A 576,716-nucleotide genomic window follows, 5' to 3' on the forward strand; every position below is an offset into this window, starting at 1 on the left:
ATTTTTTTATATTGTGTAATAGAAAATACTGATATGTGATCATTTTTTAATGAATTTATTTTTTATCAGAAATCTATCAAAGGTAGAGAAGTAATCTTGCATCATATTGTAGATATGGTACACACAAAAAATTTCATCACAGAATGTTGGATAGTTTTTGAGTTATGTGAGAAACGCATAATCACTGCATAGTGAACTGAATTTTGAATAAAAAAATGTAAATTATTTTTTAAACCGTAATTTTTTTTTTTAATATAGCAGAAGGATTGTGTTTTACACATACTAATTTTCATTATTGTACAAGATACAGTAATGGAGGGAAAAATGTTGAATATTTCCAAAATTTTACTGCTGTAAGCTATACCTAATCCCTGAAAGGCAGCTTATATGTAATAGAAGATGATTTGTAAGTACATTCGAATTTCTTCCTACAATCTCTTTTGTCAACATTATACTGTATATTAGTCGTAGTGACATAAAACAAATCGAAGTATTAAACAATTTTGAACCAGAAAAAATATTCAGGCGCCACATAAAAAATATTTATTCGTTGTGGCTAGCCGGCGTCAGGAATAAATTTGTCAACTGTTAATTTTTAAAATAAATAAAACGCATCGAGACGTTTTAGATCATATTAAAGTTGAAATTAACAAATGAAAAAATTTAAATCTTAGTACAATTTTGAAATGAAACAATTTACAGTATTAATGCGTGGTTTACGAATCTCTAAGCAGTACAATCAATGACTGTAAACATTTCAAGTGTTTTAAGTGACAAATTATTTTTTAATTCTTTATTTAACGACGCTGTATGAACGACTAGGTCATTTAACGTCGATGAAATTGGTGATATCGAAGTGATAATTGGCGAAATGAGGCCGAGGATTCACCATAGATTACCTGATATTCGCCGTAAGGGGGAAAAATTCTTTAAAAACCCAACCAGGTAATCATCCCAAGCGGGAATCGAAACCGCAACCAAGCGCAACTCCCGATCAGCAGGCAAGCGCCTTAACCGACTGAGCTATGGCGGTGGCTCAAATGAAATATTTCTTCTGTTTTCGATAATATACATTTTCTTCCTTCGTAATGACTTACTCACTACCAAATTCTTCTATTAGAGCACTAATTTCCATCCACCTAACTTGGTTTGGATTCTTCTGTTCACTGAACAGCAGACCTGAACTAACTAGCGTTGGATGCCGCCGAGCTATACTGCATACATATTTACACTGTTTCGGGTTGCTTGGAGACTTTAGGTAACCAAATGCAGGAATCTACTTATCATTCTCTGTGTGACGCACAATGGACTACTCTGAGCCTAAGTGTGCTTAAATGTTCCGAATTAGGCCCTTGAAAAACCAAGCGATGTCGCTAGAAATAATCATTACGAAATGAATTTTATTCCAATATTTCGAAATAGTTTGTTAACCATTATGAAACTACTGTAACATTATACCGGATCATCATTTTGTTTTTACTAACGTTTCTAATATTAACCTGGCTATACCTTTGGATTAACGGTTGAGAAACGCAAACATTTTGTTACCCCCTTCCCCGACCGTAGTTTGATGATACTAGTGTAAAATACAAATAAATCACTTTACTGGGTATAGGAGGGAATAAAAGTAGTGCATTCATTCACGTAAACTAGGAACTATTACGATTTTCAATTTGATAATTTTCGTTAGGTTTTTATTTACTCAAAATACAGTACAGTATTAACAATAAGTGTTCTTACTAACCGAACTATCCAGGCGGACTTTCAAACTATTCACGACTCTACACAGCTCCACAGAATGTTACTATGCTTTGTTTCCTTGAACATACTGTGTATTATCAGTTGCGAGCTGTAGCAAGGCGAGGCGCGGGTGACATCTATACTCCTCGCTATAAGCAATTGAAATCTACTGTTTTAGTACGAACTTCCTATCTATAGTGATAACTTGCCAGCATTAATCAGCAAGCATGTTGGTTGCTGATTTGCCTTTGCAACGCCATACTATTTCTAATATGTCCATGAAACCTTTCCACTCGCTTGTCGCTGACATCACCCAAGCAGGGCTTCGGCGTTCAATATTCATCTTCATCTCCAAATCTACTATAGTTCCCAAAATATAAAATGTAAGCCTTCAATAGTAGGGGTGTGATAGTCCTGTGCTGAGATTTTGTATTATACCCTCCATATACGTAACAGAATAAATTAGGGGAATTCTTAAAGCTGCGAGATATTAAAACAATTATATAAATCTCTATTTATTAATTCATTCATTAGTGTTCTGCCCAAAGACAGGTCTTTCACTGCAAACCCAGCATTCTCGAATCTTTCATATTTTCTGCCTCCCTTTTTGTTTCTTCATGTGATCCACATATCTTAATGTCGTCTATCGTCTGATATCTTCTTCTACCCCGAACTCTTCTTCCGTTCACCATTCCTTCCAGTGCATCTTTCAGTAGGCAGTTTCTTCTCAGGCAGTGAACCAAACAATTCCTTTTCCTCTTCCTGATCAGTTTCAACATCAATCTTTCTCCACCCACTCTTTCCAACACAGCTTCACTTCTTACTCTGTCTCTCCACTTCACACGTTCCATTCTTCTCCATATTCACATTTCAAATGCTTCTATTCGCTTCTTTTCACTTCGTCGTAATGTCCATGTTTCTGCCCCATACAATGCCACACTTAAACCTCTATATGATATCTTGTATCACATGGCAGACTTTTTAGCGTAATATCTTAAATTCTGCTATAAAGCGTTGTAAGAAACGTCACATCACAATAATTTACTGACAATACGAATATACCACAGTCACAATGATTTACTCATAATGTAAGCACGATCTGCACAGAATGAGGTACTACAAGTTACTACTTCATGTTATTCACAATAGAAAGCGCATATCCCGTGTATCTGAACATTTGTAGAGGTTTAACAGCCCCTAAGAGTAATAAACCGCAAGAAAGGAGAAAGTTATCCAGATTCAGAGACAATAACGTCTGCCGCCCCCCCCCCACAGGAACAAACACTTTCGCTATAGGGTGCGATAGCAATATCTCAACACTGTTAGGTGATATGGAAAATTCAATATAATTTTCGTATTCTGTGAGTCCGAAAACATGGTAATTGTTGTATTTTACGTATGTGAGGAAATCAGTGTTGTACAGTGTTATCTAACTATGCGTTATTTTACTCTGATTCTGTATATTCTACATTACGAGTAGGTAATTTTTCAAATTGTGCTATATTGCATTATTATTAGCATCTGTAGCACGTATCGTAGCTATTCTCACTGAACGTAATAATCAAATTATACCAATGGTTTTGTACGTCAGTTTATTTGTGGTGAAGTGAAAGAGAAGGCCTGATGGTCTTAACTTCACCCTAATAGATAATACTTAGGCCTATTTACTTACAAATGACTTTTAACGAACCCGCAGGTTCATTGCTGCCCTCACATAAGCCCGCCATTGGTCCCTATCCTTTGCAAGATTAATCCAGTCTCTACCATCATATCCCACCTCCCTTAAATCCATATTAATATTATCCCCCATCTACGTCTCGGCCTCCCTAAAGGTCTTTTTCCCTCCAGTCTCCCAACTAACACTATATATAAATTTCTATATTCGCCCATACGTGCTACATGTCCTGTCCATCTCAAACGTCTGGATTTAATGTTCCTAATTATGTCAGGTGAAGAATACAATACGTGCAGTGCTGCGTTGTGTAACTTTCTCCATTCTCCTGTAACTTCATTCCTCTTAGCCCCAAATATTTTCCTAAGAATCTTATTCTCAAATACTCTTAATCTCTGTTCTTCTATCAAAGTGAGAGTCCAAGTTTCAAAACCATATAGTACAACTGGTAATATAACTGTTTTATAAATTCTAACTTTCACATTTATTGACAGCAGACTAAATTACAAAAGCTTCCCAACCGAATAACAACAGGCATTTCCCATGTTTATTCTGCGTTTAAGTTCCTCCCGAATGACATTTATATTTGTTATTGTTGCTCCAAGATATTTGTATTAATCTCAAATTTTTATGTTTACATTTCGTACAATATTCTTTTCACGAAACATAATCATATACTTTGTCTTTTGGGAATTTACTTCCAAACCTATCGCTTTACTTTTTTTTTTTATTGGGTTATTTTACGACGCTGTATCAACATCTCAGGTTAATTAGCGTCTGAGTGAAATGAAGGTGATAATGCCGGTGAAATGAATCCGGGGTCCAGCACCGAAAGTTACCCAGTATTTGCTCGTATTGGGTTGAGGGAAAACCCCGGAAAAAACCTCAACCAGGTAACTTGCACCGACCGGGATTCGAACCCGGGCCACATGGTTTCGCAGCCAGACGCGCTGACCGTTACTCCACAGGTGTGGACTTTTGCTTTACTTGCTTCAAGTAAATTCCCGGGTTTTCCCAGTCGTTTGTAGATTTTCTCCTAACATATTCACGTCATCTGCATAGACAAGAAGCTGATATAACCCGTTCAATTCCAAGCGTCTGTTATCCTGAACTTTCCTAATGGCATATTCTAGAGCGAAGTTAAAAGGTAAAGGTGATAGTGCATCTCCTTGCTTTAACCCGCAGTGAATTGGAAAAGCATCAGATAGAATTCGGCGTATACGAACTCTGCTGTGAGTTTCACTGAGACACATTTTAATTAATCGGACTAGTTTCTTGGAAATACCAAATTGAATAAGAATATTATATAAAACTTCTCTCTTAACCGAGTCATATGCCTTTTTGAAATCCATGAATAACTGATTTACTATACCCTTATACTCCCATTTTTTCTCCAATATCTGTCGAATACAAAAAAATCTGATCAATAGTCGGTCTATTACGCGTAAAACCGCACTGATGATCCCCAATAATTTCATCTACGTACGGAGTTAAACTTCTCTAAAGAATATTGGACAAAATTTTGTACGACGTCATCAAAAATGATATTCCTCGAAACTAACAGATAATTAGAATTCTAATTCTTATTGTATTTTAGTCATTAGAGAATTCTTTCATTACATTTATAAGTGTAAAATGATTGAAGTGGCAATAAGAATACAAAACGAAACAAAAGTTATAAAATTGTATAATAAATGTATGTATAGATAGAAGATAACAGAAAGTACGTTAACATCTAGGGCGTTTAATAATGATAACAATACATATGTTCAAGATATAATCTGCAGAGTACTTTTGCTGGAGCTGAATTTAAATAAGTACACAGTCTAGCAAAAATAGAATAATGCATAAATGCGTTGAAAAAATTTGGTTGAAGCTTAAGCTTTCGTAAATTCTATATATATATATATTTTTTTTTTTCTATTTTAGAGTGTGATGTTAACAAATATATCCCTCTGCCACTAAAATTTTAGATGCTTTAACTTGCCCTGGATGCACTTAACTCATGTTCTTAGACATGTCACTTGTACCTCTTTGGTTCTGTCCTTCTCATATAAGGTAAGCCTCCCTAAGTTCGCTACCTTAAAAAGCATCTGAAGTAAAAATTTCGTAAAGAATAAGATACTACTTCTCGTAAAAACAAAAGAGACAGGCGATGCAACTGGCGAAGTTAGGACGCATGTGTTCCCTAAGTTCGCCACGTGTGTGCCTGTTGTAAATTCAAATAATATTTTAGTATCATCAGAGTAGAGATTTAATATATTTTAATATAAAAATGGTCATAGTAGGAATTAAACAAAGATTTATCATTCATAAAATATACAGGATTAATAACTTTAATATTCCTTTACCTATAAAATGTCTAAAATACCATCAGTTATTTAAACTAGCAACTGTTTAAAACGATCTCATTACTTATTCTGTTGGAAGAAATGGATACTTACAGAGCAAATGTTATAATAGCAACCACCTTATTGCAAGATATACTGGTAATGCACCTTGCTTATTCAACGAAGTTGTAATGCATCATGCATCACGTTACTGCTGATAACTTTTGGCCAAATATCGTGGCAACAGCTACGAGAAAATTTAAATCAAATTAAACAATTTAAAATTTCTGATGCAACGATTGATGCCATAGGCTCTCATCTGTTAAAATCATCTTAGCTTTAATTAGTAATCATTTGTGCCCAACAAACTTTTATTGTAAATGATTTCCTATATTTTCGTAACACTTATCTTAATGTTTTCTTTTTTCCTTTCAAATTGTCACACAATTGGTTTTAATGATTATTCTTCATGAATTGGTTAGTAGGCCGATCTATTCGAACCTTTACTTAGAGCGGCTTTTATACATATATATATATATATATATATATATATATATATATATATATATATTTTAACGAAAAAGACGAGACCTGGCGAACTCAGATATACCTACCTTACTATCATAACATCTTGAAATATCACTTTATTAAAAACACATTATTTTAACGAACAAAATTAAAAATAAACTGGAAATGAATATAAGGAGTGCATTATGTCATTTTTGTACCACTTGCATTTATTTTTGTAACATTATCTCCACACACCACTATCCACAATAACTTAAAACTTATGAAATATTGAAATGTGGCAAGTTGTGTATTTGTATTACACATGCAATGAAAACATAAAGAAATTACCTAAATGTTTAAAATAGGTTTAGTGGCCTTAACATACCTAATGAAAGTGCACACAAAATAAATATTATATATAGGGTGATTCACGAGGATTTACCGTTCTTTAAGGAGCTTATTTCTGAAGACATTTTGAGCAAAAACATGTCGTATTAACATAGTTACTATTCTCAATATTTTCAGAGTTCCATTATTTTAAAGTTGTTTGTAAAATACGGTTTTTTCTTTAGTTTGAAGGTAAAATAATAATACAAGTAGGGAATGAACTATTCACAAGTATAATTTCTTTAATTGGCAAGTATTGTGAAGCTAAAAATGTGCTGTGAACTCCTTAGTTGCTTCGTACAGACGTCTTTTTTTACTTTTAACTAGAAAATTACATTATTGTTACGCACAACAATTATTACAAATCACACCACTTCCACCGATTTAATTATTTGCAGTTCAATTTTGCATCCTAATTTACAGTCTTTGAGATTTTGCAACACATTTTTAAAAATGTCGCCGTCCGCTTGAATACACTTGGCCGCACGCTTGTGAACGGCACTCGTCGCTCTACGTAACTGCATACGGCTATCTTTGATTTTCGTAGCGCTCGCGCTGGCTGTTGACTGCACGCTGACCAAGATCACGCGTTCACATCAGTGCGTTCCAATAACGAAACGTAACTCTATAAATATTGAGAATAGGACCCATGTTTATATGACATTTTTTTGCTCAGAATGTCTTCGGAAATAAGCTCCGTAAACGACAGTAAATCCTCGTGAATCACCCTGTGTATTGAAACTTGGCAAAAAATATATATACGACTTATAAACTATAAGTAAGGCCTACACGTAAAATACCAAAGCAATAGGTAATCATGAAATATCCTAGCAGAATTTTAAAATTATCAATTTTGAATAACTGAAAATAGCGAATGAAACTAATCTCGAATACGACGATATTACTCTTGTTTCCTTTCTATAAAAGGTTCAGTCTGAGTTCTGGAGTATATAACCGGAATTTCAGATAATCTCAAATTCAAGTCAGCAGTGACACAGAAGCAAGTTGGTCGATTTATTGTCTTGTAGGTTTGGAAGTGAGAGAAAAGAAATTGGCAAAAAAAGCAACAGAGCGAAAAAAATCACTGCCCAGGACTCGAGAAGCTCTGATATTAGACTATAAAATCGAAGAAGAGACCAAAGAAGAAACGTGAGAAAACAAGAAACATAGTCCCTGAGAGATATCCCTCCCTGAACCAGTGATGGGGACAGATGGGCTTGCAGCATGGCGCGTCGGCATAGCATTCGAGATTCTTGACAGTTTTATTTAGCCGACGACGTGGGAATATGTCGCAATCTCGTCTGTCGCTTCAACAGTAACAAAATACAGTGAGGTTTATAATGAAGTTTTCTGTATGCTAGACAATGTTGTGGACTTCAACAGGGGAGACTATTGACTATTGAAATACCGGTAGGCAAACTAAAACCTCAGTTTTTTACTTGACGGTGGTTTTACTGTAGTATAATTTGTTCTAATATATTAAATACACTGGTGTAAGCTTCTTAACTTTTAAAATGCACAAAATCTTTTGATATAAGTTTCCTCGCGATACTCTCTTCTCGCTAGAATTTACCACTTAGTCTATATTTAATAATAAATTCTTTGTTCGGCAGGAAAAGGTATATAAGTCAAAAAAGTCTTTAACCAACATACATGAATTTCATTATTATACTTATATTAGTTAAGAGTAAATTAAAAAGAAAGTCTATCCTGAAAAAATAATTTTTATGACATGTGCCTTTTCCCGCCGGCCAAAGAATTATAATTTACAAAATAATGGCAGTTCCAGTGCTGATGTATGATTCTGAAAGTGTAGGGTAAAGGTACCTAATTCCGTGATACCCCTAATCCCGTGATAAAATCTCAATTGACTACCATGGATTTGTGATCTCTGACTATCAGTGTCAACAGTTTCACAAGTTTGCTATATAATACATGATTCTTCATTGTTATACAGTGTTTAAGACCCTTTTCAAATTAAAATACAAGAAACTTAATTATTTAAAAAATTATAAAAAAAATACTACACTTGTGTGATTAGGTAAAACAGAAAAATCGACTGGAAATACCTAACAGATGCCAGGAGATGTCTTCTTTTTAATTCTATTGGCTACCCACCTTGTGAATAGAAGCAGTCGACTGGAAAAAAATTCATATAAACATGGGTCCTATTCTCAATATTTATAGAGTTACGTTTCGTTATTGGAACGCACTGATGTGAATGCGTGATCTTGGTCAGCGTGCAGTCAACAGCCAGTGCGAGCGCTACGGAAGTCAAAGATAGCCGTGTGCAGTTACGTAGAGCGTCGAGTGGCGTTCACAAGCGTGCGGCCAAGTGTACTCAAGCGGACGGCGACATTTTTAAAAATGTGTTGCAAAATCTCAAAGACTGTAAATTAGGATGCAAAATTGAACTGCAAATAATTAAATCGGTGGAAGTGGTGTGATTTGTAATAATTGTTGTGATAAGTTCATAACAATAATCCGTGACAGGGATCCAAATTCCGTGATAGTGGGATCTAATTCCGCGAGTGATATCCTAATTCCGTGATACTAAAATAATCCCCATTAACTGCTCAGGAAACAAACGTGTATTTGGAAAAAACACATTAAAGTCACGGCATATTGTTTTAATATGGATTAAGCAAGAAATTACAACATAGAAAACGAGCCTAAGTGACAAATTTAATAGAAAATATTTGTGTAACTACGGGAATACATACTAAATATTAACATATTGTAAACAAAGTAAACTGAAAGTTAAATTCAATATAAAATTAAACTCAGATATACCTACCTTACTATCATAACATCTTGAAATATCACTTTATTAAAACACCCTTTATTTTAACAAACAAAATTAAAAATAAACTGGAAATGAATATAAGGAGTGCATTATGTCATTTTTGTACCACTTGCATTTATTGTTGTAAAATTATCTCCACACACCACTAACCACATCAACTTAAAACTTATGAAATATTGAAATGTGGCAAGTTGTGCATTTGTATTACACATGCAATAAAACATAAAAAAATTACCTAAATGTTTAAAATAGGTTTAGTGGCCTTAACATACCTAATGAAAGTGCACACAAAATAAATTTTATATACAGGGTAATTCACGAGGATTTACCGTTCTTTAAGGAGCTTATTTCTGAAGATATTTTGAGCAAAAAAATATCGTATAAACATAGTTACTATAGTTACTATCCTCAATATTTTCGGAGTTACATTAATTTAAAGTTGTTTGTTAAATACGGGTTTTCTTTAGTTTGAAGTTAAAATAATAATACAAGTAGGGAATGAACTATTCACAAGTATAATTTCTTTAATTGGCAAGTATTATGAAGCTAAAAATATGCTGTGAACTCCTTAGTTGCTTCGTACAGACGTCTTTTTTTTTATTTTTATATTATTTTATTTTTAACTAGAAAATTACATACGGATTTAGGAGCCACTGTATAACAATGAAGAATCATATATTATATAGCAAACTTGTGAAACTGTTGATACTGAATGTTGTAAAAACTGTAGCTGAAGGTTCAAATAACGTCATTTAGTTGTTATTTGAATATTTGTATTACAATTTTGGCATAAATATAGACTTTATTAAATATGTCACTGTATTAAGCAACCTTACCCTACTTTAAATAGCTCTGTTAGAAGAAAGATTAAACAAGTGAAATGGAATGTCTTTAAGTTGCTAGATTTATGCTCTTCGATGAAGTGAATACACACAGATTAAAAAATATTTAACATAAATGAAAAAAAAAATAGTAGAAATAAAAATAACTGGCACCATCACATATTACAAATGTATCCTAAGGAAATAACGAAACAGATATTTAATTTACCCACCATAGGAGAATAGAGATGTTAGTCGTCCTAAAACCAGATGGAGGGATTCTGTTTTATCTGAAACAGGCCTCTAAGGCCTAGTATAGTGAAATTGATGGTGATCATGATATTAAATTCCATTTCAGAAATAGAAAGGAAAGATAAACGATTTCATCGTATCCACGAGGTAGTCACAAAGAATTTACTATAACAGACGTTCAGCGAGAAAAATAAGCAGAATAGGTAACCTTTACGGTTAACACAAACTCTGGAGTCCTCTACCAGATGTTGTATGGAGATTTTTCTATAGAAAAATTTAAAATAATAATAATAATAATAATAATAATAATAATAATAATAATAATAATAATAATAACTCGTGACATCACAGCCCTTGAAGGGCCTAGATCGACCAGGCGGCTACTGGCCTCATATTCACATGCCTCAGCAGAGGTGAACGATCAACCAACCATATTGAAGGTATCGTTTGGTAGCACGATGATCCCTACAGCCGTTATATATAGCAGGTTTTCGCTATCTATCGTAGCTCCCCAAGTGCATCATGATGCTGGGTGGACACCTGTCCCATACACTAGCCGAATATCTATGAGAAAATTTCTTCCCTCACGAGGAATCGAACCAGGGCGCATTCCGTAAGCGAGTCCTAGGCAGGATGCCTTAGACCACGACGCCATGGCGCAGAACTTAAAATAATAAAAGGTATATAAATAATAATAATAGTAAAGACAATAACAATAATAACAGTAATTACTTACAAATGGCTTTTAAAAAACACGGAGGTTCATTGCCTCCCTCACATAAGCCCGCCATCGCTCCCTATCCTGAGCAAGATTAATCCAGTCTCTATCATCATATCCCACTTCCCTCAAATCCATTTTAATATATCCTCCCATCTACGTCTCGGCCTCCCGAAAGGTCTTTTTCCCTCAGGTCTTCCAATTAACACTCTATTTGAATTTCTGGATTCACTCATACGTGCTACATGCCCTGCACATCACAAATGCCTGGATTTAATGTTCCTAATTATGTTAGATGAAGAATACAATGCGTGCAGTTCTGCGTTGTGTAACTTTCTCCATTCTCCTGTAACTTAATCCCTATTAGCCCCAACTCTTTTCCTAAGCACCTTATCCTGGCTGTGCGGAAGAGGAGGCCTACTGGCCTTAGCTCTGCCAAATTAAATATATAAATATATTATTATTATTATTATTATTATTATTATTATTATTATTATTATTATTCTTGAACATACTTAACCTCTGTTCCTCTCTCAAAGTGAGAGTCTCAAATTTCAAAATCACACAGAACAAAGTAATAATAATAATAATAATAATAATAATAATAATAATAATAATAATTACTTACTGGCTTTTAAGGAACCCGGAGGTTCATTGCCGCCCTCACATAAGCCCGCCATTGGTCCCTATCCTGAGCAAGACCAATCCAGTCTCTATCATCTTATCCCACCTCCCTTAAATCCTTTTTAATATTATACTCCCATCTACGTCTCGGCCTCCCCAAAGGTCGTTTTTCCTCCGGCCTCCCAACTAACACACTATATGCATTTCTGGATTCGCCCATACGTGCTACATGCCCTGCCCATCTCAAACGTCTGTATTTAATGTTCCTAATTATGTCTGATGAATACAATGCGTGCAGTTCTGTATTGTGTAACTTTCTCCATTCCCCTGTAACATCATCTCTCTTAGCCCCAAATATTTTCCTAAGCACCCTATTCTCAAAGACCCTTAACCTATGTTCCTCTCTCAAAGTGAGAGTCCAAGTTTCACAATCATAAAGAACAACCGGCAATATAACTAATTTTGAACAGCTGGTGCTTAGTGGCAATCTCATGCAACAAGGATCGCGATATCTGCGGAAAATGGTTGCTCAGCTCCGTAATCGTGAAGCGACGGTTCTCCATGACGCACTGCCGCACCAGGTCAACATGATCATCATTGATGAGGGACGGTCGCCCACTGCGCTCTTCATCATGGACACTTTGACGATCTTCGGAAAACTGCCTACACCAGCGACGCACCATCTGCTTACTCATAATGTTCGGCCCATAGACCTGACAGAGCTGCCGATGAATTTCAATTGGCGCAATGCTTTGTGCATTAAAGAACTTTATCACCGACCGAACCTCGCATGCAGCGGGAGAAGGAATAAGAGCTTCCATTTCGGACCACTGCTGCCACGCTACTGGCACCAGGCGGGACCTGTCCGGCTGGCATATGATTGAAACGTCATAGATCTGTTACGCATGCGCAATTGACACGGCTAATTACGTTTACTTTCAAGGGAAAAAATGGGGTAACTTACTTTCTGGATGCGCCTCGTATTTATTTGTTATAATATTCATAAGTTTTGTTTTTGAATTTTGCTGAAGGCCTAACTTGATATTTTTAAACTTATGGCAGACCAATTTTTTTATATATTTCATAAATGGCTGGAGATTTTGTTTTATTCTGTTGACGGAAAAAAAATATATATATAAGTACGTAATAAGGAATAATAGCTTTCGTATCCATGTGTTTAGTTTAGACGTATGAATATGAATAAGTTAGCCTATCTAAATTTAATTAAGTCCATCATAATTGGATTGAGCTGAAATGGTACCGCTAATTAAAAAATAAATAGTTGATGTAATGAGAACAATTTTATTTTCTACCCGTTTTAAAACATTAATGGAATAGATATTCTACATTAGCAATTCATTATTTTAAATACAAACATGGCACTGACAACTTAAATACATCGAAAAGAAAAATGTTGTTTTATTTAACGACGCTCGCAACTACCGAGGTTATATCAGCGTCGCCGGTGTGCCGGAATTTGTCCCGCAGAAGTTCTTTTACATGCCAGTAAATCTACTGACATGAGCCTGTCGCATTTAAGCACACTTAAATGCCATCGACCTGGCCCAGGATCTAACTCGCAACCTCGGGCATAAAAAGAAAGAGCTATGCCAACTGCGCCAACCAGGCCGACAAATATATTGATCTGTGCGATTAATAACAGCTGATTGAACAAGGTTCCTCTACCAGCCACCAGATGTCGCAAATATCGCAGCGTATGAAACGTGCACGTCTGCTACTGAGCGGACTTATAAGCGATAAGGAACTTGGATTCAGAATATTTAACGCGGAAAACGATTCATAATGAGTGAGACCCGAGAATATGTTCGATTCAACTTCCAATTCAGGAAGAAATCGATTTATTTAGTTTATTGAATCATGATTCGTTTGTTCGCTTCAATGATTCGTTCATTATGAACGACTCGTTCATAATCTCCCCACCAATAGTTCACATTTTTCAGTTTCTCTGGTATGACGTAAGCATTTCCATGGCAGTGTCAGTATATACTGTATTGATTTCCTCAAGATTATTTCGTGTCCTCAATTAGTTTAGGTCGAATATAGACGTTACACGTCAAAAAATACTAATTTTTTCAACCTAGACATCTACTTCGTGACAAATAAACAGAAATTCAACTACATGTCAATATTATTTTCCATGTTCTTTCATTTTATTCGAAACAATCAATCTTGAAAATTGATATGTATTTTAGTGCTGGTAGATTTGAATACGCCACCTTTAAAAACACAAGATATGATGCGCACAGGGTCTCGTTGGCGTAGATTCTACAGTTACGTAATTATATGCCAGGATATGGTAATGCAATGCAGAACAATTACATAACGAGCGTCGCACGCAGACATAAACAACAGAACTTTAATGCGAAGGTCCGTGTACAAGGGCGATGTATTCAAAATGCAAATGTAAGTTTTGTCCTATAAAAATGATATGCTGCACTGAACATCTGTGAACATTTATACATCCCCGAGTTTTATGCAAACAAAAACAAATGTTGTAATAAATAATTGTTGTTTCATATTCGATTAACTCGATATTGCTCTTAATTTAAAATAATGTCTAATTAAATGTGGCAAGGTTAAAAGTAGAAAATAATGCCTTGTAGTAGGCCTACTATAGATAAATCAGGTTGCATCTAAGTAAAGATGTTTATTGAGCATATTATTTAGATTATGGAGTAGTGGTTCGACTTATATCGATGTGAGGTTTTGGATAATAAATTCGGATCGAATTAAGAATTGTAAATAAAAAAATCAGCAAATGTTTTGCCCATTGCTAGTTGATTATCTTTCGGTTTTGCTCAGTAACTTAATTAATGAAATTTCCACTTCTTAAGTTCATTTGCTTTTGGGGGACTGTGTTGATAGTAATAATATTAGTATTAATAATAATAATAATAATAATAATAATAATAATAATGAACAAATTCAAGATGAACACTTACATTATATTTCTACTGCTAACTTAAAGTATAAAACGTACTTCAAAGTCACGAACGATAAAAAAATCCCGCAATTTTATTAAAAAGTAACTCTATAGAAAAGTAAAATGCACTTTTATTTATAAATGAAAAGTTTTTATTAGCACAGAAACTTATGCTTCAATTATTGTTTTAGTATTGTTATTATTGCACATGGGTTATTAGACAGCAATTCAAACTGTTCTTTAGTTAGTTAATTGTGCGTGATTATTTCCTTCCTTCCTTCCTTCCTTCCTTCCTTCCTTCCTTCCTTCCTTCCTTCCTTCCTTCCTTCCTTCCTTCCTTCCTTCCTTCCTTCCTTCCTTCCTTCCTTCCTTCTTTCTTTCTTTCTTTCTTTATTTATTTATTTATTTATTTATTTATTTATTTATTTATTTATTTATTTGTTTGTTTATGAACATAACAGACAAAGCCCAATTATAAATTCGTACTAGAAAAAAAAAGAATGTTCTCACCTTTAGAAATGGCAATTCGCCTTAAACAGTGCTACTGTTGAATGTGAGATAGTTTTGGAGCATTGAGAAGATTCAAAACTCTAAATGGATTAAAGTATAGATCCTGCAAATTGTCGTCGTTATTGGAACCATATTAAAAATTTGAAGAGAGCGAGTCCGTGTGAGATAAACAACGTTGTCCTATTAGACCACAGTGCGTACAAAAACTATGTGAATGCTGTGACACTCATAGTTTTACATGAAGTTCAGGAAATTATACAAAATTCAGGACATTGAACATGCAGTGTGAATCAACTTGCGAGGAATCAACAGAGATTTCGATTCCAGGTCGTTAATATCTCAATTCCGGTGAAGAATACGTTGGAAAAGTAGTTCAACAATTGCTGTTTCTCTTCCAATAAATCTTTTCATGAAATTGTGCTTTCTTTCTTCCTACGGCCCCTGGGAAACTTACTTTCAGGACTGCCCTCGCAATTGCGCTCTCGAAAGGTCAAAATTTATATAAGCACTTATTTTGACATTATAACATGAAGAAAAAAATGTACTTTTTTATCTCCCTCCATGAAAATGTTTGCTTGCTAGTTCTTAACAAAGTCAGAGGACTTTCAAACCTTTCGTGACTTTTGAATAAAATTACAGGCAGATGACAGTTTCATGACCAATATCAAGCATCAAAAAGTGAAACTGAGAATATTTGGAAGTAGAAATATTGTGATTTAGGTCATATTATTTGCTACAAAGTAATATAAAAATCACTTAAACACGCGTTAGCATTCCATTTTAAAATTATCTGTATACCTAAATGGCCTACATAGAAAACCTCTTAACGAAAATGGTAAGAGCCATGCATAAAATCAGTAATCATGTTGACAGCTATGGTTGATTTTAAATGGCTCTTAAGCGACGTTTCATCAACTGCAAAATTTCCTAGCATTAATGTACTATAATTACCGAGATAGTACTGCACTTGGTAGGATGATTCCGATCACTTGTCATGATATTACGTGACTTTCGCTTCACACTTAGAGAAAAAGTCTAGAAAAATCAATGAAATTAAACAAACAAAGAATGGAATTCGTACACTATCCAGTTTTGGAGCACGAGTATCATTCAATAAACCTAGAGCACTCCAGTGGTCCATAATCTTGATGATGATGACAAAATAGTAATAATAATAATAATAATAATAATAATAATAATAATAATAATCATAATAATAATCGACAGCTGCATAAATTTATGTACAACTACGTGTGGAAGCAGCCACCTGTCGACAGGTACATAGCATACCTTTACAGTGCAGCATATATACGTAGAATTACTTTCGGATATGATCATCTTCACTAAGTTTCAAATCTTTACGTAGAAATACGTATAAACAAAGCCACCGTTTTTGGCGTGTGAAATAAGTAGTGGGAAAGTTGAGAGCGAGTACGGTATATATTATCTTTGTCGCAGTGTGTGGGAAAGAAAGCTGACAACTGATTGGCAGACTGCTGACGTGACTTCTGTTTAGAAGGTGGCACCTTTCTCAGCAGAAGTGGCAACAGATGTCACTGACTGGTCAAAGTACTCAAGGACACACCCCAGAAGCGCGAAGTGCGCAGTCAGCGAACAATGAGACTGAGAAGAAACACATGATTGGCAGATTGCTGACGTGACGTGTATTTAGGTGGTACCGTTCTCAGCTACACTGACAACAAATGCTCACCGACTGGCTTTTTACTTAAGGACACACGCCAGAAACGTTGGCGCTGGCTGTACGTATGTGTGATCACTTTTCGACAGGTGCACAGCTTTACTATGCTGCATATATTTACGTAGACCTAGTGCCAGTGGGTTTGTATTTCCCGTGTTCTCCTTGTGTTCTTCTTGTTTTCCTTGTCCCGTTATTCTTGTATTCTCCCTGTTTAATTTCTCGCACGACCGCGGTGATGAATACAGAGAGAATACATGGATAACGGGACAACAAGGAAAACAAGAAGAATACACGGAGAACAAGGGAAAAACAAACAGTACAAAGGTTATACAAAGGGAGGAAGAGAAATATAAGAAGAACAAGATAAGGAGAGCAAGGCAGAGACAAAAAGAATAAGGAGATCACAAAAAATAAAACAATGGGAATACGTGAGAACCAAGTGAGTATATGAGAACGAAGTGAGAATATGAGAACAAAGGGAATACGTAAGAGGGAGAGGAATACATGAAAAAGAAGGGGAACACTTCGAAGAACACAAGGAGAAAAAATGAAGAGAAGAAAAACGAAGAGAGGAGAAAAAAAAACCACTAAAATTAATACTGAGAGAGTAAGGAAAAGATAAATAGAGAAATGGGAACACAAAAGAAAACAAAGGGGATTAAAGAAGAAGAAGGGAAACATGACGAGAAAAATGGGAACACAATAAGTAAAAGAGTACAAGGAGAACGCGGGGGGAATGGAGAAAGAGAAAACAAGGAGAACAAGGAGAAGAAAAGGAGAATTCTGGGAAACCATAGAATGACAAGGAGAACGAGGGAGGAAATACAAGGAGAATATTTATAAATTATTCCCGCTTATCGGTCAACCATCAATATCATTACGAAATTTATGAAAAAGAGAAGGAGGATAAGACAAGGTGATAGAGAGGGATTTGTACTTTTCGTAACTGTCAATTCCCAGATTATCCTGGCATACATTATGATGGAAGAACGTAGTTCTAGGTCAGTGATGTCAACTGATGCCCATAGGAGCAAGCGCGCGCTTTAGAGCCAGGAGAGCCTGAGCGCTTTACAGCGGAAAGGAAAGAGATAGACGAAAGAGGTAGTATATTTCACTTGATCGAGCTATATACAAGGATGGCCAGCACTGATTCAATGGATAAAGGGAAGATAACTTATTAAAACTGTATCCATGTTAATTTTTAGATTTCTCTGAGAAGTATAAGTGCACTATAAGAATGTAAGTTTTAATTTTAATGCTCATTTTTCACAAGTTTTTTTTTATTATTCAAAAGGAATATTTTCTCAACTTTTTTACAGAAAAGTGAAATTTTCAGATATGTTTGTTTAGTAACCTTACAGGTACTAAAACAATGTTTTCGTAAATCTAATATATCCTAAATACGTATTATGAAGATAGTGTATTAAAATGTATGAAAATTTTCGCATAGGATGTGTGTAAGGAAATTAATTAACAATGCAAATACTGTTACATCACAAACAAAAGATATGTGCCTTGTGTTGGTAAAACGTCAGCTCTATAGCTTCAGCAGATTTCGAGATAATTTAATATTCAGATAACAGAAAGTTGCGCACCAATATCACGTAAAAGCATAATGCGATAAGAGTTTTATTATGTAATATTAGTTACAGTTAAAACATATACCTAGGCAACTTTGCTTTTTACTATAATATTGTTTTGATTACTTTTATAAGGCTGAAGATAGTATCAATATCAATTTCAACACATCATGTCATATTCAGTGTCTTTCTTTGGGATAACACTTTCTTTATGAATGATGTGTTTATTTAACTTAGTACAGTATATTTGTAGTTATTATGGAATTTGTGTGAATATTCCTTCTTTACTCTTTATTATGTTATTAACGTTTAAAACACAACTGCAATATTAGGCTAAGAAATAGGTGTTTGTACTTTTGTTTTACAGACAGTATAGAAAATAACAAACAGAAAGAAGCCATATAAAAATGACAAACTTTCACGTTCCGTTTGAAGTTTGTGCACCACTGTTTTCTTAATCCAACAGGCTGCTTATTCCTCCTAGCATACCTAACGCTTAAAGCCCGCGCACGACGTCAAGGTCAGAAAAATGCGCTTGCTTTGACATCACTGTTCTATGTGAATACTGATATTTAATCAGAAATTTTATTGTGGGTGTTGTGAGCCTATAAACAAATCTTATTGGAAATTTTGTCGTAACAACGCATTTCAACGGCCGATTTACTCAAGTCTAAATTTAGGAAACGTGCTGAAACCTATAGAACGGATCAAGAAACTTAGGAAAAGTCCTTTATGAGTGGGGTTGGGGCAGAAAGTGCAGGGAACACCAGAAAGTCGAGCGCACGGATACCGCTCAGCCGGGTGCGTGCGCTGTCGGCCTTTCTACTGCTCACACGTCCAACGATTATGTGTCTAAATGGGATGATCAACAGAGATCTCATGACGAGACGCGAACGCTGCCGCTATAATGTAATAAACCTGTATTTTGAAAACTTAACTATTGTTCGACGTTATCACACCTAAAAGCTCGCGGCCATGTTAGCGATACAGCTTGCACGTTTACTAATAATAATAATAATAATAATAATAATAATAATAAAAGTATCAAATATGTGTACGTTTATTACAGTCAAATTAGTTATCAATAGTACACATGTTGAACCATTATATTACATGAAATATTATAAGAGATTTTGACAAACGTTTTCGCCATAACCATGGCATCTTCAGGTCATATTAAAGGAGAACACAATAATGCATGATGAACACTTAAAATATTGAGGTGAAACAATCGTTAAAAAGTTTAAAAACTGGTGTAGTAGGCAATATGAACATATCCCTTTAAAAATATACATGCAGCATGAAATTAACACCATGAAGAACATAGAATAGGCAATTAACACTGTACTAATTGATAAGTGTACAAAAAAATGGAATAAAAGCATAAAAATCTTCAAATACAGGCAGATTCAGTTCCCAAAATAACGAAACATGCTACAGTATGAACATAGGTCGCTCGTGCTGCTGTTTAATGGGCGTATGAAATCAAAGCCCAGTAAAAGTATAATGAGGTAATGTAAGATAATTTATTACATTGAGAACTAAGAAATGAATATTAATTTGAAGGCGTGGTTAAAAGTACTTACAAAATAGATGAGGAGAGGCTGACCTGATTCCGATGATGCAGCAACACGACTGAGCTTTACAGAGAGATGTAGCAAATAAAGAAAACTATGTACCTGACAAAACTAGTGGATGAACCGGAATTATTTCTGTACAATTTTGAAGAGCGGGTTATTTAAATTAGGATATTGTTCATTACGTAAATGGGTATTATTATTATTATTATTATTATTATTATTATTATTATTATTATTATTATTATTATTATTATTATTAGAACGAGTAGCTACGTAATATTCCAAAATGAAAATTTCGGCGATATATTCTGAACAGCCTGTTCTCTTTATGACTCTCCATTATAATCGGCTTGGGTTCTACCGATATTTTTTTTTAATTTGAACAAAGTGGTTTTCTCGATTGAAAGGGAAATCCGTGTGCCGTGAGGATGCATATCCAGCGTTGTACAACTACTGGCACTTCCCCAGAATCACGATCGAGCTGCAACCCCAACTCCCGGTTCGATATCTCGTTCCACAGTGTGAATCACTGATACCGGACTCATGGAGTGGGCTTCAATCACAGCGCTGCATTGTGTGCGTCATTTTTTTACAGTCGCAATTAGGAGTTCGCGTCATGTAAGATAACTGCCATACATGGCCGGACGGTGTTAGCTCAGCGAGGATTCATATCTGAACAAGGTACACTGGGAGATAACGCAAATGGAATCAAAACTGCTTAAATAAAATTATTGTAATCGTGCAGGTAAAAGCAAATGCAATGCTTTTAAAAACTGGCCCGCTCTTTCAAATAAGTGACATCTCTGGTAGATCCTGTACAATTCCTGATATATATGGCGCCTAGGCTATCTAGCCTATCTAAAAATAAAATCTACGTCTTCACCATTAGGTGATCTATACGCAAACACATTACATTTACATTAAAATAATGCAGTTCTGTAACAGCAAATTCTGCATGCATTTCAAGTAAATAAATGAACAAGTAAAAAGCAAATAAAAAGTAAATAAATAAATAAATAGGTAGGTAATTAGACGAGTACGTAGGGGATAGGTAAGTAGGTAGATAGGTGAGTAAATAGGTAGTTGGGTGGGTAAATACGTAGTGAGTAGATAGGTAGACAGGTAAGTATATAGATAGGTAGGCAAGCAGATAGATATGTCGTTAGGTAAGTAAGTACATAGGTATGTAGATAGGTATTTGGGTAGGTAAATAAACAGGTGAGTAGAGAAGTAAATAGGTGGGTAGTTAAATAAGTAGATGAGTAGGCAAACAAGTAGGTGGGGAGGCAAATAAGTAGGTGGATAGGTAAATAAGTAGGTGGATGGGTATATAAATAGGTGAGTAGGCAAGTAAATAGGTGGGAAGGTAAGTAAATATGTGGATAGGTAAATACTAGGTGGGTAGGCAAGTAAGTAGGTGGGTAGGTAAGTAAGTAGGTGGGTAGGTAAGTAAGTAGGTGGGTAGGACAATAAGTAGGTGGGTAGGCAAATAAGTAGGTGGGTACACATATAAGGAGATGGGTAGACATATAAGTAGGTGAGTAGGCAAGTAAATAGGTTGATAAGTAAAAATGTGGGTAGGTAAATAGGTGCATAGGCAAGTAAGTAGAGTGGGTAGGCAAGTAAGTAGTTGGATAGAAAGTAAGTAAGTGGGTTGATTAGTGAGTTGGTGGGTAGGCAAATAAGAGGGTAGGGAAATAAGTAGGTGTGTAGGTGAGTAAGTAGATGGGTAGGTGAGTAAGTAGATGGGTAGGCAAAAAGGTGTATAGTTAAGTAAATATTTGAGTAGTAAATAACTAGGTGTGTAGGCAAGTAATTAAGTGGATAGGTAAGTGAGTAGGTGGCAAATAAGTAGGTGGGAAGGTGATTTAGTAGGTGGGTAGGCAAATAAATAAGTGGGTGGACAAGTAGGTGGGTAAGGAAGTAAGCTGGTAGGAAAATAAATAGTTGCTTAGGCAAGTAAGTAGGTGGGTAGGGAAATATGCAGGTGAGGAAACAAGTAGATGGGTAGAGAAGCAAGTGGGTGGGTAGGTAAGTAAGTAGGTGGGTAGGCAAATAAGTAGGAGGGTAGGCAAGTAAGTAGGTGGGTAGACAAGTAAGTAGATGGGCAAGTAGGTCTAAGTAGGTGGGTAGGGAAATAAGTAGGTGGGTGGGTACAGTAAGTATCTAGGTGGTAGGAAAGAATGTAGTTGGATAGGCAAGTAAGTAGGTGGGTAGGCAAATATATGACTAAATTGTGGCAATCCCGAAATATTCCACATATTTCCTCCTCATAGAAAGGCATACTACGCCAGGTTTGTTGTAAATGAAATGCTAATCAAGGTCTGCACTTTTGGTATGTATTATAAATGGTTGTTCTTTCGAGTGCGGACGTGATTGTGATGCCGCTCCGTCAGTCTTGTCCCGCTGCAAGCAATATGGCGTCTTCCAACCAATTCTGCGGATGATGCAAGTATATGTGTCGTCAGGTTTGAAATGTAGTAACTGTGAAAGTTTATTTCACAATAGTTGTGCAAAGGTATTTCCTAATATGAAAATTATTGACGAAAACTTAGTGTAGTGCTGCGAGAAGAAACAAGGTGATCCTGCGTCACATATCGACATTGACCAAGATTTTAATGAAGCTTTGTATTCTATCAGTGACAGTGATAATAAAATTGACATTCGTATTTTCAATTACGTGTTAAAACAGAAGGATGAAATCATACTAGAACTACAGGAAAGAATAAAATTGATAGATCAACATGTGGATCTTCTTACGAAACATACTGGATCGGAAACCTACGTATGCCAAAACAAGATGGCGGGAACGATGAACGAAGATGAAAACAGTGAAATAGTGAAGTGCAGTGACAACAGCATAATTGTCGGAAATAAATCTCTAAATGCAGTCGATTGTTCTGTTACTAACAAAAAAAAAAGAGGGTTACAATTCAAGAAAATGCTGTTAGTGCTCCCCAACCTTCTACACTTAAAGAAAAATGGACGACATTTGTAAATAGAATTCGTAAACGATTGACAGTTATTGAGAAAACTCTGACTCAGATTCAAGTAATACCAAATTACAAGGTGTTCCCAAAATGGTTTCACTGCATGTCTATAGATTGCCACCCTCAACAAAATGTGAAGATGTGTTAAATTTTCTAAAGCCTAACTTTCAAGAAGTAAAATGTTAATCATTATGTTCTAGAAATCCCGATATATAATAACAATAATAATAATAATAATAATAATAATAATAATAATAATAATAACAATAATAATAATAATTCTTTATTTATACTGGCTGAGTTAAGGCCATAGGGCCTTATCTTACACTCTACCAGGTCACAAAGTATACAAGCAGTTAACATTTAACAAAAAGTTAAAGAACAGAATACTAACATATTACAAAAATAATAATAATAATAATAATAATAATAATAATAATAATAATAATAATAATAATAATAATACAATATAATCGACACTAAACAATATGAAAATAATACCATAATTAGAAAAAAAGAAAGTAAAATACATTGGAATATAGTGAAAGCAACTCATTTAGTACAAATGGTTAATATGGAAAAACTTAAGGAAGAATATATCAAAATGGAATGTAAGAAAACAATAATAAAAAAGAAAAGAAATACGAAAATTAAATAAAATTTACGATAAAATGGCTATGATAATAAATTCATCGGCTGATAAAGAGAACAAAGGAAGAAAAAAGAAATATATAGCCTATATTTATACAAAACTATGGCAGAGAAAAGGGCTTATAACGGAAAGGAATCTAATTCAAAAAGTGCAATTTTATATTCCTCATTCAAAGTAGGTATCTACAATGACAATTTGGAAACAGCCATGGATTCAAACATATGACCTAGTAATGTTTGTGTACGTCGGTTTTTTCACCTGCGACAAAAAAATTATAGTGAACAAGTAACAGGGATCAACCCTGACAGCACAAGTACAAATTCCACGAATGGTATTAGGCTAATACATTGTAATGTTCAGAGTATGCTGAACAAACTGGACTATATTATATCACTAGTCAATGAATTAGATGTAGATATATTGTGTCTTGTCGAACATTGGCTTAGCAAGGAAGAATTATCCTTAATTAAAATGCCAGGTTATATTGATAATTATCAGACAGTGTATGCGGGATGACTTAAGGAAAAGTGAAGTTGTTTCGTATCAGAGTATATGGCATCTGACGCGTCCTCCATCTTTATGTACCTGGCGAGTACAGCAGCATACATAACGAAGGAACTCCGGTCCGTTCATAGTAACATTGCAACGCAATTTATGCAGTTGTGTTATCTTGCTCAAGTATTTACTACGCGTTGAATAGTGTTGTGCTGATCCATTCATAATGTCGAAGACAAAACGTTCAATTCGCTGCAATTAAGAAATATGGGAATGACTTTTATGTATTAATGAATGTAATGTAGCCTATGTAAAATTGAAATAAAAACCTGAACAACTGAGGCTATAGAAAAACATTGCAACAGTACATCTCACAGGAAATGCGTAGAAATTAAAAGTGAGGAATCATTATCATCATCATCATCATCATCAGCCACCGGCGTGGCTCAGTCGGTTAAGGCGCTTGCCTACCGGTCGGAAGTTGCGTTCGGGAGCTTCGATCCCCGCTTGGGCTGATTAACTTGTTGGGTTTTTTCCGAAGTTTTCCCCAACTGTATTGTGAATGCAAGGTAATCTATGGCGAATCCTCGGCCGAATATCATCTCGCTATCACCAATCTCATCGACGCTAAATAACCTAGTAGTTGATACAGCGTCGTTAAATAACCAACTGAAATAAAAAACATCATCATAATCATCGTCATTTAGTTGTGCGGGTCTAAACGAAGCGCTTTGCAAAGACACGTGCAACATGATGCTCAGTGCAAATATTCCTCTAAAGAAACTGAGTGATCTCCATTTTAGAGGTTTCTTCAGAAATTCTCTCGATACAAAAACTGTTTAAGCGATAGGCAAAGACGATTCAGCTTCGACAACTTACGAGAATATATCGTCGTTTACTAGCAACGCTAATAATTCCATCAATGATGACGAGGTATGTGCTACAGTACTTCATTTTTCTTTTCCTTCTGTCTGTACGGAGATACAGTAGCATGTTAACGTCGTCTGTTTACGTTTAAAACCTGTTCAGTCAATGGTCTAAATGAAAAAATGTAACATACAGTATAGTAAATTTGCACCTATATTCAACATTAAGTCATTCCGCATCCACCGTCTACTAATTATTATTGTAGGAGTCACGATCAGCATGGAGGTGCGGTAATTTATGTTAAAAATGAAATCTCATCAAATAATGTTAATAACGTTATAAATTTAGCAACTATTTATGATTTTGAGACTTGTTGCACTTATATTCAAACTTACAATCTTGTTTGTGTTGCTTTATATCGTGGGCCTGATAGAAACAAAGCTAAATTCACTCTTTTTCTAGGCAAGTTAAGTGATATGTTTAATTTGATATACAATTTTAAACCGGACGCTAATATAGTTTTAGCAGCCGACTTTAACGTTGATTTCTGTGCCAACACCAATGAGGTGGATGACCCTAACAAGGGAACCTTCTATCATGGGGAATTGAAAAGGCGGTAATGCCGTATATTTTTGGAAAGAGGAGGCGAAAGTAAGTCGGCAGATGAAATTTTTCCGCCTGAGCTCCATAGGAATAAAAGTTATGGGACTGTAAATTTAACATAGCAGTATGTGGGAAGTGACTCAATGTGCGCATTGAAAGGTTAAAATGGAGTTTTTTTTAAGTCACTGCATTGCAAACCAGATATTGCAGTTGTGCGTTTTAAATAATACTGTGTATTATCGCTAGGATACGATCATCTACTTTTATTACGGGAAGGTAAGCCTTTCTTGAGCTAATTCTGGTGTTACAGATACTCTTACATTTCATTTGTGCCATATACAGAATGGATTGTTGTTCAGATGCTGGTGCGCGAGTTTGGCACCAGTGACGCTAAACCGTCAGTCGCATTCATCCGGATGTTTCATCAGTTGAAGAATGAGTTAAAGGACGAACAGGAGGCCGTGGAAACGTACACGCCGCTCTTATTGATGATACATCAGATTTGTATGTGGAAGATGGGCAGCAAGATTATGGTGACATAGGAGACGAACTAATGACGAGACGCCAAAAAGACGACCAGACAGCGGAGGACGCTGAAGAGACGGAGACATCGCGTCGCCGCAAATCAGCACATCTTCTTACGTCCCTCTCCTAAAAGAATCAAAACGTAGTCGACGACGATTACAAGCAGAAATCGCTCGACTATACGAACGGTAGTCAGCGGAAAGAGACGATCCTTCACCTCTGCAAAAAAATCTATTCTTTCTCATTACACGGATGATGTTTTACAATTACGATGCAAAAGTGATGAAGAAGAAGAAGAAGAAACCTGGAATGGGAGATAATAATGCCATGGTTCTGCAACATTTCAAAGAAATAGCATGTACGAACGCTGTCATACATAACAGAACTATCAGGCTTTGGGGCATACAAGTGAAGACTCAAATTGATCCTGAAGACCTTTTGACTCGTGGGTATGGAGATTCAAGCAGCGGAATCGTACCGTTTCTCGTTCTGTGGCGCATAAAGTGAGTAGAAACTTCGCAGTAAAGAGACAGATGTGAAGCAGGAATCAGTTTCGTGTCGAAGATGAAGCAGCTGTTCATCGATCGTGGCTTCACTCTTCGCTAGATCCTCAACACTGATCAAGGTCGATTTGAAAAAAGAGATTCACTCCGGACGAACCCTGCGTTTCAAAGAAGGCAAGAAATTTTATCCCACAGTAGTATCAGAGGCTTCGACGGCGTACTCCTACATGATTATGCCAGTCATTTCCATGGACGGACAAATCTCCTCCCCAATGTATCTTCTGTCAGCCGATTCACAGAAAATGTTGCCTAAAAATAAACTTGTTGGCTCATAACATCAAGTCATATGCTTCTGATTCAGCGAATATGCTGAAGGCAGATATGAAGGATATGCTTTCGCAAGTATTTTTGCCCACAAATTCTTCATTGCATGAAGATCGATATCCGTAATGTTTGCAATTCACATGCACAACAGCTGAATATCTCGTTTGCAATGCAGTGACTTCAAAAACAACTTCATTTTAACCTTTTAAGTATGCACATTGAGTCACTTCCCACAGACTGTCATGTTAAATTTGAAGTCCCATAACTTTTATCCCTATGGAGCTCAGGCGGAAAAATTTCACCTGCTGACTTACTTTTGCTTCCTCTTTCCAAAAATATACGACATTACCGCCTTTTCAATTCCCCATGATAGAAGGTTCCCTTGTAAGATCCTATTTGACAGTTACGGTGTTAGACTAGTACTATGTCAGCCAATTAGACTCGGCTTAAACAACTCCCGAAGTACAGGTATTGGCAATATTGTTCCACTATTCATAATGATAGATCTAAAGCGGAAGTCATTCCGACTATTTTCTCTGACCACGACGCAATTTTATTTAAAGTCAATTTAACTAGAAATACGTTAATATCTGATGACAATAATAATTCCACAACATACTCTCGTGTAATTAGCAACTTCATTATCCATTATTTTATTTCTTTACTTATTAATATAAATTGGTTTTTACTTTACAATATTGATAATATTAATGATAAAGCCAACTATTTTACAAATGTTTTAATGAATGTAATTGATACTGCATTTCCTTTGATTCCTGTAAAACAAAGACGCAGTAGTCTTGGTAAATGTTCCAAGTGGTTTACAAGTGAGCTTCGAGAACTTAAAGAAACTTGTTTACTCTATTATAACCTAGTAACTTATCACGGAATGTCTGAACTTGGAGATAAATACAAGCAACTTAAACGTAAATGTAGGAAGGCCATTAAAAAGGCGAAAATGCTCTTTTACTCTAATTTAATTAATTACTCTACTAATAAATCTAAGACGACGTGGTCTATCGTTTCTGAGTTATTGAATGACAACTCTAAACCCAAGAACAAACGTCCCGTCATAAATGCTGAAGAAATAAATAGCTATTTTATCTGTCAAGTAGATGAAATTGTTAATATGGTTAAAGGAAACAACGATTATCCATCCTTCATAAACAAATCACATGAACCAGGTACAATTTCAAACTTAATTATGTAACTGTTCAGCAGATCTACACTGCTATTCTGAAACGCTGAAATAGTTATTGTCCAGATGTTTATGGTATAAGTCCAAAAATTACCGAAAACCGCTGCAAATTTTATCTGTGAGTAATTAACTCATATTTTCAACACTTGTATTGACAAATGCACCTCTCCAGACATATTTAAATATTCCAAAGTTATTCAGATTCATAAAAAAGGTAAATCAGCTGGATTTTTTCAAATTATAGGCCAATTAGTATAATACCTATACTTTCAAATTATTTGAAATCCTATTAAATAACCAAATTACAGATTACTTTGAATATAATCGTCTATTTGTTAATCAGTATGGTTTTACATCTTCCGACGATACAATTGAACCCATAGTTAAATTTGTGGAGAAGTGCTTTAGTGTTTTAGAAAAGTTTAGGTTAATGGTTGGCCGCTTTTACGATTTTACCAAAGCATTTGACACCATTTCTCATGATATACTCATACAAAAAACAGAAATTTTATGCTTTTAATAATTCTAGTACTAAGTTATGTGTTTAAGTTCCTATTTAACAGGCAGATACCGATTTGTTTACTGTAATGGTGTAATGTCTCAATTCAAACGTGTCATTTTGGTGTCCCACAGGGTTCCGTTCTTGGTCCCGTGCTCTTCATTAGTCTATATATATTAACGAGCTTCCAGCCAGCATTGAGGATGAGTGCCTTGGCACTTTTATATTTGCTGATGATTTGGCACTTGGAATTTCTCAGGATAATGATGTTTTAATGAAAATACAACTTGACAACTCATCGTGCACGATAAAAAACTGGTGTGAGGCCAATAAACTTAGCATAAACTCTAATAAGACTGTAGATATTAAATTTTCTTTTAACAGAAATATTACTGACTTGTCTTCCTTAGTTAAATTTTTAGGCATTCACCTCGAAGCAGGTCTGGGCTGGAGTACATACATTGAGTTTCTTTTTAATAAAATTAATAAGGGAATTTTCATGTTACGAATCCTCAGACAAACATTAAGTTATAAATCTTTAGTTACGGTTTATTATGCCCATATTTATAGTCACTTAAGTTACGGGATGCTTTTGTGGGGTAACCATACTACGGTTTCTAAGTTGTTTATTCTTCAAAAGAGAGCAGTGTGAATTATTTGTGGTGTCTCTTCTAGAACTCATTGTAAAACACTTTTCGTTAAACTAGGAATACTTTCGTTACCGTCAATGTTTATTCTCGATTGCCTTCTGTATGTTAAGCGTAATGTGTATAATCTTCCTATTTTTTCACCTATTCATAATTATTCACCAGACTTGATATATATTTAACTAAGTACAAATATAGTACTACAAGCAATAGTTTTATTTCCATATCATATAAACTTTATAACTCTTTACCAATGAATATAAGAAATATGTCATACTTTACTTCCAGAAAGTTATTGAGAAAGGCATTGTTGGCAAATCCACTCTACAGTGTCAATGAGTTAAGCAATATTACGTTTTAGATTCTATTGTTTTAACCTTATGTAAATGACATATTTGTACATTTGAACCTGATCTCATACCATTTCTTTTAACACTTTTAATCTGTCTTTGTAATTGTCTGGTAATTGTATATTTATTTTAATTTTATTTCAATATCTATCCATATTATTGTAGGCCATGTATTATAGATTTGTATTTTGACGTCTATGGGCTGTATATTAGCTGAATAACATTAAATCTATCCATCCATCCGTCCGTCCGTCCGTCCGTCCGTCCGTCCGTCCGTCCATCCATCCATCCATCCATCCATCCATCCATCCATCCATCCATCCATCCATCCATCCATCCATCCATCCATCCATCCATCCATCCATCCATCCATCCATCCATCCATCCATCCATCTATCCATCTATCTATCTATCTATCTATCTATCTATCTATCTATCTATCTATCTATCTATCTATCTATCTATCTATCTATCTATCTATCACTAATACCTTAAATATCTGTAAATAATAAACGTAGTGCGCTACTAATGTACCAGTATAACCTAGCGTATCATATGTGCTCACTTCATTCAGATTTTATAACAAAAAAGGAAGTGTTTAACATCAACTGTTGCTAACGTTCCTTGGTAACCAAATAAAATGCAGAGTTACCTATTTTGAATTAAGAAATTACCCACTCTGAGGTACACAAATATCATAGGTAAACTTGCGTTCAAATCTCCTAGAAACAAGCACCTCATTTTCGTGAGTATGCTATAAAAGGCAGGGTTGCATAAAACTAATAATATAAATAAAGTGAATCAGATTCTGTATGACATTGGGGCGCGCAGTAGCTTCGGAATTAAGGCTTAATGCTACAAAGCCGGAGGGTCGCGGATTCGATTCTCGATATATTCATGGATCTTCTCCATTGATTTAATCTTTTCGGCGGCACTTGACCCTGTTGTTTAGTAGCTCTAACAGAAATAAGTACTAGGGGTATTTCCTTAACAGAGTAAAGGCGGCCAGCACGTAGGATTAACATCCCTACTGCTATTAATGCTGATTTTCTGTACAGATACGAATCTTAATCTCCTTCTACACTGGGGCCTTCGTAGGCTGCAAATGATGCAACTTTATATATATATATATATATATATATATATATATATATATGAAAGTGAAACAACGAGTCAAACTCAGGATTAGTAAAGACATATCAGAAGAAGCGAAATAGAGGCAGGAGATACGTCAAGGATGCACCTTATCACCTACCCTGTTCAACACCTATTTGGAGGATTTAGTGAAGAATTGTTTTCAGAACATGGGAGGAGTGATAGTAGGAGAAAGAGGAATAAAATGCATAAGATCTGATGATATGGCGTTGTTGGTAGAAAAGGAGATGATACTGAGGAATATGCTATCGGAACTGAATGACAGCTGTGAGCAGTATGGGATAAAGATAAATGCAAACAAGACGAAGACTCCGGAGAAAGAAAAGTGAACAAGATGAACGTGTGAATTATAAATAAGGCAGTAGAGAAATCAGACAGGTTCAAATACTTGGGTCATACTATAAAAAGTAACATGAGCTGCTTCCTGAAATTCATAAGGTGGATAGGAATGGCAAAGAAACCTTTTAATAGAAAACGGAGTATCTTCTGCGGACCTCTTGAAAACGAACTGAGGAAGATACTAGTGAAGTGCTTTGTGTGGAGTATAGCATTGTAAGGGGCAGAAATATGGACATTACGACGAAGTTAAGAGAAGCGACTAGAAGCACTTGAAATGTGGGTATGGAAAAGAATGACATCTGGGTTATATCGCGACTAGGTAACACTAAAATATTAATTAGTTATAAAATTACAAAGTGAAAGTATATTAAAGTCCAATGACCAATATCAGGCATTATGTCAAACCATTTTTAAATGTCGTGCTAATTTGGATAGACGTGGTTTCTTTAGTGATCAGTAGATATATTGATGTAGATATAGCAGAACTACCTACTTTAAGTATTTCATTGATTTAAACATTAATTTAACTAAAAAAGAACGGAGCGTGTGGAATGGACAGACAGAAAAATGCCTGATAAGTATGACCGCTGAACGAAGAAGAAATTGAGAAACTACAAGTACAAGTTGAAATTTACTATCGTCGTGGCACTGTGAAGGTGTCTAGACTGGATTGAATCAGGATTGAGACGAGAAGAACAGTGAAGGCAGAGGAAACTATATTAGAAGGGATATAACTTATGATTTGGTCTTATTTTAAGAGCGAACAACGTTAGATAGGCCAATAAACTCTACCATTGCATACCACCGAGTGACGGAAACGCGGTTGTCCAAAAAGAGGGGAGAGTACGTACCATACGATATCGAATCTTAACCAAGGACGGCGCAGAGGACTTTGAGAATGGCTACGTAGCTGCTGGACGCTAAGTCAAATTTATCTAAGGGACAAATGGAGCAGAAGTGTGGTTTATTTTATTTTATTGGGTTATTTTACGACGCTGTATCAACATCTAGGTTATTTAGCGTCTGAATGAAATGAAGGTGATAATGCCGGTGAAATGAGTCCGGGATCCAGCACCGAAAGTTACCCAGCATTTTCTCGTAATGGGTTGAGGGAAAATCCCGGAAAAAACCTCAACCAGGTAACTTGCCCCGACCGGGATTCGAATCCGGTCCACCTGGTTTCGCGACCAGACGCGCTGAACGTTACTCCACAGGTGTGGACAGTTTGGTATATGAAATCAATGAAATTTTTGTTAAAAATATATGGGTATAAAAAATTAATGTGTGAAAAAGTAGACTGCATTATATGGATTACATATAATTAGAAATGAGGTCATCACATTTAAAATGACATTAAATTCAGTAATCAAAACATTGAACATAAAAATTGAAAACTTGACTAATATGGCAATGTTAAATTAATGTTAAAAGAGAAAATGGTAAGAATATTGGATGCCACCTGAAAAAGTAAAGAAGGAAATCTGTTTGGATGGGAGTAATACGATGCAGAATATATGAGAGGAATGTAAAAAGACATACTGAATAAAGGGTATAAATAAAGAGGAACTTAAAATATATAAACAGGGTGCGGAAAAACAATATATGCATCATTTATATTTTGACATTAGGAATAAGGGTCGCAAACTCTTCGTTATGGGACTATAAGCATCGGTATATAAAACTTTAATGTGAAACGGTTTTTGTCTTGTGAGATAAAAAGGATTAATTTAATACAAAATATGGCACCAATTGTTAGGAATTAGTTCCATTGAAATTATGGTAAGCAACAACAGTGGAGAAACTAAGATTGATACGTAGAATTGAAAGATTCCAAAGTAATGTGGATCATTTATGCAACAGTAAATAATACAAAGTGCTAACATTTGTTCATCCATAATGTATCGCAAATTACGTCCTTCATCTCAGCCTGTCTGTTAGGTCTATATGGCACAAACATGTTTTACAAATGAAGCTTTAAAAGCTACACAGCCACCCGCGTGGCTCAGTCGGTTAAGGCTCTTGCCTGCCGGTCAGAAGTTGCGCTCGTACGCGGGTTCGATCCCCGCTTGGGCTGATTACCTGGTTGGGTTTTTTTCCAAGGCTTTCCCAAACCGTAAGGTGAATGCTAGGTAATCTATGGCGAATTCTCGGCCTCATCTCGCTATCTCCAATCTGATCGACACTAAATAACCTAGTAGTTGATACAGCGTCGTTAAATAACAAAAAAAGCTACACATGTTCAACATCATAACGACAGCATCTTTTATCCCTCGTTATTTTCTCCGAAACACTTTATTATCTTCGTTTTGTTATCTAATTTTGTGTAATTTTTCCGCTTTATTTATGAATTTATAATATAATATGTAACTCAATATCAACAGATTAAGTCTTTATGCTCTTTCACATGCATTCTAGTTGGTTAGTGTCCAGAGATTCTGTGTTATGAAACTCACATTTGATTTTTGGTATATGTCACTGCTGTGGTTTTTTAAACGACTAGGTAGAAGAACAGCTTATGAGACTTTTCTTCCAAACTAGAGCAGTTTTCAAACTAGAAGTTTCTACGAAGTCGTTGAAGACGCTTCTTCCTGGTAACCATCGAAGTATGATCTGAATCTGCAAGAAGTGCGGAGTCCGTAAAAAGTGTTGAAACTTGAAACACGACCGCAATATGTGCTGAATTGCGAACAAAGCAACTTATGGTGTCATGTCAGGTTCACAAAAACAAATAAAAAAATTATTTTAAAAATTCTTTACATTCTACAATCAAAGTGTAAAAAGAAAATTTAAGATAAAATAACACTGATGACTGTCAAAATCTCGGATAAAATCAATGACTTTGCAGTAACAGTATTTATTACGTATTTCAAATTTATATTCATTTAGAATTCGTATCCTTTTGCTTTCCATAGCATAAAATCAATTCAAACAGTTATCTCTAACTATATTCTTTTATAAATACTCTCTTCCCGTTGACCATTATAATCGTCAACATACAATTTGGGACTCAAGAATCAAACGTAGGAAAACAGAAAACCAGATGAGAAAACGACCTAAAGAAGGCATTAGAATGTTCATGGATAACAAAGCTAAATAGGGGCCAGGCTGCGAAAAACATATTAAAAACAAGAGAGATAGGTCAGATTGAACTCCCCCGGAGTATCTGATAGGAAATGCTTAATTTAGCTACCTTCCGATTTTGAAAGAGGCTTTTGCCCTTGCGGGATGCGATGGACTATTTCCATTAAGAAAATTAACATGGACAGTACACGAGCGTTGCAATAACCCTTTCTCTTCTTGTAATTATAAACCAATGTTGTATATAAATGGCGAGGCAATTAAATACATTACTTTTTAGTATAAAATAATATAATGTGTTATGTAATTAGGAAATCTGATTTACCTTCTGAATTCTGAAATATTTATTGTTTCATTTTTAAAGTTTAATATAATTTTACACTTCAAAAAAGTCACTAAAATGAGGAAAATTGCAGAAAAAAATTCTACAATTCCCAAGAGATGTCAGGAGCATGACAATCACAGAAAAGAAGAGATCGATAACGATTGTACCTAGTGGCAAATTTAAAACTAAATTCTTGCATGAAGTATAGTATACTATACTCCAGGACCCAGGAGGGTATGTAGGTGCAATAAAGAAATAAAAGAGTGACCACACAATTTAATTTCTTGATTTTGGGTAAATGATTTCATTTGCCATACATATATCAATTAATACGGTTTCAGGTTATTATGTCTAAGGGTACAAGTCTAATCGTGAATGATCTAGTAGAAGAAATGTCTAACATTTATCCACGTTTCAATGAAAATGGACTAATATCAAAATGTCTACAGTCAAATGAATCCTGAACACAACTGTTAATTGATATATTGTCTAATGTGTTTCTCAAACTTTTCCCACCGGGGAATATTAATTGTATTAGTGACGCACAACAAAAATTAGTTATAATCAAGTTTTAAAAGAGGTTCCACGTAGTAATAAATACTAAATAATTAAATATAATTACTTCAGAGTGGAATTATTGAAATAAATTTTACTAGTCATATGAATGTTTTTCATTACCTTCAGTGTTCACTGATGTATTGTACGATACCAATATAATCTAATATAAACTATAAAGTAGTAAGCATTATTATTATTGTTGTTAAGCATGAATCTACATTTACACCTTTTTAAATTCTCCTACTTGTGAAGATAAACATATCTGTTACCTATTATTTACATTAGAAGTACAAATGTATCATTCATTTAAAATACTTTGAAAGTTATTTCACTGATATTTTGAACGCGATGAAATTTCAAAACATCCAACCGAACCAGCAAACATTTAAATTAAAAATTAGCATATAAATATGTAACACATTTGTTTATAGTATAAAAATGTAATTGTACTAATGCCAGTGTAGGCCTACGTGAAGATAAATATTATTCAAAAAGTTTTCCCCTGTCGACAACATCATAAATGGCTACAGTCAGTGATATTTGTTTTCCAGATATTAAGTGAAATGTGATTTCAGACGGAAGCAAAATTTGGCAGTATGATATCAGTACCCATTTCAAATTAATTTGAATTAAATGATGTGTACATCTATATGCAAAGTTTACTGATTTCAAACTGTTATTTTGTGGACATATACAGAACTTTAATCACCAGGTGAGCACGGAATTAACTGTACTGGCACCTATGTTTCATTATGATATTTTTATGTGAAAGGGAACAAATGTTAAACAAACCAAAAGGCAACATTTCATTCATTGCATTCTCTACATCTTGCATCAGCATTGTAGCTTTGAGATATGGAACAAATAAAATATTAATTAAAAATGTATCATGGATAGTAAACAGGCTAATTCAATTTACAACCATAAACAAGTCATAAGTTGCGTAGTAGATTGAATATGGAAATATCTTGTTAATTCAGACTTAAATGTTCTCTATAGGCTCTTCAAAGCTCGAATAGACAATATATTGCACAGTTTACACATCAGTAATAAACTCTTTTTCATAGCATGAGGATCTTGTTTATTTGCAGAAAACCAATTATTTATTCATTTTTCATCACTTTATTACAAGAATTTACAAGGTAATCAATCATATTGTTTACCTGAGATAATCACATCTATCACCTACAAATAAGATTATCTAGTATAAATTATTTATTTATGGCTGAGGTTAAACCACTAACATAAAGTAGAAATTAATCTGGATCTATTAGTACCTGGGGAAATCCAATGCTAAATTCTGAGTGAGTAACTTTGTAGCTATTTTTTATATATTTAATCTTTCATATTATTTTCTATTTAGGAGCTAAGATGTAAACCAATTTAAGGTATAATTTTTGATACCTAAAAATTTTGTGTTTCTCATCATATTATGATCTACACAGTTAAATCATAAAATATTTATCGAGCATGTAATTTCGAATTTAAAGAATTCGGTACTATCTGCAGATTAAAAGCTTAATTCTCTATTGACTTTTATTTTCTAAATGCAAATTGAGATAAACCAAATAATATATTCTTGAATTTGAAATAGGAATATAATCTACTATACGTACCTTCTCGAACGCTTTTAAAAATATTTTTCACAATAATATGGATAATATGGATAATATGGATGTATAATTAGCTTTTTTAGATTTAGCACCATTTTTGTACATTGGTCCTTTTTGGAGCAGTACATATTTTATTGGGAAATTGCATAAGTACCTCAAAGAAAAATAAATTATTTCTGAACAGGCTTCCAGAACTTTACTTGTTATTTTATCATATCCCAAGGATATTTTTGCTTTTACATAATTTTTTACACATTTTCTGCTGGTGTAGTGACAATCTTAATCTTGAGAACAGTAAATTTAGTATTAAATATGTTTGTTAATTAATCAATTATAGTGAAATTGGAAATAAATGAATTGGCTCTTATCCAAAATATGAAGTTCCTATGAGGAAATAGGCAAACAAATATCTCTATAATCATGAGCTATGTACCAATAGGAAGCGCATGTTCGAGATGACATTCCGGCCATTTCATCTTAAGAAGTGAATTCATCATTTATCATGTCATTGGTATTTTCCAGAATCAGATTGAAATTTTTGACGAAATGAGTTATGTGTTACCGCAGAACTTTCTCAGTCTTGTGAGCTTTTTCATTAATAACTATGCAATTAAGAATTCTGAAAAATGTAATTAATTTCACTCTTCAGGAATATAATACTATTGAGATGAGTGGAAATAATGAAGCTAGAAGTTAACACATATTGTAGATCATTTGAAGTAGCGTGAAGTGCTATGAACTGTACTGTTTTCGTCATAGGCCTATATGTTTAGTAATTTTAAAATGTAGGCCTACAAGAAAATAATAAAATAATATTCATTATACAATAATACAAATTGAAAGTAAAATAAATTTAATATTTCCAAAAATATGCAATAAGTGATAAGTAAATAAATATATTATATGTAATCAATTTCTTAATAATTGTCTAGGATTTATATACTAGTGAAGCATGAAATTGAATAATTTCAGTATTTAAATCACAACTTTTGATGTTACGAGTTTACAAATAGTTGATGTGGATCAGTGGTCGTCGTCCTCAAGGTTTGTAAGTAATGAAGTCAAATCAGGCTAAGGGTAATAGATTTTGAAGAATATCCCCGTTCCAAATTTGTAAATGAATTTAAGAAAAAATTATGTCTGACTCCTACAGAAGTTTTCCTGTTTTCGTTATTAACGTTTCTTCGAATTAATGTTTCTTGATCCCTCAGAGACTTCTACAGACGAAGAAGAATATGGAACGCAATGGACTTTTAAGGTAAACTAAAAGACATAATACCACTGCATATAAATTAAGATTTTTTTCTTGTTAGGAGAGAGGGAGGGAGGGAGGGAGGGAACATCTCACGCACTACGACCTTGAAGTCTATTGTACACCCCCCCCCCATATGAAATGAGTTGCGTGCCCACCGATCCTCTACGCAGCACCGACCAAACCATTTAACCCCCTTAACGACCGGTCCCTACAGCCAACAGATTCCATATACCACTCCTGCTTCAACAACCCGCCCCCAAGGCTCCCTTAACGGTCCGAGGCGGAAGTCCTCCCCCGAGAAGGTTTGCCCCGGATTCCGTTGAGAAGCTGTCCATCATCACTTGAATACAATCCACGGAGGCCGATCAAGAAAGCCAGCAGCATCGGAGGGCTGCCTGTAGAGCGATCTGAAAACCAGAAGAAGTAACGGGATGATGAATGAAAGGATGATAGGGAAGAAAAGGAAGTGGTGATAAATTACCTGATATTCATCCATAAGAGTGAGGGAAAAACGAGAAAACCTCATTCAGGCAACTCGTCCCGACCGGGAATCGAACCCGGTCTCGCTGGGTTCGGAGTTAGATTCGCTAAACCCCTCAGTCACAACTGTGTACTAAATTAAGATTTAATCATTTTGTTTGTTCCGAAGACTCTCCAAATGCATTTTATGATTTTCCTGTAAATAAATCACAAATATTTTCTTAGACAAATTTCAAATTTTTTAGGACATTGTGGCTTTAATTATATCATGGATATTTATCTCCTATCATAATAATTTTCTTGTATTTTGCGAAATGACTGTATGGAAATTATGGAGAAAGTGATTGTAATAAAGTATGTCATTTGCAATAACTACAACACTATTTTGTATTTGTTAATTTTAGGGCAAAAAGTAATAAGTAGGTTAAGAATATTGTCACTTTAATAATAATGTGGATTATTTCTTGGAATGTGAATAAAATGCAGACAATGTTACTGTCGTTTAATAGAATACGCTGTTGTCGCAGGATTTCTTGTATAGCAATTTGAAACAACCATTCCTTTGATCAGATTATTTTACTTCGTCACAAAATGTACAGTAAATTGCTCACAGGGGAACACTCACGGAAGTAGTAGGCTACAGATAAGCCTAGGGGCTTTATCGTTATTGACCCTGTTTGCATTTGTGGTAGACATATCGAATGCCGTGTATATACCCGTATAAAATCTCGTGTATACCAGAGAATGATTATATGAGAAGTCAGCTAAATTTCTGGGTGGACGGATAAAAAATTCGTAAATTTCACTCTGCATAAAGCTAACAATAATAGATTCCACTCACTGTTTATACAGTTTGAATTAGTAAATATTGTCATATGGTAATTCAGAATTTGTTACTTACCCACTCAAATAATCCACTATTTTTGTCACATTCTCCTTATGACACTTCCAATTTGCATAAAATATCCATCCATCCATCCATCCATCCATCCATCCGTCCATCTATCCATCCATCCTTCCATCATCCATCCTTCCATTCATCCATCTATTTATTTATTTACGAAAGTACGAACATTTTTAGTTTGCCTATATTATTTATTTATCTTATAAAATCTATTCTACGCTTTATCAACAGCGATGGTAGCTAGCGTCTGAGTGAAATGAAGGTAATAATTCAAGCAAAATGAAGCTAAACCCAAAATTCACTGTGTTATAAATATTTGCAAAACAAAACTCTTAAAAAATCAATTACCGAAAACTTTGAACTGTAGTTATTCATTAAATCGGAAAGTAAAGGAACAGTTTGGTAGATTTTATAAAAACTATATATGGACGGTTTATAATAAACATTTGCATTACTGTTACTTGAAATGAAGAAGTTTAACTGATTCATCTAAAGAACAATTCAATACTCACATGTCTTCATTAGCTAAATTTGGAGCTCAACAACATGGAGTAGGGCAAGCAAGGGTGAATAGGGTAAAAATTAATATTTATTCTAATAACTCACATAACTTAACATCACACCTAAAGTGTGATACTTCGTCAGAAAGATTGAAGTTTTAGCTACACGTTTAAATGTCTATATTAGAATTAACTCTGCAACAATTTAGCATAATTTAGAAATTAAACAAAGTAATGCATGACCCTTTTCACCCTAAGCAGCCAGGGTGAATAGGGTCATCAAGAAGGGCGAATGGAAACATTCATTCTTTTCATTTTATTCGTATACTTGTACAATAAAATACTTATGAAGATTCAGATCGAGACAAATTATACAGAGTGAGTCATAAGTATGTTTGGAAAACGCGTGAGCGTGCTCCTGGATCAAAAATAAGAACAACTCCTTACATGAAAATTTGACGGAAAATGCATATTTATTGGAGAAATGATCATACTTTCTTTTTTGTTCTTTTTTCGTTGTGTCACAAGTAAATTTTGAGAAATTTGTCATTCAACGTTTACAAAAGCGCTCAGTGTGTCCCCCTCCATTGTTTCACATGCCTGAGCACGACGTACACACAACTGGCGAGTTAGCTCAAACACCATGTTGTCATCAATGATCAATTGGCATGCATTTTCAACATGTTGCAATAGCTCCTCTGCATTATTCACTGGTGTTTAATAGACGACACCCTTCAAGTGACCTCAAAGGTAAAAATCTAATGGAGTGAAGTCGGGTGATCTGGGTGGCCAAGGCACTGGACCACCGCGTCCAATCAAAACAAAAAACAATGTACTACTGTCTTGTTACTGTGTTGTTTGTAAAGAAACACTGGTACAAAATCAAAACAAAAACAACACAATAATATGATCAGATGCTTATGAAAACGAAAATCACTATTTCCGTTAAATTTTCATATAAGGAATTGTTCTTATTTTTTTATCCAGGAGCACGCTCACAAGTTTTCAAAACATACTTGTGGCTCACCTTATATATTTAATACTAATTCTTCATCACAAGCAACAAATGTCCTGTTTTAATTACTCAATGAACATCTTCCACAAATAAATCTCTTCTTACTCTCAGCTCCAACACAATTTTCATGGTATCACTCATTCCCCTTTCCCATCCATTGTACACAGTTTCCGAGCTTTAATGAAACAGGATCACTCTATTTAACATTGCAAAAACCACATGCAGTGTCATTTTCATCTCATGATTCATCTCCTGACGATGATGATGATGATTATGGGCACCTTTTGGAACATCAAACATTCAGTTCAAACCCACAAGCTGAAAGTTTAGGCCTAAGTATTCTCTTTGCAAATTGCTTTTATTGGTCAACTGAGAACACGGTTTATCCTCCCCTGTTCTTTAACTGTTAGTTGACCTCATTTTCCAGACGTCTTTTTAGGCAGTAATGTGGCACATTGAAGAGCGCCGCAGCTTGGCGCTGGCTTCTTACTTCACGATAAGCTTTTATTGCCCTCTACATATACTCTCCAATCATGAAGACTGCGTCTTCCTTCTGTATTTCCTCATTTAGGACAAATATAAACCCTAGTTCAATGAAATCAGTTAAAAATATTCTGACCCTTTACACCCTTAAAATAGTGACCCGAATCACCCAAAGAGCAGTAATATTTTGCATCGTAAGGTTTGCCATACTGATTGGTCTTAGAAGTCCAACATATGGGTAACCTATCCTTTAAGACTCCACTTTCAACTTAATTACTAAATCATATAAATATCACTAAAATAACTGGTAAAACGCAGATTAAATGAAGATCACAATTTAAGAAATTAAATAAAATATTGCTACTTATCGTTACAATAACAATTTTATACTTCAAACACCGCACCAAAAACAACGCAGTTATATTGCTTTCCCGCCTTTTTGCATTGAAGAAGTTCCCAACTTCAACGTTAGCTAGCGCACAGTCCAATATTCTTTGTTCCTTGGCTTACAGAGCGGTGTTTTCAAAACTGACTCGATTCATCTGGTGACCCGTTTCACCCTTGTTTACCGTAGTAATGGCCAATGATTTTCAAGTAGGCTTACTTTGCAGAATAAAATAAAACGTGCAAAGTAGTCTCTAATTTATTGAAGAACAGAAAAACTCAAGATGAGAAAATAATTTTAGTAAGCAATTCTAGGAATATTAAACAATTACTTCTACAAATATTATATTTTAAATTATTTCATGATATGTGTATCCAACTAAAATCCTGTAATAACCAATTGTCAGCCGTTTTAATAAATAACAAAGCAAAGTCGCAAATTTAATTAAATTCGACAGTAAGATAAACTCGTTTTCTACAAAAATGACCTTTATTTATCTATCGTAGAAAATTTTCGATTGTTCGCCTCAGAGGTCAAGGCTTCAAATCTGTAAGAAGGCGATATATTTTGAGAGTGATACATATTTTTTAAATAGCATACGGCATTCTCTGGAAGATAAGTGAAAATAAAGTGCTAAGCTGTGTTGTACATTTACGTTAGGCCTGTATAAAATATGGTTATTTTAAATCATATAATTCTGGTACAAATTACTATCTTCCGTCCACGTTAACATTAAATTCTGTTAGTAGTTTTCTCTATTGTACTCACATAGGGAGTGTCCTCAACTTACATGTGGAATTCTCCGAGCTGAAAGAAAATAATTGTCAGAATATTTGTTATTAAAATTATTAGTGAATCTTGCTTCCAGGTTTAACGTCGAAGAAAGCTAAATGTTAGGTCTTATATTAACAATATTCACTTATTCGTTAAAAACGGAGTAGGGCAATTATTTACGTAAATAATTTTAGTGTTCGTGCTTGAGTTTTGTGTTGTATATATTCACGGACGTATTCGGTATTAATCGTTCTTCGTTTGGGTATATTACATCTTAGAGTTCATTCATAATGAAAACAATATTAACGCGAGGACATAAACGTATGAAATGAACATAAGATACGTCTCACCGTTCACAACGCCAACAGAACGCTAACGTCAAAAACAATCAATTCAAGACTGTGGCAAATAAAGTAAATGTTTCGACGAAAAATAACGATGTAACAGCGTAATTTATTAATGTTCCCATATTAATGCTATTATAATTAAAATCTGCCTTCAAATGTCATTTCTTTAACTACAGTATTTGTTTCTATACAGGGTAAACCGTAAGTAATGTCGTTAATTTCCAGGGTTAATCTTTGAGATTTTTCAAACAAAAATGTTTAATACAATTTTGCTCGTTTTCACTTCCTTTTCGAGATAAAAATTATTTTATATTCACTTACTTCTCAATATGCTCAGTCAATTTAAGAGAACATTGTATTATGATAATTTATTAATTAAAGAATTTGAATTTAGTCCTTCAAATGTTCAGAAATTTGATCCGAACAAATGTAAGATTTTAAAATTACTTTTCAGAACGAAAAGTTACATTGTTCGGATCAAATTTCTGAACATTTGAAGGACTAAATTCAAATTCTCTAATTAATAAATTATCATAATACAATGTTCTCTTAAATTGACTGAGCATCAATAGTTTTCCCAGAATACGTTGTGAAATGTTTCATATAAAACAATTTTTATCTCGGAAATGAAGCAAAAACGGGTAAAATTGTATTAAACTATTTTTGTTTGACGCATTTCAAAGAATAACCCCTTAAATTAATTGTATTATTTACGATTCACCTTGTATATTTTATTTTCAGAATTTATTTTTATATGATTTGTGTCTTTTTTTTGCCATAAAGACAATAATTTTCATTCAAAATGTTCAATTTCTCAACAAATAATTTCATTTTAGTGCATCTTTATTTTGTTCCTTGCAATGAGATAGTGTTCTTTTTATTCACGTCAAATAGAACTCAAAAACTTGGAGTCTCCTAACTTTTGGTTTAATGTTAACTATTGAATAATTATATTATTTTTCAGTCAATGACTTGTAATATTTAAGGAGTGATTTCTTTATGTTACATATGTATGAACGTTTTCATCGCACATGAGACTTCATCAGATATATTTTTTTTATAATTAATTTTGCTCAGGATAGGGATCTATGGCGAGCTTATGTGAGGGCGGCAATGAACCTCCGGGTTCCTTAAAAGCCAGTAAGTAAGAAAGAAAGTACGTAAGTAAGTAAGTAATTATAAAAAATGTATCTGAAGATGTCTCATGTGCGAAAACGTTCATACATATGTAACATAAAGGAATAACTCTTTAAATATTATATGAAAAATAATAAAACTTATTCAATTGAACTCATTAGGACTTATCTGAGAAATCCTCGAAATTAATTGTAAAATTATAATGTTAACGTTTTCATTGTGAACAGGCCCTTGAATGTCTGTAGAACTAAGAAAAGTATTAGGCCTATATAATGTATAAAATTTATTTTGGGAATAAAATAAACATTTTTGTGTAGATTTCTCGTTATTTCTTCATTTACAGATCATGTATACCTACAAATACGTCATAGGTATTAAGTTATTAGTATCCAAAGAAGAACAGGCGTCAGTGTTACGCAAAAATCTAATCCTTTTTAGATATAGATTCAACTTTTATCAGCTAATATTTCTAACGTACCACAAAAGTTTATAATACAACTATTTTAAATTTAGTTATTTGGTCCATTCCATTGACGATATAATATGTCTACAAAGAAATTGATTGAATCTCAGATTTCACAAAATTCATTGTCCTAATAGAATTATTTAGTAGAGGAAGAGATAATTTCAAAACCATAATCAAACAAATATTTTATGTTTCACATGTGTAGTTATAAGAGACGAAAATGTCACTAACGAAGGAAATGTTGAAATCTATGGTATCTGTTTAATAACTTCAAATTTTTACATTTGCTAGCATCTCCATGTTACATATACGTATGGTTTCATATTCTGTGCTAAAACGATTATTTCGTTGAATTTGTTCACTCTATAGCGGCCGTGTTATGAAAAATGCAGCAAACGATTTTTTAATCTTTACACAACGGGAGAGAATAGGACTGATAGTTTGCGTCGCCTCTCTTCCATAGAGATAACAGCGCTTTCAAACCTGTGAAAGTCTGAAGCGTAAAACTACTGCAATATAAGTTACATATTCTTTTATGACGACGGAGTCCCATAAAAATTAATACCTATGCACCATTACACCACCGTTGAAACCTTCTAATTTTGTCCCTTTAAAATAACACCAAGTTATTTCTAAAAGAAAAGCCTATAGTAAGCTAGAATACATTAAGCTCTATATCGTACTCACACATTCTGAATGCGGTCACACATATGACATGCGATCTCATTATCACTGATTATAAAAGATTGTCTCTCATTTTACAGGTGAAAGCGAGAGTGGTAATTATGTTATGGTATAATAGTAGTTTCATAACGATAAAACCATATAATTATAACAATTAAAGCTGTGACCGTCCATTACCATATGTGTGCCAGTTATTTCCAAGTGTAACGTTTATGGGCCATATGATTACGCCACAGAGAAGAATTTTCTGCTCATAAAAATAACACATCTGTGAACTTTATATCTTAATACAAACACACAAGCAATATTATGGGTGACTATGTGGTAATAAAAGAGGATATTGCATTTTTTATCTGATGGAAATAAAGTTAACGCTGACAATTTAGACATTATTACTAGATCAGGAAAAATAATACGAAATTGTATTTTGAAGCAAAATAAATAGGGCCTAGAGTAAATAAAAGGATGCCATACGTAATAGTAATATACGTTACAAGAGCTGTATGTTGACGTTTTCATGGTCGAGGAAATGATTGAAAAAGCGAAAAGTAATTGAGCTTTTTTAATTTCCGAGAACATGAAAACAAACATACCGCTCGTGTATCGTACATTATTTTGTGCGAAGATCGTTTATTACATACCTGAAAGACGAATTTCTAATTAGTTGCAATGAAATCTCCATGTTGGTTTCTGTTTAATGACGGCAACTTCGGAAAACCAAAATATCTTTCTTCAACATTGTTGCTATAAAATTTTTTCTGTGTTTATTATACTCCAGCAAACCGTGATATACGTCTGTCTTTCCCCCCCCCCCAGTCTATAAATGCGAACTTAAAAAAACGGTAAGCTTATGTAATGATTTATTTTTCATTTTAATATTTTAACAATATTATTTATATAACATATTGCAGTAATAACATCCGCATCTGGAATCTTGTTGATTTTTTCACGGCTTCCTTAATGTTACTTGTATCAGGAATGCAATAAGTTTCGTGGAGTAGTAGACTTTACTCAATTTTTGCAAATATTTAAAAACAATAATTAACATTGCAATTTATGTGAAATTGCAGTGGTAAGTTTCCAATTTATAATTATTACTATGTTAAACGTCTCTAAAAATAATATGTTAAAAGCCTAAAGCAGTAAAATGAATGTCGCGCTTAAGCGGTAAGAAGAGGGAAATTGTTATGTGTGTTATGTTGGCAATACTGAATGTGGTATTTCACACTTACCGCATATTGGTTCTGTGCGGAAAACAACCAAATACGCACTATCTCACACAAAATAAAGATGTATCAATATATCTGTCATAAGAGGAATACGCCTATGTTGGGGGACACAAATTTGAAAATGCGAAAGTATTTAAATATTTGGGCGGAATATAAGTGAAGATATGAATAATGGATTACACTCGGTAACAAATTTTGGGCAACTTCTTTTTTCTCCCTTTTCATTATCAATAATTCATTCATACTGAATGCATATTTGCCAGTTTTTTTTCATGTAGCATCAATAGTTCTCTGGAAAATCAACCTTACGTTTAAGTGAAATGCCTATTTATTACCACAAAGAACAGTGGCTAGAACAGTGGTCTAATAAGATATTTCAATGAATGTTCCATAAATTTATACACATTTACTATGAACAATCCATATATGCTGGAATTTTACTGACATAACATAACATGGAATTTGTCACCACATAAGTTAAGTAATTTGATAAAGCAGGGTAGGCTGGTGCAAAGGTGCGCAACTAATACTTTTTTGTCTATTCCTGCTGCTTTTCTGGTTACATGACGAAGAAAATTGTACAAAACATAACTAGAATCATATTGTTACATGATACCATATACTCAAGACTGATTGTAAGATCTGCTAATATTATATTGAAAATAATGTCACAAATGGATCTTTGCAACTGGCTTCCTGCAAACATCCTATTGCTATGGAACATATTTCCACACATGCAGAAACTTCAATTATTACAAGAGATCAAAATTGAATTTTATTACAGTATTTGTTTTTCAGGCTGTGGCATTCATAACCTGTATAATTTTTATATCGTTATCGTCATCATCATCATCATAATCATCATCAACAACATTTTCTCCATCACATGACAAAAAAGTGACACTAGCATAACACTAATTTACATGCAAAAAACTTATAACCCTAATTAAAAAACCGTGTTGAAGCCGATAAGCAGTTACATTAAATTGGGTTAAACAAGGTCCGCCTACTGTACTCTAACCAGGAGAAAGTCTCGACGCAGCGAGGTAATGCTATGAATGAATGTTGATGTCATATGGTCACACACGTGGGTACACGCATTTCCATTGGTTAACTCTCAAAGCACGAACGATAACACTGATACACATATTTATACTACTCTAGTTACAAAATTACATCACAGTTAATTTCCTGGTCTTTTAATCCCTCCGTACAGTAAATAACATATCCAGGAGAGCGCATGTTTTTTGAACTGACATTATAACGGTAATATTATCTATATACTTCTCTCCAATAGATGACGCAATAGTAAGCACATTCCTTTCACGGTTAATCTCCTGGTTGGAGAACAGTATGGTTATCTTTGAACGAAAATAATTAAAAATTATTTGTACATATTATTTAATAAGTTTAAAAATTTTCCACTCAACATCAGAAATTATGCCGTAGAATGTTTGAATGTGCATTTATGTGATCTACTGTAGTATATAACACTCTAGTGTGTGTATTATACGGCATAACGTCTGACGGTGACTCTGTAGAGTCGAAAACGTTTAAACCTATTAAATAATATGTACAAATATATAGGTTGGATAAAAAGTTATGGCAACATTGCTGTCACGTGACGATAGTGCGTTCGAGAGCTGCCAGCTGTGTGGACATGAACAAGGACTGTTAGATGAGTTAGTGCGGTACTCTGTCAATCTACCGCAGTGTGTAGAACGTTGACTTTCATAAGGATAGTGCGAGCGCCCTAAGACTACGTTTCCAAAACTAGAGCAACATTCCTGGATCAAAATTGAAGTGACACGAGGTCGTAGTGCACAAGAATGTTTTCAGGGACTGCGTGAAGCATGTGCCGATGCAGCGTTGCCATATCGCACAGTGGCACGATGGGTTTAAGCGTTCCGCGAAGACAGGGATGCCGTTCAGGACAACATCCGTACAGGGCGACCCCACATGGAGGACAACACAGTTCAACTCCTTGCTTCTCTGTTGGATGCTGGACTGCGAGTGAGTTAGCAGCGGAAGTCGGAGTATGTCACAAAACTGTGCTCTACATTCTGCAAGACATTCTGGGTTACCGCAAAATTACAGGGCGTTGGATACCCCATGAAATTTCCTAGGTTTAACAATGGCACCGCTATGCAGTCGCACAGGCCTTGTTGGACCGGTACCAAAGGAAAGATGACGACTTTCTTGGACGAATCGTCGCTATGGACGAAACATGGGCTCGCTCATACGAACCAACCAAACTTCTTCTCATCCGAAGAAAGTGCTCCATACACAAAGTGCTGTGAAGGTGATGTTCGTTGTGGCGTATGACATTGATGGGGTAATATACTGCACCACGCTGTACCTCCAAGGCAGACGGCAAACGCGGACTACTACTGCAGGTTCCTGCAGCACCACCTTCGTCCAGCCCTCAGGAGAAAACGACGACACTTGGTGGTACAGAATCCCATCATTCTTCATGATAATGCAAGGAATCACACCGCTGCTGCTGTCCAGGATCTCTTGCGCCGCTGGGAATGGAAGATTCTGGAACATCCACCCTACTCAGCCGATATGAGTCTGTGCGATTACGATGTTTTCACCAAATTGAAAGAACCACTGCGAGGGACCCGGTACAGAGACCAGAGATGAACTTATCCGTGCTATAGGGCGGTTAATACGGAACATCAACAAAGATGGACGAGCTGATGGTGTACGACGCCTTCCAAGCATTTGGCAAAAGGTGATAGAAGGTGTAAATGTTGTACACCTATGAATAAAGCCATGTCAGAAATATCGAACTGTTGCCATTACTTTTTATCCAACCCTAGTAACTTTTAGTTATTTTGTTTCAAAGATGAGCATAGACGGGCTTTGTTTAACCCAACACTTTAACACTAGGAAACACATGAGAAATTAAGTAAATAACTGTGATGAATAATGGAAGAAACAAATGAAAGATCAAAGTCAAGTTTCAGAAAGTATTTTGCTAAAGCTTTCCAATGATGCCAATCCATAGCTTTTCTTTAAGTGCTTCACGTAATGTGAAAATCCTTTTCCTATTAGCTGCTTAATTTCCTCTAACGTTTGAAAAGACTACGACTTTGTACACGATTCTCTCATAGTTTCTGGAACATGAAATTAAAGTTAGTCATATTAAGAATGAATCGCTGTAAAATAGTCAACTCTAATGAAAACCAATTACATATGCTCAATAAACCGACGCCTTCAGTATGAAAAACGAGAGGGAGAAAAGAGAAACGTTCTGGGGCAAAGGTGCATATGCTTTCGTAGGACTTTTGCCCTATGGATCTGAGTTCTAAACTGCTAATATCAGTAGCCATATATAGCATGTTGTTCCACTAACAACTAAGCTTAAAGTGTGCGTTAGGTTATTTAGGCCTATTTACATATGAGTTATTGATAATTCTTTGGGATTTTGTTATAGCAGACAGATAAATATTTAGATCGAAAGTTTCAAAAAACGTAACTCACCTCAGATTTCCAAAGCATGAAAACACAGATCACTGATATAACACGTCTGATTTTTCCATCACAAGATCTCTCAACTGGATATGCAAGACTGCCACATCACACTCAGAGTAGAATAAAAAATATTACATTCTGATCGTTACTCCGTGCGCAATTTTACCCCTACTTACCCTCTTTATAAAAATGCAGACGTGATCGTGCTTTCATTTTGTGTTGCTTGGGATTATCCTTGACCTAAACGCAAACATAGCCTCCCATTATGACTGTATGCCGTTTGCCCTGATACCGCAGTTCCATGTTCTGCATATCCAGATAGAATCGTCCAAATGTCTGAAGAAGGCCAAATGTGATCGCAGATAATGCAACTCTGCTGGAATATAGTAATCTAAGTTACAGTAAGTTCTGAACCAACTCTAAGTAATTTGAACACTTGTTGCCCAAGAAGCCATGAATAACATCACAAAATGCTTAACACATACTTTCTTTCGACAGATGTTACTTTTTGATACAGCTCTGGAAACTCCAGATTCTGTCTAATCTGATGTCCAGCGAATACTCAGAAAATACCTTTGCATCAAATAAACGTGTAAATTTGCAGTAAATATGTTGCAAAGCATCTGATTAATTGTTCAAAGCTTTAACGAACTTTTAATTTTTTTAATTCATTTATTTAATACATCCGGTTTCAACTAAATTAGGCATTGCAGCCAGAAAGAGCAGAAGCTCGTGCTAGGGCGCAGTTCAGTTTAGTTATAAATTGTTTCGGTATTTCCAATTTAATGCGGAGAAGGAGATAGTAAGATATTTTTCTCTCAACAAGAGATTCATATAAGACATTCTGTTGTCCTGGAACAAGTTCGTTTCGTACGGACCACTCTCGTTTAATACAGTGTTGGTCAGTTCCTCGATTGTCCACAAACAGAGAAAGCATGGATACTTAGTGAATCCACCTTGGAGTCCCAGTAACAAAATTAAAAAAGGAAACGTTATATCTACGGAACTGCTTACATTTGAGAAAAAAGTAATTACAGATATTAATTCAGCGCAAAAGAAAACTCCTAAAACAATTAAAATAGTGAATGAAACATTCTCTTGTTACCAGTGACGGTGCGTCAATAAGAGCACAAGAGCACGTGAACACCTTGTCTCTATTAATGCACGACTAGTTTTATCATTTAATACCGTATTGACGTAGTGGGAATGTATAATATCAGAATCGAGTATTTTAAACTTCCCGCATCTTGCATAAACTTCTTATGTAAACTTGGCAACATCCGTTCACGTACAAGCAGTGCTCTTTCCAAGAAGGTTACAGGAATTTCACGCATGCGTGGGAGAAAATTGTCTTTCGCTGGCCGCTTATGATTCGTCAAGATCACAAAGCGTTATGTGAACAGTGAATCTATCCTACAAATGTCAGGTGCATCGATGCTATCGTTCACGTGCTATATCTCGAGGAAGAAATTTAATAGTTTGTATTCTAGCCCGTAGGTGTCAGCATGTCACTGTTGGAACGTTTACTTTTTGTTGATGTGTGTACAGTGCTGCTACGAGAGCGTAGATCAGTGTTAGCATAATAGCATAGTTTGGCTTTCAAACACGTGCTGGTTGAATGTAGTGGTGGTATGAATTTAAGTATCTGTATGGTAGTGTATAATATTTAAGAATAATATTTACAGGCATGTACTTATAGTAATCAATCTTTGCGGATGGGATTACAGGCTATAGTATAGGCTATAGTGTATCAGTGTGTTGTGAACCAAAATATATTACTGAACACACGCTTTTGTAAATAACGGCATTGTGATATGTAGGTCTATTCATTTTTAACAAACGTAAACAATGAACTCTGTTCAAGTAATTTGGAACAGTAAAGAACTGGGTAAACTGGCTTACCAGGAAAAATTGGAAATAAAAAGACTGAATTTCATTATTATTATTATTATTATTATTATTATTATTATTACATGTTCTTTTGATTTTATATACGGTTTTTTCGTTAGTGAAACATTGGAATCATGACATTTTATATTAGGTTAAACGTACGATTTCAAATTCTCTTCGATTTTGGAACACAAAATTGTGAACACACATAATATTTTATCACGCGCCGCCACTGCTTGTTAGACAGTGTTATTAACGGCGAGCAGAACACCAAACGCAACCAAAATCAGGATATATTAATCACAACACGAAACGTAAAATCTATAAAACATTAATATATTCGCTATTCATATACGGCTCTGAAACATAGACAGCTGGAAAGAATCACAAGAATAAATTAGGTGTACTGGAGATAAGTATTGTGAGGAATATGAAGACCAGTTACGGATGAAGTTTGATTGAGAATAGGGTACAACCATGAATTATATCAAATGTTTACCGAATCTCATATTGATAAGGAAATCAAAGCTAGCGAAGAGAGATGGCTGGGCCATATATGCAGACAGCATGACAGTGTCCATGTAAAAGATTAACCCTTACTGGACCATTTGACACTAGAAGAGTGGGACAGTCTCCATTAAAATTTTTGGACGAGGTGAACAAGTATATCAGAGAGACAGAAGTTAGAGAATAGAAAAGTAAGGACTTTAAAGGCATTGTCCGGGCGGTCAAGTCTGGAATAAGGTTGTACAACCAAAAGAAGAGGAAGAAGGCAATAAAATTAAATGCTACAATGTGTAATTCAATAGGCGCAATAATATTGGTACTACTAAATGATATAGGAATACATTGTTGAAATTCATAAAAATTTTCCACAGTTTTGGTGCTGAACTGAATCTCAGAAATGTTGAATTTTAACCAACAAACAGATGCAATAAATACATGAGAGTGAATACAAATATTTAATATAATGTAACTTTCGGCTATTGATATATCATATTTTAATTACGTAAAACAGACAGTAATGAAAATAGTCAAGCAGTGCAAATATTGTACTCAACAATGCATGGCTTTCCTAATACAGCCAAGATACAAAGTCGAACATCTCGACTTCGACTCCCTATGGTGTCATGGATTGTTTTTCTTTTAATTGTCCTAATCCTTCCGTCTGCATTATGGTTCTGGAATCAACTCTAATAAAAATGAGTATGAGGGAAGTAAAAGTAGAAAGCACCTTAGGACTGACGCCTCTGCTGCTACTAATGCCGACTGTCTGCAAAAATGAGAGACTTAACTTCCTGTTATTATGCGAGCCTCCACGGCCTATAAGAGTCATAACTTTACCTGAGAATAAATTATACCTTGACTTAACTTCAATTTGACTACAAGGTGGTTATAATTAAACTGACGGTGTTCAGCGTGGCACAGCACGGACTGTAATGATCGTATAAGTATGAAACCTTGTAGATATGCTAATTAAGCAAGAAGCTCGCAAATTATGCACAAAATAGGTCCAAGTCTTGCCACCAGGTAAAAATATGGCGCTGTAAGCAGCCACAACGTGGTATGGGCGCACGAAAAAAGACAGGAAAGATCAAACACAAGATAATGGTGATTCGGGCACGTTTATTAGGAACTATGGTTACAAACACTGTTCAACATTGTCTCTCACCTCAGCAACATTTTGCATCTGTAACACGGTATGGTCGACAGTTGCAGCATATCTGGTGAAAACAGAGCGACATGTCGTTGTTTGCTAGCCTTGAGATCAGGCAGAGTCCGGATATGTCCCTGATAGACACGATCTTTCAAATATCCCCACAACCAGAAGTCACATGGATTTAGGTTGGGGGATCTTGAAGGCCACGCATCTAGAAATTGCCTAGAGATGATGCGGTCGTTACTGAAAGTTTGTCGCAGAAAATCTTTCATTCCGAATGTACTGTGCAGTAACAAATTGTAAAGTGTATCATACACTTCGAAATAAGAAAAAAACTGCATAAATATTCACGTGATTTAAAACTTTTCTTTTAGTATTGCAATGTTTAATTTACTACTATAGCAATATTACAATTTTGAATGGTTTTTCTAATTTAATTCTATGTAGATATTTAATTTGCATTAGCATTAACTTTTGCTCGATTCCGGACTGTTCCCGATATTCTGCAGGCAGTAGGGCGGTCCATCAGAAACATCAACAGAACTGGAACTGCTACAGGGATACTACGACTTCCACATCGCTGGCAACGAGTTGTAGACAATGCTGGTTACTACATTGAAAGACTGGAGAAGTTTCACAGATGTTTCACTTGTATATTCGTAATAAATAAATGGTCGCCATTATTAAAGTTACAACCTGTGAATTATGAAATTTTAATGTAATGGATTTTGTTGTCACAATTACTATTCTATTCCAGCGTCATAATAAGAATTTCTTATTTTAAAGTGGAAGTAAATAAATGTCCTCTTCAGATTGATACAGTATGCGGTGTTTTCGAAACCAGTGCTTTGTTTTTATTTGTTTGTTTTAAACTAGACAAAATATAGTTATGTCCGGTAACGTTCTCTTTTTAAGTCTATTCCAGGAGAGCGCTCTTAATTAAAGCTACATCATTATGTTCTTATAATCTTTGTTTTCTTATGCATAACACTTACTCCATTTAATTCTCGAAGTAATTTGTTGGGGATGTAGCACAAGATACGCAAATCATTTTCTGCAGTTTTCGTGAGATTAAAGTGGCCTCCTCCACAAAAAAACCTGACTTAACTACTTTGTATACTCTAGCGTGTGATAATACTACTAACTTATATCATTCTCCCGTTATCAGTTATTTATTACATACTACATGTAACGCTTTATAGTTTAAAAAGTGTATATTTAAAGGGAGAATATAAACTTGCCTTTACTGGTAGGATTTACATTTATAATTAATGTCAAGTCTCAATTTATGTAGCACACAGTAGACCAGCCATCGGCAAATTTGTACTCACGATGACACCAATGGATGCAACCCGCAATACATATGACTTATTATCAACCGAGGAGTATAGAGCACTCCAATTCGGATCCCAGTGACGGACTCTCAACACGAGCATCTTATGTAGACTACACATTAATGATTTATAGATGGATAAATTAAACTTTATTTCACCTTAATTTTTACTGCGCCACAACAACTTAGAAAAATACAGTACGTCACAATTTGCCACTGTTAATACAATTCGTAAATTTTCAACTATTAATCACGATCTCTGTTTGGATTCTAAAAGTTTTCGTTCAGAAAGCAATTGAAGGGTTCAGAGCCATAGTGGGCCAAGCGCCATTTATTAAAAACGAAGAAAGCAAGGGTTAAAGTTAAGTGAATACCACAGTTTAATGAAGATTGACATATCATTTAGTTTTGGAGTGTATACTTTACATTACTTGCTATATGTTTTCATTGATTTATGGTAATAACTTCATTTTAATCCTTGTTTCTTATGGTTTTAGTAAATAGCGCTTGGCCCACTATGGTTCTGAACCCTTCAATTGTTCGGAAATATACTAGATGTAGAGCCAAACATAACAGCTATGTAGAGTAGCTGCAGACACCTAAGATAGGACTGTAGATATTTTTCTATAGAGTATATTTTAAATAAATCTAAGCCAGTCTCTTATGTTAAGTGATATTTCTAGCCCCATCTGTTGAGACACATACAAGTTGATTTAGATTTAGATTTATACAAACTCAGATAGATTGAACAAATATTTCTGTGAATCTCTTCTTAAAATTGCAAAAAAAAGCACATTCCACGAGGCAAACCAAAAAAAAATACACCCCATTCTGGACAGAAAACCTGAATTTATTGAAACAAGATAGAGATAAAGCAAGAACCAAAACAGAACATAGCAAAACACCAGAAGATACTCAAGATTGGAGGAAGAAGACTGCCATTCTTAAAAAAGCAATCATAACAGCAAAAAAGAACAGTTTTAATAAATTTATTGAAAATATTAATTACAGAACCGATAGCGCTAAAACATATAAATTTCTGAAGAATATTTCCAATACACAGGATAATACTAGCTAACCTATTATTCATAATAACAAAACACTAACAGATAGTAGAGATATAGCAAACGCATTTAATGAACACTACTCAAACTCTCACAGATTACATCCCAATATCAAAACAACTGACAAATTTATCAAAAGAGAATTACATAAAAATAATAAAAACAATATTACTAGTACAAAACCTGAAATATTTCATCAAAATTTTACTCCCAAAAAATTAACTCTAGCTATACAAAATTTAAAAACTAAGAAATCTCCTGGCCCCGACAACATTCATTCCGAATTTTTTAAACATCTGGGGGGAAAAGCCAAGTCTGTAATTTTATCCATTTTCAAATTATCATGGAACACCTCAATTCCTGCAGCTTGGAAAAAGCAATCATTGTACCAATTCACAAAAAAGGGAAACCTGCTCATGATGTTAATAGTTATCGACCAATAGCACTATTAAGCATGATAGCAAAAGCTATGGAGTCCATGATCTTCAACATATTAACTTGGTATTTAGAATCCCAAAATCTTTTATCAACAAGACAAGCCGGCTTTCGACAACTACACTCTACCAATGAACAAGTCGTACGCCTCGGCCAAGAAATAAAAGATAGTTTTAACAAGAAAGAAGATACCTTGGCAATATTTATTGACTTTCAGTTAGCATATAACTCTGTTTGGAGAAATAAATTATTACTAAAACTCCAGAAATTAGGTTTCTCCAGCAATATGTTCAGATGGATATCAGAATTCCTTAGTCAAAGATTCATTGCCACTAAATTCAATAACTCACTTTCCAGTTACGGACAAACATATCGAGGTCTACCTCAGGGCGCTGTCCTCAGCACAACTTTATTCAATATTTATATAAATGACTTACCCTCCCTATTAGAGGAATCAAACATGAAAACAGCACTATTTGCAGATGATATAGTTTTGTGGACTTCCGGATCTTACAGACAAAGAGACAAAATTCAAAATTCTGCTCTTAAAGCTCTAAATCAACTACATGAATGGAATACGTCAAATTTGATGACACTCAATTTAAGCAAAAGTAACTACCAAATATTTTCACTTGATAAAAATGGAAGAGAATTCAATATCCAATACAATGGCCAACACCTTCCTAGGACTTATGAATCCAAATATCTTGGAGTTATTTTCGATAGTAAGTTAACATGATGCAACCATTCGAAATACATTTCTGAAAAAGCTCGTAAAAGATTCTCCCTTCTAAAAAGACTAGCAGGAAAGAAATGGGGATGCTCTAGGAATACTTTGAACACTACATACAAAATGTTTATACAGCCAGTGCTGACAAACTGCGGAGAAATTTTAATTACTTCACCTTTCATAAACGAAATAGAATATGTTCAAAACCAAGCTCTCAGGTTCATTAGTGGTGGAATCAAAACAACTCCAATAGATTCTATGAGATTCCTCACTAATATTAACAGCATCAAAATGACAATAGAAGAAAAAGCACTGATTCAATATGAAAAACTTATTAGATTACCAGGAAACAATTGGCATTCATACAGTCCTCTCTGTAGATTGAAAACTCAAAAAAGTTTCATATCCATTGTTCAAGAATTAAAACAGAAAATCAATATCCCGAATTTAAAAGAAAACCTACAAATTAAACCAAATCCTTTAACTCTATTAAATATAGAATATAATCTAAATTTAACACAAGAAATACTAAAATCAGAAGTAAACATTGAAATACTAAAACAATTGTCTTTAGAGACAATTAATATTAGGTACCCTCCACAAAACTGGCTTCATTTGTACACTGACGGATCCTTGATCTCCAGAGAACAAGGTGCCAGTGCAGATGTTACGTGCTGTCTCTTCTCACTTTATAGATCTCTTGGGTATGGAACAACAAGTTTTGATGGAGAAATCATTGCAATAAGTGAAAGTCTCAGGAATCTTCTATGCCACATCAATAAATTTAGAAATGCAGTTATATTGTCAGACTCCAAAGCAGCTATTCTAACAATAGTCTCTAAACACACACCTTCATCTCAAACAGCAGAAATAACTAAAATGCTCTCTCAATTAATATCACTCAATAAAAGAATTGTATTCCAATGGATACCATCCCATTGTGGAATCCTGGGAAACGAGAATGCGGATGCTTTAGCAAAGAAGGGCAGCACTGCTACTTACAGACCTGTTACTAAATCTACGTATTACTCTGTGAAAAGATTTATTAAATCTACATACTTAGACTTCAACAAACAAAATTTGATAACACAATCCCAAGGGAAAAAATGGAACTATCTGCATCAAAATCCACAGTTAATTCCCGATTTACCACGAAAATCGTCTGTAGCTGCATTTAGATTGGCAACAGGCCATGATTGTTTGGCCGAACACCTGCATAGAATTGGAATATATCAGTCCCCTAACTGCCCATTGTGCAACTCAAACCAAGAAATGGATTCCGAACACCTCAAAATCTGTGCATCAGTGGCTGAAAAATATTGGAGTGCAAGAGGTCAAATGACTTTATTGTCAAGCGCCTGGCATTAGAAAACAACAACAACAGATTTAGATTTATTTCCTATATTCACTTCTTCATGCTTGAAATAACTCTTCTGTTGTTTTTCCTTTAAGTGGAATTAATCGAGCTACTATTCTTACATGGAGAGATCCTTCTTAACTCCGAGAATGAAAATTGCCAATTCTACTTTATCAATATCTGTGTTTTCATCTATAACAAGAGAATAGACCACCGATTGATACGTATTTGATTTTATTTCTCCTTCAGCTGGTGTTTCAATGTCCACTATCCTTCTTTGTATTATCAGTGTTGATTTCCGACTATTAAAAACATCAGATTATTCTAGGCAAATGATGTTAGAAGCTTAATTGAAACAGGTTTTCTAATTAACTCTACTTCATTATTGTACTTCAATGATTTTGCGATTTCGAAAGCAATAACATACGTAACTGGCATGGAATTTTCTTTCACTCATATCTTTTTTAATAATATTTTAATGTCAGAATTGTTATTTGAATTTAGTTTTTTAAGTGTTTTAATTGCTTCGCTCCTTCCAGCCCTACGAAAGGAAAGTTACTTTTATTTTCATTTTCTCTATACACAATTCTAAATGAGGCAGTAGAGTAAGTCGACAGATTCATATACTTGGATTGTACTATAAGAAGTACCATGAGCTGCTGCCAGGATGTCAAAAGTCGGATAGCAATGGCCAAGGAAATTTTAATAGAAAAAGGAGCACTTTCTGCGAACCTCTAGAGAAAGAATTAAGGAAGAGACGAGTGAAGTGCTTTGTATGGGACAAAAACATGGATATTGCAACGAAGTGAACAGAAGCGACTAGAAGTATTTGAAATGTGGATGTGGAGAAGAATGGAACGTGACAAATGGACAGACAGAATAAGAAATGAAGCTGTTTTGGGAAAAATGGCTGAAGAAATAATAATGCTGAAATTGATCAGGAAAAGGAAAAGAAATTGGTTGGGTCACTGGCTGAGAAGAAATTGCCTGCCGAAGGATGCATGGAAGGAATAATGAACGGGAGAAGAGTACGGAGAAGAAGAAGATATCAGGCGATAGACGACATCATATGAGGAGACAAAGAGGAGGACAGAAAATAGGAAAATTGGAGTGAAAGACCTGCCTTTGGGCAGAAAACTCAAGGAAGGAATGAATGAATAATAATAATACTGAATCGTTTCGAGATGCATGAGCAACAGCCACAAGAGGTGTGTCGTGAAAAAGAAGTCATATATGAGCCTTGTTGTCAGCATCTTGGAGCACAATATCACATCACACATTTGAAAGTTCGGTGCCCGTGGCACGATCCCACGAGAAACTTTAAATCAACTTAAACAATTTAAAATTTCTGATGCAACAATCGATGCCATAGGATCTCATGTGTTAAAATCATCCTTAGCTATAATTAGTAATCATTTGTACCTAACAAACTTTTATTGTAAATGATTTCCTATGTTTTCGTATCATTTATCTTAATGTTTTCTTCTTACTTTCAAATTGTTACACAATTGGTTTTAATAATTATTCTTTATGAATTGATTAGTAGCCCGATCTATTCGAACCCTTATTTAGGGCGGCTTTTTTTTTTGTTAAAAAATCATTTTATTTTACCTAGCAGAGTTAAGACCTTAAGGCCTTCTCTTCCATTCAACCAGATCTACAAATAATACAAATTCAAATACAAATACAAATACAAATACAAATACAAATACAAATACAAATACAAATACAAATACAAATACAAATACAAATACAAATACATACATACATACATACATACATACATACATACATACATACATACATACATACATACATACATACATACATACATAAGTGTTCTGCCCATGGGCAGGTCTTTTACTGCAAGTCCAGCATTCTCCAATCTTTCTATTTTCTGTCTTCCTCTTAGTCTCCGCATATGATCCATATATCTTAATATCGTCTATCATCTGATGTCTTCTTTCGCCCCGAACTCTTCTCCTGTTCACCATTCCTTCTAGTGGATCCTACAGTAGGCAGTTTTTCTCTCAGCCAGTGATCAACAAATACCTTTTTCCCTTTGTGATCAGTTTCAGCATCATTCTTTCTTGATCTACTCTTTCCAACACAATTTATTATTCTGTTTGTCCACTTCACACGTTCCATTCTTCTGTATAACCACATTTCAAGTGCTTCTATTCGTTTCCCTTCACTTCGTCGTAATGTCCATGTTTCAACTACCCCATACAATGCCATACACCACACAAAGAACTTCACTAGTGTCTTCCTTAGGTCTTTTTCCAGAGGTCCATAGAAGATTCTCCCTTTTCTATTAAAAGCTTCCTTTGCCATTGCTACACTCCTTTTGACTTCCTGGCAACAACTTATGTTACTGCTTATAGTACATCTCAAATATTTGAAGCTGTTCATTTGCTCTACTGCCTCATTTAGAATTCGTAAGTTTACCTTTTTACTTTTCTTCCTACGACCATGGTCTTCGTATTGTTTGCATTTATCTTCACTCCATACTGCTCACAGCTGACATTTAGCTACAGTAGTAAATCCGTTAGTATCGTCACCTCTTCTGCTAACAACGCCATATCGTCAATAAATCTTATGCAGTTTATTTTTCTTCCTCCTAATTTTACCCCTCCAACAATAATAATAATATTAATAATAACGTAAAATATTATTAATAAAACTAATCTAATTTAACAGTTAAGCTGAATACATTGCAAATTTGAAGGTAATTGGTTACGACTATCATTTACAAAGTAAAAATGCAATTATTTAGACTTTAAATATAATCACTGTTCATCATATGAAGAGAAAATCAACTTAGTAAACTATTCTGAAAAAAACTCAAATTATTAAATATTCCTTATGAGAACTAAATTTAACTACGCCTGTTGAATTACGCAATTGTGCACTTTAATTTTGAAAGACGATCCTGTCCGATAGGTTTTAATATCGGAAGGAAGAAGATTTCAAATTGGAAAGGTGTAGATTGTGAATGATTGTGAAAAACGGCATGTTCTGTGTTAGGTGTAAAAAAATAGTTTCTGTTGAGATCGGGTGCCAAAGCTGTGAAGAGATGAGAGATTCTGAAACCGACAAGGCAGGTAAGATGGCCAAGAAGTGTGCATGATTAGATACAGCAGCGAGAGCGATTATATTACTACAATGTACCGAAGTAAATATGATATTTCCGTGCAGGAATTCTGCAATAGGGCCTACCATATAGTAGAGAATGGATAGAACGGAGAGTGAATATAGTTTTCTACGTTGTTCAAGTAGGAGTCACGACAGCTGTTCGAAGTATGGTGAAATATCTCACCACTGCAGGAAGACTGTGACAAGTCAAAACAAAGTTTGAGTTACATATGCAGTCCAATGGTATATTTTGTATTCTACAAGTCATAATAATGCCACAAGTTTAATTTAATGTCCAGTCCATAGATGGCACTTCAAGGAATTTGGTCATCAGGCCTAATGTTACCATGCGAAACACTTGCCCGGTTTCTCCAAGTATTGTTAGAACATTTAACGAATCTTAAACTCTAAATAGTCTGTTAAATATAGTTTTTTCATGTCTTCAACACTAGTTTGGCTTAACAGATTGTTAAGTGTTTATTAACTTTAAATGCAGGATTTTAGGCAGTTAACTCATTTAACAGACAGTTAAATATGGCAGATGACACCATAGCTGTTCAAACAGAAGTTGTGAAAATAATATTTTATGTCTCTCTTCAAGGAATATTTCGTGAATGACTGATAATATAACATTCAAAAGACACTTTGGGAAGCTAATATAGGGACGATAATCTTCATAAGTGAACTGATTATCATATTGGCTGCTTATTTTGATATTGAACTATCAGGCTATATATTGAATATTAGAAAATGTGGGATCTCAACGTGGCAAGGTAACTAGGAATGATGATTTATATACTATGCATGATACTCAGTTCGTGACAATATAGATTTTCAAAACAAGTAGGCCTCAAAATTGTACAAGAAATTTAAATCAGATCTGAATATTCTACAAATATAAATAGATCACTTACTCCAATTCAGCATCTACTATTTACTCTTGATTCTATGATACTGTCTCTTTTCAACTAACTATAGCCAATGCTAATAGTGTTTCAAAATACACAGTGAGTAGTGTATTAAAAAGGCTTAAGCAAAAATTGCTTCTTTGAGAAGTCATATGTTAGCATTAGTACTATAACTGTACTTTGTAATAATATTATTATTAATAGTAGTAACCTACAACTTTCGTCGTCTTCTTTATCGATCATGGCATACTGTACCAGGTTATGATTTTATACATGTTTTATGACTGACTCTATAATACAGAACTTAAAGAATAACAACAGCCAATAAAAAATTGCCTTATATGTGCAAAATCATTACCAATTGCTATTGAGTGGTTAAAATAGTGTCAACGACTGTTATAGTTAGTGTTGGTTATTTAAGCTATAATAATGGGCCTCCAACGAGCATTAAACAAAACAGATCTAGCCACTGTATCAAATACAAAAATAAATAATACTACAATTACATATAGTAAGACAGTAAAAAATTTAGGGCTATATTTAGATTCAAATTTAAATTTTCAAAGTCAAGTGACCTACATATGTAAGAAAACTTTTTCCAGAAATCATTCCCTCAGACACTTAACTAATGTTTTACCTCTCAACCTTAAAAAGAACCTGATCCAAACTTTAGTGATGCCCCACTTCGATTATTGCGATTCTCTATTCACGAATCTAAATACTGATCTTGCCCATAGACTACAGCGTGTTCACAATATCTGCGTTCGTTTCGTTCGTAACATTAGAAAATTCGATCATGTAACACCGTCACTAAAATTGTTGTCTTGGAGTCCACTTAAAGAAAAAAAAAAACTGTTCAACTCTCTCTTATTACTATTTAAAATCATCCACACTCCACACCCTCTTACCTAGTATCTAGTTTTATTTACCTTTCACTACCTCGAACCCGGAACATGTACCTTCTCTCTATTCCTCTGCACAGAACATCCTTCTACTCATCATCTTTCAGCTTATCTATTCCACGCCTCTGGAACTCTCTCCCTGACCGTGTCAGAGACTGTCGGACAATATCAAAATTCAAATTTAAATTAAAAAATCATATTGTAGTTCATGGAATTGCTTGTTGAACACCTGTCAGGTTGTGCAACTTCCCCTTAACCCATGACATATAGTAAATATTGTAACTATGCTGTTGTAAAATTGATAATTAATATATAATATATTTATTATTATTATTATTATTATTATTATTATTATGATCATTATTACTATTATTGTTACCAGTTATCACTATCATCATTGCCATCTCTGTTTTCTTTCTTTTTTCTTGTATTAGCTCGATGAGAGCCCTATAGTGTTCTTTTGACTCTGTTGACCCTCTATAGGGCCTTAATTTAATATGTATTATTTTCTTCAGTGTTTGTATTTCTTTTTTTGTATTTATATGTGCTATCTTGTAGGATGAAAGAGAAGGCCTTATGGCCTAATCCTGTCAGATTAAATAAATTAATTAATTAAAAAAATGATGTTGAAGAAATGGAAAATACATTAACAAAAAGTTAAAAATAATCAGACTGTTAATGTAACACTAGTTAAGTCAAATTAAACATTTCTTTGAGAAACTGGCCAACTGACTTCTAAACTCATTTCCCGAGAACAGTGTTTCTTGACTTGTGACAGTCTTCTTACAGGGATGCGATATGATCATATTTCCGAATGTTGCATATTATACGAGTAAATGTAATGGGCATATTATGGACACGCTGTAGCTGTTGCTGTAAGGTACAGTCATAGGAAACTGTTACTTGGTGTTGTAAATTTGAAGTAGTTAAATATTTATATTTCCCTCGTGTCATTTTCCTCTTCATAACACAGAGTAATATTGCGGTTCGAACATCGCTCTATCTTTTTCGATAGTTTTATTTGAGCCGCTTCGCTCTTTTTTCTAAGTGCCTCGCTGTGAATACATTATATCCGTTGCAGCATCCGCACGAGCTGCAGTGCGATTAAGTACACTCGCGCCTTTAAAATTTATTTCCATAATCTGTTTCCAGGTGGCTTCTTTCTTCACACTGAATATCCCTGCTCACGAAGCCTCAAAGGTAAATATTATTTTTGCGAAGACATTTCCTTCACGATGATAATGTGTGTGAGAGAATATTTAAGCTGAAAGCAATATTGTGTATATATCAAGTATGTACAGTTAATTCGAAAACAAAATTTAATTTGTGGACACTGAATTAAAGATAGTACTGTCAATCCAATGGCTAGTTTTTAATTCCTTTTCTTTTTTTTTGAAATAACAGTTCAAAGATCAAAGGCAGTACCGAGACAATTTTTCGCTATTTACTATAAAATGAACATCAATCAATCTTTCGTCACTGAATATTACAAATACCGGTTTTAACAACCTACTCGAACTCTAGAACAGATTTTATATCAACAATAGAAACCCCTTTAAGATTTCTAATGGTGTATTGTTTAAAGGTACCTCTAGATATAATTACAGAGACCTTGCTGACTGTGATGCTCTGAAATGGGGGCATCTGTGCGGATGATGACTTGCAGATTTCTACTTTGACATAGGCTAGGAATTGCCGATAAATTTTAATTGAATCCCTCTCATTCACGAAAATAGTGCATTCAATTTGTGATACAGGAGTTACCTCTTAATTTCATTTTCTTCAATTTATGATATGAAAGTTTTTGTTCATTTCCTTTCCGAAAAATGCGATGCTATTATTTTTTCATCACCCTACAATATTGTCGCCATAAGACGGCTTTCAACACAGAAACCGTGGATGTAATAGCAAAAATAAGACAGAAACTAGATATTGAAATAACAATAAGAATAAGCACAGCCTATGAAGTCATATAAGGGTAAGGGCCTCCTGTAACCTAAGTTACCGGGATAGCTCGATTACTGTCAATTGGCGAGCTAATTCAATTGAGATTTTTGCCTGCCTCTGGTAAATTTCTTTCTCTTCGTTTGAACACTCGGCTTTCAAACTACATTCAGTCTTCAACCTTTGTATTAACTACACATAGATCTACTGCTATAGGCCTATGCTTTACCATATGATGCACATAGCAAATGCAATTAATAATAAAGAGTGTGATCTCAAAATTCGGTCAGTCCATTATATATAAATACTAGTGGCTTGTGCGGCAAATGCTGCAGACTACGTTCATTAGACGTTGAAATAAAAATTTTTCAGATTCATTTTCAATTAAGAATATCAGACACTTTGAAAGTTATTTCCTTCTATAATAATGAAACATACTGCCTGTGAATGGTTTTTATGCCAAATACTCCTTTTTTGAACCTATCCACCTTCAATGTTTGAGTTTCAACGCGAAAACGCAAGTAACAATGTCAGGACGGTCAGTGGGTTTTTCATGTGGGAGTAAAGCAATAGCTATTTCAGGTCATTGTGGATTGTAGGTGAAAGTTAAAAGAGTCAGGTTTGCTATGCTTTCGAATAGTAGACATAGCATCTTGGTATAGCTGCTTCATGTACAGATTGAAATGTGGAGGGTAAAATCATTTTATCCTGCTAAGACATCTTGCTGAATTGATCGGGAGACTACAAAATTTTGTAGGTCTCTTATTTTATCAATAAGTAATACCGTCTTTCCTTAGGAACTGTAATTTTTGCGCTCTCTGAATACTGAAGAGAATGACGCATACAAGTATCTGCACCACATCGCCATTAAGTTTATGAAAAAGACCCAACCCTACTTGATTAATAACTATAAAATATTTGATTTTTAATAACAATATTATTATCTTACGCAAGTTTTGTAGTTGTGTGTATGTATATATATATATATATATATATATATATATATATATATATATATATATTAACATCCTGGGCCTAACTATAATAATATTTCTTTTGTAATGGTAATAATGTCATCAAACCACCTCACGTTTTGTAGATTTTAATATCCAGTATACAGCTGTACTCAGAAAATTACACACCGCAGAATCAGACCTGTAAATTATTTTTAGCAAGTCTTTAAGTTTATAATAATCAATTGAACTTGAACTCTAAATATGTGAGCTATCCTGTAGGTCATGGCCTTCGTGTAATAGCCTATTGTTTATTGTAGTGTGTTTTTTGTTTTATTCTGAAATGCAATTAGTTGTCAAAACTGACGAAAGATGGGTTTTGGAATACAGGAAAATTATGTGGGAAAACCAACCCTACAATGAAAGTTATTATTTTTCTGAAAGTCCTTGGATGCCAAGCTTCAAAATGACGGGTCATTCATTAAAATCCTTTCAGCCGTTTTCCCGTTTTACACGTCTATTATTATATTTCAAACTTCTCTTAAAAACTCCAATCTTTGTCTGAAACGTTTTGTACATGTTACTTGAAAACTCGCTGAGTCCTAGACCGGCGGATTAAAAAACTAGAACATTCCTTTCATAAAAATAGGCTAAACGCGTTTTGGGATCACACTATTCAATCGCCTTCACGTATTAGTCTGTAGTGAATCTGTTCGATCTTGTGAGAGCATTTCTGGGTCTCGCTAAATTTCTTCTCCTTCTTCGAAGACGTGAGAGAATTTGCCTAAGCCATCTATTGCAATCCATCTTCTAAACATATTTCTTCCATTGATATCTACTGTATACTGAATTATACAGTGGATAGTATACATAATATTCTTAAAGGAAATTCATTTTCTATTTCACTCAATATTGCATTTAAATGTACGAACTTAGACAAAAATGATCGGCTGCCATCCGCTGAGTCGCCTTATGTGAAGACCTCGGCTGATTTCGTGAGTCATCATGTTTACACGTGAACGAATTTCTTATGCAAGGCTCCGCTCTATTCTTCCTTGTTTTGTTTGTTCTTTGTTGCCTTCTTCCCCTCTTCACAGATCAACTGTTAGGAATAATCTAGACTACAACAAAGGTAGGCTATATTAAAGGGGAAAATTTATACTTGTTTTTTTTTTTTAAGTTGGGACATGACAGTTAAGCAGCCGAGCTTGGAACTACAGTGTCATGTTGTCAATATTGTCTACCACGCTGCCAGCTGATGGTAGCTAGCAATTATCGTTAAGATGGCTGAAGTTAAAACATTCATTGACAATTGACTGGAAGGTAAGAAAACGATAGAAAAATCGATAGAGAATCAAAGACGAAACGTGCCAATGCTAACATTGTGTGCATAATAAATGTCGCCAAGAGAGCTATTAAGCACTCGCCACGTGGGAACTGTAAGTTTGGCAACTCAACCGTTGTTACCATAGCAACAGGCCTACCACGCTATGTGACACTCAGTTGTTTTTCCGATCGCAACGCACCTGTCATGTCCCATCTTTCAAAAAAACAAACATAGTGTAAAATATACATCTATTCCCTAGTCGTGTTAACCAGGCGCTGCCAGAAAGAGGATCAAGACAAATTTTCGCTACAGGAGATTGGTAATTTTTTGTGTCTAAGGTGTGTATAATATTAAATTAATGTTCTTATCAATGTTGTTACACAAAACTGGACATTAAATATATTGTGAATCCCACAATTATTCTATCAATTTCAATTCTACAATTCACGAATTATGAACATTGTTATTTATTTGCACTTCTTTACCGTGGACCATAATTCGTGGACAGTCAAGTAGCCTACATAAAATAGTAGATATAATATAATTTATGGGCATTACCAAGCGGGAATTGTGTATTTCTTATTTGTTCATATGAAGGCGAAGTTATGGTGAATCTTCGCAGCATTGTGAGATATCTGTATTCATTACCAGGAATGAAACAAATGTAAGCTACACTTCTTCTGAACAAGTCAACATTCCCTTCTTCGTTAATGAACGAGTAAAATGACAAGCGACTATCCATGACGTAGATTTTATAATTAACTGTAACGACACCAACGTGCAGAGAACTCTTCTTGCCCTCCACAGAAACGTGTTGATATTTTCACATTCATCACCATGAATGGAAATACCCCAGTATTGCCACAGTCTAGTATATACAGTCACGAAGCTTGAATTTATGAGGGTACTAGAAACAATAGACTGTGCAGGTACTATTTTGCATTGTCTGTAATGAAGCGATAGTAGCGATCCTATTGGTTAGCAACTATCTATGGATGCTTATTTACTACGTATTGAGCTTCCTACAAGACTGTGGTATTGCTCTCTACCTCATTCAGATCCAGTCCAAATAAACCAGTATGAAAATAAAAAAAGAAAGATTAACATAAAATTAACAAAAGAATTAAGTTACAATATGCAAATAATAATAAATGAATGTTAAAATACATTATATCATGTATAACGTTGCATGTCATTTATGTAAATAAACAAATTCCGATTAAGAATATACAGTGTGGAGGTGAAATAAACAGGCATTTTAAAGGGAACAATACAGCACATTGGAACGAATAAAGAAAACGTAAAATACATTTTGTAATTAAATGGAAGTTTAATTAAAACATTAAATTGCATGTTTTAGACGTCTAAACTCTGCAGCCCTCAATTACAACAGCCCGGTATTAAGTTACATTGCCGCTATCACGGACATGTTCACAGACCTCGATAAATGTGTCTGAATTTAGCACATTCCTCTCCGCACATCGTGCAGCATAAAGTCTTTGAGCTGCAAGGGAACTACACCTTGTTTCGAAGTGAATTAATAGTAGGTATATCCAAATATTCCATATTCTCAAATTTTGGCATTGCGATATCCGATACATAATCACACTGAATATCAGCAATCGGTATGAAGGCTGCCGAGATATTAACACACTAGTGATGGGTAGTTCGCGAACGATTAGTTCGAAATGAACTAATCGTTCAAGTGAACTAGATGAGACGTATTTGTAGAAGTCGTTCGCGAACTAGATACAGAAGAAGCAATGCATTGTGGGAAGCTGTTCCCATAACGAGAGGAGTGTTGGGCCGTGTTTCACAACACGCTAATAATGTTACTTCTTTAGACCCATAAAGCTACTAAATTCGGTGTTTAATAAACATTCTGCACAACTTACAAAATACGGCCATTAATACTGTATTATAATTCATTACTCAGCCGATTCTATTTGAGGTTAAGTGCAGATGAACATGAGTGGTTGAGTCTGGTTACATTGTGTTTTTATCGTTCGTAACCAATATTAAGAAAGGGGTTGAAATTAAGTCTGACAAGCATTAAGCGGTACTAGTCCTTTATAAAATTTTATTACAATGTCGTATCCCTTATCTTTTGTTGGATATGCATTACAAAATCACAATTTCACGTTAACCATAATGCTCTCCATATTACATCCGCAAATAGTCTACAATATCTACTAATCTTTAATTTATTGAAGTAAATAGTAGGATACAGGATCTAACCATTCCAACACACATTCTTAAATCACACTCAGAATCGCTAAGTTAGTGACCAGTCACGTACATTTTCCGTTAAATGTTACCTGAAATCCTCTTTAAAAGTTAGATAACAGTACTAGTTTCCGGTTTTTTAGATCAATACTGTGTATGAATAATTAGCATGTTCGAACTCTACCACTACACTGGGGTCCCGAACTTTATGTTGAACACAACAGTCAATGAATGGATTTTCATGTCCTAAATTTCATTCGATCCCATTTTCGAATGTAATAAGGTCATATGGAGTATTCTCGCTCCATCGGCGCAGTTAGCTATATTATGTTTTTGGGGGGAGGGAGGATATTAGAAACTAAAGAAAACTGAAATCTTTAAGACTACATTAAGTTTAAAGGCGCTATTTATTTAAATCTGTACTGCTTATTGCATAATACAACATGTTATTAAGCACATGTAAACAGATTAATAATAAAAATTATTAATAATAGTAAAAATAAACAATTAGACCAAATATTGGGGGACACGCCCTCTTTGTGGCCATTTTCCTAACGGCGTCCCTGCTCCCTCCGCATGATAGATGTGATAAAGGAGCATATTTTTAAGATGCTTTTAATGAGACACTCCATCTATTCCTCTACTGACAATACAATTTTGATCAATTTTAAGTTATTTTTTGTGCGGTCTCCCAAATGTGTATGTCTAAAGTGAGATTATTTTATTTTCTGCTTTTATATCAAATTATTATTATTATTATTATTATTATTATTATTATTATTATTATTATTATTATTATTATTATTATTATTATTAAGAAATTTGTGAGTTGGGTTTAGATTATACAGTTTACAGTTCAATAATATTTATTTTCTTTTAAGCTTCCACTTTACCGTAGTTTTAATCTTATAATCAACGTTTGCAACGCTGAAATATTTTGATACTGCATTGCTGTCACTCTCTCTCAAAAAGAAATTTTGTGATAAATAAACACTGGCCTACAGTATGTAATGTAACATCATATTTCACTGAAGTCAGTTATTCTTTAAGAGGGAACAATTATCGCATAAGTAGGCCTATATATTCCTCAAAGTTCAAATAATACGTACTGATTTTCTGGTTATATCTTTGCGTCAGCTTTCCTCTCCATCTGAAGGGAACTAAATGAACTAATCGAACTAAATGATTAATTGCATCAGCTTTTCTCAAACGAACTAAGAGAACTAAATGAACTAAGTGAACTAAATAATTACATGCGTCAATTTTTCTCACACGAATTAAATGAACTAAACGAACTAGATTATTGAACTAGTCTCACTATCGAACTAGTTCGCCGCGAACGAATCTGTAAATTGAACTAAATTTCCCATCACTATAATACACACAGTACTGGTTCTGCTCGTAATATTTGTGAAAAGGGGAAAGGAATTTTGGCCTGTCAGGCCATGCAGTAAACTTCACCCCCATTCCTCCTCTGACTGCAACGTTGCAACCTCTTCGCATTGCACGCTAATTTCAAATACATAGTTTTAATACTCAAATTTACACGAAAACCATCCATTCTATTGGAATACTAAAACGGATCAACAATTCTTCATTAGATTTTCTGTCAACATGGACAAAGCTTATAATCATACTCGCTGTAGTTATCGAAATAGAGGGTGTCAAATATTTGGCAAAAAATATATATAGGCCCTATATATCTTTTAGAAAACTATGGACTTTCCACCAATATGTTCGAAGCACTTTCTGTCGCTTACATTAAAAAGAATCTTATACAGACACTCGTGATGCCCCATCTCGATTACTGTGATTCCTTGTTAACAAACTTAAGACCTAACTTAAATGAGAGATTGCAACGTGTTCATAATGTATGTATGATATTCGTCGGTAATATTCGGAAATTTGACCATGTAACACCGTCTCTTGAGCTGGTCTCGTGGGCTCGTCTAAAGGAACGAAGAATCATAGACGCTCTTTCACTTCTATACAAAACTTTACATAACTCTTCTCCAAATTACTTGTCTTCACGCTTTCAGTTCCTAACTACTTCACGAAATCAGCATCAATCTCTACTTTCTATTCCTCGTCACAGAACTTCCTTATACTCCTCCTCCTATACTGTATCATTGCCTCGCCTCTGGAATTCGTTACCTAGTGACGCCAGGGATTGCCGGACACTGTCACAGTTTAAAAAGTAAACTAGAAAAGTATGTTTTATCTCACGAAATCTGTTTCTTAGAAGTTGCTAGATTTATGCTGAAGTTTTTATCTTTAGTATTTTGGCAATAATTTCCTTATGTTAGCTTAATACTTTCTCTTGTCTTTATGCCAGGATACTAGAACAGCTTATTGTTCCTTAGTTAATAACAATGATGCTGAGTGACACTTATTTTGTGTCTGTATTTGTTGTATATATTTTCACTTTTTGTTTGTACTTTTTTGCATCATTTAATATGTTAGACTAATTTTATTATTTTCACTTTCTATTTGTATGTTCAGTTATTTTTTATGTTATATTCATTCTTTCACTCGTTATTACTGTAGATTAATAGCATTGATATATAATTTTTCTTGTAATTGTATTGTATTTCTGGTGGTGTGGAAGAGAAAACCTGATGTCCTTTACTTCACCTGAGTAAATAAATAAATAACTAAATAAATTAATAACTAAATAACTAAATAAATAAATAACTAAAAAAATAATTAACAAATAACTAAATTACTAACTAAATAAATACCTAGATAAATAACTAAATAAAAAACTAAATAACTAAATAAATAACTAAATACATAAATAAATAAATAAATAACTAAATATATAAATAAATAACTAAATAAATAAATAAATAACTAAATAAATAAATAATTAAATAAATAAATAACTAAATATCTAACTAACTAAATAAATAAATAACTAAATAAATAATTAATAAATAACTGAATTAATAACTAAATAAATACCTAAATAAATAACTAAATAAATAACGAAATAAATAACTAAATACATAAATAACTAAATAAATAACTAAAAAAATAATTAATAAATAACTAAATAAATACCTAAATAAATAACTAAATAAATAACTAAATAACTAACTAAATAACTAAATAAATAACTAAAAATAATTAATAAATAACTAAATTAATAACTGAATAAATACCTAAATACATAACTAAATAAATAACTAAATAAGTAAATAACTAAATACATAATAACTAAATAAATAAATAACTAAATAAATAACTAAGTAACGAACTAAATAAAGAACTAAATAAATAACTAAATAAATAAATAACTGAATAGATAAGTAAATAAATAAGTAAGTAAATACATAAGTAAATAAATAAATAAATAAATAAATCATACCATTTTGTTACATATACAACATGAGGAATTCGCTCTGAAAATGTGTGTGGTTATTTCATTTCCATTCTATATTAAACTACTGCAATATAACGAAAACTATTCGCGTTGTTTGGAGATGGAAAGTGTTTTCCCTGCAGAGAGTGGGTTATATATCAAACGAGATGAGTCGGCAGGAAACGCTATGGTGCAGGTTTTGTTGCCTTGTATCCATTCCGCGTCATTCTCTCTGTCCTAGTAGTGATGCGGAATTTTCACTAATGACCTATTAAAGTCAGCTGACTTCTGCTCCCTTAATGGGCTAACGTTAAGAACACGTTCCATTTAATTATGGTTGGAACGAATTGAACACCGTATAATTTCCTTAGAAAATACTCAACAGAAGGCAGTTTCATTCTGCATACAGGGTAAGAACTTACAGGCACACGTGTTGGAAGAATTTCGAATGGAATTTTATATGAAAATACCATGACGAAAGGAGTTAGGAACAAACAGAATCGAAAGATACACAACCCAAATTGTAAGCCTTCATTTGAATGGATGAGTTCGAAAACGAGTCATCCCCACTGAAAAAAATTTTACAGCATAGACAAAAAGAAATAGATGTTTCAATATTAAATAGAAATATTTATGTTTAAATTTCTGCAAAACCAAATTAATTTGGTAATTCATAATCCCATCTACATCTTATAATAATAACAATAACAATAACAATAATAATAATAATAATAATAATAATAATAATAATAATAGTAATAATAATAATAATAATAATAGTAATAATAATAATAATAATAATAATAATAATAATAATTTTTCGTTAAAAATAATTTTTGAATACGTATTTCGGAGATAATTTGCTTTCGTTCAAAAGAACACGTGTGAATACGTAGTTTTTCAATGGCATTAATTTGAAATAAGAGCAAAGCTTTCAATTCAATCTTTCCAATTTCTCTCAGACAATTAGAGAACTGCATCTCGGATTACAAGGCAAAATCGTTATCAAAAATAAGAAACATGAATTTAGAAACAAGCTTACGTTAGTGAACATATTGTGACGGCAGGCCGAATATTCTCGACGCTTCGGGATTCGATCACGCGACCGGCAGGAGGAGGGCGAGGTCGGCTGTGGCTGGGCGCGGCAAATGAAGTTGCGCACGCATCTATTTCCTAGGGCATGTGCTGAGTGGTGCGACGAAAAGGGGGGGGGGAGCTGGAAGCCAGGCGAACTGATTGTTGTAACGAGAATGATAGCGAAATCGTAGTTTCTGGAAAGTATGGCTTAACTTATAAAAGGCGAGCAGCCTTCGAAGAAAGTTAGTTGCAGTTGTTGCTAGTTTTTGGACAGCAAGCCAGCCAGTCTTGTGTAGCAGTGAAGCCAGCTTCGAGGCCGGAGTTCGACTTGAGTGTGTCCGCAGCTGTGTGAGCGTCCAGCGGACTGTCACCGGAAGTCCTGAGTTCGAGTGCAGTGGACCGCAATTGGGGGACCTGAGTTCGAAGTTCAGTGGGCTGTCTCTGAAGGTCTTGGGTTCGAGATACTGTGAACTTGAGTAACTGAGCTAGAAGAACTAGCCAAGGCAAACGAACTGTGAACTGAGAAATGAGAGTTTTGTGTTGTAAATAGTGCTTTGTGAACATTAGTTGAGATTAGGAGTACATTGTTGTTCGCAATAATCCAAGTGAATTGGCATTGTCGTCTGTGGAGTCCAATAACGAATACTGTGTTGCTGTGTGGAGTGGAAATCCCATTGTTGACGGGAGTGTTTAAATTAAATTGTAGAAAGTGATTATTGTTGAAACAATAATGTTACATTCTTGTTTGAATTAAAAAGTTACAATATATTTCCAGCTTCATAAATCATCCTCTGAAGTTTTTAAAAACATACATATCTTCAGAAATAATCTAGTTAATATCATTTGTAGGCCACTTACAAACTTCGTCGTAAAATGTCAGGTTTCTCTTCAGGGTTAAACTAAAAAAAAAAAAATGTTTCACCCTGCATCTGAATAAGACCAGCACCTAAGTTTTCAGCTTGCACAACAGGATGTGTAACAGATCAATTTTATTTGTTTATATTTGTAGTAGGTTATTTTACGACGCTTTATCAACATCTTAGGTTATTTAGCGTCTGAATGAGATGAAGGTGATAATGTCGGTGAAATGAGTCCGGGGTCCAGAACCGGAAGTTACCCAGCATTTGCTCATATTGGGTTGAGGGAAAACCCCGAAAAAAACCTCAACCAGGTAACTTGCCCTGACCGGGAATCGAATAAATAAGCACCTTCCACTAAATTTTCATTTAAGAAATTGTTCTTTTTTTTTATCAAGGAGCACGCTCATGCATTTTCCAAACATACTTATGACTCACCCTGTATTGTGCTCACTTTTTATGCGCCCTCTTTTATTGTGTTATTTGGCTTTGAGTTTTGAATTATTAATTCAATTTTACTACCTGACGCAATACTAAAACATTTTAGAGTCCTCTCCAATTTAACTTATGATTGCTGGTTGTTAGTCATCGTTACATTAATGGATTCATGCTCATCGATTTGCTGAGCAACAGTTGGCGAAACTGACTAAATAAAAAAAACAACCATGCGATAAATTGATTGCGATAAATCGAGTTCAAAAAATTATCGCGATGTATGACTGTGATTAGTTGGAATTTTATTCAAATTTTCATTATATTTAATTAATCGAAAGTGGAATGACATCATATAAAAGAAATAGTAAAAATAAAATCATAAAACATTCCGGAGAGTAGATAAATTGATGGGTGGATGAAAATATGAATTGAATCGTTCAATAATTACATTAATATTTTTTTATAAAGTTTCTGCTATACAGGGTACTATATGAGGATGCAAATTTAAGATGATTTCCTAAATAGCAACAATGTTAAAGAACGCTTTGAAGCAGACTATTTTCCACATTCTCAGTTATTAATTTGTAAGTTGGCTGCCGTTCCTATTAGAGTGAAAGCTGTAGGGGTCTCGTTCATGTAGCTCACTACTGACGTTTCCAAGTCCGTGCTGTAAACTGTGTAAAAACCCTTTGTAACGGCCTCTTCAAAAACAAAGCTTCTACCCTGAGACGTAATGTGCGCCGCCTACTCGAGAGTTCGTGCCCGGTCTTTAACAACGAAGATAATTGTCTTCAACTTGACACGTGTCGGCTTCAGTCCACTGGAACATTTTATACCAATGCTGTGTTTATCGCCTGTGCTAGGGGTGAATAAATTGCCCAGAAATTTGTAAAAGCGTATACTATTAATATGATATATTGGTTATTTTTATTGTTTTCATCCCCAGAGCATTGATTTTCTGCCAGGGAGAATACTTTCCACACGATGAAGGATTTTTGAAAATAGTTTGTGGGCCCTATATATTTCTTATTAATAATCAGTTTTACTCTGCTAACTAAATATTGGAGACAATTTATAATCAGAGGTTTATTTTAATGTTTCAATCTTATTTAATACATATTCTTTTATATTAATGTATATGGTAAAGTTGGCTGACAAATATATCATATCATATCATATCATATCATATCATATCATATCATATCATATCATATCATATATCATATCATATCATATCATATCATATCATATCATATCATATCATAACATATATCATATCATATCAAGATGTTGACTGCTTTTTCTTATCCCAAAAATTAATTAAATATAGTTTAGTTATGCAACATATTTCCTAAATCCTCCATTTTAGGATTAGATAAATACGAGTTATACTATCTTTATGAATAATCTGCCGACAAAATGATATATGCATGATCGATTCATGTTTTCCTCTTGTAATTTCCGTTGCCTCATTTTCATGCAATGAAATCACACAATTTTCTGCAATGAAAATTTAATTCAAATGTTGTTGTTTGATCCCACGTATCAACATCGGCTTACATCTGCTCCTCTTCTTGCTCTCATTGGTCTGCTACTTAATAATTTGTTTAGATAACAGTTCTTTTCTGTATATCTTTTTAAGAAATCCCAACAAGCAAAGTTAATTTCTTTGTTTCACTTAGAGTGCTTCTCTCTTGTCCGCTGAAGATTTCCATAACTCTAATTTCGGATTCTTGTTTCTACCAAGAGAACCAGTTCGAAATTCCCTATGAAAACTTGTGTCAGCGGGAATGTGGACAACACGGCGAGTGCTTAAAACGCTAGTTTCACGCGTGTGTCATACAAGATTTTTTAGACAGTCGCTCGGGTATCCCTAATGTCTTTACTGTATATTTTAAAGAGAATAAAATTGTTGATTCGTTCTACAGTAATGGTGAACTTCTGATGTTAAATAGGAAAGATTATCACATTCGTATGAAAAAAGATAGATTTCAGGACCTTCGGATAAAGTAGTAGACTATGGCGATAGTTTTGCTGGTTAAGTGGAGTTCTGCTTGTCGTTTAATTTTGGAATATAGAATTATTACAACGAAAGTAATTAACATAATTAGGAAAATGAGTGATTCGGAAGTGAATAATGTATGTATCAAATCTTCAAATGCTGTAATTTCCAAGTTAAATAATTGTGTTGTGAATATTTATAATAAATAAATAGTTCGAATTTATGATTTCAGTATTCCTCATTAATGTGCTTCAAAATATTTTTAGGCACGGAAATCTATTTTTAAGCACACTAATTTATGAATGCGGGAATCAATAACTTTTCTGTACCAAAATGAGAATTGGAAAGTGCTTGCTTGCTTGCTCGTTTGTTTGTTTGTTTGCTTGTTCATTCGTTCTTTATTACCCATTTATTTATTTATTTATTTATTTATTTATTTATTTATTTATTTATTTATTTATTTATTTATTTATTTATTTATTTTTTATTCATTCATTCATTTATTTATTTATTTAACTTGCTAGAGACAAGGCCATCAGGCCTTCTCTTCCCATCTCCCAGGGAATTACAACTACAATATTAAGAAAACATTTACAATTATAATGACAATTAATATTAAATTTACAAATACAATAAAAATCAAAGTACTAAAAGATTAACTACTGATTAGTAAAGGGTGAAATGACTGTCGAAAAATTATTTCTCATTATTGCGTACAACATACCATTTTGCTATTACTTGAATAAACTTTCAACTTGTCGTCACAAAGGCAAAACAAAAGCGTCACACCTTACACCCGGCTTAGCTTGGATTTTCGAGGCCAGGACCCGGTTCGGACTTAGACATATATTGGCTCATTGCTGGTCTCATCCTCAGACAAATGCCTGATAAGTCCAGGACTCAAACTTCTTCCTATATTAGCATCGGAAACCCGTATTGCCCCTCTGCAACGTCTGTTTTCTCTACCACAAATTCCATCACGACTTGGCTTGGGATAGAACCGGGATGGCCTAGACAGAAGATCAACAGACTAGTGCCTGAGTTACAGACGCAGCTCACACTTCACACTACAGCAGAAGCGAATCTGTGTAACAATTTAATTAAATGTTTACTATGAACTGCACTCTTGTTGAACACTTCTCAAGTTCCTAAAGTTTCTGCTAATACACCATAATTATAGCCTAATTATCAGAATAACTTCCATTTTCCTTCTTAAAAAATTGTCACACTCTTGTTTCCATTCTTCAGGTAATGGCTCCTTCAATATGTATTAAAAATATCTAGAAATCTTTTTAATAATATAGGACTCTCATACTTGAAAAGTTATAAATTTATAACATGTGACCAAGTAATTATTTCCCAAAAATATATGGCACTGATTATATGGCACGTAAATTAAAGGAACAATACTGTAAATGGGCCGTATAAATCAAATAGAGATAAAGCTGAGTATCTATGTATAGGAAGTAGATCAAGAGATCTTAAAATATATGATAAAACTTACATAAAGCCGGTTTCTTGATAGGCCCTATAAGTGCTTAGAATTTAAATTTCACAGCGACTGTAGACCTACACTTAACAGTGAAATAAAAATGAATCAATCAATCTCATGAAGCAATAAATGCATGACGTTCTACAATATTGAGTAAATAATAACTAAAACTGGACCACTTCAAACATTTAGGAACAAAATAGCCTAGCCTAAATGATATTATATTGACTTACACTTCAGAAGTTTGCCAAATCTCAAATACACTTAAAAAACAAAATTGAAACAATGAAAATGAATCTTCTAAAAACATCGTTAAGAAAATCTAGGCGTGATAAAATTATAAATGATAAAACAAGAGACAAATTGGGCGTGCTAAATAAAAAGGACAAATTTGTAAACCTTCGCCATTACTTGCCTACTCATGTATTGCGTTTGGTTTATTTGGCTCTAGTTGAATCTGTTATCCAATATGGTATAATTGGATGGGGAGGCATTACAAAAACTGCTCTTTTTCCTCTAATTATGTTGCAAAAACGTATAATCAAAATTTGTTTGAAAAGGCGACTGGATTATCCAACAAATTTGATCCATTCTGAATTGAATGTTTTTAGAATTGACCAAATTTATAAATACTCTTTAATGAAATTCTATCATAAAAATAGAATGAAATTTGTAGCTCAGCCACATGCTCATAATACGAGACGAAATGAAATTCTTAAATTAGTTGAACCTAAATATTTCACATCTGCTGCTTTACTACACAGTACAAATTATGGTCCACGGCTATATAATTCGATAATAAAATTTCATCCAGAATTTACTACTTTAAGCAATGAAATTTTCAGATCCAGAATTAAAAAATTTATATGACAGACTTCCCTGTATATATATTATGTACCATGTATTGTAAAACAAGTTTATTTCTATCCTAAGTGTATTTTCTATTTTATCTTGGTTACTATATCAACATGACCTGCACTAATTATACTACTAGTAATAATTTAATATTAATCCATCAATCTAAACATCGTCTCTTTTTCGCTCAGTTATTATTAGTATTATTATTTACTAATTTTATTACAATCTTTATGTGAGCTTTTTTCTTAAGTATTTTGTGTACAAAGTATGTATATCTATGTAACGGAACTGTCCCCGAACACGAGCTTTGCTCTTTCGGGGTATTTTAATGTAACGTTTTTATGTATATGTTATTATTAAATAAATAAATAAATAGAAGAAACAGAAACCAAACAGCTTAAATGGTACGGACATATTCAGCGCACGAGTAATGATAGATGGGCTAAATATGCATTGATCTAGGTACCACCGAAGGGAAGGAAAAAGAAAAGACCGAAAATAAGGTAGCTTGAGGTAATCGTGGACGCTATGGAAAGTAGATACCTCTAAGGACAGTGGAATATCAGAGAAAAATGAGATTCGGGCACCACAAAACTACGTTTATCATTATGTTAGATTAGTCTGAATGCTAATATTGTCTTCCTCCTCTTCTCTTTGTGTTCTCCTTGTCTTCCTCCAGTTCTCTTGATCTTTTTGTGTTCCCCCTTGTCATCCTTTTCTTCCTCTTGCTCTTCCTTCATTTTCTTACTGCTTTTCTTTACCCCTTGTTGTTCCTGCCGTCCCTCTGTCCTCCTTGTCTTCCCTTTGTACTTCTTGTAACCCCCTTGTTCTCACATCTTACCCCATTTACTTAGAACGTAATTCCAAATAATGATACGCAATACTGCATAGTAAAGCCATGGCCCTGTCGATTTTTTATGTTCCTAAGAGGTTAGATTTTACCATAGTTTATACTTACAGTACACGTAATACATTGTAGTTTTAAATATGGATTTAATGTATGTGGCCCCTCTGAGTAGCATATTATTGCTGTTTCGAAAACAACTGGGTTGAAGAAACAGTTCGCTTTCCTTACTAAGCATTTTCTTATTCCTTTGTCAGGATTTTCACTTACACTAATTCTGGTCACAACGTAATGCAATCCTTATTCACTTTTATATGTCATGTAGACTCAATTCTAAGTGTTCTTTTGATTCTGAAAAATATATACTATGTTTCGTGTAAATTTAAAACTTCAAAGTTTTCGAATAAACTTACAACTTAACTATAATACCATAAAAATGCCTCATAGCTCCTAAGTTAATACAGAACCCAAAAATAAAGCAGACAAAAACGAGAAGAGAAGCAAGATAGAAGGCACATGTTGCATCGTCGTTTTGTGCCAAATGTTTTCTGACATTATATCATGTTCAGCGTTGGTTTATTTACTTTGGTTTGTTTGCTTTCTCACAGTGTGGTCCATTACTGATAGATCTGGCAACAGAAGCCAGTGTAAACTCTGAACCCAATACGTTTACTGTAACATGTTCAAAGCATTTTTCTGGTATCCCTAGTGTCTGCAAAATCACAGTTTTCATCTCTTCTGGTTTAGGCTATATTACTGCAAAATCAGAAACATAGGAATTTGATCCAACATCTCGCTTATGATGACCTATATTCTCCTCGACTTTATTAGATCTGATAAAGAAGTCAGATATTTGATAATATAATCTATGAGCATAGATAGGATTCTTCAAATTACCTTCCAATTGACTCGACACATTTTTATTTCATCATCATGGAACAACGAACTGGAATTCATTATCGAAATTATCTTTGCAGTAATCATTAATCCTAAGCATACTCTTTTATACTCATTCCAATATGTCGAAATGTCTCAGCCATTGAATATATCTTTAAATAAATAATAAACACATACATCTCTATTACACAACTTTTAATACTATATAACTTCGGAAAACGTATTATGTGTCTTTCTAGTGTTAAATTTTATATTATCTCGTTAACATGTTTCAGACTGTTATCGGCCATCTTCAGAACAGGTTGTTGCTGATCTTGGCGCCTTTTGTTTGTGTTTCCTGTGGGGTGTGTTTGTGTAGTGTAATGTGGAGTCAAAGAGTGTGTGTGTTCTGAAATTGAGTTGTGTGTTGAGAATTTCATTTGGATGTGTTTTTGTGTGTCTAGGCTATATATTTCGTATTGTTCTAGTGTGTTTAGTTTCTGTGTGATTGGTTGAATGCGTAGAATTTCCTTGTCTCTGTAGGTGTGGTTAGCATTTGTAATGTGTTCTGCATATGTGGAAGTGTTTTATACTTTCGTTATGGCTGTGATGTGTTCTTTGTAACGTATTTGAAACGATCTGCCTGTCTGTCCTGTGTAGAAGTTGTTGGAGGTGTTGCATTTGAGTTTGTATACGCCTGTGTGGTTGTATTTGTTTGTGTTGTTTGTGTGTTGAGATATTTTTTTGAGTATTATTTGTTCTGTATACGATGTTATAATTTAATTACTTGAATGAGGTTGCAATCTTGCAAGAACACAAAAAAATACATCACAATAGCATACGAAAACTAAAACACAAACAAGATTGCAAACTCATTCAAGAAATTAAATTACAACATCGCATACAGAACAAATAATAACCTACAAAAACATCTCAACACACAAACAACACAAACAAATACAACCACACAGGCGTATACAAATTCAAAATGCAACACCTGCAACAAACTTTACATAGGACAGACAGGCAGATCATTTCAAACACGTTACAAAGAACACATGACAGCCATAACAAAAGTACAAAACACTTCCACATATGCAGAACACATTACAAATGCTAACCAAACCTAAAGAGACATCAACACAGACATGGAAATTCTAAAAATTCAACCAAAAACCCAGAAACTAAACACACTAGAACAATTCGAAGTATATAGACACACAAAAACACATCCAAATGAAATTCTCAACACACAACTCAATTTCAGAACACACACAGTCTTTGACTACACATTACACTACACGAACACATCCCCACTGGAAACACAAATAAAAGTCGCCAAGGCCAGCAACAACCAGTTCTGAAGATGGCCGATATCAGGTTGAAACATGTTAACGAGGTAATGTAAAATTTAACACGAGAAAGAAACATAATACGTTTTCCGAAATAATAAACAATAGAAAAGATTCTTTAAAGTAATTCCGTACGTTGGCCATGAAATAATCAATCCATGCTCGATTCAGTGAGTGGTACTGGAGTCTTTTAGACATGCTCAAGAATGAGGGCCGGGAAACTGAACGCTCCGTGGAGCAGCGAAGAGCAGCTATTGCTCGCGAAATACTACTGACAGGTCACCAGTGCAAAACAGCTGTGCAGAGGGAGATTACAAATTATAGATATTTACCGCGCATGGGAATAATAAGAAATAAAATTATTTCTAACAATTTGAGCATTCGTGTTTGAGAAAATAAACATACATAATTGGTAAATATAGCATTTAATAAGAGTACATAGTAATATTAATATTATAATAATGTTCATGTATGTGCATGCATTATATATATAATTTGCTTTTCATATAACTACAATCAGACTTTTTCTGGTGACAGTATAATTCATCATTGTGCAACAAGATACAAAAACAATAAGACTAGACAATAAGCTATAAATATTCATGGTAATCGATGTTGCCTTATTATTGACGCTTTTCGACAGCTGGATTATGTAGCGTCAAAATTAAACTTTTGGCTACAAATTACCATTAATTTTCTGACAGTCTCCTATCCTGCCTAGGGCATAAAGTTTCTACCAAAGGTTTAAGGACACCCCTTCAAAGTGATGTTTCACTACTGTCCTTATACTTATGTGAAATGACCTAATTTTTATAAAGGGATGAAATGCTGCCTTGAAAAATGAAGTTTTATATTGCAAACCCAAACTGTAGAATAGGAAACAATTTTTCTGTTACGAAAATATATTTAAAAAATGAATGTACTTATATCATTGGATTTTGTGATAGACTTAGACATATTTAAAAGGCTTCCTGTGCAATTATTACTTTTTATTTTAAAAAATACGACACTTCGTTCACGCATTGGACTCCAGATTTTTTCTCTTTCTTTTTTGTTAAGAAAAAATTGTCATTTTCTAAAATTTTCTTGAGTTTGAAATTCGTGGCAAATTGACCCTGAACCGCCACTACTACTTACATCATAACACTGGGAGTTGGTAACTTTAGTATATCAGCTTTTCCCTCCATTTTTAGTAAGCAGCTGTGGAGTTTGCTACAAGCATGCAAAGGTTTGATTTCTTCCTTTAAAAAATCTGAAAATGAGTCGAAACTCAGTAAGTGTAGACACAAAGTAGCAGATTATTGGGATGTGCAAAAATGACTTGTGATAATATCTCTAAATTATTTGATCTAAGTAACCCATTCTGATCCAATTAATTTTTTCCTACAAAAAGCACAATTTGTTCAATAAGTTTTCATAACAGAAAAGTTGTTATATAATCCACTGTTTTAAAGAGAGAGAGAATGGTTTTGCAGTAATAACTTCATTTTTCACAGGAATCTGGTCTGTGTATAAACATCAGGGGTTTTGCACATAAGTATAAGGACAAAAGTGAAACATCTCTATTGAAGTGGTTCCTAAAGCGTTTGATAGAATCCGTATTTCTGACATAAGCTGCCCATGTGACTTTTTCTTTCTTCTCCTTGAAGATAAATTGGCAACACTAATATTAATAGCATTCATCTTCATTTCTCTTTAGGAAAAAGTTCTTAGTCTCTGTCGTATCTCCGAAGAAATTGTGACAAAAATATATGTATATATTTAAATAAGAAATTAAAATTATTTGTAAAAAATATATCATTTTATAGTCAGGCAGGATATTAAAAATTATTATCCCATCAATTATAAAATAACAATTTTAAAATTGGAACTAACTAATAATCATATAAGTTCGAGAGACAATTAAGTGTACACAAAACTTACAGTTTTATTTTTCACTTGAACGCTTCTGACCTACTCAAAGCATATAAGATAGGCTAAATATATATCTAAATAACTGCTACATTCTAAATATTTGCAGTAATCTATGTAATTGTAAATATCTAATTATTTTTTAAAAGTATTAAAGAATTTTCCAATTTGTAGAGGAAGAAATATTTTATTTTTCCATCAATTATTTTAAATGAACTATTTTCAAAGTACTTAAGGAAATCTATGGAACTTCCAGTTTATTTATTTACGAAATTTTTATAATGATTTTTATTTGTACAAGTTCTTTCAATATTTGAAACAGTGGATCTCGTCATGTTCAATTTCAAAGTGGATTGTAATGCAGAGAAATATATAAAACCATTTTAATAAAGCATTTTAATTATATATTTAAATAGTATAATAAAAAAGGAATTCATAAAAATGAAAAGTAAACAAATTCAAATTGATAATTATTATAAAAGGCACACAAATAAATGAAAAATAAAATAAAAATCGTGGAAATGGAATTTAGCTGAATCCTATTGGAATAATAAACAACACTAAGAGATTTCTTATTTATTATAGGCCTATTTATTCATAGATCAAACATCCCACAAACGTACTTGAACTTCAGCGCTTACAACATCTGCACTGTGAGTGGCAATCCTTTGTTCTCTTGTTTTCGTGGAGTCATAATATACAGAGGAATTTGCATGTTTGTACACCAAAAAATATTACCTCTCTGCCATTCCGACGAGGGCAGTACCGTCGGCTATATAAAAATGAAAAAGGAAAAGTCGCAAAAGCAGTCATATGAACCGTAACTAATATAAATAATTTTAGGAGGTTAATTTTTAGATATAAAAACAACAAAGTTTAACATAATTTGGTCGTATTTGCTTCTTTTTCAAAATAAAATTGTTTTATGTGAAACATTCATAGCGTGTTTTCGGAGAGTCATTGATTTAATTCCTAATGTGCTCAGAAAATTTAATACAGAAGTGTGTGATGAAGTTAGTATGAAGTTTTATCTTTTGGAGTGCGTTGTAGGTGGTAAGTGAAAGACCAGCGGCTTCCTATACTAAGTTTATTGTTAATCGGAAAATATTAGTTGATAGTAGGCCTACAGAATGATAATTAAACGAAACAAACTGAACTTAAGAGACCGACACATCTCGTAATCTTGTCTGAATGCCTGTGTCTCACCTAGCTCGTGTTGTTGATGTTGTTGTTGTTGCTGCTGTTGTTATTGCTGCTGCTGCTGCTGCTGTTTGTTGTTTGTTGTTTTTTAGACAACCGTCCGAAGACAGGTCTGAGCCTCACAAGTGATACCAAAAAAAAAAAACATTTATAAGACAACTAGGCCGGATGATAATGGAGTACAGTATGTTGACCAGTTCCTTTCCTCCTCCATTGCATACATAGACGATTAGCTACATGTTACACTAATCAGACTTCAGATGGATACAAACAACAGATCACATTATGGAGTTTTATATGCCCATTCGTGACTGACGTCATTGTTACCCTTGTTATAAAAAAACCGGACCGACCCTTGTAGCTACCTGATACAAAAGAATCCTGTGCTGTGTATTGTGTCAAACTGTGGTAATTTCAATATGGACAGTGAAGCCAGAGGTATATATTGCTATTTAATGTAAAAATACGCAGTTATCTTTGCCGAATAGAGGTACAAATGTAATATTGATGCCAGATGAAAATAAAACTCTCAAAGTTTCTTCGTCTGTAAATTTGAGCCACTGAAGGAAACAAAAACGCTAAGAATCGAACAAATGCAATAAATTACATTGTTACAATTAATTATACAAGATAGATGTGTTTTGTGACTAGCAAATTCGAATCTGTGACTCTGAAATCAGCTACAAAGTTCGGTCCGGGATTTTTCTTGCCACTACTGTACATGTATGAAAAGTCACAGAATATTCTGACATAATCTAAGTCATAATGTGACTTGATTTGGACTTTGATTATGACTAAGCGCACATATTAATAATACTAGTACCGTACATAGATTCATAAGCAAATATACTGGCGCCCGTCCCTCTGCGTTACATTCGTCGCTATAGAATAATTAAGTTCAATTATACTTACTTAATTACTTACTTACTTACTTACTTACTGGCTTTTAAGGAACCCGGAGGTTCATTGCCGCCCTCACATAAGCCCACTATTGGTCCTTATCCTGAGCAAGATTAGTCCAGTCTCTATCTTCATATCCCACCTCCCACCAATCAATTTTAATATTATCTTCCCAACTACGTCTCGGCCTCCCAAAGGTTTTTTTTCCCCTCCGGCCTCCCAACTAACGCTCCATATGCTTTTTCTGGATTCGCCCATACGTGCTACATGCCCTACCAATCTCAAACATCTGGATTTATTGTTCCTAGTTATGTCAGGTGAGGACTACAATGCGTGCAGTTCTGTGTTGCGTTAACTTTCTCCATTCTCTTGTAACTTCATCCCTCTTAGCCCCAAATATTTTCCTAAGCACCTTATTCTCAAACACCCTTTACCAATGTTCGTCTCTCAAAGTGAGAGTCCAAGCTTCACAACCATAAAGAAAAACCGGTAATATAACTGTTTTATAAATTCTAACTTTTAGATTTTTTGACAGCAGACTGCATGATAAAAGCTTCTCAATCGAATAATAACAGGCATTTCCCACATTTATTCTGTGCTTAATTTCCTCCTGAGTATTATTTATATTTGTTACTGTTGCTCCCAGGTATTTGAATTTTTCCACCTCTTCAAAAGATAAATTTCAAATTGTTATATACCATTTCGTACAATATTCTCGTCACGAGACATAATAATATACTTTGTCTTTTCGGGATTTACTTCCAAACCTATCTCTTTACTTGCTTCAAGTAAAATTCCTGTGTTTTCTCTAATCCTTTGTGGATTTTCTCCTAATATATTCACGTCATCCGCATAGACAAGCAGCTGATGTAACCCGTTCAATTCCAAACCCTCTCTGTTATCCTTGACTTTCCTAATGGCATACTCTGGAGCAAAGTTAAAAAGTAAAGGTGATAGTGCATCTCCTTGCTCTAGCCCACAGTGAATTGGAAACGCATCTGACAGAAACTGACCTATACGGACTCTGCTGTACGTTTCTCTGAAACACATTTTAATTAATCGAACTAGTTTCTTGGGAATACCAAATTCAATAAGAATATCATACAAAACTTCTCTCTTAACCGAGGCATATGCCTTTTGAAATCTATGAATAACTGATGCACTGTACACTTATACTCATTTTTTTCTCTATTATCTGTCGAATACAAAATATCTTATCAATAGTTGATCTATTAAGCCTAAAACCACACTGATGATCCCCAATAATTTCATCTCCATATGGAGTTAAACTTCTCAAAAGAATATTGGACAAAATTTTGTACGACGTCAACAAAAGTGATATTCCTCGAAAGTTACTTCAGTTAGTCTTGTCCCCCTTCTTAAAGATAGGTACAATTTCCTTTTCCCAAATAGGAAGTACAAGCTTATAAATGTCGTTAGATAATTCGCTTCCACCCTCTTGTATTAATTCTGCTGGCATTTGATCGATACCTGGAGACTTATTATTTTTAAAATTTTCTATCGCAATTTCGACTTCAGAAAGTGTGGATTTGGGTATAAATGGCTCAGCAGTTTGTATTTCAATATCGTCCTGATCATTTCTATTAGGCCTATGTATATTTAGTAGTTGCCCAAACTATTTTTTCCATCTGTTCAGGATTGAATGATAGTCTGCAAGCAAATCACCATTCTCATCCTTGATCACGTTTACCCTTACCTGATATCCATTCTTGAATGCCTTTATGCCCTTATATAAATATTTAATGTTTTTATTTTTGTTTCTACCTCATTCAATTTTTTCCTTCAAGTAATCTCTCTTTTTATTCCAAGTGTACGATTTGCTTTCCGTCTTTTATTGAAATAATTATCTCTATTCGCCTCAAATGGATCCTGTAAGAATTTCAATTTTGCCTGTTTCCTTCTTTCTACTACCATGCAACAATCTTCATCAAAGCACGGTTTCTATTTCTTAGTTTTATAATAACCTATGCTCTGTTCAGCTACAATTTTGATATTATCTCGGGTATTTTCCCACACGTCAGGGACTGCCGGACTTTATCACAATTCAAAATTAAATTGGAAAATTTTGTCTTGTTTAATGGTTTTTAGATATTGCTAGAAGTGTTGATTTGTGTTTTTTTTACTCCTGATTAAAATCGCAAGTTTCTTGTTTATGTTAGTTAATTAGGATACAATTAATTATACTTAATCACTAATTTAAAGTATGTGTGACTGCAACCTGTGTATATTTTTGTATGACTGGACTTCGTTTATAGTGTTTTTTTTTTTTCCTCTTTATTTCTGTTATTGTATTTGTATTCCTGGTGTTGTGGAAGAGAAGGCCTGATGGCCTTAACTACACCAGAATAAATAAATAAATAAATAAATAAATAAATAAATAAAATAACATACAACTCTTCCTCAAGTTCGTCGGAACTTACTAATACGACAAACCTATTTGAAATTTCGACCTGATAATATAGCTTAGTTTCCTCGTTCTTTAGTTTGGGAATATTGAATCTTCTAATATTTACTTGTTGCTCTACTCGCTTGGCTACTGATATTCTTTCTATTAGTTCTGCAATTACCAAAATAATGGTCAGAATTACAGTCTGCCCGTTACTGTAGGTTCGAATGATTACTATACTATTATGTCTTCTTTTATCTATCAAGATGTGTTCTATCTGGTTATGTGTCAATCCATGTGGAGAAGTCCAAATATATATATATATATATATATATATATATATATATATATATATATATATATATATATATCCTAATGGGGAAATGTTGTACTTTTGACAATTAAATTTTTTGATATGGCAAAGTTGACTAACCTAACTCCACTGTCATTACTACTTGCGTGTAGGCTCTCTTTTCCAATAGTTGGTTTAAAAATATCCTCCCGTCCTACTTTAGCATTGAAATCCCCCAATAAAATTTTCATGTAATACCTAGGTAACTGATCAAAGGCATGTTCCAATTCCTCATAGTGGCTATCATTTATATGGTTGTCTTTCACTTCTGTAGGGGCGTGAGCATTTGTGACTACGATATCGCACCATCTACCTTTAAGTACTAAATACGATAACCTATCACTGATAAATTCGACCTTTTTTACAGCTGATTTTATTCTTTTATGAATAAAGAATCCTGTTCCTAATTAGTGATTATCGTTTCCTTCCCCATAATGCAACAAATAATAATATCCTATTCGTGATATGCCATTCCCATCTAACCTAACCTCCTGTACTCCCACAAAGTCTATTCTATATCTAGCTAGTGCTTTTGCTACTAATGTTACCCCTCCTGTTCTATATAGACTTGTAACATTCCAAGTACCAAACCTCAAAACCTTATTCCCCATTCCGATGCTTATTTGAAGGTTTCGTAACAAGCTATTTTTTACGGTGATGGGTTGTTAGTCCTTCGCCCAACCCCCAAACTGGAGGACCACCCCTCATCTGCTGTCCGCGACTGCTTATTCAATATATTCACAGCTACCATCCATATCTCGAGGCCGTCTCCTCGATCCGCAACCTGAGGACGCGCCATAATATCACCCTTAATATTAATAATAATTTCATTAGACTAAGTGGATACTTATCACAGGTATATTATAATAGGCTAATCATTTATATAAAAGAATTTTAAACTTATCATCTAAATGTGCAGAAAGTTAATCCGAAAAAATGTAACTTTTCGGGAACAACTGGATAATACCCACGGCAGAGCAATGTCGATAGTCGACGCTACTCGCTGGCCACTAGTCATCGGGCCGTATCGAGACGTGTCAAATAAAAGACAATCGAAATGGTGGTAGTAAAATTCGCGACTATATTCTTAAATAATTCACTCCATTAGTCAAGTGCAAGGTTTTATGTACTACAACGGCGGTTTTTTGAATGCATTAAAAGAAAATGCAGATGTAATAAGATCTTAAAGTAGGTTATCACAAGAAAATGAACAGGAAAAAAGGTGTGTTTCACGAAATATCATTAAAATGAGGGAAAGTAAATTTCCGGTTAATGTTGGTCAAAGCGTAAAGTACGTAATACGACCGCGTTGCTGTTTTATTTCTGGCCTAGTGCAAAATACCTAGCCTTTTACGAAAAAAAAGAAAATAGGGGACATGAAATTATTCACCGCTTTCATTATAGACCCATTACTGATTATCAATATCACGAATCAAAAACTGTCATATTATATAATTTTAACTACTACAGGGACATCATTTTATTTTTACTAACATTTTTAATATTAACCTGGCTGTACCTTTAGAGAACCGGAAACACAGTTTGCTACCCCTTTCCACGACTGTAGTTCGACGATACTAGCGTAAAATATAAACAAATCACTTTACTAGGTATAGGAGGGAAGAAAAATAGTTCATCCATTTACGTAAACTAGGAAATATCGCGATTTTGAGTCCGATAATTTTCATTAGGTTTTTGATTAATCAAAATACAGTACTGTATTAATAATAAGTGTTTTTACTCCCGAACTGAGTTATCCATGCGAACATATTCATTATGCCTTGTATATTACAGTGTCTACAGCACATTAGCGTACAATAGAGAGGAAGAAGTTAAATTGAAAAATAATCATATTATGAATATTTAAACACATTTTTGAAAATGGTGGCCGTTCATTCCGAAACAAGCTTCAGTTCATTTGTGCATATTATCGCATTATAGACTATTGCATCTAATTTCAATTGCCAGTTTCGTCCTTCGTACTAGTAACTCATGTTGAAATAATTCTTTATCTACTCTATAAAAGAGTACCTTACGTACTATAAATTCAATCTTCAATTCTGCCCCATCCGAAAAGATAAAATTAATCAGACATGCTATCTACTATCCGTAGAAGTGGTTACGCAACAGCGTCATAGAAAGGGAGGAAATCACGTGACAGTTAAATACTTAACGAGGCCCTTTTATTTAAGTTATTTTAAACAATTGAATGGGTATAATATTACGTAGATGTCCAATTCCTAACAAATATTAATGTTCCCAGAAAAGAGCCAAGACAGCCCAGCCACTAGCATTTACAGAGAGGCGAATAGAAGCTGGTGGGAGAAACCGAGATGCGACGTAGACAAATAGAAAATGATGCAATATTGAAAGCTCTTTCGTCACTGGAAAACGCGAACATATTTTTGGAACGTACTGTTTACTATGACCGTGAGGTACTATGACTGTATATGCGGTCTTGGATCTGTGTGGAAGACGGTTGAACTTCATTAGTAAAAGGGGTGGGAGTGAAGTACATTCAAAAACTCAGGTACAATAAAAATTGAAGTAAAAATAAAATGATGTCCCTGTACAAGGACGAACGAAATCAAATTTTATGTTAAAATTAAAACGTTTCGTCAAATACATGAAAATGATAACATTTATATTACATAATTCGTAAATGAACTTCATGTTAAAATCTCCTGTCACTTAACTATCCCTAAACTAACCTAACCTAATCTAACCAAAGCTAACCTAACCTAACCAAAGAGAACCTAACCTAACCAAAGCTATCCTAACCTAACCAAAGCTAACCTAACCTAACCTAACCTAACCTCACCTAACCTAACCTAACCAAAGCTAACCTAACCTAACCTTCTCCAATTCCTCGACCTCATATCATTTGTCATGTGCGGCTCGCGACAGGATATTACTTGTCTGCGCATGCGCGGACTCTACTAATAAAAACCTGAACTAATCAAACCTAACCTTCGTATATGCAAGGTCTGTAGCTGTAACCGGAGCAAGAAGGGACCTCAGTCATTTAATTGCAATGTACACGCGAAAATAAATTCAAGTAACGATCACGCTCCCACTGCATGAGAGGTCCGCGCATGCGCTACAGCAAAACTGTTTCTGTCGCGAGCCTCTCATCTAAGCCAGTCGTCATAATTTACTCGCAATATTTACCCAAGTACACATTGTCGCTAACAGTGGTGCTATCTCTCAATAATGTTCAGAACGAAGGAAGTAGAAAGAGAGAAAAAAAAAGAAATACTGTATAGCAAAACTGTTTTGTATCGAGACTCTCATCTAAGCCACGTAATAAGTCACGTAATCTACTTGTAATATATTTGCGCAAATACACCTTGTAGCTAATAGTGGCGCTATCTCTCAGTAATGTTCAGAACGAAGGAGGCAGAGAGAGAGAGAGAGAGAGAGAGAGAGAGAGAAAAGAAATTTCTCCCTCCAACTACGCCACACACCAACGTCATGTTCTTATGATGGCGACATTGTGTATTTAGTTAAATTTGGTGGTAAATGTAACGGCACGGTTCAAAGCGACCGTGGTAATTCTCCAGTTTAGCGACTTTTCGTTCTCGAAACAAATTTTACTATGTTACATTCTTCGGATCAAATTTCTTCATATTTAAAGGACAAAACTAAAATTTTATTCCTTCAATCATTTATCATCATAATGCAGTGATCTCTTAAATAGACTGAGCATATTGGGAAATAAATCAGTGATTTTCCCAAAAGACGCTATAAAAATATATGTTTAATATAAAATAATTTTATCTAAAAAAGGAAAAAAAATGAGCAAAATTCTATTAAACTTTTTTGTTTGAATTATCTGAAAGAACCTAACCTTCTGAAATTACTGACATTACTTACGGTTCACAGTGTACGGTTAAGAATGACAATTTGTGGAGTATGTAGGTGGACATTATAATTGAATTCCTCCTGGTTTTATTGTGAGTGTTTTGTATTACAGCGAAATTCCGTTGCTAGGAATGACGTGTTCAATACTACACTGCGTTTTGACTATTATCTAGTACAATTCCATTCATTGTGCGGGGACATGTAAAAATTTCGTGTGGTCCTGTATTTGAATCACAATGGCTGAGGATGAGGGAACAAGTGCAGGAAGGACAGAATGACTGTGCAAAGTGATTTATTGAGAACGGGGTGAGTCTCTGCACACAGTAAATCTTGAGAATTCAGGTTACGGTTGTATAGACTCCTCTATGGAACCGAACACTGGGCGCCCGGCTCCAAAGTAAAGTCAAAGAGGGATTGCAGAGTGCTTTGGAAGGAGCTTCGAGACACCTTGCGACTTGGCGCTTATTCATACCCACATCAATAAACATGAGCTTCCCAAATGCAACCTCTAGTTTTCTTTGACGTTTTTCTTTCATATATCCTTATCTGAAGAAGAATGAGAAATGGCCGGATATTTACATCGTACTAAGGAAAAGACACCGAATATTATGTTTCGTACGAAAGTATAATGCCGCTCAGTTGAGGTTTCTTATTTTCATTACGGTAAATATTCGCTATTTAAATTTAATATTTTGTTTAACATATTCCTCCTGATTTATATATAATGTAAACTTCTGAAGTATTTTATTTTTTTACAGTTTATGATAGCAAGTCTATTGAACAATCTGCAAACTGGAAGATAGGTTTTTGTATTTTATGTAGTTCCCTACCTTGGTAGGATATGTGTTGGAAAGAGTGGGTGAAGGAAGAATGATGCTCAAACTATCCAAAAAGAGAAAAAGGAATTGGTTGGATTACTGGCTGAGAAGAAACTGCCTACTGAGGGATACTTTGGAAGGAATGATGAACAGGAGAAGAGTTCGGGGGAGAAGAAGATATCAGATGATAGACGACATTAAGATATATGGATCATATGCGGAGACTAAGAGAAAGCCAGAAAATAGGATAGATTGGAGAATGCTGCGTTTCCAGTGAAAGACCTCCCCTTGGGAAGAACACTTATGTATTTAGGTATGTATGCATAAATGCAGTAATAAAGGTAAGAGTTTCTCACGTATAACATTTATTTGGTCAGAATATCCGGCATATGGGAAGCAGGACCTATACTTTCAAACCGTTTACAAGTAGGATTCGCGCTCCAAGGGTGGCATCAAATTTCGCTTAGGATGATTTTGTGGTTATGTTTTCTCTCAGGTATTCCCAAACTGTACGGTGAGTGTCGAATAATCTCATAGGAAATTCTGGGATTCATTTAAGGTGTTACATACACCTTCGACAATGAAAAATTCATTTTTATAAAATGTCATTGCTCCATTCCCTCAGACTTTATTCTAATGAAATTTTGTATAATTAATGTCCGGAAATTTCTCAATTTTTCCCCTCAAAGTTAAGGTGAATGGTTACAATATTTGTACTGCAAGAGGAGGGACAAATTTTATTTCCGCACATTGAAATTATTGACAAATTTGTCACTGATTTTTTTTTTGTTTCTAAATTTCTGTGAAAAATATGACAAAGATTCAGGTATTTTTTTATCTTGCTACAAAAAGGGACATGTTAAATTTCATGCAGTTATCTACAATTTTGTGTAAGATATCATTTTAAAGGTTTTGAAAAATGCAGTTTTGAGAAAATGAACACTTGATGCGTGTAATTGCAAAATCAGATACATCACTTTCTCTTTTCGAAAATGAGTTAATGTTATAGTTCATATCTTCATATGATTCCGCAACTGTTATAGCACTGTTATGCTCCAAAGATACATACATCTCATGGATTTTTATGATGAAGGAATAGACTACGTTGGAAATCCTTGGTTCCTTCATACTGAAAAATTAAGTTTTAGTGATGTATGTGATTTTGCAACTAAATGCCTCAATTGACTTAAATACTCGTAGATTGTTGGCTGGTATTGTGTTTGCAACTGCAGGACATTTTAATGCATAACTTTGACAATTTTATAGGTATCTTTAAATTTTCTTTCAGGGATATAAAGCTAAAATTTAGTATTAAATTACTGTAAGAAAAATGAAAAAATGAATTGTATTGTCCCTTGAAGGCTTATATAACCCCTTAACTGAAATCTCACTATCAGGTAAACAACGACGGTAGATAATATTTCATTTGATAATGCCTCATTGTAACCGTTTGAGATATCTGTTTTGTATCGAGATATTTCAGAATGCGTGCAAAATGATTTTGGGAAATATTTAACCCTTTATACCTATATCCGAAGTTAAGCGTTTTAGAAGTAAATCCGAGAAACAAGTTGGAATATCTGTCTTACCATATTCCGTATGGTTTTTGAGGAGGATAAAGGTGGAAGTATTATTTTTACGTAATACAGAGTTAATTACAGAAAATAGATTTTGCAGAAGATATAAAACATTGATCCTTCAACTAATCAGTCTACGGGCAAAAGCAAGAATAAGTATACAACAGATTAAGAATCACTATGTTAAGAACTTCGTGTGAATTACAAGACAATTATTCATTTTCCTTAATTTGGTTCCATAATTCTATATCAAGTTCAGTAATTAAAATATTTAATGGGAACAATTTACTTGTGATACAGAACTGTACTTTCTGACCATTCTACATTATGTTGAGCTGAATCCATGTGAAGACACGCAACACTGAAACATTAAATAATTATTAGTACTATTCTTGTTTAGTTTGCAATTAATGTAGTACACGACCATTGTGAATTGACCGGTGTTGATTCCACGAACTAGCAAAGTGCGTCATTCCATCCAAGAACGCTCTGATCGCCTCAATGACCCGCGCCCCGTAATCGTCTACGATGTCTTGTATACAACAATGAATACTTCAGCACTCAGCGTTCAAGTAACATTGAACGCGTATTATGTACACTAAATATCTGAGTACAGCATAAATTATATTGTTTAATAAAAATTTGTCTATAAATGTAAACTTATGTGTATATAACCTGTGTAGATAATAAGAATTTCTTGTGTTACTAGTAGGCCTAACTCACTTGTTAGAGAATCTGGATACAGAGTAAAAGGTTTCAGATTCAATTCCAGGTGGTAGCGGAGTTTCTTTCTTTGCCGAAACTTTCAAAAGGACCACGAGGTAAATAAAGCATAAACCGACTAATTGTAATTCATTATAGTCTAATAACTTTGTAGTTTGCTACGGTTCCGTCGTGATGCGGAACTATTCACCCACAATTGATATTTCTCGTTGGAAGGAAAGGTGGTTAGAATCAAGGTGATAGGGTGCCATAGTCCTCGGCTACATATACATTCAAACTACAGGTACTAATTTGTGCAATTAAACCATCAAATTAGAAATCTCGAAGATGATAAAATGTTCGAAAACAATCTAAGATGTACATAATCTGGCAATAAACAAGAATGAACAATGTACTGTACGTCATAAATAAGTACGTTTCAAAGAAATAAGTAATTTAATATCACATAAATAAGCACAATTAAATTATACGTGATGTTGACATATGTGAGTGATAAAATGAGAAAATAAATCTAAGATAACCTTAAAATACCATTAGTCACCTATAAACATCATGCATGTGAAGAGAAACAAGAGATATGATCCTAGAAGAATTGAGGACAAATTTAACGAGCAAAGAAGTGGACGAATTTTGAAGTCGTGTCCATTAGATTAAAATGATGTGGGTAAGAATGAAACGTGTGAAATTGACAGACAGAATAAGAAATAAATCTGTGTTGGAAAGAGTGGGTGAAAAAGGAAGTATGCTGAAACTGATCAGGAAGAGAAAAGAGAATTGGTTGGGTAACTAGCCGAGAAAGAACTGTCTGTTGAAGGATGCACTGGAAGGAATGGTGAAAGGGGGAAGAGTTCAGGGTAGGAGAAGCTATCAGGTGATAGACGACATTAGGATATATGATGTGGAGACAAAAAGGTAGGAAGAAAGTAGGAAAGATTGAAGAATGCTCAGTTTGCAGTGAAAGACCTGACTTGGGTAGAACACTACGAAAAATGATTAAAATGACCCTGAGGGAAGCAAAGAAATAGTAAAAATTTATGTGAGGGAAGAAGAAAACAGCGCGTTTTGGGAAAAAGAAGAAACTACGAGGTAAAATTATAAGTTTTGAAGGCCCTGAGATTTTAATTGTATAAAGTTTCAGAATTCTACAAAGAAATTAGTTCAGTTTTCGTTTAACTTATTTCCAAATTGGAAATCATTGCTACATATATGTAGTTTATTCTGATACCATTCTATGAGGCATGCAGGTTCCAAGAATTTTTTTATCATTAAACGTTTTAAGTATTAAACGATGAAATACAGAAACATGTAACATTTAAAGTAAAATTTAAACACTAATAAACGTTTAATTTTACCTCATGATTTATTAATTTTTGCTCTCGTATCTTAATGGAAGAACAATAATGTGAAACTGATTGTTAAATTGATCGGATAGATATAAATGAATTGAAAGTACTTAATTTTGTCACGAATAGTGCAAAAAGCTGATTCTGAATCATTTTGTTCTCCGTTAGTGCCTGATGTTCACAAACAATTATGTTAATGATTTTAGCTCAATAAAATGTGAAGAAATCTTGACATATAATTCGTTTCAGATGCGACTGACACAAATTTGAGATGTATCAGGACTTATATATACATTTTTGTAAACCGATTAGTTTTGAGACGTATTCTGAAGAAATTGTTTTAACGTAATAAACTTGCAAAGGAAAGTACACCTGCATCTGCAAATGGGTAATTGCAAAAGTCTTTCCTATTTGCTACCCTGTTCGAAACTGAATCATTCAGTCCCTACTCGTATACAAATAAATATCATTGTATAATAGCTACTCCATTTATTTCTCTTTTTATAATAATAATAATAATAATAATAATAATAATAATAATTTATTCTTCCTCGACTTGGTGAGGTTGAATGTTAAACAGTAACATTTAAGATGACATTAAAAATGTCTTACAAGGAATTTGTTTGAAAGAAATTAAAATTTGCAGTAGATAATATTTCTGTATATAAAAAATACAGATAAAAAATAGAATAAGAAAACTCAACTGAAATTTGAATCGAAATACAAGTGTCGCCGTAAAATCTGAAGAGAACCCTTCAAAGCTATAATCGAAATTTCCTAATTTGTTGTTGTTGGGACTCCAAATTTATGACAGAAGGACACGAATTGTTTTGTTATGGTCCCTCTAGTGCCAATCATTAGTCCGATGACTTCTATATCCTTGAGTTTATATGATGTTTTGTAATAAGGGATAGTGGGTTTATAAATTGTCCTTTCCTCTACATTACCTCCTCAGGTTGATTCTGATGCGTCTCGAATCTGATGGTTGTATCCAGAATGTAACCTTTTGTCTCTCCAGGTTTAAATATTATAATTTCAATACGCCGATGACTTCCGGTATCCGCTATTCCATGGACTTCTTCATAGGTAGTGTAGCCATTGGACTTAAGGCATGTTGCGATTACAGACCTGATTTTGTGATGTCTGCTGTTACGAAGGGTTTCGCCAAATGGGCATGAACCCAAGACATGAGCCAAAGTTTCAACCTCACTGTGATATCTCCAACAGTGGTTATTGTCTTGAGTTCTGCCTGGAATAGCGCGTACAGGAGCAACATTACCCGTCATCTCTAGCGCATTTCTCCACTCGGAGCTAGAAAGGCCTGTATGATCAAATACCTTACTATAATAATACCGGACAGCTAGCAGTTTTGCGCGCGAACGACACTGGTGCTGTTACCTAGACGGTCGGTGTGAAGATACTCGCGAAACAAACTGTATTCGACTGCAATGTATATTGTTGCTGAGCTACTTAATAGTTTTATTAATTAGTGCTGTGTTAAAATGTCAGGGTGTATATGTGCTTTTATAATAAAATTGTTACAATTACGTACAGCATTACAAATTACTCCAAATCGTACTTTCGATTTCCGAGAGTTCATAAAACGTGAGTCAACAAAATTCTTTATTAGACCTAATACCCTTGTCTCTGTGTTGATAGAACAATAAATATTAGATTTTTTATTTAGACCTAATAAATGAATAGAAGTTAAAATATATTGGGAATTTTAGGTTTTAGCAATTTAAGTTTTATTGTTGTCCACATGGCTTTACTAATTATTACAAGCATCAGATTACTACCATTTTTATCTTTGCAGTTGTCAGCAATGGATATATAAAGTGTTACTGTAAATTCACTCTTAATGTCAGAATTAATTTTGTCTCACTAAAGCAAAGAAAAAGTACGCAACAATTAATTACGGCAAATAATGTGAAGCATGCAATATGTCTCATAATATGCTGCTTTGATATAAAGTAATGTTGCAATAAATACGGTACTATTCAAAATTTCTTAAGTGTTTCGTATATTATTCCACATAAATACCTTACGTTTTAAAAAACAGTCCGATTTCCGCTATGTTAATATTTGTATTTGTGGACGTAAGTCCACACCGCTCCGTTAGATGTCAAGTCCGCGATATTTCGCACTCAAGTCAATGCTGCTAGTATACAGCTGTCCGGTATTATTATAGTAAGGTATTTGATGTAATGTCTGACCCAGCTGTTTGCGGGAGTGAAGTCTTGATATAAACTGACTCCGTTATCTTTCTGTGGCAGTTATTAACTCTTAAATTGGCAAAACTTTATTTCTCACACTAGTTTATTAAACTGTGTCGGACTGTAAGATCAAACTGCATCATACAGTAAGATCTATAATAGCAACTGCCTTAAGAAAGAAAGGTTATTCAGTATATGAAGAAGTACACGCCAGTAATCGAAGAATCGACATAATTGCATTTAAACCTCCCTCTCTTGAAGGTTACATCATAGACCCTACTGTGAGATTCGAATCGCACGAACACCAGCCAGAAGAAGTATACGAGGAAAAAAGGAATATATATATATATATATATATATATATATATATATATATATATATATGAACCTTCCATCAGTTTTTATAAGGACAAATACCATCTGGAATCCATCGTCATTACGGGACTAATGATAGGAGCACGTGGGACCATACCCCGGTTCCTAGTCGATTTCTGTAAATCTTTTGGCCTGCTTAAAAATATTTTAAGAGATCTAAATGCAGCACTCAAAGGCTCAATAGCCATTATGAGACATCATACATATGGACCATGACTAATTCGCATCTCCTTGACGTTACTTCGTTTAATATCATGTGTTTCAATATAATTCAAATTGTTATTTTTCACTCTAACAACAATATATCACTAAGCCTCAAGGCATTGACTCTATTGTATCATGGTACTCTTTGTCGATGGCAACCTGTAGTGGTTACAGGAAGAAATTAAATTAATTAATTAAACAACTATCACAATGTCCATATTTTATATACGGTATTTTACAATATTTAAAGTATTGTGAAATTTTAATTATTTTCCTACCATTTTTTTCTATTGTTCTATTAAAATTACAGCGTATAGTCTATTAACCTGTTGTATCCTATAAGATACTTTGCGAATTTAAGGGTTAAATGATTGTTATATAAGTTACGAGACGTGGGAACAATGTTCCTATCAGTTCATGAATTTATAGTTCCTTTCGTTTACTAAAAATACTCAATGTACGGTAGAGACTTCTCGAAGAAAAATGATGTCCTAACTTACTTTCATCATATAAACGTGTTGGTAAGGCAGAACAAATCTGTCTCCGGATGAATTATAACAATGGCTTTCGTAAGTTATTGTTAGAAGAAGAAAGCTATTACTTATCAGACCCGACACATGAATGTACTGGCACAAACTCGAAGCGGGTTCCCTCAGACAGAAGGAAGTTTTATTTCCCCTCTTGAATGATTCACATACCCCTGGAGGCGTTTTGTAAGGTGAAGCTATGTTTTCAACTGTTACAAGACGTTATATTAAAGAGGATTCAATACAAAGCGAAAGAACTGTTGTGACCCATGGTATAACGACCCTGTAGCACTTTCATTTATTGGTCTATGATCTATGATTTTAGAAATATTGTAACGCGTTATAAAAGCTTCGAGAAGGAAGTAAATAAGTTGTGAAGAATGTATTGCAGGAAGAGAATTAGCTGAAATAGCTATGAGCTCTGGTCAGACGTCAGAAGTCGTTGATACGCATGTGGATACGAATCACACAATAAGCGTATTCATTCACACCACATTAAAGTACGGTGGACACGTATGGTCGTGTTTAATAATTCTAATTAGCTATCGATGACAGATTGTTAACATAGGAACTGTTTTCCTGAGCGAAATTCCATTGTATTCACTCATAACGTTGTTGTTGTTAAAGATATTCCGACGTGCTAATTTGTATTCTGTGTTAATTATGATGATAATATGATTTTTCTTAAGATATAAATGTCTTAAGCGTATTTTTCCGACTGAGAGTGAAATGCGGTTCTTGAGAATACAAAAGCCGTTGCTTCAAGTCGCGTGGAGGATTAGATTATTATTATTATTATTATTATTATTATTATTATTATTATTATTATTGATCATTGTTATTGGACTATTGTTAAGTTTTTGACAGACATGGATTGCAGAAGACATTTCAAGAAAGTTCGAAACAAATTATGGCATCGGTGTCGTACACAAGAACGAAGATAACAGCTACTTTTTGTAAGTAATTTATCATGTTAGTAAATCCAAACATAAAATATCGATTCGGCTGTAATTAATTTAATCTTGAATATGAATTAAGAAACCAAGTAGATTTCCTACATGTCCTGATTAAAACTAGCATAATAAGTAAAACAAGTGATATTATCCAAATTAAGTACAGTGCAATGGAAAAGTTCCTCCGCAGTTTTAGTAATCCTGCAGAACGATGGCACGTAATTCTGTAGAAAGTTGACACTCTACCATTAATTCTGGTTTGATAACCTCACATCCCCAGTCCATTATATGCATAGCAGCCAGTGCTGCCACTTGAATTCTCTGCCAGTGGATTCTCGGCTACACCGTGGCTACACAAGCACTGCGGAGAGACTTCTCGATCGCACTGTATAATGAGTGAAATTAGCTGAACAAGTACAGTGTTAAGATAAGTGGAAACAAAGTACAGTCAGTCTTTTTGTATCCATTAATTCATAAGTTATTATTATGGTGGTATCAGAAATCCTGATAAGTTTGAGTATGGTATTTAGTGGAAGTCGAATGCAGTAGCCGTCCTTTCTGCAAGCCATCCGACTTCAGTTGTGTAACAAAATTGGTGTTCAGGAGTACGACTTCACAACAATTTGGTGTCAATGAAACAACGCGACACAACAGAACATTCTACTGCAAATTTCTTTGACTTGATTACTTTCACTGGACACCAGTATAGTATAGTTAGAACTGGAATTGATAGTCTGGAGTCGACCTGGTTGGCGAGTTGGTATAGCGCTGGCCTTCTATGCCGAAGGTTGCGGGTTCGATCCCGGGCCAGGTCGATGGTATTTAAGTGTGCTTAAATACGACAGGCTCGTGTCAGTAATTTACTGGCATGTAAAAGAACTCCTGCAGGACAAAATTCCGGCACATCCGGCGACGCTGATATAACCTCTGCAGTTGCGAGCGTCGTTAAATAAAACATAACATTTAACATTTGATAGCCTGGAGTTTTGGTACTGGAACTCTAAAGAAAATTCTTAATGTTTGTTTTTAAAATTCTATGTGGTAAGACACATTCCTTGAATAAATGACATTTTAATGTTAGGAGGTATTTTGTAAATACTGCATAGCAGTTCCTGTCAGGAATGCTACTTGCCAGTGACAGTATCTAAACAATACTCACCAATACGTTTTACTTAATAGTGTGTATACAGAGTTTCCCATTTATCTTGTGCACCTATTATAACTTTTTTGTTTGGATAGGTACTGGAATTTTTGTTTTTGAGCGTTATGTTAGAACGAGGGGCTAGGAGACTGGTGCATGTAACTACACTATGGTACAATATACACGTGACGACATCAATTTTTCAAATAGCACTACATACTTTAATCAAGTTGCATTGATTATACAATTAAGACGAGTTCAAAATCTATCATAATGTCACCTTTCTAATCAATAACGACAACAAAACGAAACAAAAACGTACTTCCAATGTGATAATGTTATGCTCTGAGAGTCACAGCATGGTCCAAATGGTGAATATTCACATTAATGCACATTCGAAGACGTTCCCCGAAAGACCGTATGACTGCCTGGCATGTTGCTGGCTGAATGTACACACAAGCCTGTGAGTTGCTGCATGTCGTCTGGTGTTGTGAGAATTTTCTGGTACACACTGACCTTTATAATTCCCCACAGGAAGAAGTCGAGTGGCGACAGGTTCGAAGAACGTGCAGGCCACTGTGCGTGGATTGTGGCATCTACAGTTGTTGTGGTTTATTTACATGTTAAGACAGCAAACACACAACACACGACCTGTGCGGATGTCAGTCGTCTCTCGTTTTGTGTAAGTTAATGCACAAGATGAATGGGGCACCGCAACAAACGGCACATTCTGATGTCATTCATTCAGCATTTTGTTGTTATTGATTGCGAAAGTGACACTGTGATACATTTTTGAACTCGTCTTAATGTGTGTAATCAATGTAACATGATTAAAGTACGCAGTGCTATGTGAAAAATTGATGACGTCATGTGTATCTTGCACAATAATGTAGTTACATGCACCACATCTCTACACTCATGTTAGACCCTCGTTCTAACATAACTCTGAAAAATATATTCGAATACCTGTCCAAACAAAAAAGTTACAATAGGTGCACAAGATAAATGGGACACTCTGTATATCAACTCACTTTAGTTATGAAGTGATTACTTTTTTTTTTTACAAATTTAAATTGTATTTTGAAAATCACTTACTCGTCCTACAAATTTTCAACGTCTGACTGACTTTTGCTTCACATACCTTTTCCTGTAACATAATTTGGTATTTATATATTTTCAGGTCATTCTTCAAGAGTTAAGGCGATATAAATGGTGAAATGTAATTACAGATAAAAATTTGGATGTATAGCAGAAAAAAATTTCCTCCAGTAATCGTGAAGTTTAAGGAAATTGCTGAGAGTAAGTTTCGTTTGACACACCTTGAAGAAGATCTACAAAATATAATGCTCATGGCACAAAATTTCGACAAAGAGTAGCATTTTTAATAAATGCAATATAAGAATAATGGAAATGGAGAACACTGAGTTGAAAAGTTTAAGGAGTACCCAGAGCGTACAAACTTTTAAATAAATGTCGGCCAAATCAAGTGACTGAAGGGGCCCAGTAGAGTACGCAGAATTTTATCAATTAAAATTGTTCACAATTTACATTATCCCTATTTTTACTTTTCCTTATTATATTATTATTATTATTATTATTATTATTATTATTATTATTATTATTATTATTATTATTATTATTATTAAACATATGAACTGTCATATTCACAAAATAAACGAGGTACGTTGAAATTTAACACAGGAAAATCTTACCATACATATTCCGAAATAATTTATTATTACATTTAACATGTATGCTTGTCGTTTTAGTATGGCTTGGAAAGTATAAATTTTAGACATTTTACTGTGATTCATAATGCCTCCAACACCAGAAAAAGAAAAGTGGTAAAAATGGAGGAGGAAGACTGAATAATATCAAGATTTGAAAGTAGTGTTCTTAAACAAGGTGAAAATTTGAATGGAAAAGAAAGAATAAAGAAAACTGCAACTCGGAAGGCTCAGGACAAGAAATTTGTAAGAAAAGGATCTTCAGAAAGGGATAGAATGCAAAAGTAAATGTTTTATTCGCTTTAGTGTTACAAGGAAAACACACTGTAACAGATGCCATTACATTTGCTGAATTTTCTTAAAATTATCAAAATTCTATTTTGGTGCCAGAATCAGTGGTAACAGAAACGACTGCTCACTTGGATATGACAGATGGAAAAATGTTTGGAGCGTCACAGAGAGACGTTTAGTCCACCATGTGAAGCTGATGGAATGTATTGCAGTTTTATTCGCCATATTCTGAAGAACATGCTTCATTTACCAAGATTAACCTTTCTCATAGTGAGACAGATTAAATTGTATTGAGGAAAAATGACATTTTTACCATAATACAGTGATTGGTTATTTTAAATAGTTTCAAAGTTACGTTTTTTATCCTTGCTAATTAAGTTAAATTATATTTGATTCACTACAAAAACTTATATTTTGTTATGGGACGAGAGGACCTCATAAAAACTTTTACATTAATTTATTTATATGTGGTTGATATATGCCAAAATTTTTAATGGAAGATTAAAACAAGAATGTGAATTGTTTCTTTCAGAAAGTCAGAATGGGTTCAGAAAGGGCAGATCTTGCATGGATGCTGCCTTCTCGATAAAATTGTTAATTGAAAAAAGACGAGAGTTTAATTTAGAAACGCATTTAGCCTTTATTGATTATATCATAGCTTTTGATATGATCAAAAGACCTAAATTGATGGAAATTTTGTAAAAAAGAAATATAACAAATATCCTGCTTCAAAACATTTGCAATATTTACACTAACAATAAAATAAATTTAGAATTTAATAATTTTACTTCTAACTATAGATCCATAAATCAAGGAGTACGACAAGGTTTCCCATTGTCACCAAGTCTGTTCAATATATACATAGATGAAATAATACGCCTTTGGTGTGAGGAGTACAAATTAGGAATTCAAATTTCAAGTTCCATAAGACTAAACACAGTTCTTTTCGCGGACGACCAAGTATTAGTTGCAAACTCCGAAGACAATTTACAGATGGGTATATTTAAACTAAATAAAATCATAGAAGAACATGGCATGAAGATTTCAAAAGAAAAAAAACCAAAATAATGACATTTGAAGGTACAAACCCAATCCGAAGCAAAATTGTAGTTGAAAATGTGATTTTAGAACAGACAAATTCCTTTTCATACTTAGGATGTAATACTCGTATATCATACGAAGGAGAGAATGATGTAAGCAGAAAAATTAACAAATTTTTACAAATATTAGGACTGCTAAACCACACCCTAAAACCAAGTTTAGTACAGAAACATTCCAGAATAAACTATATAAAACCCTAGCACTACCAACTCTCCTGTATGGAAGTGAAATTTGGGTTCTGAAACAAAGAGATATCAGCAGATTAAGAGCAGCTGAAATGAAATATCTGCGACGAACCGCAGGATACACACTTCTGGATCACAAGAGGAACGAGGATATACTGCAGGAACTGAACATACAACCATTACCCATAGAAGAAAAAATTACAGAATACAGAAACAGATGGCTTGAACACATTTCTCGTATGGAAGCTGGCCGGACACCCCAAGAAATGTTAAAATACCACCCTCAAGGACGACGACGACCTGGACGTCCACAGAAACGTCTATTGGATCCTGTATAGCTAGAACCGAAACGGGCCAACAGTGGCCTAATTTCGTGCCTGGAATATGATGATGATGATGATGATTTTTTTCATAGATTAATACTAATATGGTTAAATGTAAGAAATTCAAACTTATACTTGTAAACCTGTATCTTTGGCATTCACGCATAGTTAGATAAATATTGTTTCTTTATATACAGTACATATCCCAGTAATGTTGTACGGATGTCAAGTTTGGTCTCTGACAGAGCAACAGAAAAACCTGCTTCGTGTGTGCCAGAGGAAAATGGAAAGAAAAGTCTTACAGCTGAGACTGCAAGACAGGATAAGAAACACCGACATCCGAATAAGAAGCGGTATGCAGGATGCAGTGATACTGGCACAACGTCTCAAATGGAAATGGGGCGGACACGTCAGTAGGATGGACTGCAGCAGGTGGACGTACGCCTCGACCATGTGGGACCCACGCATTGGGAAAAGAAGCAGAAGACGTCCAAGGAGTAGTTGGTCGGACGCTTTCCGGAGAAAGGCTGGAGCGCAGTGGACGAGAACAGCGAGGGACAGGCAGGCATGGAAAAGGCTGGAAGAAATTACGAACACTATGTAAACTGTGTATAGTTGAGTATTGTTTACACATAGTTCTTTTTGTGTGTTAGTTTGGATAGTTTGAGTCCGTGTTTAGTTGGTATAGTTCATATATTTAGTTACTATAATTTTTTTGTATAACTATATGCTTTTTGTGTGTTTAGGTAGTCTGTTTGTTTAGACTGTATAATTTATGTGTACAGTTTGTATAGCTCTTCTGTGTTAAAACTATAATTTATGTGTTCAATTTGTACAGGTTTTTTGTGTGTTTAGTTTGTGTGTAAGTTAAGACTGTATAATTGTAAAATTTGTTGTGTGTTTAGTGTGGATAGTTGTGTGTTCAGACTATAATGTATATGTTCAATTTTATTGTGGGTGTTTTTTTTTGTATAATTTATGTGTTTAGTCTGCATAGTTTTTCGTGTTTAGCTTATATAGTTTGTTCATGTGTTTAGTTTGTAAGAATAGCATAATCTCTCTTGGACTGGCTCCCCAAGTGTAGTGGACTTTCAGCCCACCCTACACTCCTGTAGGAGGCCGTTGCCCTTATGGGATTTCAGGCTTTTCATATTTCATATATATATATATATATATATATATATATATATATATATATATGCATATACAGTACATATATAACACACACCATAATTGATTGTGAAAAAATGTAAAACAACTATGACGGACAAAGAGGCACATCTCTAACTAGCACGTCCATAACAGCAACATTTTAAAGATTTGTCTGAATTTACAATGCTAGTTTCCAGCACAGTCACGGTATGCAGTGCATAATTATATAGAAGTTGGTATTAATATTTCACTATCCTCCTGAGTCCTAAAAGCATTTTATTTATTTTTAAAATTCAATATAATTCTACACGTAAAAAAAGTCGCTGGCATGAGGGAAAATGCTGAATAAATTCTGCAGGTTACAGTTAGGGTACAAATCCAGGTATATTATACTATACTTCGGGTCTCTGCACATACATTTTATATCATAATTATGTACGAAGCATGGCATAGTATACTACACTATCAGGACTCAGGAGACTATATATAATAATTTATAAGTTTTTTCCCTTCAATATATTCAGAGAAATTCAAATTACTGTATAGTATAATATTCAAAGCAGTTCTTCTGAGTAACATCCTTAAAGGATTAGGTACAGCTTACATCAGTAAAACGTTTGGAAATATTCAACATTTTTTTCTCCATTGCTGTATCTTGTACATTATGGAAATTTGTATGTATAAAATACTGTCCTTCTGCTATATGAAAAAAGACATTTTTAAGATTTAAAAAAATATATATTTATATTTTTCTTTTCAAAATTCAAAATTCACTGTGCAGTGATGTAGCGTTTCCTGCATAACTCAAAAACTTATTAACTTTTTCATGTTCTATCTTTTTTTTATTGCTGAAACTCATGTTTCAACTAGATTCCTTAATAAATATTTTTTTTTATTTTTTGCTAGGAAAAAATACTGATATTTGACGATTTTCAAAATGAATATATTTTTTATCAGACAATCTATCAAAAATAGAGAAGTGATCTTGCATCACATTGTAGATGTCATGCATAAATATACACAAAAAATTTCATCACAGAATGTTGGATAGTTTTTGAGTTAGGTGGGAAAAGCTTCATCACTGCACAGTGCATTTAATTAAAAAAAATTAAATATTTTTTTAAATCGTAAAAATATTTTTTCTTTCATATAGCAAAATGACAGTCTTCTATACATGCTAATTTTCATTATTATACAAGATTGAGGAAAAAATGTTAAATATTTACAAATTTTACTCGTGTAAGCTGTACACGTAACACGTAGAATTTTTAGTTTTATACACAGTGGAATTAAGTGCAACCAAAACCAATGATGACATTAAAAACTATATATCACTTATACAGGGCACGTGGGCACATTGATTTTATGTATGTTCAGCGTTTCTAAAATTAATGCTGAATATTGCAAAATTTACCTCCCTAACATATTGAATACCATGGAATTCTCCAAACATTTGTGAAGAGGTTCTCTAAACTATACAGTTGTTTAATGTTAAAAACAAAAAATCGATTTTTAAATCAATTTGACAAAATTTCACCTCCGCGTATCTTTAAGTAAAATTAATTTAATGCCAACTTGCATGCAAGAAAAGCCGCTTTATTGTTTATTTGGTCATCCCTGAATGTAGTTAAAGAATGGTTAAATATTTATAGAGCGTACACTATTTCAATCGGACTATGTTGAAAAATACATGGAATTACTGGTATTTCTAAAAACTCGTCTTTGAGAGTGATTACGGCTTGCATAAGAAGTTCCTCTAATCGACAAGCGGATCTGAATAGAAGGACTGTTCTCCTCTTCAGTTTGTTGTTTCAAATCTAGGGTTCGTATCAGACGCTCCTACTTTGAATGCCACATGAACTTCAAAGGAATATCTATCATTTCAGTCTGTAACAACTTGCAGTATAGAAACACAAGAACTACTGAAAGTTTTTACTGATTTTGTTTACGCATTCAAACTCCCGTTTACTTAACAGTTCTGACCCACTTTCGCAGTTAAAGCTTCAAGATACAATGTTTTTGTTTTCCCACGCTGTTAAATTCGCATTTTAGTATTTCGACTAACTTCACACGGTCACCCGCAACCAAGGCTGATTTGCCAGCTGGCATCATAGTAAAATCTTCCTATTAGAAATGTTCAGAATTCAGCCCGAAAGCAGTAGTTTAAGGTCATTACTTGTACATAACTTTATGCCACATATTCAAAAAATAAAATATCAGTTATCGTCCAAATTAGGTCGCTACAATACTTTTTATTTAAAAGACATGAAGAAGTCACGGATATAGCCATACTGTTATAATAGCAACAATGCTGTAAATCAGTGCTCCTAGCGGTGACCATTGAAATCTTGTAATACGTAATAGAGCAGCGATTGCTTCATAAATTTGCAATACTGAAAGTCTCAAAGTAGTCACATTTTGTAAATATGAGTACAGTGGCTGGTTCAGATTTGTAGTAAACAATACCGTCCTAAAGGTCGAACAAAGGTGATTCATAAGAGTCCAACTTGCAACATAAAAACATGCAACTCAATGCTTTAAACTCTATAAGTAGCCTGTGGGAGAGAAGTCCTATCATACTGAACTATTGCAAGTTGGGTGGAAGCGAGACATTCGCTATCAATCAAGAGTTGACATTCGACGAGCTTTAGATTCATCAGTGCGAGAGATATCCAGAAATGCTGCTGCAGATGGAGTCCGCCGTCTTCCAAGAATTTGGCAACATATTGTTGACATGGCATGAGACTATATTTGAAATACGTAATGTCAAAAGTAACTATGATGTTGTTATTTTTAGAAACTTTAGTATTACATTTCCCTTAACAGGAGAAAAATTCTCTAAAAACCATTGTTACCATAACAGATATATTCTGTAGGACCAAAAAACTAATATTTACGTAGATTGTTCGCCCAACAGTGTATATTACTGTGTAATACCGGCCACCAAGTCACTCAATTGAGCGCGCTCCTTGTATAATGGCAGTTAACTTAAAATATGTCAACATATATGTCGAACTTTAAGTTAGGCCACAAAGGGAAAAGCACTAGAGGAGGGGAATTCGATCATGTGCTGCAGACTGAACTTCGGCGTAACTCAGTGGTTAGAGCACTTGATACGTGGAACCAAGGACCCAGTTTCGATCCCCGCCGCCGGAGCGAATTTTTCTTCTTTAATAACCATGTTGACTTTGTCGTGGACAAAAATCACACCTTTGCTTAAAAGACCAGGACTTTTTCTGCTTGATGACTGATTGAACATACATTATCGTTCATATTTAGTCTTTACTTTAATAAAATCCACCGCTAACATATGCAAGCAGCCGCAAAATTAGAGCCATCACTCTTCCGGCTCAGAGATTATTTTGGACCGTTTCCTTGGTGAACCCGCTTTTTTTCATTCCATTGTTGCTCTCTTACCGGTAAGAGTGAAGAAATGAGGCCATATCTCACCGTCAGTAAAATCTCGGTTCACCAAGCTTCACTGCTTTGTGCCCTGATTACACTTCTTTCTACGCGTAAAACTTATATATAGCTTTTCATACTTCACTAACACATAAGTTTTTTCAAGGGATCTCATGTGAAACTGCCTCATCGCATCTCTTGATACGCATACGATTCAAACCACAAGAAACAGAGCACTAATACTTGCTGCCGAAAATGTCAGAAAACACTGAACACCAAAGTTAATCGTTATTTTCATACATAGGCAAAGTCGGATTAGAAGGGAGAAACAGGTGGGGGCAATTGTCTTGAGCCCTCCTGCCAGAGGGAACCCTTTCATACAAAAATTAAATTAAACTGATTTACTTTTAACTCTATTTTTTTTGAGCTCTTAATTCTTGCAAGATTCTACTATTTAAGAAGAATTTTTCAAGTAGTGTAGTTGAATTGAAGGAAGTGATTCTCTAGACAAGTTTATGGAATCATATAGGATTGTATGAAGAGTTGGAATTATATGGACAGGAACGTTTCCTGGAAGCACAGATTACAAAGCAAAAACAAGTAGTTCAAAACAGAAAAATCGACATAATGACGTGAATCCAACATCATCCTCAGAGGATGTCAGTCTCTTATTCATAAATAAAATGTTGAGATGTGGAACTATTAATGTCATTTCTAGATCAGTTGTACGTTACCTTAAATCAGTAGTTCCCAAACTGGGGGGGGGGGGTCGGTGTGAGAAGCTGAGAGGGTTCAAGAGATGATTTACAAAATAAGACAAAAAAAAAAAAAGATACCCGGCCCCGGAACAATTTTTCCCTCAAAATTATTCAAATCAACTTTACAGGGAATTATACCTGAAAGCTTGATTTGCATAATACACGTCACTGTTTGTTAACAGAAAACCACAATTTAAGTCACACAGAGTTAGTGTACACTCAAAGTTGGTTGCTTGACGGTTGTGAGCCCACTTTGAGGTCTGTGGATATAGAGGGATAAGTTGAATCGGTGTGGGGTAGAGTTCCCGGTTAGCTCAGTTGGTAGAGAGTTGGTATGTTTAACCAAAGGCCCGGGGTTCGATACCCGGTCCCGGAACAATTTTTCCCTCAAAATTATAAAAAAAAAACTTATTATTGTAGGACAGGGGTTCCCAACCGTGTGTCGCACAGTCCCATGGAGTGTGTCGCGAAATTTTGGAATTGAAAAATAAATTTTATGTCATCCAGAAAGTCTCTTTACAACGCATTTTTTATTTAAAACGAAATCTTTGATGTGGTACATTTTATTTTGAGACAAACTTTGCCAATGAAATGTGAAGACCTGCAACAATGTTCAGTTCAATTTTTCTGCCTGGCGATAATTTGAATGAAAGTAAACACCTGCAACAGTGCTTAGTAATACGTTTACTCTTCCCATTTAGTAATAAACAGTGTTTAGAATCATCCGAACATATTGGTCAGTTTCAGTATATAGCACGTGTGATCGGGTAATAAAGGACTTTTGATGTAACAGTGGCACTATTTACATTTTATCACGGACAAATTTTTAATTCGAAAAAGACAATGTCAATCGAATTCTGGGTAGATGACAGCAGTGCTAATTCAAATAATGTCAACCGAAATTCACTCCGGATTCACAAAAACGTACTGCGTTTCGTAAATATAGTAATGAATAATTGCAATATGGTTGGTTATATGTGGCATGGAGATGAATATAAACAAAATCCCGAGTGTCTTATATACGGAAATGGTTTGTCAAATCAGTCGATGGTGTCTAAAATTAAATCTAAACTAAAAAAACATTTAGAACTGCCGCGTTCAAAGTCACTGTGAATCAGCATTTTCTACCAAGAAAATAGTGAAATCTAAACAAAGGAGCAGACTGAAGATGAGTTACGTGTTGGCCTGTCAACTATAAGGCCACGTATAGAGAAACTCTGTGCAAACCACCAAGCACAGACTTCACATTAATTTTAATAGATGAGTGTTCAAAAACGATAACAAAATCTTTTATCGTACATCCAGCATAAATAGGTTGGGATTTTTGACACATAACATTTGTTTGTTTTTTTTTTATGGCACTCAAGTTGCTACTATTTTTTTTTGTAGGATTTTCGATTCCGTGTTAACATCGACCTATCTACAACACTAAATGTCCGACACCACACAGAAGTTGTTATTAGTGCTTTTTGCTAGCGGAACGCGCTGGAACGGCGTTTCGGCATCATTTTTATGCATTTTTCATCATGGAACAAAATACGTGTAAATAAATATATTTTGAAAATAATTTTTCTTTGAATTCCGCTTAGGCCTAAAAGTCTTAGTTGGACGAAAAGGAGGTTAAAAAATACAAAATTCCCGTGCAGATAATAGTAATCATCTCCCTGTCCGCTATAAAATATTCTACACAGAGTTCCGCCACCTTTTTTCCGGAAGAAAAGCACTGGTTGTTGTTATTATTATATTAGTATTATTACTAATAAAAAACAAATAAGTGTGTCGCGATATCGTGGACGTTCGGTAAAGTGTGTAGTCAGTCAAAAAAGGTTGGGAACCACTGCTGTAGCATGACACTAAAAGATGCTGAAAACTTTATTGTATGTCCACAAAAATAAAGTTAGTATTTGACTGTTACATGTCGTTAAATTTTCCTTCAGTTATTTAATACGATTAAAGTATTACAGTTACTGTAATAGTAGGCTAAAATCTTCTGTAACATCAGACAGGATCAAATATTCAAATTTGATTAAATAGCAACATTGACAAAATGCAAATTCAAATTTATTTACTTGAAACTTATTTTATACATAGGCCTAAGTTTTCGCGTGAATTTAGTTATTTTATATAACTGTTTTTTTATGTTTATTCACGGTAATGAATAACACGTATTTCTGTCAAGTAATGTTAAACAGCATTCAAGTTTCATTATAAACCCGTTGATTTTATCACAGGATATTATCATTATTATTATTATTATTATTATTATTATTATTATTATTATTATTATTATTATTATTATTATTATATTAACATCTTGCCCTTGCAAACTACTATTCAAAATGTTCAAGTTTCAATAATTTCAAGGAAAAATTGTTCCGGGGCCGGGTATCTATCCCGGGACCCTTCGCTTAGCGCGCGAACGCTCTACCGACTGAGCTACCCCAGGAACTATACACGACACCGTCACAATTTCTCCTTCGTATCCACACAACTCGAATGAGCTGACAAGACACCAGAACACAGCTATGAGTACACACAAATAATGTGTGACTTAGTCGGTAGAGTGTTTGCGCGCTAAGCGAAGGATCCCGGGATCGATACCCGGCACCGGAACAATTTTTCCTTGAAATTATTCAAATCTGCTTTACAGGAAGCTACCACCTGATAGCCAGATTTGCATAATACATTCGTTATTGGAGATACGTTAACAGAAAGCCACAATTTAAATCACACAGTATTTGTGTGCACTCATAGTTGGGTTCTGGCGTCTTGTCAGCTCATTTGAGTTGTGTGGATACAAAGGAAAAATTGTGACTGTGTCGTGTATAGTTCCTGGGGTAGCTCAGTCGGTAGAGCGTTCGTGCCCTAAGCGAAAGGTCCCGGGATCGACACCGAGCCCCGGAACAATTTTTCCTTGAAATTATTCAAACCTGCTTTACAGGAAGCTACTACCTGAAAGCCAGATTTGCAAAGGGTTCAAGTGTTGATTAAGAATTACTTAGGAACCACGATGGCCCATGCAAGAATAATTTCTCTATACATAGGCCTACTGCTGTTAGAAACCAGTGTTGTAAAGATACATGGTGCCAAGAAGATTTTCTCCAGTTATTGTTATGTTCCTCACGTCCATATCACTATATGTTAATGTACCTTTCTATGTATGTATAACCGAGTTACATATAATAAATTAACTTTCATATGGGAATTTGATGACCTGGCATTTTTACTGTGTATTTTAATTCCTGAGGAACAGGTGTTCAATGAACCTTCGCTCTGGAAACCCAAAAGGGCACATACCCATAATGTATAGTTTTCATTCTCATTATGTAATGTTTATTCAAATGTACAGTCTCTCAGATTTTCATTACGGCGGTATGTTCCAGGAGATCTACTCGAGTACTATCTCATCTAATGTCTCAATGTTAATATAGCCATATTTTATATTATGTGTTATCTAATATAGAATACTGTAGTCGAAAAAGCGTACAGCCGTTACTGCGTGCTTGTAACGCTAATAGTATGTACAGATACGGAAACAAAATTTGGAGCTTCCTTATTGTGTTTTGATTACAACACATTGCGCATGTGAAGTAAAATGAGCCCCTGTATACAGAGTGTTTCAAAAACAGGGGGCATAATTTCAGGTATGTATTTCCCACATGTAGACAATCAAAATAGTTCATTACAACATGTGTCCGGAAATGCTTTACTTCCGAGTTACAGCCTTCACAACATTGAAATTCACCGGAACGTTTTTCTTTCCGCAGGTCGTTGCCGTCAAAGGAGACATTAAGAGGGCACTCTGACAGTTCATTCCGAGGCGAAGGTTACATTCAGTGTTGTGTAGGCGTTAGACTGTGCGACATGTATTCAAATCAAGAGCTGGCAGAGATACACTTCATGTACGGTAAGGCGGACGGCAATGCTGCGCTGGCTAGTCGTTTGTACCAGGAGAGGTACCCACAGCGACAATGTCCAGATCGGAAGACATTTGTACGTCTCCATTACCGTCTGTGCGAGTATGGAAAATTTAACTCTCCTGGTTTGGGAAGGGGACGACCAAGATCTACAACTCCAGAAGTACAGGAGGAGATTCTGGAGGCTGTGAACATGACTCCTTCTATCAGCATACGAAGGGTAGCGTTGCAAGTCAATGTTCCTCATACGACTGTCTGGAGACTGTTGAAACAGTATCAATTGTATCCTTATCATTTGCAACGTGTACAGGCCCTGTCACCAGCAGATTACCCTGCGCGAGTTAGGTTCTGTCAGTGGTTCTTGCAGCAGTGTGGTGTAAATCCGAACTTTCCTGCCTTAGTATTATTTACAGATGAAGAACAGTTCACACGAGATGGCATAACAAATTTCCACAATCAGCATGTATGGGCGTATGAAAAACTGTTCCATCTCATCACCAGGTGCGGTTCTCCCTCAACATATGGGCCGGTATCATTGGTGATCGATTAGTTGGACCCCATGTACTTGTAAACAGACTTACGGGGCAGGCGTACACAAACTTCCTGGAAAACACCATACCTCATGTTTTAGAAGACACTCCACTGATCAATTCACTTCTTGCATGATGGCGCTCCTGCACACTTCAGTCTTACGGCTCGCCGGTACTTGGATCGAAAGTTTCCTGATCGATGGATAGGTAGAGGTGGCCCAATTGCTTGGCCTCCACGCTCACCTGATCTGAACGCTCTCGATTTCTACTTGTGGGGTCATTTAAAATCATTGGTTTATTCGTCTCCGGTGCCTGATTTGGAAACCCTTCGGAATCGAATTGTGGCATGTTCTAAGAACATACGCAATACTCCTGGAGTTTGGGATCGTGTTCGCAGGTCAATGAAACATCGATGTGGGGTCTGTATTCAAGCAGGAGGTGGACATTTTGAACATCTTCTGTAATGACAACGACCTGCGGAAAGAAAAACGTTCCGGTGAATTTCAATGTTGTGAAGGTCATAACTCGGAAATGAAGCATTTCCGGACACATGTTGTAATGAGCTATTTTGATTGTCTACATGTGGGAAATACATACCTGAAATTATGCCCCGTATTTTTAAACACCCTGTATATGCTGCCTGTGTACAGTCATGTGAAATTGTAGCCTACATTCAGGTGGACTTCCATCGAAACTCGCTCCAAATTTTAATTTGCTATCTGTACATTGCATTGTAGACGCAGAAGTGATTCATAACAAGAAGTTTAAATAGAGCTTATCCAGAATAAATAGGCATTACTCCACACTCCACACAGATACTGTGCGATATCTAATCACTGGAGCGTATCTTTAGGTTTTAACATAAATTAATAAGGAAATAAGAGATTGATGAGTTCAATGTTTATGTTTGAATATAGTAACTAAATAATTAAATAGAAGTTACAAAGTAATATTCTAATAAGAAAGCTGTCGTGACGGAAGCACATATAAGACACACAGCTATAGAGTAGTGCGGAAATCACAGTCGTGGGTTCAAATGTGATCCTGGGTACAAGAATTTTTTGGATGTGAAATGATGCCATACATACGTTATATTAGGTGAAGACTGGAAGTTGTGATGATTGTAAATGAGAGGGGTTGCGCTATTTGAAGTTAAAAGCTCGAGAATTGGCAGTATTGAAATCCTTCTACACATGCAGCAAAGAGAGAGAGCAGAATGAATAAGAAAATGCAATAGGAACACTGAATGAATGAATGAATGAATGAATGAATGAATGAATGAATGAATGAATGAATGAATGAATGAATGAATAGGTACCGGTAATTAATGAATAACGAAACAACTTCATGAACCAATCAATGAATAATAATAAAGCGATGAAGAATAAAAATATAATAAGGAAATAAATAAAGAAAATGTATGTATGTATGTATGTATGTATGTATGTATGTATGTATGTATGTATGTATGTATGTATGTATGTATGTATGTATGTATGTATGTATGAATGTGTGCATGTGTGTATAGGTCTCGCAAGCAGGGATTACCGACGACAGGAATGCGAACGAAACAATTCAATAAGGAAGAGCGGGCGACAGAAAAGGTCATGAGATATAACTTGAATGATATTCAAGAGTACAGTCGGAAGAGAAACGATATCGATAGAATTAGTCTTCCATTGTGATAGTTACATTGCGGTTTTAATTTCAGTTCCACTGCATGTGAATACGTGTCTTGTCCCAAGTGCGTTAATTTTGTTATGTAGTAATGGAGCGTTTCACTCGCAGAGTATCACTATTTTATTTGTAAACATAATGTTGCGCGTTTAATCCGCTTCTAATTTTTTTCTTGCTACGCTCTTCATTTCCACAGGCGATGTCCCCATCTGTTCATCTTCTTGGAAGAGGCAGTACTTCCATCGGCCCGCATCTCTCGCTCCCTCAGCGTGCCTATATACACACGTCAAAACAGACAGTAACGCTACCACTGTTTTTCGGTAATCGTTCCTTGCACAAGCTATGTGTTTGTGTGCATCTGTGCGTGCATGCGCGTGTGTGTACGTATGTAGCCTACGTTGAATATCTCGTTATCTGAATGAATATTGAGCGAATGGATTAAAAGCTAACAAGAAATGAACAGAAACGAATGAACTTGTTGCCTATGAAGCAAATGAATTAACAGTGAAAAAATCAATAAACAAGGAAATGAACGGGCGACAAAGCGAATTAACTTTTTACGATATATTTTAAAGCCACACATTAAAATTCAGACTACCGGAATTCGTGTAGAAATAATTTGTGAATTCTTTAAAACAAATTGGTATGTATGTATGAAAAATTGACTTCACAACATAAATTTTTTTTTTTCACAATATTTATACTATTTTCGTCTAAAAATTACATACAACGTTCATTATCCTACGTTGTCATAAGCAAATAATTTCGCTCCATGCCGGAGATTGAGATTTTTATGATATAGTTTTAAAAATTTCAAAACATAAATTTCATAATAGAAGAAACCTTCAAACTTGTGTTGTATAAGTTTATCAGCATGTGACTTATCTTTATGTTTCTCCAAATCCCTCTATTTATTTGACATAAATGAGCGATTGAAAACGTTAATGAACATATGAATTAAGAAACGAGTCCATAAAGTTGAGACTCCCCTCCCTCCCGGATGCCAAGTATGCTCAATTATGTCTGCACTTTCAAATGGAATAAAGTTTACGGGTTATTTTTGTCACTATTATGTTCGTGTTCTTAAAAGAGACGTTTTTATTCAAATTAATATAATTACTATTAAATGTATCCAACGATTGTTCTCATCAATGATATTTTATAAGTTGTTACAAGTTCATTTTGAACCTTTAAAATAAGGAAGAAATCAGATGCACACCGTTATATTTAGGGTATTCATCTATAACAGTGGTGGGCAAAATAAACGTAACCCACAAGACAGGATTTAAATGGCAACTACATACTGTGGGAGGGGTCGTACTCTACAGTGCAGTGACGGATTTACAGACAGTTGCGCCACTACACTCCTATCTACAATATGTAATTAGAATAGTCCATTCACGTGATATTTAATTAATCATTTTTCAAAGCAATCTCTTGGAAATTGGGATTTATATCTGTGGATGCTATTTTCTGTTGCGCAAGGAGATACGGGATCTGTGGCTGGACTTTATAAATTTCATTTTAGAAAACAGCTGTTCGCACTGGTAGGTTGATGAATACATACCGTCATTTCCCATAATTATGGTCCTGGAACACAACTGTGGTCCACGATACAACCATTCAAAGAACATTGTAGAAGTAACACAGACCGCTCGTAGATAGCTGCAGTGACTTGAATTCAAACTACAGTACAGCAAAAATATAGATAAACGACGTACTACGTTATGGAGTACAAAATTTGAATAGTTGTATCGTTGACAATAGTTATGTTCCAGGACCATAGTTATGGGAAATGAGGGTACTCATTATTTTTGAAGCAAACTATCTAAGCAGTGGATATGTAGTACTGGACATCCTTTAAAAAATTTTAGCCCCCAGTAGACCTTCACATTCTCCTTTCAAGAAGCCATCATTCTGCAAATCCAGTACCTCTAACAGCAATTCTGCGATAACATTTTCAATTTAAACATGAAAAGAAGTGGCAAAAATATTGAATTCTTTCTCCATCCTTTGAAAATCACTGAATCTGTGTTCTTTGAACTCGTATAATAGGTGATCTATTTTAAGAATGCACATATTTAAGCTCGCGTCCTGAATATTTGTTATTGATGAGAAATGAAAAAACAGCCTTTCTTGTAAGTGTGATATCCTCTCGATTCGTATGATTCTGCGAAAGACATTGTATCAGTAATGAAGCTCCGAAGTACAGCAATCCAATATAATCCGTCACGTACACGCGCAGTATTTTCATGGAGTGGGGGAAGGGGAAGGTAGGGGGTAAGTTTGATGCTTCGCTGAGGTATGACATCACTGTGGCAATGCCGCAGGAATGCCCGCCATTGGTCTGAAAGACTAATACTTTGTTTTCAGATTTTGCCCAAGAGACTCTTAACAGAGTATAGCAGTGCAGGAGATTGAATAAAGATGACTTAGGGAACTATATTGTGAGGGGTAGGAATGTTATGATAGAAAATCCCCTCCAGCTACGTTTGCCAAAGAAGTGTTTAAGAAGAGATTTAAAGATTCCTATCCCATAATGTTATGCTATGCCACGCTTTCTTTTGTCGCTGAATCAGACAAGACTACGTCGACTGAAGTAGCTTTGACGCCGACAGAAACTCCCTCAAGAGATTGTCCGTTCCGGAATTATCCAAGAGGGAATTTTTTAAGCTTCATCAGAACCATTAAAGGGTAATAATAATCCTTATACAGTATGAGTTATACGCGCTAACATGGAAATGCAGGCGAAAATCAATTCCAGTTTATTTCTTTTTATATCCAATAGCACAAGAACTGGAATACTAAATTAGGGGAGAGTTGACAAAAACAAGATGGCACGGCAAAACAGGATACCACATCATTTCGTAAGAAAATACTGCCATCTCTCAAATGAGACATGTATGCCCTTCCTATACGCAAGCTCTTCACTGGGCGGCCATTACTTGATAAGAATTTCCTTGTGTGCGTTTTGTGTGAATCAGAATTTAGAAAACGCGTGTTTCCTAAAATATTTCCTTCATTTTAAGGTTTTTATAACAAGGCATTTAACTTGAACAACCAATAGTTAAGTGTCTGAAATAATTCTATAGTTATTATTCTTCAATTGTGGTTCAGTTAAATTCTATATCTTTCTTCGTAACTATCGGTGCTTCATATTTTAATTTTCAATGCGTGGTCTGACAAAACGAGATACCACGCGGTTGGCCAAAAAGGGATAGTGTCTTGTTATTATGAAAATTTTAAGCTCGGTATAAGGTAGGACCAACAAATAATGATAGAATACGAGGTAAGGCAACAATATTGACTTCTTTACCTTATAAGAATGAGCTTGCAGTAGCTGTGGAAGCAAGGACAAGAAAAATTGTAAATAAATTAAACTCTAAGATATCGGCAGAAGGCCTAAGTGTGGCAATAAGTTTTCTGCGGAAAATGAAAAGTCGAAAAGCAATTCAAGAAAAGTTAGGTCCATTGATCCCTTAAATAGCTTGAGGAGGAGGAAAACAAGGACAAAGATGAGGCATGCATTTATTGCAGCGATCTCTATTCAAATTCAAAATCGGAAGAGGAGTGAATTCGGTGCCAAGAGTGGACTCACGAGGAGTGCAGTGCATAGAATCAGAATATTGTGATGAATTCATATGCGATTTTTGTAAATGAACATTTCTCAATTTTAATAATTATAATATTTATAATAATTAATAGCAATATAATGTACAAAATGACATATAAATGATTTGTTTTGTTCATACTCATGTTTTGTGTGCAATTTTTGTGTTTTATTAATTAATATTACAACAATTTCAATTGATTTATATAACTATTCCGTTTTATCCAACTAGCTAGACAAAACGGGACACTTGCACAACTTTCAATAAATATTATTTTCCTCTTAAGCATTGCGGTACAGAGCAAATTTCCAAATCACTTATTAAAATACATTCCTTAAGAGACTCATAAACAACAATTGTTTATTGATTAAAGTTCTCGTTAACACTTTGTTAAAAACATAAAATTTACTTTGTCATGCGTTAAAAGTGTTAAAATTGTTAAAAAGTGGTTCAAAAGACACGGAAGACGACGACACATAGCGTCGAAACGGGCCGTCTGTCGAAGGTAAATACCTTTTTTAACAATTTTAACACTTTTAACGTATGACAAAGTAAATTTTATGTTTTTAACAATTGTTTCTTATTCCTCTCAGTGATCTCGAAGATATTAGCTATTTCGCGACAACTATCTTATTTTGGTGAACTCTCTCCTACCTAAATTGACTAGAATAAGACTAAGAGGAATAGAAATAGTAGAAAACTATTTTATAATATCTATAAATTAAGCTTCGATAATAAAGAACCCATTAAAACACTTAATTAGGATTATTTGTCAAAGTCTAAATAAAGACATTAGAAGTGCCACAGAAAAAACCACAACTACAAACAAAATGTTGTGTAATGTGCACTGTTCACAAGAAAATATGTAGAAGTAATTTTAATTGAAGCGCGTGAGAAAGTGAGACTACACTTAAGCTGTGGATGTTCTAAAAATATATCAGAAGGCCCAAAAGTAAATATAGAGATAAATGCTGTCCGCCTGTATTTTTCATACAGTATGTAGACTCTAGCTATACAAAAGAACAGATATTAATTCCAGTTTTTCTTCACGTACGGTATCACAAACTCGCAGATGGTCGAAATTTTCTCCCTCAACGTTGACGCACTTCTGGAACCTGTCGGTAACGAACAATGAAACAGAATGTGAGGGTCCCATCAATCTCTTGAAATTTATATGGAATTAAGTCAACTGTTTCACTGTACGAAGCCTTTCCACATAAAACTTGTCCTTAACTACAACTCAAAAGAAGAAATTATGAGAATCATGGTAGCCACTCAACGCTACCACGGCTTCCGATCTACCGCTGTGCAAATATGTTGTCAAGACAATTCCGCACATTCACAGAAAACAGAGGGGCTCCATTCTGCTGACAGAACACTTCTGCGATACGAGACCTGGTTCCCAGTTCTAGACACCGTTAGCAGTTCCTTAGAAGAACACAAGTCCCAAGATATCTTACGTTGATAGTCTGCTCCCAAACATCGACACCAGGTTAGATGAGTTGCGTTGTCGTAAACACATTCGGATTCTCATCATCCTGTAAACAAAGTTGTGCCTTTTGATGTCTTCGTATTAATAACTCATAATAGATAAACAATAAGGTTAGCGACTACTGTAGATCATACAAACTTTCAGGCCACTCTGTGCTTGTTCTATACAGGTCCGTAACATCCACTCATGAAGACATTATTTTTATGATAAAATTGAAATGAATATAAGTTAATCTAATGAGGAGTAAATTTTATGAATGTAAATCTTGTTCAACTGGAATTAAGACTTATAATAAAGATTACTTCGGCGAGACAAGATTTCTTATATATTAGTAGATTGAGCAGTCCAAGACGTGAAAAAGAAGAATAAGTTACAGTAGAATAATTTCAAAGAAAAAATTGTTCCGTGGCCAGGTATCGAACCCGGGACCTTTGACTGAGCGCGCCAATACTCTACCGACTGAGCTACCCAGAATCTCTACCAAAGTCCGCCTCAATTCTTTTTGTCAACTGTTCGAAGACAGGTCTGAACCTCATAATCATACCAATAAGACTTCACCCATGAGGCAACTAGCCCAGGACTAATGGGGTAAGATGCCCAGTTCCCTTCTCCCTCCATTGAAAACATCGCCGATTAGTAATATGTTACACTAATCAATTCCCTTATATATCCACATACCTCAAGTGGGTTGACAAGACGTCAAAAACCCAGAATTGAATGCACACTTTGTCTGTGTGACTTAAATTATTTACGTTACACAGAAAGTGTCACACAGACAATTATTGTGGTTTTCTGTTAAGGAAAAATGACGTGTATTCCGGTCCCGGAAAAATTTTTCCCTTGAAATTATTCAGGTCAGCTTTACAGTTAGCTATTCCTGAAAAGTCACATTTGTACACGTCAATGTTCGTTAACAGAAAACCACAATTTAAGTCACACAGAAAAAGTGTGCACTCAATGCTGGGTCTGTGACGTCCTGTTAACCCACTTGAGGTATGTGGATATAAAAGAGAATAATTGAGCCGGTGTCTGGTAGAGTTCCTGGATAGATCAGTCAGTAGAGCGTTGGAGAACTCAGCCAAAGGTCCCGGGTTAGATATCAGGCCCCGGAATAATTTTTCTGTTGAAATTATTCAAGTCGCTTTACAGACGGCTATTCCTGGAAAATCACACTTGTATGTTTTTTCCGTTTCAATTTTGAACATCCTTTCACACATTGTTATCTGGTGGTTGTTTCTTTCGTCTATTTTTATTGTAGCAATTGGTACATACTGAATTTTTCTCATATTCGTTTCTCGCATTGAAGAATAATATACGTCATTTATTGTAGCTTTCCTTTCTATCGCACATTCCAATGACACTGGTTATAATTTTTTGTGTCTTGTTTTGAATATTCTTCTCACATTTCCACGGACTACAATTTTAAATAAAATTTTTATAACTTAGTTTGTGTACAAGTTTACTATCTTCTAGCACCCAATTCTAAATATTATATTTTTCAACAATAACATCAAAATATGTTAACATATACAATCCTTCTCAGTCGAACCATAGCAAACAAGATTCTATGGATCAAATGGAGCTTGACAATTGAAATATTCTTCCTGAAACCTGACAAAGCTTTCTTCTCACCTACATTTGTTATACAAAATGAGGCAAAAGTCTCCATACAAACGGTGATATAGTGACCCTGCAGCAAATACATTACAATTATAATATGTTATATATCCCCTGTAAGTCACAACAAAGTTACGGTCCACATCTGTGGAGTAACGGTCAGCGCGTCTGGCCGCGAAACCAGGTGGCCCGGTTTCGAATCCCGGTCGGGCCAAGTTACCTGCTTCAGGTTTTTTCCGGGGTTTTCCCTCAATCCAATACGAGCAAATGCTGGGTAACTTTCGGTGCTGGACCCCGGACTCATTTCACCGGCATTATCACCTTCATATCATTCAGACGCTAAATCACCTAGATGTTCATACAGCGTTGTAAAATAACCCAAAAAAATAATAACAAAGTTACATGCTCCCATCACTCAAGTTAAGACTTGACAATACGTTTTCTGATATCCGTTTGCAACTTTGTGCAATTCTTTTATTTAGATGGTCAACATCTGATACATAAGGACTTTAAGGTGCCCCCAACATAGGAAAACTGTGGGAGTAAGGTCTGGTGATCAGTTTGGCCAAGGTGTCATGAGTAATTTGAGTTTCGTGCGTCTCATTAATGTTCTGCGCTACATGGCAGTTGGCACCACTGCCAAAAAAATGACATCAATCTGCTCGTTCTTTGCTGAGTGCACTTCTCTAGTTTGGCTTAGCTATCCGAAATGGAAACAGAAAACCTACATCATTGTAACACCGTTTGAATGGATACCTTTGCCTCACTCTATATGCCTCAAACATAAAGTTATTATTTTTCTAAAATGACACTGGGCATATCCATTGCCAAAATGTATAGCGTCGACTTTCTATGCAAAAGGTCTATGTTAAAATTGTAGCAAGTCCAAGTTATGTCCTTATTGGAAGACGGTGATGCTTGGACATATTTCCTCGTAGTAAACCATTTTTTGCTGCCGTAATTCCACAATTAGTCTTTAATTCAAAATCAGTACTTTTAATATCGCTATAAACAAAAGACCTACTAATCATGTCATATTTACGTAACATCAAATCCGTGGAATTCCAGAGAATATTCTACACTGCATATAACCTGTAGATTGCGCTATCTTAGTCTTCAGATTTAACAGTTACGAAGTGAAAAAGGTGACGAAAAATGATTGGTTTCTCCCGAAGAGAACTAGTACTTAAACAGCCAAGTGTAAACATAATAAGATGTAATGAGTTATGTTAATAAGATTGAAAAACTTACATAATTAGAAGTACGTAGGCGGAAGGCACAAAGTAACAATGCGATGTTATGATGTCCTAATGTTGTCACCTTCAGTACAAGATATGCTTATCTGAAACAGAGAACAATTGCAAATTATTATACATTAAGGGATAAACTGTATGTAGTCATAAATAAACTAGTCAGGCTTGTTCGATAAGATTAATTGGAGAAAAGTTAACAAATCGATAGCACATAAATTTTTACACGAACTACAATAAAACGAGGTTGAAATTTAGATTAAGAAAATTATTTGCCATAACTACTCTCCCGTGTAATTTTCCAATTTACTTTTTTTATTACGAGAGTCAGTAAACAAATTAAATAGGTATTTATACAACGACCTACACTTTTGAAAGAGGTGCCTAAAGCTATAGCTGCTATATGGCAGTATTATAGATATGCGCAAAAACGAAACAAAGAAGCAGCAGTTGTAAGATGGCTAAACCTCCATTCCTAGACTGATCACCTGCGATTATCTGTACTAGCATATCGTCCCCTTCATCCTGTCTCCTCGCATCAAGTCGCTAATCTCTTGCACATTTGACTTTGTGACAGATAATCTCCATTTTGTGACAGATAATCTCTATTGCCCGACCGATTCTGTGTTCGATATTTGTCTACTCTTTACATCCGATAGTAGACAGTTTAACTTGACAGGCAATGATCATCATACACGGATAGCATTTCTTTATAAATATCATCTGCTGTCAGAACTTTTGCACAGAAAAATCGCACGACGGAGCGCTGCTCGACAATGGCAGAGGTCCCGACATCTTACAACTGTTGCTTCTTTGTGAATAATACATTGATAATACTGTCATCTAGCGATAATTGCATCAGGTGCCTCATTAAAAAATGTACTTCACTCCTTCGATTTTTAACTGACTCGCCTGTGTATTTTTTAATCAATATAGAGTATAATGTTCAATCTATCAAAGTACAGCTAACAGCTAAGGCGAGTTTTAACGTTGACAGTAAACTACAAATCCTGTTTTCGAATTTCACTTCGGTCGTAAATGTATGTTCGCTGTCATCGCGATGTTCTGTTTCGTCTTAAGTGCAGTGCCATGTCACAGGAATATAATCCGTGTTTCTGGCTTGAATTAGGTTAACAGAGATAACACTAACATTTAGCATTATGCAACAGTTATAATAATTTTGATATGGCTGGAACTGTTTACAAACAACATTTGAATTATACAAAATCATAACGTCTGTTCATTTTAACCTGACGTTACTTGGTTTGAATGATTATTTTCGTTTATTTTTGGCAATGTTTGACTGTGTAATAGGTAACACTATGCAGATCAAATAACCATTTAATTTCGAACCCGATAATTTTATTTTTACCTTTTATGTGCTAGTTATAATATATTAATTAGTATTATTTATTTAAAATAGATTACTTATTTTTCTCTTTTCTAAAAACCTATATAACTAGAGTCCTAAATTTAGTTACTTTGAATGCAAGTTAGATGTACATCGATCATATAGATTCGTATGGAGAGGTAGTTGCAAGGCAACTGGTCACGCTTCAGTGAACCAAGGAGTCGTCCCTCATGCACCGGTACAGTGTTTCTACAATCTGTTTATTCGTGAACCTGTGTCTGTACCACTTGGATTTAATAACAACAATAACGAAGTATGTATTTGAAAGCAGTTTCTATGCAATAAAGATAATTTTTACTAGGGATGGAAAAAAAAAAGTTGAAAAATTGTGAATTTAAATTTATATACTATAATTTCAAATTGTATTGTATAAACATTAATTATAATTATTGTATTGTATAATTATTAATTTAAATTCAGGAATCCGCCCCTGAGCACGAGTTCTACTCTTTCAGGGGCGAGCTAAAGTTTCTCTGTATATTTTATATTTCATGTTACGATTATTAGCAAAATAATAAAATAAAATAAAATAAAATAAAATAAAATAAAATAAAATAAAATAAAATAAAATAAAATAAAAAATAAAATTGCAAACACACGCTCTCAGAGACGCTTTGAAGCTAGGTAGAACAATATTTTGAGATGGGTAACAAAAGTAACGATAATTAATATTTGAGGAGAAAAATTTGCTCCGGCGCCGGGGATCGAACCCAGGTCTGACCATTGAGCTACGTCGAATTCAATCCAGAGTACCGGACGAACCCTCCTCCTTCAATATTTCCCTTTGTGGCCCGACTCCAAGTTAGGCATATATATTGACGTATATGTCCAATGTCAACTGCCACTGCACTATAATATTCTCAACGCTGCAGTACATATATTTGTGCAGATTACTGTGCACGTGAGGAGTAACGGTCAGAGCGTCTGGCTGCGAAACCAGGTGGCCCGGGTTCGATTCCCGGTCGGGGCAAGTTACCTGGTTGAGGTTTTTTCCGGGGTTTTCCCTCAACCCAATATAAGCAAATGCTGGGTAACTTTCGGTGTTGGACCCCGGACTCATTTCACCGGCATTATCACCTTCATCTCATTCAGACGCTAAATAACCTAAGATGTTGATACAGCGTCGTAAAATAAAAAAATAACCTAATACTGTGCACGTAACTGCGGAATCCCGGCCAAATAGGTCACTTTTATGTATGTATGTATATATATATACATATATATATATACATATTCAACAGTTATTTGTATATGATAAACAATTGTGGATTAAAAATATAAAAGTACTCAAGTTTAAGTTAAAGGGGTGGGTTCAAACCCGGTAACCCTCACCATGCATACGTCTCTGCCAATGTTCATCGAAAATAGTAATTAAAACAATATTAAGGAGCATTTTAATCATTTCAACTATTTGGAATGCGATATATCGTTTTACTATGAACATGACTTACAAAATAAACTACAAAAATTTCAATGTGTCTATGCGGAACCATGAAACAAGATCCAGGAAACAAAACAACAAAGAAACTGAAATGAAATTATATAAAGTTATAATGGACACTTCAAAACTTTTATATGGGTGTGAAACATGGGTATTCAAAAGGCAACAAAATGGAAAGTTGATAGCGGAGATAGAATTTTTAAGATAACGAGTATGTAGTTGGATTTACTCCCAGAGATGAAATCAGTAATCTCACCATTTGCAATAAATCACAGATCTTAAAAATAAACGATCAAATAGAAGAAAAGAAAGCTAAATGGAAAGAACACGTTTCACGGATGAACAACTATAGACAAACTCAACAAGCAATGACATATAAACCCACAGGAAAGATAGAAGTTAGAAGTTATCAAAGATGGAAAGATTATATTTGCTCGACCGACCGAAGCGGACCTAGTTCAATCCTCGTAGCCAATGATGATTATAATAGTGATAAACCATCAGTTGGCTGGTTGTTTTATTGATTCACTAGTTAACTTAGCAATTTTATGCAATATCTTCATTACAGACTACACAAACGCTTATATTACCAACATAAGAAAGATGACAGAGTAGGATACGAGGTATCGGATAACCTCATTTCCCTTAAAGCAGTGTTGTAACTGCATTCGTTGTCCCTAAAACTGCAGCAGTCTTGTGAAATGTTAATACAGAGATATTCTATTTTCTCATACTTCATAAGATATCTCCTTCCAGGTTACGACGTAATCAAGCGTATCTGCTCTAGGCTTCTGTGTATTCAGCCTTAGCGTATCCTTCCCTTTCATCGAAGGTTTTACGTTCAGTCATATTTTTTTATGTTGCACGCTTGGAATACGTAGTACGGATGCGTAATGACTTGAAGATAAAAAATATAAAACAGTAAAATAAGCTGAAATGCCGAAGTTGTAAGAAACAGCTCAGAAGTTTGTGGAAAATACTCTTGAGTTTCGCTAAACATATTTAAGAGGAACATTTGAAGATAAATGTGTATTTTCCTCTTGCCGGAACTTCACGAGAGATAATGGCTTTGTTGACATGACAATGATCATTTTTAAAGAGTAGTAGATTAGCCGTGTATATTTGTGAAACAATTTTATTTCATCAACAAAACACTTCTTTTTATTAGTTAGTGGACAATAAGAGAAGAAGAGACTTTGGTACAGACTGCAAAGCTTGGATTGTTCAATGCAAAAGTGATATTTGTGAATAATTTCAGTTTTTTTTTCCAATATTTTATAGCCTCTTACACAGTTTTTTTCATCTATGACTTTTAACAAGGTGTTCAGTGTTTTATTTTTCTTGTAGATAAGAAAGATAGTCGTTTCTTTTAGTACTGTTAGTTTGTACATAAGTTCTTATAAAACATTTCGGACTTGTTTTATTGTCGGGACCAGAGGTCTGCATCGGACGTTTTCGCTCGAGCGCCAAGTAGTTCATAGCATAATCCGATAGGTAGCGCACATGTATGATGAGTAAATCATGCGATAAATCCTCGAACAGTATAAGCCGAGCGTTAGACATTCGTTCTTGTTACAGTGATGAACTGTGTAGTAACATCATAGATGTTTATCATTTCAAAACTTTGCAGTGTTTAACTAACAACTATAAAACTTGCTTTAACATGGAATATAAATGTTGTAGGTAAATGTTTTTTTTTTCCCCTCCACACAGGAGTGATTTTGTTTTTGCCACATCTGATAGATGTTATTGGATGTAAATGTAATTATTATAAACGGAGAACACAATCACGATAATGCAAGAATTATATCAAGTTTTCTAATAATAATAATAATAATAATAATAATAATAATAATAATAATAATAATAATAATCTCTAATAATTAGTTTATCAATCTTTGCGTCTGTAACAGTTGTGCAGCATGATTATTCGTTTTATTATATTTTCTGTGACGTTATCTCTGTACTAATATTGTTATTAATCTACTGCTATATCAATAATATTTTGTAAAACGTTTCTACATTGTCGCACTATATAGACGGAACACTGTGTAGGGATCTATCCTATTATATATGTGGTAAATCATAATTAAATAATTATTAATTAGCAATAATAACTGTATATCGAAGTTTTTCATACTATTTTATTTATAACTTCATGTTCCTGTTTTGGTACGTTCCATTAACTGTTCCATTAAACGTTTGTCAAAAACGCAGAAAATAAAGCCTTATTTTTACCGTGTGAGCAAAACATATGTGTATCTTATCTGTCGCCTTCCATACAAGATAAGACATGTCGGTGAGATGACCTTGTACTGTGCTTCTATTTATTACGAGCGTATCACGACCGATCGTATCTCACTCGAGGGTGCGACACTCGACCGAGTTCAAGCGAGCGATTTAACTCCAATGCAGCACTCTGGTCGGGACCATCACACGATGGCTACATTAATACATGTCCCATATGCTTTAATTTTATTTGACTAAACACAACTAGCCCATAATGTAAGAGTATATTTCTATGCAACAAATTCTTGGATAAAAAGATAGACTTTTTAAATGTTTAGTCTGGAAAGTTGTTCTTGAGTCACAAGATTGATTTAGATTACATCTGAAGTAGAAGTTTAATTTCTATGCATATCACCGTGCTGGACTAACAGCAAAGTGAGAGAAGATTCATCGTTAAAAACTACAAAATGTAGACTCCATTATTATATTAATTGTTTGTAATCTGTAAAGCAATTTTTTATTTAATTGTAGAAACGTGAAGTATAGCATAATGCATTGCTTAAAATTACTGTATTAGAGGACACCATAATATGGTATTATAATAATGTATTCAGCGATCATTTGCGTCCTTTATCAAATACATTCCTTAAGGCAAGGATCGGATAAATGCAGCCATACAGCAGTATCGTTTCTAAATCTTTTTTCGTGCACCTTAGATGATTTTTTATTCCTTTTTTTCAGTGTTCTAGAACATACCTGCTCAAACAGCGCTCAACGAGCGCGCGCGCTCCTTCGGTGTTGGAGAGCTGTGTTCACCGCTCGCCGAAAAGGAGAGGAAGGTACGTCAGAATGACATAGACTTGCTATAGGTAGAGGAGAGGGAAACGACCACTCAGTTATCTAGTGGAGTGCAGTGTGTAGGCCTATTCTCAGTAACTGTTTCACGTTGCTTACGTACTGCTACAGTACAGTATGGAGGAATCTAAAAGACGGAATATAACATTTAACATTTAACGATTTGCAACTCGAACTTATTGATCTTCAATGTGACCTAAGAACTAAAGATCGTTTGAATAATACTACTAACCTGGTTGAGTTTTACAAGACTAAACATTAGCAATAATATCCACGACTACACAGGCTGGCTGTGAAAATGATTGCTATGTTTGGCTCAACATATACTGTATTTGTGAGCAACTGTTTTCTATAATCAACTGTAATAAAGGCAGACATCGAACATCTGTAACTGATGTTTCATTACGATCAGTAGGCTACTGATTCTTTCAGCTGCCAACAGCATAAAACCCCGTTTTTATGTACTGATAAATCAAAATATAACAAAATGAAAGTGCACATTTAAGTAACTATAGAATTTCTATTATTTCCATAAAATAAATATTTCTTTATTAATTAATAATAGTCCAAAATAGTATTGCAAACACTGAACGGGAATTCATTTCATAAACATTCTTACTAGTACTGTATTTCCTTTTGTGTATATTTTGTACGAGATCACTCCTTCTTCCAGTCCACCCTCATACAGAGCGCAGCTAATATCTGCATTCTGCTCATGAGCTGTGAGCCGGCTCGGAGAGCGCAAACCTTGTGCAGGCCTATTTTAGAAAATGGATTTCACCAGTAATGAACCAATGCATTCGCCAATTAATTTGTATACACATGTCAACTGGCAATTTAGAAATGCTGCAATGCTCCTACAAATGTATATGTACGTATTTTCGTATTATGATTTCTTACAACCAGAAGACATTGAATATTCTACACAGAATATGTTTAACAGAGCGGATCTCTTTGATCGCAATTGTCATAATTTTCCTGTATTTTTCAGATGTTTATTTTGCAATTGGTCTTTCTAGGCCAACAGAGTTACAATATTAGACTAAATTAAACATTTATTAAAACTAATAATTATGTATAATTGAGTAGAAACATTTCGGATAACACTGACTTCACAAATTGTCCTAATATCCTTTTCGGTAGATATATATTTCCGATGACTATTACACTCTTACTACGTCATACTAGTTTTGACCAATAAAACGGTACGAAAGGACGTATTTCAACCAATCATGGCTGCTTATCGCACAATTTTATCGCATCCCTAGCATTTGTTTAATTTTATCGCGTCCCTAGCATTTGTTTAATTTTATCGCGTCCCTAGCATTTGTTTCTTTGTTTGCCAACATTTGAAACTGCGCTGGTCTGAACGTCAAAAATATATATAAAATTACAAACCACTCCAGTCGATGCACAGCAGTTTCAAATATGACTCGCATTGGCATTCAAGAACAAGAATAAATAAAAATCACTGATCATACCTATGCATCTTCTGAAATCCGATTTACAAATAAATGAAGAGCACCATTCGGAAATCCTGAATAAGTTGAATACACCATGTAGGCCTAAATCAACGAGTTCCACTTCTATTATGCACACGTCCAATATAACATCAATTGAACAACCAACCACATTCAAATTTGAAAATTGTACATTCAATAATTATTCCTTTTAAAATTATTCATTCGGAAATTCTGAATAAGTTGAATACACCATGTAGGCCTAAATCAACGAGTTCCACTTCTATTACGCACACGTCCAATATAACATCAATTGAACCACCAACCACATTCAAATTTGAAAATTGTACATTCAATAATTATTCCTTTTGAAATTATTCAGGTTTATTTTTTATGTCATCGTCGTTAATTAAAACTTTTCTAACACTTGTGTATATTAGTTAGGTTATGTTATAGCTTCTGCTCTGAGAGGATAAAAAGAACTTCTGCTATATGATATTATGGATAGTCACGTATCAGAGATTGTTTAATATTAAGATTTATTGAATAGTAATAATTACAGTGTCTGTATAAAGACACTACTGCCATCTAGCATGCATCTAGCGTAATATTTGTAATGTTGAGATGGTACAATAATACATTTGAAGACAGTTGTATTTTCGTAAGTCAATTAATATTTTATTGTATTGGAGTACTTCGTTACTTCTAATCTTTATATACTTTCTTCTAATCGTGTAATAGTCAATTAAATCCCACTCGAGTTTTGATTTTCTCTAGATAAATCAAAACGTCTAGTGAGATTACTGTTGATAAAATTATACAATAAATGTTCTTAAATATCGTCATAATTTACTGAAGTTCAGCGATTCAACTTTTTCAATGCAGTTAGACAATAATTATCATTATTATTAATCATAATGCTCATTGTTTATGCGGATGACGTCTCTATGTTACGAGAAAATTAACAAACTAATAGGAAAAACACTGGAATTTTACTTGCAGCAAGTAAAGAGATAGGTTTGAAAGTAAATTCCGAAAAGAAAGAATATATGATTATGTCTCGAGAACAGAATATTGTACGAAATGGAAGTACAAAAATTGAAGATTTATACTTTGAAGAGGTGGAAACATTCAAATATCTAGGAGCATGAGTAGCAAATATTAATGAGGGAGGGAATTAAACGCAAAATAAATATGGAATATGTGTTATTATTCGGTTGAGAAGCTTCTATCATCCAGTCTGTTCTCAAAAATTCAGTCAGAATTTCTAAAACAATTATATTACCGAGTCTTCTGTGTGGTTGTGAAACTTGGACTCTCACTTTGAGAGAGGAACAGCTGTTAAGGAGTTTTGAGAATAAGGTGCTTAAGAAAATATTTGGAGTAAGAGGGATGAAATTACAGGAAAATGGAGAAAGTTACATAACGCATGCATTTTATTCTTCACCTGACAAAATTAGGAATATTAAATCCAGATGTTTCAGATGGGCAGGGTATGTAGCACGTATGGACAAATCCAGAAATGCATAGGCCTATAGAGTGTTAAGGTCCATTCACAATGAAAATTAAACATAACCGTACCATAAACACAGAAGTTTGCGCCCAGGCTACCAAATGGTATCATTCACAATGATTCACATAAGCATTGACATAAACATTACCGTAAGACGTTAACATGAAAGTTTGCAAACTTCAAACTTACATGATTATGCTTACGTGATATGCAAACAGAACACAATCGTGGAGCGCTGACGTATACGACAGAATATGAGGAAATGGCGTCGTTGTTATGTTTCCATGGTTACCAAGTATGTTTGCAGTTATGTTTATTTTCCCATCGTGAATGATGGTATGACTTCTTGATTTTACTGTAACATTTATATTCCTAAGTTAACCCTTACGTTACGTTTAATTTTCATTGTGAATGAGCCTTAACTTTTAACTTTAGAACTGATTACCAAATAAGTTCTCAAAAGCGTGTGCATTCCGTTGAATCGGTTTAAAATATAACTTTCAAATTTAGAAGTGATTATTGCCGAAGGAGTCCTCAAAAGCGCTAGAGCAAAACCAACCTACTCCATTGAAGTAGATTGAACTCCTAGTTAGAAACGATGCGGTCTGTACGAATTATAAACTCAGAATAAACGTGTCTTTAGAGTAGGCTTTCACAACGATATGCAGTAAACAGTGATGTGTCATTCGCGGACAAACGAACGCTTTTGAACGACTCTCTCCTTTGAGCTGATGACGAACTAGCTCTCTTACTGAGAGCTGGTCGTTCGAGAGGTACTTCCAGTTTCTTCCGCTCGCGACTCGCAAACAGCACACAGGTCTATCACAACTCCCGCTCTCGAGTGACCAATGGCATCTGTAGTTCATTACAAGCTTATAGAAGGACAGAGCAGGAATGACATTCTAAAGACCATGCAATATGCCGATAGCGGACGAATGTGAAACCGGTATAATGCGACTTTCGATCAGTAGATATTGGGCAAAACATGCGTATTCTACGTGTATATGTATGTATGTACAGGGACATCACTTTATTTTTACTTCAATTTTTATTGTACCTGAGTTTTTAATGTACTTCACTCCCACCCCCTCTACTAATGAAGTTCAACCGTCCTCCACACAGATCGAAGACCGCATATACAGTTGTAGTAGCCTTACGGTCATGGTAAACAGTACGTTCCAAAAATATGTTCGCGTTTTCCAGTGACGAAAGAACTTTCAATATTGCATCATTTTCCATTTGCCTGCGTCGCATCCCGGTTTCCCCCACCTGCTTCTATTCGCCTCTCTGCAAATGCTAGTGGCTGGGCTGTCTTAGCTCTTTTCTGAGAACATTAATTTCTGTTAGGAATTGGACGTCTATGTAATATTATATAACTGTTTAAAATAACTTAAATAGAAGGGCCTCGTTAAGTAATTAACTGTCATGTGATTTCCTCCCTTTCTACGACGCTGCGACGTAACCACTTGGACGGACAGTAGATAGCATGTCTGAGTAATTTTCTCTCTTCGGATCGGGCAGAAGTGAAGATTGAATTTACAGTACGTAAGGTCTCTTTTATAGAGTAGGTACAGAATTATTTCAACATGAGTTACTAATACGAAGTACGAACCTGATAATTGGAATTACGTACAATAGTCTATAGTGCGATAATATGCAAAAAGAACTGAAGTCTGTATCGAAATGAACGGCCACCATTTTCAAAAATGTGTTGAAATATCCATATTATGATTATTTTTCAATTTAACTTCATTCTCTATATTGTACGGTAATGTGTTGTATACTATACACTGCATAATGCATACGTCCGCATGGAAAGCTCAGTTCGTGAGTAAAAACACTTATTGTTAATACTGTACTGTATTCTGATTAAACAGAAACCTAATTAAAATTATCAAGCTCAAAATCGCGATATTTCCTACTTTACGTAAATGGATGAACTACAGAGTGTAACAAAAGATTCTGGTAGAGTGAAAATTTTAGTTTTTTTTTTTTTTTTTGATGGTAAGTATCACATTTTCAGCCAAATTATTAATAAAGGATTGCATCACACCACAATCAAGTATTACCAACTCCTACACCATAAAATTTGGTCATGGTTCCTGAAAAAATGGAAACTAAACAAGAGAATAATTTTACCATACCGTTACAGAAACTTTCGTTACACTCTGTACTTTTCTTCCCTCCTATACATAGTAAAGTGATTTGTTTGTATATAACGCCAGTATCATCGAACTCCAGTCGTGGAAGGGGGTAGCAAACGGTGTTTCCGGTTCTTAATCGTTGATCCAAATGTATAGCCAGGGTAATTTTAGAAATATTAGTAAAAATAAAATGATGTCCCTGTATATATTTACACTGCAAGTGGGGAAGCACCCAGTGCCAGTGGTATACACAATATAAACAATACACAATAAAATTACAATACACAATACAATAAGCATACATAATACAATTTAACACAATAATTACAATTACTAATAAAACATAAAATACCTAATTTTACAATACAACCTATATATGTATAGGCCCTACATAAGTTTCAATAGTCTTTCACTTTACTCTCATCTCACTCACTGTAGTGGCACTATGACGCATTTCACTGACACTATAGAACACATTTCATTGACGCTATAAATTATCACTGATTGGAACTATTCACTGCACTGTAAAACCATAACTTCACTGACTCACCTTGCTTCACTGATACAACAGTTCAAATAAGATAAATAATTACACCCTTATGCATACTTATAAACAGAACTACATTTAAGCTAAACATTTCTAGTCTAAGGCCCTCTTACAAGCTATTTTTAAATAATTTACAATTCAAACTAAGGGAGTAACTCATCAGGCTAAATAAATACATGTCACCTTAAAAAATTAAATGTTAATTTTCGCCTTAATTTTAATTTGCACTTTATACACAACTTTTTAAGTTATTCTTGAATCTCCTTAAGGAAGGACAGCCCTGAAAGACCGCTGCAGGCAGGTCATTCCAATTATTTATAGTTCTATATAACGTTTATGTTGCAGGATTTTTAATTTCAGCACTTTCTTTTTAACTTCATACGATTTTACCTGTCATCCTTCTGATTCTTAATACCATTAGACTATTATTGAAACGTCGACCTGGTTGGCAAGTTGGTATAGCGCTGGTCTTCTATGCCCAAGGTTGCGGGTTCGATCTCGGGCCAGGTCGATGGCATTTAAGTGTGCTTAAATGCGATAGGCTCATGTCAGTAGATTTACTGGCATGTAAAAGAACTCCTGCGGGACAAAATTCCGGCACATCCGGCGACGCTGATATAACCTCTGCAGTTGCGAGCGTCGTTAAACAAAACATAACATTTTAAACATAACATTATTGAAACAGTATCGACATATTGTTCAGCTCGCTCAACCAGTTCTTGAACGAATTTTGAATATGTAATATTTCCGCTGTCCCAACTTCATACTGAATTGTTGTTTGACTTCAAGGAAAGATCTTGTGACGCAGTGAGAAAGCACAATAAACTCACATTTTTCAATTGAATCGCAATTACACCGTGTAAATCGCAGTATGATGTGTCGTATCTGGTTTAAGGATTACTGGGTTACGGTTAACACTAATAGATACAAGAAGATATTCACAGAATTTATAGAGCACCTTGATGATATACTACAACAAAAGCAAAAATATTTTGAGCAAGATATGGCGACCTGACATATATTCAAAGAATCAATGGAAACAATTCCCGGTTATTTTGATAACTGAATCACCTCAGCTGGTCAGTGGCTTCCACGTTCGTCCGGTCATACAAGGTTTGATTTTATCTTTCTTTTATTGGTTATTTAATGACGCTGTATCAACTAATCGGTTATTTAGCGTCAAAAGGATTGGCAATAGCGAGATGGTATTTGGCGAGATGAGGCCAAGGATTAATCATAGATTACCTGACATTCATCTTACAGTTAGCAAAATCTAAAAAAAACCTAACCAGGTAATCGAATCCACGCCTGAGCGCAACCAAGGATCGGAAGGCAAGCGCCTCAGTCGACTGGCCTACGCCTGTGGCTGGCTTAATCTTGTGGAGTCGTCTTAAAGGCACTTACTTACTTACTGCTTTTAAGGAACCCGGAGATTCACATAAGCCGGCCATTGGTCCCTATCCTGAGCAAGATTAATCCATTCTTTATCATCATATCCCACCTCCCTCAAATACGTTTTAATATTATCTTCCCATCTACGTCTCGGCCTCCCTAAAGGTCTTTTTCCCTCCGGCCTCCCAACTAACACTCTATATGCATTTCTGGATTCGCCCATACGTGCTACATGTCCTACCCATCTCAAACGTATGGATTTAATGTTCCTAATTATGTCAGGTGAAGAATACAATGCGTGTAGTTCTCTGTTGTGTAACTTTCTCCATTCTCCTGTAACTTCATCCCTCTTAGCCCCAAATATTTTCCTTAGCACCTTATTCTCAAACACCCTTAACCTATGTTCGTCTGTCAAAGTGAGAGTACAAGTTTCACAACAATAAAGAACAACCGGTAATATAACTGTTGTCAAATTAAAAATAAAGTGGTACTCAAAATAAAGGTTTTGATTAGAGAAATATAATAACAAGTTTCTACGACGCTCCGTTCTCTCAAAACTGCGTGTATAACGATACAACAGCTGTAGTCGTGACGTCACAACTCCAGGTAGTTCACAGCGATTTTTCCTTAGAGCTCACTTTATAGCGTTTCGTACAGTGAAGCAACTAGTGCAGAGTTGTCAGACAGAGACTAAACGGAGCGGATCCCTCCACTAGACTCGTTGCATGCTCCGGTGTTTCCACAGACATGAGCAAGTTCACGCTCCGATGTAACTCCACAACCGGTTTTGGAGCTTACAACTCTGACACTACTGAACTAGTGTCTTATTATTTTATAATATAAGTTTGTGTACTATTCTATCGGAAATGCCTCATTGGGGTTTTGCGTGTTCAAATAGAATAAACACAGATATTCATATATTTCCTAATCTTCAAAGATCACCGATTAGATTCCAAGCGTGGGGGAATCGAATAAATCGGCATAATTTCGAATCCACTCGATATTCCGTCGTTTGTTCTGAATACTTCACTCCAGAAGATTTTGAAATTACGTCCCGGCTTAGAAATGAACTTTTGAGTACCAAAACAAGTAGACCGGTTTAAAAAAAAGTGCAATCCCTCCTTTAAAACTGAAACCGAATGAAATTAATGGACATAATCAAAGTCAGAGAAAAACGGTGCATATGTAAGGAAGAAAATTATAAACCAAGCGATAGACTAGTCATTTACAAGTTCATGCAGCGAACTTTGTGAGACAGTATACGAAGAAGTGGGGACCAGTGTTATCCAAGAACAAACAAGTGATGATGTCAATTTAAACACACATACAAATTGCAATGAATTAGGTGTGCAATGTGGGCTGGGGTTTTGAAACTTTCAGGGGTATTTCAAACTGTGAAAGTGAGGAAGTAAAAATGATATGGATGTGACCTTTTGTGAAACAACCAGTAGCAGTAGGAGAAGCGGTTTTACCAAATATAATAATTTAAAAATAGACAAGAGTGCTATATTTTTTATTGTGGGGAATGTTTACTCTCTCTGTTTGCCTTTTATCCAATAAATATTTCAATGTGTATATTGATACAAATTTATCAGTTAAAACCTTGGATTTGTTTTAAAAACTGCATGTTGTAATAGTTTTTTGAAATTGATTACTTTTTTCTGATCGAGTTATCACTAATATTGAAACAATTATAAATGGCCAACAATATGTTTAATGGAGGTAAAGTTATTAAAACCTTATAAAGGGAAGGAATTGGTAAAAAATAAAAAAAATGATAAATAAGATAAATTTTTTTAATGTTCTGAGTGTTGGTTGCAAAATATAACAAATTGTGGTGAGTTTTTTTAAATTAAAAACAATTTCTAATTAATCAAAATACTAAATTTCCCTTCTATTAGCAGTTTGAAAGTTTCTGTACTCATTATCAGGGTCGGGGTATTCGCGACGAATTTCTTTTATTACGCACGAAGCTATGACTTTTCTGTTTCCTCTTCCGAGGTGATTCCAAGAATTAATCCAGTAAACAAACTGTAAGTTAAATAGCGTTATGTTTGTTATTTACCTCTTGTAACTCTTCCCTTTCATTATTAGACTCCGTCCTCATCATCATAACATGCCTAGCAGTATTCAACGTGTCTCTGTTTAGTACAACAGTGTAAAATGTATTATGAAATGTACTCATAATACAAATACAGGGACATCATTTTATTTTTACTTCAATTTTTATTGTACCTGAGTTTTCCAATGTACTTCACTCCCATCCCCTCTACTAGTAAACTTCAACCATTCTCCGCACAGAACCAAGGCCGCGTATGCAGTACTGAGTTAGTGAGTATAGTACGTCCCAGAAATATGTTCGTGTTTTCCAGTGACGAAAGAGCTTTCAATATTGAATCATTTTTGTCACAGGTAATGTCGTCCGTTTGCCTACGTCGCATCCCGGTTTTCTCCATCCGCTTCTGCTCGTCCCTCAAGGGCTAGTAGCTGGACTGTCTTAGGTCTTTTCTGAAAACATTAATTTCTGTAAGGAATTAGACGTCTACGTAATATTATACAACTATTCAAAATAACTTAAATAAGAGGGCCTCGTTAAGTAATTAATTGTCACATGATTTCTCTCCTTTGTACGACCCTGAGACAAAACCACTTGGACGGACAGTAGATACCATGTCTGAGTAATTTTATCTTTTCGATTCGGGTAGAAGTGAAGATTGAATTTACAATACGTACGGGACATACTCTGTTATAGAGTAGGTACAGAATTATTTCAACATGAGTAACTCGTACGAAGAACGAAACTGGTAATTGGAATTAGGTACAATAGTCTATAGTGCGATAATATGCATTAAGAACTGAAGCCTGTATCTAAATAAAAGTCTACCATTTAAGAATAGTACATTAAGCAACGAGCCTATAAAGGTAGTAAATAAGACGCAAGTATGATTGTTTATGAAACGAGTGCAAGGGAGTTTCATAATTTTCATACGAGCGTCTTAATTACCATTATAGGCAAGTTTCATACGACTTTTTATGCTCGACCATATTTCTAACTTGAAAGTATTGAAAATTAGGTCTTTTTATGGTTATGTGCGAACTGACCTGAATTATGAGATTGCGCAGACGCGAAAGTATTGTTTTTTTCCGAGGCCGAATGTCATTGACCTTGGCACAGAATAAGAATGAACATTAGTCTGATATAACCTGGAAATTGATTTAGAATTGAAAAACGAGATGACAAATTGAATTTATTTGAATATTATTTATAATTAACGCTAATTATTATAGTAACAGAACATAACCTTCAGCGACAGTATTGGATTTCAAGCCTCCGTGACTTTTCGCTAATTGTCTGTCAATTGCATATCCGAGAATAATCGATATAACGGTACAAAGCTGACCTTGATTGGCTGAAGACCAGTACTTTAATGTGTAGTTGTACTTTAATGACATGCATTAAAGGACTGCTACCAGGTGTATAATTACTACATTTCGGCATGGTCGAGCATAAAAGTTTAAATATCCATATGATTATTTTTCAAATTCACTTCCTTCCCTATATTGTACGCTAATGTACTGTAACCACAGTCTAGTATATACAGTCGCGAAGCTCAATACGTAGAAAATATGCAAACATTAGGTAGTTGCTCACCACTAGGGTCGCTAATATCGCCTCATTACAGGCAATGCAAAATAGTACCGTCACAGTCTATTGTTTCTAGCACCCTCAAAACTCAAGCTTCGTGACTGTATATAGTAGACTGTGCTGTAACAATATAATATACATGTATAATGAATACGTCGGAATGGATAGCTCAATTCGTGAGTAAAAACATTTATTTTTAATACAGTACTGTATTTTGATTAAACAAAACCTAATGAAAACTATCAAACCCAAAATCGCTAAATTTCCTAGTTTACGTAAATAGATGAACTACTTTTCTTCTCTCTTATACCTAGTAAAGTGATTTATTTGTATTTTAAGCCAGTATCATCGAACTCCTGTCGTGGAAGGGGTAGCAAACGGTGTTTGCGGTTCTTATCCGTTAATCCAAAGGTATAGCCAGGTTAATATTAGAAATGTTAGTAAAAATAAAATGATGTCCCTGTACATCAGCACTTTCCGTTACATATCTTACCATTGCACTTTCACAGCAACAGAAACACTCTTGATGAGTTTCTGAAGAAACACATTCACCGCAGAAACGCTAGTCCATGGTTCCTAGCCGGTTTGTAATCTCAATGCTTTCTTCCCCAATTCTTACAATTTCACTTTCCTGGGCTCAAATTGATACGGCCTGATTTCAGCCATGATTCGTGGAAATAACTATTTCATATAAGACAAGACACCAGTTACCAGAAACTTAACACTAATAATAGGAAGAGACTGAAGGGAAAGAAGCTTCTATTACGTTATAAAGCCCAGTTGCTGCTACTCACGGCTGGCATACTTGCAAGTGCAGTTGTGACGTCACCACTAACTCCGGGAATTTTTAAATGCCGTTCTATTAATCGTACGACGCACCGGTTTTCACAGAAACTAATCGCTATACTACTCTGTCAGAATAATTATATACCTAAAAGTGCATTTTTTAAGTTGACAGGGCCTTTAAATATAGACTTTTTCATGACAAGTCCAAAGCCTGCAACAGATGGCGGAAAACACTTCTAGGGACATCAAGAATAATGATTGTGATGTTGGCACGTGTAAAAGAAATATGAAGTGCAGCGTTGAATGTGTGTTGCAGAAAATGGCGATCGTGTTCAGTACCTGATGTGTGTGTGTTTTTTTTTTTTTTTAATTTAATAAACCCTATTTCACCCTGAGGTATATTAGGGTTATAGTTGGCATCAAAATACATATTTTATAACCATTAAACAATAGTAAAGTGATAACATAAAATAGTGGTACAGTTACAATTCACATGAATTATGTAGAAGCATGCATATTAGTGAAAGAATGGCTCCTGTTAAAGATTAATGAGATGTTTGAGGAATAATCAATATAAAAGGTATACAAGAATGTCTAACCTATTCAGAGTAAATCACGATCTTAAAAAGATAATCAATAGTAGATTAATAAAACAAAGTTTCACTTTCACTTTCAAATTAATACTTAATTTATGAACAATGAAATAGTTAAGAGTAATAAAGAGATACTACAAGCAATGATTTACGATTACAAGTTACATACATGATTCAGGAACAATTACAATAATTAAAATATAACACACGTAATGACTTACAACTAACGAATATCGAAATATTTAAGGGCAATATATAATGGTAGGGGCAATACAAAAGATTTAAAAACAAATGTAAACAGTACAGTAAAGGAATAGTAGAAAAAATGACTTAAGATTATAAATTAAACACATTATTTTTAAAGCAATAGGTAACAACAAAGGGATACTAATAACAATACACTGACTGTAGTTACAGATTAAACACATTATTTTAAAAAACAAACACGCAAAGGATTAATAGCTATTTTCAGGCATCAATCAAAGGGACCATGACTGTAATTCACATCTTCTTGACGTCATTTCGTATATTATTTTGTGTTTCAATCTATTTCAATTTATTGTTTTTCACTGTAACAACAAAATATGTTTCATAAAGCCTCAAGGTATTTCTCTATACTTATTGTATCACGGTACTCTTTGTCAATGGCAACCTGTAATGGTTATAGGAAGAAAAATATATATATAAATAAAAATAAAATAGTTATTAAACACATTATTTTAAAAGCAATAAATACCTATATTAAGAGATGACTTGAAATTTACGAATTAAATGCCAGTACCTGATGTTATGAGCACTTGTTTCACATGAAGACAATTTTACTACTTGACTTCCATTTGTTTGTGAATTGCAGGCTAGACATTGGTTCGGTTCTATTCGAATCACTCTGTGGAATGTTTTGTCAAGTATAACAGTACAGCAGCCGTGGCGAAAAGGCCATGGTGCGCCGAGCCACTGTGTAAGCTGCAACGTGCATAGCACCTATGGAGGGAGGCAGACAACCGAAGGGGAAGTTAATGTTTAGGACGTGTAACGAAGAAAGAAATTAACAAGAAAACATAGGACACATTATCACAACCTAAAATTAACTGTCTTCAGAATGTCTCTGCGACAAAGTTTCAAAATCAGGAATTATGTCACTTACTGCCAATCGTAGTTGATCACGAAGGTATTTGTCTGTCAGTCGTGATCTAAATTTGATTTTTACTATTTTCATTGTTGAAAATAATTTTTCAGAAACGTAAGTTACAGCGAGCATGGCTTCAACAGAGCAAACGAAAGAACGAAGCTTCAAATATTTCTTTTTTTCCAAAGATTTGAAAAGTTCAATATCTGTCAAGTCCTTACATCTAGCTTCCATTTAACGTCACATTGTAAATCTGCGAGTTTAAATTGAAAATCTAACCGCATTATTCGTACATCTGCTGTAAAAGAATTGACGTACAGAGATGATAATGATGATAATGATAATGATAATGATAATGATAATAATAATAATAATAATAATAATAATACTTAACTTTATAATGTTTCATCAGTAACATGTAGGCCTAGTAACTTATAATGCCGTTTTATGTTATACAACCGTTTTCGTAGTAATATTTGTGAACAAATCATACATTTAATATTTTCATCATATTGTAAGCAAAGGAATGCGTCCTCCCATCCTACTTGAAACTTTCGTTTTTTATAGAGGTACATGGTTTCGAGAGAGATATTGCGACGATACGCCACTCGCAGGTCCGAGACAAATATAAATAGAACGGAGTTTGACTCCAGTGAGTGAGAGGGTGGGGGTTGTAGGTAGGAAGCGAGAGAAAAGCACTGCGAGCCACAATGTGCTCGTGAGTCGCATTTTCGCCGCGGCTGCAGTACAGAAAGGATGCAAACACATTTCTTCAAACTATATTGTATTCCAGCGACATAGTGGTATATTTATAGACGATAGACTTTCGGTAAATATTGGCACTTGTTAATACTAATAATATCATTATTAATTATTTTAACTGATAATTACCTGAACAACGTTCTGGAATATTTAATTAAAAGAAAAACAAAAACAAAGTGTTTCAAACTTCAAAGTCTTAAGTTCTTAAGATATTAAATAGAAATGATTTGTGATTAGTAAAGTTCGGATAAAATAACTGTATTAGAATATGCATCCTTGATCCGTGCGTTTTGTTTCAAAACATTAACTAGTTATCGCGTATCCCCCAGCCGAGAGTACTGACGTATATTCAGTTCATATCGGCTGTACTGTCCATTCACTGATGTTTTAGCTACGGCAGCGATGTCAAGGTCAAGAGCACGTGGACAGTTCTGCGTGCGATCAAGCGCTCACTAGTTGCAATGCAGGCAGCAACAGAGAATAAGAAGGGGTGAGCAAAGTGAAGTCTATTGGCCTGTCACTGCAAGATGAATTAAACTGTCTTAAATAATAGATAACAAGAAATCAGAACGTGTTTTGTAGAGTGTACCTCTCTAATAAATGCAAATAATTCTAAACTAGTAGGCTACAATAAATAATAAGCATAGCTTCTCCTTAACTTATATATTTTCAGATAATAGCTAGAATATGATTAATTTTTATATGATTATCTAATAATCCAACTAGTATAAAAAACATTGTTTGCCTGTTTTAAACCTACCAATACAAAAGTGAAAGAAATTACAGGACATTGTGCATACGGAAAATGAAATAATAGGATTGCAACAAATAATAAACATAGTATATTTTTGATCTTAGATGTTTTAGATAATGACGCCTTTCTAATTAAATGCTATGTAGCTGTTACACACTTAATAATGTATTATTATATGAACAGCACTTTTATAGAAACAAATTTAAATTCCTGACTTCTCGTCTAATACTGAAATGTTTCTTCTTATTTTACCCGACACCAACCTTCTTATGCCCGGCGAAATTATGTTTCCTGCAGCATGACGAAGCATAGCACGCATATTATCTTAGATAATCTTGGTATTAGTCTTGGTTTTGTGAGGTTCACAAGTGAGGAAAATTGTTCACATACGTGCTTACTGCCGAATATAGAAATAATTTGCGCCGCAAATATTTGTACCCTGGATATATTACCAGGCAAAGCGAACTTCCAACTTGACTATGTTCATGCAATTCAAAGAACATGGAGAGAACTTTTCCTCGGCTTAACCAAAGGACATCACAATGGTAAGGACCATTGTCAAACTGAAAATATACGGACGACATATCTTCACAATTTTTTAGACAGAATTCATAACGAGTCTACGCTATTAGCATCCATACTTTTGTATTTTATTCTGTAACCTTAAATACCATGCAGAGAGGAAGAACCTCTACAGTATGTCTTAAACATATATTTATTACTATTTAATGTCAATAAAACAACAAAATTTCAATACATCATTATGTACATGAATTAATAATTTCAGGCGTTTCACATTGCTGCTCTTCGTAACTAAATGTTTTCCATACATCAGACAAAGAACATTTTCGTCTCGTTCACTCATAAAAAGTTAGGAGTCTAGTCAGCCTAAAACTTACTGAACGACTTCTTCCTCAATGTGTAATGTACAACCCTTGAGTTCATCAGTGACTTGTACCTGCGTGCTCTGAACAGCTCATATGGGCGATGAGGCACGCTTGCGCTCTCGTTGACATCACTGAGCTATGGGGTGGTGAGCGCTCTTCCCAGTATAATAATAATACTAATAATAATAGTTTTATTTTCCCTGGCAGAGTTAAGGCCATCGGGCCTTCACTTCCACTCAACTAGGATCAAGTCACATAGAGAAAAATAGCCTACATACCGGTATACAAATATTAACTTAAAAGTAATAATAAACATAATAAAGTAAAAAAAGAGAGATTGAATACACAATCAGAATTACTTTAAAATAATAATAATAATAATAATACAAAAATATATATAATAAAAAAAGAGACTGAATACATAACCACAAACAGAAAAATACATTCTAGTATACAAGTATTAACTTAAAAAAAAAGAATTAATACATATGAATATAATCTCACAACTAAAGGAATAGTACTATTAGTATGATCAGCACAGCACGTGTTACATTGAGACAATGACAATTACCTAGATATTAGTGTTAATGGAAAAATAAAGTAATGACTGTGTAAAATAATAATAATAATAATAATAATAATAATAATAATAATAATAATAATAATAATAATAATAACAGTAATGATAATAATGCATAAAAATTATACCTAAAAAAACTAATTCTGTGCATTTAAAATATTTCTAAACAACCTAATTTTAAACAACTGAGGACTAAGATTACCCCTGATTTCCAGCGGCAGCGAATTCCATGAGCGGGCCATGGCTATTGAAAAAGAACTTGAGTACAGAGATGTCTGATAACGTGGTATTGATAGCAACAGATTGTGCTGTGACCGTGTGTTACGATTATGATGTGAAGCTAGGAGAGTAAACCGAGAGGCAAGGTAGTTGGGTGTGGAATCATGTATAATTCGATATAGCAGGCAAAGAGAATGTACTAAACGTCGATCTTGCAAGCGGAGCCAGGAGAGTCGTAGAAAATATTACGATATATGATCATGTCGACGGATATTGAAAATAAATTGGACGCAGACATTATATACACGGTGAAGTTTTTGAGAAAGTTCAGCACTTAAGTCGCTATATAAAACATCACAATAGTCAAAGTGAGGCATTACAAGGGTCTGTACTAGAATTTGAGTTTAGTAGGAAGGAAATTTTTCAGGCGTTTCAAATAATGCATGATAGAGAAAACTTTTCTACAGATATATCTGATTTGCGTATTCCAGTTCATATTAGAGTGGAAATAGATGCCGAGGTTTTTTTACAGTAGCACTGAAAGGAATTATTTTGTTGTCGAGAGAGACAGGCTGAAGGGTGTTCATATTAATAGAGGATAAAAGCCTTTGCTGCCCCAAGAGAATGGCTTGGGTTTTATCTGGATTGATGTTTAGCCCAAATTTTCTTTCCCAATTATTAATTGACAAAATATCGTCAGTGAGGCTCGACAAAAGTTCATTAACAGTATCAGGCCGAGAGTGTATATATACTTGAAGGTCGTCCGCATACAAATTACATTAGCAGTGCTCCAGAACTGAAGAAATGTCATTAATATATAGAGTGAAAAGCAGAGGACCTAGTACAGTCCATCCATGTGACTGCACTCTCAGAAAGATGCATTTGTCTTAGCTTTGAAATCAATATGTAAATGTTGACAGTGTCAAAAGCTCGGCTGAAGTCAATTAGTGTCAATACAGTAATTTCACGTCTTCTCTATAGCTTCACGAATGTCTTCAGAGATCTTGAGTAGAGCAGTAGTAGTACTATGGTGATTTATAAAACCTGATTGACAGGTGTCCAATAGATTGTGTGTACCAAGGTAAGCAGTCAGCTGTTTGTAAACAATGCGTTCTAGGGCCTTTGACAGTGTGGGAAGAATGCTGATTGGTCTATAGTCATTTGCAGTCATTGGTTTGGCGGTTTTAGGGAGTGGATGAACGAGGGGGTATTTCCATTGTTGTGGGTAGGTAGAGGTGATGAGGGAAGCGTTGAAAATGTGAGACAAGGTAGAGAGAATTATTTTTTTTATTTTATTTTGGTAGGTTATTTTACGACGCTTTATCAACATCTTAGGTTATTTAGCGTCTGAATGAGATGAAGGTGATAATGCTGGTGAAATGAGTCTGGGGTCCAGCACCGAAAGTTACCCAGCATTTGCTCATATTGGGTTGAGGGAAAACCCCGGAAAAAACCTCAACCAGGTAACTTGCCCCGACCGGGAATCGAACCCGGGCCAAATGCGCTGACCGTTACTCCACAGGTGTGGACAGGGAGAATTATATCTAAAATCAAATTTAACATCAAAATATTATTGCGATCTGTGCCTTGAGCTTTAGTTTTAATCCTTTGTAGTGCTATTTTTACGTCTAGATCAGTGACATTAGTGAAATAAAATTTGTCGCGGTCTGGGATAGGAGCAGTTGAAAGTTTGCTGTTTCAGGTCAATATTGGGATGTGAAGTGGAAGCGGATGTAAAATGGTCATTTAGTACATCTAGAGGAATGTTGATGGGATTGTCGACCTAGTTGGCGAGTTGGTATAGCGCTGGCCTTCTATGCCCAAGTTGCGGGTTCGATCCCGGGCCAGGTCGATGGCATTTACAGTAAGTGTGCTTAAATGCGACAGGCTCATATCAGTAGATTTACTGGCATGTAAAAGATCTCCTGCGGGACAAAATTCCGGCACATCCGGCGACGCTGATATAAACTCTGGAGTTGCGAGCGTCATTAAATAAACCATAACATTTAACATTTGATGGGATCCGTTGGCGTCTTATTCTGTCCTATTCCCATTTGTCGTAAGTTGTTCCATAGTCCACGTGCATTTGTGGACGGCTCGATTAGGCTATGGGTATGTCGGAGTTTGGAGTTGGCGTCTTATTCTGTCCTATTCCCATTTGTCGTAAGTTGTTCCATAGTCCACGTGCATTTGTGGACGGCTCGATTAGGCTATGGGTATGTCGGAGTTTGGAGTTACGTATCATTTATGTGGTTTGATTTCTAAATTGCTTTTATATTTGCCAGTTTTCATCAGTTTCATCAGTAGGTAGAGTTTTAGTTAGTGGAAGGGAGTAGTGTTTACTTAGTCCGGAGAAAGTCAAGGTCGGAACAAACGACAACTAGTTAATGTTTGTAAACAAAATGCACGGTCTATCTAGATACAGCGACTTTATCAGAACCTTAGTGATTGTAGGGCTGCAAAAAGTATTGGCTATAGGTTACGCTGCATTGTACGTACAGCTCTGTGTTTACAAAATGCTTATGTGCACGCACGACTAGTTACTGCAGCGGCTGCGTGTACATTTCGCTCCGTATGAATGAACTTATAATACAATTTACATTTACAGGATTACCTAGGCCTACTAATGTTCGGAATAAATATTACATTTATAAAAAACATCATTATCATCAATAAAGTCAAACACAATTTCTCCGTGTTCTGAATTCAATTATCTATTCTTTATTGGATTTTGTTTCGACATTCTGATACATCCTCACGTCACTTAAACGGCTGTTAAGGCAGTTATTACACTGCATACAATAATATCTGTAGCACTATTATGATATTCACCCCAATTGGAACTACACTTACTGATTAAAACACAAGTATTTTCCCACACAATTATGATAATGAAATAACGATTATTTTGACGTTAAATATGTGAAACTGCTAAATGTGAAAGCTCATAAATCTTTGTCCAGAATACACAGGGATAGTGCAAAAGGTTATGACTCGCTGTTTCGAAATAAATATAACATTCAATATAAAAGCCGCCAGTTCTTTAATGACACCATTTATTTTATCCCACACATGTACGGCACTTTTTATTGATTAATTTATATCGCGTAATTTGGAATGCGGCACTGGGAGTGCATCGGATTCGAATAAAATTTTAGTATCGCTTGCATTGACCCGACAACTCTAATATTGGAAGTGAGCCAAATTAATTTAGAAACCAAAACGAATTCACCGATGGAAATGGATGTTTCCAAATTTGCTTTATTTGAATGCTGCATTTATCGCTTTCTTAATCTACAACAGTTATTTGAAGATGCTGAGAAGAAAACGAGGTGTCGAAGAAGTGCAAACACTCGTAGGGAAATGCAAATATAAGAAGAAAGTTTACCATACACCTTCTTCTTCCACCAAAATCTCACACAATCTAATTGAACCTTAATTCTGACATAGGCCTGTACAAAAGATTCCATGAAAATAGAGGAACCCGCTTTATCAGTTTAAGAGGAATCAGAAAAATGTGATTTCTCTGAAAGTATATCTGAAGTTATTATTTTAACAATAAATAGGCATCTTTTAATTAATTAGTAATACAAATTAAATAGTAAACATAAAATACATTCATATTCCCTATAATAAATACATATTGTTATTGATAATATGTATTATAGCGGTATAAAAAGAAGAACCATTTGACGTAACTTGGAAAAGGAAATGTTTTGTGAAAGTATTTCTATATAAAATTACAATATTACCGGTACTTCAGAATGAAATTGTGGAATGAATTCAGGTTATCCATGAAGAATGACTGGCAAGTCATCAGGGCATATGTACTGTACAGTGGGGACATAATTGTCGAGTGGGTGAAAATGTTTCAAGATCTGTAGTGCGGTTGATAAGAGGCTATAGTTTCATTTCCTTCTGAGCATAGATACGAGTAGGCCTATGTATTATTTAATCAGAAGCTGTATTTTAAATACTTTTCTCAAGCTATAATTCTGTGAATTTCTTGAAGCTCAGTCCCAACAGTGAAATTTCAACAATGACAAAAAGGTATAAAGAAAGGAAAAAAATATGTGTTTTTTTGGTAGGAAATACATTCCAGAAGGTTTAGTTGTTTTTTCTCAAATTATTTACACTTTTTTAGTAAATAAAGTTATTATGCATACTCAACCTAGAATGATTTGGAAGAGTATGGAGAGCTATTACCGCAATTCACGCCAAGATAGAAGTTGAACAGTTCGATGCAAGGTAGTAAACAAATGTCGAATATGTATGATGTACACTGATACATTGCCTAATCACTAGGGCTGAAGAAAATTATTGATATCAGGGTAGTGAATCATTTATATATACATCGTTGCCCGGTGTCTCTACTGCCTGAAGGAGCAGAGGGAGTGAACGTCCAACTCTCCTCAATAGTAGACCTGCTTAACATCTAATCATAGGGCCTGTACACACATTTTCAAATGACGATACTGAACAAAGTGCGTTGAGAAGTCATATCGTCGCTGCTCCTCTAACATCAGCTATTTGTTTTTTGTTTTCCACTTATAATTGCCTTGATTTTCAAAAGCCACTTTAGGAATAAATTCAATCATTACGTGATAAATGATGAAATTTTACCGAAAGCAGCTTTGAAAATCCACGTAATTGAAACTGATAATGTATTTTCTACTGCAAAATCTTCTTAATAACAAATAGTTGATTTTGGAGGCGCGGCGACGATATATGCGTTAAAGATTTAATTGATGCAAATTATGTAAAGTAAATTAATTTTACTAGAAGAAGTCAGTATATAACAATAAAAATAAAAATAACGGACAGTCAAAAGTTATGAAAAATACAAAAGAATCAATTTATTTTAATATAACATTTGAAGTTAAAGACCACATATACACTTAGCTGAGGCTTTCGGAAGGCACGAAGATGCAGCTCATGCTTACCATAAGAGTAAAAAAGCCACAAACCGGCCCTCCTATTGGGAAATATCTGGCATCGCTACTTATTATAGTAAATTTATATGCGTTGTCGACTACAGATTTGTTGCTAAAGTTACGGAGAGTGCATACATTACAATATGCTGTCGTACATGACACTAAATTGTTAGAAAGTGCATCTAAACTTCGAAAAGATAGTACCTACTGCATCTCAGGTTATATTTAGGACTGTTAGCATTGATACCATAATCGACGCCAGTACCGGAAGAGTGGTTTCCATCTCTCTATGGAAATAAATAAGTTGATATTAGTACACTGCTCCGTCGATTTAGCAGAAAGTCAATGTCCACCTACTTAGATACCGTATAACCAGAGGAGCAAGTCCCCTGCAATCGGTAAACATAATCTTTTTTTAGAGCAGTGGTGTTCAATCTATGGTATGCGTACAGCAGAAGCAGCAGCAGTAGTAGTAGTAGTAGTAGTAGCAGTAGCAGTAGATTTATTTCTACTGGCAGAGTTGAAGCCATAAAACTTTCTCTTCCACCTCACCAGTATTAGAACAATTTCAATACAATAGCAGAAATACAGAAACAAAATACAATTAATAATAATAATAATAATAATAATAATAATAATAATAATAATAATAATAAAACGAAAACAGTTTAGTTACATGTAGGCCTAATTCTAAAAATCAAACAAATTATAGTAATGTGAATCGAATTGTTAAAATAATAAAGAAAATTTATATGTTGAAAATAAAAATCATATACTAAAAAAAATTATATTTTAGGAGAGCTCACAGTCTAAGCAGTCTATTTGACAACCAGGTTTTGAAATTAGTAAATGTCTGACAGCCCCTTAAGATATGAGGTAGGGAGTTCCAATGACGAGAAATTGGAATGGTGAATGATGAAGAAAATCGGGAAGTGTTATGATGAGATATACTCTATGTACTGCTGATGTGAGATAGAGTATTTAGGTTATGGTTGGAGCATAAATACACAATATGGACAGTAAACAATCGATCATACAGGAGTGAGTGAGTGAGTGAGTGAGTGAGTGAGTGAGTGAGTGAGTGAGTGAGTGAGTGAGCGAGCAAAGACAAAATAAATATTACCTTACTCTCTCCAGCAATATCCTTAACTTTTGTGCAGTTTTAAAGGTGCTGAATAATGCTTACTTTGTCAGAAATACTCAGACTTGAAAGTGTTTCTGACACGATGCCTTACCGGTTTGAGGGGGCTTGGATTCTCGTCACAACAGACCATGATGTACTAGTTCTGCTTTCTTTAGGCTCAGACGCATTCTACGACGGAGAAGTGTATCTATAATTATTTAAATTTTGAAACTTCATGAACATTGAAAATTTCATTGCTTTAGATGTTACTGTCATTCTCTCATAATTTTAGCTATTGGAATAATATATACAACAGGAAGCCACATTTGAATAGAATTTATAAATAATAAAATTTTACACTTTACTTGAGGAGTAAACAGTATTAAAATCACACACCACTTACACAATGCTTTTTTTCCGTTTGTTTAGTCAAATGTTCGAAGACAGGTCTGAACCTCACAGGTGATACTAACATGGCATCACTTTTGAGGCAACTAGGGCAGAAGATATAAGATGAATCTTTTAATTAGAAATCACTATCACGAGATCTAATGTCCACGCTTATAGTGTAAAGAATTAAAATTTCAGACTTGACTTTCTTATAATAATTTAACTTACAGTACTAAAGTCCGTATTACTCAAAGAGAAACAATAATCCTATTCGATGAGATATATTATAAACTGCGTTCCATTCTTAATCACTTTAAAATAACACTGATATGGTGAAGTATCGTACGTACAACATCGACATCAAAATGTCTTACATCGAAAAATATCGATAAGTGTGCTGTAGCAGTAACATCGCAACGTCCTTACTTGTGTTGAAAGATAATCTGTAATTCAGAAAAGCATAAAAAAACCGAATTCTCAATCACATTGAAGAACAATGTATAGTGGGACCATCGGATCTGTGCCCCCGAAAGATATGCGAACTGAACCCTAATTCCTTCTCAGCTTCGGTAATAAATTTCTCTCCCTGCATTCCTATCTATCTCTCTTTCTCTCTCCCATTACTCACAATTTTGAGCCTTCTTGCGGGACAGTTTATTAGCACTTGCAGTCCAGTGTTGTCAATTCAACATGATCACTGTACCAAGAAGTGGCGAAAGAAATATTATTAAGCAAGTACTTAATAGCATTTTGCGATGAAGAGAAACAAACACGTTAATATATCTTTCCTATAAATGAGGCAACGAAAAGAGCTGTATACTTTGTAAAGATGTGTGCTTTTCATCGGCATGTCTTATCCGCTGTAATAATAAAATTGTAAATGTGAAATCTCATTCACTGGAAGTGGTAGACTCAATTTCAACAGAATACCAACAACAACCTAGTGTTGGTGCTTCAACAAAAATTATTCGCGATAATTCTATGGAGCCTGTTGTTCTGACAGAAAAATTGACAACAAAAATATGAAACAGCTTTTAATATCACATTTGAAGGTTGAAAATGATTCACTGTAAAGTACCAATTAATATAATTCGTCGTAAATTGTTTATGAACGACGATGCTTCTTTGTTTTTATCGAGTTACAAAAAAATTTTTGCGTATGCGATTTACAAATAAATGGACTGGATGTGGAGGACTCATTCTATGGTTTGTACACAACCGGAAATTGAACCTATCTGATTTTTACTTATAACGTTATCTTAAAACCTTCCATTATCATTATCCTAACAAACTGTTGAATGATTCTGTCAATGACTTTGTTCCTACACATGGAAATGTTTATTTCTTGAAGCTATCTATACCGAGATGTTTACAGGGCTTGCAAAAAGGCGAAGGGAGTTTCTTTTAAACACTTCTTACAAAAGTAAACTTCTTGTAGTTAGAATACTAAAGCAATGTTAATTTGGTACAAAGGCGATTACTGACATAAATTTATATAATCATTTAAATTATTATACATCGGTCAATGAAGAGGATCGCTAATGTTATGAAGTAAATCTTTATACAGATATAGAGTGAACTGAAAGTAGTATCATAAATTTCAGGGGTTTATTCTTTGAGAAATTTCAAACAAAGTTCTATACAATTTAATTGTATCTTTTTTGCTTCGTTTTCGAGATAAAAATGGATTTATATGAAATATTTCAAAGCGTGCTCTGGGAAAGCCTTTGGTTTAAATCCCATAATGCTCAGTTAATTTAAGAGAGCAGTGTAGCATGATAATAAATTATTGAAATAGTTTAGTTTTGTCCTTTGAATGTGCAAAAATTTAGTCCGAAGGAATGTAACATTGTAAAATCACATTGCACAACGAAAAGTTACATTCGTTAGGATCAAATTTCTGCACATTTAAATGACAAAAATTAAATTTCTTTTAAGAATTCATTATCATATTTCACTCCTCTCTTAAATTTACTGAGTATATTGGAATTTAAACCAATGGCTTTCCCAAAACACGCTATGAAATGTTTCATATTATAAAACAATTTTTTATCTCGAAAAAGAAGCAAAAACGAAGAAAACTGCATTAAACCTTTTTCTTTGAAATATCACGAAGAATAATCCCACAAAAGTAATGACATTACCTACGATTCAGTCTGTATAGGTTATACGGCCCTATAGAGAGTGGAAGGGGACCGATGCACCAGCGAATAGGGATTACAAAGCGTGGATACTGAGCGAATTTGCCTGTTTTGTTTCTCTGTGTGCCGGCGTTTATTTCCACGTTCAAGCGCTAGAGGTTAGTGTAATCGAGCACACGCTAAGGTAATAATTAGACTTCGTTGAATTGCCATACGCAGCGTGCAATCAGGTTGCCGATGTACGGTAGTATAGAGGAGGTGAGCGACCGCCCGGTCTCGTAGTATAAGCAGTTCATGTGAAGAGTTGTGACCGGTCCAAATAATAGAGCAGCTACAGCTAATGTATACCTATGTAAGCACTTGTTTTTGCATTACTGTGATTGGAATAGTCAAAGCTTAACATTTGTTCTGTGCAAACAAGAATTGAATCAAACATACTACAATGAGAGTGTTGCTGTTCCAAATAATTGCCCCTGGAATACCCTTACCCCCGCAGCCAGTCTTGACCCGTTGAAAAACGTGATTGGATGGTGTTAATTAGTATTCAGAATATTACGGCAAAATAATGGAGGTAATTGATGCATTAGATAGCACAGACAGTTCCGCTGTTGCAGCTGTAAAATCATTGCCTTCTGAACAGCTATTGGAAGATATTCTGTTTATTGATTCTAATTTTAAAATCGTGTCAAAGCATCACCCTGTTAGAATCGTCTAAACTACAACTCTCAAAAGCCCTTAATATAGTGGATAAAGTATCACAAATCGTTATCCAAGACATCACTAATTTCAGAAAAAGTGAAATGTAAGTTGAGAAACATTATTGCTAAAAATTCTGCCTATTCACAACTTCGTACTATAAATGATGTATTATCATGTCACGACAAGACGTGTGAAGTTGGTGTGCTAAAAAGTAGTGACTTCCCGTTCTTTAAATATGCACCTATTACATCGTGTGATGTTGAACGTACATTTTCGCAAAATAAAAACTGTTTAAGTGACCATCGGAAGAGGTTACTTTGCAGTCTCTCAAAATATACGTAACTCTTCACTGCAATGCACACATTCAAGGATGATGTGAGTATATTACATTAAATTGTAAGGTTTAATATATCTCACTACAAAATAATTGTGTATTTACATGTTTAGACATTTGCTACTTCAATGATCATTCATTATATTTCTTGAATACAGGATACAGGTTTTATTGTAACCGCAGTATACTGCTCAGTGTTTACATCAGAGGCATACTCGATCCGTTGCACGTCCCCTTCTCATACAGTCTATACCGCGAGCGTAGTAAACCTAACGATTCTCGTGGCAATTCCACGAAGTCTAGTAATAATTGAATATAAGAGTTGAGAGACAGGATCCAAACATTGCCTACCTTAATGCATAATCCTGTAACGCTTTGCTTAAAATAAATTCACGTTAACAGCTTTTCCTTATTTCTCAGTGACAAACTAGTTGTATTAATAATAATTTTTTTATGTTTTATATATACTAAATTATAATATAAACTAATATAATGCATTGTGAAATTATGTATCAAATTCGTTTAATATTTCTATGGAATATAATATAGGTATATTGTTTTACTTCTTATAGGAGTTTTGTTTTTCAATTTTCAGCGCTATAAAATCATTACATGTTTTAATTGTTGTTGGGGTCAATATCTCAACTCTTATTATAAAGGAAAAGGAACTCTAAATAGAGTCTACACATTACAGTTAATGACGGATTTATCATCTCATCGGTTCAATTTATTTTATTTCAGTGCATAATTTACCTAGATGTATTAATTACATGTGTTATATTTCCTCTGTGTCGACTGCTATCTGGTGTTATGTCAGTGCCAACTCCAGGGAGAAAGCAGAATCTCACGCTCAATCTGGTTTGAAGGTCATTGAAATCAGCCCTGCTACATCAAAGGTACCGACGCGAAGTGTCCATACTATATAATTATCAATTCGCTGGATGCACCAACATTTAACATTTTTACATGTTAAATATAACAAAAATTTTATTACACTTTTCCTTCGAAGAAACACCGTTAAGCAAGGAAGAAATAGTCTTTACCCAATGTTTGCAGCACTCTATTTCGATAATAGCCCGAAAGAAATAGCTGATTGCTATACAAGCAGATACGTAAAAATTACCTGAATATTTAATATCTTGAATATTTTTCAAATGAAACCGTTTAGACATCAACTTAAATTGAATAACTGCGAAAATCGTTAGGAAAAATCTTGCAACCCAGGACACTGTCGCGCATCACAGAATGAGTGCAGCAGAGGGAGAGGGGAAGGTAAAGAGTACACGCCGCGCTTGCTAGAGTAGCCGTGCTGTTGCCAAGTGCTTCATAGAAACATAACGATTTCCTCTATAATGGTGAATGCTAGAGAAGAAACTTATTGAGAACTTTGAAGTCTCTTCTCATGATCTGTTATCAGTTTCATTTTGGTGTAGAGGTTACCATCACTCTGTATATATTTCGACACACACAAACAAATTTGTCATTCTTTAAACAATGAAACCAATTTATTGTATCCCTGTTATATGTAATCGTTAAATTGTAGCTTTTACAATAATTGGAAATGAGAAAGAAGGAGAAACACAGACTGGAGGAAGAAATGGTAAGGGTGAGGAGGATGGAGAAGAGGAGCTTATGAGCTTATGTGTACAATATATGATGATTACACGCTATATTTATAATTTGTGTGCACAATTTCCCTTACAGTGTGTTTCTCGAATTGCTTTATTTTTTTTAATCATATCCGAAAATGTTGTACCATATTATGTTTTCCATTACTTCATAACAACCATTACTTTTAAGTTTAGCACAATTAATATTGAGTTCAACCAGTAACAATACACTCATTGTAACACAGAATTTGCTATTGAATTGAACTCAATTATCAGAATCTCTATTGTACCCGTCCTTTTTACTAGCACAATCGGATATAAAATCTTTCTAGTGTTTCTATTACTGTTTTAATTCATTACATACAGTTTATGATTATGTCTAAATTAACAGAATTATTTCCCATAGTAATTAAATTTGTTGCGGTTCTTATTAGAAACTAATCCCATGTGGTTGTGGCTTCGAACAACAAACCCAAATAGTGAAATGTAGTAATTTACTGTACGATCAATGTGTCTTCTTGTGTGTTGTGATCGTGTTCTAACAAAGCCGATATTATTGAGTTCAAATGTGGCCGAAGACGATAGATTTTAAGGGAAATTAAGACAACGAACATGAATTCCTTAGAAACGGAAGTAAAGCGCGTGTCGTACATTAGCGTAAAGCTGGGTCCACACTATATAACAAAACACGTTATATAACAAAGTTATATAACTTATTGTAGAAACGGGAAGAAAATGTTATATAACATGAAATTTGTTTTTGTTATATAGCAAGTTATATGTTATCCATCGGGTGTCGGTAAAGATCAAAGGATGTTATAAAACATCGTTATATAACATGTTAGCGCACCATGTAACTTGTTATAAAACACACCCGCTGCATAAAACGGTACGAGCCAAGTCTTGCTGGAATCATCACGTCATGTGTTTTGCATTATTGCGTAATATCTTGTACGCATTCTCTGTGTGCTTGGCGTGATTGTTCAACAGTGTTTTGAAGTCAACTTGGCATAATGAAGTGGAACAAGACTTCAACTTGTGAGTTAATAGGGATATCCTGAACTAGCACCAACAGATAGCGCACGTGTACTTTAAGGGATGCGATTTGCTTGTGCATTTGTTATCCAATATATAAACATTGAGGATTTACGTAATGTATTAGTATATTAAATACTTTTAAAAACAACTCAAAATGCCAAATTTTTGTTGTGTTCCTATATGTTAAAACCAGGGAAAGCTTTCTGCCTTCAATTAGGTCCCGAAAGATTCTGAATATATGCTTTCAACCTAAAAAAAATAACTAATTAAATTACGCCTATTAAACGAAAAGAACTACTTCAAATAAGGAATTGATAGCTACAGTTTCATTTTGGAAGAGGGCAAAAAAAAAAAAATAAATAATAATAATAATAATAATAATAATAATAATAATAATAATAATAATAATAACAATAACAACATATGCAGCCTCGACAGCAAGATATGTTAGCTTAGACTGTATGCAGTACAAGTTGACTTCATTTTACAATGGAATTATACTAGGCCCATAGTGAACTCTCGATGAACTGGGAACTAGGACGATCCGCAGTGAAAAAAATATATAGACCCATAAATAATATAGTCTGTGTAGACTAACTTATTGAAACCATGTTTTAACTTCAAATTTTCAAAGTCATTATACATAGTATTTAAACTTGCATGTGTTTAACCTACAAATCACACGAATAATCGTGATACTACTGCGATCATATTATATCATCCTATTCAAAATTGCATTTGTTCTTTCTACAACCAGAGAATAAAGTACGAGGAATTCAAGCCCCATAGTCCCTTTCCTATATAAAAAAACATTGGTGGCTGCATATCCTGTTTATCACGTATGGTAGGCCTAACTACTTACAATACTTATGGATAAAGAGGCAATATTCACCTTCGACAAAGATCCTTCTTTTTTTTTATTCGTGCACCTTGTTCTCAAAGTTCTCATTTAAGTTCACGAGCATTCAATTTACTCCTATCTATATTCTACATACTGTAGACTTCCCCATCCATCTCTTCAGGGGAATAGCCCAGTATTATACAAGTTTACGCCATAATTTATTGTAAATTAAATTAGATTATGAGGTAAGATAATACTGAATTACATTAAATTATAATAGATTGTACAAAATAATTATAAATATAATTTTTACAAGCACAGAAATCCAACAAACGGGAGAACGCAATGTAGTGTAGCATTTGACACAATATAGCCCGGTGCCGCATGGAACTCTCCTGCCATCTAACGGTAAAACTTCGCATATGATATCCCTATTTGGCTGTTCAGAGAAAAACGGGCATTAGGGGATCCGACTAATATGAACTACAGGGTTGTTTCCGATCTCTGATAACGAATTTGAATGACGTCATGTGCGTCAATAATCACACCGACAGCAGGATTGCGGCGAGAGGTGACAGACCAGTAGTGAGTGATTTCATAATCAGAGTGCACGGTGTATCACAGTAGCAATGCCCAAGAAAATCGAGCAATTCTGGGAGGGGTACATAACAACATTTCCGATGGCAAGTACAGTTACGTGAAAATCATAGGAGCCTGCAAAAAACGTGGTTTCGTTATTTCAAAGAAAGGCATCTTGTGTGTACATAATAAGACTGGCAAAGCTCGGATGGGATTAATTCCAGAGTGGAAAAAGCAAGCAAATCAACCCCAGTCACAAGTCGCCGCACTCTACGAAATGATACAAATTAATTCGATTTGAGCTTAACCAATCTTATTAAGTACATAGGAGATGCCTTTCTTAGAAATAACGAAACCTCGTTTATTGCAGGCGTCTTTTATTTTCACTTAACTGTACTTGGCATTGGAAAGGGTCGTAATGTATCCTCACCCAAAAAGACTCGATTTTCTTGAGAATTTCTGATGTGAGTCGCCGTGCACTCTGACTATGAGATCACTCACTACTGGTCTGTCACCTCGCGCCACAGTTCAGCTGTCGTGTGACTCCTGACGCACATAATGTCATTCAAATTCGTTATCAGAGGTCGGAAACAACCCGTACAAAGACAAATAAAAAACAAAGTTTTTTATTCTTCCATCAGATCGAAGTTCCCCCTGCCAAGGAATGTCCATCATCTTTCTTAAGATCTGCTTAAAGGTTATTCTACTGTATCGTTTTGTAGCTTGTAATGATGGTCGCACTCAAAATTTCCATTTACAAGGCCTACTACTTCCTGGCAGAATCACACAAGCAACAAGAACTACATCCTCTACACTCGACGCCATTTTCAAATGTGAAATTTAATTTATCGAGTTATATAATTTGTTACAAAAATGTAATTTTGATACCAACACAAATATAACATATAGCAAGTTAAAGAAACATGTTGCGTATTAAGTTTGTCCTATAACGTGTTTTGTTATATAGTGTGGGCCCAGCTTTACTTAAGAACATCATGTCCCTGAGTGAGAGGACTTCATTCCAAACTTTATTTCTTACAAACGTGAAACTGTAATTCATCCTCGTGTATTGTCCTATAATTGAAGTAACTAATTCCTGAGTAACTTTCGGCGTTGGACTTCGGACTCATTTCGCCATTATTAATTCACATAATCATCATTCATACCATAGCCATGGTTAGGTTCACGGTGCGTGCTGTACTTTTACAAGAGCGCGGTCGTTCGGCTACCAATCATAAGTTTCATTTCTATATACCAAACACAGAAATATTATATATATATATACATATATATATATATATATATATATATATATACATATATACAGGGTGTTTCAAAAATACGGGGCATAATTTCAGGTATGTATTTCCCACATGTAGACAATCAAAATAGTTGATTACAACGTGTGTCCGGAAATGCTTTATTTCCGAGTTATGGCCTTCACAACATTGAAATTCACCGGAACGTTTTTCTTTCCGCAGGTCGTTGCCGTCAAAGGAGACATTAAGAGGGCACTCTGACATTTCATTCTGAGGCGAAGGTTACATTCAGTGTTGTGTAGGCGTTAGACTGTGCGACATGTATTCAAATCAAGAGCTGGCAGAGATACACTTCATGTACGGTAAGGCGGACGGCAATGCTGCGCTGGCTCGTCGTTTGTACCAGGAGAGGTACCCACAGCGACAATGTCCAGATCGGAACACATTTGTACGTCTCCATTACAGTCTGTGCGAGTATGGAAAATTTAACTCTCCTGGTTTGGGAAGGAGACGATCAAGATCTACAACTCCAGAAGTACAGGAGGAGATTCTGGAGGCTGTGAACATGACTCCTTCTATCAGCACACGAAGGGTAGCGTTGCAAGTCAATGTTCCTCATACGACTGTCTGGAGACTGTTGAAACAGTATCAACTGTATCCTTATCATTTGCAACGTGTACAGGCCCTGTCACCAGCAGATTACCCTGCACGAGTTAGGTTATGTCAGTGTTTCTTGCAGCAGTGTGGTGTAAATCCGAATTTTCCTGCCTTAGTATTATTTACAGATGAAGAACAGTTCACACGAGATGGCATAACAAATTTCCACAATAAGCATGTATGGGCGTATGAAAACCCACATGCAACTGTTCCATCTCATCACCAGGTGCGGTTCTCCCTCAACATGTGGGCCGGTATCATTGGTGATCGATTAGTTGGACACCATGTACTTGTAAACAGACTTACGGGGCAGGCGTACACAAACTTCCTGGAAAACACCATATCTCATGTTTTAGAAGACACTCCACTGATCAATCGTCAACACATTCACTTCTTGCATGATGGCACTCCTGCACACTTCAGTCGTACGGCTCGCCGGTACTTGGATCGATGGATAGGTAGAGGTGGCCCAATTGCTTGGCCTCCACGCTCACCTGATCTGAACGCTCTCGATTTCTACTTGTGGGGCCATTTAAAATCATTGGTTTATTCGTCTCCGGTGCCTGATTTGGAATGCCTTCGGAATCGAATTGTGGCATGTTCTGAGGACATACGCAATACTCCTGGAGTTTGGGTCGTGTTCGCAGGTCAATGAGACATCGATGTGAGGTCTGTATTCAAGCAGGAGATGGACATTTTGAACATCTTCTGTAATGACAACGACCTGCGGAAAGAAAAACGTTCCGGTGAATTTCAATGTTGTGAAGGCCATAACTCGGAAATGAAGCATTTCAGGACACATGTTGTAATGAACTATTTTGATTGTCTATATGTGGGAAATACATACCTGAAATTATGCCCCGTATTTTTGAAACACTCTGTATATACATACATACAATTTTGCCGACCATGTAACACAAGCTGTAGAGAACCTAGTTAGGAACTGAAAGTTAATATTTCAGGAGAAAAATTCGCTCCGGCGCCGGGGATCGAACCCGGGTACTTGGTTCTACGTACCAAGCTCTCTGGTCACTGAGCTACGCCGAATTCAATCCACAGTACCGGACCGAACCCCTCTCCTCCAATGTTTCCCTTTGTGGCCTGACTCCAAGTTAGGTATATATGTTGACGTATGTGTCCATTGTCAACTGCCATTATACTAGGAGCGCACTCAGCTGAGTGAATTGTTTTGGCCGGGATTCCGCAGTTCCGTGCACAGTAATCTGTACAAATATATGCAATGCAGCCATGTGAATATTATAGATTTATTAATTTGTCCTACAGAATAATATCTGTAGGCTAAATTAATAAATCTATAATAGGAACTGATAGGACCGGAATTCGATCCCGTGTCTTGATGGGAATTTCTCTCTACGAAAATTCCAGAACGCCCCGAGGTTCTATCAAATTGAGTACCCTGTCTCTCGTGGGGGTGAAAGGCGGTCGGAACATGGTGCCGACCACGCCACCCCATTCTAGTACAGAGGACAAGAAAGTATGGGGCTCTACCTCCGTGGGTCCCCCAAGTGTCTTCGTGACATGTGAAAGAGCAACGATTACCTCTACATTTTTTTTTACTCTTGCTCAGAGGAGGGACACAAAGGCTTGCCCTCTAGCCTAAGGCTTATTGTGCTTACCACTCCTATTCTGTGACCCCTCAGGACTGATGAGTAATTCGAGGAACTACTATAACATTATTTTCTTGAAGATATCTTAATGTAACGTGCATTAGTTTATTTTATACTACTACTGCTACTACCACCACCACCACCACCACCACTATTAATATTATTTTATTTTTATATTTTTATTACTATTATCATTATTACTTTTTATATTTTTATTATAATTATTATTATAAACTTAAATTAAAATTAAAACTCTAAGGATTAGAGAAATTATGGAAGTTGAGAAGAATGTTACTGAAATAATTGAAGAAAGGAGATAAAAAGGGTATGGCCGCGTGAAGAGGATGAAAAATTGAAGAATACCGAAGATGGTACTAGAGTAAACTTTGGAGGGCAAAAGAAAAAGAGGAAAATCAAGAGAACAATGGATTGATTACATTAGAAATGAGTATGACTGGAAGATATCTTATTGAAGATGATGTTGAAGATAGGCATTTGTGAAGGGGGTCAAGGATAACTATTGTATTGCACAAAAATTATTATTAATCTTCTTCCAAAGATTATACTATAATTAAACTTTGTTCCCACTTCAAAACCATTTCTCTTAGATTTCCATTGATCACATCCTTTTCCCTTTTCTGTTATCAGCCTATTATTATTATTATTATTATTATTATTATTATTATTATTATTATTATTATTATTTGTGTGCTACACAAAAAAAGAGATTACTGATTAGGTTCTCAAATGGAATTAACATCAGATCAAACCGACTCAGGAACAACACTGGGCATGGCATACATACTCATTCTATATAGAAGGATTCAGGAAGGAACACTGATTGTGACGTATAAAATTTTAATATCACAATGTTTCGAATAATGCTGTGGTGTTCGGGTAAAGGGGAATATGTTTTTTTTTTTTTTTTTTTTTTTTTGCAAATGGAGTCTTGTTTCTCACGATAATACACAAGCTAAATTCTACAAGTGGACATGCAAAAACCAAAAGAATATTAGTATTTTATGTGCTTCATCTGTGTTGAAAATTATTTGCAATAAGGGTTCGATGTTTAATTTTCATTTAATTGAAATCTCATTTTTATTACTTATCTCCCTTTACCCAAACACCACAGAATGGATCTTCGGGTGAAAAATGTGGAGGGGATTATTTTACGCTTAGATAAATTTAATGTTCAAAGCGTTGTCATATACATAGGAGGAATAAAAATACAAACCAAACTCCTCCATGCTACATTATTGTTTTCTTCTCATAGATCATCCCTGGGAAGGAAACAGATCTCCACTTCACTACTATAAATCGAACCAGGATCCATTGCTTTGTAGTCGGGGTGACTCCAATCACATAGGAGGACTACAAACAACCCGAAATCATAACAAATTGTGTGTTCATGATATTGAATGTTGGCAGCACTGCTTATCGATCCAATAGGTGCGCTGTGATATAATGTTACTATGGCGATGATTCAGTGGAACATTCGCTGATCCGCTGAAGCTGAGTCACGATAATGAGATACACGTGGAGTAAAATAGCAGGAGGAAAGCAATTCCCGAACGACACGAAGTCCCGTTCATATCGGTAATGACGACTCATTGTAAAAGCGACCCCTGTATTTTAACTGAGCGTTATATACGAGCAACTTTGCTGGATTTGTCTCTGCATGTGGTACATATTGGTTCTTGAAAAGCGGTACAAAATATAGGATATATTCCAGGAAAATTTTATCCAGATCCAAACTCTATCGCTGTTACAACGGTTTGAAGCTTGGAATTTATTAATAATGTTTTAACTTGTAGCAGTACATGATTTGTTTTAACATGATATACTAAAACTCTGTTGTTGATTATGTATAATTATTGTTTCCTTGAATTTCTTATTTGAAAGGAACGAGTTCCTTCATAGTAAAGCATTCTATTTCTGAATTTATATTTAAGGGAGAGATTTTTTTCAAAGTTCGGAATATTAAACGTTAGGGTGCTATGCACAGACATTTCGCTAGCCCGCGCTACGAGCGTGCTAAACTAGCCTCGGCTATCGACTGATTACTTGTACAGGATTCATATCATATCACATCGCTAACACTGGTTTATGAATACGAATAACGTTAGTTCGCTGATCATCCACCGGAAGCCCGCGCTAAGAATGTCTATGAATATGGCCTGTATGATTTGGATTACTATTTTTGGAATTTAATAAAATCCTTTTCACAAGGATGATCTTCCGGTAGTGGCTAATTTTAACGGAACTTATTACAGCAAATATAGCCAAGTCATAACATGACCACATACTCGTAATGTTTATATGCTTACTCACTCACTTACTTACTGGCTTTTAAGGAACCCGGAGGTTCATTGCCGCCCTCACATAAGCCCGCCATTGGTCCCTATCCTGAACAAGATTAATCCAGTCTCTACCATCATATCCCACCTCCCTCAAATCCATTTTAATATTATCTTCCCATCTACGTCTCGGCCTCCCTAAAGGTCTTTTTCCCTCCGGTCCCCCAACTAACACTCTATATGCATTTCTGTATTCGCCCATATGTGTCCCATGCCCTGCCCATCTCAAACGTCTGGATTTAATGTTCCTAATTATGTCAGGTGAAGAATATAATACGTCCAGCTCTGCTTTGTGTAACTTTCTCCATTCTCCTGTAACTTCACCCCTTTTAGCCCCAAATATCTTCCTAAGCACCTTATTCTCAAACACCCTTTACCTATATTCCTCTCTCAAAATGAGAGTCCAAGTTTCACAACCATACAGAACAACCGGTAATATAACTGTTTTGATAAATTTTAACTTTCAGATTTTTTGACAACAGACTGGATGATAAAATCTTCTCAACCGAATAATAACAGGCATTTCCCATATTTATTCTGTGTTTAATTTCCTCCCGAGTATCACTCATATTTGTTGCTGTTGCTCCAAGATATTTGAACGTAATGGTTATATAGATTCCGAAATGATTTTTAAAATAATTTATGGTTTTAAAAGCAAACTTTATGCAACATATATTAAAATAATGCATAGAAATATACCAAGGTTCTTTGAAAAGTTATGGACTCACTATATTCTTGAGAGTAAGAAGTTAGAGGAGATATATATAGTAGAACTCCTTTTTTCCTCTTAACAGGGGATTTATGTAAAATGAGAAGGAAAGGCTAAAATAACTATTATTAACATGTGTGTTCCACAGCATTTAATCATATTTATAATAAATTTTATATTATATTTCATTATAATACTTTCGTGCTATTCAAGTGATGAGGCACGAATGTTTTTCTATTTGTTTGGAGCTGAAGCACACAAACTTTGGATTGAAAATTTCTTATTTCTTTCCCACATAATGAGCTCGCCTCCCAACTCCAGTATCTCCGAGCCTAGTTGCCTCATGTGTGATTCTTTGTTGTTGTCACTCCTGTGGTCCAGACCTGTTTTCTGACTGCTGACTAATCAACAACAACGAAGTATTTGAAAAACCATCTTTTTTGTCATATGCGATAGTGATATTAGAGGATTAGCCTCGACATTTCTATTATTTTCACTTTCTGTCCTATAGTTACCTTTTTTACGTTTAGTCGCTATTATTACGATGCATAAACAGCACAAACTAACAAAAAAAAAAAAACTTGGAAACGGGATCGACACAATTCGCGAGAACAAAGCAAACAAAGCAACCACTCTGTGAAACAACGCAAATAAAGGCCTTAAAGAATGATAAATAAATAGGGCCCGTTCACACGGAAATTTCTCAAACGGACATTTATTTAAATCGATTTTATAGACGCGTCGAAACTCGCATGAAAATATGTCGGTCGTCTTTCTGGAATGGCACCCTATTAATAGACCGCACTTACAGTGGTACAACGCGGAGTAAACGGAGAAAGAGGAAGGATAAATGTATCCAAAGTGACCTTGAGTTGAGGAGGGTGACGTCATCTACAGATATGGTGATTGGACGAAATTGAGGGTCCAATTGGAGGATCGCTTCACAGGCGAGGTAGTGTAACTCGATAATTCGAAAAGGTACAACTACCGCAGTGGTGTCGAACGATTCGCAACAACCACGTTAAAATATCAATTGAGCAATAATCAGCAGTCGGTGAGTAAAATATTGGAAATATTCTTAAATGAAATTCAATGAAGAGAGAAAATTTTAAATTTCCAGGCATGAGCAGTGCAAATCGGAGCGGGCGTATAAGCAGCGGACTACTATAACAACCGACATGTTTATTCTTAATGCATACGACTACTCCCAGGAGTCCCAGCACAGCGCAGATATACAGATTTTTCGACTTTTCAGACTATCTGGAAAGACGAGATGTTGATGTCACTGCTAACGTTTATCTTAACAGCATTCGAAGACCTCGGTGAAAAAACCGATCAAGTCCATAGGCTAAATGTAAATTTTACGAGAGATTAAAAACATTTTCCACAAAAATTCGATGTGCATTAATTTAAAACTGATTTTTTACGCGATAATGCAGGAAATTAATAGGTTCTTCATGTGGTTACCAATATTCTTGTTAGTTTTCTTTCGTCCATAATTTTTTTTAATGGTGGACTTTAATGTTTCTTGTCCCGAAAATAAAACAGATTTTTTGTCATGTTTGAACTAAATTTATTTACTGTTTGAAAACAAATCTACGAAACTTACTATAGTCAGGTGAGATCCCGTTGAGGGGGTAATGCATATTATATATATGACTTATTATATATTTTCCAACAATTATTACTGTACTATATTTTAAAGCTTAAGGTGCAGTCAATAAGAGTAAGTTTCTAATAGTTTTTTAACTTTGTTATTTAACAATGCCATATCAACTACTGGGTTACTTAGCGTCGATGAAATGGGTGATAGCGAGATGGTACTTTGCGAGATGAGGCAGAGGATTCGCCACAGATTATCTGTCATTTGCCTTACGGTTGGGAAAAACCTCCGAAAAACCCAAACAGGTAATCAGCCCGAGAATGAATGGAACACGCGCCTGGTGAAACTCTAGATCACCAAGAAAACGCGCTACTACTATCTGATTTTGGGGTACCAATGTTGTAGTTAAAATTGGTACTGAAATATAGGACTGTAGAGAAAGAATATTGACCTACCTTCCATCTAGCGTGAAGATCTGTCTGTTTTTGACGTAAAACAGTGAAGTCCTTTTCAACTGTAGAGACTTTATTAAAAGTTAGACTTGACGGATTCTTGTACAGAAGTGTGCAGCATATATTTATCTATGCAGTGCATACTAAATGTCAATTTTGAAAAACATGGAATTGACTGGTTTTTCCAATCTTCAATTAATCTATCAGGGACGTATTCAGCCATAAAACATGCAGCTATGTCTCTTATACAGCCTACCCCGTTTTTTTTTTTCCTTCCTCGACGTTTTTCTTTTTTCCTGTTCTGCTCCGCATGCAGAACATAACATAATATTTTTATTTGGTTATTTAACTACGATGCATCAACTATTGGGTTATTTAACGTTGATATAATTGGTGATATCAAGATGGTAGACTATTTGGAAAGTTTAGGCCGAGGATTCGCCATAGATTATCTGACATTCGCCTTATAGTTTGGGAAACCTCGGAAAAAACCCAACCAGGTAATAAGCCCAAGAGGGGGTCGAACCTATTCCCAAGCAAAATTCCGGATGAGCAGACAAATGCGTTACCGAAAGAGCTACGCCGGTAGCTTGCATTAACATAATAACATCTCATTTCTTCTGTACAACATATAGTCATAGGAACTTCAATGGTTGCATTATCTGAACACGATTTTGTGCACAAGCTTCACACAGGGCACAGAAGTTATAATATATTGCGATGAAGTAGTTTGTCTTTTCTTTCCACACTAGTGATTTAAGTCACGATATATCGAGAACAAATTATTGATGTAGTGAAAACTCTAACAGGTTTTTGTCATAAAATCCTAGTAAGTATTTTCGACGGAAAGAAACGGTCTGCAAAATACCTTGCAAAGAACGAAAGCCGTATTTTGCGTAGAATGTTGTACAGCTGTAACCCTTTCTGGAGCAGGCATGGGTAGGTCACGAGAGTATGGACACAAACAGTAATTATAGTTTAGCACTCTCTCCACAGGGCAGGACCATTAACTTTCGCTTTAATAAAGCTACTGGGAGAGAAAAACCTAAAAACATGTTATAAAGTCCGTAATACGGAAATATGAATCCTGTTGTAGCACTTCTACATGGACGTTGGTAGGACGGCCTTTCCATAGTACTTACGTCACCTTTGATACTGCATGTTTCAAAATCAGATGCATTATTTCTTCTTTACTTTTATTTTATTATTATACAATGTGTGAAGAGTAACCTTTGTGATGTTGCAACAATGTTAATAAGGTTATTGATGTTTAATAGAGCATCGTCTCGATGCGAAATAACCTAAAAGGCGATACAGTGTCGTTAAATAATAATGAAATAAAAATAAGACACGTAAGCGTTTATGGCAATTTGTCTTTGCAAAATGGTCGAAAATGGTGATTACCTGAGAGCACTTGGACTTATTTCGCTTTGTAAAGAGAAAGTGTAATTAATTATATCATAATTATATTAAATACATTTGTGTGGTAATATACACTACTGTATTACAGGGAAAATGCAAGTCAGAGAAATCGGGAATGTGGTTTCGGGAATTTTGTATTCTTGATAATGGAAATAAAAGAAATCGCAAAAATGTATGTTGGGAATCTGAATAATGCATTTTGGGGAATGCGGATTCGGAAAAATGTCCGAGAATCCGAATAAAGATATCTGAAGTTTTATCTCGATTTCTAACTGTAGTGCTCACGGCAACTCACTTTGTTTATTAAATTAGGAATTATTTCTTTAATTTGTATAATTCTTTATCCCTTATCATAGCAGTATTATTCACCCACATGACATATAATTAGATTTATTATAACTAGGGCCATGATTTATATGCGCAAACAAAATCCGAAATATGCATAATGAAACAAAAAATATGTGAAAACATGCCAAATCCAATTCTTATAGGGTTTACTATCTTTTAAAAAATGTGAATGGTATGTCTGGTAGGTAAATTAGTTTTCCTTGACTTTTATATTCATTATACACTTCATTTCTTTGTCTAGTCGACCTGGGTAGCGTAGTAGGTATAGCGCTGGCATTCTGAGCTCGAGGTTGCGGCTTCGATCCCGGCCCAGGCCGATGGCATTTCAGTGTAGGTACTTAAATGCGACTGGCTCATTCCAGTAGGTTTACTGGCATGTAAAAGAACTCCTGCGGGACAAAATTCCGGCACACCGGCGATGCTGATATAACTTCGGCAATTGCGAGCGTCGTTAAGTAAACCGTAATTTAATTTGTTTGTATAAATTTCTTTTTATGTTGAAAAACACAACCAAGAACGTTTCAAGTTCTCTGTTGTCATAGTTTGCAATCAACAAGAATATCTTTGACTGCTGAAAATGATCGTTCAACATCACATGAGGGTGCTGGACAAAAGTTTAGTGTGCAGATAGTGAGATTGTAAGATCTAGGTTCAAGCAATCCGCCCTTTCTTGGCATAAGACCTTTACTAGAGCACAGTACTGTGCGTGGGAAACGTGTTCTGTTAAGGATTGTACTACTTTAAACAATTTTATAGCAGGCGTCACGAATGAACACACTTGCACAAACTGCACACAATATACAACATAACCTCGCACTTGACATTCGGACTGCTGGCGTGCCAAATGAAAAAAGGCTAAATAAAAAACATAAATGATGGTTAGGAGACGTTAGAATCACGTAGGCAGGGATGTTTTGGAATGCTTCTTGCTGTGCAGTAGTTCAATGGAACAAAAGCAGAGCGTGGTTGTTTTGGTTATTCCACACTTACCCTTCATAAGCAATTGAGTGCAATCAATCAAAAAAATATTGTGCACTGCCAACAAAACTATCCAGATACTTGTTTATTAACATTTTTGCAAAATACGCTACTTTGGTGATTTATGCAACAAAATTCTAAGAATATGCTACAATATATTATATGGAATAGTTCATTATAATGTAGGCAGAAATGCCTGAAACATAAAATAAATATGCAGGATTAATTTTCCATATTCGCTATTACAGATGTTCAAAACATGTATAAAAATGCGTTTGCATGACTTTCAAATGGCCAGTAAAAATGTGCATTAGGCCTATCATACGAATCCTGGCCATAATTATAACATTAACATTTTTAATAAACTATTACTACTACCACTACCACTACCACTACTACTATTATTATTATTACTAGTTATGATTTGGCAAACCTGGAAAATATTCAAAGGAAATTTATTTCGTTATGTTCGTACAGATTCCTGCTTAATAACTCCGGGTATAACTATGATAAAAAATGCGAACACTTTAAATGTCGAAGCCTGTATGCCAGACGTCATGATCTCGATTACTTATTCTTATGTAAGGTCCTTAAAGGTGACATTAATTGTCAATCTTTCTTAAACAGTGTCAGCCTTCGTATTCCTATGGCGGACATGAAACATCACAAACTCTTCTATATTAGGAATTCTAAATCTTCCTCGCCTGTCTCCAGATGTATTAAACATACTAACTTATATGTAGGCGATTTCGGTCCATTCAATGTATAGAAGTATTAGAACATTGCAATGTCTTTGCTAATATTATTTGCATAATCCTTATACACAAATTGGTAGTAAGAATCAACTCCTTTCCCTAATATTTTATAGTATTAATTCTTGTAAATTAATTATTGTAATCTATGTTCTTTATTTTGTTATTAACTCAAGTATTTAATTTGTACCATAATTGTTCATTTTAATGTATTAATTGTGTCACTGTGCTGGGCTTTTATTACCCAATGGCTGTTGTCCAACACATAAATATCAATAAATAAATAAATAACTATTATTATTATTATTATTATTATTATTATTATTAATTTTATTCTGCCCTGTTATTTTCACTTTTCATTAGCACGTTAATAATTTTATTATTTTATTTATTTATTGTTATTTATGTGCTGGACAACAGCCATTGGCGAATAAAAGTCCAGCACAGTGATACAATTAATACATTAAAATGAACACATATGGTACAAATTAACTAAATAATTAAGATAACAACAAAATAAAGAACAAAGGTTACAGTGATTAATTTATAACACTCAATACTATTACATTTTATGGAAAGGAGTCAATTCTTACAGAGATAAGAGAGAAATATTTAGAACTTCTAATATAGAAGAATTTGTGATGTCTCATGTCTTCATAGGAATACGAAAGCTGACATTGTATAAGAAAGATTGACAATTAATGTCCCTTTTAAGAACTCACATTAGAATAAGTAATCGAGATCATGACGTCTAGCATACAAACCGACATTTAAAGTACTGGCCTTTTTGCTCATAATTATATCCGGAGTTATTAGGCAGAAATCTATACAAACATATTGATATAAATTTCCTTTTAATATTTTCAATTTTTGCCCAATCAGTAGTTGTAATCGAGTTCCAAACTATAGATGCATATTAGAGTTTTGATCTCACTAAAGCATAGTATAGTATTAAAAAAGAGTCCGATGTTAAGAAAGTATATGTAATTGACCCTATTATTCCTAACATTCTTATTGCATAGTTATGAAAATGTAATCAATGTGGTTGTTAAAATATAATTTATCGTCAATTAATACACCAAGGAACAATAATAATAATAATAATAATAATAATAATAATAATAATAATACTAATAATAACAACAATAATAATAACAATAATAATAATCATAATAATAATAGGATCATTCCATATCAAATCAACAAGGCGCTCAACCCGACCGACTCAGATTTCTTTCAAATTTTGAGGGTTTGTTTTACCTGCCGCGCTAACTAAAACTGCCGAGTTTCACATGTCCTGTGCTTTTCGTTTTCTGTCAGTGGCGTTTCAAACATGAAGAAAAATCATATTTTTGTAAGCACGCCGCTTCAATTAAAATTATATATCTCAACAACGTCTCCAGATAAATTTACAAAAATTGGGTGATACATTCTTAAAATGTGATAGTTTTTATTGCTTATATTGTTTTCTGCATGTATTCAATTACACTAAAAAAAACATGGTGAAACAATTTTCATATATTCATATTTAAAAATGCGGGGTTCTATTTTAAGGAAAAAAATATATAATACGGCTCAATTAGTGATATAATGAACTGATAAGTTTCAACTTGGAATCATCATAGGTTGCAAAGATAAAAATTATTATGTCACTGCAAGCGTAAGCTAACCGTATAAGTCGCGATAATTATGTCCCACACATTCGTTGTATTTAATTATATTTGATCATATTCTTGAATGTCGCTATGTAATTTAACATGCATTACATAATTCGAATTTTTTTAATTATTACCTGAAATAAATTATTGTCACATGGATTTTGTTAAACCTGAAGTTCTGTAAGAAATGCTACCTTTCATTGCTGAGATGAAATAGCCTGATCATCTTCCCAGACAGAGTGCTGCGTTGATTCAGCTGCATTTTAAAACTGCTTAGCAAGTATAATACCCATCCTAAACAGCAAGACTGTATGGAATTTGTGTTCCAGGCACTGCGGTGGATTTTGCAAATCGAAGAGCAAGCATTTTTTTCCTCTTCAGTATAGCTTTTTCAGTCACATAAACGGTATTAATGTTTGGGAGATGATCCGTTGTCCAGTCGTACAATTCCCTAGGTGTAGTTATTTGTTTATCGGATGGTCTCTGCAAACTAGCACAAACCGCAAACCTTTTAAGTGTCCCACCTACAACGTCGCATGCTCTTTTGCCATGCGATATGCAAAAATAATGCAATTCTGTTGGAAATCCAAAATCTTCTTCATGTAATGTGAGGTTCAGGAAATTGTTTCGTATTTTTATACTGAGCAGAGAATCCTTCGGAGAAATACATAATTTTTGTGGTGAATTACAGATGTTTGTTTTAATGACTCCATTAGATATTTTTGAAACAGATGTACAGCTGTAGTGTCATATTTCGGGCAGTGTGAAATTATTACCAGATTTTTAATAGAGACTGTATCGGATGACGATTCGTTATAATATATTACGAAAGTATGAATGGTTGTCTGCACATTAGTCCTATGATATGACTGAATTTCATCTTGGATTACGAAATAATAGTTTTCAGCGAACTCGCATAACATAACAAGCTGGCATGGCTGTAGAAATGATTTCATATCACGTAGAAACTTACTTTGTTCATATGATATAAATGAATGAGTCAGTAAATCACCAAGTTTCTCCAAGAGATAGTCGAAAAATTTGTCTGTGGGTTTCATTATGGTCTCAAGCGTTGATCGGTCAGTCGTTGTCCACTGCTTGTAGGTCACTGATTCACTGAAGTTTTATACGAAACATTTCTCTAAACCCTCTCTTATTGTGAATGGTTCAGGACATTCTGTACATTTCCTGAACAAGCAATTTATATGAGGAGGATTGCACACCATAGTGGCCAAGAAATGTTAAGTTGGAAGGCATAAAGAAAAATTTTCTTGAAATCCACGTAGACCTGAAACTTTAATAAATTGCTTCCGGCATAAGTTTTACAGTCTGATAAGGACACAAGCACAGACAGTATAGTTCCACTAACTCCAGCTAGAATACAATTTCTTGGTCAGGGTTAGAATTTTTAAACACTGCATGTAATTAATTGCTGCTCATGTGATTTACTCCCTGATTCTTTAATCACAACAAATATTTCTTACCAGGCATCATTCTGCTTATCTCGTCAGAACAACAGAATTCTTTAACTTTACCGGCAACAGCCGCGAGCAAGGGTTTTCCAAATTTCGGATTTGGTGAACACAAAATTCCCTTTCCCTTTGCCAGGACTTTTGCTTTCCGAATTATGTATTGGAAAGCTGAAAGAAACTCATTTTATAATATTTAGGTAGTAGTGTTAAAATGTAGATTTTCTCACTTTTACCTGAATTTTGAAACTTTTCCTGCAACTGAGACAAAATTTCATAATCAGAACGGTCCTGGTTCCTCGGCGTCTTTAATATCGAAGACTTTATCTTTTACAATATTTTCAAATTTCTGTCTCTTATATTTCTCTTGTTGTAGACTTTCTTGTTTAATAAGGAACATACCTTGGCCAAAAAGACTTGTATTTAATGAACTTACATTTGCTGTAGAGTCGACGTATTCTTCATTACTAGAGTCATTCTGAGGATTCTGCGTAATAGCATCATATTATATTTTTATTTCTTTGCGACACATAGCGCACGCCTTTTGTTCCTGTTTAAATCAGGAAATACATTAAGCATCCACGATATAACACTTCTTAAATTTATCCTCTAATTACAATGCCCTGATTTCTCGAAGGGATTGCAGCAAACATAGGCCTATAACTTAAAACGCGACTCCATTACATCGCACAAAACTGCCACATACTACAAAAACTAACGACACTGCACTTGAAACAGTTCGCACGTTTTGTATAAATTGAAGACTGTATAAACTGCCACTCATGACGGCCTGATAGATCTATGACGCAGCTTATCAGACAAGTAGGAACTCGTGCGCATGCAGTGTTGGTGTAAGACGGGTTTAAGTGCTACAAACCAATACATTAATATATTTTTTTACTGATATTCCTGAAACGTTTCCAAAATGAAACTTACACCAAGAGGAGAATACTCTTACCTCTGTAACATACATTTTTCGCGAAATAATTTATGTCCCGCATTTATAGATATTCAATGTTAAATTGCGTTTCACGTGACTATTCAATAAATAATTCATTACTTTGATGCAAACCTATTTTTATTGAAACGTATGATCCATTAGCTTTAAAATAAGGCCAAGTTTAAAAGTCTACCTCAATTAGAAGAGAAGTTATGAATTATTTTTGTTGACATAGTACGCGACATTTTTACATTTTTTCTCGTATTGACAGAATTGCTCTATGGATATCGTGCATTATTGACGGCTAAAATTTTACATAATTAATTAACTTAAGATTCTTTACCATCCCACCAAATTTAATGAAAATCTGAGGTGGTCGGGTTGAAAAGTCCACTTTTTTGTGTTGATTTGACATGGAATGGCCCAATAATAATAATAATAATAATAATAATAATAATAATAATAATCATCATCATCATCATAATAATAATATCATCATCATCATCATCATCATCATCATCATCAGTATGAAGTTGTAGCCTTGGTCTGTTCCGCAGAGTTATAGCCCAATTGTCATCTGGGTTTTCCTACGTTCGTTCTTCCTTTCGGTTTGTATAATATTACGAAATAAGGTAACTTAATCTTTCAGCATCAACTCTTATGTCGTCCTAGTATGTTATTAATATTGAATATGTGTAGCTGATTCGTATATAGTTATTTCAAAGCTTACTATATCCTGAGCAGCCTTACAAGTTTCTTAAGAACATCATTTTTCCGCACTTTGTAATTGGCTTGCCCCCCTTTTTTTTTTACAACCGAACAGACGCATCGGCACGGCATTACTTTGTAGAACATACAAGTAATAGGGACCAGATTAGTTTACTTCCTGGCTTTTATTTAATTTCTTTTAATTGTATTGTACATGATTTAATATTTTGTAAGTTTATTGTCAATGCCATCATTAATATTTTATTATTGAACTTTTCACCAAAGGTGTAAGAAGTTAGAAATCTGTTGGAGTTTGGTGTTGCTGTAACAATAATTTATCATACTGAGTTTTTCGCACAAAATTCCATTGCTGGTGATTTCACTGAAGAAATATTACAGATAATAAAAATAACATATAAGTGAATATTTGAATGAATTAGGGGAGGTAATAGGTAGTTAAGTAGATCGATAGAGATAATGGAAATAGGTGAGGAGTATGGCTGGGGAGGCTAGCTAGGGTAATAAAGTATAATATGTAGAAATTTACTGAGATCTGAAAATGAAATGTACACAAGACACAGACACAGTACCGAACATATTGGTAAATGGTGTAATATGTTTTAGTAACAAGTATTATTAGAAACAGTCTGTGTCCGATATAAGTGTACTGAAAATCAAGAAGAGTCGTAAAAGTGTCAATTTTGATTGATTTAATTGGTCGAAAGTTAAATCGTAATAGCGTCTACAAAAGGTATAACTGTAATGCATGTAATTGTGGCACCGGATACAAATTGTGAGGTCCACATTATATTGATGTAAACGTTGAAATCAAATATATATCCTATATCATTATTATTATACTTCGTGGAATTGCCACGAGAATCGTAAGGTTTACTGCGCACGCGGTATAGACTGTATGAGAAGGGGGCGTGCAACGGATGGAGTATGCCTATGATGTAAACACTGAGCAATATACTGCGGTTACAATAAAACCTGTATCCTACATTCAAGAAATATATTGAATGATCACTGAAGTAAGAAATGTCTAAACATGTAAATACACAATTATTTTGTGGTGAGATATATTAACTCTTACAATTTAATGTAATATACTCACATCATCCTTGAATATGTGCATTGCAGTAAAGAGCTACGTACAGTTACCCTTAAAAAGAATGAGACGATTCTTGGTTGTCGGAAGTTAAAGTTCTACAGCGCGGTTCACTCGATATCGACGTATAACGATAAGTACCATGACAAATAGAACAAGAATTGTTACAAGGACCACAACAAGGACAAGGATCAGTTTAAGGATCACGAAGAAGACAGCCATCTAAGGCCACGATTTCACAACATAGCTCGGGTAACAAAATATCATTGCTTCTCTGTACCGAATGGCAAATGCCTGCTATCGGATCTAGGCCCTACATTCTGGACTGCTGCTGTCACTGTCTTGTCTCGGTAGCTCATATAGTAGCATGTCGGTTCCACCATATAGCCGAAATGTTTCGTGTTCGATCCCAGGTAAAACTCTTTTTTTATTGAGGTGTAATTAATTTGTTCAGAGTTCCTCGACTGTATAATTTGTCGAAAAATATGGAGAAATGAGGGATGACGATAATACTTTAGTGTAGACAATGACTATTTAGCGTGATATAGAATTATTGAAATAAGGGGCATCTTGCACAGTAAGAGTTAATAAATCAACCCTAAATTAAATATTTAAATAACAGGATATAACAGAAAGTCCAATTATTGTTGCGAAACTAATCAAATTAAATCAAATTATGTTAATTAAACAAATCCCAAGTTATGACACCAGATTGCTACAGATAAATTCTATGTTATTAACATAAGCATTGAATAGGTCCGTGCTTATGCGTTGGACGACAAAACCAAACATCGAAAGTTTGAATGTTGCCGCGGAATGTAACTTCATGCTTTTTATAATGTAAATCAGACTTCTAACTACAATCATTCATATTCCTTACATTATTTATTAATATTTATAGCCAACATTGAATTTGTAAGGAAAAGACTTTAGAAATCTCATATGGAATTTGTGATCTGTAGTGACATAAACATAGATTATCTCTCCTTGAAACTGGAGCCATTTTCCCACCTGCATACAAGCTGAAGTAACACAGCCATTGATAAATGTTTTGTACACAGAATTAGACTGAATTCCTATTCGACAGAACCTATAATCAATGGCTTGTCTGAACATGATAAATAAATCCTAAGTGTTTCCAGTGTCTCTGAACAATTTCAAAATATTAATTTAAAAACTAAAAAAGGGTCGTAAATGCTGTATCTAGTGACTATTTACATTTATGTCTACAAAATGAATCTTGGAAAAAAGTATATGATACTGGTACTACTGATATTAAGAGTAAATGTATTGCATTTTTCACTTTAATTTCAGAATCACTTTAGTGGATGTTCTCCACTCAATATTGTGAAAAAATTCAAAAATAAAAACATGTAGATAACGCAGGGACTTAAAAATCTCATGTATTAAAAAGAAGAATCTATATGTAATGAGATGCAATGTAATGATCCTCATGTTCTCAAATACTACAAGAAGTAAGGTGTAATTTATAAAAAATTATTAAAGAGGGAAATAGAATACATTCGAATAGAAAAGTAGAACATTCAGATAATGTAATTAAAGCTATTCGAAATAATATTGAAGTTAAACTTGTAGATATTCTAAGAAAGAAAATATTTTTTCATTAAAACCAGTGATTATAAACTAGAGGACCCCAAATCTATTGCAAATTCTTTTAATGTCTTATAGTATATAGTACAGAAATATTATTGACAGCTTAAACATTCAAGATTTTGCAAAAGATACTGCAATTGGTTATTTAAGAGGTGCATTTAATAATTAGTATTAATATATGTAATTAGTCAATAACTGCAACAGTGCTTTTTCATTCAATCATAACATAAATAAAATTGAATTAACATTAAATTAAACACTATTGGAAACACGTAGGTAAAATAGTTAAAATCAACTGAAGGGGTGAGAATGAAATAATCCAAAGCCACGCTTTTAACAAAAATTGTTCTGTGCGAGTGCATTCTTACACATATGGGAAAGCTACTAATAAAATATTGTAATAACTACTCAACAAATGACATAGCCTAAGGACTCTAAACCTTTTTAAAAGTTTGTCTGTGTGGCTTAGGAATATTTTTTAATTTCATTTTAATTGTTAGTTTTTAATATATATGCATTTACATTGTATGTGTGTGTATGTATAAATGCATTCATTAGATTAACGTTTACAATATTATAAGTTGTAATTTTGTATTGTCTGTGATCATTAACACTTAAAACTCTATTTCAACGTTATTTAAACAAAAAAAAATCGTTGTGTGGACTAGGAATCGAACTCGCACTCTTCTACACGAGACGCAGAAGTCTTACAGTCTGAGCTATGGAAACGACACGAAAGCTTGCCTTTCTGTGCGGAGTGTCGATCTAGTCATGAAGGTCCATTGTCGATTTAACGACACGATTTATGTATATATTTATCTTTTATTTACGTAATATTATCATATTTTTGCAGTTTTTGAAGTGAATTTCGGAACGATGCTAGTAACAAACCAAATAGCCTGAATTAAAGTAACTCAATATTCGTTATCTTGTGTATCAGTGCTCTGGTCTCCGATCATGCGCAGTGTCTTACATCTGAAACTTAGGAATATTCAATCGTCTCATCCTTTTCTAGGGAAACTGTACATTTAGAGCGACTGCAAAGTGAACCTCCTCCGATGGTCACTTAAAAAGTTTTTATATTGGGAAAATGTATATTCGACATCACACGATGTAATAGGTGCATATTTAAAGAACGGAAATTCACTACTTTTTAGTACAACAACTTCAGACGTCTTGTCGTGACTTGATAGTACATCATTTGTAATACGAAATTGTGAATAGGCAGAATTTTTAGCAATAATGTTTCTCAATTTAAATTTCAATTTTTCTGAAATTAGTGAATTGTTATTTTGGATAATGGTTTGTGATACGTTATCCATTATATTAAGGGCTTTGAGAGTGTAGTTTAGACGATCCTAACAGGGTGATGCTTTTGGACACGATTTTAAAATCAGAATCAATGAACAGAATATCTTCCAATAGCTGTTCAGAAGGCAATGATTTTACAGCTGCAACAGCGGAACTGTCTGTGCTATCCAATGCATCAATTGCCTCCATTATTTTGCCGTAATGTTCTGCATAATAATTAACAGCATCCAACCACGTTTACCAAACGGATCAATGGCGGGTTGCTTCAATCTCGGTTACGACTTTACCGCCGTAAAATTAGTAACTTACCATGGTTAAGTAGAATTTCTGTTACACCAAGCTCGTTAAAGGGTTTTTGGACATTTAACCGGGTTTAAAAGTTTACCGGTCGTTGGCGAGCGTTTAAGAAGCTAACAGCAGCATTGCAAAAGGCTTTTAAATACGGTTATCAGCCGACCTCTTAATTTTTGTGTATGCAGACTGCGATATATATCACGTCCTCCTAGATACCTACATTGCTGATTGCATGCATTTGCATCCAGAAGCTGTGATTAGACTAATCGTCGATATGAATTTAGCACTTCATCTTGTGTATTTGCAATATCTGGAAAACGAAGATAGAAGAGTGATAGATAGGGTCGATCCATTTCAAGATTTAGATGAATCTCGATTTTTAAAAGAAATTCGATTACGAAAAGATACAGGTGCCATTAGAAAAAAACAGCTCAAAGAATTTCAAGAAATGCGTAACTGATCATTATTGACCGAAACAACAGATGGTAGCACAAAAAGAAAGAAAAAAAACGCCGTTTCCACTATTTCGTTGTCTTAGTAAGTCTACATTAGTAATTTCAGTATACGGATACCTCACTGACAACAATTGAAGCAACGATTATCTGTGTTTGTCTATTGAACATCATCATACTTACAAAAAGGCACTTTTCAGTGGCAATAATTTATTTTTTGTGCACAACATTGGAATTTTGAAGTAAAGGGAAAGGAAGGTATCCGTGTTATGAAATTTATCCAAACCCAGCACCTAAATACATAACTAAAAAGTAGGTAGGCCTATAGCTGTGATTTCGACTATTTGTAGGCCTACAATATGCACTATACTAATCGTACCTGTGTATTGTAACTGGAAAGTTATAACATCAATTCTACAATCCTACAGGAAAATAAATACATAGTTACATACAAATAAATATAAGTTAATAGGAACATAACCGAATTCATCTGCAATTTTTCGCCAAGTTGCGTTCTTTTCTTTTAGTGAAACGCCGTCCGTCTTATTTTCTATTAAATCTGTATATTTCTCTACAGGCTCGATGAGCATTTCCACTTCATATTTACTGAAGTTCGGTGCTCTTACTCGATTTCATTCCATAATAGGGACTAAATTTAACGAAATTGTAACAAAACGAAAGAGCTGAGGCTTAAGATCCATTCACAATGAAAATTAAACATAACCGTAACATAAACACAGAAGTTTGCGGCCAGGTTATCAAATGGGATCATTCACAATGATTCACATAAACACGCATTAACATTGCGAACTCGAAACTTTCATGCTTATGCAAACAGTACACAATCGTGGAGCGCTGAAGTATACGACAGAAGATGAGGAAATGGCGTCGTTGTTATGTTTCCATGGTTACAAAGTATCTTTGAGGTTATGTTTATGTCCCCATCATGAATGATGTGATTTTATGACAGATATCTGTGGATTTTACCGTAAAATTTACATTCTTATGTTAACGTTTAGGTTATGTTTAATTTTCATTGTGAATGGGCCTTTACTGTTTACACAAATTCGGCAGACAAAAGAATAAAGCCTTCAATCACTGCCACCAGAATACTACGTTTCAATTGCTGCGAATACGAATAACAGCAAGATAACCACCCGCCAAGTAACTATGGTAAAGAAATCTAGATAAGTAATGGTACAACAGATTTTCTCCTTAAACGTGATAACGATATTACCACGGTTAGCTATTAAAGCATTTTAAACAAGATTGAAGCAACCGGGCACAAGACTGGCTGCGGGGGTAAGGGTATTCCTGGGGCAATTGTTTGGAACAGCAACACTCTCAATGTAGCATGTTTGATTGAATTCTTGTCTGCACTGAACAAATGTTAAGCTTTGACTATTCCAACCACAGTAATGTAAAAACAAGTGCTTACATAGGTATACATTAGCTGTAGCTGCTCTATCTATTTGGACCGGTCACAACTCTTAACATAAACTGCTGCTACTACGAGACCAGGAGGTCGCCCACCTACTCTATACAACCGTACATCGGCAACCTGATTGCATGGTGCATGTGGCAATTCAACGTAGTCTAATTATTATATAAGTGAATAATTATTTAAAATTCTTAAACAAACAAATAATATGAAAGAGCATGCCTTGAAAAAAAAAAGGAATATTTTAATATATGCACAGCTGTTAGTACAAGTATTACAGTCTTTTCTGGAATGTCTACTTCAATTTTCTTTCGATGAAAACACGAGAATATATGATCTCGAGCACGATATGACCATGACATTGAACTGTTACGCGACGTACTATACAATGAGCGTATTGATCTATCGTGACTTCTCGTTTGGAATATTTTATAAAGGCTAAGACTGTAAATTTATGATGTCGCTTATATAACAAAAACTTGTTTTCCTGCCACCACACACAGTGAAGTAACAAATTGTATTGCCTGCACATTATGATCACTCACTGTTACTACTTCACCCTAAAGAAATGCACGTTGCACCTCAATAAGTTCTATGAGATCTGAAATTAACAAACTTCTGTTATTTTAATTCCAGTACTGCCAGTTATAGCCGCATCAGTAATCCACCCAGTCTTAAATTATCATAAACCTGAACTGTCATTTGGAAAAAGAAAACTATGAGAAACTAAGCTCTGTTGCACTTAGACAATTTCCATTCGACGATTATGCGTAATTTGTAGTGAACGAGCAAATGAAAATTTGAAACTGTACCCTCTGACTTTGTAATCTAGCTTTCATTGATAAAAATAAAACTTACCAAGGATGCATGACTCACGTGTTTAAAATAATATGCAATATAGGCTATTATAGAGAATGATAAAATATAGGTACTAAGGAACAGATTAATTTTTCATCTCATGCATTTAATGATTATTTTATACAATCTGTGAAGTTGTTTTTGAGTAATAATATATCTACTGTTACACCTGAAAGTTTTCTTGCAACTGCTGGTAAAATAGATACTATATTTGAGTGGTATCGTGTTGATCATATACAAATGCTTTAGATAGGCCCGGTTTCTTCAACCTCTGTTAAAATACACCTAACATAGCCTTAATTAACTGAAAGTTAAAACTATAAATTGCTGTTAAAATATTGCGTTTCTTCAACTTTACATTTCACATTTTAACATTATTTTAGTTAACTCTCTGTTAGGACTAGAGATTCTAGAGTTTAACCATAACCAATTATAGGCTCAGTTCTGTTTTCAGAACTCTGACAACTGCGATTCTCGCCTGTTTCCGTTGTTTGATTCAGAGAGGATAGAAGTCTTTATATTCGCTCAGGTTTGATTTATGTTTCTTTACGTCGTCTGTACCACAGTAGCGTGGAGCGGCGTACTGGTATTACTGTTGTGAAATGAAAAACGCTGGAACAAAAAGAAATCGTGGGACTAATTTCTATTTGTTCGAGAGAAGCCTTCTGCTGGAAATAATTTCGCAGTATAAACCAATTATTGAGAATAAACAAATGAAAAGTGAGGCTTGGCAGAATATAGCCTATATCTTTGTGTGAATTTCTATTCTGTGAAATCACTGAAATTATCCGCTTTGTTTACATATTCATGGATATCATTTTCTAAGTAATCAAGATATACAAGTTCAGCATCTAACGCACAAGTCATATTGAATACTTCTATGCTAACAGAGAGTTAAATGAATTAGCTGATTTAAATTGGGCAGTTAAATTAACATGGGTTTTAACTGCCATTTAGTACTAACAGAAGTTGAAGAAAGGCTTTAATTGTTAAGTTTACAGTTAAAATGGAATAACACATTGTTATAATTTAACAAAGGTTGAAGAAACCGGGCCTTAGTTATGAAATTATGTAATTCGAAAAGTCAAGTTTTTTGGTTTTAGTAAAAACTAGTGAAATACATTATTGTATATTTTATAGGCCTACTTGATCCTATAGTAGCCCTATATGTATTGAATCAATGTTTGCAGCAGGGTTGTTTTCCGGATTGGTTAAAAGTTATAAAGACTATACCTGTTTATACAAGGATAGTAACAAGACACAGAAAATTACAGACCAATCTCATTGGTACCCTTATTTTACAAAAAAAAATTTAATTAGTAATTTTAAATCAATTGGCCACGTACTTTGAAAGTAATAATTTATTACACAAATCAATTTGGTTTTCGATCCGGTCGATCTACAACTCAAGTTGTAGCTACAATGGTTAAATGAATATTACAAGTTTTGAAGATAAAAAAAATGGTACTATCCCAGTTTTATGTGATCTCACTAAAGACTGTTTGTCTCATGACATTATCTTAAAGAAACTAGCTTTCTATGGCATTAGTGGTAAGAAGTTTAAATTGATTGAAATGTATTTAAAAATAGGAAGCAGATAGTTCAGTGTATTTGAAGTAATACTTCTTTTAAATATGTAACAAGTGTGTACCTCAAGGTTCCATTCTCGGAGCTTTTCTTTTTATTATACCTGTAAATGATTTACCCATTTGTATGCCTAATTGTGTGATTATGCATGCTGATGATGCTAAGGGTTTTCAAACCATTAATAACGTAAATTTGGATAATACTACTATTATGAATAATCTAACGAATTGGTTCAGTGCAAATAGATTACGTTTAAATTTAAGTAAGACCCAGCCTATATGTTTTAGTTTCAAAAGAGATGTTGAACCTTCTACTGTAGTGAAATTACTGGGTTTCCATATTGACAGTAAGTTCTTCTTTCGTTATCCTTTTAATTTATGTACTTGTATTGTATTTCAGTTCATTGATGGTGTTAGTTATTTCTATAGACCCTATTTGTTTAGGGTTTCCCTCAAATAATAATCGCAAACGCGTTAAGACCTGGGGATCGTGCCGGCCATAACCCTGTACAAATAATTCTGTAATCAAAAACCTCCCTTATAGCCTCGAAAGAAGCACCTTCAGTATGGGCTATGGCTGAATCTTGTTGAAAATATATGCATGTTGTCTCTCGTTAGCAGATAATTGTTGAAAAACTGTGCGAGTATTTGCGTACAACATCTCTCTGAATTTACATTATCTTCGAAAAATATCGGTCCTATTACTCGATTTGCTGACACGACATACCACACACCAATTTTTTCATCGCGCAGAGGAACTTCATGAATTAATCGTGGCTTTCCTGTGCACCAGAATCTATTGTTCTGTGAACATACATAACCACGTAAATGAAACCATGCCTCATCAGAGAAAATGATTAAATGTGGATCAACAATGCCGTCAACAATGTTTTGTAAAACCGAATTGACTTTCGTTGTCATGCGGCCGTAATTCTTGGACTACAGTAACTGTGTAAGATTTCAATTTCAAAAGTTTAGTAGCCGTATAGGCTGAATTTTTTGATACGCCTACGTCTTGTGCAACACACGTAAAGATTTAACAGGAGAACGTTAAAGTGATGCACCAATATCATCAAGTTTTATTTGTGTTAGAACTCATTCGTTTTGCCCTACGAATGTTAGAGTTCAGCGATTCCGTTTCTCTTAATCTAATGACAAGATTTCGAACTGTAAGCTATCTCTATTTGAAGGTAGATTATCGGGAAATTTCTACAAATTGCCTACACAGCTGCCTGCATGTATCTGTTTCGACTTAAGTTTCGTACATAAATATTCGCTTTTGTAGAGTAAACTTTTCAGCCTGCATTTCAATTAACTATACAACAAATTTAATGCACAACACACACGCACACACACACACGCGCACACACACACACACACACACACACACACACACACTTCAAACGTATTTAAAAGAACTACACAAACACACACGTCTTCTAACACTAACATCTCACATTGTACTAAGCTGTGACAACAACCGGTGACATACAGGCACGCTCAGCCTTGAAGCATGAAGCAATCAACGCAAATCTAGCTGGACAAAATTCATAACTTCTCTGCATTCCAACGGATTGTTATAAAACTTTGCACAGACCTTATAGATAGCACTTATTCTTTGTGTACAAACTCTGACTAAGATCGTGTAAGAGGAACTATCTCTTTATACGAGGTGCTTTTAGACAAAAATAGTAACTTCTCTCCTATGTAACAGATTTTTATGAACAATTGTACGGAAGTTACAGGTAGAATTTTTTTTTTGTGTACAAACTTTATTTATAGTTTCAAAAGAGGAAATACCCCTTTACAGGGGATGAATTTACACAAGATTAATTTCTCTCCTACATAACAGATTTTATGAAACTTTGTACAGGAGTTACAGGTAGCATATATTTTTATGTATAAATTCTGATTACATCTATATGCTACCTGTAGGCCTAGTAGTTGTACAAAGTTGCATAAAAATATATTATATAGGAGAGAACTTATTAATTTTTTCTAAATGCACCACTATAAAGAGGCAATTCCTCTTATAAAACATAATCTGACTTTGTAGACAAAATTATATTCCACCTGAAGCTGCTATATAGAGTTTCATAAAAATCTGTTAGATAGGAGAGAATTTATTAATTATAGTTAAATGCATCCCTAAAAGGAATAGTTACGTTTATGGAACCGTAAATATATTTTGTGCATAAAAAATATATGCTACCTGTAACGTCCGTACAATGTATTATAAAAATCTTTTAGATAGGAGAGAAGTTATTAATTCTGTCTAAATGCACCCGCTATAAAGGGGTAGTTTTTCTTGTGCAAACGTAATCTAAATTTGTACACAAATCATATGTGCCACCTGTAAGTCATGCACAAAGTTTCATAACAATGCGTTAGACTGGAGAGAATTATTAATTTTGTCCAGTTAATGATTTGCGTTCTGATTCACTTTCCGTTTGTTAAGGTTAGATAAAAATGTGTCCAATGTATTTTTAAATTCATATTCCATATCATGTGAACAATATTGTAGGCCTAAAACACTCTGACAGTGATTAAAAACTTCCTTAGTCAATTATTATTTTCTGCTGTTAAGCCAAACATGGAATAGTTACCGTACGCCCCACCACTGAAAAAAAATTAATTGCTGATAAATGCGCAAGAACGCGCAAACTTTAAAACGAGGATTCAACACTCTAAATGATGCTGTATTAAATGGTGAAAGAATTGTTGTAACCGGACGTGACCGGTTGTACTAAAACTCACATTATATTTGGAGAACTTTAAAAATATAAGTTTTTCGATTGTAATATTTAAACTCTACTGTAAGAAGGAAAATACTTTGTAAACTTGTAAATGAAGTTACATTAGTAAGAACATTCCTATTATGAACAAATTCCATGTTTCACAACACAATAAATCACTAACAATTGGCTCTTTTTCAACCACATAGTAAGCCTCTCTCTCTACGAGTGAACCGGAGCTAGAAGTGTTAGGAAGAACTCAAAGTTTATACCCTTCTAAATATAGTTTTCCGCTGATAAATCGGTAAAAGCTATTACTCACAACATTCTTCAAATGTTAAAGAACACGAATTCATATTCACCTATGCTTAACTAAGCAAGTCGAAATTTGATTTTTGTCCACCTAGATCGGGAAAATTGCACACTGTGCAGCGGTTGGGATCTTTCCGCGTTCTTCGGATGAAGCGTGACTCGACCGCACTGTACTTCTTCATTTTCAGTTAAGGTTATTATGCCCATTATTATTTTCATCTATATACAAATCTCTCTAAGATCTTTCTGTCTATTCATCACTATAAACATAATAACTGTCATTTCTTGAAGAAATTCACACCGGCATACCTCAGACAGTAAGAACGTTTCCATACTAATCCGGACCTGTGTATGTTATAGCTGTTTAGGTTCCATGCCTGCTTGGGCTGACTACCTGGTAGGGTTTTTCCGATACGTTATCCCTACTCTGAGGCAATTGTCAAGTAATCACATAGCGAATCCTCGACTTCATCTCACCAAATAACATCTCAGTATTCTCAATTCCATCGACACTAAATAACCTAGTAGACATTCATAATATACATTAGCATCGTTTTAATAATCTACTATAAAGCTGCAGTCCGTCTCAACTCAAATTAACAAGCCATATATTTTGCGGTCTTCCTGCATTTCTTTTTCGATTTGGGCTATGACGAAGTAACTGTTTTTGAATGGACATATAACTCATTATTTTTAGTTTCTACGGTTGCATTCTGAAAATCAGTGGTTGGCATTTCTTGACTCGCGGATCAACGTCGTAATACACAAGCAGGGCGGAGGGAAAAGGCATGATCTTCCTCTCCTCACTTGATTGTTAAAGGTTAATTAGTTTGTGTATTCACCCCTCTTATCTTCCCCTTAGCTGTGTATTGCGGGCTGCATTTTATATGACGTAATCTGGGAAAAAGGACTAAGAGTAGATGGATTACAGTCCAGAAAAAAATGCTAATAAGTAATTAATGAAAGAAATATACCTGCGGATTCCTTAAAAGCCATTTGTAAGTAAGTAAATATTTAATATTTAAATATGAAAGAGGGAAAAGGGGGACAGTCTGGTTAGGAGAGTGAACATAAGAGGATTGATAGGGAAGGATAGATAGCATAGATATAAAGTCCACCGTAACTGTGCACTGTAAAGTTTGATTTGACGAATAAATATCATGTCCTATATCACATAATCTTTGCCGACCACTGATATAAATGTACGCATACCATTTATACACTCTGCCACCTGAAGTCAAGGGCTGCCGAATCTTGAAATCTTTCAAATCCAAGTTAGAAAATTATCTTATGACGAGTTGCCAAATTAACTCAGGCCCTACTGTTATGATAAGGGTCAAGTGTATTGCATGTTACCACGTATTCAGTACAATTTTATATATATTCTAGTGATATTTAAGTTATTTTATCTTTTTGTTTTCATATTTCCCGATAATGGTATATCTATAATGTGATAACTTGAGCTATATGAAATGATATCTAAAAATATTGTGTTCATTGTATGCTTTGCTCTTCATTATTATTATTATTATTATTATTATATTACTATTATTATCATCATCATTATTATTATTATTATTATTATTATTATTATTATTATTATTATTATTATTACTATTGGCTTATATTATTTATACTTCGCATATCTCAATTATTTTAACCTATTGTTCACATTTTATTGTGGATTTTCCTTTCTTTTTATGTTATATATTACACCGGGGACAGAACAACTAGAGGCTTCAGTGACGTCACTACAGAAGAACCCACACACAGCAGAATTGTTCGTTGCACTACAAACTGAAAACGTTGACCATCTACTTTCACTGATCCAGCTGCGCTCTCACAATACAATAACGTCTATTCAGAAAATGTTTTTCAGCTGAATGGTACCGTACCTGCTAGTGCGGGAGGAGGGGGTGGTCGCACAGTAAAAGTAACCGTCTCCAAGCTTCTAGATGTTCTGTCCCCAGTATACGTCTGATTTCCACTGACTTGTTTATAATATATTCAGTTTTGTGTGTAAAATTGTAGTGTGCTTTACTTTGTAAATTTGTAGTGCTTGTTGTCTAGCAGTATTACTCCTGGTTGAGTATTAGAGAAGGCCGTATGGTCTTAATTAATAATAATAATAATAATAATAATAATAATAATAATAATAATTTATTTTAGCTGGCAGAGTTAAGGCCGTAAGGCCTTCTCTTCCACACAACCAGCAAAAAGTGTATATACATATGCATGAACTTAAAAAGAATTCAACAATTTGATTTAGATGAGAGTTACATGTATACAAGAGTTATTTACGAATTAAACAACAAAATACTATGAACTATTAATTAAACATTGAAATAAACTGGGTAGCAGAATTAAACTAAAATACATAGAATGTTAATATATTTCAAATTATATTAGATAATAGAAAGAGATTATTATGAGACAATTTTGAAAATGCAGCACAATCAGGATGATGTCTAAAAAAAAAAAGCAACAGTGTAGTCAGTAATATTTTAAATCAGTATGATTGGAGTGAAATGCTAATAAGGTTATCTTTTAAGCTGTTCTTAAAGGTGTTTGTTGTCTTGCAGCCCCTAATACTTTGTGACAAGGAATTCCATTGACGCGAGGTGGATATTGTAAAAGATGAGGAATAACAAGATGTTCTATGAAGAGGTATATTTAGCGTGCCATAGATAAGTGATCTGGTATTTACGTCGTGGTTAGAGTATAGATAAGAGAAACGAGACGAAAGGTAATTTGGTGTTGAGGTGTGCAGAATTCGAAAGAGTAAAGACAAAGAGTGTAAAGTTCTGCGTTCTTTAAGTCGGAGCCACGAGAGACTTGCGAAGGACGGTGATATGTGATCATATCGTCGGATGTTGCACACGTATCTGATGCACATATTCTGAGCTCGCTGTAACTTGACTGACAGTTCAGAACTTAGATCACTTAACAATTAATTCTGCCAGGTTAAATATACCATCATTATTATTATTATTATTATTATTATTATTATTATTATTATTATTATTATTATATGTTTACAATTGAATGTTCCACTCTAATTTATTATTATGTTTCTTCTGTGTTCCCTAATATACATCTAGAATAATCATGTAAGCTGTTTTCATTAATTTACCTGAGAAGCATTTAAAATTATCACAATACTATTTTAAAGAACGCATCCGGAAGATGAACTTTTTAGTACTGATATTGATGCATTGCATATCTACCCTTATGTCATTTTATTGCTTTATAGCGCGTACTTGGAGAGCATTTACTCGTTACAGTGACATCGCGTGGGTAAAATCTAGAATGTTCACACCGAAGTTCGACAACAAGTGGTAAAACAACTGGAAAATTAAAGTATGTTAACATAATGATAAGATAAAGGTACAAGTATTTGCACAGTCAACGTCACTCTCGTGTTATCTGTATTACTAAAATGATATTGCAGAGCCATCAGTTATATTTTATTTATGTCTACAATATAGGGAAATATAATAGTTTTCACTCTATTTCTGTGTCCAGTAAGAGGACAGGTTACTTGGAAGAAATGATTTATATCGTACTTTCTAGTCCTTCTTCAAATACATTAAATATTTGTAGGTCACTGAAAGATATTTGAGAAATTAGCAGATACCGAGTATGAAATATTATGGAAAGAAGATCATACATTTTTCCATTGGAAATGTATATAACGCTTATATAAAAACTCATGATAATCCTACTATTCTCTTGCCAGCTAGAGTTTGAAGTAGACATAAACAAAACTGAAATGCATTACTCCGTGTTCGCACATGCTACCCAGCTGATTGTAGGCCTACAACAGACAACATTTCAACACGAGAGAGAAACATCTTCATTACACTAAGAACCCAACTCGTAATATGCTCACAGAGGATTAATAAGAAAAACAAATGATTTTAATAAAATAAGTACGTAATTAATATTACTATTCTTTAAATTCTACTTATGTCACTGTGTTATCAGCTGTGCTATATGAAGCAGGAGGTCACTTGACCTTGGGAGTTCCGCGCTCAAACGCGTTCCTGTAATCCTAGATCATATATACCCCAGATAGGTCGGCCTTATAGGTTTTGACGTTAACAACTTTTGTCAAGTTTACTACGATGCCATCTAGTTGTTACATAAGGAGTCACGTCATAATTCCCTTTTGAATTGCATTAGCGACTGTACTGCCATCTCGTGTTCGTTTACGGCGGACGGGTGGCGATCCTGGCGGTTGTTCTCTTCAAAGTGCAAACGATTTTAACATACCGATGACCTATCTGTTACATAATAGCCTATATGACCTAGGCTATAATGTAATGTACGTTACAATAATGTTGTCATGAAATATCTAAGATCAATAATATAAAGATATTACATTATGTCATAAGAAAGTGTTCTTGTAAACATTTTTAATATAGTCGTATTCCAAATTACGAGTATACCACTATTATTATTATTATTATTATTATTATTATTATTATTATTATAGCTTGGAGGTGTTATGCGTATAGCAGCCAATCAGGAACTATTATGCCATGTGCATTTATATGCATCTACTTCAACTATTAGCTGAAAAGAGAGTAGGAAAGATAACATTTACGCAATTGAAATAGATATGAATGCAGGACAAAAGTTTACTGCGATTTTAAATATCTTAAAGAGTTTATTTTTAAAAAGTAGTCCAATATGAAAACTTTTTAACTACCAAGTTAGTATAGTAAATTTATATTAGAACTCTTAGTGGTACGAAAATGGATCTCTAGCAAGGAAATATACCGTCGATGAGCAAGGACTTCTTTCTTAAATTGTGACAAAGGTGTATATGTTATTTCTCGAGGGTAATATGTTATTGCTTTTAATACCCTGAGGAATATATAATAGGAAAACAGAAAGAAGTCGTAAAATATAAGTCCAAATCATATGTCTCTCCAAGGGATTTCCTTCGTGTCAGTGAGTGCGCCATTGTCTTGGGTTAAAGCCTGTTTGTGAAATAAAACATATAAACACTACCATAACCGCAGTTTACGAATAAGACAGGTGAAGATAAAGGAAGAAGAGAAGCTTCCTGGTAAAACACAATGAGATATTTTAATGTCATAAGCTTATATTATTGTAATGAAAAAAATGTGACTATGAATAATCTTAAATATAATTTTCTGGAATATGAAGCTCCGTATCGACTAGAATATTAGCTTCGTAAAACATTAAATTATCACTTATTTATAAAACATTGTAGCTTTGAAAGGAGCTTGAACTGTAATTTCAGAGTTGAGACCAAAAAAAAATTAACTTCGTGAAAAATCTAATAATTAATACAATTTATTTATTTCATTAAACGAATATCAGTTTAATTAACGAAAGTAATTTTAGAACTCTGCAGTGCTTGGGAAAAGTGATATAAGTCAGTTTCCACAAACCTTTTTTGATAATTTATTGACAACTTACACTGGTGTATGTCGATTTGATTTTTTTCTGTATGAATTATTGTAATGGGAGGAATACCTATGTATTTTTTTTTTCCAAGCGAGCAGATGTTCCGTAAGTTGTCAATAAATTATCAAAAAAGGTTTGTGGAAACTGACTTGTGTCACTTTTCCCGAGTACTACAGAACTAATTTATGATTTTATGTTAAGAATTTAGACTTCGTAATTGAGGAAGCCTTTGTACTAAGTTTCATAACATTACACAATTTTATTATATATAATACAATTAAAACCATTATACAGGGACATCACTTTATTTTTACTTGCATTTTTATTGTATCTGCGTTTCTCAAAGTACTTGACTCCCACACCTTTCACCAATGTCCTTGCTCCCGTCAGCCACACAAACTTACGGCCGCTGTTGCATTCGAAGTCTGCTAGCAGTGACGTAAACAGTACCGAGTATAGTGTGTTTCAGAAATATGGTTGCGTTTTCCATACAAGGAAGAGCCTATATTATTGAAGCTTATTTCCAGGGGCAGGTATTTATGGAGATTAATTTTATCTTTTGTGTTTTTAATATTGGTGTCGGCAGAGATTGTTGGAGATTGATTTGTACTCTTGTTGGATATTAATGGAAATTTTGGAAAATACAATTATTTCGAAATTAGAGTATTAACTCAGTATGAATATTACTTTCCAAATAATTAATATTAAATGTTCGTTGGATTCTGGTAAAGGTGCGGTATAGCCGATAGACAATATTTGTTGGATTGAGACTGTATTGAACACATTAATTAAAAACGAAAAAAAAAACTTGCAGCTCTCAAATTAATAATTTCAAATTATTAGTGAAATGTTGAATTCCCGTCTTTTGAGTTAACTAATGCAACCGGAACACCTGGAATACCATGCAATGTAGCCTACTTGAATGTGCAATAAATTCAAATGAAAACAAATGGCCGAAAATAGAACTCAGAATATGAAATTCGCCATAAAACGACACAATAATAATAATTCGCGAATGTGTTCACATTTCGCTATTAGAACTCTATTTCGCGATTTGTCGTGATTGTTTTATCCACATATTATTAATCAGAATCACTTAATTCGTAAAGATTAGTAAAAATCTATTGTATATCTATTATGTCATGATTTCTCGATCTCCGTAAATACCCGCCCCTGCTTATTTCGCACAGGTACGGTGTGTAGCATGACTGAATAACTTTATCTATGTGGACTGAGCAGAAGTGAAGATTAGAGTTACCGAAAGTACGGTAATATGCTGAATAAAGTAGCCATTATATAATGAATAAAATCGCCTGAAGAGTTGAGTTTGTGAAAAAAAATGTTACTACTCTACTGTATTTTGATAAAATACCGTAAAAGTAATGATCAAACTGAAAATCCTAATATCGTATTTCCCTGTAAAATAAATGGATACACTACTTTTCTCTCCTCCTATAGCTAGGCCTAGTAAAATGATTTGTTTACATATTGCACTAGTAACACCAAACTGCTGTAATGGAAAAGAGTAACAGTGTTTCCGAGTATAGCCAGGTTAATGTTAAAAATGTGGGTAAAAATAAAATGATGTCCCTGTAGTATGAAAGAGGGCAAATTAATTCCAGATTTTTGCGTCATGTACTTTTGTGAAACAGCGAGTTGTCATAAAAATTATTTGCGCAAGACAGAAATTGACTAATGAGTTATATAACAGACAAAATATGACGGTTGTAATGTTTGTGCTAGTACTTATATATTAAAGACCTAATGCCGTTAAAATGTATGTCTTGTAACGAACAAGCTCAAGAAACTATGCATGACGTGTGGGCAGTTTCATGGTGCAGCATTGCAAGACTCGTTGCAATTTATGGCCCTCATTTCAGGAGACAAACTCTCATTGCAAGCACGCCATCTGTCACCACAGCCGAGGAATATTTGTACCTCGTGACAAGAAAATACTTACGGGTGAGGCAATCTGTTTCAGTTCCTACCAGTATTCCATAACCTCAAGGAGTGTCATTTGAAAATCCTTATATATATTGTTCGATTACATACTTTAAGTGTTTCCTGAAAACTGGTTAACTTTCCTTGTTTACGATAAATGCTTAAAGTGTAAAAACTTTTCCATTAATTTAATACTCCTTAAATATATTACTGTAAATATTAACTTGATATTACTGTTATACTATTAATATTATTATTATTATTATTATTATTATTATTATTAATATTATTATTATGGTTACTACTACTACTAACTTATGGCTCTTAAGGAACCCGCAGGTTCATTGCCGCCCTCACATAAGCCCGTTATCGGTCTTATCCTGTGCAAGATTAATTCAGTCTCTATCATCATATCCCACCTCCTTCAAATCAATTTTTATATTATCCTCCCATCTACGTCTCGGCATCCCCAAAGGTATATTCCCTCCGAACTTTGAACTAAGACTCTATATGAATTTTGAATTCGCCCACATCAAAATCTGGATTTAATGTTCCTAATTATGTCAGGTAAAGAATAAAATGCGTGCAATTCTGTGTTGTGTGACTTTCTCCATTCTTTTGTAACTTCATCCCTCTTACCCTCAAATATTTTTCTAAGAACCTTATTCTCAAACACCTTTAACCTCTGTTCCTCAAAGTGAGAGTCCAAGTTTCACAACCATAAAGAACAAGCGGTAATATAACTGTTTTATAAATTCTAACTTTCAGATTTTTACAGCAGACTAAACGACGAAAGCTTCTCAAACGAATAATAACAGGCATTTACCATATTTATTCTGCGTTTAATTTCCTCCCGAGAGTCATTTATATGTGTTACTGTTGCTCCAAGATATTTTGCATTTTTCCACCTCCTCGAAGGATAAATTTCCAATTTTTATATTTTCATTTCGTACAATATTCATATGTTTTGTCTATTCGGGATTTACTTCCAACCTATTGCTTTATTTGCTTCAAGTAAAAGTTCCGTGTTTTATCTAATCATTTGTGGATTTTCTAACACATTCACGTCAACAGCATAGACAAGGAGCTGATTGCCCCGTTCAATTCCTAAGCCTCTCTTTTGTCCTGAACTTTCGTAATGGCATATTCTTTAGCGAAGTTAAAAATTGAAAGTCATTATTATTATTATTATTATTATTATTATTATTATTATTATTATTATTTAGATCAGTGCCCCAAGTGCCAAACTTGAAAATAATGACCCTTAAAATCTTCGAAATTATTTCGCAGAAATACTCAGGTGAACAGAAGTGTTTTCAAAATTACTAAGTATCATCATTGTCCATGGTCGTAGCGTCGTAGTCTAAGGTAAAGTGTCTGGACTCGTGTTGCGGAATGAGCGATAGTTGGAGGTTGGAGTTCTCGCGGGGAAGAAATTTTCTTATGAAATTTCGGCCGATGTATGGAACCAGTGCACACCCAGCATAGTGATGAATTTGGGGAGCTACTATAGGTAGCGAAGTCCGGTTTCGTGAATCAGTTATAACGGCTATGAGGTCATAAAGCGGATCACACTTCACCCCATTCTGGTTGGATGATCGTTCACCTCTGCTGAGACATTTAGTTTTATAGTCCGCAACCAGCTGGTTGACCTTGGCTCTTCATGGAATGTCGCGCCACGGACGGGGGTTATCATCACCGCCCCACTATTGTGATATAAACCGTAACTCACGAAGTGTTTAAAAATTTGGTAACTGTTTGGAGTAAGAGAATGAAAAAAGAATGATGCTGAAACTGATCAGAAAGAGAAAAAGGAATTGGTTTGGTCACTGGCTGAAAAGAAACTGCCTACTGAAGGATGCACTGGAAGGGTTGGTGAACGGAAGAAGAGTTCGGGAGTTCGGAGCAGAAGAAGATATCAGATATTGGACGACATTAAGATATATGGATCATATGCGGAGATTAAGAGGAAAGCAGAAAATAGGAAAGATTGGAGAACGCTGGATTTGCAGCGAAAGACCTGACATTTAGCAGAACACTATGCATGTAGGTTTGGAGTATTAACAATTTGCAGACAATTCAAATTTAATTATGCAAAGCAATTAAAAATAATTGACACATAACCACCTTTCAGATTTAAAAAAAGAATACAATTGTGAGCTGACATGATATCTAACAAATAAATTAATTTGTGAGTTTTGCAAAATTATTCGCTCATAAAAAAATTACCATAATAATTCTTTTGTGGTTCACGTCATGTGGACTTTGTCCCTCTTCTACGGAAACGTCTCTGACCTGCCGAAGTTTGGCCTACTGGGTGCCTTATTGCACCTTTTTACGCCAAAATGAAACCTGAACAACATTTTGCTCCCTCAACTAATTCTTTTTCTACCGATTCTATGGAAAATACCTCTTAAATTTGCCCTATTTTACTCTCAATGTGTAATTCTAGCAATCATCTTGAAATATTTTACAAAAATATACATGGACTTAATACTAAGTTGATTAAATTTTTCAAAATGTAGTAAGTAATAATGTCATCATTATCTGTCTCACTGAAACATGATTATCAGATTCAATTGCTAATTAAAAATTATTTCCTAATAATTATACTGTGTTTCGTGCTAATAGGAAGTTTGAGGACACCAATAAAAATAGAGGTGGTGATGTCTTAACAATAATTAGCAACCAGATACCTTTTACATATCGACGACATGACTTAGAAATTATTAGTTAATGTGTTTGGACTGAAATTAAAATGGCTGATGGTTGTAATTTATTAATTGTAAACCAATACTTCTTCCCTGACCCTCATCATAAACGATTAAAATCTTATCTAAATTTTATAGAAAAAATCTTAATACCCATATTTTTCGAATAATATATTAATTCTTGGAGATTTCAATGCACCTGGTATGGATTGGTCATCTGGTTGTAATGTCAATGATGTTAATTATTACTCTAAAATTAAGTCTCAAGATTTATATTCCTCTTCTTACCTTCTGGGACTAAATCAAATAAATTCTACTACAAATAGTAAAAATCATCTTGATCTAGTTTTTACTAATGTCGATAATAGTAAAGATAAACTGGCCAATCACTCTCTAGTTATGGAAGATACTTATCACCCATCTATCTCTATTGACCTGCAAGTAAATTTATCGTTACCTGTACATTGTCAAATGAGTTCGTATTTTATTATTCTCAAGGTGATTACCTGAATCTCTATTGACTTTTCTATAATTTCGAATGGAGACTACTGATGTAAATGCTGGCACTAATTCCTTGACTCTATTATTAACAATGGTATATCTTTTGCTGTCCCTGTCACAGTTATTAAAAAACTCGAACTAGCCTAAATGGTTTTCAAACACCCTACGTCAATTTATTAAGAAAAATAATAAAGCACACAGAGATTTAAAAATGTCATAAAACTGATCATAATTATCAATTTTTTCTAAATTTAAAGAACGAACCAAATAAATTCTGGAAATATGTGGAATTGTTTCGAAAATGCAATACCATTCCCACTGAATTAATGATAAATGAGGATCACATTACTGATCAGAATGAAATTGTTAATGCTTTTGCCTGTCAATTTAAATCTATTCAAAATAATCCTAAGTCTATAATTTCTTTACAAATGACTATAATACACTCAGGGACAAAAAAACCGGACACTTCTATATTTGCTTGTATTTTGTTGCCAATTATTTCAAAATGAAACAAAAACCCATTTAAACAAAATAATGTTTCATTTAGCACCTTATACGACAACATTTGAAAAAAAAATCTCTAATGAGAAAATTTACAAAAAATTACAAAGGGCGTATAACTATGGCATCGTTTGGTCTGTTTTTTCATTTTATGGTGCTTAAAAACTTTAAAAACTCTTTTTAGTAACGGGTATTACCCCCTCTGGCTTGAATAACTGCATCCATACGTCTTGGCATGCTCTCAATTTGGTTAGCAATGTCTTCTTGAGGAATAAGTTCCCATTCTTCGCCAAGTGCTCGCCTCAACTATTGTAACGATTCTGGTCTGGGTCGTCTATTCTGAACACGCCGTCCCAGCATGTCCCACACGTGTTCAATTGGGTTCATGTCTGGACTCCTTGCTGGCTATGGAAGAACATGGATTCCCACTTCTTGGAGATAATCTCCGACCGCATGGGCAATATGCGGCCGTGCATTATCATGCATTAAAACAAAATTATCGCCTACAAATTGGCCAAATGGCACAATATGATCAGCCAAACATTCATTTATATACCTATCAGCTGTTAGTCTTCCATTTTGAACATAAACCAACTCTGTACGAGCATCCGTACACACTCCTGCCCAAACCATCACTCCACCACCTCCATACGGCACATTTTCGGAAATGCAACACTGTGAAAATCGTTCTCCCCTCCTTCTCCAAACTCTTTCACGTCCATCAGGTGAGTATAGATTGAAACGGGACTCATCGGTGAACAGAACACAGCTTCACTGTTCATTTCTCCAATCCCTGTGATCATTTGCAAAACGCAGCCGTTCAACTCGATGCATCCTGAGAAGTCTGGGACCAGTTGCAGGTCTACTTGATATCAGTCCACTTGCTTTCAACCTCCTTCTAACTGTTTTGGCCGAAATTGGGCGTCCATGCATGTTAACAAATTGCTAGGCTACACTAGTAGCTGGCAGGTCGCGCTCCCTAAGAACTCTCAACACCATATGCCTGTCTTATTTTGGATTTGTAGCTCTTAGACGACCCGAACTTGGTCTTCTGGTATATTCTAGGGTCTCTCTATACCGTTTTATGGCATCATGGGTTGTGCTTCTAGCCATATTCATAACATTTGCAATGTAACGTACACTGCGTCCATCATCGTAAAGGGCTACAGCTCGAACCACATCTTCAGGTCGCATCTTGTTTTAAGACAAATGTTACAACCCCACTTAAACTCAGAAAATGTAAAAATAAAGAAATAACGAATGATAACGATAATGAAGCACAAAATGGTTGAGACAAAATTGTTATAGCTGAGACTCCGAAAGCAAAACTGGAATATTTGGTTGTAATGGCTTGTTTATAAAACAAAAAACAATCAACAATGTATACACGTCTCCATAACAACAGATGGCTACCATAATATTGTATGACAAGATAATGTTTTGCAAAATACCAGAAAATATTAAAGTGTCCGGTTATTTTTGTCCCTGAGTGTAGTACTGACTTCTTATCTATAACAAAATTTACAATTGAAGACGTTACTAATGCCATTAAAAAGCTTAAGCCAAATAAATCCAAAGGCTCTGACGGCATTCCTAATTTTATAATTAAGGTTTGCTCTAATATTATAATACCTGTTTTAACTTTTATATACAGGGACATCACTTTATTTTTAGCAATATTTTTAACATTAACCTGGCTATACTCGGAAACACTGTTACCCCCTTCCATTACAGGAGTTTGGTGTTACTAGTGCAATATGTAAACAAATCATTTTACTAGCTATAGGAGGAGAGTAAAGTAGTGTATCCACTTATGTTACAGGGAAATGCGATATTACGATTTTCAGTTTGTTTATTACTTTTAAGGTATTTTATCAAAATACAGTAGAGTAGTAACAGTTTTTTTTCACAAACTCAACTCTTCAGGCGGTTCTATTCAATATATAATGGCTACTTTATTCAGCATATTACCGTACTTTGGGTAACTCTAATTTTACGTCTGCTCAGTCCACACAGATAAAGTTATTCAGTCATGTTACACACCGTATCTGTACGAAATAAGCAGGGCCAGGTGTTTATGGAGATTACGAAAATCACGACATAATAGATATACAATAGATTTTTACTAATCTTTACGAATTAAGTGATAAAATAATCACGACCAATCGCGAAATAGAGTTCTAATAGCGAAATATGAACACATTCGCGAATTATTATTGTGTCGTTTTATAGCGAATTTCATATTCTGAGTTCTTTTTTCGGACTATTTTTTCTTTTGAATTTGTTATAATATCGAAGTAGGCTACATTGCATGGTATTCCAGGTGTTCTGATTACATTAGTGAACAAAAAAGACGGAGAATTCAACATTTCACTAATAATTTGAAAGTGTTAATTTGAGGGCTGCAAGATTGTTTTCGTGTTTAATGCATGTGTGTTAAATACAGTCTCAATTCAACAAATATTGTCTATTGGCCATATTGCACCTTTACCAGAATCCAACGAACCTTTAATATTAATTATTTGGAAAGTAATATTCATACTGAGTTAATACTCCAATTTCAAAATAATTGTATTTTTCAAAATTTCCATTAATACCCGCCAAGAGTACAAATTAATCTCCAGCAATCTCCGCCGACACCAATATTAAAAAACACAAATGATAAAGTTAATCTCCATAAATACCTGCCCCTGGAAATAAGCTTCAATAATATAGGCTCCTTCTTCTATAGAAAACGCAACCATATTTCTGAAACACACTATACCCTGTACTCTTTACTTCACTGCTAGCAGACTTCGAATGCAACAGCGGCCGTAAGTTTGTGTGGCTGACGGGAGCAGGAACATTAGTGAAAGGGATTGGAGTCAAGTACATTCAGAAACGCAGGTACAATAAAAATGCAAGTAAAAATAAAGTGGTGTCCCTGTATAACTTGAGTTTAGAAACAGGAATATATCCTTCACTTTGAAAAGAAGCATCCTTATTCCTGTTTTTAAGAGTGGGAATAAAAATGTTGCTAGTAGTAATAGACCCATTTCTATTTTAAAAAATTTCCCACAAATTTTCGAAACAATTATCCCTAAACACATTTCTTTTTATGTTAAAATTAAAATAAATTCAGCCAAACATAGAATGAACAGTCCGCAATGTGGATATACAAAGATTAACCACGGTAGAAATGAAATTTATCAGACGTATAGCAGGCTACTCCAGAACAGAGAAACTCTGAGATTATCAAAGAATTACAAATTGAGCTAATCATAGAATACACACAAAACTATAGAACAAATTGTAAATCTCATGTAATAAAAATGAATCCTACCAGAATACCTCGTCAGATTCTAAATTATCAACCACCGGGCAAGGGATCCTTAGATCGATCCTACAAATGTTGAATAGAGACCTTAACGGATCCCTAGGTCTAAAACATTCAAGGATGAAGATGATGATGATGATTATTATTATTATTATTATTATTATTATTATTGTTATTATTATTATTACAATGGGTTGAAAATTCATGATACTCGTTAGATTATATCAAATCAGATTTGAGTGAAGTGGAGAACATTTCAAAGAGCTTTTTGTTTGTTTGTTTTTTTTTTTACAAAACAAAAATACAATATTAGTTCTTCCCTGAAGGAGTAAAAACTCGTGCTCAGGAGATATCTAAACACAAAGATAAACACAAACAAAGATAGGCCTAATTATTTGACACAAACTGGGTCAAGAAAGAAAAAAATTACAGGAATAAATTAACTTTAAAAATACAATTTTATTTTAACAATTGAAATCATACAAATACATATACATATTAAATCAATATATATTCTTTAAAAATTAAATTCCGAACGCTATTTTTGAAATTTCTGATACTAAAATTTTCCAAATTTGTGTATTTATCAATTATTTTATTGTATAACCTTGGACCAAACCAGGTACCATGGCTCAGAGCTGTGCTTGTGAAACACTTTGGTTCCTCTAGTCGAATAGAATCGGATCTTTTTTGTTCTATATTTACGATGATATAATTTGAATTTATTACGATTTTTATGTATGAAGATTAATAAGCCAATGTAATAAATCTGTTTAATTTTCAAAACATTAAAATCAGTGAACAAAAGCTCGGATGAGTAATCAATTGGTTTATTAAGGCATATTTTAATAATTCTTTTCTGAATAAGTATTAGTGGAGTGAGATACATTTCGAAACCTCCTACATCCCTTATCAAAAATATTATATTACTATATATTTCTCCTTTCATGTCGGCCATCCCCTGTTCTGAATGACGTGAACAAGTTTCCTAATTGGATCTTTAGATAGTCACTTAATTTCGTGGAACGAAACTTGAAGCGTCAATATCTAGCAAAAGGGAGTGAGTTCCAGACACATGAATTTATTGTATCCTTGTTTCTTTAAACTCACTCATCGTATTGCAATTTCCACTCTCCGATAGCGAAACCCAAAATACCATGCATTTAAAAATTATTTATTAATTATTTAGTGACTTATTGAAAGAAATAATTCACATTTTAGTAATGTGAGTAATTGTGACGAAAAATGTTGGAAGAGTGTTAGTTAAAATTTAAATATTCGTAGCAAAGACGTACTTCACAGGACTTAAGAGAGTTCAAAGCAAAAGTATATTCATAAGAATAAGTCCGTGCTAACTAAAAATTTGCTAAAAATTCGTATTCCTTCCACAACAGTTGAATTTTTGTTACACTAAAGACATAAAAGAAAACTTTAACTTTGATTTGTATGCAAAGTCTGGCGTTGGTGTAACCTACACTAATTAACACCGTTCACATTGATATTCCCAACCTGTTCAATCCTGCACGTAATTAAAGCAGTCACTGGAAACGCCGCGAAATTAGAGGTCTAGCAGCAATATGTACAGTACACGGGCTTTGGGAGGATAATTTAAATTGAGTTGTATTCGCCTGTAATATAATTAGTCTGCGCCGTGTTGGGGTATTCTCCCCTGTCGCTATCAAAAGGCCATTGGTGGTTAACTCTGTGCAGTTGAAAATAAAGTAGATAAAAATGGCAATATTGCACTCACGTTCAGGTACAGAAATAATGGACATTGCAAGGGAATATCGCAACTACGGAGTTTTTTTTTTCGTGATCAGAAATTAAAACTCAAATCAAAATTCTTTATATTTGGTTTTAGTACAAACTGAAGTGTCACTAATTTCTTAATTAAATTGCATGACATTATTAGACCTAAGATAAATTATTACAGGGTCATTAACTATGAGTATACCGATCCTGGAGCATGCGGGTCACGGACCCACGAGAAAAGGCAAGTTAGTAATTGCAGATATGGGAATGGTAGGCTATATCTTAGTCTGGGCATGAGTATGTCAAATAGGAGTTCTTTGCAGTTCACAGAAATTCTACATTCGAGACTAGAATAGGGGAAGACCGTGTATATTGGACCACCTAAGTTTGAATGGCCGTAACTCACTTATCATATTGAGAAAAATGTCCCTGAATTTTTTATGATGGTAGATTGCCATAATAAATCCCTAAATAAAATATGACTTCACTAATTTTAATTCTAATACTTCAAAAATAAAATTTAATCAAAATTTCGAAGTCGTGTAACTTGAGCCAGGGTCGTGTAATATGAACCAGAGGATCGTGTAACTTGGACCAGGCATATTAAACACATTTAACTCCTATAATGTTGTTTATTCAAACAAAAATTTGTGTCAAGCAATTATTTCACATACAACAGTAATAAAATAGTTAATCTGTAATTGTTGCACATTCTTCGTGGGCCCATTTTCCACACCGATTGCACTGAATCCAGTCTTTGTTCTCACTTTCACCACAAATAACACAGCTTGTTTTGGATGTCACCTTAACTTTCAAATCAAATAATTTTCTCTTCTTTGCGGCCTTCCCATCTGATTGTTGCTGCAGAGCATTCTTGTGTGGCGTAGCCGTCAGCACCACGCCAGATGCATTGTATCTCGTTCCGGATTTTCTCTGTCCAGATTTGGAAGACGAAGGCAAAGGGCTTATTTCCTTCAGTGATACATATTCTGTGAGACCAGAAAGTAGCTCCACATTGTCTCCCATCTTTTTCTCTGCTGATGCTGCTGTTGTTGCTCCTTCCACTTCTTCTGCTGCCCGAGATGCTGATGCTGATGGCTCACCATTCAAAGGCCGATCGGTCACCAAAAAAGGCGCGAAATCAGCCTCTGAAAACACATTTCGGTCGACAGGCCAAAGACCAGTGTGCCTAAAGCCATTCATTGCAATCTGCATATTTGCTGCTCTGGGGAATGTCACTCCTACCAGTGAGGGAATGTGCTGGATATTCAGCCGCTGTCCTGGAAGTTCCCTCATCTTCGTTGATATGGCAGCTGACATGAATGTATTCAGAGGTTTGAAGAACGACACATCCAGTGGTTGGAGATGGTGCGTGCAGTGTGACGGTAGAGATAACATTATCACACCGTACTGACGGCAGATCTCAATCGCTTTCAGCGATTGCGTATGGCTACTGTGACCATCTAAAATCAACAGTACTTTCTCCTGAGGGCTGGGTTTGACAGTTCTAATGAAGTGTCTAATCCATTCACAGAATGTGTCAGAATCCATCCATCCCTTATCCTGACAGCGGAAGTTGGTGTTAGGAGGCGCTCCAAATGTGAGAGACTCCATCATTTTTTTCTTAGCGTAAATCAGCATAGGAGGTACAAAGAAGCCACTCGCACTCATGGCATACACTCCTGTCACATTCTGACCTCGCTCACAAGAAGAAATGGCTCCAACCTGAGGTTTTCCCCTCTGTGCCAAAATCTTCTCTTGGCGTTGAACGACATTGTGGGATGTCTCGTCCATGTTGAATATTCTGGCAGCAGTTAATTTGTGTTGGTCGACAAGGTGTTCCAATGTGTCAAAGAACTTGCCGACGACAACCCTGTTGAATCCTGAAGCCCTGGCAAGTGATGTGGCTTCTGGCTGCCTAAGGCTAAGTTCGGGATGGCGCTTCATAAAGCCGGAAAACCATTCTTTGCCGGCAGACTTCGTTTCCCTGTTGAACCAAGTGGCCAGTTTATTCTTCTCTGCAATCTCGTATGCTAATTTCATAACACTTCTTCGTGTCAATCTGAAATTAAAGAATAAGCAGATTAAGTATTAGGCCTATATTAAGTTTGATTGAATTAAGTTGTAGGTCTATAGTAGGCCCTAATATACATTTTGCTGTAATGTATTTACCCATAGAACATTTTTTCTAGCTGCAGAAGATGTGTCACAAGATCATTTTCCACCTCTTGTGGCAAGTCAAGTGGGTGACCGGGCTGGCTAATTTTAGCGTCCTTCCTTTTGTTGTATGTTTTAAGTGTGGCACTAGGTATATTATATCTTCGTGCAGCCTCATTGACGCCAACCCCTTCCGATATTGCAACTAAAGCGAGTTGCAGATTTTCTTCTTTCCACTTCCCATACACTCCCTTCGCTTTTCTTGCCTGTCTTGTAGTCATCTGTAAAGTAATGGCGAAAGCAGAATTTGTTAAAAAGTTGTAATTGTCGACCCACCAAATGAAACGAAGTCTTATTACAGAATTTAAGAAATAAAATATTGAAATAAACTAAAGTAATGTTTTATAATATTATTATTTATATAATATTATATAAATAATATTTTAATTATATGTCCTTACAAAATTTTCATCCACTGACCTCTGATTTTTGGAAATTCACACTAGTGAAGACATAATGGACAATTTTATCTTCTAAATTTGTTATATTATAAGGGTAGGTACATTTTAGCATTGGCTCAAGTTATACGCTTTGTGATGGTTCAATTTACACGCATTGTAAAAGAAACACTTAAAAATTATTTACGTAAAAACTATTTTACAAACATTGATATAAATTTCACTCAACTTACCTCCAACACTGGTATTTCTTCGTATGTATAAGTCAGTCTTGTATTTCTAAACGTCTTCGCACAACACGCTGTCAAACTAATGTGAAAAGATTTGAAGAATTTGGGGACAGAATGTTCGACACCATTATGACCGCGTCAAGCCAACCCTGCATAATGAGATTTATGGACAGTTGCCTACCATGTAGAAGGTTCAAAGCGCTGTATAAAGTACCTTGCAAACTATCCTGGAAATAGTGATTGCATCATTGGATCAAGTTACACACTGGTCCAAGTTACACGGACTTCCCCTACATTAGTTGGTTATTTAACTACGCGTTATTTCGCGTTGATAACGAGATGGTATTTGACGAGATCAGACCCAGAATTCGTAATCTCATTACCTCATATTCGCCATACAGTTTGAAAAACCTCAGAAAATCTGTCAAGCAATCAGCACAAATGGCAACCGAATCTACGCCGAAACCCAATCTCTGATTAGTAGGTAAACGCGCTACCACCTCAAGCTGCGCAGTTGGCTCTTGAAGCCAGGGAAGAGCTGTGGAACAGAAGGTGTTTCAAAGCTATTACAATTAGGCTAATATTTCTGAAAAAAAATATATCTGGAAATAATAAGAGCTGTATGTTTCCTCACTATTTTCGGCAGTAGTTACGTGAACAATGATATGAGCCGATTATTATTTTTTTAAATTATTAATAAGTTAATACTTGCTTCCTGGTATGTATTCTTCTGTATCTGCTTTGATCCTGGTTGAGTGGAAGAGAAGGCCTGATGGCCTTAACTCTGCCAGGGAAATAACCGTTATTATTAGTATTATTATGAGTAGTCTGAAGGGATGTATAATTAATAGCTTTGAAACTAATAGGCCTAAAGAATTGTACAAGAGAAAAAGGAACAATTATATTTCAGAAATATTTTTAGTTATTTATTCATTCATTTAGTTATTTATTAAGTACTTATTTACATATTTACTTATTTATTATTTACTCACTGAGTTATTTACCTATTACTTATTCATTCATTTATTTTCTTTTTAAACATTTATTTATTTACTTTTTATTCATTTATTAATTTATTTACTACATATTTATTTATTTATTTATTTGCTTAGTATTTTCATTCATTTATTTACTTAATCCCTCAGTCATTTACTCATTCATTTACTCATTTATTTACTCATTTTTAGTCACTTATATAATCTTTTGTTCATCTATTTACTCATTTATTCATTTACTTACTTATTCACTCATTCATTTACTCATTTATTCATCCATTTAATTATTTACTTGCTCAGTTACTCAATTATTTAGTATTTTATATAACCTCTTATTAATCTATTTACTCATTTATTTTCTTATTATTTCTTTACTTATTTATTCATTTACTCATATATTTATTTACTTATTCATTTACCTATTTACTTATTCATTTACCTATTTACTTATTCATTCATACATTTACTTATTATGTATGTATCTATTTGTTTGTTTATTTATTTATTTATTTATTTCTACGTACTTACTTACCTTTTTATTTACCTATATATTTACTTTTATTTACCTATGTATTAATTTTTCATTTAATTTTTACTTATTTACTTTTCATTTACTTGTTTACTTACTTTCTTTTTTCTTTATTTATTTAGTTGCTTATTTCCTTGTATACTTGTATATTTATTTATGTATCTATTTATTTACCCAATGAAATCGCTCACAGCAACTTTTAACAAAATCCTTCAACCGAGGAACTGCTAGAACAATGGAAAATAAGCATACTACTACTACTACTACTACTACTACTACTACTACTACTACTACTACTACTACTACTACTACTACTACTACTACTACTACTACTACTACTACTACTACTACTACTACTACTACTACTACTACTACTACTACTACTACTACTACTACTACTACTACTACTACTACTACTACTACTACTACTACTACTACTACTACTACTACTACTACTACTACTACTACTACTACTACTACTACTACTACTACTACTACTACTACTACTACTACTACTACTACTACTACTACTACTACTACTACTACTACTACTACTACTACTACTACTACTACTACTACTACTACTACTACTACTACTACTACTACTACTACTACTACTACTACTACTACTACTACTACTACTACTACTACTACTACTACTACTACTACTACTACTACTACTACTACTACTACTACTACTACTACTACTACTACTACTACTACTACTACTACTACTACTACTACTACTACTACTACTACTACTACTACTACTACTACTACTACTACTACTACTACTACTACTACTACTACTACTACTACTACTACTACTACTACTACTACTACTACTACTACTACTACTACTACTACTACTACTACTACTACTACTACTACTACTACTACTACTACTACTACTACTACTACTACTACTACTACTACTACTACTACTACTACTACTACTACTACTACTACTACTACTACTACTACTACTACTACTACTACTACTACTACTACTACTACTACTACTACTACTACTACTACTACTACTACTACTACTACTACTACTACTACTACTACTACTACTACTACTACTACTACTACTACTACTACTACTACTACTACTACTACTACTACTACTACTACTACTACTACTACTACTACTACTACTACTACTACTACTACTACTACTACTACTACTACTACTACTACTACTACTACTACTACTACTACTACTACTACTACTACTACTACTACTACTACTACTACTACTACTACTACTACTACTACTACTACTACTACTACTACTACTACTACTACTACTACTACTACTACTACTACTACTACTACTACTACTACTACTACTACTACTACTACTACTACTACTACTACTACTACTACTACTACTACTACTACTACTACTACTACTACTACTACTACTACTACTACTACTACTACTACTACTACTACTACTACTACTACTACTACTACTACTACTACTACTACTACTACTACTACTACTACTACTACTACTACTACTACTACTACTACTACTACTACTACTACTACTACTACTACTACTACTACTACTACTACTACTACTACTACTACTACTACTACTACTACTACTACTACTACTACTACTACTACTACTACTACTACTACTACTACTACTACTACTACTACTACTACTACTACTACTACTACTACTACTACTACTACTACTACTACTACTACTACTACTACTACTACTACTACTACTACTACTACTACTACTACTACTACTACTACTACTACTACTACTACTACTACTACTACTACTACTACTACTACTACTACTACTACTACTACTACTACTACTACTACTACTACTACTACTACTACTACTACTACTACTACTACTACTACTACTACTACTACTACTACTACTACTACTACTACTACTACTACTACTACTACTACTACTACTACTACTACTACTACTACTACTACTACTACTACTACTACTACTACTACTACTACTACTACTACTACTACTACTACTACTACTACTACTACTACTACTACTACTACTACTACTACTACTACTACTACTACTACTACTACTACTACTACTACTACTACTACTACTACTACTACTACTACTACTACTACTACTACTACTACTACTACTACTACTACTACTACTACTACTACTACTACTACTACTACTACTACTACTACTACTACTACTACTACTACTACTACTACTACTACTACTACTACTACTACTACTACTACTACTACTACTACTACTACTACTACTACTACTACTACTACTACTACTACTACTACTACTACTACTACTACTACTACTACTACTACTACTACTACTACTACTACTACTACTACTACTACTACTACTACTACTACTACTACTACTACTACTACTACTACTACTACTACTACTACTACTACTACTACTACTACTACTACTACTACTACTACTACTACTACTACTACTACTACTACTACTACTACTACTACTACTACTACTACTACTACTACTACTACTACTACTACTACTACTACTACTACTACTACTACTACTACTACTACTACTACTACTACTACTACTACTACTACTACTACTACTACTACTACTACTACTACTACTACTACTACTACTACTACTACTACTACTACTACTACTACTACTACTACTACTACTACTACTACTACTACTACTACTACTACTACTACTACTACTACTACTACTACTACTACTACTACTACTACTACTACTACTACTACTACTACTACTACTACTACTACTACTACTACTACTACTACTACTACTACTACTACTACTACTACTACTACTACTACTACTACTACTACTACTACTACTACTACTACTACTACTACTACTACTACTACTACTACTACTACTACTACTACTACTACTACTACTACTACTACTACTACTACTACTACTACTACTACTACTACTACTACTACTACTACTACTACTACTACTACTACTACTACTACTACTACTACTACTACTACTACTACTACTACTACTACTACTACTACTACTACTACTACTACTACTACTACTACTACTACTACTACTACTACTACTACTACTACTACTACTACTACTACTACTACTACTACTACTACTACTACTACTACTACTACTACTACTACTACTACTACTACTACTACTACTACTACTACTACTACTACTACTACTACTACTACTACTACTACTACTACTACTACTACTACTACTACTACTACTACTACTACTACTACTACTACTACTACTACTACTACTACTACTACTACTACTACTACTACTACTACTACTACTACTACTACTACTACTACTACTACTACTACTACTACTACTACTACTACTACTACTACTACTACTACTACTACTACTACTACTACTACTACTACTACTACTACTACTACTACTACTACTACTACTACTACTACTACTACTACTACTACTACTACTACTACTACTACTACTACTACTACTACTACTACTACTACTACTACTACTACTACTACTACTACTACTACTACTACTACTACTACTACTACTACTACTACTACTACTACTACTACACAAAAACGGCGCCAAGTATATCTGAAAAATTATAGACCCATCAGTCTAATGTCAAATCCATACAAACTTTTCTAGAAAATAATGAGAAGAATAACAAGGACTTCAGACGAGTGTCAACCTCCCGATATAACAGTCTTCCGCGCAGACTCAGTAGGGTAGACCATCCATAGAAGTGAATCAAATCATTGAAAAATCAGAGGAATTTAACATATCCCTTTACCTAGCATTCATAGATTACACGAAGGTATATGACGCGGTAGAACACACAAGTGTAATTCAGGCAATAGAAAGACAAGGAGACGAATCATAATATACCCGGATACTCGCTCAACTCTACAGCGATTCGCACGCCAAAGCAGTCATAGAACGAGAGGGACAAACATTTAAAATCGAGAGTGGAATGCGTCAAGGAGACCCAATCTCCCCGAAGTTATTTACAAGCTTGCTGGAAGAGATATTCCGAGAACTGTACTGCGGAAAGAAATACGGACTCACAATTATTGGATATAGGATAACAAACATAAGGTTCGATTATTTTGAGAATAATGATGGATTGATATTATTGTTAGTGAGTGTTATTGGTAGCAAAAGTAACAAAAATAAGATGAGAGAAATAAAATATATTAAGGGAAGAAATATACTTGTTTTGCAATCCATGATACATACCTAATTATAAACTAGAGAAAACTGTCATATAAAGTGTCTAATCTGGATTTGAAATTTCATTATTAAAAGTAGTGAATTCTGGAGCAAATAACATTATAAAATTACACAGTAGTGGGCCATAATTGAAGGGTTCAAAACCATAGTGGGCCAAGCGCCATTTATTAAAAACGGAGAAAGCAAGGGTTAAAGTTAAGTGAATACCATAGTGTAATGAATATTGACATAGGCCTATTATTTAGTTCTATTATGCTTATTTCATATTACTTGGTATATGTTTCCATTGAATTATGATAATAACTTAGTTTTAACTCTTTGTTTTCTACGTTTTTAATATATGGCGCTTGGCCCACTATGGTCATGAACCCTTCAATTTGTACTATGTAGTGAACTAACCTCTGGAAAAAGAACTAAGGAAGAGACTAGTGAAGTAGTTTGTGTGTAGTGTGGCATTGTATGGAGCAGAAACATAGAAATTACAACGAAGTGAAGAGAAGCGACTAAAAGTATTTGAAATGTGGACATGGAGAAGGAGTCTGTGAAATGGATGAACAGAATAAGAAATGAAGCTGTGTCGAAAAGAATAGATGAAGAATGAATGAACCTGAAACTGATCAGGAAGAGAAAAAGGAACTGATTGGGTCGCTGCCTCACAAGAAACTGTCTACTGAAGAATATACTGAAAAGAATGGTGAACGGGAGAAGAATTCGAGGGAGAAGATGATATCAAATGATAGAATACATTGAAATATATGCATCATATGCGGATACTAAGAGAAAGACAGAAAATAGGAAAGATTGGAGAATGCTGGGTTTGCAGTGAAAGACCTGCCCTTGGGCAGAAGGCTATGAATGAATGAATGAATGAATGAATGTAGTGAACTAGCAGATGTGAACCGAAATATAGGTTTAACTTCTGTATTTTAATCGCGTTGGTCAACTAAAAATTTCATTCGAATTTTATGATAGAATTTCAATAAAGAGTAAGGCCTATTTATAAATTTGTTGAATGCTAAAAATATTTGATATCCGAAGGAAGCGGCCCCAGGTTCGAATCCCGGTGTGGGAAATGGAAGAAATTTATCTTCCGTTAACGGGACTGGGTGTTTGTCCGTTGTCTTGTGATTGTGTTGTGATGTTTTTGCGGTGGTCCTGTATCATGCGGATCCCATAACCAGTGAGACCTACATTTTTTAAATGTCTGGTGTAGGATCTGATGATTCTCCCTCCCCTACCTACGTCTTTTCAAACAAATTCTGATGTTAAGTTATGCCTAGGCCTATATTGTGTTACGTTTTCATTCATAAAATGCGATCTTTACTTGTACAATGACAAATAAAAGTCCTAAGAAGTAATTTGAGAACAGGAAGATGTTTAAGCATTATTAATCTGTTTATATACAGGGTAATTCACGAGGATTTACTGCCACTTATAGAGCTCATTTCCGAAGACATTTTAGGCAAAAAATAACTTGCAAACATGTGTCCTAATCTCAATATTTTCAGAGTTACAGTAATTTGAAGTTGTTAGTAAAACACCTTTTTCCCTTAGTTTTAAAGGTAAAATAATATTACAAATAGAGAATGAACTATTCAGAAGTATCATTTCTTTAATTGGCTAGAATTCTGAAGCTAAAAATGTGTTGTTAATTGCTTTGTACATTACCACCATTTAATTCCAGAAAAATTTGTTCCGGCACCGCGAATCGAACCCGGGACCTCTCAGCTCTACGCGCTGAGTGCTACGCACCGTGGATTGTGTCCCGGCATAGCTCAGTTGGAAAGAGTACTCAGCGCGTAGAGCTGAGAGGTCCCGGGTTCGATTCCCGGTGCTGGAACGAATTTTTCTCGAATTAAATGGTGATAATACACATTGGCTACTTCATAGTAGTCGTGTAATATTCAATGAGGATGGCGAGACCTCATATATAAAGAATATGTGATGCTTTGTACAGATTTTGTTTTTTCAATTTTATAACTAAAAATTATACAATTTCTTGCACTTATCACAAAAATTGATAAAAATCATACGACTTCAGGAACTCGATTCTTTACAGTTTAATTAAGCATCCTAACGTGCAGTCTTGAAGAATTTACAAGAGTGGCGTGATTTGTAACAATTGTGATAAATGCTCAAGAAAAATGTAATTTTGTAGTTATAAATGTGAAAAAAATCTGTACGAAGCAACTACGGAATTCACAACACATTTTTAGCATCAGAATACTAGCCAATTAAAGAAATTATGCTTCTGAATAGTTCATTCTTTATCTGTGATATTATTTTACCCTTAAAACTAAAGAATAATGGCATTTTACAAACAATTTCAAATTAGTATAACTCTGAAAATATTGAGAATAGGACACATGTTTACATGAGATGTTTTGCTCAGAATGTCTTCGGAAATGAGCTCCTTAAGTGACGGTAAATTCTCGTGAATCACCCTGTATAAAATTCCAGAAACCTGACAACTAAGAGTTATTTTAAAACTGTTTAAAATCCCAAGGAACACTCTCAAAACTCATCTTATTTTTACTCTATAGAAACGGAGTGTATTTGTTTCAGATAAAGTATCCAATATAATTTTCTTCTTGAGACATCGGTATTGTTTCAATCTAAAAGTTGAGATCTTTGTCTTGTTTAGTGTTTAACATTGAGAAGAAGGAAATGTGAGCTATTTATAGCCCGTGTGTGAGAATGATGAGGTGTGCATTAACTGACACGTCAGCGTCTCCGAGGCGATGTGACGGAAGGAATCCAAACGCAGACGGCGCGGTTAAGAAAATAGCAGGGCTTCGTGGGATAGTTTATGAGACGGAAAGATCTCGCAGACTGTCCCCCCTGCTTGAATAGAGCCCAAGTTCTGGGGGCCAATCACATACTCTTCTTCTCGCAATGGAACCTACTTCGACGTCTCATCGCTATGAATTCACACCAAGTATAATGTAAGACTGGCATATGAAACATTGACATATGGTATTATATTATATATAAATATTTAAATAGAAACAAGCTATTTTCCGTAATGATAGAGACTACTCTGAAAAATAAGTCAACGCTATAAAATCCATAACTTACATCACAAGTCTAAAGACGCAATGATAAAACAAATAGAATTAGAATGGAAGAAGTTTCAACAAAAGCGTTACAGAAGACTCCAGTATTTTATCTACATTCTAAAATATGCCTTTACTCAAAAGTACAGATAAGTTTCTGTAATAAATCAGTAAACCTGTTGTTAATAATTCTCACCGAAAATAAAATCGGATATTTAATTTAAAATTGAATGAAATTAAGTCACAAAAAGTATTTTTGTATTGTTTCATTACGATTTACTTACTGACAAATGGCTTTTAAGGAACCCGAGGTTCATTGCCGCCCTCACATAAAACCGCTGTCGGTCCCTATCCTCTACCATCATATCTCACCTCCTTCAAATCCATTTTTGTATAATCCTCCCATCTACGTCTCGGTCTCTCTCAAGGTATCTTTTCCTCCGGCCTCCCAACTAACACTCTATAAGCATTTCTGAATTCAACCATTCCTGCTACATGTCCTGCCCATCTCAAACGTCTGGATTTAATGTTCCTAATAATTATTATGTCACGTGAAGAAAACAATGCGTGCAGTTCTGCGTTGTGTAACTTTCTCCATTCTCCTGTAACTTCATCCCTCTTAGCCCCAAATATTTTCCTAAACACCTTATTCTCAAACACCCTTAACCTATGTTCCTCTCTCAAAGTGAGAGTTCAAATTTCACAACCATACAGAACAACCGGTAATATAACTGTTTTATAAATTCTAACTTTCAGCTTTTTTTTTGAGAACAGACTGGATGACAAAGGCTTTTCAACCGAATAACAACAGGCATTTCCCATATTTATTCTGCGTTTAATTTCATCCAGAGTATTATTTATGTTTGTTATTGTTGCTCCAAGACATTTGAACTTTTCAAAGAATACGTTTCCAATTCTTATATTTCCATTTCTTATTATGTTCTGGTAACAAGTCATAATCATATACTTTGTCATTACAATTTACTTCGCAGCATTAATTTCGAAATGTTTTAAAAAGGAAGTAAAGTATTTAGAGAACTAGTAATTCGTCTTGCTTCCGGATGTCATTTATGGTTAAAAGGTCAAATTAAAATTTTAAGTCAATCACTTATAACCAGAATAAGGAAGTTGATATCAAAACTGTTAAGTTGTGTGAGCTTGGACTGTATCTCTACCGAATGAAAAGTAATAGCGCATCTCTCAATATCAGTGAACCAGAACGACAAATATGTACAACCGGATGGTAACGAAACATGTGCTCCAATCGTCCACTGCCTTAGAACAAAATAATAATAAACGAATAATATAAAAGAAATAATAATTTTTAATTATAAATTTCGTAATTCCCAAATTAAAGTAATTTAACCACATATATAAAAATAATATACAAAATATACAATTATGATTATAGCCTCATTATAACAAATAACAATGGAAATTTCACTTTATCAAAAGAAGTGCTCCTTTTATGTTCAGAAAAAGAAAAAGAATGTTTGTACTCTGAAAATATTCATTCTACGTCACAAAACGTTACTGGAGAAAATCTGAAATATGATATAGTATATCTCATTATCATCAGGTGAACAACAATTTTGCGAAGCTAATAGTGTATCTCTATGCGGCACATAATATTAAACTCATAATTGTTTTCAAGAAAATATTTCGTTTCTATTGTAATTACAGCTAGAAAGTTCGTATCGTAATTTCGATGTTGAACTTGGACTGTAACGCAACCGAATTCATAGCAGCATGGGAAGTCAACATTTAACGAAGAATAATCCGGGAAAAAATAAACGTGTTACACACTCATGTTTGGATAATTATTTAATAATAGAGGAGTATATTTTTGGAAATCATGCATAATATTAATATTACGTACATAATAGAATAATAACAGAATAGCTCACTTAGTTCAGAAGCTAAAATATTAATATAAATTAACAATATTCTTGAAACTATTCACGACTGTACACAGCTCCACAGAATGCCACTATGCGTTGTTTATGTGAACATACTGTGCATCGTCTGTAGCGTGCGGGAGCAGGGCGAAGCGCGGGTGACATCTATATCTAGGCTGTTTAGGTACGAACTTCCTATAGAGTATTCCATCTTAAGAAAAAAGCATTGGCCCTACTGGTCTTGGCTAGTACACTGTTGCCGCAAGATGCCTCCGTTAGAAGAAAGAGTGAGGTATAGTATCTCTATCTCACTCTGTTACTAATATGCACAGCGTTCTAGCAAGTTTAACGCACAAAATAGGTAAGTTACGTCCGTTGAAATGATAGAAACAATCTATTAATGCCACAATGATGCCTTCAAAAACACATATTACATTAATTTATATACATTATAACTAGACGTCGGATATTTAGGACATTAACTTTTAGACACCTCAACTAGGCTCCATAATGATCTAAAGTAGGCATTAAGATACAGTTTTAGGGACCTAAAACGTCATTACAATTCAAATAATTCATTGTTAAAACACTATGACTCATATCCGCAAATTACAGGTTCAAGTTTCGGGTCAACGTGCCTAATCGTGGTAGTTAGTGTATTCGTGGATCTTAAATAACGAGGGCTCTAGCTATTTAAAAATAAAATATCGCTTTTATTAGTCTATCACTTCCACTTCAAACTAAGATAGAAATACTGATTTGCAAAACCTGAGTCCATAGTTATAAACGGTGCACATGTTTGCAGACTACTCAGATGTGACCAAAGATGATAAGAATATGAATATGAACGTAGACTATGAACTGTAAGACCAGGTACTTGCCAGTAGATGACAAAACTTCTGAAGTGCATATCCGTGGAATGGAGAAATGATAGGAATCAAACGTATAAAGAATATTCCTTTCAAAACTAACTGACAGTTTTACCTTACTATTAAAGCGAAAATACATAGGCCTACTCATAAGAACCTGGATATGTATCTTGCGTGACATTTGAGTATAAGAAATTTGGTGGAAAGGATAACAATTATTATTTATAGCCTTTTGATACATCATCTTCATTAACTTTAGCGATAACACCATTGGCTTATTCTTTCCCCAGGATATTCCCAGTTAATAAGGGGTTAGGTACAGCTTATAGCAGTAAAATGTTGGAAATATTCAACTTTTTTTTCTCCATTACTGTATATTGTACAATAATGAAAATTAGTGTGTGTAAAACACTGTCCTTCTGCTATATGAAAAAAATATTTTTACGATTTAAAAAAATTATTCAATTTTTTTTCAACATTCATTTCACTGTGCAGTGATGGAGCGTTTCCCACATAATTAAAAAACTATCCAACATTCTGTGATGATATTTTTTGTGAGTATTTATGCATGTCGTATCTACAATATGATGCAAGATTAATTCTCTGTCTTTGACAGATTGTCTGATAAAAAATAAATTCATTTTAAAAAATGGTCAAATCAGTATTTTCTATTACACAAAATAAAATAAAAAATATTATTTATTACGGAATGTAGTTGAAAGAGCATGATATTGTAAACTTGAGTTTCAGCAATAAAATAAAAGTGAGAGAACATGAAAATGTTCACAAAGTTATGAGTTATGAGGGAAATGCTTCATCACTGCACAGTGACCTGCCAATATTTTGAATCTTGAATACAAACTTATAGATAATTTTTGTTAAATCAAAATTTTTTCATATAGCAGAAGGAGAGTGTTTTATACATACCAATTTTCATTATAGTACAATATATAGTAATGGAAAAAAAATTGAATGTTTCCAAAACTTTTACTGCTGTAAGCTGTACCTAACCCCTTAAACGCTTGGAAGAAATGTATAAAGATTTTAATGGTATAATATAGAAATTGGAACTGAGAAAACATATTTGAGAAAGTCATGTACTAAATAAAACTTATGCTCAGAAAATGTCGGTAAATAGGAAATACACATATTTATACTACGAAATAAATGTAGATAACGAAACAAAAAAATGTGTTTCGATTATCTTCCTCGGTGCTGTACTCAAAATCATCCCGGTCGATTCCTTATATAAAATTTACAAACTGGTTACCCTTAAAGTAGCGTTCTTTATTGGTTTTCGAGGGCACAAGGACAATGTCGGTTGCTAGAGTACTTTCCTTCTTTTCCCATTCCTCCCCCCCCCCAGTTAAGTACATGTACATACATTTCCCTTTTCGTCGTATAGTATTTCGACTCTAATTTTAGGTGTACTTAAGGAATTTTAATTGCGGAAGTTTCAGCATAAAACACTGAGGAGTTATAAAATTATTGCCACGAGAAGGTAATAGTAATGCATTACCGGTGGTGAGCCGATGGAATGTAGATTGTGAATTAGTGGACAAGTGATGGAGTGATGGAAGGGCAAAGAAAAGTTCATAAACGAAATATCCAAATACGGCATCATTACAAATTGCATGTTGAATCCCGAGATATCAAATCGAGTCCTCTATGACGAAAACTAAGGCTTTAGTCTTCCCGCCAGTGGTGTTGAAAGTGTATATGTCGTACTTTGAAATAGTCCCTGTAAATATAAATAAATAAATCTTCCTCGACTTGGTGAGGTTATCAAAGACAAAGAATGTTAAACAGTAACATTTAAAATGACATTAAAAATCTCTTACAAGAAATTTGTTTATAAGAAACTAAAATTTTGCAGTAGATAATATTTACATAATAAAAATTGATAAAAATACAGATAAAAAAAATGGACTGAGAAAATTAAACTATAATTTGAATTGAAATATAAATGTCGCCGTAAAATCTGCAGAGAACCCTTCAAAGCTATAATAGAAATTTCCTTAATTGTTGTTGTTGCTACTCCAAATTTATGACAGAATGACAGGAATTGTTTTGTTATGGTCCCTCTAGCGCCCACCATTAATCCGATGATTTCTATATCCCCGAGTTTATATGATGTTTTATAATACGGGACACTGGGTTCATAAATTCTCCTTTTCTCTAGATTAACCTCCTCAGGTTTATTCTGATGCGTCTCGAATCCGATGGTCGGATCTAGAATATAACCTTTTGTCTCTTCAGGATTAAATGTTATAATATCAATATGCCGATGATTATTATGTGTATAATACTGTCTTGGATTTTACTGACTACAACGTTAAATTCTGAAAACACACAAGGAATCATATTAGGACACAAATCGCAAACCGACGCTGTAAAACAACTTGACATTTTCTCCCGTTAAAGTAAGTACAGTGCATATTCCTTTCAGTTCTTCAGTAAAAATCTTGGCATTCGCATGGATAATAATCTCAACTGGGACATGCAAATCACAGAGGCCTGCAGAAAATTATATTCCATTATCCATGTGCTAAAAAGTATAAATGTTCATCTTTCCTCTTGTTTAAAAATGTTCCTTGTGTAGACGCTTGTATTGCCCTATTTGACTATGCCGACATTTTACTGACTGACCTTTCCAGCGACAACGAAACGAAACTTCAACGTGATGATAATAAGCTTATGTGTGTAGTCTACGTTGTGTAAGCAGTGTTCGCAAAAATGATCATATTACCCCATCCCTGGACGCAATAAAATATTGTAAATTCAATGGCTCTACAGTCCAAGACCGACCAGCCGGCTGTTGGCCTCATGTCCACATGCCGAAGCAGAGGTGGACGATCATCCAACCAGTATGGTAGTATCGTGTGGTTAGCACGATGATCTCTCCAGCCGTTATAGCTGTTTTGCGAAACCGGATTTTCGCTACTTATCGTAGCTCCCCAATGCTGGGTGGGCACTGGTCCCATACACTGTCCGAAATTTCATGAGAAAATTTCTTTCCCCATGAGGACTCGAACCAGTGCGCATTCCGTAACGCGAGTCCTAGGCAGGATGCCTTAGACCACGACGTCACGGCACGGGACCCCTGGACGCAATAGGTTGGCTTAAACTAGATAAGAAAAGAAACTTACATTCACTTCTCCTTCTGTTCAAAATATAGAACTCTTCTATTCCTTCGTACCTGTCATCTCGCTTCACTTACGTTTCTTCCCGCTATAATCTGAACACATGCTATCGCTATGAAACAATACTAATAATACCATCCCATCGCACCTCCTCATACTCATCCTCTTTCACAATAACCCTGCCAAGACTCTGGAATTCGGTACCTACTATATCAGGGATTGTCGAAATAAAATTAAATTCAAATACAAACTTACTAGGCACTTGGTCAATAATTGAGACTCGTTCAGACATGGCTTCTTGTAAATAGTTCTCTTATTCTAGCACAAAATATTTAAATATCTGGTAATTTCATCACTATATAATTTTATTATTCAGAGTTTAATTTGTACTTCAGTAAAAAAAGTTCTTTCTTTGTTCTTAAGTTCTATAATTAATTGTCTAGCATTTATTAATCAGGTAATCCTTTCGTACTTCGATTTTTATTGTAATTTTAAATTTAATATTAATTGAAATTAGGAATCCGCTCCTGAGCACGAGTTCTACTCTTTCAGGGGCGAGCTAAACTTTTTCTGTTTATATTATATGTTATGTTAAAATTATTAGCAAAATAAATAAATAAGTTAATAAATAAGTAAATAAATAAATAATTAAAAAATAAGTAAATAAATAAATAAACAAAGAAACAAATAAATACACAAAGAAACAAATAAATACATTAATAAATACATTAATAAATACATAAATAAATACATAAATAAATAAATAAATAAATAATTGTAATTGTATTTTTCATATTGTAGTTGTAAGCCCTTGTTATAGAGAAAGAGAAGGCCTGATGGCCTTATTTCTATCAGGTAAATAAACATAGGCTACTACCACTATATTCTTAGTTTTGTTGTTGCGACCCACAACTGATATTTTCTCGTGTTTGATGGTACTTATGACGTTTATGCTCAAATCCGTTATACATTCTATAGGAAAAGATGGGAAGTGTGGAAAGTGAATCCAGAATATGAGAAACATGGAGAGGGCTGGCCGCCTGTAGTAAGACATTGAATGAAGGCTCAGTCACATACCGCTGCGCGATCTTACAAGATTGTTTCAAGAAATTGAAGACCGAGCAGCGAAGCTCAATCAGCAACTTCTGCTAAAAGTCGATATGAATAAATCCTGATAAAATATTCCTGTTCTTTATATGATTGGTCAAATAATAGAATATCGAATTGCATTGGATAATTGCGGACGTCATATAGTAATTATTCATTATAATTATCATCTTCATCGTGATCAATATCATCAGCAGCAGAATTAATTATAATATGCGTAGCTACAATAGCTTTCTTTTAATTCATCTCTTCGTTCATTTTCATGCATTTCTGTTCCTTGTTTCTGACATCAGAAAAATTTTAAGGTAATGTTTCGACATGCTTCGGATCGTCCAGATATATCGTTCATACTTAGTAGGCTTCTTTGTGATCATGACCAGAACGTTCCGAAAAACTGTCAAAATCTTTACAAAAGACGTACTAAAAGTCGAATATCCTGAACGATGCTTTCCTACGCCCGAAATTCGGCTCCTAATCTTAGAGAGTTTAAATGGAATAGCCTATGTACTGTGATTGATTTGAGAGCAATCTTTCTATTTTTCTTCCAGTATTCTATAATTGCTGAATAAGCAATAACTGCTTTATTATTTATATTATGGTAAATCACCTGACTTAACTGATTTCCACGTGGTGCCCACCATTCTCCGAAGCTATTGAAGCAGTCATACTTATTCAGTTAATTAATATAAGCGTTGAAACATTGTACCCAAAAATGAAGATTCTATAATTTCTTCACTAATTATTACAATCATCATTATTCCGATGTAATGCAGACCCCTGCCTTCCATAGTGCACCGAGTGCAGAAACGAATACATCAAAGTATATTCCCACTCTTGAAGTTCCTTACAGGGCGCGACTCACACCACAACGTAAATCATTTTTCAACGGGTTTTTTAGGGGTTAGGTACAGCTAACAGCAGTAAAAGTTTGGAAATATTCAATATTTTTTCCTCCACTACTGTATCGTGTACAAAAATGAAAATTAATATGTGTAAAACACTGCTATATGAAAAATAAAAAAAACATTTTTACAAGTAAAAAAAATATTTACATTTTTTTTTAAATTCAGTTCACTTTGCAGTGGTGAAGCGTTTGCCACATAACTAAAAAACTATCTATCATTCTGTGATGAAATTTTTGTGTGTATTTATGCATGTCGTATCTACAATAGCCTATGATACAAGATCACTTCTACCGCTGATAGATTGTCTGATAAAAATAAATTCATTTTAAAAATTGGTCAAATATCAATATTTTCATCTAACACGAGTTTTTTTTAAATATTATTTATTATGGAATGTAGTTCAAAGAGCATGGTATTGTAAACACGAGTTTCAGCAATAAAATAAAAGAGAGAACATGAAAAAGTTAACAAGTTTATGAGTAATGAGGGAAACGCTTCATCACTGCACAGTGAACTAAAGACATCCAACAAGGAAAACAGTGCGCAGATACCAGCGGGCGCAGATGACGTATGATTCTCTTCCCAGCATAGGCTACTATCATGCCTACTGCAGGGGTTGTTAGAAGGGTATAGCATGCGCGTCGCGATGATTTTGAGCAGAGTTTTGGTTGCAGGATACCTACAGCAACATTTTGAATTTTGAAAAAAAAAAATATATATATATATATATATCATTTTTTTAAATCGTTAATTTTTTTCACATAGGAGAAGGACAGTATTTTACACATATCAATTTTCATTACTATACCAAGATACAGTAAACAAAATTCGTTATACTCAATTTTATGGTCCGCCTGTAATCCACCTCAACTATATTTCAATCTATTGGTTTATAGTGTCTGCTGTCATATATTGTCCTTTGTTGTCAGAGGTCTATCTAGTCTCACAAGACATTATCACGAAACATTAATAGAACAGTCACTCTCTCTGGGGCCTCTTTGATCTTGCAAATTCAGGTTCCTATGACCTATCAGCTATGACAAAAGTAATAAGATGACGGTATAAGTCAATCTCCGGTGTAAAACACAATAAGACCTGTGACTAATCTCAGTCACGTACTTATGTACGTAATTCACTACAGAATTCCTCGTAAATGCCCATTATTTCAACCAGTCGGTGTTCACGAATGCTGTAGGTAATTGTAAAGCAAGCTGGCTATTAACTTCCGTAGTTAGGTTGCTGTCTATGGCGATTAAAGAGCTAAGTGACGTCTCTCCATGCCTCACAATCAGACCAAGAGTGCCGGTTTTTCGTACCGGCAGCCGTTTTTCGAAACCGGGTAGGTCGTATTGGAATTTTCAGCGGTCAAAGCAGACGATGTAAATGGTATTTATCTGGTTCCTTCCATTTTCCTGTTTTATTCTACCAAATATCTAAACTTTCAATCTCCCTCATTTGGTCTATCATCAACATGTTTGAAAATATGCTGAGATGAAACCTCGTTAGTACTGTAATACTGTGGTTTATGAGGTACTGGTCTAGGGATAGGACTTAGTTTTGTCAGGGATGAAGCAGGATGGCCGTCCTGTCAGCAACGGATTCACGAATGCCAACTAGGTCACCTGTTGAATTGAACAATAATCGTTTATAGAGCATACAATAAGCCAAGGTGAGCCTAAGTATATGGATCCATCCTGGATTCGACCCTCGAAATGCCAGCAAATCATTTTTATATTCGTTGTACCCTATAGTTGTCCTAAAAGAGTCTGCAGGCTAGTTCGATTTGTTCACCTACAGAAACAACTATTCACAATGCAGGGATCTCAATGGGAAGATCTATAACTGGCAACTGATTCTCCCTGCAATGAGTCTTCCATACTTACAGAATAGTTTCTTATGTGACATAATTTTACGACACGAAGCCCCATTGATTTGGCTTAACTTTTCGAATGCCGTTACAGAACAGATCTTTACGCCTAGGTTTCAAATGGTCCATTGAGCACCCCATATACACGATGATTATCTTAGTCCGAAAGATGGCCCACATGGCTCACGTGGTTCTAACTCTGACAAATAGATCATCCTGTCTCAGCCCTGACAGATCCCGGTTTCATCCCCGGACTAATAACTGATAGGCTACGTCTTAGGGCCCGGAGCTTCAAGCCCTTCCTATGTCGGCATTGGAAAACCCTACTATCCCCAAAATTTCACTCCAGTCTATTTTAACTATTAAATATGACAGATGAAATGAGGAGAAGGTAGAAAGTGTTCGTGGAACCACAAAGAAAAACGAGAGCACACCGAAAAGAAACCTTTTCAATGACTGTTCTGTCCACCACAAATTCCATCACGGTCTTTCCTGGCATCAGGCCGGGCCTCCTGGAGAGAAGACGAGTGCACTAGCACTTCAGGAACGTAATACACGACAAATTTTCCTACAGTTTTAACCACCAGCAGCGGAGTTTCTTCTAACATTGTACGATTTTACTATAAGACGTGGACGTGAATTTGTATTTGAAAATTGTAGAAAATGTTGCAGTCAAGGCAATTCAATTTCGTGTCCTGACCATTTAGTTTGTTGTTAATACTGAAAAAAAGTGCATTTGATTGAGAAATACAGGCCATTCCTACTGCTTTGAAACATTTATTAACCTACAAACTGTCATACTGCAATAACTGTACTGTACTGTTCGATTGTGAAGCTACCTTACGCCCGTAAGCATGCCTTTTTATAGCTTCAATAGATACAGTATATAGCAGTGTTATTCGTACACCTAATATATTATTAAACTGACTTTTGAAATGACCTTACAATTCAAAATATATCAATCTAACTAAATTCATTATTATAGATTATATTCATTTGTTCTACAGAATTTATTTGTAATATTGACACTTAATATTTACGGAGAAAAATTCTTAGCTAGCAGTGCATAATAACTGCGGATTCCCGGCCAACAAGTCACTCAGCTGTGTGCGCTCCTAGTATAATGGCAGTTGACATATATATACGTCAACACATATATGCCTAACTTGGAGTCAGGCCACAAAGGGAAACATCGGAGGAGAATTCGATCCGGCGCTGTGGATTGAATTCGGCGTAGCTCAGTGGTCAGAGCGCTTGGTACGTAGAACCAAGGACCTGGGTTCGATCCCCGGCGCCGGAGCGAATTTTTCTCCGTAAATGTTAAGTAAATTCATCATGTTCGATGAGTTAAACACGAACACAGTGACACGAATAAAATTAATTTACATACATCTGTTACTTACATAAAAATTTAAAACTACATATTCCATGAAATTCATGTAACACTGTTGTTCGTACACTTACCCCACGGAGACGAGGGTAGTTAACGTTTAGATGGATAGTAAACAACCACGCAGTCCGCACAGGGTTGTCTTTCAGTGGAGGTCACTTACTGTTAGTCTGTCATTCTGAATTGTGTACAATGGAGCGTCGTAAGGAGCTAAGTTCTTATTTAAAGAAAGTTGTTGTTCGCCTGGCTCTGAAAGCCTATTCCTATAGAAAAAGAGGTAAAATAGTGCATAAAACACATTCTACAGTACAACACATTGTAAAAACAACATATTCTACAGTACAAAACATTGTAAAAACATTTCGAAAACTTGGAACTTGGAATAACTTGGCAAGAAAAACCATGCAAAAATTTCTAAATGCACGTGACGACAGATTCATAGTTAATCAAGTTGTCAAAAATCCAAGAATAAGTGTTCCACAAATTCGAGTCATGACTAAAGAGTCTTCAAACGCGAAGATCAGTAATCAGACTATCCGGTGTGTGTTGTGAAAAAATGTTACCATGACAGAAGACCACAAAAGAGGCCTACATTAGTAAGAAAAATCAAGCTGGAATTCGCTAAAGCAATTATTGGTAAGGATGAGGAATTTTGGAACAGGGTGATTTGGTCAGATGAGACGAAGAGAAATCTTTATGGTTTCGATTTCATTCATAGGATATCGAGGAAGCCCAACACAGATGACAGAAAGAACACATTACCTACAGTGAAACACGGGGGTGAATGTATAATGTTGTGGGGGTATATGTCTGCATATTGTGTGAGGAATACTGAGTTCATAGATGCGATTATTGATAAGTATGTGTAAAATAACATTTTCTGGTCAAATGTTAGGCAAAGTGCACAAAAAATGTGGATGCCATCTGTGTATATGTTCCAACAAGGCGATGACAGTAAACATACTGCTCAAATTAATAAGGATTGGCTCATCTGGAACATACCCCAGCAAATGTGAACACCTTCTCAATCATCAGACTTAAATCCCATTAAACATTTGTGCGAAATTTTGAAAAGAAGTCTGAGAAAGCAGACTAAAATCAAACTAGAACAGCGGTAAAGTCCACACCTGTGGAGTAACGGTCAGCGCGTCTGGCTGCGAAACCAGGTGGACCGGGTTCGAATCCCGGTTGGGGCACGTTACCTGGTTGAGATTTTTTCCGGGGTTTTCCCTCAACCCAATACGAGCAAATGCTGGGTAACTTTCGGTGCTGGACCCCAGACCCATTTTCACCGGCATTATCACCTTCATATCATTCAGACGCTAAATATTAACGTTCGTAAAATAACCAAATAAAATAAAAAACAGCGGTAAAACTTGGTAAAATCAATGAGAAGGAGATGCCAAGTAGTAATAAAGTCGAAAGGTTATGCTACAAGACATTAATTACTTTTCACAGTCGTAAATAATCAAAGTGTACGAAGAAAACTGTTACATAGAAATTGGACATTTCTTTATTTATTTTGTTTTATTTAATGTATTCAGAAGTTTATATTTCATATTTTGACTTTAAAATTTTCCAAAGTCCATGTGTAATAGTTCCCTCACATTAAAAGGAATTAAATTAAATATTTTCGTACGATAAATTAGCGATTTATTTGGAAAATAGAACTGTACGAACAACACTGTTATATGCTATACTAGCCGTACCCGTGCGCTCCGCTGCACCTGTTAGAAATAAATATAAAGTAATTACGTAATTAAAATATGACGTTTGATCCAGGGAACATTCGTGTTTGTTAGAAGGATAAATCGTTTAATATGTTATTTAATTGAAATTGTATTTAAATAATTAAATTGCCATCATTTTGCTCCAGAGACCACTCATTTGGTGCAATGACAGTTCCTTTAACATGTTTCTTATTTGTTATTACATGCAACTATAGTTTAATGAAGATTGACATATCATTTAGTTTTATTGTGTATACTTTATATTACTTGCTATATGGTTAGATTGAATTATGATAATAACTTAATCTTAACCCTTGTTTTCTACGTCTTCAGTAAATGCCGCTTGGCCCACTATGGTTCTGAAACCTTCAAATAACTTAAATAGTGATACAGCATAAACAGTGATACGTAATTATATTTCTTTCTTTCGAAAATGTAAGAATTCACGATCTCCTATGTACCATTGCCATGGAATGAATAAATGTTATATTTTATATTTTGCACATGGGAATTACTGCGGGAACAAAAACGCTACAATCTGAGGCGGCAGTGAAAACGTATTGTATTATTATTTTAAAAGTCTATCAGACCTACCGTACTTTGCATAGAATAAAACTTGTCGGAAATCATTTTTAAAGAAATTTTTGTTATGTAACATTTTTCACAAAAAAACAATAATAAGCGAGATATTTCGATTTAATTCAGGCCCCGTTAAATGAAGTATTTTGAATACCATATAGCCTAAAATCTAAATTACAACGAACTTAACTTATATTTCAATTTTCATCGAAACCCGTTCAGCCATTATCGCGTGAAAAGGTAACAGACAGACAGACAGACATACATACAAACAAAAATTTCAAAAAAGCAATTTTCGGTCTCATGATGAATAATTATATATGTTAACACCAATTATTTTTGGAAAAGGGAAAATTACCAGAAAATTTTCGGCTACATATTTATTATTATATTATATTATATTATATTATATTATATTATATTATATTATATTATATTATATTATATATTATATTATATTATATTATATTATATTATATTATATTATATTATATTATATTATACTACATTATACTCTACTATAATATATTATATTATATTATATTATATTATATTATATTATATTATATTATATTATATTATATTATATTATATTATATTATATTATATTATATAAAAAGTGCGTTGATAACGGATGTACTCCGATAAGAAAGTTTTTAATTTGTTGTGGGCGCTCTTGAATCTCAGAAGCAATAACCTTTACAACAGCGCAACATAATCTGCTTGGCTCATTACCCAAATTTTTTTTTGCATTGCATTTATTGCATATATAGTCTATTTTATGTATTTTAACACGATTCAATTGAGCATAGTTAAAATTTGAATTATAAAATAATGGATTGCTAAGCTAACGTACTATTACTGCATACTAAATCAATACACTCTCGTTGTTCATTAATTCCCTGAGATTAAAATGAGTGTGTACATAAATATTATTTTAAGAAATACAGAAAACGAATGTACAAAAAAGCCTATCAAATTTTCTGTGCGTAGGAATAGTTTAATAGCTTTCGATTGTTGCTGTCCAAGGCCCCTTTTTCGATTGTTGTTGCCCAAGGCCCCTTATAGACGAAGTCATTTGTTATTTCATTGCACCATCTTAGATGGCGTTATTTTAATTTTTTAAACTCATTTATCTCATTAAATATCAGTCCTATCAAAATTTTGTAAAGAATAAAACGTATCGGAAATCATTTTTAAAGAAACGTTTGTTATGTAACATTTTTCACAAAAATCAATAATAAGCGAGATATTTAGATTTATTTAATTCAGGCCCCCTTATAACCCCCCTTTTAAATAAAGTATTTTGAATGCCATATAGCCTAAAATCTAAGTTACAACGAACTTAATTTATATTCCAATTTTCATATAAATCGGTTCAGCCATTATCGCGTGAAAATGTAACAAACATACAGACAGACATACAAACAAAAATTTCAAAAATGCAATTTTCGGTTTCAGGGTGGTTAATTATATATGTTAGGACCAATTATTTTTGGAAAATCGCAATTACCAGAAAATTTTCGGCTACAGATTTATTATTAGTATAGATATGCAGGGAAATATTATATAGCTACAACAAAACATCGCCTTCCATAGGATTCCTTGACACTGCGGAATCACTGAGAATAAAACAGCAGATACACTTGCAACTAAGGACACACAAATTCTCCAATACAGACAAATGGACCGGTCTGCTACGGAACAGTATCCAACTTGCTCCATAAGGCCTATGAAGGAGAATCCGATGGAGTCCATTATTTAGAGAAAATTACACTTTAATAAAATTGTCACTCTCCCGATTCACTGCCTTTTCTATTTAGATCATGCATATTCTATTCCTAATTATCTGCTATCGCTATTTCAATTTCTTACAACTCTTGGAACCGGCATCAAGCATTTCTTTGTATCCTTCATCACAAAACGTCTTTATACTCATCCTTCTACACTGTAGAAATACCTCGCCTTTGCAATTATTTACCTAATGATGTCAGAGACTGCCTAATTTTATCACAATTCAAAATTAAAATGCATTTTTTTTTATTTCATGGTTTTTAGATATTGCTGGAAATGTTGATTTGTGGTTTTATTCTAGATTAAAATTGCAAGTTTTCTCTTTATGTTCGTTAATTAATTAGGATATAATTATTAGGATACTTAATCACTTATTCAAAGTTTGTGTGACTGTATGCTGTGTATATTTTTTTACTTGTTTATTTAACGACGCTGTATCAACTACCAGGTTATTTAGCGTCGATGGGATTGGTGATAGCGATACGATATTTGGTGAGGTGAAGCCGAGGATTGGCCATAGATTACCTGACATTTGCCTTAGGGTTAGGGAAAGCGTCGGAAAAAACCCAACCAGATAATTAGCTCAAGCGGGAATCGACCCCGCGCCCGTGCGCAACTCCAGATCGACAGGCAAGCGCCTTAACCGACCGAGCTACGCCGTAACCTGTGTATATAATTTTATGTGGCTTTAATTTTTAGTGTGTTTTTTTTTCATTTCTATTATTGTATTTGTATTTCTGGTGGTATGGAAGAGAAGGCTTGATAGCCTTAACTGTATCAAAATAAATAAATAAATAAATGTTTATTCTGTTTTTATATTTATTTTCATTCCTCCTTCACCCGACAGAGATTATACATTTTTCCGGTCTCCAAATGAAACAAAACACGGCTGCTCATTGACAAAGAACAATCAGCAACACTCGAAGTCACTATCTTGGATTCCACTCAGCTAATAACAATAACTAGCCCCTCTTATTGCAAGGCGCGAGGTATGCGTGTTCGATTAAACTACCCCTATGGTTACCCATTAGTACAAGTTTTTATTGGGTTATTTTACGACCTGTATCAACATCTAGGTTATTTAGCGTCTGAATGATATGAAGGTGATAATGCTGGTGAAATGAATCCGGGGTCCAGCACCGAAAGTTACCCAGCATTTGCTCGTATTGGGTTGAGGGAAAACCCCGGAAAAAAACCTCATCCAGATAACTTGCCCCGACCGGGATTCGAACCCGGGCCACATGGTTTCAAGGCCAGACGCGCTGACCGTTACTCCACAGGTGTGGACATTAGTACAAGTAAAACCCGTTGCCACACAATGCATTTCGTACATAGTTGGATCTGAGCACTGAACTGTGGACGCATCGACGAATTCTATGCGTGAGTCGGTGTGGATGTGGGAAGGTGTTGATGAGGTCGTCCCCAGACTCTAACATGCACGGATTTTAGCAATTGCCACGAATACCCTACCCATTTCCGTTACCAAAGCAATTTATAGTTCACGGGATACGTTGCACTCTACATACAAATATCGCTATGCGCGGTATTGCATTTCCTATATTACACACGTAAGGGAATTCCAGCAGAAGGTTGTGACCTCGTATACAGAAAACGACGCGACGTGCTAACATCAGCTGTTGTTTGCAGGGTTTTCTTGATTATTTCATTCATAATGAACACTGTATTTCAATCGACATTATAATTCAGTTACAAATCAATGTCAGTGGCACTTTAGCATAGGCAGAGTTATGGGGCGGCACTGCCCACCAAACTTGTCTGAACTCTTTTTTTTTTCCTATTAACATTAGAAAATATTGAATGCAAAAGATTTTTCTTGCTTTTGTTTATGATTAAGTTTCTGTGATTAAATTGACGAATTAATATTTTCAGATCATGTGTCCGGACTATAATATTTACTTTAAATTTCTGAATGTACAAGAATGTCTATACCTCGTTTAAGGAATGGAAGCACTGTAATGTTTCTTTTGCAACAGCCTGTACTCCTGTCTTAAAAGTCTGCAGCGGCCATCTACTGAATTAGGTGTTAGTGAAAAAAAAACCATAGTCCCATGTTAAAGGAGTGAACATTTTCAGTAGTCTTCATAAAACAACCATAGTCCAAAGATTTTTTTTTTGTGAAAACTGCCATCTTCCAGGAAGATGGTACAATGGTACCATTTACAAATTATATCCCATTCATAAACAAAAGCAAGAAAAGACTTTTGAATTCAATATTTTGTAATGTTAATAGAAAGAAAAAGTTCAGACAAATTTGAGGGGAGGGCAGTGATCCCACATACCCTCCCATAACTCTGGTATGGTTATGCCCTATTATAATTTGTAGACCTACAGTTGAAGCCCTATACAACTCGGTCCGAAACATCGTGGATGTAACACTATAAGAAACATGCATCCCAAAAATACTTTTATTAAATGATCATATTCCGATATACTGTACCACGGTCAAGCTATAACAGGATAGTAAGTAAATGATATCCCCCGTAACCTCGTTATATCGGGATTCTATGGTTTTGCTTCGTCCCCCCCAAGGAAACGGTTCTCTCTCCGCCTATGACTTTAGCCATATACTAGGGCATTCGGTAAGTAATGGCAACAATCCTGTAATTGAGTGATTCTAGCAGTAACAATTGAAATCTTGTAGTACGTAATAGAGCAGCGATTGTTTCATCAATGTGCACTATTGACAGTCTCGAAATAGCCATATTTTGTAAATACAATGTTTGTTTCTCATTTGTAGTAAACGATACAGCTCTAAAGGTACCAACAAAGGTTCTTGATAAAAATCCAATTTGCAAGAGAAAAACATGCAACTCAGTGCTTTAAGGGCACTCCAAGAAGCCTGTGGGAGAGAATTCCTATAATACAGAACTATTGCAAGTTGGGTGGAAGCAAGACGTCGACTTTCAATCAAGATTTGACATCTGAAGAGCTTTACATTGATCAGTGAGAGAGATATCCAGAAATGCTGTTGCAGATGGAGTCCTCCGTCTTCCAAGAATTTGGCAACGAATTGTATTTGAAGTATATAATGTGAAGTAACCTAAATAGATTTAGTGTGAAACAATAACTAAGTTGCCATTACTTTTCGAGTGCCCTAGTATAAAATATTTGAGAGATTTTTCTCAACGTCTTATTCCATATGTTTAATAATTTATCATCTGGTATTGAATTTTATGTTGTTCTATAAAGTGCTGTAACGGGTGAATACTTTTCTTCCACAAACATAATTATTGTTTATCCAAAGTCATAATTTCTTTCATGTACAAAAAACATGTATTCGATCGTACTTGGAAGATTCCTTATTTCTGCTGAGTTAATCAACTTGAAGTTCTCATCAGTCCCCTCATAAGCTAGAAAAATTAGAAAAGATAAAAAAACAAGCACTGAGAATTGTTACAGGAAAAGTTAACTCTAATTCATTACAAACATGCCTGTTATAACCTTAAATAAGCGTCATTCAAATAATAATAAAACGAAACTCTATGAAATTAATCATAACAGGCAACCCATTATGCATGGTCAAAATTAACTACGGTTTGAAACAGAATCAGAGCGTCAATAAGAAGTCAGACTAATTTTATTGTTCTTACACCATATACCTTAGAAACACTACACAACAGACATCCATCCGAAGAATGACTTAATATTTATACCGAAGCAACGGTTCTCTCACTTTGAAAGTAGAACAGGAGTTTGTGGAACATACTATTTCTTTTCATACTAGTGCCACACAGAATCTCAGACATAATTTCAAAGAAGAAATTCTAACAACAGCTATTTACAATATTTATAATAATAATCATATTACAGGTTAGGATTGAAAACAAATATTCAGAATGGAAACGAATAAGTCAAGAAGTGAGACAGGGTTGTAGTTTACCTCCTCTATTATTTATAATATACATGAATCACATTATTAAGGAATGGAGATTGAAACCACATGGAAGTATACCGATAAGTCGTTTGTTCCAAATAGATACTTTATTATTTGCTGATGATAATGTGTTTATGGCAACTTCAGAAGATAATATACAAAGTTTGGTTTACAACTTTAATCAAATGGCAGAAAGTTTCAATATGTAACTAAAAAATTTTAGTTATCTCGGTTACCAAATTTCATATGAAGAAGAAAAGGATTTGAGTGAGAAAACTATTAAATTCAACAGAGCAATGGGAATAATTAATCAGATATTCAAACCGACCTTAGTACAAAAACACACGCGTACCAGAATTTATAAAACATTGACCAGACCTATACTCTGTTTTGGTAGTGAAGCTTGGACGATTCGTAATATTGATTCACAAAGATTAACGGCGGCAGCGGGATACACGAGAAGGGATCACATTAAAAATTTTGACATTATGAAAGAACTGCAGATTGAACCGATCACGGAATACCAACAGAAATACAGACAAAATTGGAGGTCACATGCCATCAGAATACCTCGTTCTAGAATTCCGCGCCAAATTTTAAATTACCATCCTGTGGGCAAGAGATCCTTGGGCAGACCGTTCAAGCGTTTGCAAGAGACCGTAACGGGCCACTGGGCCCAATACATGCAAGGATGATGATGATGATTTTGAAGAAATTCTTGCTCTCAAATCATCTCTAAAACCTTGTTGAACTACACTGACAAATTTGTTATAGCTGTTTTCTAGTTTATTCTAAAGCTGCTATTCAATCAATCCCAAATGCGAAAACTACAGAAAGAATAATTTGCTGGTAAATGCTCTCGTACCTCAAGTTGCATTGAAGACACTTAGTTCTTGAGTGGATATCGTCTCTCTGTACATCCGATTGTCTTACCATAAAAGGACCTGCCATCTTACAAACAAAAACAAAACTCTCCTACCTCTGAATCACTATATTACGAAAAGAACTGAGCAGGCTTTAAAATAAAAATGGAAAATTCTGCACAAAAACACAAATAAAATCAGCAACACTCATAGAATGTCAACAGTTGCTACTTTCAGGATATCAACACTCACGACTGTCCTGCCAAACATTTCAACGGACTGAATATTCTACCCTCACCATTCTATGTTATGTGCAGCAATGAATACGAATGGACAAAGAACATTTTTGTTATCCAGATCTCCCGGCTCCCCAGAAAATAGCATACTTTCAAAATTCTGAAAAGCAGGTCTAGTAATGGCTTCATCGCTGAAGCAGTGCATTAAAACATTTAAGGTCAACCAACAAAGTTTAGTTAACGTGTGTCTTTCTTCCAGAGGACCAAGTCTCACATATGTAGTAACGTTAATTGGCAATTGGTATATCTTAATCATGCATTAAAGAGACGGTTCAAAGTAAATGGAGTCTATAAGAAACAGGCTTAATATTCTAATAACTTGGCAAGGCTTTCCGAAATCAGTGCTCGGAAGAGTACACGCACTTAAGCTTAAATTAGTCCACTGTGCGCCTACATACGCGGTTATTGACCAAGTCCGACATGAGGCCTGATTGTCATTCGTGAATTCGATGCTAACAGGTGGGTCATCCTGCCTTAAATCTGACAGAGTAAAGTCTCACCACAGACGAGTAAAAGGCTCTTCCTACATCACCCGTACTAACCTTATGACTTCAGCCCAGCTCATCTATAAATATTCCAGAAGTGTCTTAATGTAATGAAGGATGAAAACGGGAGTGTCCAGAACCTCTCCAACATCTATTTTGTCTGTCACAAATTCCATCTGTCCGGATTTCAAATCCGAATGCAATTCAGAGCAAGCGTTAAACCGCAGATGCGTAAGATAAAAATAATCAAGTAATTAGGTGGTACAGTTGGAAGAAAACGAAAATGAGTTTGCGTTACAATACTAGTACAATAGTAATGACCAAGGTTAGGAAGTTGATGCATTTGCACTTCTTTTTTCATAGATTGATAGTGATATGTTGAGAATTTATGTTTACGAATTACGAATTTTCTAGTGTCCTGAATAAATTTTATTGAGTATATATGTATGTATTCGGTTGAGAAGCTTTAGTCATCTAGTCTGCTGTCAAAAAATCTGAAAGTTAGAAGTTATAAAACAGTTATATTACCGGTTGTTCTGTATGGCTGTGAAACTTGGACTCTCACATTGAGAGAGGAACACAGATTAAGGGTTTTCGAGAATAAGGTTCTTATGAAAATATTTGGAGCTAAGAGGGATGAAGTTACAGGAGAATGGAGAAAGTTACACAATGCAGAGCTGCACGCATTGCATCCTTCACCTGACATAATTAGGAACATTAAATCCAGACGTTTGAGATGGGCAGGGCATGTAGCACGTATGGGCGAATCCAGAAATGCACATAGAGTGTTAGTTGGGAGGCCAGAGGGGAAAAGACCTTTGAGGAGGCCGAGACGTAGATGGGAGAATAATATTAAAATGGATTTGAGGGAGGTGGGATATGATGGTAGAGACTGGATTAATCTTTCTCAGGATAGGGACCAATGGCGGGCTTATGTGAGGGCGGTAATGAACCTTCGGGTTCCTTAAAAGCCAGTAAGTAAGTATATATATGCATATGACATTCCACTATCGTACACTTTATGTCCTATATCCTGTATCAGAATGGTAGCAAAAGAATAGTATATATGTAAGAATGGAGCGAAAAATGGGTCAGTAGTGGAAGGGAGCGCTTACAAAAGAGCTGTGTTTTCCTACGGTCTATGATAAAAGTAAATGTAAAGTAAAAACGCCAAATTTCGTACTGACACAGTTTTTGACTGTTCATGGGAAATTTGTGGAGTACTGAAATAGATTTCACATTAAGAACGATGCAACATGTATTGAATCTCAAGATGTCAAAAACATAGATTACGTAAAATAATTATATGTTTGTTATACTTCGGTCATATTTACCAGTTAATATTTTACGTCTAATTTATTCAGCTTTATTTCAATCCATTCTACAGTATGGAAGTTTAGGGTGGAGAAATGATTGTAATTCTAATCTCACTCCATTAATACTTATTCGGAAAAGAATAATTAAAATATGCCTTAATAAACCAATTGATTACTCATCCGAGCTTTTGTTTACTGATTTTAAGGTTTTGAAAATTAAACAAATTTATTATATTATCTTATTAAACATGTTACATAAAAATCGCAATAAATTCAAATTGTATAATCATAAATATGGACCTAAAAGATCTGATTTTATATGACTAGAGGAACCAAAGTGTTTCACAAGCACAGCTTTTAACCATGGTACGTACTTTGGTCCAAGGCTATATAATAAAATAATTGAAATTACCTAAATTTGGAAAATTTTAGTATCATAAATTTCGAAAATAGAGTTAGGAATTTAATTTTTAAAGAATATGTAGGCATATATATTGGTTCAATATGTATAGGTGTTTGTATGAGTTAAAATGTTAAAATTGAAATTTTATTTTTTAAAGTTAATTTATTCCTATTTTTTTTTCCTTGACCCACTTTGTGTCAAGTAATTAGTTTTGTTTGTGTTGAGTATGTGTTTAGATAACCCTCTGAGCACGAGTTTTTACTCCTTCAGGGAAGAACTAAGATTGTATTTTTGTACATGTTATTTTACTAACAATAAACAACAACAATATTATATGATTGTCTAGTTCTTTGCGTGAAAGATACGAATATGTGTTGTTACTGAACTTTTTAAAATTTCATATTTACCAAACCAGGATACTTATGAACTCTAAATCTTATAAATTATTTTATGTCCATCTGAAATATTACATTCCTGAAACTGTGAAATGTTAAATTATTCCGAAAAAAACATAGTATTAGCTCTGATCCAACTATTATGCAATAGTAAGACATACCAAACCAGGATAATTACGAACTCTAAATCTTATAAATTATTTTATGTCCATCTGAAATTGGATATTCCTGAAACTGTGAAATGTTAAATTATTCCGAAAAAAAACATAGTATTAGCTCTGATCCAACTATTATGCAATAGTAAGACATACCAAACCAGGATACTTACGAAATCTGAATATTATAAATTATTTTATGTCCTTCTGAAATAGGATATTCCTGACTCTGTGAAATGTTAAGTTATTCCGAAAGAAACACAGTATTAGTTCTGATACAACTATTATGCAATAGTAAGGTATTAATTTAGCGTATTATAGTTACTATTGGTTATAATTGTTAAATAATGTATTTTATTTCTAATTTTGAGCAATTTCATGTAATATTTATTTAGGTATTACTATTTATTGTTAGTAAATCATGTATTTAATTCGAAAATTTCAAATCATCTCTTAGAAAACAACTTTATTAATATTATAGCTAATTACTGTTTTTAAATAATGTGTTTAATCTGTATCTGTAGTCAATATATTGTTATTATTATCTCTTTTCTGTTAATTATTGCTTTTAAATCAAGTGATTAATTTGTAATTTTAAGTCGTTTCTTCTATTATTCCTTTACTCTTTTTTTTCTAAACCTTTTGTATTTGTATCTCTTTACTACTGCATATTGCAACTGAATAATTTCATTATTAGTTGGTTGTAGCCATTTTGTATTATATTTTATTTATTGTAGTTGTTCCTGAATCATGTATGTAATTTGTAACTATAAACCAACGCTTGTAATATCCCTTCACTACTCTTTTATTGTTTTATTGTTCCTGAATTATGCATTCATTTGAAACTGAAAGCCAGACTTTGTTTCATCAGTCTACTATCGATTATCTTTTTCAAGTCATATATTTAATTTTAAACTGTTAGACATTTCTAGTGTAATATCTTTCGCTTTGGCTATTATTCCTCAAACATCTAATTAATCTTCAACTGGAATCGTTCTGTCACTAATGTACATGCTTCTACATAATCCATGTAATTTGTAACTGTGACCGCTGTTTTGTGTTATCATTTTACTAATATTTATTTGTTAGAAAATATGTATCTTGATGCCACCTATAACTCTATACCTCAGGGTTAAATAGGGTTTAGAACATTGGATAATAAGAAAAATACATATTTATGCTCTTTTAAGTAATTGCATCACATTTTAGTAAATATTATGTTTATGTGACATATTTTAACACTCAAATGAAAAAAAAATTCTTTAAAATAGGTTATTTTGTGAATTTGTTAATAATTATTTTTACTCCCAACTGAAGCAAATAACAAAAATAAGTGACAAGTGACACTTCATAATATGATTATGTCACATCAGTGTCTCCCAGGCAAATAATTCCGCGCTGAATCTAGTCTAGTGTAAAAGGGTCAGGGTGATAGAAAGAAAATGGTATATCGTCGTTGTTACTGCTATAATTCTATGTGGCATACGAGTATTTATCGATTTTCTGATTTTTGCTCTATTAAATAATTGAAATAGTGATTCAGTAAATAATAAAATCTAATTCATGTAATTATATTTCTTTGTTTCGAAAATGTAAGAATTCACAGTCTCCTATGTACGGCTGGCATAGGATGAATAAATGAGTTTTTTCTTCCTACCTAAAATTTTTATATTTTGGACATAGGAGTTATTGCAGCAACAACGACGATATTGTCCTTTCAAGCAGGCAGTACGTTGCGGAGAGAATACTTATATGTGAACTCTTAAGGCGGCTTCACAATTGCCCGGGAATGGCAACTAGAACGAGAAGGGAAAGCCGAGAAACGAGAACGGGAATACTAATATTCACAACTGAACGGAAAGCTGAAGCATCTGCGTTATTCTAATGTTTCAAGATGGACGACGACGAGTTAGTCACATATTTTGTACTTATTTTAATATGTGTTTTAGTCGCTCAGAGCACTAAAAGAAGATAAATATTACTCCCTATAGTAAAATAAAAAGGCATTTAATGTCTTACACAAATTTAATACGTATGAAAGTGGAAAATGAGAACTTCATTGCACTGCGTTTCTTAATAAGGTTATGTGCTACTATCTAGTCGACATCATGATGTTCGTTACATTGCATTCCCTATTTTCAGATGGTGGATTCGACCAATGAACCAACAAAGAAATGAGCGTGGAGCATTTGTGAATATATTCAAATATATAAAGGTACATGATCATGAGGCGTTTTACAAATATACAAGAATGGAACCCCAGCATTTCGAAAAAATATTATCATTAGTGAAACAGAAGCTAAGCAAGAGGAGTAGGCGAGAATGCTTGAGCCCAGAATTTCGATTGGCGATGACTCTAAAGTATCTGGCTCATGGTGGTTCATTTTTAAATCTGAGTTGGGAATTCAGGGTTGGGCAGTCTACCGTTTCGAAAGTGATCGCTGAAACCTGTGATGTCTTATGGGAAGTACTTTATCCTTTATATTTTCCGTTTCCCACCAAAGAAGAGTGGTGTAATATAAGTGAACGTTTCCTAGAGAGGTGGGACTTTCCCAATACTCTAGGTGCCATTGATGGAAAACATGTTCAAATCCAGTGCCCTTTAAGATCCGGTAGTATATATTACAATTATAAACACACTTTCAGTTTAATATTAATGACATGCTGCGATGCAGACTATAAGTTTATCTGGGCTAACATTGGAGCATATGGCGCTGAAAGCGATGGTGGTGTATTTAAAAGAAGTAAAATTGGAAAAAAATTGGAGAATGGATCTGCAGAACTACCCGAACCTCGCACTCTACCAGGCAGTAATATTTTAATGCCATATTTCTTTGTAGCAGATGAGGCTTTTCCTCTAAAGCAGTATATTATGCGACATTATCCTGGTAAATATTTAGGCGAGAAAAAAAAAATATTTTAGACTGTCTAGGGCTAGGAGAAATATCGAAAACAGTTTCGGTATACTCGCAAGTAGATGGAGAGTTTACAGACAACCATTGTTATGTTCAGTGAAGACTGCAGAATCAATAATTAAAGCCACATTATGTTTACATAACTATTTGAGAACAGAAGCTTGCAGCCAGCACCTATCTCAAAATTTGGGAAACTGGAGAGAAATCACAAGAAATGACACAAATTTCAGATCAGTTGGTCGAATGGGATCTAATATTGCTGCTCAGGCAATTTATAAATTACGGGATAATTTAGCGGATTATTTGGTTTCAGATGCTGGAGCAATATCCTACCAACATAGATATGTAAACAATGGGAGATAGAAGTATGTCAATGTTACTATATTTCAATTGCATTATGGAAAGTATTTATTGAACACAAAAATACGAACACAGAGTATTTGATTATTTATAAGTATCCAATAAAATATTATAGAAAATTGTTATTTTTTTAAATTTATGAATACTCTTATACCAACATCTAAAATAACTTGTCTCAGTTTATGGAATATATTTTTCTAACAGGTCCAACACCTCCTTCTTAAATTTAAATTTATCTTTGTGTGGGATCATTTTCATGTCTTCAAGTACAGATTTCATAAAATTGAGGTCACTTGGTCCTGAATATTCCCTCGTTGCCACAAAAGACGTAAAAGAATCAACAACTTTAGAGAGGGTATCGTGCAGGTTGGCTCTCTTAGGGCGAAATTCCTGTTGGAAACTTCCACCTAAGGAACTTTCCTGCATGGCAGCTGGTGATTCTGTACTCGTACTGGCATCATCAGAAAGGTGTATTGCTTCTGATGCCTCAACACTTGTGCTCGGGGTGACATCTAGTGAGCTTACAGTTGAAGTCATTCTAAGCAAACAACAACATCATAAGTTACAGACATATTATCAGTAAAATATACATAAGATTACAAAAATTTCAGTTAATTTCTTGAGTACAATAATAATGTAATCCAACATGTGTTGGGAAAAGTTTAATAGAATTATCAGTTACCAATGAAGATTAATTAATTGTAATTTGAGTGGCATTTAATAATTTAGATTTTCAATTGTAATAAATTATATATTGTTTAACAGACACTTAAAACAGATTGTTAATTTCTCATTGTAATTTCTAATGAATTCAGAAATTAATAATGAATAGAAACCAGATTGTATATTAGGAAAACATTTTTAAAAGGAAAATCAGAATGAACACATATTTAAGCCAACTTATCTTTTCAGATAGTAATAAAATATTATCTGCTTCAAATTGGAATTGAGCTATAGTTTGTAAAGATTACTGTCATTAATATTTCCAACATTGTTTAGATCATATAGGCCTAAATGCAGCTCAGAAGTCAGAACTCTAAAAATGTGGAGAAATAGCATTCTTTTTTATTTCTTTTGTGCATTTAACATTTTTTCTCCTTTATTGTGATTCTCTTTTAAGTATTTTGATATTTTTAAATTACAGTCCTTCCTTGTTGTTGGGCAATTGGTTACACCCTCTCTGATCTATCAAATCTATCTGGAAATGAACAAATGCCAGAATCTGAAATACCTCCCAAAGTGCAAGATGTACATTATAGATGTTACTACTGGGTATGTCTGTACACTCAAAATCAAATCAAATCAAATCAATAACTAACACTTGAGATTAATGATATTACTTACTGACGGTTCACTCTGTATGTATGAGTGTATATATATATATATATATATATATATATATATATATATATATATATATATATAATATACTATAGTTATATACAGAATGAACCGTAAGCAATGTCATTAATTTCAAGGGGTTATTCTTTGAGATATTTCAAACAAAAACGTTTAATACATTTTGCTTCTTTTTTAGCTGCCTTTTCGAGAAAAAAATGATTTTATATGAATCATTTCATAGCATATTTTGTGAAAGCTACTGAATTAATTCCCAATATGCTCAGTCAATTTAAGAGAGCAGTGTATTATGGTCATAAATGACTGAAATAATTTTAGTTTGTCCTCTGAATGTGCAGAAATTTGATCCGAACAAATGTATGTTTTCGTTCTGAGAAGTAATTTTAATACGTAGTGCAGTGTGAGAACGTTGTGAAGGTTATTATACTGCCTGCAGAGAGGCAAATACAGTATATGTTGTCGTAGGCCAGGTACCTGAACAGGTGGCGTGTTCGAGACGACGGTTGAGAAATGAAAAATGTACACATATCACATACGATTAATTTTAAAGACGTCTCGGGAAATTTGATTTGTTGTATAAGTTCACCAGTTATTACTTTAAAATGAAAGTGCGAGGGAACTATAATTTCTAATTGCCAGAAGAAAATGTTTGCGTATAACAAATTGAGTTTTTTTTTTAATAAGTTGATTTGTGTAACGTAAAAATAAGCTTTTCGTATTGCCTGTGTTCACCGATAGTATAATTAAAATTAAATTGAAAGAGTTTACAAATGAATATTATTTTTAATTTATTTTCGTTTAATGTAAAATAACATAATATCGTATTTTTATCTTTGCCTGTGGAGTTTTAAATGTTTCAAAATCTTGTTTTTATAATGTGAACTAAGCATCATTATTGTTCTAGTTCTTTAGCTTATTTAATTGAAATGGGAGTGTAGAAATATTTCTTAATGTTTTAAATTTATTTTGAAATAAGCGTAGCCTATCTTATTGACTATATTCTCTGAATATTTCGTTAAAATTAGGTTGTAGAATTTATTTCCAATTTTTCAAGATTTTGTTTAACATGAAGTGAGCAGTGTTCATTCTCATACAGTAGGTATAACATCAGCTGTATTTTTTATGAGTTAAAAACAAGATACGTGGCAGTGACCTTCAACTTCAGAACAAGCCAGGTGAAGGGGTTGTTCAGAACAACAGAGGCTTATGTGCACTCCCCACTGATTACACAGCGTTGCACAATCTCGTAAAATCGTAAACCATTTATTTTGAAATGCACATTTTTCTGGAAAACTATTCTAAACACAGCAAACAGGTATTTGACTTTTTTGTTGCTCTTTACTAAAGAAATAATCTACTAGAATTAATGACATTACTTACGGTTCACAAACTATAGTACATAGGAAATTAACAATGCCATAAGAAATGCATGTATAAAAAATTTAAAGTGGAATTTAATGTAATGTGTAATAATTTAGTAGGCCTTGTAGAAAAGAAGACCATCTACATGATCCTTTGATAATGTAAATTTTAGGTTGGGTTTTATTAGTCATGGTATCAATATTAAAATATTAATGCCATCAAACAGAATTTTAGTTGGAACTATAGTTTGAAATACATAGGTTACTGATATATACATATATATATATATATATATATATATATATATATATATATATATATACATACATACATACATACATACGAGAATCTTAAATTTAATTCGCTTTCAGCTAGAGTAGTGGGTGCCAAAAATATTTATACTTACTTCCTCTTCCTAATGTAAGGTGCCAACCACAACATAGAATTATAAAGGGAGAAATTATTTTTCTTCTGTTGAGCCCCAGAACCAGAAGGGGGGATAGCTGTAGAATCCCTCAAGGCTCTCACAAATCTGTCCCTGAGGTTGTCCCACTTCTTCTTAACAGTTTCGGCTAAAAATAATGCAATATATTAATATTTTCTCGCCTTTCCGAAAGTAAAATATATAAATAGAATTAATTTATCATCAAATTAACATTAAACGTTGAGTGTATGCATTTTATATGAACATAGATAAATAATATCAACATATAAAATGAAATGAAAGGAAATGTACAGTTTCACAAAATCAGAAGAAAAATGTTATAATATTGCCAACTTACCATCACTATTCCGGATGTCTGCGATTGTACACCAAGCGTTTTCTTTTATTCTTACATCTTTGTATTGAACATTTGTCTTGTCATATAAGAATTCTTTCTCTTACACATACGAAATTAATAATTCTTCAAATTCCGTAGCTGCCATGATAATCTCGACGAACAATCGCCAATCAGAATTGAATAAATGACTGATTTGACATGCGCAGAAGAATCACGGGAATGGAAATGTTAAAACTTCGTGAAGTTTTGTTTCTCATTCCAGGGTCTACCGTTCCCAGAAAGCAATTGTGTATTCATACATTAAAAAATAAAACTTCCAAGATTTTTCTCGATTCCGTTCTCCTTCTAGTTGCCATTCCCGGGCAATTGTGAAGCCGCCTTTAGGCCTCTTTCACACGGTATGAGAATTTTTCAAAACGGGCCTTTATTTGAATTGAATTCTTGCAGACAGCAATGTACGCATTTTTTTTTCCGTGCACCTATAATAAAATTGAAGTTATATACGGGAAAAAATCAAACCGTGTGTACACTGTTGTCCGCACGAAATGGATTCGAATAAATGCCTGTTTCAAGAAATTACCGTACGTTATTCTAAGTTTCATTTTCATTCCCGACGAAGCTGTGTTGATGATTTTTAACACCATTTAAAATTTATCACACTTCTCCGGTTTCGAATCATGAACGTCGCATTCAATGACAATGATGGCATACACAATGTTAGAAAAGCGAAATTTATTGTAAAATTACTGGGGAAAGGCAACACAGAGCGAGTGATGATTTTATTAAAATACTCCAATTTTTCTTGCAACGGAAGGAAAATATGCTAGCAACAATTTATAAGTTTCCCTTGCTATGTAATTTAGAAATTGTGTGTCGACTATTCGAGCTATGAACCTCGTATCCAGTCGCAAGGATAACATACACTATATTGAAAAGCGGAACTGATTGAAAGATAACTGGGGAGAAGACACACATAGAGAGTGTAATGATTTACCCCATAACATCCAAATTTTTCATTCACCGAAAGGAAAATATGCTCACAACAGCTTATAAACTTCTCGAGCTATTTAATTTAGCATACTGTGTTTCTTCCAAGAGAAATTCAATATGAAATTGTCTAGTTTGCAGTAGAAACTCATCAAGTTATATAGCTTTCAATTCAATTTTACTATTCTTCATGATGGGACATGACTATGCACTTTGTGTATAGTATGTATCTAAACGGAGGAGACCAAAATGTTTGCAGAAAAGCCAGAGAAATGAACATAGACCGATAACAGGAAGTGAGGACAACTAACTGATACGCTAGACAGTACAAATATTTAGTGGAAGCGATACAAACAAAAATTGAAATTCAAATAAAACTGTAGCTGAGTTGAATTGAACTTTTCGGGTATTTTCTCATCATTATCATTATATTATATTAGGCCTATATTATATTATAATATATCATATCGTATCATATCATATATCATATCATATATATCATATCATATCATATATCATATCATATCATATATCATATATCATATATCATATCATATCATATCATATATCATATATCATACCGAGCCACCTTGCTTGGTGGAGGCTAGGAATATGGAAATTGAAAACAGGAGGGGTACCATAGAGAAGGATATCTGCCCCCTTTGCGGCATGGGAGAAGACGCGTTTCATATCATATCATATATCATATTACACTATATTATATTATATTATATTATATTATATTATATTATATTATATTATATTATATTATATTATAGTAGGTTATTTTACGATGCTTTATCAACATCTTAGGTATTTAGCGTCTGAATGAGGTGAAGGTGATAATGCCGGTGAAATGAGTCCAGGGTCCAGCACCCATAGTTACCCAGCATTTGCTCATATTGGATTGAGATGATAAACTCGGAAAAAACCTCAACCCGAGCCACCTTGCTTGGTGGAGGCTAGGAATATGGAAATTGAAAACAGGAGGGGTACCATAGAGAAGGATAACTGCCCCCTTTGCGGCATGGGAGAAGACGCGTTTCATATAGGATAGTATTAGAATGTCAAGAAACAGAAAATACAGGGGAAAAGTTGTTAGACAAAACTTTTTGTGAATTAATAGATATGTACCACATAACAAAATATGTAGTGCAACTAATATAAGCGAGTCAAAAAAATAGGAAAATTTTTAATGATAGTGACTCTGAAATGGGAAGAGAATGTTAAAATTAATGATGTATTATTTAATTGTTGATCTACACATTAGTTTAGCCGTATTTTAGAATTAAGTAGTATATATTCCACGAAATAGATGTATGAGTTCGACTATGTTTTGCGAAAACTCACATTATTATGCAATATTTAGTTTAATATTACTTACATTATTTAGTATGAACTAACATTGTCAAGTTTAGATATGAAAAATAACATTTGATGCGGATTTATTGTGTTGAAGCAGGATTAAAAAGAAACGACTTTGTGACCAGGATACATAACACACGAGGAAGTGTTGAGAAAGTATTTTATGTACAAAATTGATCAGTTTGCAATATTGTTATGAATGTTAATGCACATTTATGTGAAGAAAGAGTTTAATTCGTCTTCAGAGTATTTGAGAATGGAATTAACAAATAAATTGCAATAACATAGGTTCTAGAACAGGGAAGGGCGATTAAATATGTAGTTGGTTATTGACTAATTTTTTTTTTCAAAATGATATGTCAGACATTTATTTCTTGAAATAATGTCCTTAAAGTGACTACCACCGAGATGGAAATGTGCTTCATCAGACATCCACAAAGTGTCAATAAAATCTTCACCTTGATCCATGCGAATCTAAAGTCTTCTCACAAAACGCCCTTCGGCTGAGAACATCGCGATTTAATAATTGATGTACCACCTAATTTTTGTATGAATGAAAATGTAAATGGCATGAGTAGATGGAACGGGATCACGAAGTCGTAAATTAAAATGACAAAATTCGTCTCTAGTAGCCTCAAAAGCTCTTCTTGTAAAAGCTGTTAATTGCTAAAGCACGTTGTGAACCGCTCCAACTTTCCATGATGACTAAATGCCATTGTATTGGCAGTACAATATGGGCGAAGTTTATTGCACTCAACTGTGCTGTGAGAGATATACGCTCTTTAAAATTCCTCGTTCCTCTGTAGGACCCTGTAATAGAGTGGGGCGAAAGTACGCGCGGGGTAAGAGTACGAATTAGGGATATTTCATTAAGCTCGAAATTAGTAACACTTCACGTTGTTGGAAATATAATATGGCTGACAGGTCTAACAATAATTATTTCGTCGTGTTGCTGATTAGCATGAGGTAAGTTGTAATTTGCTAAATTATGATGTTATTTTTCTGTGATTCGAAAGTGTGATAATTAGGGCTAAGAATTGTATGCCGTTACATTGCGCTTCATGCCGCTCTGACTTTAGGTATCAGTACGTAATTGCGTTGAGGTGGGTGATTTCAGTGTGTTTCGTTCAGGAGTGAACTTTAGTTGATCGGTTACATTACGACCGAATACTGTTATTCGTAACAGGCAACATTCAACGTCCTGTAAAGAAGAATAATAGCAAGATGCCTAGGACGAAATTTGTGACTTAATTTCAAATGAGGAAATTTGTAATAATGATACAGATTTTGAGATAAAATATTTCAACCAGTATGAGGTTTAGAGTCCTCGGAATATAAATGACGTCATGACCCATGTGCAGTCACCCGACTACAACAGCACAGGTGGGTCCGTAATGTGCATTACAGTTGTGTGTATTGCTGCTTGGCTGCGGTACGTGTAACAGGCTTCGGCGTAGGGACACCTGATTGAAGGTTACAACTCACGTTAATACTTTAATGGTAGACATTTATTCTCTACACTAGGAATGTACTGTATATACCGCATCTGTACAGGGTGAAATATATTTTGTACCGTACTGTGACGGACTGTATACATATTGAGACACGAAGTAACAGCGCGTTCCATCTCCCACTCCACTCGACCAACACAACACTATCTTCTGTGCGTTCTGAACTTCATGCGTTTCTGTGCCCAGGACCAAATCCTGGTTATAATATAACGTATTTTTACTATATTAGGCTATGTATTTTGTGCTATTCGAATCATTTCTCTGAAAAAAGTAAAACATCTAGTTAACATAAACTGTGAATCCTGTTCTCGTTTTTTTACTTTTGCAGACGTTTATTTGGTTTGTGCTCAATCATTTATTTTTCAGTAACTTTCTGTAAATTTTCTTATTTCTTTGTTGTATTTGTACTGATAATATTTGACACATACTCATTATTAACATACTTCTCAAATTTCAAAAAAAATGTTTAATTAATTATTTGTAAGTTGCTACCTGCGTATTCTTGCCCCACCTTCGACGCACTCTTGCCCGACATGTGGGTTTCAATTTAAACATTTTTAAAGAACGTTGTAATAAAAATTTCTACATTTAACTATTATTTCGTGGTATAATATGGAACAAAGATTCAAAATATAAAAAATGGAAGTCAAATACTTTGAGTTCTAGATGAATTTAAATCTTAAGTGCGTACTATTGCCCTCCTCTAATAATATTTTATTTGTGATTACATAATACAATATCTAAATATATCTGAACAGAAAAAGTATACTAAAAATTTTCTTTATTTTGTTACAAAACTAATGTAAAACCAATTATGATAGTTCGAGGATTTTGGTGTAGTAGGTGTGAAGACATCCAACGTATCGGAGATATATGTCAACTCCATCATCAAGAAAAATATGGAAAGGAGAACGGAGACACCCATCTATTGCATCCGTTACCAAGAGCTTTCCTTCAGGAATGAATCTGTCCTGAATATAAGTTAGTACATTTGTCTTTATACTCTTACTTCTATATGCAGGTTGATCTGCTTCTAACTACAGTTTCTCGAGGCAAAATTCTTATCTAATAACTTTGTAGTATCCCCACTTATATGTGAGTATTCTCTTCAGTTTCCTTTTCGCAAGGACCTTTCAAGGAGGAAGAACTGAAAATAAAACGATTGTTAAATTAATTCTTAGAAAACAGTGAGTTTAGAAGACTTCCCTTTCCAGTTCTCTTGTAGACAGGAAATGAACAGTGTTTTACTTCTCCATGACCAATATCTACACACATCGTCTATGTTGCAACACAGCAGAGAGTCGCTGTTAGTATCTTCGCCTCTTTCTTAGTTTCCCCGGCACAGTACATTTCGAACTTGGGAGTATGCACTTTCGCAAGTTGGAACGGCAGAGCTATGCTCCCTCAATAGGACGCGCAAGGCTCTTTGTTTCACCTATGTGTGTTGGGACTGCTAGGAAATGGCACCCATCTCCAGCCTGCCCCAGTTCTTAATTATCTGCAGCCTGAGGAGCTTTGTTATTTCCAGTGCGGATTACAGGTAATGCGCCCAACAACTCCCTGAATGGCTAATGCCACTTCTGGGGCCTGGATTCAATCTCATCCCATGGTTGTTATACCCCCTGAGAGGCTTAATGGACCTTAGTCCCTTTCCCAGTAAGCACGAGATTTTCACAATAAGATCTCTTAAGATGGACTGAGAACAGTTACCCGACTTGCTATGTCATATTCTACATTTTCTAAAAAGTAAGTTTGCTGAATGTTGGTATAACATAAACTACAAGCTTATCATTTTTTGAGATACAAAAGAGGATGTATTTAATAAAGTGTAATCTTTGCAAAGTAAGTAATGTTTATAAATTTGTTATATTTATTAAAGTTACCTTCGTATAAGAATTAAATGAACTTCTGCAAAATATTCATATATTTTTTTACAAAGAGCAGGTAGAAAAAAATAACAATTAAAATAATTAACCATGAAAACCTGTAACAAAATTGTAGAAAAAATCTAGCTACCATAGCAGATTTTCTCATACGTAAAAGAAGCCTGAAGTGCAAAATTAAGATAAATTAGTGATTAGATAAGCAGAGTATGTATGTATTTATTAGCACTAAAATTGGGTATAAACCCGGTGGCATTGATGTATAATATACAATAATACCATTATAATTCTACAATAATTACAGCAATAAAAGAAAAAGAAAAAGAAAAAAAGAAAATAAAATAAACCTAAATTTATTTCTAACTATAAATAGATGCAATAAACCCAGGACTATAAATAAAAACCATTCTATAATATCGCCGACAATAAGCAAAAGTAAACCTAACTTATAAGTACTTCAAACCTAACTGATAAGTACTTAATACCTAACTTATAAGTACTACCGAAAAAATGAATGTAATTAAAATAGCTCCAACTTTAAATGAATAACATAAAAATATAATACGCCTAAATAAATGTGTTTATGCTCGACCATGCCGAAATGTAATTATACACCCGGTAGTAGCCTTTAATGCACCTCATTAAAGTACACCTATTCGTTATAGTTCAGTTGTTTAGCCATGAGAAATCACCATTGTACCATTATAAAACCGCAAGTATCGATTATTCTCGGATATGCACTCGAAAGACAATTAACGAAACGTACCGGAGGCCGGAAATCCAATACTGTCGCAGAAGGTTATGTTCTGTTACTATAATAATTAGCGTTAATTGTAAATAATATTCAAATAAATTAAATTTGTCATCTCGTTTTTCAATTCTAAATCAATTTCCAGGCTATATCAATATTAATGTTCATGTTATTCTCTAGATTATATCAAGGTCAATGACATTCGTCCCTCGGAAAAAATCAATACTTTCGCGTCTGCGCACATCTTACAATTTAGAAGGTCAGTTCCGCTCTTTACTTAGATAACCATAACATGAATACTTATGAATAATTTCAAGTTAGAAATATGGTCGAGCATAAAAAGTCGTATGAAACTTGCCTATAATGGTAATTAAAACGCTCGTATGAAAATTATGAAACTCGCTTGCGCTCGTTTCATAAACAGACATTCTCGCGTCTTAATTACTACCATTATAGCAGGGATGAGACGATATTAGCTCCCAATCATGGTAGAAGAGCTCGACCTTGATCACGAGCGCAAAGTGCATTCACTGTAACGTAGACAACAGGGATGTACATGCACATGCAGCGAATAAAGGCAGCAATTATTACAATAACTTGTGTTACTAAATTTCTGGCTATGTAATAGGGCTAATTACTCAGTTATTTAATATACATGTACATATATAAACAAATCGCAAAGGGAATGGTTTTTAGGAACAAAAGAGAAATAGGAAAAGTTAATTGTATGTAAACCATTTTATTGCTAAAAGCAATTATTTATTATGTAAATACTTCACTTCATTGGTTAGGAGAAACTAATAGGGTCTTCGGTACATTGAAATAATATAATAGGGTCTACCTGCTCGACTTGTGTGTATTTTTGAGTATTTGTTGAAAAAATAATAATGGCAAGATTGATTCAAATAGAGTATATTGATTGTGTGATTGTGAAAATGTAGTCCTTACTCACCAGTCGTGATTATGTAATGAGTTTTCTTAGAGTGATTTGTGAGATGCACGTAACACGAAAAAAACAAATTGATTAAATTAAGATATTGAGAGCCATCGTAATTTTTGGGGTCAATCATTTAAGGGGATATGTATGACTTTTAAAACTTCCACAATTTCGGCCAAAATTTGTGAAATTTAAACTACATAAACAGATCTATAATAATATCATCTGTACAAAATTTTGTGCAATTAGGTCTAATAGTTTTGAAATTATATTTTTAAGTATATTTTATATTGACGTTACTAAAAAAGCTCCTTGCATCAAAGTTTTCAAAATGTTTAGTTCAAATTTGATAAAAATCCTGAAAATAGTTATTGGAATACAAGTGAATTAGCATTTTGAGTTTAGTAATAGTAGGCCTATAAGTTAAGGTGCAATCAAAGATAAAATATTATTTCTAAATTAAAGAAAAACATAGTCTAATAAAAGTAAATATCCAGAAACAAGCAACAAATAAAACATCAATAATAAATTTAAAATAAAGAAATAAAAGGAATCTAGATACTATCTGCTGACCCAAATGTAAATTAATTTACCTTCGATGTCAATTCCGAAATGAATTTATTTCTCTCTTCTCCTGAATAATGCCTATATTTTTTCATGTTGCATCTCAAATTGCCGTTTTATGTTACTTTTTTGAAAATGATATTTTGTTTTTACACAACAAACGCTGGACTTCATCACCATGTTCGAAGCATAAATATTGTATCTTCCACTCTTCCTTGAAAGCTTTAAGCGCTTCCGTTCCGTCATGATGCGCTGTGTTCTAAGATCTATACATCCTTTAGCAATGTTTACAGATAAAAGAGCTCTGCGCGCGCGCAGCGGGCATAAAATAGCTCTCGCCCGCAAATATTAGTCACCATCGCAAGACTGCATTATAGGCTCGTTGCATAATGTACTAATGCGTAGTAATTACGAAATTAGACCAAAAGATCTATGTGAAATTGTCAACCGAAAGGAAATTAAATCAATGAAGACCAATAAAAAGTATTGACGTCTGAAATGGGTCAATAATTATTGCTCAAATATTTAAAAAGTTATACGATGATAATCATGATGATAGTGAGTAAATGTTAGGGTTGCAGCACTCCTATTTCGTATTTCTCAAACTACCTGACAGGAGAAAAATCATACCACACAGTTCCGTACTGACTCCTGTTGAAAGTTTGTTCAATGTGATTTTATGATCATTAATAATCTTCCTCGTATGTAATCGTAAAATTTGTAACTAATTCAACAGTTCATAGCATAAATACGCATAAAAATGACTTTCATAATCCATCGGCAAGTTTATCGTGCTATCAAAAAGGAGTGCGTTATATGGCAGTAAAAAAATTTAATAGCCTCCCTATGGATATAAAAAATGAAACGCAAAACATAAGATTATTCAGGGTCAAATTAAAAAAAAATTAATTTCTCACACACATTATTCTGAAGGTGAATTCATGACATTCAACAACGATTCATGAATATTTCTGTGTTGTATTAAGTACAGATACTAAACCTTCGTTTTGTACTAGTAGACTATATTGTAAAACTCTTCTGTATATATTTCAACTAGGCTGTGACTACAATTAAAACTTTGTAGTAATATGAAGATTTTTTCTTTTTCGTTTGATATGTTCCATATTCTAGCTGTGAAGCGGTGTATGAATATCCTGGAATGTAAATAAATACAATACAGTGCAATACTATGGTTTTAGCAGAAATGAGTACCAGGGAGCACAGGCTACAAAAAAATAGGCTGACATCCCTACTGATATTAATGTCGATTTCTTGTAAAGGTGGGATCCTCAACCTCCCGCCACACTCTAGGCAGATTTCGCCCGTAATGTTGTTATCAATAGTAGTCTCACTAGAGGTTTTGATTTATCTAGAGAAAATCAAAACTCGAGTGGGACTTAATTGACTATTACACGATTAGAAGAAAGTATATAAAGATTAGAAGTAACGAAGTACTCCAATACAATAAAATATTAATTGACTTACGAAAATACAACTGTCTTCAAATGTATTATTGTACCATCTCAACATTACAAATATTACGCTAGATGCATGCTAGATGGCAGGAGTGTGTTATGATTAGCTGCTTTCTTGTTATCAGTTGTGTCAACTATGGAATCTTCATTGAACTCTGTAGACTGTTACTAGTCAAGAAAGCTTTGTTGATTCAATTTTATTTTTATTAAAACAGTTGCATTCCACTTCAATTATCCGGATCCCAGTAATCAACGTCACTTTTACAGATGATTTTCAATAAATCTTAGTATTAAACAATCTCTGATACGTGAATATCCATAATATCTTATAGCAGAAGCTATAACATAACCTAAATAATATAAACAAGTGTTAGAAAAGTTTTAATTAAAGATGATGAAATAAGCAAGAAAAGTTTTAATTAACGATTATGACATAAAAGTAAACATGAATAATTTTAAAAGGAATGATTATTGAAAGTACAATTTTCAAATTTGAATGCTTTAGTGATTGGTGGTTCAGTTGATATTATATTGGACGTGTGCGTAAAAGAAGTAGAACTCGTTGATGTGCATGGTGTATTCCTCAACTTATTCAGGATTTCCGAATGGTGCTCTTCATTTATTTGTAAATAGGGATTCAGGGAAGATGGATAGCTATGACCAATGATCTTTATTTATTCTTGTTCTTGAATGCCAATGCGAGTCATATTTGTAACTGATGTGCATCGACTGGAGTGGTTTGTAATTTTTTTTTTTTTTTTTTGACGTCCAGACCAGTGCAGGTTGAAATGTTGGCAAACAAATAAACAAATGCTAGGGTAGTGATAAAAATAAACAAATGCTAGGGATGCGATAAAATTGTGCGATATGCAGCCATGATTGGTTGAAAGACGTCCTTTCGTACCGTTTTATTGGTCAAAAGTAGTGTGACGTAGTTGAAAGTGTAATAGTCAGGCTAAGACGCTTTATTAGCAAACACTTCTTGCTTGTTAGTCACAAACGAAAGATAATTATTTTCGAACATGGAGGTACAGAAGTGCTTATAGGGTGGGACAAGGAACAGTCCTGAGGACTTGAATGCAAATTAAGGGTTCAGAGCCATAGTGGGCCAAGCGCCGTTTATTAAACTCGGAGAAAGAAAGGGTTAAATTTAAGTGAACAACATAGTAATGAAGATCGACATATCAATTAGAATCGTATTCACCAAACAAAATTCTATAAGAAACAATCGATCTCTCGAAATCGAAAAAATGTAGTTGTGTAACTTTGTTACTAAGCTCCTCAATTAATGAATATTGAATGTGAGAGTGGTATTATAAATTATACGAGGTATAGGAAGATAATGGTTCAGAAATTTATTTACTTAGGAATTCAAGATAATGATTTCGACCTTTAGTCACAGAAGTTCGGCGACTTTATCTTCTACCTTTGTATTAGATTTGTACTTGAATGAATGCAATTTTCAGGCTCCTGGTAAGCCAATATTTAATTATACAATCTTTCTCTTACACAAAAACACAGACACATACACAAAAGATACACCCGCACACAAAAAACATACACATAAAGAACACATTCAAAAGAAAAAAACACACATCACTTACATAGAAAGTGAGTCCTTGAAACTTACGCGATCATTATAAGAATCATTAGGCCTATGTGAACTTTAGTCTTTGTATCTTGGTATTCGGGAAACCTTCTGGACGTGTATATGTGTATTGGGAATCACAAAAACGTGTGCATAATGCGTGCGTCCATTACATTTGCCATATTCGTAAGTTTCATCATGTTTCCCCATCTTTCCTAACTCTGTCTTGATTAAGGCTAAGCAATCGACGAGCCCTGAATTCTCTTATTCTCTTATTTAAAATTCTGCGCACCATTACTCCAATCTACTTGGCTTCTCGTTTTCAAAATTTATCCGCATATCAGCTAAGTACCAGGTCTTACCACAAAAATTTGCTCATTATACCCTGTCACAAGACATCTCTATATTCTTCATTCTATATAGTTTCAGTTGCTATAAATTGGAACTCGCTTCCGAATGATGTAAGGGGTTGTTGGACAATAATTTTATTTAGCTAAAAATTACAAAAATTCGTGCTTAAAAGATTAATTACTGATTAATATTTGTTACTTACAATGAAACTGTCCCGCGCCGTGGCGTCGTGGACTATGGCATACTGCCTAGGACTCGCGTTACGGAATGCGCGCTGTTCGAGTTCTCATGGGGGAAGAAATTTTCTCATGAAATCTAGTCCAGTGTATGGGACCGGTATCCACCCAGCATCGTGATGCACTTGGGGAGCTACGATAGGTAGCGAAATCTGGTTGCGAATGCCAGCTATAACGGCTGAGGGGATCATCGTGCTAACCACACGATACCTCCATTCTGGTTGATGATCGTCCACCTGTGCTTCGGCATGTGGGCGTGAGGCCAGCAGTCGGCTGGTTGGTCTGGGCCATTCGCAGGCTGTAGCTCCACGGATTATTATTACTGTTATTATTTTTATAATTAAAATATCATTTGTCCATTTTTATTATCACCATTAATTTCTATAAATGGATTACAAAACCTCTAATGGCAAATGTCATTACATTAATATTATTCTCATTATATCAGTATATTTTGGTTTTATATGTTTTTCCCTATAACATAGTTCTAGTAAACTATTATTACATCAATTCTCATTATTTAACCAACTAACTATCTGAACTTAATTGTAATTCTTTACATATAGCATATAGACTGAATTAAAAATTATATTAGCTCATAAATTAAGTTATTACTTCTTTTGTATAGGCTTTATCTCAAATTAAATAAACATGTAATAGTTATTAAAATTTAACTGAAGAATATTGCTGGAGAGTCTTTAGTATAGTGTAACTATTCATAATTTAAATATGTATGTAAGGCGCTTGCCTGCCGGTCTGAAGTTGCGTTCGAGCACGGGTTCGATCCTTGCTTGGGCTGATTACCTGGTTGGGTTTTTTCCGAGGTTTTCCCCAACCATAAGGTGAATGCCAGGTAATATATGGCGAATCCTCGGCCTCATCTCGCCAAATACCATCTCGCTATCACCAATCTCATCGATCAATCTCATCGATGCTAAATAACCTCGTAGTTGATACAGCGTCGTTAAATAACCAACTATATATATATATATATGTCACTACTGTATTGTTTAAGGCTGCCTATGGCCTTAACTCTGCCAGCGAAAATAAAACATATTCTATCTTACATAATATGTTAGAAAACACTAAAATGTAATAAATTCAAAAGTTTCACATTACGATATTTTTGCTGTCATGGATATTTAATAATTCATCTCTTATTATAATTTTATGAAGCCTCTTTTGGACATTTCTTTCCTTTATGTTCGCAGTAAGAAATAACATTCTTGAAAGAAATTCTTTGGTTGGTAATAACATCTTACAGAAAACGAAGTTGTAGGGCCGGCACTCGATATCTTCAAAGCAATAATCGTTAAGTTCCGAATAATTGCATTATTACGGTATGAAGAATTCAGGAAATGAGTGCCAGCATTCGCAAACTTCCCCCTACTCCTTAGACGAAGCATATAACTGTGAAATATTACCTTACTTTATTATAATGGAGCTTGGCTTCTCTGAGTTCGAGGTTACAAAGTTTGTAAATAGACAATATCAGAAGAAAAACATAACGGTGAATTAAACGGATGAAGCATCGCATACAATGTTCAGGCTATGAGAATCCACATTTCATAAATATTAACATTAAAATGAGTGATTCAATTACGTCATGTACCTAGTGTCAAATATAGTTATTGAATAAAGAGCAATTATATAAAAAGGGAAGAGGGGTAGCGTCGCGTTAAATATGAGAAGCACGCGAGGTTGACTCCCTACAACAGTGATGTCAAAGCAAGGCCATTTTTCTGACCTTGAGTCGTGCGCGGGCAGCAAGCGCTAAATATGGAAAGACGAAGGGTTGTATATATGAATAAGCAACTTGTTGGATTAAGAAAACAGTGGTGCACAAACTTCAAACGGAACGTGAAATTTTATGTCGTTATTCTTATATGGCTTCTTTCTGTTGAATATTATCTATGTCTGTGAAACAAAAGTACTACCACTGATTTCTTAATATTGCACATGTGTTTTAAATCATAATAACATAATAGAGAGTTAAGAAGGAATATTCACTTAAATTCCATATCAGTATAATATTATACTGTATTAAGTGGATGAAACACATCATTCATAAAGAAAGTGATATTCCAAAGAAAGAGATTGAGTATGACATGATAAGTTGGAAATTATATTGATTATATCTTTAGCCTTACAAAAGTAATCAATAAACTAATCAAAACAATATTACAGTACAAAGCAAAGTTACCTAGGTGCTGTATCTGTTTTAAGTGTAACTAATATTACATAACAAACTCTTATCGCATTATGCTTTTAAGGTGATACTTGTGAGCAACTTCCTATCATCAGAATATTAAATTATTTTCTCGAAATCTGCTGAAGCTATAGAGCTGACATTTTTACAACACATGGGCACGTATCTTTTGATTATGATGTAACAGTAGTTGCTTTGTTAATTCATTTCCTTACAAACAATTTCCATGCGAATATTTTCAAAATTTTCAATACACTATCTTCAGTAATACGTATATACGGTATATTAGATTTACGAAAACATTCTGTAAGGCTACTAAATAAATAGGCCTATACCTGAAAATTTCACTTTTCTATACGAAAAGTTGAGAAAATATTTCTTTTGAATAAGAAAATCAAACTTGTGAAAAGTGAGCATTAAAATCAAAACTTACATTCTTATAATGCACTTATACTTCTCAGGCAAATCTAAAAATTAACATGGATACAGTTTTAATAAGTTCTCTTCCCTTTATCTGTTGAACCAGTGCTGGCCATCCCTGAATATAGCTCGACCAAGCGGCATCTCTCCTGGACTCTAAAGCGCGCGCTTGCTCCTGTGGAGATCAATTGACATGCCTGCCCTATAATATCTCCATGGACCTTTCGCACTGATGCAATCTTTCCGACACCACGATGATCCTAGGATTCACATAGCTTGTAACAGAATTGGGTACTAAGGTATGTTCTTGGTGGAAAAGGCAATCAGCACGTTGGAAAAAGATTCCTACTAACACTCAGTGCTGACTGTCTTGCGAGGCGTGAGCCTTAACATACAGCCAGCAAGAAATTTTCTAGCCTGTAGAGGAAGAGCTTATACTCTCCTTGCTTACTTACATAAAAGTATTGACAATAAATAATATAAAGGAGAATAACAATGAAGAAAGTTATATTTTTCAAATACTTTTCTTGTAATAAAACTAACTTTACTGAAATTTTAATATTCTCTTCTTACTTTTTTCTTTCTTTTTCCCTACATTTTTACGCAATCTTGACTATTTCGCCGTACATGTCTTTCATTCTTTCCCTGGTCACGTATAATCATGGTCATGGTTTGAGTTGTATTAGTATACATTTTCAGATTATGTTATGTTCTGCTTTGTGTAAATATGCTTCCATTTCCATTAGAGTTCTAATACTTTCTAAGTTATTATATTTAATTAGGAGCACTTTTTTATATTTTAATACCTTCATGAAATGTGAACTTCAATTTCCAACAATATTTCTATTTGCTCTGCTTGTATTTCATTGTACCTATTTTGTCCATGCGCCCAGATTTTCCACTCTTAGCCATGATATTACAGAATTTTAGTATTTTTTATGATTTCAGTTTGAGTGAGAGGATGTCGCAGAGAGTAATATCCGCAAAGAGTTCCACAACAACATTTTTAATTCCAATTTAAAAAAGAAACTAGAAGAAAAATGTAAGAATGATCCCATACCCCTTATAAAATTTAACGAGTTTAAAACTAGAAAATTTTGTAGTCGTCGTCTTATGAAATCTAATTCATTTTGTTAGACGCTACATAGGTTATATATAATGGCATATAAAATTGGTCAATATGCAACAACAGTATTGAATCCGTCCAGTTTAAATCTATCTTTGCATGGCTCTTATGTTTAAGCTACAGTGCGGTCAGTTTCGCTTTCCCCCGCAGCGCGGAGTTTTTCCTATGAGCGAGCCCCCACTCGTTTGCCGTGCACTGGAGGAAGTACCAAGCATGTATGCTTACTTGTTGACCTTGCTTAATGTCGCAGTCATAGCGCAGCTGTTCCCGGGTGTGTGTTGTGTTGTTCGTTTCTTAATTCGACAGTATACAAAGAATTCATGTGTTAACTCAGCTCGTGAAGTTCTAAGTCAGCTTCAAGAAAGATTCTCGGGTGTAGACGCTTCAGATCGTAAAACAGTCAATAATCTTTATCATAAATTTCAAGAAACTGGAAGTGTCCAGGATAAGAAACCAAAAAAAAGCAGCGTAGGGTTCTTACCAAAGAAAGATTACGTGACATTCGTAATTGTTTAGAAAATTCTTCTAGAAAATGTCTTCGAGGCCTTGCACAAGTGGGACTTTCATATACGTCTGTACAATAATCTACTAAATTATTGCACTTGAAGCTATATAAAATAACTGTAGCACAGCCAGGTGACCCCGTACGTACGCGTTCATTTTGTGAGTGGATTCTGGAATATGTGATGAATAATTTTCTAGACAGATGCGAAAAATGTGTAGAGAATGAAGACTGACAGTTTCAACACCTCATTTGATAATTTGGTAGGCTAAGTAATGAGCCTCTTCAATTTTTTTGTTTATTGTTGTATGATTGGTTTGTTTTAATGTTTCACCCTACCTCTAATCGCCGAGACCTGACTAACTAGCTAATCCGGTTAACTAGCGCGCGTTCGCCCATAGGCAAAACACTCCGGCGGAAAGCAAAACTGATCACACTGTATTTAAGAACTTAAGGATGTGTTCCCTAGCACATTCAGAATACACACGTACCTTTAGTTGAAGGTAAATAGTTACAATAATCTTGGACGAGAAAAATTAGAACTTCTTATAATCCCAAGTATTATACATTTATCACAAGTTATGCCAATGTCATAGTTTTTTAATTTTTTAAATCAACACAAGTAAGCTTAGTCTTCAATAATTGACTTTCAGTTCTTGTAATTACATTAAGACGTAGGAATTAAAATACGGTACAAGTTAAAAGAAGAAATTTTTTAATTCGCTACATTACATTCAACTTCTTTTACGAAGAGCCGAGAAAAGTATTCCTGCTCATGGATATTATTTTCTGCCAGCAATAAATTAGTGAACTAGTGGAAACTGGTTTCGTTTAATAAGTTACGGTATCGTCGGAAAAGTAACATGGGCAAGTAATAGTTTACTTAGCGGTGGTTCAGCGCGTCAGCTTTCAGCAATGAATCTTGCAACTTACATTGTCCATCACAATTATTATAGATGTAATAATACAATTTATTGGCTTGTCTTCCAATAAGTGTTGTAACTGTAGACCATACTCCCTAATGAATAATTCACATCTTTTGAAAAGCTTTCTAGACAACGACTGAATTTCGTCTCCATCGATAGAACTGAACGATAGGCCGATGGTCAGTTTCATTCAGTTTATGAACGACTGTTGTTTTATAAAGTATCAGTTTTAACTATTTTTTCGCTTTCCAAGTTGGTGTCTTAAAGACACCTGCGTCTAGAGCTAACTTTCTTAACGATACCGTGGGAAACTGTTCTAGTCTACAGTATATATCATCTAGATTTTCTTCAGGCACAAAACGATTTGTGCCCCTTCTTGTTATGTATAAATGGTGAGGTTTCTTTCACTTCTTTAACTAAATTCTGGGTTGTTGCATCAGACAGTTATTAAAAGTCGAGTTAAGTATTCCCGTAGTAATATCGCACGACACATAAATATTCTAGACGAAGATTCGCTGTCCTAATGTGTACTACATTGCCACGAACTAAACTAAGCTGCACTTCATGGATATCAGCTTTATACTAGCACCCTAAACTTATATCTAGAGCATTCATTTTAGCCACATAACACGACAGACAGCGAATGTTAAGTTAGCTGTACGGAGTATGGATGACGTCACGTGACCTTGCGTACGTACGTATCACATACAAAATAGTTGCGGAGTTGTAAGACAGACCGTCCACGTAGAGCACACAGCGAACGTACCGTGTCAATTATCTTTAGTTGTACAAGATCAGTGCATTTACAATGCCAAAAGCAAAACGTTCTTTACAGGATCGTTTGAATAAGACTATGGAGGACTTTGTAAATGAACATATAAAGTCACATGCCGACTCTATAATTTGTGTTCTGTGTAAGACGTCAATAAGGGGAAGTAAAAGTAAGTACTAGAACAATATTGTAATTCGAAGAAACAAGTTCCTAAAGTCGTACGATTTGTAACAATTTTTGTGATAATTGGTTAAATGAATCATGTAATTTTTAGTTAAAAATTGAAAAACAAAATCTGTACAAAGCAATTAAGAACACATGTATAGCTTCAGAATATTAGATAATTAAAGAGATGATACTCCTGAATAGTTCATTCTTTATCTGTAATATCCTTTTACCCTAAAACCTGAAGAATAAAGGTATTTTATAAACAATTTCAGATTAGTGTAATTTTAAAAATATTGAGATTAGGACAAATATTCATATGACATGTTTTGCTCAGAATGCCTTCGGGAATAAGCTCCGTAAGGGACGGTAAATCCTCGTGAATCACTCTGTATATAGGAGAAAGATTTTGTGTCAAGTAAACTATCAAGAAAATGTTACATGTTCCCATCACTTAAAGTAAAATCAGAAATTTCACAAGTTAGTGTTCTTGGACCAATACAATAGCCTACCCAGGCCTATCTTACATATTTCTGACCTGTCTACTAATTTATATGCGACCTTAACCATAACTGCAGCTATTTTAGCAGTTCATGATAAGCCAAGTAGTGAATCATATTTTACAAGAACATCTGATGCACCTACAAAGCTGGCTTGAAAATGGAGCGTTAAATATGAATGAAACCAAAAGTCAACAGTTTACATTAAATGTAATATTATATGGTAAATAAATAAATAAATAAATAAATAAATAAATAAATAAATAAACAGATAAATAAATAAACAAATACGTAACAAATAAATAACTAATAAATACACAAAGAAACAAACAAATAAAGAAACAAACAAATAAACAAACAAATAAATATACAAATAAAGAAATAAATAACTAATAAATAAATAACGAACAACTAAATAACTAATAAATAAATATTACATAAATATACTGTACACACGTATTGTTGTTGTTTGTTGCTTAGTCAACTATCCGAAGACAGGTTTGAACATCATTAGTGACATCAATAAGGCAGCACTCATGAGGCAACTAAGCCATAAGATATAGTGAGGTATGGTTGCCAGTTCCCTTACCCTCCATTGCGTAAATCGCTGACTAGTAACATAATATTACATATATAATGAATAGTATAAATTTTACACTATAAAGAAGTTCCTGTCTACTAATATAACACAAAAATAAAATTGTATCTGAAACTGAAGATGTGGTATATTTAGGATCGCCAGCTAACTTGGAAAATACATAGCCTACCTGGACCAAACGAAAACAACTAAACCTTAAATGCAGCACATTTCATAGGTTTATCGGACAGAAATTACAACTTGAGCAGCAAGTAAATTAACCTCTACAAAGCCATTCTAACGTAATTCAACTTCGGGGCACTGCAAGCAAATTTAGCATCGACATATTGTAGCACAATTAAAGACAATGTGATCAATTTTATTGGCAAAATCTCTTGGTATGTCAACAGCAGATACTCCTATCTTGAATTTCGCATCCAAACAGTCAAGAAAGAAGTAGCAAATTACAGTCCTACATGTCGGAAACGTGGTCCGCCGAGTTAGCTCTGTGGTAGCGTGTCTGCCTCCAGGCTAGCCGGCCCGGGTTCGATTCCCGGCGGGGTCAGAATTTTTATGTAAAATTTCTACCTCGGACTAGGAGAGATGGCAGTGCACAACCTAGATCAGTGGTCCCCAACTCAGAGCACTGTGTCGTCATCAAGCCTTGCCCGCTCGGCACGGGAACGTCGTAACAGGGCAAGTAAGACGTTCAGCGGCGGGACCACAATATGAATTTACTGCATAGATTTATGATTGTTTTCTGATGAAAAAAGATACGGGCTGAATAGACGTAACTAAATAAACTGTCTTAAACAATTTGAAAAAAAAAAAAAACATTGTAGCCTTTTTTCAACAAAGTTAGAAGTTAATAAATTTATAATTACTTTCAGAAAAGTAATACACATTTCCTGATAATTATTCGGGTAATGCATGACAATTACTGTAAATATGTAAACTGCTTCTGTTAGGGAAAATGTTGAACAAAACATATAAAAACCCTAGAAACAGTAATGCAGAAATTAACTCCATTCAGTCCACTCGACACTGGCATTAGCACTGATTTTTCGGGATTTGTTTAATTCTCTTTTCCCCTCAGCAATTTCTCAACGTTTGGAACTATTGTTTGTATAGTGCATAATGTGACAGCACATTTTAAGTTGTGATTCGATGCTTGGCTTCCGTGACATGGCTTGTTTATCTTCATCACAGGAAAAAATTACTGTTCGCACATATGTGAATCCGAAAATGCATGTCTGTACAATCGGGGAAATCTAACACATGGAAAGTTCATATAAAAGCAAGATAACTTCTTTTGTTTTCATATTTATCCTCCAATTCACTAACGTAAAGTAAATTAATAAGTTCCAATTACAAATAATAATCGAAAATCAAATTGAAAATTTCCGTAGACTTTAAATCTCGAATCAAATTCCTGGCGCAGATCGCATGATGTGTGAATATATCCTTCGAAATCCAAAGTCTTAAGAAACTAGTATGCCTCAGTTCAAATAACCTATCCAATAATTTTCCTCAACTTAGTCACCGCTCTTTACTATAATATGACAGATCGCCATACTCGCTATTGCATTCGTCAAGAAATACTTAAATTGACGATGAGCGAGACTTTTCGATATAATTTTGTTGGTGGTTTTTCCAACTGGGCTACTTCTGTAACACCATTTTTTATTTGTTTTACACGTGAATTCTATTGTTGTATATTGCAGTGAATAGAAATAACTTCATTGGATAAATTAACGCTTTTCACTTCGTCCCTTAGACTCCTTATTACACCCGTTTTACTTCCAACCATGGAAGGAGGACCATTGGTTGCCAAGGATATAAGTTGATTCCAAGGAAGTGCAAAATAATTTCTACAGCGTCTACATGAAAATATCAAAAACAGTAGTAGTATCATTTATGAGAACAATATATAAGAGCTTCCCTTAATCGGAAGGTTTTCAATAACGCCTCTTACAAAAATCACCAGTTACATAAGTATTTTCATCTACTGCCAAAGAATAACAAATGAAAGACTGGCAAATAATTATTAGTTGCACCTGAACGTCCTCGGCTAGACCTCGGATGGGATGCATCATGGTGGAAGAACACAAACTGATAGTTTCAAACTCCTACACTTGTGAGAAAAGTTCTTCAGTTGTAATTAAACATTCTTCAAATTTTCAGTCTTTTAAAGGTTTCTAATATCTCACTATTACAAGTGAAATTTTATAACTGAGTCGCACAGCCGATTCACTAACATTGTGATCTTAACAACTTCTAGATCATTTTCCTTCAATTGTTGAATTAATGCTACACGCTCTTCATCTTCGTATCTGCCATATTCGTTAGAGTTGTATAATGTATCTGTAAATTGTATTGCTTCAGTGTGGCCTACGTTTTGAAGTGTTTTCTGCTCCTCACATCTCTTGTTTGAATAGATGGCAAGAACCGCCTCTGTTCACTACAACGCAACGTCACAAACCGGTCCTCTGCCCGGTACAGTAAGCACGCATCAGCCAAGCATTGCCCGCGTCCATTCATACGCGAGTTGATGATCACTGCACTAGATTGTGCACCAATAGGTCTATGCATAGGATAAATCCCAAATCTCTCCGCAATGCATATGAAGAGAAGGCATATGTCACTGTTGAAAGTGATTCGTCCGTCGGATGGGGACGTTAAGCCTGGCTGCCCTTTTGGTGCTATTCGACAGAAGTAGGCTACGTGCCGGCACCGGGTTTCTCCTTCTCCCTTCCTCATCATCACTCATTCCAGACACTACACTTAACACGAACACTTACACATACACTCATCCTAGTACACGACATAACTCTCCACAGTTACACATCATGTACAGTGTGACCCGGCGAAGTGGTGTACAACTAGAAAATGGGTCATAGTTCTGGCATCTATCCGGAATATGCGGAACCCGAATCACGCAAGTGAATTGGGTAGGCATTGGATACACACACATATCGGAAACGTTTAAATATTTAAATTCATTATCAATTAATTTATTGGATAACAGTACTCTTCACCCAAGTAGACTTAACAGATTATTTTAGGCATAATCTATATGTTCAAAAATTAATATTTAATTTTATAAGCTATTTATATTCCATTGGGCTGTATTTTGTAAGACTGTTAAGATTATTTTATCATTCTTACTTTTTTTCATAGTGTTGAATAAGTTGCAAATGAGTTTCGCTAACAAGTTACAAAATATTTTCTAACAGGGCAACGAACTCACATCTGTTGGATTTGCGGCCGAAAATTGTACATTTGAACTTCAGCCAAGCACTGGAAAATTGATTTAATTTTTATCTCTTCCAATTAGCTTTATGCAAATTGGGACAACTAGTTGTCATACATAATCCAACAATTTTACAAATCTGACTCATTTAATTGAATGCATTGGAGAAGTTCTTTGTTTATATGAAACAGCGTAATGAGTGGCTCACAAATAATAACCAAATTTCAAAGTGATACCAAGGTCTAATAATTACCTAGTACGGTTTCATGCCTTGTAGAGAATCATAGTTAATTAACGTTATAGCATGAAATTCAGCAAAATTACACATTTGACTGCATATTGGACTGCACGCCCTAGTTTAAATTGCGATGTATTCACTGCTGATACAATTATCTCCGCCAACAATTCAGGCGCGCATTATTGGTGACGATGTTACCACGCAAACAAGATTGTCTGGCCTGTGATTTCGTGAATGCTAGCGAAGAAACGAGAAAGTCAGGCTACGGCGCGACGTCATATTCTTAGTCCTGATATGGCCAATACTGAACAAGTTTATCATAAATATAAATACACGTTGAACATGAGTTTAATATAGCAATTCCTTTGTTTTTTAGGACTTGAACATGTATTATATTAAGCGATTGTCACGATGGCCATGACTGGCCGAGATAACCATGTGACTCCGATTCGCGCCGTAGCCTGTCTTTCACATTAACCACGTTTCTACCGATATGATGCAATCATTGCATACATTTATTCAACCAGTATTAGTACCATAAAATAGCCAATATTTATTTCTATACTCACATTATGTAAAGTTTAGAGACAGCACATTTTTGTCTTCTGTGCTTTACTTCTTGTCAACGAATCTAACGATTTGTAAGTTAGAAACACTTTTCTTAACAGCTAGACGAGCTCAGTCACAGATTAACAATGATAGGATGCGAAAGTGTAGTCAGCGTATAGATATTTATAAGTATGGCCACTCAGCGTCGGTACCTTTAATGTAGCAGGACTGATTTCAATGACCTTCAAACCAGTTTGAGCGTGAGATTCTGCTTTCTCCCTGAAGTTAGCAATGACATCACACCAGCTAACAGTCGATACAGCGGAAATATAACACTTACAATTAATACATCTATGTACATTATGTATTCAAATAAAATAAATTGGACCTATGAAATAAATCCGTCATTATTTGTAATGTATAGACTCTAGAGTTCCGTTATAATGAGAGTTAAGACGTTGACCCCATCAACAATAAAATAAAATATGTAATGATTTGATAGCGCTGAAAATGGAAAACCAAAACTCCTATGAGAAGTAAAACCATATGACTATACATTGTATACAAATATTAGACGAATTTGACACATAATTTTATAACAAAATAATATAATTTATTAGGTTCTTTACATCAAATAAAATCAAAAAAATTATTATTACAACTGGTTTATCACTGAGAAATAAGTAAAAGCTATTAACTTGAATTTATTTGAAGCAAAGCGTTACTGAATTATGCAATAAGGTAGGCGACGTTTGGATCCTGTGTCTCAATTCTTATAATTATTCAATTATCATCTTAGTGTATGCTAACCTCTACCGCTTGAAAGTGTAACTAAACGCCGGCGCACAGAGAAACAAAACAGGAAAATTCGCTCAGTATCCATTCTATATAATCATTATTCGCTGGTGCAATCATCATCATCTAGTAAAAATAAGAAGAAAGAATAATTCGACTATCGCCCAGTATCGTAGATGGTAAACGTTACAACTACTTACGTCATGACAAAGTCCCGTTATTCGTTATCATACTCGCAACAAATATACAGAACTATATAAGTGTGTATATATTGAATATGTTTAGCAATGATGTTTTTGGAGCATAGATTTAAAATACAAGTAGTAGTTAGTAAAAGACCATATTAACTTTTTTTTCATTTTACAAGATAGTGTAAAATATACTACCAGTACAAGTTACATATCAGAATCCTCATATTCTTCTTTCATCTTTCTGTTGGCTCCAATTCTGATTTTAAGTGAAAGTTGGAAGAAATAAAATTATAATTTATTTAATTTGAATTAAATTAGATGGGTTCAGAAGAGAGAGAGAGAGGATAATCTAATGAATGTAGTTATATTTTCGCTACTTGGTGCTCTGCTAGACTCATCGAGTAGTATCCACAGGCGACACCAAAGTCAAATTCCAGATTAGCGCCTCTACTGCTTGAAACAGGAAAGTCCATAATTGTCTCATTGTATTCGTAATTCAGCCATGTCAAAATGCCCAAGTGCCTGCTTATTACAAGGTTCCTATATCTGTTGTTAATTCTAAGACATACTTTTAAAGGACAAGATCTGTTCACAAAGAGTTTCGCCCGGAACCATTTTCTCCCCTGACCTTTACAAACTCCGTTGTACAAACCCTCTTCATTTCACCTCGTGTAGTAATATTTCATATCATGAACTGAAAGATAACTTGTCTGTGTAACGCTCAGAATTGTGCACTGAAGGTAGAAGAAATCGACGGCTTCCAGACTAAATTTTGGCACTAACCCTCTTCCTAGTACCCCTTTATTTCTCTTCAAAATAAGCTTCAAATGTTCAAGTCCCAAACATTAATCTGTATGAAAATATTCAGGGAATATATAATATGAAATTTTGAGTATTACCTCCCTCATTAACTTTACTACTAGCAAGCGGTATAGTAGAAAGAGGTCCAGGGACAGGTTGAACAGTATACCCACCGTTAGCAAGAGGTAATGTACATGCTGGAGCATCAGTTATTAAGGGGTATACGACTGAGCATTGCAACCTAGAAGACCTATTGCTTTAACCCTCGAACTAGGCGCATTTCTCACCCACACCAGCTGACTACACTAAGGTTCCCTGAGTACCCAGATTTCCAGCAGGTAACCCCACTAGTAACTAGGCCAGCCGAACGGTTGTACGAATACAAAACATAACCTATGGTAAATATGACAATGGCATGGGAATAAATTATGGTGAAATGAGTCCAAGGCCCAACGCCGAAAGCTACCCTGAAATTCCTCTACAAATGGCAAAAAAATAAATAAATAAATAAATAAATAAATAAATAAATAAATAAATAAATAAATAAATAAATAAATAAATCCTCGGATAATCGCAAGCAGGATTTGAAATCAGGGACACTCATTTCACAGTCATATATTCTTCAGTAACCATTATTCCACAGCTGCGAACGCTATTATTACAATAACATTTTCAAAATAAACTAAAGCACAAAATAATTAAAAAAGCAGTCGTAAAACATACCAATTTACCTGTGTGTTTTTTTTTACGAACTTAAGCTGCTTACTTTTTCTGATAGGTGGAGCACAACATTCAAGCAAATGTTAAAAAAATATCGTGAATTAATTTTCACATATTATATTTGACGTAACTCTCCGCAGATTCACATCATGCATAGCGTGACCCGTCGAAGTGTTGTACAACTTGAAAATGGGTCACAGTCCTGCCATCTACCACAATGTGCAGAACCCGTATCACGCAGGTGAAGTGGGTTGGCATAGGATACACAATAAGGCTATTGAATATTATTAAAACTTTCACTATCATCTATATATTTGACAATAAATCATCAATCGTGTAGTAGGCTTACATAATCTATGTTTCAATGTTGCATAACGAAAGTAATTTTACTTACATAAAAAATAATACCTACAGTATAGTCAAGCAGGATAGCAATAACAAAGGGAGCTTTTAATAGAAAAAGGACTATTGTCTACGGATCTCTCGGAAAAGAACTGAGGAAGAGACTAGTGAAGTGTTTTGTGTCGAATGTGGCACTATATGGACCAGAAACATTGACATTACAACGAAGTGAAGAGAAGCGACTAGAAGCATTTGAAATGTGTATATGGACGAGAATGGAGCGTGTGAAATGGACAGACAGAATACAAATGAAGCAGTGTTGAAAAGAATTGACAGAAGAATGATACTGAAACTGATCAGAAACAGAAAAAGGAATTAGTTTGGTCACTGGCTCAGAAGAAACTGCCTACTGAAGGATGCGCTGGTAGAAATGGTAAACGAGAGAAAAGTTCGCGCCAGAAGAAGATATCAGATGACAGACGACATTAAGATACAGGTATGGATCATATGCGGAGACCAAGAGGAAGGCGGAATATTGGAAAGATTGTAGAAAGCTGGGTATCCAGTGAAAGACCTGCCCTTGGGTAGTGAACTAATAATCAATGGACGAATTTTATTTTAGTATATTATTTTACGACGCTTTATCAACATCTCAGGTTATTTAGCGTCTGAATGAGATGAAGGTGAAATGAGTCAGGGGTCCAGCACCAAAAGTTACCCAGCATTTGCTCATATTGGGTTGAGGGAAAACCCTGGAAAAAACCTCAACCAGGTAACTTGCCTCGACCGGGAACCTGGTTTTGCGGCTAGACGCGCCAACTCAGTGATGTCAAAGCAAGCGCATTTTCCTGACCTTGACGTCGTGCGCGGGCAGCAAGCGCTAAGTATGGAAATACGAAGGGTTGTGTATATGAATAAGCAACCTGTTGGATTAAGAAAACAGTGGTGCACAAATTCAAACGGAACGTGAAATTTTATGTCGTTATTCTTTCTGTTTAATATAATCTATATTGTCTGTAAAACAAAAGTACTACCGCTGATTTCTTAATATTGCACTTGTGTTTTAAATCTTAATAACAAAATAGGGAGTTAAGGAGGAATTTCCTCTTAAATTCCATAACAGTATAATATTATACTCTATTTAGTGAATGAAGCACATAATTCATACAGAAAGTGATATTCCAAAGAAAGAGATTGAGTATGACATGATGAGTTGAAATTTATATTGATGGTATCTTTAGCCTTACAAAATTAATCAATAAACTAATCAAAACAATATTACAGTGCAAAGCAAAGTTACCTAGGTACTGTATCTGTTTCAAGGATAACTAATATTACATAACAAAACTCTTATCGCATTATGCTTTTAAAGTGATATTTGTGAGCAACTTCCTATCATCAGAATATTAAATTATCTTCTCGAAAGTCGACCTGGTTGGCGAGTTGGTACAGCGCTGGCCTTCTATGCCCAAGGTTGCGGGTTCGATCCCGGGCTAGGTCGATGGTATTTAAATGTGCTTAAATGCGACAGGCTCATGTCAGTAGATTTACTGGCATGTAAAAGAACTTCTGCGGGACAAAATTCCGGCACATCCGGCGACGCTGATATAACCTCTGCAGTTGCGAGCGTCGTTAAATAAAACATAACATTTAACATTCTTCTCGAAATGTGCTGAAGCTATAGAGCTGACATTTTTACAACACATTGGCACGTATCTTTTGATTATGATGTAACAGTAGTTGCTTTGTTAATTCATTTCCTTACAAACAATTTCCATGCGAACATGTTCAAACTTTTCAATACACTATCTTCAGTAATACGTATATACGGTATATTAGATTTACGAAAACATTCTGTAAGGCTACTAAATAAATAGGCCTATACCTGAAAATTGCAAGTTTCTATACGAAAAGTTGAGAAAGTGTATCTTTTGAATAAAAAATCAAACTTGTGAAAAATGAGCATTAAAATTGAAACTTACATTCTTGCAATTAGACTTCATTGAATTGCCACAAGCGGCATGCAATCAGGTTGCCGATGTACGGTAGTATGGAGGAGGTGAGCGGCCTCCCGGTCTCGTAGTATAAGCAGTTCATGCTAAGAGATGTTCATTGATTCTAATTTTAAAATCGTGTCCAAAAGCATCACCCTGTTAGAATCGTCTAAACTACAACTCTCACACGCATTTAATATAGTGGATAAAGTATCACAAACCGTTATCCAAAATAACAATTCACTAACTGCAGAAAAAGTTAAATGTAAGTTGAGAAACATTATTGCTAAAAACTCTGCCTATTCACAATTTCGTATTATAAATTATGTACTATCAGGTCACGACAAGATGTCTGAAGTTGGTGTACTAAAATATAGTGAATTCCCGTTCTTCAAATATGCACCTATTACATCATGTGATGTTGAACGTACATTTTCCCAATATAAAAAGTGTTTGAGGGACCATCGGAGGAGGTTCACTTTGCAGTCGCTCAAAATGTACGTAACTATTTACTGCAATGCACATATTCAAGGATGATGTGAGTATATTACATTAAATTTTAAGAGTTAATGTATCTCACTACAAAATAATTGCATATTTACAGTACATGTTTAGACATTTCCTTCTTCAGTTATCATTCATTATATTTCTTGAATGCAGGATACAGGTTTTATTGTAACCGCAGTATACTGCTCAGTGTTTACATCAGAGGCATACTCTATCTGTCTCACGTCCCCTTCTCATACAGTCTACACCGCGTGCGTAGTAAACCTTACGATTCTCGTTGCAATTCCACGAAGTCTACTTATAATGCACTTATACTTCTCAGGCAAATCTAAAAATTAACATGGATACAGTTTTACTAAGTTCTCTTCTCTTCATCTATTGAATCAGTGCTGGCCATCCCTGAATATAGCTCGACCAAGCGGCATATAGGCTACCACCGCTTTCGTCTTTCTCTTTCCTTTCCGCTGTAAAGCGCTCAGGCTCTCCTGGGCTCTAAAGCGCGCGCTTGCTCCTGTGGGCATCAATTGACATGCCTGCCCTAACCGTTCCTCCACAGGTGTGGACTCAATGAATGAATGAATGAATAAGTCATTAGTAATCTCGTAATAAAAATCATTATCATCAGCATCACGTGTAAATTGTAAAACTAACATTGTGGTGCATTACTTCAGATTATAAAAAATACTTGTTCCCATTACATCAAAAACAATTCCGAAACTCGTCGAGATTATCACTGTCCACTTCAAAACTGCCAACCACGACTATTTCAATAACTTCTCCTCTATCTACGTCCTTCGTACACAGAGAGCTTGTCAACAATTGACGTTCAGACGGAGTGATATAAAGATTCGGGCACACGGGCCTTATTGGGTGTTCTTCTGCACTACCAAATTAATATCTGCCGGTTTTTTCCTGTGCCTAACATAAGTGGAAAAGAGTAAGATGTAGGACTGCATGTGACAATGTTTCCTGTAGTAAGAGGATGAAAGTCCTGATGGCAACCCTAGCTAAAGTATGAGGATGCCCACAGTGTCAGTTAAGGGAGGCTCAGCTAGCGAGACCTGTGGAATTCGGAGATTGTCTACGATAGGCACTTCCAACTTCTGGCCGTGGCTAACGAGAAAGACAAGCTACGGTGCGACGTCACATTATTCGTCATAACTAGAGCCCGGATTCTAATGCAATTACATATTGCATTCCTTTACTTATTGACTATTGAAAATGACAAATATGTCGGCGATTTGTGGTTCTGATATTGTTATAGTTGAATTTCATTTTACATACATTTACATGTTCTTAGTAATATTACATACTTTACATATTATTGAGTTTTGATTTTTTTATTAAATTCGTTTTATTTTTCACAGTAAATTATTGATTTTTTCTTTATACTTATTTGGACAATTCGTATTATGTCCATTGAAGCTAAATTTTCAGGAGAGAAGAGAAATCATTAATTCCTAAATCCTTGAAGATAAATTTAAATCACAGGTGTACAAGACTATTTATAGATTTCGAGAGTTAGGATCTATTTTCATTGAAATCATTTTCAAAATGGGGTTATTAATAATCACAGAAACAGTATGGACAAAATATGGTTTCATGTAGAATACTACATAAATGAATTCTAAATTTTGAATATGCTTCAAATTTATCAAATTCGTTTACATAAACAAAGCATAGCCTAATATACATGCTAATCCTTTTTTAGATGTTTGATTGTCTTATTTTGAAAAAGGCTGTTAAGGATGGTGTTATGATACAATTTATTATACAGGACGGTTTAACATGTGGGAGAATTCTGAATTTAATGATTATTTCTAAGTTGTGATAATCCTCCATCTCTCACGCCTTGTTACATCTTCGCCGGCTTCAAGAGTGTCTCTTGGATTATCCAAAATTTGATGTAGAAGTTCAAGTCATCATTAGTTCTCCAGTCCTCTCCATACCTTCTCTGCAATAAATTCTGTACATCAGTTTTCTTCTTTTTTGAGATCTTGTTTTGTAGAGGCATCACCGATGGAACGGGTACTTCATCTAGTTTTCTACATTTTTACAAAACAGAGATATATTTCTTTGACGAATCATCCATGTGGTATGTGGGTTTCATATTCATTAACACATTAATCTGTCCATTTTTCCTTCCATCTTCTTTAGTTAACAGTATATTATAGTAGAAACAAACCTTCACACACTGGTAACCAATAATCAACTGATATAGGACGGCAATAGACAGTTAAGAATTAGCATTAAATCAGTCAGTGCAATGTACTTTACGCAAAGAAATTCCCCTTTTTATATTGACGAGGACTTAATATGGTTTGAAATGGACGAAGATATGGACAAAATATGATTTGAAGTAAAAGCTATATTTCAAGCCTTGTTTGCTTGGGACATGACACATTTAGACGCGAACTGACTTCACCATTTGATAGAGCGTGTTCAGAATATGCGGAAATGATATAAAACTCAATTATGTCAAAAAGCATACTTAATACAATTTGAAAAGTACCTCCTCGTATACCTTAACGTCCCTGTCCCATTACTCCGCCTGGAGGGCCGTCTTTTTTTCTCACTATAGTACACGATGCTGGTAAAGAGGGATAGCCCGGAACTGACGTCGTTATGTTTTGTTCACAATTACAGAATATACTTCAATTTATAAAGCTCGCTTACGAGAATAGTTCTTATATAAATAAAAAAACAAACATAAAACTAGGGATTCCAACTATTTGTCTGTAAAACTAGTTCGGAGTGCCTCAACTCTATACATTTGCAGTAATACTTTCTCAGAATATGGGATGGTCAGGTGCGCCGGTCATTTAACTATGACAAGAATTGAAAGTAGGCTATTAACGAGTGGTTTGGGTCGGGTGTGAGGTAAGTCAAAATACCATAATGTGTGCCACAGAAAAATATTTTTCTAGAAAATCTCAAGATACAAGAAAAATCATAAATTAAGCCAGAGACAAGTTGTATTTGCAAACTACACAATGTAGTGAAAAGGGCAAATCGGCTTTCCAGGCTGTATCCTCCAACAACTTACCAGTTAAATTGTGACGACATTTTTGTGAATTTAATGCATTAATAAATAGTGATTTTAAATTACATATTTTTATTAATATTACATGTTTATTTATATATTTCCCCGATATTTACTGCATTTTTATGTACATATTTCGCACTTTGATATTACATAAAAATCCAGAGACTAGTCATAACATTGCCAAAATCGAAAAATTGTATATACTCGTATAAATGCAAGTTTAACATGAGTATAATATAGCAATTTCTTTGTTTTTTAGAACTTTGAACATGTATTTATATTAGGCGATTGTCAAGATGACCATGACTACACCAAGATAACGAACGATTCGCACCGAAACCTGTCTTTCTCGTTAGACAACCTTCTGGCTCTGTGACGCCACACGGCTCTGCTATGGTGCTTCTTGAGAGGGGATGCATAGGGAAAGGACCAAAGTAGGGGGAGCAGCAGTGGAAGGGATGAAGATTTTTAAATAGTAGGAGATTCAAGAATTACTCTTCGTGATTTATTAAATTGGCAGAATGGTTTTACCTTTCATATTGATTTGTTTATTTTTAAATTAGAAGTGATAGCATTGATTCCAGTTTAATTAACTGTATTTATTAAATAAATCATGCTTATTATAGTAATAAACTTCAGTTCATACTTGAGTTACATCCATTTAACATACTTTCAGTTAATAATAAAAGTTTTAAATACAGCAATTGAAAAAAAAAACAAAAGAGTGTAATTACAACAAAAATAAAATGTGTCCCAGTCCTTATATTATTATTATATTGAAGGAAAGAAATTTACTTTCAGCTTTTTCTAATAACTTTATGTTTAAATAACTGAAAAATTTAGACTAATTTTTATTGAAAGAGCAGCGAAGATTTTATAAGCTTTATTTTCTTTTAATAGTAGATCATGGAATGAAGATAAATGCCAACATGACAAGAGCATGGTCATGGGAAGAAAATTAAAGAAGGTAAACTTGCGAATTCTAAATGAGGCAGTAGAACAAGTGGGCAGCTTCAAATACTATAAGCAGTAACATGGCCTGCAGCCAGGAAGTCAAAAGGAGATAGTAATGGCAAAGGAAGCTTTTAATAGAAAAATGAGCATCTTCTGTCGACCTCTGGAAAAAGAACTTAGGAAGAGACCAGTAAAGTGCTTTGTGTGGAATGTGGCATTGTACAGGACAGAAACCTGGACATTATGATGAAGTGAAGAGAAACGAATAGACGCATTTTAAATGTGGATATGGAGAAGAATGGAACGTGTGAAGTGGAGAGATAGAATAAGAAATGGAGCTGTGTTTGTAAGAGTGGGTGAAGAAAGAATGATGCTGAAACAATGTTTTTAGTTGTGTGCATCCATATTCATACATGTAAATTTAGAAATAGTATGTTTTCACATAGTAGGGTATGTAAGTGAATAAAACAAAATGCATTTGAAAGTTATGTCCGACACTTTAAAATATTCCTAAATAATCCATTATAACGCTGTAAAAATTGCAAACAAATTTATTATGTTCGTAACTTCTCCTCATCTGCAATTTAAATGTTAGCAGATTTAGAATAATTATTTTTTCATGCCTTAACGTACAAGTCGCCTGAAATGCAAATGTTTCCAATCCCTCCGTCGAGACTAAAAAATTTCCCTGCACCTCAACATCTCGTAAATCACAATGACGTCTGATGCATAATGTGGAAAAGAAATTGGCAACATTAGGACGGACGACTGCAAGATACCAAACATATTTTGCAAATTCGGAGCTTAATGGCAAAAGATACGTCAAATAATGGTAGTATTACTATTCAATAATACTGAAATTAGTAATAACAAAACGTACTACTACATAACCTCACTTAGATATTTTACAATCTTTCTCAATTCAAACATCCTTAATAACAGAAAAATTGCATGAATTAAAGCTCAATTGACAAATTGGAATATATTTAATGAGATGTTAAGGTTGTGGTCTATTTTAAATTATAATCCTGATATTTATATCCTTCGTAACTGCGTATCACGCTTTCTACCAACGATACGAAATGATAGCAAGTTTGGGTTCTCCTACAGGCAGAAATATTCTCATGATATTTCGCCTAGTGTAAGGGGCCCATGCCCACCAATATAGTGATAAATTTGGGGAGCTACACTGAGTAGGGAATTCCGATATCGAAAGCTAGATATACAGGGACATCATTTTATTTTTACTAACATTTTTAATATTAACCTGGCTATACCTTTGGATTAATGGTTCAGAGCCCGAAACATCGTTTGCTACCCCCTTCCACGACCGGGAAGTAAAATACAAACAAATCACTTTACTAGGTATAGGAGGGAAGAAAAGTAGTTCATCCATTTACGTAAACTAGGAGTTATCGTAATTTTGGGATGATAATTTTCATTAGGTTTTTGTTTAATCAAAATACAGTACAGTATTAACAATAAGTGTTTTTACTCACGAACTGAGTTATCCATGCGAACGTATTCATTATGCTGTGTGTATTATACTGTCTACAGCACATTAGCGTACAATATACATAATTAAGTTAAATTGAAAAATAGTCATAATATGGCTATTTAAACACACTTTTGAAAATGGTGACCGTTCATTTAGATACAGGCTTTAGTTCTTTTGTGCGTATTATCGCTCTATAGACTCTTGCATCTAATTCCAATTACCAGTTTCGTCCTTCGTACTAGTAACTCATGTTGAAATAATTCTATACCTATTGTATAAAAGAGTGCCTTACGTACTGTAAATTCAATCTTCACCTCTGTCCGACCCGCACAGATAACATTTCTCAGACATGCTACCTACTGTCCGTCCAAGTGGTTATGTCGCAGGATCGTAGAAAGGGGAGAAATCAAGTGACAGTTAATTACTTTTATTTAAGTTATTTTAAACAGTTGCGGATGAGGGAAATCGGGATGCGACATAGGCAAACGGATGACACTATCTGTGCGAAAATATGATTCAATATTGAAAGTTCTTTCATCATTGGAAAACGCGAACATATTTCTGGACCGTACTATACCCACTAACTCAATACTGTTTGTTTTTACTACGATCTCAAGGCGACTTTGACTGTATACGCTTGGTTCTGTGAGGAGAACAGTTGGAAGTTCACTAGTAGAGGGGGTGGGAGTGAAGTACATTCAAAAACTCAGGTACAATAAAAATTGAAGTAAAAATAAAATGATGTCCCTGTATAACGGCTGAGGTTAACATTAATCTAATTACACGTTATCAAAGAAGACGAAACTGCAGACGAAGAATGGTTGAAGGATAAATATTAGAAGTTAATCATTCTTAACTACCAAGAAACAATAGTACTAAATCAACAAAGCTTTACTATTAGGAGGACAAGTAACAAGTATTGTTTCTCAGACATAAGATAATAAACACTTAACCGGTAAGCTGTATATATAGGCACATGAGAATATCTCGTAATTATTGTTATTTATAATGTGTAGGCCTATGTGAGTATAGCAACCTTGCATTTACTTCTTACATTTGAGCAGGTGATTTGCAAAACTGTCTTTTTCCTCAGATTAAAAAAAAAGTTTTAGTCTGATTATGTTTATATTTATACACGTGCATTTAAAAACGATGATAATTTGTGTCAAAATCATTGCTTTCTATATCATATTTGCTGTGAAAAATGAGCACTGCTGCAAAACTCGCCCTTTCCAACTCACTGTACACAGCAGACAGAACTTCGCTCTTCCATGTACGAAATTTTGTAACCAAACACTTCATTCCCTCTAGTTGTTGTGTGTTGTTCATGTATCAATGTGCAAAACAGGACTATTCCTTTCCAACTATCAGTGACTGAATTATTATCATTATCAAAGAATACACAAGTGAATCATTATTCCAAATCACTCCCGAGAATGCAGCAGTGTGGAACTATATGGATGCAGAATATTCGGCGCTTCTATCACTATTTTTATGAAAATTCGAATAAAATATATCAAGATAGTTGCATTCTGAAGTACACTTGTCAGTGTTTTCTACAGAGAATATCTCGAGCAAAAGTACAAAACAGTTCCCGTAAAACAGCCGTGGCGAAAACGTAATCATGCGCCGAGCCACTGTGTAACTGCAACGTGCATAGCATCTATGAAGGGAGGCGTACACCCGAAGGGAAAGTGAAGCAACTGTCTGACTTATTAACGGATTTTCATTTTCCTTACGTCAGGCACTTAAATATAATTTTAGATAGTACAAGGCTACAAACTAATGTTCAGTACGTGTAACGAAGATAGAAAAGAATAAGAAAATATAGGACATATCATCACAATCTAAAGTTAACTCTCTTCAGAATGTCTCTGCGACAGAGTTTCAAAATCAGGAATTAAGTCACTTACTGCCAGTCGTAGTTAATCACGAAGGTATTTGTCTGTCAGTCGTGATCTAAATTTGGTTTTTACTATTTTCATTGTTGAAAATAATTTTTCACAAACGTAAGTTGTAGCGAACATGGCTTCAACAAAGCAAGTGAAAGAACGAAGCTTCGGATATTTATTTTTTGGCAAAGATTTGAAAAGTTCAACATTTATCATGTCCTTACACATAGCTTTCATTGCAACATAACATTGTAAATCTGTGAGTTGAAATTGAAGACCTAACCGCATTATTCGTACATCTGCTGAAAAAAGATCGAAATAATAATCATAATAATAATAATAACAATAATAATAATACTTAACCTTTTAATGTTTCATGAGAGACATGTGGTATAATGCTGTTTTATGTCATATAACCGTTTCCTCGTAATACTTGTGAACAAATCATACATTTAATATTCTCACCATATTGGCAGCAAAAAATGCGTCCTCCCATCCTACTTGAAACTTTCGTTTTGTAGAGGTACATGGTTTCCAGAGAGACATTGCGACGATACGCCACTCTCAGGTCAGAGACAAATACAAATGGAACGGAGTTTGGCTCCAGTGAGTGCGAGGGTGGGGGTTGGGGGAGCAAGAGACATGCACAGCTATCATTGCGAGCCACAATGTGCTCGTGAGTTACATTTTCGCCACGGCTGCCGTAAAACATCAGCAAATACGTATTACCTATGTGAAGATTGAATGAGGCCATTACAGGTATTGTATGTACTAAACTTTTGTTATCTTATTTTTGGGATATCCAGACACTTTGTCCAAAACTCATACAGAAAATATTTAAGCACTAGACTTTCTCCCAAAAAAGCAGGAATGGTAATATATCTACTAAAATATACAAGACAAAGAGAAATCCAGTGAAAGAATTCATTGAAAATTTACACCCAGTTCAACATCATACTAATAAATATAACTTGAAACTATTTTTTATGCTTTTAAAACTATCGTAATCCGACTAGTTTGTCGTCAAAACTGTCCTTTTCCTCCGGTTTTCTACAAAACTGTCATTTTCCAAAATATTATTTCAAATAACTGCAAAACATTTAGCAGCAGCACATTTATGAAATCCATGGTAATTTTACACCAGAAGAAGGTTCCTTTCATTAAACACTAAAATTTATCGTGTAACATGATTTTCATGTGCAGTGGAAAATCATCTGTGATGCATAAAGACAGTTTTGCAAATCACCTGCTCATTTATGCCTGTGTTATGCACGAGTCTGTTTCGACTTCATGTCAAGGCACAAGTGAATAACTTTATTTTTTAAATAAAGTCTTATTACAAACTCCCCTTCCCATGGATTATAATGAACTTTCCTATGTAGGTCATGTACAGTATATATCAGTATATATTGACTATTCACAATGTTCATTTTAGCGAATACAATATAAACATTTGCATGGTAACAGAAATCGAATTTCTGTTCCACAAAATTATTTTATTTTGTTTCTATTAGTACAAGTTGGATATAGAGCATGCACCTCAAAACCTTGCAACACTGGCTTTATAAACCAGGAACATAACTCCGCCATATTCGAGATTTGAACTCGTGTTTGCTGTGCTAATTGAGCTACCAAGAAGACTAAAAAAAATATATATATATATATATTTTATTTCGTGACACTGTAATAACTGAAGTCCAGCGAGTCACCGAGTGAAGAAAATGGATTAAGTGCTTTGGATATAATGATAGTACATGCACACGACACGTTCGATGTAGTCAGCGCAGATGATAATAGAAAAAGGGTATAGATGGTAACATGATTAGGTGGTGAGTTTTAGTCTGATTGAATCTGTTTTCTACAGACTTGTAGCACAGTCTAGTATATACAGTCACGAAGCTTGAGTTGTGAGAGTGCTGGAAACAATAGACTGTGCCGGTACTATTTCGCATTGTCTATAACCTAATGGGGCGATATTAGCGATCCTAGTGGTTAGCAACTATCTATGGATTCATATTTATTACGTATTGAGCTTCGTGACTGTATATACTAGACTGCTTATAGTCTATAGGAAATTAAAACATATAACCACATCTAAAACACACAAACACCTGACTCGATTATAAGAGTAAAGGCCCATTCACAATGAAAATTAAATATAACCGTAACATAAACACAGAAGTTTGCGCCCAGGCTACCAAATGGGATCATTCACAATGATTCACATAAGCATTGACATAAACATTACCATAGGACATTAACACGAAATTCTGCAAACTCCAAACTTTCATGCTTATGCTTACGTGATTTGCAAACAGAACACAATCGTGGAGCGCTGAATTATACGACAGAATATGAGGAAATGGCGTCGTTGTTATGTTTCCATGGTTACCAAGTATGTTTGCTGTTATGTTTATGTTCCCATCGTGAATGATGGTATGACTTCTTGATTTTACCGCAATGTTTATATTCTTGAGTTAACGCTTACGTTATGTTTAATTTTCATTGTGAATGAGGCTTAAAGGTTCGCATATTTTGGTGAAAGAGGATCATGCTTATCATGCCAATACACACATCGATATGTACCTCATTTTATATATGCACCAGTAATATCTTGTGAAAATGAATGAAGTTTCCGAAGTACAGAGTTTGGTCAATGTAGAGTATCCACCGCCCACTGAACGAATAGTGATTAAACGAGCGTTGAGCGACTTCCGCCGATTTTGGAATAGACACCGACGCACTTGGGTTAGGTTAGTTTAGGCTTTTATTATTCCGTCAAGATGTTTAGGATTAGTGTAAAACTAGCCAATGTATCCTATAGTGGGCGGGACATAAGTACCATTCACCCAGAGTTTGCCACGTACGACACAATCGCTTGCCCATATCTCTCTCCCACTGCACGTCTACCGCATATGCCTAGCAATTGCCGCGTCACTGACCGGCTTGTCTTCCCTTAGTTGTGCGTAAACTAAAAAGCAATGTGACTAGATTAAGCTTACCTTTATATACAGAAAGTACTCAAAATGACGTTCCTCTGCTGCTAGAGACGCCTGCCACCTTTTGAACACGTTATTAAACACTTGAATTCCCGCTGCCGAAATTGTTGAACTTACAATTACCGAAATGCTAATCTACAGTAGACAACGATTTTCTCGGAACTCTTTCTAAGACCGCTACTATCTCGTCTAATTTTTCCTCGGTTAGAACACTTTGTTTTCTAGTGTTCTTTATGTTTAACACGGATCCACTGTCTTTAAATTTTTTCTAGTAATCTGCATATGAGTGTGAACATGCACGCGCGGGAAATTCCTGTATAAAAACAAGCTGACATTCCAAATACTACTCTGTTCTTGCATAGTTTAACACAATAAACACACGCTGCTGTCTAGTGTATAACATAGTGAACGAAACTACACACAAAATAATGAATAAACGTGTACTCAATCACACAGCAAACGAAACTCACTCTTTACAGCAGACGCTGTCAAACTGGTAATCATGATTCCATCCGAAAGCGGGGAGGGTTCTGACATCACGTTCCTCCCACCAACTTCCATCCCCTCTGTAAGCGACCCTTAGTCGATGTGACGGATTGTTTTTGCGATGTTGAATACTCATAAACGCCCATTCCAAGTAGACTGGGAAGAAAAATTCTTCTGTTGTGCTTATGGAGAAAACGTGATATGCTTACTATGCAACAAACAGCGTTACAGGAACGCACAGAAGAAATATATACAGACATTATATACAGTACATGTCATAAGAATCACAGCTTAATTACAGTTAAATAATTGTAGTTTGAAGTTTAATACCAAAACATAACCTAAGATGTTGATACAGCGTCGTAAAATAACCCAATAAAAATACCTACACAATAAGCTAAAATAAAAATATTATTTACATCATTTTTTGTTTCCACAAATTTTTAACCAAATTTCGCTCTACCTTTTCTATTTCTCTCTATTGCAATTGATAGGACCGAAACATACGGAGCAGCTTGAAAAATTAAAAACCGAAATATTAAGTAACCAGAATAGAGAGGAGGCGAATGTTTTGACTCAAAAACAAAAGGAAATTCTTGCCAGTTACATGGTTTCATGCGAAGTCGCAAAATCATTGAAACCTTTTAGTGACGGGGAATTTGTTAAAACATATTTAATAAGTGTGGTGATTGTTATATCTCCTGAACAAAAGGAACAATATGAAAACATTAGTTTGTCTCGTCGTACTAACTATAGGGAGAAGAATAGAAGATATTTCATATCTGGTGGATGAGCAACTAAAATCTAGTATTTCCCAATTCATAGTGTATTCACTAGCTTTAGATGAAATTTCGGACATTGCTCAGTCAGCATGGATCTTTAGGGGCTGTATTCATAGACATTCTTAGCGCGGGCTTCCGGTGGATGATCAGCGAACTAACGTTTTTCATAAACCAGTGTTAGCGATTTTATATGATATGAATCCCGTACAAGTAACCAGTCGATAGCCGGGGCTAGTTTAGCACGCTCGTAGAGAAATGTCTATGAATAGCACCCAAAGTAATTATCATTTATTTTTATATCAACTCCTTGTAATAAAATGTGTACAAATTTAATTGTAAAACATTGATGAGAGCATGTTTAACATACAGGAGAGACAATGTGTGCCCGTACCTTATATTATGTTTCTGTTACAGTTCACAACTGCACATGAAAGGGGTGAAATACATTCCCATATCTCACAAACTCTCCTATGTATGGCGGATAGTATTTGAAGATCAGTCCACCACTTCTTTACAGCTAAGGTGCCTGCAAGACTAATCTTGTTACGAGAAAAGGGGGAGACCGCCAGTTGTGCAATTGATGAGTGTTTCCTTCCTGCCAAGCAACGCTGGTGACCTTGAGTTGCGTCATAAGTGAGAAAGCAGTTACAAACATTGCTTTCGTTTGAAAATTTTGAAATGTAGCTACATAGTCACTCACTGTAGGCCTAATAGATTTAATGAGGATTTCTGGTTTGACCAGAGGATAGTTTTATGACTGTTGTGAAAGTCTCCCAAAATTTGTTAATTACAGTTATAATTTACCACATAGTCCTATATCTTTTTAAAAATTGTAAACAAGCTCATATGTTTTTCGTATAATATAAAGAACAATAATTTCTTAAAACAGTGTTTTTGCATATGAAAGCACTGATTTATTCGTGAGCTGACTGTATAAGTTTATATGTGCCCAGTATCAGTAGTAGGGTTCCTGTGGCATCGTTTGTTTCACAAAACAGGGGAGAACTAAAGCCTTGGTTTTTCTGAGCCGACGTATGTGACATGCGAGGCCCGCCTCGCACAAATCCGGACTACACGAGATAGAGTGAGCGGTTTCTATAATTGCGAGATGCGAGGTCTGCGCACCTCGCAGCCATAGAAACCACTCACTATATTTCGTGTAGTCCGGATTTTTGCGAGGCCCGCCTCGCACCTCGCACGTCGCATGCGTCGGTTCAGAAAAACCAAGGCTTTACAGTCACGCTCAAACCTCCTGACGTTTCGCGAGCGCCAGTAACATGCGAGCGCGACGTTTTCACAACTACTCTCTCCGTCTCTGTCTCTCAGCGGCAGTAGTTTTAAAACTGTGGAGCGCGACCCTTTACCAGAGATTGGTTTGATAGTGAGATGGAGAAGGCATAATAATAATAATAATAATAATAATAATAATAATAAAATAATAATAATAATAATAATAATAATAAATATTGTCATCAGACTGCATAGAATGAAATTAAAAGTCACGAAATATAGAAAAATTAGTAGAGTCAGACGTAAATAATTATACTCGCTGAGTTTATACCAGTTTTGTATTAGTTTTACTTTTATTAGGGTTAATAAAGTTGTCTAAGAACACAAAGGCGCAGTGTGATAAAATAAATTAAATGATAGGCTTAATTTTAAATAGTAATTTTCTGTACAAATGAATTGATATGGCCCTAAATAGCATTATGTCCGTACTGTCAAAGCATATTCTTGCCCAGACATTTCATATATAACGATTTTTTTTTAATTTCCCTTTTGTTGCGCTCAACTCCAGCATAATACGCTATTTTTGTAGAATATTTTCGATATAATTTTCAGCAATATACTGTAGCATCAATGAAACACTTTGGCCATTAAATGTAATTTTTGCTGGTCAGTGTGTTGTCTTTTAGTGTATTGAAGTGTCTGTGAATGTGATTACAATGAGTGTTATATGAAAAGCTCTTTCTGTTTCGGAAAAATTGAAAATCTTACGAATGTACGGTGGAAACAGTACTCTTAATCAGAAACAACTCTCTGATTCGTTAGGATTCCCATCATCGACATTAAGGACGATAATAAAAAAAAATCACGACTTGATCACTGCAGCTGCTACGTCGGGAGGATGTAGTAAGCGCATGAAAGTGAAGTGTGGCAAACATGAGGACTTGGAGAACACGCACACGGCAAACAACTATAAATAACTGTTTTTCGAAAGAATTAAGTACAGTACATATTGTAAACGTCTTTGACGTGCAGTACAATAATTACATAATGGAGTAATACTGTATTACCTTTCATGAATCATGTATTTCAATAAAGAAAAATGATAATAGATACTATATACAAGTCAAAATTGGTATACCCGCCTAATACGCGGTCCCGATTAATATGCGGTTTACACGTGGTCCCTTGAACAGCGTCTTATCGGGGTTTTACTGTATTAACCCATAAACTTGGAACCACGGGGTAGAAATATGATTCTTGTTTCTGTGTGTTCAGAAAATATTAAACATTCATCATGTAGCCTAGGCCTATACATGCAGGATTTCTACAACACACGAATGTTTCTAGCGAACTTGTTATTTGATCCTGAGACTTTCTAAGTGGCGAGTCCGCGTGCCCATATGTTGCAACGCAGCACTTCCGCTATTGGCTATCGCCGATAAGCAGACACACCTGCAAACGTCAGGAGGTTTGAGGGCTACTGTATGTGTTCACTAAACTTGTAGTTCATTGTGGCCAAACACTGGATTTAGTAATAACTGAGCTGTTATCTGATGCCGGTAGAGTTACTGATTTCGAAATGAGTCCGGAGCTTCTAGATTACCTGACATTCACTTTAAGCTTGAGATATACCTTGGAAGAAACTAATCCAGGTAATTACTAAGGAGCGGATTTCTAGGTAATTAAATATTATTTTTGCGTGTGATAAAACACAGTTAACAAAGTTAAAAATTCCGAACATGAAGTTTCAAGTTTAAAACCCGAATTTTATTTCACAGAAAAACACATTTTCAGAAAAAAAAATTATGTAAATAGGCCTACAAATTTTCAGGAAATCTATTATTAACACATAAATCTTGGAGTTTATTTTACTTAAATAATTTTTTACAAGAACATTTAAACATTTTAAAACTAAATCATGTCACTCAAAAGTACGTTATTTTTTTAAGAATTCTTAGTTGCTTCGTGTTTCTAAGTGCTGTGTGGTGTATCCGTCATCCATTTTTGTAATAGTATCGCCTCAACTTCTGAGAACTGCTAGGCAGCATATTAGTGTTATTAGAGAATAAATTAACATGGACAAGAAGGAGAGATCTTGCAACACATAATTAGGAATGTTTATTGTTGCTGAAGATGATTTCATTCCACGCTTTGTTTGTGAAACACAACAGATAAGAGGTCAGGAATGAACATTATTTAATTTAAACAAATCTCTCGCCTCTCGCCTATCGAGTAAGGCAATTTATCTTGTTGTGATTCCCTGTTATCGGACTTCATCAATCGGTATCCTTCAAGATATACTGAAAGATGGTTATTTAAAAAGCGATTTGGCTTTCCTATTAGCAAATCTAAGCTTTTTGTGTGACACCATAAAAACCTCGAAACATCCAAAAACCTGTTGTCTGAAACAGAGAGGTGCGTGCCGTGAAAATTAAACTAGACTCGCTACCGGGTTCAGAAGTACAAGTACTAAGGGACAAATTCCAGAATGTCTTTGGGAAAAACAGTGGATATAAAACTCGCTACCGGGTTCAGAAGTACAAGTACTAAGGGAAAAATTCCAGAATGTGTTTGGGAAAAACAGTGATATAAAAACATGTGTAAAGTTGCTCAGGTATTGGAGGGTGTGCCTGTAGGTGAAACTGACGGTGTTTGTGTTTGTGACATTCCTCTTTTTAAATATGCACGTCTGACGTCCTATGATGTGGAAAGATCGTTTTCACAGTATAAGTCGTTGTTCAGAGATAATCGGCATGCATTTGTGATGGAGAATTTAGAGATCTTTGTTGTTCACCGCAATTCTCGGCCAACTACTAGCACTCAAGTGTGGTTGGTGAGTACCTAGTAACATTTTTTTTCCAAGCTAAGTAAGGTATTTTTGCCATATTTAAAAAACATATTTTTAGCAAATATTTTCGTACTTTTTAGCACATAAAAATAAATATATTTAAATTTTTAGCACATAAAAATCCGCTCCCTAGTAATTACCAAAGCGTAATTCTAATCGATATCCGAGTTCATTATCGGAACACGAATCTCACGCGCTAACCCCTAGACCACGCCAATAGCTGTGATGTTATTGATTATAATGACAATAAAGGTGACAAAATTGAAGACATGTTAAAAGAAGAGGGAGAACAAAAACAATCTTGATATCGAAAGAGGGAAGAAAATATGTTGTAAGACAGCAATAAAGTCCTCAATGATGATCCCTTTTGATGCATTTTTTGTGAACACTATCTTTTGCTTTTTATATACCGTTTTATGTACGCCACTGAACTGAAAAATGTGGGTCAGGTATCCATTTACCTGGGCAAAGCCCGCACACGTCCGCTTAACACTTGTTCATTGTTCCCACATGACCAGGATCTGTATTGGGGAAGGTATAAGAAACACGAGTTTTCAGATCTGTATTGACCGCTCCTGACCATTGTATATAGACTATCGACTCGACACGATGCGGGTTGGAATGAAGGAAACTTGTTGCGGACACAGGCTGGACCGCTTGAGTGCAAACAGACTCTGTCGCAATCGATTAGAAAGAACGTGAGTCGAGTTTCCTACAGTTCGCTGTTCCATTACCTGCAGCGGCGGTTTACATGTCCCACGATAGACCACACCATAAAATCTTAATGCAAACAGATATTTTATCCAATATAAAGTAACATTCAACTTGGTGCGTGTGGAATTTCTCCTTCTTTTAAATTCCAAAATAATGTTATATTAGCAACATTGTAATACGTTGAAAAAACATACAAAATTATAGTAAGAAATATGACAACATATATTTTATTCATTATCATTATTATTACATTTTTGTTATAGGTGAAAACTGAAGTGGTGGTAAAAACTTAAAATATTTCACAATTATATTCTCCATTTAAGTGCTTTCCATAGAAATCCAATGATTACAATATAATATTGCGATAAGTGCATTATAACAGAATAGTAGAAAAGTTACAGAAGACGAGACGAAGTCGAGTCTTCTCTATTTCCTATATTCTGTTATGCACTTAACATATGTATTGCATACTATTTTTGCCCCAACTATTATTAATAATTTTAATTTCAATAAATAGTTCGTTTTTGAACGCTAACATTTTCATGTAATCGCCGTTTGTTACTTGTCGATAGGTGTCATTCATTTGATATTATTCATATTTGTCGATAGGTTATTCATTTGTTATTACTCGGCGGCGATTACAAAATGTTGTAATAAAATAAATTATAGAATGTTTAGTTTTGTCTTCAAAGACGTAGGTAGGAGACACAATTATACATAAATAAATAGCATATAGAAAATATTTGTAAATGAGACATTAATTATACATCAGTGTAAACAGTACTCAAAGCGGTATATAGGTTAATGCTTGAATACGTATTATACTCCATGGATGTGTTCGCGTCCAACCACGACCCCAGAAGTGACGCTCAGAGCAACAACCGGATGTCGTTAGGAATGGTTTTGACTCTTACGTCTTATCTGCATTAATTCCTATTTTCTTAAAAATCTCCACTCCAATAAATTAATTTAGAAAGGGTACAGTATAATAAGACATTTATTTATTTCCTCATAACACATAGTGGTGCGCGACAACAAGAAATGACAGAGAGTTGCTATAACTCTGTCATTTTCCAACATAAATTCCTGTAAAACTCTTTGAATTTAAAACATGACCTTCGGCATACAAACCCGTTGTGCTCTCTGTTTGGCTTATTGCTACTGTTATTTTGAGCGTCTTAAATAGTTGTTGTTTCTCGTTTCCTTATGAAATATAAGAATATGTTGCTATATGCTAGAATAGCCATGATTTACAGTACACAATATATGTTTTTTTGTATTATAGAATTACATGATATCTATACACGCGTAATTCAAACCGGATCAGGAAATGAACTGCTCGAAACAATTTCCTCAGACCATTATAGACCATTCGATGCAACGTAAAACTGCGCACTTGCTTGGATACGGGTGACTGCCTGATCTTTGAAAATGCTGTAAAAATATAAGTCTAATGGGAAATCTATAGATGTAACAAAGCAGGTAGTCATGCTCATGAATCTTACACAATATTAGTGTTTGTCTCAGCCAATAATAAGAAATGATTATAAAATTATAGGCATATATCAGAGCAATGGCGGCCCGTGATCATTTTTGTTGGTAGGGCCAGATATTTCACAAATTTTGCGGTATACGTTAAATAATGCTCCAATATTTTTTTTATTTAATTTTAGTTAATTGTTTCTGCTTAAAAATTAGTTTAGCACAATACAACTGAAACTATCACTCATTACTGCAACACCATCATATGTTTGAGCTATGACTTTATTTTCTAAATTGAAAGGTTGTAGACTTTGTTTTAGAACCTCGCTCAGACCGTTAGCCGTGCGGTTGTTTACCTCTCTGAAAGAAAGAAATCTTTCCACAGGTTTACAACCTTTTATGTATCTCAAAATAATAACAAATTGACTTTTGCAGGTTATGTTTATTGTTTCGTCAGCCTGCCCAACAACAAAATCTGTAGAATTAATGTTCTGTTTCAGATCTTCGATGTATACATCATACACACTATCTAATAATTCATTTTGTATAATGTGTAAAGTATATTTAAAAACAAAAGTACTGTTTAAGCGTTTTCCAATACATTATCAAGACTGGCAAATAAACATAACGGGCCATATTCATAGACATTCTTAGCGCGGGCTTCCGGTGGATGACCAGCAAACTAACGTTTTTCGTATTCATAAATCAGTGTTAGCGATATGATATGAATCCTGTACAAGTAATCAGTCCATAGCCGGGGCTAGTTTAGCACGCTCGTAGCGCGGACTAGCGAAATGTGTATGCATAGCATCCGTTAACAAGTCTAACAAATTTCCCCCCATTTGCAGATCCCTGATTTTCGTTCCGAACCCTCAGTTATAATTCGCGAGTTCCGCAAAATACTAGTATATATCTGTTTTTTGTGACCTGTTCGTTGTATTTCTGGATTGAAAATTTGACCACGGAATCAACTTCTGCTGCGATATTTACTATACCAAATAGTTTAAACTTATAGGGTGCCATTCATAGACATTTCGCTAACCCGCGCTACGAGCGTGCTAAACTAGCCCCGGCTATCGACTGATTATTTGTACAGGATTCATATCATATCGCTAACACTGGTTTATGAATACGAAAACAGTTAGTTCGCTGATCATCCACCGGAAGCCCTTGCTAAGAATATCTATGAATATGGCCCATAAGCATTTTCTAAATCTATTGCACTTCTTGGTTTTTGATGCGCTCCCTGAAATGTTTTAGATCTTTGCAACCTGTCGACGTCCACGGTACCTCGCCACCAAACAATAGAAACAAAATAAACTTTGTTTTTCGTCACTTACAGATAGTCAAGACTTCTTTGTAAACCACGAGTTGAAAGTTCTCCTTTTCATACCATCCACCTGTGTAATACTGAAGTCATTAGGTTGATATGTGCGTAGTCATTTAACTTAAAGTTTATCTTCTAATTTTAACGAAGAAACTGATGTTTTAATAGGTAGCTAATCCACTTTATTCACACTTCACACGCATACACTATTCTAAGTTCACACGGACACTTCTAGAATTAACCTACTGTTCAGTGGCACTGCGACTCAGTACAACAAATAACTGCGACTCGCTTCCGTCCGGCAGGCGGGCCAGGCTCGTCGGGCCCCAGCGAGAAGCATTATATTCGTGACGGTAACTTCGTAACACTTCGTGAATCTCCGTCGATAGCGAACATTGCATACCTCACACCATCGCAGTTGAGCGCTAAACTGATTCAAGTTATGGGGTTTTTGACGCGGACCCAAGCTCAGAATATTTAGTATCATGCAATCTTTGACGTTTTACCGACACACATTACGTCATGTTATGAAATTTACTGAAACAATTATGAATCCGTACACTGTCCTAAACGAAATTTATGCATTTTAAATGAGAAAAGAAAATTGCTGGGGAACGAAATATTGGTGGGGCATGGGCCCGGTGGCCCCGAAGGACGGGCCGCCCCTGCATCAGAACCAAGTGGAGGAAATAGTGCTGTGACAATTATATTAGATCAATAAAGCTGTCAAAAATTATTTTGTGTACGCTATTTTCTTAATCATTATTAATGTCATGGCAAAAAAAACGTGACAATGACTCTTGTTTTGGAGTCAGTATTGACACATAGGTCTAAAGTTACAAGACTTAAGATTTCTGTTTGATATTGTTGTTTAGTCAGCTGTCCGAAAACAGGTTTTAACCTCATAAGTGACACCAATAAGACATCACTCATGAGGCAACTAAGCCATAGATAACGTACGGTGGTTAGTTCCTATTTCCCTCCATTGCATACATCGCGGACTAGTAACATATTACGCTAATCAGACTTCAGATATAACTTACTCGTATAAGCCCTACTGAAAAACGTTGTATGAAGCTGGACTAGGAACACAAAGCATACCAACACAACTGTAGTAGTTTTATCTCTTACGAGGGCTACGCAGATATAGTTGGGAATGGAGTTGCCACCTTTCAGCCCACCAACTTGCATGGTATGTATTCAGGGTTCCTTTCATCAAGCAGGTTGATTTCACTTCAGCTAGGATGCCTGCCTTCCCCTATTTAATTTGAATTTAAAGTAAGACATCTTTTCCGCTTCCTATGTCATTGGAACTTCTATTTCGAGACCATTGGATATCCTCTTTTGCGTTGTTACTTTGTCTGGGTCTTCATAATAAATCAATAAAAACTGTAATTGAACTATAACTTATACCAACTCTCAGTGAGGAAAATGAAATTGTGAATTTTACTGTAAGTTAAATCATGACCACACTCCAGACTGAATTATCAACAGGCAAGTAGACCTACTTAGTAATAGTTGGACAAAGAGATTAATGGAGGATATTGGTCTAAAATACCTCTAAAACTTGAAAGCGGTAGTTCCTATGGCTTCGCCACGGATCGAGAACTCTTGTTCCGCAGTCTCGATGATTCCATGCGTCGTCGGATCAGAGCAGTGATAAAAGCAGATGGCTGGTGGACAAAGTAGGCCTATTGGGTGCTCCAGTGTTTCTTTTTATACTGGTTGTAAGGGGACGGTCTTCAAGATGTAAAAATGTCCATAGAACATTGGGTCAAAACTTTATAGTTTTAACAGAAAAATATTCCTTTCCTTATTTTATTTGCGTTGTACTGCTTATGTCGTTAGTAGAAATACGGAAACAATTACATCAGTAAGTATATCTAGCAAAGAGTTAATATTATTTAAATAAATATTTGCACAGACGTACAGATCAACTGAGTTCAAGCTCCCTGTCCATAGGTCTCTTGCCGAGCGGATGTCAGTTCAGTACAGGTACTCGATAAATAACTTACAAAGTCATTCACAGTTCAGGAATATTACGTGTTATTAATTTATGGAGAAAGTCTTCGTAATTCAAGTGCGGCAAGAAGGATGTACCATCAACATTTTCCACAAAGAAGGTTACCTAATCGGCGATCTTTTGTAGCAGTTTCTCAACGATTACTAGAAACTGGGAGTCTCTTATCCCGTTTCGAAAATCACAGAACGAGAAATTTCTTTAAAAATGATACTGCTTTACGGAAGCGGGAGAGATTAAAATTTTGCATTACTAAAAAAGTTGGTGGGATTTTGTGCAGCAAATCATTATTGTTTATTAATTAAACGTACAATAAAAAATGAAGCAATATTGTTAAATAAAATGTAACCTTAACATAATGTTCTATTAATGAAATTGAAAGTTTGTATTTGCTGCTCGTTTCATGTAAACAACAATTGCCCTGTCCGTTCCTGCATTACAACAGGGCATCTGTTTTGTACCGGCATGTCTGTACCCGCTTGAGATGCACTGTGTACTTGTAAATCCCCTCAACATCCAGCAAAGTTGCAAAACATCTAATATTGTAAACATTAATAATTAGTTAAATATCGCAATTATAAAAAAAAATTGTGAGTATATTTTTTCTTTCTTATGACATGACTAATTACCATTTAAAATAATGGGAGTCATACCCCTTACACCCTGTATATATTTTTGTTTCTTTATTATGATTAACTTGTTTTTTATTTTTTCATTAGGAAGACAAAATTGATCTTCTTATATATACTGTTATTTTTGCGGGTCAAGCCAAATGTAATACAAATCCACGGGATATGGGAAATAATTTAATCTGCATAAAGGAAAAAGAAAACTAACAAACATCCGCCGCAGTTGTCCGAAAAAAAACGTTATGATGCTGTTATACTGAAACATCAAAATCATATCAGCAAAAAGATGACTGACGATATTAAGAAAATGATGTCTTATTTGGAGATTGCAGGGAGTGTTAAATCATTCAATGAAGTCCCCTTTCAAGGAAACATTTTGGTATGATCTTACCGACTCAGAAGTATTATTTGTAGACCATAATACTAGTAGCGGTGCTGAGAATGGAATAGGTATACACTCTGATCGTGAAGCAGGCTGAAATGGCGACTGTAATACGGGGGGGCCGTCCCTATGTGCTACAGTACTACAGCAGTGATAATTTTTGCTCAAATAATGTATTTGTAATACCATAGTATCTGATCTGTCATTTAACAATATCCCGTGGTTATATTCATGACGCATTATAAAAGTTTAATCTTCGCTCTTCGGTGCCTCAGAGGGTTCGTTGTGCTACTCTGAACTTCATATGAGAATGTAGACATTTATGCGCATGTGCGAAGCTGAAATCACTGCTCTGATTGGCTATTTTTACGCGGGAAAGTGCTGTAGTCAGCTTAAGCACAACACAGCTTGGAGATTGCAAAAGTAAAGCGTAACGAAAGAATGCTTGTTTGTGGAAGAATTCGGAACTATTTGCAATGTATTTGGTAATTCAAATATTAGACTGCTGCTGCCATCTACCTGTAGGCCTATGAGGTTCCTCCTGAATCAGCTAGCAAGCTACAGAAAATGGAATCCTAGATAATTGAAGCCAAGGAAATATGTGACTGTATAATTCAGGAAACTACTCACCGTTTCCAGTCTTTAAGCTACCTAGACGCAACAAAATTGTTAAACAACAAAATTTTCGAGAATTTTTCGTATAATTTTCGTGAACGCGAACTTGAAGTTGCTGTCACCAGCTATACTATACTGAACAAAAGAGTGTTAAAGACACAACTTGGAGTTCTATACGGAAAACCCGACTTCCAAAATATAGATGTATGTTCAGTTGTTACAATACATAGTCTCCAACAATTTACAGGATTCATTCCGTGAAGTAACGAAGTTGTTAAATATTTTGGTTACAAACCAATGGCCACTGCTGAGCCAGAAAGATGTTTCTCTTGCTTGAAATGCATAAAAACTGTTTTAAAGGAACACTATGTCCCAGGATCGCCTCACTGCTCTTGCAATACTGTCAATAGAAAAAAGTATGATGTCCAAGATGGAGGGGTTTAACACCAGGGTAATTGACAAGTTCTGCAGTAGGAAGGAACGTCGTATGGACTTCATATTTCGTCACTAGGCGAGTCTCAAATTAAGATAAATACATATAAGTGTATATAGTAGGCAGATATAGAGATTGTAGCACACTCATTATTTTGACCACCAGCCGCTACTGCTGTAATAATTATGTTACTAATGTTTGTTAGCGATGATAGTGATCTAACATTGATAGATACATAAAATAAGTTTTAAATCATAGTCTTTTCTTTCAAGTATGAACATTCACTCAAGCGAATGGGACTCTTATCAACCAAGATGTACCCGATAGCCATAAAATCCTAGTCTTGTTTACAGTAGGAACCCTGTTCAGTGCAGCGGCGTCAGTGCATGAATGAAGAAGCACACCGACCTCTGTGAACTGCACTTGGCAACTGCATACGAACTCTCTGCGGTTCTCAAGCAGGAAAACACTCGACCTCCGAGCCATTTGCTCGCAGACTAAAATGTTTAAAAAGGAAGCAACAAGGGATGAAGCAAAACTCTTGTAAAGAAGTGAAGAGCCTTAAGCATCAGAAAGACGAGCCGGGGCGATCGAAGAGAACGCATTGACCCAATTGCAGTGATGCACATAGCAATGGGGAGCCAAGCGTGTGATTGCTAATTAAACTCGCATACGTCAACTGCCCGGCTTCAGTGCTATAGGGCAGGTCTCTTCTTTTCGAGGCATTTGCGTTAGTTCTCTGCTTTTAAATATGCGAACCATAAAAGATGATTTTTATTTTTTTTTCTAAACCACATGATCCTATGTTAACCTCTTCCCTTACTATATATTTTTCCAGTTTTGTGAAAAAAAGTGTCATATTTATCTATTTTCGTAAAGAGGTCATTTAATATTGCAGAATCATTGTACATCACTAATTTTCTTACATACCTAAAAAATCACTATGAACTAGACATACATTCATACCTGAATTATTATCCCCAGTTATCTCGTGCACCTTGATTCCAGCTCTGGTAGTTATCCCACTTTGATTTTCTTCTGAACTAATTACCAACTTATGTTTTTTATGGATTAATTTATGAGGTACAATAGGCCTACCAGTGCTGTTATCAAGGCGTAAAATGTTGCTTGTCGTGTGATAGACTCGAAAGCAGGGTATTACGCACAGTGGCACACTGCATTCCGGACAGTAATATCTGCTCTCCTATATGAGAGCGTTTTGGGAAGAATAGTGCAGCAGTCATTGAATATTTGTACCAGTACATCTGTTCTTCAGGTTTGTGAATAATGTTCTGCAGTATCACTATGCCCAAAAGTACACGTATTTCAGAGTCTGTAGTAGGCCGCCACGAATTATTTTCAGCATTCTGTGAACACTTATTAGGATGCCGAATCGTCTCCTCGAATATAATGTTGATGAGGTCATTATTAAAGAATAAATTAAAAAATTGAGAATTATCGTTATCAGAAACAATGTTAAAATTTCAGGGAATGGGGACCTCGGAGGTGCAGAAGAAATGGTGCCAGATGTCTTCTATTCAAACCACTGTCGAAAAGACGCGACATCAACTGATCTGAATTTGTTTGTTGGTCTATAACTTCGTCTTCTGATACCGATGTTTCATTTCCTAATCTTCTACAGGAATATATTCCTGATCAAAAGTTTCGGAATCACTAACTTGATCCATCTTTACGCAAAACAGCACAAAAAACACTAAACACAAACAGAAACCGCCAAAACTAACTACACTACTGTGTGTGAATGCTATATGAGCATAGAATTCCACTCGCAAGGAAGAAGTACAAAAAACACCACCAGATATAGCAATATCACTAACTTCTGTAGCCATATAGTGAGGAAAAAGTTAATGAAAGAATGGAAACGTGTATATTCGGGATACAGTCCTTGGCAGCGAAAATGGGACTCAAACGAGTTAACTCGGGTTAATAAATTTTGACACAAGTTAGCAACCCGAGTCAACTCGGGTTAATCAGGAAAGTGGTTAATGCATTATTTTGTAATTTGACACGTATGAACTCTGCACCAGTAAATAACTTATTTACGAACACATGATACTGTTTTTTTTATCCACTTCACAACATATATAAATATACAGAATGTCACTTAATATGTGAGACAATACACGTATATATGCCGTTTTTACATGGTTATTTAACGACGCTGTATCAACTACGAGGTTATTTAGCGTCGATGGAGTTGGTGATTGCGACATGGTATTTGGCGAGATGAGACCGAGGATTCGCCATAGATTACCTGATATTTGTCTTACGATTGGGGAAAACCTCGGAAAAAATCCAACCAGACAATCAGCCCAAACGGGAATCGAACCCGCGCCCGAACGCAACTCCGGATCGGCAGGCAAGCGCCTTAGCCGACAGAGCTACGCCGGTGGCCTATATGCCGTTATTAAAAATAATAAAATTAATTCATATAAGCCTATACATACTGTAGTCACGGACAGAAGTATAAGCACATTAGCAGAATATAGATTTACAAATTTATATTGCACTCTGCACCATTAAATAATTTATTTATGAACACACATTTATGTTTTTTTATCCACTTCACAACATACATAAATATACAGCATGTCACTTAATATGTGAAATACAATACATGTATTGCATTGTTATAGTATAACATTAGAACTGAAAATAAATTTATCTCCAGTCCTGTGAGTATAAAATATTTAAAAAATCAAAATAAAAGTTACTTTAACACAGAAAATAAAATAATAGTTCTTTTGTTTCTAATAATGGTGGACACAAGTATAAGCAAGTATACAGGCTGTAAGGGGTATAAGTTCCATTATTTTAACAGATGATTGTTCATGTCATAAGGAATAAAAATGTCTTCACAATTCTTTTATAATTGCAATATTTAGCTAATTATTAAAGTTTACAATATCAGGTGTTCGGCAACGTACTTGGATGGGGAGGAGGGAGTTTACAAATACACAGTACAGCTCAAGCGGATACAGACATACCGGTACAAAACAGATGCTCTGTTCTAATGCAGGGGCGCAATCTCATTAATAGAACTTTATGATAAATTTCCATTACAGTTAACAATATTGGCAATATTGGTCCATCTTTTTTTTTACGTCTAAAAATAAACAAAAATGGTGTACTGCACAAAATCACATGAACTTTTTTTTTAAATGCAACATTTCAATCTCTCCCGCTTCCATAAAGCAGTACCAATTTTTAATTTATATATATTATGGTTTATTTAACGACGCTCGCAATTGCAGAGATTATATCAGCATCGTCAGTGTGCCGGAATTTTGTTCCGCATTAAATCTACTGACATGAGCCTGTCGCATTTAAACACACTTAAATACCATGACCTGGGCCAGGCGCGAACCTACAATCTCGAGCATAGAAGGCCAGCGCTATACCGAGTACGCTACCGAGGCCGACACCATTTTTAAAGAAATTTCTGTTTGTGTGATTTTTGAAACGAGCTAAGAGACTCCTTGTTTCTAATAATAGTTGAGAAACTTCTACAAAAGTTCGCCGATTAGGCAATATTCATTGCGGAAAAAATTGACTGTACATCTTCTTGCCTCACTTGAATTAAGACTTTCTTCATAAATATGATATTCCTAAACTGTGAATGAACATTGTAAGTTGTTTATCGAATACCTGGTACCGAACTGTCATCTGCTCGGTAGCAGACCTATGGACATGGAGTTTGAACTCAGCTGACATCTACGTACGTCTGTGCAGAGTACTGTGTGCTCAACACGTTGCCACGTTTCTCACGCCAGAATATTAACAAATTTAGGCATGCAATTCTATTTAATTTCACGAAAACGTAATAAAGCACACAAATATTTATTTAAACTAATATTAACTCTTTGCTAGATATTATATACTGATGTAATTGTTTTCGTAATTTTAGTAACGATATAAGCAATATAACGCGAATAAAATAAGAAGAAATATTTTTTTTCTGGAAAAACTATCAAGTTTTGACCCTATGTTGTATGGACATTTTCTGATCCTGCAGACCTTCCCCGACGACTGTAAAAAGGACGGCACTTATACCTGTTACACCCTGTAAATTTGGTCAGATTTTTTTTTTTTTTTTTTTTTTTTTTTTTTTTTTTTTTTTTTTTTTTTTTTTTTTTTTTTTTTCCACACGCAATATGATCACTCATTTAGTACTTCGTTTCTCCCCTTTTCTGTGAGTAACTATCTTAAGCCTATTTTACATGGATCCAACAAGCTTACCAGTGAATTCATCCTCTATTTCTGGCCACTCAGAAGCATAACCTTCAATTGTTTTTGCTAATAATGACATGTTTATGCACTCTTCTGCCCAATTCAGATGTTAGGTGGGGTTAATGTCTGGTGAGTGTGAACTTGATGAGGAGTGTTGTAGACGATTCACAGACTAAAAATTTCTGCACTATGTTTAGGATCGTTGTCTTATTGGAAGTAGTAATTGCATGCCAGGCCTAGTTTGTTTGCATTTTAATCGAGATTGTTATGCAAAATTTATTTTTATATATGTATATGTATCCATTGTCCCATTAATAAACGTAAGTTCATCTACCCTATTACCTGAAATACACTCCCATACCATAATGCCACCACTTCCATGTTTTACAGTAGATTTGATATTTTCCAAATCCCTCTCTCTATTCTTTGTTCTCCTCATCAAAATTTGTCCATTAGTCTGATAAATATTAAATTTGCTTTCACCAGAAAATGTAATTTTTACCAGAAGTCAATCTTTGTACATATTTATTAGCAATCAATATTCCCTTCTTCATATTTTCTTTGCTTTTATAGCGATTCTTTCCTGCCAATCTTGCATGGTACCCATTTTTGTGTAATACTTTCTTATTGTTCTAAATATTATTTTAATTCTGCTGCTATTTGTATTTTTTTAACCATTTACATAATCTTTCTCCTCTCCCTGTTGTCTAGCTTAGGTATCTGCCTTGTTCGTGTTTTGTTTATCAATGTTTTGTTTTTTACTCAAAGATTATTATTTTTTAGTCCTACAGAATATATCTGTTATGGTAAATATTAATTTCAGAGGAGAAAAATTCGCTCCGGCGCCGTGGATCGAACCCGGGTCCGTGGTTCTACGTACCAAGTGCTCTCACCATTGAGCTACGCCGAAGTCTAATCCCCAGCAACGGATCGAACTCCCCCTTCTCCAGTGTTTTCCCTTTGTGGCCTGACTCCAAGTTGGGCATGTATGTTGACATTTTATTAAGTCAACTTTCATTCGATCTCCGGCGCCGGAGCGAATTTTTCTCCTCTAATATTAATTGTTTCCATAACAGATGTATTCTGTAGGACCAAAAAATAATAATCCTTAGTAAATTGTTCTAGCAAAAGTGCATATTTCTGTAAAGATTACTGTGCATATTACTCTGGAATCTCGGCCACGAAGTCTCTCAACTGAGTGTGCTCCTTGTATAATAATAATAATAATAATAATAATAATAATAATAATAATAATAATAATAATAATAATAATAATAATAATGGCTTTATTTAACCTGGCAGAGTTAAGGCCGTAAGGCCTTCTCTTACACTCAACCAGGATTAAAACTTGCTTACATAGTTGAACAACAACTGGATCGGAATTATGTAATTACATACTGATACGATTTAGGTACATAATAAGATCAAAAGAGATAGTTACATAAAAATTTACCTCATATAATGGCAGTTAACTTAATAAAATATCAACATACATGCCCAACTTGAGTCAGGCCACAAAGGGAAAAACACTGAAGGAGAGGAGTTCGATCCAGTGCTGTGGATTGGACTTCGGCGTACCTCAATTGTGAGAGCGCTTGGTACGTAGAACTAAGGATCCGGGTTTGATCCCCGGTGCCGGAGCGAATTTTTCTCTAATATTAAATGCTTTGTTTTGTTGAAATTCTTGATTACTGTTCTTACTGCAAGCGGCTTCTGCCTATTTCACTTTAAGATTCTCGTTGTTTATATAAGTTCAATATAATTTTTCTTCCATTAATTGTCAAATCTTTCCTGTTATGAGCCGTTCAGAGCAGAAGTGGTAAAAGTAAAAAATGGGTAATGAAGGTTAAAGTAAAAATTCTGTAAAATACAGCGCAAAGTAGCAATTAATATTCAATTTATTTAAACTATTAGTAGTCAGTGGATAGCACGAAGGACATATTAATTGCTACTTTGCGCTGTATTTTACAAAATGTTTACTTTAAACTTCATTACCCAAATTTGACTTACATCACTTTTGCTCTGAACGACTCATATGATCACAGAGACGGATATTACAAACAAACCAAACATAGGCATTATGGATATGCTGTAATTTTTGAGTCAGAAGTAATGATAAGTAATGGCTGAGATCACTTAATAGAACGTCGCAGTAGTCGATATGCGGCATAATAAGTGTCTGGACTAAGATTTGTTTCAATTTAAAAGGAGACAATTTCTTATTCGACGAAGTAAGCGCAGTATAGAAAATACTTTTTTACATACATGTTTAGTTTGTGTGGCCCAATTTAAGTGCTCATCGATATGAACACCCCATATTTTTCACAGTTGCACTAAACGGGATTTCAGTATTATTTGCAACTATGACGGGATGAACAGATATTTTGAATTTCGATAGAAGTCTGATTTCCTAGTAAGATAGCCTGTGATTTTTCTGGGTTAAAAATCAATCCAAATTTCTATGACCTGGGGCTTAGAGATTTTAAATCTGAATTTAATTTACTTATACTGTCATTCACCGAATCAGGACTGCTTTGATTAATGATAGAGCCATATTATAATGTTGAAGAAAAGCTCCTCACAAAGTGCGTATTAACTGAAGTTCTTTTAATATGTTTCTAGCTTACAACATGCTATTTGGAATATCAGTCGGAAGGAAAAGCATTTCTTTAACAAAACTTCGAAGGATCTTATGAACGTCTTCTAAAAATCTTCGAGATAATTTATGTAAAGGAGCCATTTGTAAGGAATATGATATGAGCTTATGCCAGACTTATTGAATTACAAAATTAATTTCCGATAGGCCGCAACATAGGTATCCATACTACTGCGTGTTCAGTTCAAAGTGTGTCATGGCTCGCTGTATGCCGTCATGTGGCTAGCCGATGAGCCTAGAGAATTCAATCTTCCTACACTTCCGCAGAGGCGTATTACCTATGTGCCAGAGAAGTTGCCTAACAAGTACGGCGTTCATTCTGAAGAGTACTTACCGATAACGCCTGTAGTGGCAGGAATGTGAACTGTTTGGAAACGCTTACTGAGGTGAGTTTTTTCTCACTGTCGGCATATGGGGAGAGGGTTAAGACGATTACTTACGTATTTGTTGACATTAACTTCGACGGTCAATGTGGACACGGAGCATTTGATTTGTATTGTGGAATGTTGCCGTACGCAACCGATGATAACAAATACCCTGCGTACGACTTGCCCGCGCAAAAACACAGTTCGAAAGAGGTTATGGTAGTACACAGACCGTACAGACTGCCATCTGTTGCTACGACGTTCAAGTTATACCATATATGTTCTCAAGTTCAGATTGAACGCCTTGATTAATAGGCAACTTCTCTGACATAAAAGCTGAAACTCGTTTCAAATCGCTGACTCACAACAGTGACGTCAAGACATACTTTGAAATGAACACTCAGTAGAAGTTCAAGAAGGAAAACTAATAATTTTTCAGAATTAAGCTTAAGTTCACCATTGTAAGTATTCACTAATATTAGGAAATTGGAATATCTAGTCTTCTGCCGTAAAGCACATTAAATTTAATATCACTTCGCAATGTTTATTGAGGTTATTTTCCGAATTGCCGGTATTCGTGTTTCCAGGTTAAGACGGTATTATTCCTGTTACATAATTTTGAAAAGTTTCCATCTAGGACGCTACCATTCTATTAATACAAAGTTTCAGGTGTTTAACTGCTGTTCCTATTCCTCAATGTTATAATGAGAACGGCTTAATCTTACAAATCTTGCAAAACTACACTTACATGTACTTCTTCTATGAAATTTAAAATGGAATCTCCAATACTCCAGATATAACTTTATGTTTAACTGAGTGTTATCAAAGACATTATTCGTAGAGAATACTTGTAACTAAGATATCGTAAATTTTGGAAATGTTTTGTTCTAAAGCCTGCACGAACAGAACTTCGGCGGGCTAACACAAACACTAAATGGAAGAAATCTATTCCAGGAATACCAAGTGGAATACGTATGACCCTATTACAGTAATGGTTATCGAAGATGCCATTTAGATTGCGAACATTTATCTATCAAGTTTTTTTATGTTTCTTTCTTAAAATCCCTGCTTCTATAATCGAAGTACAATTTTTATTCTTCATTAGTAAGTACCTTCATACTTGCATCTTACATATATATCATCATCTTAATAGCAAAAATAACTAATATCTTATGTGAGGTATGCATCTGAATGTGATTTTAGAAATGAGGTCATAAAATAAAATAAGTTCATATTTGAGACTCGGTTACAAATAGTTCCAAAGCATGCGAGATAAAATACGAGAAACATTTATCAACCATTCGCTGATTTATCCATTGCAGTCCTACTTTTGTAACAAAATTAGCAATATAGATGAGTCTTGGTCGTTACAAATCTAGTTCCATGGGTTTGGGTTCTATACAAAAATTGTCTCTCAGTTTCAACAAAACAGCCATTATATCTTTTCTTTAAATAAAACAGAACCTCTCCGCCCGTGAAAATAATTTGAAAACAACTTCACATGCTGAAAATTGTTCAAATATTTATCCCAGTTTATGTCCTAAATTTCATACACGTGAACAGGTAAAATATTTAGGAATTATAATGGACCAAAATTTACTTTGGGATAAGCACAGGGTCCACCGCTGTGGAGTAACGGTTAGCATGCCTAACCGTGAGATAAGCGAGCCTGGTTCAAATTCTGATTGGGCCAAGTTATGTGGTTGAGTTTTTTTTTCCGGGGTTTTCTCAACATTTTACGACCAAATGCTCTGAACCCTGGACTCATTGCGCTAGCATTATCACCTTCATCTCACTCAGGCGCTAGATAACCACAGCAGTTGACAAATCGTCATAAAATAACCAATTGAAAACAACATACACATATATCATCTTTGCTCTAGCCCAGCCTGCACAAGGTTTGCGCTCTCCGAGCCGGTTCACAGCTCATGAGCGGAATGCAGATATTAGCTGCGCTCTGTATAAAGGTGGACTGGAAGAAGGGGTGATCTCGTACAAAATGTACACAAAAGGAAGTACTGTTACGAGTGCTTATGAAATGAATTCCCGTTCGGTGTTTCCAAAACTATCTTGGACTATTATTAATTAATAAAGAAATATTTATTTTACAGAAGTAATAGAAATTCTACGTATAGCTACTTAAATCTACAATATCATTTTGTTATATTTTTATTTATCAGTACATCAAAACGAGGTTTCATGCTGTTCGCAGTTGAAAGAAACAGTAACCTACTGGTCATAATGAAACATCAGTTACAGTTGTTCGATGTCTGCCTTTATTAAAGTTGATTATAGAAAACAGTTGCTTACAAATATAAATATAGAGCCAAACATAGCAATCATTTTCACAGCCAGCCTGTGTAGTCGTGGATATTATTGCTAATGTTTAGTCTTGTAAAACTCAACCAGGCTAGTAGTATTATTCAAAAGATCTTTAGTTCTTAGGTCACATTGAAGATCAATAAGTCCGAGCTGTAAAACGTTAGATGTTAAATGTTACGTTCCGTCTTTTAGATTCCTCCATACTGTACTGTAGCAGTAGGTAAGCAACGTGAAACAGTTACTGAGAATAGGCCTACACACTGCACTCCACTAGATAACTGAGTGGACGTTTCCCTCTCCTTTACTTATAGCAAGTCTACGTCATTCTGACGTATCGTCCTCTCCGTTTCGGCGAGCGGTAAACACAGCTCTCCCGCTCCGGAGGAGCGCGCGCGCGCTCGTTGAGAGCTGTTTGTGCAGGCCTGCTCTAGCCAAAATTAAGAAAATTCATATATAAATTTTACCGCACACGATCCCTTTTCCCATTTAACATAATTCGGTCTACTTATTTAGATTTAGCCCAATCGATTTTTTATTTTCATTTTAGTAGGTTATTTTACGACGCTTTATCAACACCTTAAGTTGTTTAGCGTCTCACTGAGATGAAGGTGATACTGCCAGTCAGGGGTCCAGCACTGAAAGTTACCCAGCATTTGCTCATGTTAGCTTGAGGAAAAACACCGGAGAAAACATGAACCAGGTAACTTGTCCCGACCGGAAATCGAATCCGGGTCACCTGGTTTCGCGGCCAGACGCGCTAACCGTTACTCCGCAGGTGTGGAAGCCCAATCTATTATTCATTATAGAATAATAAGTAGGGAACATATAAAAAAATCTGTTCTGCTCCTTCTGAATGAACGTAATAAGAGAATAATTAAATAAGCATTTATATTACCCTACAAATCTCATATATAAACATTTAAAAGTTCTAGACATCAAAAAGAATTACGAATATATTATTAATTATTATTACCTGAAAAGTAAAACTCGTGAAATTACCATACTTAATTTTTACAAGAAAATATGATATGTCTCTCCCACTATTGTACTTACTCGTAAATGTAATACCGAATCTGATCTGAGGGACAGTTTTAATTTCGGCCCAAATTCTATTATTCTACAATTATATTATTAATAACTATTCTCACCTAACAGTAGTGAATGTTTTGGGGTTTAAAAAAGGGAGTACAAATTATTTTAAATATTTTTCACATTTTATGGTCTCAAAGTTTTTCTTGTCAGCAAATCATTTAAATTATTTTTTTTATTTATTTAACTAACTAGGGCATACATTAAAATTATAAAACAAAAGCGTTGTTTTTGTTGTTTGTTTGTTTGTTGTTGTTTTCTAATGCCAGGCGTTTGACAATAAAGTCATTTGACCTCTTGACTAGAAAAAAAAATGTTTCTAGCCACTACCGTAAGAGCCAGGCTTATGTACGGTGTGGTCTTAGCCAATAATATAACAAAAAATTTACAAGGAAAATTTACTAAATACAGTAAATAAATTAATCAAACGAATAAATAACACACAAGAGCAAAGGAAAAAAGAGAAAAAGAGAGAAAAAACACACATTTAATATAAATTGATAATCAGATAGAAGTCAGTGATATTCAATAAAAACATGACTGTATGTCGATAGAAATAAAAAGTAAAAAAATACACACATTTGTTAATATTATATATCATGGAAAATTTTATAAATTTATTTCTTAAAAGCTTCAATTTTCAAATATTTCAAATTTCGAAAATGGTTTGTATTTTTATTATAAAGTCTTGGGCCGAAACTAGCACCATGTTTAAGAGCTGCACTTGTATGACACTTACGCTCAATTAATGGGAAAGTAGACTTTTGTCTTCGAGTACGATATTCATGTCGATTAGATTTATGTTTTATTTGATTTCTGTGGTAGTAAGTTAGTAAACTATATTTATAAATTTCTTCAATACTTAATACTTTATAATCTGTATAAATTAAATTTGCTGAGTAATCCATATTTTTGGTTAGACAAATTTTTATTAATCTTCTGTGTAATAAAAGTAATGGATTAAGTACAGATGGTGCTACTTCACCCCAATGTATTATACCATATTGTATTAATAATTGTATTAAAGCTAAAAATATAATTCTCAATTCCTCAATGATAAAATTTCGAAGTATTATGAATTTATAAATTGTCTTTCTTATACAGGGACATCATTTTATTTTTACTAACATTTTTAATATTAACCTCTCTATATCTTTGGATTGAAGGTCTAGAACCAGAAACACCGCTTGCTCCCCCTTCGAAGACTGGAGTTCGATGATACTGGGGTAAAATACAAATTACTTTACTAGGTATAGGAGGGAAGAAAAGTAGTTCATCCATTTATGTAAACTAGGAAATATCGTAATTTTGAGTTTGATAATTTTCATTAGGTTTTTGTTTAATCAATATACAGTACTGTATTAACACTTAGTGATTTTACTCACGAATTGAGCTACCTATCCATTCGGACTTATTAATTATAAAGTGTATATTGTACTGTTACAGCACATTAGCGTACAATATAGAAAATGAAGTTAAATTGAAAAATAATCATAATATGGATATTTAAACACATTTCTGAAAATGGTGGCCATTCATTTCGATACAGGTTTCAGTTCTTTTGTGCATATTATAGCACTAAAGACTATTGTACCTAATTCCAATTACCAGTTTCTTCCTTCGTACGTGTAACTCATGTTGAAATAATTCTATACCTACTCTATAAAAGAGTACCTTACATACTGTAAATTTAATCTTCACTTCTGCCCGATCCGAAAAGATAAAATCACTCAGAAATGCTATCTACCGTCCGTTCAAGTGGTTTTGACGCAGGATCGTAGAAAGGGGGGGATCACGTGACAATTAATTAACGAGGCCCTTTTATTTAAGTTATTTTAAACAGTTGTATAATATTACGTAGACGTCCAATTCATAACAGAAATTAATGTTCTCAGAAAAGAGCTATGACAGCCCAATTACTAGATTTTACAGGGAGGCGAGCAGAAGCAGGTGGGGAAAATCGGGAAGCGACGTAGGCAAACGGACGACAGTACCTGTGCGAAAATATGATACACTATTGAAAGCAATTTCGTCACTGGAAAACGCGAACATATTTCTGGAACGTACTATACTCACTAACTCGGTACTGCATACGCGGCCTAGGTTCTGTGTAGAGAACGGTTGGAAGTTTAGTTGTAGAGGGGGTGGGAGTGAAGTACATTAAAAAATTCAGGTACAATAAAAATTGAATTAAAAATAAAATGATGTCCCTGTACTTGTACACGTAAAATCAATTTGTTTATCCCATCGTAAATACTGATGTATAATAATTCTACAATACTTGTTTTACTAGCATCAGTATTTCAAAGATGGATTCTGGCATTTTGTGGATTTAAGTTGCGACCATCGAACGAGAGCCCGGCTCCATAAAAAATGACAATAAATAAAAGGAAATTCATATTTACTAAATGTGAAACTCTTACTTTGTACAGCTGGAATAGTCAAGTGTCTTTCCTGCACGTTGGGAGTAATGTGACTGTTGCAATTGAAGAGCTGATCCTAAAACTAGGTCAGTTCATTGACCTTTTTATGATTTATACATATGTATATGCTTTTTGGAGATCTGTACCATTATCTTTTAAGCTTCTTTCAAAGCCAATCCTTGTCTAAAAGTTTGTGTTATTGTGCATTCACTTGACAACTCGCTAAGCCCGTAGACTTGTGGATAAAAAAAAAACTTGTCAAATTCTTTCATAAAAATGGACTGAACTTTTTTGGGATCACACTTTTCAATCGACAACAAACAATCTACGATTGTCGCCTGGTCAGGTCCATTTACCATTGATGGAGGAGTGTTCAGATTGAAAAGTTTAGCTAAAATATGCTTCATAGTTCACGAACGATCAAGAGTCGTATATGAGCTTTGTTCATTCAGAGTGATCTTTTTTTTTATTTTAGTAGGTTATTTTACGACGCTTTATCAACATCTCAGGTTATTTAGCGTCTGAATGAGATGAAGGTGATAATGCCGATGAAATGAGTCCGGGGTCCAACACCGAAAGTTACCCAGCATTTGCTCATATTGGGTTGAGGGAAAACCCCGGAAAAAACCTCAACCAGGTAACTTTTCCCGACCGGGAATCGAACCCGGGGCACCTGGTTTTGCGGCCAGAAGCGCTGACCGTTACTCCACAGGTGTGGACAGTTATGATCTTATGCAAACATGAAACAATTTTTATAAGCAATAAAATACTTATACAATATTTTCAGATATTCTCTACATTATATTGTACCACTTTATAAAATTTTAGTCCATATTGTATTTGATATTTTGAAAACTTTACTCCATATATATATAGGTACATATTCAGCCATTTTTATTACATATAAATTTCACTTCTGGTTATTAGCGTCGATGGAATTGGTGACGCCAAAATGGTATTAGGCGAGACGAAACTAAGCATATACGATGGTATTAAATGACTTTTATCTTACAGTAAGGAAAAATCTCTCAAAAAAGTTATGTAATCACCCGAAGCACCATCCAGCCTACACGGTCGATCGCTGTTCGTATCAGCATGCAAACGCGCTACCGTCTGAGCTATGCTTGTAGCTTTATTTATTTATTTATTTATCTATCTATTTATATACGTATTTATACATATTTTATTTATTTGCTATCCGATTGTTTGCCAACTGTTGTCTGCCTTTCTGTTTTCTGTCTGTATGTTGTTTGTCCATTCATTCTGCCATTCATTCATTCATTCATTCATTCATTCATTCATTCATTTATTCATTCCTTCATTTATTCATTCATTTATTTATATTGATATGAAACTTCTATGCTCCAGTTTTTAATATTTGACATCAGTAACAAAGAAACGAATCAATAATTCTGAAGCCACATGCACAGCAATGAATCAGTCTCTCACATTCCTTCAATGTTTGTTAGATGGACAGACTTGTTTTGTTGGATGTATTATTTTTCTTACTTCTCTTATCATAGGCCCATAATGACGGCTCTTCAATAAACTAATTAAGATCGAACATAGTAAATCCATTGCAAGTACTTTTACAGATATATAGTACATATTCAAAAAATAAATAATGGAAAAGCAATCATTAAATATAAAACATATAAATTCCATTACATTTCAACCTAAATCAGTTCACAGCCCTTCAAAATAAGAACATAGTCCTTACAAATCTAAATATCACAATAACATCGAACCAAAAGCACAAGAACGTATCAAGCATCATTATAGGGATTCTACGATTGTCCAGTCATTCCTACCGTCCTTCCTTTTCTCTTTCCTTTCTTCCGTTCTTTCCTTCCATCCTTCCTTCCTTTCCTATCTTCCTTCCTTTCCTTCCTACCTTCCTTTTCTCTTTCCTTTCCTCCCTTCTTTCCTTTCATCCTTCCTTCTTTTTCTATCTTCCTTCCTTTCCTTCCAACCTTTTCTCTTTCCTTTCCTCCCTACCTTCCTTTTCCCTTTCCTTTCCTTCCTTCTTTCCTTTCCTATATTCCTTCCTTTCCTTCCTATCTTCCTTTTCTCTTTCCTTTTCTTCCTTCTTTCTTTTCATCCTTCCTTTCCTATCTTCCTTCCTTTTCTATCTTCATTCCTTTGCTTCCTACCTTCCTTCCTTCCTTTTCTCGTTCCTTTCCTCCCTTCTTTCCTTTCATCCTTCCTTCCTTTTCTATCTTCCGTCCTTTCCTTCCTTCCCTTTCTCTTTCCTTTCATCCTTCCTTTCCTACCTATCTTCCTTCCTTTCCTTCCTACTTTCCATTTCTTCCTTCTTTCCTTTCATCCTTCCTTTTCTATCTTCCTTCCTTTCCATCCTACCTTCCTTCCTTTCCTCTTTCCTTTTTCTTCCTTCTTTCCTCTTTCCTTTTTCTTCCTTCTTTCCTTTTTCTTTCTTCTTTCCTTTCATCCTTCCTTCCTTTCCTATCTTCCTTCTTTTCCATCCTACCTTCCTTTTCTCTTTCCTTTTTCTTCTTTCTTTCCTTTCATCCTTCCTTTCCTCTCTTCCTTCCTTTTCTTTCTACCTTCCTTCCCTTTCTCTTTCCTTTTTTTCCTTCTTTCCTTTCATTCTTCCTTTTCCTTTCATTCGTCTTTCCTACCTTCCTTTCCTATCTTCCTTCCTACCTTCCTTTTCTTCCTTCCTTCCTTTCATATCTTCCTTCCTTTCCTTCATACCTATTTTCTTCCTTTTTTCCTTTCATCCTTTCTTCCTTCCTTTCCTATCTTCCTTCCTTTTCTCCCTGCTTTCTTCCTTCCTCCCTGCCTTTCTTCCTTTCCTCCATTCCTTCCTTCCTTTCTTCACTTTTCTTCGTTCCTTTGTTTTTCTGCCTTTCTTTCTTTTCCCTCTTCCACCCTTGCTTTCCGCCGTTATTTCCTTTCTTCCTTCCCTCCCTTCTTTCCTCCCTTCCTTCCTTCGTCTCCTCTCCTTTCTTTCTCTGCTTCCTTTCTTTGTTTTCAATCTTTCAATCCTTCTTTCGTTTGTTTCTTTGACTCTTTCTCTCTTTCTTCTCTCTTCCTTCTTTCCTTTTTTTACTTCTCATTGTTAATTTTCTACTTATTTGTGGTTGATTTAATTAGATAATTTTCTCTTATTTTTTCCCCCTGTGTAGTGAATTCTCTTTCTTGGCTTAAAAATATTTCCCAATGAATTTTCATCAGATTTGTGGAGTTCTAAATAAACTAGACGAGCCCATGTGTCCTGTCTGCTCAAACGTCATCGAGTCTTACAAACAGCATACGAGTCGGTCTCTACAGTTGATGACACTGTAATATGTGAAGTTTTATTCGTTTCTTAGAACGGATTCCGCCTACGATAGTGGCTACCAACAATCTCCTTCCCCTCCCTTCGTCTATAAACAGTCGTCTGGAGCCAAGCGGTTGCTTTCTCAGAACTCAAATGAATATTAGAAAAGTATTTCGGCCACAAATTTTGCTACATCTCGTATTGATTTGATGACAGTTCGAGCTTGAATTTCTTTTCGGTTCTTCCTGAATTGAATGGAGCGCATCGAAGTGAAGGTAGTTTCAAGTTTGTTACACGCAACTTCATATTTTCTTGGAAGTGAAACAGTATCATTGGAAACGCATTTATATGGGTGTATCCTGTAGTCATTGAATGTTATACCATACAAGCAGGAATGTCGGAACATTTTCTTCTTAAGAGTCTCATCAATGGAAGGAACAGAAATAACTTCCGTGCCCGTGAGTTCTCAATCTTGCGTAAGTGACAAACTAAGTCTATTTCTATAAGTCGAATCAAGAACTGAGGATTATAAAAGAGTCAGTGCAAAAGACTAGGAGACTGAATTCCGACGTTAAGATGTAATAAAATGGAACGTGTGACGAGATGAACCTTACACATTCCAACTTCTACAAAATGCTTGATTTGTCTATGTTGCTGTCCTTTCAGTATATCTTCATATTGTTTACTGTCTAAAATTAATTTTACAGACGAGTTTTTTTTAAAGTAGCTTCGTTGTTCCATCATTACGAAAATTTATTAAGACTTCTTCGTTATGGACATATCTATTACCTTAAGAAATACTTTCATTAAATTTCAGTAGACACTTTATTACTTACTCAGGTTATGTCAGACCTGCAGAATTGTAGCTCCTCAGAGCGACTGCCTTACCATCCCTTCTACCTCACCCACTTTTTCTACCAGTGCAGTCATAGAGTTCTAGTTACACTCGGCTACATCAACATTCATTCTCGCGGCGGCAGGTACTCAATACGCTATCAAGAATTACAAATGAACATATAATAAAATCCTTAGGAACATTCGAAAGTAGGAGAAAAATGAATGAGGGAAATAAATTAGTCAAAAGACATGTAAAATAAATTTTAAATTGTATATGTGCATATAATGTAAGAAGGTCTACCTATGTATATATCGTCCTATTATTAGTAAAGCCGATTAAATACACTTTTTGTGTAAAATAAGTTAAGTACAGTCCCCGACTTGTCTTTCCGTGCTCTGTATTCTACTAAAATGAAATAAATCCGAAATATTGCATGCAGGCAACAAACCAATTACTTTATTTGAAGAATTTATTATGATTTTTCGTGCATTAATAAAGTTTTAATTCCAGTTTTTAAAAAACTTGCATTAGGCCCACTGGTCTTAACTGGTTTTACTAGTAATAGGACGATAAATAAATTGTATGTTGATAGGTGACCGGATGTCAATGCTTTCATTCAACATTGTAACGCACTTCAGCCAAATAAATAAATATAAAAAATACACAATACGCGTACTGCAGTTTAAAGATAACTGGAACATGGCAAAATCTAAACCCGTAAAGAAATATTACTTCCAAAGGAAATGGGAATATGATTATTTTGTTCTTGAAGACGAAAGAAATGCTTGTTTAGTGTGTCCCATCCCATTAATTTCTACTTGTCATTTCAATATTAAACCACATTTCAACAAAGCCCATGTTAAGAATTATAGAATGCACAAACTTTCTGGTAAGGTCATTATTGAGTCATTCCACGTCAAATCGCACAAAATTATACAAATTTTGACCTTCATATTTCTGATTGCGTTTATATTTTTTTACCAACTCTATGGGCCTAATAAACCAACAAGTGTATTTTTATTTCCTCCTAAGTCCACATGTTTTAAAAATATTACATGTTAAAATTCGTTAAAAATGTCGCACAATGCAACATTTAAAGTGTCATATTTCTGACAATATTGATGTTAAAATGTTTTTGAAAAATGCATTTAAAAGTTGAAAGTACTGTCTTTTATTAAATATTTACTAACTAATTTTAATATAATTATTACAAATATTTGTTTATAATTCAATTTTTAAAAGTTATATATCAATGTGAAATAGCCCTACTAAAAATCTAAAATAATTCTCACTAGGTGCACTAAAGTATTCTTAATAATTTCAGAAAAAATCAGAATGGGATCTCCAATAGTTTAATGGAAATTTAATTACTTACGACACAATGTGTAGCGGTCGGTGCAGCAGCAGTGGACGGGAAGCGTTAAAGCGCGCTGGGAGGTTTATTGGCGCTGGATGATTGACTGAACGTTGCAACATTACACCCAGTACGGATCAAGTCACTCGAGGAACCTCTGCTAATTTACTTATTGTGATATCTTCAAATATTTGTACATTATGCTTTTTAAATGTTTCTTTTCATTCACACTTTAAATTTTCATTCGCCTATCTTCTTTCTTGAAAGAAAATTGTTTTACTAAATCTTCAGTTTTTGACAACGGAATGAAAGAATGTAATTTTAATGTACCAGTTATTGGTTTTAGATTATGGTATCTGGCCTGCAAATTTTCAGTGTGGATTTTGTGCTTATTCAATGGACGAAATATAAATGACACGTTAGAAATGTTTTTTGTTACCAATCAAACAGTTTTTTTTTTTTTTGGTGTTGTTATAGGATCTTGTGTAGGCTGACTCTCTTGGCAAATCTTTTAACAGTTTCTCCAATGCCATCACATGGACCTTTACCATGCGACGTTGCAAAGAAGTGTCATTCAGCACTAATTCCATAATCGTCTTCATGTAAGCAATTATTTTTAATTTTTTATGAACTTGATCCATTGGAAAAGTAGATGATTTTTTTCATATCGTTGAATTCTTGCTTTAAGAAATTGATTGCTTCGGATTGAAAAAAGTGAAAGGGATCGGTGTCATGTTTCATGGTTTCTGAGATGACAATACTTTTGTGACGAATTTCTGTATCCCCTTTGAAATATAGTACGAAAGGATATATTGTGGCTTGGCATATGTTCCAATGCACACCTTGTATTGAATCTTGTATTACAAATGAATAATTTTCAGAAAAGTCTGCAATAACTATGTAATTTTCAGGTTGTACATTTCTTTGCATTCCGTCAAAAATAAAATATGGCTGACTTTTCAAGGGATGACGATGCATCTTCTACATGAAAAACTTTACATGCTAGGGAGCCTTTTACTTTTTGAAACTTTTCACGGGGGTATTGTTTTTGTTGTAGCTTTCTTTTCTTGATAAGGGATTCTATTGACATCAAACTCTTGTTTAATTCCTCAATATTAGTGATTTCTAGCACTGTATCCATATAATTGCTAGAAGAAGAACTGGGATAATCACTTTCTCTGTGTCCGCACTTTCATTTGATTCATGTTTATTAATATCACAAGAACTACCGGCTTCACATATAATTTCACCTGACCTATCCGGAAATTGATTGATTTTTACGGAATGAATCACATATTTGCACACTGAAAGACTCCTTTAAATTGAGCTTTATCAATAAGTCGCGACTTACGCGTCTTAGTGTACTTTTCTTTTTAAAAGCGTGATTAGGAAGGTAAATGGATTTAAACACTTGTTATATATTACGCGATCTTTACCATCATTCATGTTGTATAGAAGTCACGTCACTCCGTGAAATTCAAACCCAAACTGATTATTTTTCTCTTCTATATTTTGTCTCCTGCCATCTGTTTACTGCCATAAAGTTTACTGCCTTACACAGACTTGCTATAATCAAACACTTGGCTAAATTACAGTATAAACATACAGCACTGTGAAGGGCTTCCCATCTTAGCTGAGCTGACAATAATAAAATGACTTTAGATAAGATATTTACTGTTCCTTAAGGTATTAATCATTAGATGATTAATATGGTGACATCAGATGCAACGGGGGATTTCGTGAAACTTTCCCCGGGCAGCATTCTAGCCTAAGATGCAAGCAGTTCATTAGCTGGGCATCGCGAGCGCGTGCATGCCTCCGGAAAATAAATTGTTACAAATGTATGGGTGCCGATCCCATATTTATAAATGCAGTTGTTTACAGATAATACATCAGCGAACAAGTCTATATTTTTTCAGACTTTTAACTTGGCTATTTTTTAATATAGTAATTTTGCTTTGAAAAAGAAATGATTAAAAAATAGGCCAAATTTTAAATTTATTTGTGATAGGCCTAAAGTAATAAAAAGTGTTCTATTTAGTCTTTCAAATGCGCCAAAACGCAAATCTCAATTATATGTAGACACAGAGTTCCAAGTGAGTTTATGTAACAGTGCTCGCATAATTTGCGTAAATCCAAATAGTCATAACTACACAAATAATTAATAATTGTGAAAATAAAACAATACGGGTCTCCTTATTTGATGTCTGGAATTCATGAAAAAAAAATTCGACCATTTCCGAGAAGGTCGTGTTTTATTGCTGTGCGATTTGACGTGGAATGACTCTATTACGACTGTATAGTGATTATTTATTTATATACAGTTAAATTAAGGACGTTACTCGTTGTGTTCAATTTGAATTGATATTAATTGTGACTTTCAAGGTTCATTGCTTACATGCTATAAATTTATGTTTCTGTAGGTGATGATAGGAGGAAATTTTTTCGAAAATCTAAAGCAGGCTAGGTGCAAAGAAATCTCAAAGAACTACCGACAGAAATCTAGCATAATAAACCCTGAAACGAGATAACGCATTATAAATACAATTAATTTATTACAATCATTTTTTTAAATTACAGTGCCGCCACTCATAGACCTTCCATAGGAAAAAATGTAAACAACTCTACGCGGAAGTCGATCATCCTCAATAGAAGTAGAGTGAGGCTGACGTCATATTTACCCTACTTACTGGTTCTGCAGACCTGGGCTAGGTTATGTTAGGCTAGGTCACGATAGCTACGGGCGAGTTAGGACGACTCTTTGCAATATCGGCCATACTGAGGCCTATTGTGTGTGCAGTCTCTATAGTATTAGTATACAAACGAAACAAAAGACAGATTGGAAATCTACACAAACACATAAACAAAATACACCCGAAACTACACAACACACTAGAAACAGAAAACAACAAATCTATAAATTTCTTAGACATCACAATAACAAATACAGACAACTAACACATGTTCAAAATATACAGGAAACGTACCACCACGGTATTAATAACACATACACCACACCTCCAATCACCCCACACAATACAAACACGTAGCATTCCGGTCCATGATACACAGACTCATCAACATTCCTATGAACCAACAAGACTACAACGAAGAAATACAGCATAGGAAAATGGATACAACCCCAACATAATAGATAACATCATAAGAAAGACTAAACGCAAACAAGAAAATACCACACAAACACAGGAAAGAAATAGCTAGCTTATTTATTCCCACCAAAATGTTCTTACTATGCACGCATGCATTTAGTTTCACGAGATAACGAATGGTCTATATGTGATGATTAGGAACCGTACTTCGTTCCACGAGGCTACAAGGTTAATAAGTGCTACTGGAGTTTTTACTGTAACGGATGAGTGCGTGCATGTAGCAAGCGAAGTACTTCTGTCTGCTCATGCGAATCCTGTTTTGTCAAGTTGAGCAGAACAAAACATAGACCACTTTAACAATTACATTAATATTTACAATTTATATTATTTAAACTTATATACACTAGAATACGCTATTTTCACTATTTACATTATGGTAAATAATGTAGGCCTACAATGATCAAACATTATGTACACTATTATATACAGTGTTTTGTATTGTAATGAAATGTATTTCATTTCATAATACTGTAGCCTATTTATTCTGTGAATACTGTAGAATTGTGTATAAAGGGATTTCAGATATTTACTACTTTCAAAAGCCTATTGTAAAAAATACTGCTTTTCGTCTCTAGAATATGATCTTTCTTCAAATATAAGCTAAATTTTGTAGAATATGACTTTTTATTTTTCATATATCAATTGTCTTTCCATTATGAAATATAATTTCTTGATACAAATTGTCTTTTTAATACTAAAGTATAATTGTTTAACTCTTCGAATTATATGTAACCAAAAACATATACATTTTGCTGTTATCATCTTCATCACCATCATCATCATCATCATCATCATTTTTATTTCTTTATTCTCTGTGTTACTTTTATTTATATTTGCTGTGCATTTTTATACTGGTTGAGTGGACGAGAAGACCTTATGATCTTTATGCTGCTAGTGAAAAAAATGAATTAAATAAAATGAAGAAATAATTTAAATTGTACGAAACATCATCGTAGTATCAGTCTTTATCAATATAATGCGTTGTAAACAGTCTTTGACGTCTAATTTTGAATCATGCATAGAATGTCAACTTCGGCACACACAAGATGCTGTGGTACACGTCAAACATGATGTCACGTCAATATAGTTTATGAACAGCTACATCCGTACGCCGTAGGACAAAATACGGTCCCTAGTGATGATTTGATCCTGATTGAGGAATCTGTAAGTAATTTCGAAACTTTATATATTTAAAGCTTCAATTGAATTGGATTGAAAGATGTAAATTATTTGCCACTATAAAACTGCCATAAAAGCTCATGTATTACAAACATGCATGGATATTGATAAAGGAAATAAAGTAATATAGTCACCAGCGTTGCTTAAATGGGAGTGCGTTTGGCTGCTGATCCATAGGTCGGGCGTGGATTTGATTCCCGCTTGGGCCGATTACCTGGTTGAAATTTTTCCGAGGTTTTCTCCAACTGTAGGGCGAATTTTAGGTAATCCCATGGCGAATACTCTGTTTCATCTCGTCTGATAACATATCGGAATCACTAATCGTTCTACGCTAAATAAAAAAGTATACCCTGTAGTTAAGTAACCGAATATATTTTTCCTTCAAAATTAGCTGCACTTGTATTTGTTAGACTAAAATTTTCTGCATATCAGGTGTTATGATTTGAATTCACCTATATTTTATTTTCTGACAAAAGATATACGCGAAACATTGGCTTCATTAGAGAGAATGAAATAAAGCATTTCCATTTTGTCGTGCACCTTGTATATATTATTTCAACACTGCAGAAGTCTAAAATCTCGAGAGACATTGTACTGTACCACTTTGTTAAACTAAATACAGTTCGTCGGGAAACAGGATCTTGGGATTCCAATTACTTCTCAGAATTCCAATAATACTAAGAGGTAATTTACTATTAATTGGAAACCAAGCTTCAATTTGCATCGCTTGTAGACAGGGAGTAGAAAGTGAGATTTAGCTGCAAGATACAGAAATAGAAGAATGTTACGATTAAATAATTTCAATAGAGATGAATACGCAATGTGGAACTAAAGTAAAAAAGAACTTCTGCTTTTCGTACCATGCATTTAATCTGAATTAATTACTTACTTCAGTTTAGCTTAGACATGCAAACGTTATTCCCAAACATAATACATATCTTACTTAGATTTATGGATCTACGTAATACATTAAGGTAAACTTGCGAATTCTAAATGAGGAAGTAGAGCAACTTGACAGCTTCAAATACTTGGGATGTACAGGGACATCATTTTATTTTTACTTCAATTTTTATTGTACCAGAGTTTTTGAATGTAGGCCTACTTGACTCCCACCCTTTCTACTACTGAAGTTCCAACTGTCCTCTAAACAAAGCCCAAGGCCGCATATAGTAAGCAGTACAGAGTTGAAGAGTATAGTACGTTGCAGAAATATATTCACATTTTCCAGTAACCAAAGAGCTTTCAATATTGAATCATATTTTCGCACAAGTACTGTCATCCGTTTGCCTACGTCACATCCCGATTTCCCTCACCAATTTCTGCTCGCCCCTCTATAAAGGCTAGTGGCTGGGCTGTCTTAACTCCTTTCTGAAAACGTTAATTTCTGTTAGGAATTGGACGTTTACGTAATATTATACAACTGTTTAAAATAACTTAAATAAAAGGGCCTCGTTAAGTAATTAACTGTCACGTGATTTCCTCCCTATCTACGTCCCTGCGACAAAACCACTTGGACGTACATTAGATAGCATTTCTGAGTAATTTTATGTTTTCGAATCGGGCAGAAGTGAGTAATAAATATACAGTACGCAAGGTACCCTTTTATAGAGTAGGTACAGAATTATTTCAACATAAATTACTAATACGAAGGACGAAACTGGTAATTGGAATTAGATGCAACAGTCTATAGGGCGATAATATGCACAAAAGAACTGAAGCCTGTATCGAAATGAACGGCAACCATTTTTTAAAATGTGTTTAAATATCCATATTATGATTATTTTTCAATTTAACTTCATTTTCTATATTGTACGCTAATGTGCTGTAGACAGTATAATATACACTACATAAAGAATACGTTCGCATGGATAACTTAGTTCATGAGTAAAAACACTTATTGTTAATAGTGTACTGTATTTTGATTAAACAAAAACTTAATGACAATTATCAAACTCAAAATTGTGATATTTCCTAGTTTACGTAAATGGATGAACTACTTTTCTTCTCTCCTATACTTACTAAAGTGATTTGTTTGCATTTTACGCCAGTATCATCGAACTCCAGTCGTGGAAGGGAGTAGCAAACGGTGTTTCTGGTTCTCGAGCGTTAATCCAAAGGTATAGCCAGGTTAATATTAAAAATATTAGTAAAACAAATGATGTTCCTGTACTATAAGCAGTAAGATGAGCTGCTGCCAGGAAGTCAAAAGAGGGATAGCAATAACCAAGGAAGCTTTTAATAGAAAAAAGTTAAATTCTGCGGACCTCTGGAAAAAGAAGTAAGAAAGAGACTAGTGAAATTCTTTGTATGGAATGTGGCATACACATTACGACCAAGTGAAGAGAGGAGAATAGATGCATTTGAAATGTGGATATGGAGAAGAATGGAGCGTGTGAAATGGAGGGACAGAATAAGAAATAATGCTATGTTGGAAAGAGTGAGTGAAGAAAGAATGAAGATGCAACTGATCAAGAAGAGGAAAAGAAATTGGTTCTATCACTGTCTACTGGAAGAAATGGTGAACGGAAAAGAAGTTCGAGGCAGAAGAAGATATCAGATGACAGACACATTAAGATATATGGATCATATGAGGAGACTAACAATAAGAAGAAGCCAGAAAGTAGGAAAGATTGGAGAAAGCTGGGTTTGCAGTGAAAGATCTGTCCTGGGGCAGAACACTGAATAAATATGAATGAAATAATGAATTGTTGTTGTTTAGTCATTGGCACATATAAAATATAGACCGACTACTTTTTCAGAATTATGTACATGATGAGATACTACGATTCAACAGTACTGCAAGATCCACGTCTCCGGACTGTTTTGAGCACAAAATGACATAAAACACGAGTCTTATCCTCTGTATTTAAAAAGGAAAATCTGTTTGAAAATAAAGAGAATGGGAAATGTTGAGCAGAACGAATGAAATGAATCACATATACAAACAAAATGTTTTATAAACAATTTATTACTTAAAGCACATGAGGGCCTCAGATTGGAGGCACTGCTGTTGCTCGATTATGTGGAGTTCACCGTAGTAGCTAACTCTACCAACGGTCATGTAAAGAACATCGCTAAACTTTACACACTAGCATCAGATAATCAGTCTCAAAATACTTGACGGCCCGGGTAGCGCAAACCGTAGAGGCACGGCATGTCTCTATAAGAAGGATGGGAGTGTTTGTTCTCTGGTGGAAATCAAAACGGGGGGGGGGGGTTATCTGAGTCTCGAAGAAGCGAGAATAGTGACATGCGCTCAAACTATATAAAATAGTGCATTCTACCACTTTCTTAACATCTTCGACGAAGACATTTTTTCTGAAATGCCTTGTGTTTGTTCGTGAACGGGTTTTTTTAATGCTGTTGAAATTGAAGGTCCAAAGATAATGATTGCCTATTGAAATCATAAGAATTGTCACTCCGTCCAAAAGTGGAAACTATGTTGAAAAGAAAACTCACCTTAAAGTAAATGCAGAAATCCTTTTTCGTCTCATTTAAAGATATAATTAATTTACATTTCATCCTTCTTAAAATATGTAAGTTCTCTACTCTACTCTACTTATCTCATCTCGAAATTTGGCTCGGAACAAATTGACTATCCCCCTACAGCCCGGATTTCGCTCCGAGTGACTTTCATCTCTTCCTGCACCTCAAGAAGTTCCTCTGTGGTCAACGTTTTGATGGCGACGATGAAGCGAAAACAGCAGTGCGGGAGTGGTTCGCATCGCAGACGGGCGAATTCTACAATGAGGGGATAGAAAGGCTTGTGCCACGACTCGGTAAATGCCTCAATAATGGTGGAGATTATGTTGAGAAGTAATTGAAGTGTGGAAAATACAATGCAACAAAAATGGTTTGTAAATATCTTCCCGTTTACTTTCTCCACCCTTTTGGAAGTTACTTTAAGAACACGCCTCGTACAATTTATCACTTTCCATCCCCCAACCTTGTTTTCATTCCTTTTGTTACATGTATTCTTTTGCCTCATAACGTCACACCTCCATCCAATGATCTAGCTGAAGAAAGATTGAAACTTTTACTCCCACCTTAGACTCACCACGATTTTGCTATAATATATTAAACTTAGGACCATCATGCCATTTCGAACGCACTTCAGTATATATGCAGTTCGTTTGTTTTAGACTAATATTCACTTGGACAGACGACCAGAGACCACGTTCTGAAATATTTTATAGATCCGCTAGTAAATCAAAGCATATGTACTTACTTATCTGTCCATAGCGTTGCAGAAACATCTGAAACAAATATATATATTTTAATACAGAAAATAACCAACATTTTGAAATAAAACTAAACGACAAGATTTTTCTTTTCACTATTCTAAATTTCACATATAACATATGAGATGCACCACATTATCAAAGAATACGTTGTAAGAGGGACTAGTTAAAGCACTCTTATTTTCACTTGTTAGCCATGCAACAACCAGACAGTTGGCCATGTGACAGTAGAGACCAAAGGACTACATCCGACGTTTTCGCTCGAGCGCCAAGTAGTTCATAGCATAATCTGATAGGTAGCGCACATGCGTGTCACGAGCGATAAATCCTCGAACGGTATAAGCCGAGCGTTAGGCATTCGTTCTTGTTACAGTGATGAACTGTGAAGTAACATCATAGATGTTCATCACTTCAAAACTTTGCAGTGTTTAACTAATCTCTCCATAGTACAACTTCAAAATTTGCTTTAAAATGTAATATAAATGTTGTAGGTAATATCCCCCCCCCCCACACAGGAGTGATTTTGTTTTTGCCACATCTGGTAGATGTTATTGGATGTAAATGTAATTATTATAAATGGAGAACACAATCACGATAATGCAAGAACTGTATCAAGTTTTCTAGTAATAATAATAATAATAATAATAATAATAATAATAGTAATAATAATAATAATAATCTCTAATATTTAGTGTATCAATCTTTGCGTCTGTAACAGTTGTGCAGCATGATTATTCGCTTTATTATATTTTCTGTGATGTTATCTCTGTACTAATATTGTTATTAATCTACTGCTATATCAATAATAGTTTGTAAAACGTTTCTACATTGTCGCAGTACATAGGTGGAACGCTATGTATGGACCTATCATATTATATATGTGGTAAATCTAATATTGAATAATTATTAATTAGCAACAATAAATGTATATCGAAGTTTTTCATATTACGTATTTTATTTATAACTTCATGTTCCCGTTTTGGTACGTTCCATTAAACGTTTGTCATAAACGCAGAAAATAAAGCCTTATTTTTACCGTGTGAGCAAAACATATGTGTATCTTATCTGTCGCCTTCCATACGAGATAAGACATGTCGGTGAGATGACCTTGTACGGTGCTTCTATTTATTACGAGCGTATCACGACCGATCGTATCTCACTCGAGGGTGCGACACTCGACCGAGTTCAATCGAGCGATTTAACTCCAATGCAGCACTCTGGTAGAGACCCTCCATCAATCCGGGAAACATATTATATCTTGCCCTATACCCTTCGGTAATAATACAAATTTAAATCATAAAGAAAACACTGGAATATAGTGGCTTAAAGAAAATATCGTTAACTGTAACATAAGCATGATAAGGAAGCCGAAAACAATTGTCTTAGGCCTATTATTATTCATTCTCGCCAGAAATTAATTTTGAAGCGAAAGTTGATGGCAGTCGACCGCAGGACTCTAAGCAGCAGAATGGTGTTGTAAGTAGTAATAATTATTACCGTAGAAATCAACTGTATTATTGCAGCTTGTTATGGTAAGCCATTAGCCGAATTATGAGATTTAATTATTACTTCAAAGCATTCAGAAACATGTGCCCGCATAAAAGTGAGTGCGTTTAGAATTATTTTCAAGTAAGAAAAGTTTTATAAATTATAGGGTTTGATTTTCAGCAAACGTGGAAGCTATCGCAACACACGCTGCAGAGGATCTTTGTAAAATAAATTAAATTTCTGGTCTGAAAAGATCGATTTTGCGCAACGATTTCACCATACTCCTATTTCTCTTTCCACTACATTAACATTTCTTCGTAAGTAATAGTACTCTTTATCACATATATTCATATTTATTACCATCATACGGCTTTCAGATAGTGGTTTTCCTCACATTTCTGCATACGGTCCACCACTACCCTTGATACATTCAATCCTATCATCTATATCTCCCCAAATCTTCCAATTACCTAAAGTTAAACCCTACTTCTGTCTATTTCTTCCTCCATCCTTTCTGATGTGCAGTATTTTAAACTCTTAACCTTCTTTATATTCCCTCAATCTCATTCCCGAATGCTATGCAATACTGTCTACCTTACACTTATATAGAAACTTTCTCGTCTGCATCTACTCCATCTCTACTACTATCATTGTCATCTTTCATTACTGTTAACCTACTTTTATGTTTATCGTTAAAACCTTTTTATCTCTGACTAGTATTCCACTAATATTTCTACTATCTCATCTACTTTATATTATTATATTATTTGTCTCAATTATTGTTGCAATGTTCTAGGGTTTGTGATACCTCCTTGCTATTTCTTGTTCGATTCACTTATCACTTTTTCACTTTATTGGATAACTTTTACGGTTCACTGTCACTACTTGCACTCACTTTCTACCTCCTCACACCCATATTTTCCCTCTCAATTACATCAGACCCTACCTATTATTTACATACTATCTCCAACTCTTATTAGTCTCACTACCATATTGCTTTTCTTCTCTCTAATTTACTCTATTCATCTTCCCAATAACACTTCATTACTTGTTCCTCTATATTATTCACAGTTCCACTTCAGTTACACTAATTGATCTAATCCTCACATTTTTGACCACATATAATGCCTCAGACTAAGTCAGATTTCTCCACTAGTTCGCTTATCACAGATATATAAATCAGCTATTTTTTTTTCTCTTGCGCGAAGGAGGGACACGAAGGCTTACACTGCAGCCTGAGGCTTACTGTGCTTACCATTCCTATTCTGTGAATGATTGGGTAGCCGAACGGCCGCGCTCTTGTACAAGTACAGCATGCCGCACCGTGAACTTAACCGGGCTATTGTATGGATGATGGTAATATATGAATTAATGATGGAGAAATCAGTTCGAGGTCCAACGCCGAAAGTTACCCAGTAATTCTGCTTCGATTGCTTGAGGGAAAACCCCGGAAAAAACCCCAACCAGGAGACTTGTCCCAACCAGGATTTGAACCCAGGCCCGCTTGTTTCAAGGTAGCTAAGGTAGCTAACCAACTAAGCGATGGACTAAATCAGCTAATACTATTGAATTATACAGAATGAACCTAAATTCGTGCAAAAGCTCTTCGCCATGCAATTCTCGTCCTTCTTATGAAAAAGAGACTTAAGTTTAATGTGTTTTTATAATGATCGTATGATTGAAATCTACATTTCTCGGTTTGCTATACTTACAGTAGCCAGTGTTCCATGTTTATTTTGTATTTGAAGAGTCCACTGCAAGAATGATGGATGTCACTTTCTTGTCGAAAATGAACAAAGATTGTCAATGCATAACTTAAGACATGCAGAATGTACAGCTGTCAAAAGAAAAAGTGGCCGCTCTCCTGAAACAAAGTTCCCTTCGGGTATCTTTGCTACAATTCGGAGACAGGCGATGTTACATGTTGTTGGACCACGTTGCCTGATATCTACAGTTATAATTAAAGTATATTGTGTGTTATTCGATAGCATAATAGTAGCGTTCAGGCCTCCTATTCATGAGATCCTGCGTTCGACTACAACCTCGTGCTTTTTATGTCCTTTTTTGTTCTGTTTTTGAGAGAGACAAACTAGCCATAATGGCTCCTTTCTCTTTTGCGATTATTTTAGTAATTAACATCAGGTTCCTTAATATATTATGCAATGACTTTATCATTATCATTATGATATTGTGGCTGCAAATGGAAAGAAAAAAGATTTTATTCTCAATAAAATATCTTTCGTGGCATAAACATAACAAATTTACTGGCGTCGGCCTTAAAACATTCAAACAACTAAGCGTTCAAAAAACAAAACAAAAAGCCACAATTCAATATTTAGTCTATCTTCCTCTTATCTCGATCATCTTGCAGTCGAGTGGGCATGGAATTGACTAGTCTTTGCAAATAGCGACTGTTCTTAGACACGATATTCCAGGCATTCTGAACATACACACATAAATGTTCTGTCCATGGGCAGGTCTTTCATTGCAAACCCAGCAATCTCCAATCTTTCCTATTTTCTGCCTTCCTCTTAGTCTCCGCATATGATCCACATATCCTAATGTCGTCTATTATTCTTTTCAACCAGAGACCCAACCAATTCCTTTTTCTCTTTCTAATCAGTTTCAGCATCATTCTTTCTTCACTCACTTTTTCAAACACAATTGTATTTCTTATTCCGTCTGTCCACTTTACACGCACCTTTCTTATCCACATCCACATTTCAAATGCTTCAATTCGTTTCTCTTCATTTCGTCGTAATGTCCATGTTCTTTCCCCATACACTGCCACACTCCACACAAAGCACTTCACTAGTCTCTTCCTTAGTTCTTTTTCCAGAGGTCCGCAGAAGATCCTTCTTCTTCTATTAAAAGCTTCCTTTGTTCATGTTTGCAGTTTTTCTTGGGAAGGATAGGCCTAAATGCGGTAACATCCCGTTGCTTTCCGCACACCACTATCTCTTTCGCATCTTATTAAATTCCAGGCGGCCCAAGCGTGGAGATGAGGAGAGTGGATTTGACTAATTGGGCCCTCCGGACTTCACCGAAAGTCACGGCAAGGGTTAAATATTAATTCTATCAGGATGTTTGACCCGGTCAGAGACCGAGAAATCTCAATTAGCCTTTGCCTCCCGCATCCTGGACTAGCTTCTACGAATCATCAGAAAATCTTAGAGTGTGATTGGGCCAATTTTTCCGAAAATGTTTTCACACTTTTGCTCTCGTAACTCAGCGGATGAACGTCGGAATTTAGATGTCAACGTCTCAGGTTCAATTCCTCGTTACTCCTTTTCATTTTATTGTGGTTCAAGAGAGTATAATGTAATAATACAAAAAGAAAAACTAATACCAGTATTATGCAACTGGATTTTTCCAAACCTAATATTAAATTTATGTTATTTATATCGCTAAAGAACGATTACAATATAAATAACTTGAATATTATTTATACAGTATCACTAAAGAAAGATAACAGAATATAAATGATAAATATCAGTTTGTTTAATTAATATATTGCGAAAGAACAATAGCAATATAAATAACTTGAATATTGTTTTATAATGCTAATGAAGGAAAACAAAATATAAATGATAACTTGAATGTTATTTAAATCGCTAAAGAACGATAACAATATAAAAAAGTGAATATTATTCATATCGGAATTTCACAGATTTATTACAGATGTATTTAAGAAATTGTAGAAGAATAGTAATTAGTAACAATGTCCTATTTATTCTTCTTGGAGCCAAATTTGTAACTTTTAAAAGTGTGGTTACTATGTTGAAGTGTATGTGTTGTAACGGATGCTTGATTTGTTATGTATGTGAGTCAGTTATGGGATGCTTGATGTCGTCGCAATGTCGTAATTATAGTTTGATTGTGTTTGTGTGACTATTGTGTATTAATTTATTATGTATGGTACGGAAAGCTGCATATTTGTGTTATAGAAGTGTTACGTATGTGTGTTGTTAATGTTTTTGTATGTTTCAAATTGATACCTGATATTTGTTTTGCAATCGCAATGCCTAATTTACGGATTGTTTATGTTTTGTTTACATCGCGTAAGCTAATTTAATTTTCTTTTCCATTTCTATTTATGCTTACCTTTTTTGTGTATAAAACTATAGCCCTAACATACATATGTAAAATAGGGCTAACCCCCATTGGAGATACAATAATAATTATTATTCATATCGTTATAATACGATAACAGAATACAAATGATGGCCTGAATTTTATTCATATCTCTAAAGAACGATAACAAAATATAAATAACGTGATATCCATAAAGAACGATAACTGGATATAAATGATAATTTGAATATCATTTACATCCCTAAGGAACGATTAAAAAATAAAATGAAAACTTGAAGAAGGCCCGAACCCACGACCTTTGAATCATTAAACAAGCACTCTACCGCTGCTCTACGAGGCGCAGATATGGAACACATTCATAGTTCCGGAACTGCTTGTACAAGCACATGCATCGTGTAACATCGCCGCGACCCGAAGTGGACTTTGAAAATATTCGCTGTTCACGAGTGCGGCCACTTTTTTTTTTTTTTTTGACAGCTGTACGTAGAGAGTTATATGGCATTAACACTGGTAGTCATTGTTCAGTAATGATCGGAAAATCACAGTTAAGCTTTGAGCGCTAAGCATTTCAAACTTTCAATTGCTTCTCCTGCAAAATGTATTCCAAATGACATCCATCATTCTTGCAGTGGACTCTTCATTTATTATGTCCGACAAGTGAAAAATAGGTTTACAGGAAATCCTCCGGATATCATATTTATTAGTCCTACAGAGCATAACGGTAAATATTTTAGAAAATTTAGAGACACTGATACTGTTTTAACATTAAAAGCATAGGACTGGTTAACAAATTTTGGTCTAGAAAATACTGTGTTACTACGTCGTCTCATATGAAATGATTTTTTTGAGGTTAGTGTTTTGCAAGATTTTAATGATTTTCTTACCAATGCAAATTACAGAATGCTATGGTTATTACTGCGTTTTGTACGCATGTCAGAGTCGCCAATTATATTAATACAAAGAATGTAAAATGGAAGTGATAAAGTTTGAGATCAGAGTCCTTCCAAAGCACTATTGAAAACAAGATTATAAAGCTGGGGCCGCTGTTCGAAGAATATGTGAAGTCGAGGGTGAAGGTGTCGTTAATGAGCGTGTAGCATAACGATGGTTCCAGCGTTTGAGAAAAGTACATTAAAGACTTACAACGTTCTGGAAAGCCTAAAATACAGAATATTGACAATATGCGCAGAGATTTGGAAAGAAATCCAAAAAAAGTACTCGTAGGTTGTAATAAGAACTTGGTGCTTCAAAAGATACGATACATCGCCACATTAAGACATCTAGAAAATCATACGGAAGAGTAAAACTTTACCTCAACTCAGAGTGTAAAGGTGTCGTCAGATTACTGCGAATTCTATGGATGATAGAATAATTATCAGGAGAATTTACACACGTGATGAAAATGGGCATATTAGCGCAATTATGACCTCGATCTTCGTCAGCCTGCTAATATTCTCGTTAAACAAAATCAGTTCGGTCTCAAAATAAAGTTATGTGTAGGCTTCGTAATTCAGCTACCAATAAACCGAAATGAGGTTGCCTCAATCGAAGTATATGTGATGTCACAGTGCAGGTACAGGTACGTTCGTATACAAAATAGTTACACATCATCTGCCTTTTTCCTCTAGGAAGTCAAAACCGGGACACAGTCATAGTGAGTAGTTTTATCGACCACTGCTCTTACTAGTCGTATTGTTTAAATAACTACATCTTTGTGTCTGATTGAAGGTTCATTGCAGAGGTAAAATGCCTTAGGTGAGACGCTCAAGCGTGTAATATTGCAGGGCATAGTTGAGGATATTTGAAATAATATTTTCACTTTCAATATAGACAACATTACATATAAAAGCGTACAGTAAACGTAAAAGTGACAAAAACAGTGCATTGAAAGACACTGCAATACCAAAAGGCACAGAGAATGTATTGAACGTAATCTGAAAGAACCAGTACTATCACAATGTGAATATTATGAAGATATTAACTCTACGTTTAGCATGGATTTGTGTAGCCTACCATGATGTACAGTGCCAACATCCCAATTAATAAATTGTGTAATCAAGATGTATAATAAATTTAATAATGTATATTTTAGGAAATTTCTAGGAAAGTACATAGAAAATTAATGGGTTTTTAGTGATAAGCGATATATGCAATATCCTAATGAAATACGAAAAAATATCAGCCAATAGGAATATATTGTACATCATCCACCAGTAACATCATATACGCGACATTCAAAGATATCTGATCCCACTAATCGATAGAGATCGATAATTTGTTGATGTAAGTGTAGCTTCTTTAGCCATTACTTCTATGAATAGATGGCGATAATAGTCGTACATAACATATACACGCATTATAGAATTCAATTTTTCATACCACTTTACTGATTTTAAAACAGCTGGAAACCGATGATATTGTCAATAATGAGAATAATTTATGCTTAATATACATAATAATTTTCCCTGGCACCTTTTTAGTGGTCCCAATAATGGTGTCAACTATTGAGAACTAACGGAACTCTTTCAAAGTTAGTCAATTTTTTATATCTTTGGTTCTGATGTATTCCGTGGTTGGAAAATTCGCTTACACGATCACAAAATCTTAGATTAGATATCCTAAACGCCAGTTATTGAAAGAATTTCTTGTAATAAAAAATAATTTCAAGTGACATCAGCATATGTTCAAATTCAGTAACTTACGAATGCACGTTATTATTGACTGCAAAGATCACGACGAAAATGAACATCACGGCTCAAGCATGTGTTCACTAGTATAGCTTCAGAATGTCGGGAGTTGACTGTACTGCACGGACACGCAGCGATGACCTGTTTGTTTATATCCTTATCCGTTGTATTACCTGTGTTCGGCGAACTATATACCCAATATGTCCTTATCTTCAGTCTTTAGGTAACTCGAATACGGAGCCTAGTTATGTGTCTGGTGGAATTTTGAAGATGTGATTCACTGAGAGTTTGTTGCAAACGGACGTGCACTCGATGCGATCTTTATTCTCAACAGCTACAACGACTTCAAGAAGTATTAACAAAGAGGTACCCAGTTTTAGTTAATCGAAATAGAATTATCTTCTAACAGGATAATGCGAGACCTTATACCGCTCGAACAACCATGGAAAAAATCCAGGAATTTGGAGAAATTGAATTGCTAACATAAAAGGCAAATATCCCTGACTTTGCGCCTTCTGATTACCAATTGTTTCGATCCGTGGCTCACTTCCTGCGTGGAAAAAATTTCCAAAATTTGGGAGCCGTTGAAGTGGGTGTCACCGAATTCTGATATCGTAGCGGCATAGCGAACCTCACCGAAAAATGGTTCAAGACCATAGAATCTAAGGACTTTACTTTGCAGGTTAGATCAATTTCATGTAACAACATATTCCAACTAAAAGTTTGCTCCTAAACCGACGTCACTTATGACGAGACAGTATCTGTAAATTATTTAACACTCCTAATAAAACGTTTTTATGTAAAGCCATGTATGCCTACTTCGCTTTAATTTTTAATGCAATGACAATTACTAGTGCTATTGTTCAAGGAATTCTTTTGGGACTAACTTCCGAGCCTCAGATTACGTCTCAAAATCGCAATACCTCCTTATATACGCCGGTGGCTCAAATAATTCTTAATTCAGTAATAAAAAGCAACCGTCATTAATTTGGTATAACTTCAATTTTTATAACAGTACTTTTACTGTAATTGACTACAACATCTGAAATATAATAGACTATGTTTAATTAGTAATTGGATATGTATATAATAAAACAGCCAATTACTGTACTTTGTTTCGTAAAATCGAATTACAGCCTTCTTAATAGCTCATGTTCTTAGCTGAAGCTGTAGAACTCCATTTAGATAGGCCTACTATTTTCGGAAACAATTTCAATTTTTTAATTTTTTGTATTTTTATAACCAGTAGAAAAATTCTAACCCCTATTTTTTTAATATCTCAACATTTATTTTCCCTTATTTATAAATAAAGAAATGCATAAGTTAATTAAAATTAAAAACCATAAATTCGCGAGTGCAAAAATTAACACTAGGCCATATATTACGGTATGGTCTCGTGAGACATATTAGATCTAAAATATTAACCCCCAAAGTAAGATTGGGATATATGAAACCTTGGTAAGACCAGTCCTCACTTATGCCTCAGAAGCCTAGACATTGACAAAAAGAGGATATACATAGATTAAACATTTTTAACGGAAGGTTTTGTGGTCGATCTTTGGGCTAGTCAATGTAGATAATGAATGGAGAGCCCGGTACAATCATGAATTATATGAACTTTTTAGTGAACCCAATATAACATCATTTATAAAAATGGGACGCCTGAGATGGGCTGGTCACGTAATGAGATTAGGAGACTCGAGACCAGCCATCAGAGTCCATCAGAGAGGAAGACTCAAAGGTCAGATGGGAGGATGGCATCAGGGAGGATGCCAGAACTATTGGAGTTAAAATCTGGATGAGTGTTGCTAGAAATAGGGATGAATACCAGGACCCATGATGGGTTGTCGAGCTAAGGATGATTAATCTATTCCGGTATTTTGTGTGCACAAGAACGTTATGTGCATGCTTTTATGCGTATCTGTGAGTATCCTTATATGTGTTATGCATATTTATGCGCTTAATTATGCATTATAGATAGCTATGAGCAGTATGGGATGAAGATAAATGCAAATAAGACGAAGAGCATGGTCATAGGAATAAAAATACAGAAGGTAAACTTGAGAATTCTAAATGAGGCAGTAGAGCAAGTGTACAGCTTCAAATACTTGGGGTGTACTGTAAGCAGTAACATGAGCTGCTGCCAGAAAATCAAAAGGAGGATAGCAATGGCCAAGGAAGCTTTTAATAGAAAAAGGAGCATCTTCTGCGGACCTCTGGAAAAAGAACTAAGGAAGAGACTAGTGAAGTACTTTGAATGGAGTGTGGCATTGTATGAGGCAGAAACATGGACATTACGACGAAGTGAAGAGAAACGAATAGAAGCATTTGAAATGTGAATATAGAGAAGAATGGAACGTGTGAAGTGGACATACAGAATAAGAAATGAAGCTGTGTTGGAAAAAGTGGATGAAGAAAGAATGAAGCTGAAACTGATCAGGAAGAGGAAAAGGAATTGGTTGGGTCACTGACAGATGCCCTGGAAGGAATGGTGAATGGAAGAAGAGTTCGGGATAGAAGAAGATATCAGATAATAGACGACATTAAGATATATGGATCATATGAGGAAACGATGAGGAAGGCAGAAAATATGAAAGCTTGGGAGAAAGGTGGGTTAACAGTGAAAGACCTGCCCTTGGGTAGAACACTAAATGAAATGAAATATCGACGGCCCAGTTCAAAAAGGAAACAACTCAAAATGTAAAATTTTGTCAAACCTGTATTTCACACCTTTTTGTTGTTTAAAAAAAATCAAAGAATCGTTGAAATTACTCCAAATTCTGTTAATCATGTTTTATAATATATACTATAAGTTTGAATTTAGAGTGACCCATCCAATTTTATTTCTATTCCTGATAAGATGCAGTATTATTCTTTCTTCATCCACTTTTATAGCACTGCTACATTTTTTATTATGTAAGTCCATTTCAGACGCTCCATTCTTCTTCATGTCCGCATTTTAAATACTTATAGTCGTTTCTCTTCACTTGGTCATAATGTCCATGTTTCTGCCTCAAACAATGCCACACAAAGCACTTCTTTAGTTTCTTTCTTTTTCCAGAGGTCCGTAGAAGGTGCTCCTTTTCCTATTTAAAATTTCGATGGCATTGTTGTCGTTCTTTTCATTTCCTGGCAGCAGCTCATGTTACTGCTTAAACTAGGTCCCACTCATCTGTTAGAGACTGAACAGATTCCAGGGCCATAGTGCGACAGGGAGGATTAGATCAATGGAGAAATCCATGACCCCATAGTGTATCGAACACGTGATCTTCCGGCTTGAAGCATTATGCAAGTAGTTTAACTTTCTTTATTGATAAACAGTAGGATTCGTTCGCCATGTGGTCGGTATGTCTTACAGAAGGCACCAAACAACTCGGAAAAAATGATGAGAATCGAACTAGGTCGGTTAAATTTTACATTTTATCTCCTCTATCTTAATTTTTATAAATGGGAGTAGGGCTATGTTAATTTTGTAAAACTACGCTTACATTCTGTTCCAATATGACCTGTGCATATGCATAGATGAAAAACAAGTTTGAGCAAGGTCACATCGTGTCTGAAAACGAAAAGACAAACAGAGCTGTGTGCAAATTTATCGAAAGCCGATTATGGGTTATGTAAAGGCAGACGGGTATTCATTTAAACGAAGACGAACTAGATAGATGGAACTGACAGATCAATTGTTGAGTCATTTGAGGTTAACTCTTCAAAATAACTGAATACATTTACTACAAGAGATCTCCGCAATAGAGTTCAATTCGGAAACTGCATGTACAAACCAGTTTGTGTACATTTAAATGGGCTTGTAAATTATATTTTAAAGTATTTAATTTTTCCGAAACCATAACTTCATAATATATTGGAATAATCATGTTGCTGAAAGTAAGAATCGGTGACTTATTATTGGCGCTTTTGTTGTGTTGCGTTTCCATGGATTCTTATAAATTGATAGTAAGCATGAAGGATGAAAGAAATTATTCTCCTACCGAAGTTTAAAGAAAGGTTATTTTTGAATGATTGTGTTCCATAACAAGGAGATGAGGTGACAGACGATCCGTGTGACGCAGTACGTAAGATGGATATTAGGCACCAGGAAGGTTAGTGGTTGCAAAGCGCGGGATACTTTGAAGAAACTAAAACAGTATGTATTAAAAACTTATTAACATATGTTACAATTATATCGCCATCGTCGTAGTCGTCGTCGTCCTCATCATCAACATCATTATCACCATTATCATCATCACCACCACAACATTACAAATGCAGTAAGCTCTACACGTTAAAATCTCTCACACTATTTGAGTCTGGACTTTCGTTATTAAACAACTTCCTTACAATAAATTCATTGCCAGTCTTTGTAAATGGTGTACCAAATTTGTTTATAAATATTGTGTCTTGAGATATTTTAAATTTTCTTGTAAATTAAATTATTTGTTCGACCAATTCTGAGCAATGAGCGTTTTTACCAACTTCATTTCTGTTGCATTTTGTTTTTAAGTAATTATTCCTTTGTATCAGATCCTAACTTCGCGCCATAATTTGACATCGACAATAATAATTTTGTTATCAAATACCGGTATTAGAATATTATCTGACTATTTCTGCTTTATTTTCAGTTTATTATAGTGCTAGTTTATATGATTCGAATTTTCTTATTTCAATTCCTTTTCTATGTAGTTTCGAAATATCTTACACTGTTTGTTTTTGAAAACCATTTCTAGAAATTCAGGATGATTATTAAAAAAGTATATATGTTTTTTATTTTATCACTCTGAAAACTTTGTTGGTTGGTCCATTTATAATGTCGACTATTTGACGATAAAGCCGTGGCTATCCAATGTTGATCTATGAGTAATACATTACTTCAACTTAACGTATTCGTCAGCAGGTGTCAGTAAACAGAAAGGTTGCAAAATCGACTTATTCCCATTATTTTCTATTACATACCTATTTTTATAGTTAAAAAAGCCTATATGTTATCAAGTGTTAAGAATGGTGTATTAGGAGGCATATTCATATTTCTTCTTCTCTATTATTTAAAGAGGTTTTATTTATTTTTTGCATGAAGTTTATAACGAGAGTCAAGTAATTTTGTTTTATAAACAGTTTTGTACGTAAATTCTTTACTAAAATTTCTATGTGTCCAGAGAAAGCTATATCTTTACATAGAACTAAGTGTGGGTGCGGTCATCCATCGATAGGGGCATAGTTTCACTTTACTTCAAATTATCACAGTCTAATATCATACAATCACAAAGCTTGGGGTGATTTTTTGCATATCTCGCGATACAGCGCTCCAAGCGGTTAGCAACTGAGAGTAATAAGAACAATAGACTGTGCGATAGTAGCGATCCTAATGGCTAGCAACTAAAGTTCAACTGTCATTGAATGCATATTCCCTACGTATTGAGCTTCGTGACTGTGATATTATCTTAACGAACAGAGCGTGGAACAAGGACAACAAGGCGAATACAGAGAGAACAAGGGAAATGCAAGAAGTACAAAGGGAATACAACGAGAACGAGGGGAATGCAAGGAGAACAAGGGAAATTCAATTCAAAGAGCAAAATATTAATTGAAGTAGTGCGAGGGGAATGAAAGGAATATAAAGAAAACAGGGGGATTTTAAAGAGTAGAAGGCGAATTTATTCAAAAGTACAAAGGGAAATCAAGGAGAAAATAGAACAGGAGCTTACAAGAAAAACAATTCAGATACAACGAGAACAAGGGGAACACAATTAAAAAGGGAACTATAAGGAGAACAAGGTAAAATGGAGAATGCAAAGAGAAAAAGGGAAAGACAAGAAGCACAAGGAGACTGTCAGGATAACAAGAGGAATACAAGAAGAAATAATGGAAGAAGACACGGAGAAAGAATGCAAATGGAACAAAATGAGCACAAGGAAATCAAGAAGTATACAACAATAACAAAGGGAAAACAATGTGTTTTAGGGGAAGACAAGAAAAGGGAAAAAAATTAGAATAAAGATAAGACAAGGAGATCAAGGGGAATTCAAGGCTAACGGGAGAAGACAATGAGAGCCACGGGAATAGACAAAATACAAGGGGACGCTACGAAGATCAAGGAGAACAAGGGGAACGTAAGTAGAACAAGTGAAGTAGAAGGAGAACAAGTGGAATAAAAAAATAACAAGAGAACAAGGGAATGCAAAGGCAACAAGGAGAGATAAGGAGAACAAACGGAAAAAACAAGGAGAATAAGTGAAATACAAGAGAACAAAGGGAATACAAGGACAACATTTTTATTTGATAGTCAATTCCCAAGTTGTGTCTCATAGTCATAACCAGGCTTAGGATCCGGGACACTTCAGCAACCAATGTACGCACAACTTGAGTATGGAGTTCCTTGAACATAGTAAACAGGCATACTGTGAATATAAACAACGACGTCAAAGTGATTCGTTACATTCTACTGTTAATAGTACAATCTAGTGACGGTGGAAAATGAAGTAGGATACATACCTCAATTGTACTCCAACCCACAGGTAAACAAAACTCAACGTACCAACACACTCCATCTCTACTCCGTTGCACTATAACCTAATTTCATTGTAAAGTGTCGTGGAACTTAAACCTGGTCATAATTAGTGAGGAAAGAGACGTAATATACACAAGCGGAAATACCACTTTAATGAGGGGAATACTTGAAGAAAATTGCGAATACAAGGACATGAAGGACGATTGAGAAAAGAAATGGGAACAAGGAAAATAAAGAAGAATAAGGGGAACACTAGTACAAAAAGGAGAATACAAAATCAAAAATGAGAATAAAAGATAACCACTGGAATAGAAGAGAACAATGGGGAAAGAAGGAGAACACAGGAAATACGACGAGAACAAGGGGAATACAAGAAAAATAAGGTGGAAACAAGGATAACAAGAATGAGTTACTTATTTTGTTAGAATTTAAAGTTCATGCATCTAACAAACAGTCGATCTGCTTGGCGAGTTAGTATAGCGCTGGCCTTCTATGTCCAAGGTTGCGGATTCGATGTTAAATGTTATGTTTTATTTAACGACGCTCGCAACTGCAGAGGTTATATCAACGTCGCCGGATGTGCCGGAATTTTGTCCCGCAGGAGTTCTTTTACATACCAGTAAATATACTGACATTAGCCTGTCGCATTTAAGTACACTTATATGCCATCGACCTGACCCGGGATCGAACCCGCAACCTTGGGCATAGAAGGCCAGCGCTATACCAACTCGCCAATCAGGTCGACTGCGGGTTCGATCCCGGTCCAGGTCGATGGCATTTAAGTGTGCTTAAATGCGACAGGCTCATGTCAGTAGATTTACTTGCATGTAAAAGAACTCCTGCGGGACAAAATTCCGGCACATCCGGCGACGCTTTTATAACCTCTGCAGTTGCGAGCGTCGTTAAATAAAACATAACATTTCTAACAAGCAAATGTTAATAATTAAGTATGGGATAATATGAAGACTTAAGGCTTGGCTTACTATGAAAACGGCGTGACATGTTGACAAATAATTTAATTAATTATAAATTACTTGATTAATGAAAATTGTTGCATGTTATAGTTTATTCAATGCAACATCAATTAAATGTATGCTAATTTTCATCTAACGTTATCCCTTTCTGATAACCAAAAACTTAGAAAATTGATAACATTTATCACTGTATTATTACATTGAATTTAATGATGTTGGTTTGAAAAAGAAAACATAATGGGAAGAATGATTATTCACTGTAACTCACCACAGAAATCAGCGTAGCAGGGGAAGCAGAAGAAGGATGTCAATATGTCGGTAAAACACTTATCATACATACATACATACATACATACATACATAGATACATACATACATACATACATGCATAGGGCTACATATATACTGTACATACATACTGTACATACATACATACATACATACATACATACATACATACATACATACATACATACTGTACATACATACATACATACACACACACACACACACACACACACATACATACATACATACATACATACATACATACATACATACATACATACATACGACAAATGTTTTATATAATATACTGTATGTAATTCTGTGTATAAAATGTATGAAATCCCAATTCTGAACATTAGTCCCAATATTAATTAATACTATGCATTTAAAAACGCAGCACATTACCATAGCAATAATGATAATTTATTGGAAAAGTTAACATTTTTGTTTAATTTATTTTATTTCTTATTACACCTGAGAATTTTTAGAATTTAGCGAGGCTAGTGAGACTTTTGTTGCTGTTTTCTGTCCGTTAGCTTGTTAATTCTGGAATGAATTGAAGTGATAGCTAAACGGAGAGAGTTACATAATTGAAGATGGTTCCTCTGTTTCGTTTTAAGCACAGTCAAGGTAGAAAATGCAGTTTCACAAAAATATGTGGTGGAAAAACAAAGAAGATATCTGATTGCTATGTCATGTAAATTCGAATAGAGACGATCTTGATCTGCGCTTTTCGACACAATCATGAAAATTATTCTCCTAAGAATATATCTACTATAAAATATGTATTCGTTAAAAATGTTTAGAAAAGTAAAGTGACAAAAATTTCAGGAGAATAATATCTCGCGGTCCGGTATTAATTAATGCCATAACTCGGAGGTTGAGAAACACTGCTGTAAAGTATGATGAGCCCGCCATTGGTCCCTATCCAGTGCAAGATTAATCCATTCACTATCTTCATATCCCACCTCACTCAAATCCATTTTAATATTATTTTCCCACCTACGTCTCGGCCTCCCTAAAGGACTTTTTCCCGCCGGCCACCCAACTAACACTCTATATGCATTTCTGGATTCGCCCATACGTGCTACATGCCCTGCCCATCTCAAACGTCTGGATTTAATGTTCCTAATTATGTCAGGTGAAGAATTCAATGCGTGCAGTTCTGTGTTGTGTAACTTTCTCCATTCTCCTATAACTTCATCCCTCTTAGCCCCAAATATTTTCCTAAGAATCTTATTCTCAAACACCCTTAACCTATGTTCCTCTCTCAAAGTGAGAGTCCAAGTTTCACAACCATACAGAACAACCGGTAATACAACTGTGTTATAAATTCTAACTTTCAGATTTTTTGACAGCAGACTGGATGATGAAAGCTTCTCAACCGAATAATAACAGGCATTTCCCATATTTATTCTGTGTTTAATTTTCTCCCGAGTGTCATTTATATTCGTTACTGTTGCTCGAAAATATTTGAACTTCTCCACATCTTCAAAGGATAAATTACGAATTTTTATATTTCCATTTCATACAATATTCTCGTCACGAGACATAATCATATACTTTGTCTTTCCGGGATTTACTTCCAAACCTATCTCTTTACTTGCCTCCAGTAAAATTCCCGTGTTTTCCCTAATCATTTGTGGATTTTCTCCTAACATATTCACGTCATCCGCATAGACAATCAGCTGATGTAACCCGTTCAATTCCAAACCCTCTCTGTTATCATGTACTTTCCTAATGGCATACTCTAGAGCAAACAATGCGCGTATTGTTTGAATAATCATATTGTTGGAGCTGAGACATGATACCATGGTTTTGATTTTTTGGTAGATTGCGTTTCAATAGATTCATCAAAATTAAAAATTAGCATGAAGATTGACAAATTAATTTCTCACCAAAGCATGAAGGAGAGCTCTTCGTCCATGACTTTTTATACTACCGGACACGGAGATGAAGCGGTAAGACATTCCGAGAGTTTTAAGATGCATGTTCTGTAGAAAGAAGAGCAGCGAGTGAAGAACAGGATGCTTTAAAGAATGTAAGAATGTATGTATTGAAAAATGTTTTTCCATATTTAACTTATCGTTGCAGTCATTATCATCAACATCAATGATCACAAAATAACTAAAAATGGAATGGTTCTAGTTCTTAAGATAATTATGTTCCTCATTAGTAGATATAGGTCACACCTGACACACAATCTGAATCTAAGCCATCCAAGAAAAATTAACGAAATTGGAAATGTATGTATTGCCATTGTTGGCGTACGTTTTGTCAAATTATTTTCAGATTCTCTCTTTAACTACTTTAATTTTTCTCCTGTAATAAGGTTTTATTTTATGGCTAAATTCTGAGCCATAATACGGTAATTTTTAACTTCATCTGTGCTGCCTCCTGTTTTTCAGTGTTTGTTCTTTATTATAAAAACATAACTGTAACAATTCTGTACGAGAATTATAAATCGTTATGAAAATTTTGAATTATATTAGTTATTTTTGTCATTATTTTTCATTTTAAAATTATTTCTGTCATAGTAGGCAGAATTCTTTTATTATCTTGATAACTTTTCTACAACGATTAAAGTTTTTTCCTCAAATTTTGGTTTACAAGTTCAGGATTCTTGTTTTATTATACCAGTACAGACAGACGAGTGTACTACCCCACGAATTATTGTTAAAGTTCAATTAACAAACAGAAATGACCGAAAATCCCTACTTAGTGAGATTCCACTATCGACATACACCTATTATGTTCTTGTGCAGTGGTTCCCAAAGTATGCTCCGCGGTTCCCTGGGGATCTGAGGTTGGTAATATATATTTGGAAATAAATAATATATAACACTATCGTTTTTCTCGATGCGATTGTACAGTACTGTACGCGACTGTACTTGTGGAAGTTAGTATATCGGCAAGGATAGACAGCCTTAGAGCTGTGGAAAAAACTCATTCTTTTTTGTATTCTACTGAACATTTTGATCTGCTTGACAAGGGGGCGAGTTATTAGTTCCGCTGATCCGCAATAAACAGGGAACGGAAACGAGAACGAGAACGAAAATATTGTTAAAATAAATGTATTTAAACTATTGTCAATGGTCACAATACATTTATATACATTTATTTTAACATTATTTCCGTTATCGTTGTCGTTTCCGTTCCCTGTTTATTGTGAACCAGCCTTTAGTTCTTATATGCTTGGTGTGTATGTGTGTGTGCGTGCGTGTGTGCGTGCGTGCGTGCGTGCGTGCGTGCGTGCGCGTGTGTATGTTTGCAGAGACCAACAATGTTAGAATAAGTTTTTGTAAACGTACTCGGGGACTAAATGTCTTAATTGTACAGGGACATTTTATTTTTTATGCTCGACCATGCCGAAATGTAGTAATTATACACCTGCTAGCAGCCCTTTAATGGACCTCATTAAAGTAAACCTATTCATTAAAGTTCAGGTGTTCAACCAATCAGAAAATACCATTGTAGCAATATGAACGCGCAAGTATCGATTATTCTATTCTATTCATTCTATTCTATTCATTGAAACGTCACGGAGGCTGGAAATCCAATACTGTCGCAGAAGGTTATGTTGAAGAATCGATCCAAAATACAATTGAAATCTCAAATACAATATTAAACTCAGTCGAAAAAAACAATACACAAATTAACATCAATTCACCATCATCTTCCAGCCTTTCACAAAGCACATTCCCGCAAATTTATTTCACCAATTGCACAATAAATCACCTATATTTGAAATAAAGTCAGTTCTGTTACTATAATAATTAGTGTTAATTGTAAATAATATTCAAGTAAATTCAATTTGTCATCTCGTTTTTCAATGTCTAACGCAATTTCAAGGTTATATCAAGATTAATGTTTATTTTACTCTCTAGATTATATTAAGGTCAATGTCGACATTTGTTTCTCGGAAAAAATCAATACTTTCGCGTCTGCGCACATCTCACAATTTACGAGATACTGCACAAGGTCAGTTCCGCTCCTCAGTCAGATAATAACATGAATGCTTATGAATAATTTCAAGTTAGAAATGTGGTCGAGCATAAAAGTCGTATGAAACTTGACTATAATGGTAGTTAAGATGCTCGTATGAAAATTATGAAACTCGCTTCTTAATTACTACCATTATAGGCTCGTTGCATAATGTACTATACTTCAATTTTTATTGTACCTGAGTTTTTTAATTTACTTCACTCCCACCTCCCCTACTAGTAAACGTCCAACCGTTCTCCACACTGAACCAAGCGTATATAGTCAAAGTCGCCTTACGGTCATAGTAAACACAAACAGTACTGAGTTAGTAAGAGTAGTATAGTACGTTCCAGAAATATGTTCGCGTTTTCCAGTGACGAAAGAGCTTTCAATATTGAATCATATTCTCGCACAGGTACTGTCGTCCGTTTGCCTACGTCGCATCCCGGTTTCCCCCACCATCTTCTACTCGCCCCTCTGTAAAGGCTAGTGGCTGGGCTGCCTTAGCTCTTTTCTGAAAACATTAATTTCTGTTAGGAATGGGAATTCTACGTAATATTGCACAACTGTTTAAATTAACTTAAATAAAAGGGCCTCGTTAATTCATTGTCACGTGATTTCCCTCCTTTCTAAGACCCTGTGACGAAACCACTTGAACGGACAGTAGATAGCATGTCTGAGTAATTTTATCTTTTCGGATCGGGCAGAAGTGAAGATAAAATTTACAGTACTCTTTTATAGAGTAGGTACAGAAATATTTCAACATGAGTTACTAGTACGAAGGACGAAACTGGTAATTGAAATTAGGTGCAATAATCTATAGTGCGATAATATGTACATTAGAACTGAAGCCTGTATCGAAATGAACAGCCACCATTTTCAAAATTGTGTTTAATTATCTATATTATGTTTATTTTTCAATTTAACTTCATTCTCTACATTGTACACTAATATGCTGTAGATAGTATAATGTACACTGCATAATGAATACGTCCGAATGGATAGTTCAGTTCGTACGTAAAAACACTCACTGTTAATACAGTACCGTATTTTGATTAAAGAAAAACCTAATGAAAATTATCGAACTCAAAATTGCGATATTTCCTAGTTTACGCAAATGGATGAAATACTTTTCTTCCCTCCTATACCTAGTAAATTGATTTGTATTTTACGCCAGTATCTTCGAACTTCAGTCGTAGAAAGGGGTAGCAAACGGTGTTTCCGGTTCTCAATCGTTAAATCAAAGGTATAGCCAGGTTAATATTAGAAATGTTAGTAAAAATAAAATGATGTCCCTGTACAATAAATTTCATTGACAATATTATTTAATCAGCAATACATATTTAAACGTATTTTTTTAAATAAACTAATAACGTACATTGTTGTGCACGCGTTCTGCTTATGCTACTTTTATTGTTAAGTCAGTTTTTACTCATTCAGTACCAGCAGGCTTATATGAGGTGTTCATATTAAACTGTGTGTTAATAAGCATATGTCTTTGGTTCCGAACATAATAATATTAATTTAATATTACGAATAATTTCAATTTTCATACTATAAAGTGTCATCTCCATGGATCGGCGGCTAATAAAAGACAATAAAAATAACAGTTCTACAAATTCAGAAACCAATCGATCACGTTATCATATATTACAACCCAGTGCTGTTCATTTAAAAATGGATGAATAAACCAAACAACGAAAATATGATGAAACAAGAGATTTACAAACTTTCTGTCACCGAAATCTGGAAGATAAGTAAATTTCTAAATGTGTAATGGCAAAACTCCTCCCATTTCCAACAACATATGGGCAGTTCCATCTCAAATCGACCGGAATATAGAGAAAATTGACCTTGCAATTTTTAAATACAATGAAACTTTTTCTGTCCCTTGACAACTGTCATATAATGCTTTGTGCAAAGTTTGAGGCATCAGAACTTCATAGTGTTTAAATTACAAATATTTAAATTTATCGTATTTTCATAAAATTAGCAACTTTAAACTGTTGTGGCTCCGAAACCCTTTCACCCAATGATCAAAATCATGGTTTATTTTGATGCTGAGAAATTAAAGTTTATATTGACATGTAAACAGTTTTTCTTACTATTTATGGAAATGGAGAAATTGAGATTTTTCTTCATTAAGACCCCTTTGCCCACGAAAAAAATATTTTTAAAATATATGGTTAGATTCCGCATTGAAAGTACAAATAAACATATTTTTACTGGTCCACCGTTGATAAGAAAGTACTGAAAATATCAAATAAATAGTACGCCGGTGAACTAACCATCTGACTGTAGGTAGTCGAGACAAGCAAGGACAGAAGACAAACACGTGATGTGTCGTCTAGCAGTCATGGCTGGGCTAGCTTTATCACAAGTTTTCATAAACACAGGAGTGATATGACGCCCAATGCTCGCTTATCTTCAGCTCTCGGCCAGTGCGTGGGTTAGCGCGCCGTTCAAGTCTAGGCGTGTGAAAATTTATTTAATACCCTCGAAACCTATTGTCGAGCCACTAAGCAAACAATGTCGAATCTCTCTTAATAATGCAAGGTTTTTTCTCAATATATTTTACACTTTTACAAATGGGCAGAAAGCCTAAAAGTAAGTAAAATCAGATTATCTGTCTCTCTGTATACAATAAATATAAGTATTATTTCTTATCATAACCTACTGAATGTCAGCTTAAAAATCAGCTCTCGTTCAATGTTCTGCAGTAAATGGTTCCAGAGTTCTAAGCGCTGAAAGAGGCTTGTTTTTATAAAATACGCTAAATTTGTCGCTCAATAGTACGAAAACCGTTTGACTTTCGGTAGTATATCTTTGAAAATGCACTCTCCTCAGCACCTTGTATAAATAGGAAAAAAAATAGAGTATTAAAAAATGCGAGGTTTTTTTACTGATCGATTTCATATGGAATAGCCCATATGCATGTGAGGTAGGATTTTCACGATATGCAGCAACAAAATCAAAACTCTGTCATCACCTGGATTCCATAAATTCTCAGATCTGAGAATTCAACTTTCTTCCATCTCCCCCAACTTGGAAGAAATTTGTGAGACGAGGATACAACACCATTCTCCACATTAGCAATTTGAAGGTAATTTTTTATAACAATGCATAAAAGTACTGAAAAAAATACACGCAGTTTATAAATACCACTTCATGTTTGTGAACTCATGGCTATTGCATGTTAATTAATGTAGTTGTAGACATACTGTCGATGTTATATACGTACAGAATATAAATATGGAGGCATATTAAATTTATATCTCTATTAATCTAGCATTTAATTTAATTTCATTTCATTTTATTTCATTTCATTTGAGGATCCGTAAATCTTTATTAGAATCGAAAGGGATCCACGGTCAAAGAATTTTGGGAACCACTGTTCTTGTGTATTACATTTTTTGTAATAAAAATTTATTTAATCAAGTGTTAAAAATGGATATTAGCGAGCATGCTTGTGTTTCTTCTTTTCATTTCCTTATAAAATGACGTTTGTAGCAAGTAAATTATGATGAGAGAATTTGACTTTGCTCTATAAAATCTTTGAAAATTTAATTTTTATTATTTCGATGTCCCAAAATCATCGACCTTATCAGTTGTTTAAATCACATACTAATTCAATTGCAAAGAGTTGCCGTTGTTTCATATGAAATCATTAAGATTACTTGCTTCTTTATGTGAAATTTTATTCAGATTTGCATAGACTTTAATTTCAGCCGCTTACATTATTTCATTATGTGAAAATTGTTGGCGCACCAATACCGGAATAGACAAGTCATCGACTTTCCATGCTGCAGATCCACGTCCAGATTCTGGAGGATTTAAGTGGAAATGCCGACCAAACGGAACTTGAGGTAAGTGTTATTTTGAGTAGAGTTCTTCGGGACACCCATCTCTGCTGCTGTCATTTCAGCACTCGTAGTAATCATAATAATCTTATTTGGCACACCACGAAAAATATCCAGGACAATAAAGTATTCATAAGCTTCAGGCCGTTACCCTTACAGGGTGAAGATTGTACCAAAATATCAGTTAAATATCCACTGTTAGATTTTGTATGGACAAACTTTAACAATGTTGCAAATGCACTCAGGAATTTCACCTATACAACACATATAGGGAAAGATTGGAGAATGCTGGGTTTGTAATGAAAGACCTCCCCTTGGGCATAACACCATAAATTAATGAATGAATTAGAGATGGAAGATTTTCGCAATGAAGATAAATGATAAATGTGGCAAAATTCTGTCAAATAAGTAATTTTGCGTTTAATAACATGTTAAATATATGACTGTAGTTTTTAATCCGCGATAAAATGCGAAATTGAGTACAAAATGCTAAATGTGTGTTTTTCTACGAAACAAGAGCGAAATTAATTCTGTGAGATATTTTTAGGCTTAAAAAATCCGAATAATATCTAAAGGTCCAGCCACATAAAGGTCCTTACACATTTTTAAATAGTTTGGTCACCCCTCCATGTTAGCTTTTACAATATGAATAACATACTGTCAGTGACTCAGGAGAAGACGAGAACGGACTGAGGAGGAAGGGATGTGAACAGATAACGTACGACAACACGTGAAATATTTGTACTGCAGTAAGCGGAAACATTAGGTCTCCTTCTGTTCAACTTAGCTTTAATTTCATTCGCATTGTTACTCATGTTTCCTGTACGAGTAATAATATGGCTACTGGGATGCTTATCTGAGCGATGTTTATAATAATCAACAGCTATAGTCAAGAAAGTCACATTCCTTCCGCTCGTCTTCTCCTGAGTAACGGACAGTAGTAATGTGACCAAACTGATACTCTCTTTATTGTTATCTGTACCGTCATCTCGAGTTTTCAACCAATCTCTCTGGTGCTGGTGGTAGAATATTTACTGCCTATGCGATATCTTTAGGTTTAGTGTTCACTTGCAAAAACAAATTGTATGTGATAACGGTTGATTGTGACTGAACAAGAAGATGGGTCGGGATAAAATCTCACCATATCTTCTGGAATGTTTCTGAATGTTCACAATATCACTGTAATTTAATATGTTTCTTTATTTAGGTCTTTCACTGCAAATCCAGCATTTTCCAATATTCACTATTTTCTGCCTTCATCTTTGTGTCCGCATGTGATCCAAATATCTTAACTTTCTCTATCATATAATATCTTCTTCTGTCCCGAACTCTTCTCCTGCTCACCATTCCTTTCACTGCCGCATTCAGTAGGCAGTTACTTCTAGGCCTATGACCCAGCCAATTCCTTTTTCTCTTCCTTATCAGATTCAACATTATTCGTTCTTCACCCAGCTTTATTTCTTATACTGTACTCCAACCACGAGAAAGTCTCAGGGAAATGAGACGCAGCGGGGCAATGCCGTGAATGAATGTTGATGTTATAAGATGTCATAAGGTCACACACGTGGATGCACGTATATCTATTGGCTAACTCTCACAGCACAAACGATAACACTGATACACACATATTTATAATACCCTAGTCAGATCACTGTTAATCCCCTGGTCTTTTAATCCCTCCATACAGGATATAACATATGCAGGAGAGCGCATGGTTTTTAAACTGACGTTATAACGGTAATATTATCTTCGCTCCAATAGATGACGCAATTGTAAGCACATTCCTTTCACGGTTAATCTCCTGGTTGGAAAACAGTACTATCTGTTCATTTCATACGCTCCATGCTTCTCTGTATCCACATTTCAAATGCTTCTATTGTTCGTAGTAGTCTCAGTTGCTAACCGCTTGGAGCGCTGTATCGCGAGACATGCAAAACATCACTTCAAGCTTCGTGATTGTATATACTTGACTGTGATATTATTAAAAAGAACGATGAGTTAAAAATCATCCAAAAACTAAGTAATTGTCCGAAAGTGAAGAAAAGCATTGAAAATAAAATATTTTTGAACATAAAGTACAACGAGAAATATACTTATATTAAAGTAATATGTGAAAAAACTCGCATATTGTCTCTTCTTATTTGATTCCTGAAGAACTGGAAATTATGTAAATTAAAAAATCTAGTTTTAAATAATCCAAGTCTCTAGTTAAAGAATGGTCAATCAGGACCTATATGAAACTCAGATTCAAAGTTAGGAAGAAATATTTCAATATTGAGTTGAAAGAAACGTGAAATAAAATAATTTCCCATAACTATGGTCCACGATACAACCATTCAAAGAAAATGGTAGAAGTAACATAGACCGTTCGTAGATAGCTGCAGTGACTTGACTTCAAACTAAAGTACAGCAAAAATATAGATAAATGAGATAATACGTTATGGAGTACAAAATTTGGATGAACCATAGTTGTGTTCCAGGAGCATAGTTATGGGAAATGACGGTACTTCTATAAAAGTTCGAAATTAGTCACGTCATATCAGGTTATAAGCCAAACCAGTCAACATCCAAGAACGAAGCAGTTGTTTGACTTTGTAGATAACACAAATTTGAATTAAAGAACGTGATACAGTGCATGAAATGTATCTCCAGCAATCTGTATTTCTTTAAAGATTGTATTAGATTAATTTACATGTTTCACACAATGCTAAATGTAATGATAACAGCGTATTCCACTGTGATCCAATTTAGGAAAATAAGCTCCATTATTTGACTGATGTAAATATTCATTATAGAGATGGTAGATTTTAAAACCTTTGCACTTGAAAATAAAATTTAGCATTTCATAGCACTTTCAATGTCAAAATTTATCCTTATGCAGCGTTTTGGTATGGAGCATTTATTATGGCAATTATGGCAGTAGAAATTTAATGTAATTAATGTGGCATTGTCTGGGGTAGAAGCATGGACACTACGACGAAGTGAAGAGAAACAAGTAGAAGCATTTGAAATGTGGATACAGAGAAGCATGGAGCGTACTATTTCGCATTGTCTGTGAAGAGACGATAGTAGCGATCCTAGTGGCTAGCAGCTAAAGTTCAACTATTATTAGATGCATATTCTCTAAGTATTGAGCTTCGTGACTGCATGTACTAGACTATGGTTATATGCTATAATACGCGTTTGCTTCTTTGCAAAAATCGAAACATAAATAGATTGTTTTAGGTATTCTATTGTTAATCATGTTCGTTTAATTTATAACCTGAAGCTTATGTCTTACATTTTATTTAACCTTTGATGAATTTTCATTTTCCAGCAATGTTATGCAATTTTCAAGCCAAATCCAATACAAGAGTTTGTTTCATGCACCTATAGTTTCAACAATACTAATTTTTAATAGTTTTATGGCTATGTTAGATAAATGTGAGATGACAACAGGTAGAGGGTGCCGCGGGAAGTGAAGTTATAAGGTAAGCGTTCACTACATCGCACTCCTCGTACGAATCGCACGCAACGGATATTTTAAGTGCAGTGCGTTCACTGTAACGTCTTCACCTCATCGCCTCATCGGATTTCCCTATCAGCTGTTTAAAACATGACGTCGTACGATATTGATATTGCTGAAAGCAGAGAAGTTGAGGTTAGGTCTATTAATTACGTCTGTTAGAGAATAAGAATTTGTAATTGCTTCATGCGTCTTAATTGAAGAGGAAGAAACGAAAGAAATATTGGTTACATAATATATTTGCAAGAAACGACTTGATTACTGTAATGGGAACGCATCAAATTATATAATTATTCGCAGTTTTCTACAAGCGAAATAAGTTTTCCGTCTGCCATTTTGGCGCGACACTGAACATGGCACAACATAATAGTAACAGTTGAGCAATTAAAATTGATTTATTAAAGAAGGCCATGATCGCACGCATCGGGAAAGTTGCCCATCCGAGAAACGCGGACGGATTTGCCGAGAGGTGATACGATAGGATTTAGGGAACGCGGTTACATAACAATTACAGCAAAGATAGTCCTTTTCCGATCCGTGCGATCGTCCGATGAGTGCGATATGATGTAGTGAACGCTTACCTATGCAGTATTATTTCCTGTCTTCAAATGCGCAGTGCTTTAAACCACTGAATAAGTTTACCATTCATAATATCAAAAGAGAATATATTTGAGATATAACAAGATTGGAACGAGTAAATTTAATATTTAAGAATAAGTTGATAAGAATGCGAAGTGATTTGCTGGCAAACAAACAAGTGTTGGATGAGATAATTTAACGGCAGCATTATTTAAGTTAGATTAGTATTATGCATATGATTGGAAATATTGGAATAAGAAACTATAATAAGACATCGTAAATTTAAACACTCCAAAAAATTCACTTTAGTAAGAGTCCATATTTGAAGGAAACGGTGCCATAAAGATGAAATAGATTTCGTAGTTATATGTTTTAAATATTTCTTAATGATTTTGTCCTTTAACATAATTTTATTATAGCCTAATATATACTTATGTGTGTCTTGTTTTCTTTATTTTTGTTTAAAATATAATACAAGAATATGAAATGCAGTGTCACGAAATAAGTCAACCTTTTGTTCCCTCGCATTCGCATCAGTTATAAATTGTACGATTCAATTAGATTTATGTAAATGATTTGCACAAATTTAAAACAGAAAGCCATTTGGAGACTGTGCTCCCTGCTTTGCTGTTTACAGAAGTCGTTACTTTATGTTAATAGACATGTTTACAAATATTAGTGGCTTATATTGACATTCTATATTCGTTAGTTACTTGTCAAGTACACATCACTGCTGTGAAGGTGAATCATTCGAGTAAAATAACATGAAGATATTTTGTTATGAATAATCACCCTCTTCTACCGCGGCATAGAAAATACCGATTTACATTGATATCCTCTCAGAAAATGGAACCGAATAGTCCACATTTATCTTAAATTATTTGTGATGTGAAACTGTGATAGATATTGACAGTACAATTGAAGCGTTGGCCGAATAACGGTCTAGGTTACAATTTTTCAAAATCGAGTTTTAATGGAATAATGCTTTGTATATTCTTACACAGCTGTCACAAAAATTATTTTTCAATATCTGTATCAGAGCCGCTTCTACACGAGTTACAGCCATCAATTTCTTGGTTGGAACAACGGTCTATGTCATTAGTCACTTCTAACGTATCCAGTTGTTTACATCGTATCGGGAGTTATTGCACGGGAGTTTGTTCTCTTTACGAATACTGGTACTTGAACTCTGTGTATTAGGTTTCGATTTATCTATTATGTGAAATGGACGACTGCGAAAGAGAGAGACGGTTTCTATGGTAGATATTGACCGGCTAAATAAATCTAAAAAAAAAAAAAAAGGAAAAGATCCAGACAAATTAGCATTAATAAGTGGAAAGATGTGTCACGAAAGTCGCTGAGAGATAGTGATCTTCACTATGCAACAAAGAAGACGAAGTCGGAAGTTATAGTCGCGACGCTGTTATTCCCAGCGTGACTCCTCCTCTTTGCTTACGTCTTAGGAAGTGAACACTCTATAAAGTCTAGGTAGGTGGTATCGTTCGCCATTTTTGTTCTGTCGTTGCCGAGGTACCAGACGAGGGATCTATTTGCCACACCGTTAAACATTATCATGTCGTAGCTCCTATGATAATAAATGAAACGCACTGTAACTCAGCAAACAATTGAGCGGCAAATAACGTCCTCGTGTGCTTTCTGCCAACTCCAACGAAAGAGCCAAAATGGCAGGCGATTATATTTAGTATTTATCCAGCCTTAGGAAATGCATAACGACTTCATCAGCGAATCACAAGACACACATGTTTAAATGTAGCCGACCTGCAACGTGATTGGCTGCCGGAAATTAGAGCGACGGGACTTTAGTGCGAAATATCCCCAAGTAATGTAAGTTCCTGTCTGTTATTTTTAATTATTTTATTAGTTTTATTTTAATTTACACTTTACCTAGTGTTAGTTGGTCTACGTTGTGTCTTGTCACTATAGTTTATCTTAGAATTTTATCAAGGTATTTCATTTCAGGAACAGATTTGTGGAAATTTTTGTAAGGAGATGTGCTCACAACTTGCTTTTGATGTCAGAAAGGAGCTGTTTAAAATGTATTTACATTCAGCATTTAAAAACTGTCATTTTATTGTCTTCATTATTAATAAAATTTATATTTAACAGATAAGCCATCTGTTGGGATGGAAACTGAATATTCGGGACAGGGGTTCAAATTTCATCCTCCAAAAATTTCTCAACTATAATATTTAATTTTCTTTATTCATTTGTTATTGTTATAACTTTCATTAATTTAATGGTGTCCCTACACCGCAATACTGCAGTTTTTTCTAATAATAGTGTTATTATTTGATTAATATTGCATGTTTATTCATAATGTGACACTGAGTGTAACTTTAATAAATTACATGCTGATAATTCATATTAATATATGGCATTTAAATATAAGTGTCACAATCATTTTGTTCATAATTTAACCTTTTCATTGATTTTGTATATATCATAACATTTTGATTGTATAAAACTGTTTATTGTCTGTATTCCCCAGTAGCAGTTCTGTGGAGTTAAAATGTTAAAAACTTTTATGATGTGTAATGTGACTTTCAATAACATACAATCGAATACTTCCCTTAGTGCACAAAACATATAATATTATGATGTAACATTTTTGTTCCTCCTGCACAGTTATCAGATAGTAACATTGACCGTTTTTCGGCCTAAGGAATCAATTGCAGAAATAAACTCCACTTTATCTATTTTCGTGAAGACATGTTTACTCCATTTTACTGAGTAGTTCGTAAAGACAAATTTAACACCTTTAAACTCCTCTAAGAACTTTCATTTTGTTGTATACCGATAAGCTGCTATTATGAATTAAACAATTTTAATAACAACATACAGTATAGACAGAAATTCAGTGATCTCAATAAATGCTTCGTTTTCCAGACAATGAATTTGAATTAGGACCAACAAAACCGCCCTATTTAACGGCGTAAACGATTGACCAACAGAGCCATTCCAATAAGTGTACATAGTTTTTACAAGTTATATTTTATATAGTGTTTTAAATTGTTTAAAACTGTATCTTATAGTATTTTATATTGCATTTTAATTGTATTTTATTGTGAATTAGAGATACTGACCTAGGCTAAGAAATCATAACGGACTGTTACCATGTTAGCTCTAACAAGGCTTAGACATTATGATAAGTAATATGCAACCAAATAGTAAATTCATAAAATACCATGAGGCAAGGTTTTCATTACATACAGTCAACACAATGCTCTAATATCTGATGATGATACATAAGTAGTATCGAAAACGTTAATGTTATAAAAACTATAAAAACTATTTAAGAAGATAAGCACAGGTGGCCCAACAAAATTGTTAATTCAACTCCTCTAAGAAGTTTAGGGGAAAAATATAGCCCATGTAAAATAAAAATTAGATTATCTAAATCATATTTGGAGCCATATGTTATGCTGTCTTCTGCAAGAAATGATAAGTGAATAAATGTCAGAACCGATTTTGATGTGCCAATATTATTTATTTATTTATTTATTTATTTATTTATCTATGTATTTCGTTACTTCTTTATTTATGTATTTATTTAATTATTTGTTTCTTTTATTTATTTTATTTATTTAATTAATTTATTCTAATATTTATTTATTTACTTGTTCGTTCATTTGCTGTTATTTATTTATTTATTTATTTAAATATTTGTTCGTCAGTTCGTTTGTTTGTTGTTATCTATATATCTACCTACCTACCCACCTACCTGTCTATCTGTCTACCTGTCTACTTACCTACCTACCTACCCATCTAGTCTGTCTATCCGTCTATCTATCTACTTATTTAAGTGACATAATATCTATATTTCATGTCAAATATTTTTTATAATCACCATAAGAAAATCTCTCCAATAGTATGAAACGAATGACCGAACAAAACATACGGAATCGCAAACGAACTTCATTGAGATTCATACTTTTTCGTTATCATTGAAAACTGGAATAGATTATTTCTGAAGCACTACATTTTACGCGTCATATATTGATAAAGTAAAACACAATACAGAACAATGACTCACATACAAAAACATCACGGACTGCAAAATTGAATTCGCAATCACTATCTAACCAGGGGAGACAAAGTAAGATATTATTATTATTATTATTATTATTATTTATTATTATTAATTATTATTTATTATTATTATTATTATTATTATTATTATTATTATTATTATTATTATTATTATTATTATTATTATTATTAAATCTGCTTCATATGCAAAGACAGCATAATCAGCATATCAATTGGTATCATTCCAGTTAACCAATTTTTCGGACGTGGAACATTTATTCCTTCTTCTCACTCGGAATTCATTTGTTTCCGTTACAATATTCAGACCTGTGTGCGACTGTGTCGTCTCCATATCTACTAAAGAAGACATTTCGTTAGATTTTGTAAGATTTGAATCAATTTTCAAAAGTAATCTTCTTAATGTATGTTTACAAATATCTGCCAATAATTATTCCGCAAAATGCATCCATTCTCGGGAGTTAATTCTAGGTAAAAATGTGACAGGTTGTATCCTTCTTCTCTCTCGTGTGTTTCCCGTGAGCTGTTCTTTCCTAACCTACTTTTATTCTATTTTGAAGAGATGTCAAACTTCTCTATGCTGCCCGAGATATAACTTCAAACATAAGACACATTATCTCATAAGATAACAAATATATTAAAATGAATTCGTATAATTAGTTACTGACAGTATTGGATTTCCAGCCTCCGTGACGTTTCCCTCGTTGTCTTTCGAATGCATATCTGAGAATAATCGAAAACCTGAACTTTAATGAATAGGTGTACTTTAATGACATGCATTAAAGGACTGCTACCAGGTGTATAATTACTACAATTCGGCATGGTCGAGCATACATAAATAAATATCTCTGAATAATATCCTCATTTTATCGCGAGCTGAATTCTAATGAGGATATTTCTTCATAATAGTATGAAGCCATGAGTCGAACGAAAAAATATCGCATGATACGTCGGCTAATACAGCCAAAGCAAAGAAAATATTAAGGCTGATATTTAGAACAGTGGTAGGGGAACTAGGCCTAAAATGACATACCTTAAGGAAATCTTGAAAAAAATATGTATTCTTACCAAATTTGTTTTGGTCAATTATATATAACTAATACTACAATATTAACACATATATTAAGATCAACAGAAAGTGAAAAATACTGACAATCTTTCACTGAAATGTATGTTTGAAAATAAACAAACTATGTCATTTTACCCAAGTTACTAGGGTAAAATGACACACTTAAGTTAATTTTTACATAGTTAACAAAATTGTTCTCTTAGATACAATTGCACATTCATTGTGTGCCCATGAGAAACATTTCTTGCACTGTAGCCATGTTTCTTCTGGTTTATATTGGCTTTAAAATTAATTGCAGTACAGACAAGGTGCATCATTCTCAACATCACCATCGAAATCACTCTCTTCATCTTGGTCCCCGTTGTTTAGATCAGACTGAAGCTGTGTTTTTCGTCTGTTCGCTGAACACCTTTCTTCTACTGCTCTTCTTTCAGCTTCCTTTAATTTTAATTGATTAGGCTCTAATAAAAGAGATGCTCGATTTGGGACACTTCATGTGTTCTCTTTCTTCTCGCCACAGATCTAGTGCCAGAGGAAATCGGGGAGATCTCTTGCTGTGTCACATGAGGTGAAGGCCTTGTTTGTGACGTTTCCGCTGCTGGAGCAGTTGTTGGTGATGGCTCTATCATATGTTCTTTTGCATTCCTTGTTGTTGAACTGCTCTTCTGTGTTGCACCCTTTGGCCCATCTGTTGGGACTGCATTCGTTAGAGGTCTTTCTGTGTACGCTGCAGGACTAAATAAGTGATCAGGAAATATGTCCGAATTGAGTGGACAAATTCTTGTTGAAGAAAATCCACCCAATGCATTGGCGATGGTTGCAGCTTTTCCATAGACTTCAGAAAATAAGTCCGCAATTTGAAACTGTGTTATCATCCATTCAGGATGGTTCCTCAGCCACTTTGTAACGGCCTGATCATATGTTTTTAAAGGACCGAAGAAAGAGACATCAAGTGGCTGGAGTCGGTGGGTGCAGTGACGAGGGAAGGCTAACATGACGTGTAATCACTGTTGCCAACTTCTGTACACTATAAAGCTGTAAATCCAAACTCATCTTACTATGTTTTCCACAAAAGCGTTTTTTTGGTGAAGTAGGTGCAAGTAAACTTCAGACTCGCAAAGCCTAGCTCATTCATAAGAGGATAAATCAGAGTAACAAAATTCAGTGCATATACATATTGAAAATATATTTATTTTAGAAACTTTATGGTTTAATATTTTTTAAAGAAATCCCCAACTCACCTATTTGAAAATCAGTTAGCTTTACGAAAAATTCAGTCTAGCAATGAGGGAGATGCCACAATATATTACATAATTTCACAGAAGTAATCACTAATCAGCCATTGTAAACAAATTTGACACCAATTTTGCAAATCGCTATCGCCCATAATATATAGTATGTCATTTTAGCCAAGTAGGTGGTATGTCATTTTACTCGGAATGAAGAAGAATAAGAAGCAGTGTTAGTACGACCTAACCTCTTTATGAATTTGGATATTGTAATGTTTTTTTATAGAGGGAAATATTCATGTTTTCAGTCATGAACATTATTTGACCAATATCTGAAGCACTTTTTTCCTTTAGTTCCACCTGCTTCACCAAAAAGCGCCTTTGCTTGCTAAAACTTGGATGTAACCACTGTTTCCAGCTTCTGTGCACTATAGAGCTGTAAATTCAAACTCAGCTTAAAGTGTTTTCACAAAACACATAGTATGTCATTTTACCCAAGTATAACATTTTAGGCCTAACTCCCCTAAAACACGTACGCTATACTGAACATGTCGAAAAACGAAAGCATTAGTAGTAGTAATAAATGTAGCTTTATTTTGCCTGGCACAATTAAAATCATAAGGCCTTCCCTTCCACTCAATGTGGAAAATGAATAGACTTAACACCAATTCAAATAAAGACACCCATAGTGATAAAAATGGCATCAGACAGGATGATGTTATCGACATTGATGTTCTCGAACTTTTAGGAATAGAGACCTATTTGAAAATCACTTCATTTTAAATAAAAGAGTACATCTACATTTTCTACTATGTTTCTCAACATCCTGTTGCCATATTCAGCCTCAAGTTTTGCAGTGGGTCATAGTGGTGATTCAGAAGTAGCTAAAGTAAGCAAAGGTCTCGACACAGCTCGTTCAGTATCGCTCTTCAGGTAGAACTGTTAATAACAGGCATAAATAATTATTTTAACAGCAATTAATATCATCCTGATGTATGTTTACTTTCATAATTCACATCATGCATTGGTATAATATTGTGTTAAATTGAACTATGAAAATGTTATTACGGAAACAAAATTTTGCGAATATTAAGAATTTCGAACTAATTTCAACTTTTCCTTCTTTTCAGACCTGAAGAAGTAGTGGCACCTTCGTGGCTGTGTCTGCCTACTGATTGGCTGTCTGGCTATTGACTGGCTGCGTCTGGCTATTGACTGGCTGTCTGGCTATTGACTGGCTGTCTGGCTATTGACTGGCTGTCTGGCTATTGACTGGCTGCGTCTGGCTATTGACTGGCTGCGTCTGGCTACTGACTGGCTGTCTGGCTATTGACTGGCTGTCTGGCTATTGACTGGCTGCGTCTGGCTATTGACTGGCTGCGTCTGGCTACTGACTGGCTGTCTGGCTATTGACTGGCTGTCTGGCTATTGACTGGCTGCGTCTGGCTATTGACTGGCTGTCTGGCCATTGACTGGCTGTCTGGCCATTGACTGGCTGTCTGGCTATTGACTGGCTGTCTGGCAATTGACTGGCTATGGCTGTTCGGGTAACCACTCTGATGACGGGAATGCCACTCTTGGACCATGACCGATCCTGTATTTTGTTCCTTCCTGCCCAGTGTGTCACCTGGAGTTATGGATAAGTAAATAATTCATGGTGTCGGTTTATATTCTTTCGGGCTCTTATTTCGAAATTGCAAAACAGATTAGCTTTCTCATTCACTCTTCTCCGGCTAGCATACAATGCTTAAATAACAGCTTTCATACATTTTTTTTAGTCGAAGGACGTGTTGCATGGCATCCATGGCAGAGCTACACCATTCAACGATGGACCGTTTGCGCGTCTGGTTACTGACTGGCTGCGTCTGGCTACTGACTGGCTGTCTGGCTATTGACTGGCTGCGTCTGGCTACTGACTGGCTGTCTGGCTACTGACTGGCTATCTAGCTATTTACTGGCTGTCTGGCTACTGACTGGCTGTCTGGCTGTTGACTGGCTGTCTGGCTATTGACTGGCTGTCTGGCTATTGACTGGCTATGGCTGTTCGGGTAACCACTCTGATGACGGGAATGCCACTCTTGGACCATGACCGATCCTGTATTTTGTTCCTTCCTGCCCAGTGTGTCACCTGGAGTTATGGATAAGTAAATAACTCATGCTGTCGGTTTATATTCCTTCGGGCTCTTATTTCGAAATTGCAAAACAGATTAGCTTTCTCATTCACTCTTCTCCGGCTAGCATACAATGCTTAAATAACTCCTTTCATACATTTTTTTTAGTCGAAGGACGTGTTGCATGGCATCCATGGCAGAGCTACACCATTCAACGATGGACCGTTTCCGCATCTGGCTACTGACTGGCTGCGTCTGGCTACTGACTGGCTGCGTCTGGCTATTGACTGGCTGCGTCTGGCTACTGACTGGCTGTCTGGCTATTGACTGGCTGTCTGGCTACTGACTGGCTGTCTGGCTACTGACTGGCTGTCTGGCTATTGACTGGCTGCGTCTGGCTATTGACTGGCTGCGTCTGGCTATTGACTGGCTGTCTGGCTATTGACTGGCTGTCTGGCTATTGACTGGCTGCGTCTGGCTACTGACTGGCTGTCTGGCTACTGACTGGCTGTCTGGCTATTGACTGGCTGTCTGACTATTGACTGGCTGCGTCTGGCTACTGACTGGCTGTCTGGCTATTGACTGGCTGCGTCTGGCTACTGACTGGCTGTCTGGCTACTGACTGGCTGTCTGGCTATTGACTGGCTGTCTGGCTATTGACTGGCTGTCTGGCTATTGACTGGCTGCGTCTGGCTATTGACTGGCTGCGTCTGGCTACTGACTGGCTGTCTGGCTATTGACTGGCTGTCTGGCTATTGACTGGCTATGGCTGTTCGGCTAACCACTCTGATGATGGGAAGGCTACTTTGGGACCATGGCCGGTCCTGTATTTTGTTCCTTCCTACCCAGTGTGTCACCTGGAGTTATGGATAAGTAAATAACTCATGCTGTCTGTTTATATCCCTTCGGTCTCTTATTTCGAAATTGCAAAACAGATTAACTTTCTCATTCACTCTTCTCCGGCTAGCATGCAATGCTTAAATAACTCCTTTCATACTTTTTTAGTCGAAGGACGTGGTGCATGGCAACCATGGCAGAGCTACACCATTCAACGATGGACCATTGCCGCGTCTGGCTACTGACTGGCTGTCTGGCTATTGACTGGCTGTCTGGCTATTGACTGGCTGCGTCTGGCTATTGACTGGCTGTCTGGCCATTGACTGGCTGTCTGGCTATTGACTGGCTGCGTCTGGCTATTGACTGGCTGTCTGGCCATTGACTGGCTGTCTCGCTATTGACTGGCTGTCTGGAAATTGACTGGCTATGGCTGTTCGGGTAACCACTCTGATGACGGGAATGCCACTCTTGGACCATGACCGATCCTGTATTTTGTTCCTTCCTGCCCAGTGTGTCACCTGGAGTTATGGATAAGTAAATAACTCATGCTGTCGGTTTATATTCCTTCGGTCTCTTATTTCGAAATTGCAAAACAGATTAGCTTTCTCATTCACTCTTCCCCGGCTAGCATACAATGGTTAAGTAACTACTTTCATACTTTTTGTTATTGGAAGGACGTGGTGCATGACAACCATGGGAGAGCTACACCATTCAACGATGGACCATTGCAGTCCTCTATGAACGAGGGACAGTTAACAGTGCAGTCGAGGAATGTGGTGCATGGAAACCATGGAATGAAGGACTACACAATTCAACGATGGAATGCTGCAGCCGCACAGGAATTCAGTCGATTGAATGCGATGGTCCGGTAGGTTTCGCTCATTAATTTTCACTAACTGGTACTATCGTTCCTCAAGATGCTCCTCTGCTGTACTTTGCCTAGTAACCTGACGAGCGATACTAAACTTGTTGTGTCTCCAAAGCTTCTTTTGCTACCGTAATTCCTTGATATGCTAATCTTAGTGCTGCACTGTCTTCGCTATTTCTACTATCCCACTTAGTCTATCGATTTTCTTGTTCATAGTCGGAGGTACATTCCATACGTACTGACATACATTTATAACGGATTTACCTTAATGATGGAAGTACGAAATTATTTAACATGTGGGGTATATACATATATCTTATGTTATTTATATATCTATTACATAGCGACTGGAGTTATTATATTAACTTTACTGATATTTCATTATTGTTATTATATCTTATTCAACACTTGTTCGTGTGCCAGCAACTCATCTCTGTACTTCGTAAAGTAATGACTAAGGATCGTACTTTGTTCCACGAAACTACAAGATTAAGTATTATAGGAGTTTTTAAGTGCACAACTAGCGTGCCTCTAGCAAGAGAGGTACTTGATGACTGATTACTTGCGCGACTCCTGTTTGGTGATGTAGGGCAGAACAAAACATGATCACTTTAACAATTGCAGTAATATTTAAAATTTAAATTGTTTAATTTATGTACACTAGCATACGATATCTTCACAATCATAAAGTATGCAGGCCTACATTGATCAAACGTTATTTACACTATTATGTACAGTGGTGTGTATTGCAATGCAAGGTATTTTATTTAAAAATACTATAGCCTACTTATTTTGTAAATAGTGTAGAATAGTGTAAATATGTTTGATCAATGTAAGCCTACATTCTTTACAATAATGGAAATCGTATTCTAGTGTACATAGTGTAAAGGGGCTGTCAATATGGACTACTTTAAAAGTCGATTGTCAAAACGTTTGCTTTTCGTATCTGGAATATGATCTTTCTTCGAATATTACTTTTGCAGAGAATATTTTTATTATTATTTTAATGTAACAATTTTCCTTCATTATGTTAATCATTTTTGGTCCTATCTTACTTAACTCTAATTTTTTAAAAAGAGTCATTTTCAGTATTAATTAGTATAACTTTTGTCTCACTGTGATGAATGTGTGTACACTACTTATCACTTCAGATATGTATATGTTAATGTGTACGACTAGTACTTCAGGCTGGTTGCGTGCTTAATGTTTCCTCTCCTTGCAAGAACGGACCAGGCAGAGGTTGAATGTTATACATACACAAGAACGAGTGCGGTATTCAACTTGTGAAGCAAGTACAATGACTTCAAGAGAGGTAAAAATAACGTATAGTCTAGTAGTCTACCAAAGCCGAATTTCGAACGAGCATCATAATTATTTACATCAGGTGATCACAAAGTATTGCTCAATTTATGTTACGGAAACTTTTTGTAACAAACAATAGCGAACTCTAATAAAATGTATTTAGCGAGAAAAATGTAGAACTATCAAAATGCTGAATTTTAAACGAATTGCTTAATTTCATCAAGGCTTAAATCTGAATACGTTCCATACTTCATGAATATATAAATATAAATTTAAATTATTAAACAAATTGGGGAAACATGTTCTCCAGCTTCACTATTACAAAATACTTCCCGCGACAACCCATGGAGGGCCAAGGCCAACCAGACCACTGCTGTCCTCACGTCCAAAACCTCACAAGAATTGGACGATCATTGAACCAGTACTGGGGTAACGCTTGTTGAAGACGATGATCCACCAAGCCGGGTTGCGAAGCTGGATTTGACTTCTTGTTGTACTTCAAATTCATCACGATGCTGGGTGAGCACCGGTCCCATACTCTGGCAAAAATGTTCATGCAAAAATTTCTTCCCTCATAAAGACTCGAGCTAGTGCTATTTTCATAACGTGACGTGTTAGCATATGCAGATACGTCGGTTTACTTTAGTATTTTACTTACAATTAAAAATTATCAAAATTGCTATAGTCACGTCGCTGTTATTTCAGGCGTGGCTCCGCCTCTTTGCTTACGTCCTAGTAAGAGTAGATTCTATAAAGAGTAGGTACATATAATCGTTCACCATTTTAGTCTTTCATTGCCAGTTGCGGTTAGCAGACGACGCTATTTTCTGCACCGTTAAACATTATCACGTCGTAGCACCTATGATAATCGCATTGTAAATTTTAGGTTTCATAGATAAATATCTAAGAAAAAATTAGAAATCTAAATGTTTTTCGGGAAGGGAGAAAAAATTACTAACTTCGAAGTGCCATGTTCAAAATAGACATTGACACCTTCAAAAGTTTTTCTATTTTTAACTTTAGATGGGAGTCAAACGAGAGAAATGTTTAGAAAGAATTACTTTTAAAAGTGATTCCTATTCGAAATCTGTACCGTACTAGTTTCCCAGTTACTGGGCATAACATATGCGCGGACCTCAGTTTGCAGAGTAACAACTTAGATCTGTTAGAACTATGGATTCTCATAGAAAGGCCGGCCCTTCGGCGGGGCGAGTGGGGCAGTCACCCCAGGCCCCGCGCTTTGTGGGACTCGCTGCCGGAAAAAAATTCAATCTGTCGATTACGTTCTTGTTATAATATTTAATGTGAGAAACTTAAAAATAAATAGGTAAGTGAATATTGAGATATCTTTTGTATACCTAACGAAATCAATTGTTGACTATAATGTTTAATGTATGTAGATCAAATATTGCACTGTTTGTTGAAGGTTTAATTACCAGAGTATCCAGGTGCATGGCTCTAAGTCGATTGTTACCCTTTATTCTATTATTATTATTATTATTATTTTTATTATTATTATTTTAAACAAATACACCTAAAAGAGCGCGGAATTAAAATTTGTACTATTGTAAATTCTCGTCTGCTTGCTGGAAACGGCAAGGAAAGAACGAAAATGGCGGACGATTATTCCCAGTATCTATAGAGCCTTAGGAAGTCCATAACGAAATCAACAGCGAATGACAAGACGCACATGTTTAAATGTAGCCGACTTGCAACTTGATTGGCTGCCGGAAATAAGAGCGACGGGACTATAGATATTAATATTAATCTGGTAAGCTTCCAACAAGTGTTTTGTGCAACTGAATTTATGTATGGTAGCCTATAAAATACGTTTCTATTTCTGATCGAAGCTCTGTTCCGAGATAATTGTTTTCATTTCACTGTCTTGCACCTTGTTTGCATTAAAGGGACAAAAAAAAAAAAAAAAAAAAAAAAAAAAAAAAAAAAAAAAAAAAAAAAAAAAATTTTTTTTTTTTTCATGTGTTGTGGATAATAGGGAGTTGATGACAGCACTGAAAGCCGCAACTCAAAATATCAAATGGTTATCAATACAAGAGCGAAGGAATTTTGTCCACCGTTGCTGCTGACGTCACATTGCCTCACACGTACCTTGCGTTGTGTAAGCTGGCAGCTGCTTAGCGCTTTGTTATGAAAAGAAAAAAGCTATTTTTCGCGACTTTCACATGAATTAACTAACGTGAATACAGTGTGATTAAAGCAAGAATGGACGTGCTGAGGTACGGAGAGGCAGTGTGTCGTCACACCCATCGGCAGTATCCACGTTTATATGTAGCCTACTGTACATTATTTGGAAACCGTGAGTCATAGATAGGTCTAGTTTGAGTCATTGCGTGTATAATGAAATACTTGTTATTTGGAATATATCAGCCCAGAATGTGGTGCTTAGTTCAGTATCACATTAAGAATATTTAAATCTCAGCCATTCCTAAATGAAAAAGAATTAGGAGCATAAAATATTTAAGTATCTTATATTTATGCACAGAGAGATCTGACTTATATTTAATGATTTTTGAAAGAGGACTGCAACTTTCAGTACTGACACTTGGTACTAATTAATGTAGAAATCCATTCTATAGTAATAAAAACACGATAACAAATTAAAACAGGACTGTGTATTGTAACTCAGTGCATCATATAGGCTATTGTTATGATTTGTCATTACAATTTGTTTAAATTTTCTTGACGTAAATTAGATAATTGACGAAAATTATTTTTATATTAAATTTAGATAAAATTAAGTTTTACTATCACGGAAATACATACTATAAGAATACTCCTCCGTTTTCTATTTTCAGGTCAGATATGTGATTATGTTTGCAGTCATCATTCTTTTGCGTCGGAAGAAATGTTGTACAGGTTATAACTAACTGGAATTTCTGTAATGTCGAAAAAAAAATTAAAGTATATCTGACCACTTAAGAATTGTAAATATTTTTCATATTTGAATAACAACGAAATAAAATTTCTTATATTCTGATATGCTAAAATTGAAATAATTTTATTGTACTCCGTAATACAGAAAAAAAAAATGATCCTGTTCATCCTGCCCTTTCACACTACCGAACAACGAATAGGTGTGCGTCTTCGGAAGAGCAAGCTATTCTTGGAGCATGACCGATCCTCTGTTTTGTTTCTTCCAGCCCAGCGTGCCACTTGGAGTTATGGATAAGTAAATAACTCATGCTGTCGGTTTATATTCCTTCAGTCTCTTACTTCGAAATTGCGAAACAGATTTTTTATAGGTTTCTCATTCACTCTTCTCCGGCTAGCATAAAATGGTTAAATAATTGCTTCCATAATTTTGTAAAATTATCAATATCAGTTTTACACATCTGAGTTTCATTAAACGTAAGTAATAGTGTTCAAAACAGGAAAGCTTATTTGTAGGAGCCCTGTACACGACATAGTTCTTCTTTCAGTTAGGCCAATGTACCTTTGAAATGGGGATAGTATTTGTGTCCCATTCTGTATGTACAATTGAGGCGGTAGCCGGAAAAGGGGCCCCATAGGTCTATAGGCCCTTTTTCGGGAGAATGTTTAAATCGATTCTCCGTGTTAAAATCTACTTGCTTACGTAGTTTCGTTTCAATATCTTTTACACAGAGGGCAGGGTAGCTAATTGAATGAACCCATGCACTCTTGCGTAGTTGTGGAATGCAGCAAACATAAACACAGTCAGTTTGAGGCAGGCACTGCAGGTAGCAGTTGTGATCTGAGTGCGATCTGAATTGTTTCAAAATGGAATGAAATGAACATAAACGAAAAAAGAGGAGACAGGACATGAAAATGAATTTAAAACGGGAATACAGAAAAATGAACATACAACATGATATCACGTATGTAACTTCGAAAGGTGCTATTGTTGAAGGTAAATTTTTGCACCCATTACCTCCTGCTGCCAGAAGGAATGTTTCTCCAAGTTCACTGCTGATGAACGGAAAGATCTCTTCGAAATATTTTACAGTGGGCAAAAAAAGATACTGCAGGATGCTACAGTGGCAGGCTTATTATAAAAAATCTACTAGTCATAAATGTAACTTAAAGTCCAAAAGTAAGTCGGGAAAATGCATGGACATATTCTCTGCGTCGAAGTGGTGTTCAGCAAGAGTTGTGTCGTCAAATAATTTTGGAAATCTTCAAAATGTTTGCCAAAAGACTGAGAGTAATAAAAGGGAAAACATTAAAATGTGAAAAATTTGAAGGAAAAAGGAGTTCCCATGAAAACAGACCATATAAAATTAACAACAATATACTGGGATTAACTGCAGTCATACCTACAGTCGATTCCACATAGCAAGATCCATTATTGTCCACTAACCCAAACCTACATAAATATCAAGATTCTCTTTGGGTTAATCCGTGATTATTACAAAGAAAAGACTGGTGAATGTGAAGTGCAAAACATATTGAAGAGAGAAAAGTTTGCGTGGGAGAAAACATCAATGTACTTAGATGATTCCCAAAGTGAGTGTGAGTCCATCAAGGATGTGCACTGAAGTGTAAACTGCAGCGAGTGTGAAACAATTCTAGATTAATATTAAATAACTTTTAATCTGTATTCTGTACCCAATAGATATTCTTGATTCTTACGTATTTGGTACAATTTATGACGTAATTATGAGATATATAAGAAATATAATTTTACTAAAATGATTATGAAATCGTAGACCTCTGTAATGTGCGCCGTTCAATGCTGATAACAAATTTTGCTAAAATATAATCATACTGGAAGTATTTTAATAAAATAAACTTGTTCTCTGGAAAATGGGCCTATAAAATGCTTCAATAAAATATATTCTTTTATTAACACTATTAAAGTCGGAATATATTATTTAACAAAAACTTGTAGACAAATATTGTTGTAACACTATGAAAATTGTTATCTTGATAAAAGTGCATCCAAATCGCAATGCCATACAAATCAATTTTTCAGTCATTGTTTTCTCGAAACATGACTTTTGCTTATGGGCCCTTTTTCCGGCTACCGCCTCAAATATAATGATAACCAGCCGAAAGTATTTCAGTCCACAGAAACTGTAATGATTTTCACCGTGCCGCTAGGGAAAGTTTTGCAATTTTATTACAGGTGTCTAGTCCCCAAGAATGAAAGAAGCACAGAGAGGGGTACGTAGGCCTATTATTCCCAAAATAAGAATGAGACACTGGAATATTCAAAGTTTCAGGTACAAGATACAGAGCACAGACACACAAGTTAAGTATTCATTTATTCATGCATTCATATTTTCCGCTTTTCTCTTAGTCACCCCATACGATCCATGTATCTTAATATCGTACATCATCTGACATATTCTTCTGCCCCGAACTTTTCTTCCGTTCACCATTCCTTCCAATGCATCCTTCAGTAGACAGTTTCTTTTTAGTCAGTGACCCAGCCAATTCCGTTTTTCTTCCTGATCATTTTCAGCACTATTCTTTTTACATCCACTCTTTCTTACTCAGCTACGTTTCTTATTCTCTCTGTCCATTTCACACTCTCCTTTCTTCTTCACATCCACATTTCAAATGCATCTAGTTGTTTCTATTCGTTTTGTCGTTTTTTATTGGGTTATTTTACGACGCTGTATCAACATCTAGGTTATTTAGCGTCTGAATGATATGAAGGTAATAATGCCGGTGAAATGAGTCCGAGGTTCAGCACCGAAAGTTACCCAGCATTTGCTCGTATTGGGTTGAGGGAAAACCCCGGAAAAAACCTCAACCATTTAACTTGCCCCGACCGGGATTCGAACCCGGGCCACCTGGTTTCGCGGCCAGACGCGCTGACCGTTACTCCACAGGCGTGGACGTTTTGTCGTATGTCCATATTTCTTCCCCATACATTGCCACACTCCATACAAAGCAGTTATTTTTCCAGAGATCAGCAGATGATGCTCTTTTTTCTATTAAAAGCTTCATTTACGTTGCTGTCCTCCTTTTGATTTCCTGGCAGCTGCTCATGTTACTGCTTATAGTACACCCCAAGTATTTGAAACTGTCCACTTGTATGTAATTTAATTCTGTACATTTACTTTATTTGATTTGTTGAAAACCTTCAAGACACATGTTAATGTGTTGTAAATAATATAAATTTTAAGATTTTCATCATTGTTCAGTTTTCTTTCTGAGTAGAAGGAACGCCTTGCTGCCATTTTTCTTGACTTGCCAGGTTTCTTGCTTTCCTTTCTGATAGGATGTTCTACCATGTATATTCCTGATACATGTCTAATGGTATGCTCCTTGAAGTGTGCTCCACATTCCTTTACTTGAGAGGATGTATAAACTCATTGACTTCTTCAAGATTCCAAAAGTTTTGTAATTGTTTCTCTAGGTTGTTATCAAGACGCAGGAAAAGACATTGTTGAAATTGTGCATCATTATTTGCCTTAGCAGCTTGAGGATATTCACCACTAAATATCCAACCAAGTTGAATGTTTTGGAGAATTGGATATTTCCCAGGACGTGCTCTCCTTTCCATTACTAGAAGTTGCATAAACACTCGAGCTCCGAGCAGTATATCTGTTGTTTGAGGTATATGGAAACTTCGGTCAGTAAGTGATAGAGTTTGTGGGATATTCCAATCATCATGGTGTATGTAGTTTGAAGGAATACCTATGATTAGTGATCTTGGGTAGGACAATGCAATCAACATTGGTGATAGTTGTTTACATTGGAATGGACTTCTAAATTGACTGTACTGTTAGCCCTTGATATGAGATCTCCAAAGGCTTGTAATGTGATGGGATTTCTTCTCTTCTTCAGATGAAGCTGTTGTACAACACGTTAAGAAATTAAATTGGTTTGTGATCCATGATCTAGAATGGCTCTAACTGTAATGAATCCTACATGTGGATTTCTTAATTTGACAAGAGCTGTACTTAGAAGTACTTGACGTTTGTTTCCCTTTAGTGTGTGATATGTCGATTGTTGGGTCTCATTTGTCTGTTGTGTGACTTGTGCATTGTGATTCTCCTGTACAATTGAATTGCGCCTAGAGTTATTATGGATAAAGTGTGGTGATATTTTCCGCAATATCTGCAGGAACCTATTGACTTACATGCCTTCCAGGCAGGGGGTGCTCATACGGCTATGCGCAGACACGTAAATTTTAGACAGTTGACGCATGACGTCACCGAGGAAGCTAAACAATTCGCAGTATGAATTAAAAGCAAGCTATAAGTTGTTTTCTAGCAGTGATTCTGGTTGCGTGTGCCCTAAATGTGACAAATCTGCACTCATAGTGGAATATTTCCAAATAAAAATGTGTTATAATGAACTTAATTATATTTATAACAGTTACTGTTGTTAATTCGGGCTTTCACGTGTTTTATAATCGTAGTATATAGGTTATGTATTTAAGTTAGCCCACGTGGTATTAAGTTAATTAGTTTATTGTAAATATTTTGTGCCTAAAAACATATTGCATTATTTACCATGCCCGGTTGCGCAGTGTTTTCGTGTAAAAATTATAATCGTAAGACTAAAGGTTCAGATTTGATTTACCACACCTTTCCCAAGGATGACAGTGTTTGTAAGCAATGGATTCATGCTTGCAGAAGGAAAGACAAAATCAACATTAAAAATGCCACCGTGTGTAGTGTTCATTTTCTACCAGAAGATTATGAGAGGGACCTGAAAGCCGAGCTCTTGAACATTAAACCTAAAAAGATCCTACAGGCCAATTAATTAGTGTTACACCAGATGCATTGCCGGTACATCAGGGCTGGATTGAAAAACTGTCTCGAGGAGGTCTGCTCAAACCATCAGATGAATGGCTATGCACAGTGAAACAGTTTGAAGTAGTGTTTGTAGGTGTGCATGGTGATAAATTAAACTGCTGCAACGTCATTAAGGGCATGTGTAACATTCTCGCACAGAAGTTTCCACATGTACATCCATTAATAATTAAAATATATACAAGAACAAGGACATTTATCCGCATTCGTTCACTGAATACGGCAGCGAAGACTGCAAGAGCAGCGGAACTACAAAGAAAGAAGGCACGTAAATGGCAAGCTTCTGGTAGGCGCTGACAAGAGAGAAGAATTCATTCCAATCTTCAGGGAGGAGGAAAAAGGTATGTGATATAAATACCTACTTAATGATTATTGTGTTTGAAAATATGCAGCCTATTTTCAAACATAATAAAGTGTTCACAACTTCACATATTCATAGTCAATGAATGGCATGAGGTGGCTAGCTTTATTCTCCAACCGACTTCACCCCGTGGAGTCATGGTAATTTTAAATGAGGCTGAAAGGGCTCTAGGGCCAATCTGGGTCCAAAGATGTCAAGCATAATATGTTTGTAACATTTAATACAGTTTATAGCTTTAAGTGAGTTATGTTAATAGTCAGCTTAATGTGTATTATAACGAGTATTTGAAAATATAGGACTAATGATATAGTAATATATATGGAAAAATTATGTGCCTATATTAATTAAAATACATAGGCCTACTATCAGAAATAATTAGGCCTACCCATGGCTTTATTATTTCTGCATGTTCTAATAATATTTATTAATGTGTTATGTTTTCTGTCATTGTTATTATGTTAGGAAATTATTAGCATTCACTATGTAATTGTTCTATTTAATAACGAACATTTCTTATGAAGGCTAACTATATTTTCTGATACAAAAATATTATTTCGTACAAACTCTTCTCCAGTTTAGAAGATGAAATTACTTGTAACACATAGGGATAAGGCACGCTTAATATAGTTTCCTTTTGTGAGTGGTACATTTTTCCTCACAAATAAAAGTTAAACAAAAAACAGATTGTCATTTAAAAGAATTTTGTGTGATAACTTGTTACAAATACTTCGGTGCTAGGAGGCCATAATGCATCCCGTGGCTAACGAGCTTCCGAAGTGACGTCACGAGTTCGTCTGCTAGCGGAAATTGCCGAGTAGCTCTACCTTATAGTAAATCCATATACCTTGCCTTCCAGGTATGTGTTGAACTAAGGCAGTTGCTGCGTAAGCCTTTGTTCTTGACTATCTTAAACCTCTCGCTAGGATTCGCTTGAAGAAATTGAAAACATCGATATAATTTGTGTCTACAATTACATAAACAGCACTGATTGTTCGTTGTTAAGTAGGACTGATGTTGAGGCTTGGTGATTTGTCTAGTTTTAGTGAGTGATGTCCGAGATTCCCTTACATTGTTGCGGGGAACATTAAATGTCATTATACATCTACTTTTAACACTGTATCACATCGGAATATGTATGGTACGACTTTCCTGTGTTAAATTTCAACGTACCTCGTTTACATGTTTCGACCTATTTATGGGTCATCTTCAGAACTGGTCGTTGTTGGTCTTGGCGCCACTTCTTCTGTTTCCTGTGAGGGTGTGTTCCTGTGGTATAGTGTAGAGTCAAAGAGTGTGTGTGTTTTGAAGTTGAGTTGTGTGTTGAGAATTTCGTTGCTGTGTGTTTTTGTGTGTCTGTATATTTCATATTGTTCTACCGTGTTTAGTTTCTGACTTTTTGGTTGGATGTGTAGTATTTCCATGTCTGTGTGATGTTAAATTCATTGTTTGACATTTAAGTTCAAGAAACTTAATCAGCTGTTTAAATATTACTACTGATTGTTGAGCGTAACTCGTTTCAAACCTCACTCTAATCCTTCTATCTACTCTTGATAATACGAGTTCATTTAGAATCATGTCCAGAATGTTAGTTTGAGTGATAAGTCCTTGCAATGCGTCTAAGCCACCTTGAAATTTATTTATTAGTTGACGTAGTTCAGATTCCGTAGAATAAATCTTGTTTGTGTCATTCAAAAGTTGCTTCACATAATGGAAAAAGAGCAAGGTACAGCAGCGATTCTTTTAATCCAAGCTGCAAGCCGTTTATTGTAGCTAGTACAATGTAATCACGAAATTATTCGATAAATATATTGTGTTTGGGAAATTGAAATATTGGTTACAACAAGCCTCCACTATCATGATTTAGAAGTCTACTACGTTTAGCGATCCTTCTCCAGTGTTGGTAATCTTATACACCAGTGATGTCAAAGCAAGCGCATTTTTCTGACCTTGACGTCGTGCGCGGGCATCAAGTGCTAGGTATGGAAGGAGCAATAATTATGTATACGAATAAGGACCCTGTTGGATTAAGAAAACAGTGGTGTACAAACTTGAAACAATGTGAAATTTTATATCGTTAGTTTATATGGGTATTTGCTGTTTTTTATTGGGTTATTTTACGACGTTGTATCAACATCTAGGTTATTTAGCGTTTGCATGAAATGAAAGTGATAATGCCAGTGAAATGAGTCCGGGGTCCAGCACCGAAAGTTACCCAGCATTTGCTCGTATTGGGTTCAGGGAAAACCCCGGAAAAACCTCAACCAGGTAACTTGCCCCGACCGGGATTCGAACCCGGGCCACCTGGTTTCGCGACCAGACGCGCTGACAGTTACTCCACAGGTGTGGACGGTATTTGCTGTTAGATATTATCTAAATTGTCTGTAAAACAAAATAGTAACACCAGTTTCTTAATATTGCAGTTAATAACATAATAAAGACCAGGGGCGAATGCTAGTCACGAAAGTTAGGCTTGCTCTTTTATTCATAGGGGAAGATGGGAGAATATAATAATTCATAATTAATAAAAATAATCAGACCCACATAAATAATTTATTTTATAATTATGAAATCATTATGAGTCATGGATCATATTCGCTTATCAGATGTAGAAGTTCGATATAATATAACAAACATGGCTAACAAAACAGTTCATTTAGTTTTTTTCGACCCTGCCAACCAATGCACATTGTTGTATTGAGCGGCACTGAATGAGCGCAAATATTCTCCATAATGTCTGTATTCTCTTGAATAGTCCTTCGGGAAAATGGATTTAATAAAAAGGTTTCAATGACACACAATTCCGAACTCATTGCAATACTTCAAATTAATGTTTAAGAATTAATAATACATGCAGCAGCTAACATATGCATTCCGCTCATACAATTACATTGCACAGCACATTCCCGTTGTCAATACTGCTCTGTGTAACGTTAAATAGTCGTTGGTGTAGCTCTCGGACCAGAGCTTCAAACAACACATAACTGAAGCATGTGCGCCTAGGACGGACCAAGGAGGAAGGCACTTGCGCGCGCATCATATTCTCGCTATTTCTACGTCTTTCCTTTAGCTCCGAGAAACGAGCAAGCGTTGCGATACTTGCGGTGTGCAAACTGCGGATGGTATTACACCTATACAGTATTCCAAAAATCAAAATAAATATTAATGTACGTAACGCCATTTTGAGAAATACACATTCTACGAAAATATTGGGCTTGCGCAGCAAGCATAGCATGCCCTGAGAAATCGCCCCTGATAAAGAGTTAAGAAGGATTATTCACATAAATTTCATAGTCTTAAAACTATACTATATTACGTGAATGAAACATCATTCATAAAGAAAGTGATAGCCCAAAGCATGACATGGTAAGTTGGAATTGATATTGATGGTATCTTTAGCCTAATAAAGTAATCAATAAACTAATTAAAACAATACTACAGTAGAAAGCAAAGTTACTTAGGTATATGTTTCATCTGTAACTAATATTACATAATATATTAAGCCTTATCGCATTATGCTTTTAAGGTGATATTGGTGCGCAACTTTCTTTCATGAGAATATTAAATTATCTGAGGCTGTGGCTATAGAGCTGACGTTTTTACAACACATGGGCAAATATCTTTGTTTATGATGTAACAGTAGTTTCTTTGTTAATTCATTTTCTTACAAAAATTTTCCATGGGAATATTATCAAAATTTTCAACACGTATCTTCAGTAATACAAATTTACGATACATTACATTTACGAAAACATTCTTTCAGTAACTGTAAGGCTACTAAATAAACATATCTGAAAATTTCACCTTTCTGTAAAAAGTTGAGAAAATACTGCTTTTGAATAAAAAGGAAACTCGTGAAAAATGAGCATTAAAATTGAGACTTATATTTTTATATGCACTTATACTTCTCAGACAAATCTAAAAATTAACATGGATATAGTTTTAATGAGTTATCTTCCCTTTGACCTTTGAATCAGTCCTGGCCATCCCTGTATATAGCTCGACCAAGCGGTATATACTATCTCTCTCCTCTGTCTCTTTCCTTTCCGCTGTAAAGCGCTCAGGCTCTCCTGAGCTTTAAAGCGCGCGCTTGCCCATATGGGCATCAGTTGACATGACTGTTATAGGCATATAGCAGCGATTTGTGGCTAAGACGTAGCCTACGGTATGAAGTCTCCCTGTATGATTCCTCCAATCGCCGATACAAATGTTCGCTGTCTACCACTATGTTCGTAAACAAATTACAAGTCTTGTTTACATTGCGACGGAATACATTTTGATATATATATCATACCTACTATTGAAAATCTGACCCGCATTCATCTTTTCTCCACATAGAGCATAGGACAGGATTCATAAGTAGACCCTGCTGTGGAACCGTCATCAGTCACTTTGCATAGGCTACTGTGCCTATTCATATCTCTTTTTAATTTATGTGCACAAGGTAAGAATTTTTGAGGAAAAGGAGAAGGAAGGTAACCGTATTCTGTTTATTCGTAATTTTAAATGGTACACCGTGTCTATAAAATAAATCCCACTTTCAGTAATTAATAGCGGATAATTTATGGTGAATGAGGTGACACATGCAATAATAGTCCAATTTTGTCTTGTTTTAATTACAGTTTCCAGAAGCGGCGCTGTGCGCAACAATCCAATAATGACGTTTAGTGATGCAGAAAAATCATATTGCGTCTTACAATGCGATAGAAATTATTTTTCTATGCGATGCTCATTTGGAACCAGATATAGAAAGGAGGCACTCTGCAGGAAGGTGATAAAGATGTTCCTCTACTGAATGCAGATTCGAATGATTATCTGTATCAGCAAGATGGCGCACCTCCCCATTATCACTGTGAAGTTCGTGATTATCTCCGACTCACACTTCCCAAACGTTGGATACGACAAGGAATAGACTTGGACAACACTTACATGAAATGGCCACAGCGATCTCCTGATTTAACGCTCTGCGATTACTTCTTATGGAGTTGCATAAAAGACAAAGTCTATCTCTACCACGAGATCTGCAGGATCTACGAATGAGAATTGAAGAAGCAGTAGCCACGGTGGTCACCTGACTTGTTGTCCAGAGCTTAACAGAAGTTGGAATATCGCCTCACACATGGCGCTCGTATCGAATCACTGTTATGAAAGAAAAACCTGGGAACCTTGTGTATCGTACGAGCTGCAATATATTGTCTAAGATTAAGGGGGAGAACCTAAGGAAATCTCTTTCTCATACTATAAGTAGAGCCTCTATTTCCCAATATAGTTTCATATCAATGTACGCAGTCATTTAAACACATTTTCACTTTTTCCCTTTATAGTACAGTCACAGACAGAAAACATGCAAGAAATGCAATATTATAAATAAAATGATATAGCCTATGTGCTCTCAAGAGTATCACAGAATTATAATTCTTGTATTAAATGAAATCTAAAAGACGGCTAATCTATTTCGTTTGATGCTTTTTAGAAATTTTAATATTTTGTTTTGCATTTTTATAAACAGAAAAAAATTGCACGACTGTTTTTAACTTATTTCTTAATTTTCAATTTGACAATTCTTGTTTTATAATTATTCACGTATAATGTGAGAATATGCCCTGAAAATTTTATTCAAATACATCTATTATTGTCTGAGGTATTAGGTATTAAATATTGAAAAATGTAAATATACAAACTCCGGATATTTAACGAAGACGTTTGACCAAACATATTTAAAAATGACGTAAAAGCAATTATTTTCATCTGAACGACCTGAAATTTCGTTCAAATGAATTCATTATTATGAAGTATTTTTATACTAACAATAAAAAAATGTTAATTTGACACATATTTAATCATTCCTGTAGGTCTTTAATCTTAAGTAGTAATTGAATAGAAAGAATATTAAAACGGGGCTTACTTTAGAGACACGGTGTATATCATACAAGGTTGTTTCCGATCTCTGATAACGAATTTGAATGACGTACTGTGCGTCAGGAATCACACTTACAGCTGAATTGCGGCGAGAGGTGACAGACCAGTAGTGAGTATGACTCCTGGCCCACATGATGTCATTCAAATTCGTTATTAGAGATCGGAAACAACCTTGTACGAATATAGTGTCCGTAACTGGAATCTAAGAAACTGGCAGTCAGAAAAGTTTAATGTTAGGAAGAACTACCTAGTCTTTTATGTAGGGAAATAGAAGTGTGATTTTAGCATCATTGTTGTGTGAAATGTTTACATTACTAGTGGCAGAGTGGTAAACAACAATTGCCGTGGTAAACCAGGACCAGTAATAGATATGAGATAATATCACTATCGCCACCATCCCCGTCGTCGTCAGCGTCAACTATAAGATGCACAGTATTTACACAGTCTAGTATATACAGTCACGAAGCTCAATACGTAGTAAATATGCAAACATTAGATAGTTGCTCACCACTAGGATCGCTAATATCGCCTCATTACAGACAATGCAAAATAGTACCGGCACAGTCTATTGTTTCTATCACCCTCAAAACTCAAGCTTCGTGACTGTATATAGTAGACTGTGGTATTTATTTACTGATATATTCTGGCATCAAAATTTACTTTTCATCACAGAAGAGAAGATCTTTCTCATATTTCTTCCTTCAGTATCACAGCATATCCTATACTGTAACATATGTGAATAGGATTTACGCCCTTTTCATAAGAGGCATAGAGTTTATGATGAGTCATTTCACCATTTTTAACAGGAATCTGTCAGAGCTCACTCTGGCAACGTGTCTTTAAAAGCATTTGATGGTTACAGGGTTAGCACAGATATAATGTGTGATCTCGTCCTTCCCCTGATCCTACCCCATGCAATTCATGTCTAAGATATGAATTAAAAACTACAGCGTATAAAATGACTAAATGCACGTACTGTAGAATCAGTAAAATCTAACATCCACAGTAAATTGTTTCCATCTCTTAAACAGAGCTGCAGAGAAGAATGAGTAGTTTTTAAACAGAAAAGCAGAGAGTTTCAACGTCTTTTCTAATTGAATCAACATTTTAACTCTTTATACTGAATAATGTTTCAAGCAAAAGATACAATGTTTGTTTGCACTGCCGTCTCTGGGCAATCAGAGCAAATGGCTTCCCCTACATTGCTTGCCGACAGTTACATAAGGCGGCTGGCGTTCCATATTGAAGACATCAGTGTATCGCGACATATTATGTAATTTCATATCATATAATAACATCCTGGTTACAAGCTCTACTTTCCCCAAATATTGGAACGCTGATGGATAAGAAATCTTTTAAGATTGCATCGCTCTACTTCTTGGATGTAAAATCTGCCAACTACGTGGGGAAGTTGTCGACACTTACTGCCATCATCTCTGAGTTGTGTCAAGAGTAAGGGACTTTTTTTTTATACATTCAACAATTAACGATATAATGAAAAGAACATTAACATCTTCTGGTATCCCCGTTATTTTAGGACTCACTGGGATTAGTCGCACGGATGGAAAGCTCCCTTTTGGATTAACCTTAGTGCCGTGGAGCAGAGGAAAATCGCTGAAGTGGTAAACAACATGCGTGGATATCTTAACTCCAACCACTTGCCATCAACTTCTAAAAAACGCAAGCTGTGCAGCAGAAACTGCCGTATGCAGTAAACGTCATAAATACGTATATCTATTAGACAATTACGTCTTCATCATATTTGCTGTTGAAACGTTAGACACCTGTTTTAGAGAAACAAAATCCCTTGTTTCCGAGATGGATAGAAGTTTGGTGACTATTCCTGCAGTCCCTCGCGGCAGAGATTATCTAGACAACGAATAGGAATAGCCATCCAACGTGGAAATTCAGCGAGCAATTTGGGGACATTTTCAGACTCCTACTCTGTGAATGTAATTTTCTTTGTTTGAATATCTGATGTGAAAGTTCTCATTATTTAAATTAAGAATAATTAATGTAAGGGCGCTCAAAATTTCAGAACATAATTTATTATTTATACCCAAAATTAAGACCGGTATTAAAATACTAAATATGTTAGATATTGTTACTACCGTCTGATGTCATAATAGGCGAAAAAGTTCATAATGAATCATTACCATTTATTGTAAGAACAAATGTTATATTAATTTTGTTTAAAATTTCATTCTTGTATAATTTATTGTGGTATTATTAAATAAATCTAGAAATACTGAATATGTATCATAGCCACATCACGAGTCATCTTAATGTATTATAAAATCTGCACTTCGATTAGCTTGGCTTGGGTTAATTTTTTCGAGAACTGAACTTGTTTTGTCCATTATGGACTCTATATGCGATTTTTGTTCCAATCCGACAAGTAGCCTAGGCAACATTTGTGAACCCGATGCTGACAGGCGGGTCATCTTGCATGAAGTCTGAGAAAGCTTAGACGAGTACCCGATTAGTTTCAGCGCTCAGACCCCTAAACACTTTTAATATCAGCATCAGAAAGCCGCACTACGCCTAGACTTCGCCACACATAATTTTAACTGGTCCAAACGATAAATTAAATGCGGAGAAGTTTGAGAGTTTTTATGCAATGATGGAGGAAAACTGGAGTACCCCGAGAAAACTCTCAAAATTTGCTTTGCCCATTATAAATTCGATGACAACCTGGCTGGGAATCGAACCCGGACCGATTGGATGGAAGAACTTGTACGTTGACTACCATATCAAGTTATACAGTACATATCTGTTCTAGAATAGTATACATTGTGGATGTGAAATAACCCTGTAGCTTTTCAGAGCTAATAGATCATGTTGAATGTAACAAAAAAATGTAATACTAGACCCATATTGGTGGAAAGTTTATAGTTTTCTCAGAATATATTTTTTTTTCAAATATTTGACAATCTCTTATTTGGTAAGTATTGCGAATAGAATCGTGATTTTTATCCATATTGATAAAAAATTTAATAAAGAATAATTATTTATTCCTCTAGTGTATTTCCATAGTGTGGACAATTTTCATGTAAATTTAATTTAAAACTTTAATTTGAAGCCACTGAATGATACGAAACAGATTGCAACACTGCAGTCATAGACAGAGAGGTTCTCCTAGTCTTGTCGAAGTCAGTAGTACGAGAGAGTTGTGGCTCGCGTGGCAATCGTAGCAGCTGCTTCCTATAAAATAATACTACGAATTAGAACGTTGAGATACTTCATATTATGTTAAAACCTTCTTAAGTTCAATGTTAAATTTAAGATACTGTACGTAAAATCCAGAACTCTGTGTACAATATGTTCTTATTGATAGATTCATACAAGCGGTTTACTGCAAATAATGCATCCTAAACAATTGATATTCTTAATATTTTGAAGTATAGAAAACAAGTCCATAAATATTCGATTTTTAAAATCACTGAAATTGCATTATCTCACACTTAAAATATTGCACAAGTAAATATCTGCTTCGATCGTAAGTATTGTACGTCGGGGTTCCGCTAAAATATAGTTTTCTCGTAAAATGAGAGCACCATATACAGGGTTGTTTCCGATCTCTGATAACGAAATTGAATGGCATCATGTACGTCAGGAGTCACACGACACCTGAACTGTGGCGCGAGGTGACAGACCAATAGTGAGTGATCCCATAGTCAGAGTGCACGACGACTCACAGCAGAAATTCCTAAGAAAATCAAGCCTTTTTGGGAAGGGTACATTACGACCCTTTCCAATGCGAAGTATAGTTAAGTGAAAATAAAATAAGCCTACAATAAACGAGGTTTCGTTATTTCCAAGAAAGGCATCTTCTAAGTACTTAATAAGATTGGTAAAGCTCGAATGGAATTAATTTGTACCATCTCGTGGGGTGCGGGGACTTGCGACGGTTGGTGGATTTGCTTCCTTTTTCCACTCTGGAATTAATCCCATCCGAGCTTTGTCAGTCTTATTATGTACACACAAGATGCCTTTCTTGGAAATAACGAAACCACGTTTTTTGCAGGCTCCTATGATTTTCACGTAACTGTACTTGGCATCAGAAAGAGTTACGTAGCCTGCCCCTCCCAAAAAGACTCGATTTTCTTGGGGATTGCTACTGTGATACACCGTGCACTCTGATTATGAAATCACTCACTACTGGTCTGTCATCTCGCCTCAATTCAGCTGTCGGTGTGATTCCTAACGCACACGACGTCATTAAAATTCGTTATCAGAGATCGGGTAAAACCTCTGTAATAGTAAGATTCAACGTTCAGCTATTCCTGTGACAATGTTTGAGAGATCATAGATCTGCAAGATTTTTGACAGAGACTAAGCTTATTAAAAATGTGATAACGGCAACTACGAATGGTTTTGACGTAAACGGTGAGATAATTAACCATTTGTTTAATATTGGAGTAGGATTAGATGAAGGCATTTGAAATAGAAGAACATAAGTTTTGAAGAATATAATATTCTAAATATCTGGGCTCTCTTATAACTAACCAAAATGAGATTAATGCTGAAAGTAACTTAGGGATGAGAGCAGAGAATAAACTTTACAGAGAATTATTCTCTACATATAGGCTTATAATATTACAAGTACTGAAACTGCAATTGCAAGCGTGTATAATAGTTACTTATGGAGCAGAAACATGGACTTGGAAAAGAAAGATTTTAGTTTAAATTTATCATCTAGACATGACATTTCTCAATAGAGGTTTGAAATGAATTTAGAATTAATTAAAATATTTAAGCGTCTGTTGTATTATCATTAATTTAAGCAATTACATGGGCTGAACATGGTAAAATGAATAAAGAAAGGGCGGTAAAAATATTTTGACGAGAATTTTTAGGACAAAATAAAGTGAGAAAGAAGCAGATTATAATTAATTGATGATGTGGAGAACGAGAAGAGGGAGCTGGAAATAAAAATGTGGAAATAAAGCATTTGATCGTGAGTATTAATCATCAATAATGATGGAAGCCAAAACTAAACTTAAGTGGCCACAGAGCTGTATGAGCGAAGTGGGAGGAGATAGAAGAAACGAAAGGGAGATATATTAATTGTAAAAGTTAACAATTTTTTATAGTTTCCGGAACAATTCTCATTTACAGGAACAGAATTTATTATATTGAAATGAACTTAGTTTCTCATTATATAAATATACAGGCTGTTAAAAAAATATACAATATTTTAGGAGGTGACAGTATGCATCAAAACAAGAAAAAATGTCTAATAAACATGGGTTCTACAACACATACTTTCTGAGATCTGAACACTTCTTCGTAGGAGGTGCTCAATGTGACGTCCATTTATGGCAATGCATTTTTCTGCCCTACAATACAGCAGGCTACCAGATAATCATGCAATAGTTGACAACCCTGGCATGGAATACCAATATGTCGCAAGAAATACTGAAACGAAAAGTTTGGTTGCAGATATGAGCAGAGTTCAGCAGATGTGATGTTGTGAATTTTCGTAATCAGCATGTGTTGGCTGATGAAAATTCCCATGTAGGCTACTTGAAGAAACAAGGCATCAGCACAGATTCTCAATCAACGTATGGGCAGGCATTCTTGAGGATAGATTAATAGGGACAAACGTGATACCATACAGATTAATTAGGACTCATTATCAGGACTTTGTTAGCATATTGCCTACCTTCCTGGAGTATGTGCCATGTCAGCAAAGACTACAGATGTGATTCATGCATGATGGCACACCAGTACATTTTATCTGCAATGAGCATGGACACCTGACGCTGACATTTCAGGACCGCTGGATTGACTGGGGAGTCTCCATACCTTGGCCTGCTCGTTCCTCACATCTAAATCTCCTAGACTTTTGGTTGTCAAGAACAACCAGGTCAATTTCAAAGTGTGTGTGATTCCTTACGCCGAAGGGCTGAGGAATGCATTGCCATGAATGGACGTCGCATTGAGCACCTCCTATGAACCTCAGATCTCAGAAAGTAGGTGTTGTAGGACCCTTGTTTATTAGACATTTTCTTCTTTTTTGATTCATACTAGCACCTCCTAAAATAATGGATAATTTTTTAACACCCTGTAAAGTATGGAAGGGAACCTATTAAAGTAATTCATAGAGGTAATAGATAAAGTCAATGCCATCAACTTTTGTCAAATGAGTTTTTTTATACGTCAAATAGTTTTGAGAATACGAAATGCAACGTGTTGCAACGCTGCAAAGAGTAGCAGTGCTCCTTGAGAACATTGCTCCACAGTCGGGGTGAGTAACTCCACTCCTCAAGGTTTTCGAGAGGAGAATGTAAACAAACGTCTCATCAGATGCATTTCGATCAAATTACTGTAGATCAAAACGTAAAGTATTCAATGAATTAATTACGCAGATTGTTTGGCTTTTAATATTCTTTATAACTCTAAATTTAACACCATGAAACTTGTTTAACATTCAAAATATATGCTTACTTCTTTGCCTTTTACGTAATTACAAAAATGCAAAGAATATAAATTCTTACAAAGCAAAACTTTGTCGTTAAAGATCCCTTTATATATATTCTTACAAAACAAAACTTTTTTCGTTAAAGATCCCTTTATATTTAATGTAAATTCAAAATAGCATTAGCTATTACGAATACACTTTCTGTAACTCAATCTCAATTAAGTTATTATCTTTGAATAAATTACAAATTAATTTTCAAAATAAATTATGTTTGTCATACTGTTAAGTGTTACTTATGTATAGCAATATGATCGAAACGTATCGGATGAGACTTTTGTTTACGTTCTCCTCTCGCAAGTCTTGCGGAGTGGAGTTACTCATCCCGACTGCCGAGCAATGATCTCGAGGATCACCCCAACTCCTTGCAGCGTTTCAACACATTACATTTCGTATAACTATTGAACGTATTAAATAATTATTTGACAAACGCTCTTCGCATTGACTTGATCTACGACCTCTGTGAATTAATGTAATAAGTTTCCTTCCACTCTGTATAAGTACAGTGTTTTCACTATCGTAATGATTTTAATGGAGCTATGTAATATATGACAATTTATATGATATTCTGCCATTTCGGATTGCGTAGATTAAATTTTATGACACAAAATCCATAAGAGTTCAATTTCGTTTACACTACTTGAACACCAAGCAGCGCATTTTCGATCCCAAACTAGTTAGGGAAGTTATCGGTTAGTACATCCTGGAGGTTCAGTGCTTCTAAATGCTTACGTGAGGACGCTATGAAATGTATAGTTCTGTACATAATAATAATGAAGCATGACAAGTGTAAGTGGGATTGCTACTAAATTTAAATGATCTGTCCAGGTACTTTTTAATCACATAAACTCACTAACACTTCGAAACTTGCGCTCTACAAAATATTAGTGTTACATATGACAGGAAATATAATTAGATCGATAATAATGCTGAACTAGTATACATAGAATATATAAAACATAATAGTAAATATGGTACACATTATGTGTATATACTCTATATACAATATAATTCATTTAAGAAAATCAGTTCCATTACGGTGAACAAAGACATATATTCAGATATTATGAAATTCATGTCTTTTACCATAATTGACAGTAAAAATTTGTTTAACCTATCGCGTTGCAGTGAACGAAAACTTATTCTGAGGTTATGAAATGCAAATATTGTACGAACGTCATATAACATTTGTAACTGAGAGAAGTTCCTTCTATTCACATGATGTTACAGGGACATATTTATAATTTCATTGTTCTTTAATGACCTCATTTCACCTATTTCATTGGAACGTATAGTACTTTTGATGGCACTCATTTAAGAATAGCCAGGGTTTTATGGAACACATTTTTAAGCGTTTGTTTCACACTATGAGGAATGTTCAGAGACGAGCCCACTTAGAAAATTATTAAAAAAAATGCAAATCAAAATGAAATACAACATAACATAGATGAATAAATTAAAATAATAATTTTTAAAAGAAAAGGCTGAATGAAAATGCAACTTATTCAGTATTATAATCAGATCACAATGTAGACGTAAGTTTATGTTTTACGTAAACAACATTGACGATGGGGCGCTTCTATTGTAGGCCTTTTATGATCCAAAGTCTATGCGTACCTGCTTTTGCATTCACGTGACATAAATGCGCTACCTGTTAATCACTCATTTCATGGATCTGAAATCTGTAAAGCAGTGGCAAAAAAAAAAACAGGATCGACCCTTTTAGCTGATTTCAGAGCCTTGTTCACTCCAGAGCACGATAGACTGGTAATTAAGACTTTCGTGGTTCGAATACTGCCTGGGAAGGAAACGTTTTTTGTTCCTTATTCAAATTTATTCCGAATACTTTTCGATTGCAGCAACATTTTACTACTTAATTAATTTATTACTCCCAGAACATGAATTTTACCAGCTTATTTTCTAATGACTTTCGAAATGGGCTACGTTAGCAGTCGAAACTACAACAATTTCAATAGATTACTCGCTATCTTGTGAATACGGGCGTGGCATGCGCAGTGGCTCATTTCGAGGACTTTGATTATTCCGTCGGACCGGTTTTTTTTGCCACTACTGTACAATTTTATAATTATTAATATCAGCAAAAGTAAAGATTGCTTGACCTCGCTTGGCTAAGGGCCGGATCCTTACCCTAGACTTGCTTTAGTCCATTGTGTGCCTTACATTTGCGAAAATTGTGTAATCCCATAAGTAACCCGAATAGTATTCGTGAATCCGATGCTGACAAGTGGGCATCGTGCCTCAACCCTGGCAGAAACAGGTTCTATTTTCAGACGAGTAGCTTAGTAAGCTGCAGGATTAGATACGGAAACCCGTCTTATTTTTAACTATTGCAGATGATAGATGAGTCTGTGTTGGTAAAATGATAGAAAGAACAGGAGTATCCTCAGGCCAAACCCCTACAACGTCTGCTTGTTCACAACAAATTCCACCATGATCAGGCCGGGGATCGATTCCTGGCTTCCTGAACAAAAGAGCAACGCGCTAGCGTTTTAGGCACGGGCGCAGAAACATTTCACTTGCAGAAGTTACAAATACTGAAAAAAGTGACGATTTACAACCATGCATTATGAACAGCTTGGATCTGTTTACCAAGTAAAAAACTCTGGCAGTCGGGAAGTATATTTCATCTATATGCAATAAATATTAAGGAGTCTTCAGAATCGATTTTTAGTCGTGACGAGACTGAGCTTTTGTCCTTTAACAAGTGCTGTTCTGTATTCTCTCAGCGCAATTCTCGGTTGTGCTAAACACAAGACAATTGAGGCCCCAAATGTTTGCTTCTCTGTAATTATATGTAATTATAAATTGGTCGATATTGAAATTCCGCTAGGTACAGTATTAGGACCAATCTTTATTTACAATATATATTAATAACTTGTTGAAAACTGATGTAAAGAAATATGGTGGTAATATATTTTCTTTTGCAGATGATACTGTATTAACATTAATGGGGAAAATTGGGATAACACTTGTTAAATGCAAGCAATGGAATTAACGTAGTGAAAAATTGGCTTGACTCTAATCTCCTGTTCTTAAATACTAATAAAACTACCTATATTCCACTTTCTTTAACAACGAAAGGTTTATCTCCACCTATGGATAATTATCACTTAGTAATACGTAATATTTCATGTAATGAATTAACAAATAATTATTGTAATTGCCCACACCTAACACCTTCCACACTAGTAAAATATTTAGGAATTATTATATATCAGCATTTACGTGTGGATAAATAAATTGATTTTGTGTGTACAAGTATAAGACAGACAATTTATAAATTCATAATACTTCGAAATTTGATCACTATGGTGGCATTGAGAATAATATTTTTAGCTTTAATACAATCATTAATACAATATGGTATAATAAATTGGGGTGGAGTAGCATCATCCGTACTTAATCCATTAATTTTAATACACAGAAGATTAATAAAAATTTGTCTGACCAAAAATATGGATTATCCAACAAATTTAATTATTACAGATTTTAAAGTATGAACTATTGAAGAAATTTATAAATATAGTTTACTAACTCACTACCACACAAATCAAATAAAACATAAATCCAATAGACAAAAATCTACTTTCCCATTAATTGGGCATAAATCTCGTACAACTGCAGCTCTTAAACATGATGCTAATTTCGGCCCAAGACGCTATAATATAATTACAAACCATTTTCCAAATTTGAAATATTTTAAAATTGAAGCTTTTAAAAAAATAAATTTATAAAATTATTCATGATACTTAATATTAACAAATGTGTATATCCCCCCCCCCCATTTTTCTGTCGACTATATTCATGTTATTATGAACTATAACTTAGTTCCCTCTCATTGTCAATTTATATTAAATGTGTTTTGTCCCTCTTTTGGTCTTTCTTTTTTTTCTCTTATGTGTTATTTATTGGTTTGAATTAAGTTACCGTATTTAGTAAACTGTCCTTGTTTATTTTATTTTAGTAGGTTATTTTACGACGCTTTATCAACAGCTTAGGTTATTTAGCGTCTGTATGAGATGAATGTGATAATGCCGGTGAAATGAGTCCGGGGTCCAGCACGAAAGTTACCCAGCATTTGCTCATTTTGGGTTGAGGGAAAACCCCGGAAAAAACCTCAACCAGGTAACTTGCCTCGACCGGGAATCGAACCCGGGCCACCTGGTTTCGCGGCCAGACGCTCTGACCGTTACTCCACAGGTGTGGACAAACTGTCCTTGTAAATGGTATGTTATATTATTGGCTAAGACTACACCGTACACGAGCCTGGCTCTTACGATAGTGGCTAGAAACATTTTTGTTTTATAATTTTAATTTGTACTCACTAGCTAGCTAGTTAAATTAAATTAAATTAAATTAAATCCAAGGATCACTTCAATCGCATTGATTCTAATTATGTATCAAAAAGAAGATTAAAGAAATAACTGTCTTCTTTATTGATGATTGTGGCTGCTGATTATTCTTACTCTATCGTTTTTAGTAGGTTATTTTACGACGATTTATCAACATCTTAGGTTATTTAGCGTCAGAGTGAAATGAAGGTGATAATGCCGGTGAAATGAGTCCTGGGCCCAGCAGCGAAAGTTACCCAGCATTCTATCGTTTTCTTTCAATGTTACTTATTTAATGCAAAAATTATGAACACATATTTTGGTTGAACAAGAAGTTCACACTTGTGAAGTAACGGTTAGCGCGCCTGAACGCGAAATCAGGTGACCCAGGTCCGAATCCCGATCGAGACAAGTTATCTAGTTCAGGTTTTTATGTTTTTTTTTTTCTCAGCTCAATATGAGGAAATGCTGAGTAACAATCAGTGCTGGACTCCGGACTCCTTTCACCGGTATTATAATCTTCATTTGAATCTGACGCTAAATAGTCTGAGATGTTGACACAGCGTCGTAAAATAACCCACTAAAAGTGGGAAACATAGTGATTGTATAAATAAGTATCTAATCCGAAGGATAACGAGATTTCCAGAGTTTTTACACTCTTAACATGTAAATATGTCACTACTAAAGTCATGGAGGTTCACAGGACGGCGAGGCGTTAAGCCTCCCACTTCTTTTTTTTTTTTTGTCTAGAAGACTAGCTTTAGTAGCAGTATGGATATCATCCTACGTGCTTTCCACCTATCTAGTAAGGAAATGCCCCTGGTTCACACTTCTGTTAGAGACCGAGTAAACCTCAGGACCGCAGAACGGCCAGGAGGAATTGAGAAAATCCATTTTATTGGGAATAAAACCTGCGATCTTCCGGTTTGTAGCGAACACGTGAACAGCGATAATACGTAGCACACCTTTACACTCATCTTCATATGTAATTTATTTATTTGTTTCCGTATTCACAATCTTTCTCCCAATCATAACTTAAATACTCGGTCATAATATAACACGCTAGAAATACCACTCCACACATCATCTTTTTATTCTTAATCTTTCACTGTTGCTACTTCTCTTCACTAGAATTCTCTGCCGCCAGCAGTCAAGAGCTGCCGAACTTTATTTTCTTTTAAATGTAAATTAGGAAAATATCTTATGATGAGTTGCCAGACCTAGCCAGTTGCAAATATTTAATGCAATGTATTCCACTGTATTCATTTTAATTTTTTGTTTCTTATTTTTATTGTGTAATCATGTAAATCGTGTTTATTTTTCACTTAACACCAACATGTAGCCCACTATGTTTTTTTATTATTAGTTTTACGCCTTGTTGAGTGTTAGAGAAGGCCGTATGACTTTAACTCTGCCAGGTTAAATAAACCATTATTATTATTATTATTATTATTATTATTATTATTATTATTATTATTATTATTTTAATTTTTTAATGTGTACATTTTATTCAATTGATGGTTTCTGGTTTAATTATGTGAATCCTAATTGCTTGTAATCTGATACTAATATGTAGTCTATTCCAATGGGTTTATTTTACTTTTACTGTGTATATTGTTTTATTGAATTATCGGCTTCTTTTTTGTGTCATTCGTATTTGATTCTAACAACATTAATATATATTCTACTATGTTAATTTTTATTTTACGAGGTAAATGTTTATGTACCTACCTCTTTTGATCTCATTATGTACATAAATCCTATCAGTATGTAATTACTTAAATCCGATCCAGTTGTATGTTCAACTATGTAAGCAAGTTTTAATCCTGGTTGAGTGTAAGAGACTGCCAGGTTAAATAAAACCTTTATTATTATTGGGCTTATCATCATCATCATCATCATCATCTTCATCATCATCATAAGAAAGCACGTATTATTATGTTGGGGGACGAGTGCTCCTATTTCCTACCGGTCTCTTTATTAATAGGTACTCTGAAGTACTCACTCATGCAGACACGGTAATTTTATTACCCGATTTGTTATCGTACCTCAATGAGAGGTCATTAACCGTTAATGCATCAAATAAATAAATATTATAGTCTAGGACTTTCCGGTGCGCAAAAACGCTACGAGATATTCCGAAATGCCGAGATTATCTGTTCTATTCATTGCTCTGTATTACACAAAAATATTTTCTCTTATTCTATAATACTCTGTTTACAGCAATAATCTGAAATATAAGTTATATTCATTCATTCATTCATATTTTCTGCCTGCGGGCAGATCTTTAACTCCAAACCCCGCATTTTCCACTTCTTTTTCCACATTCCTCTTTGTCTCAGCATACGATCGATGAATCTCAATGTTGTTGTGTGGGTGTGTACATATAGGATGAACCGTAAGTAACGTCATTAATTTCAGTGGGATATTGTTTGAGATATTTCAAACAAAATAATTTTCATATAATTTTTATCGTTTCAGTGGAGAATCTCTTAGGAGCCTTTTGTGACTTTGCCTACCCAAAAAAATGTAAGTTAATATTCCTAGTAACTTTAGGCCTATAAGTTTATAATAACGATATATCGTAACCTTGGTTGCACTCCGATCCTTCCATGTACTAAGTTCACTCTTGGCAGTCATTCCAGTATGGAGAGAGCATTGCGAGCAACGAGGCTTAAGGCAAAAAGCCTCTTTAAGGCATGGCTACGACCTTGACTCGCAAGTTTGAGGGGGGACCGGGGAGTGAGTATCGATCCGCTACATCTCCTTACGGGACGAGGCTAGTCTTCTATTACCGTATTACGTCTCGTTATATTGGTGTTCTCTGAAAATGCTGCGTTGTTGAGTTTAGTTTAATCAAAAGTTCATTCATATGTGTATTACATATTATAAAGTTTGTGTAAAATAGCTCATACTGAGAAAACATTGACTCCATTATTTGTAGAATTAAAAGAGAAACCATTTTCAAGTTGAACGTATGAAACAAAAACGTTCTTATAAATATAGAATATCGACACTACATTTACACATTAAAATACTGTGTTGTGGAAAACAAAATAGAAACTTTTAGTTTTCACGGTATAAGAAATATCCCTAGGTACATGGGTGTTCCAATACAAATCAGTTCTATTGTTTTACCTGTATTCTGATTGGTGGTGAAAATAAGTTATCTTCTTGTGGATATGTGTCACAAAAAATGTAGATAGAAAAGTCGATAAACACATCTGCTCTATAAAATGATACAAGGTAAGCAGATTTTTTCTGTCTAACCAGTATTCACAGCTTAGCTTCAACACTCGTTTCTGGTCCCTTTTCGAGATAAAAATCGTTTTCTTATCAAATATTTCATGGCGTGTTTTGAAAAAAGCATTGATTTAATTCCCAACATGCTTGTCAGTCAATTCGAGAAAGGAGTGTATAATTATAATAAATGATTACAAGAATTTTACTTTTTACTTAAATATGCAGAAATTTGTTCCGAACAAATGTAACTTTTCGTTCTGAAAAGGATTTTTAAAATGTAATTTTGTAATTTTATTCAGAGCCTAGCTTCTCACATAGATGTGCAAAACGTCTGATATTGAAGTAAAACTTGCACAACAAAGTTCCGTTTTCTTCGGTTTGTCTGTTTGACACTTACAGATATTTTTATGTTCAGTCATCAATTATTAACAAGAAGTATGTATAGTTTTTTCTTCTAATTATACTTATGCCATAGCTATATCTTACATTTATTTTGTTTATTTTTCTAGTGTTTGTTTACAGTAGTTAGTTTATGTTTAAGGTAAACAAAGTAATCTAAATTCTGTTTACAGTAAGTTATGTGCATGTTAACATTAACTAAAGATACTATATTAGAGACTTTCAAAGTAGACCTGTTACAGAGTAACAATGTTCTTTCCCTACTTTTGTTAAATATTTTATAAAAATAAGGGTTTAATAACAAAATACTTCATAAAAATTGTTTCATTTTATGCTTAAAATACGAAACTGACAATAAAAATTTTGGTTCGCGTTCGAAAATCCAACATGACTTAAAAATTACCTTCATTATTTCCACTAAATCGAAAGTAAGTAATGTACATGATGGGCACAAGATCCCGTTACCTCCTATAAATACCTGAAATATACATACTATTTATGCAATCAAGTAAGGTCAAAATGCAGACATAATCCACTTTAAACTAACTGTATATCCTAAGTGTTCAAAGGGTCACTATTGCCCCCCCCCTCATTCTCCTCACACAAAATAATGCTTTGCCAGGTTCCGTGTGACATTCGACTCAGCATTTCTGGTGTAATCTTTCGGAAAGCGCGTCTCACGGTGTCCTTCAATTCATCATTCGTACCGTACCATTCGTGTGCAACAAAGCTCTTAATGAAACTCCACAGCGCATTGCCATAGGTTGTGAGGCTTCGAGGTGGCCAGTCAAGAGGAACTGGTAAGATGAGTGACCGACGGCCAATCCAGAGCTCTGGAAACACCTGATTGAGATACGAACGAACGAAAATGGCATCATGGGCAGGTGCCGTGAGCCCCTCTCGACTGGCCACCTCGCAGTTCTAACTTTACAATCTGTGACAATGCGCTGTGGGGATTCATGAAGAACATTGTTGCACTGGAATAGTACGACACCACTGACGACGAATATCACACCGAACCTGGCGACGCATTATGTTAAAGGAGAATGATGGGGGATATACTGACCCTTTGGATACTTAGGGCATACAGTTGTGTAAAGTGGACGTATGCCTTCATTATGACAGAAATTATATGCATAGTGTGTATATTTGAGGTATTTATAGGGGGTAACGGGACTTGTGCCCATCTCTTTTAGTTTTTCTCATTCGAACGATTAAATAGCTCTACTGTATTTATTCAACACTGTATTTTCGCAAACACGTTGTTTTCGTAATATGCAGCTGGAAAGTTTAAAACACATACTGTATATGTAAAGTAGTTAAGCTTTAGAACAGAGTGGTAATTAGAAAGAAAATAATTAAATAAGATATCAATCATAAGTGCCTTATGAACAAAAAATCTCAAAAGATCGTCAGTGTGACAGAGAAAATTGTGTTATGTCCTGCTCCAAATGAAGCGATGTAACTGATACATGTTTTATCGAACGGCTTATAACAAAGCCACTTTCTTTTCCAGAGGCAAACTGCTTGTAAGTTCGTGGCAGTAAACCTGCGACTTTATGCCCTTGACTTTTCGTAGGACGTGCACATTAGCAATGCAATTCTACGGGTTGCATACTTAGAATAAAATACGGGACTTGAGAAAACTAATCTAATCAAAATTCAGACCACTCCAATAAATACTCTCGGTGGGCAAAAGTACTGACGTGGGCGGAAAAAATAAGTGATGTGGAGAGTTAAACCCTTGTATTGCTGCGTTTGTAACCGAATTAGTTTACAGAGAAACATTTTCTGAGCGCAGAACATTTGGTTTTTTTTATTGCAATGGTGTACGTAAATCTGTATTGGAAGTCGTTTGCGAACTGAAGTTACGTGGCATGAACCCCAGAGCATGTTGGACTGGAAAGGGTTTCCAGATGCTAAGAACTTCTTACAAATCGCATGTTTTTCTTTCCTTTTTATGAAGACAGTGTTCTTTATGAGCTACTTTCCTTTAGTTTCAATCATTCCACCAGAAAGAAAACTCTTCTATTTTTCCTCTTCGTTAATTCGTGTTGCGCTCTCTAATGGCAAGAATCTTCCTCACGACATTTAGATGCTGTGTTTGTAACTGTTGATGTGGGCGTCTGTGAAGGGTGATTGCTGTTGTAGAGATCCTCTGCTTACGTGTTAATTAATGGCCGACTGAATTACCGCCTTACTAAATGATAGAGGAATTACAGTAATTAGTGTGTTCAGTAAATTATATGGGAAAATCTTAAAGTACTTCTTAGACGAACAATATAAGACAATCAAGAAGAACATGCTTGATTTTTATTTGAAACTGATTATGGAAAAGTGAAATACTTTGCCATTTACTTCTACATAAAGTAGTTATTGACTTGGAAAAAGCTTACGACAATATCCCATTTATAATATTATTTGAAGTATAGACATTATTAATATTAATATATTAATAATTAATAAAAATTGTACAAAAATTCAATGCAGAAAAATCGAAAATATGAATAAATTGCTAAATGCATTTCAAGTAACGAAAGGTTTAAAAGGATGTTTATCCCTAACATTTCTTAAAATTCATGTTCAACCAGCTTTCGTATACATCACATATTCATTTTGCATGAGGTCTCGCCCACCTCATTGAATACTACACGGCTACTATGAAGTAGCCAATATGTATTATTAAGTTACTATTTAATACGAGAAAAATTCGTACCGGCACCGGGAATCAATGACGGCAAATTTGCAAAACAAAAATATCCATCTTCAACATTGTTCCTTTAAAATATTTTCTGTGTTTACTATACTCCAGCAGGCCGTGATATACGTGTGTCTTTCTTTTCCCTCAGTCTATGATGAGTCTGGAATTTTGTTGATTTTTTGCGGCTTCCTTAATGTTACTTGCATCACGAATGCAGTAACTTTAGTGGAATTGTAGAGTTTACTTAATTTTTGCAAATATTTAAAAACAATAATTAACAGTGCAATTTAGGTGAAATTGCAGTGGTAAGTTTCTAGTTTATAATTATTACTATATTGAACGTCTCTAAAAATAATATGTTAAAATCCTAAAGCAGTAAAATCAATATGTCACTTAAGCGGTAAGAAGAGGGAAATTGTTATGTGTGTTAGGTTGGGAATACTGAATGTGGAATTTTAGACTTTCCGCGGATTGGTTTTGTGCGGAAACCAAGCAAATACGCACGATCTCGCACAAAGTCATTTAAATATGCGCTCCTGCATATATGACTTGTATCGTCTCAAATGCAGATAGTAAGGCCGTAAAAGCATTATGAGAGGAGTAATCTTAAGAAAATTTGGCTACAGTTGTTATTGGCATGATGGAAGCGAGTGGATTACAGAATAGTAACTGGGAAGATATAAAAGAATTGAGGAAGAAAAAAGTCAATTGTATAAATATTGGGCAAAGGAAGATGTAATTGCATTAATTAAAACTTGTGTACCTATGCTATAAGAAGGGATAAAATATTTTGATAAGAGGTAGTATTCATAAGAATAGGAAAGAAAAGATGTGATAAACAAGGATCCTAAAATTAGAGTCCTTAAAGAGACAAGGAATATGAAAATGATATTGTAACAACAAGTATTATCTAAACAAGGTTCTCATATTTTAAAAGGAGTTGATACTCATAAAAACAAGAAAAGAAAGTGTAAGAAACATGGGTCCTAAAATTAATATATTTGAAGAAAAAAGAACTATGACAATGGTATTACAACAACAGCTTATCTCCGTATATGACATACCGAAAACAAACAAGCACAGAGCTTATTTTAAAGAGATAATATGCTGCTTACAATGCCAATTTTATAAGTCCTTGTTTTTTCAAAGATATTAATTTTAGAATCCATGCCTATTATACTTTTTTGTGTTTATGAATACTACCAACTCTCAAAATATTAGACCCATTTTATTAACACCCTGTTTACGTATTACGTTACTTAATTAACTCAGTTTCTAACAGCTAGACCGATATACGTTTGACCTTATAGCAGACGGCTTGGTTAGTTGACAGATTTGAAATGATTTAATGACTGATTCTTTCCACTGGCTGAGTAAAATACTTAATTTAATTTGCTTCACTACCTTGCTGACTTACTGAACGACTTAGTTTCTGATGTACTAATATATTCACTGGATGACTGATTGACTATATACCTAATTTGAAACACTAGACTGACCGAATTATTGATCAACTAACTTGAATAATATGCTTGTTTTAATTGGACAACTGATCGGCTGACTGACTCAATGACTGACTGACTCGCTGGCTGAATAAATGACCGACTGCCTGCCTGCCTGATAGACTGCCTGCCTACCAGACAGACTGCCTGCCTGCCTACCAGGCCTGCCTGCCTGTCTGCCTGCCTGCCTGCCTGCCTGCCAGACAGACAGAGATCCTGACAAACAGACAGACACCCTACCTCCCTGCCTGGCTGACTAAGTGATTGACTGGCTGATTGGCTGACTGGCTGGCTAAAAATTGCCTGACTAACTCTCTGGCTGACTGATCGATTCACAGACTGGCTGGCTGAACGATCTACTGAATGACTGGATGGCTGGCTCGCTGAATGACTGCCTAAAAGACTTATTGACTGGCGGGCTGACTGACAGATTGATTGACTGAATGACTGACTGTATGAGTGACTGCCTAACTGGCTGATTTGACTGTATGACTAACTAGCTGATGCTAGTTGGCTGATGCCCGACTGGCTGGCTGAATGAATGAATGACCGACTCGCTGTCTAAATGACCGACCGACTGACAGAATAACCCCAAGTAGGCTATAACCTCCAACTTTGTAGCCCCGAATCACTGCGAAGAGTAATAATTTAAATACTTACAAAACAGACATAAGTCATTGCTTTCTTTTACTTGTTTATTTAATGAAGCTGTATCAATTACTAGTACGGTTAGCGTCGATGGAATTCGTGATAGAGAGATATTTGGCTAGAGGAGGACAAAGATTTGCTATAGACATCCTGACATTCGCCTTATAGTTTGGAGGAAATCTCGGAAAAATTCAACCAGATAATCAGTCCAAGGAGGAATCAAAATCACGCCTGGCTGCAACTGCGAATCAGCAGGGAAACGAACTTTTAATGGAGATGATAATATTATAACTAAGACTGTAATAAACAATGATATTTTAACAGCTAAGCTCTTGTAGTTATTTGGAGCTTTCATTTCTTTCTTTGGTCGCATAGCCAGGCAATCAAAATTACACAAATCCCAAGGACCCATTGCATATATGAAAAGATCAAAAATGAGGAGAACCAGATGGGAAACTATTTTAAAATATTATAAAAATAACTCCGTCTCTACTCTTATATTATATTGACCAGAACTACTGATCTTAATTTCAAAAGAAATTCGAAGAATTTAATTGGCCATTAGCAGGATACAAATTGCGCCACTATCAGAGGACTCGAAATAGTTGACAGCAAAATTATAATCGATACCATACTGAAATTCAGAAATGTCTGGTACCGTCATGTGTCACAAATGAATAATGACCGAATTCTATTCAAGATAATGCTTTGTCTGCCAAAAAAAAAAAAAAGAAAAAAAAAAAGAAAGAGAAATACAAGAGAAAAAAAAAACAAATAAATCTGGAGACGGAACAGACTAGAGCTTAAACTGTGAATTTATTTAACTTTGTCTCGTTCAATCAAGATACTTCAGCTTTAAACAACAATAAGCTACTAGAATAATTTTAATATTTCATATTTCTTAATTATATAATTTTTAATGTATTCATGAATGGTAGTAGTGAAACTGTTATTTTGTCAGTGGTTACGTAAATTGTAAGTCAGATACGTGCTATTAACATAGCAACTTCATTGTTTTTGTGAGGTCTAAAATTACTTCTCGTCGTGTATATATATATATATATCATAAGTGCAGAGCGCGCTCCACTGACCTAGAGGAAGTGTACTCCTAGATGTAGTAAACTTTCTTTCTTCCTCCCATAAACTTGAGAAAAATTCGCTTTATAGCATCATACATAGAGCGATATTTCATTTAAAGGCCGTAAAATTTTCGTGCTGAGCATTGCAATTAATATCGCCGCTTTCATACAGCATAAAATTAATTTTCCGAGTTATGAAGTACTTAACTCTCTTTATGCAGCACTTTCTATTTCATTAATATGTCTGCAGGGCAATGAATATAATAGACTATGTAACATTTGTAAATGTATACTGTTTTATTAATTAATTTGCATAGTTACACCCTATTTATTAACCGAATGACTAATTTCCTACTTTTTATATGGAAGTTTTCAATATCTAACCTCGTCGACAGCTACTTACAAGATTTATTATACTTCGGCCCGGTTTCTTCAACCTTTGTTAAATTATAAGTGTGTTATTCCATTTTAACTGTAAACTTAACAATTGAAGCATTTCTTCAACTATTGTTAGTACTGACAGGCTGTTAAAACCTACGTTAATTTAATTGCTCAATTTCATGCAGTTAAATCATTTAACTGCTCAATTTCATGCAGTTAAATCATTTAATTATCTGTTAGCATAGAAGTATCCAATATGGCTGGTGCGTTAGATGCTGAAATTTTACATCTTGATTATTTAGAAAATAATATCCATGAATACATAAACAAAGCGGATGATTTCTGTGATTTGACAGAACAGAAGGTCATGAAGATAGAGGCTATTTTCTGCCAAACCTCATTTATCACTTTCAACTTATATCCGTTTGTTTGTTTATTTTCATTAATTGGTTTATACTGCGAAATTACTTCCAGCAGAAGACTTCTCTCGAAAGAAGAGAAATTAGTCCCACGATTTCTTTTTGTTCCGATGTTTTCCATTCCATAACAGCAATACCAATACGCTGCTCCACGCTACTGTGATACAGACGACCGAATGAAATCAAACCTGAGAGAATAGAAAGATTTCTATCCTCTCTGCATCAAACAACGGAAACAAGCGAGAATCGCAATTGTCAGAGTACAGAAAACAGAATTGAGCTTATACTTGGTTATAGGTTATGGTTAAACTCTAGAATCTCTGGTCATAACAGAGAGTTAACAAACAGAATGTTAAAATTTGAAATATAAAGTTGAAGAAACGCAGTATTTTTAACAGCAATTCATACTTTTAACTTACAGTTAATTAACGCTATGTTAGGTGCATTTTAGCAAAGGTTGAAGGAACCGGGCCTTCTTCTTTTTCAACCTTTGAAAAGTCGAAGTTATTTACTAACTGCAACTTTTAAAAGCTCATTGTAAAGTTGAAGTCAAGTTTTGGGTATACAGCTATACAGAATGGGTAGAAAGTCCCGTTACCCTCTATAAATACCTCAAACATACACACTATTTATGTAACTCTCGTCATAATGCAGACATACATCCACTTTATATTAACTACGTGTTCTAAGGCTGGTATTCATAGTAGACACTTTATATCACCACTTTGCAAAGTGACACTTTTGACGAAAGTGGCTCTTTCATATTAGTGGTATTCATAGACGATTGAAGAAGTGCACTTTACAAAGTGTCACTTTACGCCAGCAAAGTGTAGAGTAACAACTTGGTTGGTAACAGAAGTCCCACAATGCCTTTCAAAACAAGTGAACAAACAATAACAAATTAATGTGTGACGTACAAATTACAATGCTTGTCATTTGGATTGGGAGCCTAATTGATCGCGCGAGAAAGAAAATATATATTTAAAGTTGTTTTATTTCAGTTTCTAGTTTTTGTTGCCGAGAGTTTAGATTATTTCAGTCAGTTCAGATATATAATATTTTATTAAATAGGTAGTGATACTGCTGGTGAAATTAGATTAGGTTTTGTAGAGTACATAGCTAATCCATTACTTTATATAGTTAGATTAGGTTTTGTACATATCTTTTTCATTGATTTATGTCGCCAAGTTAGGTTTTGTATGTATCCGTTCCACTGATTTATATAGTTCGGTTAGATTTTGTACATATCTTCTATTAGTTTATATAGTTAGGTTAAGTTGGATTGAGTAGATTAAGTTTTGTGTGTGTATATATAATTAAATTTATATCGTTAGGTTAGGTTTTATACGTATCTGCTTCATAGATATATCGTTTTATTTCCTTTATTTTCATTTTTCTCTTTTTCGTGAATAGAAGTAAAAAAAGAATGAAATAAACACATTGCTACTGCTATTATTATTATTATTATTATTATTATTATTATTATTATTATTATTATTATTATTATTATTATTAAATTATTATTATTTCCTCTCTCTCTCGTTTCCATTATTGCCTGCTCTTCAGGAATATTTTGAATGCCAAATTTTTCTACAATGCAAAAGGAAATAGGCCTAATAGTATGAGATCTCTTTTCATGGTGAGGTTATGACTGCACATGAACTAGAGACAGTATCTAAGCAGAAGCAGCAATATCTGATGTATTGCTTACCGGCGTGAACATATATAATATTATGAAAACAGTAATGATTATATCAACATCAAGATAAATCTTATCTCAAAATAGAGGTAGTCAACAAAAATCAAAATCATTTTAAACCCAATATAATAATGGAATCTGCTTAGAAGGCAGGCACGTGAGGTCTCTCAATGCTAATTTAAGATAGTTATGCCTACATTAGATTGAAGTTAGTTCAATATTATTTAAGTTAAAAAATTCGTTTCAGTAAAAAAAAAAAAAATAGATTATATAGCATATCTACCTACATATCACTTCATCGAATTGAGGTTATAAATATATGAATGTTACTACAGAAATACCTGAACTGTAATATTATAGATATTAATGTATGGTACATATCTGTAGCATAGAATTTTAATGCAGTCAATAACTTTACTGTATTATTGGAGGCACTGGCAAACCTCTATTATTCGTTTATGTCAACCGGTCATCGAAAAGATAAGCAATCTCAATAACAGTTTCTTTATGAAATCGGAACAGTTTTTTTTAATTCCTTATCATTATAAAATTCCACGGGATTGTCTTTAGGCCTATCTCTAATGTAGCGCTTTCGTACATTGTCCACTAATTGCGCTACCTCTTTCGCACGTTCTAATAAATAATTCGACAACTTCCAAGATGTCCGCCATTTTTCTACAAAGTGACACTTTCGGCTCAGAGTGTGGTCGGAAGTACACTTTCATCCAAAGTGTTCCTTTGCACCAAAGTGTCGACTGTGCAACGGAAACGTGATACTGTGCGTCTTCCAAAGGACACTTTAATTGAAAGTGTCGACTATGAATACCAGCCTAAGTATCCAAAGGGTAAGTATGTCCCTCATCATTCTCTTCACCACAAAATATGTCGCCAGGTTGGGTGTGACATACGCTTCAGAATTGCTGGTGTAATTTGTTGGAAAGCGCGTCGCACGGCGTCCTTCAATTCATCAATGGTATCTTACCGTTCCGTCCAATAATGTTCTTGATGAAACCCTACAGCGCATTGTCATAGGTTGTGAGGTCAGGGCTGCAAGATGGCCACTCCAAAGGAGCTAGTAAGATGGGTGACCCATGGCCAATTCAGAGTTGCGGAAACTTATCACAATGCGCTGTGGGGTTTCATCAAGATCATTTTTGCACATGATCGGTACGATATCATTGATAAATTGAAGGAGCAACGCGCTTTTCAACAGATTAGCCTACACCAGCAATACTGAGGCGAATGTCACACCGAACCTGGCGAGGCATTATTTTGTGTGAGGAGAATAATGGGAGAGACATAGTTAGTGTAAAGTGAATTCATGTCCGCATTATGACTGGAATTATGATACATAATTAGTGTGTATATTTAAAGTATTTATAAGAGTTACCGACACTTTGTGCCCACACAGTAAAACAAATTCCTGCTACTGTAATCGATTTACCTCTTACGTTGATTACACGAAACTTGCACAGATCGCTCATGGATAATCCCTTCTATTCCATCAAAGAATTTTCAGAGTTTAGAGAGATTGTACTTTAGTCCTCTTCAATTTTGTTAAATATTAATACAATTTGACCTGTTTTATTTTTTTTTACTTTTATGCCAATAACAATAACAATAATAACAATAATAATAATAATAACAATAATAATAATCACAGTGATAATCATAATCGTCCTCTGCGGGCTAAAGCAAGGAGATGCACTAATAACTTTACTTTCTAATTTTCCTTTAGAATATGCCATTAGGAACTGAACGGGTTACATCAGCTTCTTGTCTATGCGGATTACGTGAATAAGTTAGGAGAAAATCCACAAATGATTAGGAAACACACGGAAATTTTTCTTGAAGCAAGTAAAGCGATAGTTTTGGAAGTAAATCTCGAGAACACAAGGTATATGATTATGTCTCGTGACCAGAACACTGTACAAAATGAAAATATAAAAATTGCAGATTTATCCTTCGAAGAGGTGGAAAAATTCAAATATCTTGGAGCAACAGTAACAAATATGACATTCGGGAGGAAATTAAACGCAGAATAAATTTGGGAAAAGCCTGTTATTAATCGGTTGAGAAGCTTTTGTCATCTAATCTGCTGTCAAAAAAATCTGAAAGTTAGAATTTATAAAACAGTTATATTACCGGTTGTCCTGTAGGGTTGTGGAACTTGGACTCTCACTTTGAGAGAGGAACAGAGATTAAGGGTGTTTGAGAATAAGGTTCTTAGGAAAATATTTGGGGCTAAGAGGGATGAAGTTACAGGAGAATGGAGAAAGTTACACAACGCAGAACTGCATGCATTGTATTCTTCACCTGACACAATTAGGAACATTAAATCCAGACTTTTGAGATAAGCATGGCATGTAACACATGTGGGCGAATCCAGAATTGCATATTATAGAGTGTTAGTTCGGAGGCCGGAGGGAAAAATCCTTTGGGGAGGCTGCAAATTTAGTGGGACAAAGTAATAACTTTTCAGTTACCTAACAGATTTTTATGAAATTTTACACAGTAGCCTAGTTACAAGTAGCATATATGTTTTGTATGCGAGCTCTCGTTACGTTGGTATAAGGGGAACTATCCCTTATAGGGGGGGCGCAATTAGACAAAATTAGTAACTTTTCTCCTATCTGACAGATTTTTATATTTTACAAAATAGTTACAAGTCGCATATACGTTTTGTATACAAGCTCTGATTACGTTGGTGTAAGGGGAACTACCCCTTATAGGGGGAAATTAGACAAAATTAGTAACTTTTCTCCTATTTAACAGATTTTTATGAAATTTTACAGAGTAGTTACAGGTAGCATATATGTTTTGTTTACAAGCTCTCATTACGTTGGTATTTTCAACCTCTATCAAAAATGTAGGACAGTTAATTTATATATATATCGATACCGAATAGCCTGTACCATAACTTGAACCTCTACTCTGTTCATTAAGGGATTGAAATGCATTGCTCAAGGAACGCTATTGGTAGAACCACATTGCGACAAAGAAACTGTTTCAGTGTGCTAGAAACAAAATGTGTGTTGCTGTTTCAAACGTCTTCAAAACACACTGCAGCATACAAATCATTATCAAGCACATAGTTCCTGTGATCCTTCAAGCTAAAATTGTAAATAACTGAACGTTTTTCTATTCGCACAAGAAGCTTCGCAGGACCACACTTCATGTAAGAATTAGTTTATATTACTTTAAATAAAAAAGATCAATTTGTTACAGTATGTAGGCCTACGTATCTGAACATTTATTTTCGTTTCTATACATAAATATAATAAGATAACTGTATTTTACTAATGTACATTGAAAACTATACATTTTTATGTCTGTAATTGCTATTTCAGGTTTCGAATTGTACTGTAACAAATCTGTTTTAAAATGTACGTAACTGGTAGTAAGAATGTAAATAACGAATCTATAATTTACGATTAATTGATACATAGATAACACATGTTCCTCAACTTTGGATTCCTTGTTACAGGGCTATTTCAATATGCACTGTAGCAAACAACTGACACAGTGAGCTGGAAAGATCTTTCTTGATTTTGACTGCTGCAAACAAGTAAACGTGAAACAACTCTAAGCCTTCTCCTCCAGCTTGGAAAAAACAAAACGTTTCCTCTGCTTAGTGTGTTCGTGTTAGTGTCCTGCAATATTTGAACATGAGTGAGGCAACCAAGACACTACAAACTTCGTCTTATTTAATATGAAAAGGTAATCAAGTTCTGTGCTAAAATACGTAAGGGACTCAAACATGAGGCGGTGGGATTGGAGGACAACGAATATTTTATAAGAAAATAGGACAAACACGACACACTTTCTTGCGAGCGAACATCAGCGAATATCGAACTTCACCATACTCGACAAACCTGAACCGAACACAAAGCCAGTAATGCACGACTCTAGTTCGTGTGACAGGCTTTAACCTACTAATCAAAAGCTAGTTGGTTGAAGCAAACCGCCTTAATCAGTTTCAATCAGCCTGAAACACTTTTGTTTCATGAAGAGTGTATTAGCCCTGTCTCAAGTAAGAAATGTTTCGTTTAATAAAATTTATAGATATTCTATATCACATATCGATATATAGGTACCGATAGCTATTTATTATGATACGCTTATATTCTGATTGGTCTTAAGCTGTGACCTTGAATTATGTTGGTAACATGGCCATCGAAATATAATTTTAGTTCGTAAACCTCATAGGTTAGGAATAGTTTCAATTTGGACACAGATTGCAATGAAAATTATTATTAAGCAAACAAGTAAATAAAAGTTTAAAGGAATAATAAATATGTTAAATGAATAAAGAAATAATATTGCAAATAACGCCACGCTTATATTCTATTATGTTTTCGTGCTCTCTACGATAGTAGAGCCGCCACTGCATATGTGTGTGGATTTACTCGGAACACAGGAAAGGCTGGACAACAGCGCCCCTTACTTTATCCGTTATATATAGGCACTGCGTGTTTGCTTATTCCAATATCGTCATTTATGGCAAGGGAAACATAAATAAACCGTCCTGATTCTGAAATGATTCAAGAGTTACGGAAGATTGTGATTCCGATCACACGTATGAGACAAGGGAGCAATATGCAACTTCTTGTACTCCATGGCTATTTGTCCGGAATACAGAGATTCAGAGCGATGCCTAGCTCAATGTTTTTATATTAAACTAGTGGCTTATGCAGCAAATGCTTCAAACTAAGTTCATTAGACGTTCAAATAAAAATTTTTCAGATTTATTTTCAATGAAAAATACCAGACAATTTGAATGTTATTTGCTTCCATAATAATGAAACATACTCCCTCTCAATGGCTTTTATGCCAAATACTTTTTCTTGAACCAATGTATCCTATGTATCTTGAGTTTCAACGCGAAAACTCAAGTAACAATATCAGGGCGATCAGTGGGTTTTTCATGTGGGAGTAAAGCAATAGCTATTTCAGGTCTCTGTGGATGGTAAAAGTCAGGTTTGCTATGCTTTCGAACAATAGACATAGCTACTGCATATAGAGCTTGAAATATAGAGGGTAAAATCATTTTATCCTGCTAAGAGATCTTGCTCAAATGATCGAGAGACTCTAAAATTTTGTAGGCCTCTTATTTTACCCGTAAGTAATGCCTTTTGGCCTTTCCTTAGGAACTGTAATTGTTGCGCTCTCCAGAGCCAATACCGAAGAGAATGAAGCATGTAAGTATCTACACCACACCGCCATTAATTATATGAAAAAGACCCAACTCCACTTGATTAATAATTATAAAAATATTTGATTTTTAATAACAATATTATTATCTTACCTAAGTTTTATAGTTTCATATATATAATAGCCGCCACTCAGTAAATTATAGAAATGGAGATCTGATTTAACATATTCTCTATATCTACTTACATAACCCAAATAGTATAATTAATGAAAAATAGTCACATCATGGCATTAACTATAATGAAATTTCATTGCTAATGGTAATAATGTCATGAAACCACCTCAAGTTTTGTAGACTTCAATATCCAATACACAGCTGTAGTCAGAAAATTTCACACGGCAGAATCAGACCTGTAAGTTACTTTTAGTGAGTCTTGAAGTTTTTAATAACCAATTGAATTTGAACTCTAAATATGTCAGCAATCCTGCAGGTCATGGCCTTCGTGTATTAACTATTGTTTATTGTAGTATGTGTTTTGTTTTATTCTGAAATTACGACCGTGCTGAAATGCAATTAGTTCTCAAAACTGAAGAAAGATGGATTTTGGAAAATAGGAAAATAATATAGGAAAATTGATATTTCACTGAAAACTACTATTTTTCTGAAAAACTTTCGGTTCCAAGCTTCAAAATGAGGGGTCATTTATAAACATCCGTTCAGCCGTTTTCCCGTAATTTCCATTACCAGTTCAAATTATATATATACACAGAGATTTTATGAAAAGGAGTTTCATAATATGTACATTATTTAAACAACAGGACGTTCCATAATGTAAAAACGCATTGCATACTTCACGTTATAGTGGCAAACATAAGTAGAATGTATCATTTTTATATTGTGTTTAGTGTCTGCATAGCTATAACAGTATTTACCTTCATAGAGATATTAATAACACTGTGCAACATTGATTTCATTGCATGGAATGTTTTAATAGTTCTAAAATGAAATCGAGCAGCGAAATCAGATCCAAGCTTAGAAAATTCCTATCATATTAGATTTTCTCAGAAATCACATTTTTTTGAATTTGTATTATATGTAAAATTACCCATTTCCTATATTATACTGCACATGGACGATTATGTTTAAATTTAATCTTTTTAATATAATGTATTTTATCCTATCACCTTACGTTTGACAACTTTATACGACTTTCACCCATCGTGAAAATGAGCTTGTACTTTTGTGCAGCACCACCATGAATTGATGCTTATGCTAGGAATGCAATGTTATGACCCTAGTGAATGGGGACACTTTACTGGTGCTTCGAAATATAATTTGAAGACTTCACAACAGGAACAGGATGCCTGTGTTCCCATCTGTCATTCTGTGTTCTGAAAGAATATTTTGCAATTAAGGAACTATTGTTAACAAAGAATGAATATCAAGAACATAAGTAACAAGTGTGTGGAGATTTTAAAGTAATCTCTTTTCTCACATGCAGATTATATAACATGTATGTTATTTTGTTTCTGTTTCTGAGAGGAAGTACAGTATTTATCCTGTTTTTTTTTAATTTGTACACATTTTTAGCCCATAAATCGTTTGTGTTCGTTTTTTCAAGTTTTCCGATAGCCATGACATGTGTTTTGAGAAAATATGTTGCATGGATTGATTCCTAAATATTATGATGGTGAAATTTTTGTGATTTTTCAAATTTTAATTACATTAATTTTTATTATAATCTCATGACTTGGAGAAGAGATCAGAAATTGTGACTATATTACAACTTCAGTTAACTAGGATAGTGAATGCATAATTATTTTGCAGCTTAAGGGGTTAGGTACAGCTTACAGAAGTAAAATATTTGGAAATATTCTATTTTTTTTCCTACATTTCTGTATCTTGTACAATAATGAAAACTGGTATCAGTAAAACAGTGTCCTGCTATATGAAAAAAAATTTTACAATTTAAAATATATATATAGGGTAAACTAGGGTCTGTTGGACAGTCGGGCATGTTGGACACTCCATACTTTAACGTGTTACCACGCCACTTGTGGGCATCACATTCAGCTAGAAGTCAATGACGGAAGTAGCCACGAGTGGGGCTTCCGTCATTGACTTCTAGCAGAATGTGATGCCCACAAGTGGCGTGGTAACACGTTAAAGTATGGAGTGTCCAACATGCCCGACTGTCCAACAGACCCTAGTTTATCCTATATATATTTTGTTTTTCAAAATTCAAAATGGTGGTAGTTCACTGTGCAGTGATGAAGCCTTTCCCTCATAACTCATTAACTTGTTAACTTGTTAACTTGTTAACTTGTTAACTTGTTAACTTTTTCATGTTCTGTCTCTTTTACTTTATTGCTGAAACTCATGTCAGAATATCATGCTCTTTCAACTACATTCCTTAATAAATAATATATATTTTTTATTTTTTATTAGAAGAAAATACTGATATTTTACCATTTTCAAAATAATTATGACCATATTCATAGACATTCTTAGAGCGGGCTACGGTGGATGATCAGCAAACTAACGTTTTTCGTATTCATAAACCAGTGTTAGCGATAAGTTATGATATGAATCCTGTACAAGTAACCTGTCGATAGTCGGACTAGTTTAGCACGCTCGTAGCGCAGGCTAGTGAAATGTCTATGAACAGCAGCCTTTATGTTTATCAGACAATCTATCAAGGTAGAGAAGTGATCTTGCGTCATATTGTAGATAAGACATGCATAAATACACACAAAAAATTTAATCACTGAATCTTGGATAGTTTTTTAGTTTTCTAGGAAAATGTAATTTTTTTTTTAATTGCAAGAATATTTTTTTCATATAGCAGAAAGATAATGTTCTACACATACTAATTTTTGTTATTGTACAGCAGTAAAAAAAAAGTGGCCGCACTCATGAACAGCGAAAATTTTCTAAGTCCACTTCGGGTCACGGCGATGTTACACGATGCAGTAGTAGTTACGAAACTATGAAATTATTCCATATCTGCGTCTCGTAGACCAGCGGTAGAGTGCTCGCTTAATGATTGAAAGATTGGGAGTTCGGGCCTTGTTCAAGTTTTCATTTTATTTTTTTAATCGTTCTTTAGCGATATAAATAATATTCAAATTATAATTTGTATTCTGTTACCGTTCTTTTGCGTTATAAATAATTTTCGTTACCATTAATATTCTGTTATTGTTCTTTCGCGACATAAATACTCTGAATTTATATAAGAAATTATTGTAATATAAATAACCATTTTCCTTTGTAAAATAGGTAATTGTATTTAAATAATTAATTATATATATGATATCTTATATTAATTAAACAAACTGATATTTATCATTTATGTTATGTTATCGTTCTCTAGTGATCCTGTATAAATAATATTCAAGTTATCATTTATATTCTGTTATCGTTCTTTAGCGACATAAATAAAATTAATTTAATATTAGGTTTGGAACAATACAGTTGAATAATACTGGTTTTAAATGTTATGTTTTATTTAACGACGCTCGCAACTGCAGAGGTTATATCAGCGTCGACGGATGTGCTGGAATTCTGTCCCGCAGGAGTTCGTTTACATGCCAGTAAATTTACTGACATGAACCTGTCGCATTTAAGCACACTTAAATGCCATCGACCTGGCCCGGGATAGAATGCGCAACCTTGGACATAGAAGGCCAGAGCTATACCAACTCGCCAACCAGGTCGACTATACTGGTGTTAGTTTTTTTTACATTATTAATTACTTTATATTATCTTCAAACACAATAAAATGAAAAGGAGTAACGAGGAATTGAACCTGAGACGTTTACATCAAAATTCCGACGTTCTTCCGACTGAACTACGAGGCCACAAGTAAAGAAACATTTGCGGAAAAATTGGCCCAATTCCCCTCCAAGATTTTCTGATGATTTGTAGAAGTTCGTCCAGGATGCGGGGGACAAAGGCTAATTGTGATTTCCCGGTATCTGATCGGGTCAAAAATCCTGATAGAACTAATATTTAACCCTTGCGGTGAATTTCGGTGAAGTCCGGAGGGCCCAATTAGTCATATCCACTCTCTTCACCGCCACGCTTGGGCCCCCTAGTATCCATTAAGATTCGAAAGAGACAGTGGTGTGCGGAAAGTAACGGGAAGTTAAAGCATTTATCCTTCCCAAGAAAAACTGCAAACATGAGCAAAGGAAGCTTTTATCAGAAAAAGAAGCATCTTCTGCGACCTCTGGAAAAAGAACTAAGGAACAGACTAGTGAAGTGTTTTGTGTGGCACTTTATGGGGGAAAAAAATGGACATTACGATGAAATGAAGAGAAATATATAGAAGCATTTGAAGTGTGGATGTGGAGAAAAATGGAACGTGTGAAGTGAACAGACAGAATAAGAAATGAAGTTGTGTTGGAAAAAGTGGATGAAGAATGTATGATGGTGAAACTGATTAGAAAGAGAAAAAGGAAGTGGTTGGGTCACTGGTTGAGGAGAAACTGCCTACTGAGGGATGCACTGGAAGGAATGGTGAACGGGAGAAGAGTTCGAGGCAGAAGAAGATATCAAATAATAGACGACAATAAGATATGTGGATCATGTGCGGAGACTAAGAGGAAGGCAGAAAATAGGAAAGATTGGAGAATGCTGGGCTTGCAGTGAAAGACCTGCCCATGGGCAGAACGCTTATGTATGTCCAGAATGCTTGGAATGTCGTAGAATAGTAGTTATTTGAAAAGACTCTAGTCGATTCCATGCCCACTCGACTGCAACAATGCTGGGTAACTTTCAGTGCTGGACCCCGGACTCATTCCACCGGCATTATTACCTTTACCTCATTCAGACGCTAAATAACCAAGATGTTGATAAAGCGTCGTAAAAAATAATCGGATGCAAGATGTGATCGAGATGTGGGAAAGATAGATTAAATATATTGAATTGTTTTGTTTTTTTAACGATTAATTGTTTGAATGTTCTAAGGCAGACGCCAATAAGTTTCTTTTGTTTATGCCACGAAAGATATTTTTGTTGAGATTAAATCTTTTTTTCTTTCCATTTGCAGCCATAATGTCATAATAAGTAATGATAAAGACAAGGCATAATACATTCATGAACCTGATGTTAATTGCTAAAATAATCATAAAAGGGAAATGAGCAGTTATGTATATTTTGTATCTCTTTCTTAAAAACAAAACAAAAAAATAACTTAAAGAACACGAGGTTGTATTCGAACGCAGGACCTCAAGAATAAGAGGCGAGAACGCTACCATTACGCTATCATGTAACACAAATAATACTTTAATTATAACTGTAGATATCTGGCAACGTGATACAACAACATGTAACATCGCCTGTCTCCAAATTGCAGCAAAGAAACCCGAAGGGTACTTTGCTTCAGGAGAGCGGCCACTTTTTCTTTTGACAACTGTACAAGATACAGTAATGGAGGGAAAAAAATGTTGAGTATTTACAACATTTTATTATTGTTTATTTATTTATTTAACCTGGTAGAGATAAGGCCATCAGACCTTCTCTTCCCCCCTACCAGGGGATTACAACTACAATATTAAGAATCCAATTACAATTGTAATTCAAATTAATATTAAAATTACAGATGCAATAAAAATCAAAATACTAAAAGATTAACTGATTAATAAAAGCTAGACAGTTTATTGTAAAAGTTAAGAAGAGAGAAGCATTTCTTTTATTGATTAGGTACAAATTAAATCTACTCTACGCAGTAAGAAAATGCTTAATAAGTTTGCTTTTGAACGCTACTAAATTCCGACAGTCTCTGATGTCACTGGGTAGGGTATTCCACAAGCGCGAGAGCGAGATTGTGTATGATGATGAATACGATGATGTCTTATGTGTTGGTATGGCTAGTATGCGGCTATTTTGCGTGGGTGTGAAGAGATTATGATATGATGACAGGTAACTGAAACGGGAGGCAAGGTAGGTAGGTGTAGAAGTGTGAAGTAGAATTTTACTGCTATAAGCTGTACCTAACCCCCTAAAACAAAACAAAACAAAGAAACATATCTCACGAAATTGATAAATTTGGCCACTGAGTATTATTATATGAATATCCAATTTGACAAACATCCTGATGTGATACAGAAGACGCGATTGCAGATTTGGATTCAGCACACCTGAAATATTTTATATCGCATCTCAAAATTCGTGCAATGTTCGGAAAGTCAAAATTTGTTTCCCCAGTGTAATTTAGCATACCGATAGTTGAAGGCAAAATTATTAAACCATGGATTTAAATTCTAACAGAATACAGTTCATAAGCGGACTTCTAGCTTCTTAAAATGCATCCCTTGTGAACGAGTAAATTCTTCTCAATATGATAATATGTAGATCTACACAGTGTATTCGTGAAGTCATTATTGTACCTTCATATCATGTTCCCATAAAAAGAAGCTTCTCAGTATGATTCTTCAGAGTAGAATTTGTCTATATAGAGTAATTTTTTTTTCCCCCTTTTCTTTGGACAGCGTGATTCAGGAGGAATCGTAAATATTTGGGGGGGGGTGGCAGTGTGGACTATTATGAATAGAAACGTTCATATAAATAATTATGAGTCCAAATTTCAATGTGTGGCGACTTACAGCCGTTTGTATGTTACGCATAACAAGCGTTACAAGCGACAAGAATGAAAGTAAATGATTTGATTCAGAGTTGAAATGTTCACAGTTTAATGTCTTCTGCAATAACGTCCGCTATGCTAAAATGTCCACATTACATAACTGTCCACACAAATAAAACGTCCACTACAATAAAACGGTCACTGCAAGTTTTTCAGGTAAAGCTCTCTGTGAAGCAGACTTGAATAATTTCAAGGGAAAAATTTCCAGAGGCCGGGTATCGATCCCGGGACCTCTGGTTGAACGTGCCATGGCTGTACCAACTGAGCTACCCAGGAACTCCACCCGACACGGTCTCAATTTTTCCTTTTACATCCAAACAACTCGAGTGGACTGACGAAACGCCAGAGACCCACATCGAGCGCACACAAACTCGAGTTGTATGGAAATAAATGACAAAATTGAGACGGTGTCGGGTGGAGTTCCTGGGTAGCTCAGTTAGTAGAGCGCTGGTAGATCTACGTTAAACCAGATGTCCCGGCCCCGGAACAATTTTTCACTTGAAATTATTCATGTCTGCTTCACAAGGAGCTTTACCTGAAAAACTAGACTAGCATAATATATACGTTACTGTAGGTACGTTAACAGAAAACCACAATTCCAAGTCACACAGAGTTTGTGTGCACTCGACCTGGGTCTCTGGGGTTTGGTCAGCCGACTCGAGTTGTGTGGATATAAAGGGAAAAATTGAGACGGTGTCGGGTAGTGTTCCTGGGTAGCTTAGTTGGTACAGCGCTGGCTGGTACGTTCAACCAGAGATCCCGGAATCGATATCCGGCCCCGAAACTATTTTTCCCTTGAAATTATTCAAAAGACTTAATAGTTACGTTGTTTGCTTATTTACATGGTATCAGTACATTTCAATACTTTTTTACGCTCAGTTAACAAGAGTTTTTCTCTCCTGATGTAGTATTGTAGTTGTTTTCTGAGAGTAGCCCTAATAATAATGCGAGCGACTAATTCGTCATATGTGTTTACTTTGTTTTTGTACATTTCATCTCACACCTCACACAAAAACAGACATAAATTAGGTCTGGGGACATTGGTGGCCAATGCACGTAATGACTAATATGCACAGGAGCTCCGTCATGTTCGAAGAACATGTCTATTCTTGTAGCCAAGGGAACAACAAACAATTATACCCATTACGAACAGTGCTGCCTCAGACGATTTCAGAACGGTGACATGTTCTGTTCCTTTGTATGTAGTGAAAAGTAGGTATTTTTGTAACGCTAGTTATGCATAACATTTAAATAGTTGTATCTCCACACTCACTGCAAATTGAACTCTATTATAAGAATCAATTTACTAAAAACTACCATATTACCACCTCATAAAATATTTACTATTCCGTATTGTTCACTCTACATTTTATTTAGTTCTTGTTCTTCCTATATTACTTAATTATAACCTCTCATTCCTTTTTGCTTCATATCACTGTTTGCTACTTTCCTTTTCCCTTCTGTTGTTTCTATTTTCATATCCAGTTATTCGTTAATGAACTAGCATTCTACTGGTGAATTAGGGCTATCTAACAATCTGGTTCATTCTATATAGCACATAATGTATACTCTATTTTATTTCATAGAGTGCAGTTCGGTGGCTCCTTTGAACACCCACTTACAGATTTATGACTTCCTACACAAACACCTCTGACAATTCCATCCTGTCCCCTCGGCTCAACATTGCTCAGTTGCCACAACCCTGGTGACCCTCGAAATGAGACTGATGGGATTCTTGGAATTCGGAAAAGATGCGGCAACTCTTCCTCCACGTGAATTTGACGGGAGCCTGTCAATTTTTCTGAACGATGGTTGTGATTGGTTACGAAAATAGACTTACTAAATAACCGCTAGACCGCTCACTGGCGCTAGTGTTATGCTCCCAAATTGAACAGCCGACGGGCGGCCATTTGCTTGGTTGAGATGAATAAGTACAGGTTTAGTTCATGTGCTATTTTTAATTGCAGCAATGCACACAGATGTAAAGATAAAGAAGGAAGGAATGTAACATTTCACTGATTAGTTAATCTTTAATTTCTACAATATTTTTGGTCCGTATTATGTTACAGAAGACAAACTATTGTACTTATACGGCTGTTTGTGCTTCAGATTTCCTCTGAGTAAAGATTCCCTTAACCGAAAATGGATAGGTGCAATCCGCAGAGAGAATTTCTACCCTACAATGAATCATTCAGTGTTTCAACTCATTTCGAAGATAGTTGTTACCTCTCAAACTACGTTATTACCGTATACATTGTTATTGTCCTTCATCCACTCCATATCCTTCCCTTTCTTCAAACAGCTGTTGCTTCAGTGCATACATGAATAATAAAATTATTCGCCGAATTCGAAGATACAGAGTTAATAATAATAATAATAATAATAATAATAATAATAATAATAATAATAATAATAATAATCCGTGGCGCTACAGTCCGTGAAGGCCCCAGACCGACCAGCCGGCTGCTGGCCTCACGCCCACATGCCGAAGCAGAGGTGGACGATCATCCAACCAGAATAGAGGTATCGTGTGGTTAGCACGATGATCCCCTCCAGCCTTTACAGCTGGCTTTCGCAACCGGATTTTGCTACCTATCGTAGCTCCCCAAGTGCATCACGATTCTGGATGGGCACCGGTCCCATACACTGGCCGAAATTTCATGACAAAATTTCTTCCCCATGAGGACTCGAACCAGCGCGCATTCCGTAATGAGAGTCCTAGGCAGTATGCCTTAGACCACCACGCCACGGCGCGGGACGGTAGAAATAGATCCTGTTTAAAATATATATATAAACAAATTTCAGAGCCTAAAAGCTGAAACATGTTCATTAATATTGCATGTACTAACCACTCATTAAGTAATGGCATAACACATTTCAAATTCATCTCCCAGAACAAGTATTAGGCCACATAGCCTGTTGGAGGAAGGAATTTTCACACCATCGTTCCTTTGGACAACTCAACAGAAACTGTATAAACTACAAAAAGTTAATTTTTTAATATCCCTGATTGAAAGTAACTCTTGTTTTAGTTACGAATTAATGAAACAGTTTTTATACTGCTGCTACTGCTACTGCTACTGCTACTACTACTACTAATAATAATAATAATAATAATAATAATAATAATAATAATAATAATAATAATAATAATAATAATAATAATAATGCTTTTTGATTTTATACAACAGTTTAACCTACAGATTAAATTGAAAAGTAGACATTATTAACCTTGGTTACCAATATTCACATTCAGAGTTCCTATGAAAATGATGCAAGTCTGACAGCCTGGTTGAATCCCGATAAAGCGGATCGAGATTGATAAAAATCCCGATTTGAGGGATAATAGCCTAGAACGCAATTTAAACAAGTTAGTCTGCATTTCCTATTATCCGATATTTTTATTTATATATTGACTCAGATGGTTACATTGTAAACATAGAGGTAACCCGCGGAAATTTAGTAAGTCTGTGAGGTAACCCAGCTTATTGCCGTAAGGTAACTCTACTCGTAAGATAATAGTTCCCCTAGTTCTACCACATTGTTGATTAATCCGTTTCGGTACCTAGTTGCTGTTCTCGCAAGTAATCAACATTGTGTATTTTAGGTGCGTTGAGTGCCAAAAAAAGAAAGAGCGTTTTGATATTTTATTTTACACTAATAACAGACACATACAATTGCTGCGTTTTGTAGTGCAGTGAACTATGTTTAAACATGGACTCATCGTCGATGTACTGTTGCAGTACCGGTTCCGAAAAAGAAAAGTTGCAAAGTTAATTTAGTAGCGAATGGTTAAAACATATTCATGGTTAATAAAAGAAAAAAACGATTAGCCTTTAGTATTCACTGTAGCCTACTGTGTGTCTTTCGTATTTTAGTGTTTCTCAGGGAGGCGAATATTACATTAAAAGCACGCGAATAATACTTTGCAGAAAACAATTATAAATCTCTTTGATAAAGTGATGATAAATATAATGTCTTAAGTTAGCTTCTGATATCCCGATTTCCCTCGCAGAAAACCTAGCAACTCTGCTGACAGGAGACACACGTTATTAAAGATATATCGCAAAGGAAGTATTGTTCCTTTAAACAAAAACATTTAGCTTTCGGATACGCAATACAACACGTATTCAAATAGCGGTTTCGAAATCCCGTGCGTTTTCTAACAAACAAATGGCGGCTTTCTGCTGCTTCAATTTGGGAACATATTTCTCAGTTCTCCGCTACAGCGTGGTAGGGGCTCGGTTACGAACAGGAGAAGACAAGATTTCTGTCACAATAAGGATGACATTTATTTATGACAGCCAATTAGTAGGGGGCAGTAGAAGGTCTGACGGCAAAGTCCTTTCTATGAAACTGCATTCCATGAAATAAAATGGAGTATACATGGACTGTAAGACCAGTTGAGAGGCAAATACGAACTTAGATAGACCGGTTCGTGTAATTCCCTTTACAGCTTAACAACAAAGGAGGGGTGCCAGCAGCTTTACGCCTTGTTGAGGGCAGCCTATATCTTATATATAAACAGCGCAGGGTTACCAGATTGTGATTTTCCGATTTGCGAGTAGTATGTACAATAATAATAATAATAATAATAATAATAATAATAATAATAATAATAATAATAATAATAATAATAATAATAGTAATAATAACAACAACAACAAACACAGCAGCACTCTATCTATATTAAATTGAATGAAAATAGGAGGCATTATTATTACTTATGCATTCGAATTATATATGCAATTATCCTATAAAGTGCTATAATTGTTTACATTTGTTCGTGTCTTTGCTGGGGAATAGTGAGGGTCGGCATTACTATAGAGCTCTGTGAAGAAGTTACATGAATGAAATAGAACAATAGGCCACTAAAGTTTTATATATTTTCGTAAGACTTTCATATACAAATTTAACACGGAAGATAAGTCTAGGTATCCTTTTAATTTCAGTCATCTGAAATATAAACTTAAGAACATTAGAATAATAGAGTACTCTGTACTTTGAGATACAAACAGAAATGTATTGCACATAATATACAGTACTCAACTTAAGTAAATTTAATTTTTGTGTGGTTATCTGATGCGTTCAGACCACAGTATTTGAATGTTTAATTACAGTAAACCAGTTTTCTTAGGTCTAAGATTAATATGCAAACTTCACATAATTCTTCTTTAATAACATCCTTATCATCTGGAGCTTCCACCAACCGACCTAGAGGAATAAATGGCATATAATAATAATAATAATAATAATAATAATAATAATAATAATAATAATAATAATAATAATAATAATAATGGGAATGTGTAAGTGTCTGCTTTAATTATAATACTGTCAGGGTTGTTACATCTCGAAAGATATTACCCATATTCAATATTCAGAAATAACTTGTATCGTCTCAATTTCTTGCTTTTGGATGCAATACAAATTGATGACAATCCTATAAAATTTTATTGTCTTGTCATTAATAAAGACTAGACAATATTTTACAGCCTTTTCAACTTACCTTTAAATTCAGGTCAATTATCCCAAGTTGTGTGGTATTGTTCCTCATATTCACAGTGATTTTCCATTATGCCATTAATATTAGAATACAGAGATGAAGAGAATTCGAAGCATGTTGCAACGGTACTGTCAACAATGAACAAGAGTGACTTCCGATTTTCAAAAATGGTCTGAAAACCCATGAAAAATATATTGTAAACATGTGAAATAAAATAACATGTAGCATAATTTAACCCTTTACATTTTTTGAGGTACCTGAAGGAGGAATCACCAAATTTACAGTTTATTACTCGCCGATTGCCCTCGTCATTTTTAGCCTAAATTGCGATAAATCGCAGAATCTGGCAATCCTGAAACAGCGTATTCTGAACGTCACCGGACCCGTCGACATCAATGACGTCACGCTGCAGCGAAATAGGAACAAAGCCGCTTTAGGATTCAATGGCTATCATGGCGGCTATATGATATACTGTATTTGCTACGCTACAAATTTTTTTAGAAATTTTCATATAGGCACCTCGCTCAAATAAAGGAAAGCACAAACATTCTATTTCTTGATCCAGCAGTAATACCTGATCCGTTGACAGGCCTATTCGTTCATTCATAAATAGTTAGACTACTGTCAATTAGTCTAAGGGTTTAGTTTAGCGTAAAATATATTAATTAAAATTCAGAATGGGACCAAAGAGACGTGTTGTATGAATGTTAAAGGTTTACTATTTAAAAGTAATGTATTGGGACTCTTCGTTGCCTTTGTCATTTTGCATAGCATAATCATAACAAAAAATTCCCTATTATTATCATTGCACTACTTGACACAGCGATCCACAGGCTATCGGTAGAGATTGGAATTACATGCAGCTACATCGTAGAATCATTTTAACACTGATTGCCGTGTTTCAGCTGTTGTTGTTTAGTCAACTGTCCGAAGACAAGTGATACAATTGATGCCAACAAGGCATCACTCATGAGGTAACTAAGCTAGGAGATAATGGAGTAGGAACCAAGTACTTTTTATGTTGTTTGGTTTTAAGTGAGAGAGAAAATACAATTGCTCCTGTCTCTTTTAGTAATTAATGTATTATGCCATGACTTTATCATGATTTATTACGACATTATGGCAGGAAATTATCTTTCGTGACAAAACAAAACAAGCTCACTGGTGTCTGAATTAGAAACTTTAAACAGTTACAAGTTCAAAAAACAAAACAAAAAGCCACGATTCAATATTTAGTCCGTCTTCCTCCCATCTCGACCACATCTTGCGGTCGAGTGGGCATGGAATCGACTAGTCTTATCATTTCTCAGCCACGTATCCCAGGCATCCTGGACGAGCTTCCACAAATCATCACGTCGTCTTGGAGGGGTTTTGGCTAATTTTTCCGCATATGCTTCTTTACTTGTGTCCCCGTGGCTCAGTCGAAAGAACTTCGGAATTTAGATGTCAACGCCTCATGTTGAAATCCTCGATACTCCTTTTCATTTTATTCTGTTACAGGATAGAATAATGTAATAATAGAAGCAGAAAAAATCAACACTAGTATTATGTAACTGTATTGTCTCAAATCTAATACTAAATTTATATTACTTATATTGCTAAATAACGGTAACAGAATATAAGTGATAACTTCAATATTATTTATATCGCCAAAGAACGATAACAGAATACAAATGATAACTTGAATATTATTTATATCGCTAACGAACGATAGCAAAATAAAATAACTTGAATATTGCTGTTTTCACTAAAGAACGATAACAGAATATAAATGATAACATGAATATTATTTATATCGCTAAAGAACGATAACAAAATTAAATGATAATTTGAATAGTATTTATAAAGCTAAGGAACGATAACAGAATATAAATGATAAATTAAATTAAATTTATATCGCTAAAGAACGGTAATAAAATGAAATGATAACTTTAATATTATTTATAACGCTAAAGAAAGAATGCGGCCACTTTTTTTTGACAGCTGCACATACAGCCAGAGCATCAATCGGTCTTAATTGATTTCCTTGGTCTGTTAAGAAATATTAATAATGTATGTGGTCTACAAATAGCCATTATTTTGTATCCCAATCACAACTACCAACAGTCTCGTCGGTCTCTCGATCGTCTTTGGGATTTCTGTCCTCCGAATGTCGCTTCCCTCCGAACCTCCGTATACCCCTTCTATCACCTACGGTAGTACCGAAGATCACCGGTGGAGAGCTTTACTTAGAACCTTCGATTCCTTCGCAGGTTGTAGTCGCTTCGCTGAGCAACACTGCTCTGCACGCTGATGGAAGCGCTGCTACAGCGCTGGAGCATCAGTGATGTCATTGATGAAACTCGGAACATCGTGATGCAATCTGATCGCTCAGTGCTGTGATTCGAACACATTGTAAGATAGTGATGCCCCGCCTTGTTCCATCCAGATTTGCGCATTAGAACAGGATGTGTGAAGATATTTTTTCACCAGCACATATTATCCTATACACGAGAACATTATGGATTCTCATGATTTGTAGGTGTCTTGTAAAGAAATAGTAACCTTTAATATAACGATTACATTCCTGTACAGTATTTGTTGCTGGAAGAGATTGGCTAATGCCAGTAGGCCGTGGTCGTAAATAGGGAAATTACTGTATCTCGTTTACTTCAAACCTTAGAGAATTTCTTAAGAATGCTTTGTTCAGTTCTCGTAGTTAGCACTTATCAGAAGTTCAATAAATGGTTCTGGTCAAACGGACCAGTAATCGACTCCGTTTTTGCCAAAGCATTAGCATATTATTTATGGAATCAATGTGACCAAGAGATCGTGCAAAGTCGATTTCATTACACCTTCCCAGTTGACTTAGGATGTTCCTACATCGCGGATTAAGCTCTATAGTCGGTTTCATAATTATACATTTATCCATCTCCTAACTTCTACTAGTTCGCTTTTCCTCTTTTTCCGTGTTGTGATTTATGTAGTTATATTAGTGTTTCTACATAGGCCTACATTTTATTTCTTCTTCTAATTACTTATGATGCTGTGTTCCTCGCACTTTGTTCTTTAAAAACACTGTAATTATTTTTACAGTAACGAATTTGTCGTACGAATTCAGTTTCAAGAAGACAAGATATTTTTAATAAGACAAGTCAAGGGTTCAATTATAAAATACTTATGGTTTTTAAGGAACCCGGAGATTCATTGCCGCCATCACATAAACCCGTCTTCGGCCCCTATCCTGAGTAAGGTTAATCCGTCTCTACAATCACATCTCACCTCCATCAAATTGATTTTAATATTATCTCCCCATCTGCGTCTCGGCCACCCCCAAAGTCTTTTTCCCTCCGGCCCCCCAACTAACATTTTATATGAATTTCTGGATTCGCCCATACATGCTACATACCCTGTCCATCTCGAACGTCTCGATTTAATTTTTCTAATTATGTCAGGTGAAGAATACAATGCGTGTAGTTTTGCGTTGTGTAACTTTCTGCATTCTCCTGTAACTTCATCCGTCTTAACCCCAAATATTTTCCTAAGCAGCTTATTCTCAAACACCCGTAATCTATGTTCCTTTCTCAAAGTGAAAGTCTAAGTTTTACAATCCTACTTTGCTCGATAATATAACTGTTTTATAAATTCTGACTTTCAGCTTTTTTGAGAACAGACTGGATGATATAAGCTTTCCACCCTAATAATAACAGGCATTTCCCATATTCATTCTACGTTTACTTTTCTGCTGAGTGCCATTTATATTTGTTACTGTTGCTCCAACATATTTCAATTTTTCCACTTCTTTAAAGAATAAATTTCCAATTTTTATATTTCCATTTCGTACAATATTCTGGTCACGAGACATAAATATACACTTTGTCTTTTCAGAATTTAATTCCAATCCCAACGTTTTACTTGCTCCAAGTAATATTCCCGTTTTCTCCCTAATCTTTTGTGGATTTTCTCCTAACACATACCCATCATTCGCATAGGCAAGCAGCTGATGTAATCCGTTCAATTCCAAACTTTCTATTATCCTGGACTTTCTAAATGACATAGACCTATTCTAGAGCAAAGTTAAAAAGTAAAGGTGATAGTGCATCTCCTTGTTTAGCCCCCAGAGACTTGGAAAAGCATCCGACAGAAACTGACCTATAAGGACTCTACTGTACGTTTCACTGAGACACATTTTAATTAATTGAACTAGAGTCTGGGGAATACAAAATTCAATAAAAATATCATATAAAACTTCTCTCTTAACAGAGTCATATTCCTTTTTTAAAATCCATGAATAACTGATTTACTGTACCCTTATACTACCATTTTTCTCCAATATCTGTGGAATACAAAAAAATGTGATCAATAATCGATCTATTACGCCTAAAACCACACTGAGATCCCGAAGAATTTCATCTACCTATGGAGATAATTTTCTCAAAAGAATATTGGACAGAATTTTGTACTACGTGGAAATTTATTATAGGTAGTTTTGCCCCCCTTCTTAAAGATACGTACAATTATTATTGGCTCTTTTGTTCCGGTACAATTTCCTTTTCCCAAAAAGCACACATAAGCTAATACATTTCCCTAGATAATCCCCTTCCACATTGTCAATAAAGTGATTAAGAAACTTAACAAAACTGGAAATGAATGGAAATATTCAGAGTGGGTCGTGATATTCTTACAGTGTAGAGGTTTCCCTCTCTATGTCGCTCACAGACATTGCCAGGAATTCCACTGGAAATGAAGTTGCTGTATGGTGGACACGTCCGAAGTCAATGATGTGAACAGTTAATGGCGCCTCAGTGAAGCTGAACGCAGTCGCCTGCACGTCGATTAATCACCCTCTGTTTAAACACCGAGTTTCAAGGGCCCCGCTCATAATGGTAGCAATAAAACCGACCATCGGAAAATGTGAATCCTCAGGACGCTTTGCGCTTTAAATCCCATTCAGACGTGACTGAGAATGTAATAGTTCTTAGTAGTGGACATGTAAATAAGCACAGAGACCTGTGTAAACTTCACTCTTTATTTTCCTACAGAGGGTTAGAGGTACTAAATTCCATTGCTGAACTGTGTATTTATGTCTCAGATATGCCTCATAAAACTTACAATTTACTTTTTTTTTTAATTCCGCATGGTTCTGCCTACAAATTCAGTAAATCTAGAAATTAGGCAGAAAGTTAATTATTCTTTAAATAGCAAATTAAAGCATTTCCTTTTTCTCGTACTTATTTTACTTCGTTGTAATTAGTGATTAGTAATTAGTAATTAGGGAAAACTCTGATATTCTACTTGAAGCAAGTAAAACGATAGGGTTGGAAGTAAATCCTGAAAAGACTAAGTATATGATTATGTCTCGTGACCAGAATATTGTACGAAATGGAACTATAAAAAATAGGATATTTATCCTTCGAAGAGGTGGGAAAATTCAAGTATCTTGGAGCAACAGTAACAAATATAAATGACACTCGGGAGAAAATTAAACGCAGAATAAATATGGGAAATGCCTGTTATTATTCAGCTGAGAAGCTTTTGTCATGTAGTCTGCTGTCAAAAAATCTGAAAGTTAGAATTTATAAAACAGTTATATTACCGGTTGTTCTGTATGGCTGAGAAACTTGGATTCACTTTGAGAGAGGAACAGAGATTAAGGGTGTTTGAGAATAAGGTTCTCAGGAAAATATTTGGGACTAAGAGGGATGAAGTAACAGGAGAATGGAGAAAGTTACAAAACGCAGAACTGCACGCTTTGTATTCTTCACCTGACATAATTAGGAACATTAAATCCAGACGTTTGAGATAGACAGGGCATGTAGCACGTATGGGCTAATGCAGAAATGCAAATAGAGTGTTAGTTGGGAGGCCGGAGGGAAAAAGGCCTTTGGGGAGGCCGAGACGTAGATGGGAAGATAATATTAAAATTGATTTGAGGGAGGCGGGATATGATGGTAGAGACTGGATTAATCTTGCTCATGATAGGGACCAATGGCGGGCTTATATGAGGGCGGCAATGAACCTCCGGATTCCTTAAAAGTCAGTAAGTAAATAATTAAGTCTCAATGGCTGATGCTACTTATTAATTACTGATGCATCTGTATCTTGTTAAGAAATATGAAATACAGAATGAAAAGGGACCGATGCACAAAAATTTAGGCCTATGATGTGATTCTACATGTTAAATATGGCAAAGCTTTTATTACACTTTACCTGCGATGAAGCACTATTAAGCAGGAAAAGGTAGTCTTTTCCCAATGTTTGCAGCGCTCTACTGCGGTAATGGCCCGAGAAAAATGGCTTATTGCTATACAAGCATATAGGTCAATATAATGTGAACAGTTAATGTTTTCAATCTTTTTACCCTCTTTAGCCACGAATTTACTCATAATATGAATAATTGCGAAAATCGTTAAAATAAATCTTGCAACTCAACGCATTTTCGAGGGTCTCCGATTGAGTACTGCAGTGGGAGAGAGGAAGATAAAGAATACATGCCGCGCTATCTAGAGTTAATGCAGTAGCCGTGATGTTGCCAAATGTTCATAGATTCATAGCGATTTCCTCTAAAACGGTGAATGTTAGAGAGAAAAGATTTTGGATTTTTCAAATCTTTCATTATCTATTAGGCTATCAGTTTCATTTTATTGCAGAGGTATAATAAACATTGATTTGGTCGTTAGGGGCTCAAAACTTGTTAATAAAATCGTTGTTCGTTTATAGTTCATCAAGAAAATAAATATATACTTTAAATTATGTCCATACTTTGACTTTGCCTTTGGTCTAGATTAATTCTTAAAGCATAGCATCAGTGACAGTAGTAGCTCAATTTTTTCTCTATGAACATGTACAGAAACGGAATTAAAATTTGGATCGAGTCTTGTTGGGAGTCCACCTGTATGTAGGCAACAATTTCCCATGACTGTCCACAAGTATTATATATACAGGGGTTCTTGTTTACTGCACATGCGCAGTGTGTTATGAGCGAAACTTATACAATAAGGGAGCACCCTTTGACACGAAAATTGGTCGCAGTTCGAGACTACGTTCTACCTCGAAATAGCTCGGGAATCATTGTGTGCGCTGTGTTTATACAAGTGCGCTTTACATAAAGAGATTCGAAGTCCGGTCTTTGTAACGAGAAGAAAGAGTTCTATCGCTAAGCCATAAAGGTTTCGTAGGGAATACTTCGTTTCGTGACATATGACTTCATTTCATCATAGATTTTCCCGCGTGAATCTTACGTTAACCCGAACGACACAAATTCACGCTACAGGAGATCGAAATTTTCCGAGTCTTTATGTACAGAACAGAACATCACTTATGTACTTCTTGTTTCTTAAATGCTAACAAACGGGATCATTTAAAGCGTGTTAAAGAACATATTTGATTATATTTGGTGTTAGAAGTGTACCTTCGAAGTGTGTTATATAGAAATTAGCAAGAAAGTTAGACATACCCGAAGTCTTGTCTATCAATATTCAGGTGACCTGAATATGTCAATAAATGATAGAGGTTGTACTCGTAAATGTAGGATTACAAGCACCACTATCACTTTCTCAAAAGACGAATCTTTCATATTCTGAATGTCAAAGAGGTGTCGAAAATCGAGAATATTATAATGAAATAATCATCAGCATCAGCTGTGAAAAGGTCATATTTTACGCAGTTATAGGTATGTGTATATAAAATAACTTGGCGGTTTTTAAATAAACAGTTATTTTATTAACAATAGGTTGGAGATTGTAGCGAACTTATCTCACTGTACTATATGTTGATGGGCGGGAAGTAACTAGGTATTATATAATAATAGTACTTTATTGCCAGAACAAAGATACATATTGATTTTTTTATATAAGAACTCTCTAGCACCCCCAGAAAGAGTAAGTTACATACTCGTGCTTAGGTCTTCCACTTAAGTTAATGTTAAGACATTTTATTAAATAACAGAGTAAAACGTAATAAAAAGAAGAAAAGAAAAAACACATATCACAATAATTGAACTTTAAATTTTGTCTGTTAACAGCAATTTTAATAGATTCTTTGAAATAAGGAGCATTAGCAAATTGTATGTTTGGGAATTTATCTGTTATCATGTTATAAAGCCTTGGGCTGAAGTTGCTACTGTGATTATATGCTACAGTTGTAGTACATTTAGGAACTGTCAAGCATATGTTGTCTAATCTTTGGTTTTATATTTATGTGAATATAAATTAAATATGTTTCTGTTTTTTATGTATGAAATTCAGTATTACATTGTTATAAATTTGATGGAAGTCAAATACTTTAAATTCTGAATACAGCAGCTCTGAAGGATACTCAAGAGGTTTATTAAGGCATATTTTTATTATTCTTTTCTGTAGCAGAGTTATAATATATAATATGGTTGTAGAATTTTTAATATCGGTGGAATCATAATGAAGTAGTGCGATAGTGTGATAGGTCATTAAGCAGGATTTAAACTTACACGCGTCGGTAGTACATATGGTGGCCATGAGAGGATGTACGCGCAAAGATGACCGATCATCTGTCTCTTCGTGAGCGAGCGCAGATTGCTGCAAGCTGTAAAGTATGGAATACCGTTGTTCTTGTACAGAGGTGGTGGTGTACAATGAAAGGAAGGAATGTCACTTTGCTAATGTGTGTGTACATGGTTGAACCTGTGATTTTTTTTATGAAGCTAGGCAAAAGATGAGGTGTACCGGACGAAACCTCGCACACTGGAAGAATTGGAAGCTCGGATTCGGAGCATTATCACTAATGTTTCACACAACTTCCTCCAGAATAGTGTGGATTCCATTCCTGGCCGCTTAAGGAAAGTGGTGGATGCCGCAGGCGCCTACGTTGAATTTTGAGGTATGCATCCGTATTCCCATTTAGTAATGTACACATGAAATGAATTTCAATAATTTAGCGTTGTAAATGTAGATTTATACGCCTTTTTAATATATAGTTACTTCCGCCCACCCTGCACATTAAGGGCCGTATTCATAGACATTCTTAGCGCGGGCTTCCGGTGGATGACCAGCGAACTAACGTTTTTCGTATTCATAAACCAGTGTTATCGATAAAATATGATACGAGTCCTGTACAAGTAACCAGTCGATAGCCCGGTCTAGTTTAGCACGCTCGTAGTGCGTGCTAACGAAATGTCTATGAATAGCACCCTACATAATTAATCAATTCCTTTATTCCAAAACGTGTTTACAAATTTTATTTACAATTATTATATCACTGTTCTCATATGAATACTTTTACAATTTTAGTCTACACATTTATTGATTAGTTTAGCTGATTCATTAATCTTGTTATAATGTACTAGGCTATAACTGTTTATTACATTTTCACATGTCTTTACATCAATGTTTTTCTATTTATTCTGCTACTTAACGACATTGTATCAACTACTAGGTTATTTACCGTCGATGGAAGTGGTGATAACGAAATGGTATTTGGTGAGATGAGGCCAATGATTCGCTACAGAATACCTGACATTCGCCTTATGGTTGGGGAAACCCTCGAAATAAACAAACCAGGTAATCAGCCGAAGAGGGAATTGAACTCACTCCGGGGGGCCATAATTCTGAATCAGCACGCAAATTCTCCGTTTCCTTATTATCCATTTATTGACATTAATAAATTCTCGAAATTATAATTCCTTATTTTATCATTATACCATTTGTAATCTACGCTATTATTTTAATAAATAAAATTTATTTATTTTTTCCTTCTTCTCCTTCTCTGCCCATGTGTACTGCAATTTTGAACCTGCTAATATGAGGCATAAGAGGATGAATTTATTTAAATTAATTTTACATATGAATATTTAATAAGTTCATTTACGTTTAAAGAATTTACAGATTTTGCACACCCTTTCTTCTGTCTATTAGGCTATATCAGTATTATTTTAACATATATATTTTCCTGTGAAAAAATTGTGTAAATTAAATTAATAAATTTAATGCTCACTTTGAATTTCGACGATGAAAACGTCGTTACAAAATATTACCGCCAACTTCAAAGGATAAGTGTAAGGACAGCCTTCATTGGGCTCCGAACCAACATTTTGGGATTGAATATTGTAAATGAAATTGATGTGATTTTTTATTGTCTCAGGTGACGACAATGCGTCCTTAATAATACAGCACACACAGTGGAGGCCCTCAGGAAGTACTGATGGCCACAACTCAGCTCATCCTGTGATTAGCGTCTTATCGATAAAGCTTTTCTAAGGAAAAGCAATACGAAAAGGGAAAACCAGTCTCTCTAAATTTTTAATTCTACTAACATTGCAATACTATTTACATCCACCACCACCACCATGATAATAATCTTCATTATCACTTTTAGCAGCAGCATCAGCAGTAGCAGGAGGGCAATACGTAGAATTCTAATATCTTAACAATCCCACACTACCCCCTTTGCTACTGTTCTGAGTCATTCCTGCCGGTTCAGTCAGCGAGGTCGGCTCACATTCATCAACGCCATCTTTTTCAACGGGTATTCCTTTCACATCCGTTACGTCGTAACAGCACTGGTACATAGGTAAACGAAAGTTAAAAATGTTATGTTTTATTTAACGACGCTCGCAACTGCAGAGGTTATATCAGCGTCGTCGGATGTGCCGGAATTTTGTCCCGCAGGAGTTCTTTTACATGCCAGTAAATCTACTAACATGAGCCTGTCGCATTTAAGCACACTTAAATGCCATCAACCTGGCCCGGGATCGAACCCGCAAACTTGGGCATAGAAGGCCAGCGCTATACAAACTCGCCAACCAGGTCGAGTAGGTAAACGATGAGAGTGGGGAACATAGTCTCTTTTGATAACTAAATTCTAAGCTACAGTAGACATCAAGGAGACATACTCGGAAGGGAATAGCGAGTTGCTCACTTCGAATGTTCCGGATTAAAAACATAAGTATTGGGTATCGTAGCTTGAGATTCGTCTAGTGCAGGGCCGGGCATGAGAGCGGCTCCATTTAGTCGGCCTGAGCTGCTCTCGTTCCGCAATGCACTTCAATTCCAAGCCAGAGCAGAACGCTCACGCAGTGGCGGACTCGCATTACAGCTTGCATTAATATAACAAGAGCCACGGTTGTTCTAGTCATTCAGTCTGTGGGTACATAATAGTTTATAAGGATATTACATCAATCCATTGTACATTACAGAATTTATAACACTCTTATTAATTTAATGAAATAAACTTCGCTCTATGCACACAGACAAATCATTAGGCTTATTTACATAACCCATACGCACATACTGCAATCTCCTCACCACAGTTCTACGAGACTGGCGTATGGCTTCCACTTCCCCTACTTGCTGTGGACAGAGTAAGTTCATCTGCCAATATAATTAAATATCGCTTGATGATTTCACCTTCGTTGAATGTTTTCAATTCCTTTGCAATTTCGTGGCAAATTTTGTAGCTAATTCTCATAGCCGATTCACTAAGTGCATTATTGTCATCCTGTTAATACATAATATATAATATAATATAATATAATATAATATAATATAATATAATATAATATAATATAATATAATATAATGTAATATAATGTAATATAATATAATATAATATATGATATATGATATATGATATGATTATGACCATAAATTAATATAACTTAAAGAAAATGTTTCTCAGTACATTATATTAGAGTATCTATTCGATATTTATATTGCATTATAAGTTATTATAGTACATTTAGTAATATATAATTTTAAATTATACAAATATTATGATATATCATAGTATAGTATATTACAATTCATGATATATACTATGATATATCATGAACTCTGATATACTATACTACACTATAATATATCATAATACTTGTATAATTTAAAATTATATGTTATTAAATGTATAATAACTTATAATGCAATGTAAATATCAAATAGATACTCTAATATAATGTACTGAGAAACATTTTCTTTAAGTTGTATTAATTTATGGCTTTCATTACCAACATATTTGTCATATTCAGTAGCATGTTGTAAAGAATAATGTCGTTGGATAGTGAACTTCTTAATCAGTTGGAGTGTTTTATGCCAAATTAAACACTTTGCTAATCCACTGCTCTCTACGAAAAAGAACTCCTCCTCTCATGATACATTAAAAGCATTGGGAGTAGCGGGCCGCTTTAGTGTATGAGCGGAAGCTCCGTCTTCAAAGTTCGCCATCATACTGCAGAGTCACCACTGCACCGACACTGAATGACGTACAGTATCCATATGTCACAGCGCTCGCAAGACCCGCTCTTTAAAGCACACAGCGCTCATTTTTCAGAATCACGTAATGTGTCCAGCCCTGGTCTAATGGTAATGTACAGACATTTGTACGATAATTTGATAGGAACACTCCTCCTCTTGTTTACGTATTTAACATCTAAAATATTGTAACACTGTACAGGGTTATACATATATATTTTCTTGATCACGAGCCGACAGTAAATTTTATGCTGTGTCACAGTTGAAGTTTCAGGAAAGGTCTGTGCACATCGGCCGTTATTGCGTTCTTGTCATTTATATTCATTTTCCTTAATATTGTTTGTTTAATTATTACTGTTACACTATTATATATTATATTTATACTTGTTTGTGTTTTTATATAATTATATTTTATTATATACTAATTAATATCTAGCCCCCGTGTATTTCTGCTTGCTTTCATTTTGCCATGTTGGTCAAATCTCTAATCAGCTTCTACATCTGACTCTATAGTCGTACTCGATATGCAGTGCGAGTCGTTTCACAAATGAGTTAGCAGAATGTGGTTTCACAAATATATGCTTCTATGAGAAGATGTCTCAGTTTGTAGTTAAAAGAGATGCAGGTAGCCTCTATGGTGCCCATTCGTGTAATATTCTCGCACCATTTCTATTTGTAGCTTTCAGTTTTTAACGTAATACGTGCAGGCTCAAATGAACAAAACATTAAAAAATAGTCACATTTAACGCCATTTACTTTTCAACAGCAATGAGTTGGTACGTCAAGCTATTCAGATGTCACTTGCTTAGCAACAACGGATCGGACTCTTGAATTGATATAGTACTAGTTAGAGCAGGCCTGCAGAACTATAGTTCTTGAGAGCGACTGCTTTCCTTCCCTCTTTTACCCCACCCACCATTTCTACCTGTGCGGTCGCGGCGTTATAGTTACACTCGGCTGCATCAACATTCATTCTCGGGGCGGAAGTCGGTCATCCCCAATAGAAGTGGAGTGGGGCTGATGTCATAGTTCCCCTACTTTGCGAGTTCTGCAGGCCTGAGTTAGAGAAATGGACTTACTTTCCTGTATAAATTGTATTTCTTATTTGAGTCGCCAAGATTCAAACTGCACTTTATCCAAAAATTTGATTGTTCAGAAAAGACGAAAAACTAGTGCGGTTAGACTCAAACGGTGATTGTACTTCTAAAATTTAAGGCGGGTAAATTCAAGTCTGAATCCAAACGAACAGTTTATCACACTCCCTGCAAAATTATACACTGAAACATACCTTAATCCTATATTTCACAATTTGGACAAAAATTCAGACTGATTCTAGGCGACTCGTTTATCTTATTATAGACCATATTAACGGCTCTGAACATAATTCAGACTGGACACAGTAAATCCAATTTAAGTGTTATACATATAAATGGTATATATTCAATAAAGATATAAAGAAAAATAATGAATATTACAACACATAAATTGCATTAAATTTATTTCATTCTGTATCATATTCATAGTCCTTATAATATATAAGAACAAATTCCTCAAGATTCTGAATATTACAACATTCAAATGGGAGAATATGTACGTTTCAAGCAATTAGAGAGATCCTAAGAATCTTCTGTCATTTCTAAATTAATTAAAAACGTGTAGATCTATGTTTATTTGACCACTCTCTGTTTCCGAAGACACGTTGGAATCTCATAAGTGATGCCAATCAGGACTCACTCATGAGGCAACTAAGCCAGGAGATAATGGGTACATTAGCCAGTTTCTTTCCCCTTCCATTGCACACATCGCTGACTATAGTCCGGATCAGCTAACTTAATACCCTAAGGGTGAAACCTAACCATTTCCCCCCCCATTACTACTTAAGCTAGTGGATTATGGTGATTTTCTAGTTTTCAGGTTGAATTTTCTTTTGTCAACTTCGTTCTAATTTCGGTACTGAGAAATACAACTGGTAATGATTTTATAACCGTTATGTTGGCAGCAGTGACAAGTTCTCGGTAGTTTAAATTCTGAAAATTCAAATTGCACTAGATGTCTGAGCCAATTACTGGGAGCTAATGAAATTTGAACATTCTAATAATTAATATCAGTATTAATATTAATACATAATAGTTATTAGGATAAATTTCAGAACACTGATTCCTTCCTTTCCCTCTTACATCAAAATTTCAACCTTGTGCACACAAAATAATTTATTGGTACTGAAAAGTACCTTTTCGTAAGCGTGATGATGCGCAATCGACAAACGCAGACAAATCTGCTATTTTTAGTATTTTAAGATATAATTGTCAGTGAAGAATCCGTACGAGTATAGTGAAATTTTCCCATTTATTGTATGTGTTACTTTGTGTTGTGGTTACAATTCAAGATTATAGTTAGATAGGCTAAGTGTAAATAAATATAACATATTTCGTGTAATACATGCCCTTAGATAATCGGTACAAATACCATTTCACATTTTAATTAATTTCTTTCGTGTTTACACTTTTATTACAATAATGGAGTAAATATTCTTAAGCATACATTTCAAAGTGGCATTCATTTTCGGAATTCGCACTAATCATTTCATGTGATCAAACAAAATACATTTAGGTCTCGTGAGTCGTAAACTGTTTAATCAAAGTAATGAATTTCATGTTGTCAGACAAAATACATTTTAATATTAGATCATACACTAATCTACTAACTACTGACATAGTATGAGAGAGGTCCAGAAGAAAAATATACTCTTTCACAAATTATTGAACCTTTTAGAAAATATCTCCCCAATATAAAGATGAGACGTGCCAAATAAGCAAGACATCGTTATTTTTAATATTATATTATTGTTATTATTATTATTATTATTATTATTATTATTATTATTATTATTATTATTATTATTATTATTATTATTATTATTATAGTACACAGAATTGCGATTTTACCCTCTTTTGGTGATATGTAGTGTTAGTTGGCAACACTGAAGAGACGGCGAAATTAGTCTTCTATGAACTACTCTTACGTGATCCTCACTAAAGTAATATATTACAGTAATCAGACTTCAGATGCATATAAACAATTGTTCTTCCTCTGACACATACCGTCAAGTGAGATGTACCTCCACATAATAGACGTCCATATCAGACAGAACTTGAATCAGAGGTGATGTACTCGTGCTTCTATTATTTTTCAGCCGAAATATTTTACTGTTCTCTCTTCTTGTTATCAACAGATAGAAGCAATTTCCACCCAGGACGGAAGCAAGGGAACTCTTTTCTTCATCATAACTCGCACAAGAGCTGTAAGGACCAGCTACTCGCACGTTCTTTCTTCATGTTTTCTAAATTCTTTGCTTGGAAGTAAAATGGCAGGCGATCATTTTGACCACTCTCGGTTTCCTTACATTGGGTAAGTTAATTCTCTGCTCTACTCGACCTTCGTGACTGGCATATGACGCAGCTTTTCCTCTCTTCTACATTTTCATTGCATAACGTTTCATATTATGCAGATATTTTCGAATACTGTTTGTTCATCTCTCTTTTCCAATGTTTCAATGGTTATTTAACGACGCTGCATCATATGCATTTGTCAGGGGTCGGCAGAATCAGTGATAGCTTGTTGACATTTAGAGAAATTGTTCCGAGGAGTCATTACGGGTTTCTCTAACTTCCGTCGAAACCTAAAAAAGTCAGATGAGTCGAAGTGATTAAGCCAACACGAATTCCATTCTTTATCTCAGATAACACAGGTTATTAAATTGACATCGGACAAACAACCATGCTGTAAGTGAGATTCGAACTCCTACCACGGCGTCCATGTAAGATTGAAGCTGCGTGTCTAAAAAACGGTCTCCTTTCTAGTTTGCTCTTGTAGGGCATAACATACAGTGCAATTGGAACTCAATAAGATTTTGGCGCTCATGCAGAAGTAATGGGGGCGGAGTTAAAGTGAATTTGAGGAAATAGCTGTGTTGACAAATAACGTCATGTAAGCTCGGATGGTATGAAGATAATTGTATCCTTATTTATGTTACGATCTAACTTTACTGCATTTTGTGATATACAGTCGATTCACGATTACCATCATCACTATCGATATGTCAGCCATTACCAACATCATCATTCGCATGCGAACCAATTCGTGCGTTCCTTCTTACAAGGAGTCCTTCCATATTATTTGTCACTTTTAAGATCAGGCAATTCGATTCGCTTCAAATATATTTTTCTATCGGTTGTTATTAGAGCCAGGATTTTATGTACTATAATTACATATTCTGTTCCTATATATATAGCTAAAAGATAAGTTCAAATGTCGGCAAATCACACTAAAGGGATCATTATTCCGAAGTTTTAAGTTAGGACATATTTTTACTTACTTTGGTGCACAATAAGTAGTTAGACGTATATCCCATATTTTACATATTTTGAAGGATATTGTATCTTTCACTGTCTCCGTCCCTCGTGAATGGAATTCTCTACCTCAGAAAATTAGGGGCTACCAGACAATAACTACTTTCAAGACAAAGCTAAACAATTTCTTAATGACGCAGACAAATTGAAGTTGTAATTATAATCATAATCGAGTTTAATGATTTAATTATATTTAGGTATGATTATTATTATTATTAATGTTATTAGTACATAATTATTTCATTGGAGTGTTGGGAAGGTAAAAGAATTGTTATGTATTGTATTGTATTAATTATGTTTTGCTCCTTAGCAATATAGTAATTTTGTATTTTTGTATCGCACTAATTGAGTGGAAGAGAAGGCCGAATGGCCTTAATTCTGCCAGTTAAAATAAACTATTATTATTATTATTATTATTATTATTATTATTATTATTACACTTTTTTCCACCAATTTTCCCTCGACTTAATCCATAATTTATACGTTTGGAAAACTGTTTATAAAGCTTGTCGCTTCGTGTCTAATGCACAAAATTAATAATTTAATAACTGAGAATAATAACGTATTCTGTCAAAAATGGATATCCCTTTGCCATATTACCAGTTTGTATATTTTTAAAGATATAACAGTAAAGTAGGAACAAATACCAATTCGAAGGGTAGGTCACTCATTGTACTGCTACCTCGGTGAAGGACAGAGTGTAAATTACCCTTTGGGTATAATCGTTTGGCACAAACACCCGCAGTCAGTTGCTCTCAAATAAAACAGTAGTTCTTTCAGTTTCTTGAGAAGCTTATTCTGACAACAGGTGATACAGCTAGCTAGTCTACTTCTATGGTACCAGTCTCATCCAATTTACAAGATTTGATTTCAATTCACGATGGCTTTACTAGTGATGGTAAAATCGTGCTGTGTAAAGTGTGTGACAAACGCATTGGGTGCTCCGTGAAGTCACAATTAGAACAGCATTTAAATAAATATGAGAAATAAAAGAAACGTTTGTGCATAAAAATGGTTGCTGCAAACATATCATGGTATAAACTTGGATTGCCAAAGTTTCAAGCATTCCTACGCAAATACTGCGACTACAATATTCCAGATGAATCAACCCTCCGGAAAAAAAAATATTTGAACTCCTACTACACTGACACTACAGTATGGAAACGATTAGAGCTGAACTTTGTCATTCCTACGTATGGGTTGCCGTTGACGAGACTATCGATATCTTGAGTTCATTTTATCGCAAATCTTGTCCCAGGTAAATTGAATCCAGAGACTCCGTTCAAGCCTTATTTAATTTACTACAAACCACTGGAATAGACAAATCACGTTACAGATTTTCGATTCGCCAGCAACGAATTTAAAGAGTTAGGGATTAACGAAGAAAAGATGCTGGTTCTCTATTCAGATGCTGCATCCTATATGCTTAAAGCTGCGAGTGTCCTGTCTGTATACTTCACGTGTTTGGCACATGGACTAAACCGAGTGGCTGAAGCCATAAGAGATAAGTATCCAGAAGTGAATGGTTTAATATCAGCAACAAAAAAGTGTTTCGCAAATCACCCTAACGCATGCAGTGCTACAGTGCCTTTACCTCCACAGCCTATGATTACAAATGGATACGTGGATAGAATCTGTGAACTTCTGCAACAAACATTTCGAGGCAGTGAAGTCTGAGGTGGAAACATTTTCTTCCAAACTGTACCATCTGTGCGTGAATCCATGAGTTCCTTTCAATATTCGAAGATAGCTTCATCGATAGCATACACCACAAGTCACTTCAGTTGGATTTCGAACACCATTAAAAAGCTGTAAACTTCTGGACTGATCCTCCATGAATCTACGTGTATGTCGATAGTGGAAAATTCAAGCAATAAACCGAGTGTTGTGCCGTGAGTAATCGGTGAACGTGTTTCAATAAAATTTAATGTATTGGCAAAAAAACCAGGATGCACAACTTTTTCCACTGTATCCAAAATACCTAAAGGTTCCTAAATGTGTGCAACTCCCTGAGAATATTGTTCAGATTATCATTCCTCATCTGAAATACGCGCCAGTTACTTCGTATGAATCTGAGAGTTCGTTTTCCATTCAAGGGAACATTCTAGCAGACAAGACAAACGATGACCGCAGAAAATATGAAAAAAATATTGAATTTTTGCATACAATATTTAAATGATTAAAATTTAAATTTAAATTCACATGTGCATCTGTATTATTTTCAGTTCTGTATCCTTATCAGTGTGCAAAAATACATCTAATAAAGTTTATATATTAAATTATAAATTTTGTATTTATTAAATATTTATCTACATATTTTTCCATTTTTATAGGGAAGTTAACAACCCTTAAGACAGCAGGAAACAGCAATGTACAGTATGTGAGACGAGTCGAAACAAAAACCATGAAGAATATTAAACAATAAACGAAAGAACAAACACAGTATTTAATTAATCATTATTCTAACAAATTTGGAAGAAGAAGTGTAAAGGTATGGAAATACCTACTGAGAATTCTACAATTTATACTCTGTTATTTGCAGACGACCAGCTAGTTATAGCACAGGACTATGAGGACATAGAATATATTATGACCAGAAAACTTATAGAAGAATATAATAAATGGGGTTTAAAAGTAAATTGAGAGAAAACACTATATATTTACTGTGGGGAGGAAATGAAAGATTTGGTTTGGAAGATGGAATGGGATGTATCAAAGGATGAGAGAGAGTGAAGATTTGGGAGTAAAAATTAACTCAACATACAGCCAGGAAAGTGACATAAAATATAGAATTCAGAAAGGTAGATCGGCAATAGCTATGTTAAATGGGGTTTGGTGGGATAAGACAATAACAATTGAAACAAAACTCCAAATCTATAATAAGGAGTATTATAACATATAGGACGGAAAGGTGGCATTTAAACACAAATCAGATTAAAACTCCTCTCCACTGAAATGAATTGTTTTAGTCGTTCCACTAGACATTCTCAATTGGAAAAAATTGAAAACACAACCATTAGACAAGAAATGGGAGTTAATAGTACATTGTTAGATTTCGTTAGCTACAAGCAATTAGAATGGTATGACCACGTACGTAGAATGCCAAAAACAAGATTTCCCAGACCGATTTTGGAATGGATTCCGCCAGGAAGAGGAAAGAGGGCAAGACCAAGGAAAACCTGGATGGACGATATAAGAAGTGGAATGAAGGAGAGAGGCTTGGAAGAACGGGATTGGGAGGCAAGAGAAGAATGGAGGAAGAAGATACTGGAAGATGTAGTTTACATTTTAACCCTGTTAATGATTATTCTACTTCCAATACATTAGAATACCACTCATTAGAGCCGCAATATTTGATTCTTTTTTAATCATATGTACCTTTTCCTGTTTGCTATTGTTCATAATCTAGAAATAGAAAATGAATCTCTGAATTTATTTGTACTATTCATTCATTCATTTTGTTTAGAACGTGTATGTTAAAATTTGATCTCAAATATATTTTCCCATTTATTTCGTACTGCTGCAATGTTTACCGTTAATATAATATTTTTCTTCCGTTAATTACTCACATACTTTTTCTAAATACAATGAAATTGTACGATAATATGATATCATTTCTTTTTTGGTATTGGAGTATGCGGTTTTAATTATCGCCGACAAGCAAACATTCTGATGGCGGCAGAATTTTTTTTTTCTTTCACCATGTTAATAATGTCAAAAGATGTGCTTATATAAATTTTGGCCACTCCACTGCAATTGCGACGGCCGTAAAAAATAAGTTTTCCAGGGGCCGTTAACAGAAAGAAAACACGATTTCATTGTAAACATTTATTGGATCAGACACAGCAATTGTTGAGCTATTATTCATCATATTCCCCACCGGAATTGAGACATTTGTCATATCAAGGGATCGACAGAGAGGTGCAGACGGCTGTCAAACGCTGCTTCCAATCTCAGGTGGCTGACTTCTACGATACAAGGATACAAAAATTCATCCCATGGATGATAAATTTCTCAATTCAAGTGAGGGATATGTTGACAAATAGTGCAACAATTGATGTGTCTGTTTCAATAAATCTTTCCATGCAATTGTGATTTTTTTCTGTAAACGGCCCCAGAGAAAATCACTTTCTGGTCGGCCTCGTAATTGCGGTCGAGTGGCAAAAATTTAACTTTTTTTATCAGCCCCCATCATAATGTTGGCTTGTAAGACGTGTAAGTTAGTAAAAGTTTAAGTTCTCTGACAAATTTGTTCTGGGAAATATTTATTGAAGTACAAGATGAGTATAAGTAGAAGTAAAATTTAAAGCAAAAATGGCTCATTTATATTTAAAAAAAATAGACTCCTCAAATATGCTGTAAAGTCTGTCACTTAAACTTTGATATCATGTTGAACTTATTCCATCTCTTGTTAGTAAGGTCACACACGGCTACTTGCACGAAGTAGTTTCAAAATTGAATTCCAATATTTTACATTTATCTGTAGTGAGAAGTAACTGCTGATACCATGTTATCCACTTTAGGATGACTTTCCATATTTCCTTTTTTGTTGGAGCTTTATTTTGAAATTTTTATTCCAATGAAGAAATTGACCTAATTTCTTCACCTTACTTTTATCTTCTAGCTCGAGAAAGTAGGTCTGATCAGCCGATATGTTTCACTCCCCACACTTCTTCCACCCTTTGCCTCTACACGTAAGTTTGGTGCACTTGTGGCATTTCGCTGTTCGCCGCACATGGGACAAATTCATGTCTCGTTTGCCCTCTTAATCTTCCCAAGTTTCACGCTCAAGCATTTCCCAAGAGAAGCTTTCCCCTCCTCCTTCTTAAAGAAGCTGATGAAAACTACATATTTAAAGATTTCAGTAAATTACGCAGAGTAATGGAAATACAAATACGCTTGTTTTAATTAAGTCTCAATATTGTGAAATAAATTTATTCTTTTCAATGAATGATCAGGTAAAGTCATATAGCGTCGAAATTTTATGCAAAAGATGTGAATTAATATGAAAAAGCTTCTCGTCTCTGACTGGCAAAACTTAGGTCGTTCATGTTTCACTGCAGTGGGCTTGCGATGGTCGCTTCTTTTTCGTGATAATAAATGTTTCTCACATTGATCAAATTAAACTTGAAGTAATGTGAATGCTTAATACTAGTAGGTCCATTTACATGTATGAAACCAATTGGTTGATAAGTTAGGGATAAAATGAAAGGTGAATAAAAGTAAATACTGCACTGCATTTTAGATTTCTACTTTTTTCATTTAGTAATGCATTAAAGGATCATTAGTAAAAATATTTCCTGATCTTCTGTAATACTAATTTTACGAAAGTTTTAGCCTCTGTATTGCGTACTGATTGCTCAATATTATGCGCTATAACCTGCGTCATGCATGAACTGAGAAAATTTTGTACATTGTAGTCAAATGAATTAGCTACTTCTGTGGTGAGATTTACTTATTTTTATTAAGGAAAACAATGTTCGTATATGTATGTGGATCCGAACATGCACAGTCTGTCGAAAGCGCGCTGATGAAGCCTGAGAAATCTGACTAATGGAAAATGTGAATAAAAATCACACAGACTTTTTCCTGCTTTTGTATATCACCTTCAGTTCATTATCACACTATCAGTTCGTCATTTCTAGCTACAGCTCACAGGAGCAACATCTACATCCACAGTAGATAGGTATATGATAGAGATAGGGAAACATAACATAACAGTACCAGTCTACTATATAGTCACGAAGCTTTTGTTTCGAGGGTGCTAGAAACAATAGACTGTGACGGTACTATTTTGCATTGCCTATAATGAGGCGATATTAGCGATCCTAGTGGTGAGCAACTATTTAATGTTTGCATATTTACTACGTATTGAGCTTCGCGACTGTATATACTAGACTGGACGGTACTTTCGGAATAGTTCCGAGAAAATAACAGTTCCAAAAAAGGAACTGTAGGTCGGAACATTGTTCCAAAATAACAGTAGGAGTTTCTGACAGACTGTTCCTCATAGGAACTGATGTACTGTGTAACGTACCGTCCAACCGTCTTATCTGGAACACTCCAGATACTCTCTCAGAGACCATATCAGTTTTAGTCAAAGTGTTCTTCTTGGATATACAGTAGTTCCTTCACAGATGAGTATTATAGAAAGAGCGCGAAATTTTTTACTACAATGAATATGCACGGCGGGTTTCAATATTAAACATAAAATCTGACTAACCAATCAGCTTCAGTTACATTGTTTGCTATTAATACAGCAACAAGAATGAAAAATCAAATTGTAAAATTATATTATTATTATTTTTATTATTATTACTGTTAATATTATTATTTCAAAATCTGTCTGTCGCTTTATTTAGCATGCTAGTGACTCCAAGATCTACTGATATACTGATTTTTTAAACGACTAAATAATGAAAACTGGGATAAAAATGGCTTCAGTAAACATAAGATGGAAACAGGTCGGCTCACGACGCTTGCTGCGCTGAAGCGGATATTTTCTGTTCTTGTCCCACTTATCTCCAAACTCTGTCCTTCACGTATTACGCAACATGTGCCAACGCTGTACTGCAGCGAGCACTGTATTGGCTTAGACATACATGCCTTCTTATTCTGAAACTACTATAATAGATCTAGTTGTGATATATAGTACATTGCGATACTAGATTGGTAAGAGCTCTATAACAGGGGCGAGGGAAAGTTTGAAAAAACGAGGCTCTTGCACCAAGTTCTTTAATTCCCGAGAGACTTATGTGCACTTAACACCCGTCTATTGCATATTATTTTTTGCATAATCATAATTTATATTTATATTTTTAATTTAATTATGTATTAATTTTGAACTGAACGTTTGTCATTTTATTAATGTCAATGTGTAATTTTCTAAGTGACCTTGTTTTTTTATATTATTTTGTTTTATTTGTTAGATACGACTGTTTTATATGTATGTATTTTGAAATTTAGTGAAGAGCTATTGCAATATACGAAATGAAGTTTGCCCAGAAAATTTTGCATTCTAAGAGCGATGGTCGGATTATACTTTGTATTTCTTCCAAAATTGATTTGTTTCAAGTGGCTTAGAAGTGTCTAAATATTTTTCTATGAATAAAGTTATTATTATTATTATTATTATTATTATTATTATTATTATTATTATTATTATTATTTTACACAGTCATTGCTTTATTTTTCCATTAACACTAATATCTAGGTAATTGTCATTGTCTCAATGTAACACGTACTGTGCTGATCATACTAATTGTACTATTCCTTTAGTTGTGAGATTGTATTCATATGTATTAATTCTTTTTTTTTTTAGTTAATACTTGTATACTATAATGTATTTTCCTGTCTGTGATTATGTATTCAGTCTCTTTTTAATTATATATTATTATTATTTTTATTATTATTATTATTATTATTATTATTATTATTATTATTATTATTATTTTAAATTTAATACTGATTGTGTATATGTATTCAAGCTCTCTTTTTTACTTTATTATGTTTATTATTATTTTCAAGCTAATAATTGTATACCGGTATGTTTTTTTCTGTATGTGATTTGATCCTGGTTGAATGGAAGAGAAGGCCTGATGGCCTTAACTCAGCCAGGGAAAGTAAAACTATTATTATTATTATTATTATTATTAAAGAGAATTATGTCTTTATTCCATAACATTTAATAATTGTTCAAACTTCACGTTCAATTGTAATATTAATAAATGAAGTTACAGCTTCTTCTGTCAAAGCTTTTGTTCTTTTCTAATTTATCAGTGACAGTATCTCAAGCTTGTAGAGAATTGTTTACATTCTTTCCTTTGTAAAAGAGAGGTGAATAATCAACCTTTTGTGTAGTCATTTCCAGTGACAATTTAATTTTACCGGCCCATTTCATCTCTAATCACTGTATCAGGGTGGACTATTCATATATGTCAGTGTCGCCTGTCACCTGATCTTGTTCTGCCAGCAACGTTTCTCCCGTTCACTATTCTTTCCAGTGCATCCTTCCTTCAGAAGACAGTTTCTTCTCAGCCAGTGACCCAGCCAATTGCTTTTTCTCATCCTTATCAGTTTCAGCATTATTCTTTCTTCACCCACTCTTTCTAGCACAGCTTCACTTCTTATTCTGTCTGTCCATTTCCCCAGATCCATATTTCAAAAGTTTCTAGTCGCTTCTATTCACTGCGTCGTAATGTCAATTTTATGTTATGGATTACTGCAAAAAAATCAGGGGAGGACGCATTCTCATGTACTCTTGCCTTCAAAACATTGTTTGGGATTCGAATGCTGATGAGTTCTTGTTTTTAATGTTCTCAATAGTCTAATTGTATCCATTTAAAATCTGTGGCCGGGAAGAAAAAGGTCTTAAGTCAATTTTTTGTGAAAATGAGATTTTTATATATTCTGAAAGCGGAAACAATTCTCTACAATCTGATAAAACGGCTAAAGTCAAATAAGACTCCTGACTGGATTTATAGAGCGTTACCAAATGTCCTAAGTACTTTTTGAATCGAACACACACAGGATAAAGGACTTAAGAATATTTAATACTTTATTCCTTACAAACCATCACATGTTTACTTTCCATGCTTCCCTATCAAAAAGGTCTAACTTGCATTTTAGCCATTTTATCACATACTGATGCCTTTTCCTTTTAAAACTTTAAGCACCAGGGTAAACAGTCCTATATTTGTTTAAGACCCATTTTGCATTCCTAATAATTTACACATCTCATTTATTTGTACATGAAAAAGGTCTTATGTTTAATAGTCCCTTCTACTCAGTTTGGCTTCTAGTTTTAAAAGGGCTTAAGTGCGGCTATTTTTGGAAATAATCAAGAAAATACTTAAATGAACAGCATTATCTATTTTAGAAGAAATATAAACAAATAATATCCAGGAAAAACTTCTTAATTAAAAAACTGTGTAATTGACACCAATTTCAATCTTTCTACTGCATTCTTGAAAAGTATAAAAATTTTTACTTAAGACCTTTTTCCTCCCGGGCACAGAAATAATGTACAATTCATGATGAAACCAGACTGCATTTGATTTTCGTCCAACGTTTATGTTAAAATTTTTCTTTCTTAGTGCGTTTAACTTACTTTTTTTTCGTCTCACACGCGACTGCGGATAGGGAGAAAGAATTATTACTGAATCACACACTAGACAACTCAAGTTCGGTCATGGAATTAGCATGGCACAGGGCCAACGCAGAGACATCATAGGGAAGTAACAATGCGAAGGACAAATACCGAGATCAGTGGACAGAAAATAAATTTCTTTCATTCTCCACGCCGGAAATCGACCTCCGACTGCTTGAACGAGAAGCGCACGCGCTATTAACATAGCCACAACGGCGGACATCAAAGAATATGCAAAGTGTCTCATTTAAGCCATTTATTTTTGTTTAGGCAGCACAACTGTCAGTCCAGACATGTGGTAGGTAGTTAATGGTTTCACAGGCAGAATAAAGGGTGTGTACAGCATCAAATTACATCGTCACGTGTATGTTACGAATCTTGTTTTCGTGTGATAATTTTATGATAAATATCTACAGTCACTCTGTTATATTATTTTTTTTTCGTCTTTTAAACTTTTCCTACAGTCACGTTTTTCATTGCGTAGTGTTTTATCGAGTCATTTACTCTTCTCATATAATTGATTAATTCGCAAGTTATCTCCAGTCCCTCAAATTAATTTGTTTTGTTTCATTTGGAATAAATGACGGACATAATATGGAGGTACCTGTAAAGAACGGACAGTGTAAAGGTTTAATACAATAATTTATTCATTTATTTGAAGATATTTTGAGTATACCACTCCTAGACACTACTATAAGAACGTTACAACCTGGGTAGACCATGAAAAACGTTGGATTCAGACTATGGCATACTAAATTATCTACAACAGAGGAGATCAATGACAACCCGCATGGAGCAGGACTATGTCAATATATATTGCTTGCTGGAATATGTTATACTCAATTCTTCTGTCATTATTAGGCTCCGTATTCCAGTTACCTAGAGACTGAAGTTAAAGACACATTGTGTATATAGTACGCCGAACACAGATGATGCAACAGATAAGGATATAAACAAACAGGTCTTCACATCGTGTTTGTTGAGTACAATCAACTCCCGACATTCTGAAGCTGTACTAGTAAAACATGCTTGAGCCATGTTAATTTTCTTCGTGATCTTTGCAGTGATAATAACATGCATTCGTAAGTTACTTAACTTGAACATACGCGGATGTCACTTGAAATGATTTTATGTTGCAAGAATTTCTTTCAATAGTACATTACGTAATTGGTGAATGATGTAGTACAAGATGTTCCCATTGTCTGATATTTTTTCATAATCAACATTCGTTACCATAGCAATGCCAGAAAGCTTATCAAAATTAGAAGTTGTCAAAACCTTCCATAGACCTAATGAATATTTTCTTATTTCAGGTAATTACTCTGAATTCAGGCCATGAATATTTAAAATTGTTATCCACTGATCAAATTTATGTTTCGATTTACATATTTACCAATTTTTACCATCACAGCTTAAAAAAATAATAACCTATACAATCTATAAGTGTTCCCCTTATTGTTTTGAACAGTTTACATATTCACTGTATAATTTTATTTATTGCGATAATAATATTTTGCAGCAGAATCATGAGACGCCATTTACTTTAAATACATGCGAGATTAGGAAAAAATAGTCGATACTGCATCTATGGAGAGTAACTGATTATTGAATAATGTCATTTTTTTTAATAAATACAATTTTTAGCTTGAAGACTTTTTGAGCGATTTTGAAATGACAACATATACCATACAGTACATACGTTCTTAACACTGAAAGAATGAAGAAAAATAACGAAATTGTAATTAAAAGGTAGACACTCTTCTTGCATTGTTGCAATGTTTCGAGGTGCTTATTGAAACGCAGTGGCAGCTCTATAGGCCTACCTGTAGAGCAACTTTGTTAGTTTAAGTTTCATAGTTTTACTGAAAGAACTGTCTTGTAGAATAAGAAAGGAGAAAAACAAAATATTGTATGCATAATTCTACATAGGCTAATACTTTAACATACAATTCATTGCGAGATTTCCGATAGTCTTATTACTAATGTCAAATCCTTTTTAATTAATACTACAGTCCACATGCCATATTTTTTACAACTTTAATTAACATTTTAAATCACGTTACTTGCATTATATTAATTTTTTGTACACGTTTCCGTCATTTCGGCATCATCAGACAACAAAATTACACTACGATATCTGATATCTGGTCATTTGGACCATTTGGACCATTGTATTCACTAAAAAGAAATTGAAATTTATAATACTGATAGTTTGTATTACCTTTGTTGAAATATAATTTACAGAAATGTACAAACTATTTTATTACTTTGTTGCAAAATAAAATTGTTGCATTTCCTGTAAAAAAAAAACATCTTTAAATATATACCGGTATATTGTTCCTGATATCTTCTTTCCTAGAAAATATGATGAAAACTCATCAGTCATCACCTTGTATCAATACATTTTTCTTTATACGCAATAAAAATAAAATACCACTCAGGAGATTAACTCTTGGGTGACTAACGATTTATAGAATAAAGGAGACGCCTTGGAAAGAGCAACAAAAATTTATGACAGGTCTGTGGAAATTCTTCTGTTCCATTTCACCTCGGCTTGCAAATCATCTTTACTGATCCCGGCTATACCAACGTCGCTTTTCTTTTGTAAAAAAAAAATGAATGTGAAAGAAACTGGTTACTCAGTAGAATTAATATCCCTCCTGATTCAAGATTCTTAATGTACTTTATTATTTACAGGTTGTACACACTTGTATAATGATAATGGTTTATTTCTCGGATGCAAAAATTTAACTCCAATATTAGTACGAGTAAGTCTTTACTGGCTTCACATTCCAGAAAAAAATTACATTCTCAAAATTTTCATTGCCATGTACAGTACATATCAATTATGTAGGGAGTTTTAAATCTGACTCTGCAGACTGTGAAATGAAGTAAATGGACAATGATTAGCAATGTTTCAGTTTTCATACAATTCTCATATTTTTGTTTGTCATAGCAATATAGCTATTTCGTAAACTTTCAATATTATCTGTAGCTCTGAAGGAACTTTAAATATGAGACACTCAATGCACAAATGGCCTAACCCACAACATTTGAATATCGAGTTTATTGCTTCAAAGAGCTCCTCATATTCTCTTCAAGAGTAAATCGGCCTAAGAATATGGTAATTCATTTTTTCCATGTCATTTCAGCACAATTTTCGTTTGTGTATCGCATTTCACGCCTGTTACAAAGATGTAAAGTGAAAATATAATTTCGTAATTTGGGTAATTTATCCACTGGGAACCTCACATGCACAGAAAATTTAGTAAAGTGATTTTTCGGCCTGCAAACTTACCAAATGTGATGATAGGTTAATAACAACATTATTTACAGATATGGTCTAGTTTAATTAAACGTTTTCGACCAGTCATTGATCACCTTCAATTTAATTAGATACATAAGTAATTTTAAGCACAAAATTCAGTTGAATATGATATACATTGTTACAACATAAAGGAAAATAGATTTACATCAGGTTAAAAGTTAAAGTAATGATCGGTAAAAAGTGTACACCCTAGAATAAAATAACAGGTGACTAATGTGTACACTTTTTACCAACCATTACTTTAACTTTTAACCTTATGTAAACATACTTTCCTTTATATTGTAACAATGTGTATCATATTCAACTGAATATTGAGCTTAAAATTACTTATTTATCTAATTAACATGAAGATGGTCAATGACTGGTTGGAAAGGTTTGTTAATTAAACTAGACCACATATGTAAATAATTTTATTTGATAAGTTTGCAGACGAAAAAACCACTTAATTAAACTGTTTGTACTAAACACAACTTATCTGAAAACATGACTAAAACAAATACCCCATAATATGTGGTGTGGGGTGGGTAATGGTGTAATAGTCATCACTGGCTAATAAATAACGAGACCAAGGAAACCATAATGGGTAATTAATGACTGCCTTTTATTCTGACTTCACTTACACATTTGTTAACGTTATTCCTATACAATATAAAACCAGAAACTGAAGCCAGATTACGAATGTTCCACATTGACAGACTTAGCGCCAACGCGCTAGATAACAAATCACTGTAAAGATTAACAATGAAATTAGTACTTCATATAACTCTTACAAGTACGATTGCCCTAACAAAATCCTATAAAATCCATACCTACAAAAACTTATAAACTAACCCACTTAACACACTTGCCCTGAACACAACTCTGAATTAATAAGAAAACTAACCATAAGATATGAATAACCCAATACAAAGCTAATATTTTAAGCACTAAAAAGCCAAGCCAATATTGACCAACCACGCAGGGGTCCCAAAAATGGAGAAAACCCGACTAGAGATTCACAACACACCATAAAAGGAAATGTAGCTGGGCGTAGAACACTCGATTAAGAGTTTATGCGTTGGGATCACACAAGCTAGTTACCTCCATCCAGGACTTACAGTCAGATTGATAGCCTGGCGTATATTCCGGCGTAAGCCATAGTGAAGATGTCAGTCGCCAGTTCTAGTAGATCAATAGTGATGTTAAAATAAGCAAGCCGGCTCCAATCACCGGCGCCAAGAATTAACTCCTTGGCTTGTAGAACTTGCCGCGAATATACAGACGACACCATGTTGAAGGCTGAATATCCTTGCGAAGTTTGGTGTCGGGCAACATCGACACACCGCGTGCGTCGATCTCCCGATGTAACCATCCCCAATCGCCGAAACCCGTGCTATCACCCTCCATAGGTAACAAGGCACCCCATACGCCCCGGACTGCGGCCACTGCCACACCAAGGTCGGCTCACCCCCGAAGTATCCTCGAGACTCCTCCAGCCGTCCTCGCTCCGATCTCTACCCCCGGGACCAACAACCCGGAAGTCAGGAGCCGTTACTTACAAATCAGCCAATGAGACGGCAGCTCTCAAAGAAATAACAAATATGATAAGTGGAATAAAGTAAACTAACACACCCTATTAAGAAAAAAGAAAAAAAAAACAAAACAAAATAAAGAAAACACCACGCACCCTGATAGCATATAACAGAACTACCAGCAAATGATTAAGAATATATATGAAGTACAAAATTGCGGCAAAGACGTCGGGGAAAGGCAAAAGAATAGAAGTGGTGAACAACACCACAGTAGTTTCCATTACCTGGCTAATACGAGAGAATTATTGTCCATTAGGCAAAAGAATGAATCTTCTTAAGAACATAACTTATTATTACACGAGACATATTCTAATATTAAAATTTGGCTTAGGACGGTTGATTTTCGAGACTTAAGAAAATCACTCAGAGTTCTTTATCAGGATAGAAGTACTAATGATTAGCTCTTGCAGCACACTTGCTACAAAAAAGCACAACAATATACCGGTATATATTTTTATAAGAATTCCGTAATAAATTTTATCACCATTTCTAGACCATGTGAGATTAGAAATGTCTGCCATAAGTATAAGTCTCTCTTTTCACCCTATCATCGGCAGGCAGTAATGTTTTCCTCTTTATGGGTTATTCCACTTAATGAATGATTTTGTGAATACTGCCAGTCCAGTGCAATAGAGGAAGATCTTAACCTTATACGGAAAAGCATACAAGTCTCATCACTCACATACCTGGACGTAAGATTAAGTACTGAAGAGATAAGTGCTGATCTGGAAACAAATACTGTATGATAAAACATAGCAAATGAAATGGATGCATTAAGAAACATTGAGGAAAACATGAGTAAATATAAAACAAACAACGTAAATAGAGTTTCCAAACCAGTCGTGAAGTATGGAAGTGAGAAATGAAACAAGTCAAGACAATGCAATTTATGCAATCCTTAGTTGGTAAGACAAAAGGGGACAGAATTAGAAACCGAGATATGCGAAAGTAGCTGTAGAATTGAATATAGTGGATGAAATATACAAATACTAGAAATAGTAGAAAGATCACGTCCTGAGAATGCCACTTTGTAAATTTCTTAAGATAATATTATTTTATAGAGCTAAGAAAACGAGAGATTTGGGACGACCTCAAAGACGATGGAGTGATCAAACTGTATAACAAAACATATTTCAAATGCTATTTATAAGCATCGAATAGGGTCGTGGGCCTAAACCTTGGAATGGAAGAAAATGAAGAATAATAAAAAGACAAGCAATCAGCATTCTTTTAGACATGGCAATAGCAATAAAATTTATTTTAGAATATTATAAACCTTTCTTATAATTATACTAGCTACCAGATTAAACAAATAAATATAATTCAATTAAGGTTAGGAAATTTGAATTGTATTTTTTGGTAATATATTTCTTTAAGGCAACTCCATCATCTCCTGGCTTAGTTGCCTCATATTTGTTGCCTTGTTGGTATCACTTGAAGCAGTAATCAGGAGAGGGAGAGACCGATTTATTAGCGAAGTGATATCTCCATATTTCTATTACATGTATTCGCGGGGATGTTCTGGCGACTTCGTTAGAATTAGCTTCCCACACAAATGTTTCGCATCTTTTCGTCACCTGTCAGCATCGGACAGATTTAGGGCCACCTTGGGCAGGGTTTTGCATAGACATCCTTTCAAGCGTAAAATCCTAAATTCGGACTAGACCCGTGGGAAAGATACTGCCAAGCTTGGGTTTTCCAAAGAACGGGTATTCTTGTGAGATATACAAACTAATTAGATGTTATGGGAAATCCAAAGTTTAAATTTAGAGATGACATATTTCGCGCCCAATAAGAAGAGATCGTGGTTCAGCTTATGAGGTCACTTTGGACCAAAAGAGAATAGATTTTAGGCCGGTTAAGTGACGTAGTTTTTAACCAATAGGATAGTTAGTTTTAGCGTAGGGTAGGTTTTTATAAATAAGGGTGACGGGGAGCGGAGATGATCACAACATCTCATCGTGTCGGCGGCCCTACATACAGGGCACAATCACTACTCCTTTTCGTGTCGACGGCCCTACATACAGGGCAGAATAACTACTTCGTTTCGTGTCGACAGGATAACTACTTTTCTTCGTGTAGACGGCGCGACATCTTTTTTTTTTTGTGTCGGCGGCCCAACTTAATAGTCTTTCTTCCGGCGAAGACTCGATAGATAGAACTTTGTCATCGGCGAGACCACTCGTCAACGTTTAGGAGTTTCGATCATAGTGTACTGGACAGAGTATTGAATTTATAGTATCGGACAGAGCTTATTCAGAGCCGCCATAGAGTCGATACAGAAGTGCGACCAACGATTGAATTATAAGTCAGCCGGAAATACATACTCTAGGGTTTACCAAGTGAATACGAAAATAAACTTATAGTTTTGGAGTTTACACTGCCTTTTATATAAGTAGCCGGCTTGGTATTATTCCCGACATCATCCTACACCACAACCGTACCTCAGCTACCCTGAGCGAATCTCACGCAACACCGAGACGCACCCACCCTCACACTTGTGAAGTTCACACCTGTCTTCTGACAGTTAACTAAACAATAACAAGGCAACATATCCTCGAAATTATTTTATTTCTCTCTCTTACACATATTAACATTACATTACAGACAGGCACATGTGTCAGAACTCCATTGATATGTTGTCTTCACGACAACAGCAGTTCATTTAAGGCATTTATGGAAGCGAGATACAAAACCAGCGCGGAATTCAAATTACTGCTAAATTCTTATGTGTATCCAACTAGTTCAAAATTACTGAAGAAACACAACCATCTCTCCGTGTTAGAGAGAAAGTTGACCACAGAGACTATTACCTTTCTCTATGAAATAGCAGTATTACAATTCTGGACACGCGCACTCCCAATTTTCATTTCAAGTCAACCGCACTGGAAAATTTCCTACGTTCTTAGATATACTTTAGTTTTGTCACAGCTACTGTTGTACAGAATAATAAACAAGAAAAAACTATGTCAGGGAAATATGGCATCGAGAATTGTACGAAAAACGTTAAAATGAATATAGATTTAATTTCAAATGCTTACAGAAATGAAGATACATTCACACGAGTTAAATTTGTAACAAGATTCATTTCTGATTTAAAACAAAAAAGAATTAATACTAATAATATACAACACAGCTTTTAGGCCTAGCAGAATTTTGAATATTCAACTATCTGCATTAAAACTCATGTGCGAATATCCTATGTTATTCGTCTGAGGTCGTCTTCACATCTTCTATGCATATTATAGAATAATCACAGATACGAATGACTGATTCGCGAATTTTATCGACTTACATACCTCTGATTGAAGTTCTACCTGATATATCCATTATTATCAGGTAGTACATTTCACTTAATATGTCAGAGGAAGAATAAATTGTTTGTATGAATCATTATTAGGCCTATATACAAGTTTGAGAGCGTACATTTGTCAATACATTCACTTTTTGGTACACTAACACAAGAACTTATTCTTGGTAAAATTATTTTACATTGTTCTCAATTTAAAATAAACTTTGATATAACAGTGGCAAATGTGTTGTCTTGCCACCATATTAAAATGTAACAAGGCGTTAAATCTTGAACATAGCAAGTTTAAATAAACTGCGAATGTAACAGGAGAATATTTCGTTAATCTCAACAGAGATTCAAGCAATACCATTCTCGTTAAATCTGTTAAAATGGTTTTATAAATATCCTAGACCTAACACACTTTAATACAACCGGTCAGTAATTAATACTTCAACTATGAACAAAGACGAACATTCAAAACGATGAAACTCAATTTCAGTCTTATTTACTGAATAACATATTTTCGTCCCTTCCTGCAAATCGTAATTCCATTAGAACTAAGAATGTTACATTCACATCGTTCAATTTTATAGCCAATATTTCTCGAAATAATTACCTTCCTTCCTTAAATATCGTGTACGGTATTGTGTGCCTGGAGAGAAATAAAAAATAGGTTGCAGCCGTCAAATTACTCTTCAAGGAACGACCACTCATATGCTGTAAATTGAGGGAAAGAAGACAGAGGATGGACACTGGAAAGTTTTCTTTTCTTAATCGTACTTTCAGGGACTGGAATGCTTTACCTGCAGACTTACTAAAGGCTATACCAATAACCAAAAATGTATTTAAAAATAGGCTTAAGGACTTTACTAATAGACGGTAGTATATTATACACACTACTTAAAGGGTGTAATTGATATCTTGTTATTTGAAGTGTTCTATCAGTGAGGAAGTGTGTTGTGTCAGTGAAGTTTGTTGTGTCAGTGAAGTCTATTGTGTAAGTGAAGTGTGTTCGTGTCAGTGAAGTGGCTGTGCAATGTGTTTGAACAGTGAAATGTTTAAAAGTGTTAGTGAAATCAGGTAGAATCAGTCCAGTGAGTGAGTTGACAGCGAAATAAGTGTAATGCCGAAAGGAATCTGTGCAGGTATGAATCTGTCACACTCGTGGGTCTTAGTTCGAACTGAGGGTTAAGATACAAATTAGATTTACTTTAAATGTTATTTTAAGTGACCATGCTTCATTTAATTTAGGATGCTTATTATTATTATTATTATTATTATTATTATTATTATTATTATTATTATTATTACTATTATTACTATTATTACTATTATTATTATTATTATTATTATTTTATTTATTACTATTATTATTATTATTATTATTATTATTAATTTTTGTTTTATTAGCTGTGTTTATTATTAATTGTCATTATTGAGTGTAATTAGTTACCACTGCCACCGGGTATATACCCATTTGAAGTGTGAATAAATACATACAAGATACTAGATATCAGATTTCAATTTGGAACACAACAGATTTCACAATGTGTAATCTTAATGTTCTTGTATTCGAGTTAATCATTTTAGGTGAAATTCTTGGGGCTCATTAGTTTGGTTGTAGGCGTAAAACTTCGAATACTGATCAGATTTTTTCTATTCTGACAGATATTGGAGGAAATGGGAGTATAAGCGTACAGTATTCATAGATTTCGAAAAAGGCATACGACTCTGTTAAGAGAGAAGTTTAATTTAATATTCTTATGTATTTATCATATTTATTTATTTAACTAGCTAGTGAGTACAAATTAAATTTATATAACAAAAATGTTTCTAGCCACTACGTAAGAGCCAGGCTCGTGTACGGTGTAGTCTTAGTTAATAACATAAAATTTACAAAGACAGTTTACTAAATAGAATAAGTAACTTAATTCAAGCCAAGAAATACAACACAAAAGCAAGAATAAAGAAGAAAGAGAAAAAGAGAGAAAAATACATATTTAATATAAATTGACAATCCGACAGAAGCCAGTGATATTCAATAAAAACATGATTTAGTCGACATAAATAAAAGGTAAAAAAATACATTTGTTAATATTATATATCATGGATAATTTTACAGAATTGAATTTGGTATTACCAAGAAACTTGTTCGATTAATTAAAATATATTTCAGTGAAACGTACAGCAGAGTCCGTACAGGTCAGTTTCGGTCTGATGCTTTTCCAGTTCACTGCCGGCTAAAGCAAGGAGATGCACTATCACCTTTACTTTTTAACTTTGCTCTAGAATATGCCATTAGGAAAGTACAGAATAACAGAGGGGGTTTGGAATTGAACGGGTTACATAAGTTGAATATGTTAGGAGAAAATCCACAAACTATTAGAGAAAACACAGGAATTTTACTTGAAGCAAATAAAGAGATAGCTTAGGAAGTAAATCCCGAAAAGACAAAGTATCCGATTATGTCTCGTGATCAGAACATAGTACGAAATGGAAATATAAAAATTGGAGATTTATCATTTGAAAAGATGGAAAAATTTAAATATCTTGTAGCAACAATAACAAATATAAATGGCACTCCGAAGGAAATTTAACTCAGAGTAAATATGAGAAATACCCGTTAGTATTCGATTGAGAAGCTTTTGTAATCTAGTCTGTTCTCAAAAAAGCTGAAAGTTAGAATTTATGAAACAGTTATATTACCGGTTGTTCTTTATGGTTGTGAAACTTGGACTCTCACTTTGAGAGAGGAACATAGGTTAAGGGTGTTTGAGAATAAGGTGCTTAGGAAAATATTTGGGGCTAAGAGGGATGAAGTTACAGGAGAATGGAGAAAGTTACACAACACAGAACTGCACGCATTGTATTCTTCACCTGACATAACTAGGAACATTAAATCCAGACGTTTGAGATGCGCAGGGCATGTAGCACGTATGGGCAAATCTATAAATGCATATAGAGTGTTAGTTGGGAGGCCGGAGGAAAAAAGACCTTTGGGGAGGCCGAGATGTAAATCGGAGGACAATATTAAAATTGATTTGAGGGAGATGGATACGATGGTAGGGACTGGATTAATCTTGTTCAGAATAGGGACGGATGACGAGTTTATGTGAGGGCGGCAATGAACCTCCGGGTTCTCTAAAAGCCATTTGTAAGTAAGAGATAACAAATACGGCACTAAATGTCTGTGAAATATAATATAATATGTCCTGTATCGGTGAACATGACCTTATGTCCTAAAGAAATAGTTGACTGCTTTCGATGAAAGTAGACGTAGAACACCCGAGACTTAGCAGACACATACTTTATCACTTTTGGATAAAGAGTATCTAAAATATTATTACAGTACTGTGACAGTCTTCAAGCGTCGTCGCTAATCCTCAGCTCATCAATCATCGTGATCCCTAGATCTCGCGTATGATGCTTAAACCAGTGTGATAAAGATAACACATGGCCTGTCATACGGAGGTGGCTTACACGTATAAATTTGATAATCCTTCAGACAGTACGCAACTGTATAAACATGTTTGAAAATATTGTAAAAATGGCTAAACAACCATAACTTGACAAGAATTGTAATTCAAGACGAAATAAATTTGTCGTAATAAGATGTGATGAATATACATTATCATACAATTTCTGACTCAGAAAGAGTAAATATCCTGTTTTCACCAAGGAACAAGGAATCCCCCTATATCATATTTAAAATCCATCTAAAATTCAGAGAAACCTCCTACATTTTAAAATTTGTATTGAAAAAACGCAACATAAAAATTAGCAAATGTGATTGTTCATAAACAATTGAATAGATAAAATAGTCTCATATCTTGCACACTGCCATGCAATAGAATAGAATACTCTTCGGACTTCTCATAAATCGTCCTTGCAGTACGAAGTAGTTGGCTCCTGATGCATCGGGACAACATTGTGTTGCATTCTGCAAGTATCGCCATAGTGTAGTAGTGTCAGAGTTGTAAGCTGCAATACCGGTTGTGGAGCTAGATCGGAGCTTGAACTTGCTTATGTCTGTGGAAACACCGGAGCACGCAACCAGTCTAGTGGAGCGCTCCGCTCCCTTTAGTCCCTGTCTGACATCCCTGCCATAGTGCACTGAAAGTTCATAACACTTGCACCTGCTGAGTGTCTAAGAGCTTTTCAGAAATGAATCTCAACAAAACTAGGACAAGACCACGTTGGACAGATTCTCACAGAGTTGATTATGAGGATAGTTTCCAGCAAGATTCACATTGAAAGAGTTATTTCTAAAGATCATGATAAAAATCAAGTGACAAACTTTCACCATTAAGGACAAATCCAGACCTTCGTATATGATCGTTAAAACAAAAATATTTGCATTATTTTAATTTTATTTTGGAAAATTCGCCAGTCAAAAAATATTGAAAAGTGTCAGAATAGAGCCTACTGCGCATTTATTCATGACTGGGTAGTGTCATTCACAAAATAGTAGTATTTCAAATTGTTTGTTATAATGTGAAAAAAAATTTTATTAAGAATTATTGTCAAGTATACCTTCAAAGAAATATCATTTAAAATAATTCTCGAAACATATAATTTCCTAAATAAATGATCCAAGTATGCCTATGTATACCCTAGTATTAACTTTATATCAGTGTAGTAATTTATACCATGTATAACGTACACCCCTGAGCGACACTTTCTCTACGTTCACTCAAACCACAACGCTCGCAAAGTGCACTTTGGTACACGACAGTTCTTAACCTTGTCCGTGTCCTTGACATGCCTGAACTAGATGCTATCGACCCTTACATTCTTTCACGACAGACCGACATTTTTCCTATAAATGCCTTACAAAGGGGGTAACTACGAAAATCCACGAGTTGACATCGACCTCAATTTATACATACAAGACAGAAGGAAGGAAAAAAATGTTCAATGTAAACATCTGATCTCACCTGCCCTTCTGTGCTCGAAGTTGCGGGTTCGATCCCGGCCCAGGTCGATGGCATTTAAGTGTGCATAAATGCGATAGGCTCATGTCACTAGTTTTACTCTCATATAAAAGAACTCCTGCGTGGAAAAATTCCGGCTCACCGGCGACGCTGATGGCAGTTGCGAACGTCGTTAAACAAACTATAATTTAATTTAATATAAAGTAATATAATGTGTTTTTAAACGCCTGGAAATTATTTATTCCGAAGGCAAAATAATACTTATCTCCAAGTTTTTCGGGTCTAAGTTGCAACAGTTGAGTAACCCTTGCCTAAATGTTTTATATACTGCAGCACGTTCTGATGTTTATGGAACGAGTTTACAGAGTTCCTGGTAAGTGTATTAAACACACCAGCACATGCACTGTAACACACCAAACAGAACGGCTAATAAAGTGTCATACACGGTCGTAACGTGTCTCGGGCGTAAAGAGTTGATTCATAACTGTTGTTTAAATCTATGTCTAATAGATTTCTTAGTTTTGAATTATATTACTGACATAACACCAATGCATAATTATAGAAATAGTTTTGCATTCATTACTTTACTATTAACTTTTATGAGTTCGAAGTCGCGATATATTGATAGTAAATGTTGCTATAAACTTTCATGTTCAAATAAACACCTTTCTCCGTGAGATTTTCTTGTACTGAGCTTCTGAGCTGCACTGTTTCGTGCTGTTCTGCCAAAATAAGAACATGCTATGGTAACTTATATACTATGTATGTAACATTAATAATATAAATATAAGGCAATATAAAAATAATTTCAATGTTCCAATACACATTTTGTGTGTGTGTGTGCGTGCGTAGCTTGTTTCCAAAAGGTACCAAATCCACTTGACAAATTTTAGAGGAGAGCAAAAAAACTTACTGAAGCTACAGTAGTTATTGTAATAGACAGTATCTGACCACTTTGAATATTACTAAAATTGTTTTCAATTTATATTATCGGCATTTTAAATGTTGAGTATTATTTCTGTTAATAATAGTAATAATAATAATAATAATAATAACTTAATAATATGTATTATTGTTATTATTATTATTATTATTATTATTATTATTATTATTATTATGTTCACTAACTTCTAATTGAACACAGTATTCATGAATATCCTTATAAAGTCTTTGAAACATAATTTTTAGACAGCTATTTATTTTTTTACAAATTTTAACTTGTGTTTAATTTCGTAATTTAATAATAATAATAATAATAATAATAATAATAATAATAATAATAATTTGACTGCAGTGCGTTACAATGTTGAATGTCAGCACTGACCTCCGGTCATACAATTACATGCAGAGTCAACTGTAAGAATTTTAGTTTTGTTCTTTAAATGTGCAGAAATTTGATCCGAAGAAATGTAACCTTTCGTTGTGAAAAGGAATTTTTCAAGTTGCATGGAAACAATAAAATATTTTTTTTTTAAATTCAAGGAGAGGTTCAAACCCCGTAACCCCCTGTCGCGTACGCCCCTGAAACGAATAAACTTTTGGATTGGAGACAGAAGAACGCATTCGAACGTACATGCATTCAAAATGGAGGAAAACAGATTAGTGAAATGCTTATACGACTAGCTTCCCGAACAAAAAGACCTTTAGGAAGTCCGCAGCTACAGTGGAATGTAATCTCATGACACACCTGAACTGAAGCGAATGGATACGTAAGCTATCAGCTTTAGGCGTAGGGGAAGAAGAATACATTTTTACATCACATAATACCGTTATTATTATATAACAAAATTATTCGTGACATTTCGGACATTAAATAGTATTACACAAATTTAATAATTTTCAACTGGAGTGAACATTTGCTTATACATCTAGATCAGAGTCTTCCAAATTTTAAAAATTCATTAATAGAGCTCCTTTTCAGAGAATTGGAAATGTAGGCAATGTTATAATAATTCTCAATTCACATATAAATAATTAATCATCATCATCGTCGTATTAAACCAATTGCTTGGTTCCAGCTCCAATTACTCGTATTATTACTGAAATTATTATTCTTTTTTTGTGGTCGTCCCTGGTCTCGTTCTTTTCTCCCTGAGGTTATACGAGGCGCATCCAGAAAGTAAGTTTCCCTATTTAAAAAAAAAGAACATACACTTTCAGGAAAACTTTTATTGGCAACAGGTACAGCAATGTTTCAGATATTTTTCAACATAGCCACCATCAGAATTGAGACACTTGTCGTATCGTGGGATCAACTTTTGTATCCCTCTTTCGTAGAACTCTGCCGCCTGTGAATGGAAACAGCGTGTGACAAACTTCTTCAGCTCTTCGTCGTTGCCAAAACGCTCACCGGGGGACAGGAATTTCTTGAGGTGCAAGAAAACGTGAAAATCGCTGGGAGCAAGATCAGGACTGTAGGGTGGATGATCAAACAACTCCCAGCCAAATTCCGTCAAAAAAGCTGCTGTGCGCCAAGCCGTATGTGGACGAGCATTGTCATGGAGGAGCACAACACCTGCAGTAAGCATTCCACGCCTCTTGTTTTGAATGGCACGTCGCAATGTTCGCAGTGTTTCACAGTAACGGTCAGCGTTCACTGTTTCACCTCTTGGAAGAAAGTCAATGAGCAGAATGCCCTTCCTGTCCCAGAACACCGTGCACATCACTTTCCGTATCGACAGCGTCTGTTTGAATTTCGTCCTGGCGGAGATCCACTGTGCCGCCAATGCATTGACTGCTGCTTGGTTTCCGGAGTGAAGTGCGAAATACAAGTCTCATCGCCCGTGACGATCCTGTTGAGGAACTCTTCGCCGTCATCGTGATACCGTTTCAGAAATGTCAGTGCTGCTCCTAAACGTTGAATTTTGTGTTCGGGTGTCAGGCTTTTCGGCACCCACCTGGCACACACTTTTTTGAACAGCAGGTGCTTAATGACAATCTCATGCAACAAGGATCGCGATATCTGCGGAAAATGGCTGCTCAGCTCCGTAATCGTGAAGCGGCGGTTCTCCATGATGCACTGCCGCACCAGCTCAACACGATCATCATTGATGAGGGATGGTCGCCCACTGAGCTCTTCATCATGGACACTTTGACGACCTTCGGAAAACTGCCTACACCAGCAACGCACCATCTGCTTACTCATGATGTTCGGCCCATAGACCTGACAGAGCTGCCGATGAATTTCAATTGGCGCAATGCTTTGTGCATGAAAGAACTTTATCACCGACCGAACCTCGCAGGCGGCGGGAGAAGGAATAAGTGCTTCCATTTCGGACCACTGCTGCCACGCTACTGGCACCAGGCGGGACCTGTCCGGCTGGCATATGATTGATACATCATAGATCTGTTACGCATGTGTAATTGACACAGCTATTTAAGTTTACTTTCAAGGGGAAAAAATCGGATAACTTACTTTCTGGATGCGCCTCGTAGCTTAAGCTTCTCCAGGGCTTTCTATCAGTACTCAACTGACATGCTAGTTCCACTTTTTCCTATACTCTTCTATTTTATGCTTTAGGCTGAATCATTCATTCCATTAATTCATCCATTAATTAATATTTCAGAGCTTATTGCACTCCATTTTTTAATTTGTTTTACAAGAGATCTTGTAAATTTTGTAACAATGCCGACAGTATCACAAAGCAGAAAGAAATGTACAATAAAGGAAAACTGGCTGTTAATTTTGCCTAAGTGAAGGTTTTTCTGTATGTCGTAAATCTACTACACAGAACTTTAATTGTATTTCCTTTGAAAGCCATGCAAAGGATTTTAAGTCTTTCTTAAAAAACCTTTTGCCTTCGTTTAGATTGTATATCCTCAAACTTCTGTTCTAATATTGAGGATAACACCGAGTTCATTATACAAAACAACGGATATTTGACTTCTTATACGAGGCGCGTAGTTGCAAAATCAGATACATCACTTGTTTTCGAAATGAGTTAATGTTATATTTCATATCTTCACATGATTGTACAACTGCTATAGCACTGTTATGCTCCAAAGCCAGATACATCAAATGGATTTGTATGATGAAAAATAGTATTGGTTGCAAATCCTTGGTTTCTTGCAAACGTTTTTCCTTCAGACTGAAAAATTATGTTTTAGTCGTGTATCTGATTTTGCAACTAAACGCCTGATATCAGGCGTGAATTTTGGAAATAAGCGGCTAATAGTAAGTACAATTAATTCGGCATCAAGAGAGTTAAACGAAGGAAATGACTATTTAAAATAGTCTTCCTTGAACACAATGTATACAACTTTCACTATCTTTTTGTTCCCAAGGCCTGGCTCGGGACCTCGTAGAGCGAATCTGGTTGTGGAGTATTGCTAGAATAATGATAATGAAGGAAAACAGAAGAATCCCGAGAAAAACTCCTCCCATCGGCTTTGTCAATCACAATTTCCTTCGTGGTCCAAAGAGGGATCGAGAATATTGCAAGGATGTAAATAACTAATTAAAGATTTACATTATGTAAAAGTAAGTCTACAGTGGATAAAAATTTGTATACATATTAAATATTTTAATAAATTTAAAATAAATTTGAGCTCTACTTTTTAAGGAAAATGGGTCTATTAGACAAGGTAGAAAAAGTAAGTACTGAATGTACCGACTAACATTCAATAAATAAAGAAAAGGTTAATAAAAAGAGTAAAATGAACGATAAAAATGTAATTGGTCATAAAACAATAAACTAAAAATTAGTAATTTCACGACTTCTTAATACCTGACATTCATACCGTCATTTTCTCTCTATTATATTTTTCAATCTTCTTTATATTGATTTCAATAATTTTAGTAGTTCCAGCTAATACATTTATTTTACTTAGACACTATACTCTTTATCGGTTTTGTTTCAAAGCTAACATAGATCCTTGCAGCAGTTTCACATATAAATGAATGTGAAGGATTGATAATTCTAACATTGTGAGGAAGAAAATTCTTTCTTTTGATAGTGTGTTTTGGGTCATCATTCTGCTGAAAATTTAGGACCTACTTATACAAAATGCTAGTACTCTTATTGAGAAATTAACGTGCAAGAATTACTGCGTTCCGTCATATCGTTCGTCACCATAATATATTATTTATAATGGTTTGAGAACTTACCTGATTATTTTAAAATGAAGCAATATGATTGACAACTTGAAAAAATAGCTCTATCACCACAATTTGTACACGTCATTTCTTCATGAAAGTAGAAATTTATGATGATCTTTAATTGTTTACTATCAGCATTGCATTTTAAAAACATACGAATAACTGTGAAATTTAGATTTACAATGTTCACTTTGTGATTGAAATAATATAATCCTGCCCCGCATAGATGTAGAAATTCTCCTTTATTAAGAGACACGATGCAAAGTCACTTAAGTTAATATTTATTACTTAGGCCTATTATATACTGTCAAGTCTCAAAACAATTAATATGTTATGTTTTATTTAACGACGATCGCAACTGCAGAGGTTATATCGGCGTCGCCGGTGTGCTGGAATTTTGTCCCGCAGAAGTTCTTTTGCATGCCAGTAAATCTACTGACATGAGCCTGTAGCATTTAAGCACACTAAAATGCCATTGACCTGGCCCTGGATCGAACCGGCAACCTCGGGTATAGAAGACCAGCGCTATACCAACTGAGTCAACCAGGCAGACTCAAGCAATTAATCCTTACGTGTTTTATATTCTATTAATCCCACTTTTTTGTATAGTTTAATAAAATGTTGCACATTGATGTTACATTTATTACCAATTATTGAATACTATTTGTATCACTAACATACTACGCCTAATTATTATTAACATATGTAGCTTTTATTTGTAAGAACTTATATAACTTATTTATTCAACAAAATATGTTAAAAAAAAAAAAGCAGAAAGATTACTCAACTGAACTGTTGTTTAAACATTTCAAAGTTTTCAACATTAAACAAATTTATTATTTTAATCTATTAAATATTTTCTCAGACATCTTAATTACTTTGAAAGGTATATATATAAATATAGAACTAAAATATGATTTCCAAATTAATAAAAAAAAAATAAAAATATATTGGATTCATGGTTTAGGTTTAAAGATATTTAACACTTTTTAATCTGTGTTCACTCTCAATTTTAATTTTATGTTTGTTTGTATTGGAATCTCCTCCTGAGCATGAGTCTTACTCATTCAGAAGTGGGCTAGTTTATATTATATTGTATTAACTTGTATTCACTCAAAACTTACTAACCGCATAAATAAGTAAATAAATAAGCAAGTAAATAAATAAATAAGTAAATAAATAACTAAATACATTTTTTTCAATGCAGATATTTTGGGCAATATATGGTGTGCAGATAATTATTTTATCAACTCTAGATTGGTTTAACATTTATTTCATAACAATAGCTTTTTGATTTAGCGTTTAGGTGTTTCAACAGCGTACATAAAAAATTCGCAATTTTTGGAACAACTTATAGGTTACGTCGTCATGGATAGGAATAGTTGTACGCGATATAAAAAAATAATAGTATGAAAATCTCCGAAGATGAAAGTTACATTTGATTTGGTTTTCGAAAATTACAGTTTCATTCCAATGGTGAAACATTAAAGTACAATAAAAAATGAGAATAATTTTTTTTTTTTTAATTTTTAAGATCCGCTGAATTTGATATATATCCCTGAATTAAATTCGAAGAAATCGCAAATACAAACATTTACTCTGATAACGATGAATACTGAAAATAAGTTATTCTGCAACATGTTCCTACACACATTTTATAAGCTCTGTAATTCCCTATTAATGTCACGTCACCACTGCTGTTTATTTTAATTCCAATGCGAATGGGTTGCCATGAGTCAGTTTTGTTATAATGTGGTATTTCTAGCGTCGCGTCGTTTTGAAAGAGAAAAATTGTGGATACATAAATCTTGAACAGGAAGCCCGAATACTGTGTTTTAGTTGGGTGGGTGGTTCTTTATTTAACATCTCTTTTAACTATGCAAAGGTTATCCAGTGATCTACTGTCTTGTAACCTGCATCGCTTTTTTGTACTGTACATCGATTTAATAGCTCTAAGAGACCAGTATGTTGAGAATGTGTTGAAACTATAGCTTACATAATGTAGAAAATAATACAAACAAAGTGAAATTAGAGCATTCAGTAAATTTTCCTTGGACATGGATCTATACATTACAATATTGGCAAGCGTTGTTTTCTTTTTGTGAAGGAATGAATTGTACGAGAATTCCTGTAATGCGAATTATGAAATTTAGATTTGAAATTGGCAGTCTATAAATTGTTCAAATGTATACCTTCGTATAGCTATATTTTCTATTGGAAAAAATGGAATTCTGGAGAGAAAAGAATCAATTTATTAATCAGAATGAATTTGTTTCATATAAACTACGAATTGAGATAATTAAAATGCGGATAAAAATTAGGTATAGGCCTATTCGTTAAAATTATAAGAACACATTAGTTACAATCTTATTAATAAGAAAATAGTATATAGTACTCATGAAATTTTCGCAAGAATGAGGAACAAGGTACTCTAGCAGACCAATGTTTACGAAAGTTTTTTGTTTTGTTGCAAATGTGAAGATATGATAATCGTACTCCTTATTTATGAAGCTATTTAATGATATATTCTTAAAATTTCTTATATTTCGTACTTTAAAAGATTCATTCTCTATGTTTCACTACACATGATACTTAAGTTCTGATTTTATTAATAGTAATAATAATAATAATAATAATAATAATAATAATAATAATAATAATAATATTTAATTGAAAAAGCTCAATTTAACACTAATCTCGACTACATATAATTGTCATTAACTTACATCTCTTTCTATATGGCTGCGCAACTTGAAACGATTACTCCTGAAAACTATAGGCCTACAAAACTTTAATAATGGTAATACTATATTAAAAAAAACTTCACTCTTGGAAATAAAGATATAATACTTAGTGTAATATTAAAACTCTGTTTTTGGTCCTCTTTGGAAGAAAATACATCAGTCAAGTTCTTATCAGTTGGGTTTTAATTTGCATACCGTATAGAAATTCTTATGGGCCATTATTTGTTTCAAAGGGACGTATTCAGAAATAAATTTAATTATTGTTCATGAGACAGTATTTATTCTGAAAGCAAGTTTGATTCAAAGAGTACATAAATATGTTCGTTTCTTTCTTTAGAATACCTTTCTTTTCGTCTAAAATTTGAAGAAATATTACCTTCAATATTCTGCAACTGTACTCCTGAAATATTCTTTTGGTCAACGAAAAATTGATGTTATGGCTATTAATCGTGTGATATTAAAACAAATATGTAAAACTATGTCTTCTAATTATTTTTCTCTATAGTATGTCAGTAATCTTTAACTCGTCCAAAGTTCTAAAATCATAATTAAGTTAAAAGGTTCCTTCGCTTCTGGATGTCGGTGAAAAATGGAATGGTTGCTCTATTATATATTCAGACTTCATAAGAAATTTCCGTATTGAAATTAACTTGGGCTTTAATTTGCATAACGTATAAAAATTCTTGCGAACCTTCATTCTTTTACAAACATATTTATTAGGAACATAATATTTAAATAATATTCATATTGAAAGACGTAATAATTAAAACAGTATACAGCATAAACGTGTTCATTTCTTTCCCTATAATACTTTTCCTTTCGTATAAAATTTGTAGAAATATTATTTTCGTTGAACGGAGAATTGATATTATGACTATTAATACATTAATTTAATCGCGTTGTGTTAAAACAATAAGTATGTAATAATGTCTTGTTGTTCTTCACAGCATGCTACGTTTTCAGTGAAAGTAAGATTGTAAGAAAGAAGTGACTCACCCAAAGTTCCAAAACCATAATGGAGTTAAAAGTTTCCTTCGCTTCTGGATTTGTGTGGTGAAAGATGAGATGCTCTATTACATGTTCAGATTTCAGAAGAAATTATAGTTTTGAAAGTAACCATTACCTACACCTTGATGTAATATTGAAATACGTTTATGTTTAATGTCAAATTGAAACTTTAAAGAACATTTATCACCTTTGAAATATAATTGAACTTTGTCTATAAATTTACTATATTTAACTTTATTTGTATATCAACTTAACTGTAGTTATTGTCACACCAAAAGCCACAACATTGAAGTGCACATAAATTTTAGATTATTTGAAAATTTATAACTTTAAAAGAATGATCTGTCAAATATTAGTGACGTAATTCTACGACAGTAGAAACTTAGAGTTCTCTTATCAATTCGCCCATTTATAAATGACAAGATTTTCGAGACGATCGCGAGGCTCGGAAGCGACGCTAAGCGGCAGCGAACCGTCCTCTCAGTACATGCTTCGACGACGAACTGCGGGTAAGGCGCTCTCAACGTGCTGAATGGCGTCCCCCCGCGGCGGCGCAGAGCGCCCTAATCCCACACAGGAATTTTCAGCCCCGCCGAACTCTGCGTCCCATTAAGATATCACGCTGCAATAATTTTACACAAATTGGGATAGGAGTCACTGCGTAGTATACGGTCGCCGTAGAGAGACTTAAGTATATCATGAGAGAAACTACTCTGCGAGTCTGGAAGCCTGTGTAACGTAGACGTGATGATTTTATTTTATTTCTTTGTTTTAGTTACGAGAGTCATTCTTTCTTCCTTTTCCTGCCAATTAAAGGGAATACAATACCTCCGTTCTGATGTAATTCCAGGTGAATTCGTCCACAGCACAAAGTTAAATATACAGAAAGTCCATTCCAAAAATGTCCACAACTAAATAAAACGTCCATTCAAATAAGGCCACTACTCAAAATGTCCAATATGCAGACATGTTCAGAAATCAAAATGTTTAATTTATAGAAATGTCCACTAGTTAAATTCTCCAATAAATAGAAATGTCCACAAATTAAAATTTCCAATATATGTTATGTACAGTGACGATTATTGCATATTATTTTTCGAAAAATCTCATTTCGCCAAATATCATCTCGCTATCACCAATTTCATCGATGCTAAATAAACCAGCATCGTTAAATAATCAAATAAAAATTGTTGCAAGGTGTTCAAAGAACTAATAATGTAGTGGAAGGTCTCCACTCTGGATTTCAAAAGAATAATTTATCATATCATCAGTAGGCCTATTTGGAGATACAAATAAAACATAATACAAGAACTGAATGAGACAGCGTCCCATAACATAATTCAAATTCGCTATTGTTACAGAAATGTAAGACTGTTCCTAAACGCGAAGTAGGCCTATATTATAAATCAAAGACGAATTGATGGAAATGTATACCGATAGACTCAATATAAGGAAAATAATCCTGTGAAACAATATTTTTCTGAAACTTGCCTAATACTCGTATTATATGAACCTGCACGCTGACCCCAGTGCAGAAGAAATTTAGAAAATATAATTAGTTAACGGTACAGAATATTGTAACTTAAAAGTACATTTCATTGTTAAAAAATGTATTCATATTTTATAAATGAAGCGTCGGCCCGAATAACGGCCTGTGTTACAATTTTTCATAAATCGATTTTTTAATGGAATAATGATTTGTATAGTCTTACACAGCTGTCACAAAAATTGTTTTTCAATATCTGTATCAGAGACGCTTCTACACGAGTTACAACCATCAATTTCTTGGGTGGAACAACGGTCTATGTCATTAGTCACTTCAAGAGTAACCAGTGGTTTACACCGTATCGGGAGTTATTGCACGGGAATTTGTTCTGTTTTAGAATACTGGGTACTTGAAATCTGTGTATCAGATTTCGGTTGATCTATTACATAAAGTGGACGACTGAAAGACAGTGACGATTTCTACGGTAGATATTGACTTAAAAAAAAAGGATCCAGACAAATTAATATTAATAAGTGGAAAGATGTGTCACGAAAGTAGCTGAGAGGTACTGCTTGAATATACAAGGAAGACGAAGTCGCAAGTTAGTGCGAAAGATCCCCAAAGTAATGTATGTTACTGTCTCTTATTTCTGCAGTATTTTTATTAGTTCTATTTTAATTTACACTTTACTTATTGTTAGTCAGTCTATACTATATTGTATTTTGCCACTATAGTTTATCTTAGAATGTTTCAAAGTATTTCTTTTCAGGAACAGATTTGTACAAATTCTTGTGAGATATGCCCACAGCTTGCTCTTGATGTCAGAAAGGAGCTGTTTAAAATGTATTACTCTCTTACAATCAGCATTTAAAAACTGTGATTGTTATTGTCATTATTAATAAAATTTATACTTAAAAGGTAAGCTACATGTTGCGATGGATACTGAATATTCGGGACAGCGGTTCAAATTCCATCCTCTAACAATTTCTCAACTGTAATATTTAATTTTCTTTATTCGTTTGTTATTGTTACAACTTTCATTAATTTAATGGTGTTCCTAAATCTCAATGCGGCAGTTATTTTCTAATATCAGTGTTATTATTTTGTCAATATTGTATGTTTATTCATAATATGACATTGAGTGTAATTTTAATAAATTGCATGTTACATAGCATTTATAAATAAATATCATAATCATTTTGTTCATAATTTAATCTTTTTTTTTTGATTTTGTAGATTTCATAATATTGTTTATTGTCTATATTCCCCACTAGCATTTCTGTGGAGTTACAATGTTACAAACTTCTATGATATGTAATAGGCCTATGACTTTCAATAACATACAATCGTGTACTTCGCTTAGTGTACAAAATATATTGAAGGAATAACAGTCTATGTTACACTCCGATAGTAAATTTAGGAGAGGAATTACGATGTATCATATTTGTTCCTCCTGCAAGGTTAACAGATTGTAACACAGACAGTTATTCGGCCCAACGCTTCAAATATTGTTCTGGACATTCATGATAGCCTACCATACATGTAATAACTCCGGAAATTTTTATAATGGCCATTTAATGACTGTGAACATTTTCGATACTAGACATTTAAGATAATGACCATTTAATGACTGTGGACATATTCTATATTGGACATTTGATGACTCAGGACATTTTTCGTACTTAACATTAATGATGAATGGACTTTTTGCAGTGAACATTTCGCAGTGGACTAATTGACTTATAATCTCTCATCTATATCATTCTAGCGCAAATTCTATTACCTGAGGTAGCTCAACTGTGAACATTTCTACAGATATGTCTTCAGTTATCACTCCATAGATTTAATGGTCGTTCGGCGTTTTTCTTATTTCGTAACAATTTATGTTGGATTACTTCTACCGTTTTCAACCGTCCTGGATAATAATAATAATAATAATAATAATAATAATAATAATAATAATAATAATAATAATAATAATAATAATACTTACTTACTGGCTTTTAAGGAACCGGAGGTTCACTGCCGCCCTCACATAAGCCCGCCATTGGTTCCTATCCTGAACAAGATTAATCCAGTCTCTTTCATCATATCCCACCTCCCTCAAATCCATTTTAATATTATCTTCCCATCTACGTCTCGGCCTCCCCAAAGGTCTTTTTCCCTCCGGTATCTCAACTAACACTCTACATGCATTTCTGGATTCGCCCCCACGTAATAATAATAATAATAATAATAATAATAATAATAATAATAATAATAATAATAATAATAATAATAATAATACTTACTTACTGGCTTTTAAGGAACCGGAGATTCATTGCCGCCCTCACATAAGCCCGCCATTGGTTCCTATTCTGAACAAGATTAATCCAGTCTCTATCATCATATCCCACCTCCCTCAAATCCATTTTAATATTATCTTCCCATCTACGTCTCGGCCTCCCCAAAGGTCTTTTTCCCTCCGGCCTCCCAACTAACACTCTACATGGATTTCTGGATTCTGCACGTTAAGGCCGCAAGGCAACACATTGCAGAGGGTTTTACTCTTGGCACTCTTGTTTCCTTCTATCATTTCACCAACACTCTCTGCCTACCCCTCACTTAATATCGTCGTTGTTCCTGCGATAACTCCTATGTGACATATTTATCAATTTTCAAGTTTTTGCTCTATTAAATAACTTAAATAGTGATACAGATTATATCTGTTTCTTTCGAAAATTTAAGAATTCACAGTCTCCTATGTACTACTGCTATACAATGAATAAATGTGTTTTACTTTCTACTGAACAATTTTATAAGATTTTTTGCACATAGGAGTTATTGCAGGAACAACGACGATATATCATCCACAATAATAAAAATAGGCTGTGGTGAAGTTTTGCGGATAGTACGGGTTTCCGATGCTGATATAGGAAGGTCTCGAGGCTCCTGGCCCATGGGACTGATCAGGCTACTCATGTGCGGACGGGATCTGGTTCTATCAGGGGCTGAGATAGGATGGCTCAACAGGGATACCCTTTGTCAGTTTCCCCCGAAGAGTTACACATGATCTTAAATTAATCTCGAAAGGATTAACGAAAAGGATCGGATGCAATGTAGAAGCTGCTGGAATAAACCCTCCCCCTCCCCCAAGAGGCCCAATAAACAGAGTCGGTGTTCTGCAAGATATTTTTTAACGAGAAGAAGGATTGATTCCATAACAATGTACTGAATAAGTTAAGTCTTTGACAATATCACAATAATGATTCTCAAATCTCACTCTTATCAGTATGATAGTACAAACGACGTACCGGTATAATCAAATCTGACAATAGATGAAGCAATATTTACGTATGCTTAAAGCACATATGATCATGGGTGGGCAACTCGTGCTCTCGAAGTATCAACACAACCACATTGCAAGTAAAACGACTCTGTACTAGCTGTAGTGTCTGTATGCGGTTCCTGCAAGACGCAAGTTTGCTCTCGTCTGCAGTAAGTGGTGGCTTCTTTTAAGTGATAAATAATATAAATCCCCACATCATTTCCCTATAGTGATGAGCCGAAAGAGTAAGATTCTTTTTATTAAGAAGGGAGGTAAAGCTTGTATTATGTTCTATTACACTTTCTTACGCATAACGTTTACATTACAAATAAACACAGTAAAGTATTTAGTAAAGAAATACTACCTAGATCTGCTTTAGAACAGCTAAAGGTAAAGATGGGATCACAACAAGGTGAGATTGATATCAAATATTGTTAGCACGTTGTGCGTGCGAGTTACACAATTGTACGACATGATCGACTAGCTAAGATCATTTATGGATAAATTTGAAATGTGGCAGAATCTTGTAGGACATAGACAACTTCACTTTCTTTGACTATAAACTATGGGTATCCTGAAGAGTGACAAGAAAATATTCTTATCAAATATAAGACCCTACTTTAAGACCTACAGCAGAATTCACTGGTAAATTTGGAGAAGCAGTGACAATTGACAAGAAATCGAGATTTTTCTGAAATCCTTTTGGCTTACAGCCGATAGAAGATACTGAAAGTTTATAGCTTGAATTGATAAATCTACAGAACAGCACGCTACTCAGATTCCAGCGAAATCAGGAATCGAACTGTTCGTAATGCTCCCTAAGTGAGAATTTCCAAATATACTCTTTGCTTTCATATATATTGTATGTGCTTGAGTCAGAGTTTAATACAAGAAAGAAGTGTAAATGCTTAGAAGTACGTTCATTTCATCAGTCGTGACATGTAAAAAATACTTCCTTTAATTAGTGATTGTTTGCGAATACAGACTTATTACCTTTCTGAGAACAGAGGAATATTCTTTAATGTATAAACAAACACATAAATTTTCGCTTCTATGTTTCAAATAAGACCTATAATAAGAAATATTGTAACAGCTGGGTGTCGATCGTGCGGGAGACGGGCGACGCGGTGGGGGGAGGTTGCGCGCGCATCTGGTGCTTGCCGAGAGGGGAAGAAAGCAAACTACTGCGCGAAGTGAAGAGGGAGCAGCAGCGTGAGAGATTATGCTCGAAACCGAATCGTCTAGTGACGGAAATGACCAGAAATCGAAGGCTCGCGAAGTGTTGCCTAGCAAATAAAAGGAAACCAGCCTTCGAGAGGAGTTTTCAGTTTTCGGTCAGGAAGCCAGCCAGTCTTGTGTAGCAGTGAAGCCAGACCGGAGTTCGACTTGAGTGTGTCCGCAGCTGTGCGAGCGTCCGAAGTCCTGAGTTCGAGTGCAGTAGACCGCAGTTGGGGGACCTGAGTTCGAGGTTCAGTGGACTGTCTCTGAGGGTCTGTGTTTCGAGATACTGTGAACTTGAGTGACTGAGCTAGAAGAAGTAGCCAAGCCAAACGAACTGAGAACTGACAGTTCTGATTTGTAAATAGTTCTTTGTGAACATTAGTTAAAATTAACACTTCATTGTTGTTCTCAAAAATCCAAGTAAATTGTCATTGTCGTCTGTGGAGTGCAATAACGAATCTGTGTTACTGTGTGGAGTGGAAATCCCATTGTTGACGGGAGTAGAATTAAATTGTAGAAAGTGAAGAGTTATTGTTGTAAGAATAAAACTACGTTATTGTTTTGAATTTTAAAGTCACACAGACTTTACCTTTCTGAGAAGAGTGGAATATTCTTTAATGTATAAACAAATACATAAATTTTCGCTTCTGTGTGTCAAATAAGACCTATAATAAGAAATATTAACAAAGAGTGTAATAATAAATAAGTGTTGCACCTATATTTGTTGTATCTTGAAAAGGTTGTATTCAGTTTGTGTTTCCAGTACTAATTTACAAAGCTAGGAAATAATATAATTTTGTTATGTGTGTTTAGGTACAGTCTGAATAAAATGACTATAATTATTGTACCATTTCTCATTCTGAAATTCAAATCATGGAGTAGATATCATGACCACCTGCCTGAGCCGCCAGAGCGCAGCTTGGCAATGAACTGTTTTTGCAGCGAAACTACGAACAACTTGTAACTGCTGCGGGTGGTTTCGTCTGTCCCTCTCTTTCAAGGTGTTTTAGCATTTTGTGAGCACGATTTGTCCATCCATCCACATGATGGAATCCTAATAGCGAAGCTCACAATATGATAGAAAGTCAAGAGATCAATTAACTCAATTTAGCCGGCCCAATTTAACTTCCCTGTATCAAACATCTCGAACAAGTAATAAAAGGGAAAATAACATTCCTAGAATTTAAAATCCTAAATAATATAAACAATCAAGTCAAATATATTTTACGTTAATTATTACGTTCCATAGAGCCAATACTAAATCAAATGCTGGAAACATATAACCTGATTCCGCGTCACGGGACGACTACCATAGGCAAGGTTACCTTCTGAGTCCGAAACTATTCAACTGGCCATGAGTACCATACCAGCTCCACCCAGAAAGATTCGTTACGAAGACACGCATGCGCAACGGGAGATTTGATGATTGAGCCGACCAACATGATGTCGCCAACATATATATCGTTTGTTGCTTACGAGATTACACAAGCTGGCGCATAGCACGATCGAGAGTAGGTCTCTCTGAGTCATGACAATTTCTGCCGCTAGGTTCGCCTCGCTGCCCTAAGAAATGATTAATAGTACCATTACAAAGCATTGTGTATCGTGAAAATATTTCGATAAATTGTGCATTACTGATTGAGTACGAATATTATAAATATGCCAAGCATATTACAGTGTTATTTGAAGTTTGTTCAGCTAAGTTACTCGTATATTCGAAAATTGTCTGTGTTTTGCTATGTGAAGAACTCAGTACCAACAGGTCGTATCTCTATAGCTTGCTTTTTAAATTACATATTATCTGTCCTAGTTTTCCAATAAGCTGATTTTGTTTCCGAATTGTCCTAGTAATTTTTTTACGTTGTAATGTAATGGCTTTGGGAATTTTTTTACTTTCAATTGAGCACTGTGTGGCTATAGTTTTTTGTGTGCTTCATAGATTTCTTCAATTGAAACATTTGCTTCATTGAAAGCTGATGTACTATGTTCAACATTGGGTTTATTTTTCTTAGCAGGATGGATGTTATTCACCACTTCTGTTATCCTTCTTTTGTTGCGTCTACTTATGTTTGAAACATTTTGTTTATGTTTTGGAAAATCATCAAAGACACGATGGTACCACATTAGGAAGCAAACGTTTTAATGTTGTGCTAATGCTAAAATCAGCTTCTTTGAAATGTCTGCTTCAGACACGCGATTTTTTGTTTGGCGTCCAAAGAGTCCTTGGTTTGTCCCCTTCGCGAGAAATGGCTACACACCACTTCTTTCTTAGTCCTTCATCTTGTGGAAAACAATGAAACGAAAAATCACATTCTTTATTCTGGTTCGATTTGCACAATGGCACACAGCAGTAAACCATTTCAATCACACAAATTACAGGCTAACTTCCTAATTTGATAAATGCTAATTCAAAATATATTTACACGCACTAAAATACTACAGCATTTACTATTACTATGCTCAATAGATTAATCAATAGGCCTATAGAAATGTTTTCACCACTGCAAGAAAAAGTCGCACAATAATTATACTTCTCAGTTATTGTGACGTTCGTATTTTTTTTTTAAGAGAGGGAAATGTTAGGCCTTCTTGCAAATGCTTAATTATGAATTCAAGGAAATTAAAGATAATGCAGTACCTTAATTAGTTGCAATATCTTATTTAATAACAATATTAATAATATTAGGTGTAAAGGGTAGGCTATAGTGCGTATATGTAAGATGTCAAGTTAATTTATTTCCGCAAATGTTTGGTGTATGGACTGAAGTACAGAGCAGACAGTCCCTCAGTTTATATGTAATATGTTTTAATATCAAGAATGACAGCCTTTTATTGTAATATAATTGAGGAGTAGAAGTTTGGAAATTACGTCTATTGTCCATAAAATATTGTACGAAGCATTTAATAAGCAATGGTAAGTCCTGTAAATGTCCCAAATGTCAATGTTATTTAAGTGTTCTGCTATGAATATTTAGGGCAGAACAGCGCTCCGAGCGGCGGAATTGGCATTACGAGGGAACCACTTCAGACTCGTTTTTCAAGGGCTATGCGCCAGCTTGTGTAATCTCGTAAGCAACGATATCGTTACATGACTCAACTCTCATCATTGGCTGATCAGGAAAGTCTTGGGGTTTCGGATCTCTGGATTTATCAGGGTACTTGTCAGCAAAACGTGACCTGGCTCTATCAGGGATTGAGGCAGGATGGCCCACCTGTCAGCGTCGGATTCACGAATGTCAACCAGGCCACCTGTTTAACTCGATCAATCATCGCATATACAGAGTGTAACAATAATTATTCCTCATTTTCTGAAGTGTTAGAGAACAAGAAAATAAATATTTTTTATTCTTAATACAGTAGTGTCCGGAAATGCTTCGTATTTGGGTGTAATGGGAATAAGTGTCATTATTTTAACTGATGATTGTTCATGTCATAAGGAAGAAAAAATGCCCGCACATTTTTTTCTAATTGCAATATTTAACTAATTATTAAAGTTTACAATATTAGGCGATTGGCAACGTTGCTGGATGGGGAGGAGGGAGTTTACAAGTACACAGTACAGCTCAAGCGATACAGACATACCGGTACAAAACAGATGCTCTGTTCTAATTCAGGGCAGGACCGTTTTTTACATAAAACGAACAGCAAATACAAACTTCCAATCTCATTAATAGAACATTATGCTAAATTTTCATTTTATTTAACAATATTGGTACATTTTTTATTGTACGTCTAAAAATAAAAAATAATGGTTTACTGCACAAAATCACACGAACATTTTTCAAATGCAACATTTTAATCTCTCCCGCTTCCATAAAGCAGTACCATTTTTAAAGATAAGTTATTCCTTTTTGTGTGGTTTTTCGAAACGGGGTAACAGACTCTTAGTTTCTAACAAATCGTTGAGAAACTAGTGCAAAAGTTCGCCGATTAGGTAACCTTCATTGCGGAAAACATTGAAGGTACAATCTTCTTGCCGCACTTGAATTACGGCAACTTTCTCCATAAATTAATAACATAAGATACTCATAAACTCTGAATGACATAGTAAGTTGTTTATCGAATACTTGGTATCGAACTGTCATCAGTTCGGCAGTACATCTATGAACAGGGAGAACTCAGCTGACATGTACGCAGGCATACGTCTGTGGAGAGTACTGCCTGCTCAACGCGTTGCCATATCTCTCACGCCAGAATATTAACAAATTTAAGCATGAAATTGTATTTAATTTCACGAAAATGTAATAGAACACACAAATATTTATTAAAAGTAATATTAACTCTTTGCTTATATACCTACTGATGTAATTGTTTTCGTAATTTTACTAACGATATAAACAGTATTAAGCGAATAAAATAAAATAAATATTTTTTTTGGGAGAAAACATCAAGTTTTGACCCTATGTTGTATGGACATTTTTTTGATCCTGTAGACTGTCCCCGACGACTGTGAAAAGGACGGCACTTATACCCCTTACACTCTGTATAAGACAGAGCTCATCACTCACACTATGGCTGCATTCATGTTTCAGCTGTTCTTGTTACCATGGAAATAACAATTTAAGTAGTTTTTTCTTTTATGTCACAAAATATCGTCTGTGAGATCTATTTATTTAATTTCATGGTATTAAAATGCATCGGTATACAAATATTGAACTTGTAGATATGCCATATCATATGCTTGCGCGATTGAATGAACATATTTATGGTATTTTTCTTGCGGAAATGCTTCTGGAGCTACTTAAAGATGTCCCGATTAATATTCGGAGAAACGTGATCTTTCAACACTACGGTGCTCCCGCACATTTCCGTTTAAATTGTCGACATTATTTAAATGTACATTTTCCGAATTGTTGGATAGGAAGAGGAGGTCCAGTAGCTTGGCCGGCACGTTCCTCAGAAATGACTCCAGTTGAGTTTTGTGTTTGGAGTCATATTAAAACAACTGTTTATGAAACACCCATCAAAATAGGAGAGTCCACGCCTGTGGAGTAACGGTTAGCACGTCTAGCCGCGAAACCAGGTGGCCCGGGTTCGATTCCCTGTCGGGACAAGTTACCTGGTTGAGGTTTTTCCGGGGTTTTCCCTCAACCCAATATGAGCAAATGCGGGGTAATTTGCGGTGTTGAACCCCGGACTCATTTCACCGGCATTATCACCTTCATCTCATTCAGACGCTAAATAACCGAAGCTGTTGATAAAGCGTCGTAAAATAACATACTAAAAAAAACATAGGAGAAGATTTAGTTGATAGAATTATTCTTTCTTTTGACGATCTTCGTAACCGACCACAGATATTTCAAAGGATTCGTCGTTCAATCATACGGCGTTATACTTTGTGTGTCAACAATGTCGGTCACAGTTCCTACAGTTTGTCAATATCATTTTCTTAATATATGGTATTACACAGCTAAAAAAATAACTGTGTAACCATATAAAGTAAATAAAATAACTTTCCAACAGTATTTCCTCATATACACAGTGGAAAACTTGTCCATTCCTATATCACCTTTACAACAACCTGACTTTCAACTCAACCTATATAATTCACAGAAAGAGTAATGATTGAAAACTGAAACACCGAACGAGATCCTGATGCAGTTGGCTTTAGACCAGTCATCGGCAGAATTGTACTCACGATGACATCAGGCAATGCAACCAGCAATATACATGACGTCGCATTATTGAGGGACCGCTCAGACATCAGTGGCGTGCAGCCATCACAAACTTGATATTTACTGTACCTCATTTTCAAGGTGCCACAAAATTCTAAGTTTATGTCATAAGTAGCCAATCTCAAGTTAGCGAATAAACTTTCATCTTTCAGGCGCGATCTTTGTTTTGATTTTGCGAGTTTCAATTTTGAAAAAAAAAAATCGCAACTGTAAGTGGAACCAAACACAGCCGCTATATTGGCGGCAAATAACCTAAGGGAAGCATATTTTTCCGTAGACAGAATTTTAAAGAAATTTAAACCACACATGTCTTTGCACCGCGTTTGTAAATATGTACCACTCTATAAATCAGATACTACTTGCTGCATTTCTGGCTTAACCTTGTTTATGTCTATGGCCAAAGGATTCACAAAAAGTAAGAAACCATTGCAATATTTTTTAAATCACCTAATCTCCGGTGTTGAAATTCTGTTTTTAGATTTAGATGAGCATATTATTTAAATATGATTCAGAAATATCGGAAAGAGATTGTAAGCATGGGTAATGATGGAACTGTTTTCCCCTGATATTTGATTTCCAGATATCTATCATTATAATGAATGATCGCACCATATCGTACATGTCTGCTACGTTTTGCTATTGCCCTTCGTAATGCAATTTGAATTTAAAATGTTCACAAATACCTGCGATCTTCTGATGCTCTTTATGACATAGGCTACATTATAATGACGTCTAATATTGTGTTGATAAATACCCTTTAAAACTTTCGAGCACAGTAAACCTATACTATTGTTTCCATAAGTACATGAAAAATACGTCTCCTGCCATTCTTCTTTAAATACACGTTTCCTACCTTTGGACAGAGCCATGCTTAACTAGCTATATGTTACGCCACTTGTAGCTGCTTGTACAATGTACCTGCAAAGACTTGGTTAGGAGGGGGCATGTGTATTCCTTGCCTACCCCTGCAACGTCACTTAGTAACAGGCATCGCGATGGCATTTCTGCCGACGGCTGTTTTGGACACTATTAATCACTTCTACCCCACACCAAACTGTTTACATATATACACAGATGGGTCACAGAGTGATAGAGATGGCAGTGTTGGAGTGGGAATATACAGCAATTTATTCTGTTTCTATCATAAAATGGACAAATTTCACTTCGATGGAGAACTAGAAGCAATAAGATTGGCGTTAGAACAACTATGCAAAAGATCGAACAACTTTAAAAAGGCAGTTATCCTATGTGATCCACAGGCAGCAATGCAAGCCATAGTCAAACCACAGCCCCTCGATTCGAGAATAGCAAAAATCCATGACTACTATGCAAGCTACTCACCAACAAAAAAAGTAACACAATTTCAATGGATTCCTTCCACTGTGGTATAATTGGAAACGAGATAGCTGAATACTCTGGCAAGAAAGGAATACAAATAGTAGTACCTCCAAATCACAAAGTAACATTCAGTTCGGCTAATCTCGACATTAATAGAAAATTCAAAGATAAGATACGTAGACACCACCAAACAACAAGCGAAGGCAAGAAGTGGAATTCACTACTAATCTCCAAGGACATTCCACATCAACAACGTAGAGCAGCGGTGACCAAACCACGCGAGAGACAGTCTAAGAAGTAAGGAGACGGGGGAGAGGTACAGTTGTCAAAAGAAAAAGTGGCCGCTCTCCTGAAACAAAGTTCCCTTCGGGTATCTTCGCTACAATTCAGAGACAGGCGATGTTACATGTTGTTGGATCACGTTGCCTGATATCTAAAGTGATAATTGAAGTATTCTGCGTGTTATTCGATAGCGTAGTGGTAGCGTTCAGGCTTCTTATTCGTCAGGCCCTGCGTTCGACTACAACCTCGTGCTTTTTATGTTCTTTTTTGTTCTGTTTCTGAGAGAGACAAATTATACACAATGGCTCCTTTCTCTTTTACGATTATTTTACTAATTAACATCAGGTTCATTAATATATTATGCCATGACTTTATCATTATCATTATGATATTGTGGCTGCAAATGGAAAGAAAAAAGATTTTATTCTCAATAAAAATATCTTTCGTGGCATAAACAAAACAAATTTACTGGCGTCGGCCTTAAAACATTCAAACAATTAAGCGTTCAAAAAACAAAACAAAAAGCCACAATTCAATATTTAGTCTATCTTCCTCTTATCTCGATCATCTTGCAGTCGAGTGGGCATGGAATCGACTAGTCTTTGCAAATAGCGACTGTTCTTAGACACGATATTCCAGGCATTCTGAACATACCCACATACATAAGTGTTCTGTCCATGGGCAGGTCTTTCATTGCAAACCCAGCAATCTCCAATCTTTCCTATTTCCTGCCTTCCTCTTAATCTCCGCATATGATCCACATATCCTAATGTCGTCTTATTCTTTTCAACCAGAGACCCAACCAATTCATTTTTATCTTTCTAATCAGTTTCAGCATCATTCTTTCTTCATTCACTTTTTCAAACACAATTTTATTTCTTATTCCGTCTGTCCACTTCACACGCACCGTTCTTCTCCACATCCACATTTCAAATGCTTCAATTCGTTTCTCTTCATTTCGTCGTAATGTCCATGTTCCTTCCCCATACAATGCCACACTCCACACAAAGCACTTCACTAGTCTCTTCCTTAGTTCTTTTTCCAGAGGTCCGCAGAAGATCCTTCTTCTTCTATTAAAAGCTTCCTTTGTTCATGTTTGCAGTTTTTCTTGGGAAGGATAGGCCTAAATGCGGTAACATCCCGTTGCTTACCACACACCAATATCTCTTTCGCATTTTATTAAATTCCAGGGGGCCCAAGCGTGGAGAGGAGGAAAGTGGATTTGACTAATTGGGCCCTCCGGACTTCACCGAAAGTCACGGCAAGGGTTAAATATTAATTCTATCAGGATGTTTGACACGATCAGAGACCGGGAAATCTCAATTAGCCTTTGCCTCCCGCATCCTGGACTAGCTTCTACGAATTATCAGAAAATCTTAGAGTGTGATTAGGCCAATTTTTCCGAAAATTTTTCGACACTTTTGCCCTCTTAGCTCAGCGGACGAACGTCGGAATTTAGATGTCAACGTCTCAGGTTCAATTCCTCGTTACTCCTTTTCATTTCATTGTGGTTCAAGATAGTATAATACAAAATAATACAAAAAGAAAAACTAATACCAGTATTATGAAACTGGATTTTTCCAAACCTAATATTAAATTTATGTTATTTATATAGCTAAAGAACGATTACAATATAAATAACTTGAATATTATTTATACAGTATCACTAAAGAACGATAACAGAATATAAATGATAAATATAGGTTTGTTTAATTAATATAAGATATTATATAATACGTATTTAATTATTTCAATAAAATAACCTATTTTACAAAGAAAGATGTTTATTTGTGTTATAATAATTACAGATTATTTATATTGCGAAAGAACAATAACAATAAAATAACTTGAATATTATTTTATAATGCTAATGAAGGAAAACAAAATATAAATGATAACTTCAATATTATTTATATCGCTAAAGAACGATAACAGAATATAAAAAACGTGAATATTATTCATATCGGAATTTCACAGATTTATTACAGATGTATTTAAGAAATTGTAGAAGAATAGAAATTAGTAACAGTGTCCTATTTATTCTTCTTGGAGCCAAATTTGTAACTTTTAAAAGTGTGGTTACTATGTTGAAGTGTATGTGTTGTAACGGATGCTTGATTTGTTATGTATGTGAGTCAGTTATGGGATGCTTGATGTCGTCGCAATGTCGTAATTATAGTTTGATTGTGTTTGTATGACTATTGTGTATTAATTTATGATGTATGGTACTGAAAGCTGCATATTTGTGTTATAGAAGTGTTACGTATGTGTGTTGTTAATGTTTTTGTATGTTTCAAATTGATACCTGATATTTGTTCTGCAATCGTAATGCCTAATTTACGGATTGCTTATGTTTTGTTTACATCGGCTAAGCTAATTTAATTTTCTTTTCCATTTCTCTTTATGCTTATCTTTTTTGTGTATGAAATTATAGCCCTAACATACATATGTAAAATAGGGCTAACCCCCATTGGAGATTCAATAATAATAATTATTATTATTCATATCGTTATAAAACGATAACAGAATACAAATGATGACTTGAATTTTATTCATATCTCTAAAGAACGATAACAAAATATAAATAACGTGATATCCATAAAGAACGATAACTGAATATAAATGATAATTTGTATAGCATTTACATCGCTAAAGAACGATTAAAAACTAAAATGAAAACTTGAAGAAGGCCCGAACCCACAACCTTTGAATCATTAAGCAAGCACTCTACCACTGGTCTATGAGGCGCAGATATGGAATACTTTCATAGTTGCGGAACTGCTTGTACAAGCACATGCATCGTGTAACTTCGCCGCGATCCGAAGTGGACTTTGAAAAAATTCGCTGTTCACGAGTGCGGCCACTTTTTTTTTTTGACAGCTGTACATGGTATGAAAACTACAACCAGTGGTGGTTCGTGCACTAACATCGAGTTCTTCATCAACCACGGGAATAAAAATCGCAAGCTTTGCTGTATCAGTAATGTCATTACTGCCAATAATATATATATATATATATATATATATATATATATATATATACAGATTTTGTTGCTTTCTTTAAAATATTCCTCATGAATACAATCAGAAATTTCCTGAATTCTCCTCTGGATATTTAGTCGAGAAATCCGCAGTTTTTCAAAATTAATTAACAATTTTCATTGGACAAATTATTTGAGCCACCTTGATCATTACGATTTTATAAAACTCTCCTTCGTTGGAAGGCTTAAGAGAACGAGCTATTTCGTTCGCCACTAGATAGCTGGCTCCCTTACATTTAATTATGTCATCTTTCTCTTTATGACGATGATTTAAGGCTTATTTCAGTTCTTGGAGTTTAATAGTTCGTTTCATTACTACACTAGCACGTAATAGTCAATCAGTTTCTCTATATTATTATTATTATTATTATTATTATTATTATTATTATTATTATTATTATTATTATTAAATCAGTAACTAGTAAATAACGGATAAGTCATCATAAGATTAAATAAGAAATTAAAATGGAGATATGGCGTAGCAATTATTTTATCATTCAAGAGAATGATATAGGCCTATGTATTGAGGCACATATATAAGAATTATGAGAACACTTGCTGGCAAATAATAATAATAATAATAATAATAATAATAATAATAATAATAATAATAATAATAATATCTGTTATGCCTGTGTATTTAGTTTAATGCCCTGTATTGTCTATACTACTACTAATTGAACCGTTGAGCAAAGCAACATATTACATTTTCTCCGACAGAACAGCGAATAAATTCCTCTTCTCATTCTGTACGAAACCTTCTGTTCCTGCTTGAAGAGATAGTGGGTTTGTAGAGCTACATGGTACCGACACTGCTTACCTTCAGTACGTGAGCGAGACAGACAACAATGTACAGGAAACTCCCCTTACTAGTATGAATGTCTTTAATTACATGATGTAATCACGATACTCAGTTTGGTCACCGCTGACGTAGAGAAAGAGTTGCAGCAGTCCGTGTTCTTACTGATCATGATCTTGTAGCTGCTCATCTTCATCGGATCTCTATTTTGCCATCATCATCCTGTATTTTGTGCAAAGACAGTGATAGTCTCATGGACTGGGATCACTTTCAAAGGTGTAGTGTATTAAAAGACTTTCAGTATAAGTCAACAGGTGAACTATACTGGGAAGTACGTAGACGAATGACTTTGTGTCAAGTGCCCGGGCATTAAATAAAATAAATAAATAAATAAATAAATAAAAATAAATAAATATTTACAAGTTGAGATTCTTTCACTTTTTCCTTCATACCACTATCACTTGAAAACGAAGCATTTCCGGACACTTCTTTATTAAGAAAAAAAATATTCAATTTTATGCCCTCTATCACATCATAAAATTAGAAATAATGATTCTGTTACACGCTGTATAAGGCACATAATGGGCCAAAGCGTACGGATCCGTTCCGAGTCCAACCCTAGTCAAGCCAGTCAAGACAAAACCAAAGCAATAAAATACACCTACGCCAGAATAGTAGACATACGACTGTTTCAAAAAGATTATACAAATCTTCGTGGAATTCTAGGGAAGGACATTTGGAGATATTTGAGACAGAAAATGCATTGGATGGTGAAGCCTCTTTCCAAAATTACGTCGTTGTAAAAGTGCTTACCGCTGCAGGTAGGCAAGTTGCTTGAAATTAAATGCCGTTTTTGGTGCCTGGTAATTTTATTGTGTTCGTGAAGGAAAGAACAAGCAATTAATATTGTATAATAATGTAATGAACTTAAATACCTACTTAAATAAGGCAACAAATTAACCTTGCGGTGGATGAATGGTCAGACCTCCGGCCTGTCACACAGGCGCCCCGGGTTCGAGTCCCGTTTTGATCTCGGATTTTTCATTGAAAAATCCATAGGGACACTTGTAGCGAACAAGATCGCAGTTGGGGTTTTTCTCGGGGTTGTCCTGTTTCTCCTCCATATTAGGCATCTACATCATTCTGTCAACATTTCTCCATTTGGTTATCATTCCATAGCATTCCCCGAAGTCGACCTGGTTGGTAAGTTGGTATAGCGCTGGCCTTCTATGCCCAAGGTTGCGCGTTCGATCCCGGGCCAGGTCGATGGCATTTAAGGGTGCTTAAATGCGACAGGCTCATGTCAGTAGATTTACTGGCATGTAAAAGAACTCCTGCGGGACAAAATTCCGGCACATCCGGTGACGCTGATATAACCTCTGCAGTTGCGAGCGTTGTTAAATAAAACATAACTCGAGTAGCCACAACACCAAACCACAGCTCTCCCAGCTGTCGTCCAACCTCCCTCAACGAGTCGTTCCACAAGACTAACACTGAAATCGAAATTTTCCCCAAAACTCAAAGTGTATGTTAATGCTCCCTCAAAATAACCAATCACAGACCAGACCCAAGTCACGTGATCACTAAAGTTCGCTCCTTATACGTGAGGAATAATATAACTATAATGGAAGAAAAGAAACAAACTATCTAAAGGAGAAAGTAAGACTGAAAATGGAGAAGAAGTAAAGCCATCTATGAAAAGTGAGATAAACTAATACTAAAAATAGACAAATAAGAGTAGAAAGGAAAGAAATAAAAGAAAAGGAAATTTAAAAAGTAGTGTGCCGAAATAAAACGGCACAATGTGACAGATTTTAGATTTGGCAGACAATGGAAATTATATAAAAAGGCAGGCTTTAAATTAGATACTTTCCAGAACAATATGTTAAAGTAGATTTAGCTCGTTCTTTTCCTGTACCCTTCAATACTTTTCCTTAAATGATCGGTGTAAACCCACAGTGAACTAAGCGGCAATTCTGGGGGGGGGGGGAAATCAGGTTTCCTAACCTGGTTTAGTTGAAGCTAACAACTGATTGTGCGTATATATATATGCTGGCAAATTATAACTTAGAAGAATTTAATGTTGTTGAAATAATAATATTCAATTCTACTTCAACTTCGTTCACTCAAAACCAACATTGTGGCACTTAGTATGGATATGTGCTAACCAAATAATACAGTATAAATTAAGAAGGATATTAATTTTAATATTAACTTAAATTCTGAGCTTTCTATTTATTTATATATTCACGCTTTGATTAGCTTATTTTAAATATTATTGTTATTATTATTATTGTATCTCCAATGGGGGTAGCCCTATTTTACATACATATATATATACATATTACATATATATGCTAGGGCTATAGTTTTACACAAAAAAATAAGCATAAAGACAAATGGAAAAGAAAAAATAAATTAGTCTACACAATGTAAACAAAACATAAACAATCCGTAATTTAGATATTGCGATTGCAAAGCAAACATGAGGCATCAATTTGAGACATACACATAGGCCTAAGCAGTTACAACACACATACGTAACACTTCTTAAAAGCCGTTCTCTATAACACAAATATGCAGCTTTCCGTACCATACATCACAAATTAATACACAATAGTCATACAAACACAATCAAACTATAATTAAGACATTGCGACGACATCAAGCATCCCATAACTATGACTCACATACATAACAAATCAAGCATCCGCTACAACACATACACTTCAACATAGTAACCACACCTTTAAAAGTTACAAATTTGGCTCCAAGAAGAATAAGTAGGACACTGTTACTAAATACTGTCATTTCCTACAAGGTCTTAAACATATCTGTAATAAATCTGTGAAATTCCTTTAAGCAACATTGTTTTAAATAAAGGAGATTTTAAAATTTGTGAAGAGTTAATTTAAAATGCTAGATATTCTTATGAATTACAGTAGAGTACAAATGTCGTCTTTCATGGTCTAGTGGTTATTAGATTTACTATGTGACACTAGGTTCGTTGGTTCATACCTGGCTGGAAAAATTTGCAGGGAATGTATCTCCTACTTTAAATTTTGACACTGATTATGACTGCCGTTCAAGACGTTGTTAAATAAAATACAGTAATACTATTACTACTAATAATACTAATTTTAAAATACAAGTAACTTAAAGACAATTATAAATATACCTATTTATTGATAATAAAATTGTTCATAAGGTTTTTTTTTAACACGAGACAACAATCCTACTCGTTACATAGTAAAGTGTTTAGTTAATCTTCAAGAATACAATATACGAGTACACTTTCATGACTGATTCCTTTGAATTTACTTAACATGAAAAGTTGTAACGCAGTAACAAAATTTAGTACTATGTATTTGGTCTCATAATTAATGTAATAAAAAATAAGGACATAATGTTGAAATATATAAGGCAGAGCTTCTGACTTGTTTGTGGGTGTCGTAATATCTAACAATTAATCATAAAAAGAAACCGGATGTAGATATAGTAGTTTGTTTACATCGATATTTCAAGAGACGCCTCAAAGTCTTAGCAGCTACTTAAACTTCAGAGAAAGCGAATGGACATTTCTTGGAAATTATTACACTTGCTTCTGTGACAAGAAGTTAAGTACGACTGAGGAAGCAAAATACTGCGTTTCTGGCTTTTTATAGCTAAATCATGACCCGAGACGAAAATTTATATGAATAAAAATATGGTTGTATATAATATATTATTGTGAATAAGTGGTTCAGTATTTCCTAGTATAATTTTAATAATATATCTACTGATGTCGTGCAACGTTCGAACATGAAAGGGGATATCAAGATACTTCAAACTTCGTCCTACTCCATAGGTATCCCAACAGTACGTGAAAATGAAGCATGTACACTATACGAGTCCGTTTAAAACCGGTAAGGGGCCTTATGTTCGGTTCATGTGTGCCGAATCTCAATAGAACCGAAGCTCCCTTTCCTTACATATGTTCGGTGCCTTTATTCTTAGTTCCTCCTCTCCCTGCGCCTTTTATGTTTTAGCTGCATGAGATGCCAGGCACATATCTTGAGAAATTTAGCACAGTAATGAGTATAGGTAATTTTTGTTTTTTTTTTTGTTGGCTATTTAACGACGCTGTATCAACTATGAGGTTATTTAGCATCGATGAGATTGGTGATAGCGAGATGGTATTTGGCGAGATGAGGCCAAGGATTCGCCAGAGATTACCTGGTATTCACCTTAAGATTGGGGAAAACCTCGGAAAAATCCTATCCAGGTAATCAGCCCAAGCGGAGATCGAACCCTCGCCGAGCGCAACTTCAGACCGGCAGGCAAGCGCCTTAACCGACTGAGCCACGCCGGTGGCAATTTTTCTTGTTATTAATATGACTAAAGATCCACAAAAATATGCGTATAAATAAATAAAACAAAATATATAAAAAAAAAACATATATGATCATTGTACCCACTAGTATTATTCAATGCTCAAACATGAGAGAGGAAAGCAAGACTTTACAAACTTCGTCTTAATCCATATGAGATTCTACCCGTAATCGCAAAATAGGTGCTCAAGTCTTTAAGCAGTTTAAAATAGTGGTCTGCAATATTCAAACATGAGAGAGACAACCAAGACTTTAAAAACTTCGTCTTATTTGATATGAAAAACTAATCTCAAGATCTATCCTAGAATAAGAAATGGTGGGAGTGGAAGACATTGAATATTTTTATAACAAGATGGAACAAACACGACAGACCATCTTCTGCAGACCGAACATCGACGAATGTTGAACCAAAAATCTTACTATAATAATACCGGACAGCTGTATACTAGCAGCATTGACGTGAGTGCGAAAAATCGCGGACCTGACATCTAGCGCAGAGGGATGGAATTACGTCTATATATACAAATATTAACATAGCGAGATTCGGACTATTGTTTAAAACGTGAGTTACTAATGTGGAATTATATATGAAACACTTAAGAAATGTTGAATAATATTTAATGTAAAATTATTATCTTATATCAAAGCTGCATATTATGAGAAATATTGCATACTTCATATTACTTCCCGTAATTAATTGTTACATATTTTTTCTTTTGTTTACCGAGACAAAATCTATCTGATATTAGGAATGAATTTACAGTATTGTTTTATATACGCATTGCTGACAACTGCAAAGATAAAATTGATAGTAGTCAGATGCTTGTAATAATTAGTAAAGGCAAGTGGACAACAATAAAACTTAATTTGATAAAACCTTAAACTCCAATACATTTTAACTTCTATTTATTTATTAGGTCTAAATAAAAAACCTAATTTGTATATTTCTATCAACACAAAGACGAAGGAATTAGGCCTACTAAAGAATGTTGTTGACTTACGTTTTATGAACTGTCGGAAATCGAAAGTACGATTTGGAGCAATTTGTAATGCTGCAATTGTCATAATTATAAACAGCACATATACACCCTGACATTTTAACACTAGTACTAATTCATAAAACTATTAACAAATTAACTAGCCCAGCAACAATATACATTGCAGTTGATTACAGCTTGTTTCGCAAGTATCTCCATCCCGGCAGGTAGGTTGCAGTACCATCGTCGTTCGCACGTAAAACTGCTAGCTGTCCGGTATTATCATAGTAAGGTATTTGGTTGAACTTCGTCATACTCGAATTACTTGAATAGAACATAGCGCCTGTGATGCATGTCGCTAATACTTGCATTATCTGTATCACTGCCTGCTTGATCATATCCTATCCCTGCGTACACAGCTATAGGATGCGATCCAGCAATGATCTGTATAGTCACACAAATATTGTTACCGAGCAACTGTGATTTATTTAAATATGTGATGAATGTAATTATAGCTACTTTCTGTCATTAAATGGTATAGTAACAACTGTCATGAATTTTTAAAACGTAATGTGATGTACCTATATGTATTTATGTATATTTTTGTCGATGTTTAATGATATTCTTGAAATAAAAATTACCTGTCTTTAAATCTAAATAGAACTTCATAAGATTTCTTCTAAAATATTTACTCAATATGAGAGGGAAGGGCAGGAGAGTCCAGGGAACTTCAAGCACACACATCATACAAGGCGCAAGTTTGAGCGAGCCATCAGAGATCCGCTTCTTCAAAGTAGACTTCGTTTCTTGTCACGCTCGACAAACTTGAACCAAACTTAGAGCTAGAAATGCACGACACTAATACCTACTTTATTACCTTGAGGGAAGATAGATATCGTATGTTGCAAAAATAAACTAAAACATAAGTATTAAAAGGTAGGTGTATATAATGGGGTCAAAACTTACTTCACTTCATTGTCTTGCTTACTATTTAAATCGATATAAAAATTAATTTTAGAAAGCGAAAAACAATGGATGACTTTTATACATGTACTAATTTTGTAACGCTTAGCATTGTTGGACCATACTATCATTAAGTAGCTATATTTGAGCTGCGGTTCGTGGTAATTTTCTTTCGATTTAGAAGAAAGCTTTGGCGCTAATTTAGAATAATAACGCTTTGTCTGAAACAATTTATGCGTATGTTCACCAATAATTGTATAGTACAGTCAATAAAGTTACACTCCTTGTGATATAATTATTGGAAGATTTGAGTATCAGATATTCTCCAAAAGTTATGTAATTTAATTCCTAAATCGGTGTCTTCCGACATTTAGTTAAGTAACTAGATTGCATATTTTGTGTATCTGAGATAGTTATATTCATTAAGCACGTTTTTCGTTAATTTTTTCTGAAAATGAATCATTTGATTTATTTTAGGTAACTTTTACGAATTCCAATGTTATTTATATTATTGTTTCTGCAACCAGTACCACTACTCTTATGACAACTACTGTTATCAACTTTGCCGATTCATTAGCAGGTTGTTTATGCCAAGCTACATAAATTTTCAAAGAAGACAGAAAATTATTGTAATTAAGAATATTTGCAATGTAATTTGCGTCTGAATTTCAGTTAAGAGATCTTATGTTTACACCAAATATTATTAATTATGTTTTAAGAGGTTTTATTCTGCAAGTGTTAAAGAAAGCTACTTCTTCCAAATCTTCTTAATTTTAGATCTCAAAAGTATTTAACAATTTCCCTCCCTGGGAAAGGCTAAAACTTTTTTAAATATTATATGTATTAATTAATTTTTACAAACATTGTCTTCTTCAAGTACATAATGGACGGAAAAGAGTCATCTTGTATTTTTTATCGACTGAGTATCCAAAGAGTTTTAAGTCATAGAAGCAATGTACAGTATATTCATTCATTCATTCATTTGGTGCCGGGACCATTATTTCCTAATGATTCTGCCATTGATTCTTTCTCGATTATATTGGTCTACAATAATGAAATGTCAAATTATTGCACGAAATGGGACCTGAAAATGAACGGGAGGAAAACGAAAATCCTGATTTGTAAAAACGGAAGTAAAATGAGTAAAAGAGAGAAATGGTTTCTTAACAATAACTCAATTGATTGCGTTCCTAAATACACATATTTAGGTGTTATATTAGATGGGAAGGATAAGCGAATGACGCATATTAAGTAGCATTTAATAAAGGCAATGGTGCACTTACAGCGATAGACATGTGCTTGAATAAATGACAGAATATAGAGATTAAAAACCTGTTCAATTTTAATTTTATAGAGAAATTGTAGAATCGAAAATATTGTATAATATAGAAATCTGGGTTATTGATTTACTTAGCTAGTTTACTGATAAAATTAGATCTAAATTTTGTAAACATATGTCTAGGAATTCGTTAATTAAATGAATCCATTAATGTGTTCCTTACTGCTGACAGTGCTTTCTCTATAGAAAGACGACGGCAAACATAATGTGATAACACTGGAAGATCACCAATGGTGCACGAAGTGTGTGATAAAGTGCTAATGTGCTAGTTCTAATTTTTCACTAGAAAATTAAAAATAGGCCCGCCTCCGATGGGGTTTCTTCCTTTCTACAGATCGACGAAACAGGATTTTCTGTTTTTAAATACAAAATTTAAGTTTTTTTCTTCATACTCTCAAAGTAGGCCAAATTTCCGAAATGTGGGAAATTTTTCACTGTCTCTTAATCTGCCACAAATAATTAGTGTAAATGAATGAAATACTTGGTTTTAAGAACTAAAGTGATCATCCACCTCTGATTGAGATACTGGCTGATTTGTACCTACATCTATTTTATCAGGCAGTAGGCCTACATCTCACGTGACGATGTTTCAGAGGAAGAACAATAAATTGTTTGTAAACATCAGAAATCTGGTTAGTGTAATATCACAGTCTACTGTATACAGTCACGAAATTTGGGGTGATTTTTTTCATTTCTCGCGATAGTTGCTAGCCGCTTGGAGCGCTGTATTAGGAACAATAGACTGTGTCATTGCCATCGTGATCTAATACAGACCGTAAGGCAGACCATGTGACTCGCTTAACCCGATCACGAAGGGCGGCGTTTCAACCATATAAATTAATTGGAATGCATAAAGAGTAACATATATTTCTCTAAACGAATGCATTATAGGAATCATTGTTCGCAGTAACAGTTTTTGGAGGCAATCTCTTGTTGCACACATAGACCTACAAAAACAATAAATGCTGTCATATTTTTCGGCATACTGAATTCATGTAGCCTATATGTTTTACCCAATGTTTTTGAAAAGTCCTACCCCTGCGGCTGCCACTTTCAGTACCGGAATTATTTTTCGTGGAATTACCAGAAATAGTAACAGGGATGTCATTGTCACAAGCTGCCGAAGATGGATGACTTTTACTGCTACATGCTGTCGATTCGATATCACCATCATCATCACGATTATCAGTCGAAGTCCTTTTGTATTTCACTATATACTTATCCATTTTAACGATTTTGAAACGCAAGACATAATGTAATTGCAAGGATAAGTGACACAGGTCAAATAGAACACAAACTAACGTCTAGCGGTCTACACGTTCTGACTTCTAACTATTTCGTTCAATTATTGAAGTCTGGAAATTCAAATTCAGTATAAATTACACTGTATTCAACATGATTTCGCAAGAAAAAATCTCTCGCTGGCTGTTGCGTTTCGTGATTGTTGCAAAGCTGCCAATTAAAGCACAAAGAACTTCGCCAAGTTGTTATAAGTACTGTCCATTTACTGAATGTTTTAGCTAGGAGGGATGGGACACTCTTCGCAACAGGTATGTCGGCTCACTGGTAACGTATGTGGTTGTGTCAAAAGGTTATCCTAAAAGAAACGGCTAATTAATTTCGTAGTATAAACGTTTTCATCGTATCGTACCCAACCGGCTTCATTTGTAGTACAATAATTAAATGTTACCGCCTTCAGTTTACATTATTGACTTAACAAGTGGCATTCCCTTAATATTAGGACTATTTAGAAAACGGTCACTTCACTTATATGTCAACGTGGATTTTAATTCCTATGAATTCAACTATCCGTTTGTTTTAAGATAACCTTTTTACAGCGGTGTATTACAAAAGCCAGCCGCCCATCAATGCGATGAGAGAGTCAATTTTAATTACGGTCAAGAAGCAAACCTTTGTAGTGCCGGTTGGGTACGATGAAAATGTTTATATTTTTTTAAAGAATAGTAACTTAAAGAAAAAATAATACTACAATTTTCAATGCGGTATGCTGTGCATACCCACTCAAATTTTGGGGTTTGCTTGAGCGACCGAGCATACCCGTAGTAGGCGCCTATGGGCCAGTCCTTACACAATTCGCTTCCCTTCCACGGCTGTAAGTATTACTTTCTTACTTACAAATGACTTTTAAGGAACCCGAAGGTTCATTGCCGCCCTCACATAAGCCCGCCATCGTTGTTATAGATATCTTGTATTTCCAAACCTCCTAGTGATCCATACCATTTTCTATTCACGCCTAAACACCAACTCAGAAGCATATTAGTTATCCATGACCCTATATACCTTCATTGATTTGCAAAAATTTTAATGGTATTCTTTGTTAAAATATGCACATTTAATTACGCGTCCTATTGTCAAATAAGTGTCCACCTACGAGTCTTCACACATATAATAACAATACGGCTTATTGATCCCACACAATAGCCCGGTTGTGATCTCTATCTGTATTGGACGATCATAGTATGATATTAAATATGCATATTTCTTATACTTGTTGATTGATCTTGTTGCTGTACTTTTAGTTCGATTTTTAAAGTGTTTTTAATTGTCTTTTTAAAATTTTAAGTTAGTATTCGCATAATTGGTCACATGTATTATGTAATTTTGATATACATTATGTACAGATATCTATATTGTCTGAAGATGCCCACATTGGGCGAAAACGTTCACAAATTAATTAAAATGTGTTAACAAAATATATTTTTTGGGTTGACATTATAAATAAGTCAAGACGGAAACATTAAAACCACATTACTCGTTTATCATAATACGACTTATTGGATAATCTACAAAGATGAATTCAAAATTCAAATAGATAGTTTAGTTTATGTATTATATCATCATTATCATCAATTTTATTAGAGAGTTTTATTGTTAAGATGGAAAGGTAATATTATGTATTATTCCTATAACTATTGGACAAAGATCAAAAACTGTTTACGTTATTGTTAGTAAAAATTTTTTTCAGAAGACAATATTATGAGTAATATGAAGATATAAATAATATTCTACTTATTCGAACAATCATGAAGTTATTGAAGGATTCTCTTCAAATATTACATCATCATCTCTATTTCAATTAATCCACTTATATTTGCCTTCAACAATTAACTTTCTTTTTTCTTTAATGTATCACATCACATTATATTGTACATGTTATTGTATTCAGGAACCTTGTGGTCACTCAAATTCTTTGAGCTGATGTCTATAATTTAGAAGAATATAAATTAACGGTAATGATATTTCAGTTATGTACAACCCTTCCCTTCATAGGTTACGTCAGGCTAGGTAGCAGCGGTAACGGTAACTTTACATTGCTTCTGACTTGCTAAACGTGCACTATAGTATGGCTGGTCCTAATAGTTCATATTGTGGTCTAGATGTCCTGTTGTCATATTAATTTTAATAATACAAGCTCTACACTGATCTACGTTGCTTCAGATATCTATAACAACGTAATTATATCTATTATTTCTGTTGCTCAGTAACTATTCTATTTTCTGTCATTAATGCTGTAGTACATTATATTGTGTGAATTGTATTTTAAATTAGTTGCGAAGAAAATGCTGCTTATCGCAATATGGTGGAAGAAATAATTGTTTAAAATTTAATGGCGACTAAACTCTTTCAGGAATATAGGAATCTGTTCATTAATATTGTAAATTTAATACTGTATATCCCTTCGATGTCCCGTTGAATTTCACTAAATTTAATTTTTTTGCAGGTATGTTACATAACGTTGGTATAATACAATCATAATTTTCCCGCTGTCTAAATTAACGTTTATCCAAAAAATCTCTCAGCATCCGAGGAATAAATCTGTTTTATACACGTTGTGCTCTGTTTGTGACGTCATCGCTTGAATTAACCTAAGTGCAATATGCTTAATTTTTGGAATATGTACTATTCAATTGAATGTTTTTTACTGCTTTAACTGACAATTAATTCACTTAGACTTATTTTTCAATAATATTTAATAGTACAATACAAATCATTCTCAATTTATTAATTCCCAGTTGCTGTAATCCAGTACTATTTCATTACAGTCAGTTTATCAATTTCAATCTTGAGCTATTCTAAATTAGGAGAATAAAATTCAAAATTACTACATACTATTTATCTCGATTTTAATAAACATTTTGCATGCATAATATAGGCAGATTTCCTGTATTGAAATTCAGAACATCTCAATTTGTGAATCTAATGTACTGGATTGCGGCTTCTCTTAAGTTCTTTCAGATGCTGGTAATTACATTAATGCAGTTCCAAAACTAAGCGAGTGTTACAGGATGTGTAGTGATGAGCGCAAGACAATATGAATTCATATAGGCTATCATGAAATGCAGTTCAAAAGTGAGATTATGTAAGTATTGATTATACTGTATTTAAAATAATCCCTAGCACTACAGCCCGTGAAGGGCCTAGACGACCGATCAGCCGGCTGCTGGTCTCACGCCCACATGCCGAAGCAGAGGTGGACTATCTTCCAACCAGAATGGAGGTATCGTGTAGTTAGCTGGCTTTCGCAACCGGATTTCGCTACCTATCATAGCTCCCCAAGTGCATCACGATGCTGGTGGGCCCCGGTCCCATACACTGGCTGAAATTTCTTGAGAAAATTTCTTCTCCCATGAGAACTCGAACCAGCTCGCATTCCGTAACGCGAGTCCTAGGCAGGATGCCTTAGACCACTACGCCACGGCGCGGGACGATATTGTGTTTAGTGAAGTGAATTTTATTTAAAAAAAATCCTTGATTGTTGAAAATAGGTACTAATCCCTAATAATATGCACATTTGTCCTTTATATTCTGGAACACTATCAATATTATAACAATCAGTATTTGATGTAAGAAATCTTTTATGCAGAAGAGCGTCCATTTAATGCTTGTACTGAGATTTGGAGATAGTGTTTATTCTGTCTGTGGATTTAAAGCGGATACTTCCGGAGCAGAATACTATTAAATTTGTCTAATTTTCTCATCTCAATATGAAACATATATTTTAAATTTCTTAAGTTCATTATGACTAATACTTTGCAAAAATACGAAAATTTTACACAAATAATGGTTGAAGCTTAGGGAAAGGAAGGAAAATTCTAACGAAAACAATGACAATTGCATTATTACATAGATAAAATAATATTCCAAGATTGAGCAATACCTATCAAATTTGAATTTAGGCTATAACCAATGCAACTGCTCGAATAAAATTTGTTTACCTTGCTAAATCGTTCCCAGTAGGTAATTCACAGTAGAATATAAATGCGGATTGTATAAAATATAACTTAAGATAAAGCTTGTGTCATAATTCTAATTTAAAGTTAAATTTGCTAAGATTTCCCAAAGATATATTATATTTTGTTTCTTCATGATGATAAATTTGAAAATGTTCATGTTTACTACACGATGTTTAGAAGTCAAGATACAATATTGTATGTACAGTACATACAAACTTCCCCAATCAGGATCAATCTATGCAGACAATGTACACTTAATACATATGAAAATAATGACAATAATGAACAATATTGATAAAAAGTGTTATAAAAACTAACACAAATGCAACTAGTACAAAGAATAATAATGTAATAAGGTAATTTGTATAAGTCTTGAAAATTTAAATATAGGGTACATTAGAGTAAATTAGGCGTTCTAAAATTGAAAGAGATTCTTTACAGCAATGGCTATAATCATAAATACTAGAGCCAGGATATTTGGAAAAAATGTCTTTTATACTAGGTGGAAGTAAATCATTATTTTCATAGATGTAAATGTGATTTGGGGTAAATCAAAGTGATTAGGGCCAATTTTTATTTTGTCTGTTTTGCCTTTTTTAAAGTGTACCTTACTAATTCAATTACAAATGCCTTTTTTGTCATTTTAAAGCAATATTTCTTGTTTATTTGCAATTTTTTAATTAATTGTAATGTAATGTCTATGATGAAATTTAAATATATGAAACAATGACTCACTTTACTAACAATAGTAAATAAAAGTAATTTATTTACGTGCTTAATCTGGTCATAATCGTGCTTTAATACTATTGGTGCAATAAGAATAATGATAGACAATGTACAAATACTGTATAATATCATGTCTTCACGATAACAACAATCAGCTTTATAATTTTAAATATTAAGCCCGTTCTCTTATTTGCTTTCATATTTTCAAATCTTACTGTTACAATTCTGTGCCACACGTGTTTATTATTGTTTGAGAAAGAATGAGTGAGGAACAGTCAGGTTATTGTCGGGTGACAGAAGGTATATTTATAAGATCGGTTAGCTAGAATGCCTAAATTCAGTAAACCATTGAAAAGTAAACTTTTAGTGAATTTGGTGCCCATTGTGTTTTTAGCCGATGGAAGAGATTTGTTACGTAAGGTTTGTGAAAAGACAGTTAATCACACGAAAAAAAGTATTTTACAAGTAACATGTGTCAACTACGAAATAATAAAAGAGCGAGTTATTTTGATGTAGGCCTAATTTAAATTTATTGCTAAAATATATTATGCCTTTTTAAAGTTTATAATGCCTATTTAAAAATGTATTGTGCCTTTCTTTTACGTTTTATTGCCTTTTTTCCCTGTCTATTTTAACTATTATAAACGCCTGAACATCCGGGCTCTGTTAATTGCATTAGAAAGGAGACCAATCTCACAATAGGAAAACAAAAAGAGATGAGTAATTGTGTCTTGTGGTCATACCATCAGACCTACAACCTCGATGGATAATTAGTTGTATTTTCCCTTGAAATAATCAATTGTGGGTTCCTAAATGCGATATTTATGTTTATGAACGCCGAAAGGTTAGCCCTCATGTGACTCTGTTCTGATAGTTGGCTTAATGATTTAGACTGTTGAGAAATTGGGAGCAATAACAAAGATATCAAAACTTCCATAAGACATCATGGACTTCCTCGTTCACTTTGTAAGGATTCTCATTTAAAGCAGTAACAATTGAGGGGTTTTCCGGAAAAAGGGCGTATACGTCAATATGACGAATTGAGATACATGCAATATAAGATTTTAAAACGCACCTGAATAAAATGTTATGCACGCACGCAGCCCTGTCCCGCAGGCATGTACAGTACAATCAAAACAAAATTTCGCTACTATAATTATTCACTACATTTTAAACCGTTTTCCCGAACAAGGGCGTATAGGTCTATCCGCCTTTCTTCCGGCAAAGCCCTCAATTAAAGATCAAATTTTGATGTACATGAAGGAATTAGTCTAATATCACATAATATAATCGCATATGAATTTTTCGTGGAAAATGAACAGCGATGACCAGATCAGTTATAAGTGAAAAGTCTTTTTAGTATTACAGAAATGCATTTTGACTGCTTGAGAATTGCATTGTGATTCCAATTACGAATAATAATAATAATAATAATAATAATAATAATAATAATAATGATAATAATAATAATAAATAATAATAATAATTTCCTCCGATTGAGATTTTGGCTGATATGTACATCTATTATCAGGCAGTAAATTATATCTCACTTGACGATATGTTTCAAAGGAGGAACAATAATTATTATTTGTATGCATTTGAAGTTTGATTAGTGTAATTTGAAGCTAATAGGCGATGTATGCAAAGAAGGGGGAAAGGAACTGGCTACTCTACCCTATTATCTCCTGGCTTGGTTGCCCCATAAATGTTTCCTTGTTGGTATCACTTGTGAGGTTCAAACCTGTCTTGGGACAGTTAACTAAACAATAATAATAATAATAATAATAATAATAATAATAATAATAATAATAATATTGTTTTTTGCTAGAAAAATACAATACAAAGAAATTCTAAATTTAATTAAGACATTCTAGCATTCCTTGAAAGAGTGTGTTCTCGTGCTCAGGATAGGATTCCTTACATAATAAATTTACATGAATAAATTACAATAAAATAGCTCTAAAAATTAATAATTACCCATAACAAATTGCTTACATACATTTTTAAATTTTAAATTGTTGCTGGTAAATTTCTTTATTAATTTGTTGTAAATTCTAGGACCAATATAAGTGCTATATTGGAAGCAGTCTCGTTAAATACTTGGGTTGAAACAAACATATTTACACTTGTCTTTGGTTTTATGTTTGTGAGTATATGATCAGAAATATGTGACTTTTATATATAAAATTTAATAATGCATTCATATAAATTTCACACATATTTTCATAAATTCAGATTATAAAAACAATTTTTCGCTAGGATAAACAATATGTTTTTAGATGTATTTTAATTATTCTTCTCTCTAATAAATCTATTGGATTAAGGTTATTTTATAAGTACTACCTCATTCTAATATTTCACATTAGATTATAGACCGAAATAAGACAAGGTAAACTGTACATAGTAGCCTACATCCTTTGGTAAGTAATTTCGTAATTGAACAAAGTAGTAGACCTATGTGATTCTACGTAACTTGTTACAAAAGGTAGTCGATTTGTTTGTCCCATTTCAGATGTTTATGCATAATGATTCCTAAACATTTAAAGTCTGAAGGTTCTTTTTATAATTTAACAATTACAGCGGAACAACCAACATTGTGTAGTTTAATGTTTAGAGAAGAATTTAGGCAATTTATAAGATTTACTAATTAACGAAAAGGAATAAAAAAATAAATGCATTCAACAATTTAATTCAATTAAATGTTGAGAACTGGCACTTAGAAATAGATACCATGTGATGGATAAATACATCAGTATTACTTCATTAATTTACACTTAATAGGTGATTTAATGTTTGATTTAAACTAGAAGACAAATCCCAATTACGTAAATGGGTCATTCCATATACCATTTTAAATTTTGTGAGGACAATTTCTGGATTTTTTCAATATTCTAGTAAATGAATGTCATATTAATAAATAGTTGAATGGCCTAATATGAACTTCATCTCACCACTATTGTTAAAAATAGTATTAAAATGACACACTTAATTGTATCAACGTAAATGACTCTATATATTTAAACTTACTTCTGAGTTATTATGGATTTTTACTTCGAGTATGTATTAAAACTTACAGTAAAATAAAGGAATGTTAATTTTTTTAAATCGAATATTTTTTTGTACTATATTCTATATTTTTACTGTGAGCTAAACACTTTTTTAATCAATTACAAAAAAATTTATGATGGCATCTCTAATACTTTGGGAAATATTAAATAAACCAAAATTGAAAATGTTGCCAGTAAGGTTCAAAGTCGCATGCACGACTGAGCTACGCCGATGGCTATTATTGGTAGTGATTTTAATTGGCGATAGTTATAAAGTAAGGTGCAACTCATTAAAAATGAAAATAAAATACATTGAAAACATAAAGGAAATACTCAAACGGATTCCATTTAATATATCTCCAGTTTTTAGAAGAAATATGTATTTAATCCCTAGAAAGAGAAATATATTTCACATAGACTCACTTACGTAAGTAAACTGTCAACTTCAATTTACTAAGTGAGGAAGAATATCCATTTCGCTTTAATAAGCCTATTTGTTCAGTGGTAACTGTCAAAATTTTGTCCACTATTTTATACTAATGTTTAGTGTTGTTAACTGTGAGCTCCATTTTCTTGGGTTTGCTGAGTCGAACGAAATAAATAGTGACTTCTATTTTCTACATTCACATGACGTATTTTATTGCTCATCAGGCGGTGTTCAGTTGGCAAGTAAAATTTGCATAGATTGTCAAAGATAATGCAGTAGTATGTATTTCCAAAATATAAAAATATTCTGTGTACCGGCAATTGTTTTAATACTCGTTTTGTATAGATTTTGTAAAATTGTGTATGTTTGCATATCGAAGTTTGAATAAGTACTGAAAGTAATTGATTTGATTTGTATGAGGTAGGACAGGGCGACCCCAGGCTTGGTCATTATCTTTTCATTGTACTAACTTCCAGATTTTCGTTTATTCGGACAACTTATCCAACCAGTTGAGATAGTCGGGATTAACGAGTTTCTACTGTGTGAAGGCACTGTCGATTGAGTGTCGTGGTTAATTTAACGGGACTGGGTAGTGATTAGAGATCAAAAATTCGATTATTTATTTTGTGTTAAAAAAAAGCTTAAAACTTGCTATTTAAAACAACATTTTGGGGCTATCTATGCACGTAAGTCCTTTAACTTGCCGCATGTAATTCATACATCTTTTTTATGAATGCATTTTATCATTAGGCCTATGTGTTTTACAAGTTTTATGACGTTTAGTTTCCAAATTAGTCTTAGATGCGAATTAAATTATCTTTTCTAAAACTGTTATTCGGAATACGTAACAGTACTGTAAAATTTAATTTATATGCATTCGATTATTAAGGGCTTCTGATTTCTCAATTTATCACGAAAAGCAATATTCATTCTAAAAAGTAAGATATTTTACTTAATTTATAGACTACATTGTAATGCTCTTATATCTGTATGTTATATACATGTATGTGATTAATTTCACATAAACTTGAATAACTGAAATATAGGCCTACCTACTTGTGTTATAAATATTCCTAACATTATTTTACTATTTAGCATTCAAAAATGTATATGTTCTAAACTTATAGCACAAAAGTCTTTAAAAATGAATTTGATCGTATGTATTATGCTATGACAGCATAAATCACTATAGTCAACATTTTATTCTCAAAAAGTAACATTCTGCATTTACTGTTGACACCAAACTTTCGAGTAACTAACATTAGGCCTAGACTGAAATGATCAGCATTCTTACACAACGATGTAACAATATGGAAACAACCAACTATAGCATATTCTGTTGCTTGGGAACGTGGTTTATATTCCGATACATCCGCTATAGATTCATTAAATATGTGCATGTGTGAGAAAAAATTAATACAAGACAATTTGGTGGAACAAATAAATATGTAAAAGCAACGACGATTCATCTACAGCAGTGGTCCTCAACTCAGAGCACTGTGTCGTCATCAAGCCTTGCCCGCTCGCCCGCGGAAAGTCGTAACAGGGCAGGTAAGACAAGCGGCGGGACCAAAATATGAATTTACTGCATAGGTTTATGATTGTTTTCTGATGAACAAAGATACGAGTTGAATATAAATAACTAAATGAACCATCTTAAGCAATTTGAAAAAAAACATTGTAGCCTACTTTCAACAAAGTTAGAAGTTAATACATTTATAATTACTTTTAACATTTCATGTTAATTATTCGGGTAATGCATGACAATTACTGTAAATGTGTAAACTGCTTCTGTTAAGGAAAATGTTGAACAAAACACATAAAAACCCTAGGAATAGTAATGCAGAAATTTAACTCCATTCAATCCACTCAACAATGACATTAGCACCGACTTTTCGGGATTTGTTTAATTCTCTTTTCCCTCAGCAATTTCTCAACGTTTGGAACTATTGTTTGTATAGTGCATAATGTGACAGCACATTTTAAGTTGTGATCCGATACTTGGCTTCCATGACATGGCTTGTTTATCTTCATCACTGGAAAAAAAATTACTGTTCGCACAGATATGTGAATCCGAAAATGGAAGTCTGTACAATCGGGGAAATCTAAGACATGGGAAGTTCATATAAAAGTCAGATAACTTCTTTTGTTTTGATATTTGTCCTTCAATTCACTATCGTAAAGTAAATCAATAAGTTCTAATTACAAATAATAATCGAAAATCAAATTGAAAATATTCCTAGTCTTTAAATCTCGAATCCAATTCCTGGCGCAGATCGTCATGATGTGTGAATATACTCTTCGAAATCCAAAGTCTTAAGAAACTAGTGTGCTTATCGTTGTTAATTTTGAAAAATGAGCTGTAACTTATCCTTTTTGTTAAGCTAACGTTCCATAATTAGAGGTGGTTTCATATTAAACGCCTTCACTCTGTCATATAACTGTGTAATGATCTTGTTGTTACCTTGTAGAAAAAGATTTAAAGCATCCAGATAATTCCATTAAGAAGGTAAGTTCACAAATCCATTTTTTCATTTTCCACTTATGATACAGACTTTTCTTCTTTCTCCGTGAACGATGTTTCCTCCCTCAGTTCAAAGAACCTATCCAATAATTTGCCACGACTTAGTCACCGTACTTTACCATAATATGACAGATCGCATTCATCAAGAAAGAATGAGACTTTTCGATATAATTGTGTTGGTGATTTTTCCAAATGGGCTACTTCTATAACACAATTTTGATTTGTTTTGCACATGAATTCTGTTGGTGTATAATGCAGTGAATATAAGTAACTTCATGGGATACATTAACGCTTTTCACTTCGTCCCTTAGATTCCTTATTACACCCGTTTTACTTCCAACTATGTAAGGAGCACCATTGCTTGTCAAGGATATAAGTTTATTCCAAGGAAGTCCAAAATAATTTCTACAGCCTCTACATGAAAATATCGGAACCAGTGGTAGTATCCTTTATGAGAACAATATATAAGAGCTCTCCTTAATCAGAAGGTTTTCAGTAACGCCTCTTATAAAAATCACCAGTTGGGGATTATCGCTTACATAAGTATTTTCATCTACTGCCAAAGAACAACAAATGACAGACAATGACAAATAATTACTAGTTGCACCTGAACGTCCTCAACTAGACCTCGGATGGGATGCATCACGGTGGAAGGAGACAAACTGATAGATTCAAACTCCTACACTTGAGAAAAGTTCTTCAGTTGTAATTAAACATTCTTCAAATTTTCAATCTTTAAAAGGTTTATAATATCGTACTATTATAAGTGAAATTTTATAACTGAGTCGCACAGCCGATTTACTAACATTGTGATTTTAAATAACTTCTAGCTCAGTTTCCTTCAATTGTTGAATTAATGCTACACGCTCTTCTCCTCGTATCTGCCATATTCGTTACTGTGAGTTGTATAATGCATCTGTAAATTGTATTGCTTCAGTGTGGCCTACGTTTTGAAGTGTTTTCTGCTCCTCACATCTCTTGTTTGAATGGATGGCAAGAACCGCCTCTGTAATCACTACAACGCAATGTTACAAACCGGTTCTCTGCCCGGTACAGTAAGCACGCATGAGCCAAGCACTGCCCGTGCCCGTTCATACGTTAGTTGATGATCACTGATCTACAGTAATAATTTAATTTCCAAACAAGAGAAATCATTTCATAAATCTCATGAAAATGTATTTCAATACGTATAATGAAAATAATGAAGGTGAAGAACATTTATTGAAATGATGAAATGTGTTTCCATATTCTGTTCAATTTCTCGTAATTTTCTCTTTTTCAGATAATTATGTTACATAAGTTCACGATATACATTTATTAAACAAAGTTGACTACTGCCTGGATAAGTGTTTTTGCAACTTGGTGCCTAATAAATTAACCTGGAATTAACTGTGATATTTTGTCTTCTCTTGGTTGACTGGTTCAAACGTGATTTCAAGTCTTCGCTTACTGAAACTGGAATGAGTTTAAAATCATCGCTTACTACAGCTGGAATGAGTCTAAGTCCAATTTGTTTTATTCATAAAATTATTACAATTTAGTTTAAGAATTCGCTTTACTATTTATATTAAATTTATAACTAGGTAACTGATAAGCACAGGAACGCCATTTCGTACTGTTTTAGCAATAACACCTTTAGCAAGACTTCTGGCTTCTGTTGCATTCAAACAATTATAAAATACGATAATTTGGTCCAGGGAGCATCCGTTTTTGGTGCAAAAATAATTCGTTTGGCGTGTTTCTTAATTGAAATTACGAAATAGCGTTCCTGTGCTTAACATTTAATTATAATTATTTAGTTTGAGATTATTTTCTGAAATGTCTTGCTGCTACATTACATTATATTCCATATTTTAATTGTGTGTTGCTGTAAAACAGTGCGTTCCCAATGCACAATTAATTTATGGATTTCAAATTTAGATATTTTCAAATGAATTAGCATTTAAATTGAATAATATATCTCGCTATTATTTTCAATCTCAGTTAACATTTTATAACCTACTACATATTACTGTAAGTTATTGTAATTTATTTAAAACATTTTATCTTGTAATAGCAAATGCACTGGGATATACTAAAAGAGCTGTATATCCGCTCGCGGAATCTGCTGGTATGCTTTCCAATGAGTGTTCCGTTGGCATGCGGGCGACTTATAAATAGGGGACTTTGTATATTATACACTTTTATAATATTTGGCAATTAATTTTCCATGCTATGTACGTTTTCATCGTATATGTTGTTGTAGAAGTAAGGAGGGAAAAAGAAAAACGGAGACTGAGAAGAAAAGGGAATAAAATAAGGAGATTAAGGAAGAAAGAAGGAGAAATTACATCGGAAAGGAAAGGAACAATGATTAATGAAGAATAAAATTAAGAAATAATGAGGTAAAGAGAGTAAGACGGTAAATATCTATCAAAAAAGGGAAAGAAAGAACAATTTAAAAGAATTAACTAAGAAATAAAGAACCTAAGAAAGAAGGAGGGCAATTATTTAAAAGAATGAAACAAACAAAACAAAGAATTAACTTAGGAACATAATTAAGGTGACCACTTTCTCGTGTTAATATTGAACTAAGTTTATTAATACCCATAGTTCACAATTTTCAGCTGAGTAGGCGCCATTTTCAAACTAGTGAGGTCCTTGCGTCTTCCGGTATCTTCATTTGGTTTGCTGGGGGTGCGTTTGTTATTGTGTAGTGTAGAGTCAAGTAGTGTGTGTGTTCTGAAATTCAGTTGCGTATTGAGAATTTGATGTGGGTGTGTTTTTGTGTGTCTGTATATGTCATATTGTTATAATGTGTTTAGTTTGTAGTTTTTCGGTTGGATATGTACAATCTCCACGTCTGTGTCTATATTGCTGTAGCTGTGGTTGGCGTTTGTGATGAGTTGTGTTATATGGTTATGGCTGCGATGTTCTTTGTAACGTGTTTGAAATGATCTGCCTGTCTGTCCGATGTAGGGTAAAAATATGCCTAATTCCGTGATACCCCTAATCCCGTGAAAAAATTGCAATTGACTGCCGTGGAGTTGTGGTCTCTGACTTCTAAGTTCTTGAATTCCTAACAGATATTAGGATAGGTTTTCTTTTCAATTTTATTGATCACCCGCCTTTTGAATAGAAGCAGTCGACTGCAAAAGCTTTTGTTGAGTGAAAAGTGGTTGACCAGTAAGTTTTTCATTCTCTTGTGACCGCTCCTGAAGAAACATTTTATATTTGGGGTAAGAATTAATACAGCATTATGAAAATGATATATTACTGTAGATTATAGTCAGCTGAATCGATGTGTATGATTATTGAAATATTATGAGACAGTAACAATGCTACAGGAGCTTTCATATTTTCGCATTTATTTTCATATTTCTCCTTCCTGGCTCACTCGACCAGTGATGTCAACCTTAAATTGTGAAATTTAATGTCTATGAAAGAAAGTAATTCGTAGAAATAATAATAGAAATAAGTTATAGGAAACAGCAATTGAGGGGTTTGAGGGAAAAACCAGGCAGCTCCAATTTTTTTCATTTTTGAGCTATTTATGCAGAGAGGAAGAAAAAAATACGCTCTATCGTTTGGACGAAGAACCAGGTAGTTCCAAGAATTACATTCACAGTTATAATGCATTTTAGACCTGCCTCTTTCTGTACATGCTTAATGTTTGCCGGTAAAACCAGGCAGCTCCAGAAACCACCTTGTTGTTTCACCAAAATCTTACATTATTGTCAATAGGAAGCAGCGCTATTATCACAAATTAAAAGACAAATAAGAAGGTTAATATTAATCCATTGTTGTCAGTATTATATTCGTATCACATTAGTAGTCAACATGGAGACTGGTGAGAGTGAGTTTTCTGCTTTTGAGAGTGAATAGAGGCCTAATCCAAATGAAAGTGTGTCTAGTGATGAAACATCCAGTATACTTAGATTCATTGAAAAAGAAAATAGACCGTAATCCAAAACGGTGGCTCTCAAATACAAGAAAGGAACTAGAAATGAGGTAAATCATACGTGAACAAGAAAGGCAAGAATTTTCCTGTCCGTGTTTCTGAATCCGACTGTAAATGCAAGCGCCAGTGTTACTAGAAACTTGGTATTCAAATGCAAAAGGACATACTGAAATCATTTAATGACATGAAGAATAAAGAAACGCAAGATGAATATTTGGGTGGCCTGATAACTGTTCGTGATGTCCAACGACGCCGTGTTAAAAGTGGAGGTGGCATTCCTCGTGCGCACACATATTTATGTAAGGTAAGCGAAATAATTAAATGCAAACAGGTTAAATTATACAATATAATTCAAAACACTAATTGAAAAGTAAAAATTAATGTCTAAATGGAATGATAATAAATCATACTGAAGTATTATTATCATTATCATCATTATTATTATTATCATTATCATTATCATTATCATTATCATTATCATTATTATTATTATTATTATTATTATTATTATTATTATTATTATTATTATTATTATTATTATTATTATTATTATTAATTTTAGTTTCGTCTGGGTTAATATGAAATGATAGTGTGTAAAACTGTCTTTGCTGGAGGTAAAGTATAAAGTGAGCTATGACTCCTACTAGCCCTATAGATTCTTCACTGCAAACTTTAATAATGTAGCCTATCCTTTGGTAAGCCACGTAGTGACACTTGCCAAAAATATTATATCTTAGAGAAGAAGATGTTATAATCTAAAACTGAAGAAGAAAAAAGAGCCCTTATAATTCTGAAAGATTTACATCTTAGGAAAGCTGACCTCTTCTATTTACAGTTCAAAGAGAAGTCATCTTTGTCTAAGGCAGATGAAACTGTAGAAACTATCTACTTTGATTTTCAGCAGAATATGGATTTTCCTACCATACTATCAGGGAATGTTTTCTACAGCAGACGGCTATGGCTTTACAGCTTTTGTATACATGTAAGCAGCACTCATAAAAGTTGCTTCTACATGTATGATGAAATTGCGGGTAAAAGAGTCCCAATGAGGACATTAGTTTTCTTGATCAGTTCTTTGCTACAGTTTGAAAGAAATGTGTGAAGCATCTTTTCATGTTTTCAGACAACTGTGCAGCACAAAATAAAAACCATAATATTGTGAAATATTTATTCACATTGGTGCAGCAAAGCAGATTTCAGACCATCACACACATGTTTCCAGAGCTGAGTCACAGTTTTCTCCTCTGTGATCGCTCATTTGGACTTGTTGAATCACAGAAGAGGAAACATATGTTTCGCAGGAATGGTATAAAGTCGTCAAAGACAGCTCCAAAAAGTTTGAAGTCATTCTAGTAAGTCAATATGTGCTGAAGAATTTCAGTGAGCGTTACCAAAGCCGCTACAAGGAACTACTAAAGAACACTAGAAATGTCAAGTTCATGACTTCTACTTACAAACTATTTCAGTATAACATGCTATATAAGGAGGTTGTTCGGTGTAGTGAATCATTGAATGCATCTTTATTTTTTGACTTTCCTATTATGTACAAATATGGCCCTTCTTCCCTCATATACCAAAAATATATTTAGAACATCTCTAGATAAAAGGAGCCAAGTTAAAGATGCTATGAAGTTTGCATGTCAGTATGTGCCACCAGCTGATATGCCATTTTATGAAAGTTTACTGTGCGACTCAAATACACGTCAAACTGGAACTTCTGACTCTGAAGATTAATGATAGCTGAGAACGAAAATATATTCACATTTTCATATATTTGACTCTCAAACAACACCTACGTATGCTATCAACTTTTAAAAATTAAAGTTACTTAAAAGTAATGTTTAAAAATTCAATAAAAATTGAAAGTATCTGTATTTGGTGGAATAACAAGGTGGCTCCAACAAATTCAAAATTTCTGTAATCCTAAAAAATAATTTTAAAATCATCTGTTTCTTAAACAATCATTTACTTATGCCAATTACCATGTTATGTGTTAGTTTGAACATTAGAGGAAGCATTATTAATTTTTAAAGAGTATTTTTAAAGAGTTTTTTTTACTTAATTGAGGACTTCACCCGAATAACGGCGTATACCGTTATAAGCCCGTTTTCCGACGATCAAGTGATTAGATAGTTGAATGCGTAAAGTACACTGTAATAAATGTTTGTAAGTCTAGCTTCAATACGTAATACGGGATACAATGTTACGTGTTTACGTTGAACGAGTGAACGCACCTACTACAGCGGCAGTCACATGCTGTTGCAAGCCGTACTATAGCAGGCTAATATTCGATGTTTATGCCTCCTTAAGGCTGTCAGATGCAGCAGTGAATCATGATCGAAAATATGGGAAAAAAGACGGTTGTGAGCAAAACTAAATGGAAAACCGAAGAAAAGAAAGTTAACAGAAACAGTGGCAAATCATAAACAACTTGTACAGGCATGGAAATGGAAGAGAAGTCATTTACATCTGTAAAAAGTTGATGTATGAAAATGTGTACACATGAAATTTCAAAGGACGATCAACTCAATATGGAAATTAGAACATGGATTCGAAATTAGAACAATATCATTTTATTACTTCTTGCCTTGAAAGAGTGAATCTAAAAATAAGAAGCTTCAATCTTTCAAGACTAGGGATAATGTTTGAAAAGATAGTGTTTTCTGTAATGGAGGTAAAAAAATAATGTTATTAAATCTTTCTATCGAGTCTATAGCAAATTTCAGAGAAACGATTAACAGTTCAGAATAGACTGGTTTCCGGTGACATCCTCAATGAAAAAACGGATACGCATTTAAATCGTCCTCATACAAACATGGTGCAAAAGTATAAACAACTGCAATACAGGACATCAGGGGTATTTTAGCATGAACCTCATAATCTACATCATTTGTTTCCTTCAAGATTTGGAATACGGTAATGGAAGTGTCGCAACTGAAACTGTTTTGAGTCCAACACAAATGAACCCAATATCTTTGAAACCCTCCAAGCCGGAGGATTGAAGAGATATCTTACAGTTTTTAGATGAAGATAGCCCAAGTTGGCTGAGCTCAATTCTGAATGAAGTCGGGACATTATCACACAATGGTGAAGATGACTCTAGCAACGATAGTGATAATGTATAAAGAAGAAAAAGATATAAAGACAAGAAAACCATAAACTAAAAATGTAATGTTATTTTGTAGGCCTATTTGTGTAATTATTCAATATTTTTATTTAGTATATTATGGTAATCGTATATTTTATTTTGTTGAATTTATTTTATTTTACTTTTTAAAACAAAATTACTAATAAAGTACGAGATGTTCCCATAAATAATTAATTTTCATGCAGAGTTAGACACCTAGAACATCAGAATAATTAAAAACAGTACTAAAACATATTGTCGCCGGAAAAAGGGAGTATACAAAGTTCCAGATTATATTTACTAATAGCAGAACATACTATTTGCTGTTATGTTTCAATAATTTTATTTTAAATATCCTCGAAACTATTTAACAGTAATGAAAAATTTTTCGACGCAACTATGATGAACCTGACAGCTTATAAACATTGAAATTAGTTTATATCAGAACTACATTTTGCTGTATACGCCCTTATTCGGGCGATATCCTCAATTACTGCTGTTGTTAGGAATATAAATAATGAAAAATAATTGTGTTATAATTCAATTTATTAAAATTTAATTTTGTATTCAATTTAACTTTGAGTTAATTTTGTTTATAATATATTAATATGTAATTTGTATTCCTGTAGTTACACAAGTATTTTCTATGAAATTTGTCACTTAGGTCCTTTTTGTATGTTGTACTTTCTTGCTTAATCCATATTAAAACAATATACCATGACTTTAAAGTGTTTTTTCAAATACACTTTTATTTTCTGAGCAGTTAATTAGGATTATTTTATATCACGGAATTAGGATATCACTCACTGAATTAGAAAACCACTATCACTGAATTTCGATCCCTGTCACGGATTTAGGAGCCATTGTTTAACAATGAAGAATCGTATATTATATACGAAACTTGTGAATGTTGTAAAAACTGTAGCTAAAGGTCCAAACAGGTCATTTAAGTGTTATTTGAAAATTTTTATTACAATTTTGGCATAAATATAGACTTTATTAAATATGTCACGGAATTAGGCAACCTTACCCTAAAAGCTATTGCAGACATTATATGTGAGTTTGTATACACTTATTAGGTTGTATTTGTTTGTGTTGTTTGTGTGTTGAGATGCTTTTGTAGAGTATTTTGTGTGTGCAATGTTGTAGTATAATTTCCTGAATGAAGATACGTTTTTTTTTCTCGTATGTTGGTGTGATGTATTTTTTGTGTTCTTGTGTTTGTGTTGTGTTTCTAAATTTCTTGTAATTATGTTTTGTATTTTTTATTATGTTGTCTATTATGTTGGAGTTGTATCCATTTTCTTGTGCTATGTATTTGACGGTACTTATTTTTTCTTTATATTCCTGCTGGCTCATTGGTATGTTGAGTAGTCTGTATACCAGTGGTGGGCAAAATGAACACAATCCACAAGACAGGATTTAAATGGCAACTACATACTGTGGGAGGGGTTGAACTCTACAGTGCAGTGACGGATTTACAGACAGTTGCGCCACTACACTCCTACCTACCATATGCAATTAGAATAGTCCATTCACGTGATATTTAATTGATCATTTTTCAAAGCAATTTCTTGGAAATTGGGATTTCTATCTGTGCATGCTATTTTCAGTTTCACAAGGAGATGAGCATCGCTTAAACGGGATCTGTGGCTGGACTTTATAAATTTCATTTTAGAAAATAGCTATTCGCACTGGTGGGTTGATGAATACATACCGTCATTTCCCATAACTATGGTCCTGGAACACAACTATGGTTCACGATACAACAATTCAAAGATCATTGTAGAAGTAACACAGCTGCAGTGACTTGAATTCAAACTACAGTACAGCAAGAATATAGATAAACGAGGTACTACGTTATGTAGTATAAAATTTGAATAGTTGTATTGTGGACAATAGTTATGTTCCAGAACCATAGTTATGGGAAATGACGGTACTCATTATTTTTTAAGCAAACTGCCTAAGCAGTGGATATGTAGTACTGGACATCTTTTAAAAATTTTAGCCCCCAGTAGACCTTCACATTCTGCTTTCAGGAAGCCATCATTTAGCAAATCCAGTACCTCTAACTGCAATTCTGGGATAACATTTTCAATTTAAACATGAAAAGGATTGGCAAAAATAATGAAATCTTTCTCCATCCTTTGAAAATCATTGAATCTGTGTTCTTTGAACTCGTATGACAGGTGATCTATTTTAAGAATGTACATATTAAAGTCGCGTCCTGAATATTTGTAACTAATCCTAAACAGAGAAATGAAAGAACCGCCTTTCTTGTAAGTGTGATATCCTCTCGATTCATATGATTCTGCGAAAGACATTGTAGCACTAATGAAACTCTGAAGTACAGCAATCCAGTATAATCCGCCACGTACACGCGCAGTATTTTCATGGAGTGGGGGAAGGGGAAGGTAGGGGATAAGTTTGATACTTCGCTGAGGTCTGACGTCACTGCGGCAATGTCGCAGGAATGTCCACCATTGCTGTATACCATGGCTGGAAATGCTACATATTTGTATTTTATTGGGTGATTAGATGTGTTGTGTGTGCTATTGTGGGTTTATTTATCAATAATTGCGGAGTGAGCTAAACAGTGGCAATGGGATGCGGCGACCAGCGATCTTGGTGCGGTCAGTGGAGAGCGACTGATGATCGCGAGGCGTTCAGTGAAGAACGGTCGAGGCGAACGATCATCTATGGTGGAGTTGATCGTGCAGTTGTTATGGTGGGCTGCGACCAGGAACCGCTGGGAGATCAGTGCCGACCGAATGATGAACGCGAGGTGTTCCGTGGAGAACATTCGGGGACTGTGGAATGGCCGAAGCGAGTTAACACCTATGGTGGAGCAGGTCGTACAGCTATTATGATGAGCTTTAACCAAACATCCCAGAGTGGCTTGCGGAGAGTGACTGGGATTGGCGGGGCGATCTACGATTGTGACATGTGTTGTAAGCTATTGTGGTTGCCTGCGACCAGGTACCGCGAAGAGGTCGTTGCAGAGCAATTGATGATCGCTACAAGCACCGTAGAGCGGCCGGGGCGAACGTTCTATCGTCGTGGAGTGGTCTGTACATGGATTATGTGCTTTCTGGTGGCTGAACGCAGAACGATTTGCCACTGGATAGTTTGTTGGGATTTCCGAGAGCCCATGGTAAATTTGTCTTATGTGTGTTATCATTGGCATACAGAGCCCTAGCACCTCCGAGTTGTATGATTGTGTTGTTTTGTGTGTTATGGTTGAGTTTCTTTGGTTTGGTTCGTATGTGTGCTTGAGAATGGACGTATGATATATAGATATTTATTTAATGTTATGCTCGACCATGCCGGAATGTAGTAATTATACACCTGGAAGCAGTCCTTTAATGCATGTCATTAAAGTACACCTGTTTCTTAAAGTTCGATTATTCTCGGATATGCAATCGAAAGACGAGAGAAACGGCACGGAGGCTGGAAATCCAATACTGTCGCAGAAGGTTATGTACTGTTACAATAATAATTAGCGTTAATTGTAAATAATATTCGAATAAATTCAATTTGTCATCTCGTTTTTCAATTCTAAATCAATTTCCAGGTTATACATTCTCTGCATTACATCAAGGTCAATGACATTATTGTTCCTCGGACAAAATCAATACTTTCGCGTTTGCGCATATCTTACAATTCACGAGCTATGAACAAGGTCACTTCCGATCTTCTGTCAGATACAAATAAAATGAATACTTCTGAATAATTTCAAGTCAGAAATATGGTCGAGCATAAAAAGTCATATGAAACTTGCCTATAATGGTAATTAAGACGCTCGTATGAAAATTATGAAACTCGCTTGCGCTCGTTTCATAAACAAACATACTTGCGTCTTAATTACTATCATTATAGGCTCGTTGCATAATGTACTATTATATTTCATTTTATTGTATTGTGATTAACCTTCCTGCTACCAAATGGGATTACTCCACTTATGATTTTTTAATATTATAATTTTATTTTTCTTCATATTCCTTTTTGAAATTCTATGTATTTGTCCGTTATGTGTCAACTAACAATTTGAATTAACGATAACATAAATAATTACTCTAATTTCAGATGTGATTCATATTATTTATGTAGGGTGATCTTGTTACCCCTCCCCCCTTAGGTAGCCTGTCATGACAGTTCTAGGATATAAAATTCAATCTGTATCTTAATTTTCTTCATGTATGTGTTTTTCTGCCTTCAAATTATTTTATTTTGTGTTATTTATAACAATTTTTAGTTTGTTATTTATATTATCATGATGTTATGTTTCCAATTATTTATTTTATATTTCTGCGTGTTAACGTTTTTCTGAAAGTGATTTTGTTAAATATAATTATTAGATTGGCCTTTCTCGAGATGCTCATTGCGGCATAGGTGGCGTTCGAATACAGTATTTGAATTTTAACAAATAACTAAAATCAGATTTATTAGTTTTCATACTTGGTTATTTAACGATGCTGTACCAACTACTAGATTATTTAACATCGATGGGATTGGTGATAGCGAAATGGTATTTAGAGAGATGAGGCAGAGGATTCGCCATAGATTGCCTGGCATTTGTTTTATGGTTAGAAAAAACCTAGGAAAAAACCGAAACAGATAATAATCCCAAACGGGAATCTAACCCACACCCGACCGCAACTCTGGTTCGACAGAAAGCGCCTTAACCGACTGAGCTAAACGGATGGCGATTTGTTATTTTCATATTTTTATTTACTTTTGTAAATTAATTTTTATTTCATTACAAACAAATGTTTTTCAGTTGCTCTTGCTTGTATATATGATATTCTAATATATAATTTTCAATAAAAGCTAACTGAAATAATATCCAAATTATGTTATAGCCCAAGTGTAATAGACCTTCAGCTCACCCTACCCTTCTGTAGGAGGCCGTTGCCCTTATGAAATATCAGGCTTTTCGTATTTCGTACCTACTGTGACTTTCAGTGCTTGTAAATGTATATTCAATCATATCAAAATTGTGTAATATTAAGGAGATTGTCTTGAAATGAAAGAGAGGCAAATTTAAATTTACTGTATATGTTACCTTACAATGTCACCAGTAACTAAACTTCATTAATTTTGGTATACATTTTTAACAAAATGGACCAGGGCTATTGGACCACTCTGTGTTTTTAAAAGTAGGATAATTATTTTATATTTCTACATTCTTTTAGTCTATAATTAATAATATATAAATTATATGTATTCCAAATTTTTAACGAAGATTGATGTATGATTTTGATTTGGGGTAATTATATTACCCCCTTTGGTAGTAGTAAGTTGTGATAAACCTTGGTAGCAGGAGGATTAAAGCGACGGCGACGTTTAGATTTAACATTTGTCAGTGTATTGTTGTTACGTCGAACTAAGGAAGAGACTAATGAAGTGCTTTGTGTGGAATGTGGCATTGTATGAGGCAGAAACATGGACATTACGATGAAGTGAAGAGAAACGAATAGAAGCATTTGAAATGTGGATATGGAGAAGAATGGAGCGTGTGAAGTGAACAGACAGAATATGAAATGAAGTTGTGTTGGAAAGAGTGGATGAAGAAAGAATGACGTTGAAGCTGATACGAAAGAGCAAAAGGAATTGGTTGGATCACTAGCTGAGGAGAAACTGCCTACTGAAGGATACACCGGAAGGAATAGTGAACGGGAGAAGAATTCGGGGCAGAAAGAAATATCCGATGATAGACGTCATTAAGATATGTGGATCATATGCAGAGGCTAAGAGGAAGGTAGAAAATAGGAAAGATTGGAGAATGCTGGGTTTGCAGTGAAAGTCCTACCCAAGGGCAAAACACTTAGGGCCTATGTATGTATGTATGTATGTATGTATGTATGTATGTATGTATGTATGTATGTATGTATGTATGTGTGTATTGTTACGTCATCATCCCTAATCTAACAAGGGATCCCGCAGTTACCGGAAGAAGACTATCCACGGTAGCAGCGCAAAGGGCCTGTCACATTTTTAAAGTATGTTTCTAATTTATTGTGCATATCTTGTTTGTGTATGATTATTGGGTAGTTTCCTAATTTATGTTCGTCTTGTTTTGTTTTTAAGGTGCATATTGTTTTGTGTTCCTGTTTGTTTATTGTGGGTCTGTTAATTTTGTTTATGTTTCTTATCATGTCTTATCTTATGTATTCATGATGTTGATTTCGTGTATTTTGTATTGCTGTATCTATGTTTATGATTGTTTGTGTTCGTTGACTTGTCCCTGTGTTGTTTTGGTGTATGTTGTGTTTCAATCCTTTTTCAAGTAGTCTGGTTTCATTATATATATATATATATATATATATATATATATATATATATAACCCAAGAGCTGGAGCTTAATCTGAGACGATTCTGTCCGACGCCGGGGTGGTATCCGGTGTGGCTTAGTGGATAAAGCATCAGCACGTAGAGCTGAAAACTCGGGTTCAAATCCCGGCGCCGGAGAGAATTTTTCTCCATTCCATTACTCTTGCATCATATGGTTTCATTATGGTTGAGTGTCATGTTGGTGGTGTTGAATATTATGTGAAAGTGATCACTACAAATTATATTCCTAAGTGGTACAGTGTTAAAAGTTGTGTAATCAAGATGTAGGCCTACCTATAAAGAATTAACGACAGAAAGAATTGAATGAAAACGAATATAAGAGAAAGATTAAACAGAAAATAATATTATGAATGTGACATCAATTTCTTGCCTGGTGTAGTAGAATAAAGGCAAGAAGTTCGAGTACAGCTGCAAAAGAAATGTTAATGCAAATTATACTCTCAATATTCAACTTACTTACATTATCCAAATAAATGAAAAACAGAATTATAGAAGAAAGAAACATATGAAGAAGTAAAGAAGAAAGACATAAACAGAAATAAATAGAGATTAATAAAACTGATATACAGAAATACAGACCTAAAGGAACTCGGCAAGATAATAATGAAATGTACAAAAAGGAAAAAAGATTATTCCAAAAGAAAAGAACAAACTCACATAACTGAATGTTAAAATATTGCCTCATTCTGCTAATGAGAAATGAACTTAGAGGAAGTAAAGAAAAAATGAAACAGATAAAAAGAATTGTCATTAAGTATGTGACAAAGTTTAACTATAATAATTATTATGTAGACTATTGAACTTCATTAACATCTTCAAGGACAAGCAAATGTACATTGCGCATTGGAATGATAATATAAATATATGAATGACATTGTTTCATGTGAAATAGTCTAACACGGTTAACTGAAAATTATAAATGAGTAAATAACAATGAAGAGCCCTTGTCCACATGGTAGGGAGGTTGGGATGGGCAGGGCGGAACTCGACATGCAGCCACCTCCTCGTGGTGAGTTCTGGGTTGTTTCAGTTCGTAATGAATGAAACAAGCAAAGAGCTGCATTTTTATATGAATATATTAATTTTAATTATTTATAATGATCAAATAAGTTTTTACTAGAGGAATTCGGTTTTAAATGTTTCATATAGCATTGTATGAAGAAATAAGTGGTACTAAGTTCACACATACTTTCTCATCAGGTGTTTTTGCTCATTTACAGAAATTCAGTTGTTTGCAAAATCGTAAATGAAGCTACTGTTTATGAATTATTTTGTTGGACTAGTATTCGAACGAAAGACATAAATTACATCATTTAGTAAACATCCTAAATAATAGGATGTACTTTTGTTTCGGGAAGTAGACCTATTAATAATTCCATAAATAACAACTTTATTTCATTATTGCATTATATGGATTCAGTTGGCACAAGTATGTAATATCAAAGGTGTCGTGATAGACGGATAGTTAGCGATGGACCAGTTCCTTGGCCTCTGGGCTCTCCGGACCTAAACCCACTAGACTTTTATGCGTGGGGTCATTTAAAAGAGCTTATGTATGGAACCTAGGTGCAAGATGAAGAGAGTCTTCGAGTCCGTATGTTTGAAGACAGACAATACAACATTCTCCAAGGATACATTAGCGCACGCGGGATTCAATGCGACGGCGGGTTGAAGTATGTATCCATGCTAACAGATGCCTTTTTTGCGCGCTTCCTGTAAGACAGATTTCCATATGGTATGCTATTTTTATTTTATAATGTAGCACACCATACAATGCAAGCAGACGTGTAGAAAATGGAGTGTAACAAAGAAATAAGACGTTTCCGGACAAATGATCATAGAATATTTTTAATCCTCTATAATATTAGGAATATGCTCTCAAAGTTTTCACATACATCTTAATTACATCCTGTTTAACGTCCAATTTCTCTTATCCAATTTTGTGCAATTAAAAAATTATTTTATGGTTTTCAAATTGGAACATTTCCATATTTATTAGGTATTTCTGCATACTAACATCGTTTATTTTAAAACATATTTTGCATATCACAAGATAATTCCTGTAATGAAACGCAGTAGGCTACATCTCAAGTTTTGGCACCAAACTTACAGGAATACAGGTTCTTATAAGTTTTTTCAAGCAAAATTGATTTCATTACAGCAGTTACTGATATATTTAAAAATATTAAGAAAATTTAATTAGTTTTTACACCTTGGGGAAAAAATGAAATTATAAAACAAATTGTAATTGTAATCTTGTAATATTTTTACTTGTTTCACACCTTAAAGCTTCATTGCTAATGTAAGATCTATGGAATACAATTAATGAACTGAAAAATGAAATGAAGTACATACGAAATCGTGAATAATTCAAAATTTTCGAGCGGTCTCTTGACATTTATATACAAAACTATATTAAAAAGCACAGTTTGTATGTCTATTTTGTTTGTAATCCGAAGTGAAATCCAACGAAATTCAATTACGAAATTACGAAAATCAGCTCGCAATATTGCTCGAACAGACTGTCGCGCTGTCTTCAAATGAAGAAGAAGGACCAAAACAAGCCGAGAAACCATTGCCTATAATCGTCCACGCCATGGACTATATCCATGAATTAAGGTGCTATGTTGAAGGACTACGAAGTGTGAGTGAAACAATTTTCCAATAGCTCAACAAACTCGAACAATTTTGCACGAATCGAACATTAAATGCTAAAAGGAAACCAAGTCGCTTTGTGATCGGAGTGTGCTAGCTGCGTTCCGATGGTAATGATAAGAAGAAAGTATTCATAAGTGTAGCCAATCTGACACCTTAAATAGATATTATGAATAAACTGTTTTCTTTTTTTGTCCACCGATGTGGCTGAGGCTGAGAGGTTAGCGAGTCTAACTCCGAACTCAGCGGGCACGGGTTCGATTCACAATCGGGATGAGTTGCCTGGGTGAGGTTTTTTCGGGGTTTTTCCCTCACTCCTATGGATGAATATCACGTAACTTTATCAGGCGATTGGAACCCCACTCATCTTCGCCACTTCCTTTCCTCCCTTATCATCTTTTCATTCATCATCCAATTACTTCTTCTGGTTTTCAGATCAATCTACAGGCGGCCCCCCGAAGCTGATGGCTCTCTCGACCGACTTCCATGGATTGTATTCAAGTGATGGGGCAGACCTCGGGGGAGGACTTAAGGGAGCCTTGGGGGGGGGTTGTCGAAGAAGGGGTGGTATATGGACTCTGTTGGCTGTAGGGACCTGTCGTTAAGGGGATCGGTGCGCGTAGGGGATCGGTGGGCACGCAACTCATTCCATATACGGGGTGTACAATAGACCTCCAGTCATAGTGGGTGGGATGTTCCCTCCCTCCTAACAAAGAAAAAGAAACTCATTATCTACAGAATTTGTCAATTTTATAATAGGCCTATTGATTAATTGAATCAGTCATTTAAGAAAGGGCTCAATGGCATGTTTTTTAAGAAAATGGTTTCTTCACATATATTGGTGGATAATGGGTAGATACATGATTCTGTATTAAAAGAACTCATTTCCGCTCAATAAGATTATTTCTATAACTGTCTGAATATAGCATTCATTTTAGAAGTGGCTCAACTCCTGGAATTGAGGCCTTTATAAAGTGAATTTGCCTTCACACCTATAGCAGAGTCGCCGTAGTTTCCGGCATGGCTCCGCCTACCGCACTGTCATTACAGGCTGGCACCATGTTTACTGTTTATTGTTAGTAAAATAACATGGACAAAAATACAATCTTAGTTCTTCCCTGAAGGAGTAAAAAACTCGTGCTCATTGAGATATCTAAACACAAAGATAAACACAAAGATAATTATTTGACACAAACTGTGTGAAGAAAAAAAATTAGAGGAATAAGTTAAATTTAAAAATACAATTTCAATTTTAACAATATAAGTCAAACAAATACATATACATATTAAATCAATATATATTCTTTAAAAATTAAATTTCTAATGCTACTTTTTAAATTTCTGATACTAGAATTTTCCAAATTTGGGTATTTATCAATTATTTTATTGTATAACATTGGACCAAAGTAGGTACCATGGCTAAGAGCTATGCTTGTGAAACACTTTGGTTCCCCTAGTTGCATAAAATCGGATCTTTTAGTTCCATATTTATGATGTTACAATTTGAATGTATGAAGATTAATAAGGCAATATAATAAATCTGTTTAATTTTCAAAACATTAAAATCATTGAACAAAAGCTCAGATGAGTAATCAATTGATTTATTAAGGCATATTTTAACTATTTTTTCTGAATAAGTATTACTGGAGTGAGATTAGAAATACAAGCAATGTCTCCACCCTAAAATTTTATACTGGAGAATGGATTGAAATAAAGCTAAATAAATGAGACGTAAAATATTAATTGGTAAATATGACCGAAGTGTAACAAAGATATAAATTGCTTTACGTAATCTATTCCATAAATATGTAATATGTTTGTTCCATCGTAAGTGTTGGTCGATTGTAACGCCTAAATACTTAACTTCTGAGGATTCGGTTAATATGGGACATGTGCTTACATGGTTGCCGAATTTGCGCGGAAGCCGTCGCTTCTTTTGATTAGAACGCGAAAGTTGCTTATAACAGTAAATGTGACAATGCTGCAACTCTCTCCAACAACATAACGTCGCTAATAGCGAATCTAACGCAAGCATCAAGTCAGCTGACTCGCATCGCTTACTGATTGGGTGCCAGAAACTAAGGCGACTCTAATATCGTGACAAACGTAAGAATAATCTGGTAACAGTTGATTACCAGTTACCAGTTCCAGCTGTTTTAAAGAAACATGGTGTCTTTGGAGAGAATGCAGTTATTTGTAATGAGAAGAAAAAAAAGAAAGGTATATGTAATAAGGAAAATTATAAAAGTGAAATATGTAGAAATCATTGCAAATGCTTCAGAGGAAGGGAGATTTATAGTAAAATTGGTATCAACTGATGATATTAAGGAGGTTAGTAAATGGTGACAGAAATACTACAAGAGAACCTGCTTGTCAGTAGAAACAAAATCGACAGAAACACCCCGTGATCAGAAAGTGAAACTGCAACCAACAATGTCTGACTCAAAGAACCCAGGGAAAGTATGTGTTTCAGCATTCATCGGAGGTTTGATAGGACACACTTTTGATTTGAAGATATCTGCTACAGAGATTGTGAAACTCCTGGATCAATGTACCTACAGTGAAAAATTTCCCATTAACGTTATGAAGATTGGGGATTTGTCTACGTTAATGTGCTACATACCAGATAACCACTAATGGTTTAACAGGGACACCGTAGCTTGGCCTACTAGCAGCAAAAGTAATGGTGATGCATAAAGGACATTAAATTTATTGTTAATTTTTTCTGTTGTTCTTAACAATGTATTGCAATTGTGACATAATATGTCAATGTTTGTGTTTCTATGATTATGAATATCAGGATGATTTCAGTGAAATGAAAATATTAGTCAAAATAGAATTCATTTTTTCACAATTGTATTCTTAAATAGCGATTTCCACAATTTTGAATCAGTATAACAACTTATCTCAACAAACTTTACTTGTTTTTCATACATGCTAATACTAAAACCATTGATTATTATAGGATAGGTGTGTAACTTTGTATCAAATATTGCCATTTTTTTATATAATGAGTTTTTTCTTTCTCCTGAAAAATTGGAAATTGTGCCATTGAGCCCTTTCTTATATGACTGATTCAATTACAATGTTAGCCATACTTGTTCAGTTGGTCGTAATTATTATGCATTGGCAATCCTGTTACATTTGTATCTAAAAAGCACAGACCGTTGTTGTGAACATTTCATTTATATAGACAAAACATTACGCGAACCTTTGGAAAGTAACATAAAAATAGTATTGTTGATGTAGGTAATGGATATGTGATACCATTCGGATTGTGTAACATGAGATGGGTAGTTCCGATTTCTGCCACCATTGGCTACAATATTAGCTTATAAATTTCAATAATGTCTGAAAAGTATACACTGGATTGAAGGTTTTCCTATGACATTTGTCTATGGAGCAAACTGTCAACGTAACTTGCCTGTGATACAATAAACAGCGGTGAAAATATATTGTTATTACCAGCCATATATCTGGTTAACTGAAAAGGCTGGATCGCAATACAATTTTGGCGTTAGCGACTAGCAAGATATCTGACTGAATTCCAATAGCCTGTAATAATTAAAATGTCTCCAAGAGCATTGAAACAGCAACCGAACACCAGTGTTTCGCGAAATAGTTTGGAAAACATGGTTATTATTATTATTATTATTATTATTATTATTATTATTATTATTATTATTATTATTATTATTATTATTATTTTGCTTTTTTTTTTTTTTTTTTTTTTTTTTCAAAATATAGACCCTATTGGGTGTCGCGGCGATTCATTAAGACTCGAAACACAATTCTCTAAAGGTTTAAGTTACAGGCAGCATTCTGCTTTACCTATTTCAAAGCGGAAGTATTTAAACTGTAGGTTAATTCTAAAGGGAAATTATAAATCCTTCTACTCGTATACATAATAAGAGTCACAGGAACGTTTCTCTTCCTGTCATTTCTGATGTAATGGTCTCATTTGTCACTCTATTCCAGGCCTGGGCGCTATTAAGTCAATTGAGTAATATAGATTTCTCCTTAACTCCACCTTCTCTGGCTAAGACGAATAGACCAATACTTAAGCACTGCTCAGTGACAGTGAAAGATTGCACATTGCTTTTCGAACTTTCGCTCTCGTTGGACGCCTGAAATTCATCACTGATGCACAGTGCCCACTGTGCGTTTGTTTATAAGGCTGTGAAGCGTAACGAACATGGGAGGGGGATTCAGAGTTCAGTTCCACTTTCCCTTTGTGCCAAGGCTGAGTCTATTCTATGTTATACAGGGACATCGTTTTATTTTTACTAACATTTATAATATTAACCTGGTTATACCTTTGGATCAACGATTAAGAACCGGAAACGCCGTTTGCTACCCCCTTCCACTTATATTAATATCTAGACCTTAAACAACATGAAAGTAAATAATGAATGTTGGATAAGTAATGTTTGTGTGACAATAATAAACATTGGTAAGAAATAGTTATAATAATAGTTATAATAATAATAATAATAATAATAATGAGATAATTTAGATATTTATCTGTGATATATATATATATATATATATATATATATATATATATATATATAATCATTAAACATTGAGAAACCTGAAACAGCTATTATTGTTGACAAGAATTGTTAGAAAAATATTTCGTTAGCCTATTCTTAAATTGGTTTGATGTCTGACAGTCCCTGACATTATTCGGTAAGGAATTCCAAAGTCGAGGAACAGCCACAGTGAAAGAAAATGAATATGAGGATGTTCGGTGGGAGGGAATGGATAATATTGAAGAGTGTTGTGATCGTGTGTCTAGGTTATGATGGGTGGATATATCTTGAAAACGAGATGCAAGATAGAAAGGAGTGGAGAAATGCAATATGTGAAAGAGAAGGGAAAGACAGTGGATTTTCCTACGATCTTCTAGACGGAGCCAGGACAACATTTCGAGGGATAGTGTTACGTGATCAGCCCGGCGAATATTGCAGACGAAACGGACGCACATATTATGAACACATTGTAGTCTCTGCGCCGAAGTAACGCTTAGGTCAGTAAGTAGAATATCACAGTAATTGAAGTGGGGCATCACGAGTGTTTGCACTAACATTTTTTTCATGGAAAAGGGTATAGGTATTGGAGGGAAGAAAAGTAGTTAATCCATTTACGTAAACTAGAATATATCGCGATTTTGACTTTGATAATTTTCGTTATGTTTTTGTTTAATCAAAATACAGTAAAGTATTAACAATGAGTGTTTTTACTCACGAACTGAGCTTTCCATGCGGACGTATTCATTATGCAGTGTATATTATACTGTCTACAACACATTAGCGTACACTATAGAGAATGAAGTTAAATTGAAAAATAATCATAATATGGATGTTTAAACACATTTTTTAAAATGGTGGCCGTTCACTTCTATAGACTACAGGCTTCAGTTCTAATGTGCATATTATCGCACTATAGACTATTGTACGTAATTCCAATTACCAGGTTCGTACTTCAGTTCGTATCAGTAACTCATGTTGAAATATTTCTGTACCTACGCTATAAAAGAGACCTTACGTACTGTAAATTCAATCTTCACTTCTGCCCGATCCGAAAAGGTCAAATTACTCAGACATACTATCTACTGTCTGTCCAAGTGGTTACGTCGCAGCGCGTCGTAGAAAGGAAGGAAATCACGTGACAGTTAATTACAAAACGAGGCCCTTTTATTTAAATTGTTTTAAACAATTGTGTGGGTATAATATTACGTAGACGTCCAATTCCCAACAGAAATTAATGTTCTCAGAAAAGAGTTAAGACAGCCCAGCCACTAGCATTTACAGAGAGGCGAATAAAAGCAGATGGGGAAACCGGGATGCGACGTAGGCAAAACTGCTAGCCATCCGGTATTATTATAGTAAGGTATTTGGTTTCACATCTCACCCTAGTTTATTAAACCTTGTCGGATCGTAAAGAAAACAACTATCACAATGTCCGTATTGTTTTTGTTGTACAATATTACAGTATTGTGAAATTTTAATTTTCCTACTAATTTTTTTTTCTATTGTTCTATAAAATTATGGCACATAGCCTATTAACCTGTTATATTCTATAGGATACATTGTCAATTTAAGGGTTAAAAATCCTGAAGCGTATATTCATTAATTTATTTGCTCGTTTATTTAGTTTATATTCATTCATTTTCGTTAAAGAAATCCGGATGTATGGATTTGCACTCTGTGTTAACTATGACGCTTTAGTTTCCTGCATAATCTTTTAAGGCCATTTTGATCGACTGATGTCAAGATACGGTTGATGAAATAATAAAAGCTCTTTGCTTGAAGTTCTTGAAAGTTTGGAGCAATGTTATCATCCACCTAATTCCAGACATGAATTCCAGGAGACATATAGAGATACCATGGCATCAGTTAGCAGAAAATGAATTAGGCCTGCATAATAACCACTTAATGCAAATTACATGTTTAGAAATTGAATAATCTACGTATAATTTTGTTTTTTAATTAACAATGGCCTTAAAATTATACTTATAAATAAAAGATTTTATTCAAAATTAGCATACCCTTAATTAAGATCTTCTGAGTGGTATGAACAATTGTAATTTATTTTCTTGAATTATAGGCTGATTTCAGAGATTACAAAATGAAGATATTTTAAATTAATTTAATATGGTGAACTTTTTTTTTAGCCAGAACACGAAAAAATGTATGCCTTGAGATAGGAGATTTTGTCTTATTTATACGTTTTATAGTTTCATAATTAAAATACATGTAAATAACTTCACCCTCAGTGCATAGTGTATGAACTCAAAATTGCTAGTTTAAAGAAAATGACTTCTAAGTTTCATATGACGAAATTAAATACATTTCAGGCTACATCCTACCTCCTAATCATGATACATGAAAGGTACTAGGTAACTTGAAATGTTTTAAAATTATATTATTTGAAACTTAAAATTCACTGTATCTAAAGTAGCAATTTTGAGCTGCTACATTAATGCATTAAAGGTGCGAAATCTAAAATAATTTTCCATTCGTGTATGGCATAATTTCTAAGATCATTTATTTACTTTTAAAACCGGCATATAAAATTCATATGTGATAAAATATATTTGTACACCTTGTTTCAGTGGTTCACTTACGAGTAGTAATAAATCTACTTACGGTGAGGGCAGATAATCCTATAACATTGTCTTTACTTTCACTTATTTCATTAACTGAAAATGTATTGCTAGCTTGACGGCTTCCGAAACTTTGACAAAAACCGTAATGAAAATAGAACTAGGAATGTGTAAGCATTTAATTAATTTCTCAGATTGTAGAGGATTTACAGCTAAACTCTCATTTCATTAATTTTTTCACCTGATGCAAGCCACAGATTTAAAAATTGTCGTCATTTTGTACTTTCGTTTTTATTTATTTATTTATTTATTTATTTATTTATTTATTTATTTAACGACGTAACTGCTGAGGTTATATCAGCGTCGTCAGTTTGCCGGAATTTTGTCCTGCATTCTTCTTTTATATGCCAGTAAATCTACTGACATGAGCCTGTAGCATTTAAGCACACTTAAATTCCATCGACGTGGGCCGGGATCTAACGCGTAACCCCGGAAATAGAAGGCCAGCACTCTTCCCACTGTGCCAACCAGGCTGACACTAAATACTATTGCATTTCGTTTGGATCATTTACAGGATAACCTAATTTTTACTATTACAATCTAAATATGAAAATGGAACCGCGAAACAATTTAGGGCGGATCACTATAAAGAGAAGGACGGACAGACAAAAAGGCGACATGTTCATAATCTGGTATCCGGAATACTGAAAACCTATAAGGTAGGTCTCCAAAAGTTCGCCACTCGCCATTTTCGTTAAGATACGATATTTGTCCAAAAGACTGCAGCAGTAACTTGATGCCTGATGCGTTATAAGTGCGTTGAATACGCAAGGTGCATTACCAGTATCTCTTGCTATGAGGTAGTCCCATATTGTGTTATCTACGGTTGCCAGAATAAGATTTTCTCCGTAAGTAACCGTTTCCACCAAGGGAATGTAATACATTTACAGAGTAGCCCATAATATGTCATTTTAAAGTCTATTTTCTGTACTTTCTTGCTGTATTTTTAGAGGGACATTTACTATAGTGATGTCGTACTTTATTATTAAATGTTGGAACTGTTCTTACGTACGCCATTGCAGCTTCTTCCAGGGCCAACTTAGAATCATTCGTTGCTGCACCTCTGAGATCGTTTTGAACAGTTGGCAGTTTAACTACCTGATTACATTTTTTTTTTCGTTGTTGGTAACTCTATAGCATCTATTAGATGCTTTATGGTTGTGCTAACAGATGGAGTTACTTGTCAACAATGTGACGCTGAAACGTGTGTTCAGGTTACTGCCAGCGACAGTCCTGATGTATTTTTATATTTGTGATGATTGGTTAATTAATAGTTTACATTTTAACTTTAGTATTTAAATGTGTGATATTTTAGATATTTTATAGGTAAAGGAATACTAAAATTATTAATCCTGTGGTAATTGATTAATTACAAACCTTGTTTAATTCCTACTGCGACCATTTTTTTCTGTATTAAAATATATTACATTGATGATTTTGAATTTAAAACAGGTAAACAAGTGGCGAATTTAGAGAACATATGCGTCCTAACTTCACCAGTTTCATCCCCCTGTCTTTTTTGTTTTTGTACGAGAAGGAGTACTTATTTTTTTAAGAAATTTTCATTTAAGATGCTCTTTAGTATGAATATTGCAACATAATTTTTTATACTTTCGAAATATGACTTCATAATCAATTTAAGAATAAATTTGCTTAAAGTGGCGAAAGAGCCTTAACTTATTACGAAAAAATATAGGAATGAATACATGGTAGCAACATAAATCTTTCTGTAATAAGAAAATAGATCTAAAATACAGTTTAATAACAGTACAAAAATCATCCCCATTACAGGGCACATCAGCCCAGAGTGTGGCAGACGATTAGCGCTCCGACCTTTAAAGACAATAGACATTAATAACAGTAGGGATGTCGGTGCTGCCAAGGAAGTGTTCCTAGTACTCATTCCTGTTACGATCTAATTATATCCCTGGACACAAGTATAAAATGAGATCAATGGAGAAAATCGTTCAACCCAACTGGAATCGAGCCCTCTGATTTTCCAGCTTTGCATCGTTACGCCTTAACAGCGACGCTACCGCGAGCCTCTTTAATGATAGTAGGTGCTTCAGTTGGAAACTACATAATATTTTTATCAAAATATGTTTGCCTGGTAAATTAGTATGGGGTATTCGTTCTCTATTTCTTTAAAGACTATGCACCTAGAAGCGACAGTATCACTGAAGTAGGGTGACCAGATTCACACCGATAGAAGAGAGGACATAAATCTTAAAAAAGAAAGACATTGTTCGAAAAAAGAGGACAGAAACTATGTACTTAGATTTAGGACTAGGCCTAGGGGAGAGTTGGGTAGTATCGGATATCGGGTAATATCGGACACTGCGTTTCTTTCATCTACCGGAAATGGTAGTATCTGAATGACGTGGTTACGTAACTGTATGCGACATCATAGAAACGTAACCATGTCATTCAGGTACTATAATCTGATTGTAGATGAAAGAAACTCACTATCCGATATTACCCAATGTCCGATACTACCCAACTCTCCCCTATATCATACTACAAATTACGTCAATATCTATTTTCTTATAAAATATTTACAGTACAGTTTTAGGCTTATTTCATACTTAAAAGTATGTTAATATTACAAAATAATTATGGTAAAACTTGATAATAATGATTTTACAGTTAGCTACATATGAAAGTCAAGGGAACCATAATTATTATTAAAGAGAACAAAAAATATCTATTTGGATTTAGGCTTAGGTCTATATTACACTTAAAATTATGTCGATATCTATTTTATTACAGTATGCTATGATAAAACTTCATAATATAATAGTACATTATGCAACGAGCCTATAATGATAGTAATTAAGACGCGAGTATGTTTGTTTATGAAACGAGCGCAAGAGAGTTTCATAATTTTCATACGAGCGTCTTAATTACCATTATAGGCAAGTTTCATACGACTTTTTTATGCTCGACCATATTTCTAACTTGAAATTATTCAGAAGTATTCATTTTATTTGTATCTGACTGGAGATCGGAAGTGACCTTGTGCATGCCTCGTGAATTGTGGGATGTGCGCAGACGCGAAAGTAGGTATTGATTTTTTCCGAGGAACAATAATGTCATTGACCTTGATGTAATGTAGAGATCGTATAACCTGAAATTGATTTAGAATTGAATAACGAGAAGACAAATTGAATTTATTTGAATATTATTTACCATTTTTATTTATTTATTTATTTTATTTATTTATTTATTTATTATTTTGCTAATAATTGTAACATAAAATATAAAATATACAGAAAAACTTTAGCTCGCCCCTGAAGGAGTAGAACTCGTGCTCAGGGGCGGATTCCTGAATTGAAATTAATAATTATACAATACAATTACAATTAATAATTACACAATACAATTTGCAATTATAGTATATATATTTAAATTTACAATTTTTCAATTTTTATAAAATTCATACATAGCTTTTAAAATTTAATACTAGAACTATTCGAATTGACAATATTAGGATATTTAAATATAAATTTGTTATATATTCTAGGGCCTAAATTACTACTATGATTAAATACTGTAACAGTGTTGCATTTTGGTTCAAACAATCTTAAAGAATTCATACCTTTTGTTTCATAACTATGAGAATACAATTCAAAATTATTTCGATTTTTATGTATGAATTTTATTAAAACAATATAATAAATTTGTCTTACGTTAAGTACATTAAAGTCTAGAAACAAATTTTGAGATGGAAAATCAATAGGTTTATGAAGACATTTTAATTATTTTCTTTGTAATAAATAAAGTGGATTAAAATTGGATTTAAATACCCCCATCCTATAATTCCAAACATAATTACCGATTGAAATAAAGTTAAATATATTTTACGTAATAAACTTATTGACAAGTAATTCCTCAATAAAATAAAATAATATACTATTTTATGTAATTTATTACAAAGGTAATTAATGTCTTGGTTCCAATTTAAATGATTATCGAAAATTATGCCTAAATAATTAACGCTAATTATTATAGTAACAGAACATAACCTTCTGCGACAGTATTGAATTTCCAGCCCCCGTGACGTTTCCCTCGTTGTCTTTCGATTGCATATCTAAGAATAATCGAAAACCTGAACTTTAATGAATAGGTGTACTTTAGTGACATGCATTAAAGGACTGCTACCAAGTGTATAATTACTACATTTCGGCATGGTCGAGCATAAAATGATTTTACAGTTAACTAAATGAGAGCCAAGAGAACTACAATTATTATCAAAATACATAAAAAGACGGCAAAAAATGTCAATTTAATATTACCTTGTAAACAAAAAGAGTTATGATCGTTGGCAAAGAGTATATTCCGTCGATGCTGCTGCCACCAACAGGCAAATTACTTGAAAAAAAGCGTCAGATGAGGTAATTTCAAAATATCAGGGATCTTATAAGTTATGAAAAGGAGGATATTTCTTGATTTTTTAAAAATCCGCCCGGACCCAGGACAAAGGCCTAAAAAGGAGGACATGTCCGGACAAAAGAGGATGCCTGGTCACCCTACACTGAAGTATCCATTATCACGTCACCATTGAGTACATTATTAACTTCAAGGATTTTAGATGAGCTTAGAATTGTGGTAATTATCTTTTACGTTTATGAAGTCGTGTGTAGTTAGTGGTCATCCTATACTTAAGAGTACAAGTTAAGTCGCCAGTTAGTCCTGCGATTTATAACTCTTGACAATCACGTGTAGTTCCGCTGAGCACCACATGTTATGGCCACTCTCGTAAAACTGAGCTCTTTAAAGGTAATTATGCGATCAAATCACGATTACACGTGTTATAACAGTGAGACCACAAGATTTCTTCCTAACGGCCTGTGGCAGCGGCTTACGACATAGTTGACTCCTTAAGTCTGAACTGGACGCAGAATGAAACTGGGGCACGCACTTTACCCATAAACGATCACTTTGGATAATGGACGTTCAACTGCTGTGAACTCATTAGGAATATTGCCTTCCTCTATTGTTAGAGATTACACGGAACTTTGAAGCTTGTCATAATTAATCTTGGCCCTGACCATGTATTAACGCTTTCTATTTAAGATAATTGACAACATTTCAAAAGAAGGAATTATCGATTCACGCAGGTTGTTGGTTGTTACTGAAAAATCAACATTGAAGACATCTTGAATAATTTCGAGGGAAAAGTTGTTCCGGGGCCTCGAAATTATTCAAATCAACTTTATAGGGAGTTATACCTGAAATCTTGATTTGTATAATACATGTCACTGTTCGTTAACAGAAACCCACAATTTAAGTCACACGGAGTTAGTGTGCACTCGAAGTTGGCTGCTTGACGGTTGTCAGCCTACTTTGAGGTCTGTGGATATAGAGGAAAAAATTGGGTCGGTGTCGAGTAGAGTTCCCGGGTAACTCAGTTGGTAGAGCGTTGGTACGTTAAACCAAAGGTCCCGGTTTCGATGTCCGGCCCCGGAACAATTTTTCCCTCGAAATTATTCAAATCAACTTTACAGGGAGTTATACCTGAAATCTTGATTGCATTGAAGACATCTTCATTATCCGTACGAATACCGTTATTTTCAACAAAAGATTTGTATTTGTGATTATCACCATCATCATAGGTTCCAGTGTTTCCCAAACTTCATTAAGGCACGATCCAATTTTGCGACCACCTTCCCAATCTACCGTAACGGTTCTCGACTACAAATAAAAAATAAAAATCCCTGTAAAATAGCAAACAACTGTAATTTCACTCAAGTACGAATTTAAACGACAGCTTTTTATTATTTTCCGGAGGAAGCTCAAAATAATTACGACAATCATAGATGGATACTAAATCCTTTTCGTTCAACTGACTGAACTTCCAAAAAAATATGAAGGAAAAATTCATTGAAATACAGAGTGATTCACGAGGAGATTCTTTCCGAAGACATTCTCTGTGCAAAAATTGCCATATAAACATTTGTCCTAATCTCAATATTTTCAAAGTTACATTAATTTGAAGTTGTTAATAAAATATATTTTTTCCTTAGTTTTAAGGGTAAAAAAATATTACAAATAGAGAATGAACTATTCAGAAATATTATTTCTTTAATTAGCTAGTGTTCTGAAGCTAAAAATGTGTTAATTGCTTGTACAAATTTTATTTTTCAATTTTTAACTAAAAATGACATCATTCTTACGTACTTATCACAACAATTGTTACAAATCATACTATTTTAGGGACTTCATTCTTCACAGTTTAATTATGCATCCTACTGTACACTCTTAAACAATTTACAGGAGTGGCGTGATGTGTAACAATTGTTGTGATAAATGAGTAAGAGAATGTAAATTTGTAGTTAAAAATCTAAAAAAAAAAAAAAAAAAATTCTGTACAAAGCAACTACGGAATTCACAAAACAGTTTTTGCTTCAGAATACTAGCTAATTAAAGAAATGGTACTCCTGAATGGTTCATTCTTTATCTGTAATATTCTTTAACCCTTAAAACTCAAGAATAATGATAGGCCTATTTTATAGACAACTTCAAATTAGTGTAATTCTGAAAATATTGTTTATATGACATTTTTACTCAAAGTGTCTTCGGAAATAAGCTCCATGAGGGACTGTAAATTGTCATGAATCACCTTGTATGTATCTACTGATGGAATGTTGAAACTAAATCATTTTTCGCAGAAAATTGGCCAGTTTTGCATCAAAAGAATACTTGTGTTGCAAAAGAAGCTCTCAATTTTCTTTATAACGTTTGCAAACTCGTATGCATGTAAAATAAATTCCACGTCTATTATTTTCCTCAAAACAAAAGCGAGAAATCCCGAACTTGAAAGTGATATCACTCTGTGTGTATCGAATACTTAATCCAGATTTTAGAGACTACGCTCTGGAAAACAGGCATGCTTATCACATTATTATATGTTTTTTTATAACTGCTGACAGGTTCGTTTTCATTTTTATGTTAAACGTTGTGTGTGTTTCTAAATACTAATAGTTCAATATTAATAAGACGTTCTTGTTTTATTTTGTAAATCATCTCGCGACTACCTTTAGCTCTTTACAGCAGTAGTGTCAGAGCTGTAAGCTCCGAAACCGGTTGTGGTGCTAGAGACGTCCAGTCGGAGCGTGAACTTCCTTATGTCTGTGGAAGCACCGGAGCACGCAACGAGTTATAGTGGAGCGCTCCGCTCCGTTTAGGCTGTGTCTGACAACGCTGCTTTACAGGATCCCCCGAGGGGTCGCGACCATCACTTTGAGAGCCACTGGGTTAAGTGATCACACACCTGCATTTAGATTCCCTACTAAATAACTGGGAATATGCTAACAACGGACAGAAATACTGAGCCTAAATATTTACAATGTCTTTAATATTACTATAAGGAAGGAGAGAAAAGAAGAAGGAAGAAATTTACACCACCACTACAACTATCAACTGTAAGAATAATTACAGTAATAATGATAATAATAAATAATGATAACATAATAGCAAATAATGTGATTATGTTATTATTAATATTAAAATTATTATTATTATTATTATTATTATTATTATTATTATTATTATTATTATTATTTAAAGGAACCGATTTTTATGTAGGCCTACTGAAAGCTAAAAAGACAGCCAGTATAACTGAGCGGATATGATATCGGTTATAACTAGGGCTGAAAAAAAGTATTGGTTACAGGCACTGCATTTTTTTGGAAAAATGTTTACCGGAACTCTATCACTCGATCACATTATAAAACAAAAACGTAGGTTTAAAAATATTAGGCCTACATTCCTTATATTACAATAAGTTCGAAACGGAGCTCATCGATTTTAAGCATAACGGAAATTTTACGATTTCGAGCTTTAGTTTCAGGATCAATAACGGAAGATGGCAGCACTAGATTGCATGAGTTGCTTATGCACCAACAATAATAATGAGAAAATGTAAACTCTTGGACTCGGCAGTGGCGGCAATTTTAATTTTCAATTTCGCTTATAAAATATATCTCGTTGGAATTTGTAATGGCAAAAAGTTTACCGGAACACGTTCCTGCTGAAAAAAGCGTTGGTTGTAGGATACCCAGCATCGTAAGTAGAGCTCTTTGTTTACGAAATGCTTGTGTGCTCACTCGACTTGTTGGTAGCGGCTGCTTGTACAGTCCGCTCCGTATGAATGAACTAATAATAGAATTTACATTTACAGGATTAATTGTGTTTCAAATTGATGAACTCTGAACAGTTATTAAATTTACAAAGAAATATTATTATCATCAATTAAGTTAAACACATTTGTCCCATGTTCTGAATTCAGTCGTCTTTTCTGTTCTTTGTTGGATTTTTGTTTCGGCATTCTCATACAACCTCACGTCACTTAAGCAGGTCTACTATTGAGGAGTGTCGAATGTTCACTCTATCTGCTCCTTACAGACAGTAGAAACACCCTGCAACGGGACGCATTTTGTAAATAGTGTATATAGGATTTATTTACTACCCTGATACCAACACTTTTCTTCAGCCCTAGTTATAACCGTTCTGAGGCCTTATTCACAATATTCTGAAATCAACAGTTCAGGCTCAAATAGATTGAAGCACGAATCTAGTGAAGCGCGCTTCCTATTTGTAAATAACGTTTGAGGCCCTTAATTTAAACCTGTGTTTGTAAAGCAAGCACCACCTATTGAAGCTACTCACAAGTTACGTCAATTAAAATACTGGCCAATGGTAAGGAATTGCACGAACTTCGTCAAGTAAACAGCGGACATAAAGCTGCGAATTCGTTAAAATTAATAATAATAATAATAATAATAATAATAATAATAATAATCTAATAATAATGAGATGATTTAAATATTTATCCTGTAATAATTAACATTAAACATTGAGAAACTTGAAAGAACTCTTATTGTAAAAGACAATTGTTTGCAAACGATTTCGTTAGTCTCGTCTTGAATTGGTTTGATGACTGACAGTCTTTGACATTATTCGATAGGGAATTTAAAAGTCGAGGAACAGCCACAGTGAAAGAAGATGAATATGATGATGTTCGGTGGGAGGGTATGAATAATATTGAAGAATGTTGTGATCATGTGTCTAAATTGAAGGGTTCAGAGCTATAGTGGGCCAAGTACCACTTATTAAAAATGGAGAAAGCAAGGGTTAAAGTCAAGTGAATACCATAGTTTAATATGATTTACACATAATTTAGCTTTAATGTGTATTCCTTATATTACTTACTGTATGTTTCCCTTGAATTACGATAATAACTTCATTTTAACCCTTGCTTTCTACGGTTTTAGTAAATGGCGCTTGGCCCACTATGGTTCTGAACACTTCAATTATGATGAGTTGATAAATTTTGAGACCGAGAAGCGAGATAGGAATGGAGAAAGTCAATATATGAAAGAAAATGGAAAAACAGTGGATTTTCCTACGATCTCCTAGACGGAGCCAGAACAACATTTCGAGGGATGGTATTACGTGATCAGCCCGGCGAATATTGCAGACGAAACGGACGCAAATAAGTATTATGAACACGTTGTAGTCTCTGCGCCAAAGTAACGCTTAGATTAGAAAACAGAATATCACAGTAATCGAAGTGGGGCAACACGAGTGTTTGCACTAAAATCTTTTTCACTGAAAAGAAGCTAGTCAAACGCTCCTTCACTTAATCATCACCAAACATCTTGCCATATTTCTCTCACATGGACAGCTATCTGCGTCTGGAATATCTCCCCATTATATCACATATTATGTAGTGTATGTTTTGCAGTGTCCCAAATTGACATCCAAAATAGCTACTTTTACTTGGCTAACGTTTGAAAACCAACAGTATCATTTATACCGGAGTGGTTATTGCTCGCTTGTTTCTACCTATACACAGTAGGAATATTAATTTGTGGTATATATAAAAATCCCCTCCATTTGAACAACACATCCCACACAGCGCAATACTAGCATCTTTCGATATCACTAACTTATACACTAACATACCGATACAAAACACATTACAGATACTAAAACAAATGCTTATAGACAACAACACACCACAAGAACACATCGAAGAAATCATCCACATCACAGATATCATCACAATGCAAAACTATTTCACTTACAACAACAAATACTACACCCAAACAGAAGGATTGCCTATGGGATCACCCATTCCTAGCATACTAGCAGAGATACTTTTACACAACATAGAACAAACATACATACTCTACAATGACCACAACAAATATTCACACAACATAATATACTGGCACAGATATGTAGACGACATACTCATATTATACAAAGGAAACGAACGACAAATACACAAACTACACCAATATTTACTTACTTACTTACTTACTTACTTACTGGCTTTTAAGGAACCCGGAGGTTCATTGCCGCCCTCACATAAGCCCCCCATTGGTCCCTATCCTGAGCAAGATTAATCCATTCTCTATCATCATATCCCACCTCCCTCAAATCCATTTTAATATTATCTTCTCATCTACGTCTCGGCCTCCCTAAAGGTCTTTTTCCGTCCGGCCTCCCAACTAATACTCTATATGCATTTCTGGATTCGCCCATACGTGCTACATGCCCTGCCCATCTCAAAGGTCTGGATTTAATGTTCCTAATTATGTCAGGTGAAGAATACATTGCGTGCAGTTCTGTGTTGTGTAAATTTCTCCATTCTCCTGTAACTTCATCCCTTTTAGCCCCAATTATTTTCCTAAGCACCTTATTCTCAAACACCCTTAACCTATATTCCTCTCTCAAAGTGAGAGTCCAAGTTTCACAACCATAAAGAACAACCGGTAATATAACTGTTTTATAAATTCTAACTTTCAGATTTTCTGACAGCAGACTGGATGATAAAAGCTTTTCAACCGAATAATAACAGGTATTTCCCATATTTATTTCGTGTTTAATTTTCCCGAGTATCATTTATATTTGTTACTGTTGCTCCAAGATATTTGAACTTCTCCACCTCTTCAAAAGATAAATTTCCAATTTTTATATTTCCATTCCGAACAATATTCTCGTCACGAGACGTAATCATATACTTTGTCTTTTCGGGATTTACTTCCAAACTTCTCTCTTTACTTGCTTCCAGTAAAATTCCCGTGTTTTCCCTTATCGTTTGTGGATTTTCTCCTAACATATTCACGTCATCCGCATAGACAAGCAGCTGATGTAACCCGTTCAATTCCAAACCCTCTACTTAAAATAAACCCAAAACTTCAATATACACTGGAACTTGAAAACAACAACTCCATAAATTTCCTAGACATCACCATAACAAAAGTTGACAACAAACACACTTTAAAAATATACAGAAAACCAACCACCACCACCACACACATACACAACACATCTAACCACCCCGTACAACACAAACGTGCTGCAGTTAGGACAATGGTACACAGATTACTCAACATACCCATGAGCCAACAACACTACAATGAAGAAGTGAACACAATCAAATACATAGCACAAGAAAATGGTTACAATCCAAACATAATAGACAACATCTTAAGGAAGACAAAACAAAGCTTAACAAACACACAAAACACAACACAAAAACAAGAAGACAAGAAATAAATCACACTAACATACGAAAACAAAAGCACACATAAGATCGCATCTTCATTCAGAAAGCAGAAATACAACATAGCATACAGAACAGAAAACACACTACAATGACATCTCAACACACAAACAACACAAACAAATAAATACAACCACACAGGCGTATAAAAACTCACATGTAATAGTTGCGACAAGTTCTACATTGGACAGACAGACATTCATATTTCTATTTAATTTGTATAGCCAATAGAACCTTCATTAAACACAAATCAAAATTTTAATTTTAGAATGAAAAATTACGAATTATTTTTTCATCACTCACCTTTATAACTAGAATCAAATCGAGTATGAAAATACTGTCACTTTACTCATGCAACATACAACTCCACTGTTACAAACATTTCAAAATCAGAACTCCTGCGGGACAAAATTCCGGCACATCCGGCGACGCTGATATAACCTCTGCAGTTGCGAGCGTCGTTAAAAAAATTAAAAATAATTCAACATCAAAATATACCATCTAATAGAAAATGTCTCACTGTACCCACTTCTCCCCTACATCACATTTGACACACACTGTTATAGCTTTCTTGCTGCACTTCCTATAGTTGAGTTGTTTCTTCTTGGATGTGTGTGGATCAATCGGCAAACTTGCAACATAAAGTTCCAAACCATCATACCTGGAGTCGATTTTTGCGGAACTGGACGGACGACCTCGAATTGTAGTTGCTCTTTCAATGGATTCTAATATTGCTGTTGCAACACGAGTCCGAAATGACTAGTGGTCGAGACTCCCTCCATCCTTCCTATAGAAGGCCCATGCATTTTGTTCAGCAGCGTCAACTATATGTGTAATGATAGGAAAATACCAATTTTTCCCACTTATCGATACTCTGTAGAGAGAAATGTTTTGACCCGCACGACCAATTCCTCCCATATATTTGTTGTAAGTGTGTATTAGGTGAGGCTGTGGGACTTGAATATTTTCCTTTTTTGTTTTTGAGAATCCTCCCACTTGGTGCAGAGGATAAAGAGTATCGAAGTTAGTGGCTACAGATACAATGCTGTTATCATGCCACCTTACTGCATCTTTATCTGATTGTTGTTCAAAAGCTCCTCTCTTCTCCTTTTTTAAAGATTCAGGTGGAGGCAAATCACATGACTTGTCTATTCGATTTCCTCGAATAGCTTCTGTTGCTTCTATTCCTCTTCCTTTCAGATCCATTAGTACGTCAGTACTAGTAAACAGATTATAAAAAATAATCTGTAAGGAATTCCGGAGGAAGTTGATCAGCGTAAGTCAAGATAATGCCGTATCCCATTCCCCTGTTCTCGTATTTTGTACTGCAGGTGCCGCTCCTTGACACGGTCCTAACCAAATTAGATACTCGTTGCTAATACCTCTACACCACACTTATACCCGAGCCTTATCGGTTTTCCTGAGATATATATATATATATATATATATATATATATATATATATATAAATCAAGAACATGGAATACAAAATATATAATATTATGATATAAAAGATTTAGGGCTACTATTAAATATTGTATAATCAATATACAGAATGTTAAAAAAAAGTATCCAATATTTTGGGAAGTGATAGTATGCATCAAAACAAGGAAAAAAGTCTAATAAACATGGTTCCTACAATACATACTTTCTGAGATCTGAATACTTGTTCATAGGAGGTGCTCAATGTGCCATCCATTTATGGAAATGCATTTTTCTGCCCTACAATACAACAGGCTACCAGATAATCATACCGTATTTGACACCCCTGGCATGGAATACAGATACGTCGCAAGGAATACTGAAAACAAAAGTTAGGTTGCGGATATGAGCGGGGTTCAGCAGAGATGGTGTTGTGAATTTTCGCAATCAGCATGTGTGGGCTGATGAAAATTCCCATGCAGTTGAAGAAACAAGGCATCGGCACCGATTCTCAATCGACGTATGGGCAGGCGTTCTTGGTGATACATTAAGGGCCATACGTGCTACCATAGAGGGCTCGTTATCATGACTTTCTAATTAACGTTTTGCCTACCTTGCTGGAGTATGTGCCATGTAGTAAAGACTACAGATGTTATTCATGAATGATGGCACACCAGCACATTATTTCCGCAATGGACGTGAACACCTGACGCTGACATTTCAGGAGCTCTGGATTGATTGGGGAGGCCCCACACCTTGGCCTGCTTGTTCTTGAGATCTAAATCCCCTAGAGTTTAGATTATCAAGAACAACCAGGTCAATTTCAAAGAGTGCGTGATTCGTTACTCCGAAGGGCAGAGGAATGCATTGCCAAGAATGGACGTCACATTTAGGACCTCCTATGAAGAAGTATTCAGATCTCAGAAAGTATGTGTTGTAGGACTCATGTTTATTAGACATTTTTTTCTTGTTTTGATGCATACTAGCACCTCCTAAAATATTGGATACTTTTTCTTAACACCCTGTATAACAAGGGAGAATTTCATTGGTGATTTTACCAAATAGTGATATGAAAATCTTTATCTCAATACTGCTACTTAGTGGATATGTGTATCTACCTAGGCACCAAATGTATTAGGAAAACAGCTTGGATATCATAACCCTCAGTTGTGAATGCAATGACTCGCGATAGATTCAAATTAATAAAGGCTAATTTTCACGCATGCAATAATGATGAAATTTATGCAGCTGATAAATTTGCTAAGGTACGGCTCTTACCTGATCATATGAACAAACGCTTTCAGGAATTTGCTCCCATGAGGAAAATCATTCTGTTACCTTATTTCAGGAAACATGGAAGCAAACTCTTTAATAGGGGAAAACCTACCAGGTATGGATATAAAATATAGACAGGGGCTGCTAAAGTGGATACATATTGTGAACGGATCCATACCAGTGAGCTACAAGTAATGTCTCAGGAAAGAACAAGAATCTGGTTTAGGTGATAGTGTGATTCTTCAATATGCAGATATGTTGACAAATCTGGGTACATTACCCTATCACTTATTCTTTGATAACTTTTTCACTTCAGTACCGCTTTCAGTGTTACGTAGAAGGGCATAAAAGTTAGGCTAGGGGAATGATTAGAGCAATTCGTACATCAAAGTGTCCTTTGCAGGAATCAAAGAAAATAAAGAAAACAGAACATGGAACATAAAGTATAAAGTTGAAAAGAATGAGAACATTGTTGTCGCAAAATGGTTGACAACAGCATTGTAACTACTGTTTCCGCGAGCCTAGTGCACACAGTTTCAAAATAAGATAGAAATTTGAAGAAGAAAAATCAGTGAATCAGCCCAATCTTATATTGTATATCAATATAACAAAGATATGGGTGGAGTCGATCATGCTGGCCAAAACATCAGTCTGTACAGAACATCTATTACGGACAACAAATTGTACTTTAGTCTGTTGAACCACTGCATTGACGTAGCAGAACAAAATGACTGAGAATTATACAAGACAAACTCCAATGGAAAAGTCGATCATCTTGGATTTCGCAGACGTCTTGACTTATTTATTCTCGAATCCAGTGCTCGATATAGAGACAAGAGGTAGATCATTTAAGACTGAGCACAAAGATTCAAGGTTTGACAGAATTAATCATTTTGTGATATCTTAAAAAAAAAACAAACTCGATGCAGGCAGTGTCACACAAAGACAACAAGATGTATGAAGTGTGATGTTGGTGTACTCTACATGTAAAATATTTTCTCACATATCACACACCATAAACTTACTTGAAAATTATAATAATCTCATTGTGTATGAGTGATATTATAATTTTGTATTAATTTGATGTATTGTTAAGCTGAACAATTTATATATACAGATTGATTAAATGGCAAACTTACTAGTGATAATTTTGAAGCACGTGTGGCTTACAGCTGTTTCGGTGTACACTGTACACCATCATCAGAGCCTACTAGATCTCGGCGTCATTTCGACTTCGCTGCCTGTTTAGGGATGCGTTTGTTTGTTGGAAAGTGGAGTCAAATAGTGTGTGTTCTGAAATTGATCTGTGTGTTGAGAATTTGATTAGGGTGTGTTTTAGTGTGTCTGTATATTTCATATTGTTCTAGTGCAGCATTTCGCAACCTTTTTTGATGTGGCGACCACTTTTCAAAGTCAGAACAGTTCCGCGGACCATCTTACTCTTGTTCCATTCGAAAGCAAATTTATAATTTTCATGCCATATTTAATACCAATATTCTTATATTTTAAAATTGAATTAAGGTTCGGTACTTTGGTCCCCTGTTATGAATTCCGGTAGTCCCTGGCTGGATTACAGGCGCGGCGCCAGATGTGCAGGGAAAAGATGTCGAGAAACACCATGTATATAGTGTTTTAAATCCCTCTTTTGTTGCTTAGAGTAGAGTTGGAAGTCGATAGATGGGTAGGGTAATAAATTCCATAAAATGTCTGTACTGGGAGAAAAAGTGAACTTTGATTGCCATGTGTAATTTCCAAATTCTGATATTTTAAGCTAGAGTGTGATAAGCAATTCGTTCGAAATTTATTTTATCTTCTGTCTTTTTTGAAGGACCACAAGGGCAGACCTCGAGGACCACAGGTGCGAAACGCTGAGTGTGTTGAGTCTTTGGTTCTTGGGTTGTATGTGTAGGATTTGCATGTCTGTATTTATGTTATTGTATGTATGGTAAGCATTAGTTATGTGTTCGGCATATGTAAATGTATTGTGTTCTCTGGTTATTGCTTTAATGTGTTCTTTGTAGCGTGATTGGAACTATAGCTTAAAATAATGGATACATTACATTTTAATGGTTTCGTAAATAAAAAATTATTCACAAAATTAAAAAAAAATTATTAAAAAATAATAAAGAATTAAATTAAATTCTTATAATTATAAGCTTTTTGTCACCAAAAATTCATTTTATTTTTTCGCAAAAGTTTGAAAAGTCATGGAAAATTCACTTTTTCAAATGTTCTAGATGTTTCAGTGGTTTCGAAGTCAGATATCAAAATGATTTCAAATAAGTCTACAAAACATTGCAAGAAAAAGAGACAGCAAGCTTTCTTTTCTTTGGAAATAAATTTATATCATTTCAATGTCCGTTAATAGACACTGGTGTCTCACTGTACCCTCCTGAATGGGAACAGTAGACATTTGCTTTTTTTTGACAAACACGCATTGTATATTATGTCCTTTATCTATTAACATTAATTTCACTTGCATACATATGTCTTAATATTTTGTGTCTCACTGTACCCACTACTCCCTTATCCCTTCATGTTCACTGCTCTATCAGCTATCACACAAAATAGAATTGGGGCATTGACTTTTATTGTATTTTAATTGTCCTGGCTTGTACCACAGTAATTATATTCATATAGGCCTAATACAATTAAATAATTATTTATGTACACTTCATCTATTTTAGATTTACTAATTTTGAAATAAATATTCCCTTCAGTTGTATTTCTGTGTGTAGACAAATAATGTATACGATGTTACACTATCCTAACCTCCTCCTGGAAGGATGGTGTCCCATATGCAAACCACAAGTGGTAATGACTTGAAACTGAGTATAACCAATTAAAACAAACCTATATAGACCAAATCTATCAAATTTATCAAAAAATTGAAAAAAAATCAGGCATATCTTGGTTAATTTTCAACAATTGAAGCGTTAGGCCGAATAACGGTTTATGTTACAATCTGCTAATTATGCAGGAGGAACAAAAATGTTACATCGTAATTCCGCTCATAAATTTACTATCAGACGGGCAAAATAGATCGTTATTCCATTAATATATTTTGTACACGAAGCGAAGTATTACTGAAAGTCATATTACACATCATAGATGTTTGTAACATTTTTAACTCCACAGAAATGCTACTGTGAAGTACAAACAATAAATAATAGCTTTATACAATCAGAATATTATACAATATAGAAAATCAATAAAAAGGTTAAAATGTGAACAAAATGATTATGACATTTATTTTTAAATGCTATATATCAATATGAATTAACACCATGTAATTCATTAAAGTTACACTCAATGTCCTTATACGATCAAATAATAACACTATTATTAGAAAATAACTGCATTATTGAGATGTAGGGACACCATTAAATTAATGAAAGTTGTAAGAATAATAAATGAATAAAAAAAATTAAATATTACAGTTGAGAAATTGTTGGGGGATGTAATTTGAACACCTATCCCGAATATTCAGTATTCATTTCAACAGATGGTTTCTCTGTTAAGTATAGATTTTATTAATAATGAAGACAATAACAATCACAGTTTTTAAATGGTGACTGTAAGAAAATAATACACTTTAAACAGTTCCTTTTTTGAGATCCTTAACAACAATTTCTACAAATCTGTTACCGTAATAAAATGCTAAGATAAACTATAGTGGCAAAACACAATATAGACTAACTGACACTAGGTAAAGTGTAAATTAAAATAAAACTAAAATAATGCAAAAATAACAGACAGGAACTTACATTAGGCCTACTTGGGGGATCATTCACACTAACTTGCGACTTCGGCTTCCTTATTGTATACTCAAGACAACTATGTCTCAGCGACTTTCGTGATACAACTTTCCAGTTATTAATATTAATTTGTCTGGATCTTTTTTTTTTTTTTTTTTTTTTTTTTTTTTTTTTTTTTTTTTTTTTACATATCTACCGCAGAAATTGTCACTGTCTTGCAGTCGTCCATTTTACGTAATAGATCAACCGTAACCTGATACACAGTTCAGGTACCCAGTATTCGTAAAGAGAACAAACTCCCGTGCAATAACTCCCGATACGATGTAAACAACTGGATACGCTAGAAGTGACTAGTGACATAGACCGTTGTTCCAACCAAGAAATTGATGGCTGTAGCTCATGTAGAAGCGCCTCTGATACAGATAAAGGAAAACTATTTTTGGTACAGCTGTGTAAGACTATACGATTTTGAAAAATTGTAACATAGACCGTTATTAGGCCCAACGCTTCAATTATATCCTTATAAGAATCTAAAAAAAATTGTTTAAATAAAACACTATGAAGAGAATTTAGATAAAATAATCAAAATGGGCCTATTTTATATGTAGTATACCATCCCCCAATCAAAAGTACGATAATTTGGAACCAATTGTACTCAGTCGAGCCTCAGGGTTGACAACGCTGTCAGTCACTGAATAAGATCCTTATAGCGTGTAACATTCTAACTCCATGCTCTGTTTCTAGTACAATGGTGCATCTGAAAGCGGTTTTTATAGCATAAAACTTTCAATTTATACAGAAAAAGAACGAAAATGTCTTAACTCAATTTTCAGTTTTTCTTGACTTAGGCCCTATTAGCACATGCCGATTCATTTAAGGACAGGACGTACAACCGATTTACATATTCTGAATTTAGTTCCTCGTCTCAGATAGTTATTCTGTCTTATTGTGTCCTTGACACATCCTGAAATTGAAGAGTTCAGAGCCATAGTGGACCGAGCGCCATTTATTAAAAACGGGGAAAACAAGAGTTAAAATTAGGAGAGTACCATAGTTTAATGAAGATTGACATTTAATTTAGTTTTAATGTACATACTTTATACTATTTGCTGTATATTTTATTGAATTATTATAGTAACTTAATTTTAATCCTTGTTTCCTCCGTTTTTAATGTAGAGCGCTTGGCCCACTGTGGCTCTGAACCCTTTAATTCTTGTTGCCTTATATGTTTGTGGTCTCCCTACAGATTGTAGTGTGCCATTACTTGTCATTTGTACTCTCGACTTTATTTGTTAGGAAGGGATTTTATGTTCACATTAGCCTACATGTTCAGCAACAATATATATTTCAATATTTATTTCCTGCATCGGATAACTTTAAAGGCTGAAAGCAGTCAGAATAAATTCACGTGGTAGCAAGTATTGTAATCCATACGAGCTAGTTTAAGCTGAAGAGCCCTCGCTCAGGTGTTATTATCGTATTCATACTTTGATTGACGTTTTCTCTTCAAGTACTGAAATCCTCTCAAACAATCGCAGACTGATTTGACATTGTTATTACCCCAGACAATTCACATATCATCCAAGTGTCTCGATGTTAGCTGAAAGCAGGTGAGAGGATATGATCAAGAGTTCAGACGAAATCCGATAGGGTGTTTGAGAGTAAGTGTGCTTTCAACCAAACATTGAGACTTGTGAATTATATTATCTAAAGATATTATACACACTTGCATACAGCAATATGAAATTTTGTACAGTAGTGGCAAAAAAAAAAAAAAAACCGGACCGACCTTTGTAGCTGATTTCAGAGCCTTGTTCACTGCAGAGCGTAATAGACTAATAACTAAGACTTTCGTGGTTCGAATCCTGCCTGGGAAGGAAACTTTTTTTTTGTTCCGTATTCAAATTTATTCCCAATTCTTTTCGATTGCAGTCATATTTTACCAGAACATGAACTTTACCAGCTTATTTTCTAATGGCTTTCGAAATGGGCTACGTCAAGAGTCGAAACTACAACAATTTCAATAGATTACTCGCTATCATGTGAATGCGGGCGTGGCATGCGCAGTGGCTCATTTCGGGGACTTTGATTATTCCGTCGGTCCGGTTTTTTTGCCACTACTGTAAATGCAGCTATATTCTTTACGAATCAGAATTTGAGATTCTGGCTGATATTATCAGGGAATACCGTACATTTCACTTGACGATTTCTGTCAGAGGAGGAACATTATTTTGTAATTTCTTTTATTATATATTATTACACATTTATTACAATTATTACAGTATGGAAACCATAAAAATACATATTAAATATGTTTGTATACATCAGAAATCTGATTAGTATAATATGTTATTAGTCAGCAATGTATGTAATGGAGCTGGAAAGGAATTGGACACTCTACCCCGTTATCTCATGAGTGATGCCTTATTGGTGCAATTTATGAGGTTCAAACCTGTCTTCGGACAGTTAACTAAACAACATATATAATATATACAAATAGGAGATTTCTTGTTGTATTATGGGGAAGGAAACAAGACATAGATGGGAGAATAATATTAAAATAGATTTGAGGGAGGTAGGATATGATGATAGAGACTGGATTAATCTTGCACAGGATAAGGACCGATGGCGGGCTTATGTGAGAGCGGCAATGAACTCTATATATCTCAGAACAGCATTTTGGAGTATGGGCCCTTATTGCAGCTACGTCCTCAAGTATTATCTTAGCGTGTGCTCGATTACACTAACCTCTAGCGCTTGAAAGTGGAACTAAATGCCGGCGCACAGAGAAACAATACACAGGAAAATTCGCTCAGTGTCCATTATTTGTAATCCCTATTCCCTGCACAACATATCAAATAAGAAATTACAAATGACAAACGATAAGCAATATCCTAACAACGAGTGTTGTGACGAGCAAAAAATTATGCATCAACCTAATATGTGCTATTTAAGATATGGAATACGTTCAGTTCTACAGGGACATCATTTTTACTTCAATTTTTATTGTACCTGAGATTTTGAATGTACTTCACTATCACCTCCTCTACTAGTAAACTTCTAACCGTTCTCCACACAGAACCAAGGCCGCATATGAGTTACTGAGTATAGTATGTTCCAGAAATATGTTCGCGTTTTCCAGTGACGATAGAGCTTCAATATTGAATCATACTCGTATTTTCGCACAGGTACTGTCGTCCGTTTGCTTACGTCGCGTCGCATCCCGGTTTCCTCCACCCGCTTCTGCTCGCCCCTCTGTAAAGGCTAGTAGCTAGGCTGTCTTAGCTCTTTTCTGAAAACATTCATTTCTGTTAGGAATAGGACGTTTACGTAATATTATACAACTGTTTAAAATAACTTAAATAAAACGGCCTAGTTGAGTAATTAACTCTCACGTGATTTCCCCCTTTCTACGACCCTGCGACAAAACCACTTGGACGGACAGGAGATAGCATGTCTGAGTAATTTTAAATTTTCAGATCGAGCAGAAGTAAAGATTGAATTTACAGTACGTACGGTACGTACTTTTTTTTTATAGAATAGGTACAGAATTATTTCAACATGAGTTACTTGTACGAAGTACGAAACTGGTAATTGGAATTAGGTACAATAGCCTATAGTGCGATAATATGCACAAAAGAACTGAGCCCTGTATCGAAATGAACGGCCACCATTTTCAAAAATATGTTTAAATATCCATATCATGATTATTTTTCAATTTAACTTAATTCTCTAAATTGCACGCTAATGTGCTGTAGACAGTATAATATACACTGCATTGTGAATACGTCCGAATATAGGTCAATTCGTGAGTAAAAACACTTATTGTTAATACAGTACTGTATTTTGATTAAACAAAAACTTAATGAAATTTTTCAAACTCAAAATCGCGATATTTCCTAGTTTACGTAAATGGATGAACTACTTTTCTTCCCTCCTGTACCTAGTGGAGTGATTTGTTTGTGTTTTACGCAGTATCATCGAACTCCAGTGTGGAAGGGGGTAAGTTAATCCAAAGGTATAGCCAGGTTAATATTAGAAATGTTAGTAAAAATAAAATGATGTCCCTGTACATAAACAAAGGCAGTTGGTCTTTACGGAACTGCTTGTATTCGTACAATTGACTGGAACAGTTCCGAGTCCCCAGCGAGCATAAGCGGAATACTCCGGTCAGACAGGACGCCATATCGTGGGGGAGGTAACGAGAGGACACGACGCGGAGTTGTCAGACGGAAACATTTTCGCTGACGTCAAGAAACCTAAAAGGAGACCGTATTAATAAATGGAAAAGGAAACATACTGGAGGGTGATGACAATTCTATCTGGGTGGTCGCACACAACATCGCATTAATTAAGGCCACATTAGAACGAAACTCTCTTATAAACTCTCCCTGTGTGTACGCCTGACCATGCCGTGCCTGTGGCTACAGTGCTAGAGAGCTGCCTTCCATCCAGGCGGCCCGGGATCAATCTCTGGGCAAATCTTGGTGGAACTGTGGTAAACAAAATAGACGTTGCAGAGGGTTTTCTCGGGGATCTTCCATTTCCCTCCTTTATACCACGAATATTCTCCAATTCTTTCTCATTTCTTTTATCATGTCTAACAGTAAAATAGGCTGGCGTGATGTCTGTATGTATGTATGGTCGGCCTCGGTAGTGTAGTCGGTATAGCCCTGGCCTTTTTTGCTCGAGGTTGCGGGTTCGATCCCGGCCTAGGTCGATGGTATATATCTGTAGTGCTTGGGAAAAGTGACACAAGTCAGTTTCCACAAACCTCTTTTTATAATTTATTGACAACTTACGGAACATCTGCTCACTTGGAAAAAAATACATAAGTATTCCTCCGATTACAATAATTCATACAGAAAAAAAAAAATCAAATCGACATAAACCAGTGTACGTTGTCAATAAATTATCAGAATAGGTTTGTGGAAACTGACATATCACTTTTCCCAAGCACTGCAGATATGTGCGCTTAAATGCGACAGGCTCATGTAGTAGATTTACTGGCATGTAAAAGAACTTCTGCGGGACAAAATTCGGGCATACCAGCGACGCTGATATAACCTCTGCAGTTACGAGCGTCGTTAAATAAACCATAATTTAAAAACACAATTTAAATGTATGTATGTATGTATGTATGTAGGCATATGCATGTATGTATGTATGTATGTATGTATGTATGTATGTATGTATGTATGTATTCGTGTACTCCACCGTTGTGGCTGAGGAGTTAGCGAGTCTAAGTCCGAATCCAGCGGTCACGGGTTCGATTCCCGGTCAGGACGAGTTGCCTGTGTGAGGTTTTATCGGGGTTTTTCCCCTCACTCTTATGGATGAATATCAGGTAACTTCATCAGGCGATTGGAACCCCACTCATCTTCGCCACTTCCTTTCCTCCGCCATAATCTTTTCCTCTTCATCCCGTTTCTAGTTTTTCAGAACACTCTACAGGCGGCATCTCGAAACTACTGTCTCTCTAGACCGACCGCCGTGGAATGTAGTTAAGCGACGTTGGATGGCTTCTGCAACGAGCACCCGAGGCGGATCTACTCGGCTGTAGGGACCGGTTGTTAAGAGAGTCATGTGCGCGTAGATGATCTTTGGCACGCAACTCATTCCATATCGAGGGTTAGTGCAATAGATCTCAATAGGTCGCAGTGCTGGACCATCCGTGCTCCCCTACGTTAAATTCCATTCCATTCCGTGTGTGCGTACTTACATACGTATGTATTTATTATTTACACTGCAAGTGAGCAAGACACCCGGTAGCTTTGGTAATTTAATTACACATAATAATTAGACTACAATTACATACAATAATCACAAGTTACACATAGTAATCTATACACAGTGAAAGTGAAATAAATCTGCAGCTTTTCAGAACGAACAGCTGATGTTTAATGTAACAAAAAAGTGTAATGCATGCTTATTGTAAAATACCTGGTAGTCTAATTATTATGTGTAATTAAATTACCAAAGCTACCGGGTGTCCTGCTCACTTGCAGTGTAAATACATAAATACATACGTACGTATGAGTTGTACACTATATTCTATTGGTTATATTATCAGTTATTATTTATGGTTGTGAAACTTGGACGCTCACTTTGAGAGAGGAACATAGGCTAAGGGTGTACGAGAGTAAGGTGCTTAGGAAAACATTTGGGGCTAAGAGAGATAAAGTTACAGGAGAATGCAAAAAGTTACACAACATAAAACTGCATGCATTGTATTCTTCATCTGACATACTACATTCAAACATTTGAGATGGGCAGGGCATGTAGCACGTATGGGAGAATCCAGAAATGCATATAGAGTGTTAGTTTGAAGCCGGAGGGAAAAAGACCTTTGGGGAAGCCGAGACATAGATGGGAAGATAATATAAAATTGGATTTGAGGGAGGTGGGATATGATGGTAGAGACTGGATTAATCTTGCTCAGGATAGGGACCGATGGCGGGCTTTTGTGAGGGCGAAAATGAATCTGCGGGTTCCTTAAAAACCACTTGTAAAGTACAATACAAAGGTTTAGTATCAATACTTAATACAAGACAGTAATATTCATGAAGCGTTGCTCGTTGTTTAGTATCATAAATTCACCTACAGTCCTACAGAATAGAAGGCGTGAGAAATGTGCAAAATTAAGTGATTGCTTTAAGAAGTTGGGAAGTAAGACTGCGAATGACAATATGTTAAATACCCGAAGAGAGAGAAAGAAATAAATCGTCCAGCCTTAATTAAGAATGACCACGAGGATCCGGGAATTAATAGCAAATAAAAATATAATTAATTAAATATGACTATTGTTATAAAAATAAAATATAATAATTAAGCACCACTGATTATTATCAATTGAAAAATAAAATCTCAGGAGATGACTTTAAAATTATACTTATAAATAAAAGATTTTTAAAAAAATTAGCATATCCTTAATTAAGGCCTTCTGAGTGGTATAAATAAAATTGTACAATCTGCAAAGAATCTTTAAGAATTTGCGAGATGATTTCTTGAATTTCAAAAGATGATATTGATAATTTGTTTTAAAAAATTATATGTAAATTTTGGTAAAGAACTCCGAGCACCAAAAAATAAACCTGTCACTGACCAATTGAAGAGAGGGATGTTATACTTGGCACTAACGTAGGGAATACAAGGTTCATAAATGGCCCTCTTTTCATGATCAACCTGATGAGTAATAATAATAATAATAATAATAATAATAATAATAATAATAATAATAATAATAATAATAATAGTTCAAAGAACACCTGACGTGTCTGCTATAACAACGACTACATTATTCCAAATATTTTCATAAATTACTACAGGCTATAATTTTAAGAATGAGCAGTGAATATTCTGCTCATTCGTTGTTTAAGCAAACCATTACAGGGGATCTTGTGAATGTAATACTACACATCTCCATTACTTTAAATATAAAATTTTATAGAACGCAGTCAGTCGTTAACTATGCTATAATGAGTGAACTCCGTATTTTATTGTGAATAAGAGAGATAGAGCGGAAGCCTAACTCACTGTTACGCGTTGTTTGTTGCGGTGTAAAATTTAAATCCTACGCAGATATCCCGTAGAGATTTCGAATTGGAACTGCGTTATCGGAAAGTAATAGTTCACACATGATGACACAGCGATCTGACCCGGGTGCAAACATCCAAACGTGAACTCTTGTAAAACCACATGTTAACTAGTTTCGCGACCTTGCAAAATCTCTGCAAACAGTACACAATTTCATGAACATAACGTTGTGTTACTTTCGTTCACTCACACATTCTCTCAAAAGGTTTTATAGCCTACATAACGATTATAATTTCAACGTATTTCTGGAGGATATGGCAAGGTATCAGAAGGTCCAGCCGCATCCTGTCAGACGTCAGACATGTATCCAGTAACTTTATTTAGGCGTGTCCGAAATAAAATACAAGGGTCTTTCAGAAGGTCATACGTCATAATTCATAAATAAAATTTTAAATGAGAGAAGAGTATAGAACAACATATTTCCCTAATTCAATTTTCCTTATTCACAAACCACAGTAACTGTGTCGATTGTTTTGATATGTGCCTGTCTTATGTAATTTTTCAGGATTTCAAGATTTGAATAGCGGAAGATTCTCTGAGATTTTCTGATCAGTCTTCTTTTTTTTTCTCCTTTTTATTGATATCTTTGTGCAACCCCAACCTCAATCTATATTCTCCAAAAAATACTTGGTTCAGTCTCTTTCAAGCACGTGCTTCAATTTCTATTGCCGGTATAAGATCGTGGTAAAAATTTGTCATTTTTGGTCAATAAATAATATTTTGTGTTTTTGGCTTTAAAAATGTATTTATAGTCTAAGTAAGCTCTGGTGTAATTTTGATGCGCTTATGTCCCTTCAATTTCATAATCCGGCGGCCAATTTTAAAAGGCATATGTAGGCCTATGTGTTTATATTAATTTAAATGCTCATTTTTGTTTGCTTTTCTTTTCTGCACAACTTGCTTTGTTGAAAATAATATTTCTCCTACATACAGTATTTGTACTACATAAATTATTCTTTTACGAAACTTCTTTACTTTGTGTGTAACAAAGCATGTTATCAGGATTTTAGTAAATCTCATATATTGTTCTGCGTTAATTTTCGATCCACACATACGCACAGACACATACATAAGTGTTCTACACAGATCTTTCACTGCATGCTCAGCATTCTCCAATCTTTCCTATTTTCTGCTTTCCTCTTTGTTTCCTCATAGGATCCATATATCTTAATGCCGTATATCATATGATATGTTCTTCTGTCCCGAACTCTTTTCTCGTTCACAATTCCTTCGAGTGCATCCTTCAGTAGGCAGTGACCCATCCAATTCCTTTTTCTCTTTCTGATCACTTTCAGCATCATTCTTATTTCACCCACCCTTTCCAACACAGCTTCATTTCTTATTCTGTATGTGCACTTCAAACGCTCCATTCTTCTCCATATCCACATTTCAAATGCTTCTATTCGTTTCGCTTCATTTCGTCGTAATGTTCATGTTTGTGCCCCATACAATGCCACACTCAACACAAATCATTTCACTAGTCTCTTTCTTAGTGTCGCCCTAAGTGGCGCAGTTGGTATAGCGCTGGCCGTCTATGTGCTTAAATGCGACAGGCTCATGCCACTAGATTTAGTGGCATGTAAAAGAACTCCAGCGAGACAAAATTCCGGCACACTGGCGACGCTGACATAATTTCGGCAGTTGCGAGCGTCGTTAAATAAACCACAATTTAATTTTCTCTTCCTTAGTTCTTTTTCCAGAGATCAACAGTAGATACTCCTTTTTCTATTAGAAGCTTCTTTTGCCATTGCTATCCTCGTTGATCCACACTTATGTTAAATTATATAGTTTATTATTATTGCTCTGTAAGAACAAGTTCAAAATTCGTGAAACCATCTGTCTCATTGCAAAATCTTCGTTTCTAACCAACCGCTTGGCCTGGTTAGATATTGTTTAATAAAGGTCAAATTTAACAGTCTATGTTTCACACTGTAACTTACTTTCATAACTTCAGTGCTGTATATTTACACGCTCAAAGGTGTATGGAAAGCTAATCAGTCACACACACGCGACACTAACGATAAAATTATGATCTGATAAACGGCTTTACCTTCTGGTATGGAGTATGTTAATATAATTACTAAAGTCTTCTCTCAAGATGCAAACTTCCTCGCTGCAGCGCTCAGGGCGAACTTTTATCGCTCGAAAGTAAATTTTACGGCGCCATAGAATCTTGAAGGAGCTTGAAGTCATACAGATTAAACATGTTTATGGCCACTGAGAATTATGAGTTTTATTATCTATTCTGTCTTCTTTCCTTGCAATAATACTTAATTAGATGCAGTGCACAGAGTTGGATTTTGTAACCTTTCAACTCATGCTTTGTGTTCATTGGATGATTGATTTATTCGTTATTATTAACGACCAAATGTTTGGAAAAATTTCGCTAATACTGACTATCTAAAATAAAAATGTAGGCCTACACCCAGTGTTGAAGTTGGAAAAATATCACTCAATGTTGAGGTTGAAAAAATATTCAATTACAAACCCATAAATTTATACAAAAAAGGCATTGTTTCTTAAGGGGGCAATGTCTAATTGGCAGGTAAGGTAAGGGTAAGGAAGGTAAGGAGAACAAGGAGAATATAAGAAAGATAAAAGGAAACAAGAAAAATGAGCTTATTACAAGGAGAAAAAGGAACGGCTAGGAGGACAAATTAAAACAACGAGAACAAGGGGAAGACAAAGAAAAGGGAAATGCAAAGGTAACAACGAAAAGACATGGTGAACAAGGTGGCGACTAATAAGATAAGGAGAAGAAAAGGAGAACAAGGATAAAACAAGAGGAATGATATAAAGACACTGAGGACAAGGCCAATACAAGGACTAAGCGAACAGAAAGAGAACAAGAGAGCAACATAGAGGAACAGGGGACTACAAGGAAGACAAGGGTGGGAGAAGGAGAACAAGGGGAAGAGGAGGAGAAGAAGGGAAAGACAAAGAGAAAAAGGGTATGACAAGGGAAACAAGGAGAAGAGAACGGGAACATGGAGAAGACAAGAAGGACAAAGGGAGTCTACCGTTGTGGCTGAGGGGTTAGCGAGTCTAACTCCGAACCCCGCAGTCCCAGGTTCGATTCCCGGTCAGGACGAGTTGCCTGGGTGAGGTTTTTCGTGGTTTTTCCCTCACTCCTATGGATGAATATCAGGTAACTTTATCAGGCGATTGGAACCCCATTCATCTTCGCCACTTCCTTTCATCCCCATCATCCTTTCCTCATCATCCCGTTTCTAGTTTTTCAGATCACTCTACCGGCGGCCTCCCGAAGCTGCTGAGTCTCTCTCGTCTGGACTCGAGGAATGTGATTCAGCGATGTTGGATGGCTTCTGCTATGGCATCCGAGGCGGACCTACTCGGGGTAGGAGTTTCGCCTCGGACCGACAGGGGAATTTTCCGAAGCAGGAATGGTATATAGATTTTGTCGGGTGTAGGGACCGGTCGTTAAGGGATTCATGTGGTTAGGGCGGTGCGCGTAGGGGATCTGTGGCATGCAACTCATTTCATATCGAGGGTTAGCGCAATAGATCTCAATAGGTCTCAGTACTGGGCCATCCGTGCCCCCTCAGTTAAATTCCATTCCATTCCATTCCATTCCAAGGGAATACGAAGAAAACAAATATAATACAAGGAAATAAAGATAAAGTCAAGATGAACAGAGGGAATACGATGAGAAGTAAAGAATACAAGGATAACAAGGGAAACGCAAGGAGAATAAGGTGTGGACAAGGTGAACAATTTTATGTGACTGTCAGTTCCTAACTATGTAGTGACAAGAAAAACGTATTTCTGCGTCAAAACTATTTCATTGATTGAATCAATTAATGTACCATTACACATAACTTGAACTGGGAATCTACTAGTGTGTGTGTACGTGCATGCTTATTATACATTGCATTTTCTATAGAGACCGTGTATCAGAATGGTTTGGCAAAAAGACATCACAAAGCTTCATTAAGCAGCGAGTTTAATTGCACCAAATCACCATTATACCTCTACAACACACTCAGCTTGGGTTTAACGGCGCGAATCCACTGTATGTATGACGGAAACTGAATGGTAATGAAGTATTCATGCAGTTTGTATGAAATAAGTTTTAAAGTGAATTAAAATGACGTATTATGGCAGCAACTTTTAACAAACTCTACCGCAACTCTACTGTTATCTGTGCATTTGACTTCATACTCATCGCGTCTCACTAGGAATTGTTGTAATAGCAGTTTTAGATACCGAATTAATTGTGCCTACCAAGATTGTGAAGTTATAGACCGTTCTTTTTGTGTGTTTAATTTTACTGCGATGTTAATTTGTTCTTAGTAAAAGTTTGACAGGTAGCATTAAATGTAACTGGTTTAAAATTCAATTCATTTAATATGCGTGTGAATTCCTTAGTTGTTTTCGAAATTGACGTACGAAATTATTATGTTATTCTGAATTCTAAAAATAGGGCCTGTACCTAAAGCTCTTGTACGCCTGCATTTCTGCGTACATATGTGCGTACTTATAGGCCTACTAATAAACACAATAATATATAATATTATATTTGTAAATTTCTTTAGGCCTATATGTAAGTACTACAATAATTACAAAAATACTGTATTTCGAAAGTAAAGTACAATTTGTTGGCTTTTCAGATCTGGCAGCACTGCATTTTAGTCAGCGACATCCTAATTGAAGAAAACTTGTTCAATAAGGACGAATTGACTACTAATTTTATTTCAATTATAGACCAATATTCTAAGTTCCGAAATAATGTTTTCCCCTTCGTAAAGTAGTGATATAAAATTGCGTACGACAAAGAGTTCGGTCTTACCTCGTACAATTAGTCAAAATAGTTGTATGCGTATGAGTATAGTCATACGTATGGCAATCCTTCACTCTTTCTGCTAGTTCACGTACGTTGTTATATTAATAACTGAATGAAGATGTCGACCATTGTTAAGTAATCAAATTCATCTTCAACATCCTGGGTCTACTGACATTGATTTTTTTTTTTATTTTATACTGGAAGTGACGAAGCTTTTAATAAAGATGTTGCATCAGCTTCAACCTCATCGTGGACTCTTAACCCTCAACTCGTATCACATGTATTCCTAACGTAACTGGTATCATGGTGTCTGTGAGACACCAGATGATAATAATTGCTATAAATTATACATTGCTATCTCAATATTTTAGTTGTTTATTAAACCTAATACTTCCTAATATAGGTTTTTAAACACGTGACAGGAAAATATTTTAATACGGACTTACTCAGGGTCAAACAGTGAGAGGAATGTGATTTTCTTCCCACAGCCCAACTGGAAGGTACATAAACGGAGGAAGCAAAATAACCCTTGTAGGAGGAGGGATGGCAGTGGAAAAATTTGGAGCAGTCTCAAAGACGTCTTGATACCAGTAAAAGTTTTGTTTTGTATTTGTGTGGGTGTGTGTTTTTCTATGCCACCAAACAATACTCACTCAACAATGGATGCACATGAAAACATATGCTACGTAATTACGAAATATGTAGCAAACTATGTTGCAAAGTACGTCTATCTATTCTATCATTACCCCTTTATAGGAAGACAAGGGCTGGATTGTCCTCGCACCCAAGTCGCTCGGGTGGGCTCATACTACCCGAGATGGAATGGCGTGCATGCCCTAACATCCTCGACGCACAAATCCCGCTGCACGCCGCCTCCGAACTCCCCTACAAAGTACATAATCCCTACGGAACGAAGTCTGGACACCAAAACATTGCCTAGAGGCGGCTACATTGTTGTTCACTTTACTGACTTATCTTCAGGTTCGTATGTAAAATGAAATGCGTCGCGTGAGGGAGCTCTGATCATTCGAAGTTAATGGGTGCGTGTTTTGAATTTTTTATTGAATTCTAATAGGTTGTTTCGACATAGCATGCCTATCTTCTATTTACAAAGTAAACCTATCGTAAGGAGTTGAGTTGAAGATTATTAAAATGTCATCAATAAAACCTGAAACTGCCTGTGCGTCTAACAGAGTATGGAGATGACTATTTTTCAGTCAAGGACGAAAATTTATAGGCCTAAGGGAGAAAGTGTGTAAGTTAGACAAAAAAGTTAATAAGCATCATGATTGACGAAAATATTGTGACTCTAAAAGACACATCGAACATCTGAAATTGTTTAGTGATTTGATTTCGGATCAGTCCACTTTTTATTATGGCCTGTGTCTGATGATGATATTTGCGAATATTCCGTTCCAAGAACTTGAGAATCCACTTGAATGAAAAATATACGTTTAGAAAACTGTCGACCCCAACAATCATGCGTAGTTACACAGTATTTACCCCCGTCTTATGAAATAACTTGAAATTCTATACGGTCAGCTTGTGGTACCAATAAAAGGGTTAAACTGAAACTGAAGAGTGCTCTTGAAAAAACTCCTCTATATTCGAATATCTGTGAAGTACAATATAAACTAAACAGTTAACAGGCACAAGATTATAATAAATAAAAACTATTTAAAATTCTCACACATAACATCGTGTGATGTCGAAAGAATATTTTCTTGTTTGAGTGACAATCGAGAAAGGTTGGTATTTAAAATTTACAAGTGTACACAGTTGTACATTTCAACAAAATTAGTGAGATTTAAAGTACACCATTTTGATTTAAAATGATTCACCATTTTATAAAAAGAAGAGAATGAAGTAATTCGCTTTCGTAAATGTGTGTTATACTCTATTTGTTTTATCCTGATTATACCGAACAATGCTTTGATTAAAGCACACCTGTCCCCTGTACAAGGTCCCTGAACTACCCTGAGTCGATCTAAAGAACACGACTTGTATAATACGCTACGTAGTCAACTTCTTACTTTCGATGTCCGAATTTCCATCCCTAATGATCCCTTTACCATTCCGCGTAGGCTTCACCGCGGTCCCTCAACCACATATCCACGGGGTTCAAGACATCGGAGCAAGCCCAAAACCTAAAAAAGAAAGGGAGATGATGTTGAAAAAAGGAGAAATATAATGTTAATGGCGATATGAGTCCGAGGTCCAACGCCGAAGGTTACCCAACAATTATGCAGCGATGGGTTGAGGAAAAACTTCGGAAAGCCCTCAACCACAGGGAAGGGGGCCAAATTTTATGAGGAATTCAAAGACTTGTCTCCATCATCACAAATTGTCCTGACATTTATGAAACCCCTTCTCAACATGGGGTATTGTTTCACTGTCTACTCAAATTTTCATGTCTTTGTAACCCACATAATTTTCTCCTATTAGTATGTTAACTGTATACTGTATTAGGCCTATATCTCAAGTGACTTTATCTCGAGCAGTTTATTCTTATGAATTATATATATATATATATATATATATATATATATTCCAGTTATATTACCTAGGTGATCTTGACTACTTGTAATATTGTACTATATTTTATGTAATCTCTAAAGTATCTTCTTTTGTGTTGTTTCGTATTCTATTACCTTCATAATTTTGTATTTCATGTATATTATTCAAACTGGCTGAGTGGCCAGGCAAAATAAAACTATTACTACTCATACATGTATTTATGCAAAATTAACTTCTCGCCTGTGATTGCCATAAAAACAAAAACGTGAAATGTCATTGAACTTGAAAGTGATATCACTATGTCGTATGGAATATAAAGTCCAGATTTGAGAGATGCTTTCTGAAGAATAGGCACATTTTTCACAGTAATAAAATTATTATTTTTTTTTTACTTTAGTGTACTGTATATCTACTGAAACTTTTAAAAGTATCTTAAATAATGTTTATGTTTCCGATCTTAGAGTAAGTGTATGTTAATAAGGAGTTTTTGTTCTACTTTGTAAACCATTTTGCGACTCCCCAGTTTGGTAACACTGGTGTAGGATGTCCCGCTGTGCAATAGTCAGGCGACTTGTACAATCATATGCTACTCACCCCTCCCCCAACTCGTTCTCTCCTCACTCCCATTGATCCGGTGTCTAATCGATTAATTTCCGTTGTAAGATTAATCGATCAAAAATATTTAATCGAATAATCTAGTCGATTAAAATTAATCGGTTGTAGTTGATATTAATTATTATTTTGTTAATACAAACTCATACTAAAACTTCCGACAATATTTCTGTCTCGGAAATTGCTTACAATAGTACTGTTATTTTCTAACTGTAAACCAGGTAGCATAGGGAAAATCTTTGCACAAACACTTCAGAAAGAGCTGGAGATATGAGGACAGTGACGTAATCTATCTATATTAAAAGTTGAAACACAATGCGAAACCCTTATTAACTTTTATGGTTTTCCAAGAAAATTTCCACCTTGTCAGCTCATCTTCCTAGCATATGAAATAAATACTTTTCTGGGATTAGTCCCCCTCATCCCTAATAAAGTAGCTATGTCTACACTGTGTGCAAGTGAGAGCGTAACTGTCTTCTTCTCTCTCTAAAATCTGGTAATTCGTTTACAATAGGAGACAGTCTTCTGTTTCGACAGCTGTACTTTTGCAGTTGCAGTTTCTGTACTGAGTTTGTATATGAAGGTTGTGTGTTTATTTTTGTAAAGAAAAAAAAATCAGTTTTCTGTGGTTTGTGAAAAGTGTAAACTCCATTATGTCATAGGAGAATTTGAGAGGTAAACTCAGTGAAAAGTTTGGATTTAAATTGAACGATCATGAAGAAGTGCTTGACAGAAGAAAAGTTTTTTCGTGTTTAGTGATGCAGGAAACACTGTTACTAAACGTAGAGCGGCACTTAATTCGGAGCATGTGAATGCACTCACATGTTTAAAATCATGGATGAAGCAGTATTAACAAGGTGAGTCTTCATAATTTTTGTTATTTATATTTGTCTCAAAATTTCCCGGAGAAATTGACACAATAAATTATAAGCCTCGTAATAAATATGTTAGTAAGTAATGAAAATAGTTGTTTTGTAATATAACGATACAAAATATTCAGATATACAACATTTAATACTTATGCTTATCACCGAACACAAGTTAAATTTAATAATAATTGTGTATTACAGTATATTACAACATATTTCAACTCGATCAAACTCGATTAATTGATTAAATTCAAATAGTTAATCGATTAAATATTTTGACCGATCAACAGCACTACTAAATACTCGTACAATCACTGCATGAAGAAAGAAAATAGTAGCAGTTATCTCGACAATTATGGAGGATTTAAATACCGCTGTGGAATAACTACAGAGCATAAGGTTATCTGATTCTTCTTAATCTTCATGATCTTCACTTAGTATAACAATCTTTGGAAATAACATAGCGAAACATAAACATTGTATGACTTAGAACGCCCCTTATAGAATGGAACGATCCTCGATATTCCTGGTACCTTGTGAACGTATAGATCTTTAAATGCTAGATAGAAAGTGTCTTGAGAATTAATCCTTTCGTTTCTAGTGCCAATAATGCTAAACAATTTTATTTTCTTATTAGAAAATGATTTTAGTGAAGTAATTTTCTCTGCGCTTCATATCACTAAAAAATAAAATATATATTCCGTATGTTTTATTCAATTGAAGTCCAAAAAATGCATATTTCTTCTTCTTCTTCTTCTTCTTCTCTTCATGGAGTAGGAGAGTCTCCTGTTCCGTCCTCAACTGTCCACCTTGTTCTTGGCCGACCAATATCTCTTTTCCCTTGTGGTTTATAATCCAACACCTGTTTCGGTATTCGTTCCTTATCCATTCTTCTTAAATGATTCGACCAACGAATTCTATATTCCTTTATTTTATCTATAATCGGGAGCAGGTTTAGTTCATTCCTTATGTCATCATTTCTATTTCTATTCAATCTTGTACATCCTTTTATTCCTCTGAGAAATTTTATTTCCGCTGATATTAAATATATGGTGAATGTATTGTAGCAGCCATCTACTGGACTAAATGTTATGTAAAAAACATCATAGGCCTTTAAAGTGTAGTAGATTGGCAGTATAGCTTCTTACGTACGCGGTAAAAACCACCTCAAAGAAAAATATTTTGACACGTGAATTGTTGTATTAGTTATGGAGTCATCTTTAGGTGAAGAAGTAACCCCATTGAAGAAACGTAAGTAACGAAAGGAAAAGAAACGGGATATAATGAAGGAAAAGATTAAAGGAGAGGCATACTTCAGCCACAACAGTGTATTTTTTCTCAAAACAACCATTGTCCACAGTTATCTGCATTTACACATGTATTTCTATGAGACAATTTAAGTTATAAATGTAGGCCTAACTCAGTTTTCTCAAGTTTCTCTAACAACTTAAGAAATGGTATGTTGAATTTCATACTTGAAGTGCCAACAACACCCATGCTAGATAGTTTTTTGTTTCTCCTGAAAATTTATGTTTTTGGACTATGGTTGTTTTTTCAAAAACCCTTCAATTTATAAACACCTGTTATTCATTAAATACATGCATTTTTAGAATACTAAAGAAACCAGCAGAGTTATAAACAAATAGGCGGATTTTTTACCGGATAAACATAAAAACTTAATGTTATAAATTTCTTTAAAATTATAGGCTCTACTTAAAAAATATTATTTTAAGTCTATTGCGGGTAAACTGCATCACTCTGAAATTCTTAAAAAGCTCTGGCAGTATATTGTCTTGTCTTTATTTACATTGTGAATGTTCGTATATTAAAACATGACTTCTCATCCGAGTGCAGAAGATTACTGGAAACAGTTGGCATACATTGTCTGCATGCAGCGTATACAGAAGTGAAATAAAACTGTTGCGTCATTAAGGGTAAGAGCGTTTCCCTTAATCCCTAACACAGAGAAGCAATGTGTACGATCTTAAGAGATCCGTTTAAACGCAAATGAAGACGGGAATGGCTAGATTTACAAGCAGAATCTGAAACAAGTGACGTAACTGAGTCTATCTTCTCTAGATTATAAACTGAGAGTTGAGGGAGGGGTGTCAATTGAACTTGAGAATAATATTCAAGGCAAGAAAGGAACGACATTTTAAAGTAGAAATATCATATCGTATGTTTCTAGAATTTTGATTAAATCTCGAGATTATTTTAATACATTATACTGTATGTTATATCAAAATGCCAGAGGAAGATTCAAAGAAAAATACTGGGCACCACGCTACGGACAGAATGACAAACGAAACACTACAAAGACTGGCGAACACTACTGACGCAGCAGAACGAGCCACGGCAACGAAGTGGACCTGGGGGGAACATGCGGCGAGATTACATCAGACAAGATGGACCCATGCAGTCACAATGTGGGACCCCTACGTCGGAAAGAGAGGACAGGGAAGACCACGGCTCAGATGGTCTGACATGTTTACCAAAGAGGCGGGGAAACAATCGTCGAGGACAGCAAAGAACAAGTTTTGTGGAAAGAACTAGGGAAGGTCATTGTAAACAGATAACGTAATTAGTGTTAAGATATTGTAAATAGTAAAGTCAGTATTAGTGAAAGTGTAAGATAAGTTTTGTAAATAGTAAAGTCAGTGTTGAGAAAGTGTCAGGTAAATAGTGTAAATAGCAATCACTTTTTGTCAAAGTGCCAGTGTCAGTATAATGTGTGTAGTGCAAGAATAAAATGAACAAATAACAGAGTGCTGAGAGCTGAGACTAGTTAAAGTCTAACAGGGTTATTAACCATGTCACGAAAGCAGTATACACGACAAGCTCGCCTGGATTGGCTCACCAAGCGAGTACACTTGAGCCATCCCTGTCGAGGGGGTTCTAACCCCATCACAGGAGGCCTGTGTCCAACATGGGACATCATGGCTAACATTCATTCATTCATTCATTCATATCAAAATACGATATGAGCCAAAACAAACAGTACCCACTGAAATTTTCGCTCATCTACTGTCCACGTTTCCTTAGCAACGAAGTATTTATTTATTGTATACAATAGTTTGACATATTGTGAACTCAGTGTTGTGTTGATTTCTGCAATAATTACGGTTCTCACAACAAAGGATAATATGTTTATTGTCGAGCATTATTTCCAGTCATACGGAGTGGGGCATCAGAATGGGTCGAGCTTGTGCTACGTTAAAGAGCAGTACCAGGAGCGATTTAACATTACGGCGCAAAATATCACAACAATGTTAGCTGTCGTCGAGAAGTGTCGTCGTGCGGCATCAGTTTTATGTCGCCATGAGTCTTATAAGGACTTATCTTCATTTTCAGTGTATGTTCGTAATTTCAGTAGTCCGTATGATCCGAAATAATGCTCGACAATAAACAAATTCTCCTCTGTTGTGAGAACCATAAATGCAGAAATCAACACAACATTAAATTCACAATCAGTGGCGACTCGTGATATTTTTTGTATGTAGGATATGAGATTGATGACTGATGACCAAGGCAGAAACTAATATTAATAATAATAGTATAATATAAGTAATAATAATAGTATTAATAATAATAATAACAATAATACTAATAATAATAACAATAATACTAATAATAATAATAATAACAATAATAATAATAATAATAATAACAATAATAATAATAATAATAATAACAGAGCATGCAAAATCAATACATATAGGCCTATGTTACTCTTTGACTCATCATTGTAGAATTTGCAATTTATTAGTAGTGAAGTTCGATTCTTCTCCTCATTTTAGTTGCGAAGATGGCTCCTAAGCCATTGAACAGCCCGATATTTACCGATGTTCCGTCCTAAGTTTGCGCAATTAATTTCTTGCTACAGTTAAATTCTTCTAAATAATCAAATACAACTTCAGATATTCTTTCGGCTGTCCTATCATCTACAGTCCTGTTAATTCTTGTATTTATTATAGCTTATTTTATTTATCTTTGTGTAATTTTGTTTTTTATTCATTTTATTTTATATTATATCATTTTAAATTATTTATTATTTCGTTTATTCTATTCATATAAAATGACCAATGAACTGCATTTAAGAAGGCTGCAAAGGTAGTTGAAAATTCTTATTGTAATCTCTAACAGGATCTCCATCACCCAGAAAGAAGGGTCGGAGTATTAGGATATGCGGTCATATCCTCAAACTCGGTTAAACTCAAGCCATACCCCTTCCTCCGCACTATCGACTGTCCCCTAATTTCACAGCTAGAAAAAACCGTTTGCTATAAGATGTTTGGATGGTTCCTCGGAAATTATTTCTGCGCTGTGCAGTGGCGACAACTCACGACAGAAATTGTAAGCTGAAAGGAAATTATTACGTCGGAACTCATTGAAAATCAAAATCTGTAATTGAAATGTTTTCTATCCTCAGAGACACGAAATTAAACTGTAGGATCATCCTCATATAGTTCATGAAGGAATTGCCACTGTTCACAATATGTCCAACTATTGTATACAATACAGTAAATACTTCGTGCAGATGAGCGATAATTTCAGTAATGCTTGTTTTGCAGCATACTGTATAAAAACTGGTGTTAATGAAAATAGTAATAATAACAATAACAATAACAACTAGAACATTAATAATAATAATAATAATAATAATAATAATAATAATAATAATAATAATAATGTATCCAATATTTACCCACTGCACTCTACGTGATTCGGGTTATGCATATTGCGGATAGATGGCAGGACTGCGATCCATTTTCTAGTTGTACACCAATTTGGCGGGCCACAATGTACATGATGTGTATCTATGGAGAGTTATGTGTAATCTACTAGGGTGAGTGTATGTGTAAGTGTAGTGTCTGGAATGAGTAAGGATGATGATGATGATGATGATAAAGAAGAAGATGAGGAAGGGAGAAGGGGAAACCCAGTGCCGGCACGTAGCGTACTTCTGTCAATAAGTACCAAGGGGGCCGCCAGGCTTAACGTTCCCGTCTGATGCAAGAATCACTATCAACAGTGACATATATGCCTTCTCTTCATATGCACTGCGGAGATATTTTGGATTTAACTCAGGCACATTGGTGCACAATCTAGTGATTAGAAGTTGAGCACCGCCATCTCTCCTAGTCTCGAGGTAGAAATTTTTCACCCAATAATAATAATAATAATAATAATAATAATAATAATAATAATAATAATAATAATAATAATAATAATAATTTTTATTTATTTATTTATTTAATGTGCTGTACAACAGCCAGTGGCCAATTACAGTTCAGCACAAATATAACAAAAACATAAAACAAAAATAATTATTACACATAAATATAATTACAATTACAATAATGACGATGAATGGATAACTAAGAATACTATGAGACAATGTTAATTGAGTATAATGCCTAAAAGAATACATAAATGATAAATCGTTGCCAAGAGCAAACAAAGTCTATACATTGAAGGGATCGAATTCGCAGCCATGCATGTTGGCATTTTTAATGCATCTGGAGACTGGTGAAAGAAATTTCGAATTTCTAATATAGAAAAGTTTGTGGGCTCTCATATCTTTTGTTGGAATACGTAAGGTAATAGTGTTTAAGAAAGAGTCACAGGATATATTACCTTTGAGGACTTTACAAAAGAACTGATACTCTAGCTCATGGCGTCTAGCATATAAATTTTGACAATTAAAATATTCACATTTTCTCTCATAACTATACCCGGAATTAATGGACAGAAATCTGAATGAACATAAGGATATAAATTTTCTTTGTATATTTTCTAATTTAGCCGAGTCCGTAGTTGTAATCGAGTTCCAAACTACAGATGCATATTCGAGTTTCGATCGCACCAATGTATAGTATAGCATTAAAAGAGAATCGGGCGTGGAAAAAGAATAAGTTATTGACCGTATTATTCCTAACATTCTGATTGCGTGATTGTAAATGTAATCAACGTGACTATGAAAATACAATTTTCTGTCAAAGAATATTCCCAAATCTTTTACGCAATCCGTTCTGTTAATTAGTACATTATTTAGATAATAATTAAATTTCAGTGAAGAAGTTTTTCTAGAAAAGGTTATTACATTAGTTTTGGATACGTTAATTTTCATACCATTATCTTCCGACCATTTAGCGACTGAATTAATGTCACATTGAAGTGATTGACAGTCAGTACTACTTTTGATTGTACGAAAAAATTTTAAATCGTCTGCAAATAATAAACAGTCAGAACTTATTCTTTTACATATATCATCTATGAATATAATAAATAGGAGAGGTCCTAAAGTAGATCCCTGCGGGACTCCGCAATTTATATTATAAGAATAAGAGTGTATATTAAACAGTCTTACACATGAAACTCTATTACTTAAATAATTTTCGAATCACTTTACGTAGCTTACAGAAAGGCCAATATTTCCTAACTTATGAAGAAGGATATAGTGCGGAACTACATCAAAAGCTTTGCTGAAATCAAAATATATTGAATCAGTTTGTCCCTGCGTTTCAATTATTGGTACAATTTGATTTAGATATGTGACCAGGTTAGTGACAGTGGATTTAGTTTTAGTAAATCCATGTTGTGAAGAATTGAGCTTGTTTTTCACATAAAACGATATATGTCTATGAATAATGGTTTCAAAAATTTTTGAAAAGTTATTTAGGATCGAGATAGGTCTGTAGTTTCTGACATCATTTCTTTTTCCGTTTTTAAATATAGGAATAATTGCAGCTTGTTTCCATAGTGAGGGAAATTCACCATTTTTCTAACTAATATTAAATATGTGGGCTAAAAGAGGAATAAATATATTAGAGCATCCTATAATTATAAAATTTGGAATACCATCAGTGCCAGTTGTTTTTGTTGGTTTCAGTTTTTTAATTGCTTTACGAACGTCATCATGTGTTACTTTAGGTATAGGTAATGAGTCTGTTATATTCGTAATAATGTTTTCATATGTATGGCTGTGTTTAGTCTGAACAAATTTGAAGTGATCAGCAAAAGCATTGACAATGTCTAATTGATCTGTGATGTGTTTATCGTTAAGAATTAATTCAGAGGGATAATTATCTGTCTTCCGAAATGATTCAACATATTTCCAAAACTTTTTTGGTTCCGTTTTAAGATTTTCATTAATATTTTGAAGCCATGATAATTTATCCGATTTAATTTTAGATTTCACAAGTTTTCTATAGTAGGAAAATGCTTGATAATAAAATTCAGTTTTGAATTTTTTATATTTTTTATGTGCATGGTCTTTCTTTCTAATAAGTTTACGTAAGGTGTTAGAAAACCATTGTGGATAACTAGACCTTTTGACTCGAGTGACAGGAACTGCCTGGGATATGACACTATTAACTACTGAACATAGTGAGCTAGCTGCATCGTTAACATCAACAGCTTGGTAAACACAGGACCAATCGTAATTATATAGACTCCAATATCAATTCAAGTAATCACCTTGAGAATAATTTGGGAAAGAATTTTGTTGATTCTGGGGAGAAAAATTTAGTGTGACTTCAAGAGTTATTGTTAAGGGAGGATGATAGTCATCCTGCAAGACTAGCGAGTGAGTGGCCAGATTGACCTCAGTCTCGATTAAATTTGTAAATACAAGATCAAGTAAGTTTTTGTTATTAACTGTTGAATTTACTTGTTTCAATCCAAGAAAGCAAGAAGATGAAAATAACTCTTGAGCCTTAATTTTGGAGTAGTAATGGATGTTATTAGCACAACAACCAGATGACCAATTCATACCAGGAGTGTTAAAATCGCCGAGAAAAACTACTCTATTATTGTGTGTATCGAGATGATTTTCAAGAAAATTTAGATAAGATTTTAGAAACTTTGGATCAGTATCAGGTGGAAAGTAATGATTACCAATTAACAAATTGAATCCGTCTTCCATAGGAATCTGAATCCATACACACTCGCTAATGAATTCTAAGTAATGTCTCCGGTATACTACATGTATTTGATTGTTGACAGCTATTAAGACACCACCACCACGGGTTTTATTGGTATCCTCAAATTTTCTATCACCACGAAAAATGGTATAATAATTAGGAAATAAATTATTATACTCAACAAGCTCTTGAAGCCATGTTTCTGTCAAACAGATAATAGTGTCAGCATTACTAACAACATTTCCGAAAAATTCATCAATTTTAGTGTTTAATCCTCTGACGTTTTGATAATATATTTCAAGATGATTGCTTGAACTATACATTGTATATCAATGGTAAAACTAAGAGGCATTCCCGTTGGATCCCTCAGGTTCTCTAGCAGTAGAAGCATAGTGTTGCTCCGGTTTCAATTTACCATAGAAAGGTGCGATAAGACATCCGACTGGCCAGACACCAGTGTTGTTAATTAAGTGGAAATCTTTTTCCTCAACCGAGATATGGAAAGAGGAATAAGTTTCATATTTTGTCTTTAATTTGGTTACTACCAGGGAACTTAGCGTAAGTTGGTTCTTTAGAGAATCCTCAATACTTTTACCATTAACTTTCGGACTGAATCTAGATACAAAAAGAGATTTCATTTTAGCTCTAACTGGAACTGTTTCAAGCGCACTAGATGTTAACACACCCTGAGTGACTTTACGAACTTTGCGCTTTTTTGCTACAACTTGAAATCCCTCACCGTCAATAGGAGGTGAAGGGGATCCGACCTCATTAGCCGTAAGTTGCGTAGTCACAACATTTGAAGCAGACGCTGACTTCGCAGCACCTGGATTACTTTGTTTTGATGACGCAGGTGCTGATTGAGACAACACCTGACTGTATGATTTTCTGATGCAACTAGCATTAACCTGCTGAACTACTTTCGGATTTCATTGATCCGAATTTGTAGAGCAAATTCTTTTGTCCAAAATTTCGGCCATCTGAATTTTCAGTGCCGCATTCTCATTCTTAATTTCTAACATTTCATTATGTAGACTTTTAACATAGTCCAATATGTCACTAAGAGTATCCAATATGGTCACACTATTTAACCTTACAGTCTCTACCTGCACAGATAGAGAATCCAAAGAAGGCAGAGAAGGCAGCTTGAGTTCTCTAAATACTAATAATAATAATAATAATAATAATAATAATAATAATAATAATAATAATAATAATAATTTGACAATGGGCCAGAGTCCCGTCATCTATCCCCAAGATGCGGAAACCGAATCGGTGAGTAGGTATTAGATATACACATAATAATACTAATACTAATAATAGTAATAATAATAATAATAATAATAATAATAATAATAACTTACAAATGGCTTTTAAGGGACCCGCAGGTTCATTGCCGCCTCACATAAGCCAGCTATCGGTCCCTATCCTGAGCAAGATTAATCCAGTCTCTATCATCATATCCCACCTCCCTCATATCCATTTTAATATCATCCTTCCATCTACGTCTAGGCCTCCCCAAAGGTCTTTTTCCCTCCGTCCTCCCATTAACACTCTAGGCCTATATGCAGTACTGGATTCGCCCATACGTGCTACATGCTCTGCCTATCTCAAACGTCTGGATTTAATGTTCCTTGTTATGTCAGGTGAAGAATACAATACGTAGAGTTAATAATAATAATAATAATAATAATAATAATAATAATAATAATAATAATTATTATTATTATTATTATTATCATTATCATTATTACTACTACTGCTCGTACTATTGGTGTTGAAAGTAAAATACCATACGTACAACACGAGTTATACCATTGGTGTTGTTTAGTCAACTGTCCGAAGACATGTGTGAACCACGTAAGTGATACCAATAAGGAATCTCATGAGGCAACTACACCAGGAGATAATGGGGTAGTGTGGCCAATTCCTTGCTCCCTCCATTGCATATATCGCCGATTAGCTACATGTTACACTAATCAGACTTCAGATGCATACAAACAATAAACTGTTCTTCCTCTTACACATATCGTCAACTGGGATGTACTGTCTTATAAAGAAAAATATTTTGTCAAAGAGACACAGATATATTATGAATATTCGTGTATACTTCATATATTCATATATGAATATAAAGTAGCCTATATATCAATGTTAACAGTGACTCAAAAAACTGTCGTCGAAAATGGCTATAATGTTATTTAAATACGCGCTCTAGCATACATGAATTATACAGAGCTTCTACAAAAGACCTTTCCGGTTTCGAACACTATTAATTTACATTCTATGAATCTCGAGTGCATGAAAAAAGTAGCAAAAGAAAGAAAACATCAAAAAGTTTACTTGTGACACCATTGTTTTCCTAATTGGTAATACTGTCTCATAACAGCACATATAAACAAATTTGTTCATTGTAGAGCAGAAATGGTGCTATAGAGGACAGAAAAACTTGATTTTATATGAACTAGTCGGTTATTAATGTGCAACGGCATTACCGAACAAAGTTTCGTGCAGATCCACCCAGTGAGCCCACAATTGGTAAATGGTACACTTATTTTAAGGCAAGATTCTTCATCCGTACCGACTACAGTTGCTGCAAACCCTAAAACCAGAGGACAAAGTGCTACGAAGAAATTTGTGCACGAGTATGCAGACTTTAATTGAAAATAATGATGAATTTATTCCTTCCGTGGTGTTTTCTAACGAAGCCATTTTACATTTTTCTGGTAAGATAAACAGACATAACCTCAGAATCTGGGGATCGGAAATACGCGTACCTACGTGGATCTTGACTATAGGCTTGATGTGTGCCGTGTTATCAAGGGGGGACACATTGAACACCTTTAAGGTAAGGAACTAAACCTTTTGAGTTTCTCTTTCCATTGGTACTATTTTCATGCACCTCAGATTCATGAAACGTAAATTATGTGTGTTGGAAACCGGAAAGGTCTTTTGTAGGAACCCTTTATGTCTAAAATGCAGGTAACAGGCCATTGATAATACAAAGGAGGAGAGTTCGGCCTGCACCATGAATCGGGACTCGGCATAGCTCAGATGGAAAGAGCGCTGAGCGCCCAAAGCTGAAAAGTCCTGCGTTCGAGTTCCGGTGCCGGAACGAAATTTTTTCCAATAAGAGATATGCTTATATTATACGAGTATTATATATATAGGCTGCATTAGCCTATATACGAGTATACACAATACATATATGAATTGCACGTTATTGTATAAAAGTGATTGACAGTTTTTCATTTTATGGGTTTATTTTGCATTTATGATGAGTGAAGGACTATTTAAGGGTAACTTATGTGGTTTTTTAATTAATTACTTCAAAGGGATTCTTTTATTCGTACAACTGGGCAACATTGGCAAAACATGCATTCGTTTTACTTGAAAGTTGCAGTAGAAAATATGTAATGTTTTTTTTTTTTTTTTCAGTTCATTCCTTAGATACCTTGATTCTTCCAAAAAAACGCGCGCCTGAATAGCGTAGACGGCATAGCGCTGGCCTTCTGTGCTCGAAGTTGCGGGTTCGATCCCGGCCCAGGTCGATGGCATTTAAGTGTGCTTAAATGCGACAGGCTCTTGTCAGTAGTTTTACTGGTATGTATAAGATCTCCTGCGGAACAAAATTCCGGCACATCGGCAACACTGATATAACTTCTGCAGTTAAGAGCGTCGTTAAATAAACCATAATTATTATTATTCTTCCAAAAACAGATTTCAAAACACCGCAAATCAAAGAGGCCTTCCTGCGTAGTTCAGTGGCAGGGTGGTAGCTTATTCAGCTGACTCGGGATCGTACCTAAGCTTAGATTGAAATTATACTTATAATTTATGGAAAAGAGAGTATTGGAATACTTAAGGTGATTTTTCCTTGACTTTTCCTTTTCCCCAAACTAGGCCTACATAATATCCTCCCTCTAATGCTCTCCATTTTCAGTGTTATCATTTCATGTTACCAAAAAGAAAATATTACACACAGTAGTGCTGATGGAAGATGGATAGCTAAGATTTCTTCGTTGTCTCTGAAATTTTCACGATTAAGTACCGGTAAACGTTCGAGATGTTCAGTTGACGAAAAAAGCTGAAATACAGGATTGATACAGGTTTAGTCAACGACATTTGTTGATATAAACATCAAACTGCAACGTTTAGTTGACAGGCTTCATTAGCATTCGGAGGTCTGTAAAATCTCGTGACCATTAGGAAAATCTGTGATCCATATGCTTTAGTAGTATCTCCTGTTCTGAACATGCATTGGGATGGAGTTCATTTAACTCATCCATTCCACTAGGGATTGTATAGGCCGATTCAAGGGATGAAGTATTGTCTGATTTCTAAAGAGCTTCCGACGCCTCTCGTATACACACGCACGCACAACCGTCGGCTCCAGCTGATGGGTTTTACAGTTTACGTCACTGTAACGTTGCCACCTTTACATGATTTTAACTCTCCAATTTTATGCCACGTTCGACTAAATGGACATGATATTTCATTTGGAATGACGGTCGGTCACAAAATCGAACTACTGGTCGAGAGCGGAATCGAGACACAAGCATATTTTTTCATTGCTTCGATTACTGCTGGAATTCTAAATGAGACTCTCCCTCTGCAAGAGAGAGAGAGAGACAAAGAGAAAGGAAATAGGGAATAATATATTACCACAGTCCAGTATATACAGTAACGAAGCTTGAGTTGTGAGGGTGCTAGGAACAATAGACTGTGCAGGTACTATTTCGCATTGTCTGTAATGAGGCGATATTAGCGATCCTAGTGGTTAGCAACTATCTATGGATGTATATTTACTAAGTATTGAGCTTCATGACTGTATATAAGCCTACTAGACTGTGATATTACTCTAACGAATACTGTAATTGTTATTCAGGCTATAGAGTTTTACACCTATCATGGAGGCACAGCTTGATTTTTGTTTTTAGCAGTTAATTCAAAGTAGCAAAAATGATTTGGTTATTTTGAATACAAGTAAGGTGTACATCGAACATATTAGCTTCATACTGAGAGAAAGTTACAAGTCAACATTTCACGCTTTAGTGAACCAAGCAATCTTCATGCATGCACAGACATTATGTGTCTATTAGTGTCGTACAATGTTCGAACATTACAGGGAATATCAAGATACTACAAA

General features: G+C 34.7%; 1 long non-coding RNA gene across 2 annotated transcripts; it reads right to left on the reverse strand.

The window, feature by feature from the left end:
* Nucleotides 1-122,432: 122,432 nt before the first annotated feature.
* LOC138716253 (uncharacterized) lies at nt 122,433-469,691 on the reverse strand. 2 transcript variants are annotated; one of them, XR_011336613.1, is made up of 4 exons: nt 469,177-469,691; nt 327,759-327,786; nt 126,600-126,690; nt 122,433-123,777 (listed from the first exon to the last, which is right to left on the reverse strand). It is a non-coding gene; the product is annotated as an uncharacterized lncRNA (long non-coding RNA). The 2 variants fall into 2 exon arrangements; XR_011336614.1 differs by lacking the exons at nt 327,759-327,786; nt 469,177-469,691 and adding an exon at nt 143,730-143,780.
* Nucleotides 469,692-576,716: the final 107,025 nt, after the last annotated feature.

Source organism: Periplaneta americana, chromosome 16, assembly GCF_040183065.1.
Source record: "Periplaneta americana isolate PAMFEO1 chromosome 16, P.americana_PAMFEO1_priV1, whole genome shotgun sequence".
Lineage (NCBI taxonomy): Eukaryota > Metazoa > Arthropoda > Insecta > Blattodea > Blattidae > Periplaneta > Periplaneta americana.